Below are 406,962 nucleotides of genomic sequence, written 5' to 3'. Positions count from 1 at the left end.
AAAAAAAAGGAAGGTTAACCCCTTTGTATTTTTGGCGAAAATTTTCGCGATTTTCAAAAGTGCTGAAATAAATTAATTGTGGCACTATTCCGACGTAATTTTGCGAGAGAAATCGATTGGGTGCAGTCCCAATACGCTGCGATCAACGCATCGAAAGTTACAGCCAAAAAACGAAAACCTGAATTTTCGACATTTTTCAGCAGGTGCATTTTTCCTCGTATCTTCTCTCCCGTTGATCCCACGCTCCTTTTGCTGCGTTTTCTGAGTTCCTTGGGGTCCAATTGGTCGGGAAAGAGTCATACGAATCAATTCTGAGACGAAAAATTTTTTGGTAAAAAAAAAAGGAACGTTAACCCCTTTGTATTTTTGGCGAAAATTTTCGCGATTTTCAAAAGTGCTGGAATAAATTAATTGTGGCACTATTCCGACGTAATTTTGCGAGAGAAATCGATTGGGCGCAGTCCCAATACACTGCGATCAACGCATCGAAAGTTACAGCCAAAAAACGAAAACCTGAATTTTCGACATTTTTCAGCAGGTGCTTTTTTCCTCGTATCTTCTCTCCGGTTGGTCCCACGCTCCTTTTGCTGCGTTTTCTGAGTTCCTTGGGGTCCAATTGGTCGGGAAAGAGTCATACGAATCAATTCTGAGACGAAAAATTTTTTGGTAAAAAAAAAAGGAAGGTTAACCCCTTTGTATTTTTGGCGAAAATTTTCGCGATTTTCAAAAGTGCTGGAATAAATTAATTGTGGCACTATTCCGACGTAATTTTGCGAGAGAAATCGATTGGGTGCAGTCCCAATACGCTGCGATCAACGCATCGAAAGTTACGGCCAAAAAACGAAAACCTGAATTTTCGACATTTTTCAGCAGGTGCATTTTTCCTCGTATCTTCTCTCCCGTTGATCCCACGCTCCTTTTGCTGCGTTTTCTGAGTTCCTTGGGGTCCAATTGGTCGGGAAAGAGTCATACGAATCAATTCTGAGACGAAAAATTTTTTGGTAAAAAAAAAAGGAAGGTTAACCCCTTTGTATTTTTGGCGAAAATTTTTGCGATGTTCAAAAGTGCTGGAATAAATTAATTGTGGCACTATTCCGACGTAATTTTGCGAGAGAAATCGATTGGGCGCAGTCCCAATACGCTGCGATCAACTGATCAAAAGTTAGAGCCGAAAAACGAGAACCTGCGTTTTCGACATTTTTCAGCAGGTCCTTTTTCCTTCGTAATTTCTCTCCTGTTGATCCCACGCCTTTTTCGCTGCGTTTTCTGAGTTCCTGGGGGTCCAATTGGTCGGGAAAGAGTCATACGAATCAATTCTGAGACGAAAAATTTTTTGGTAAAAAAAAAAGGAAGGTTAACCCCTTTGTATTTTTGGCGAAAATTTTCGCGATTTTCAAAAGTGCTGGAATAAATTAATTGTGGCACTATTCCGACGTAATTTTGCGAGAGAAATCGATTGGGTGCAGTCCCAATACGCTGCGATCAACGCATCGAAAGTTACAGCCAAAAAACGAAAACCTGAATTTTCGACATTTTTCAGCAGGTGCATTTTTCCTCGTATCTTCTCTCCCGTTGATCCCACGCTCCTTTTGCTGCGTTTTCTGAGTTCCTTGGGGTCCAATTGGTCGGGAAAGAGTCATACGAATCAATTCTGAGACGAAAAATTTTTTGGTAAAAAAAAAAGGAACGTTAACCCCTTTGTATTTTTGGCGAAAATTTTCGCGATTTTCAAAAGTGCTGGAATAAATTAATTGTGGCACTATTCCGACGTAATTTTGCGAGAGAAATCGATTGGGCGCAGTCCCAATACGCTGCGATCAACTGATCAAAAGTTAGAGCCGAAAAACGAGAACCTGCGTTTTCGACATTTTTCAGCAGGTCCTTTTTCCTTCGTAATTTCTCTCCTGTTGATCCCACGCCTTTTTCGCTGCGTTTTCTGAGTTCCTGGGGGTCCAATTAGTCAGTAGAGGGTCATTCAAATCGAATCTGAGACCAAAAGTTTTTTGCCCGAAAAAAAAGTAAGGCTAACCCCTTTGTATTTTTGGCGAAAATTTTCGCAATTCTGAAAAGTGCTGGAATAAATTCTTTCTGGCACTATTCCGACGTAATTTTGCGAGAGAAATCGATTGGGCGCAGTCCCAATACGCTGCGATCAACGCATCGAAAGTTACAGCCAGAAAACGAAAACCTGAATTTTCGACATTTTTCAGCAGGTGCTTTTTTCCTCGTATCTTCTCTCCCGTTGATCCCACGCTCCTTTTGCTGCGTTTTCTGAGTTCCTTGGGGTCCAATTGGTCGGGAAAGAGTCATACGAATCAATTCTGAGACGAAAAATTTTTTGGTAAAAAAAAAAGGAAGGTTAACCCCTTTGTATTTTTGGCGAAAATTTTCGCGATTTTCAAAAGTGCTGGAATAAATTAATTGTGGCACTATTCCGACGTAATTTTGCGAGAGAAATCGATTGGGCGCAGTCCCAATACGCTGCGATCAACGCATCGAAAGTTACAGCCAAAAAACGAAAACCTGAATTTTCGACATTTTTCAGCAGGTGCTTTTTTCCTCGTATCTTCTCTCCCGTTGATCCCACGCTCCTTTTGCTGCGTTTTCTGAGTTCCTTGGGGTCCAATTGGTCGGGAAAGAGTCATACGAATCAATTCTGAGACGAAAAATTTTTTGGTAAAAAAAAAAGGAAGGTTAACCCCTTTGTATTTTTGGCGAAAATTTTCGCGATTTTCAAAAGTGCTGGAATAAATTAATTGTGGCACTATTCCGACGTAATTTTGCGAGAGAAATCGATTGGGCGCAGTCCCAATACGCTGCGATCAACTGATCAAAAGTTAGAGCCGAAAAACGAGAACCTGCGTTTTCGACATTTTTCAGCAGGTCCTTTTTCCTTCGTAATTTCTCTCCTGTTGATCCCACGCCTTTTTCGCTGCGTTTTCTGAGTTCCTGGGGGTCCAATTAGTCAGTAGAGGGTCATTCAAATCGAATCTGAGACCAAAAGTTTTTTGCCCGAAAAAAAAGTAAGGCTAACCCCTTTGTATTTTTGGCGAAAATTTTCGCAATTCTGAAAAGTGCTGGAATAAATTCTTTCTGGCACTATTCCGACGTAATTTTGCGAGAGAAATCGATTGGGCGCAGTCCCAATACGCTGCGATCAACGCATCGAAAGTTACAGCCAAAAAACGAAAACCTGAATTTTCGACATTTTTCAGCTGGTGCTTTTTTCCTCGTATCTTCTCTCCCGTTGATCCCACGCTCCTTTTGCTGCGTTTTCTGAGTTCCTTGGGGTCCAATTGGTCGGGAAAGAGTCATACGAATCAATTCTGAGACGAAAAATTTTTTGGTAAAAAAAAAAGGAAGGTTAACCCCTTTGTATTTTTGGCGAAAATTTTCGCGATTTTCAAAAGTGCTGGAATAAATTAATTGTGGCACTATTCCGACGTAATTTTGCGAGAGAAATCGATTGGGCGCAGTCCCAATACGCTGCGATCAACGCATCGAAAGTTACAGCCAAAAAACGAAAACCTGAATTTTCGACATTTTTCAGCAGGTGCATTTTTCCTCGTATCTTCTCTCCCGTTGATCCCACGCTCCTTTTGCTGCGTTTTCTGAGTTCCTTGGGGTCCAATTGGTCGGGAAAGAGTCATACGAATCAATTCTGAGACGAAAAATTTTTTGGTAAAAAAAAAAGGAAGGTTAACTAACCCCTTTGTATTTTTGGCGAAAATTTTCGCGATTTTCAAAAGTGCTGGAATAAATTAATTGTGGCACTATTCCGACGTAATTTTGCGAGAGAAATCGATTGGGCGCAGTCCCAATACGCTGCGATCAACGCATCGAAAGTTACAGCCAAAAAACGAAAACCTGAATTTTCGACATTTTTCAGCAGGTGCATTTTTCCTCGTATCTTCTCTCCCGTTGATCCCACGCTCCTTTTGCTGCGTTTTCTGAGTTCCTTGGGGTCCAATTGGTCGGGAAAGAGTCATACGAATCAATTCTGAGACGAAAAATTTTTTGGTAAAAAAAAAAGGAAGGTTAACCCCTTTGTATTTTTGGCGAAAATTTTCGCGATTTTCAAAAGTGCTGGAATAAATTAATTGTGGCACTATTCCGACGTAATTTTGCGAGAGAAATCGATTGGGCGCAGTCCCAATACGCTGCGATCAACGCATCGAAAGTTACAGCCAAAAAACGAGAACCTGAGTTTTCGACATTTTTCGGCAGGTGCTTTTTCGCCCGCCATTTCTCTCCTGTTGGTCCCACGCTCTTTTCGCTGCGTTTTCTGAGTTCCTGAGGGTCCAGTCAGTCAGGTAAGGGTCATTCAAATCGAATCTGAGACCAAAAGTTTCTTGCCCGAAAAAAAAGTAAGGCTAACCCCTTTGTATTTTTTGCGAAAATTTTCGCAATTCTGAAAAGTGCTGGAATAAATTCTTTCTGGCACTATTCCGACGTAATTTTGCGAGAGAAATCGATTGGGCGCAGTCCCAATACGCTGCGATCAACGCATCGAAAGTTACAGCCAAAAAACGAAAACCTGAATTTTCGACATTTTTCAGCAGGTGCTTTTTTCCTCGTATCTTCTCTCCCGTTGATCCCACGCTCCTTTTGCTGCGTTTTCTGAGTTCCTTGGGGTCCAATTGGTCGGGAAAGAGTCATACGAATCAATTCTGAGACGAAAAATTTTTTGGTGAAAAAAAAAGGAAGGTTAACCCCTTTGTATTTTTGGCGAAAATTTTCGCGATTTTCAAAAGTGCTGGAATAAATTAATTGTGGCACTATTCCGACGTAATTTTGCGAGAGAAATCGATTGGGCGCAGTCCCAATACGCTGCGATCAACGCATCGAAAGTTACAGCCAAAAAACGAGAACCTGAGTTTTCGACATTTTTCGGCAGGTGCTTTTTCGCCCGCCATTTCTCTCCTGTTGGTCCCACGCTCTTTTCGCTGCGTTTTCTGAGTTCCTGAGGGTCCAGTCAGTCAGGTAAGGGTCATTCAAATCGAATCTGAGACCAAAAATTTTTGGCTCCAAAAATGAAGAAAAAGTAAGGCTAACCTCTTTGCATTTTTGGCGAAAATTTTCGCGATTTTGAATCGTGCTGAAATAAATTCTTTCATGCGCTAATCCGACGTAAATTTGCGAGAGAAATCGATTGGGCGTAGTCTCAATACGCTCCGAACCAAAGATTAAACGTTTCAGCCCAGGATCGCAAATTCCATTACTAGTGTTACGTTTATCGAGCCTATAAATCTCTATTTGGGTCTCATATCAGTTTTATCCATGGAATACTATGAAGATCATCTGCTCACTCTAAAATTCCTCATGGAGCAATGGGTCAGATCGAAACTAGCCAAGTCGGAGACAACGATATCACAGAAGCGTAAACGAAGGCGAATGCTTCGTCAAACAATATAGACTCCAGGTGAAATTCGAGAAAACCACATGTGAATTCCGGAAAATTGACGGTCCGTCAAAGTGCTTTGATGAAATCCCATCAGCATACGCATCAGAATTGAATATTTACCATGTCGAGGATAAGAACGTCAGAGTTGTTACAGAAACAATAAGACTTAACGTACGTGAATTCAGCAGACTGTTCGAAATAAGAGTGAACCAGAACACAAAAGTATAAATTCAAATAGGATTCTACTTCGGTTAAATAAATGAAACACTACACAAAAATTATTGTTCTTGTTGTCTTATCTTTATTGAAAACATACAAGTGTGTGTGAATTACAGCATGAATAATTTCATGATATTACTAGGTATAAATGTTAACATCAACCGTCCTCACTGCATTTCTCCCAGTCGAATTAACCATCCATCCATCTATCTAAACAGTAATAATAGTTTGTTTTCGTAGCTCCACCATGTACGCCTGATCGCATGCAACTGTGGCGCTTGCATCATTTTTGTTTGAATTATTTGAACCGTCTCTTCCATACTCTCGATAGAACAATTATTCCGTAGAAATTGCCCTCATTTAGGCGCCATTGATTTCGCGCTGAATCCGATATAAGAGAACTCGAGAAGTATTTTTATATATTAAATTTGCACCATTATACATTTTCACAAAAGTATTTCTGATCGATTATTTTTTTATTAACTGTTCCGTATACTTTCGAAAATGAATGATGATCCAATCGCTACAAATAAGGCAATACAAAAACCAGGTACAGTTTCCATCAGATAGAATTTTATTGCTCTTCAACTGTTCGTATAGGATAAAAGTATTTTTCCTGCCACCTTTTAGAATGGATTTCTAATCGTTACATCGGAAATAAAATTCACACCATGAATAACGATATATTTTTTTACAGTAATAAACAGTGCCCGCCAAAAAATATACATGAAATATATTACGTTCAAATAAATCATTCAATCTGACTTGTGAGCAACAACTCCTTAAGCCATCGCAGTATTGTCGTAAGGAGTTCAGTTTTCTGGGTAATCGCGTAGTCGCAGTCCTTTTGGTACTTGTGTTCACATCTTGCCTTACCCATCTGCAGCTGCTTTATAATTCTTATTCTTTCCAGAACAGGATTGTTCTTCTGGTAATCGTATAATCGCTTCGCTTCATCCCCGGAAGCATCTTCCTCTCCGTTATCCCCTCCTAATTCGCCCCTGAATATTTCCTTCGCTATATTTTCCTCGAGCTTATCCACAACCTCAGATATTTCCGTCGGCTCTGTTGCAATCAAGTCTTGCAAAGTCGACAACAATACGCCGACCTTCTCATTCTCAGGCACCTCGTTTATCGATACAATTTTCTGGACCAAATCGCTGCTCTGCGCTTGATTGTCGTTCTCCATCTTAGATCTTTCGGTCAGTTTGTGTCTCCGAGTGGATTCAATCGCCGTTGATTTCACGTTGTAATCCTCTAAATTTAAATTCAAATTATATAATTGAGCGAACTCGTCAACCGGCATAGTTATCGACCTGATACTCCTTTTCTTGGGAAGTTGCGTACCTTTCGCGATATCCGGATTATCCTCAAGCTCCATTTCATCACTTTTTGATTTTTGATCAGCTGAAATTCCTCTTCGACTGAGGCTGCTCCGGCTGGTTTTCATTAGTGAATCCAAGTCTTTATCATCCCAGTGTTTTTCCTGTAGAATTTTTCCCTCCCGCGGGACGCAACAGGGGCATTTCTCCTTCGCCCATTGTTGACAAATTTTCTCCGATATGCTCAGAGCAAAGGATCCATCCTGCAACCGCTTTATGGTCAATGGTAGCCTTACACCGTCTCCGATGTAGTAGAGATCGGAATCGACAAGATCCCCGAAAGACTCAACAGCTGCAGTTGGATTTCGTGGAGCAATTCTTCCCAAGTAACCAGAATCATTTTGTACTTCTGGTGGCTTGATGCAGGAGCCTAGCGATTGTACAACTCCGTTGATTTCAAAATTTTTTGTCGTTATCTCCCCAGAATTTCCTGGAAATAGCATCGTGTTGTGATCTTCTTCATTCGGCGAATTTGAAAATGAGTCGCTATTAGGCTCAGGATTACCTTGTGAAACGATTTTATTCGTTTCATTCTCTAGTTTCGATTTTTCATTCGTGGATTGCATGTCATTATTCTCTGTTTCTTTGCCAAAGCTTTTCATCTCACCGTCGATTTGGGCTAAGGGATTTTTGGCATTATTCATCAGTTCAACCTCAGCGTTCTCTTGGTTCAGTGCATTGTTTTTCGGCACGTTTTCTTTAGCAGAAATCAAAAATTCACCACCTGCAAGTTGTTTCTCTTTATCTTCATATGCCTTCGTAGATGATTTTTGACTAGGAATTCGAAAAGCAGAGTTTGCCACATTACTTTTCTTATTATGCTTCGAGTATTTATCGGTAGTCAAACTTGGCGCACTCTGCAACTCTCCCGAATTTTTCCAAGAACTCGAATATTGCCCTGATGTTCTATAATCGTGATATTTACCCGCATTTCGATTTACCTCGTGATCTATTTTAGAATTTTTTGTCGTAGATTGAATTCCAACGAAGCCGTTGACCTTCCCACTCATTCCAGGTGTCGGATTATTGCCAAAATTTGATTCCCCATACTTGCCACTGTACGCATTCAATGATCCTTCTTCTGAAACGTCTTTTCTAGTAGGAGGATCCACGAATTCACCAAGCAGGAGTTTCCTACTCTCTTCGTAAGCTTCTGTTGTTGATTTTCGACTAGGTACTTGGGAATTGCTGTTGGCCTTGTCATCGCTTATCTTATGTGTGTTCATTGATTCTGTATCCTGCACGTCTTTCTCAACAGTAGGTTCCAGGACTTCACTTAACGAAAGTTTTTCGTTATTTCTGTAAGCCTCCGTAGTGATTTCACCCTCGGGAACTCTGCAACTACATGATACAGATGGTGTAGTCTTCACCGATGCTGCGGTACTCATTTCGTTACGATCCTCTCCCTCATTTGCAACCAAACTCACTGCTCCTAATTTCTCCGAATATTTCCGAGTATTTGAATCTTCTCGTAAATTCTCGTATCCGTAATCATTATCATCTTCAAGTGAACTTGAATATTTTCCGTCCCCATAATCGACTCTGTGTTGCGCGGTGTCCCATTTTCTATCCGTTTTATCCTCTAGTTTCGAACTTTGAACCGTTAACTGCATTCCGTTGTCTTCCACAGCATCGTGATCCTCAGGTTTCATTTCTGTCCGGCTGTTGACTGTAAAGAAATAAATTTTTGTTAGTGTTCTCCCTGCACACTCGCTATCTTATAATTTTAATGATTTACCTTCTTGCACGATTTTCCCAGTAGAAGGATTCAGAAATTCGCCAACCAGAAGTCTTTTGTTGTCTGCGTAAGTCTCCGTGGTTGGTTTGTAATTGGATTCTGCATTGCTTTCATCATTATTCTTCCGGTATTCATTCATAACTAAATTAACTGACGCTTCTTGAGTTCTCGCATTCTCTTTTTGCAAATTTTCATCATTATAATCGTGACTGCCAATGTTATAGGAATTTAAATTCTTTCCTCCTCCAGCCTCTACAGTTCCATATTGTTGAATGTTTTCTTTAGAATTTTTAACCATAGATTCGGATCCATAGTTCTCCATGTCTAGATGATCATTTGAAACTGAATCTTCTAGCTGCGAGCACTCTGTTGATTCATCCATTGATTCGGATATGTAACTATCAGGATATCGGGTTTCTCCTAAAACTTCGGAAATCGCAGATTCCACTGTGCAATCTTCGTAACTTCGAGATAAATCCTCAGACGCCTCATTTTTCAGAGATGATAAGTCGGTCGGACTAATTTTATCCTGTACACCATATTTTCCCGGTCTCTGGACATATTCCGAAGTCATTACAGATTTTTCCTTAGATTCATTTTCCGCATCAGCGTCAAATCGCTCCGTGGAATCACCGGAATCTTCATCGATTTCATCGATTTCCGGTATATTCGGCTGAGTAAATATTCTCTCTAGATTTTCCGATTTCTCATCGGTTATCTCTTCACTATTCGTATTCTCTGATGTCGACATTTGACTATATTCTCCGACGTATTGTGGATTTTGAACAAACGTTTCTTGGTCTTTGGTCTCATTTGTTTGGCCCATATGATCTCCTTGATTTACTGCATCTTGTTGGTCAAGGCTAGAAGGATCAGAATGTTGTAATAAATTTTGACCGTGATTTTTTATGTACTCCAAGACTCTGTCATTCGGGGAAAAATATTTAGTCGGTGAAGTTTCGATCGCTACAATTGGCTCGATGATAATCGGCGGCGAAAGGTTTGATACGTCTTGTTGCTCAGCGTTGCCTTCATTTTCTGCTGATACAATGTTCTCGGAATACTTTTTATCGGACAAAGAAGACGTTGGGTAGTGGCAGTCTGCCTTGTAATAGGAACCAACTTCTTCGCCATTATCGTTTTTCGAATCAGCGTACTTCGACTCAAGACCTCGAGATCCATTTTCAATTAATTCTGAAGTTTTCTCCTCCGAGACTTCCAATGAATCCGATGAGATATTCTCTTCCGGTCTAATTGTTCCATACTGTTCATTCCAAGACTCAGCATTTAGTTCTATTGCCTCCAACGAGTCCGATGTGCCCCATATTCCTATCTTTCTTCCGCCGACAGTTTCAACCCTAGACGTATTTCCTTTTTTCAGTAAATCCAGACTCTGGTGAACAGCTGAATCCATTGAAACACCCTTTGACTGATTTTCGCCAGTAAAATCTTCACTCGGTGAGGATTCCTCCGAAGAACTTTCCTCAGTTACGGCTAAAATGTTCAGATCCTCATCGACGATCGGTGTATTGGCTTCAGCAGAAACTGCGGAAGGATTTTCCATTTCATCGTCATCTTCCACTGATTCAAGATACCGCGAATTTTCTCCATCGAAGACCGCGAAATTTTCTTTCTGTGCTTTCCAATCATTCGCTGGTTCGTATCCATTGTATAAATTCGAAGTGGGATAAGCGAAGCCTTGTTGAGTGAGGTGATGTACCCGGTCAACGTTACTCTCGAATTTCGCCTGCGCGTTTCCCGTTTCCTGATCGTCGTTGCCACCGACATCTTCCACGTCATCGTATGTTTTCGAAGTGAAATATCCGTTCGTTACGACTTGTATGTCGGAATAATCATCGCGGTTGTCATTAGCCGCGGGACGTCGTTGTTGAGCCAACCCTGAACCTCCATTGCCTGTCTTCATCATCGGTGAATAATACAAGTGACTTTTATCCTCCATCGGCTTTCCCGCATGCGGATTTCCGTAATATCCAAAATTTCGCAATGCGGGACCGCCTATTCCGATTCCGTAGTAATTATTCGGAGACTGCATCGTCCCTTTGTACGGCCAAAGCTGAGCAGTCGGATAAACGTTGCATCCATTCCAGCCGGATCTTGCGATCGTAGGTCGTTCCAGCTGTGCTCGAAAAGGAATTTCAGTGGTCAAGTAACCCGAGCGATCTTTCCAGCTGGGTTGCGTATTTGGACTCACCACATAACTTCCGTAACCGTTATAAGGTCTTCGAAATTCGTGAACGAAACTTCCTGGTGGCAGAGGATTGTATCCTGGTCGCAGAGTTCCGAAGCCAGACATTTTGTGGTGTAATTGATCTGTTTCCGGTTGATATTCGTCGTCCTTTGACATCGTCAGAGGAAGTTCATACTTCTGAGGAGTATTGCCGAATTCTTTGTGACCAGTTAATTCCTCCGTCGAATCTCCGAGCAAGTAAATATCGTCGTCGTGATTTTCAGGGTGAGGAAGACTCACACGATGATTCAGCGGGACCGAGGCTTTGGTGACTTCGTCTGATTCTGGGTCATCGTCTACTTGCAGATACAGGTTTCCCTCCGTAGAAGCATCGAATTTGTCCGATGAATATTCCTCCGAACTAACGGGCAAGCCGACATTGGATTCCACGTTCGAGTCATAGCCTCGATTCTCTTCCGATTGCTGATATTTCTCGGTGCTTGATTCCATCGTCGTCGAATCTCCATATGAGATCACATAAGATTCAGGGTTTTCCAGGTAACCGAAAGGCTTCTCGACGCTCGGCACCGGCTCTTTAACGGACGGAAGTTGAACAGTGCGACTTTTCTGAAGAGGTACCTGACCGTGAGCCATCAGCACTCCATCTTCGTTCTTGCCCTTGGTAGATTGATCCTTCAAAAACGGAAGCCAACTCAAGGTTGCGTCCGATTGTGTTCTACTGAATTCTTGAGAGGATCCTTGACTACCAGACTGTATCGGTGATCCTGAAAGAAAATTGCAGTTCATTTATTACTGGCGAAAAGAAAATTTATCGCGTAATGTGCTAAAAAATCACAAGTTTTAATCCGTACCTTTGATTTCAAGGACTGGACGCAGCCACTGATTGTTGTTCGGAGTGCGAATCTGGCTGACACTTTGCTGCGTCGAAGTTGCAAGTCGTTGAGAATTTTTGACTGATAATTGGTCCTGTTGGTCTAAATTCACGGTGGATTTTTGCGCCTGGATATTTTGATTGGAATTGGTTTCCTTTGAGAAATCGTTCTTATTATTCTCCTCTTCTTGCAAGATTTTGTGGTTCATTCCACTGTTTTCGACGTTGACTTTTGCCAGTGTTTGAACGTAGTTCTTGTTATCGTGTTTGGCATTCGACGGCGAGTAATTTCTAACCTTATTAAAGCCACAATTGTTCATAGGTGTGGGTCTAGAATTTTTTCTCGACCCTAAACAGGGCTTGTAAATCTCAGGTTGGCAGTCCTTACCTGAGCAGTCATCTTCTCTGCAGTAGCAAATGTATTTCTTCGGATTCTGAGGCGGTGAATAATCGTCCTTTTTGCCGACCAGGGCCAGGACTTTGTAGTCGCCAGGGTTGATTATATGATTCCTGATCCGTCTCAAAATAACGTCTTCGTCATTTTTTTCGAAGCTACCGATCTCCGCTTCCTCGTTGTTCGATCTGTGAGACCCCCGATTTTCCGATATTCTCATGAACGGATTTTCCAAGCTCTCGTCGATGTCCTGAAATTCCTTAGACCCGTCGACGCGCCGTTTCGTGTTCTCATGGAAATCGCTGCGAATCGATGGAACCTGCTGGCCTTCCATCTCTGCGGATGAGATCTTCTTCCTGTATCTGGTCTGCACTAAATTATCTCTGTTATTGTCCGTTGCATCGTTTGGGTCGAGTCGCAGCTTCATTTTTCTGTGCCGGCGGTTTTTCCGACATCGTTTCTTCTTCTGATGATTTTCTACCTGGGGTTTCTCTTCGTCCAAGGGTAATACTACTGCCACAGTTCTCTTCGAAGGGTCGTCAAATAAGCTGTGCTTAATCTCGATCTCCGTAGATCCTGAATTCGACGCTTCGCTGACCGACGGCCTGAATAAAATTGTTTATGCATAAGTCGTAATTCGTTACAAGGACATCGGGTCAACGATCTTCGGGTTTTGAAATTCATACCAAGCAAAAGCTGACGCAGCTAAAAATATAATTTCACGTTTAGGTACATACTCGTATATTCTCAAGAGTTAATCGGGTTACAATTTTGTTGTCGATGTTTATTCGATTCGAAATCAATTTCCGCTGTATTATTTTCATTCACTCAGTTTATTGCTTACTATTTGCTCAATCGATGTGTGTTTGTACCCTGAATTTTTCCAACAAACATTCCACGACTGTTTTAAAATTCTTGCGCAATTTATCAGGGAAACGAATAATGTTTCACAACAACGATGAGAAAATTAAATTATTTTGAATGAGCTGCGAGTAAAGAAACGAGTTGATTGATGATTTTTAAAATCACTATTATGGAGAAGGTGATGAAAAAGCAAAAAAATAATACGTACCATGAAATTTCATTGAGGTCACAGCTGATTCTGCAAATGTAAAAGCTTAAGCAGTAAAGCAGCGAAAATGTAACAGTTTTAACCATTTTTAAATTTAATATACGTTCGTTTCCATCAAACTAGCACGTTGAGAAATATCTTTTCGCAACCTTCGACTTTCCAGCATTTGCAAGACACGGTAGAAATTCTTTCAGCACATATCCCATAGACAATATCGTGTTTTAACTTCGTTTGAATCAAACTCGCGTTATTTTTAAGTACTCGATTACACTATCTCATAGAACAGACTTGAAGATTAATAAAAATCGAATTTCCGCCGGAGATTAATTAAACTGTCACGTGCGAATCGACACAAGCTGCGAAAGCGACTTTCCGCTGCACTATAGTGCATCTGATGAGTCGGTTAAAAAAAGGTAAGCCACCGACGATAGTCTTGCGAAACGGACGATTTTCGCAACGTCGAAATATTATGCACACAATTCCACACTCGGCGTTGTATTCATATTATTATATCCGCAATGAAGAATTGCTCGATTGATTTATTTACACTCACACTCGTACACCAGTCAACAGCAATGGACTTCCACACTTGATGCGACGCTACGGTTTACAATTGCATCCAAATATCTCAACTCTGTAGATCAGCAAATAACTAACTATTACGTCTATTTGATCGAATGAATTTATAATTACATGTCTACTTACAGCCAAAAGTAGATTTGATTTATTGCTAGATGTATTTTCAAAAATTGTGAAGTCAAAACTTCGCGTCTTTTGTAGCTTTTAAAGTAGTTCGCTACTTTATTTCTCATTTTGCCGTTTTCTACAGTCAACCTATTTGTGAATTTTTTAAATAAATTCCTGCGTGAACAAATCGTTGGGTTTAAATAAATTTTCGTCATATTATCGTGTTTTATTTTATCATTCTGAAGAATGGTCATTTCATTGCGCCTCGTGATATTTCATCCTGTACTTGTGACACTTGAGCTAATTATAAGTCAGGTAGTATGCTACCTGCTGAATGTGTTGATAATGATCTCAAGTTTCATGATTAGAAGAACAATCACTGGCCTATTCGTACAGTTTTACTCATCCCGAGTTTATTCTTCTACTTTTGGCAAGATGTTTGCTAGACTATTTGTACGTATTAGATCTGATCATACTGTGTAAACTTTAATTAATTACTCTTAAATATATTTACTTACCAGCTCTCAATAATTTATCGAGTTAAAAAAAAGATGTATTATTATAATTCTTACTTAACGCTGACAAGCATGACATGCAAAAATGATTAATTAGGTTAAGGCAGGTATTTGCGATTATCTGGACACATGTATTATATTTATTTCGCCCAACGGTACGTGATTGCAGCAAATTTCTTTATTACATCAGGATGTGGTAACGACATTATTTAACAAACATGTTATTTAAGCATGTATACATATATGCATACACGGTATAACAAGCAGAATATACGGAACATAATGATTAATAAATAATTATGACCTCATCGGTCTGTAAAAATGACAGTGACGTACACAAATAATAAGTAAAAACTAGAATCATAGAATCAGGCCATCAAAAAGACGATTTATAAAAAGAAGAAAATTCATGGAATAAATTACAATTGACAAAGATTGATCAGTGTCTGCGGAAAATGAGATTAACGCCAGTTAGAAACTCAAAGAATTTCTTAACGTTACTCAGAGCGGTGTTGAAGATGTTATAGCTGATCTTCTCGTTCTTGGCACTTGAAGTCTCGTTGCTACTAGCCGTCGAATTATCCTCGGACTTTTTGTCAAATTCGTTGATGAAGTCCTCCAGTGATTCGGTCAAGTTCCCGACCTTTACCAGCTTGTCGTTGATCGTGCTTTCAATCTTCGGCATTGCCGCATCGAACAGCGATATCGGAGTCGAAGTTTCACAGCCCGGCGTCGTCGATTCTCCGCGATAAGCATCGAAGCCACGAACCTTGTTCAAGATCTCTTGCTTCAGATACTCCGCGAGTTGAATTCGTTGCTGTTCGTCCTGGGTGATCAGCGACATTTCCTCGTGATCGTGAGACCCGAGGTTCGTAATGATTCGCTCAAACTTCTGCAGCTGCACCGGATCCCGCATGGCCTCAAGCTTCTTCAAGTACTTGTTCAGGTTCGCCTGAGCATTTTGGAACTCCCGAACGATATTCTCCTTCTCCGCGATGTACTCCTGGAGCTTTGCCTCGTTCTGTTCACCGTCGACAATGTCGTCCCACAAGTAACTCATGTCCTCGTAGTTTCCAGACCTGTCGATAACATTGTCGCCGATCTCTCTCCTCGAGCGTTTCAGCATTCTGCCGGTCTTCTTAACCGGAATCATCATCAGCAGCTCGTATTCATCTGGACTCAGTCTCTGGCCCACTTCCACCCGGTTCATTTCATCTCCGATCGACCGATAGTTAGAGTCTTCGAGCATTACCTGTGACCTTGAAGAACTTCCTGGCAGTAATTCTTCAGGTCTTCTGCTCGAATAGGCCTCCCTACGGACGTGGTAGTTCATGTCATCATCGGTGAAGTCGTCGTCGCTGAACTTGCGCCGCTTGTTCCTCACCTTCTCGTTCTGTCTTGCAATTCTTCGGTACATCTTCCTTTGTCTGGACGCACTGAGATCCTCCGGCACAACTGCAACTGGCACCGCTTCGTAGTAATCGCCGTTCTTCACGAGTTTGAATAGGGTCCTCTCTTCCTCGCCAGCGGAGTCATCTTCCCCCGAATCTTCTCTCAGGCATATGTACTGCGATTTATTTTCGTCGGTCCCTCTCTCCTTCCTGACTGCTGCTAAATCACGTTCCGATTCAACGGGCGTCATTTTGAAGGCTGGTTCATCGACTGTTAGCTTCTTCTGCGAAATCAGGTTGCGACCGTTTCTTCTGTGTTCCTTGTCCGAATTATTTTCGAGCTGAACTTCTTCGTGCGAACCTTGCGGTTCTCCAAGTTCCATAGCAATATCTCCACGCGCTCTAGATCCGCAGTTTCCATTTACGCATGGCGATTCTGGTCTAGCCTGTGGAACTCTGAGTCCATCTTCGCTCTCGTAAGTTTCATCACCTTGATCGTCCTGGTTTGGAGCGTTTATGTCATTCGATTTCTTAGGTGATTCTTTCACGTCTCCGACGCTTGTATAGAACTCAATCGGCTCACCTATAACTTGCGTAGCTGACTTTTGCCTCGATTCTGGTACCAGTACAACACTAACTTTCTTCTTGTACACCAGGTCCTGCTCCCTTTTTTGCGGTCCAAAAGATTGTCTGCTTTGATATTCTGCAAGTTCTACTGGAGTCGGAACAGCGCGCCGAACGTCTCGGTTGTAAGTCTCTTCACTCGGTGATCCATCGGAGTAAAACGACCCCGCGTTTTCAGAGCTTATATAATCGTCGTAAGTTTGATAATCCGACTGAACGCCGTCGTTGAATTGCTGAAAAGGCTGTTGCGGAATAGTATATTGATCCTGATCATTTCTGGGATACTGTCGAAGCCCCGGCTGCTGCTGATTGCCAGAAGGCATGTAGAACTGTCTGTTACCTTGACGGTAGTCGTCAAAACCGTATCCGGAATCTCCGTAGCCGAAATTTTGTCTGTGAAGGATCTTTGGATTTTCAAGACTCTCCACAATGGCGTAATAGGAATCACCGTTGTCGTAGCGACTACTTTGCAGCGGTTGAGCGTTAGCCATGATCGGCACAGTGTCCAGAGAGTCCGACATGCTTGGACTGTAGTATGAATTCCTTGGGATTTTCTGCTGCCGAGGATTTCGCAGAGGCTGAACCAGGTCGACTTCGGGATAATACCTTCTGTCCTCTTCCTCGACTGACTCGTTCTGCTCTCCAGACTGTTCGTAGTTGACTGGCCTGTTCGTCATAAGGTAGTCGAGTTTGTCCTTGTCCACGAAGTCCTGGAACTCGTCCTTCTGAGCAAAGTCCTCCCAGATTTGCCGTCGCTTCAGATTCCGCTCTACTTCGTCGTCGCATTTGCTCAAGGCTTCTACCAGCTCCTGACGATACTGCTGAAGTATTTTTACCTTCCTGTCTTTCAGTTTGTCTTTCAGACTTTCCAACTTCTCGGCTCGCTTCTTCTGGTAATCAACGTACTTCTTCGGGTCGACAGATTTCAACTTTGCCGACGCCTCGAGCGCCTTCATCACCTCCGATTTCTTGCTCTCGCTTTCCTTTAGCAGCGCCGCCAAAGCCTCGGTATTAAGCACCATTTTATTCTTAGTGAAATCAGTCTTCAACACCGGCTTTGAATCCGACTTCATTTTCAGCTCCACCCTGTCCTTCAGCTTAGGTTCAAGCTTGCTCGACTTTACACCTGATCCCAAGTTTGTTCCAGTTCCCAGGGATATTTTAGTTGCTGATTGGCTCTCAGTTTTCGTCTCAGTCACTTCGCCAACTTGACGTTTGGCCTGAACATCAGCCTCGACTGGGTTCTTTTCGTTTTCAGCCTCTAGCTCAGACAGGTTCGTAGTTTTGTCGCTGAGAATTAGAACCGCTGTGTCCTTCCCCGTATCTGCAGGAGAACCGACTTCGTTGCCATTTTCCGTAACAATTTCAGGCTCACTAGGTTTTTCAGTGGCTGAAAGCTGACAATCTGAATCGTTGGTTTGAGGCATTTCGAGCATCGGCGAAGGCGTTGGTTGAGGTGGTTCAATTTCTTCATTTTCCACAACTGTGACAGAAGCTGGCGTAGAACTTGGCGATGGGCTTGTAGAAATATCTGGTTCCGCATTAAGATCCTCCGTTTCGGCATTCTTCAGGGTCTCTTCATTGGAATCCGCTGCATCTGACTCGGTGAGTGAAACTTCGCTCGTTTCAGACACCCGCTCGCTGACATTCTCCAACGCTTCATTCGAGCTGTTCAAACTCTGTGGGAGTTCATCGGAAGCCGATTCGTTCAGCTCCTCGGAGAGGTCAGAGGCGGGCGTCGATGCAGAATCATCTTTTTCCTCCGAGACGATCTCAGCAGCTTCGCGTCCTCTGCGAACAGCTCGCCTGCAGTTTTTGCATACCGGATAACGGTTGCCTCTGATGACCCTGCACTTGCAGTCTCTCGAATTGGCAGCGTCCTCGCTAATCATTTCTTGCCCGAAAGCCTCGTCGTCCAAATTGGCGAGTTTCCTCTTCGTCCTTTTTTTACTTCCAACATCTTCAACGTCGTCTTCGTAATCCTCCTGCGAGTAGTCCTCAGCTTTCGAACTAACGAACTGCATCGACCCCGGATCTGTGCTATCGTCGTACTCGTCCTCCGGCTCCAAAAGCTTTACGGTACTTTCTTCAACCGGAGGTTCAGGTTTCGGTTTCATTGCCGGTTTTCCAATCTTTTGTTGGGCCTGGGATTTAAACCCTGTTCTCCCACCCTTGGCTCTCGGTTTCTCCACCCCAGCGTTGTCGTAGTAATTGATCAGCTTCTTGACCGCTTTTTCCTTCGCCTTTTTGTCCGTTTTCTCGTCGATGTGAGCTCTCCTGATCACAGCTTCGCCGGTGGCGTCGTTCTCCTGAAACTTCGGCTGCTCTTCTCTCTGTTGAAGCGACTCTGGTTCCCACAGCTCTCCGTAGTCCTTCCACTGAGTTTTTATCGTGACCGGAGGTTGGTTAAAATTCTCGAAATACTCATTTGGCGCATAGTAGAGTTTTGAGTTTGGCTCGTCGATCCACGTCTCGTCGACCGCGGGTTTCCTCTGGTGCTTCTTGACCTTGCGTCGCTTGGCGTGATTCCGTTTATTCGCATTCTGCTCTTCGTCGTCGTCGTCCTTAACGTAATCATAGTCGTGGCTTTTCTCCTCCTCCGATTTTCCTTCTTCGACGAACAGATCACCTTCGGGGAAGTTCTCGATAGGTTTCAGCTCCGGAAACCCGAAGAAGTTATTCTCGTTACTATCAGCGTGTCTCGGAATGGTAAGATCCTTTTTCAGGCCCATATCAACGTCCTTTTCCTTCTTCCTTATCCTCCGCTCGAGTCGCTTCTCCTTGGCGTCATCGCTCTTCAGCCGCTTCTTGAATAGCCCCTCCTTCCTTAGACCGAGTGGGTCGTCGCCAAGTAACTTCTCCAGGTCTCGTTTTCTCCGCGAATTACCTTCTACTTCCCGCTTGTGGATTTTATCCGGCTGGCCAGTGTTCACCAGGAACTGATACAGCTTTCCAAACGCCTCGGGGTCCGCCGTTCTCTTCGTCTTCTCGGTCTTCTGCAGCTCATCTACCATCACCTGCTCGCCGATGTCAGAGGCCACCATCTGAAGTTGACCCGGCACTTTGACTTTGCTGGGTGTTTCCTGCTCTCGCATCGCAGTCTCCACTCTTGATATCAAGGCGAGAGCTTCCAACGCCTTCTGAGTGTCGATGTCGGTAATTGGGAGTTCATCGTGAGAGTACGAGGCTCTGTTCGTTTGTTCAACGCGTTTTTCACCGAGATTTTTTTCCCTCATCTCATACTGCTTCAGCTTCTTCTTGTACTCTTCGAGCTTAGCCCGGATTTCTTCGGCTGAGTCATTTTTCTCGTTTTTCAGCCGCATCAGCCCGCCATTTCGATCCTCGGATGTATTTTCCCTTCCGTCTTCTTCCGTCCCGTCATTCCCTCCGTTGTCAAACATGCTCAAACCCACTCTGCCCCTCAAGTGGGACGACTTTTTGTCCTCACTGTTCGTGTTCCTCCTCAGAAGCTTCTCCAGCTTTTCAAGTTCTTTTTTCGGATCCAGTCTCTTGAACCTCCTCTCTTCGTCCTCAGTTTCATCGCTGTGCCTGTGCTTTCGCTTTTTCATCTTTTTCGACTTAAGGATGCTCTTTATATCCTCGGTCGAATCCGCCTCAAAGTCCTGATCCTCCTCCACTTCGTGACCTGTGTTTTCGTCCAGAGCATCTGGCTCTTCCAACTTCTTTGTCAATTTCTTCAACAACTGGTTCTTGTCCCCCAATTCATCTTCATGACCAAGACACGTTTTCACCTATAATTAGTTCAATACAAGTTAACGATTATGAACTCTTCCATTGGAAATGAGATCCAGAAGAATTTCCTCGATGAATTACCGTAATAAATAATTATATAATCATTCAAATTCTCACCCTGGCTCCGGGTATCACCCAGAATCCAATTCCTCCTGATGGAAGCTTGATGGCCACGTTCTTTCCGAGATTCGTTACAGTCGGGTTGATTTCAGGGAGATCTTTTCCATTGACGAGATTTAGCGGCTGGTTATTGAGTAGAACGGTTCTGTGAAAATCGGCATTTAGCATCAATAGTGTCCTTGATTTGAGACTGTTGCAAAAGCGGACAATGTAATTAAATTTCGAAAAAAATATTCGTTTCTACTCACTCGGCGAACATCCTGTTCTCAGTATCATATCCAGGCATTAGAATGTACTTGTGAAGAGTCTTGACCTTCAGGCCCTTTAGCGATACCACGACTTTTCCCGGAGTCAGGTTAAGTCCGAAAATGGTTACAGCTCCCTTGTCGTACTTGGCTGAGGGTTTCGTGCACTGGCAGAAGAAGTGGAGGTGCGTTTTGTTCCCCAAGGTCAATTTAGCGTCCAGCACTTCTCGACCGACGAGCATCTTGTGTAGCACCGAGACCCAGTAGTCCTGTGCGACAATTAGCGACAAGGTAACGAAATACGTAACAAAAGGGATAATTGGCCTTCGAGGCGTTCAAATAAACGATGAAAAAGCTCAAAGAAAATGTCTCCACTCACCGGAGTCGGCTGCAGGATGTGAGAGGCATCCGGCTGTCTCATGATAACCTGGACGCCAAGCTTCGCGGCGCTTCCAAGTCGTCGAGCCCAAACCAGAGCGCCCAGAAACTGCTGTTTGCACTCTTCGGGTTTCGACTCAGCTGGAAGATTGTAAAAAATAAATAAACAGAAAATAAAAATTCAAACGATAAATGGTTTCCAGAGATATATGACCCACTCACCGATCCATAGTGGCTTTTTGGCGATCGTTCGTCCCATCGCTTTGTACAGCAAATCCTTGTCCGTCGCCAGAGTGTCGGTCTGAAGTGCGACACCATCAGAGTCCACGGCTATACCGGCGAAGTCTCTACAAGGACAGAGAATTGATTTTACAAGGTTGCTTCCGTTTGCCACGAGCGAACGAAGGATCGATTATTTCCGATCAAACTCACGGATGCCAGGTGATCACCGAAAGTGCGCTTCCGGCCGAGTTCAAGTAGTCTTGTATGAATTGGTGCTGCTGTTTACCACGCAAGCTCACAATGTCTGGTCCAGCTATGATGCTGTTAGCGTACCTCGGAAAAGCGCCTAGCATGTTTCTCAGGCGAGCCACGTCCTTCCCGAGATCAGAACCACTGATGTCACATCTTGTCTGGCACTCTGTGAATTTATGCGAAAGGAATTAAAGCTTCCGCTGGTTGTTTGAGATGTAATTTTGAAATACGACTCGGTCAGTGTTGCCATTAGAAAGTTGAAAAGCAAATAGTTCGAGTGGAGAATGGAAAGGTCTTGTTTCGTATTTTCGTTGAATCGATGGGCTTTAAGCTCTGCGATATGTATACAAGCGGCTTCTCTTTTCCTACCGTATCCCAGCTGCCAGCTCATGTTGTATCCCATGTGATCGCTGAACGAGATCAGGTCCAGGCTGTTTCTCGGATCCCAGGCAGCCACTTGATCCTCGTTCTCGATCCTCTGAGGCGTCAGACAGGAGACGACGTCGAGCCCCGCTCTCTGAGCCCATTGTTGGACCAGAACCCAGTGCGCTTCTGGGTTAAGAGAGGAAACAAAGTTCGGTTATAAATTGTTGGTTTATAAATTTCATTTTTATATTCAGTTTTAGTACAATTTCAGACGTTACGTTACAGTAATTTACGTGAAAGTACCTTTATACTCAAATTGTCAATTTTAATAAAACCAGTCCGGTCATAAACGTATAATTTTTATGACAAAGAGACGCAGTAACGGAATGATAAAAATTACAACGAGAGAGTGTACAACGTTGTAGTATGTTGTCAGTATTAAATTTGCAATTAGCGTAGGTTTACTGGCTGCGAACGAGGAGGAGAATATTGCAACTTATATTCTCATCTGTATATGTCTGGCATGTTATCCAATTCGAATTAGTGACGTAGAAATGGGAACGTCGGGAAACGAGAATTGCATGTATACGCGATACATATACGCGTACATAGGTTTGCGGGTTAAACATTAATTAGGTTAATCCACTCAGCTGGTAGCTTCGTCTGCACAAGGCAGCTAAGCAATAACGCTCTGCTTGCGAAATTTAATCCCTTACCTAGGCAATTCTACAATTTATACGTGCATCTGTAGTATACACGTCATATTTGTATTATGGATATGAACGCTGGCTCCTAGATAAACAATATATAACGTATAATGTAGAAATGCGAGAGTCGTCGACTCTGGAAATTTCCCCAGGCACATCCAATTTCTTGCCTGCGATTTCAACTCCGGACTGTTTTAGTAAATCAGAGACATTTGAAGCGTCAAAATATTGAATTCAGATGCAGTAACGTTATAATTTCTTCAGTAAATTAATCAATTCTGGACATAATCAAATCCATATCAATTATATCAACGAAACATCAGGCTTAATTATCAAACTCATTTTAATTTATTCGTCGGCAGTGATCGACAATAAACGATTGTGGAAACAAAGAGTTATTATAATTTTTCGTAGAACTAAACGTAATGAAATGCTGACTTGGCTTCTGAATTCACATTTCGTGGTCGAGAAAAATTAAAGAAACAAATAATAATAATAAGTAATTAAACGTTCCGAATATTTCCAAGCAAATGAATTTTTGCGATAGCAGTTCGAGATTCGCAAAGGACAAAAATCTATTGAAATTGAATATCGAATGAAAGCGAAGCCAATTTTACGTTTTAATATTGTCCATCTCAAGAAATTCTACTACTCTGTAACTGTAATAGTAAAATAACAGTCGTTAATTATTATACACCCATCATTGAACATTCCGCGCGATTAATGAAACGTGATACGCGCTGGCATATTGTATTAAATTCGAGGCGAAGGAACTTGGGTAAGCATTGAGGAATTTCGCGAGTAACGCAGCGAAATACTGTCCTAGTTCACGCAGTTCAGATTATTGTTGTGATGATAATTTGACGATGAAAAAATGTGAGAATGAAACTTACCCGAAAACGTTAGATCCGAATCCTCGAAGCGGGTACGAGGAAAGAGGGATCTTTCGAAATTGTAGAGGTTGCTTCTGGGTCCTGCAAGCCTCACGTATCCAGGTGCCAAGCCCTTCGCCATGTTCGTAATTCGCTCGGTGCTCGATCTGAGGATCGATATTTATCACCAATTAGCGATAGAAGGGAAGAAATTTTTTTTTACAGCTTGGTAATTGATCGAAATTAAATTTGAACATTAGCGAGGATCGAAAGATTGTGAAATAAATTGCAATAATTTCAAGATGGCTTGAATTTTCGTCTAGTACAATATTACTATTTTTTTATTAATTTTTTTTTTTTTTTTCAATATATGTATACTTACGCGAGAACATCGCCTGTCAGCAAAACTGCCGGGTCAAAAGTTAAGCTGAGAAATTTATCGCTCGTAAATGCTAAGACCTTTTTCGTGTTTACGTTCATCAGGAGGTCCTGACAGGACCCACATTTTGCTAGGAGCGTGACCAGCTGCAGGATTATCAGAGCTAACTCCTTGCCAATCATTGTCGATTTGTGTTCTTCGATATTTTCACTGTTCCCCGGATAATGTAAGGAAGAAAGAAATAAATTGAGGAAAAACAGAGAAAAAAAAATAAAAAAAATCAACCTTTCCGTAAATTAATTTCGGAATCTTGTGGAATTGATTATCATTAGTGACGATGATTTTCGAGATCGATTAAAACTCGAGAATTCCTTACCGTTCTCATAATACGTAGCATTTATACACACACACATCAGCTAGGGAAGAAGTAATGTAAAAAAAGTTTTAAAAAAATTCACTAATCAGCCGGAGTCCTTTCACACCGCGTGCTTCAACGTCCGACGGATAATTTTGAACTGGTGTGTAATATCTCATAACCGAAAACGTCGCGTCGTATATCACACGTCGGATTATTTTGTCGGTTTAGCAAATTGGCAAATTGGCAAATTATTGAATAAAAGTTGGCCGCGTGTTTCGTCACACGCACGCATTATTTGCGGTATGCAAGCCCTCTCGTTGCGAGCGGTGACGTAAAAAAATTAAATCGCAAACGCAAGCTTATTTCATTCCATGTCTTACTCCAATTTTATTTTATTTTTATTTTATTCATTTCTTCGCATTGAATTAAACGCCCCACGCGTTTCGAATACGTGCTCAAAATTTAGCTAAATAATAAAGTCAATGATTCCTCACTTCGTATCTATAATCTTAAATACTGTTAAAAAAAAAAAACAATAAAAAAAATAAAAAAATTGGAGTCATTCAATTTTGTGACGAATGAAAATTAATAATTAAATACTGCATACATGGGTGATGATGAAAAATAACACGAGGTAGCCGTGAATTTGGTATAACTTGGTTGAATTTTATTACACTTTTCTTGTCCTTCACTTTCACTGTTTACCCATGGTGGTGTTTTTTCTTTTTTTTTTTTTCTTTTTTCTTTTAATTTCCCAACTTTTTCCGTTTTTCTACACGCTTCGCCTTCATCTCGTTCGTCTCACTCTTCCCATCAAATTACCACGTACTTTTTACAACTAAATAACATAAACGCGCATTTATTGTTTTTTTTTTTTTGGTATTTTTTCTTTCATTTTTATTCACTTTTCTTTTATTGGTAATTTTTTTTTTTTTTTCATAATAGTTTCATTACTATATAATAATAAGAGCTATAACGGTGTGGAAAATCCCTCCCAACGGTTTACATTATTATTTCTAATCAACGTTTCGTCTTCGTCGTGTCGTCGGCGGTGAGCCGTAGATAAGTGAAAAAAAAAAAATAAAATAAAAACAACCCGAATAATAATCTCTCGTCGCGATTCGTAGGAAAATGAAATTTCGATCGCGGTGTGAGAAGAAGAGAAGGCAAAAGAGAAAGTGAAATATCGGGCAACATTGGCATATGATTGACGGAAAAATGAGAGCGAACAAATTCTCGCGATTAATTACGTATAGAATGAAAACCGTTCCGAGGGACGAACCTAATGTGGCAGCGTTTTCCCTAAATACGCAACGCCCATTATATAATATATTATATGCATATAATATATCATATGAACATACTACTTGAATCGTGTGTCTGTGTGTCTTTTTTTTCGATTTGTTATCGATTTTTTTTTATTTATTTATTTTTTTTCCTCTCAAATCACTTAAGCTAGAATTATCTCATTTCCATATCGGTATTAAGACGGATACGTACATAGAGGGATGTCTTATTATTGTTGCCTCATTTGTATATATACGTATACGCATATCGATACGTATATAATATAATGTAATATAATATAATATAATATAATGTAATAATAAATAAGGTAATACCGTAGATATCTAACAACAATATAATAATAATATTATCATCATCATCATCAATATTACTATTAATATTAGATAATAATTACGTCAACAACAAACTCGTTAATCTTGTCTCTGTATACCAATATCGGTCACTACGCACACTACTTTATACAAGGGTTCGTATCATTAATACTAGTGCTGTTATCATTATTATCATTATTATTATTATTATCACTATCGCTATCATTATTTTTATTCATTGCAGTTTTCCTTTTATTCTCTCTTTTCGTTTCGGTTTTTTTTTTTTTTTTTCTTTTTTCTCTTTTTCATCTCAAACATACCGTCTGTATTATAATGTTGTCATGCATTAATGTATAGATTTTATACATGATGGTATAATATTTTTTTAACGACTTAACTCGTGAGCCGGTATTATGCGATTTTTCTACACTATTTTCATTTAATTTTTGGTCGATGCGTTGAATTATTATATCGGGCTACGATTAAAAATGGTTTGTTCGTTTTTTTTTTTTGTTTTTTTTTTTTTGCCAACTTTTCTTCGTCCGTATCACCGTGTGTTTTGTCTTTTTGATATTGTCATTTTTTCAAAGTTGTAACGGTTGTAACATGTATAACGTGTGGTGTACAGTTGTTCGTATTATTTTTATTTTTATTTTTATTTTATCGTATGCTCGACGCGAGTCGTTTTCACGTATTACGTGTATACGAGTAAATAATAATTGTGTTCACGAACGAAGAGAGATTTTATTCGAGTGTTCACTAAGAGAGAAAAGAAAAGGGAAACGAATAATTGACGAAGTAACGAACGAACGAACGAACAAACGATCGGATGGTAGGTTATTATTAATACAAAAACGAATAAAAGCTCGTAGTTAATTGTATTACAAATATAGGCATCGACAATATTGCTTTTTCGTTAACAATTACACAACATGTACAATACGCGTATTTATGCATCAAATTATGACAGTAATGACGACAACAATGATGATAATAACAACAACAACAACAACAACAGTAATAATAATAATAATAATAACAACAACAACAACAGTAATGGTAATACATAGTCACGCGCTAAGTTTTTATCATACAATGGCCTAAAAATCGCACAAGCCCGTCTCAAAAGTGTAACAAGTCGAACAGAATAGAAAAAAAAAAACGCGCAATCAATCGGGTAAACAGTTTTTTTATTTTTTATTTTGGATTTTTTTTTTTTTGCACACGTGCCGAAAATGGGATAAAATATCGCCAATCGTTAGTTTTACTTCTCTTTGTTTTCACATCTTCGAATGCTATATAAATTTAGTTTCTCTTTTCCCTTTTTTTTTTTTTTTGTTCTTTCCACCATCAAGGTACATAATGGCGGATGTTCGTAATTAAACACCCGTGAATACTGCGTACATAACAACATAACATACAACGCAATGTTCAATGCGTACGTATGTAACTATATATTCGTATCTTAGCACTCTCACGTACAAAGCTAAAGCCTAATCATTATTATCATTATTATTATTTATTTATTTTTTTTTTTCTCTCTCTTACTTCTCGTTTCGTAATTTTTCTTTCTCGATAAGGGAAAGTTTGAAAATAAAATTTTCCCTTCACTTTCTTCCTTAATACGTACCAACCACTTCTTTACTATCTTCTTAAGCTATTCTTGTTTATTTTCTTTCCTTTCACGTTTCTTCTTTCCTATTTTATTCAACTCTATGTATAACACACACATTATATACGTGTATTATGCAGTCATAGATACGCTATAACATATATGTGTATATACGTGTGAAAGATTAACTATATTTAATTGTTTGTCCTTTATCGTTATCATTATAACTATTATTATTGTTGTTTTATTATTATTATTACTACTACTACTATTAACATTATCATTATTATTATTACTATTATTATTATTATTATTATTATCATTATCGTTATTAATGTAATAATCATTATTTTATAATGCGTTGTGTCGTTGTCTCTAAATAGTCATTTTTATTATTAATATTATTTTTATTGGTTTAAACTATTTTGTTTCTTCTTTTTTTCTTGTCGCGTGTGCGTGTGTGTGTGTGTGTGTGTGTGTATGTGTTTTTATGTGTTTATTCCTTACCCTTGTCGTAAAAAATAAGCAAACATTGTTTCTGATTGTTTTATATGTTTTTTTTTCTAATTCTTTTTACGTTCCTCCTTCACTCTTCGAATTCATATTAAACTCACGTTCGTAAACATCCGCGATCATAACGTTCGGCGCTTTTTTTCTCAACTTGTACAACTTATACGCGATATATAATATTTCTTATCGTAACTCGTCGCATTTGTTTGGAGGTGAAAAAAAAAGACAAACCAACAGATAAAAATTAAAAAATAAGTTTAAAGAAAAAAAAAATTCTCCTCTTTTTTTTGCTTTATTCAAATTTTGTTCTACACTAGCGAATTATATAGTACGTTACACTATCATATACTATACACGTTACGCTATATCAAAGTCGTTGTTTTCTTAATTTTTATTTCTTTCTTTTTTTTCTTTCCTTCTTTCTTTCCCTCTGTTTCTTTTTCCTCCTAATTTTATCCCGCCCCTTTCTTAACAACTTTCCGACGCGATTTAACAATTTGTTCGCGCAGATTTGAGAAAAAAAAACAAAAAAAAAAAAATCCCATCATCCGACGAATCTCTCGATGAAGTTTTTTCATGATTTATTTTTTTTTCCATTTTTTCGATTTCCTTTAACAAGCATTTTCGTACAGGGCGAGTGAAAAAGGTAACAAAATTCGCGCGACGAGAAAGAGCGCGAGTGTCTTCAACGAGTGGGTGAATTATTTAAAGCGTGACTTTTGTTTTCTCTTATTCGTTTCAGTTTTAGTTTTAGATTTGTTAATAAATTTTTATTTTTTTTTTTTTTTTGTTTTTTGTACCTCGACAGTTCTTACATAAGGCACGAAGCTAGACTCGTTTCCTTTTTGCCGCATCGTTTCGATCTATTCGGTATAATTTGCTTCTTTTTTTTTTTTTTTGGTTTATTCGCAATACGCGTTATATTCACAAATTTTCGAAATCTCGTACAGCATCATTTTGGCATATTATTTATTACTCGCCGCGTATCGCCGCCGATTAATAATTATTCGTCGATGAAAATAATCACAGATTACAGGAGATATGGAAAATGAAAAGAAACACAGACGGAAGAGAAATACTAAAGAAGACCGATGTACACGTTGTACGCGTAAATGAAAGAGTGAATGGTTTTTTTTTTTTTTTTTGTTATTATTTTTTTTTTTTTTCTTTCACGTTCTTTCCCTCGATTCGTACAAACAGCAACAACAACAACAACAACAACAACAGCAATAACAACAACAACATCAACAACGATAATAATAATAATAATAATAATAATGATAATGATAATGATAATAGGAATAATAATAGTAATAATAACAACAACGAGAACGATCATTTATTGTACCCAGCGAAAGATCCGTCGACGAAAATTTACACGACGCGTATCATTTTTATCTCTTCTTGATGTTTTCATGCCTGTATTATTATGCGTAAGTTACAGAATAATGTAGAACATTGCCAAAAGCAACGAAGGGTTGTTGATCTTAGAAGAATGAAAAAAAAAAAGAAAAAAGAAAAAATTAAAGAAAACAACGACAGTTCATTCGAACAATCAGTTAATCGTAAATATAATTATTACGTGTTACGTGATTTTGTGTATAATAATATGTATCTTACAGTATATTATATCAATAATAATACACGTGTAAGTTTTCTGATATCACTTGCCACGTTGCCCTTTTTTATTTTATTTATGTATTTTTTTTTTTAAATACAGATATATAATATGTATATGTTGTATAATATTGTTATATACCTATATATACATATTTCTTTATCAGGCTTAGGGTGGCGCAAGGAAAAAGATTGAAATAGGTTTACAGTTTATGTGATGTATGTATTACTTGTTTGAGAGAATCAGATGAAAAATTGGAAAAAGAGAAGAACGGCAGATAAAGCAAGGAGGAAATTTGAATAACGTAGATATTACAGTGTGATTTTGCTTGTTTGCTTTTGTTTACTTCTTACAGGCAGATTGGAAATGAAAAGCAACGATATGTATCGTGAAAGTGAAAGCGAAATAGGAAATTCGAAACTCCATCAAGTTTATTTTTCTTTACTTTTTTTTTTTATTGCACTCAATTTTCAGATCTATAAAAATTGTTATTGCGTTTATCCCGTTACTTTTTCGGCATCGACTTCGAATCTTTATTTTATCCCTTCTTTTCTACGTATCAAACAGAGTTTTAAGATCTTTGAAAGATTGTATTCTACGTAAGTTTATATACGACGTGTAGGTGCGTGCGATTTTGCATGTGAATATGTAGTATTGTAGAAGAGTATAAGTCAAAAGCCGCGCAGAAGACGATATTGATGGAAAAAGAGGGTTCGTCGAAAATTTATGACTTTGAATTCCGGAAAACGGTTCAGCGAAATTCCATCTAAGAAAAAGCCAGCGTACGGGTAACAAGGAATATTGAAAAATCATCCCACATGTTTTATACATACGAGGAATTCATCTGGAAAACTATGTATCAGTTTATCTTTTCATAAAAATTTCTGCAAATCATAACGATAATTGATTATTCTTTAAAAATTTAGAGATCCTGTATGTACAAACGGGACCCTTTCAATGTAACAAAACACATTCACATACATATGTATGGGAAATTCCACGTCAATTTGACCAAGTTCCGATCCTCACCCTCTTGGATTTGGTCCACGATTTTTTATAACGTTGTTTCGACTCTAAAAAGCATGAGATTTTTTTTTCAGACTTTTCCTACCCTTCGTGACACACCCAAAGCTTTTCAAATGACGATAGTTTAACAGCGATTGCGCTGTTTTTGAAAACTATGAAAAAAGTTACATGAATTCTTGAACTAAAACCAAAAATATCTTAACCAAAATCAAAGTGGTCGGGCAAAACGGTAATTTTTTTTTTATCAATCTCTTACCCGGTTAATAATTATTTTTTAATTTTCAGTATTCAATAAAACTTTCCCGAAACAACAATTATCACGAAATTATTTAGAATGTAGAATTATTTTTTTTGCATACCGAATAAAAATTTCAAGGTACTTGTTATATCAGAAAAGATATATTGAACGCTGAGAATTAAAAAAAAATTATTCATTTATCAGAAAAATGTATAAAAAATTATCATATTGCCTGCCCACATTGATTTTGGTTGGTATATTTTTGGTTTTGACTACAGAAATCACGTAACGTGTTTCACAATTATCAAAAATGTCGCAATCACTTTCAAAATATCATCATTTGAAGCGATCATGGGGGTTGGAAAAATCTGAAAAAAATATTTAATGCTTCTTAGAGTTGGAACAACAATATAAAAAATCGTCGACCAAATCCAAAATAGTGTCGAGTTACTCTGGTCGATTTGACGTAGAATTCCCTATATATGCGTGTAGAGAACCGTTCAAGCAGCAGTGAAATACCTACGTATATTTGAATATCAAGAAACAACAACAGCGCGACGAGATTAACATTTACAAGCAATAATTATAAGTGGTAACAACAATTTACATTTACCCCGCATATTCACGTTCGTATTGCAACATTTAATTCTGCAATCTGTAACAACAGTAAATTGCAAATTACGCGTATTATGCACACAATGAAAGAGGAGTTTTCAACATATTCAACAATTTCTTTCTTTTTTTTTCCATCGAATTCGAAGAAATTCGAGGCTTGCGCAAAAATTATTTTTCTCCATTCGTTTCACCGAACGGAAAATTTGAGAGAGAAAATGCGAAAGGAAAAAGATCTTAGAACGATTATTATTAATAATAATAGTATTAATAATAATAATAACAATAACAACAACAACAACAACAATAATGGTATAGCGTTTCATCTAAATGTTATGTCTGTCATACACACTGCGTATAAGCATTTTATAATCTAAATATATATGTATATGTATATAGAGATATTAGCACACGGATAGTACATAGAGGATGATAGATAAATTAAGATAATAACATGCAAGTATAATAGAAACATCGAAATACGTTATTACATCTATAGTACGTAGTAATTGTGTTTATAGGTATGCGATCGTGTTGTATAATTTTATGTATACGTAAGGGATAAAACTGCTTGAGAGCAAGAAAAAGTGAGAAAGGAAATTCGAGTGAAATTACGGAGCGATAAAACAATTGATTTTTTTTTTCTGTTCTTTCTTAGCTGTCGACGGAAAATTAATTGAAAAATTGAGATAATTCTCGGTGCACTGTTCTTTTTTTTTTTTTTCTCCTCCCACCAGATTCGTTTCTAATTACGTGCGAAAGAAAGAATTGCATGTAAAGAAGATAGAATGAAAAATTTAATTAGAATATTAGTAATATATCATGTATTCGGGTTTAATTAAGTAATTGACTTGAAGTATAATATCATACATGTATTTTTTTTTTAATATACGTGTTATTTATTTATTTATTTATTTATTTGTTAAATATCTTTCCATTCACTTCTCCACATCTTACTAGATGTAATTTCTTTATCGTTGAATAAAAAGTTTCAAATCATTTACGTTACATCATTATAGGTGGATACATACAGGTATAATGCATTACAAGCCGGTTGTTATCATCATTTATAATTTCTTTCGTCTAACCGCATCGTCATCATCACCATGTTTCTGTGAATTTTTTTTTTTTTTTTCACCATTTATCATTTAAGTGTTGTTTGATTGAGTGAAAAACAAAAAAAAAAAAAAAAGAATATAATAATAATATTTATTCGCGTCAATTTTGTAAGTATTGAAAACGTTTCGTATATACGCACAGGCGTGTATGTTTGTATAATTAGATTATATCTTACCCATATATCTGTGTATATAAAAAAAAAAAAAATAATCGACAGACGATCAACACACACAGTATATAGCGTACTTAAGTATTTAACTATATAGAGAAAATTGATCATATAGAGAGAGAGAGAGAGAAAGAGAAAGAGAGTGAGAGGGAAAGATAGATAGATAGATAAAGATGAATATATTGTATCATATGTATATACGTGTTAGAGAGCTTAGAGAAAGGGCGCTGCGATAAATATATTATAATAAACATCCGGCGATGAAAACAAAAGAGTTGAATAAAAATAATTATCAACAACAGAATATTTCCTTTTATCATTTTTCTTAATATTGTGTTTCAATTTCTCTACATCCCGATTTTTACATTCCACATTGTTATCGTGTTAATCGCAATTACACAATTATTATCAATCAACTTCTGCTGTTCGCCAAATGTTGATAAATCAGCTACGATGCCAAAATAACAATATATTGTACGTAATGTATAAGTATGCATAGGTTATAATCTGTTATATTAGTAAAACCACCGATAATTATATATAATTCAAGACACTGCGATTTACAGACAGACAGACAGACAGACAGACAGACAAACAGACAGGCAGATAGATAGACGGATAGATAGATATAGTTTATAAACGCATGCAAAAAAAAACATCGAGATAGATACACGTGACAAAATTTTATAAGGCCTATTAAGAGATGTCGATTCAATCGACAATTATCATTTTTTAATTATCATCTTTCTTTTCTTTTTTTTTTTCTTTTTTTTTTATCATTATTCTTATTGTTGCAGGTGTTTTTTTTTTATTCAGTATCAACAACGAGAAGTGAATTCATTTCAGAAGCTCGGAAGTTTAATCATTTCTTTTTACTTGGAGCTTTTTGGACCACGTACGTAATTGAAATTCACTTCTTTTTTCTAATTAAAGTTTTTTTTTTTTTTTTTTTCTTTTAACTCGCCATATAGCAAAGCATTTTGTTTGAAAATTCATCATTCTTTTACTGCGTGTAACTCGACGTTACAATTTATTTTTATTTGACGACATTTATTACACGAAAGAGAAAAATGCACAGATTTAGAGGCGATGAGATACGTACATATATTTATAGATATAAGACGAATAGATAGACAGAGATAGATGAGACAAAGATAAAGTGAAATATCGACTCACGGTGGAAAAAATTATCATTCGCTTCGTTCCTTAATTTTTTGTTTCCTTACTCCTGTTTTTCCTTTCATTTTTTATTTATTTATTTTTTGTTTTTTTTTTCTTCTCATCCCCCAAGAGTCTTGGGTTTGAAAAAAATTAAATCTTACCAGCAACCTGAGCTACAACTTGTTATATATTTTATTGCTAGTAATGAGAGATTAATTTTTCAGCCGTTATCACTGCAGTGTTTGTATTATTATTTCGCGTTTAAATAAAAATTACAGAAAATTATTATTATTTTTTTTTTTATCGTTTATTTCTCCGACCGAACAAATCAGAAGTAACAACTTACCAACAATGTCAATAAAATTCTCGCTGTTTCAACATTCTTCCCACGTATTTGTAAATACTTTTGTTAATAACGTTACAAAAATACACACATATGTATAAGTTACGACAGTTAGAGACGAAGAGAGAGTTTACGAAGAATTTAAGAGTAAATAATGAAGATCGCGACGTAACATTCGTCATTAAAGCGGCATAAGCAGCAGTGAGACAGATTTTTATCAAAAGCGTGATTGAAATTTTGTCTTGGTATTATTGTTTTCTCTTTCTTTGTATCGAGAAATAGAAAATTACGCGATTAATCGTTATTTTCCGTTTCCGTTTCAGTTTTCAATTAGTCGTGTATAATTGTGTATATATATATATATACATATTACTCATTTTAATTTTTCCAAATCACGCGTTGTATTTAATATTTAACAATAACATATTTAAACAGCAGTGATAAGTGAGACGAATATTAGAATTTTTTTTTTTTACAACAGAGACAATTTGACAAATAAAAAAATACAATTTGCTATTTACGATTATGTTTTTTTTTTTGTTTTTTTTTTTCGTTTTTTTCGCTTTTCTTTTTTCCTTTTATTACGCTTCTTCATCTCTTCATCCTATACAATCATCATCTTCATCGTCCGATTACAAAACAAAAACTGCCCAACGGCAGTAATCTTGGGTAAATTTTATTTTCGCATCTTGCAGATATTTTTGCTTCGATCCATTTTTGCTTCTCTGCAATTTGTTTTTCGTCCATATTTATATTACACGCTAAATCGTCATCGTTTAATAAGCAAAATACCGTTATATCGTTTATTCACCTTGTATGGTATATTATATATTTATCGTTAAAGTTAATGTATAATTGTTTTATTATTTTTACGTTTACTAGTAAGTTAATTTAATTTATTATTCTGTATATAACTCGTTTCATTTAATTTTACCTTGTGTAAGTGTTTTTTTTTTTGTTTTTTTTTTTTTTTTGTTTTCTCTTTATCTCTTCTATTCTTTTTCTTCATCTTCTTCTTACAGTAAGTACCATTATAATCTTCTCTAAGTCAATTGTACAGTCAAATAGATAGGTATTTATTATTTATATTATTCGTATATTCACGTTCATAACGATATTAATGTGAGTATAAATTTATATGCATATATATACACACATTTATGCTCACATTTATATCTACGTCATCATTATTTCATTCAAATAAACACACTCGACCTCTCATCGTGATAGTTTCTGCCTTCTTGTCGTAACGTGTAAAATTTACTTTTTTGTTGTTGCTGCTTCCTTTTTTTTTTTTTGTTTTTCATATATTACGTATATCACACAATTCTATATTCGTATATTAAAGCAGATTATTATTAACGGTATCGTTATTTATTTCTTTTCGTTTCATCCATGTTTTTTTTTTTTTTTGTTTTTTTTTACATTGCTGTCTTCTCGTTTCACATCAATTTTAAAATTATACGCAAGCGCAAGGGAACAAAATTTCAAAAGTAACATGTAATCGTGTGTTTAATTTTCAAATTTATTCGTCAGACGATCGATCTCGCAATTATGCGACACGTTGTTTTTCATTTTTCAAAAGAACGAATGACTTTGTTGAACAATTACTTGTTTTATCAATAGAGGAATCGATAAATACGTTTTCGTACAATTTTAAATATATATACACGAAAAATAAGGCATGCGCGATTATTTTTTTTCATCTCCCTTCTTTGGTGACCTTTTTTAATCGATGAGGAAATTCGCGACTCGACGGGTCGGTAATTCATTCATTTTTTCATTATCTCATTCATGTATTTTTTCATTCTTTCATTCATATTCATTCATTCGTTCTGTTATCATGTGCTCATATTTTTATTTTATTCCTTATCCGCGATCTTTTAGCAATTTTTCTAAACAATTACTGTTTGTTATACCGAAATTATTATTACTGCAACGATATAATTTATAATTCAATGTAAATTGTTTTTACATCGTTATTATTATTGTTATTATTATTGAAACAGCCGTCGCTTGAATCTATCTATCTATGGGTTTTTTTTTTTTTAATTACATCTATATTTCATTATTATTATTACTGTCATTATTATTATCATTATTATTATTATAATGGTACAATAATATTAATCAGCTACAATTTTTCCTGCATACATTATACTATGTATATATATATATATAATTTAATATATATTTATAACTAACTTTTCTACACGAACTTATGCATACTGTGATAAATTATCATTGTATATGGTGACTATATTTATATTTATATTTATATTTATAGTTATATTTACGCATAAATGTGTATATATATATATACGTATGCAACGATCAGTTTTGTCCATATATTGAATTGCAAAATTTGAAGAAATACATGTAAGAAAAAAAAAAAAAAAAATAGTAAATCAATAATAAATTTACTACGATTTTTACTCGATTTTCTAACAATCGTTTTTCATCGTCAAAAACCTGACTATTTCTTACCGCAATAACATGTTGAACTAACTGCTAATATATGCCTGTGTATTTTACACGATAATGATTCTTCAAATTATCGCACAACATTGCGTGTTGAATTTGAATTTTGTCAATTTGTATCTGTCTTTGTTCTGCTTCTCTGCCTTCGATCTATCTTTGTCGGTTTGTTTTTTTGTTGTTTCTTTTTTTTTTTTTTTTTGCATTGCGGGTGTTGTGATTTTTTATTCTTTCTCTGGTCCTAATATTTTTTTTTTTTTTTGTTCTTTGCTGCGTAACAAGTCATACAAAACTACGCGATAACGTTTATCACATTATTATTATTATACGTGATTACGTAGCACGGTTACGTGTTTCTTTTATTACGTAACACTGGAGTAGCAATAATAATAATAATAACAATAATAACAACAACGAATAAGCAATTTATATCGTTGGAATTCATAATTTCACAGTTCGATCGATTAACGAAAATTTTGCTCACTCATCGCTCGGTCGTTTTTCGTTTCTCATTGGTAATCCTTCTCAGCCAAATGCGTGGATGTATGTAAAGGATAATAATAATAATAATAACAACAACAACAAAATTTATATTACAATGCAATATACATCGACCGAGCCTATACAGAAATGCGTGTGTGTGTGTTTTTTTTTCCTTACATTATCTTTTCTTTTTTTGTTTTTGTCATTGTTTATACAGTCTTTGGTTTTAATATTATTTCATAGTTTTTTACCGTATCTGTTCTTTTAATTTGTTTCTTTCTTTGTTTCATTTTTATTTTTTTTTTTCCACCCCTCATTTTCGCAACAGCTCCGAAATACTTATAATACGTATATTATTATTATTATTATTATTATTATTATTATTATTATAACACACTTCCGTCTTCCGTTTACGCGGCTTTAATTATATATAATTACAGTTCAATAATCAAGGTCATTACATGTATATATACACATACTTTTGTGTATAATGTATATAATATTCCTCTTCATCGCACGCCCAATCGCCTAAGATCCCCGATCATCTATTTATCATTTATCGAATGTTGGTGCACGCGTCATGTTGTAATATAATCTATGCGGTGATTTGATATACATAGGCATGATGTATTCACTTTGTATACAACGTATACGACCGTACATACAACTCTATACATTCGTAGATTATTATTCCTGTATGTTTGTACGCCCGATGAAAAAATAACAACAATAACGATAATAACAATAATAATTATCACCGATTCATTATCATCATTATTGTTACTATTTTTCACCCATTACGCATGCGTATGTACGTATATATGCATATATATATATATATATATATATATATGTGAGCGTGTGTGTGTGTACGCGTATAGATATCGTCGAAATTCATTTATTGTATTTCTCTATTTTCTTCCTTAACGTTTTTCATTAATCAGGGTGGAAATCCTTCTTTCTCGCACATCTCTGTCACGATATTACATACATATATCATACACACGCTAAGATCGTGCACATACATAATGTATTTATTATACACACGTGCAGTCAGCGATCGTCCCGATTATTTATATCATCTCTCACCGTTTCACCGTTTTACAAAGAATAAAAAGAAAAAAAAAAAAAAAAAAATCGCGAAAGATGAATAAAAAGAAAAAGTTGGAACAAAAATTATCGTGTGAGTGCGTGCGTGCGTGTGTGTGTGTCTTTTGCGGTTAATTTTCAAAACGTTACCAAAGAACAGTTAATCAATGACAATTGATTGAATTTCTTTTGAACTATATGTGAAAAATTCAATCTGTTTTTGTCGTTGTTTCTCTTTTTTTTTTTTTTTTTTTACGATCGTTTCTCTTTCTGTCCGTAACGGGAAAATTAAAGAATTGATAATCAGATGTACGATCATCAGGTTTGCGACGGTGATGACGATAATGATGATGATGATGATGATGTTGGTGGTGGTGGTGGTGGTGGTGAATTTATTCTGTTTTCTTTCTTCTTTCTTTCTTTCTTTCTTTCTTTCAGCAACGTTTCATCCAGGCGACTGCTCATTTAATAAAGTCGGCCTGGTCTCGTCACTCATGGCGGTCGCTGAAGAGGGAGTACACTCATTGAAGACTGCATTTGCTTTCAAATTGGGTCTTGAGCTCGTTAACTTGTGTCTCTATCGTGTTCTTCAGTTCTGAAAAATTGCACAAGATGGGAAAAAAATTAGCAGAAAACGCGACACGTAAGAAGAAGGAGACAGAATCGAAGAAGATAATCGTATATCGTGTAACAAGGAGGTGAACTAGAGATTTTTCAGGACGGAATACGAGTCGTAGGTGAACCGAAAACGAATATTGTTGCACGCGGTTCTTTACATAACAAGAGTATGTCACGCGTTTTTTCGCGAAGCGGGAAATTGAGGTTATAGTAACGTAATGTTAATTTTGTTCGCGACGGCGCATGCGCGGCGGAGTTAAAACTGGTATTTTCTGTACTCCGCGCATGCGCGTCAGCAGATTCACTTTATCGTCGTAGAAACGGAAAACTTTGTGAACGGAAAACACGCATGGCAAAAAACGTAAAACATGCTCGCGTTAGGCGAAATTGTTTGACGTGAATCGACGCGATGTCAGAATTATCAAAATGGAGAATAAGATTTTTGAGAATTTTTTTTTTATAAATTAAAAAAAAAAAAAAAAAAAATTAACGGTTGTCAGAAAGAATCTGAAAAAATTCAAGAGTACTTTTCATTGTGATCGAAGAATTGTACCAAAAATCGAAAATGGTGAGGAAAAATCATTGGCCGCGTTTACGTGGAACGCCCCATATACCGATTAAAACATGCTTACATACTATGCGAATAAACAATAAGTTTAGAAAATCAAATTATTCCATACAGTTTATAATCGGACGTGAACAATCGAACTCGATTTTATATCATCTGAAAGTCTTTGACAAAGATATCGGTTTTAATTTGTGCAAAATACGTTCGATCGTAGGAAGATAAAAATGATTACAGTATCGTAAAGCTGACATAAATAAATTCACAATTACACATCCATACGCAATATTCAAGTACATTGGGTATATATTCATTATTCCCGATCGAATAGCAAAGCCGCAACAACAAATTATCCAACTGTTTACACTTGGATCACAAGATAATTGACGCATTCAATCGATGCGGGAGATTATCTGCCATTTCGCACCCCATAAACGGATTTCCACGGGAATAATTAATTCTCCCGTATACGTATGTGGCGTATATATTATATACCGATATCGTGTCGGTGAGGAGTTTGCACACTGTCAGGGAAAATGATTCGGTAATCGGGATGCGAATTTCACTCGAAATTTCAAGCGGAATGGCTATAATTTACAGAAATAGAAATTTGACTGATTTCTTAGCCGAAGGATAATTTCGGTGATTAAAATTTTTATATCTTTTATTTCTTTTTACCAAATACAACGCGAAGCATAAAATATAAAATATATTTTCGATCGTAGAAACACGTTTCTCTCTTGGTATTTTCGCAAATCCCCCATCCAGGATAATGATATAATATGTTAATAATTTATTGCTTACTGGTGAACTCGTCCTCATCCTCGGCTTCGGCCTCGGCCGCGAGTTCCTCGGGTGTTTTTTTCTTACGCATCAGAGGATTTGGTTCTTCCTGCGGCATCATTTCCTGAACTTCTTCCCGCTTCTTTATGTTATACTGAAAAAAAAGTAAACGACATTCCGACCTGAGTTATCGTTTCGAAACGCGGTTACATTTTTTATCCATCTTCTTCGCGATACAAGAAAATTATTCGTCTCGTTTGAAAATCACTTTCTCTGGTTTGTAAAAAAAAAAAAAAGGATCTGAAACAAATCGATTTTCCCACGATTTACCGACAAACAAATTTATATCTTTTCCACCTTGTTGCTTTTTTCATATAAACGGTCATGTTTCATTTAGTTTGTACATTTGTTCATTTATTTTTTTCAATCTCTCAATCTTACGCACCTATTGCAGAAACATTTTACTTCAAATTTCTCTTTAAAAACATTTTTCATACGGCTGCCAAGTTCTGTCAGTTACAGATTTTTCACTCGCCCGTTTTCGAGATCATCGCCAAAGTTTTGTCGTCGTAAAGACCGACCGACTTTTATTCCCTTTTCTTGCAACGATTTATATTATAATCGGCTATTTGCATCGATTAATCATAGTTATCATGCCTACCTAAAGTGAAAACTCTCGACGTTCGGTAAACCGGGTGTCCAGATGATCAGATCATCGTAAGCTCGTGGGTTATTGATATCCGTTTATAACATCCGATGCTTCGGACAGACCGCCGATTTAATTATTGCACTCGGTGCTAACCTGAATTACGTTGGTTTGCTAATCGTTGTAAATTATATAATAATATCAATTCGAAGAAATTAACCATCGAAAATCATGGATTTGATAATCGCGAGTACGGTCAATAAGTCATATATCACTTTTCGGATAAATTGTCTCGAACTTTTGCTTCCCACGCCAAATTTAGTATCAAATTTGCAAAACAAGTGCGAAATCAAAAAGACTGGTTCAAATGGAAAAAAAAAGAAAAAAAAAAATGTGCGAATCAAATCGATTATCTTCGGATATAATATTACAAGCCTGGGTCAATATCCCAAATCCGCAAAAATTCCGACTTCAAAACCTCAAAATAAAAAACAAAAAAAAAAATCAAACAACAAATAAATAAATAATAGATCAAACTTTCATACCTCGCCAGAGCGAGGCGTTCATTTTCGCCGGATGTTAATTTTTTCATTTAACCGTGAAAATAACAATCAAAACGTCGGTAGCATAATTTTGAGCGTGCGATAAAATTAGGGTCGAGTCCCTCTCGTCGGGGTTTAAAAAATTTCATTTTTCCTCGGTGGTTAAAATATTCCCGTTGACGAACAATGTCGCCCGTTTAAATTGACGGAGTCGCGCGAAATAAACAAACAAAACGGTGAGATATAGAGAGGATGGGGGGGGGGGGGAGGGGGGTAGAAAAAAAAAAAAGAAAAATAGAAAAATTTCGCACCGCATTCGTCAGGGCGATAATGACGCGCGCGTGGGTGTCGAGCAGTTGTAATAAAAATGTCAAGCCACCGGGTTACGGCGGTAGTTTTGAACTCGGCAAGGGTTGAAAACACCCACCCCGCTTCTGCATAACCGTTCGTATCACGCGTGCCCGTAGAGGGTATTTTCGCAGGTGCGTTTCCACTCACTTTCGCCCCGCAATTCCGTTTATCGCCGAGCTAAAACCGTCACTGGCAGCTCTCGCTTATAGGCTGTATTCACTCCGGTGCGGTGGGGTTTGTTCGTTCTCGCGTATATATATATATATATATGTATAATCGTCTGCATCGAGGTCGTAAACCCACTTCCGCTCGTCCAAAACCAATCTATCCAACGAGCAAACTTTATCACGATTATTTCAACCTCGAGCTATATGTTACGTAGGTAGGTATGGATAATAATGTATAACATACGGAAAAGCCTCCGAATCGGCGCCGTTTCAAACGTCCAATTATAATGTATTTATACAATAGGGTGGTTCTTGTTTTCAATTTTATTATTTTGAAAACTTTATCCATTCAGTCACGTCGAAAATTTTCATTGCCCTAGCCTTGCGAGGTTAGGAAGTAATACCAGGCCACTTTTTCACGAGAGTAAACGAATAAATTTCCACTTCGGATTTCTGATCAGCGACCCAAAAAACACCCGGTTAACAAGTTTCGGCTAGGATCGTCGAATTTTTATAGTTTTTTTTTTTTTTTTTATTCAATTTTACACCCGCCATGTTGGATCCGTGATCCGAGACAAAGATTTGTGCCTTGAAGGAGATTGCTAATTAGTTATTTGAATTCGAAAAAGCGAAAAGGCGATAAAAACGATCGTAATTACAAACTGACACCGATTTTCGTGTACGTCGATTGCAATCCTTTTAACTCTTTTTCTCTGATTATTCCCGATCAAGAAAACTTGCCACAGACTTTCGCCCAATGAAAATTAATCATCCGTCTCCGTCCGGGAAACGGTTCGCGGTTTATGGAATTCTGTACAAAAGCTCGATTCGCTCGATTCAAGAATTGTTCAAATATCGTAGAATACAAAACTGTATCGTGTATAATTCCGAAGGAGGTTCAGGTGGGGAAAATCTTTCAATACCGTTGAGAAATGCGAGAATTGAAAGGAGGTAAGAATAATAACAAAATGAAGAATAATGAAAAAAGAAAAGACAAAAGAATTCAGAAGAAAATAAAAACGCAAGAGGAATTATTGAAACGAAGAAACTTTGCTGGTACCGTAACGGTTGCGTATTGTGTACGCGTTCAAAAAATATTATTCCATCCTCATACGTGGGGATAATTAAATTCCGAGATACGAATTGCGAGTGTCGGTAAGGGTAGGTGAGGTCGTTAGGGGATGAAAGAAAAAAATTTAGCGTATTGTGCGCGAGCTCTGCGATATCACACTCCGATGCTGCAGGTGAAAAGGCTGTTTCAGGTACCCGGAGAAGCTCGACGTTATACGGAGAGTAAACAAAGAGAATACGATCTGAGCTTTGTGCGCGTGCGCATGTACGGGTCATTCCGTGCCAAACCCGCCCACCGAATTCAATTTGTCAAAATTTAATCGCCGAAAGAAATCATTGTTTAAACAGTATTCGTTTGATTTCAGTTTGAAACTAAGAAGAGATTCGGTCAAATTTTTATGGTATAAAAGAACTGATGAGACACGATGAAATTTCAATTAATAAGGGATCGATGTTATTTTTTTTTTTTTTGTTTTTTTTTTTCATACCTCTCTGTACCGTAACGGATGAGTTTGTCGATCGGAATTTTACGTATGAAAAATTTTCCACGATCCGCTGAATAGCCGAGGAAAAATCGTCTTGTAAATTAATCTTGAGAAATTTCGCATGAAAAACTTGAATCTTAGTAAAATTGTTATCGGTAAGAGAAACGGTTTTTCCACTACGTTAGTAAATTTCGTCGAACAATTTTGTGTTTAATGTTATTATACGCATATTTGTCACGGAATGCGGTATACAAGCGCAGGGAATTCGGTGCATGGAGTTTGCCCGAGGTTGACTGGGTTTTAATAGAGTTTGCACGGCGTGCCAAAGTGTTTCCCTGCTTTTCTGTCGAGCCTCGTGTTGGCTGTTTCTCCGTATGCCTGAATGCAGCAGACGCGAATTAACGTAGAATAGACTCGAGGCGTCGCGACGTCGTCGCCTATCTCTTCAATTTCACTCGGAGAAATGCATATCTCAGAGTATCAACGCGTGTATGCATAAGCACGTGGCTCATTCCGCGACATCTCGATAAAGATTCTACGTCGATGTCTCGGATTGGCTTTATAATTTTTTTTTTTTTTTTTTCCTCCTCATCATCAAAGTACACGACCAAAAACGCAATTATAATTTTTTTTTATTCAGAATTTTTCTACCAAGCGTATCTAAAGTATCGTTTAAAAATTAAAAACAAAAAAACCCACTGTCCAAAATCTAAAGAAACGATACCACCTGTTTTACTCAATTTTTCTAGTTCCTGTAGCAAATGAAATTTCTCTCACATCTTACATCTTATGTTTCGTTACAACAATCGTATAAAAGTATCAGCGGACGTAGCCGAAACGGGCTGACAGTAGGTAGGTACGTGATATAATACGAATCTGACGCCGAGGTGAAACAATGGATAATAATGTACCACCTGCTGTCTTGTGCACTCAGACTCGGCTGCTGAGAGTTGCATTAATTCTCATCGTTAAACTTATCCACAACTTCCCTTCCGGGAAACTCGGATGTACAAAGACACACGGAAATGTCATTCCCTCGAGACGTCTCGCCTTGCACGGAACTACGTCGCTTAATTGTTTCCTGCTAGATATAATTATTATTATCATGATTATGTGATAATGTTAACAACGATGCGGGAAGTTTCGATATACGCATATACGCATCGAGACAACGCGGATGACAATTTTTATGTCGAGAAACTTTGCTTGTCTTGCGGAAAAAATTTGCAGCCCAGAAAAGAAAAGGAAGCACAATCGGTTCGTTGGTATACTTGGTTGAACAAATCTTTCATTTCGTGCGAATAGCAAAAATTATCTATCGTTTCGATATGTGGTATGAAAATAGATGTACCTGCGATATGGTTCTGTTTTTTTTTTTTTTTTTTCTTACGATTTCGAAGAGAACAATTCTTTTATCTTCTTGATTTTTCCATCATTTGGAAACGCGAGTGGTACGTAACAGGTGATTACAATTAATTGTAAAATACACTGCGAGGGAACGGATCAAACAGAAAGGTGGAAAAATAAATACTATGTTGGATCGATGTAATATTCATGGGACGGAAAATTACGAACCATAATAAATCAGCGTCGTTTTTTATGGAGATTTGAAACGGAGTAAATTGAGGAAGAAAAAACAAAGAGCAAAAAAAAAAAAACATTGCACCCTCTTATGTAAATTTGAAACTAGGAACGGAGGGTGCAAAAGAATACGGTGGAGAGAGAAATGAAAAATAAACTAAGGAAAGTAAAACACGAAGTTAGATTAATAGAGGCAAGAAATTAAGCCGGTGCCTGTCGTGCGACGATTTGTAGTAAATTGGAAATACGGTTGGTAATGTATAATTAATGGTAATTCGCGGTTGGAGAGTGAGGAAAAGAAAAAGAAAAGAGCACGAGCAAGAGAAAGAGAGAGAGAGAGAGAGACGGAGACGGAAGTGGAAAAAAAAAAATTCAGCAAATAAAAATATAGTTGTACGTTAAACGCGTGAAACAAACAAAAAAGACAAATAAGAGAGAAAGAAAATAAACAAATAAGAAGGGCGAGAATTAAAAGTGTGTAACAGATTTTCAACAGATTATATCGTTATTTATGGACTTTTAACGACTTGATTATACGTGTTATATGTATACCTCATCGTTATAGGATGGAATTTCAACTTGATATGTGTGTACACGAGTATCGTATACTTATACTATTATAGTCAAACACGTTTTACCGCGGTTATAAAATAACAAAGGGAGAATTGTCACGCGAGAATTTATCAATCCGATTTCTAATTCATTTCACACCAGTGTAATGACACGTTTCCGATTATCATCGCGTTGACAATTGAACAGAATTAAATATAATCGCAGTAAGAATAAGGCAAAGAAAATACTAACAATATACGTTAAATGTTGAACGTATTAGTAGGGATGAAAAAATGTGTCGAAACATCGAATGTCGGGGATGAGTAAGTGAAAAAGAAACGGAAAAACGGGACGATATTCACACTTGGACGGTTCGAAAGTGGCAAAAAAAGAAAAGAAGAAGAAGAAAAAAAAAAAAAAAGACAATTTCTGTCCCGACTTACGGGGCGTTTTCGGTTTTGACGAGGGTTCGTACAAGGATAAGTTACGGGGTGGAAAGTTTCGAAGGGTTGAAAATGGCGGCGGGACTCGATTATTGTTGCCCGAGGGTCGCGCGCAGGATAATCCTAAACCGGGAGCACAAAATTATATAATAATTTACGACGTATAATGGACGCATAGGGGTGTGATTCAACTGCAGAGTTGAGTGACGTGATTGATGGAGTGCCCAGGCTGACGACGAGAGGGATGAAGAGAAGGCTGGTTTTCACTGCTAATTCGCCAAATATTCCGTCGCTGCATTATTTATTCAAATATACCGACATGCGGATATGATTTAACGTTTGTGCGAAAATATTCCGTCAAGAATAAAGAAGAAAAGAGGATTTTCTATTTTGTGAACTTTTGGTAAATAATATTGTACAAATATTACAGGGTAAAAAAACAAAACGAGTAAAATTTTGGCATCGCTATACTTCAAAGGGTGTCTCCACGTATTCCGTTTTTCAATTCTTTTCCCACAGTTTTGCGCACATTCGAGAGAAACAATGGTTGTTATTTTTTTTCCCCCTTTCTTTTCATTGCCCATAATTACAATGGACCCGTACGATATACGGGGCGTATACCTTTACAACCGGGGGTAGTAAATTGGATTTCCTGCCGGGGAAAAATTAAGAATTTATTAAACCAGCTGTCTTTTATCATTTTGCGTATAATTTCGCTGATTCTCAAACGTGAACGGAAATGAACGTACTCGCGGTCTCCCTCTGCGTAACAAAAACGAGGGCGAAAAAGAAACCGGGGATAAAACGAAAGAAAAACAAAAAAAAAAAAAAAAAAATTAGAGCTAATCCAATTATTGAATAATTATCGGTACACCTGGTATAATTACGAGCTGAGTTGAATACAATTTGAAGTGTGCACGCGTGTGTGTATTTATACATGTTGTATGTACGTACGTATGAGTATAATTCAAAGAGTGCTGTAATACATACCACGTACTTGCACGTATTAAATTTATTTTGCTGAACAGACGAATTCCTTTGAAAAATTATATTTCAACGTATACAAGGACGTCACGCTTCGCCTCAACGTTTAATTAATAAAACTCGACTCGTTGTATAAAGAAATTCCACCTGTATAGAATTTCGTTTCGTAGAGGATGAAGGCAAAATAATAAAAATAAATGATAAAAAAGAAAAATTTACTCGGTATTAAAAATATTATCATGCGTACACCACGCGTAGCACAACTCGCGAATTGAATCGACTTACCGATGCAGTTCAGCCGATTCGTCATTCGCCGTTCGATTTACAAATTCACTTGGAAAATATAATTTTGAAGTGAAAAATGTATCGTTCATAGAACGTCGGTTTTTAATAAATTCTGAAAGAAATAATGCAGGCGGATTAATTCTTAAACAAGTTTTTGACTAGTTTCATTGATATTTTCCACCGTCAAGTCAGGTGATCTTTTATTTTTGAAACAGATACCAAGAAAGTAAAAAAATATCATCTTATATATGAACATTTGTTCAAACTTGGTTCCAAATTAATCGCATAAAAGAGGCGCACGCAGATTTAGGTATACATAAAAAAGAAACAATTTTGTTGGTACGGAATTTCTTATCGTTACATTTTCACAATATTGCGCATAAATGCGAACATGATTGGGTAACATCCTCTAGATCAATTTTCTTTTTTCCTTCACATTAAATACATCCGCATGCACGTAATCTCATCGACGAATGGTGAACGTCTTAAAAGGAGTCAGCCTGACTCTATTAGGAAGTCGCCATATTGAATGCAGGGACTCCCTACTAGAGTCAATTTGACCCCAGTTAAGTTTCGTCTTCTTTCTTCTTTCTTCTTTCTTGGATCCCGTTCCTTGATTCTTCGATCTTGTTCCTCTTCCCGTTTTCCTTCGCCGAAGTGGGTCAAGCTTACCTGCGTTAGAAGCCTCGTCAGGTGTGTAACGGCAAATCTGTCGAGCACGGAGCAGGGCGCAGAAGATCCGCGATGCGTGATCCAAATCTGGAGCAACGGATCGGTGCCGTAACCTCCCCGCCAAATTTATATTCTTACTTTTACAGCCAGGAATCACGAAACGGATTTTCTCGATCGCAGCTTGACGTCAAAACTAGCTCAAGTCGAAACCTAGTGTTGCAAATTCGTGACCGAATTTATCGGCGCAGGTACAACCTGGCGCGGAAAGTGTGGGCTTGCATATTTGCCCGCTGAAAGGTGAATACGTTCAGGGGATCGTTCAAACATGGCGTCGGCCTCGGCGATCAGCTGATCGATTTCGACAAACTGCGCCGATGTTTGACCCCGGATAAGTTCGTGCAACCTGTCAGGTTTTCGTTTCGTGGCGTTCGTATCGCGGGAGGATGAAAACGTGGTTTATTTTGAAAGTGTGACGTTGGGTATAAATTTCCGCCGGGAGAGGATCGAGTCTGTCGATATTTCTTCCCCGCGGCTTATCGGGTCTTCGATTTAGTCTTGTAAGCTCGCAACGATCAGCGAAGGGTAAATGACGACACGAGAAAAGCTCTCGTACAAGATAATGTATCCTCCGATCATGACAAATGACGTTACGTGATATATACGTTGCGAATTTGTCGAATCGCTCGTTATATTCAAACAAGAGACCGAAGCCACCGAAACTCATCTTGTACAAAGTATACCAATAATAATAATAATAATATTAATAATAATGATAAGAGGATGAAGAAGAAGATTAGAACGAGAAAATATATATATATATATATATATATATATGTAAAAAGAGAAGAATTACGAGTTGCGGTAGGGGGGATGGAAAAAATATCCAGGTTAGTACATGTAATAAAATCAGAGGAAATTTTATCTCTCGTTTTTCTCGAACAATAAGAGGCTCCCTTCCGGTGGAAAGAGAGAGAGAGAGAGAGAGAGAGAGAGAAAGATAGATACAGAGAGAAAGAGAGGGAAAAAATGCGGAAATTAATGAACGAGTAACAAATGAATAACTCTTGCCCCCACAGATAAGGCGGGGTTATTTTTACTTTAGCATACCGCGATAAAATAATTACACTCTTCATCCCTCTAGAATCCCGAGATGTATATCCGTGAGTTATATGTTCTCGTATCGAGCCTAAGGGCCGCTGCTGAGAGAGAAGGGCGTAATCATGAATCGCGTGACAACGGACGCTAAGCGATCCTACATCACGATTATCACAGTTTGAGCCTGTCGTGCGAGAACGACGTTCTGTTAACCTAATATACAAGGTGTTCCAGAACTCGATATACGAATCTGTGTGTGTATATATACATATATATATATATATATATATATATGTCTATGGCTCAACACAGCCAGCCACCTGAAACCAGATTCACGTAACAAACAACCGTCGAGGGATTAAACCCCTACAAATTGATTCGCGGCCCTCTTTATACCCACCCCTTAATTCCACGATTTAATGCCCAATTCTAACCGGGAGGGCCGGCTTGCCGGTTGGCAACTGGGCATTACAATTTTCATGAAAAATACAATCTTATGCCGACACCTGTTTTTCTTCTTTTTCTTTTTCTTCCTGTTTAACAGCGAGTTTAGTTCTCGTTTTCCGTAAAACTTGACGCACAACGCCAGCAGATAGGCAACCGAAGATGCATTTTGAACACTATATACGCAACTTCGGTTGTTTTTTTTTCACAAAAAAAAAAAAAAAAAACTTGCGATATAAATCTAATTTGATACATTCGTTAGGTGAATTATTGACCAGATGATATGTAAATTTGAAACTGTTCGATTTCAGAAGGTTTGTATCCAATAAATCGTTACATATTTGACCTAGTTTTTGGGTTAGGCAGGAGTTTGTGTGTTTTAATGCGTGTGTAGGAAATTTGTCGACATGTCTGCACGTTATCCGTGAATAATTAGCCAAACTGCAGAGTAATCGTTGTATATATATTGCCTGTGTGTGTATAGGTACGTAGTGAATACCAACCATTGCGCATTGTACCAATATGTGTATAATATATGAATGTGTACACGGCATACTCCAATGAAATTGACCCGGATTAATTTTAGCTGATTGATGTGAGTTTTTGCTGAGCTGTTTCTGGCTCGTTAAACAGAAATGGACAAATTGCTGTATTCAAAATGTCCTCCGTGCATGTACTCATCTACGATCAAATTTACGCCACCGTTTTTGTTTAAAAATCGTATCTTTTGTTGAGCTAATTTTTTTTCATTCCAATTTTGGCTCGTTCTCCATAATTCAGATCGCTCTGCGATACGACAGAGGAATTCGGCGAGAGGATTATTAATAGCGTCTGCGGGGATCAGAGGAAAAAAAAAAAAAAAAAAAAAATCACGATAATAATGAATCAAGAGTATAAGAAAATACGATTTAAGCTCACTGAATTCCCTCGGGCTAGGGATTTTCTTCGTTAAAATAAATGACCACGTAGTACGTACGTATTGTAATACATACTACCGCGATTCTGGATCCCCGTTGTACATATTACGTACCTACATATACGTATGTACAAGTATTCGTACCAGCTGTACTCGTATAATAACATTGTACAAAGTTGGAGCTTTTCGGCTTACTGTTAAATTGGTACGCCGTTGCGCCGCATTGAGCGCAATCGCTTGAATTTTGGCGCAAAAGCAGTCGTTTTCTCATGTTGACCAACTGTCCAAAAGTTGAGATGACATTTCGCCGCGACGTATATAACCTCAAAAATTTTGACATCCGTTGCTCGGCAATTGTCAATGTTGATCGATTACTGCGAAAAATATTAACGGCATCTGTAGATAGATGAAACATTTTGGCGTTGGAATTGTTTTTGAAGATCGAATCGCAAGATTACAATTGTTTTTATTTGTAAAAATTATTAATCGGAGAATGACCGAAGTTGAGCACGGCTGCCACGGACAGTTGTCCAAAGTTTTTTTAGGTTACATACATCGCGGTTGGTCAACCTGACAAAACAATTGCTTTCGTTTTAGAATTTTAGTGCATGCGCGTTAGATCGTTCAATCGCTAGATAGATATCTGGTACGTAGATACCTAGAAAGATGGTTTTACTTGTATGAATATTGCATTTCAGATATTGGATTGACCGATATGAAGTGACCCATCTCTCTCATCTTCGTCTTCGTCTCGTATAAAAATATACGTTGTTTCTTTTCTATTTTTCACGTTTTAATTTATGCCGTTCCTTTTCGTCCTTGTTCAAGTTCATTTTCATCGATCGTGGAATTAAGTAGAAGAAAATGGAAGAGACTAGAAAATAATTCATCACTGTCTAACGAGTTTCGGTCATCAGAAGCTCTTATAAAAAGGTATCGATCGATTTGGTTCAAAAATTAATATCCACATTTCGATCGTTGCGAAAAATTCTTCATAGCGTGGGAGAAAAATTAGCTTCGCCATTTGTTCCGCAATCGGAAAGTATCTTATCGACTATTGTCGTACGTACGGAAATTCCGTCTTGCGGTTAAAACGAATTATTCGATTGCGTGTCGCGTGAGAATTATAAATAAATCGTATGAATTCTCGACGCGAAATACTTGTGTATATAAATAGAAGGTAAATTCGATATAAAATATACAAATAAATACTATACGATATATACTAATTCCTACATATCACGAGTGTTCATGTAATATGATATTCGTAAACAGTTGACGAATTGAAACAAACTGTGATATTCTATGGCAAAGAAACGCTGACTTTCTGAAGTAAGCGCAATAATAAAAAGAAAAAATTAAAACAAGATTTCGCGATTCAAGAAAATTATGCAATTTTGGTGTGCCAAACGTTGTTTTCAGCTTCGATCGTGCACCGCAGGTTATGCGTCTAGATTTTTATCGAAGTGTGTTCTCGTTTTCATTTCAACCTCCCAAGTTTCATACGGGGTTCAGTTTTGCCGCCGAGAATTATTCACATGCTGGATAGTAGAGTCCTGCAGTTTTATTGCATAGTTCGCAGACCACCCTGTTTCTCCCTCTCTTTCTCTCTCCCTCTAAATCTACGAGCTCGAAACTTTTTAAACTAGGTATAACCGTTCCACTTGAGTCAACGAAAAAACGGAGGGAAGGAAAAGTTGAAAATTTATTATTCAGTGTGTATTCCGGTATAATATGATCGTAAATATTCGCGCAGTGCACATTTCTGAATATTACCAACGTATATCTATAACCGAAGATCATACTGGCGTCTAGATTTTAAACGGGGTTTTTTTTTTTCCTTTTTCATACTACTCGCTTTATTTATTAATTTGAAACAAAAAATTCCAAGAGAGATTCTCGACGATCCTGTACGTTCAGGATTTGAAATTCTCTGATTCTAAGACGTTGAATAATTTTTTTTGCGACATTCAAGTTCTCGAGATTTCAAAACTTGACACGCTTCGTATCAAAGCCGATCAAAGACTTGAGTTTGTAATATTTTAAATCCTCGAATTTTTCCTAATATTTTTTTTCTTTGTAAAGTACGAAACAAAGATGACAAAAGAAAAAAAAAAAAAAAAATAAACAAGGAAGTATTATTAAAATGTACAAAGTTCAATTAAAACCGCGAAGATTGCGTCGCGATTTTTCCAATTACAATACAACGCAATCGGAACGAGGTGAGGTAAGATTTTATTTTTCTCGAAAGTAACCCGACCTTCTCTCTAAATATAAACCATTCAATTGATTTCCAATTGAGGGCACGACCACGTAATATCCATAATAAATCGCTGACTCCCGGCAAGAATATACCTACATATATATAAATAATCGATTTCTGCAGCCGCATCGTGCACACTTATGTACATAGACGGATTGTAAGTATATATATATATATATACTCGTGTATTAGACGTACACATATGCGCCGAGTTAAATTTAAGTGTATAATATATGTATATACAGGGTGTCCCAATTTAAAAGACGCATTACGTTTTCAGTCGACCTAATAGTTTAATTGGAAAATGTGTCCTAGAAAAATAGTTGTACGGTTCGAAAGGGGTCGAGTGAATAATTTTGACATGTAACTGATAACGCTGTGGAGAATGGACGAGCTTTAAAAAAATAAAATTGACACGTTTTCGTTTCAACTCAAATATTCTTTATACAAAAATGTACAACCTTGTCACGAAATTGTTGCAGAAATTGACTTTATCTTGTATCTCGTTAATTATTCACCTTGGTAAAAGAATTAAAAAATTTCCCGAGAAACATGTACATTTTCGAATAAAAAATATTCGAGTTGAAACAAAAAAGTATGATTCAGTTTAAAAAAAATTGGTTCATCCTCCCTCTGAGTCACGCTACTTTCGCAGGAGAAATTTTCGAATCGTACCATCAAGTCGACTGAAAACGTAGCGCGTCTTTTAAATTAGGACACCCTGTACGTATCCGCAATGCACGCACAGAATTTCATTTCATTTCATACTCGACTGACGTACCGATTCTTTCTTCGCAACTCCACGAGTTGCTAATTAAAACGACATCATTAGGTACCAATTTAAACTTTTATCAATATATTTTCTATCTTTCTTTCTTCACTGCAACTGAGCGGACATAAATTACGGTAGATTCATTCTACATCTGAGCTTTTTTCTTTTTCTTTTTTTTAAAACAACCACAGTATTCTCAATTTTCATATTTTGAAAAAGATCCTTCGCATTTTACGAAAGTAACGACTTTACGTATATTCAACGTATGACTAAAATTTAGTAAAAGAACGAATGAAAAGTATCGCATTTTTGTAAACCGACTTCCTCGAGGGGATGAAAATAGACAAGAAAAAAAACCAAAAAAAAAGAAAAAAAAAAGATAACTACAATCGGACGGGGAAAAAGGATGAGAGAAAAAAAGAATACACAAGTGCCCGATTCCCGGCTATTTCGAGTTTAGCCAATTTAACCCCCCGTCTAGCAACCCTTATTATTATTACCTCTACGTGCCGAGTATTTCCCGCTATTATCTAGAGCCAACAATAATTCTCTACCGTCTATGCGCCACGTACACATATGTATCAAATTTATCCCTGGGCAATAACGACAAAGGGTGAAAAAAAATTCCAGGTATCTAGGTCGCTCTTCCCTTTCCACTCCCCTTTCAGATTCCAGATTCCAGATTCCAGATTCCAGATAGGGTGAAATCGGGTTATTTCGTGCGGCTCTGCACGGGGTCCGACCATCTGATATTCCGGGTCATTTCGCGCAATCAGTCTCGTTGCAGTAAATCAGGGTCGAAGCCTCCGTATTCGGCCCAATTCCTTTCTGCACTTTTGCATAATAATTATACCACCCGCTGTTTAATCGAGTTTCAACATTTTCTTTCACCCCGTCAAGATTACAGGCACGAATAAAGGGGAACCTCTTATTAACGGTACAATAAAGCTAGACGTAATTACACGTCTGCGGATCTGTTTTTTTTTTTCTTTTTGGCACCTTGTTCGGAGTCTTATTCTCGAACGAATTACAACAAGACTGGTTTTCAAACTGCGATTCACGACTCGAAGACTTCTTATTTCCAATATACAGAAGCGTCTCGTCGGAAAAGAAAAAGACAAAAAAAAAAAAAAAAAACAAACATCGATACAACCTCTCGTCAAATTTCCGTTCGATAACTTTTCGTCCATTAAAAATATTAAGAAAAGGACAAAAAATTTGCGCCTGCACTTTCGTCAAAATTTCTCCTCACCCCTCTTTCTGTTAACTTCCCTTGCGTTGAATATCCGCCACGACGTCGAAAGTCTGCAAATATTGTTAATCACCGGAGTAGACCGAGGTTCGAGAGCCGGAATACCGAGGGCGGAGTCGTGGATAGACGAAGAGGTGAATTTTAAGTTTCTTCGAGTTCCTAACGAGGTGCAATTAGTCGGGGAAAGGAAGGAAAACGGCGTAGAGCGAGCTCTGAGTAAGCGGGAATGAAGCGTCGCCTCGCGTCTTTCACATCTAGAGACACGAAGGTATTGTACACACCCTCGTATATGTGTATACATATATATGTGACACGTACATGTTACTACACTCGCATAGGTAGAGAGACGAAGAATTTGTTTGCATGAAAATTAGATCAGCTTTGGTTCGAAGGGATCGGGGTTTGGGGGGTGACTCGACAAGACGGGGGTGTCGCTGGGTTATCCGAAGAGTTATTGTCCTTCATTAAACTCGCAAAGTAGCTGGTGTTATATTTCATTAAACCTGCCCCCCCTCTCCATCCCTTTACACAACACTCACCCTACTATCCAAAATCCCCTTTTTCGAACCTTACGACGAGTTGAGATCTGGCGTGAGATTATTATGCGCGTGCATATTTATCAGTGTGCCGATGTGTGCGATATACATACGTATAGTAAAATATAACAATACTCTCTGTGAAAAGTGGTTATTCGAAGTTAAAAACTTGTTGATAATTTTCGAAATCCTCAAGATATCGTCACCAAGATAATTCTTTGTCTCAAAACGAAAACAACAACGTGACCAGAACGTAATGTGATTTTAAAATCCATGGACACGTGGTTTCGGTAATTTTTCAAAATTGCACACCAATTTTTTTTTTTCTTTTTTTCACCCACGCCGCCCGCAGTTTCTCCGCCGTTGATTCATGCACCGCGCGTTTTATATCATAACGAACACACGCGTTAAATTTTTCCACGCGAAAGAGAAGAGGTAAAAAAACAAAAAAAAAAAAAAAACAAAAAACGCGGGCCGCATATGGATATAACACGCGAGAAAGCGAATAAAAAGGAAAACGGTACGCCGTGCAGATGCATGAATTAAAACGAGAGACGGAAAAATTGTAGTTCGTATGAAAAAAAAAGAGAGAAAGTAACGAATAAGAAAAAAGAAAAACGAAGCAAAAAACAAAAATAGGAAAAGAGTCACAGCGTGACGCATTGCGTTATGCAGAGTTTCAATTTTAACCAACCTTTATCAAAGTTGAAAATTTTCTACGCTTACAAGCGGATGAAAAATTAAACATCTATACATACATACATATATATATATATATAATACATCATATAATATTGAAATAATATTGCTGCTTTTGCAGCAGAATTGCAGCAGGCTTGTTTTGTTTTTTGGATCATTGTAAAGGACTTTCTCCCGCTTCTGCGCTTCAGTTTTACTTTTTCCCGAGGAATTCAGGTTGCTGTGTGAGAATCGAACGACTTTCCATCACCCGTAGTTACGTTTAACGATTTTTCCTGATCGATTTCGACTAGTTTTCTTTTTATATTTCTTCATCGTTTTATCTTCGGGTTACATATTACGCGCGATATATATGTAGGTATATAAATAAGCCTCCGGCATCGGAATGAATTCGAGCATCCGTTTCGACGGATTTCAGAGAGCTCAAGACGCGAGGATCGCCGCCTCGGTTAATCTCGCGTTCAATTTTACCCCATTTTATAACACCTGGCGTATATATGTATGTATAAAACTCATCCACTCCAAATTTCGGCAGTAAAGGATTTACGAGTGAATTATAAATTATAAATTCTTCATCGGTAGAGACAAGGACAGGTTGCGAAAGGAAGAAGAGAGAGAGAGAGAGATGAGAGAAAAGGGCGGGGAATTACGAAATCTTGTATAGAGGCAGCTAAATTTTACGATCGAAAGATCGTCCGAAGTCTTTTAGGGACGAATTGGCCGTTCGGTACACACATATATATATATTATGTACAGACAGTGAAAAAGTTTATTTTTGAAACACTTTGACCGAGTTTAAGTTTATTTGGAAAAATAAAAACTTGGACAAAAGTTGAAGAAGAAGAAATATAAAAAACCGCAAATTTCAAGCGATAAATAAATAAGAAAATAAACTAACAGTCTCGGTAAGTTTAGAAATATTGTCGCGTTATCGGATAGATTTTTTTTTTTTACCTTGGTTTTCAAAATACTTAATATTCAGGTTACAAAAATAATATATTTATACTCGATAAGAAAGAAATAGCAAAATTTGACGAAACGAAACGCGAGAATGTTATTAAAATCTGGTTGCTCGGTCAATTTTCAAGGTACGATTAATTCAAAGCAAACGAATTACGCATTATTGAAGAAACGATCCAAAGTTTTGAAAAATAATTTTTGAACGAACTTTTAATTGTTTGCTATTAGTATCGATTTCGTTTTTAACATACGTTCCTCATTCCTCAATGTTTTTCCATCTTTTCTTTGTAACTAAATTCGACAGAGACAAAGATCAATAAAATAAGGTTAACGAATAAGAAACTAGCAGAAAAACAAATCCGTTAGCAATTAATTTCCCGTCGATGATTATCGATGAGTGAAAATTCGAAACAAAGAATAGAAAAAGCGAAGAAAAAGATGAAGGAGACGGATAATTTCAAGCGGCATTCGAAGATCGACGATGAAGCGATATCCGTTCCTAAGCTTCGTCGTTAATTGGACGTAAACTAAGACCAGAGTATGAAAAATGTCTAAAGAAGTGCAGCGGAAAAATTTCTCCCGCATTTATCTACGTCTATACATATTATATATATCGGTGTGTGTGTGTGTGTGTGTGTGTGTGTGTGTGTGTGTGTAAAAACTGTTGGGTATCTATATTTACAGAAATCCTACAGAGGAAGAAATAGAACGAAAACTGCAATCCGGGCGTCGATTTTATTATCGAGATACGTGCTGCGGCAGCAAAGCGCTAGCAATCGGAAAAGCTTTAATTACCCTCAACCGAAGTCCAATTAATACCCTGACTTTTAACCTCTACACGATACAGGAAAAAACTTTTCACCTTTCATCGATACGAAGGTTTTTCTCCGGAGACTAGTTAATTTCCTAGCTGTCGTATTCTATTTTTCATTTCATTCGAAATTTATTTCTCCACCTAGAATCTATACGTAACTGTGAACGAGCTTTTTCAGTTTCAAGATACTGGCAGCATGACCTATATGTTGAGGATATAAGACGACATTTGTTTTTTTTCAAAACCACCATTGAAATAAAAAGTGTTGAAAAAATCGTTCGACGATAAGGTGAAGAAGAGGGGAAAAATAAAAATGAAAAATTTACACAAGCTCACTCTGTATCCTATTAATTTTTTTTTTTTTTTTCGTACAAATTCCACGAATACTCCACTCGCCTCGGTATAATAAATGTTCTGAAATTATTCATAGAATTTCTGAAAAACATCAAACTTATCGATACCTACGCCTAATCCGGATCCTTCTTAAACGCAATCAATCAATCAGCCCGACACTCGGATCGGCTAAGAACTTCGAAATGCGGGACTTCTCCAAGTTTCTCAACATTCCGTGCCGGGTGTAAAAGATAGACAAGTTGTCTATAGGTAGGTGTGTGTGTGTATATATTAGGGTGTTTCAGAAAAAGACCAATTTTTTTTTTTCTTATGGTGTCCAAAAATTGATAGTATACCGTATAGTATACAGACATTTTTTGTAGAGCGTGAAATTTCCTATAAATCTCTTTTTTCAGATTGTTGTTACGATGAACCGTTCCAAAGTAATAAAAATTCAAAAATAAAAAAAAAAATTTTCCCGTGATATTCAAATGGAAAATAAAGAAACGGATAGAGGCAAACCTTACTATTTATATTAAGAGCTCACATTGGTGCCAAAATTTTTGTTTTTAGGTACACTATCAGTTTTTTGACACCGTAAGAAAAAAAAAAAAATTCGTCTTTTTTTGAAACACCCTGGTATATATATATATATATGTGTGTGTGTGTGAGATGTTTTTTTTCCACTCCCCGTTCAATATCGCGAAAACTCGTTGCACATTGTGTCGCAAAAGTGCGCGTTTTGTTCGTCTCTTATTTTCACGTTACACATCGATTCCCCTTCCGTCCCTCTTGTTTTCCATTACTTTTCACCACCCCCTTATCCACTCGGCTCTCTCTCTCCCTCTCTCTCTCTCTCTCATCTCGCCTCTTCGTCGTCGTACGTAAAACTCGGCTCTACCGTTTCGCTCATATCTGGGTCAAATTCCCATTTTATCCGCAACCGCAAAGACCGTCCCCTGTCACTCGCCAAAAACCCCCCGCCGCTTAATACTACTGACAGTTTTAATCCAACCCCTATGTAAAACATCACTCGACGCTCGCACGTAGCTTCTATAACGCATCGATTCAACCCCCGTAGCAATAATTCTCGATTCGCAAAATACGGCCGCCGCCAATTTTTCTCCACCTTCGGTTCTTGCGACGCCATTTTTTATTTATTTATTTTTTTTCCCTCCCTCTTCTATCAATTTCACAAAAACAAACAAAAACTTGCAAATGCGTAAACGAGTCGCAAGTTGGCGAAAAATAATTCTTTGCGAATTAGCGCGAAATTGGCAAGTTGGCAAAAAAAATATTTCCCAACACCAAAGCAAGTGGCAAACTTGCAAATTTTGGTTAAAATCTGAACACCCGGTGTATGTTTGTGAATATATACATGTATATATATATATAGGTATATGAAGGGAGAAGGGGAGGAAATCGAGGATAGCGAATGGATTAAACTTTTTGAGAAAGAAATCCGGCAAGTTTTCAAATGCGGCGAAATATCCCAGGAGAAATTGAGACTGGTTATATACATATAGGTACATGTAGGTATGTGTACACGTGTGTATGCGTGTGCTACGAAGTGGAATATGAGATTTTCATTCGAACGAAAGGCGAATTAAACAACTCTCGCCGAGTGATATAGTATAATGTAATTGTACCGATTGTCTCTTATGAATATTTAATAGAGTGAAACTCGAGAGAGAGGAACGACGTTAGACAGAATCTGACGTCTAATTATCGTCTTCCTATTCGAATCAGTCCGGATTACGCAAATTTCTTCATTCAAGTATCGAGCTTAGTTCCTCTTCTTTCCTGCTTCTTCTCTCCTTTCAACAACTACCGCGATAATTAGCGGATTGTCTCGTAAATTAGTCGTTGGACTCGAATTATTCGTTTTTTATAATACGAATCTTACAGTTCAAAACTTTCCGCCGAAACGCAAGTCGCGTCGCTGAATAATCTCTTCCCCCTTTGTCAAACGTTCCGACAAATCGTTCGCTCTCTTGTAACAATGATTAATAATAATAACAACAATTTCGACGTACCGACGTCGAGTTTTATCGAAACTTTCGTCACCGATGATTTTTTCATTCCATTCGGCGTAGCTTACGGCGAGTGTGGTTCAAACTCGGCTGACGTTCCGTATGCGACGAAGGGAGGGAAATTTCGAGAGCCGCGTGTTTAGCCCTCGCGAAGGACTCGGGTAAATGCTAATTCCCCGAGTATAAATAAAGATTGAGATTAAGATAACAATAAGGATTAGAGAATTTGGCCAATTAACGTTACAAAGACGCTTTCAAAACCCTTTCAACCTACACTAAACTGAATTAATTAACTCTGAGCCCCAACATTAGACGGATCCCGGACTGACTTATTACGCGTATATACATCGGAGCTTTGCTTACTATTTCGTAAACTCGCGCTTTCGCTTCCCTTCTTCGTGACTTTGGGGTCAAATTTTTAACAAACAGCTCGCTACTTTCTTGTTCCCGCAGATTTTTTCAACGACGCAATGACCCTTTGATTAGTGATGCAGTATAATTGACTCGATTCGTAATCACGACAAAAAAAAAATCAATTCATCTCAATGTTTGAGCTTTGTTTTTCATAAGATCAAAAATTCCTCGAAGATGTATTTTTTTTTTGTTTTGAAATTTCGAATTTTTCAACGTCTCACAGAACACGTATAAAAATTTATCGCAAAGACGTAAATCACCGAATTTGTCAAAAAAAGAAAAAAAATTCAACGACACTTGAATTTAAATCGTCAAAATTGTATTTCTGTCAATTCGTAATCATTTATTCATATTTTGTTTTTTCGTTCCGTTAACTGCCACAACTGTTATTGAGCAAATATTTCCGTTCCGATTCGGGAAAAACTGTCAAAAAGTTTGCAAATTTATCGCAACAATATAAAATATCCTTATTGTGTACATCAAACGAATAAATGCGCATTATATTGAAACCATAAATTTTTACCCCAATATTTTTCTTTTACTCCCTTTCGTACGATACGCAGTGTTTACGGAATAATGAAATGCATGCAAATAAGGGAAGAAAGTGAAAATACGGGTCACGTTTGGTTGAAACCCTTTTTTCACAATCGTGCGAATAAACATAAAGTGAAAAATTTATGCGCGGTAAAGTGACGTTCTTTTTTTACTTGTTTCATTTTTTTCAGCTTTCCTAATTCGCGGTATGAAATTCAGTCGGATTCGCGTCAGACCTTGGAAATCCTGCATATTGCAGTGAAATCCGTTAAAGAGACATGTATATTACAGTAGCTAGGCGAGTTTGCAGAGCCGCCCGTTTCTCCTCTCGAAATATATACGCGTCGAGGGAAAATTTTTCTCTCGTCTAGTCCAGCCATCCGTGATATTCAAAATTCTGTGAAATACGAAGCCGGAACAGCTTCGAAGACGGAGTCAAATTTAAAGCTTGACGAATTTGATTTCGCAAAGATTTCCATAATTTTTGCATAATTCTAAATTACGCACCAATCTCCTATAATATCGAAGAACGAAAATAAGAAAACAAAAATATCAAAATTGGAGCGACCTAGTTTCGAGTTCGGCAAACGACGCTGATAAGAATATTTATTTTCCATAATAAAAAAAAAAAAAAAAACAAACAAACTCGTCGCTGTGCTTCGTGAATTGATAATAATTCATTTTCGACTAAAATGTTTGCACATTGAATTTCAATCTCGACGTACATATTATTTTATTATACAGGTCAGAGTGACGAAACTCTACGATTTACAGTTCTCGCAGTTTGTTTACGCGGAAAATAAAAGGTCACGTGCGAAAAATCTCACGAATCATTTTCTTGCATCTATTATCACTGTTTCTTTTTCCACTGTTCCGTTTTATCCATTTTATAAATCGTTCGAGCTACTATTTGAATTATCTGATCATCGTTTTTATTTATTTTTTTTTTTCTGGCAATTTTTCGGCAAGAACTTCATCAATATCAATTCGCGTGTAACATTTCAACGGAGACGTAAAATTTCGACATAGAAGTATATGAAACAACATTGGTAATCTGTATAATCGAATTTACGCAAATTGAGTTAACGTGGAAAACGAATTTCTCAAACACGTTTAACTCCGACCTGGAAGTCTGAAATTGTTGGTGATAAAATTCGCAAGTCACATATTTTCGCGAATATAATATCTGCATGCAGCTTTTGTAATTGCCATTTATAGTGGTTTTCTTATCTTTTCCTTTTTCTCGGCACGGTTATTTAGAGTCGGGAAAAATGCAGGAAAATCATAATGAAAAATGTATAAATATACATTACGTATATATATATATATATATATATATCATCGCCATATTATACGCGAAATAATTCCCATCCTCTTTCGCGTTTCCCATTTATATGCATGTGCGCTTTTTAGGAGATTATAATTTTTCCCCGCCGAATGTAATAATTCAACGAGACGAAAGATATAAAAGAAAATATTAACAAAGATATAAAGAAAGAAAAACGAGAATGAAATATTTAGCGAGCGAAACGGGAGCGACAAAAAAAAAAAAAAAGAAGAAGAAGGATTTTAAATTCGACACACGTGCTTGCAACGGTAATTATTACAATGATGATAATAATAATAAAAGTGATAGTAACAATAATATTATTAATTGTAATAACGTTCTGACGGTATTTTCGGACAATTGCAGGAATATGATGAATTATTCACATTATTCATTGTCAACTGCGTTCTATGTACCTGTGCAATACGTACAATTTTGGTACAATTGAGCTGAAAATGCGAGAGAAACAGCGGGAAGATATGAAAAGGAGCGAAGAAAACGAATTTCGGGGTTTCGATAATTGATAAAAATACGATAAGGAGAAAAATCTTGGATGATATTAAACCGCGTATAATATAATTCTTACCTTGTCTCTGATTTCTTGCCGCATTTTTTCGCGCTCCTCTTCCATTTTGCGGTGTTTCTCCTTCCGTCGTTCCTCGGCTTCCCTGATAGCCTCCTGTCGTTCCCTCTCTGCTTCCTCTTCCTTCTCCTTGTCATCTTCGTCGCCTCCATCACTGCCAACCGCGCCTGTTGTTTTACACACATAGAGATAAGGAGGATAAATTAAGGCGTTAAAAAAGGGAATAAAGTGGAGAAACGAGGAGATGACTGAACGCTTTACAGAAATTTAAAAGATGGGACAAAAGAAAGCGGAAGTTTCGTCAAACGCTTTCCGTTAACGTAGAATATTAGCGAATATTTCACCGCGCGGTCTGTCTGACCGTATACTGACCATTTCTACTGCAACGCTAAAATCCTCAGATTTCTAGGCTTATTTATTCATTTTTCCTTTCGACATTAAAACAGACCAATGACAGACTTCGGTTTACGGGCTGAACAAATTTTGTACGAGTTTCTGCGTATTTTGTTTATCAGGGATAAACAAAGAACGAAACAAAGTTCCAAAAGTTGAAACTCAAAGTCAATGAAGTTGTTTATTTGATTGTAAGAATCTCGGCTTGATATAAAAATTACATCTCTATCAAATTTCGTCGATTACAGTTGTACAATTCATTTCCATCGTTATTAAGCTACTGATCTTATGAAAATTTAGTCAAGAGTCACTTTATTTACACTGCTCAAACCCTGATCCACATAATTTCATTTGCTTTTTGTATTTTATCTCGACTGAATGCCTGAGTTAGTTGAGTGAAAAAAAGTAGTAAGAAGGTATTAAAAAACAAAAAGAAGAAAAATTACAAGATCAAAAATGAGAAAATCGCCGGGGTGAGCTTCTGACGGAATTAAAGTTTAAATTCCGTATAAAAGTTTGGAAGTAAGCGAAGAGTGCGTGTCGTGTGTGTACGTGTGCGTGTGTATTATATACATAAAAGACAGAGCCGAGGGTAAGATGCAGGATCGGTTATGAGCGGTGGCTTTTGTCGTTAGCGCCGTTAGAAACTTTCTGACAAACGTAGCTGAGTGCCAGGTGCAATCCAAGTAGCTAAAACTGGTCTCTAAAATGAGTATAGATATACCTACTGATCCGCAACAGTCTTGAAAACTAAAGCTTTTCGAAACAAGAAAGAAGTGAATAACCAAGCAACTGTACAAAGTCATTTTTGGATACAGATTTCCATACCGACATTTACCGACATTTAGCCAAGACGCAAACCTTTTTCTAGAATGTTTAAATTCTTGAAAAAGGTTTACGTATTGACTCAATTGTAAGTGTCGGTAGGTATCGGTATGAGAATATGTATCCAGCACAAGGTTTGTATAGCTACTTAACTAACCAACTAATCGACTGGTAAATTAATTAACTAATTAATTAATTAATCGAATTTAAAGTACAAAATATTCTTTCCTCCTCTTTCCTGAATATTTTCGCAAGCAGCGAGGTTCTCTCTTTAAAACTTTCCGCGTTGGAACCCGCCGTAATGATCTTTGCTGAGGGTAGACAAGGGGCGAAGGTGTCCCCCATGCCACGTTGCAGAAGTGCTTGGCCTACATACGCGGGAAAAGAAGAAGTAGGAGGAGAAGGACAAGGAGAAAGAGGGGGAGGAGTAGGGGGTGGAGGGTGACACGGTGGTGGCGGTTTTGTGAATCATTTAAATTCCGTGAACGTTTTGCGGGTGGAAAATGTTTCCTCTTTTTTTCACCCCCTCCTCGTCTTCGTCTCAGTCTTTATTGTCTACCTTTTTCTTCTTCTCTTTATTCGTTAAGGGAAACATTTTTCCCCTCCCTCCCTCTCTCTCTCTATCTCTCTCTCTCTCTAAGCTCAACTCGAATGTTTTCAGGCCGGGTTCAGAGTAGGTATTCCTTTGTCCAGGATAGGCTGGCCGGCTTTGCACTTTCTTGTAATAGCGAAAATCTCAGCCGCAGAAAATATGTCACGGAAACATATATATATGCGTACGTGTATTTTGATTTTTCTTCTTTCCAATTACTTGCGCTCCAGAATTTGTTCCTTGCAATGTATACCGATATAGTTGACCCGTATACTTATTTTTATTTTTATTTTTTTTACGCGCTATTTGTCGTCCGTATGCGTTTCAGTAATTTTTTTCTCCGCTTCATACAATAAAATTTGATTTGTTAAAAGCTAAGGAAGAAAGAGTGGTGAATAAAAGAAAAAAAAAAACATGTCTTTAATAAATAAATCCTACTTATCATCGGAGGATTGATCTAGCAATATGCTTGACGTTTCTTGGCAAACAGAAAAATATCGCAACCTGTCCCATTTGCATACGTGAATATATAATTTCCCTCCACGTCGGCACAACTTGTATTTATATTTGATAGGGACTGAGGGTGTGTTACAGGCAGGCAGGTTAAAATAATAAGTACAAGATCGTCGTTTGCGATTTGTCGTATCAAAGACCCTAAGCCGCAGCGATTTCATCTTGGAGTGATTATATTACGAAGAAAAAAAAAAAAAAAAAAATAAATAAAAAATGAATGAAGAATAAAAACAAGAAAATGAAGGAAAGAGGGGTGGAAAAAAGTAGGGCAAGAGTTGCACAGTTTTACGTCACGCAGGAAGGATTAGATGAGAAGAGAAAACAAAATTAAATTAAAAAAAAAAAAACAAAAAATATAGAAATGAAATATTTGAATTCTACAAATCAAATTTCCGCTTCTTTAAAAATTCCACATTACGACTGTTTTATTATTTAACCCTTCCATATTTCTACCCCAACTCAAAAACTGATATTTCAAGTTACGGCAAACGTCACCAACTATCATAGTTCTTTTCAAATGGAAATAAAATTTTTAAAAAATTTCCCGGCAACGTTGCGCGTCAACAACAAGAGTGACGGATACTTTTCTCAATCCCATTGCCAGTGCGAATTCGGCAGGACCTGAACACAATTCCGAACGACGACGTATAAACTTGTCAGGTTCTCGAGATAATATAGCTGTGTGAGAGAAAGAGGAGGATTCCGTTTGCGGAGATGATCCGGTAATTTCCCTAAGTGCCTTTTTGCACCCCTGAAACCCCCGTCCGACTCTCGACCAGGCAGCGGAGAAGGACTTTCCAGGAAACTCGGTGAGATTCAGAAACGGCTCTCGGGCTGGCTATGCTAAGTGATATCAACTTGGAACTACATTGTTTGCGGATTAGGGAGAAAAGGGGAGGGGGGGGGGGGGGAGGGGAGAAGGGATTTGAATTTTCACGAATTTGTCACGGGGAACCGCAGCCAAGTCCTAGAGAAGAGGAGAAGAGAGGGAGGTTCGAAGGGCCGAGATAAAAATCTCTCTCCGAGGTTTTCACACCCTCTTCCGCAAATATCATATTTCAAACTCTGCGTATTACCCCGATTCAAACACTCTCTCGCCAAATTACCATATCGTTCAATTCGCCTGTAATTCTTTTTTTTATTTTCACCCATATACGTATATTGTTTCGTTCCTTACTTTTGCGGAAAGTGAAACACCTGTTTGAAATTTATAACGAATACGGTTTGTAGAAATTTGCTGTTTTTTTTTTTTTTTTTTTTTTTTGTTGTTGAATAATCTATTGTGAAATGATTTTTTTGGTAAAATTTGACGCGAGCTAATTAAACGGTATGATTTTCAAACGAGATTTTGTTGTTGAATACCAGACTCGAGGATTTTTAATCGACGTATTCTTCTTTCGATACTTGAGAGGGTTCTTTTTTTTTTTAATCTACATCCTAATCGGATTGGATTTCAAATTTTTCTCGTTTAATTAACCGGAACGTGTAGATTTTCACTAAAATTTGAACTTGCACGATCGTGTGATAACAACGAAATGAGTCGTTAGTATGAACGATCAGGTGATAACCGAGAAAAATGAGCTGGTTAATGACAGAAATCAAATTTAAGATTTAAAACAAGAAATAGAGAGAAGAACAAAGAAACACACAAATCGTCTGATAATTACACGTTCGAGTGGTAAATTCCTCACAGCTTTTAAATTCCGTAAAATAACAATTGCAATGTGAATTTAATTGTAATTGTCATACGTGAAACTGTGTACAAACAATGAGAAAATAAAATAGATTCAAAGAGCAAAGAAGAATAGAAAAAAGGGGAAAAAATTCGGTGAGATAAAATATATAGAAGAGAAATGCGAAATAGTAACAATAACAAAACAGCAATTTTCCTGATTACCTCATCTCTCAACAGCAAATAGTGATTATCCAGAAACTCGTTCAAAGATAGTGTCACTTAACGTACAAACGACAACAACAACAATTCACGTCACGTGACACGAAACGCGCAACACGAATCGAACAAACTTTCGTCCATCTCGGAGTTCGTTCTGACAACAACTGACGAACGATGCTCGAAATTTGGATCGGCAATTTTTGGTCTACGTCGTGAAGCGCGCATGCGCGAAAACCGGAAACACATATTTGCTCCGAGATCGATCGTGTAATAACAGTACGTGTAAGCATGTCGTACCTACATATAGGACATTCCGTGCCAAGTAAGCCTGCCACCAACCCTCGTAATGTCCGAGATTTTGTTTGAACTTTGATGTAATATATTTTGGGGGTGTAAAAAGCAATTCCCTGAATTATATCAGATTTTTCTTATTCACCGATTGTTAAAAAGTTGCCCTATTTTCCAACTAATTTACATCTCAACACAAGTCAGTCGTGGAAAAAAAGATCGTTAATACAAAAATTCTTCGCGTCGACGAGAAACGGAATGAAATATTTTTTGCCGATATTTTTGGCGACTTAATGCGTTGTTCTTTCTTCTTTTTTCTTTTTTTTTTTTGCAAAACATGGGAGGACCCGTCTGAACTAAATATCTGCGGATATGAATTATGTCTCACAAGATAAATTGTTGAAACAAAATCGATTATTTATTACCAACAGGGATTAGGAACAATATTATTACCGGTTTAATTCGAAGAAACGAAGGTTAATTTGAATTCGAAAAACTTTTGCTCTGGTTTTAATATAATTGTAACGATATAAAATTCATTACCGTATACTAGGTACTCGTTTTAATCAATTTACAAGTTCTCAATGATTTAACAAACAAACTCGCCTAGTGTGAAGTCTGTAATACGATACGCGTATATATATATATATATATATGTATATATATACCACTTTTATACACATAACTTTGAGCTCTGAAAAAGATACGCTGAGGTTAAGAGAAAAAGAAAATAAAAATAAAAAAAAAGAAAAGAAAAATTTCACGAGAGTATTTTCGCCGCCGCAAATTCCCCGCGGGTTAAAGAGGAAAGAGGTAAAAGGGATGCTGGGAGCCTTGGTGTATAAAGGTGGAATTCGCTAGTCGCATTCTTCGCACCGCCTCCGTGTGTGTATTTTGCACACGCGCAAACATATCCGTAGTGGAAAAGGACGAGAGTTTCACGAAGGCTACGAAAAGCGTCTCTGTGTACGGTTGGGTAAACCGTCTTCGCCGTCACCTTCGTATCGAGACCGTGTCTCTCTTTTTCGGCATTTCGCTTTGCGATTTTAAACGAAATTGACAAGGCATCTCTTACGTCTACGGTATCTTGATACGAGTTTAAAAGCTCGACTGTCCGATCAGAGGATACGTGTATACGTGTATACATGTTACTACAGGTGTACGTGATGTGGGAAAAAAGCTCGTGAAAACATAACACCGGGATGTGAAACTGCGACTTCGAAGGAATGCGGAAAGAAGAAAAGAAGAAGAAGAAAAAAAAAAAAAAGAGGGGATTGGATGAAGTCGGATAAATGGATACAATAAGATTTGTATCGACGAGACGCGAGAAGCTTCTTATCAATATTGTTATTATTATTTCTTCTTTTTTTTTCCATGTACATAGCAAATTTTTAGTCCGGATCTGAACAAAAGAAATCACATTGTAGGCGGCATGATGAGCAGAAGAAAAAGAAGAAATAAAAAAAAAAAAAATGACTAAGTGAGTGAAAATTGAAAAAAAGTAAAAGAAACGGGAGAACGAAGAATTTTCAAACAAGCATCATGCGGTTGGAAAAATCATGAGTCATTGGAATCGTTGAACGACGATTCGTGGCTAAAATTCTAGCAAACAATTTCAAAAAAGAAGAAGAAACGTAGCAGGAAATCATTTCAATAATGTGGAACATGTACGTAGAGAAGTAAACAATTTTCATTTAAAAATACTTCATTTCGACTGTGATGCATTGTGTGAGAGAGAGAAAAAAAAGAACACAGATAAAAGAAAAATGGCGTGTCGATAACCGATCTTTTTAGATAAGTGAAAAATTTCATCACCCGAAGAATACAGGTAAAAGGTATTGAAATACAAGAATAAAATTTATTGTTTTTCATGTTACAAGAAACAACTACGAACAATTAATCTAACCATCGAAATCTGTCGCAGTTTGGATAAACGAGCCACGGCGGGGGGGGGGGGGGGGGGGGATTGGAAGAAGAGAAAAGAAACTAAAAACTCGAAAACCATGAGAGAAACAGCGAAAGCGGACAAACCGTGAAAATAAAACGTTCGTAATATAAAATTAGAACGAGAAGTGAAGGGAAATAACGACGACGAATGACGTTGAAAGATGATAAGAAAAAAAAAAAAAAAATACACGGTCCATTTCTAGTCCAGTTTATTCGTCAGGTTTACAGACTTTCCACTTTATATTGTAGTTAGGTTACGTACCCAACTATACGTATACTTTTAAAGAGTGTTTTAGCGCCAATCTGCCTTGTCTGCGTACTGCAGCTTTCATTTCTCCACCATGTACCACCATGTATATATATATATATATACATACATATATATATACATACACTGTCTTCTGCTGCACCCCATTGTTCGCAGACTATGGGGAATATCCCATTGTATCATTCATGAATTGCTGCAGATATGGGAGAGAGAGAGAGAGAGAGTGAGAGAGAAAGAAGAGAAATAAACCGGAAATTCCGCAGTAGTACAAAATTTCACAGTCATTTTTCTCTCTGTACTTCAAACGTTTTTGAATTATTTGTACATCAGTTTTTTTAACCACAGTTTTCTTAAACACTCCGATTTCACTGGTTTCATATACGAGTATATTCTTCCTCGTCACAATTTCGAATTTCTTTTTCAAATTACTCCCAAGATTTTTAGACACGGATTTTACGACTATAAGAATTCTCAATTTTCACCGTATCACGTACAGCTATTTTATTTTCAACTATCCTGAATTTCGTCTGCGCGAATCTTTTGAAAAATGTAATTTCATTCCTTCTTCCTTGTACGAATATCGGTCACCTGCGGACGAGAAAAAAAAAAAATAAAAATAAAAATATCGCATTTCACGATATGAAATTTCCTCAAAGCATCGTGATAACGTCGGTGAAAAGTTGACCAGTTTTTTACGGGCGTGAAAAAAATTTAATTCTCACCGGCGAGAACGATTAACGTGGATAAAAATCGACGCCGATAAAATGAAAGAGAAAGAACAAAAAAAAAAAACGTTCAGCAACGATGAATAAATTATAATTAAGGCACCACTGTATATAATATACGTTATACACGACTCGTAAAGTATTAACGACGAAGTTTGACCGTATCAACTGGCTTCCACTTCTAATTGTCGGTGAATAATGAATGACAGCGGCGATGATTCATTGAAGCTTTTCAAATGTTCAGGGCCGCGATTCACTCGCCGAAAAGCTTTGCACCCTCGCCCCGAAAAGTTTCGTAGACACGACGACGCGTTTTCCTGCCTCGTAAACTTTTTACAGCAATAAATTGACGCGTAAAACCTGCCGGAGGGGGGAGGGGGTGATGTAAAAACGAATGATAATAAAAAAGAAGAAGAAGAAGAAGAAGAAGAAGAAGAAGAAGGGAAACGAACAAAATCGAAAGTAAAACCACAACCGTGTAAAATTTCGTACACTTGTACTTATGCGCAATATTACATACGTATATAAGTGATATTAAGCAAAATAATAAAAAACAGCCGATTTTGAGTGAAAAAATAAACGAATTTTACATAATTTTATTGTTCTTTCATTTGTTTCGATTGCTTGATTTTTATACTTACAATTAACAACCGAAATGAGAATTGGTGGAGAATTCGAGCCAGCGTAAATTTGCTAATTATCAACTCTGACAATTTCGAATCATAATTACAACTAATTGAAATCACCGAAGAGATTGAGATTAAGATTGCGATTGAGATATAGAAATTCAGGGTTACACCGAGTCTTTCGTGTAAATTTCTTGGAGTTCGGTTGGTTTTCCACCCAAATTAAATTGGTATCGGTCGAGAAGAGGCGGCAAAGTGTAATTATTATCTTTCGAGATTTGTATTAATTATCTTCCGGGCATGGTTATGTATTACGTATACATATCTACGTACATATATATACATGTATACACACTATGCTATATCACAATGTAGCATAGCGGAAGTTGAAGACTAAATTCGGTTCGTAAGCGGTTCGTTGGATCAAATTAAGGGAAAGTTTTTGAAACGATGATGAGAAATTACTGGTATTATACGCGCAGCAGTAGCCCGTGAGAATTATCTTCGAGAGAAGAGTTAATTTCCAGCCCCGCCTGCAGGCCAGATTTTCAATGCTCCTCGAAACTTTTCTTCGACCCGGCGGCGGCGGCGGCGGCGTCGCACTGAAAAGTTCCGAAAACGGTGACGGAAGTCGGAAGATGAAAAAAAGAAAAAAAGAAAAAATAAAAAGGAAGAAAATCTTTTTGCTTTCAACCGGAGAACACGATTTCATTAGAATTTGGAGTAGAAAAAAGCAAAATGAAAATTGAAAATCAATCCACGTTTCAACGTTACAACTTTTGCATAAAAATTCACCGTTTGTTTGGAAATTTTTTAAAACGATTGCGACGCGTTTCTTTTTTTTTTCTCGTTTTAAAGTTGTTTTTTGTTTTTAATTTTTTTTTTTTCCTACTCCGAGAAAAATTCCATTTGTTACGGTAACTAGAAAATTTGAGTAAAACAGGTATCGTTAAAAAAAAAACTGTTTGAATATCGTTGGAATTAGGAAAAAAGAGCTACGCGTAAACATTTTGCGCTATCGTCGATACTTTTTTGGTTGTTGCAACGCAAAATCAGTTTCCGAGGTTTACTCTACTTTTTTTTAGTTAAACAAGGCTTTAACGTCAATTTATTCTTGCACGAGCGTTAAATTTTCGCAACAGTTGCAAGAAAATATAGCAACAGCGATAGTAATGAGAAAGAATCGTAACGGATAATCGACTTTCCGGTAACGGCTGGAAAACTGATTTTCATTTTGTACCTAGAAGTATATTTTTCGATCGTGGTAAAAAATGTAAATAGTTAAGGACCGAGCGGTAACTGGAACTAAAAATTTCTCTCGTTGTAGATTGTTTGTTAACGAGGTCGACAACGCGTATGATAAACGGGATTTTACTCGCACCGTGTGAAAGTAAAAAGCAGCTTTTCTGGATTTTCTCGCAATTATCGGAGGCGCTATTCTGGGATGCAGGGATGGAGAAAAAGGGAGCTTGGAAATTCTTTGGCGAGGAATTATATATGTTATACATATATACACGCTTACATAAAATTCCTCGGGGGAGTAAAATTTGCGTTTCATTGCAAAAGCGGGAGGCGAGGTATTTTTTAATTATTTATTACCACCAACTCGACTAAGGAAAATTGCGAAAATTGCAATATTCCAAACAAAGTTTGTCGAGATTTTGAAAGCCACGTGGGCGGTTCGGTGTAATTTTATTGCGAATTAATATTTGTTGAACAACTTTTCAACACTGTCTGCCTTTTGTTCCTTTGTTAGTCTCGTTTGTTTTTCTTTCACCACGAATTGAAATAATAATACGTATGGATGAAATAACGAGAAGCGAATTTTCAATCTTTGCGATTAATTTCTTCTTGGTCTACATACCTGAACTGATATCGACCTAATGTCAAAACTAGGGACTCCCATTAAAAAACCCAATCGTTGTTCAACCGGTATTCACCAGAGAGAGAGAGAGAGTGAGTGACTCGCTTACCTGAAACACAGAGAAGAAGAGAAAAATTTAATTAACAAATTTTATCGTATTCGTTGTATCAGACATTTTACGTACACGTGTGTGAGTTTTAATTCGGTATCGTTATAAAATCAAAGACAAAAAAAAAAAAAAAATCGAGTCATTCTTTTTCGTTTCGAGTCTAAAACGTCTGACAAAATTTTGTAATAAAAATTCATTTCTCCCTAGCGATTTTCAAATTCGAAATCGCTTCGGAAAATTTTCTCAGCGAACTCGTTATTTTTTTATTTATTTTTTTTATTTTTTTTTTTTTTACTTCTGTCGTTTCCGGAACATTCGAATCTTCGGCAAGGATTTATCGTCATGTAAATCGATCGCGGGGTACGAGATGAAATCGGTATATCCGTGCAAATGTCCGCCTGGCTCCGGTTAACTCAGTTTCCAATTCAGAGGAAGAGGGGGAAGAGGGGGGGGGGGAGGAAGAGGGGGAGGCGCAGCTGAGCCATTGATTGGATCGCAGATTGCAGATTATCCGTTACCACCGTATACATATATATATATATATAAATCCGAAACGGGGCTTTCCGTTAAAACTCCGCAGCTGCTGCATTGAAGATGCAAATCCAAGAATTCGGTGGCAGCGTGTCTGAAAAAAAGTGGAACGCGAAAATGAGAAAAAAAATAAAAATAAAATAAATTAAATAAACGGACGCGCAACTTCTCGCGACGTTCTCGACGGGAAATCGGATTAGCTTGCGATACCTATTTTTCAGATCGATCAACGTTGAAGCTTAATTTTTTTACATCTTTGTGGAAAAAAAAAAAAAAAAATTAAAACGAAAAATTGTTATATTTTCATAACATATTTATCGACACATCAAGGTAAATTTAATAATTTCAATCACGTTTCTCAAATCGGTGTCATTTTTTTTTTTTTTTCCGTTTTTGCACGAGAAAATTATTGCAAAAACCTTGCGAGTAAAAAAACCGATCCCTCTTTCAATTCTCTCGTAAATGTGTGACTGCAGAATTTTCATTTTTGCGATGTATCAATATATTATTGTTGTACATTTTTTTTTTTTTTTGTTCCCTCGCAGAATCATACAATTTACTTACAAAATTTGTTATTTACGTATAAGTAGAATGGACGAAAATCGGGTGTGATTTTTTGACGTATAAATTTTATTTCTACGAATCACGGAACAGATGCCTACATTATAGAATATACAATATATCATCCAATGATATGTTTTACTTCATTTCTTTTTTCGCAGAATTTTCATTCGGATTTTCACTCTCCTTCTTCGACGTGGTTTTATTATTTTTTTCCCCCTTCTCCTCTCCCCATTTTTTTTTTGTTTTTTTTTTTCTCTTTTTACCACACGGCGTCTTCAATATCGACGGATGATTTATCGCGAGTTCCGCAATCTCGGGAAATCTCCTTTTCGCATGGGAATTTAGGGTACAGAGGTATTACAGCGTACATACATATATATATATATACATATAAATCGATCCTTCAGCTCATCTGCGATCGGAACGCGACAGCAGCTGCGTTTAAATTTACGGTGAAAAATAATGATGAAAAAAAAAAAAAAAAACGACGAAGTAAGAACGAAATTCATTCCCGAAAGCAATAATCCCCTCTTTCTCGTACCTCTCCTTTTTTTTTTACTTCTTCTCACAGCTTGTGGTTTGTTAGCATAAATTGATGTGGTAAGAGAAAAAAAGGTGAAGGAGTAACGCGAACAAGTAAAACTTGAGAAAAAGTATATAAGAGTATAAGTAAAAGTAAAAGAGACTAGAATACAATAACGAAATTAACGGTAAGTAATTAATCGAGAGTAAATCAAAATCTACACATCTATAATATTCTTCGTTTAAAATTGTTTCTTGTTCATTGTGTCTTCGATTTTATTTCATTGTTAACTCGAAACAAAAAAATACTGATATTCTGTGTTGCGTAAATAAGTTTTTAAGCTCGGAAAATTCTTGAAAGAAAAAAAAAAAAATTGCATCAATTTTGCGTCAGTTTTGTGATAAAACAAAAAAAAAAGAAAATATAAATACATACACATACAAATATCGGTATAACTTAATTCTAACGACACGAAGCTTCGGGAAAAGATAAATATATAGTTTAAATTTTGAAACGGTAAATAAATTATACAGGTTTCATCAATTTGTTCTGTTAATTTGTCAACGTTGCTATTAAATCCTGACCTGTCGGTGTAGAAAACGTGAAAGCAAAAGAATTAGAAAATGAAAAAAAAAAAAAAATCGTGCGTCTATATTTGCTGTCGAAATATACACAGAGATCGATCGTTTGTACGTGTATTTATTTCTTGGGAGCAAACACTCGAGTCTGTATCTAAATAATGCATGAAAGGGGTCTCTTTGATCGAAATTGATAATTTATATAACAATCGAGTTTGATTCGAGGTGAAGAGGGCTTTTCTTTACCCTCGAAAAGGGAAGAACGACGTCCCTTTTCCTCGACTCTTCGAGTATATCGCGTGGGTGAAGTGTAAATATTTGTTCAAATTAATTTGGGTTAATCGAATTTCAGAGGTACATTGATTTCCGTTGAAAATTGAAGAGAGGCGAAGAGATCAAACGAAGACAGAAAGAGTTCGCTGAGCCCTCGTATTTCGGAGGAAAGTTTTCCAGCAGATTGTTCCTTTGGGATTCGATGATTCGTGAGTATGAGAATTCAAGGGAGTTACGAATATCGTCGAAATCTAGAATGAAAAACAAAAATTTACCATTTCATTTGCCTGTGTGTCACTTATTTTCACTCTTCTCCAAGTAAAATCATCAAATTCCAAACAGAGAGTTGCTGGTGGTAAATAAAATTACAGTGGATCGATTAAGCAAAAAACGCGGCGAGTGGTAAAGCAAAGCATCTTAAACTGACTCTGACTCGATTTTTGAGAACAAAGGATGCTTTGATAACGATCAAGTCGTATTCAAGAGGAACGTCGTAACGAAATCTCAACTTGTTCGTTACAATAAGTTGAGCGCTGAACTTGAAGATGGCGATGAAAACGATGAGAGTAAAAAAAAAAAAAAAAAAAAAAGTACTCAACTCGATTCAGCATCGATTTCGAAGTCATTTTTGGATTCGGCAGCAATCTCGAAAACATAACATTTACCATAAACATTCTATTCAGCTGAAATCAAATATTTTTTTTGCAGACTTTGTGTAAAACGATTGTGCAACAAATATTTCCGTAACGAAAAATGATGTTTTGGCTAGTATTAAAAATTTAATAAAGGATTCCCGTCCGGGACCTGATTGGGTTGGTTCACCCATTGTTCGTGAAAAAGTGCTTTTTAATTATCTGCAAGGTTCTCACAGGCTTATTCAATTGCTCTCTCATTGTTAGTCACGAATAATGTATCCGTGCGACTCGCGAACCGTTTGGTATTTGATTTATAAATATTAGTCTTTGCCCCGTAAAGTAAATAGATAAATAAAATCGACTGAAACTTTCTCTTCAAGTTGAAACGCACTGCGTGAAAACATCCTTGTCGGCTTGCAATCGGACGGGAGATAATTTGAAGAAAAATTTCCTGCAACCTGTTGAACAGCGAGAAGAAATTTTTCTGCGAAACAACCGAAACGAATTTCACCCCGATTTTTTTATTTTTCATCTTCCGCGACAAGAAGCTGAGCTTTTACGTCGATGATGGTCGCTCTTCGAGGCAGAAACAAGGTTAGACGAGCCGTTAGTACGTACGACTATAAAATCCCCGCCTCTTCTCCGTTCTTCTCTTGCTTTTTCGATGAAAAAAAAAAAAAATTGCCTTTCAAAGATCCGGGGCATTAAAAGCTCGGTGCACGTAAACGCTAACTGAGCTTTATCATCTTGTACTTTACGTTCAAGTCGAAAACGATGACTTCAAAGTTTATGGTTTTATCAGGCGAGGAAGAAGAACCGATTTCTTTCCTCTGCTTCATCTTCTTCTACGCTACTTCAAGATTTCTCTTTTACACCAATTTAGCTCTCTTCTTCAATGACTTGTCAATGTTTAACTTTTTTTTCTTTCTTCACCGCTTTTCAGATACCAGTTCCGAGTTCCACGCACTGTGAATTTGCAAATACTTACAAGCGTATACTATAAAATCTAATCGTAAACAAAACTGACTGACGGATTTTCTCGGACTTAAACGAAACACTCGTTATCATAAAACGGAAAAATTAGTCAGACCCAAATTAGATAATTTGCGCACGCGTCTCGCTACCGGTTCTTTCTTGATTATCGAACAATCACGATCGCTCTGTCAATGAACATTGTTATCGATAAAATATCTATCTCAACTGGATGCGTCAAGGTTTATTTTTCATTTGTTTAACCTCCGTATTTTCATTGAACATTCTCCATGACGCAAACGAACAGGGCGTATAAACGAGATGTTGACAATTAATTATCCTTGTTTTAGCGTTAAATCAATTTACCTCGAATCACGCAATATTTTTTAACCACAAACACAACAAGTGAAATTTTTCTCAGTGCATATTTATTTCACTTTATTCTTAAGTCAACAGTCATGCTGAATTAAAGCACGAGGATTTTCGGAACAGGAAAACTTTGCCAGTTTGAGAATCTCGGAAGTATTCTTATTTTTTCCCCGTTTCCTTATCGCGCGCATCACACGACGGATAGCAACCGAGTAGATAATGGAAACAACGATTGTTCCCCCAACGTTTCAAATTTTTTTTATTTTTATTTTTTTTATTTTTATTTTATTTTTTTCAAATTTTTGTTTCCGTTACCGGAATCTCTTTCAAACAAATCGACCTCAGGGAGACTACGAACGCTTTGACGGTTTAAAATGGGCTAAGCATTCAACTCGTGTTTATGAAGCATTCAAAAAACATACCTAATTTTCCTTATTTTCAAATTACTTGTCATATTGTTATCCATGAAAATCAGTGGCATTTGTAAAAAGAAAAGAATATTATTAAAAGTATATATTATAATATTATTTGAAGTGTTAAGAATGATATTGAGCGTTCAAGACATTACTGTTTTGTTATAAATTGATTGAAAAATGAGAAAAAAAAGAGTACCCACGAGATCCTCTTGCAAGAAGATAAAAGTAAAAATAGTTGGCCCTAACAATTTATCGCACGAACGAATGGCGAATAATCAAATTTCTCTTCAATCACTTCGAGGTGAAAATATTATTCTTAGACTTGACTCTCAGCCTCTGCAACTTCGTTCCATGTTTAACCATCTTCTGAAGTTATCTCATTGATTTATTGACGTACTAAGTCACTGATCCCTCAACGTCGACCTTTGAAACGTCAACTAGAAAGATTGCTAACAATCGACTGGTATAAATATAATCGTCGCTCTGTTTTCCCCACCTTTCGTCTGCTCGATACGTATAAGATTAATCGTATTCATCAACGTCTCGTTCGCATAGTCGGTATAAATCGTACTTCGCTCCTCGACTCAAGATATGCGTTTCTTTAATTATATACTCGCGGTTTTCGCGATACTTTTAATCGGGGGATCGCTGCCGTGCAAAGCCAAGACCATCATCAGACAGCCTAGTTCCCAACGACATCCATGTCAGCCCGGATGGCGGCCAAATCGGCAGGGAATCTGCAGACGTTTGTTTTAGCGCTACGACATTGCCGGTGAGTCGAAAGTTCCGAGCAAAATTCCAAATAGAAAACAACGAAAAGTGTGTGAAACGATGATGGAGATAAAAAAAAAAAATAAAGAAAAATTGATATATTAATAAAATAATAAATAAACGAAGGAACAAAGAGTAGAGTAATTAAACTTGTTAACGAGGAAATCGCGTTTCATCCGTTCACTGAGAATTAATGACATATAATTTGTATCCTCGGTGCGTGTGTGTGTGTGTGTGTGACGTAAATTATACGACGCAACGTGATGCGATTTATGTTTCCATATCGCGTTGCTGAATTTGATATTTCGCAACATGCAAGAATAATTAACCCCTGAAATTCATTCCCTTCATTATTTATATTCAAAATTATATTTTTATTTCATCGGACACTCTGCTCTTATATCAATAAATATTCTTTTATCCGAAACAGTAGGATGATAAAAAAAGATGATCATTATTATTATTGTTATTATCATTATTATTATTATCAATATCATTGAATTACACCGTATTACCGTGCGATTGTGATTCTGCGAACGGTTCAACTTTCTACGTTGCATTCAACGATTGTAAAATTGGAAGAAATTAATTTGGTAGACAGACGAGTAGGTTTGAAGATGAAAGGAAGTCTTTTTATTCGCGATAATTGTTTTGAGAGAAGTGGTGGGGAGGGAGAAAGATGCGAATATCAACCGTAACCAAATTACCATTTATCGTCCATTCGCTTTAACGGAAAGCACACCAAAGACGCCTCGGAGATTCTTAACGTCATTTCTCGTTCCGCGGGTGTCAAAAGACGTCCCTCGAGATCCGCGACGCGTTTTTTTTTTTTTCTTTTCTTTCCTCTCCCATTTGCCAAACAGCCGGGCGAACGCGACAACAGCGAGAGAGAAAGGTATGGAAAAAAAGGAGACGAAGGTTGAGAAAATCAAGAAGAGAAGTGTGAGAAGCCGGAAGAGGCGTGGTTGAGATTTTTCTCTTTCATTTTTATTCGGGGAAAAATGAATTATTTTTTTATATATTTTTCCACGGTCAGTATTTTATTTCCAACACTTTTGACCCCGCGACCTGAATTCAACCCCGAGTGGCGAAAAGTAAGAGGGAGAGAAAGAGAGAGATAGAAAAAAGAAGAAGAAAAATGAAAGGATCGAGTTATCGTTCCGAAATCTTTTTCCTTCGTACTCTCTGTTTTCAACGGCTTTTAAAAATTAATCATTTCAAATTGTTTTCACAATTTTCATTCGGTGTGTCTTAATACGCACATTTCGCAATTCAAGTACTTCCGGTGCTCAATATTCATACGTTAATTTATAAATTTTTTTTTTTTTTTTTATTTCCTTTAATTCACTTTTAACCCTTTGACCGCCATTATAGCATATTTGCTACAATGACGAAACAGTTATTTTAAAAAATATCTTCTTCGACTTCAACAATATAAAAAACCTGAAATAATCTACAAAAGTATTAACGCACTCCGAAGAAAGTGTTCACTGAATATGTAATTTCAATTGAAAAAACTTTTTATAAAGGCATGAAAAGTGAAAAAGTCTATTTTTAAAAAGTGTAACTTTTCAAAAGTGTTGATTGAGAAAAATTGTTTTATTTCGCGAATGTTTTCATCTCAGAAATCGCATCGTTGATTCGATGACCAGTTCGCAGATAATCATCAGCCCCTTTTTAACGTTAACTCTTCTTTCTTAGAAATCGCTTCAAATCGCACTGTTCCACCTTTATTCAAGATCGTCGATAAAATTCAGATCATTTACCGCAGTTCAGATCAGAGGCGTTGGGAAAAAAGATGTAGAAAATTTCCCACAAGCATATAAAAGAAGATAAGGCTTATAACACAAATCCGCAATGCAAACGACACGCCCCAAAATTAGAACCCCGGCTACGGGTGTAAAATTTTTGCAAATTGCACACGTAATTTCGTTTCACGGATTCAAATCGTCACCGCGAATTGTGTATAAACGAAATTGAACAACGGAAGAGAAAATTGACAGCGTCACGGTAAACTTTTAACAACCCAGCGGAACAAACTTGAACAAACCGTACGAAGATTTTTCATATAATTTTACGTACAACGTTACGACAAACTGATTTACGCGTACTCAAATGCACAAACGCAGCTTTTCGTCATTAGCTTATTTCCTTTATTTCGGATCCGGCTTTGACAGGCGAATATCACGGTTGAAAAATCAACGACAAAACAAATCCAAAAAGTGTCAAAGGTGAAGAAAATTATTCAATAATAGCTGCTACAACGACGAATCAAGTCGAGTTTACAGTTCTAAAAGTGTGTTCTCCGTCGCGTGTAAATCGAATACATCACTTTTAAAACCGAAGAAGTACGCAAACGAAAGAAATAAAAAACATACCACAGCGTATCAAAGCTAGTATTTCTCTTACGTTCAAAAATTTACAAGAAACGCGAACAACGCAATAAATTTACTCACCACCAAGGCAGACAATAATTCTGAACAAAAAAAAGAAAAACACAGCCGAACGATACTCGTTCAAAAATGGATCGAAAATAATACCATCTCGGTTCGCGTCGTAAAGTTTTCTTCCAACGTTTGATCATCCCGACGCGCAAACAGAGAACAACGGAATGAAAATACAATAAATAAATAAAACTCACCCCGACAAGTAGAAAATAAAAAACCCACACCAAACAATTAATTCACTCCCCCCCCCCCCCTCCCCCGCGATCAAACTTTCATTTTTCAACCCTTAAAACAATCTACCCGTTCGACAAAATCTCGGAACGATTCCTCGCCTACAGTTTTTAATATTAAAAACGGTACGCGCATCGTCGGTCTTACGCGTTACGAATACGCGTACAGACGAAAAATAGTAGGCGCCGTGTGAGGTACGCTCGTATTTAAGAGAGAGAGAGAGAGAGAGAGAGTGAGAGAGAAGAACGACAAGTAGAAGAAGGCATGCTTGGTCGGACATACCCAGTATGTCCATGGCGTTTCGTGTGGCGCTCGGCTTGCTGGCGGCAGTGGAACTGGCGCCGTCTCGGCCGGACGTTGTTCCTGCTTCCCGACTCTCCCCTTTCCACCCCTTCCACCCCTGATCCCTACCCCTTTCCGTTCCCCTCCTCTCGCCGTCCTGCCGTCGGCGCAGTGGGCGTGTTTCGAATCGGGCGACGCGGCGCGTCGCGTAGCGTCCCGACGACGTCACCGTCCCCGTTAAGGGTGGAAATAAGAGAGAGTAGGGGTTGAAATGCGAAATAGCCGCCGCACGGTAGAACCGTCGGTATATCGAATTTTTCTTGTTTATTTTTTTTTTTTTTTTATTTATTTTTGTTGTTTTTTGTTGGTTACGCTAACGATTGAACGTGAAAATTTAGTCGTGGTCGAAATTTGGAGAAACTTTGAAACGCTGAATACGCGGGCGGGGTTGAAATTTCGAATTTCAAACGTTGCGAGCGCGCCTGATTAAGAATTATTTTGTCGCGAAACTTGAAGTATCGATATGAAAATTTGAAGAAACATCGATGTTTCGAATGGTCGGAAAGACGACGGTTCAATGTTCCGAAATGCAATGTATTCCGAAAATTCAAGTTACGATAGGGAAGAGTTACGAAAAGTAAAGTTCCGATAGAACAAGATTCCGAAAGGCAAAGTTTCGACAGAGTAATATTCCGAAAGTTAAAATATACTCATAGAGCGTAGTTTGACCAACGAATGGGTGTAAAAAAACAAAAAAAAAAAAAAAGAACCGAAAGTTAGAGTGACCAGAATTCTGAACGTAAAGATATCGAAAACAATGAAATACCAAAATGGTAAAATTTCACGAAACTGAAAATCTTGGATCATTTGGAACGTCGTTGTTTCAGATTTTTTTATCTTCTCATTTTAGCACTTTCGGAACTTTGATCGTCGAAATCGAAACTCTGATGTTTGGTCAAAGTTTAATTTTTTTACTTCAAGATTCGCCACTAAAAAAATCGGAATATGACGCTTTCGCTGAATAAAAATCCAAATTACAGGTTCGTCAGAATTTTCGTGCAGCTACGTAGACTTGTACACTCGACGATTTTGTACGTTTGATGAAAATTTAGGTCACATCGAATTTGAGAAAAATAATAACAATAATAATAATAACAATAAATTGAAGAATACGAAAGATGAAATGTAATAAGTTAAAAACATTAAAATCCAAAAGAAATAATCATCCGAATTCCTGTCTATTTATCTATGTATTTAGTACGATGGTTTACTTTCTAGTACGCTTCGAATTTTCAGTTGTCCTCAAATTCCACAAACATCGGAACTTTCAGTTTTCGAAAAATTCAATTTTGGTAACCGTCTGTTTTTTCACCCGATTCCAGAGGCTCCGATTGTTATTCTCTGGTTTGTCGCTGCCTTTTTAAATTAATTCAGCCTCGCAAGTTGGTTCAAAAAAAGTACCGCTCTCTTCCCATTTTCAAATCATACGCATCGTCAATTTTACAGTGAATCAAAATAGCAGATTTTCTTCCGGATTTCTAAAATGCCGAAATAACGAAAACGAATTTGAATCATTCGGTTCTACCTTCTTTTACAAATAATTATTCGACAACTTTGCTTATTTAACATTATTGTTTTGCAGATTAATCTTATAATTCAGTTTCATTTCTTCGTTATAAACACGTTTTTCAGATTGTTGGGTATTGTTTCACATCCGTCATGTGCTGTGATTTGGATCCCGAAGATTTACGCAATTCCTGACGACGAAACGTTTTCATTCAACGCCGGAATCCTCCAGAGCTTGGATATCTCTAACTTTGGTTTGCTTTTTCAATCTAGTAAACATTTACTCCTGTTCTTTTCGTGTTTCATACTTTTGTGAAGAAATATATGTTCTCCTTGCATTCCTAAACCACCTCGAAAAATTTTATTCTTCATTTTTATCGTTTCCACACAATAAAGTATTTCGAACAATTCCTTTACACAAAATTTCAGTACGCGTAAGTTGCGAACTTGAGCTTTTCTTCTCACCGTTCGGTAAGTACAGCTAATGTAATTATACACAGTCAAATTTACCGAAAAAAAAAGAACAAGACAAGTTGAGAAAAAAAAAAAACGCAGGGACCGAAAAAACAACCGAGAAATCCGATTTTTTTTTTTTTATTTAATCTCAAACAATATCAGTTCGGGTAATTAATGACTTGCGTAGTCGAGCGCCTCGTTATATCAATCACGCAACTGACGCGTGCGGAAAAAAATGAATAAAAATCACGACAAGAAAAAAACAAAAAACAAAAAAAAAAAAAAATCGCGAAAAAGGTAGAAAATCCGAAGCAAGGTGAGTGCAAAAAAAAAAAAAAAGCGAGCGATATTTCTCTGCTTTCCATGTACATAACAGATAAGACGAGGTGATAATGAGGAGAAAAAGAAATCTTGGCAATAAAGAATGAAAATATTATGGACAAGGTGGTGAGAAGAAAAGTAAAATAACGAAATGAGTAAATAAAATAATTGTACGAATACAAAAGTTTGAACGAAGAATAGCATGACTAAAAAAAAAAATTATAGTCTTCCGCGCACGTTTTAAAAAAAATTTCTTCTTCGACGATGATTCGATTTAAGAATTTTGTTTCATTTTCGTAAAGTTACGCACCTACGAGAGAGAGAGAGAGAGAATAATTACGATTCAAGTCTGTACATCATCGTTAATACGCAATTCGAAGTTTTCAATATTTTGTTTTCAAATTTTCCCTCGCCTCGCGATAAATAATAATGAGAACTTTCGCCGCGGCATTATAATGGAGAAATAACGAGATGAGAATGGCTGTTTGGCGGAAAATCGAAAGGGGCGGCGGTTGCGGCGGCGTCGCTTCGAGAGGCAGGGGTGGAAATTGCATCGAAATAACCTGAACTCAAACCGAGGCCACTCATCAGGCGAATAGCCTCGTGGCGCATGCCGAGGGAAGAGAAGAGGACGAACAAGAATAAGAAGAAGAAGAAGAAGAAGAAGAAGGTGAGGGCAAGAGGTCCCAAGTTTCGAAAGCTGTAGGTCGCGCGATGATTTCCTCTAATTGGAAGCTCCGTGCTTGCGGAGCTCTGGCTTCCAGCCCATCCCGGGACTCAATCCTCGGCCCTCTTCATCCCGACGTGAAAAGCTCGTTTCCAACTTTAACCAACCCGGCCTGCCTCGTATACAACGCCATGTGTTGCCCACAATGTGCTCTTCGCTTCGCGTCTTTGCAAGATCCGTTTCTTTTTTTCTTTTTCCCCTTTTCTTCTCTACGGAATCCGAGCTTTTTCTCTCCGCTTCAACGCTATTTATTTCAATAACATTCACGTAACTCGGTACACGCTGTTCACGCTCGTGTATATTTTTATCAACCGCAGGTGAATTGTTTTTTAACTTGTCGTGTGGAAATTCATATACTCTCCTACCACTCCCCCCCCGCCCCCAAAAAAAAAACCGTAAATTTCAATGCAAAATCCTGTCACAGTTAACGATAACTTTGTGCTGGATATCCTTTGCATCTGAATCGCAATGAAATTTGAATTTATCTATCGTTCTTTGATAGGTAAATTTATCGAGCGCGGGTACAGGATTTTTATGTTAATCCTCGTCTTGGTTCGTTTCTTTTTTTTTTTTTCCGTCTCCTCTTATACACGAATATCGTGAAATTCTTTGAAAAGAATCGGGTGAAAAAGGGAAATTACGTATGAATGAGAATTGAATTTTGAAGGAAGAAGCAATAATGAAGAGGGTAAGGAAAAGAAGAAAGGAAAAGGTTCGAAATTAAATAAAGTGCAGGAGGTTTCCTTCTGCTTCGTAATCCTGACGCAAAATAATTACAACGAACCGCTTTGGTCGACGAGGAAAAAAGCTCGATTAACGCCGCACAATCGAGATACTTTTGGTCTCTCGACAAATATTGTACCTACGACTACTCGAGCCGAGCGGAAAAATCTTGGAGCAATTGCTTCCGCGAACAGTCCTCTGTATTCATTCGTTTGCCTTTTGTCTTTTAACCCATATTGGTTCGTTTTTTTTTTCTTTTCCTTTTTTTCACTCTCTCTCTCCATCTCTTGCGGGGTTGCTCAACAAATAGATAAACCCATCCTGATAACCAGATCGGTCGCCAAACTCCAAAATTCAGAATTGAAGATTTCGAAAATTGTACGATTTTCCAAATCTTCTTCGTCCAGCGAATTATTATTATTATTTTATTTTTTTTTTGGACAAAGTTCGGGTCAAACGATTACAAGATGTAATTACAACGGTAAAAAAATTGTGACTTACGATCTTCGGTGACTTGATCAATGATTAAAGTTTCTTGTTTTTATTTCGAGAAGCTCACGTCAATCGACCATAAGAAAATAAATAAATGACCAGCAAAATGTTATTCTTATAAACCATCTGCTATTTATTTTGTATCAACTTAGATTATAGATTAACGCAATGCTCAAATGTTTGTACAATATTACAGATAATTGCAGTTGAAAAAAACGGAATCTACGATCATCTCTCTAACGGTAACAACTTTTCCATAAACCGGTTCAAGTGATCAAAATTTCTACACAAGCAGCAGAAACTTGCATTTTTTTCTCTCGTTTGTAAGAGACGCAAGAAACGGTACAAAAAAAAAAAAAAATGCAACAAAACATGCATACATTTATATTTTCATAATTTTATTTTCCTGATCCAATCTCTATCATTGAAACCGAATCGTATTACCGAATCCATTCGTTGAAAAACAGCATGCCAAGAAAACGAATATACTCGCGGACTTGCACATAACAAATATTTACGAATAGCTATACACCCGTACATGTATAATAATATAAGGTCAGATCAATAGAAAGGAAATCGACTATGCAGCAAAGCCTAGAACGAAAGTGTTTCATCCGATCGAGATATACCGGGAAATGCGTTTACCTGGTCGAACGTCGTTCGTTTTTTTTTTTTCTTTTCCATCATCTTCTCGTCGTTCGTTTCCTTTTTCTTTCGTTTTTTTTTTTTTTTTCATCTTTTATTTTCACCACGATTGGAAAAAACAAAAAAACGTGGTCTCATTTTTAGGATGAAATGTGAGGGAAAAATCCCCCGCAGAAACCGAGCAGCAGAAACCGAGCTTGTCTGCTAAAACGTTTCGCAGATTGCCGACACGAGCGCCCTCCTCCTCCTCCTCCTCCTCCTCCTCCTCTCTTTCACCCCTTTCAACCCCCGCCTTCGCTACCGCCGGGGTATAAGGCGGGTTTGTACCTACACACACAGTATTGTTACCCGACGCTTGTAACCGAATCTCTGCTTCGCGTTGGCTGTTTGCGTTTGCGTTTGCGTTTCTCTGTGCCGGTGCGTTGTCGAGCTTGTGTGAAAGCCGGCGAGACACGACGGGGCTGAGTTATCTGCTTGATAAATACAAGAGGCCGGCTTTCTGTTGAATAAGGCATGCAACCCCCGCCCCTCCGAACCCCGAAGAACCGACGCAGCGCCCTCCGGCATCCTGGAATACTGATTCTCCTATTATTCTTTTCTCTCAGGCACCCACTAAGAATAATTAAGACTATCGAGCAACCGCTTTTCTTCTCCTTCGCGTTTTCTCCTTCGCGCAACGCTTTCCCACCGTAGTGAGAAAGGCGGAACGAAGGGGGAAAAGTAATAATAAAAAAAAAAAAAAACAACAACAATACGAAACCGAAACTCGTACGTGATTCAGAAAAATTTCCCACGTTTCGTACGTTTTAGTTTTCATCTTTTCGGACAACTGACCGAATTTAAACACCCGGACGAACAAAAGTTGCATTCGAATCAGACGTTCGGTTTATCCCGTGAAACTTTTACAGTCGTTATTGAATTCCCAGTGTCAACGTATGTAGGAAACGAGTCCCGTGACGGATGTTGGGAAAAAAAAATTTCAAAATTGCGTTTTTTTTTTTTTTTTTTTGTTTTTTAAAAACGAAAGATTAAATTTGGAATTCTAAAAAATTCCTCGGCAGGTTAACGCTCGCTTTCGAAAACGTTGTATCGGCCAACGGATTTTGCCACTTTGCACGATCTTTGTCGATATAAATTTTTGCCCGCCATGCATATAAAGGCAAATAAATCGTTTATGGAAATACCTACGCGTTGATTATAGACGCGGGACGGGGTATATATAAAAAGAGGTATGCGTGGTTTCTCACGCGATATTATTCGGACGGGGTGAATTTTTTTCCACCCCACAGAACGACGACGAGAAGGACCGGCAGATGCTGCTTCGAGGATCGTCGAGGAGCGCCAATCATTACCGTTTGGCACGCAGGCATGCCTGAGCGTCGCGAGAAGAGGGGTTGGCGCCTATCTACCCTACTCCTCGCGTTCCTCGGCTTCCCGGGGGTTCATTTCCTCCCCTTTACTCTCTCTCTCTCTCGCTCTCTCGAGGATTTAGATCCGCGTATATATACGTATTCGTATATATAGGAGGCGGAACTATATTGACATACCAAAGGCCGAGAGGGGGTGGCGATATGGGCATACTTTGACCACGACTTTATAGTCTCGGGATCCGCGGCGTGAGAATTGCGCGTTCCTTGAATTTAGATCGAAGCTCGGTGAGAAAATTTCAAAGCTTTAGAGCTGAATTTCATCTCCCTCCCTCCCTCACCTCCAACACTGCACCCTTCTTCGAGGAGGCGATAGGCATTTAATTAAGCCCGAAGACCTTAGCTCATATATAATATACGTGACGCGACACGGGACGGTTTTAAAAGGAATTAAACGAGTAAAGAAGAAAAACAATAAAAATAGGTTGTAGTGAGATCGTGACGAGGGAATGACGGAGGGGATGATATTGAGAGGAAAAAGTATAAGAGCGGGATAATCGGAATTTCGTTAAATTGTTCGACAAATTAAAAGAATCCCGGTAAAGACGCGAGAAGTGAGTAAAAATTTGAAACAGTGAAAAAAAAGTGAAACGAGAGTTAAAAAAAAAATAATAAACAAAATCGAATAACAGTGACGATAAGTGACGAGAAATGCAATCGGCAGGAACGAATAACCGAATCGGAATGTCAAGAGAATTTTTAGTAAAATTGAAAAACGATTTCGCTCAAATTTTTTGGAAATTCAAAATAGAGCGAGTGAGCGAGCGAGGGGGAGGAAATCGAGTGGGAGTTGGTGGAGAAAAAAAAAAGAAAAAAAGAAATAGAAATAAAAAAATAACAAGTGCGGTGAAGTGAAAAGTCGGACGAAATGTGGAAGGAATAAATAGAGCTTTCAGGTTGACGTATTACGGGGTAAATTGCTCGCGACATGGATAATCTAGCGTTAACGTCATGCAAACATTGAAGTTGTACATACGTACAAAATATTATACATACACACGTACGTGTGTTATATGCATGTATGTGCGTGTGTGTGTGTAAATACATATATACATAAGTGGAGCGATAGGTGCGAGGGAAGAAAGGCACAGAAACAATTAGCGGCGTTAAATTTGCATAACAGCTAGGCGAGTTTAGCAGTGCGTCGCTAGTCGTCGACGGGTGGGTTTAAGGCATGTAAATTGTCGTTATAGCCACGCTTAAGCGATGAAAATGCAACGTATGTATGAACACTGGATATACCTACGTGTATATTTGATACATCCAACTGCAACGCCGTGTGAAATCGCTTTACGTGCAAACTCCGAACCGGGCTCTCCGAGCATTTCCCATTCTCGAGTTAATTTCAATTTTCATTTTCCTATTAAATTTTTATCGTTTATTATTACCCTCGAATGCTCATAGCATTTTCGATAACTCGTTATAATTGCAACGATATTACGATGATAATTTACAGAAGCCGCGTCGCTACAATTTCAAATTTTTTATTTATTTTTTTTTTTCAATCTAATCTGCGTCAATTGTTATTATCTTTCTAAAATTACGATATTGATACATATGTTATCGGATATTCCGCTTCGAGCGAATGAAACTCGAACGATCGTACGAACGATTAAGAAATGAAAATATCAAAACGAAGAAAAAAACATGTGAAAATGGAGACGGTCTGTTTTTCTGCTGAAAATTACGCAACGACGCTTTCTACGTGCGCAAAAATGCTGAGATCCTTGTTCCAGGATTCTTGCGACAACCTGTTGCTACACACGAACCTTTGATTCGAATCGAAAAATCATTCGTCGATTCTTTTATTTAAATTAGTCTATCGTTGAGTGACGAACTTAACAGCGACAATAACTTGGTAGCTAACCACAATTCCTGGAAGAATTAAAAAACAAAAAAAAAAAAAATATGAGAGTAAGAAGTAGCATGGAAACCACAGAATCGTGAGAATTGATGAAAATTTTGAATGAAAAGAGTAACAAATTATTCCACTACCAAATCGAAAATTATTCAAAATTTTCGAATAATCATCGACGACCAAACTTGTCGATTAAAATTTGTGAAAAATATTACTCAAAGTCAATTTCAAACGCTTTGAATGGGAGAAAAACGTTACTTCAAACTAAAATTCAACCACACAGATCGTTTTAAACCGGCGTTTATTTTTCGAATCGGTCATTTTCAAAAATTCTTCGACAAATTAATACCGCGTTCGCGATGTTTCGCATTCTTTGATTGCCACAAAAAAAAAAAAATATTCCGCAACTTCGCACAATCGAAGGCGAGTCCGTTCCGAACACGCGCGGACAAACAAATTTTGTGAAAATTTTGCAAAAGCTTCTCGAAAAACAAAACAAAAAAAAAAAAAAAAAATTAAAAAATAAAAAATAAAAAACAGCCAAGGAGTGGGACGTTCGATAAATTTCAATTGCCATTCCATTCCCCGACGCATTGATGCTGCGATACCAGCAACGATGCCTCCACAGCCCCCCCCCCCCCCCCCGTTCTCTGTTATTTATTTTTTTCATTTATTTATTCACGTAGATACAATGTTATACGCGAGCGCGCCTCTCTTTTACTGCAGCGGGCAAGATATTTTAGGGGATGAAACAGGCGGGGCGATGGGGGAGGGGGTGGAAGGGGGACGCTCCGACGAAAGCTCGCCTTTACGGCAGACACACGTATTCGAAAAGTTTTACGCCTGGTGGCGGGGCCCCGTTTCAGGAGATGGATCTTTATGTGCTTGCAGGGTCTTCTTGTTACGTATCGTCTCCAATATAGAAAGTCTCTTTTTCCACGTGTTGCCCCCCCCACCCCCGCCCCTTCCTTTTTTTTCCACCCCCGCCTGCCTACCTCGTACCTCCGAGTCAACAGTGTTCAACGGTGGTTTATTAGCCAACTCTGCACCGAAACCTTCAATTCCGTAGCATCTTGGTAACGTCGTCGTTCGTCCTTGTTTCGTCCTGATTTTTTCTTTTTCTCTTTTTTTTTTTCCTTTCTTTCTTTAGTTTACCCCCGACGTATCGCGATGCGCTCAATTTCTAACAAAGTTTGCTTAACTTTTAACGCGAAGTTGGAGTTTTGCTGATGAAATCGTTGGCCGATACATCTTGAGGGAGTGAAATAAGAGTTTACCGCAATATAAATCGATGGGAAACGTGGCGTGCTTGGAATTTCGGATTGTCGATAGGTTTTCCACGTTTTTTTTTTTTTTTTTTTTTTTTTTTTTTTTTTTTTACCAAACTCGCAAAACATTGCAGAAACCGCAGTGTTTTTCGCAAATTTTTGCAGCCCGTTGATAGGTTTGGAGTGGTTGACTTGAACCGGTCGAAATAACATTTTGCGGTGCGGATTTTATTTAAAAGAAAAAGGCGAAAAAAAATAAACAATACTCCCTTAAATTAGTGGATTGACAGGGAAGGAGAATTGTTGACACTGATAATTTTACCCTCCGTCGTCCGGTGAAAAATGAAATTAATCGGTAATATGGTCGATCCTTGGTTTCTGAAACGTAGCAAAACAAAAAAAAAAATTAAAAAATATCGAGTAACGACGAATTACGAAAAGCGTTCAACGGGACAAATCCGATAATTCATCCGCGGTGTAACAAGCGGCGTGGAAACTTTTTACCGAAACGTGGAAAAGAAGGATTTCACGGCGTTTGATCTACGGGAAACCATTGGTTAGGGGTGTTTTATACGCGGCGACGGGAGTCGATTCACGTTCAACGTTTTCGCACTTTAGTCGCGGGTCCGCTCAGCAGCGGACACCGATATACGGCAGGTTGGCCATTCCGCTGTAAATCAGCCTTAAACCATGGACCACGCGCTCGCCTTGCCTTACAATCAAATCTACTCAGAGCAGAAACGAGATGGAGACGATAAATTTCCCGCCTCCAATATACCTAGCGTAGGTTCTGCCACCGGCAGCGGACCACCCTCGGAGAAATATATCTATGTATATATACATCGTACACACCCCCACCCCCACCTCGCCACTCGATTTGAAACAATTTCTATTTTATTATTATCGGTACGTTATACTTGTTCCCCATCTGACAAGGTGCGGAATAGAGAGAGAGAGGAGGAAAAAAAAAGTAAAGAGTGAAGAAATTTTTCAGAACCAAGGGAAAAAGGACACAAGTCGACGGCAAAACGACGAATGATGAAAGCTTCTCCGATCGCCCGGATTTCGTATTTCGAAGAATCACTTTTTTCTCGCAACCACATTTCTTTCACCATTTTCGTGCCGAGAATTCGATACGAATTTCGTTACAACTTCATTTTTAAATTTTACCACAAGAAAGGGTGTTGTTTTTTTTTTTTTCTTCCTCTTCTAGGTTTTTTACTTTCTTCTTTTTCTACCACTTGCAAGTTCCTTTTCAACCACGTCAACATTCGTGGAAAGTTGAACGCGATTCTTTATCCATCATGCTTGTGTCGTTAATTGCGAGTTGTTTCTTCATAATTTCTCCACAACGGTGCGTAATAACAAATTACAAGCTTGTTGCGAATTTATCTCTCCGTTGTCGCGACTGTTGCAAGCTCGACAAAACTCGACGTTTTTACATGCAGATATTAATATACAACAACACACACACACACGCACAAACGCACCCGAATTATACCTCAACAGAGTTTTAATGAGTTTAAACGTAATATCGCGTGTCAAGATTTACGACTTTTGCTATTCCCGCATGTTTGTTTCTTATTCTCGTTCCTTTTTTTTCTTTTTTTATGCAATCAATTTTTAATCATTCACGGAATATCTTGCAGGTGAAACATATAGGCAAGCTTGAAAAAATACGAACGACGAAAAAGAAAGAAGGAGAGAGAGGAAGTAAAAAAAATTGATGAAAATATGAAGGGGAGGGGGTTTCCTGATGACATTTTTTTTCTTGTGCGTTTTTCCTTTTCGACGCTGCTTCTTTTCAACATTTTTTTCACCCCACTTCAACACGCACACGCCTACACGTTGCAATTATTCTCAGGGGCGCGTAACGTCGACCTATTTCGCTTCGGCGTTCTCGCAAGCTCCGGTCGCACTGCAGTCTGGGTCGATCGCGTAACGAATATATCAGCTAGAGCGGACATGTTCTGGCAACGCACGTACACGAATGTATACCCCTCACTTCCGCAATGCTTTTACTCATACGTTACAAGTTGCAAGTTAACAGGGCGATCCGTGTACGACGACACGAACGACGAAAGGAACTGAAAACAGATCGAGCTTTCAATTCATCGTTATAAAAAAGTATCCTGATTCAATGTTTGCCAGAATTTCGATCTCGAAAATTAATTCTTGCAGATGCGTGACACAGAGTTCATAAGATTCACTTGACATCGCGCGCAATCGTATGAAATTGCGCAAAATCGCGTGAGATCGCAAACGACTTTGGAAGGCAGTCATTTTGAAATCGCTTGAATTCAGTTGAAATCGCGTGAAATCGTGTACGATCCCTTGGATTCGAACGAAATCGCGCGAAATTGCGAACAACTTTGTTAAGCAGGAATCACTTTAAAATCGTTCGAAATCGCTTATCACCGTATCTACGAGCCGCGAGATGTAATCCAACCCTCAGACTTGAATCACCCTGTAACCGACCGATGTCGCATAAAATCCAACAATAGATGCATGCAAAACGCACACACGTGTACACGTGTGTGTACAATGTTCTCGGGGGTATTTTCATCGGAATGAAAATGTATTCTTGCTTGAAGCTTGCACCGAGCTTGAAGCATCAGGCAGGGTTTAATCTCCAGGATAAACAAAGGCTCATGTCCCCCTGGCGTAATCCCATCAACCTGCTTCCTCTCTCTCTCTCTCTCTCTCTCTCTCGTCGTCCAACGCTCTGCGTTAACTTACTCTAACGGGGCCTTTGGGGAAGGTCGTGATCCTCTACCAGGAACCCTGGGCCTCCGATCATTCGAAGCAATGAGCAATCTGCCCTGATTAATCCCGAATAGCGACCTACGCGTCGTTGAAAACACGCCCAAGTAGAATTCGCGGCCGGTGGTTATTTTTTTCCGCTTTCATTTTTTCACGCAAGATTTTGAAACTACAACCAAGAAAAAAAGAAAAACAAAAACACTCTTTTTCATTTTTCATTATTCAAGAATTTATTCGCGAAACCGTAAAACGCGTGCTTTCTTTGTTGAATTATTCCCTTGTCTGTGTGTCTGTGTGGTTTTTTTTCCCCCTTTCATTTCAGGTACCGGAATGAAAATTATACAATTCTCCGACTATCACGGCAAATACTGAAATAAACAGAGTAACGTAAAATCACGTTCGCAAATTATTTACATAATCGGCACGGGCATGTTGCAGCTGTGTAATTAGCTCGGATCGTGCGGCTGGTTTGATGATTGGAGTTTGGCCACGTCACATATATCGACTATGAAACCTTTACGTATAATGAGCGATTGGTCGTCACGTTCGGCTGAATCTCGATGCCGGTATTGGGTTAAAATTTACGATTCGAGAATATTATTCTCGATTTTTAAACAACTGCAATGTCTGCTTGTGTTGGAATTAGTTGTTGGAAAATGATTCGTCCCGAAAGATATTCGTTAAACTCTTCGTGAAATTTTATATTAATAACAATAATAATAGAAATAATAATAAAATTAATATCAATCGATATGTTACGTTATTAATTATTCGATGACAAATTTTCATCTTCAAAATTTCTTTTCACCCTACGGCCTGTTTCGTTTTTTACCAATAATATTTATTTGCGTTTGACATAAATATGTGAAAAAATATTTTGTTTCGTAAAACATAAAGCGGATGCAGTTTGGAAATTCGAGCGTGAGTTTATCCAGTTTTCACATCGCATGAATATTGTACATTTCACAATCAGGAATATTCGATGATGCATGGAAAATCGTGCGTCGGTTAATAAAACACATGTAACGTTAGTGTGATCCTTATTTTTAGCACGTTGACAAATTTTTGCCACCCCACACGCCAAATCAATTTCAAATAATATCAAAAACAATTGCCTAATGTTTTCAAATTTTTACCTCAACTCTGAAATCAGTCCGCACTGTGATCGAAGTTTCTCATGGAAATTGCATCGGAAAAACTTTTTTTTTCTCGTTGTACATTTTATTGCAAGAGTAATAATGTTTCAAAAAAATAATGCGCCATTGAAATATTATTTATACGATTATGTATCGTATGTAATATCATGTGCAGCAATTTTTACTTTCTGCGTTTACAAGTCCGTCAATCAATCCTATTATATGTACTCACAGTGTGTACGATTTTCATTCCCTGGCGTTCGTTAAGCTCCCGATTACTCAACCAATCCTCGAATGTAATCACGATTCGATTGTTGCTGTGCTTCTGCTGAAAGAAAAAGGGGAAAAAAAAAAGAAAAACACGCGCACACACGAAGAGAGCAAACGAAACGACAAGAAAGACGAAAAAAATAAAGGACAACACTCTCGGGGAGAGGAAAAACGATGGTTTTTTCTTTTTTCTCTTTTAACGGCAAACGCAGCAAGTAAGAGCATAAATTAGAAGTGAAAAAAATTTGTCGGAATGAAAAATTTACAACGTTACACCGCGATATTCGTGTAAAACAAGGATACGAAAATATTGGATAATTATGTAAAAGCAAAGTGACAGATTTTGATTTTTAAATACGTAGAAATTATTTTACAACGAATAGATGAGAAAAAAAAGGGAAGAATTCTACGATTTTCTCGCCCTTCCCTTCATCCGCATTATTCAATTTTTTTACAGTTCTCACCGGAGCCCATATCTTACCCCTTATACCATAAATATTTACCACCACGAAGCTGGTGCAGGTTTTATGAAATAAAAATGTGGAATTCCGGTTCCTTCTTATGTTTTTCTCCTCCTTACTTCCCCCCGCCCTTCCGCCCTTTGTTTTACTTCAAGTCTCGTCCCGACTCCCTGTTCCGCATTCTTCTTCAGCGCCGTCGAATTTTTTTCCCACCGTGATACGTATTTTTTTTTTTTTTGTTCCAATAGATGCGGCGCGAACATTGACCCTTTTTATTTTTTTGTTTTTCTTATTTGTTATATCTTTTTTCTTGCCGTTGATTCTTATTAATTCGGTGGAAAAATCCTTCGATTTTTGTCCTCAAACTTTTTCAGCTTCTGCAACTTTTTACTTAAAAAATTGAAATCCGTTAAACTAGTATTCATCATGTATTCCCGATATTTTTTTCAAAATATTCTTCGACCGATTGGTTCATTTTTAGCAAAATTTATTTCGTCATTTCGAAATAATACGTGGATAAATTCAGGCGAATAAAACTAACTGTGAGGTATAAGCAAAATTGTCTGAAAGTAAACCGTAAGAAATTGAATTTGAATATATTTATATCACAAGCTATAAGTGATGAGAAATAAAAATTGTAGAAGAATTTTATTCAGGTATTTATAGAATTTTCCACACGTATCAAAATCCTCGGATTTTCAATACCGATTCAATTTCGAAAGCATTTTGCTTATCTCCGCTTTTGCAGAATCTCGGCACGAACGTCACGCTTTTCTCTAATCCGTTATGTTTTTTTTTTTTTTATTTGACTCATGCAACGGTGTAACTTTCACATTGTACGTGTATGGGGAATTCCACGTCAAATTAAAATTCCATGTACTTACCCCCTTTGATTTTAATTATTTTTTAATACGATGTTCTTACCGTCCCAAAAGCGTCTCGGAATTTTTAATATTTCCATTTCAATATCGAATCAATTTCTTTCTTCTAAAACCCGATCTAAATAGATCGCGGAATCACGAAAATAATATGATTCCGAAATCTGTTCAGTTCGATACACAACGGGACAAAGAAAAAAATAATTCCGATATGGAAGATTGAAAAACTTACCGACAAAAAAAATTGTAAATATTAAGAGCCCATTGTCGAGTCGTGCTCAAAAATCACAGAATAAGTGTGAATTGGTTTTGCGATTGAATAAAAAAGAAAAAAAAAATTCATCATCGGTTACAAAAATTAAAAGCAATTCCCTAGACCCTCTTGGGTTGGCAAAAAAAAAATCGTACTAAAAAATGATCAAAGTCGAAGAGAATGCCCCGTACACGTATACGTACATATGAAACTCGAGTTAAGGCGCAAGATTTTCTCCTTGGATTTTCACGGAAGTATCTGATAGGAGGTGGTGGATTTATCAAGATGCAGAAACGGCGAAGACTATTCGTCTTATTCCACTCTCCGATCCGTTTATCTGACCTCGCTACGTATCCGTACGTATACACATACATACGTACGTACATGCATGCGGATCTACGAATTCGCCTGATAACTTCATCGAACATATCCCGATAGGAACGATTCATTCGAAATGATTTATCACCCGTGAGCGTAATGAACTCGTCTATGTCTATGAAATTCATGATGGAATGTAGATCACGTTGAAGTGACTTTCAAAACGACGAGAGAAGAAAAATTAAAAAAAGAAACGTAAAAATACAGTAGAAAAGACGTAAGTAAAGTAAAAACCGCGCGACTGATTAACGCTGTGGCAATAAAAAAAAAAAAAAAAAAAATGTTCGACAGTTTTATTGGGCTGAAGGAGAAGAACAACTTGAAACGGGAAAATGAACTATTCGACGCAAGCTCGCGAAGCTGGACCGGATTTCGAGCTTAATTTCAGTCCGACCGCAATCCGGATTATACCGCTAGTCAATTCAATACCGTCGATGTAATTCGTTGTGCGATAAGCTGTGAATTATTTTTAATATTTATCCTCAACGTACGATTTCATTTCAACGTTATCGTCGCTATTTTCATGCTTCAAACTTGCAAGTTGCGTAGTACCGAAAATTTAGAAAATTCAATTCTCAATTGCGCGATGTGAAGACGAGAAAAAAAAAAAAACGTAAAAAAAATTACAATCATTTGAGAATAAAATTTCATCGATAAGATTCAAAAACGAATATTTTAATAATATTTTCAATATTTGTACGAATTAAAATTTAAAAAAAAAAAAAAACAGAAGGATAATTCTGCGAGCCGATCTTTTGACGCCTGGTCGCAAGTTTGAAAATTTCCAAGACACCTCATTTTGGTATGTCGTTTTTTATTCGACCAACAAGATTTTCGCCCAGAAGCAGAGGATGCGTAAGGTCTGAATAAACGCTAGCGAGGGAAGCTGCAAAGAAATGTCGCGTTCGCTAAAAGCTGTTTATTGCCTCAGGTATCCCGTTGAGTTCAATTTCGATCGAAATCCCGCTGCTAAGGGATGAAATGGAGGAATCAGGTTCTACGGTAGTGCCAACGCCACGGGCCTAACGCAAAGATCGAATCAGGGTGAAATTTATCCGAAGAGAAGTAATGCGAAAGGCGGAAATAACTCCGCGATAAAGAGAAAGTAGAGTCGAACGAATTGGGAACGGAAGGTGAAGCGAAAAAGAAAAAAAAAAAAAGAAAAAAGTGTCGAAAGGAAGAAAATGCAATAACGGATCTCGATACTCGCGCGAAAACTGTATGGAAATTTGTTTAAACAATTTTTAGTAAACGTTGACGTTTAGTAATAATTGACGTTAAAGCCTCGTTTAACTGAAAAAGTAGAGTAAACCTCAGAAACTGATTTTGCGTTGCAACAACCAAAAAAGTATCGACGATAGCGCAAAATGTTTACGCGTACCTCGTTTTTCGCAATTCCAACAACATTCAAACAGTTTTTTTCAACGATACATGTTTTACCCAATATTTCCAGTTACTGTAACGAATGAAATTTTTACTCAGTGTAGATAGACGGATAGATGGCAATATTGGCGAATGTAGAGATGAACGGAAAAGAGACAGATACTTGAGAATAAAATAGACAGACATAAAAGAAAAAAAAAAAATACATATATATATACATACGAAGACAAAGGAAAAATATTTATTATTTACAGAGAGCGAGAGAGAAACAAAAAAGCCAGGACGTCATTTTTGCAGCGGAAAGCTGGCGAGCTTAAGGTGTGGCAGAAAAGCCTGGGCGAAACCGGGGGTGGAAATTGGCCAAAGGGGGTGAAGCCGAATTGGCGTCGTGCCATTTGGGGCACTGCGGATATGCCAGGCATCAGCCTCGGCGAGCATCGCTTCCCCGGGTCGACCGAAACGCCCGGTTAGCCGCACTCGTCGAACAGCATCCTCCGCGTCCCTCAGGGTCGCGCATGCGGTCCCGAAATAATTATCCCACGGGAAGTTAATTTCAGATCCGCATATTTGCCCGTTCGTTGACGGCAGGTTTCAAAATTTTTGATAATTTGTTTCTTAAAAAATATTCATCCGATCGCCGTGCGCGCAAGCTGTGAGAATCTCGATTCGCGAATACGGACGAAGCGGAAAAAAACGAACAAAGAGAAAAAAAAAGAAAAAAAAAAAACAATACGAAGCAGCATTTACACGGGATTATCTCGAAAACGGTAGAGTGAAAAATCTGAAACTAATATTGCTCGGCAGTCGGGTGATGAAAGTTTTTTGAAAGAACAATTTTTGTCTCATTTTCAAATAAATATATAAACCGGAAAAAAGGTAATCGTTTGTTTAGAAAAATCAACGAGGATGAAAAAAGTATACATTTTTCACAGCTGTCGATCAAAAACTTCCGAGACTTGTTTGTAAGCGTTAAAAAAAAAAAAAAAAAAAAAAAAAAAATACAAAACCCAACTGTACACGCGTAACTAACAAACGAAGATTTTGTTAATTGTTCTTCTACGCGGGGAACCAAAAAATTTATTCATACAAGCGTACGAACGAAAATAGAAATCGAATAAAGTTTTTTTTCCGTTACCGTTGACCTGTGCGATTCATCCGTGGCTAAATGTGATCCTGGGAACAAGGAGTAAATACCTCCGTGTATAAAACGAAAGAAGAAATATAAGGAGTAGAAAATGCGGTGGATAAAATCCGCTACCCATCGTTCAGCGATTTTGCGGTTCTCTCTCTCTCTCTCTCTCTCTCTCTCTCTCTCTCTCGGGGGGTTTGGTCAGGTGTGAAAAACTGCAGTGTTAGGAAAAGCCGCGTCGGTTAAATCCTGTAGGGTTTATTTCGCAGCCGAGTTCACTCCATTCACCCGCGGTGTGTATTATACCTAGGAAGCTACCGGGTCCCAGGTTAACTCGAGTCCTCGTCCTCCTTCCCTTCCCTTCCCTCCCCCCTCATTCTTCCTCGTCCCTGAATCGGGAGAGCTTTCGGCGAGTTTCCTCCCCCTCCTCGCCGTTACCACATTTCAGCCATGGCCAGGTCTTCGAGTGACTTCGAGGTTCGGCGACATATTTTTCACTTAAAATCACTTATCCCCCTCTGTCTCTTCTTCTCTCGCACCGTTTCTTCTCTCTATCTCTCTATCTGTCTATCTATCCTTTTTCTAACCTCGCGTTATATTTCTCCCGTGTCTTTTTCGCCATTTTCAACGCACGGTGTATATATATATATATATATATATATGTACTTTATTATAGGTACGCGTGCGACAAACGAGAGATAAAAATCGTTTTCATCGAATAAATCGTCGATCCCCCATATGCCCGCGGTATTGTGTTGAAATTTTCAATCGAGCGGAAAAACATAATGTTTCACAGGAAATTCAATCTTTTACACCATTTATATTTCGTTAACGCGTAATAACGTCGAGTATGATAGATTTTTTGTTGTCGTTGTCGTTGTTGTTTTTTATTTTTCGATTTTTTCCCCCTCACGCGGTTCCCTATCTCGACTCACCAACGACGCTGATCAAAAACTGAAAATTCATTCCATTAAGGAATATATAAATCCCCGTCATCGCGAACGTTTCGAACTCTCGTGCGATTTACGCGATTTCGCGTTACTTTCCAACCCTGCGAAAAATTTATCACGACGCAAGCGTGTGACCAAATTTTTCACACACAGATTCAAAACGATAAGTGAAAAACCAAGAGAGGATAAATATTTTCAAAAAATTTAACGATTTTGAAAAAGAAAGGGGGGAAAATTTGGAGCTTTTCACTTTAAACATTTATGGAAATGAAACGAATTTCGACGATTCGAAAAAATCTCGGTACCTGCCTATTAAATTTTCGTCATCCCCCCCCACTCCCAATAAATTGACGATCCAATTACTTCGTTCCTTCGCCAAGTCGAGAACCTTGCTAATTGTAAGTACGTATTGTATTAGTCCAGTTAGGCGTTGAGCTAGGCGAGATTAGATCAGGCCTCGGGTTTAGGATACAATACGTTACGCTGCGTTTCGTTATTCCCAACTTAGGCACCGTTGCGCGTTTCGTTACGTTGACGCTAACACGATTAGGGCAAGTCTTGCGGAAAGACGATACGCCTCCGCGTCGTCTCCTCGTCTCTCGAACGGCTGCAGGACTCGTGTGCCTTTATATCTATCCTGTATGAAAGCTTTTCACTTGAGAAAGCTTCCGTCCCGTATCCCCTGTCCTCGATCTATAAACTCAACCGCGCACTGATATATGAGAAATCCTCCCCCCACCCCCTCCCCCCCCCCGCCCCTTTTTTTACTCACATTTTTCATCACCCCATTTTTTCTTCGCGGTTCAAGCTTTCCTTCGTTTTTTTTTTTTTCCCCCACTTTTTGCTACTTGGCTTTTACCGATCTCTTTCTTTTCCCCGCCCACCAATCTTGATGAAAATTTTTTAACCACGCAAAAGATTCGTTTATTTACCCATTTTTCGCACAATATTCAAAAATGTTTATAGAAAACTTTACGAGTTTCTTGTCTTCTTTTTTTTTTTTTTTTTTCACAATCAATTTCCTCTCCGTCGCTACTTTTGATTGATAATTGTTTCGGCTTGTAAAAAAAAAAAAAAAAGTCAAGACGCGCAAGGGTTTCTCTGTGATAAATGTATCGCAGGCAATGGATTAATTATCAATACACTTCGAATGCGAGGGAAAGAAAAATTGTATATAAACGTGCTGACGAACAAAAAAAAAAAAAGAATAAAAGAAAAAAAAACCGTTCCTTCGACAATCAAGAACGATGAAAATGGTAATAATTCGCAGTTGGGAAAATTTACCACGATTTGAGAATTCTTAGAGAAATTATCGACACTGGGGCCGTTAGATATAATATAATATAATACTTGGGGTGGCAACGGTTTAAAGAGATGAGGAAAATTGCCTATAATCGAGCCATTAGAAAAGAGCACTTTGAAAAAAATTGCCTCGGTTTCCCCTTTCCCTCTGATTTCGACTCAGTAGAGAATCGAAGGCGGCGAGAGGGATGCACAAAGGGGATGGTGGGGGGAGCCTGTTTTATGATCGTAACTTTGGCTTATTTCAAGTTCTCCCGGGTGAAAAATTGAAAATCGCTGAATGCTCTTAGGGGTGGAGAGGGATCGCTGAATGGCCCGCAGGTCGGTAAAAGCGGGCTCATCTTTCTCAACCACTCACTATCCGGTTAAGAATCGGGTATTATACAATTTTCTGTCGATTTTTTAACGCCTCGTTGCCTCCGGTCGAATCGATTCACGCCAAAGATTCCAGCGCGATAACGAAAACACATGGACGTATATACGAAGATTTTGAAAATTGTCAAAAAAAAAAAAAAAAAGAGAAAAAGAAAAAAAGAAAAATTGAGCGGCGTAAGGAGAGAGAATACTCTGCGATATACGCTAAACGAATATACGAGAAGAGAAATACGAATGATCGATAACAATGGATGGATACGGATGAATGAAAAAAAAAAAGAAAAGAAAAGAAAAAAAATGGCCGCAAGTTATACAGAGAAATAATATAAATCGAATGAAATGAAATGGATTTGCTGACGATGCTGGAATGACGGAACGCGGCGCTGGCTGCTCAAAAACTCTCTTCACTGTTTGTTCGATATCCACTCGACGCGATGAAAAAGCGGGACGAATGCAGCCTTTATACTCTCTTTGCAAATCGTGTTTGCTCACTATCGCAGCGTTTTACGCTCAGGCAAGGTTTATACCCGGTATTTGGCAACTGCGTTTTTTACTTTTTTTACTCACCCCCCCAAAAAAAAAAGAAATCAAAAAATATGTATATATATATATATACATATTTAAAAAAAAAAAAAAAAAAAAGAGCACGCATCGCGCTCAAGTTTACGGCAACGATCGAACGATTCGTCTAAAAATTTCTACATTTCTGCGAGTAAGGAAGGAACGAAGGGTAGATGATGAAATTTCGAAAAAAAAAAAAAAAGAAATGCGAAATCGCCTTACCGCTAAACGAATCTCCAAGTACACCCTTAAAAATCGTTCGATGTATATTTTCGAGTACGCTCCGGCTGCACGCGGATTATTTCCGAACGGATAAACGCGGTTCGGGCTGCGGTTAGGAGCTAATTATGAGGGGGGGGGGGGCGTGCGGCAGAGAAAGGCCGGCGGTCCATTAAATAGCTGGTATCACGTGAACGTTGGTAATTAGGGGATGTTTCGAACCCCTTTCGAGTTCGATATTGCGGTTCCACCGGCAGAGAATCGTCAATTCGCATTTATCCGTCTCTCACCGCAAATTCATTTCTCCGTCAATTCTTACAGACCGGTTTTCGATTTATTTTCCCTTCTCACGGGACAAAAGAAGAAAAGAAGAAAAAGTAAAATAAAAATGAAAACAACAGCACGTTCTCGCTCTCGCATCGTTTCGCAGTGTTTCAACTTTATTTCTTTTTTTAAAATTGGTCTCGCATCAACTACGAATAAAGAAAATTTGATTTAAAATTAAAAACAAAAAAAAAAAAAAAACCACGCCTCCGTGGAATCTTGGCTTCCATCCGACGTGCTAATCCGTTGTAAATTTATACAATTAACCGACGGGTCGAGATGTAGTCGTCGCTCGATCCTCGGTACAGCCAACGAAGGCCGAAACCATCTCAGCCCGCCGATTCGCGTCTCTATAAACTTCGCGTCGCACTTTCGACTCCGGCGAAGTGGGTACTTGCGGATCAAGGCATAAAGCCTGTTTACCGTACACAAGGGTAGACCGAGGGTTTGATGAACCAATCCCCGTTAAGAACACTATTAACTTCTCGATCAAGGGGAAAGGACCGCGAGATTCGTCGTCCTTCTCTCTCGATATATATCGAGAGCAAAAACTGAATTGATTTTTTACTTTTTTTTTTTCTAGACGAGAAACACGTCCAAGCATTTTTTCAACAATACTTTCGAGCTCTCGTGATTTTATTTCTTTCATTTCTCGAGATCAAGTTTCGTACAATTTTTTAATGCTCAGTTTCTATTTTTTTTTTTTTTTTTTATGAAAATCGCGATGCTCAAACGATTTCGGACACTCGAATTTAAAAGTCGCGAGTTTACCGTTTCGAGTGGAAAAACTAGCCGAAACGTTGATCATTCGATTATGAAAGAGAGTGAGAAAAATTTTGAAACGCCTAGTCGTGCAGATCTGGTCAAAAATTGACGGTGATTGAATGTTTTCTTTTCTTTTTTGTCATTTATCACGTTTTAAACATCGCTATTTTTTTTCAGAATTTTCCCGTAATCATATTCAGAATAGCGAGTGGATTCAATTTATTTCGATAAAAATCGCTTTGCTCCAGCAAGGTCTGATTCTAAATTCCCTAAAAACGATTCGACGATCTTGGAAGAAAAACTGTGAGAAAAAAAAAAAAAAAAAAATTGGTACCCGATCACTATCGATCGTAAGTTCTACGATTCCGAACTTTTGACGTTGAAATTTATCTATACTGAGAAAAATTCCATTTGTTACGGTAACTAGAAAAATTGGGTAAAACAGGTATCGTTAAAAAAAGTGTTTGACTATTGTTGCAATTACGAAAAACGAGCTACGCGTAAACATTTTGCGCTATCGGCGATCCATTTTCGGTAGTTGCAACGCAAAATCAGTTTCCGAAGTTTACTCTACTTTTTTAGTTAAACAAGGCTTTGACGTCAATTTATCGTTCTATCTATATAATATTATCGTAAAAAATGAAAATAGTTTAAGGACCGAGCGGTAACCGGAACTAAAAATTTCTCTCAGTGTGCGAATTAGTCGTATTGACAGTTTAGAAATATCGAGTTCAAAATTTGTTCCGGCATTGCACTTTTCAAGAATTAGCAAACCTGGTGATCGCGAGGCGTTTCTCGCGTCGATGTGGCAAAAGGGTTTAGCAGCTTTGGGAAGCTTTTTGTTCGCCCCCTGCGCCAGTTACACGTTTAAACGTACAAGCGTCCTGCACGTTTCGCCATTAGGAGCTTAAAGCTCGCCCCCTTTTTGCCCGGTTTCGAATCGTAGCCGGGTTGCCGTTATACGTGTAACCGCAGCTTGTTTTGCGGTTACGCAAAATTAATCGCATACACCGAATCGCCGGCGAGCGAACATCGCTGCCTTTTTATCCAACGACGAACGCGAGGCAAAATGAAAATCAACGCCGATCCGCGATATATCTTGAGTGCATTTTATTCGCCGTACGATATCAGAGTCGAAGCGTTTTCATTTTTCATTCCTTTCTTTCGAAATGTGCAAAAGCGGTTTTGATCCGTGGCGGAAGAGTGTTTGTTAATATTTTCATAGAAATAAATCGCGTCTCTAATCTTTCGTTACTAAAGTCAGTTATTTATTTATTTATTTTTTTTTTTATCAAATTATTGCGAATACACATTCAAATCACCGTTCTCTCATTGATTCATTAAAATTACCTTGCCACATGGAATTTTTAAGATTTATTCAACAAAGGTCGTATCTCAATCTCTTCAAAACGCGACTTTTTAAAATAAAAAATAATTACCTGCTGTAAAAAAAAAAAAAAAAAAAAAAAAAGGGAAAGAAAGAAGTACGACAAAAAATAGCGTGTACGCAGGAAGTGTGTGTATATATATATACATGTATATGTATATAATTGATAAGAATGGCATTCGGCGCAGATGTTGCATCGCATAGCGTTGCACTGCGGATATTATATCCGATAAATACGAGGCTGTCAGAATATGCATGTGCAGGAGGGCTAATAGCGAAACATTTCAAGCAGAATGCATATTTATCTGTCGTTTGTACCGCGGGCCAGGAAAATCGCATCGTGCTGCACCAGCTGAATATATTCGCGAAGGATATGTAATAAATTCCAACCATATGTATACATATATATATATAAAAATAATACACACATGGACCTATACACATATATGCAAGGCTGCCGGATAAATTCTGCAAGGTGTGCAGAATTCAGCTAAAGGCGAGACTCGCGATTTGTATATCACGCCCGGAACATGCTTGGCTCGATTCTTCCGATAAACGACGTTCGCAAAAAAAAAAAAAAAAAAAAAAAAAAAAGAAATTTTCAGTCAACGCGCGATGCTGCAGCATCGTTATTATTCTCTGTCGTGAGTTTCTGAAAACTTCGCGTTTCCGTTACAACGCGTTTTCGATGGAAGGAAATTTTATATTTTTTTTTTTTTCTTCGCCAAATTTATTCACCGACGAAGTTGACCGCGTTATTCGAATCTGTGCGATCTTGTTTTATTGTAAAAATTTCGCTTCTTGATAGGATAGTCTCCTATTGTTATTTGCGGAATGCGAAAAAAATACAAGTAAGCATATATGTGAGGAATTCCAATTCCATTCCAACCAACGTCTGACCCTATTCACAAATAATTCAACAGTTGAACAAACAATATCAGAAAAAATTTAGGCTACTGTTTTTCAGTATTGTAAAAATTGCACAAGAAATTTGAAAGAAAATCAAAAATACTGAGAAGATTAGACGTTGATCGGATCGGCATGATAAATTCCCCATAAATGCGTATGTAAATAAAATTTTAGCCGTAGCTGGGATTCGCGCCTGATTGAATCTCAAACGAGAAAACGAGCTTTAACAGTTGCCGAATTCGAGTGAAACACGGAAATGTCGAAATTCTACGCGTACGTATAAACCTTAAGCACCAAACGACCCGCGATACGAGCCATTTGGAAAATCCGTGTTGAAAATCTGTATTATCCGTTGTTTAAGCCGTTCGTAATTGATTCGGAGGACCCGATGGTGGGAAAATTCGCCTAGCCCTCGACATGTCGAGCTTAAATACCCGAAGGACGTGAAATGAAAGAAAAAAAAAAAACAAAACACACAAAAGAATAAAAAACAGGAACGGTAAATCGCAAAAAAACAAAACGCGAGAATTTGCAGGGGTTGCCGGTGACCCTGAAACACAAATAATTTGCAAAAATTTCCACAAGGATTCCATTGTTTTGCGATATTCAAGTACATGGAGTTTAATTGTATAGGATCAAAATCTTTACACGTCGTTTTTTAACTGTCGATAATACGCAAGGTCAAGTTCACGTTTAGCCAGCTACGATGTAGAAAAAATTATTACATACTGAAATTTGTGGGAGATAATAATATATCACTATATTCGCGTATCAATAAAGAATCGTGTCAAAAATGCGAAAGAGAATTCAAACACACCGACTGACGATGCAGTTTTTATACATTTTGTTTATTTATTTCTTTCCTCTTCTTCCTCTCTTTTACGCTAGAAAAATTTATCGCAAATACACATCCGCGTATCGATTCTCCGCGTGAAAAATTGTCAATTTCGCTTCGTTTCGACATCAATGTAAAAATGAATAAAAATTTCTATACTATACCATATATCGAGAGTTTTCAGCAACTGCGTAGATTTTCATTTCAATATACGCGAATAAAGTTGGATCGGGAAACTTTTGACAAGACAAGGATGACGATACAAGTTCCTGGGTCTTAAACCGAAGTACAAAACACAATTTGAAGATCCAAACTGGCTCGGGGGCAGCCGAGAGACTCGAGTGTGTGTCTTGGTAAGGTGAATATTGGTAGGGCGGGAAATTTCCCTCGAGCAGTTGGCCAAAGTTGGCCGTGAAGTTCGGACCTTCCCAAGCATGCAGGTGCTAAAACCCGCTAAACCCTCGGACAGGCCGCAACTGCAGCCACCGTTAATCTTCGGACAAAACCTCGCGCAAAGCTTGTCAAACGAAACATTCCGCCCAGCGGAAAATCCCCAAGAATCGCGTGCAATCAAATTTTATTCCCTAAATTTTTCGGCACAACTTTCATTGCTACAACTGTTGTTATTTTTCCCGACTCCGGAAACATTTCGTGAAATCGGAACAAACTGTACAAGATTAATATTAATATTTAAATTAAAAACGACCTCATTGGGAAACAGCGTGAAAAATCGTTAGCTTGCAAAGTTTCAGCTTTCTTTGAATCCTGCCGCTAATGATTACGGGGAGAGAGAGAGAGAGAGAGTGAGAGAAAAAAACACACGTTAATTAAAATCGCCATACTTCGATCTCGTTAACGAATTCCAAAGGTGACGAAATATATCCGCGAAACGCATTTTTCCTTTCGTCCAACGTCGTTAGAAGTGATAAAAAAGCTGATAAAGCGGCGATGATGCCGAGAAGAAGAAAAAAAAAAAAAAGAAGAAAAAAAAAAAAATAACACACACAGACGTCGTCGACGGATCGCGTAACGAGTCGAATTTTCCGTCGATCACGATCTAGGAAGTTTCGCCCCGCCACTTGCCCGTGACTCGGAACACTTTTGGGGTAAGTTGTATAAAGAGAGAAGGTAGGAAAGAGACTGTCGTGCTCGAGATTAATTCCCAAGTTCAGGACGGCGAGAGAGAGAAGGAAGAAGTAGACGGAGAGCCCGAGATACAGAGTTGTGCGTGCAAAAAGATCGATAGCGGGCGTGAAAAAAAAAGAGAGGGAGAGAGAGAAAGAGAGAGAGTAAAAGATACGAAAACGCGATAAAAAAAAAAAATAAAAAAAAAAAAACAAGAAGAAGAAGAAGAAGAAGAAAGAGGACGGAAAAAATGAACCGATGCCTGTGGGAGGGGGGGGCGGTTAAAGTTGCAGGAAGAGTTTGGTTTTTGCGGGAATAAATTTTTTAGGATTACCGAAGCGTGGCTGCTAGATACCGCATCGCGGGTGTGCTAAGCCAGCGATTTTCTGCCAACTGGGGCATGCGGAACTTTTCCCTCTTTCCTCTTCCATTTTCTCCCCGATTCTTTTACTCCCCCTCCTCCTCCCCCCTCCCCTCCACCACCGCCCAACATAAACCAGTCGCATGCACACCACCCCCATAGAATACGTATCGTTTCCCATAGTGCGATCCGGTTCGCAATCAGATTTAGAAGCTGCTCTTGGCCATTGGCCAAAAGTTGCAATTCCTTGAAAGAAAGTTGCATCGGCTAAAAATCCATACTTTGTATCAATTTTTTATCACCCAGATAATCGTGGCTTGAATACTTGTCAAATTTTTAAATACACTCGTCGTAAAGCTTACGAAGATCGATTTTGATGCTTCGGGAATAAAAAAAAAAAAATATTGCAACGGAATTCCAAAAAAAAAAAAAAAAAACGAATTAAATTTAGATATCGATGATTTGTTTCAAACTGCTTGAGAGATTGTTTGAAATTTTCGTAAATTCGATTTCGTTTCAATCTCCGCGACGATGATAATCGTTTTATTCGGATAACTAGTTTCAACTACTACTAATCGTATAGTCGGCGAAACAAATTTTATGTTTCTTCTTCTAAAATCGTGCCTACGTGGCTGGGGAAAAAGATCGTAGATTCAATTCGAACGAATCGGCTGCTAAACAATTTTAAATTTAGCTTTTTTTTTTTGTAAACCCTGTATTTTCTAAACCTACTTATAAACATAATAATCTAATGACTAGTCATTAACGCTGACGACTGTCTCGTGATATAGCTAAAAAAAAGTTCCAATCGCTGGGCAATAAAATTTCTCAACTTTAACCGTCTTTCAGGTTTTTATAAATAATTTGTTTTACCTCAAAATCCCTTCTTGAACATTTAAACTGACTTGTTTCTATTTTCGACTTGTAAAATCAGTTCAAATCAGTAGTAGAAGAAAAAAAAAAAAAGATTCGACACGACATTCAGAAATTTTACTCACGTTTGTGCCGCATTTATCGGACTTGAATGTTCGCCGTACAGATTGTAGATTTATTTTTTCTTACCTGAAAACAGAAACGAAATCCAAATTAATTATCGCTGATAATTTTTTTTACGATTCTCCATCTCCTTGTCTCTACGTTGCGTACGTAAGAACTTGAAATTTCCACCAACAAGATAATCACGAAGAAAAGAAAAAAAAAATGACATCGCAGACAAAACATACCGAAATTCGACTCGATTCTCAAGATAACTTCACATTGTTATCCATTCGCAAGTTCGTTTCACAGTTTACTCTAATTTCTAGAACGTTGTGCGTACTTTCGCCTCCGTTTCGCCGATTTCGAGGTGATTTAAAGCTGCCGAATTAACGAACCTGGCACGCAGGTATATCGGGTGTAAAACAACCAAAGTCGTCCTCAGACCTAGAATATATTTAGGGGATGATCCCGCGCGTTTATTCGGCACGCAATTCCGCACACGTGTACACGCCGTGTTGGGCTAATTTGATTTTTATCTAGGGCAATATCCGATGCAGCAGGACCCCGGTCTCTCTCTCTCTCTCTCTCTCTCTCTTCCAGTTCTCATCAGCCGCCCAGCCACCCTCCCTAATTGCCAAAGTTTAAAGGGCTGTGTGGACACCGCGGCTGATTGGACCGGGCGGACAGCCGCGCAACCCTTCAACCCCGCAGCCTTGTCTGCTCGCGATCCCTGCCGAAGATACACGGAACAGGGGCGGCCATTTTTAATCTCGAATTTCAATATTCCCGAAACAGGCAGAACCACGACGAAAGACTCCATCCGCATCCATGGTGGATCTCTGATGGATACATACAAATAAGCTGCTACACGTTTGTATGCTGCAAAACTTTCGACTAAAAATTGTTTTGTGTTTTCTGTTTTGTTTTGTCTATTTTAAGGTACAAAATTTTTCTACGGAAAAATCATACCCGAACGAGTGAAAAACAGACAACAAAACAAGACAAAAAAAAAAAAAAAAAATAGCACAAAATAGAAGAGAAATACAATAAAGCGTTGCTTCGCGTTGATATTCTTTGGTGTATTTCCTACCATCGGAGTTTTTACAGGGCTGTTACGGCGAACCGTGAAATCGATGAAATAACACGTAGAATCGTAGCAGCATTCAAGGGTGGTTAGTTTAAACTGAAAAAAAGAAAGAGAAACGGAGAAACAACGTTCCATAAAAATATATATATCGCGCATTGCGCAAAGGGTGATGATATTTTTACAAAACGGTCAGTTTTATAATTTCTCCCAGTGCAAGCATATTAGTTTTGTCAATCTTTTTTTTTCTTTTTTTTCTTTTTTCTTTTCAATTTTCCCCTCCTCGCTTTGTTATATAAATTTCTTCTTCCTTCCCTGTGAACGTTTCTCTCACCTTGACCAGTGAAAAGAAAAATCTCCCGTTTGTTATAATTGTTCATAAAAGCATGGATCCGTTTTTATTCTCTGTCTTCGTGCTCGGCCTTCGTCAGGTTTTAATAATAGCTCAACGATTATACGAACGAACGATAATCTGCCACGTTTCAACCCCCTTCTAATTCTCGTTCAACATTCCTCATCGGAAAATTTTCCCTCTCGTAGAATCGCGTTATATATCGAATTCTTTTCTCAACTCTTCCTTGTCTATACTTTTCACGTACCGCGTCAAACGATATTAAACCTCCTATTTCAAAGGTTTGGTTGAAATCCGAAAAACTGAATTTCTTTGAAAAAGAAAAAACGAAACCAAAAAAAAAACTGCAATATTTTTTTCAATACCTCGTCGCTCTTGTCGGTACGACGGTTCAACCTTTGCCTCGGTATTGGCCTTAATTTTTCGCCTGAAGCTCTGCAAGCTGATCATCCGCTTTTCCAACGCGGTTGTTTACTTATTTAATTATTTGTTTACTCATTTACTCGTTACGATTTCCGCAATTTGACGCATTTGATCGACGATCTGAACTCGTCGATTCGTTAATTTTCAACGATAAATAACGGGGAGCAAAACTTGTAAAAAATTTCCACTCGGAACTTCCTTCACCGTACATTCGCTGTTTATCCGATTTAAATATACAACAAATTTACCACACAATTCGTTAATACAAATTCAAATTACTTGTTTTCGTCTTTTGCTAATAAATTTTTCTTACAAACAAACAATATTTTTCGTAAATTTAATAGTAATCAACGCCGCTGCACCGAATTCGTCAATTTCCAGCCTGATTTCGTAATTCGACAACTCTTTTCCAACGACAAGTCTGTCGGTAAACTTAACAAATCATTTTCAACAGCGTAACCGGCCGTTTAAATTTGTTTACGCTTATACAACACGTCAAACGCTCCTTCAATAATATACTTCCATTATCTATTTACAGATAATGTAAACGGGTTGCGTCACGGTTATCAGCATTACCCCATCAATGCATTATAAAGGAAGTCGAGGTAAAGCTCAGCGCTACTTCGTGTCTCTCTCTCTCTCTCTCTCTCTCTCTGCGTTCTACGTGATATGATGTACATACATACGCATATATATATGTGTGTGTGCGTGTGTGCCAAACGCAGCAGTTATCGTCCTGTTTAACCGCCCGACGATTTCACGTCACGTTTCAAAAGCTGCTTAAGCATTTCTCCGGTGGTCCAAACCCCATACGCGATCGGAACGTGTAAACCCAAAGTGGAGGATTGATATTCGGAGTTTCGTGAAGAAAATACAGCAGCACTCGAGGTTCAAATTTCATCCGGTGAGAAAAAAGAAGAAACAGACGTGAAACTGAAGAGTCATCTTTAAGGAATAAAAAAAATTAGGAAAAAGTTAAGGTGGGAAATTCCGGGGGTATGGACAAGGATTGGACGGACGCAGCGAAACATGGTCGAAAAAGTATGCAAAGCTCATGTTTGAAACGTGAAGTGTAAGAGAGAGAGAAAGAGAGAAAAGAAAGCACAACGGAATATAAATGGACTTTGTAATCTCAGGAATCGCGAGAATTGAGTAAAAAATCGAGATTGAAATTTGTCGAATGGCGAGATTCGGGATAATTCAAGCTTTCGAGCCTGACGAATCGGAAAATTTGTCAAAGCTCAAGTTTGAAGTTTTGCGGAACGGGAAAATTGAGCAGAAATGAAGTTTGCAACTTTGGGGATTACGAAAATCGAGTGAAACACGAGCTTGCAAATCTTTCAAGCATCGAAATTGATCGTAGTTAAGATCTTGAGCTCTGCGATTAAATCAAAAATCGCTAGAGTGATAAAAAAAAAATGAATAACGAAAAGTATCGAACAGCCTTACGCGAGATGCGGGAATAAAATTTATAAACACCGGTCAACGCGAGTGTACCAGTGTATAATAATTGACACGTTTATATAAATCATTTCTCGATGACTAAACCCAATCGCCACAGGATTAGACATTAAAAACTCATTATTTGGGTAATTTTGGAACCAAGGATCACACAAATGCAAAACCAAAGAAAGTCAAATAATCAGAACGGTATCAATAACCGTTACACTCGCCTTGACAAGTGTAAAGAAAATTATCACGAATAAAGAATAACAACAACAATTAATCGACCGGAATGAAGGCCTACGGGATAAAATCATTCGAACTTTGGCGAAGTTGTAAAAAAAATGGTTACTCCGAGTTTCGACGACGATGACGATGACTGCGAGTTTGATGTACAATAATTCGGCAGCTTCGAACGTCGAAGACGGGAGATTCTATCGAGGCACATTAGAGGGGCATTGTGCTTAGGGGTTATTGTGTGCCTGATTGCTTCCACCCGCATCTGGTGTGCTTGCAGACTCCCCCACACACACACACACACAGGCAGACACGAGAAAGGCACATCGCGAAGCCGTTCGAATCTACGGAAGCTGGGAATCTCTGTATGAGGGCTCATTTGTGTCGTCATTGCCTGTATATGCGGGTATTATAACACGTTTTGCATTGTTGCAGAGCTGCGTGCATCGCGCGTAATGAATAAATGATGGAATGAATTCGTCGGTGCGTTAATTGAATTCTTAATCGTGACGTCAAATCGTCAATTCCTAAGCTCAAGCTTTACTTCGTTCTTTACCAGACTGGTTTTATATTCGATATTAGCAAAATCTCGTCAAGTTTACGGATTATGGGTTTTTTTTTTTAAGCATCTTTTTAAAACAAATCATTCAAGTAATATTTCTCGTAATTTTCACATTATGTTTATAGACGTTTGAACAAATATTGAATATTACATAATCTATACCAACCGATAGGATTCAATATTTCTGTAAATTTTAACAAACTTCAAGTGAAAATTATAAAAAATTTTATTTCCATGGTTTGTCTGACAAAAAAGCTCAAAAAAAAAAAAAAAAAAAACAGCCATTACACTAGACGACCCCTTAAACAAAGATTGGAATAATGAATAATCGTAAGATATCGAGAAAGAGAAAGAGTTACACGGAGAGAATAAAAGAGCAGATTTTATTGAAAACTACAGAAAAAGACTGACGCTTGAGATATTTTTGGTAAAATATTCTTCGTTAAATGCAAAATTTACTTCCAGAAACAGTTTTGAGTAAAATCCGCTCTTTTCCTTCTCTCCGTGCATAAAGTTTTAAATTTCATTCCAAATGGGTAAAAAAAAAGTTTTACTTTGTCTCTACAAAATGCTAATACACAAATATCGCAATACACACGCAATATTATGTAAGCTGATTTTCGAATTTGTTCAGAATCATAGATTCTTATTTATTTATTTTTTCCTTCATCTATCATTCCACTCAAATCTCAACATTCTCAGTCTGTCATAAAACGATATATCCTATAATCCGAAAATCGTGTAAATCGGCTGATCGATGATTCCTCCAGATTCCAAAATACCGTAACTTTAAAAACTCCGATTGGAAAAATTTCAGGAAAAACCGCAGTTTTGTGTATATATATTATATATATATATATATATACAAGGCGACTTTTGTTGGGCACAGTTTTCCACCGCGACACTCTGCCGATTCGCCGCCCAGAAACAAGGGAATCGATACGCCCCTGGCAGTATTGTATTTTACATAATTAATCCACCCTCCGGCTCGTCGGAGAGTGACTCGACATCCCTGCTCGATATAATCGCGTTTGAATCGATTTCTCCCACCCTTTTCGTAGCTTCGCTCTACACCCCCCTCACCCCCTCTCGTTCTCTCTCTCTCTCTCTCTCTGTCTGTCTGTCTTCTTAAATTATTGGCAAGCTCAGCCAACGACTTTCATCCCCCTTTTTATTTTCACGTTCAGCCTCTTTCTTTCTTTCATTTTCTAGCCCGGTTGTTTGTTCAAATTTTTATCTCGCTATCTCTCTCTCTTTCAGAGCTTTTCCTTTTTCCTTCTTCGCATACATACGCATTACGAAGCTAGGTATTCATGTACACGTACCAAATTCTCAACAATTCCCTCATATTCGCTAGCGTTTTATCATTTATATTCAGCCTTTATTCTTATTCTTATATTATTCTTATATATATATATATATATATATATATGCTTCCGCGTATTTCGATTTCTTTGTACGATGAAACGGACGTTCAAGAATCAAAAGAAGAAGAAGAAGAAGAAGAAGTTCGAGTAGCAATCAATTATTTCCGAACAGAGGCCCCCCCCCCCCCGATTTCCAGGGGGCGGAATATATTATTCTTTGACGAGTCGCCCGCTGCTTCCAATGTGCACACACACGCCTTTGAGAAGGCTCGGAATTTTTCTGATCCGCGAAAAAAGTCGAGTCATGTATATATATATGTACGTGTGTATATTTAACATTAAAGTATCGACATTCGGGAAAATATTTCGATTTAATTTTTTTCTCCCGTGTAAATAATATTTCTACGATTATTATTACGGCTCATTTTTTCAAGTTAATCTTCATCCAAGGACTCGAAAATTCGATATTAATTATTCATCGTTCAATTTTCACCAACTCTGCAGAGGTTGAAAATGTCCATTCGATAAAGAAACCGGAAAATTTTACAATTTTTTTTTTTTTTTTTTCTGTGGTATATTAAAAATATTTTTCTATTATAAAAATTGTTAGATTTAGAACTTTCGATCACTTCTCGCTCGATCTGATTATTATTTTTCTTGTAATGGATAAAAAAAAAGTTCCTTGTTTCCATTTCGCTCCAAAGTTTCGGTATCTTTTCACAAATCTTTTCACCCTGCAACAACATCGCAAAATCATACCTAAAAACAAAAGAAGCTGCAAGCGTACGACATAAGACAAAGGAAATCACGTATCGCGAAACTCCGTCGAGAGATTCTTCGAACTCGTGTAAAAATATTAAAAAAGATAATAAAAAACGGCATGCACGGTGATACGTTCAAGAGATTGAGATTCGCGAATGCTAACCGTCGTCGGTGTGAAAAATCTCGATACACATTTGAGGGCACGTTGAGTCGAATCCGTACAACATTTCGATTCCGAATAGGTTGGAAAAACGACTGGAAAATTTTACCCTTTTTCATCCACGTTCCGCAAGGCGAGCCGGGTTATATTTATCCCTGTAACGAAACTGCATACCGGCACCACAACGTTTTCCCCATTTGCATGGGGTTTATTATCCGTTATAGCCTTGGGCCAGACGCCGGTTAGACCGCATCGAATACATGTATGTATACAAATATACAGACACGTAATAATAGCATACGCAAACCTTTTATTATCATCTCTACAAGACGTCTAGGCAAGTTTTATTTGCAACGGATTTATCTTCACTTTTTATTTTTTCACACCGTTACATTATCAGTCACCTTTGCGTAATTTCTCAATCATGGATTCTGTGATGTTTGGATCACGTTTTTCGAACTCTTGAGGGTCGAATTAGTAGAAAAAGACTACCGAGAAGGAATAGTTTGATAGCGAAAAATTAGAAAAATGTAAGGACATTTGGGGGGGGGGGGGAAGGGGGGGGATGTTAATTTTTTTCTCTTTAATTAGTGAACTTGTAGAAATATTTCCTTGTTTTACCTAGCTATCGAAACTACGATGTTTCGAATTTTCTTTTTTTTCAAATGTCCGAGGGTCTGAACAACGACGAAAAAGGACAACACAAATGATTCTGAGATCAAAATTTCGCGGGCCAGTTTTTCCTGACCACTGATTCTTGACACAGTTTTTCGCGTACGAAAACTCGTGTCAGGGTGAATAAAATGAATCGTCAGAATCGTAATGAAAACGAAACTAACTTTCTTGTGTTTTTCCGTTCGGTTTTTCTTTGAACCGTAGGACACAGTATTTTTCACATTCGCAAATTGTTGTACGATACGGTGTTATCTTTTCTTTTCTTTTTTTTCTTGGGGGTAAAAATGAACATGTACGCGATAAACGTGGAAAAAAACAAAAAGAAAATCACAAGAAAAACCAATAAAAAATAGATCCTTTGAACGAACGTGAAAATAAAGCCGATTATGCGAAACGGAAAAATAAGATGAAATCGGTGATGCCATTTTTTTTTTTTTCGCTCCCCCTCCCCGTGAAACCTGGCATGTGTACAAATCGCTTTTGTTTTTTCCCTTTAATTTTTGTTCGCTTTTATATGTCGTACAAACACTACGTTCGACCCTTTGATTTGTGGAACGGGGAAAGGCTTGAGGTAAATTAAACGTCAAGTAGACGTAGCGAGTTTGAGTGATCAAAGAGCTGCGAAGTTAAATGAGAAACGATAAAACGTGGATTTCACGAAGGCCGCGGTATTTCCGAGCACCTGTGCAGAGTTGGAACGAGATTTCGACGAACGGTGCAACAAAAAAAAAAAAAAGAAAGCAAAAAAAAAAAAAACTAAACCTGCGTCAACGCGAATTCGGTCAAACTTTGATTACAACGTAGTGACTTTTTCATGCTAATGAAAATCTCCGTTTTTTTTTTTTTTTTTTTTTTTTTCACGCACCTGAACACATTGCCGAGAAATTGAAAATTTAATCAAAAAAGACCACAAACTTTCAAAATCCATGCTGGACTTTCGTTTCGAAAACATTTGTGACACGCACATTGTCATTTGTCTGTGAAAAATTTCTTCTTCCCTTCTGTCGAAAAAAATTGTCGCACGATTTCGATTCAACGCTTATCGCGCGGATATCATTTCGACCAATGACATTTATCGGTCCGCCTCTGTCAGAATAACAAAAAAAAAAAACAAAAAAAAAAAAGAATATAACAAATAGAGATAAAAACCATGCAAAAATTCAAACAAAAGGACACGCAGCGCCGAAATCCGTGCTTCGCGAAAAAAGCGAGCCAATGAGACAAAGAGAATATGATAAAGGACAGGGAGAGGGAAAAGAAAGGTAAAGGAAGAAAAGAAAAAATAAGAAAACACGACAGGTAGGCATGTACGTACATGGATGATGGGTATATGCGCAGGTATATGTATATATATATATAATACAGAGAAGGTAAGGCAGACGTTGTGGGTCTTTCCGCGGAAGAAGATTACCCGTAGCATGGTTACTTAATAAGAGTCTTATACATAAAGTAGGGCTTCACTCCCCCACCCCCGCGCCCCGCTCCGCCCCCGCCGCGTTCGTCAACCTTAGTCACGAGGAGAAGGAAAAAAAAAGGGGGGGGGGGGAGGAGAGAGAGAGAGAGAGAGAAGGGAACCGAAGGTGACGGCGTAGGGGAAGAAAAAAAAAGCAGCTACACACGAAAGAGAGAGGGGGGGGGGGGAATAGACTTGAAGAGATCGACCCCGTGTACTGTCGTTCTTTCGATGTTACAAATAGAAGAGGGCGAGGAGGAAGAAGAAGAAGAAGAAGAAGAAGAAGAAGAAGAAGAAGAAGAAGAATAAGAAGATGAGACCGGGGATTGTTTCGAATCGCTGTATGTGTGATGCGTTTTTTATTTTTTTTTTTTCAGTCACATACGAACACGCATGCGTAACACATATACATGTAACTCGATAAATCTCAGGATCGATGTGGGGACGCGGTTTTTTTTTTTTTTTTATCGCAGATGTGAAAAAACAAACAAAAAAAAAAAAAAATGAAACGTAAATCTCATCGACGGAGTGGATATTAGGTTAGGCGATACGCTACACTTGCTGTCAAGCTTGTTACGTAAGACAAATCATACGTTGTTTCACGATTGATGATAAAAAAAAAATCTTAAGCGCAAGATTACGTATTGTAAAAATTAATCGTTGGTTAACGAAGTTGAAAGCGTGGTTTACCTTTTTCTTTGTTTTTTATTTATATATTTTATTTATATTGTTTACTGTCTTCGATTGGATTTCACTTACTCCTTATTTGGATTGGATTCTAATTGGATTACTTTTCGCCCGTTATTTGAATATGCTTAAGGGTAAGAAACCGTTCAAAAACCTCCAATTTGGGGTTGAATTCGTAGCCTCGACATTTTTTTTTTTTTTTTTCCTTATCGGAATTTTAGCATCATCTACGAGTTGGTGACGCGAAATTGTACCCTCAATTTTTTTTCTCGTGCCAATTTTGCGTTGTCTGTAAGTTGAGGGTGAATTCGCATCCTCGGCTCGTTTTTCAACTCTCAGATTTCTAAGCCAATGATGATATCGAAAAGAAGAAAAAAAAAACAGGAAGAAATAAAGAAATGGAAGGTAAGAGAAAAAAAGAATACACCCGAAGACGTTGAGAAGAGGAAATTTTCCCGGTTTTGGCAGAATCGAATGAAAAATCGGAATAAAAATAAGAAAAAAAAAAAAGAAAAAAAAAACTCATCGTCGTGTCTGAAAATGAACGAAGGTTAAATGGCGTTATCGGTACCGCGAAAAAAGTATCCGACAAAAATAAAACACACAAGAATGAAAGCGGCGGATGAAAAAAATAAAGAGATAAAAAATTATCACAACAATTTCGCGGTTATTGTTCTCCGGGGGATTGAAACGCCGCAATCGCGGAATTAGTTTCGTCCAAGAGTTGAAAAATCGGGGTAGAAGAGAAATTTTGCATTACTCTTTCGTTCCCTTGTTTTTTTTTTTTTTTCTTTTTTACACACTGGCGTGTAAAAAAATATCTCCGAATCGCGTAAAAATCGTTAAATCGCTTGAATTTCGTTAATTTTTCATTCTTTTCTTTAACGTTTGTTTGTTTCTCTTTTCCCCCTCTTTTGTTTCCTCTGGTTTTCAGATCTCAGACGCGTTGCGGCAAATCTCCTTTCGTACACAAAATAATGGAATTTCTATGGTCTCTTTGGTTTTGAAATCGAGAAATTCCGCATCGCGTAACGCGGCCAAGTTTCGCGGCGAATGAGGCGGAAGAAATCTACGGTGATTAGCCGAGGAACAAAACGTGAAACGAAAAACAACAGAACAGCTAAAAATGAACTGAATTCAACGCTCGTTTGAAACTTCGGTGAATATGTAAATTTTGTAATTCTCCCTTCCTTTTTTTTCCTAAACTACGTTCATTGTACGAACAAAGAGGACAAGAATTTGTTTTGATAAAATTCCAGGCGAAAGAGCTGATATTAAAATGACGAAAAGCTTTGACATCAAAGTGAAACGAATTTGCTTCTTCATTTTATTCATTTCGAAGCACCGTTTTACGCAATTTCAAATCAAGACGAACCACTAGTGTTGAAAAAAAAAAATTGATGTATTAAAATTTATCGAATCCAATTTCTCCACCGAGAGGCTGGAGATCGAAGGTATAATTTTTAGAAATTTATTACCTTAAAATGGAGAGACTTGAAGGGCTCAAAGTTGTGAGAGAAAATAGGGCGTGTGTATTTTACCTGAAACAGAAAATAAATCCGCTTATAATTGGACGAAGATACTCGGTTTAAGGGTGGGTTGTATTCATAACGTTGATGGGGGGGAGGAGGGGGAACAGAAATTGGGCAATTAATTATACACGCGAGCGCGCAAAAAACAAAAAAAAAAAAAAAAAAACTCCCACACCTTGTAAGGCTGCCCAATTTACGTTTCGCGTCTTTTCTTTTAACTCGATTCAAACTCAGACGCACCGACCCAAACGCACACACATAGAAAAGAAAAGGTAAAAGAAAACGAAATTGATGAAAATTCAACACTCTGCCTTCATTGGGAACGCCTCAAGTCGTCAATAAAAGCTTCGGAGCTTCCGCGAACGTGTGATAAAAATAGATCGTCCAGAAAGAGAGAGTGAAAAGGGTTGTAAGAAAAAGTAATCAATTCCATAATAAATTTCAAAGATCAACAGCGAGGCTAGGCTGTCGAATATTCTTCTCCCCCCTCTTCCAACTTCCGATATTATAAAGTAGCGCGCGTTTTCAGCCCTGGTAATAATTCGATTCCTTCAGGAGCGACACGTTCATCTTCCTAAGCGTTTAATATAAAGTTTGATGTGGAAGGCTGGCAAAAATCCCACTAAAATTTATCGAACGAATCTCGCGAGGATTGAAAAGTCGTTAACTTCGGAGCCATCGCTCAAAGTGGTGATAAATTTTGAACGAAAACCAAAAAAAAAAACGAGAAAAAAAAAAAAAATAAAAAACCGTCCAAAGAATTTGTCGACAAGAGTTGAAAAGCGAGCTTTTTTTTTTTTTTTTTTAGCCATTTGTCATCCGGCATCTCGGGCTTGAAGCTCGAAACTCGTCTGCCGGTAAAAAAAGAAAAAGAAAAAAAAAAAAAAAATTGAGTAAAAATTAGAGAACAAAGAACAAGAAAACACGCGTAGCTCAACGACTGGTAGCAGCCTGGATCGAAAAATCGTCCATCGAAATTCCGGCGATTTTCCATTTTCGGAAGCTCACGAAAAACCCGGATGAAATTATTCTTCGCTTCAAGTTGGCCGGGTTTCGCGAAGCTTTCGCATCGGGACGTTGCTTTTTCGCAAAAGTTTAAAATTATCGGAAGGCGAACGGCGGTGACGGGTTTTGTATGTTCCCCTATTCATCGGGGAAATGAAAGGGAGAAGCTAATTTTACCAATATATAAAAACCACCACCGACTCGAGCATTGAAACTGCTCAAATATTTACCCCGAGTGACTGCGGGGGTTGATTGGAAACGAACGGCTTTTAGCGTTGACGTTTTGTGAAAAATAAATTAATACCAAAAAAAAAAAAAAAACAGAAACACGTTCCAACCAGAACCTTCACAACCGTAAGACCCGAGAGGCTGGACAATTTAAAGTTCGGAAAGTGAAAAGCAATGAAAGATATCACGCTGAAGTGCGGCGAAGTAAACGAAAACGATAAGAAAACAAAAAAAAAAAAATTCACCCTTAAAATTAAGGGTCAAAAATCATCGTTTCGCAAAACAATGATACCGTTGAATATTTTTTCAATGATTCTCAAAATTTGTGCTTCCCTCACCGCGAGGGAGAGTAATTTGAAAATTTCACTGCTCTGATGGTGAACTCGTCGAGTTGAAGGAGACGAAAGTCCTCCACTTCGTTATTCAGATCAGGGAGAACACTTCGGGTGTTTGTCAATGGCGAGAAGTGTAACTACTCTACGTACATACATATACATGTCCGGGAATCGAAAGCGAGTTGGAAATGAAATGCATTCGGTATAGATGTAGGTATACGTATATATATATATACATATATATACATATATATATATATATATATATATATATACACCGATTTCCGGATCCCATCCGGATGGGGTAGAGAATCGACGACTGCGGCGTGTCGTCTCATCCAAAGTGTCACCCTGACTAATGCTCCTCATCGCATCTGCACACTTCGATTGCTCAACGATCCAAAACAACCGCATTTCAAACCTCGATCAAGCAGCCGTCTCAAATTTATTTCACCGATTTCAGCCCGGCTTGTCGCGTCGGTTTCAACGACCTCTTTTCATGCTCGCAGTTTTTACTCAGAATCGGAGTGTAATTTTTTGCATTGTGAAATTGAAAAAGAAGAAGAAGAAGAACAAGATAAAACGTCAAGTAAGTATGTGAAAAAATTTAGACAGTCAAAAGACGTCCCGAAGAAATTGGCTTCCAATTCGAAGGCTCAAAAATCACCAGTTTCCGAGATACAGGCTTCGAAAGAAAATTGTCCAGGTTTTTTAATACTTATCTATGCGCTTAGATTTCGTGATTTTCATAGGAATTGTAAAGTTTTATGGGAACTCGAAATCAGTCGAATCACACAAAAAAAAAAAAAAACTGCACGGTCGATTATCAAAAATGAACAGGGATCTGTGATTGATTCCATCGATGCATCGATTTCATGAACTCGGTGGTTTAACGGAAATAAGTGCAACGTCAGATTTCGCCCGAAGAACGAGACTCTCCGACTCTTGTTATAATTGACTTGTCACGTTTTTCACGCGTTTGCGGAGTTTCTGGAAATTGGCCGTGCAGTTTTTGACTGATATATTTAATTTCAAGTCCTCCTTGAATCTTTGTAATTTTAGTAAAAAAAATCTCGCGCAATCCATGGATATAAATTTCTCCTATCGGTCAAACTTTTTTTTTTTTTACCGCTACCGAGAGAAATCTTTTCGCTACATAAACTGAAAAATTGTAACGTTTTCGAATTCAGGACTATGCTTTTCAACCCATCGCGTCAATATGAAAATCACGACGATTTTCCGACGCGTCGCGCTTTTTACCCCGAAAAAAAGGGTGAATATAAAATCGGTCAAAATAGAATTCACTCGCGAGTTGAAAAATCCGTCGAGCAATCTGTTTATCGATTGGTACGCTTAACAAAAAAAAAAAACCCGGGCGTTTTCAAGTGTAAACGGAAAGTTTGTCGAGCGATGTGGTGAAAAAAAAAAATAAATAAAAATAAATAGATAAAATATAAACGAACAAAGAAATTAGAAAAAAAGTAAAACATCGCACACGCTAAAACGGAATTTATCTCCCGAGATTCAACCGTTTAGTTTTCAACCCTCCGCTGCCCCTCGTATCTATCTCTATATTCATGCATATATGGGGGCAAAGATTGCTATTTCGGATAAAACACACCACACACACACACACGTTTTGTTGTAAAAATATGTCGGTATACTATTTTGCATACAGTACAGGTACTTTCGTATGACGTATAGAGATTGCTTGTCGGGGATTTGCCCTGCGTGCCGTGGTTCATCCAAACACAACAAGCACACTTGACCCCATGAATATCAAGAAGGAGTAGAAGAAGAAAAAAGAAAAAAGTGTAAGAATTCAAAATATCCTCAAAGCGGAAAGCAGCGCTACGCGAATAAACGCAAACTTACGTGTTACATTTTCGAGCAACGAAAAAATTGTCCGCGAGTTTCGTTGCTTAAAAAAAAAAAAAAAAAACAAATCACTTTAAAACCGGTTTAGTTAATCACCGGATCTTGCGACAGAAATTTTAAGACTATTCCTAGCGTATCTTTTCCCTCGTTTTTCCTCCCTCCGTCTCCTTCCATTCCCTGGAGAGAAATAGCGCCGAAGAGATTATTCCCCGGAGTAGAATTTATCCTCGAGTCGGTTCATTCCGTGCGCCGCGTTCTATACGCGAACGTATACGTATACGTGCACGAAACGTACGTACAACGTATAGATGAACCATACGTATAATACAAATGTATACAGGCATAAGCAAAAGCTTTGGCGGAGGTAAAAACGACAAACGACTGTCGGCCCGGTGTTTAAGTTTCCCAAACGGCCCGAGGGAAAAGGTGGGGATGCTTTTCCGTGAGAGTGGGGTGGTGGGGGAAAAAAAAAAAAAAAAAACGTTTCATTAGAAAAGCCGCGGGAATCGCGAGCGAGAAAGGAGAAGGATATATCAGCGAAACATTCCTTTATATAAATGCCGAAGCATTAACTTGAGTAATACCCGCGCACCTCCATCCACCCCACGGGGTGAGATATTTGAGTTATCGCCGTTTCTCGGGTAAGTCGAGGCTGTCTACCCCCACCCCACCCCCACCATCTATCCTCTCATCCACTCGCACTCTCATCTTCACCGTGATCGACGCTCCTCGATTCCTCCGCGAGTAACATCCGCCTGGCTCCTTCCTGGCTTATAAGTAATAGCCGTTCTGTTTTGTCTCACCGCGAATACCGGAGCAAGAGATATACATATATATATATATATATATATATAGAGAGAGAGAGAGAGAGAGAGGGTGGGTGGGTGTTCGATCAGGACCAAAATTCGGAGCCCCTGTCCATTTGAAATATCCCAATGCCTAATCTCGGTATATAATATAGGTATGCAAACACTTGTCTTTGTCCCTTCGTGAGTTACCGCAACCCTTGGGAAGCTTGCGAAGCTTCTGCGCTTAGGGACGCGATATTTTGCCGGATCGGTAAATCGGACGGCCGTCTTGTTGTAGACGATAATAATTAGGCCTGAACGTTACGAATTTTTTCCGCATCGTCGCACCGAGAGAATATTCTGATTAATCAGCGCGCACGATACGCATGTACATAGATTGTGAAACAGGTAAATTGTCTGTATTAAACTACAAGTTTGTATTATTATGTGTTTTTCGAACAGAAACTTTCGATACTTATTATTGTCGGCTTTTACAGTTTTTTGTTCGTTTTTTTTTTTTTTTCTCATGCTTCAACGCCGAGTAAAACTTATTTATTACAAACGAGACGGTGATAAAAAATTGAAAACCTTATCGTACGATTGTACGTAAACGTCGATTCTGTGAAAAAAAAAACAAACAATAACATGGATTGAAAAAAAAAGGTCAAAACAAAAAACAACGATCCTTAGGCGACAAGTTACGACGATGTAAAGAATTTACGTTGGCAAATTATTTGCACATCTACGTGGTTCGATTTTTTATTATTTTTTTTTCCCCCTCTCTTCCTCACACCACTTCCACTCTCGAACGGTAGGGATAAGGAATAAAAAATAAAAAAATAAATAAAAAAAAAAAGAAATACCGAATTGCATTCCCTTTTGACGTAAAAGCTGCGACACCCACTCGGGAGCAATTTCTTAGGATTTTGAGGAACGATGAGGGGAAGGATGAAAGGAGAATTATATTCAAGGATTCCCGCGGGCGTCGTGCGTCCTATACCTTGTACCTTATACCTTACACCCCACACACCCACACACCCTGCTGCGTCCTTTCCTCCCCTCCGGCGACACGATCGTCGTCGCATCCGCTGCAGGTTTTCGCGTGTCCTGAGAGGAATATCAATCAGGTACGGCTATCGGGAGGGAGGGAGGGAGGGAGGGAGGGGGCGAGTCGTTCGGAGCTTTTTAACCCCGACGACCGCTGCGACCGGTTTTCGTTCCAGCTCCTAAAGCTCAAGCCATCCGGCGCCGCGTCGGGCGAACGTCTTTGCATTTATATTGGTTCGCGGCAGTTTACCTCAAGCCGCATATTCGTCCCCCCGATTCCTACCCTCGGTAACCCGACTGACCCCGAATCGGTTTTATCAAAAACTGCGGCCACCCCTCTCCGCGTCTCTTTTTACCCACGAAATTAACCCCTGATCACGAATGGAAGGAATGGGGGGGATCCTCGTTCGAGTCCAGGATGAAACTTTCATCGGACGCCCCCAGAAATCGGTTTCAAATTATTTTGAAAACAGTTTCCAAATTTTCTCACATTCTTATCACAACTCTGACAACCGCTTGCAAGAGGGTGGGTTTCACCGTATAAAATATACACGTGTTTCGGCTGTATTCTCAATAGCTGTATATCGGATATTCCGTGTCAACTCGACCAATTGTTTTCCCTCGCCATTTTTGATTCTCTTTATAATATTGTATGCGATTCTCCAGTCTCGCGAAAGCGTTTCTGAATTTTTGTTTTTTCTAGATTCGTATCAGCGATCTCGAATTTTCTATGATTATCGAAGCCCATCTGAAAAAAAGAATTTCTCAAACTCTCAAAAAACTCTCACAAATCTCACCTTCGCAACCTTACTTATTTTTGACAATTTTTTATAAAATTACCAACATTCCAATTTTCAAAAATTTACCCTCTAAATCTGATATTTGTTTATTTTCGTCTACACGCGACATCGACAAGTCCAAAATTGGATCGACCGATGGCCACAAATGGTACCAAAGTGGCCAAACACGATGTATCCACCCCTAAACTTGAACGATTTACCCTCTGAATCTGAAATTCGTTTATTTCCATCTACACCCAGCATCGGTATGTCGAAAAAATGGACCACTCGATAATCACAAAGTGTACCAAAGTCTCCGAAAATGCCACATCCACCCCTGAGTTTGAGTAATTTCCCACTCGACTGTGTACGATGAGGATACCAATGGCACGGACGGTGATGTTCCTGACCTATTCGCGTGGATTCTTGGCCTTCCTCGGTTGGCTGCGGTAGCGATAACGCAACTGCCAACCCCCGTAAATAACCGGGGGGTGGAGGGGGCCGAGTGAGCGAGTGCTCGAACGAATAAACCTGCCGCTGAAGCACAAGAGGAAGGTTGGGTCGATCGGCGAAGCGGGCGTGGCTGCTGGTTCTGTTTGATACCTCGGCCGTAAGGCTGCATTTGACGTAATAACCTACTCGCGCTCGGCTCGCTGCGTTTCTTTTACGCAACTTGGTCGCGATAAACCCGAGGAATGAATCCACCGACGTCGCGAAAGGCGCGTAGGCTTGGAAAACCACTCGAGCAGCCGGAAATTGAGTGAAAAAGAATTGTTCCCCCTCCCCCCACCCCCCTTTGTTTTTTCAAGACTATTGCCAAATTTTTCAAAAGGACAATTTGAGAGGAAAATTGTCAAGAGAAAGAAAACTAGCTGTCCAATCGACGCGAGATTTATAGAATAAATTAATTCTTCGATCCCTTCGAGCTCTTCAAAATTTGACGAAGCAGATTTTTGTTTTGCAGTCGTCTTTGATAATTATGGAAACTCGCGATGTGAAAGAAAATCCTAGAAAAAAAAAAAAAAATGAATCCTAAGAATCGAGACCGAGGGATGAAAGCTTCGATTCAAGGATTTCGAATACGTCAAACTGGTTTATGGTAGGAAAAAGCAGCTGAACCCCTCCGGCCCTTTGAAATTCCGTGAAGCAAAATATTTGATTGTTTCTCTCTTTTTTTTTTCATATTTCTCATACACCTAATCATTGCGGAGAAACAGTCTGAAGAAACACAGATAACGAATAACAACGAATTAAAACTCTGACTCGAGTGCGTTATGTATCCGTCGAATTGGCGTTTGGTTGAAGAAGGCAGCTTTCGAAACCGCTCGGTCTCTCAGAAATTGCGCAGAGAAGAAGTTTTCCTAATTTTTACTATTTTTCTATGGCTAGTTCGAGGGAAAAAATTGCTAAGAGAATCAAAGAACGAAGGATAAGAGACGAAAGCTCTTATTCGAAGGTCGTTAATTATCCCCTCGTCCATTTGCCGTTTGGCTATTAAAAAAGCTCTTCCAAGCAGGATAAACAAGAATTTTTTATAAATTTTTCAACCGTCGTACGTATGATTAAATATCGATTCGAGGCTTTTCAACTTTTCTATTTAATTATCTAAAAATGCTTTTCACCCCTTCAAACCCTTCAACGCGATATACGAAGAATTTAAATTCGTTTTTCGAATTCATTTATTTCTGCAACAGAATCGTACAAAATACGTGAAAAATTTAACGAGCTGAAATTCGTGGTTACAAGTGTCTCGTGTATCAATCTCCTCGCCTTCCCTTTGGCAATCATTTCAACTGTTTTCACGTTTGACATTTGATAGCCGTAGTTGTTCGAACAAAGCTCCCAAATTCGGCTTTACCCACAGTAAAGAAGCTAATTCCGAGGCAAAGCTTTTCAGCGAACTTTGTGACTGTCGCGAATTAATCGGTATTCGGAATTCGGAATTCGGTTCGAGCTTTACGCGATTCAGCCCCTTCTAAAAATTCATCGAAACCGTGTCCGGCCAAGTTTTATTTATTTTTATTTTCTTCCTCTCGTAACCATCTCTTTCGCGTTCGGCGAATTGATATTGCCGTGAGACAAAGTTTATTTCTATCCAGACGCTGAGATCCCCGGCATTTATGTAGCGAATAGCGACGAGCGGGGTTTACGGGAAGGTCCTTTTACGGGGCTGCAAGCTCTCTCTCTCTCTCTCTCTCTCTCTCTCTGTCTCGCCATTACCATTGTCTACGCGACGCTACGCGGGACACGCAGGACTCGCAAGGATAACACGGAGGGCACAGATCGAGCGATCCTCCCTGTATTATGTACTTTTTATCGACTCCCATTTTCCTCCCTTATCGACGGAACAGCCAATTGTCTTTACGTACCTTACAAGGTGCCGCATCTCGCGCGCGATACGGAAAGAAGTGGAAAAAAAAAGAATGAGGAGAAGAAGAAGAAGAAGAAAGAAAAAACCGACTAGAGAAATAGAGAGAGAGAGACAGAAATTATCAGGAACTAGAATATCCAATTGCGTGATAATTATTTCAATTTTCGTCTACTTGCCAAAGAATTGAACGTTAAATTTAAAATTTGAATACACTGATCAGCATCAACGATCAATAATTGAATAATTAATATATTTGAACTATGATTGATTTGATTGATGTAGTTTATTAGCTTCAGTAGCTAAATTGTAGGTTACAACTCCGAAGTATAACTTAATGTTCCCTTTGTCTTGTTTGCATTCCTCCCTCAATTCCAACCGACTCTATTTTATTGTTCAAATAATCGGGACACTCTCAAATTACTATGCAGAGATAGATGGACAGAGAGAGGCAAAGAAAGTAATCGCATAGAGTTGAAAGTTTAATTTTTACCTTCCGTTAATTGAAACTAAATAAATTTGCTCAAAGCAGACTTTCCCTTCATTGTTGCATATTTTGTACAAGCAATTCGCTAAAGATTGTAAAATAAGTCTCGAAACTGTCAAATTAACAATGAAAAAACTGAAAAACGATATAATATAAAAGAATCTTACACGTTCGATAAGTTTCTCAAGCTTGCCTGACGCTTAATGTCTCGACGAAGAAGAAGAGACAAAAAAAAAAAAAAATTAAAAAAAAGTAACGTCTGTTCTCAAGTAAGAAAAGTCTCGAGCCAATTAATACATACGTATACGAATAAAAATTTCTGCGATTTTAAAATTTTCCACACCAGTAAATAGTTCCTCTTTTGATTTTAAAACCATATTACAAGAAAAAAAAAATACCATCAAAAGATGGGATAACTCTGATGGGAGCCAAAAAAAAAAAAAAAAATCTAGTTTCGATATCAGGGGTGTCGGTTTTTCTCGTTTTTTTTTTTTTTTTTTTTTTTTCACTTTCCTATTTTGTCACTTTTGCAAATCGTACCGCGTCGCGGGGGTGTAAAAAATATATTACACCATACACACCCAGACGCACGCGTATCCATCTGGGGAGAAAAGTTCCTCGACGGGCGTCGCGTCGCGGCGACCTTTGAGAAACGAGGCAGTTTGTAACAATAAGCGCTGAGCCACCCGGCGAGATCAACGCGGGGTAAACGATTCTTTCCCCTGGTTTCATCCCTTGGCTTCGCTTTTTCCTTGCCTCGCCTCGCCTCGCCTCAACTCCCCGGGAAGCCGTAACATAACCTGGACGCATGAATTTCCGAATACGAATGCGTCCGCGGATCCGGAAAACGAAATTGCGTATTTTGTCGAAACGACAAACCGTCGACCGCCCTGCAATCGAATAATATTCGCCGGGAGCTCATTTTTCCATCCGCCTTTATATCCGATCCCTCCTCCCCCCTCTCGCCAAGACTTTCAGGATATTGGAACACGAGATGTAAACCGGGATCAACAATTTCCGCCTGAATGAAATTCCCAACTCGCAATCAAATATATACCTATATATAATATACATATATACATATAAACAGCTTATGTTAATGTACGTTTTTTTTTTTTTTATTTTTCATTTTCTATTTTTTTTTTTGGCCTCGTTCGATCGCTTTTACATTGTTCTCAATTTTATCGGAACGAATGTTACAAATATGTTTTTTTTCCTTCAAACGCATCAAAGCTTGACCTTCTCGAAGAAATTCAGAACTCTTTCTCATCGATCGTTCGAATCTTTTACTATTCACGGAGACGAGTTTCTGATATAAATCTTTAGCGGTCGGGTGACGAAGGAAAGTGAGAAAAAAACAAAAAAGTAAAAACTGCATCGATAATAAATAACATGGATGAAAAATCCCGTATACAACTTTGATCGAAATTTTCGTTTCCGTTGAAAACAAAAATTATCAACCGTAAACAGATATCTCGGAATGGTTGAAAAAACGCTACGATTCCAAATCGTTCCGTAAAAGTAACAAAATTAATAACGGAGTTTGGAAAAAAAAAAAAAATAAAAAAGAAATTCAAAGCATTTCCAACGAAACAAATATAATGAAAGTGGATAATTTTTGTGCTTCGTGTTACATACGAAAACTGTGGTGTTATGGTAATCGAGGTAAAAGAATCTTAATCGGCCGTGAGGCAGGTTCGGAGTAAAATTTCAATTTGCTAGAGTTGTAGAGAGAGAGAGTTGACGGTGTAACAGAAAAAAAAGAAAAAAAAACGCAATAATAAAATGAAGAAAAGTGAGGGAATAGCGAACATTCAAGATAAACACGACAAGCGCTGTGCTCGTAGTGTTTTAGGTATGTAAGGCATGAACACACATATATATATGTATATACATATGTACATAAATACCATGTACGGCTTACAGATATATTACTCCGATAAGATAAACTTGACTTTTACAGAGTTTCCCTTTGGTGGCAGCAGCCTCGTCTTAAACGTATAATTATACGGAGAATTTCGTGCGAATCCAACCAACGTCCGAACCTCGGCGTTTTTGATTACATTCAAAAAAAAATAAAAAATTTCTGCAATTTTTTCGAACCCTGAAACGGTATACTGGATTTTTTCTCCGATTTTTCATTCGTCCGATTAATTGCTTGTAAATATTGATAGGAATTTCGATAAGCACCTTTTTATAAAACTCTCCAAAAAATTCTAATAAATCTGTATTTTCTTTTCCAAATATTTCAACACCCGGCCCATGCTGGGACGATTGTTTTTCGATTCTTTTCTTCGGCAGTTTTTCATTTCTTTTTTTTTTTTGTCAACCAAAACATTCTTTACACGAACTGAAAATTTCCGGATAATTCTCGAAGCTTTTATTTTTCACTTGGACAAAAATATCCGGAACAGTTTCATTATGAAGTTGATAACACGAAAGAGTTGAATAAGACAAAAAAAAAAAAACTAGACAAAAATCGCTTCGTAATAAAACGGGCCTAGAAAAGTTTAAAGTAAAAAATAAAAGTTTCGAAAATTTTTCAAAAATATTCAAACAGTTCGAACAATGGTTTGATCGATCAAGAAAAAATTCAAAGTCCTGCAATAAAAATCGGCTCATCGAGGTCCCGTTCTTGAAATGTTTGTAAATAGAAAATACAGCTTCCGAGAATTTTGTTGTAATCTTAAAAACACGTCTTTTTCAAAATCACTTTGAACATTTACGAATATTTCAGCGGTTGAATAAAATTCGAAAAAATTCGGGATACTGTGGGAGAAATAAGATAAAAAAAAAAAAAAATCGGAAACAGAATTCCCTTCTGAATGCATGTTATACATGTTTTTTTTTTTTTTTTCAACTATACAATATCGTTGTTGTTATTCGATATTCGATGCCTTTCCGCCTTGGCTTCGTTCGCGTATTTATTTTACCGTTTTTCAATTAAATCAAACCCCATTGAAAGGGGTTTGGTCGCAGGGAAATTAATCCTGAAGGGTTGCAGGCCTCGCGTCACGTGCGTGCTTCGGATTCCACGAGTTCCAGTTCGGGAACGACGATTACCAGATCATTTCGTCCCTCCCCCCTTCACCCCCGCCCTTCCATCACGAAAATCAACCCTTAGGCGACAAATTAAGGGATTACCGATCACACGGTTCATCGGTATAAGCCCTGCGGATTATGCAGATGTATAATATACGATACCTACGTAGAGTACGCGGGCGTGACGAGGTATTGTAAATGTACGCGATAAAAGAGGCAAAAACGAAATGAAAATCGGGAAAAGTGGGTGAAAAATTAAATTTTAAACAACAAGAAGAATTTAGACGGGGCAGATTTTGTTGTATTCCAATGCTGGCAACGTTGTCCGATCGTGAGAGAAGAAAAATAAAAACCTGCGGGGAAAAAGTAGGAAACGAAGAAAGAAGGAGATACGGGGGAAACAAACTTTTCCAATTAAATTCAATCCAACAGTTTAGCAGCACGGATCCTTAACGATCATTAAAAGAGTCAAGGATAAAATGAATTTGTTCGCGTTATATTGGTACTGCGGAAAAATTGCTCCGTGCGACCGATTGAAAAGCGATGTTGGAAGAAAATCTGTACAATTTAATATAGAAAAAAAATTCGTCGTTAAGGGAGAAAAATCCTGTATACGTACGTTTTTTTCAAAAATTTTTTTTTTTTTTGCAAAGAGGAATGAAACAGTTTATCGAATTACCATAAAGGATATCTCAATAAAAAAAAAAAATATACATATACATATACATACAATGAATATTGTTTTTCGCCGATTCTTTGTACAGAAATGAATGATTTTTTTGTTTATTCAAAATGGTCCTAATTTTTTCTTTTTTTTTTTCATCACGTCACGCGAAGCGTGTTGGCGTATTTTAACAAAGAAGATTTTGAAACGTTTCGGTATCAAAAAATTTGTCAATATACCTTACATCGTATATTTTGAGATATGCTTTACGTTGATTTGATAAATTCTATTCTATTTCTTGGTGAAAAAAAAAAAAAAAACAAATCTTACAAAAACGAGAGTTTACCGAAGTTTCATCTCTCAAAGATGTATCATGGCTATAGTGGGCAAAAAGTTATTAATAAATCGTATCAACAAAACATTGTTCAACAAATTATTCGGGAATGTTTTATTTTGTCATGTGTGTTTTGGATAATAAGAAAATTCTTTAAAAATTCATAAATATCCGGAAAAATCAGCGAATTCATTTTACATGACAAAAAAACAAAAAAAAAAAATTCCCCAACAATCTGTCGAACAATATTATTAATAAAATCAAATCTTCTCATTATCTTTACAGCGTTTGATTTCATTCCGATTTAATCTTATCTTAAATTATTCGATATATCCTTGAGTTAAGAAAAGTTCGAAAGATGCGAAGGCAAGTTTCTAATAATCTGAAATGGAATTCGTTTTGGCACTGTGGACGGAGTCGATTATTCGCAAGCGGGCCAGCAGCCTCCGTTAATTGTTTCAATCCAATTAAGGTGCAAGCGATAGTTTCATTATCTTAGGAGAGAGAGAGAGAGAGAGAGTGAGAGAGAGAGAGTTACCCCCGTATTTTGGTTTCTACGTCGATATCTTTCTCTCTTCCGTTTCCGGGCCATTTAATCCGTGTAACTCGCGTCTCGCACAGAAATGGCGGCAGTCTGAGCGTCGCGACGCCTCGAACGTCGTTCTACGCTTGTCGATTTTACGCTTCTGCAAGTCCATGAGCGGCCCACTTCAGGCAACACCCTTAGGGAATAGCATTTGAAATTGTAATTCTTACACGGGGTATGTCTTGTATTTTTTTTCTTTTCTTTTTTTTTTTTTTTTTTTCTTATTTTTACACCGAGGACAAGGCGATGCGAAAAGTATACTTATACATAACGAATTTACTCTACGAGGAAACGAGAAATTGGCCTAAACGGTCGATGAGACATAAATTTTACCCAACGTACGATACAATTCGACGAATTCAACGATTCACGCTTCGTTAATTTCGACTCGATGATAAAGAATCGAATGAAATATTTCGAAATCAGCAATTTTTGTTTGGGAATTTCTTTAACGACGATCATAAGCTAGTAAAATTACTTTCGAACTAGAAATAATGTCTCAAGATTAGCACTTTTTTTCTATTGAAATAGACATTTTTTTTATACTAGATCGCAAAATAAAAAAAAAAAAACATATCGCCGCGAATTATTATTGGCTTGTAGTTAGAAAGTCGTACAAAAATTTTCCGACTTTTTGAACGTAGTCTTATTATTTGAAAAAGAAGGTGTTACATAAGAATATCAAAGTAATTTCACTGTTGAAAACGAATGTTAAAAAAAAAAAATGTAAAAAAGAATCTTCCAAAGTATTTCAATCCGTAGAATTAACGTCTATAGAATGCGAAATCGTTCGTTAAATTTAGCTTAAACTCCGCAATTAGTTGTACATCAAACGATTCGTATATTTTCCAATATTTAAATAAGATCAAAAATTAATACCGGAGAAAATACTCAAAAAGTTCCATCACGTCAGGTTTTTTCTTCAACTCGTGTTTGCAGTTATTCGTTTTTAGAGTCTAAACCACCGTTTAATTCGAAATCTGCTATCCTATTCTCATTGATTCTAAAAATCCTGTTCAAAAGCGACGCCTTACTTTCATTTAATGTAATATCGGAGCGAGACTCAAGAATAAATGAAAACAGGGAAACGGAAAATGAAAATCGGAAGCGTCTTCGGACGTGTATCAAAAAGAGAAGATGAAAAGCTTTTGTCACAGGCGAAAAGAACGGAAACACGAAATGTTAAATAAATTTCACAAAGAAACGGTTTGTTTAATTTTATAAAAATTATCGTTTACATCGTTGTAATAAAATGGTCGTTGCGATTGTTTTTTTTTTCGTTTTTTTTTATGCAAGACGCCTCGCATATTTCAAATGTAAGTGCCAAAAAAACATCCCGTGCAGCTTAAAAACAAAGAACAAGATTTTTCTTTCGCAGATCTGTGTTACGAATACCGCGAATATATTATTTTCGTCTAATAAGCGAAAGAGTGAAAAAGCTGGAAGAATTAAGGGGGAGGTTCCATATTCCTTCGCCTAGTTCGCTCGTTTGCAGGAGGGAACCGATATTCCGTTCTCCATACGAGCGAGGAAATTTAATAAGGTTAAAAAGAAAGGGCCGGGGATTCCTTTCGAGTCGAGGCAGCGACTCGGCCGAGAATAACAAGTCGTGAAATAATCCCATTGTATCAAAATCCGTAGGTAGATAGGGTGGTAGTGAGAGAGGGAGGGAGGGGGCGGGGGCGGCCCTAAGTCATTCGGCTAATTTGCATCGAAAGTTCCCTCGCAGAGGTCGAGCCAAGGTTGGACGGAGGACCCGAGGAGTTTTCGTCCTCGGGGTTTTCCCCAGGCAGCGAGCCAACCGACGCTCGTAAATTCCCGAATCGTACCGTTCCTTTTCCGACACCTTTTCTTCGGGCTCCGGTAATAAACGCTACCAGGACTCAACCGAATGTCCCAACCTTTAAGGATGTTTCTCAGGCGAGCGGAAAGTGCGCGGAAGCAAATAAAACGAGTAAATCGTTGAAGAGAGAGAAATTAATAAAAAAAAAAAAAAAACTGAGAAGGATCTGATACGATGATTTGATAATCTGAAGTCGCATTTGTTTTTTTTTTTCTTAATGTTTTTCGTGACCAAAAAGTTACCGATATTTTTTACGAAAATACAAATTAGGAAAATATTGTAATTTATACAAATAAAAGCTCGGACATCGATTCGAATTCGTTGAATTTAATTTCACTTGATTATACGTGTATTTTGTCCGGAAAACATTAAATTTCGGTACTGCCATTAGTCTATGGTAACCGACGACAACGCGACCTTTATTTCGAGGCAAGAAATCCAAATTATATACCCAAATTTTTTACCGTTTCAAAACGAATCGAAACAACTAATCGATACCAACGATCCACGTTGAATTTAGTAATTTGATCAACTTGTTTAATTTTCAACAACGCAAAAATGCAATTCTTAATCTGGAATAAGCTCAACGATTTGTACCGACAACAATTTCACATTATCCCAGAGTTTTCCGACTAATTGAAAATTAATCGAAATCAGGTATTGTGGATTATTCATCGAAATTGGTCAAACGGAGGAAACGTGAGAAAAAAAAAAAAAAAAAAAATCAAGACTAATCAAATTTTTCACCGTATTAAAATTCCGTCTTCTCCATTGAGTTCAACCTCATCGCCCAAATCAGTCGCAACTTTCGAACCATTGTTGTATCGCTCTTAACGTTGACGTACCAATTTTTTTTTTTTTTTTTTTTTCTTTCGGACCGTTAAATTCTAGCGAGGCGAGGAAAGAAGAAGCGAAAAGTCGTCGCGTGTACTCGAACAAGAAAGCCGATTACGCGGATCATAATTCCGGGTGTGCGAGGGGAGAGGAAGAACTTTGTAATTCGGAGCGTCGGATCGATGGGGATCGAAGACTCGGCGACGCGGCTTTCCGGGGGAATATTTCCTCGGGTATTCGGCTATCCTACAGGCGCGGCTCTGCCAGGAATGGGCAGGCAGACGCCTAAGCTGCGTGGGATATCAACTGAATTTATAGACGCCGGTCGGCACCAGCCACGGAAAACACGGATGCTGTATGCTCGGATTTATTGCCTTGTCGCTCAGCTCCATTGTTTGCCTGTCTACCGCTGAGAAAGTACGGGGAGATCTGATATGACGTGAACGGTGTACGTACCGAATAATATCATCCACCCCATTCGGCGAAGAGGAAACAACCGACTGATGGAATTATTTCAACTCTGGTCGAGGAATTTATCGAAGGAATACCACGGCCTTCGAGCTCCCGCTTAAAGATACCAGCTTTTTCCCCGAGTCAAGGATTGAAATTGATGAAGGATTTTTTCGAAAAATTTGCGAGCTTTTTCGGCTGGCCAAATAATCTTAGATCTCAACTTCGTCAAAGCTCTCGGTTATTCCGTCGTAGGCGTCTTATCCGGGTCAGGTATTGCCGTTTTTCGGTCGGTTGAATAAATTTGGATCGAAATTTAAAAAACCTCTCAGTTCTACCGTCAACATTGTTTCATCCAAGCGAAGAATGTAAATATTCGGGATTTTTTGTAATGTTTCGAGTTTTTTCGAGTGACTTAATTGATCATCGATCCAAATTTCTTGAAAAGCTCTTAGCTTTTTTGTCAAGAGCGTTGTGTCAACGTCAAGTATCGAATTCTTCGAGACAGATTTGAAAAAAAAAAAAAACCCGGTGACCCTTCTAATCAGCTAAACAATCTTCGATTCAAACTTCGTCCTTGATTACGAAAATTTTTTCCAAAACAGAGTTTGTTTCGTTTTGTTTTTTTTTTTCTCTCTCTCTCTCTCTCTCTCTCTGTCGCACAGAAGCAAAAGCTCCTCCGCGTCGTCTCCGCAACAATTTTTCAAAAAGAAAAATGTGAACTCACTGTCAAACGTTGTCGTCGAACGAGAATATCGAAGTTTGAATGGAACGAGAATCGAACCGATCCGTTTCTTCCCCTCGAAATGAAGCAAGGACAAACAGGGTCTCGGATATCCATCGGTATATCCTCTCATAAGGTTAAATCCGACGTAGGTATACCTATTCCCGAGGGAGAAACGCGATACTTGCCTACTTCCCGCTAATCGTTTACTCGAACCAAACCTCAGCGGCTCGACGCAACGACGGAAACTGTATGCCAGGGACAAACAGTTTCCGAATTCGACATCGGTGGGGGGGGGGTTCAATATCGAGACTTTGACGAAGATTCCGGATCTGCGCGAGCTTGCGCAAGGGAGATCGGGAAAAACCGAGCAAACATTATTTGTCCGAAATACTCGCTGTTCGCGCAATTCGATGTAAAATTCATCCGAGAATTATCGTCGTTATTATCTCTGAGAACGTTGTCTTAAATATTTAAAATCTCAAGATTCGGCTAAATTCAAGTCTGAAATTATTTTTCTCGCGGTATAATTGCCTGAACGACGAAACTTCGTTAATCCTTCGAAACTCTCTTTGAATCCTTCAAATTTCAAGTCCAGACTTAATTTCGTTCAGAAATTATTCCCCAAATTCGAAAATTCCAACGATTGATGACTAACGTAAACGTAGAAAAAAAAAAAAAATATATAAATAAATTCGTTCGGAAATCTTTCGGAACTGTCTCATCTGAAACATGTTACATATTCTATTCAAAAATTTAAGAATCACGTCCGGATATATTACTTGCAAAATATTTCCCGCAACTATTTCCCAGGTTACAAATGCAGGCATTGAAATTTATAGTCGTTCGACACGTTGCGGAAATATTTCACGTTCCAAACGAAATATTTCTAACATATTTCACGCCGTGTGGATAAATTAATTTTAAGAAAGCTCGGGTGAGTGTCCCAGTTATTGAACCCGTCCCAATTATTTATCTTTTTTGGTTGTATAACATCCGTTTGATCCTTAGTTCTAAAATTACCAAAAATACAAACTTTTAGTCATCGAAAAATTCACAATTTGCGCCCGTCAATTAATAATTTTACATACCCAAAGTTTCGATAATTGGGTAAAAGCTTTTCGATAACGGATCAACTTGTATACCTCACGTGTAACCTGTTTAAAAAAAAAAAAAAAAAAAAATCAGTGCAACGTCACATCCCTCAATCCGATCATCGGTTCACAAATTAAAAGTTCGACGATCGAATTTGGTAGAAAATAAAAAAAATACGTACCCACCTAACGACCGTTTCCGCGCACAGCACCGATTGGCATTCGGGACTGCCGATAGTTACAAATAGTTTACCCGGGTATTCGCCGGGATGAAAGGGTGGAAGGGAGGAGAGTAAGGGAGGAGGAGGAGAAATAGGGGTGCTGGTACCAAAGGCACATTTAGTGGGGAACGGTAGCCCAGCAGCAGCAGCAGCGCCATTTTGCTCGACGCTTGGCAATCTTCCAGCAAAGAGAGGAGAGAGAGAGAGAGAGAAGGAGGGTTGTAGAGGGTTGGTAGGATGCAGGTGGTCGTGTTTGCCAGGGTTTTGGCCTGTTGGCCTGCAGAGACTGCCTGTTCTGTGTACCCTCATACACGTTACGCATATGCATGCATATATATACGAGACGGTTTCCACTGAGCCACTTTTTTTTATTTATTTATTTATTTATTTTTTCATTTCAACCTCCCGGATTTGTTTCTATAATTCGTTGTACACACGTATAGTATAGTACTACTTGAAGGTAGTCTCTGTGAATTTTTGGAGATTTTTTTCAATTCACTCGGTTTGGAAATGGTTTTTTTTTTTTTGTTTTTATTCTTCAACCCATGCATCATGGAAGATTGATCGTGAAAGATGTGTTTTTTTTTTTTTTTTTTTTTAAGAACTATTCAACGTAACGTACGTCATAATTTCGATGGGGAAAAAAAAAATTGTATTGGTAATTTTTCGTGTATGCGTATGTATTCGAAAAATCACGTTACATTATTGTCTTCCTCCTCCACCTCCTCGTTGACTTCTCCACGCCGCGTCGTTAATCCTTGTAGAATTGAGAATATACGTACACGTAACAGTTACGAAAGGTTCGCGTGACGATCAATAAACGACGAACATCTCAATATAGTCGAAACATCTTTGAAACGACTGGTTTTTGTCCTTTTTTTCTACTTTAAACCTGCTTTCTTTTCTTTCCTTATTTTTTTTTTTTTCTCTTCTCATCGAGATAAGTTGACATTTTCTTTCGTTTTATCATCGTTGTTAATACTTTATAGAATTTTTTTTTTTTTTTTATAGAACTGCAACGCCCGACGTACGACTTTGTGATAAGAGAAACGACATGAAAAGGAAATTAGCGAAAAAAAAAATAAAAACAGGGAAATATGGAAAGGAAAAAATTTTACCAGCGCAACATCGTTCGTGTCGAATAACGAAAGTTCGAGCACCGAGGCTCCGGTCGTCAATTGGTTCAAGGATTATAAATGAATCATTAAGAGGGCTGTCAAACATTCTCGATAAATTGATGTCGCGGGTGGTTCTAAATTACATTCTGATGCCATGACGACGATTACGATATTAGGTCACAGCCTGCAATGTTTCCGTGTCGATAGGGTGAAACAGTAGGCGGAGGGGGATGAAAATTTGTTTTTCAAATAAAAAAAAGTCGAAGCTGAACGAACCAAAAAGCCGAAACATATGCTTGAAACCGAACCGGAAGAAAAAGACGCAAGAAAATCGCACCGAATGACGAACAAATGAAATAATAATAGAAACGGCATCGGACTAAAACAACACACACACAGATACAAAAAACGAAAAAAGAAAAGATACCAGAGTCGTTTGTTTGCGCACAGTTATTCTCTCTAACTAAGTTCGATCTCCATATATATATATGTATTTGCAATTTCTGCAAATTGTCAAATAAACAAACAAACGTCAAGTATGTTCACATCTACTTTGATCGGCGAAGCGTTGCAAATGTTAATAATCGTGTGCTGCTAGTAGCGTGTGTGTAGAAAAAGACGTAAAAAAAGAAAATTCATCTTGCAATTAATATACCTACATAGCACATACACACACACATATATATATATAAAATCCATGTATATCTTTATAGATATCTGGAATGTGTTCCAAGAGTTTGAAAAATTTCCACCGCTTCGACATCCGTATTATTTATACGTATATATAATAATACGTACACGTACGTACGAAATTAGAAGCAGTTCGTCAATTCGTTCGTCGCTATTCGCACACTTTACAAATAACAATCGTATTGACCGCGTGCATTCGGTGCACGTATGCATATATATACATAGTATATACTAGAGTGTTTCAAAAAAAAAAACGACCATTTTTTTTTTCGAAGAACATTGAAAAATCTTCCGAGCGTCCCTCAAAAATGACCTCGGTAAAATATGAGCTCTTGATATTGATATTTAGAGGTAGCGATTCTCAATTTTCTATTTCCCAATTAAATAACATGGGAAAAATTTTGTTTAAAAATTTAGAATATTATTGCTCGAAAACGAATCGGTGTGAAGATATAAACAAAACATGTTCTTGTAGGAAATTTTACGCTCTATAAAAAAGATCTGAATAAAGATTTGCGTAAGGTAAGTCGTTTCGGAGTTATCAGGCCTCAAACATCGAACCGTTTGAAATAACGATGTTATTAATTTATAAATGCTACAAAACTGACTCATATCGTTGATTGATGAAATTTATCAATTCAAATTTCATTGGACGTCTACAGTTTTAATTTTAAAATCAATAACATCGTTTATTTAAGTGATACGAGTCAGTTTTGTAGCATTTATAAATATATAAATATTTACATATAACCGAATAGTCGGTTTTTTAGAAGCACTCTAGTGTTCACATACGCACATGTAGATGCCTGACAAATACTCTGCTTATGCATATTATATCGCGTAACAACGTAACGCATTGGGCATCGGACAGCGCCGGCACGTATAATCATCAAATATCGCGAAACATCATCGTTCGGAGAACGCGGATAGATACGCAGTTTCGGTTACGTATGACGCGAATGCGTTCGGAACTTCCGTTATCCACCCGCGTAATTCAACCCCTCCCAGTCACTCGCAAGCTCTCTCGGTGGCGGATCGCGATATCGAAATTCCCCAATTTCAAACACCGCCGATATTATACGTGCGCATGTGTGCGTGTGTGTGTGTGTATATATGTATATATATATATATATATATATATATATACGTTGCAGGTATGATACCTGGGGGTGAAAATGAAACTGCGTTGGGTATATAATGCAGGTACAATCTTGAACGAGAATTTTATCACGAGCAAATTTCACGCCGGTATTTGTTGAAAAATTACAAAACTAGACTGAAAAATTTTTTTTATTTGTCACAGTAACTGGAACAATTGAGTAAAACAGGTATCGTTAAAAAAAAAAAAACTGTTTCAATATCTAGATTTTTCGGTAACAGCTAGAAAACTAATTTTCATTTTCTACCTATAACTGTATTTTGTCGACTGTGGTAAAGAATGAAAATAGTTTAAGGACTGAGCGGTAACCGGTAATAAAAATTTCTCTCATTGTAAAACTAATCGCAATTCCAATGTCAATTTTCTCCATCAACTGTTCGTCGAATTTTAAAACAGTCATAAAATCGGTGCTTCCTATTTTAGAGTTAGTTTATCGGTACGCGCACAATGTATGAAATAATAGTACATCAAATTGAATAGTATTTTCAAAAGTCTGTTACGATTCATCCTAGTCATTTTTTTTTTTTTTTATGTCAGAATGGAATTTTTTGTTCACGAACGATCTCACAAATCGCTAATAATTATAATTGCTTCTAGCACCAAATTTGTTTATCATTATCATCGTCGCTACAGCATCTCCGTAAGTATTTCTGACAACAAGCAACACGCACCGTGACAATTCCCTTTCGTTTCGAAAAAATGTCGAATCAACCAGAATCGCTGTGGGTAACAAAATAAATGAGACTAAAGATAAATCGACTTGCGGTAACTCTGTAGCTAAAACAAATCGTACTTAAATATTACATTTCCATACACGTTCGACAGAGATTTTCGACTCAAGTTTTAGTTTATACGAATAAACGAACGTTAAAATCAACGATACTGTTCTAACAATTGAATGAGATATTACCGTGTTTTGTTAAATTTTCTTTGCAAAGACAATTCCCGTGGATTTCAATTTCACGTTATAACAGACGTGATACTTTTCAGTCCTAACGACATAATTTCTTACCAAGTTTCCAGGCTTAACCAATGATGCGGATGTACAAGAGACGATGCAAGCAGAGAGAGAGAGAGAGAGAGAGAGAGAGAGGAAACCGGGGTAGCGTAATAGGCGTGGTCGGGTCAGGTTGGGAAACCCAGCGTAACTACTGCAGAGAGAGAGAGAGGATAGGAGAGAGGAGAGAAGAGAGGAGAGAGCCTGAGATTTCGTTCTTGCGTTGGTAACCGCAATTTGGACAGTGATCTACGAGCGAACGTATCTCTCACGAAACTATTCAGCATTGAGGTCATCCGCAGTCCGAGAAGCCGAAATTGGAGCTCGTATAACCGATGAAACGTAGACGAGCTTACGGTGCCGTGTACAACGTATATATATGGGGCATTCCGTGACGTCTCGATCAAAAGATTTCACTTATTTTTATTTTTTTTTGCTACGAAAGTACACGACGAAAAACGTTGTCGCAATTTTTTACAAAATTTTTCTCACCAGCGTATCTGAAGCGTTATTCGAAAACTTGGAAAGAAAAACCCCCGACCTTCCAAGATCTGTAAATATTGAGAAATATCTTATAAAATATAAACATTTTTTTATCACACCTGTCGGAAGATGAGAAGATTTCGTAACTTCGAAGTAGGATTCAGAAAAACGATTCAAAAAAAGAAAAAGAAAAGCAAACTAATCACGTATACGAGAAACTCGAGGTGTTTTAACCCAAACCAACTTTAATTTAAACTTAACAACAATAAAAAAAACCATCAGACCTGCAACTTGGTCAAGATCTATACGAGACCAAGAAAGAGGATAAAATCAGGATTCGAAAATCGAAACAGAAGTGTCGCGTATGGTTTTAATTAACAAACAATAATTAAAAGAAAAAAAAAAAACATCGGCCAAAAGTACTTTTGCTACACCGAGAGAAAATTTTAGTTCCGGTTACCGCTCGGTCCTTAACTATTTTCATTTATTATCAGAAAAGTCTAGTATCCGCTATTATTCTTTCTCGTTACGATCGCTGTTGCTACGTATTCTTCCAACTGTTTCTTCCGGATCGTTCGCTCGCTCTATCTCGATATTTTTCACGTCCAGACCTTAAACCCGACACATCCTTAAATTGAAATTCGAGCAGGTATCCAAGCCGCTCGGTAAAAGTTGGCTAACGAAAGTCCCGACGACAGGACGATGTCGGCTTTCTAATAAGCTGTTGTAAATCAAGCCGAAACCGTTGTATAAAATATGCGAGAGCAATATATTACATCGGGTTACCTTTCGTTTCCTCGCAAATTTAAAAAATTTTCTATCCACCCTTTTTCTCCCTCATTCAATTAAATTCAATTTCCATTTTTCAACGCGAAGAGATTTGAAAGCCGTTATATACCGATCGGGTTTTATATAAAAATTCCAATTCGCAAATCGAATCGAAAGCTTTTAAACTCAAGGCCTGTAGTGCTTTATGATGCAGCGTTAAAAGCTCGCGCGTCGGCAACCTTATACTTTACTAATTAATTTTTCCCACCCGACCCCCTCAATTCTTTCATCGTCAAAGGAATAAAAGCATAAGCGCGGCAAATTCACACCCCGAAGGTTTTGTACGAATGTTGCACCCGCTCCAGTTATCGATAAAAAAAAAGCTCGTCGCTTGTGAAAATAATTATCACCGTTATCCTTACGCGGGTCTTAGAAAAAAAACTTGCGATATTCGATCGTGAATTAGGCATGAAATATATGAAAAAAAAAAAAGCGAAATCAGAACACCAAAATTGAGTTCTCGTCTTTCAGTAATAACTTTGCAATTTATTCGCCTGGTCGATGGTTCGTTTTTTTGTTTTCATTTTTTTTTTTTTTTTTGTTCTTGTTTAATAAAATTCCGACAAGCGAAAAAGTTGAGCTGTAGAAAAAAAAAAAAAAAAAAAAAAAACCGTTTACAGGTATAATGAATTCATCATCCGCGGAACGTTACGGAAAAACTGCGGTCATTAATTATTAGAAAAAAAAAAGGAAAGTAATAGACAGTTTTCTCTCTCTCGCTACTTTCGCAGAGTTTATCACGGCGGGTATCGGATGATTTCTACGTTAATTAAACGGTCCGAATACAGCGGTGGCGTATAAACTCATTCCGGGTTTCTCGCTAATTAATGATAGTCTCTGGATTAAAAACTTTTATTCATAACCGTGCGTGCTTCATATCAGCCATGACGATCGTTGGAATAATTCCGAACAAGGCAGACGCGCGGAGCTTTAACGTGTCTTTTTTGCCCCGGAAAACCGCACCCTGAATGAACAAAATAATAATAATAATAATAATAATAATAATAATAATAATAATAATGCCCTGAATGAGAGAAAAAAAAAAAAAAAACACGCGCAACGTTACACCGTTTCGTTCCTCATTGAGACATTAAACCCCGTGCGAATTTTAATTACGTCTGTCGGTGTGTAAAAGTTTTCGCGTATCAGAGATATTGAAGTATTTCTGTTTTTGTGCGCGCGCGCGTGTGTTTTTTTTTTTTTTTCAAACAGACCGTACCGAATGAATTTCCTTCACCGAGATTTGATGGTCCTGGAGAAAAGGGAAGAGAAAAAAAAAAAAAAAAAAGAGAAAGAAATCACAAGAGGAATCGAGGTGCGATAAGGATATCCCCGGTATTTTGACGGATGGGGGAACGAAAGTGAGTATAAGAAATAAAGAAAAAGAAAGAAGGAAGGAAGAAAGGAAAGAAAAAAATAGGAAAAGAAGAGGTGAAAATGTCAGCGAGGTAAATATTTCGTCGCCATTGCGCGAGACGTCTGGGACGTCCTCCTCCTCCGATGCATGCCGCTGTCCGTCCGTACGTGTCTACGTTTACGCACACGTATGTACTCCCCTACGTACGCGCACGCAACTTTACACAAATGTATGCGTCTGTGTGTGTGCGCGCGCAGAGAGTCCCCCGGGAGGCGTCGTCGGGGCATCGCGTGGCAGCTTTGGAAAACCATTTCACGTTGGTTACAATACCGAGGATTCGGTTCCACAGAGGTGGATGTGCATAAGGCGAGAGAGGACGGAAAAGAGAGAGAGAGAGAGAGAGAGAGGGAGAGGCGAGCTTAACCGGTGACTCTAGGAATCCCGTATTTTTCTCAACCAGACAAAGTTTCGCCGTGGTTTATCTCCCTCCCCGTTGACCTTTTTGCACCATGGAAAGCACAACTTACGCTCACTAGACCGGCTGGCTTAGATGGAAAACTGGACCTTCGTTATCACCCTGAAGAACGTCGCTGCGCGCGGATGGAAAAGCTGTCAAGCTCAAAATCCTTCGGACAAGACGGACTCTTTCTCTCTCTCTCTCTCTCCATCTCAACCATCGATGAAAGCTTCTTTGTTTCTCTCTTTCTTATCGCCTTCTTTTTCAGATCGATTACAAGAATATATAAACACCTGCCTGCGTTAATTAATAACAATAAATGTGAGCGTTTTTTGAAGAAGAATCGTGATCATTTTGACGAATTAGTCAGGTGTGTTCGTGAAACGAAGATTGAAGAATTACGTACGGAGCGAAGAGAGAAAAGAAAAAAAAAAAAAAAAAACACTCGACGCGATAACGAAGGAAAAAAGTTTTCTCAAAATCTACGAAACAACAACGATCCTAATTTCGAATCAATCGCTACTTTTCTAAAGACGTTTTGAAAAAGACGAACAAAAAAAAAAATATAAACCGCCTTCTTCGCGTTTCTCGAGAATTTGAAACTCTCGTATTTGAAAACGAAATTTTGAATAATATTCGACGCGTGATGTTTCTTTTTTTTTTTTTTTTTTTCATCCAAAAAATTGACCGATCGATCAAGACGCGGACGCGGTTCGAAATGGAAAGAAAAAAGGAGGACAGCGAACAAACTGAAAAGGAAGAAATAGAAAGACAAGGGAAAAAAAAATAAAAATAAAATAAAACAGAGGGAAGAGAATAGCGTGAAATCGGCGTGATTCTAGATTTGGAACATATTTTCACCCCAAAAGGTGTCGGAGAATAGGGGAAGAAACAATTTCTCCGTTGTTACAACGCTAAGCGCGGTTAGGTATCCGCGCGTTTTGGAAACTCCTCGTGACCGATCCTCCGTCAACCTGCAGGACAAAAGTAATTTGACATATTCCCTCTGGGAGTCGGTTGTCCCTTATAGCTGGGGAAACCGGATGACGTCGAGCGATGGAAAGGTTGACCGTTTTTCGAAAAGGTGCGTAAAACTAAGTAAAAAGATCCGTGACGAAGGTCGAGGAGCAATCGGATAGCAAAGACCAATCGGACGTTGTGAATCGAGAAAGAAAATTACAAGCTTTCTTCTCCTTTTTAATCTTTTCGATCAACAGAAATTAACACTTCGGTTAACCCATCCGAGTCGTATCGGTAAGCATTTTTACCACTTTCGAATTCGCTCGTATCGGGAGAAAAATCTCTGTCCAAGAGTTTTCGAGGTCGTTGATTACGAATCTGTAATCAGATTTTGAAAATTCAATACGGCGAAACTGATCAGCGACCCCGAAAATCTCTGCACAGAGTTTTTCAAATTTTCGTTCACCATATCGGATGTACCATCTTAAATTTTTCAACTCTCATTTCAAATTTGCAATCAACGATCCGAAAAATCATATGACACTATCTTGTTGTAGAAATTGATTGAGCACAATAATGTACGACTCAAAAGGCGAATGCTTTATTTATCCCTGATCAGTATAAAACTGTAAAATCGATCATTGTAAATTTGAACTTTAATTGTAAGGACAAAGAAAAGCTTCTTCGAAACTTTTTTTTTTCTTTTTTTATCAACATATTCAGACACTAAAACCACGGTCAAATTCCAAATAACTCCTGCATCGAGTTGTACTTATTTTCTAACCCCGTAACAACCATTTTCCCAAATTTGAAGATGCAAAAAACGCGACGAAAAACGAGAAGAAGGAAAAAAGCTGACGAAAAGAGCTTGGAAACAATTTAGCCTCGTGGCGTTTGAGTAAATCTGACGCGATGGTACAAGAATCAGTGAGGGTGTAGAAGTCAAAAGGAAGCTTCGCGCGTAAAGGAGAGAGAGAAAGAGAGAGAGAGAAGTGCAGAAAAGATAGACGAACAGGGATTTCAGGGGAAAGTTTAAGCTTTCGTGAAAGCTTTTATCGGTTTCCTTTTAGTGACGTAAAATTGGTGTAGCTTTATCGTCGTTTGATTGGAAATGTTTTGTATTCTCCTCTCGTTCCTCGATCCTCCCTCATTTCTCCAACCATTCGCCGCCACTTCCGAGTTGCAGAAATCAGTGACTAATTTCACCCCATTGTTCGATCAACGTTACGGAATTCGTTCGATTTCCGTTTCTCCTTTTGCATTAAAATTTATTTACTCGTCCAGGTTTGTTCTTTTTTTTTTTCATTCCTTTCCTGTCTTTTTCTTTTCTCTTTCATTTTTTTTTTCTCTCTATTCCTGAAAACCTACCAATTCGTACAACTTGTCTTTCCTATTTTCCTCCTCCAATCGATCAGCGGCGATCGAACAAAGTTTCGATGAGAAAGATGGGAGATGGAATGGAAAAAATAAATAAATAAATAAATAAATAAACAAAGTAAAACAAAGCGAAAATCCCACCCGAAACGTCGAAGGCGCGTCTAACGACTGCGGGCTGCCGTTTGAAAAGGCTTTCGGCAACGAGGTGAAAAGGTCAAGAGGGCAAAGAGTGTCGTTACAACCGGACATCCCTCGGCGCCGCGTATTCGCGTTAGATGACGAGGTCGGGTCCGAGCCGCGATATAATAAGAAGAGCTTCAAGAGGTTCCCACACGCGGTGTTTCGCCGCCGCAGAGAAAACGAGACGCGGCGAGTGCTTGTAACGATCAAGCTTAGTAGCGATAGCAAGGATCAACGACCGGCGAACATCTGCCGCTTCGAATAAGCTCGTCGCTGTCCTTCGGCAATGAAAATTCCAAAATGTCTCAAAACAAATTTCGCTCAGAAGCTTTTTTATTTTCACCCATATTTTCTATTCATTTCTTAACTTCTCTCTCTCTCTCTCTCTCTCTTCCTCTCTCTATACATATATAATATATATTTATTACCTCGAGCTTTTATTATGAAACTTCTGAGTGGTTGCTTGGACTGAAATTGGCGGGAATAGGCCCCGGGGCAAAATAGGAGGAGTAAAAAGGAGAGAAGAAAAAAAAAAAAAAAAAAGAAAAATGGAAAGAAAGAGAAAGGGGGAGGAAAATTTCAACCCCCTGCGCCTGGTGAAAGATGGGTGGGGGGTTGATTTATTTCCCTATTTTTTAAGGCTCAACCCGAGTCAGTCACTTTGCTACTGGCTACAAACCTGCCACTCCCATTCTCTCTCTCTCTCTCTCCCTCTCTTTCTATTTCGCTGACTTCAAGTAGCTGCAGAACCTGAGGCGAGACAAGTTTTTTTTTTTTTTTTTCTCTCTCTCTTCCTCCTCCCCTCCCCCTCCTCCCTTTCTCATCGAGCCCGAGGAGATTTTTTTCTTTCCTTTAAGCTTCGACGCGTACGAAGACACGAATCTACCGGCGGTCATAACGTAAGAACTCTCGGAGTTGTAGGTTTTAAAAAAATGTAAGAATTAGAAGAAGGGGAAGAAGAAGAAGAAGAAGAAGAAGAAGAAGAAGCGGGGAAAGAGTTGTGATAAGAAATGAGAAAGTTGGACAAGAAGTGACGCCGGGAAATATACAGAGAGAGAGAGAGAGAGAGAGAGATACAGAGATAACGATGATTAAGACGTCGACGACGACGACATGACCACGTTAGAAAAAGAAGCATGGAGTAGAAAAGGGGAATGACTATGCGGGAAACTTTTTACATAATGTACCTTTATACTGCCGTGGGTTGGTTTGAGTACCCGATAAAATAATCTTATAGCGTAAAAGCCGAGACCGCAGGTTCGTTTAATATAAAGTCCGTTACTGCTCGAGTTATGTATTTATCGGTAAAAAATTGTATTCGCAATGTGTTTTCATTTTTTAAACAATAAATTCCTACAGTTAATACCGAGGTGGATAAACAAATAAACAAAATCGCTGAAATATGCGCGAAAATTCCGTTATTGAATTCCGTTGCCGCGAATCTGTTGTGAATAAAATTTCTCACCTCAAAAAACAAAATACGCATCGTGGACAAATTGAAGAAAGTGTATCGAAAGTAGATAATGTAATTAAAAAAAAAAAAAACTAAGCGTCAATTTGAAAAATTTGAAATATTCAACCGCGAAAAGCAAAAGAAAATAAAATTATGAAACGAGAAATGGAGAATTCACTTGTCAAACGCTGACTGAAACTAATATCGTGTTGAAACTTCTAATGAAAACAATAATGAAAATTCATCGAACAAAAAGATTCCGTAATAAAAAAAAAAGAAAAAAAAAAAAAAATACCAAATCTGAGAAGACAATCGTTTAGGAAAAACAAATCTAAATAGCGTTGCTTCAAAGTGTGAAACGATCGACCGCGAACGAAAACTTTGATCGTGCAAGACTTGAGTCTCGAGTATATATTATAAATTTCTGGCAATACCTGGGAATAAATTGAAATTGTCGTCAACGAGACTACGTATATATATATATGTATACGTAGATGTAGCTAACGATCGGTAAAAATCAGCATCGACAAAATGCAAGTAGGAAGAACATCGTGCCTCGCTTCGGGTGTTAGGATGCAGTTTGAAGAAAATGAGAAGAGAAGAAGAGGAGATAGAAGGGAGGGTGGTCGTTAAGATCGGTGGCCGGGATAGCAAGTTGGCACTTCGGAGCTGGGATAAAATCGTGATTCGGAGTGAAACGAGGAGAGTGGAGAAGGTTCGGGCGTTACAGAAGAAGGACGGAGGGTTTCGAATGCAGCTCGACGATTTTACAGCCGCGGAATTGTAACCGTTCGCGTAATCGGCGCGATATAACGCCCGAAGCCGAGATGCATTCGGCCTTTAAACCAAACCCTCGCCTCGCATCGAGGCAAATCGAATCGGACCGAACATCCGATAAAGCCCGGAATACGTGACGCGAGGTTTCTGCATTTCCTGCTTCCCGGGAAGAGACCATTTCCCCCCCTCCCCTCCCCCCCCCCCCTGGCGTTGTTTGAAAATCGTAAATTTTGCTAATATCGAGAATCGAGAGAACGAACGAAGGAACGCGATTCGACTTTCTTAACGACTTTCATGTATATATGTATATGTATGTATGTACGTATAGGTATGCAACCGCTGCAGAGACTGAAGCAGGATTTTATGCTGTTGGAGAGAAATGGAGAAAAGAAATGGTGGGAATGAATTATATAACGGAGGAGACAAAGGAGCGAATGTAGAAACTCCGGCTGCCTATTGTTCGCATTTCTCGATCAAGTTTTCAGCTGGGTCTGATATAAGTCGGGTTTTTAATTAGGAATCGCTGGAATTGCCAGAATCGAGAGAGTTGCTGTTGAGAGAAAGAAGAAAAAAAACAAACTTTTATTTGTTTTTTCGATCTCCCACTTCACGAAATCATAGTTTTATAACATAATATTAAACCTCGCGGAAGGAAATCGCTGTGTGGTTTTATTTCAGCGGTGCGGCATCGAGTTTTCCAATTTTAACGGTAGGAGACGAAATTGTCAAAAATATTGATAGAAACTTTTTCTTGTAGAAAACAGTATTTTGTTTCGATAAATATTTTTTTTTTTTTACATTAAACATTTCCATGCGTCAAGTTTCGATACTTTAAAAATTGTGTTTAGACGTTGAAGACGTATGAGTTCGAGAGAGATATTACCGTGCGATTAAAAATTTTCCACGACGGACCGATTCGAATAAAAAATATCCAGGCTGTCCAACATATATATATCGCAAAAAGAAGAGATATCAAAGTTCGAGAGAAACCCGCGTCGCGTCTCACCGAAGGAAATTACGGGGTGCAAAGAGCAAACAAGAAGTTTATTGTAGCAAAGAACCGCGGAAGAACCGCGTCAGGGAAACGCATCTTAAGAAACCCCTGCAGGATTCAAACCCGCGCCAGCTTCTTTTCACCCCTGAGACTCACTTTATTTTTACATCCCCCTGACAGCCAGCAGCTGCTTCTTTTAACGCAGTTTCCCCCCCCCCCCCCCCCTCCCTCCCCCACTTTCCTTCCTTCCTCCGTTAAGGATCCACTTTTTAAACAATCCTTCGGACTCAATTTCAAACCCAAGAATATGTCGCGATATTGAACTGGAATCAATGCGACGAACGGCTTTAAGAATCTACTGGTTCAAAAAGTGAAGAAAAAAAAAAAAAGAAAAACGTAATTCTTTTACAAACGCACAGCGAAGCGGCTGATCAATTTCTTTCGTTAATCAGATTATTCTCCCGATACGATCTGAAATATAGAAAATCGACGATCCTCTGCAAGGCTTGCAGTTGTTTAATAATTTTGTATAATAAATATTCCAACCTTATCTCTCCGTTGTATCAAAAATAAATCCTTTCAACGATCGTCGAGTGTACGACGACGAATACGAGACACCACGATACGTGTACTACACACGTGTAACGTAACGTGTATGCATAAATAAATATGTACATATATACGAGTACGTACAGGCGCTCGTAAATTGGGCACACGAGAGAAGTCACTTACTGGCGAAACAGTTTCCCCAAAAGTTTCCCGAACTCGGGAGAGAAACTTGGTTGAGGAAAGTTTTCCTACTTTGCGTTATAGACACAGAGAACACGTACGTAGAGGAGGTACGCGCACTCGCTTCAGGGAAACTCCGTCTCAAAGAGAGACTTTCGTTTACTCGAAACGTCAAATTTTACTCTCATTCACTCTTCCTTACTTCGTATTATTATTTTCTCTTCACTCCCTTCTAGAATTTAGCTCTCAAGATAAAGAAATAATTCATACAACTTGTACTTATCAGTTTTTCTCTAATCGTTTCAAAAATTTTTTTTTTTTTCATTCTCCGACAACAGACGCGAAATAATCAAGAATCATTCGAACCGTTAATACTCGTCCTTTCCCAATGCTCGAGAAAATTTTTAACAACAAGCAACGAGAATACAATTGTCACATCCGATGCGAAGATGATTTATTCAGTTTAGTCAGACGTAGCTTGAAAGCTCGGATCGCTGTTAGATATTCAATGGTTAAAATCAGGCACGTATAAGGGAGAGAAGGGATAGTTATATTTAATCCCGACCGTATGCGATACCCGCTGTATAATACATAATATATATATATACATACATACAGACGCAAAGAGCTTGCAATATATCCTCGAGCTTTCGCGTGGAGCTTATTTTTCGATTTGTAACTGGATTTATTACACTTTTGTGTCTCCGTTTTGCATCGTGCGCACGGCTACGACGTAAACTCGATAAGGTACGCATATATATATGTGTGTGTGTGTTAAAAATAGCGAAAGTATAGGTTCAAGATATAAAAAGTATATATATATATATAAAAGTGTAGAGGATTTATTATCTTCGAATATAAAATATCATCCTCAGCTGCAGTCCCGCCGGTATATTATCTGTGAGAAATAAAGATTTCGTGGATATAGACGGTCGTACATTACTTGTTCCGATCGGCTAAATTCAACGAAATCTTTATTTCCCATTCGAATTCGTGAGAAAAAAAAAAAAAAAATGTTACAAATCTCCGCGGTGCATAATTGAAAGTTCGGACAGCATGAAATTTGAGAAAAAAAAAAGATACATTAATTTTATTCCTTTTTTCTCCGTTTATCCCTTGTTTAAAATTATTCCTTTCTTTTCTTACATTTTCTGTGCTTCTCGTTTATCTATCACCTCATCCGCTAAATCTGAATTTTCGATCCGTTGCATTCTTCATTTTCGTCGCGACTTGTTTGAAGATGCTTGGGAGACGGGAGAAAAAAAAGAACAAAAACGTAAAAACCGAAACCACCGTTTTTACGGATCACCGGGTATACGCGCGCTAAATCGCAAATTATATCCCGAACTTGATTATACGACACGTCAGCCGCGTTCGCTTGGTTTACATGCCTTATGGGTAACTATCGGTTAGGGTAATTTATTATACCAGCCATAGATCGCGTGCCTTCGTCCGGCCTACAGAGGTTATTACGTATTACAACACGTGAGGAAATATTTCCTACACGCGTAATCATTTTCGTTGTTATTACACTCCGGGTGAGAGAGTTTTGCTATCCTTTCGGGCGTTCGGTCGCGAGTTAAACAGAAACACGCGTTAACGTCAAATTTCTCATGCTAAATTCTAATCTCAAACAACTCTCGTTTCGCTTATTCTTTCTCTTGCTTCGAAATGATGACTTTAAAAAATGGAAAACATAATAAGAAGAAGGTAAAAATCAAACTTGAAAATTCTTCTTCTTCTTCCTCGTATTTTTTTTATTCCTTCGAAATGATGACTTTAAAAAATGAAAAACGAAAAAAGAAGAAGAAGGTAAAAATCAAACTTGAAAATTCTTCTTCTTCTTCCTCGTATTTTTTTTATTCCTTCGAAATGATGACTTTAAAAAATGAAAAACGAAAAAAGAAGAAGAAGGTAAAAATCAAACTTGAAAATTCTTCTTCTCCTTCTTCTTCTTCGTTTTGCCGCTTACTCAAAAAAGTTTTGTTCGATTAAAAAAAGTAAAAAAAAAAAAAAAAAAAAAATCAAAAACATTCCTTTCAAAACACTCCTCGACGAGTTGTTCGATTTTGTAATGGAAACACCCGTTAGTCGGCACTGTCGTATACCATGTATACAGACGTATATATATATATACGTATATATATGATCTACATGTCGGTAGCAACACGCGGATTCGACGTCGCGTCGCGTGGATCTAACGGCGAGAGAGAGAGAGAGAGAGAGTGAGCACGTTCAGAATTTTGAATTATTGTCTAATAGACCCTTCTCTACCGGCATGCATAATGCATGCTAACCTCCTCCTCCTCCTCCTCCTCCTCCTCCTCCTCCTCCTCCTCCTCCTCCTCCTCCTCCTCCTCCGTTGCATAACAAACAGTCCGCGGTATATATCTATCTATACATACATATATACATACATACATGCATACATACACACGTAAACGTGCCGCCGATGCTGAGGTATATAAATCTCAGGAATAGCCTGTACACGTGTCTCTGCGTACACACGTATGGACGGAAGCGAAGCTAACTCCACGTGTGTGACTGTGACAATATTTGACGGGATAATCTTCGCGCTGTGTCGCGAAATTCGAGCTTACGGACCTCTCCTCATCCGTCCGCCAATTTCCGGATGATTTACATTGTTACACGCGTCCGAGAATTCACGCGGAAAACGTAATGTGTGCTTGGTATTAACGATAAGCGTCGTTTCGCCGATATAATCCATACTGTTCTGAGAGAAGAAACAAGAGAAAGTTCGCGAAAAAAAAGACGAAAAGACTCGTGTCATTGTTGCAATACAATTAGTTTACAGATACAAAACATTGCATTTCGAAAGATACGATCATTTCGGTGCGATGCACGTCACACTATATTTTTATCCCTTATTTTCTTTCCTTCGATTTTTACTCTCTTTTTATTATTATTATTATCATCATCATCATCGTCGTCATTTTACAAACACGAACGTAAAAAAGAAAATCATTGAATCGAATCGAACCGGATATGTAATTTTCGTTTACAGCAGGACGACAAATTAAGCAAAATTTGTCGGTAAATATAAATGCAGGTGAAAGTGAATGTCGGAAAGAAAGAGAAGAGAAGAAATGAAATGACGAGGAAAAGAAAAAAAAAAAAAAAAAAGAACAAGAGAAAATAAACGCGATCACCGCGTACACTATTTTAATTTTTCGCTCCGTTAACACCGAGATTCATTTACACCCTAATTCCACCCTCTCCCAACCATTCGACTTTCCCTCTTCCCCTCGTGTTTTATTATTTGCTTATTTCTTTTTCTTTTTGTCCCTTTTTTTTCATTCTTCCCCTCTTCTTGCTGGTTAATTTATACCAGCTCCTGATAAAATTGCGCCACTGTATCACCGTTTCTAACCCTTCCTCCGATTCATGAGTGGTTAAATGTATGTCCATACATACCCATAAATACATATATATATATATATTATATGTAGTACATTGCGTATACGTGTTACTATCCGCATGACACTGACGAATGATCAAATTTAAACGTTCTGCTTTTTTTTTTTTTTCATTCTTTCTGCTTTTGTTTTCACCCCCGCCAAATACGTACGAAAGATTGTTAGCTTGTAATTTTTGACATCGATATTTCGATCGAATGTTAAATATTTCCGAATTGTGACCGCGGAATTGTGTTTTCGGTTCATTTGTTTTCTTGTTTTCAATTCAGGCAAATAATTTTCACACCTTGCTTATTATGCAGACGAGAAATGAAACGATAACCGAGAGACCGGGGAGCGGGGTTAAATTTTCGAATTTTTTGGTGGCGAAATTTTGAGTATAAAAATCAAACTTTGAGCAAACGTCAAAGTTTCGAATGGGCGAAAATGAGAAAATTTAAATACCCTAAAAATCGCAATTCCGAATGATCCAAGATTTCCACGAATTTGATCTTTCTTTGTTCTGGATTTTCGGTTTATCTGATTTTTTAGACCCACTCGTTGAATAATAAACTACGCTCTGTGGGTATATTTTCAATTTTCGGAATTTCGCTCCGTCGAAACTTTACTTTCCGGAACTTTGCTCTATCGTAACTTGAATTTTCGGAACCTTGCATTCCGGAGCTTCGATCCGTCGGTTTTCCGACCGTTCGGAACTTTGTCGTTTCTTCAAAGTTTGATTTCTTCGCTTCAAGCTTCGCCACCAAATAATTCGAAATCAGACGCTTTCGGAATATTTCAAATTCGTAAACGAAATATCACCGAACGTATCAATTTAAAACTAGCCTTCTTCTACAAAACTCAGCGATGTTCAATCATTTTTTCAACGTGTGAAATATCGACTTGTCATACGTTCGTAAGAAAATCAAGCCTAAAAAATCCTCAAGCGTTTGAAAATCACGCGTAGAAAAATAGAAGAAACGAAGAAATAAAAAAATAAAAATGAAGAACGCGACGAATAAAATACAAAACGTAACCACCGCCTCTCCTCTGCTTAATCCAACTTCCTCCGCCAGTTCGCATCCCGTTATCCCGAGAACCGAGGTATCCGGGAGCGAGGAAACATTTCTCGAAACTATGCGGCCAACCCTGCAAAATCTACGACCACTTTCTAGTTCCACATGGTCAAGCCGCTCACCTGCATCGTAAACCTTCACGACCTCCGACCTCCGACCTTTGCCGCCACCCTCGAAGGGTTAATGCGGGTGTAATTAGGAGCGCGTAAAATATCTTGGCTGGTGAAGAAATTTTTTCTTTCTTTCTTTCTTCTTTACCTCTACGGCATTGGAAGAATCTCGATAAAAGTAAAATTGGTTCGATTAATTTTTTTGTTTTCTTTCTTCTTTTTTTTTTTTTGTCTCATCAATTTTCGTAACTATCGCAACGTTTGAATGATAAAAATCGATCGATATACATATTCTTGGTTCATAATTTTTCTTTACACGTTCAAATACGTCCGAATCATTTTCTCTACAAATTACGTAACTCGAGCGTCTTTAAAACAATCAAGCCTAATTCCCTACCTCGTTCTGCCTCCTTGAGGATAAAGGATTTTCTTATACTTTATTCTCCGAATCGATAATTGCCTTTGTTAATTAACTCCAGGAAGGATTAGAGCCCTCGGGATATTCTGCCGTTGATATGTACACTTAAATGTATATATATATATATATATATATATATAAGTTCCAAGCCGACGACTGAGGAAGAGGATCGTTCGCGAAGAAAGGATTTAACCGATTGATTTATTTCTTCAATTTCAAATCTTTGTTATTCCATCCTAATTTCCGTCTTATTTTAAAAGACGGGCCGTGCCGAATGGATTAACATAGTTTTCTTTACTTTTCTCCATCACCTGTCAGAGCTGACGGAAAATGTTTGCAAAATCAACGTGAGAGGATAATCGCAGACGAATTTTTCCGAACTTCGAGTACAAGGTACTGCGATAAAATGTAAAAGCTAAAAAAAATCTATGACTTATAAATCTCGAAATGAAAAATAAGTAACGTCTCCGAAACTTTGGCTATATTTTGCTGAATTTTTACGCCACAACTTTTTACAATCTCCAAACCAAATCTCTGTCCAAACTTTAAAGTAATTCGTCCAAGATGAATATTCGTTATCACCTAAACCTACGATACATTTTATAACCTCCTCGTTCATTTTTCAAAACTGGAATTGTATTACTTCCAAAGCTCAGGTCGATTTTGCAAACTTGACGGAACGATAAAATAATTCAATAGTTATCAGATATTTTCAACTATTATCAAATCCAGGATCAAACTTCCGAAGCCATGCTAACAATATTAATTCCATGTGATTCATAATATATATATATATATATATAAATATTGTATGTAATAAAACTTGCTGAATTACATGAAATAAAGTTAACGCTGTCCTATTATTTCCAACAAGAAAATATATGGGCAATAAGTTAAATAGAGCAGGTGACGATAAAGGATAAGGTCTTTCTTCTCTTGAGTTTTCAGACGCAGTCTCCACTAGAAACGGACCGAGCACTTTAATCTCTCTCTCTCCCTCTCCCTCTCTCTCTTTCTTGGTTTCTCTCTCACGTGGAACAAAAGCCACGAGGACCACAAACCGAAATCAATAGTTTGTGGTCTGCTGCTGCCAGCTAATATAACAGCTACACGCAATTCCGAACCTCCGTAGATTTATATATATATATACATACATATATATATATATATATACACATGATATAATAAAGCCCTCATTTCTCTTTAGCAGTTTTCTTATTTCCCCCTCGTAGCATTGTTCTCATCCCACGTAATTAATTGTCCATTTTTTTTATTTTTTTTTTTCTTCCCCCTCACATTTCTTTTGCACCATGATTTTTTGGGTCAGGTTAAAGAACGGAATGAATCGACTTCCGTTAAATCGACAACGATAATAAATTAACGACTCGTAATTTCCATTATATGAAAGAAAATGGCGAGCTGTAAAGTGAAATAATTTACACCTACCTAATGTTGTACGAAAGTGAATGTTTTCCGGGTAAAAGTGGAAAGTTTAACGCGACGAAACAATTATCGCGAAAGGCGAGAAACTGAGTGAAAAGTAAAACGGGTGTGTCGTGAGAAAATATAAAAAGAAAAAAAACAAAAAAAACGGAAAACAATGAAAAAAAACAAAAAAACAAAAATTGATGAAAAAATAAAGAAAGAACAAGTTCTCGTTTCGTTTCAGCCTCCGTCCAAGAAAATCCAAAGCCGCGTGTCGATCTGCTAGTAAGGCTACTTATATATATATATAAGGCTATATACATATATATATGTATATATATATATATTTAAACGTATATACACACACACACACACACATTCATACGTATAGACGATATAAGCCGTGAGAAGTTTGACGGTGGTAAAAGTTTGGGGAAAAATAATAATTGCCGTGGTACGTGACCAGGTTGAGAAAAAACTAAGGGCAGAAGCAGTAACAACAACAACAACAACAACAACAACAACGACGACAATAATCATAATAATAATAACAACAACACTAATAAGAACAATATATGAATGAGAACGAATTTGTTGGCAACAAATTTCTGCTGCCTGAATTTTTCGAAATCTGATTTCACGCAGACTGAAAGATGAAGGAAGAAGAAAAAAAAAAAACACAAAGAGAAACGAGATATTCAACGCACCGTGAACAAGGAAAAAAAATGACGTCGATTTAAAAAAGATCAGAAAAAAAAAAAAATACTTCCAAGGCATTTCACGGCGTGTAAATAATTTTACAACACGTTTCGCTTATCTTTAAAGACGGATTTTTATTTTTTAATTACAAATCCTTGCCCTTTTTGCCAAATTCCTTACTCTGCAGGTGAAGTTTTAACGAACTCTCCTTTCCTGCGACGGAAATGATAATCGTAGTAGTAGTAGTAGTAGTAGTAGTAGTAGTAATTGCAGCAGAAACTTTTCGATCGTCTTCGTTACGTGTTCGGAAATCCGTTACTTTGATATTACCGTGGTTCGAAAAGGGGTTGCGGACTTTCACTTTTGCGATTACAATTAAGAATGAAATGTCAGGCAGGCCATTTTGTTAATAATTAAATTAACGATTCGCAAAATTCACGAAGATACAGGCTTGTAAAATCACAAGGGGAACAAATTTCTTCCTCTTTTTTTTTTCCACAAAAACTCTCTTTTTTTCTCTCGTGAAATGGAGAAAAACGACATGAAAAATTTATCGAATTATTCGACTGATTCCCATCGTACTAAAACTATTCGTTCGCTCTTTTTTCCTTTAATTTTTTTTTTTTTTTTATTTTATTTTTTTCTCGTTCTCTTTTACATTCCTGAATTTTTTTCTTCATCCGACCGTGCCATAAAGTACAAAAAACCGAATCGCGTGACCCACAGGTTCAAACATCACGCAAGAATATTTCTAGACCATTATATTTGAATTAAGATAATAATATTTCGATCATCCTACATTCTTAAAGAAACAATTCGATAACGTGATAATACAAGGGGAGAAAATACGTCATGCGTGTAAAGCAAACTAAGTTTATTAGCTCGGAGTAAAACAAGCCAGGCAAATGAATATATGTGTATAATGTGGTACCTATATATATATATTTGTACATTACATGTTTGCATAACGCGTATATTATACATGTAAAGACACTCAGAGTCGAAATGCAAGAGTGGCGGTGCAGCAGGAAAGGGTGGCAGAAGTCGCGGTGTAATTTCAACTGGTAAGCATAGTAATTACTTGGATTAGGGGGAATGGTCTTGTTGCGTGTAACTGCGAGGAATAAGGTAGGAAGGGTAGGAAGGGTAAGAGAAGGATTTCTCGCCTCGGCCGCAAGACAGCTCTTTGTAATTAACGACACCACCTACCAAACTCTGCATAACCGTTGCGTTCCGAGAGTTGACGCAAATTTTCCTACCGCGTTTCTACGCTGAGAAAAATTTCATTTCTTACGGTAACTAGAAAAATTGAGTGAAACGGGTGTCGTTGGAAAAAAAACTGTTCGAATATCGTTGGTATTGCGAAAAACGAGGTACGCTTAACCATTTTGCGCTATCGCGAACCGTTCAAACAATGTTTCGACCAACCGAAAAAATTGAAAGTATCGAAAAAAAAAGGAATGAAAAAAAGTCGGCCATTACAGGCCCGGTCTCGAAATGTTTGGATTGGAAAATACAGTCTCTGGGAATAGTTTGAGAATTTTAAAATAAGATCCTTTTCAATGTCACTTTAAATATTCATAAATAATTGAGCAGTTGATTAAAAATTTAAAAAATTTTAAACGAAATCAGAAATAGCGAAGGTCAGACGTTGGTCGGGTTCGCATGGAATTCCCCATATTACATATATTATTTTATAAATATCTCGACGATATAAATAAAATTTCAAGACAAGGAGCGTTGACGAAAAAGAAAATTCGATAAAAAAAACTAATAATTTTTCCATCGTAATAAAATATTTACGATAACGGTTCATACGAAATTTCTTCTCCGTCTCGTTTTTCATTTTTTCTTTCTTTTTTTAATTCTTTTATTCCTCATCTTGTTATTCGCAAAAATCGTACAATTTTTTTTTCTCCGAATCGTTCTTCCTTCTTTTCGTAGGTAAGTCGTAAAAAAATTTCCCAACTTCCGCGCATAAAATAACCAACGTACAGAGTTTATTCATTAGGTCCGCGGTGCCCTCGTGATCGGAGAAAAGAAGAATTCGGACGAAGTGGAAAAATGATGGGGAAAACTTTTCACGTACCTAATATCCCGATACATAATGTGAAAAGAAACGTTACGTGCGGCTATTCGGTGTACTTGAGTTAATAAATTACGCAAGAAGTTAGTCGTTATTTCTAACAGACGATTTTTCCTTTCTCTTATCTTTGCATTTCTTCTCTTTCGCCCCCCCAAAAAAAGCTTTTTTTCCAAGGTTAATTAATTCGCTGCCGATAGGCGTAGAATATATATTACACAACTTTTTCCCATGCATTCTGGAGTCAAAATTATCATCATCGCCGTCGTCATTGTTAGCATTATTCGTTTTGGGTATCGATTAATTTTAGAAACAATACAAAATTATACTGCCACGAACGATCAATTTCATCCATTCTTCTTCTTCCTCGTCGTTATTTTGTTGACTTTCTTATATTTCTCACTGACTTGCGGCAAAAGTAAAAAAAAATAACAAAACGAACAATTTTCGTCGATGAGTTGGTCCGCGGAACAAAAGTGAAAAATAAAAAAATAAATGGCAGGTAAGGATGAGGAGTAAAAAAAAGGGAAAGAACGAAATAAAGAGGGGGCAAATAATAAAAAGGGGTTGCCAAGGATCGTCTGCTTTTCCGTAAGTTATCGTTCTCTCGGTAAGCGAAGAAATACCGAGATAAGAAGTCGAGATTGACGAAACAAAAAAAAAAAAAAGTGCATATATATAAAAAACGAAAGAGAAAAAAACAAAGAAGCCGTAGTAAAACAAAACAAGGGTTGAGGGAAAAAGGAAAATGAAAAATTCACGGGTCGCGTCGCTGACTCGACGCGATTTTTTACCTCGTCCGATGTCCGAGACTGATCGCGAGAAATTTATCCCTGCCCGATTGAATTGAAGCTCCTTCGCGAAAACGACGATCGCTAAATTTTATAACATACGTGAGCAAGAAGAACGGGGGATAAAAAAAAAAAAAAAAAAAAAACCCACCGTAGTTTCGTCGTAGATTACACTTCACAGAAGTGTACAACACAATGAAAACGGCACGGAACACGAAACAAGTTGTCAAAGTGTGAATGCGTAAGATTCATTCGTTCGTAGGAAAAGTAAAAATCCTTAATACCGATGAAACGATACTTCGAAGGACGCGGGATGCGAACGAAGCTTGGATAAATCCTCGCATCCTCCGATCTCGGTGATCGTCGGAGCGGAATGTTCGAGAGGAAGGGTCGTATCCCGAGATTGGGCGTCAGAGTTGAAGTGCGAAGAGGGTTTTCCGGGTTTTGAGAAAAGGAAATGAAGACGCGGAATATGGGGAGAGGAGAAATAGTGGAACGAAAACTGCAAGCGTATCCTGTGAGCTCAGCTTTTTCCGAGCTTCGGAGGCTCGGCTCAAAGCCGCATCGCCGCGACGATTCGAAGAAGAATATGATCCCGGTCTTCTCCTCTAAGAGAGGAAGAGCCTTCCTTTTCCACATTTCCGTCAGTCGCTGACCTCGCCTCCCGATACAGCGAGAATCGGAGAAAGGATCCGAGTGGAACTGAAGAATCAGATGGAGAGAGAAACTGTCTGCGAGAGATTAAAGCTTTTACCAGTCTCTTTAAACGTCCACCCTCTGTACTGAGGCTGAGGTGAAAATCAACGACGCTGAAAAAATTGCATTTCCGCCAAATACCCTGGGAATAATAACCCAAACAAAAATGACTCGCGACAAAAATAACCCGTGGCAATAATGAACAAGCAAAAAAAAATAACGTGTGACAAAAATCATATGCACGTAACAATAATAACCCGCACAAAATTGACCCAACTCGAAAATGACAAACCCTAAAATCACCTGCGCTAAAATGAACTGTGACAAAAATAAGCCGCGCGAAAAATAACTCATAATGTAATATAATGTTTTGTCAATTTTTCGTCAAATTTTTGAATTTTTGTACCGGGTTATTCTTCTCTGGGGTTATTTTTGTACGAGTTATTTTTAGACGGGATAATCAAAGTCGGTAACCCTAAAAAATGACGATATTATCGAGATCGCGAGACAGAAATTAACATCGGTCGAGTCGAATTTTAATCACGGAATTCATTCTCAGCGTGGGAAAAAAATTTGTAACTACAAAAATGCTAAAAAAAGAAATTTCAAAGATTCAAATCTCTTTGGTAATTATTTCCGTTTCAATTCGCGTGTTCCAAATTTTTTTTTTTTTTTTTTTTTTTCACCCACATCAAGCAGCCGACGATGATTGAGAAAAATTCGGCCCGACCGACGCGAGCTTTCGAGCTTGCGGGAATTTTTCGATAGCACCGTTTCTCGTTTCCCGGCACGTTTTTTTTTTTTTTGTCATTTTTTTTTTTTTTCATCCGAGACCTTACCTCACCGCATTTATATCCTTAAGCGATACTTCAACAGTAATAAGGACGAATAGGGTGGACCGTCAACCGTGATATAACGTTGCGGAAAAGTTCCTTCATTCAGCTTTTCCTCAAGTTTCTTCACTGATCCAGGAACTCGGGAAAGAAGTCGGCGCAATTAATACTTTTCCCCGCACAGCGAGACAAAGCCGCAGTTTCTCCTCCTCCTCCTCCTCCTCCGCCTTCTCATTTTCTCAATTTTCTCCTTTCTCCTCCACGAGTCTCCGAGCAAATTGATCGCGTCATTTTCATTCGGAGAATTTCCATCTCTTCCCTCCTTTCACATCTCAACGAAAATTTTCTAAACCTTGAAAATCACCCAAAAATTTTTCCACGGTCTTCGTACCCTTCGTACGTCATTTTTCCATTTTACTTCTTTACAAAAATATATACCAAAACTTGTAAAATTGATTCTATCAACGATTCCGTCGTACCTTCGTTTCCTTCTTGATCTTTCTCTCAATTTTTATTTATTCATTTTTTTTCTTTATTTCTTCGCTCCTCCTCCCCCCTTTATGTTTTCGCCGAGCAAACGGCTAGGAATTGATTACACAGGCTCGTTAGCGAGGGGTTCGATTAATCACGCGTGTTTTCCCCGCGTTTCGTATCCTAACGTGCCGCGATATTACACGTACAATACACAAGCGCGGATTCCGGCCGTTCAAATATTTAATATTTAACATCCGAGGTGAACAGCAGCGCCCGTTTCTAATCTCTGCAGTTTTAATTTACCGTTAAACCCAACTGGGCGTAATAAATTTTGCGGTCTATCGAAACCGGAAATCACACATCCGGCGCCTCGTATCAACGACTCGAGTTTTTGTTACGATTCTAAAAAACTTATCAGGCCTTTTACTGTCCGAACAAAAAAAGAAAAAAGAAGAAAAAAAAAAAAAAAAAACGAGGGATAGAAATTGCAGAAATGGTTAAGCGAGGCTTCAAAAGCTGAAGCTCGAGTCGATCGAACCAACTTCAACAAAATCGGTGGAAAAAAATTTCAATCAATTTTTCTCCGGAATTATTTCTGCAGAAGAGAACCAAAAAAAAAAATCAACTCACAGGTTATAATTATAACGAAGTATGAGTGATTTGTTTATAAACATTTTTATGTTGGAGAAAAATTTATGTATAATTTGATTTGAATAGAAACGATTCGTGATATTTAAAAGACGGATCCAATTTTGGTTGTATAAAAACGAATATCAGTAATTCGACTTTGACAAATTTTTGACAAAACTTCTGCTTGACTTTTGATTTTCAAAATCCGAACAGCTTGACCGATATTTCTGTATTTTCTTTTTCAAATCTTTCACCCTCGAATCACACCGTTCGACAGACGTTTTCCGTTTGAAAAAGAGAGAGAAAAAAAAGTCGACCACACGGTGGCTTTAAAGTGATTCAAAGCCAGTCTGCGCTGCTTTTATGGAAGCTTGCGGCTTCGGTGCAGTGGATATTAATGCCATAATCCACGAGACGAGCGAGTACCGAGTAATTAATCATTCAAACATCTGCCGCTACTGCTGCAGTAAATGGAAGCTTAAAACGACTCTGCTAATGCGTGCGACGTGTAATTGTGAGACGTCTTTCCGGATGAAAATTGGGCCAACTTTCTGCCAAGCGTGGATATCAGTCGGAATTATTTATACGTATAACTGTCAACTGTCACCGAGAGAGAAGAGAGCGACGTTTCGAGGATTAAAAGACAGCAAAACTGAACGTCAAGAAATCACGATTATTTTACGATGAAATTTATTAATTTCGCTCGATTCAACTGTACGAATAAAAAACGTAGGAATTTTCAGGGTTGAAAACTTTTTTGTTTCTTTCGATATTCAACCAAGTTCCAGGAATTCAAAAAAGTTCAAAATAAAAAAATTTCACCCCTTTTCTTTTGAATCTTTCGTCATTTTTATGGGTAACGATTTTTTTTTTCCCCCGTGTCTTCAATAAATTCTATTTCTCCAAGTACACTGCAAATATTTCGGTGAATTTTTAGTCCCAAAATATTCTTTCAATCTCTTCGCATTCTCGTCAAAGCTGTTGAGCGTTCAAAAATGGCTGAATAATAAAAGAAACTTTGACGAGATACGTTCAAAATTGAAGAAAACACCAAAAAAAAAAAAAAAAACTTCAAATTTCTCCAAAATCCGTTAAACTTTCTTCGGTGTAAAATATTGAATGGCTTTCGAAAATCATAGATTGTCGAAATCGAAACGAAGGGTCGAGTAAAAATTGACGTTCAGACCTAAGCGGCGAATTTAAGGGAATCAGGACCGATCTAAAACGAATTAATATTTATATCCTTCAATTTCACTCCGCTATACATAACACAAGGTAGAAGGAATTTATCAAGCGGCACGCGGTTGGTTTCAATGAAATTCCATCGCGTCTAGAATTGGAACTTAATAAAGGAGCGTCATACGCACACAAACCGAGAGAATTCCCTCGTTCGTTCAGAAATTTTTCTTCCCACTTCTCTAAGGGTTGTTTGGATGCTATATAGGGGAAGAAATTGAATGCGTTGAACGCTCATTTACCCGAACCCTTTTCTCTCTCTCTCTCTCTCTCGTCTCTATTCTCCGTTCTCTCATCTCTCTCAGCTTCGCCGGAGAAAGTAGAGTGTAATGGAAGTAGAGGGAGAAAAGTGAGGGGGTGGGAAAAGGGAGGGAGGGAAACGATGGAATCTTTAATATAGTCTCTCCTGGAAGACAAAACTCCCGTGGCGGCAGCGAAAAGGGGGAATGAAAGAGGGATGAAAGGGGGATGAGAAGGGGAGGTGATGTTATTCACAGAAGTACCCCCCACGAAATTAACCACCCACTCTTCGTTCTTCCCCCACCTTATTCCTCTCTTCTCCGCAATCTTATTCATCTCTCTCTCTCTCTCTCTCTCTCTTTGCATTGAAAATTCCACACCCCTATATTATTCAACTCATTCTTCCGTTAACGTAAATCAAATTGCCAATTTGAATGTGAAAATTTTCATAATATTCGTGTGCACCAGGGTTGGTGAAAAAAATCGACGCTTGTCTTCTTTTTTTTTGGATTTTTCTCTCACAGTCGCTACGTCAACAATAACTTTTGAAAGTGTCGAAAATGTCGAAAAAATAACAAAGAAAGACCTTTCTTTTGTACAGCGTACAATAATCTCTACAAATTCCGAAACGAAGGTAAAATTATCGAATAAAATATAAAACGGCGTTCAGTATTCACAAAGTATTGACATCAAGGGCTCAAATTTTAACTCTCGTCTTCTTTCCTCTTTCTAAAACTCTACAAGACTTGAGTTTTGAGTAAAAATAAAATCAAGGAAAGGGAAAAAATTAATTGCGGAGTTATCGCCTCGCGTTGAATTGGCGAATAATAATCGCGTGGCGGAGAGACAGATGGAAGATGAGAAAAAAAAAAAAAATAGAAAAAATCGTCGGAGAAAACCGCTGTGCTGCGGCAGACTTGTAGTGTCGTCGAGTTTCGAATTGCAGAAGCGCTAAGCGGTCCGTTTATCGGGGGATGCGCGTTGTAATTGGGGAGGATGATATAAGGGGTGGTCTTCGATGGCGGCAATTCCGATTCCACGTTTCGTCGAAAGGTCGCTTTCGCCGTTTACAAAAGGCGACCCCCCCACATTGCACTCGGCTAGAAATTGTTTTTCAAATTGCCACCCCGTCATCCCCCTTAGTTTTTTTCAATTCTTTTCACGTTTCTCGAGAGCCGCTCCGTAATTCCTTCGACCTTTTTTCGCGTCCAACCGCGTTCCTGCTTATTTTATTTATTTTTTTTTTTTTATTTCACTTCGTTTCAATTTCATTTTATTCGCATTTCATCGGGCGGATGATAATCGTCCGACGTGAATAGTAGAAAAAATTGAATGATTTCTACAACAAAAACGATTCGTCGTGTAGAAAGAGAAGAAATATATTTAAAAGAAAAATAACTTTTCATCCTATCAAATACGAAATATCGTCAAATTTGATATTCATCTTCTGTCATGTCCGTTTGATGAGCGTTTTTTGCTGTTACCAAAATTATACATCTTCTTTCAAAACGAAGAGAAAAAAAAAACAAAAAGTTGTCAACCAAATCGATTACTTTTTCACTTATCTATTTATTTTTCATATGACATTTTATACATTTATTGAATATTTTTGAAAAATGCTTTCAACAATTTTCTTGGCTTCTACTAACCTAACGATCGATTATTCGTGCCTTTGATTGCAATTTTTTACCATAAGTATGTTCAAAGTTCAAAATGTCTTGTCGGTTCGGTTATTTCTTTTTTTTTTTTGTTTTTTTCACTCCGAATCCCATGAAATAGATTTTCACATTTTTTTTAAAATTCGACACTTATTACGCGTCATCTATCTTCGGTTCTTTCTCTACATTTTTACCCTCACCGGTCATTAATTTCATTTCGACCGTAAACAGTGAGATATCGAATTTTCAGAGGCGTTAAATAAAATTTGTCCAACGAAACTTCAAAAACGTAGAAATTCAAAGCTATCAATCGTCGGAATATTTTTTTCCTCTTCGATACTTTCATCCTTCGACGTTTCGACATTCTCATCTTTCAACTCTCTACATTTTAAAATCCAACAAAAGAGATTCTCGAGCTGTAAGAGGAAAAAAAAAAAAAACAAAAACCACTCACTCGCACTCGTATTTTTTAATCCTTCGATATTTCAAACCTCGTCTGCAAAAAAAAAAAAAAAAAAACATCCTCAAGAAGGTAGAAAAATAAATGAAACGAGAATAAATCTTGTACACCTACCTACCGCGAAGAATAACGAACCTGATTCGCATCTCCGTGGCAAGAAATGAAAATCAGAGAGGAGAAAAAGAGAAAGAAATAAAAAAAAAAGGGAACAAATTGAGCAAGAAATGGGAACAGAAACAAAAAAAAAAAAAAAAAAAGTATTAATAAAACAACATTAATCTTTCAACCCGCAATAAGATGCCGTGAATTCGATGTCGTTAGCAGGTAATATGTCTGTGATTTTCTATCCCCCTGCCCTATCAACGTGTAACAATAAAAGAGGCTCGGGGAGGTGTGTTTTAGACGCGATAACACAAAGTGCGGTGATCTTTTGACGATGGTTAACAATGTCAGCTACCAGGGTTACAAGGGGTGTGAGTTAGCGAGACTCTTTTTCCTCCCCGTTACGACTCTCTTTCTCTCTCTCTCTCTCTCTCTCTCTCTCTCTCGGCAACGACGGAAGGTTCTTCCCGCGGCAGGGAAGTAAAAAGGTTTGACGGTTAAAAGAGAAGGGAAGAAGGGCACCAGACGTCCATTAGCAACTGATTGTGAGGTTAATTTTTCCGGATTAATTAGCCAGACTGCTGCTTCCACTTACGTGAACGTATGCAAATTTAGATTAGTTACCACGCAGCCGTACATATTAATACTGGGAAAATTACGTGTAAAGAGGAGAATTTTTTATCATAGAAATTTTTAACTCGTCATTTTATTAATTTCGCGGCAGCTTTTTTTTCTTCACTTCCTCTTTTCTACGTTTCATTCTTTATTTTTGGCGCTTCGAGTTCAAGCTGTTTCATTTCTTTTTCCCAAACTTCGTCTCGAAAGAAAATAAATCACGAGGGTTAAGATGCAGGTTTTTAAAATCTGATTACTTTACGAGTGAAATATCCTACAATTGAATCGATGTGTTATTTTACGACGTGTTGAAGATCCGTCAAACAATATTTCGCGGAGAATTCATTGACTGTGAGAATCCAATCAACCCTGATCAATCAGAATTAAAGACAAATGCCGTCCAAGGGGATAATAAGCAGGTTGAGAATCCATTTTCCAAATTATATAATATTATTTCAAGCTTGTCAAAAACGTCGAACCCCCTGCGTAACTTCATCATTCTTCCGTCACGTTATCAATTTATTTCTACGGACAACCGTACCTGCTCACAATTTGTTTGCACAAATTATTTACATCCGACTCTTTAAACACAGGTAAATGAACTCAAAATGCCGCGCGCATGCTTATCGGCTTCGGTTAATACGGAGCGATAAGTCCTGATCCATTAGCGGTTTGATGTCTGGCGAACCGCAGCATAATAAAAAGTGCTGAATACATTAATTGTTTGATTAAAATTAGGTCAGGATATCACGTGAGTTTAAATATATTGCATAAATATATAAGGTCGCCCTTATTCGAGGGGGTTGGAAAAATTTTCATTGGGACGCCATCCAGATCTGTTCCAAATGATTCAAAAAAAAAAAAAAAATCCGTTCCACTTTTCAAGCCTTTACATCAATTGAAACACGTGTCTTTAAGCTCTGAAAGTTTTAAATGTAAGATACATGTTGTTTTTATAACCAGTTATTTCGTTTTGTATGATTTTGGTATATAACTTCAAGAAAAGATTTGAAATTTGGCAGATTTGTTGCTTGTAATGATAGGGAAAAACCCTAAAAATTTCAAAATTTTATAATTACTCTTCCCTTGTATACAATAAGCTTAATAAAAGTGACGCTACTGAGCTTTTATGTAAATAAAAAAAAGAGAAACGTATTATAAAAAATTATGATAAAATTTTGTTATTTTCAGAGTTTCCTCCCGTCGTTACAAGCAACGAACTCTGCCAAGTTTCAAATCGTTCCCTCAATATATATCAAAGTCATAAAAAACGAAATAACTGGTTATAAAAACCAGTTATCTTACATTAAAAACTTTCAGATGTTAAAGACACGTGTTCCAGTTGACGTAGAAGCTTGAAATATGCCGCAAATTTTTTTCTCAACGATTCGCGACAGATTTTGAGGGGAATACCGATGAAAAATTTTTCTAACCTCCAAATAAGTACCACCCCAAATTAAATCTACACCTGTCTACAATTTACGACAAAAAATTGCAGAAAATTTGTACACTTCATTAATAATTAGACGAATCTTCATCGTTTGATTATAATTTAAACGATTCTTCTCATTCTTCTTTGCCATCGTTCTTTCGATTCGAATGACAACGATGATTAAATAGACCGAATATTCTTTAACAACCCTCGTTTCTTCTTTCTTCTTTGTTTTTTTTTTTTTGCAACGTTCTTTAATTCTGCATGTAGGTAAAAAAAAAAAGGTTAATGACCCAGAAAAAAAAGAAGAAATAAGAAAGAAACGCAAAGAAAGTGTACGCACGTAATTCGACCCGAGAAAAAAAAAATCTTCTCCGGATGGTAGAAAGGAAGAAAAAAAAAAAAATCACGGTGGCACGCGAGTAAAATCTCAGCCTCCGAGCACAGTTGCGGAAAAATTCTAGCGAGGCTACGAAAATAGGTACGAGGTTGTAAAGCAGCTAAAAAAGCGTATAAACATAAAATAAAAAAAAAAAACCGACAGATGGAAGAACGAGAAAAAAAAAATAAAAAAAATAAAAAAGTACGCACACACGTGCGTGTGAACGTGCATGCACGTACGTATGTCGTATAACGTATCACGTGATACGTCGGGGTGGGCGGGGGTCGATAAATGGGTGTAATATATTTTTAAAAGAGCGAACTTAGATGGCCCGGCGAAGCTTTTAATGTCACCCATTTCTTTTCGGATGGCTCATAAACCGGTGAAATAAGAGATCTTCTTCTTTTACTTCTGCCCCGTGCGCACGGGGCTTATACTTTTTATTTTTTCTCCCCTGACCGGTGATTTTTTTTTTTTATCTGTTTGTTTGTTTGTTTTTTTTTTTTTTTTTTTTTCTTGCTACCTCTTCCCGCGTCTCCCTCTCTATTTTGGTCACTTTCTTCAACCCCCAGATCACGCGTCTTCGAAAACTTTCCCCTCACCCCCCGAAGCTCTTCCACTCTTATCTCGGCCGTAAGAAAATTCGTAGGAACGAAAGAGGCAAGAAAAAAAAAAAAAAAAAAAAACAGACACCCGCGATACTCGTAGAGGAAAAAACAACGGCGGAATTATGCGCGGAGGAATTTGAAATACGAATAATAAAAATAAAAATAATTCTAAATTGGATAAAACTGCGTTGGTATAACATTGAGTTTTCATGAGCATGGAAAACCGCAGCTGCGTATATATATGTAAGAATGTATGCAATTTTCACCGCAATTGCAGCCGCAGCTGCATTGCACACAACTGCAGGAATTTATAGTACATATTTCGACGCATAACGATCTATATACATGTATATATATAAATATATATTATATGTATATATATATGCGATGCGAATGGCATGCCAGCGATGCATTCCGATCGAACAATGTTCCTCCGCATAACCGCTTCACCTCATATTATACCTTATTACATAGCGTCTGCATCTACGATATCGTATTACATACATTGTATATACATATGCATGCAACGGCACGGAAGCCTGCGGAACGAACGAAACGCGACGGTTGTAATTAAATATCGTTAATTGATATTGGACAAGCCTTGTTAATCACGTATGTATGGGGAATTCCGTGACAATCTCGATCAGAAGATTCAACGTCGCAGATTGGCTTTGTCGTTTTTTTTTTTTTGTTTTTTTGTACGAAAGTACGCGACGGAAAACGCTGTCGCAATTTTTTTCAGAATTCATCGACCCGATCTGAAAAAATCTTACGAAATATTTTTGTCTCTTGAAGTTATGAAATTTTTTCCATTTTCCAATTGGTGCAAAAGAAATTTTCTTACATTTTATAAGATTTTTCTCAACATTTTCAGATCGCGGAAAATTAAATCATACCTCAGATACGCTGGGTAGAAATATTCCGAAAGTAATCTCAATTACCTTTGTCGTCGCGTAGGCTTTCGTACGAAAAAAAATTACAAAACCAATCTTAGACGTCGACGTAGAATCTTGATCGAGATGTCACGGAATGCCCCATATATACGACGTATTGGTAAAATACACGCGAAAATAATGCGTTACGAAATTCGTCGAGTGTGTCATATCGCAGTGTTTTATAATTACATGCCTGGAGGCATGTGAAATTGTCGAAATTGTGCAGATGTTAGTTGTGTAAATTAACGTGATATTGTTGATACAATTATGATTTTAGAATAGAAACGTAAAAAAAAGAAAAAAAAAAGACAACAAGGCTTTCAACGATATTTTCCATGAAATTATCCTGCATTTTAAAGGAAGATTTATGAAAATTGACATAAGCGAAAAATCAAATGGAATTTTAACAAAATATTTCATTGCGTCGAACCGACATTTTATTTTATCATACAATTAATTATCACTCTTCAATTCGAGGGAATCGATAGAGTCTCGAATCTGAAAAATTTCACTCGATTTGAGTCAAAGTTGCAAATAAATTTCACACAGAGTGTCCGAGGGTGAAATGATAAATAAATAAATAAATAAAAAACAAACAGCACAATAGTTGCTTGTACTGCATATATTTCCCAACTGCAACATTCCCTTGTAACGCGAATTCCATCGATTTCAGTTCCTCGTTTCGCTTCCACGATTGAGCTTTACGTAATATATATAATATATATATATATTGTTCGCATTATTATGCAAGGAGTATCAGTTTTGTCCGCGATTGAGTTTGAAATTAGTTCTTCAAACGAGATGAATTTTCAAACACAACGTCGATACGGTCACAACCGTGCATAAATAATACGTTGTAAACAATACACAGCCAGGAATACAACGGACGAAGGAAATTAGCTGAAATAAAAAGAAAAACTTCATACATGTAGAGAGCGTTGCGTCTATGTGAGGGAGAAAAACTTTGAAAGAAAATATTACAAGTTTAAGATCGATACTGTGAATAAAAATTAGTGTGAATAATAATTTTTCAGTAATCGCACTTCCTTTTCTTTTCCAACTTGTAACTATAAAAAAAAAAAAAAAAATACGTACGGCAAGTGAAATTTTGATAAAAAATTACAACCGATTATTATTCTGAATTCTTTGTTAAACGTAACACAGGCTTTGGATAAATGATGACAAGTAAGAAAAATGATGAAAAATTACGCCTAACGTTAAAAAAGGAATAACGAATGAGAGAGTAACCTTTGAGATTGGAATCGCGTCGTATATTATACAAGAACAATGTTTTTCACCCTTTTTCTTTCTCTCACTCTCTCTCTCTCTCTCGCGAATTTCGTTCCATCAGCGTGATACGCAATAAAAAGACAAATGGTCCGAAATAATGTCTGCTGTTTAAGTCATGAACCTGCGGTGTTTCCTCGAAGCAAGCCGGACAAGCGGAAACTGTTGGCACCGTAACACTCCCAAAGAGTGAAATGGAAATCTTGTCAAGGCATAAATATGGATGTCCTTGGCCTAGGGTTGCATCGGCAAACCGTTCCTTTTTTCCAATTCCAATCAATTCCTCTCCCCGGTTTGCTCTCGCCTCGTTTCTTTTCGTTTCATTTCATTTCGCGAGGTGTGAAGAGACGCGAACGAAGTGAGGAAAAGAAGAAGAAAAAAAAAAAAAACAAAACAAAGAAAGAAAAATCATCAACGAAAGTGTGAGGTGCGAATAAGTGGAAGAAGGAGAAAAGTATTTTTCAATTTATCGGCGTCCAAACTGCCGTTGGTGCTTCTTTGCCGATTTTCTATACGCCGTTCCTACACCTGTCGTACACCTATATCTCCGAATTTGGAAAGTTCCCAAAGCGCCTAATTCCAAATCATCCGACGGCGAAACTTGACGTAAAAAAATCAGACCTTGGAGAAACGACGAAGTTTCGAATGGTCGGAAAGCCGACGGCTTCAAAGTTCCCGAGTGCAGGATTTCGAAAATTTAAATTACGGTAGAGTAAAGTTTCGAAAATGAAAATATACTCGCACATCGTGGTTTAATCAACGAGTGGGTGTAAAAAATCAGATAAACCGAAAATTAGAACTACCAGGATTCCGTACGTAAAAATATCGAATATCCAAAACAAGGAAAGATCAGAGCGTTGAAATTTCACCAAGCCGAAAATTCACGGAACCGAAAATCTTGGATAACTCGGAATTTCGATGTTTAACATTTAAGAATTTTCTCATTTTCGCCCTTTCGGAACTTTGACATCTTTACTTTTAGAATTTCTCTCCTTCGCAACATTTTCGAATCCAGAATATCCACCCCCCCGCCCCTCATTTTCCGTCTCGCTATCGGTTCGTCGTCGCTTTCGTGTTTCCTCCCGCGACCGTTCTCTCAAATGGAGAAAAGCTGAAAACGAAAAAGAGTATAAAACGAATGGAGAATGACCGTCGCGCGTAATTTCATCAGGAATTGAAAACCACCCCCGTCCACCCGATTCCATTCCTTTCGAAATCGCGTTTGAGACAAACGTGGTATTCCCCAATTCCCCCAAGAGCCAATCTCCGGATCGGTAAAAATTGCGATCAAAGTATAGCCGCCGCTTCTCGGTAATGAAATAGTAAATAGAACCCTCTATCCGTGTACGTAATACACGTTTATCGCACACCTACGTGCATACACGTACGTACAACTCCATTTCTATTACTCGACGACTATATCCTACATATACATATATACATACATATATATATTATATATATATACATATCTATGTACAGCTGTTGAAAGGACCGAGTCTGAAACTGAAACTCGGACTCTTCCACTCGACTCCCTTTTTTTTTTTTCTCTCATCCCGCCATCCCGATTCAATTTACCCTCTGCGGTAATTTAAACATCGTCGGTTTTCCAGATTTTTCTCACCGTTTGTTTTTTTTTTTTTTCTTTTTTTTTCTCTCCTTCCGCTTTCTCTCTTTCCTTTCGTTCTTCTCTTCGCTCTTCCTCCCACAGTTCTCTACACCTTTTTTTTTTTTCTTCTTCTCCCTCCCTCCATTTTAACCGTAGTTCCTCTACCTCCGAACGCTGCGGCGATATTTCGCGTAACATTTTTGAGGTACGTGTAACTTCGATAATTCGTTAAAACCGAGGGGCGACGAGGAAAATTCGTTCAGCGAAATTGTTGAAAACCGGAAGGGAAAGAGGAAGATGAGAAGAAGAGGAAAGCATAAAAATTGAAATTAATTGAATATCGAGGAAATATTTTCAAACTGTTTGAAAACGTGAAAGGAAAAAAAAAAAATCAATATTTCAAGAAAATTGAGTCTAAAATCATTTCAGACGTCGTTTCATCGATCCAAGAAGATCGTGTCTACATCATTTATAACTATTATTATTTATTTATTCATTTTTCTCCTTCTATGACAATAATTGATTCACGATAAAAGCACTTCGATCACGAATGTCGAATTTATTTACAACATTTTACACAATATTACATTAATAACGCGTAAAATTAAGTCAATCATTTTTTCGACCAAATATTTTAAATATATTACATTACATATCCGTCAGCTACGTCGGTTACTCGTTTCTTCATCTTCTAGCATATTATATATATATATGTATATAAGCTCTGCGCCAGCAGCGGCTTTTAATAAACATGTAAAATATTACCACGGGGATTTCTAATTAAAAATATCAATCTTCCTAATGAGAAGACCTCGAGGAGGGGAAAAATAAGGTGGATGAAAGAGGGAAGGGAGAGAATGTGCGAGGGTGCTCCCTGTCTTTCACCTTAAACTTTCTTTGCCTGCAAAATACGTACGGATTGTCCGTACATAATTATATACATACACAACTATATATATATATATACACACCTATAATATACCTACGTATATATATAATTGGACAGTCATTTGTCGGAAAATTTCAACTCCTCCAACGACTGATCTAAGAACTTTATGATTTATATATACATATATGTACACCTATATAATAGGTACATAAAATGTAGGTGTACTGTATATTTCTTATACTCCATACTCATATGATAAAAAAAAAAAAAAACAAACGCCATTATTCCTCATTCAAAAAGTCGAGACTTTATATTTATCGTTATTATTTTTACCCTCACCAGATGAAGAAAAACGAGAAGAAAAAAAAAAAAAAAAAAGATCAGGAAGAAATTAATTACCTCCAATTTGAAAAGTCGCTTGTGACGAATTTAGAATATAATCTACACGGTTTTCCCCGCCTTTAAGCTTTTTTCTGTTTTTTTTTTTTTTTTTCCTCGTCATTCCAACGAATAACGAAACCGGAATAAAGATAAAAGCGAAAGAAACGGTAAAAACGTAAAGGAAAACAAAAACACGTAGCGCAAAAAGTTTCAGAGAGTATTGGAAAAGCTAGCTGTGCTGTTTCAAGCATACCTTTGCAATATACATGCCATACACATATCACACATAGGTTATAGATATACGAAATTCCCTTTTCATACCTGAAATAATATTTCCTCCTTTTAATTTGGGAAATTTTCCGTACCGTATCGTATCAAGTATAATTATACGGCGTGCCAATTATGAATAATGAATTGCGAGTGAAATTTACAGAATACACATAATCGAAGCGAACTTTTATAAATATATACATACACACACACACACACACACATATATATACATGACACATGTATATACATGTATATAAACGCTCCTAATTACTTTCGCTGAAATTATTTTTACCACTGATATACCGCAACGAGTAATTTTCACACTTTTTTTCTTCCTCGAGCATATCGTCACGATATTTTCAAAGAACAATCTTACGCAAAATATTTCTAGCGCATTTTTTTTCCTCACCGGCGGGCAGAGAGAGGAAAAAAAAAAAAAAAAAACAAACATCAGTGCCAATGAAATAATCGTAATAATTAATTATCGAGCGTTTTGCGAAATAATTGAATTTATCCCCGTGCCTCTACAATACATCCGTGTATACAGCACGCCCGTATCTAGTATATAACGAAAATTCGGACATTCAATTACGCGAGGCGCCTCCATCGAATACCTATACGTACGTACATAATGTATATATATGTATATACGTTTATATACATATATACATAGCTATATACCTGTATAATACACGCGTATATAAAAGCTTTGCAGGGTTTCTCCGGTCATCGTGTTGCACTCAAGCACCGCAATTTGCTCGGGCATGCTTTTAGTTTCACGTTAATGATTTACCCTGCCTCCTGGACGTACTGCGTACGGGTATATATACGCGCGCGTGTGTGTGTGCGTGCAACGTATCGTACGCGTGTACGCGTGCGTTATATACTTCTCGTCGATAACCCCCACCGCGGCCAACTATGATAACGAGCAATTAACCGTATTTATTAAAAATTCCCTTTATTTTATTCATTCAATGTTCCCATTTTTTTCTTTTTTTTTTTTTTTCTTTGTCATTTTCAAAGGAACGATCGTTCGTTACACGTATAAGAAGTGAAAAAGTGAGAAAAAAAAAAGAACACACCTCCCTTTCAGAATCATCGATCATCACGTCTCGTAATCGTCCGATATACAAAAATTCGTTACACCTGATTCAATTTTTTCAAATCGCGTTTCAACGATAATTCGCAAAAGGAAAAGCAAAAGAAAGAAAAAAACGAAATGAAAACACGCTCAAATCGACAGGTTACAAAAAAACAGAAAAAAATCACTCGACACCCTCTGAACGCACGAGATCGGCGGGATTGAAAAATCCGCGTAAAGGAAAAGGCTGAAGAGAAATGAAACTCATGACGAACGTTGCGGAAATGTAGAGACAGAGAGAGAGAGAGAGAGAGAGAGAGAGAGAGAAAGAGAGAGTCGCGCTGATTGCTGATTGCTGATTGCCGATTGCTTTCAGCGTAATTAGACCACCCGTCGGAAATTCTATGGATGTCCAAGGGTGGATCGTGAGACGGCTTGGCATGTACAGCGGGGTTATATTTTGCGGGGGTTGGGCGTAAGGATTTCGGAGTGGCGTGGGAATTGCGTCCGTAGGAAATTCTCGGTATCAACCGCGAGTCCTTTAACTCCCATTACCGGAACTTGGGGGAACAGGGAGTTGTTCAACGGTATCCCCGATGTTCTCCGATAGACGGACGAACGGATGGATAAATGAATGAACGAATGGATGGATGGACGGACGGACGGATGGCGATTTCGGATTCGCGGTAAACCGCTGCTTCGATCCGTCGGACGGAGAGGCTCACCCTTATTTCTTGGTGCATGGATTGAATTTGCCGACAACCTCGAGGGTTAAACGATATTGATAAAATGACGAAGTAAGAAAACGAATAGAAAAGAATTAGGTATAACGGTGATCAAAAAGAACAGGAAAATCGTTCGCTTTCTCTTTTTATTTTTTTTTATTTTTTTTTTTCCAAAATTTACATAATTTTTATTCCTGTGTGTTTCGGAGGAAGATTGACGATAATATTACGATACGGTTGATCAAGCAATTGGGAAAAATGTATAAAAAACTGTTACACTACGATGTATTGTATATGTGATATTGTATAACGGAAAATAAATATTTCTTAATTTCAAAATCAGAAATTAACTTCATTTCAAACCACACCTTTCACAGATACGTGATCCGATAGAAGGAACAACGAGTTAACGACAGCAAATTTTTTTTTTTCTTCCAAGCATACGATAATTTACAGTACCCTAGAATCAATGAAAATCCGTATCATTAAAAATCTTTCGATACTAAGAACCGAGTTTTTGCGATAAAAAATCAACCCCAACGAAATCAAAATTCATCACATCTTGCACGTGATTGAATAAACAACGATTTGAACATCGATGCCTCGTTTCTCGAATTATAGACGGTAGATTTTATAAAAATTATACAAATATAATTTGACGAATATAAAAAACGATTTCCGTAACCTAAGAAGTTCGATCCTCCGAACCGTTCTTACTATTATTGTCATCATTATAAACCTTATTATTACCACTATTGTTATACATAATTGTACGTACGAACATATGTATAATGCATGTAGGTGTCGCGGTAGATTTGGGGAGGGCAGAAAGGAAAGAAAAGGAAGGGGGCGAAGTTTGCCCCGTTATCCCGACGGGGGTGAGATAAACTCGCGCGTTATGGTAATGTATGGTAATACCGACACTCCCCGTAGCCGCATCATGAAAATATACCCAAATTTACGGCGATAACTGGCATGGCAGGGCGACGCCGAATCCACCCTCCAATGCTGGACCCGCAACTCGGGTCCGTCTGCGTGGAGATTTTTCGTCAACGATACGGTGGGGGGGTGAATGGGGGAAATTATGCGCGTAGAGAATTTCCGAAGATCGCCAACGTTTTGCGTTTTATCTTCTTTTTTTTTCTCTATACAATCGATCTTTGATTCGAATTCTCTGCGGAATATTCAATTTTATCTTTAACTACGAATTGTAATTTTACAAAACGAAACGATTACTTCTGTTTAACAATTTTTCAATCTTTTTTTTTTCTCCGCCGTAGCAACGATTCAAAGTATATGTACACGGACGATACTGGAGATAGATTCCTACAACAACATTGTTACCGACACTCGGTCAAGTGAGAATATCCCCACCCCAAGAAAATTTCAGAAAATGGTTTGCGTCTTGGTTAAGCGTCGGTAACAATGTCGGTAAGGGAATCTGTTTAAGAGCCTGTTCTGCAAACCTACTGTTCGACAAAGATAACAGTTGTAATCCGCATCATTAGAAAAAAAATAAAACACCACGGAAAAAATTAAAAATCTACAACTTTCGTGAAATAAATTAATCTGAAACGCGTTACGAGACGATCTTCGTTCATTGATTCCTCTCTCTTCTATAATTACGTACGTACGAATCCGCGAACAAAGAAAAAAAGAAAAAATCAAAAAAATCAAAAATACGAAAGAAAAAAATACTCATCAAATATTACATTTTCAATCATCTCTCGTGTGAGAAAAAATAACGTTTCAACGATGACTCATCCACCGTTCGCGTTCTAGATGATTCGATTCATTGTTGGAGGAAATAACTTGGATCATACAAATCGCACGTTTGTTAGCACGATTTATAGGCATATGCATATACGTACATACATTCGTCCGGAAACTTAAATACCCACGTTACACAATGTTACCCAGATACCAATTAATCTGTGCAAACTTTGAGACAAAGTTTCCACTTCGTCCGAATCACATTACATAGCACATATATACCGACGAGGGTATTATGTATTTAACCGCCGTACGTACAGCATTGCGGATTAACCCGTCTATAAATTTTCGCCACGTCATATCGCAGTCTCGAAACACTGTACAAAACATGTACGAACCCGCGACAATTCACGCGATCAAATCAACAAGCTCCGTTCGTCCGGTTCCATTGATTCGTAATTCATTCGTTGTAGAAAAATCGGTTCTTCTCGGTCTCGATTATCACATGAATTGTTTCCTTGTGTCGCGAAGAAAAGGGAGAGAAAAAAAAAACACAATCATAAATTCTGATATACTCTATTCCGAGAGCAAGAAGAACACACGCACAGACACAAGTGGAAATAACGGGAAAGATGATGAATAAAATTACACATTGTAATGACTGACCTTTGACAGCGTTGAGCTTGTTGCCGACCATCTGCTTGGCCACGAACGCCGCCATCTTGAATAACTTTTATCCGCTTCCTTAGATTCTTTTCCTTTTCCTTCCCTCTCTTCTTCTTCTTCTTCTTCTTCTACTTCTTCTTTGCTCTTCCGCGCTGCTGTCTTAGCCCTCTAAGCCCTGCGTACTGTAAGAAGAGAAAAAGGGTTTCTTATAGTATAGTTCCCAGGAGGAAAGAAGAGCTACTGTGGCGAGCGGGTCTTATGAGTCGGATGCTGGATAATATCGATCCCCCCCATCCCTCGTCCCCTTTGGTCTCAGCGGCTAATAACTCCCCCGTATTTTCTTCTCCCTTACACCAGCATCGCGGATATATTCGTTAAGAAGTCGGCAGGTATTTGCGGGGTTCGAAAGTTAGCGAGGGAGGATGTAAAAAAAAAAGCTCATTAAGAAAGAAGAATTTCAACCATCTCACTCTTCCGTACGTCACTATAATCCCGACATGCTGCTGAATTTGCGGATAATACACGCATACATATATATATATATACATATATATAATGTTTTAACATTCGCATAATGTACAATCGCAGTTAGACATAAGATAACTTTATCATACAATGATATAAAAGTTTGCTGTATAGCGTCAAGAAAATCCTTTGTCAAAAATTTCACGATGCGTGTGAATTGATGAATTCTGCGACAAAAGAAAAAATTCAAGTTACACCTTGCAGAAATTCTATCTTTGTACAACAGTTGCGACAAATTCACCCGACGACAAAAAAACCAACCGTTACCGAAACAGGGAACAGCTAACAGGAACAGACAAATGAATTGATCGGAGCTTTTTTTTGTTTCAAACCGAAAAAAGACGTGGAGAATTTATTCGTAGCGCCGGTTGCGCTGATAAGAAGAAAAAAATTGTACAAGAAATTTGAGATTAATTCAAATAAACTTCGTTTCACTCGACGACACAAAATATTTCCCCCGTCACTTTTTTATTAATACGCGTAACGTTCCTTCGAATTGGAAATGGTAAAAAAAAAAAAAACACTTCATTCGCAATATTTGTTCGGCACGCATAATTTGGTAGATTCAATAAATCCATTCTCTATGATTAGTTTGTTAGCTTCCTACGGAAAACACAAACATTATTTTCAAGCGCGAAGGGGATTTGGAAAAAAAAAACAAATCAAACTAAAAAATGCGACCGCTGCGGATTGAATATCGTTAAGAAGAAAAACAACAAAGAAGAAAAGAGAACGTCTAATTGTGTATGTACAAAGAATGAAGAGAATAAATAATAAAGTAGACACGTGTGTGTGTGTGTGTGGAAAATGGAAGCTGGCGAAAGACGGTAAAGCGATACCGACGCCACATGAAGGAGACGCGACGCGACGACGCCGGGCAGTTCTGCAGAAATCGGGCGTCGCGACGTCTGGGCGCCTCGCTAACCTCGTGGAAAACACTGCACAACCTTCGGTGTTTTCGCTCCGCGCATACTTCCGATTGGAATGAAAACAGAGAGTGAGAGTGAGAGAGCGAGAGAGCGAGAAAGAGAGAGAGAGAGAGAGAGAATATTCTTTTTATTATGCAACGATATTAGACATAGGTACATAAATTGCGGCGATGGTAAAATAAGGCTATATCGTACACGAAATAAACAAACAAACAAGTTTTCCAAATTTCCTCAAATACGACGATCAAATGTACAGATTTTTTTTTTTTTTTTCACAATTCTTCAGGTATTCCATTTTCAAGTTTTTTCAAAGTGATATAATCGTTCGTTAAACTCCAACTCAACCCAGTTTGCGATTAATTTACCTTTCGAACTGTAATTCTCGATTATAATATTTTTTTTTTTTTTTTAATCAATATTACTTCGATTATTGCTCAAACCTTTCGACACTTTTACACGATCGGAAAGCCAAGAGTAAACGGGAACAAAAAACTAATTACTTTTCAAAATCATTTTAATACATCGACTAACGGTAAATATATGCACGGTAAAATTTACTGCCTTTTTAAACATCGAGAACATAAAAAAAAAATAGAAAAAAAAGAAGAAGAACCGCTTCTTTCTTAAAGATTAGTGAAGGATTTCTTTTTGTTCTGACCGGAAGTAGTGCGGAGCGATTAAAATGAATTCGAATTCACCCTCACGCGCTGCCTTTTTCTGCTGCTCGAAATGCTTTCACCTCGTAATAATTACACACGCAAACAGGATGAATTAATTTCACAACAGGGTTATACGTATAATGTATCTTATTTATATATATATATATATATATATGTATATATATATGCTTGATACACAAGTGTCCGTGAACATAATGTATACGTACGTAAAGACAAGAGTACATGGTTTGAATATTGAGTAAATTAATTAACAGGATGGCTCGATTGCTTCGTAAACATCTTGGGTAAACGCTCTTTTCTCTCTCTCTCTCTCTCTCGACATATATACATAATATATATCCACATAGACATAATATGGACATTGTATACTTTATACCGGGGGGAGAGAGAGAGAGAGAGGGGAGACAAAGCTGCCGGGGGATAAAAAAAAAGAAAGATAATTTCACTCATCCCTTCTGCGTATGAAATTTAAAAATACGTCGAGTTCGGTTTCTGTTGACCGAAACACGACGGGAACATAAAGGAAAAAAGGCGAAAATGAAAATGAGAATCAACAACGAAAATGTAAATTATGAATTTCGCCTAATACTCGGTGTTGGATGGATGCTTCGTAATTGTGATTATTTTTTCTTAATATTTCGTTTATTGTATCGTCAACCCAACGCAATTGTTTCAAATCGATCGTTCGTTGAACAGACAACGATGATAAAATATTTTGAAACTTGTAAAATAATCTGATTTTGTAAAAAAAATTAATACATATCTCCAAATCGCAATTTTGACAATAAAAATAACGCTAAAAAACCGAGTCGACGTTGAAGCCTTGTTTAACTAAAAAAAAGTAGAGCAAACCTCGGAAACTGATTTTTGCGTAGCAATAATCAAAAAAGGATCGACGATAGCGCAAAATGGTTTTGCGTGCCTCGTTTTTCGTAATTCCAACAATACTCAAACGGTTTTTTTTTTTTTTTCAACGACACCCGTTTTACTCAATTTTTCTAGTTACTGTAAGGAATAAAATTTTTCTCAGTGTACGCGACACGATACCTTTTATATATATATATATATATAACGTATATAAATCTAATTCAGGTTTATCAAGCTTTCGCAAGGTGTGTAAAATGGGGTGTAAGATTTCGTTACACAAGAAGACAACCCTCGCCTAACCCTCTGTACGTTGTATACATATATATGTATACACGAGTTGCATAGCTGGCACAACGGGATAGAATTACCCGTCGAGAAGTGGGTAGAAAGGTAACCCGAAACCCTCCGGAAACGGGATATAATCCGGAGGAGAGATTTTCTAGCAAAAACGTATACGTAACAAATATTGATATAAATATGAGTATGCGGAGAGCTTGGGAATCTCACGCTCACCTGAATACGTCAGAATTTTCACGCAGCAGTTACGCAATTTACACCGTTCAACCTCTAGTTCTATTTGCAATGATTTGTTTCTTGAGTGGAGAGGCAAACAAAAAAAAATCAACAAATAAATAAACAAAAAAAAACATCAAATTGTATAATTGTTTTGATTAAAATTCCAAAACTCTCGAGAAATTCGTCTGCTTGCGAAAAAAAAAAAAATCCTCAAAATGTAAATATATTCATTTAATTTTATTCAAAAATGAAACCATTTTTTCTCCAAGAATTATTATCAATAAACCTTCTACAATTGATGTTAAAAATTTTTCCTTCATATCATAAAACATATGGTCAAATTTCTATAACCAATTTAATAAACTGATTTACTCCATCGAGATTTGTAAATGAGATTTTAGCTTTCATGTTATTAAAAAAAAAACGGCGCTTGCACAGATAAAAGCAGTTATTAATATCATTGTTGTTGTTGTTGTTATTATTATTATTATTATCATCATCATCGTGATAATTGAAACGCAAGGTACGCGAAATCAGTTCATCGACGAATCGTTGCCCACTTGGCTGATTTTCATCCCTTACTTTTCCTCTTTTCACTCTCTCTCTCCATCTCTCTCTCTCTCTCTTCTTTGCGCTAATAATAAAAATCATAAAAAGGCACGTAGCGCCCGCTTATTGTAGTGAAGTACAAGGATACCACTCGTCTGGTTTAAAAAACAAAGAAAAAAAAACGACTTTCGCATCTTAAGTATTTTTATACATAAGTATACCATGTAGGTACATCATGTATCTGCTAAACCGTTCAATTAAAAAAAAAAAAAATGAGACGAAATAAGCTACGTGTTTTTTTTTTCGTTTTTGTTTTTGTTTCAAATTTAGTCAACAGCTGAGAATTATAAACCTTATGCAGAATCGCGTAGTTTATTAATTAACTGCAGGTATATTATATTTGGATCGCACAAGTCTTCAAAGATTTTCAAGTTGTTCCAATTTTTTTTTTCTCTTTCATTTCCTCACTTTTCATCTTGAAGTCAACAGAATCGCAGTCATCCTTTCCACCGATTCTCAGTGTTTCTCTTTTCCCTAATTCTCCGTTTTCTCGTCGTTATTCGCGCAGAAAAAACACCGATCCCAAGTTTTTGCAAATTTGATAAAAATTAATAAAGCCTGACGAGGCAAAAAGTGAAGGAACGAAGGAAGAGAGGAAGAAAGTAAAGCTCAGAAAAATTGCTAAATCGATGGGAAAACTCGGCCCCGAAGCTAGACGGGCGAGAGAGGGAAAAAAAGAAGCAAAAAACGAAGAAAAGGGGGAAAAAAGTACGTGTGTGTTTAGGCGTTAGCAAACAGCAGATGAGCTTGAAAGTCGGAACTCCTTGAAAATTTTTCAACTATTGAAAAAGGGAGGGAAAAAGAGAAAGAGAGAGAGAGAGAGAAAGAGAGAAGGAGAGCAGACTCGATTCAACTCTGCAGGCTGAACCAGAAGTTAAATTCCCGCGCTTCTTGATCCTACAGGACTCGAACTGCACGGATTTGCTAGCTGAAGTAGAAGAATCCTGATTTTAAATTCGGTTTTAGTTTGCATAAGCCGCAACTAAACACGCGAAAAATCTTTGCTCTATTCTTTTTAACGTGAAGATATTTTTTGTTCCGTCCCGCGTTCCCTCCGCAATTTCTTTGTTTTCTTTTTCTCATTCTCATTCTTTTCCCTCTCTCACTCTCTCACTCGCACTCTCTTCCAAAACCCAGTTTTTTATTTCCATCTAGTTTTCTTTCTCTGTCTACAAATTTTCTTTTGTTTTTTTTTTTTTTTTTTTTTATTTTCTTGACCCACTTTCGCACAAGTTTTTTCCCCCTCGAATTCGCGTCAATGTCTATATAATATATAGATAATAATTTCGTGACCATATATATATATACACATGGATAGAACTTCGCAAATTTCTTTTCTTCTTCTCCATTTCTTGCGAAACAACTTTTCAAATCTTTCTCCAACAATTTTTCTCACAAATTCATACGTGTATTGTTTTTAATTTTTATTTTTTTTCAACCATTCTCACGTGGGAAAAAAATAAAAATTAAAATCAATATTCGTAACGCTCATTTAAATCGAAATATATCAATCATAATCGTTACACGAATACGAATAAATTAAACTCATTGGATTCTTGTTGAACTATTCTGTATACGTAAATAAAAACAAAAGCAAAACAGAGCAAAAAAAAAAAAATTGGAACTATAGAAAATTCGCACCGATCGGACAAAAAGTTTGAATTCATAAACAAATTCACTGTAATTATACACTTTCTTGTATTTGCTTGGTTCTGAATTTCAACTGTCCAAACGGATGTCAAATTTCGCCAAGTTTTGGTTCCGTCTGTGTTTTTTTTCTTCTTTCTACCATAGTGAAATTCCAGACCGCTTCATTCGTGGATACACGCATTCATTCCTAAAAATTTAATGAAAAGGTAAATTGAGCTCAGTGTATTTCCGGTGGTTAATTTAATTATCCAACACCGCACGAGTTCCCTTTTTCCTCCGCTTAATTTACGGGACTCCGAGGAATCTTTTATTACATACCTGTATACGCACGCTTGATGCGTACGTGCGTAATAAACAACGAGTATCTTAAAGTATATTTTCACATCTGGGGACGTAATTAATTATGATCGTTTAGTATAAACATGTATGGATATATTAGGGTGTGCGGTAAGAAGAATAAATAATTTTTCTTCATTCGAACAAGAGTTGGAAAATTTTTATCACAGTACTTTGTCTACGTAGAGTCAAATTTCCTACAAGAATTAGTATTTAGATAATTCAAAAGTCAAGCTATTCACAAACAGGAAAATTTGTTTTTTTAATTTTCCAATTTAAAGACAAATGGGAAATAAACTCAAAGCGAAACGGCGTGCTTTTGAAAATCCTCATTTTAAATCGTCACAATTTCGAATCGATTCAAGATTTGAAGTGCACATTTATTTTTCGATCAAGATTTAACCAAAAAAATTTAGATTTTGTATCAAATTTACATTCTAAGTAAGCGAATTTTCATTATTATTATTGAAATTATTTTTGTATCTCTTTTTCTCTTCTCGTTTCTTTACTTTGACTTTTTTTTCTTTCCGGTTCCCGAGTTAATGACAGTTTCCTGATGGATCGTGCGAAGAGATTAATCGGCTGACCGCACCGAAAGCTCACCCTACGTAGCTTTGTCCGGAAATCAGAAAATTTGTCGGTCGGAAGTTGATCGGCCCTTTAAAGAGCACGGATCTCAAGTTTCCGCCGGAAAGTTCGCTCATCCGAAAGCGCAGCTTTAACGAAAACGATATAATCCATAACAATGCTGCAGCTTGCTCGCTGCTTTATACAATATACGTAAAAATTGTGCTTTCAATTTTTTTTTTTTTTTCTAATTGGTGCAATCACCCCGAAAATGAAAAAAGTTTGTGGAATCATTTCAATGACTTTAGTTGAAATTACTAGGCTCAAGTTTTTTGGCTTACCGATAACGAATCCAAGTTCAGACGTTTGAAATTTGTATTGTCGAATTAACTGTAGTGGTTAAAAAAAAAAAATTAAAAAATTTTCATCTTTTCACGTAATATGATACACGAAAGCTTTTGAATCGTTAATCAGGAATCTCAGTTTCTAGGTTATTAACAGTTTGTGTTCTGTGAACTTTGAAACCTGCAGCGTGAAAACGAGAAGTTCGAGGTCTCACCTTTTCATTCTCCTATCTTTGAATTTGACAAAAAAAACAAACGAATTTTCCTTTCTCAACGTGTTAAGAATTTCCGCAAAGCATTGAACAGATCGATGATCATTTGTTTTTTTTTTTTTCTTTTTTTTTTCTTTCTCGTCTTCGTTTTTTAACATCATTCGGACAAAGGACGGAAACAAAAATTTCGTTAGTTTGACCAGCAACAGATGTAAAAAAATGTTGCGGAAATGTAAAAAAAAAACCCCTTCATCGTTTTTAACAATTTCGTAAATTTCTTGCTTCTCTCCACTTTCGAATATCGATACTAATTGGCTGCGTTTGCATATTTATAATAAAGGTGCTTTGTACATAATGCATAATGCATTTCTCGCTGTACGTATATAATTTGTATTGTACATACCTATATTATATACCTGTATATATATATATATATATATATATATATATATGTATACGTGATTATATATCCAGGCAGAGATACGAAACACAGCGGCTGACATTTACAACGCGATTGCAGGCTGGTACAGCTTTAACGGCATTATCTCGAATGATAAATGAACGCTGCCTTCCAGCCAGGGCAGATTCATTCGTCTGCGATATAATACTGAAGTAGTACTATGGTTATAGAATTGTAGTATTGTCGTGGTCGTAAACAATGCACCGCCCCATGGAACTCGAGAAATAAGGCTATTCGGAAGAAAGTCTCGTTGAAAAGCAGCGATAAAATAAAATCGTCAATTTCAACCGCGATCTAATCTCGATATGTTCTCGATACACGTACGTTTTACAATACAAATTTTTACTCGTTTGTTTGAGAAAACGGTAGAAGAAGAAGACGAAAATAAAAAAAACAACAAAGAAAAGCAAGAAAATAGGTAAACCGTTTTTTGCCGATTTTGTGAAACGACAATTAAAAACTTGTCGAAAAGAAAATTACAAATTTCATTCAAGTGTACTTCGCGTTGAATATATTGCCAAGTGAAAATTTTTTATTTGTCAACTTTAACCCTTGTTCGTGTACAATTCTGTATAATCACGTACTTGACACCCTGGGGTCATCTGTACCCCAGCGACAAAAATTGTTGTGAAAAATAAACTGTCAAGTATTTTCGTTTCAAATTTGTTTTCGAAGTTCTTGAAAGGTTACTTTTCGAAACCATGCAGCCTATATAACAAAACATCAATTAAAAAAGAAAAGGCGAAGGTTCGTTTATACCCCAGGCTGTAAAACAAGGGTTAAAATTAACGAATCAACCCCTAATTTATATTTCAATTTTCTAACCGTCGTTATTTTCTTCGGATCAATGAGCATTGAAGCGATTTGTTATCTTCATCTCCTTCGTTTTGGGTCTTTTTTTTTTCTTGTTTCTCTTTTCATCTTGAGGAAAGATGGATCGAGATTTTTTTTTTTTGCTGAGCTTTTCTCATGGTTCGCAGATTTTCGCAATTGTTGAATTATACGCGTCGACGCGCAGGGTCTGCTACAATGTACATATATATGTATATTATGTACGTGTAGGTATGTAACTTATATACATATGTATACGCCATACATATTGCATATATTATTAAAACGAGGAAGAACGCGTTTGTACCCAAAACTTTTGACGTTCGGGGTATTCAAATTTCGAACGCTGGATCGTAATAAAAAGTTTTGCCTGTATATTTTTATAGTTAAACTTTTCCTTTTCTTTTTCTTTTTTTGGATACTCCTGGATCCTTTCGTTCGCGTACATTTTTAATGTACATTTTTTACATTTCATTTCATATTTTTTTTTTTTTTTCACTTCACTTCATCCTACGACACACGACGTTGATCTCGAACAACATTTCAAACACGTGAAATAAATTCTTTACAATTATCCAGATATGTTTTTACCGCGCGTTTCTTACTTTTTTTTTTTTTTGTTTTTTTTTTTCATTCCATTATTAAAACAGGCATAGCGGTGTGACAAGTATTTCAACGATTCTGTATCAATGAATCGACAAATCTCCACCTCGTTTTGCACACAACTTGATTCTCAAAGAGCCATTGATGCCTGCGATATAATATGTAGATGAAAAAAACCACCCGGGCCAATATACAGTGTGCGAAGATTTCCCCAACGTGTGATAAGAATTCTTCTTCTTCTATGCTTTTTTTTTTTTCATCTTCTCAGATTCGCTTTGACAATGTAATAATAATATGGAAAATGTATTATCCGTTGATTTGCTGAGTCGTGAAGAAAAAAAGAAAAAAAAAAAAAAAACAGAAAACTTTCTTATCGAAAATATTAATTGGTACAATGTACGTGACGATTCGAAATTAATTAAACGGCAAAAAAGACTAGGTACCAGTATACCTCGATTAATCCTAATCCTCTTTGCATTAAAATTGAAACTGCAAAATCTCAGCCTCGTAATTACGACGTCTTTTCTTCTCCTTATTATTAATATTATTGTTACCATTATCATTATTCTAATTTTCAAATTCCATTCAGAAAATGATACGTATGTATATTGTTATAGTTTTGACTAATATTCGTTATAAATTTAATTCCGCTTTACGTCAGAATTCAACAATATGTTATAATACATTGCTACGGAAGCAATTGGTTAAGAGACTAAAAATTCAACCCCAGACGACAAGAATTGAGAAAATTGACAAGAACCAAGTATAAGAACAGTAAGATTGAGAAATAATTCGTACATACTTTACAATTGGCTGATAACTTTCAGCGCTGAAAATATATCGAGTATATAATACAGTACAACACATGCATGTAACATCATTAATAATTGACAAGAGGGGTGAATAAAAAAAAAAAATTATATTCTTTCGGAAATATATATCGCGCACAGTCAACGGAGAGTTTTCGAAAAGGCGAAAAATCACGTTTTACGCAATCTCGAATATCTCGAAGATCGTGCGGTACGAAAAATTTTCTACCACGCGGACTTCCGTCCGTTGTATAGAAGAATTATTATCTCCCTCCAACCGTTAAAATTGGATTTCCTACGTGTTCGTCAAATGGCGAATACAAAAACTCGATGCCGCACCGGTGAAAAAAACCGCACAGCGATTTCCTTTCACGAGGTTTAATATTACGTTATAAACTATGGTTTCGCGAAGTGGAAGGTCGAAAAAAAAAAGGTTTCATTTCTTTTTTTTTCTCTTAGGCATTCTAACGCATACTATACATACATCTAAATCGGTTGCCTCCTACGTAAATAATGGTAAATAAAAACGGTCCGTGTAAACTTTTCCTCCAAGAAAATGTAGCCGATCAGCTCCGCGGTGGGTATAAAATTTTTATGTATACGCCGGAATCGGGTATATATAAAGGAACGAAACCAGATTCCCAACCTCTGCGTTACATACATAAATACATACATACACGGACGTACGTCGTATACCTCGTGATATTATTATTGTAATACTGGAACCGCAGAGCCCCGAATCGTATTAACCGGTATTACTATCGGTAATCAATTTCCGTCGTATTTAATATCTACGTAATACAATACACGTGACATTATTATACACACAATTTCGCTGAACGGATTTGACGATGAGAAAAATAATCGAAAAACGGTGACACGCGTATCGCGATAAATTTTTCGTACGTTACAGGGGAAAGTGAATAAAGGTATCTGTGAAAATTTGTTTCCAATTTCATTCCAGATTTCTTCGCTCAATTGTTCTTACTTCGATGTTAACTGATGCGTTAGCTTACAAAATTCTCACCCATTAACTGTACGCTCAGATTAATCGAAATCTTTCGATAAAACGATATCGAAAAAATTTACACGATTTTTTCTTCAACGTTACCATCCGTCGAATATTTTAGAAAACTCGTTAAATTTTACTTCACAGCACGTATTATCGTGTCTCAATTTTTTGACAAGAAAACAAGGTAAATATCCTCAATCTGCTTCGATTTAAAAATGAAGAATCGTAAAATTTTTCCCACGCAAGCTTGTAAAAATTCATTTATCGTATCGATGAGATAAAAAAATAAAAAAAAATAAAAAAAACCTCTCAATACAAAAACTTTAATTTCATTATTACCGTGATAAAAATTTCGTCCGTAAATTCAATATCGACTCTTTGAATTCGTAAAAGCCACTCCGAATAAAATACTAACAACGCAACAAAACGGTTGCATTCGATACGCAATTAAAATTATCATGTATCAAAAATCTATTTATATTCTTATCCGAAGAAGACAGAAACAAAAAACGGAACATAAAAAATCTAGATCAGAAATAATCCAAAAAAAAAAACATTGCCCTCTTCTCGTACCGTCACTCTCAATTTCGACGCAGATTTTAGTTTTTTACAATTTTCACAATATAAATACCGCATATAGTCAAGTAATTGTCAATCATACGAAATATAGGGGTAAAATTTTCTTCTAAAAAATCAGTACGCCGCCATTAATTTTCTACAATTATTCTCACGTTGCGACGAAAAACCTGAAATTAAAAAAAGAAAAATAACAAAACTAAATTTCAAAAACAAGTCCAAAACCTCTCAAGATCCTCCGAAAAGTATTTCTTCCCTCGAACAACGGCACATTGACCGGACGTTTCAATTTTAAAGTACAAACGGGTTAATTCGTACAATATTCATCCGAACCCAAGTGAAAAAGTCGGGGTTAGTCGAGACGCGGCGCAGCGAGTCGTCTACACGAATCACTCACTGAACCGGAGTTTAAAGTCTGAAGATGAGATGAGTTTTTAATTATCTCGAGTAGCGGTATAAATTAGTTCACCCTCCCGCCGTGTTTGAATCTACTCTCGTATCTCTTCTCCGAAGATACGTACACGTGTATATAAGTTATACAATTTTACATAGACGATATATAATATATACACATGTATACATACAGGTTATACATATACAAAGTTTTGAATAACTTGTCAAGAATTCGCGTTTGCGGCTGATTTAAAGACAAATTCCACGAGCGAAATAATTAATCATTCTTTTTCTCAGTTATTATCATTATTGTTGTTGGTATTTTTTTTTTTTTTTCACCCACACTCTCTCCTTATTTTCTGATCCAATCCCGTAAGTTAAAAGATTCTGTAAAAAAAAAAACTGCGAGATGTAATTTTTTTTTAAATATTACAGTTATACTTCGTCGTAATACAATCATGTACAGAATTTATGCATATGTGTTGTATATTTTTTTTTTTTGAATCTTACAATACAACGGTAATTACTGTATTCGTTCTTATAAAAAAAAAAAAACAAAAAAAAATAACAGAGTTGAAGAAATGTTGTTTTTTGTTTTTTTTTTTCCAGAAATTCTTCGTACGTTGATTCTCGGAGGACAAAGAAGAAAAAGATTCGAAAAAAAATTTCACCGTAGTTCTACAAACGAAACTTAATCACTGGACCATACATTTGTAGCTAGTTTTTTTTTCATTTTCTTTTGTTTTTTCTTTAGTTTTTCCTTCGTTCGGTTCGTTTCATTTTTTCATTTTTTGGCGCCTGCTTTTGCTAATCGAGAAGAAAGAAAGAAAGCGAGAGAGAAAGAGAGAGAGAGAGAGAGAGAGAGAAATACTTTGTTCTTCGCGATGGGATCCCTTTGTCCGTTGTAAAGTCCCCGGGAGACCGAAGCTAGGATCCCGCGATAACCAAAAACCCCTGGGAATACATGCGGGGGTAGGTGATATTTTCGTTTTGTTTTTTTTCCCCCGTCTTCCTTTTCATTCTCTTCTTTCGTTCCATTTTTCCTCTCTTTGTGAAAAAAGAAAAAGAAAAAACGACGAGCAACGGTGCGGTGAGTTCTGTTCATCGTAGAGAACCGAAGTTCTCATTTTTTTAATTCTTGGCAAAAATTGACGTATCGCCACTTTCTTTACGAGAAAAATTTGTATAATGTTTTGGGCCTGTTTGAAGACGAAAATGTTTGAAGCAGAGGCCCCGGACGCAAAAATTAAGATACTCATCCGATGTCTCCGTTTACGTGAAACAACTTTTGTCCGAAACATTTTTCAATTTAATGCTTAGTTTTCGATACATTTGAGCATATTTTTATTTTTTTTTTAATGGGACAAATTCTTCACGATCGTCGCTCTCGGGTAATTTTTTAATTACTCGATTCTCCGTTAGTTGCAACATATCTGAGGATCAAAGATCAAATAAAAATTTTTTACTCATCAGGTATCGTCATAATTAGTCAATTTCAAAAAGTGTAAAACCAAAATTTCGTTCGATGGAATTTTTATTTTTTTTCTTCACTTTTTTTTTTCAAATCAATCTCTACCCTGGCGCGATAAGACTGAAAGAGATAAGAAAAAAAGATGGAAAAAAGGTAAATGAAAGTTACCGATTAAAATTGAAAAATCCTTGCCATTCTGTTTGTTAAATGTTTCTACGCTGCGATTCAACTCATGGATATAATTATTTTCATCCCCTAACTAAATTATGGTCAAGAAATTTCGAATTTCATTATTTCTCAATCTTGGACTTTTCCTCATTATCTCCCTAATTTTTTTTTCTTTTTTTTTTTTTTTTTTTTTTCGCGACAAACAGGAGCTGAAGAATTCATAAAAAAAAAAAAAGAAAAAAAAAAAGAAAGAAAAACACGGTGTCGATGTATCGAATAATTTTTCTCTCTTCAATGAAAAGCACCGGGGTTGTCGCTTTTCACAGCTTCGTTAGCACATTTGTCGATGTTTCAATGCAACTGATGACGCACACCACGCTTAGGCGTAACAGGGATCTCTGATTTTGCAAACTCGATTTTACCACCCCCACCACACTCGAATATCTAAGATTTCAGCAGACGAGTTACAAGCAAGTAAGACGCCTCGCCTCATCGTCAGCCACGATCTTGATCAGCCTTGACGAAGGCTTTGACGTAATTGAATCAAACCGAGGGAAACTGGATCTCCGTGCCTCCCGTTGTACGTCTGTAATATACGGTCTGTCGCGAACATGTCTAGGGTGAGGGGGGAAATCCTGAAATACCAGAAAGTCGACGAATGATCAATCTACCGGAAGTGGGAGTTTCGATAAGTCACCCGGACCAGACTCTGTCTTATCCGATAAAGTATTTTCAGAACAGCCGGCATTCCGAATGAACAAAGCGCGGAACGTGGAGATACGGAAAAACGAACGTTACCAAATTGAAAATTGAGAGCGGCTGATACTCGGAACGGTGAAAAAAATGAAAAAAACTATCTGTCGGAAATGAAAGTTCCGAAGGAGCAAAACCTCGAGCCGCAAAATGCGAAAGGCCGAAATAGCGAATCTCCCGAGAATTCGGAATTTGTGAAATTCGTCAACTCGACGCCAGTCTTATCGAGTCTCGCCGAAGAAGAAAAGAAGGCAAAGGAACCGGCAACGTGTCTTTAATAACATTTAAGCGGCGCATCTTTTTCCCCGTGCGTTCAACTTATCCGCGACATTGTCACGTCGAATCGCGTTCCACGTTCACGTCAGCTTTCTCGTCTCGCTTCGCAAGCGTAACGCGTCATCCGTTGGCTGCAAATCGTCGCGTCGCGTTTGAGGGAATAAACGTGTTTCCAAAGTCCTGCAACCTTTCGGTATTTTGTCCGTTCCGTCTTATTGGCTTCCGGGATTCTTACCTTTCTAATCTTCGGTCGGTCGTTGTTGACAAATTCGGATTTGTAGATTTTCGAAAAAGGCAAGAGCCTGACGTTTGAAAAGTCGACGTTTCGACTCTTCGGTATTCTCGCGATTCGATATTTTTCTCTTCGTAATTTTATCCAAAATCAAAAAAAAAAAATAAAATAAAACTCGGTATAACTTTATACGTACGTTTTCACATCATCAATTTTTATTCTTCTCGACAAGACAACCTTTTCGTATTTGTGATCTGTCTACATTTTAACTTGACCTTGCAGCTTCCCCCTTGCAGTTCGATAATAATTATTCAACGGATGAATTTTCCCTAATACCATAAAAATATCTAAAATCGCACGTACGTTACGTACGTACCGCGACTCGTATAATACGTACAGACCGTATATACTTTTACACGAAGGCACATCCGTCCGTCCGTCCGTCCATCCATCCATCCATCCATCCATCCATCCATCCACCCATCTATCCGTTCGTGCAGACGATGTTCCCGTCTATCGGAAAATCCCTCAACGTCGGTGTTCCCGTTACCCCGGCATCGCGGCAGGAGGTCAACCCCTGTTTAAAACTCCCGACCCGCAACGTCGAGAAGCTTTTAACCACTCCGCCACCTTGTTTCATTCCATTTTACATCCAACCGATGCAAACGTCGCGTAGATACCATCGGATACTTACGTACCTGTACGTTGGTGAGATGGAAAAAATTTCGCAAAAAATATTCTCCCGCGTACGGTGAAAAAAAATCGAGAATGGAAACGAGATGAAAATCAAATTATTCAACAATGATTACGTTGGCAATTTATTTTCCCATGGTACGATAATTTTTATTTCACTCGTCCCAGCTGAAATCTCAATTTGTAGAAACAAAAAAAAAAAAAAAAAAATTCATCACAACTATTTATCAAAACGAATCGACGTCGCAACATCGAGTTTCAGTTCGATTTGTTCCCATCTATTATTATTATTTCTTTCTTTTCTTTTCCATTCCTACTTTTATTTGTTGGCAATTTTCCACACGAGCCTTTCACAATATATTATACATTTCATGTACACATACATGTATGTATGTGTGTGTAAATATGTAATATATAGATACATAAACGGACGCAGTGGAGATTACTCGTCGTCATAGTCGTGGCATATTTGAAACCAATCCGATTACGGCTGTATCGGATTGCAAATTATTTCCAACCTCCTGGCCGCGATACCTTTTTTTGTTTGTCTTTCCTTTCCTTTTTTTTTCTTTCATCTTTCATGAACAAATTTACAATATGTACAACGTACACGTATACAAGCATTAGGGTGGCTCATTTTTTAACATATTCTTTTTTTAAGTACTACTCGAAACGATACGAAAAAAATAAACTAATATCTGCATACAAAAGTCCGTAAGGTGTAGAAATAAAAATAAAAAATATTTCAATTTTTTTTTTTTTCACAACATTTGTCACAAAATTTTCCTGCAGCACTTAATAAAAAACGTTAAATACCGTACAGTATCATTTACTATGAAAATAAATAATCATTGAAGAAAATCAAACCCTTCTCAATGTGTAACGCGATTCAAAATTATATGTGAATAATGTGTTGTTTGTTTGTTTGCTTGTTTGTTTTTTTTTTTTTTTTTGGCGAGAGAAAAAAGGAACAGAATGTAAAATTCTGTACTCGTACCTGTGATACGACGTCTTTACGCCGCAGGGAGCGACATTTCATAGAAAGCGAAACGTAACACGATCCCTAATTCCACCTTCGAATTTATATCAAAAGTTACCCAGTTAGAAATTAACACCCTGCGACAGTTTTGCAATTTTTCCGACAAATTTCACCCGCAAGGGTAGAAATCTTAACCAAGATATATCTCGCACGCATTTTCATCAAATAATAAGTGAATTGTACGTAAAAGTTGAACTGAAGGGAGTTAATCGAATTATCGAAAGTATATAATGAATAAATTACAAGAATAAATAAATATATATACCTATATATATATATATATATTTGATAAGAATAAAATATTGAATAATTACCGATTCAATGTAAGCAAGTTTAATAAAAATTATGGACAGAGAAAAAAGGGCGAAAAAAGGGTTATAACGGAGAATTTTTTTACCATTCGATCAAAACTCGAACAAGAATTATATGAAAAAAAGAAGAAAAAATGGAATAAAAAAGAACGAATCGAAAACAGAGATAAAGGAAGAGAAAAGGAATATAAAAAAAAGCAGAATGTCGCGGATTAATCAGAGGGCCTTCGGAACGAGATTTTATGCATGTCACGGATTGCTTATTTTATTTTTGTTTTCTTACTTTTTGTCGATATTCGCAATCAAACAAGTTTTTACTCATTAACTTAAAATTTTTTTCGTCATCTTTTAGACACAGCGGCGGTTCTACAATTATAATATACAATTATAATTTTTTATTTCAATTCTTAAAATGCTTCTTTCATAACGTTTAAATTCAATTCCAAATTTCAACTGCTGTATTAAAATATATTGAACGGTCTGAAATTTAACGCCAAAATTTCAACAACGATACGATATTTGATTGATTCTGAAAAAATATGAAACTGTCCTCTTTATTTTCTATTAAATCCTATAAATTCTCCCACCCCTGTTGCAGGCCTCGATTTATCATCGTACGATTTGAAAATCCTCCTAATATACGGGGCATTCCACGTCACCCTTCTGAACTAGGTCCGCAATTCTTTTACATCATTTTTCCAACTCTAATAAAAGAATTGTAGATTTTTTTATACATTTTTCTAACCCCCCTTTACGCCCCCAGTGACTGAGATATTTTTTATATATATGGGGCATTCCGTGACATCCCGATCGAGATTGTACGTCGATGTCAAAGATTGACTTTGTAATTTTTCCAATTCAAAGTACATGCCGAAAAACGGCGATCACAATTTTTTTCAACAGTACGATTTAAAAACTTGAAACAAAAATCCACGCTTTCTAAAACCTGACCGATTCCAAAAACAAAATCTTTCAAAAACCAACAAATTTTTTGACATGTATTACAAGACGGAGATTTCACAAGTTCGACTTTTCGCACAAGAATAAAACACGCAAAAAAAAAAAAATAAAAATCTTTCCGTCCAAAATCTAATCCAACAATAATAACAATATTTTATTCATTCTCATTTTTCACATTCATCAAACACGGTTCGCCGTTCGAAACCAGCGATCCGCTAGATTGTTCGACTAGAATTTTTTTTTTTTTTCAAGTTTCAACATTACGTTGGTAATACAAGCTTATGTGTACGGTACGCGATGTAAAAAGTTGCGTCGCAAAGCTTCTCGTAAAGTGATCCGCACTTTTTTTTAGATATAAAATGGTGTCGTCCACCAGACATCTATTTGCACACATCCCGTATGAAGGACAGGTAAGTAGAGGATATGAGCATCGTGTATATATATATACACGTACGTACATACCATATACGTATATATATATATTTATGTATACATAATATATATATATATATATAGTTCGCCTCGAGGTGAAGATGTTGGTTCTGCGCAAACACCGGAGGTGAAAGGACGTCTAACGCAGGTTGGTATGTGTACAAAGTATAACGGACTGACGAGTTTATCACCATGTCTTGAAACAGAGATCGATAGATACCTGTATTACCTACCTAACGTACCTTGAATCACGGTTAAGGGAGTTCAGACCGTACGAAAATTAACGCTCGGTTTTCGACAAAATTTGCCAATTACACAAATTCGTGCGATAAATTGTCTACAAGATATAAACAAATATGTCTTCGCTCATTTTACACCTAAGATTTTTACGGAGGAATTTTGGACGAGAATTGAAGTTGTCGATTAGATTTGTAACGAAATGACGCTGAAATTTTTATTTATTTATTATCTTTTTTGCCAGGAGAAGCAAGCTTAATAATAATTGGGAAAGATGTTTCACAATTATTCATCACTCCCGACGATGTTGAAAAAAATTATTCAAAAAGATTTATACGTGTCCAAAATATAAACGCGTTGTGAAATTACTGTATTAGAGTTGCTTTTCGGTTATAATTAATGAAAAAAAAAAAAAAAAAAACTTCACAAGCCTTTTGTTAAAATTTTAAAACTTCCTTGAATTGATCGAAAAATCACATAAACTTCGTTGTTTAATTACATCAGGAGGATAATGTAATAAGCAATAGAAATAAATAAACAAAAACAATGTAATTTTCCCATCGTAATGCAATGAAAACAAATTAAATTAAATTCAAAAATTTTTTAAAAATCCGTCCACGCGATTCTGACTGCAAATTTTCAATCCAATGTGAAAATTTACAGTTTTAAAATTCAATTGAATCAAATTACTCGTCAATCTATCAAAGTGTGGACCAAAAATTTTCATCCAATTCAATATGAATTTGAATATCTTATTCTTCTCTTTTACATTTCTGAAAATGAATTAACAACTTCCTAACCACTTCACGAATGAATATGAAAATTTTCTTCAAATTTTCCACTGAATCAAGAAAATTCTCACTTTCTCGACCGTGAGAAATGAATGTATATATATAATTTTGTTTAAAAAAGAAATTGTTATTAAATCCCCGTTTCCGTAATTCGAAACTTATACACGTACGTATATATAATATATACATATATATATCGGCCACATCGTAATATCGGTATAGAAAATCTCTCCGTCAGGATAAAGCATTCCGTTAATTGTCGACGAGTTGCGTGGATCAAGGATCAAAGGTCCGACCCGAAAATTATCCCTAACGAAGACGCAACGATAAAAGCGTTGCCAGGATCGATTCGACCTCTCGTCGAGAGTCTCTCGGCTGGTTTGTCCGATTCGATCCGAGACGAGTCAACTTGACCCAGGCGCAAGGGTTCAAACGCATCCTCTTATCTGCTTCCGTACCCGGCAAAATAATAACGTGTGGTCGTGGTTAAAAATTCACCCTCCGCTGCATCTCGCGTGTTCCCAAAATAGAATGAGATAACGAAAAGGTGATGAAAGGAAACAAAAAAAAAAAAAAAGACAAACAACCGCGAAAAAGGGAGAGAATTTTTGTTTTTTCGTAGCTTTTAAATTCCACCTCCCTTGATTTTTTTTTTTATTTTTATTTTATTTTTTCTCGCGGTTTCCCGTATCTCAAAGGATGGTAAATTTACAATATCGAATTACAGTGCTGCGAATGTGACGGAAAATTGTTTTCAAACGGCGCAAAGAATTAACTGATCAAGTTATCGCAAACGCTTGGAGAAAAAAAAAGAAAAAAAATAAAAAAAAAAAACAGGGTGTCGAATATCTAAAAATCCTGCGTGTATCTTTTTTCCGGCGCAAAAGTGGGGAAAAAAATAAATAAATAAATAAGCAAAATAAACCAACACGGGGTTCAATTCATCTGCCGTATTCGGATAAAAACGAAGTTTATTTTCTCTTTCTTTTTTTTTCTTTTTTTTTTTTTTTTTTTTTAATAACAAAACGTAGCACGCCTACCTCACAAAACTAACCGTTACGTAAGCAGCGGCAGCTTTTTTACGATATTTCGATCTACATATTCGTAGTATTATAATTTTTAAATTTTTTTTCTTCTTCTCTTTAGCATCAATTCTGCGCGTTTTCTTTTTTCACTTCTTCTCCCCAATCAAAAAACCCCATCTCGCCGGGAGTTGCGAGGCCTCCTGTGCGTATGTATACATACATACATATAAAGAGGAAAACAAAGTGCAAAGAAGAAGGCGAGAGGAAACAAAGAGATAGAGAAAAAAGAAAAATAGGAAAATACGACGTGTCGAGAGATTCGCGCGAAGGGATGCGTCGTGTACGTTTGCAGTATTTTAATTTAGGGGTTGAAAATTATTTTTTCTTCCATCCCTCTTCGTCTCTCCTCGTCTCGTCTCGATTCCTCTTCACTCGAGCTTAACTCGGGGATCAAATGCTGACTGACGTCTTGTCCCGAGACGTGGAGAGAGGAAGAGGGTTGAATAATGCAAAAGTCTGCAGGGTTCGGGGCTACGAGAGAAAGAAGAAGGAACAAGGAAGAGAAAGATGACGAGAAATAGGAAGCCACGAGGCTGCGGCGGCGTTCTAACAGAGGTCGACATCGCTCTAATAATAGCACAGAGATCAATACCCGGTGCTTAACGTCGACGTTTCCTTACCGCCAAACTTGTAACAGGTATACGCCTGCAGCTTGAGATTTAAGGGAAGGGAACGAAAGCTCCTTCGAAAGTTCAAAGTTACGTGTCGTGTAGCGACGTGTATTTGTCGAAAGCGAAACGATGATCGGAATTGAAATTTAAACGAAACGGCCGTTTAATCGATTGAGTAGCAACACCGCTGTAAAAACCGTCAGGGAAACTTTCTAAAAATCGTTACAACAGCTAACGTTGAATAACAAAGTAATGAGCAAAGCGAGAAAAAGTTTATAAAAATCTTCATTACCGCGATTAGGACACAGAAAAAATTTGGCAAAAAATGCGTTGACTAATAATTTTAATAGTCACTTGAACGCTTAAATTACGCGTAAAATGGTTTTACTCAATTTTGTTTTATTTTATTTGCACTCTTATTTAGTTTTTTTTATACAACCTGAACCACGTCTCCATTCTTTCACCAATCTTGTTCCTCTCCTTTGCTGATTTTTACCTACTTCCTTTTTTGATTTTTTTTTTTTTTTTTTTTTATTTTACTATTTCTCCGCTTCACTCGCTATATTTTTTTTGTTTTAGATTGTTTCAAGGTTTCTCGCTCGTACGTTTATTTTCTAAAGTGACAATTCCCTACTATCTCCCGTCTAACGTCCTTTTCTCTTCGTAATCGTTGCAGACCGGCTTGTTTGAGACGGACAAATCAAGGCTGTCCGATATCGCCGCGGACATTGACAAGCGTCGATGCCGATTAAAAATTCGCGTTAACCGGTCGTTATCCCGAAACCCGAATACCTAAAACGACAAACACGATACTCGGCCAACCACAACGATATCCCGTTACACTTGACCGTTAGAGAGAGAGTGAGAGAGAGAGAGAGAGAGAGAGAGAGAGAGAGAGAGAGAGAGAGAGAGGGGTATACACACAGATAACATGCGGTGCAATTGGTCACGTTTGGCTATTGGACGGAGTCCACCGTGGCAGGTCGAGCTTGCAAGCTCGACGTTCGGTCGCCCAGGGAGTTGGGTTAGTTAGTTTTGGTAAATGTACGCTGTTAATCCCAGGTTAGTCAAATCGAGCAAAAGTTCCTCAGGCTGCTGCTGCCGCCGCATGTATCGCGCCGTTGGGTGTAAAGCAACATCCGCGCCGATAAATTGCATTCCACGTTCGCACAATCGCAATCGCGACATCGTACCGCGCGCTGTGTCGTCTCTGATTCTCGTTCGTTGAGAGATCCCGGACAAAAAAAAAAAAAAAAATGTTCGCGTCAAACTTTTTATGCCGTTTGAAATTTTATACACATGTGTTCTTGTAATTTTTCACGATATTTTTTTAAAATTATTTTCATAACCCCTTTCGGTGCACGGAATTACGGGTCATTTTTCTACAATTTATTTATATTAAATTAATGAATATCTTTTAATTCTATTTTTCATACGTGTTACGTGAAATGATGTCACATAACTTTGCGCCACGTCTTAGTCGCAAATAACGTCATCGTCGTGTCAAATTTGCGTAAAATTTCGTTAATCATGATCCGTGTGACTTGACTTAATACGACTTGACACTTTTTACTAATCCATCGAAGCAAAAATAAAAAAAAATAAATAAGAAACACGAGATTCGTGATAACAAAGTATACGTCACCGTATTGACAACGGTTTTCACCCATTTTGCACTCACCCGGTTTCAGCTTTCGTACCCGCAGCAAAGCGTCGAGACGTGGAAAAACGTTTTCCGACTTACCTGAAACACGAATGAAAAACGGATGGATAAATAAATAATCAATACCGGTGACATCGTAAAGTAAAATTATATTCATCACAATCCGTTTCCGTGATAAAAATATTATTATTCACGCCGTCGAACGCAACAATTTTAGCATCAATGATAAAATTTTCATTCTAAATCCAACAACGTTCGACATATCGTTTGTTTTTTTTCTTTAACGACAAGATGTATGTACGGTCAACGTGTGTGTCCGTCAAATAGAATGAAAAAATAAACAAACTGTAAAGTAACCTCGACGAAACTACGTGTTTCTTTTCTCAAAGTGATTTATTGCTGAATTTTTATTATCACAATATTCGCATATAAATTTGTAATATGAATATCATACTTTACATCAACGAAGCGTCGCGTCAATAGGAGAAAAACGGCAGAAAGCGAGAAAGAGAGAGAGAGAGAGAGAGAATAGAACAGAGGGTGTTAGCGAGCATATAAAGGGAGAAAGGAATTGGAAGTCGCTATGAAATTACGAACGGAACAATTAAACGTTTGTAAAAGGAAACGCTTGATTATTATACCTTTGAGAGAACGATGGGGGGGGGGGGGGGGGGGTAAATGAGCGAGGGAGCACGTTGTACACGATGATATATGTATAATAAAACACCCCGCTGCGTGTAAAACGCGCAAAGGGAAAAGCGAAGGAACGTGAATAATGAAAAAAAAAATAAAATAAATAAATGAAAAAATGAAAAACCCAAAGAAAAAAAAAAAAAAAAAAAGACGCGACCAAGAAAACGGCTTGAAAAAAAAAAGAAAAGAGAAAACGCGAGGGAACGAAAAATTTCCCTCCAGTTTTAATCCCATTAAATTTCACATTTCCCGCTTTTGCAATCTTTTCTCGTCTCTCTCTCTCTCTCTCTCTCTTTCTCATTTGTTTCATCTATCTTTATTACTATTCCTACCGTCATACAACTATTGTTATATTTTATTTATTAAATTTTTATTCATTTCTTTATTTATTTTTAACTTTTCTTTCCTCTCTTAATTTTTATCCATCCACCGCCCCATTTTTGTTGTATTTATTTCAATCCGTTCAATCGCACTCTTCCTTCGATATCTTTTCTAACTCAAGTGTCGATCTTCTCGTTGATTGTATTGTAATTTGTTGTACTGTGATTTTTTGTCCAGCCATGCATACACCGCCCGAAGGAACTTGTCCCAGAGCTAATAAACGCCTCTCTCTCTCTATCTCTCTCAGCAATTGGATAATCCGAGCTCATCTACTTTCACCTTTATCCACATTATTACGCAGCTATTGCGATAACATTGACACTTGCTATCATTTTACTTTACTTTATTTTATTTATTCACTATCATCGTTATTCTAATAATCTTGTCATATTTTATCTAGTTATTTATATCGTAATTTTACGATCAACTACGCATAAATTCGTTGGATCGATATTATTAACTCACAAACTTATACAAATCTACCAATTCCGTCACGTTCCTCGATTACTATCGTCATCTTTACACATTGCCGTATACAATTACTATTAATATCTCCAATCGCCATCAATTCCTTTAATTTCTACTACCGTTATGCTTGGTATTTTATTTATAAAGGAAAGATAAAGATAAATAAAAAATAAAAAAAAAAAGCAAAAAAAAAAAAACAAACAAACAAAGGAGGGCAAAGAAGAAGTTGTTACCGTCAACCGTGGGAGAAATATCGTGGCTTTTGCAGTCGTTGGACATTGGAAGAGGAGCGTGCACAGAACGAGGGGGGTCGAGGGTTGGGTTTCTAATCACCGTCTCCTCGTCCCGAGGAGCGATGCACATTCATCACAAGGTATTAACCGTTGGACAAAGACGAATCGTTTTGTTACCCGGTAGACAACGACGAGAGCATTCGGCTCTAGAGGCAGAGTCGTTCGGACTTAATTAATAGGTGTACGTACCTGTTATCGTCTTCTCATTTTCACACATGTGTGCCATGTCATCGTGATTTCGTCGAGAAATTCGAAACGAGAACAAAAAATCTAAAATTATACTGCAAAATTTAATATCTCAGAGTCCGTTTGTTACGTGAAATGTAAATCTACAGCCTGGTCGAAAATCTGCCAACAACGAAACAGGAACGCGACAATCTCTGACGTTGAAAAACGTCGCCTACGATTGAAGGAACAACTTTGAAACACTGAAATTTCTTCGTCGAAAAAGGTTAATTTTATTCGTAAACAAAAATAGAGAAAGAGAGAGAGATTGATTTAGTTTTCAATAATATACGTGATGATAAGAATATTCATTATTTCGGGAATGTTCGAACAATTATCACGCCAAAAGCGTTTCTGAACACGTAATAGAGAAACGGGTCGAATCGTTGTCGCATGAACAGAGTTTATATTACGCAGAAGCTCGTCCTTAGATTTAACGTCAGTCAAGCGGCGACAGCTATTGAGCTTAATTGAAGGGGCGCGTACTTCATTTGACGATCTCAAGACGCAGACTTGTACACGCGTGCGTGTGTATGAAATTTATACCCAGTGGAGCGGTGTTGATATTACGAATTTGAAAAGTTTCGAAAGTGGGAAAATGAGAAGATACTAAATTTTTCGATTATGGTAAAAAATGAAAGTAGTCAAGGTAAGATCGGTAACCGGAACTAAAAACTTCTCTCCGTGTGAAATTTCACAACTTTGATCTTTCTTTGTTTTGGATTTTCGGTATTCTTACGTTCGGAATCCCAGTAATTCAGATTTTCAGTAAACTACGTTCTGTGAGTATATTTTAACTTTCGGAATTTCCTCGAAACTTGGCTACTTTTCGTAACTTTGCCCCGTCGTATCTCAAATTTTCGCAATCTTACATTTCGAAACTTCGATCCCTCGAGATTTCCGATCGTTCGAAACTTCGCCTTTTCTTCGCTTCGGACTTGAGATAATTGGGAATATTTCAAATTCGGAACTTCAGCCCCACCCCTGATATACAAACATACGCAAATAAATATACACGTACACGTATACGCGCGTAGACATTAATTTGGAACAATTAGCCACTGCTTGCGATGTTTCGCTCAAGGGATCGAGTTAATATCACTTTAACCAGCAACCCTCCAATTAACCGTATTATACATGTACCATGTACACCGCTGCCTGGATACCTTACATACCAATGCGTACCTAGAATTTAGCCCTGGAGCAAAACTTGACCCGAATCACAGCTCTGCGTCATTCGTTCCCGCCTCGTGCTCTTCGTTCGACGTAATAAATAATAATAACAATAATAACAGTATCAACAATCGTCATTACGATGACGACGACGTTCGTGATGATGATAATAACAACAACAACAATAATGCCTGTAGCAGTAGTTACTCATTAATTAATAGCCGATAACGCGAAGTGGAACGTGGTACGTCGGGATTTCAAGAGGTAAAATCATTTCCGCATACCGGTGACAAGCGTTTCGTCCGCACGATTTCATCGACATTCGATGGAAGATGGACTTTTTTGCCGAGGGATTCGAAAAAACTTTCTCCCTCGAGAAATGACGACAGCAGCGCGTCTCTGTAAAATTATCCGACGCTCTGTTTTGTTTCACAACTTTTGCGTTCAACGGTTCTTCGAGTTTGCACGAACGTATGTATAATTCCGAAGAATTTTTAAACGCGAAATAAAATTCCTCCCAAAAAAACAACGCACGTAATTCTCGGTGTTTGTCGACCGATCGTCTCGGCGACGAGAAATCGGGATCGAAAGAGCGAGGGATGATGATCAGGAGGATGAGAGAGAGAGAGACGAGACGAGAAAAAGTTTAGGTGAGTAATGGCTGGATGAACCGGACCGATAACCGATACGTCATCGGTCATCCGTGAGTCAAATTCGGATATCGATAGCCTGCGTTTGCCGTGCAGACAAAGATTAGGTTAGCAATTTGGCGCGAACGTTTAACCGCGATGTTTTTGTCCTCGGGTTAAAGTTATTCGTCAAAATTGAGGAAGTTGTGTTTTTGTTTTTTTTTTCTTTTTTTTTCCGCGATATAAAATTCGTTCGATGTTTCACGCGGTGATTATATTGCGGTACATATTCGAATGGGAGGGGGAAAAAACGACGTGCAACAAATAAAACTAATGCGTGAACTGATTTAACAAAAAAAGAAAAAAAAAAAAAAAATCGCATTATGCGTTATATATCTGAATAGTGTTTTTCATTTTCCATTTTATTTATACAACTGTTTTCTTTGATTGAAATTCGATTTTTCAAAACGTTAAATATACGCGAAAATAATCGTTGTAGATAACAGATTTCTTATCTTCAAAAAATTAACGATTGTTACGCTAGGCCTCAGTTTCACATGTTTTAAACTTTTTCAAAATTTCCCTTCAAACGATTCCCTTGCAATTAGCTGTTTGATTTTTGTCAACTTAAGTGACGTGAAAAAAGTATCGGTTTCGGTAGAAAATCACTTTTTCGAATTTCACAAAATAATTACGTTTTCGGAACTCTCCGAATCCGAGAAACAGTTCTTTTCGAAAAATGTCGTTCTGTCCGACAAACTCCCCCGATGATCTCGGAAACGGCGCTGGATGCAAAAATCTGAAACTTGCAAGATTTTACCACTCATCAAATGATAGGCATGAAAAATTACCGCGTCCCGTTTAATTTAAACTTCCGTTTCAACCAAAAATAAATCGTTTTTCAATATTTTACAGACAAACGTATACTTTTTCGATCATATTTTTTTCCACTTTATACAATATGTATATATTTATTCGAAAAAAGAAAATTTCCATTTTTTATTTTCCATTACGTTATTTTTCTAATCTATCTTTTAAAATTCTTTCATTTGGCTGCCAAGTTCCGTCACCTTTCGCTCGGCAGTTTCACGGTAATAAAAAGTATACCGAAAAAACTCTTTTTCCCCCGCTTAATTTTCGCTGTTAAAAAAAAAAAATGAAAAAAAAAATCCAAATTACTCAGATTCAGATTCAGACGTCCAAAAGCTTGCCCCCCCTCCCCCCCCCCCCCCTGCTCCAAGAAAAAAAAACCACACAACTGCTCTTAGAAAATATCGCAGAGAAGCTTTCGCAATTTGCGACAGCAACGAACCAAAGAAAAAGATCGTTTCAATTTCTTCGTTTCGCAGCAAAACGAAGGAGAAGATGAAAAAAAAAAAAAAAGAAAAAAATCGAAATTCCATCTCCGAGATACGGTCGGTGAACGAGGTCCAACGGCGAAATCCAAAGGCGATAGACGAACCCGCTTCTTCTCCTCCTTTTTTTCCTCCCCGTATACCGTGCGTACAGTGTAATACCACGATGTGTGTGACAGGTAGAGCCAAGAGTATGTGAATTCCGCATATACCCGTCACAAGTTACCGTCAGGCGGTTTGTCGAGGACCGATAACGGTCCAGCGACTGCTCGTTCGATCGAGTAATCAAATTCGCCATCGAACCCTTGCCGGCGTGTACAAGGATACGTCACAGCCAAATGCGACACACCCCCGATTCATACACGTGTATACATACGTATAGAACGAACCAACACAATGGCATCTAAGCACGTCCCTGAAGCGATTTTGCATCGTTACGTTTGACGAAAAAACGAAAAAAAAAAAATCGTCGACAAGCGAAGAAGCAAATTTTCACCCCCTCAAGATTCAAACTGAAAGTATAATCCAATATACTTATACCTCGATAAACTTCTTTCACTTCGTTTGTAACGTATTTTTGGAAATTTTTTTTTCCACTAAAGAAAGCTTGAAAAGTTTTCGGGAACGATTCTGGATATATTTTTAATCAGAGGGTTAAACATACCGACAAAAGTCTTCCAACTCTTATTCGGAACTTGATCTTTACAAACAACGTAAGAATCTGAGATTCAACCGTTTGCGTGAAAACTTTCATCATCGCGATGAGAATTTTATAATAAACAGACACGAGGCTTAGGAATCATTATCATCCGAATTCATTACCTACGTAACAACAACAATCCCTAAACTCCGATTAAATATCGACAGACTAATACTGGCCAAAAATATCCCTTTGAAAAAATAAGGGACACTTTTTTTTCCTCCCAATTTGAGGAAGTCGATAAGAAACAAGATGGCAATAGCGAAGCTGCTACAGTTCTGGACACGAATGGAGACACGAATAATGCTCACCGCCTTTGCCTCTTAGGGGAGGCACGAAAAGGAAGAAGGTTAATAAAATGTGAGGTAAAGAAACGGGAGCAAATGCGAGAGCGAGCAAGAATGAGAGAGAAAGAGAGAGAGAGAGAGAGAGAAAGAGGAAATGACAAGAAAAAAGCAGGCTCGGTACCCACGCACAAGCTCAACAACTCGGCGTACTTAACTCACCCCCGTGACAGGTGAAGGAAAGAAAGAAAGAAAGAAAAAAAGAAAGAAAAAAAGAAAGAAAGAAAGAAAGTGGAAAAGCAACGAAGGAAGCTGGGATCGCTGGGTGTCCGCCTATAATCCGTCTGCGAAAAGAAATGAAGAGGATAAGGAGGATAGGGGTTAATGTCTGACGTGTTGAGTGCTAGTCTTACGCCTGCTACAGCGGTAGAAAGATCACGGACACGAGCCTTGAAATATTTATGGGTGAACGGTCGACTGTGCGGGGGGAAAAAAAAAAAAAAAAAAAAAAACGAGATGTTGAATTTAAAGCTGTTCGTACGATGTATCGTAACATAGAAGAGACAAAAGAAAAAAGAAAGAAAATGATTCCAAAAGTTTCATTGAAATCGGTTTTGTATGCAGGAATCGCGAAACTCAAAAATGAAAATTTATGGGACGGGGTTGAATTTCTGTGTTTGAAGAGTTCCGAAAGTGACAAATTTCGAATTTTATCGTCGCGAAAGTTGGAGCAAAGATATCAAAATTTCACGAAACATCATAGTTTTGAACGATTCGATACTCGACGCTCGAAATTCCGAAAGTGCAAAAATTCGAAAAGGCAAAATTTCGAAAGGGCGAAAATGGAAAAATGTTTTAAATCTGAAATATCGAAATTCCAAATTTCCAGCTTGGTGAAATTTTACCAACTTTGCTCGTTTTTTCTCTTGGATTTTCGATGTTTATACGTTCGGAATCCTGACCATTCTGATTTTCGGTTTGTCTGATTCTTTTACACCCACTCTTTGAGTAAGCTACGCTGTGTGACCGTATTTCAATTTTCAGAATTTTTCATTCCTTCAAAAACACGTTGCATTTTTAGTTTTGTTCTTAATTTTTTTTTCACTATTCCACTGTTCTTATATTAACCTTTAGTTCAACAATAATGTACAGTACATAGAAAAATTGCAATTGATAAAAACCGGTTAATTCGTAACGATTATAACTGCATGTACGGGAGAAAAAAAAGGTCGTCTACTTTCGATTTTTCTTTATTTTTAATCATCCAAACCACACAAATTTTTGGGTTTCGCTAAAACTTTGAGAATCGTTTTCATTTCTTTTCTTCTATAAAATATCGAACGAGCAGCTTCAAGATCGACAACTCAATTTTTTTGGCACAGTCTAATAAAAACACAGTGCCTGTAAAAAATTTCTCGCACGATTCGTTCACCGGCCACGAACAATTAATTCACGAATAAACCGAAAGTAAAAAAAAAATCGTTTTTGTTAACGTTTTTGTTTTTTGTTTTTTTTTTTTTTTCCTTTTTCTTTTGTTCCTAGGAGTCGAATCGAACGATTCAACGAGCCTGATCCGATCGTTAGCCATTCGGTTTAGTTATTCGAAATTCAAACTCTACGAAGCCCCGATGTTTGATATGCGCAGACTCCTTTTCAACTCGAGCCTTCCCGGAACTATTCCAATTATCAAGCCCTCTTCACCGAAACTCGAAGCAACCAAGATTGCCAATCTCAGACTTTCTGGCAGCCTGCATAAACGGGAATTAACTTCAATATATATAAATGCGCTCAGTATAACCTTAAAGTAATGAATTTTATAAGCTTTCAAGATTACCCGCTCGTGAACAACGATTTTTCTCTTTTACAGACTCTCCAATTACACAACTTGAAACATCGATTCCTTAAAATCTGCGACAATTGCTTAAGTGGATTGGAAAATTATCTCCGAAGACTCGAAGGTCCGCTATTCGTTTATAAAATTAACAAAGTTCGTTAACGATAGATCGCAATATCGAATAGGACTCGATACTGAAAAGGACGAAGAACCCCTTTCGAGTTTCAACCAAGATTTCTCTGTCGATTCAACAAACAAGTTACGTAAAAGGATCTCGTATCGCGCCTGCCGTGACATTAACACAGAGATGTTTTCAAACGATCGTCTTTCTACGAGGTGAGTGTACATAAAATTATTAAAAACGCGTACATAAGAAGTTGATTAAAAAAATAACTTCAAGAAAAAAAAATCTATGTAACTCTAACAAATCTAACAAATTAAAAATAAATCTGTAAAAAAATACACAGCAACAAAATCGGATCGGAGCAAAATTAATGTTACACGTTTAATGCCTTTCGAAAGCTATGAAAAATGTGATGAAATGAAATATTTTTTTTTCTCTCTACACGCTTAATTCCCCCCCGAAGAATGTGAAAAGATAAGAAACTCGTTACAAGTGTGTGTAAAATTTTCCAACCGCAGTTACCAGTGGTATTAGTATTAGTCGTCGTCATCGTCGTAATACTTTTGGTAATAAAATCTGCGTTACAAACCGTCGACGTCGTCTCGGGTTCCTTCGTAAACGACAGAAGGTGCTTGAAAGGTACAAGTTAAAACGGCATTAGCGATTCTCGCCGAATATTACCTTGTGTATCAAACGGTGAATCAGTGGTAATGGAAAAGGTTAAAGGCAGAGAAATAAAAAGAGGAGTGAAAAAGAAAAAAAAAAAAAAAAACACCCACCAGACTGTTATTACACGGAGAATTTGCTTCGAGGGGAGGAAACGGGGATAAAATCGCGATATCTGAGCGCTAGAAATTAGACCTCGAATACTCGTGCTTCGATCTTTTACGCTGTTGATGTTGGTTTTTTTCTTTTTTTTTTTGTTCGTTTCGTGCTAAAATCTTCTTTCCGGTACTTGGTAAATTTTTGGAATTCGAAGACACGTCGTATGCGTTCCAAAATAATTTTTGTTTTTTAACGCAATTTTACCAAATACAACTCCAAGTCCTTTGATGTTTTTTTTTTTTTTCATTCACAAATCGATCTTCTCAATCTTCTTAATCAAATCTACCAAATCAAACGTAGTTTAATGAAACCTAACACATGATTATTCATTTTATCTACGTACCGTCAACAGCTGATTACATCGACTAATTGATCAATCAGTTTCGAAGAATTGAATAACAATAGTTTTTACAATTTCTCGTCAAACTCTCCAGATTTGGTAAAAATCACTTGCCATCGTTTTGGCTGGGATATCAAAATCTAAGATCCACGTTTTGCACTCTTGTTACATAATCATTCTTTTCCAGAACGAACGAGTGACTCGGTATCACTTTTCTTCTTCTTTTTTTCTTTCGTGTCCGAAAAATTTGTCCACACGAAAAAAAATCGACTTTTCTCACACGCTTCGTTACAATCTCTCTGTAAAAAGGTAAATTGTCGATCTTGCGAACAATTATTCTATAAAAATAAACTCAACGATTTTTCACATTTTGTTTAACCCCCATAACCCGAAAAGCTCGTTTCTCTACCCTGTAAAAAATTCAAAAACATTATACACTTTAAAAAAACGTCAATATCCTTCCTTGTCTCTCTCTCTCTCTCTCTCTCTCTCTCTCTCTCTTTCCTCGACCTTATTCCATTCTATTCTACTCTATTCTATTCCACCGTTATCCGAGCATCAGCGTTCCTATACGGGCATAAATAAATTTTCTCATACCCTTGGAGTATGAAAAGAAAAAAAAAAAAAAATAAGCCACTGCTCACGGAAAGCTTTTTAATTAGGGCGCAAAGTATTAGGTAGGTATGTATGTACAAGGCGACGTTTATTTCGGTCACGTTTCGTATACACGAGCGACTTAAACAGAGGCACGTATAATGCGTAGCAAAGCGCAAAGCACGAAAAGTCGAGAGAGTAGGAGGAGGGTGGGCAAAAAGTTAAGGGCCCACCAGGGTGAACTTTTGGGGTCGCTTTTCAACCTCCCCCCTCCTGCCCCTCCGGCCACCTTGCGCGAGTGTCAGAGGGGCGTGAAAATTATCCACATCATACAACTGCGCAATAACTGGAAAAGTAAACAATAGTAATACCCAACCGTAGTGAAAGTTGCACGGTTGAGCAAATTTCGGGAAAAGGTTCCGCGAGCACGCCTTCGAGAGAAGAGGGAGAAGAGAGGAAGTAGAGAAAAGGGCGAAATAGAAAGAGAGACGGAGAAAGGGCGTTTAAACCTGTCCTCGAGAAACTTGTCACTGTTCCTATGTATATATATATATATGTATAAGGAGAAAAGGGGGGAGACGGGACAAAAATTTTCGAAACGGTTTTGAACTCGGCAACATTGTTCACGGAAACGATCCGTTGTCACGTGATTGTTTCTTAAACTTATCGTCGTTACAACATCACGCTTTCCAAATTACAATGTTACGCATTGTTTCCGGAGCAGAGAGTTGTAAGTAATCCTTTGATTGAAAAATTATCAATTCAGAGACAAGATTTTCACAGCGACTAAAATGCTTCGAGGAAAAGAAACCCACAACATTTTGTCATAAATCTGTATAGTATTTTCGATGCATGTTAATGTCAAAAGAAAAAAGAAAAAACAATTGAATTTTTACATGATTTTTTTTTTTTTTTCTACCGCCCTGACGTATATTATGTATATACGTGTCCCTGTGAACGAACAGACGAACAAAACCACGTCTCACCCCAAAAAATGTTTGTCGTCGTTCCTTTGTCCTCGTTTAACCGCTGCAAGAAATAATAACTGGATTTTATAACAACAACAATCATGGAATGCAGAGCACTTAAAAGAGGGTTTCATGTTTTTTTTTTTTTATTATTTCCTGCTTATTTTGCATCAACTGTCCAAACGCGTGTTTCAATCCGAGAGCCAAAACTCAGATTTTTTTTCATATCTGACTGTGCACGAGAAGAAAAAAAAAAAAAAAAAAAAAATAGGAATTCACAAAAAATCGAGCAAGCTATTGAAAAGTTACGAAGTTCTGCCTTTCTTTTCTCACTCTCTTTTAGCCCTTCGACGTTTCGTCTTCTCTCATCGAGATACTTTCTCCGATCGTTGCGGGGTTGAAATTTTTCTCTTTAATTAAGAAAAAAAAAAAAAAAACCGTCCTAACGCAGACGGTAAAAATAGATGCAATCCAGGCAAAGTGAAAACTATTTTAAAAACCGCGAGTAATGCTGAGATTGCAGAAAGCGAAGCAGCTCGTAAAGTCCGAAGTCGTTATTTTCACACCGCTAGGGAAATAATAGCCTTCAACCTCGATTCACTTCCTCTAATTCGAAGCCGCAAATCTGCAACGTGCGCTTCCGTCTAGCTAACCAATAACTTTTCCACTTCCAACTCGAATAAAGTAAAGGCAGAATAAACAACAAAAAAAATAAACAAAAAAACAAAAACTCTACGTTTCGATTAACGTACAATCGACGCAAATCAAAATGTTACACGATTTTACCTTGGAAGAAAATTTGCTTCCTCAGATACACGTTATACACATACATATATGGGACATTCCACGCCAACTCAGCAAACGTTCGAGACATGAAATTTTTTTTTTTAACTTCACCAAAAATTTTAGTACGATCTCTGAAAATGCTTCCAAAACAGTTATTATCCCATAAGCATTCGAGTTGATTTGTCTTAAAAAATTGAAACATTTGCTTTCCGAAACGAAACATTTACACTCAAGATTTAAAGTGTCATCAGTTTTTTTTCCATTTTCATTTAATTTTTTCAATCACTTCTACTACTTACACAAATGTTCAAAATCAACTACGACACGTAACGCATCTCCGATTTGACTACTGACTCTGTTTTTTTTTTTTTTTTTTTGCTGCTTCCCCGGTTCTAAAATACACTAGCGATTTTTCTTCAACGTTTTGTAATAAATTTTTTGTAAAAAATGTCGCGTTCCAACAGTTTCCTGATTTGGCGTGGAACACCCCATAAATACACGTACAGAGACTTACGTACGTGTCAACAAATTATACCCACACGTGCAAATATACTTTACGTACACCTCGCGTAAAATATTATACATAGTCGGAATGTTTGATGGATGATTTTGTGTTTTATTGACAGTTCGGGAAGTAGAAATGGGGGAAAGGAAAAAGGAAAAAGGAAAAAGGAAAGAGGAAAAAGGAAAAAGGAAAGAGGAAAAAGGATAAGGAGGATCGGCCGTTAAGTGATCAATTACGTCGGCAAGTCTTTTGCACCAAACTCTCTCTCTCTCTCTCTCTCTCCTCGCATACCATTTTCCGTACGTGTCCCAAAGTGCAAGCTGCTTGGCGCGACTGTCGTTTACTCTCCGTTTACACTTACGTACATGTATCTATCTCTATGTACGTACATAAAACGCGTCGTCGAGGTAAACGAGCATATATATATATACATTATGTACAGTATGTACAAGATTGGTGTAACGGAGTAATGGAGCGAGTAAAGAAATTTCAAACTGCGGACGACAAGCGGAGGAGCAAGAACCCCACCAAAATTAAAGAGACAGAGACGAATTTTCTCTCCTACTTTGTGGAACGAAATTATTACTATCAAATCCGCATCTTTGAATTTAAATTTTTAAAGCACAATTCTTTTTATCTTCTTTTCTATTTCGTCAACAACCCGCACCGAGAGAAATTTTTACAAGTTCCATTTACCGCTCAGTCCTTGACTGTTTTCATTTTTTACCGCAATCGAAAAATATAATTCTAGGTAAAAAATGAAAATTAGTTTTCTAGCCGTTACCGGAAAGTCTAGTATCCGTTGCTGTTCTTTGTCATTACGATCGCTGTTGCTAGATTTTCTCGTAACTGTTGGAAAAATTTAACGCTCGTGCAAGAATAAATTGACGTCAAAGCCTTGTTTAACTAAAAAATTCGAGTAAACCTCGGAAACTGATTTTGCATTGCAACAACCAAAAAATGATCTACGATAGCGCAAAATTTTTAGGCGTAGCTCCTTTTTCGCAATTCCAACGATATTCGAACAGTTTTTTTTTCAACGATACCTGTTTCACTAAATTTTTCTAGTCACCGTAACAAATGAAATTTTTCTCACCGCGATTAGGAATAAACACGCAGATTTAGATCGTGACGGAAACTTGAAATTTGAACACTCGGATATCCTTAAAAACAAAAAAAAAAAAAAAAAAACAACAAAAATTCAACCCCGAGACTGTATAAACTCTGCGATATAATATACGAACTTTATGAAGTTGTACCTGTAAGGACGGTAAACTTCTAGCCTGATAAAATATTGTTTTAAATGTAACTCGATACCCTCGTTATCGTTATTATCATTATACGTACGTTCACGTCGATGAGACGAGATTCAATTGCCTTAACTAGAAACATCTATATGATAATAAAAATAATAAAATAGCAGCAGGGTAAATCTATTTACAACGATGACTATACAACAAGTATGTACCTTACTTACGGATAGACGGATAGATCGGAGGGTAATTGACTCCCTTATTATATCGCTCGCTCTCGATTCACGGTACGGATCGAGTTATAATATAATGCCCATCGCGGAGCGGATGAACATCATTCGCCGTTATTGTTTCGTCGGATAATAATTACTAGGTCATGCGAAAGACGGTATATTCCCTACAATAAATTATCCATAATCTCCACACATCCGTGGCACAACCCGTAACTATATCCGTTCTGCTTAATTAATTAATAGAGACGAAACTAAAATAATATCCTTATTCAGATTTTCACTAATATAATTCGCTCCGTATTATTCGTAACCGCTGATTCTGTTTCGGAAATTCGTATGATCTATGTATGGTATATTCCATGCCAACTCCCCCTTCCCCTCGTCCCTTTTTTTTTTTATTTTCTTTAAAATTTTTCTACAATTGTCCCAACTCTGAAACGGTACACTGAATTATTTTCACATCTTTTTACTCGACTGGTCAGTTATTTACGAATATTGAGAGTAGTTTTGAAAAGGACCTCTTTTTAAATTCTTAAAAACTGTTTTTTCTTTTCTAACCATTTCAAGACCGAGCCCACGACGGAACGATTTGTTTTCCATTTTTTTTTTTTTTCTCATTTCCCAGCACTTTTAAAATATTGTTCGAACGGTCCGAAAATTTCCACAAAATTCTCAAAACTTCTATTTTTTATTTAAAAGATTTCCAGACGGGTTTCGTGACGAGGATGATAAAAAAAAAAAGTTGAACGTGCAAAAAAAAAACGTAGACGATAATCGCTTCGTAATGTAACCGGCCTAGAAATACTCCAAGTGAAAAATAGAACTTTGGAGAATTTTTCGCGAGTTTTCAAACCGTTCAGACAATGTTTTAGTTGACCAAAAAAAATTGAAAAAAAAAAATCAACGAATCATAGACTCGTTCTTGAAATGCTTGCGAATAGAAAATAAAGTTTTTGACGATTTTAAAAAAGGTCCTTTTCAAAATCACTCTCAATATTTATAAATAATTGACCAGCTGGACGGAGAAAAGAAAAAAAAATAGAAAAACATTAACGCCACTGTTTCGGAGTTGGAAAAATTGCGGAAAAACTTTTAAAGAAAATCAGAAATATATATTCACATTATTATTATATACATAAACACGTACTGTATACATTTTCCATCGACTATTTTTCCGTCGTAATAACAAAAACAAAGAAAGTCTACGCAAACAATGAAAAGGAAGACCGTAATCCGTGCACTTTAGAGAAAAGTTATCATCCTCGTGAAAAAATCGTTCCGCTACCGCGTTGCCGCCGCTGTTTCTGCTTTCCGCATCAACTTCAGCTTCCGCAACCTCGCAGCTATTGTTCGACCACTGCGGGTAGCGTTGCGGTGTTTTAAGAAGAAGAAGAAGAGGAAAAAAAATAAGTAAGTAAACAAATAAACGAAAACAAAGAAGTAAAAAAATTGAAAGAATTTTACTACCGAAGTGCAGCCTCGCGATGCAAAGTGCCTGAAGCTCGCGAAACTCCGCTCTATAAAACTTGTATCCGAATAGACATTGTTTACAACGTACAGACCTACACGTAAATACATACATACATATACATATATATTACACCTATACATGTCGCATACACGCTATATCTATACCCGAGGTATTCCACAAACGGAAGTTGAGAAAAAAAAAAAGATTCATTTTCCAGTCCTTGACTTTACAAACAAGTTTCATCGATTTTAAAAAATGTTCATTTTCACGTCAAGGATGCGCGATCGGGTCGTCAAACTTTTACAAAACGGCGGTGATAAAATTTCAAAAAATCAGAGGTATCGCTTTCGACCGAAAATAAACCAAAAAAAAAAAAAATCCATTGGACATCGGAACCCCAGGGGGTCGGGCCGACGACCCGTTGCTCTGACCTGGAATACCCTATACATATATATATGTATAGTGATAGATAGATATAGGTAGATACGTGATTGAAATTACATGGCAAACAATTCGTTCTGATCACGTACTGCGATTTTCTACAGAATACATAATAATTCATCGTTACACAATATACAAAATACCGTATGTAATAACAACGTCGTTCTTTTGAATACACTCCATAAAATTATTGTTATAATCACTCCGACCCTTTTATTATGTATATACATATATATGTACGTACGTATGTAAACAACTTGTCAAATTAATATGGATTACATTGTATAAAGTGATATATTATTATATTATTTACAAACGTTCATAACGAACCTTGTATTCATTATTAGAGGTAATTTATTATAATTATCAGGCATTTCCGTTGCCCGAGGCGAGTCGACATTTTTCATTATTATTGCGGTTATTAATGTATCTTGTTATTTCCATTTGTTGTTTTTTTTTCTTTTCCTCGTTTCGCGTACAGTCACGAATATTATTGAATACCATACCGACGACGATCTCACAAATCTTTAAAGGCCGTATTTAACAAGTAGTAATAATTTTAACGGAAAATTGAAACAAACGGGAGCAAAACAAAAAATATATAAATAAATAAATAAATAAATAAATAAATAAATAAATAAATAAAACAGGGATACGGTACGGGGGGTGGTATGGGAACGGGTTCTTCTCAATTGTTGACGCGGCAATATAGCGGCGCGTGGAGGCAACGCTTGCCGTAACGGAAGCTCTCGAGTAATTACATAAAGTACTCAGATCCCGGCGCTAAAAGGGGGACACGGATAGAGAGAGAGAGAGAGAGACAGAGAGAGAGAGAGAGAGATAGAGAGAGAGACAAATGATTGGGGGTGGGAGTTTTTAATCATCAAAGCGGACTTTTCCCATTCCCACATTTTGTAGCCTGCTTTAATACGGTGCAGTAACATCAACGCCGGGTGGACATTGCAACTGAAAATTGTACGTTAGTCAAAAATTACCCCGGCCATACGATTTATTCTGTATTTTTATCATTAATATACCGAACTTGGAATACAATGCCGGCATGTTACAAAGTCTTTTCTAAATCGTTGTTATGACCTACGTAAAATTCCACGTATTTCCGGACGATGGTCGAAACTTTTTAAGTATCGATATTCCGAATGGACGATATATTGAAATTTCAAAAATGACGAAACAAAATAAAGAAAGACGAATTGTTCGAAATCTTAAGATTATCGAAAGTCTCCCTGATACGGCAATCGGATTCTAATCGGTGTATAAATTTCACCAGTGGCTGAAGAAAATATGTGAAAAAATTCCCTAAACTCCTTTGGATTGTTAAGAACATCGTTGTACTAAAAAATGATTAAAACCGAAAAGGCTGAGATACCAGAGCTGCTGATTTGACGTGGAATGCCCCATGTATGTGTATATACATATACATATATATATTATATGTATATTTATATACACTCCGGTTATATCCACCGCATTTACCGAATATTCTGAACAAAAACAAAAGTAAAATGTAAAAACAGATTTCCGCCCGTTTGGTCCGTAGATTTTCTAATCTCCCGACGTTTTTTTCTTTTTTTTTTTCATTTTTTTCTAAGGAAAGCACTCCATATCCCTCGATATCCTGATCCCTGGCAGGACATCCGCGTCGCATTTAAGGCCGATCGGTAGTCGCGGTATATCACCGACCCTCGATATCTTCCAATGCAACGACCCGCCACACCGCCGCCTATCTTCCCGCCAATATCGAAACGATCAATCGTCTCGATCCCGAACTATGAGCCCTCCGAATATATCCGTCTCAGAATTTACCGCTCTTTTTTTTTTTCACACATCCTGCGTATTCATAAATTTTTTATTCAATTTTTTATTCAATTTTTTATTTTTTTTTCTTACCCGTTGTAAAACATTCGCAATCGAACGATACGGGAGAGTTCAAAGTTTCTGCAAAACAGACGAACAGTCGTTAGAATCGGTTTGTCGGCGATTATTTGAAGGATTCTCGTTCGAAAGTAACGAAAAAAAAAAACAAAACAAATACTCGCGCAAATTTTAACGATTGTTCAACAACATTAGCACGAAACGCTAGCCGAACTTCTGAAAATATTTTGACGTTGGTAAAAGGAATAGACAAAAGGAACGTGACTGAGAATAGAGAATAGAGGTGAACCCTTCCATCAGGCTCGGTTCTTCTAACCGTAGGTGAGTGAAGTAGGTTGACACTTGACAGATAACGGATGCCTCGCGTTTAAGGTTTGCTCGTCGATAACTGAACTCTCTCTCTCTCTCTCTCTCTCTCTCTCTATCTTTACCTATTTTTATCTATCTACCTATTCATTTATTTATTCATCTTACTATTTATTTTCTGGCTTTTTCTTTCCTTTTCTTATTTATTTATTTTATATTCATTAATTTTTGTCTGTTCTCAGTACTTCTTTGTATTTTTTTTTTAATATAGTTTCAATTTTTTTTTTTTTTTGTTGGTTTTTCTATGTCTATTTTATAACCCGTTCACATTCAGTTCAATCATTTTCCTCCGGCACAACTTATCTCATTGTTACTTTCATCTGTTCTCTTTCTACCTTTACTTGTTTTCATCAATTTGTTTATTTATCTTCCAGCTCAATCGTCCAGACAATTTTCCTGAGCGAATACGTGGATACTCACATGCAGGAATGGGACTTTTCAGCGAGTCGAAATGGTGACAGGCGGGGAAGAGACCCCGAAAACCAAAGCCGAACCGACGACGAAGAGGAAGAAGAAAGATAGGGATAGGGATTCAATTTTCCTCTATCTAAACAGCCCGCCTCGGATCGAAGACCTTTTTCGATCCGTCCGCTTACCTGGTTTAAGCAAACGTCCTTGTATAATCCATTCCGCGTCAAGCGTTACCGAAATTTGACCCCGAAAACCTTGGATCGGTTGAAAAAAAAAAAAATGCGTAAACCTGGTTTTATTTTTAATTTTAATTTTTTTTATTTTTTCAAACATAAAATCGAATTTCACAAATAAAACTCAAATTTCGAATACTTTTTTTGGATACAGATATTTTTCAAGTATACATTTTTTAGACCGTGTTCGATAAAATTGAGAGATTTCAGTCCGGCATATCAGATCCGCGATCTTGAATTTCTTAAATCCGATTCCAAATTCGCAATCAGTCATTTTTTTATAAAACTTGTCTCAGCGCAATAACGTCTGACTCAAAGGGTGCTAAAATTTCACGTTACGTTGAAAAGAATTTTCCTCTGGTATAACGAAACGAGGCGCTGAGCGGCGTAGAAAAAAAGAAACTAAAAAACAATAATTTAAAGCAAAAACCAAAACCCGAAATCTTCTCCTCGGTAGCGTCCGTGCAGCGTAAATTGGCTGAGAATGCTCGATAAGCGTATCGCCAAGTAAGATTTGGGAATCAAGTCCAGCCCTCGGTAAACTCAGGTTGATAAGGAGACAGGACGGGTCGTCCTTCGTCGCCTTTCCCGTTGATAGGATAATGGCTACTTTGCATGATCCCATCCAAAGTCCGGAGTCGCGTATATGTGAGAGGCGTACGTGCGGTGTCTCGGTGTTACTACAAGAATAAAGTGCTCGGGGCAACTTTTTCGAATCAAATCGACCGATCACCTTTCCAAACTCTCTCCACCCCCACCCCCCCATAGATCCGAACTCCCTAATACAGGCAAGGATTCTCCAACGAGATCAATTCCTTATCCTTTTTTTTTTCAAAGGATGTGGAAACAAAAGTATATTTATACATACGTAAATATATACATATGTATATATACTCGTATATATATGTATTTGTTGTCTCGTGCAGAAAATTTTAATCGACGTATTAAGTGAAGAGAAATCAAAAATTTTTGCAAAAATTTAGACATCTGATCGAATTCCTGATCCAAAATATTGTTTTTTTGCATCAACTTACTTGAACTTGAAAATTCTTGAACTCGTTCCTACGACGTGTTTAAATTCGCTGTTGTTGTCTTTCTTTATTTTATTTAATCTATCGAATTTTTTTTTTTCTCTCTTTTCTTCACCGTTCACCCGTCTTTAGATAAAGCGAGATGATGAAAGCGTGTTAAATAGAGACAGTGCTGAAATTAATGATATACTTCTGACGGTGAGAAGCCGGGAATGGGATCATATTAGCTAACGAGATCTCGCGAACATACATACATACATACATATATATATACACACATATATATATATATATATATATATATATATATCGAGGCAGCTGACAGTCGAGGGAACTTGAAATTCCGGACATGCTTCTCCTGCAATATAATCAAGTTCATAGGAACACCGTATAACGAAAGTGGAGTTGAACCAAGGAATTCCTCGCGAGTACGTAGCCTACATACGCCACGTGTATGTATAGGCATGACTTGATACATGAAAATACATAGAAACAGAAATAGAAATAGAAATAGGAATAGAGAGATAGAGAAGAAAGAAAGTTCTCCGCTGCCGCACGGCTTGTATTTCATCCGACAGCTTGGATACACTTGATACCTGTTAATTAAGGTGTAAATTGGAGGAATAGCAGCGAATGAATGAATGAATGCAGGAAGGAAGGAAGGAAGAGAATCGAGCATCACGGCTTGGAGCCTCGAATTAGCACTTTAAACGACAACGATTAAGATTACATTGGAATGATAATGAAGAAGCGGCTACTCGCTTCAATTTCAGGAGTGATCGCGTGCGCGGATCCAAACATGTCGAAGTTACAACGTGTGGTAGGAAAAGTTGAAGGAGAAGGAACAGATAAAAAACGTTTCATTCAGATTTAAAAGTTAAGTAACTAAGTTGATTGGGGGACGAAGAAAATTTAATTAAATTATGCTTGTCGATATTTATATCCTTTTCCGTTTCTTCTTTGCCTATGTTACCTATTTTTTATGCTCCAGAACAATGATCGAAGCGAAAGAAAGAGAGAATAATTTTCTCAATCGATATATATGGTGGGATACTCCCTTCCGAGTGGGGGATAAAAATGCGAAAGACCAAAAATTCGACGGGACGAAATTCCGAAAGTCAAATTAAAATGTAAAAAAGAGACCACAAATGCGAAAAGGTTGTCTCGTCGAGAGGAATAAAAATTGATGATGTGAAAACGTACGTGTAAAGTTATACCGAATTTTATTTTATTTTTTTTTTTTGATTTTGGATAAAATTACGAAGAGAAAAATATCGAATCGCGAGAATACCGAAGAGTCGAAACGTCGACTTTTCAAACGTCAGGCTCTTGCCTTTTTCGAAAATCTACAAATCCGAATTTGTCAACAACGACCGACCGAAGATTAGAAAGGTAAGAATCCCGGAAGCCAATAAGACGGAACGGACAAAATACCGAAAGGTTGCAGGACTTTGGAAACACGTTTATTCCCTCAAACGCGACGCGACGATTTGCAGCCAACGGATGACGCGTTACGCTTGCGAAGCGAGACGAGAAAGCTGACGTGAACGTGGAACGCGATTCGACGTGACAATGTCGCGGATAAGTTGAACGCACGGGGAAAAAGATGCGCCGCTTAAATGTTATTAAAGACACGTTGCCGGTTCCTTTGCCTTCTTTTCTTCTTCGACGACGCTCGATAAGACTGGCGTCGAGTTGACGAATTTCACAAATTCCGAATTCTCGGGAGATTCGCTATTTCGGCCTTTCGCATTTTGCGGCTCGAGGTTTTGCTCCTTCGGAACTTTCATTTCCGACAGATAGTTTTTTTCATTTTTTTCACCGTTCCGAGTATCAGCCGCTCTCAATTTTCAATTTGGTAACGTTCGTTTTTCCGTATCTCCACGTTCCGCGCTTTGTTCATTCGGAATATCGGCTGTTCTGAAAATACTTTATCGGATAAAAGAGCGTTCGATCGAACGAACTTTCGGGAAAACAATTATTCTACCGGGTGATTTATAAAAAATCACAATTTCGGCTTTTCGACCAGTCGGCTTTTTTGTCTTTCGAGATTTTGACCCGAAGCCTCTTCCTACGGTATTTTTTTTTTTTTTTTGGAATCATCTTCATTATTATTATCGTGTATTTTTTTTCTTTTCTAGCGACCTAATTTCTCCCCCAAGCTTCCTCGATTTACCCCGATCTACGTTTTACGCGGATTACTCAAAGCTCTCGTCCCATAATCCGACCCTCAATTAGTAAAGTTTGAATAAACACTCGTGTGTGTACAAACTCGCGCATACGCACGCACAGGCATTTTTGTATCACGTTTACGTTAACCAACATCAACAAACGATTGGGGAGCGCGACGAAGGGTCAAATTAAATATATCATCCGTAAAGTATTGTTTAGAAAGCTAAAATTGAAAAAGGTGATTTATCGTTGTTGCGTTTTACTAACATTTTTTTCATCTTGTAAATTCTATCACTTTTTTCATCACCAAGGTAAACAACGACACATGGATGTTTTTTCTACGACAAAAATCATTTCATTGTCTTCTTTTCCTCACAATCACTGTAAAATTTCTGACTCACAAATCGCCACGTAAATCTCTTGTAACCATTTTAATTGACAAAATATTTTTGCCAATATACCTGTAACAACTAAATCAAGATAAAATTTCATTATCAAACCACATGTAACGTATATAATATACAAAAAAAAAAAAAAAAAGAAACGAATGTATACAACCGTACAAAAATTGAAGACAAAAGAATTCCGTATCAGGTATGGCAGAATGGATCCTTTCTATAAATACACCGACGAATCCTACTATAGAAGAACAGAAGACAAAGGACAAAAAGCTCGACGAAAAGATCGCCGGGATAATGGCGAATACGAAACCCTGATCAATCCCAGTAAAATCCCCCTGCAGGCTGGCCATTTTTTCATTTTTTTTTCTCCTTTTTTTTTCCTTCTCTCATCCACTTTCTCTCTTCACATCTTTTTCAGATATTCGTGTTTTTCTTTCCCTTCTTCGTTATCTCCTTTTTTCCGATTCGCTAATTCCCTCTTCACGTTCTTTATATATTTGTAATTCGAATAAAACTTTGCGCAAAAAAAATAAATAAATAAATAAATAAATAAATAAATAAACATCAAGTTCACGGCTGCAGTTGAAAAGTTTGAAAGTCCTCAAAATAAGCTTCGAGTATTCTAGTTATAGCTGTAGCTCTACATATATCTGTATGTGTATTAGACTGGCTCAAACAAAAAAAAAAAAAATCTTTATACCTTTCTTCGATCTCCCGCTTCATGAAATCTTAGTTCTTAACGTAATATCGAACCCAACCGATTAAAACATCTCTCGCCGTTGCGTCACCGCGAAATACCGACAAGAATGTTGCCGAGACTTTAACCGCAAACGAGCAACGCTCGTGTCGTTATCTAGTATTATCGACGTTCTCGTGGCTCGTTCGTTACACGGAAGCGGATCTAAAAGACGGTGAATCATTACGCGATCAAATTCGAAACCCGATACGTAGTGTAATATAATTTACAGTTATTTAATAATATTAAGAAAATATAAATATAATAAAAAAAAAATAATAACAAAATTGCGACCAAGATGAAAAATGACTAATTTTTAAGACAGATTTGTTGATCCGCTTTGTAAATTTATACACATACGCGTAATTACGTGCAGGCTTGATAAATTACTCGAGATTCTCGGCTAGTAGAACGCGTAACGTGGCTGACCCGAACGGTGGATTACTACTTGAGCTATTCTCGATATGAGTGGACGGCGTGCGTGCTTATAGCTTGTAAGACGAACGACAGTAATAATCGATTTTCGATTAATTTTCCCCGTTTAATCGAGTACAATCGATTATTTTTCAAGCTCGATTAACCGACCTCGACTCGCTTATTTTTCCTCACGGTCTTTTTTTTTTATTTTTTTTTCTACTCCCATCAGCGACGCAATACGATAAAATATCAATTTATGCGATTAACCTATCAATTATTGTCATTGTCTTACTTCCTAAGATAACGAATTCGACATGATAAAAGAAAGACAAATAAAGATTTTCACCTGATGTTGAAAAATATTTTCAACGAAGCTATAAATTATCACCAAACAATTGGATCGTAACAAATAAGCAAAAACGAAAAGTGTGGTCAAGTATACCACGTGGTTTTTCTTAATACTCGATATATAAAAATATATACACACATGTTTTTTCATCTCAATTCCGAATTAATCCCGTTTCTTAATCTTACCGTTAGAGACAAACAAATTCCCCGACGCACCAAATCTCCGTTGTTATTCTCAGTTTTTCGTACATCGCTTTAAATCGTTTACGAATAATTTAATCCCCTCTCGATTTCTCCTCGAAATTTCTTTTTCCCCTCCCGATGTTATCGATCATACATCTCTGAATTTCCGATCAACGATACTCCTGATTTACCTGTCACCAAAATTCCTCCTCAAACTTCTCGGAGCGTATCGAATCTAAAAATTCCTCGATTGCATTTCCTCGTCAATATATATTCTTCTTTCTCCCGCGGTAGAAAACTCTCCGACTCTTGTAAAAAGTTTTTTTCATCTTCTACTCGGGCCTGCGTCCCTCGAAAGTGATCTGATATTGAATGTTCGGTGTTGTGCAGAATTCTGTCGCGTGTAAGTCACGTTTATAATTATGCCGTGGTGTAGACGTCGGGATATCCAAGAGAAAGGGAGAGATCGTGAGAGAGGGAGAGTGGGAGAGAGGGAGAGAGAGCTTCACCGCTCCCGATATTGAGGTATATCAATGCAATTACCCAGAGGCGGTTGTTAATTGGTAGAAATTGGCTATAATTTCCTAAGAGTTCTCACGCGTTCCACTTTGGCACCTGAGGCACGTATAATTTTGATGAAATTTGCAACGCCTGCAGCTGATATTCGACGTTGAATTAACGCAGAAATCTAGCAGCAATAACGGCAGCTTGTCGACAATTTCGATTTATCGAAATTCGTTTCAAAGTTTCTCGAATTTCGTCGATCGGAATATTAATCAAAAATTCCATTCGTTCAAAGCTCGACAAAACTTTAATCGACGTTCATTTGTTGTCAAAACTTTTAACAAAGAAAAGTTGAAAAAATTTATTTCCCATACGCTGTATAAATTTTAAAATTTACTTTTCACGCCACGACCGGATTCAAAATTTTAAAATGAACGATAGTTCGGATGAAATTAAAAATTGATTAAACACATCGAGCTTCGTTTCACAATATTATCAATAAATCGATAACTCCATACTACAAACAAGATAAACAAACGTATAAGCCAGAGATATTTTCAATCTTTCTACGCGTTACTTAACTGAAAAAAAAAAAACAACCCTTAAAAACCAAGAATCAAACCGGAACTAAAGAATAAAAACAATTTCGTTCTTTGTCGCCAGATTTGAAATCTCTTGATTCAAAATACCGTTTGAACAAATTTTCTAATCAACATACACATATACATGATATAAAATATACATGTAGGTACGAAACGGGTTGGAAGAGTTAAAAAAAAATGTAATAATAATAATGACAATAATAATAACTTGGGATAAAATACACAAGAATAAATCGACCCACGTGACACAGCTGATATTTTCTGGTACCTACATTATAAACTCCCAGCAAGGGTTCAGTTTTCTTTTGTACATTTTTTTTACTCCCGTGTCATGTCTAAAGATGTGTACCTTAGCTTTCCTCATACTCTCTCTCTCTCTCTCTCTCTCTCATTCTTCACAACGCCTTTAGCTTCCGTTCCGCTTAAGTTTAGGGCGCGTTGCGACAGAAATGACAAGCCGTGAATTGATCGCCGTGGACTTGAAGCCGTCCCTGGACTAAGTAGGCTGTCAAGTTAAGAGTCATTTTCGCGGGGCGACGGTTTATTTGTCATTTTTCATTCTCCTGCTTCCCCCAACTTTTATCTTTTTTTTCTCGTTTTTTTTTATTTTTTTTTTTTTTTTCGTACTCTTCTACACGACGACGGAATTACCTTATCACGTGTTTTTCACTCTCACTCTCTCTCTCTCTCTCCATGGGAAATATCAAATACGGCATATGGGAAATGTCAAATGCGACCAGCGACACCTCTTAAGATTGTGCAAAAAATTTTGCCAAACGGGAGAATTGTTTTTTTCGCAGTAAACGAATCCCTTTATAATACCACAGCTTCGATGCGTCAGTGTTTTTGGCTCACTCTATACCGTGTAAATCGTAATGTAATATCGTATACATTAACCAGGTTATCGAGGAGCGAATCAACGGTATGAAATTGAAAATCACGCGATCGGTACATTCGTACATACGCATAAACATATACGTATACACATACATACGTAGATAAATACGCGCATACGTACTTTGCGCGAAAAGCGGCGAGGAGTAGCAGAAAGTTGAGATTACTAGGCCGGATAGGATAGGATAGGGTAGGATAGGTCGGCAGGTACCGGTTTGAGTTATATCCCTTCTTTCCCGGCTGGCATAACGTACATACCTTATACATATACATGTATATATATGTGTATATATATATATATATATATATATATATATATATATATATATATATATATATATATATATATATATATATATGTATATATATATATGACCTTATACCCATTTCTTCGTGGCCTGCCGAGGATCCAAAAGTTACCCAGCGCACGGTAACCGGTGAGAAAAGTTTTTAACTCGGTTCCTTCCTTTCGCGTCGTCGTTAACTTCCACCCTACCTCCTCCCCCCATTACTATCGCCGAAGGGATAACTTTCTGTTGACAGTCAGTCTCTCCTTTTATTAATTCTCGTCGATTGCTATCCCCTCCTCATCTTCACTGACCCAAGGGATTGAAACGTGAAATCGGATGGAATAATTGACGGGAATAAAGAAGACTGCGAGTATGACGTAGATTTTTCGATTTTGATGCAACAGCGCTGGTCTCCGTAAAAAAAAAAAAAAAAAAAAAATAACTAAACTAAAAACTTTATTTTTCTCCTCCTTATTATCGCGCGTAATTGTTGAGGTTGATCTTTGTACAGGGTGAAAATTTTTTCAAACGAAATCGAAAAAGCTTTCTCCGGGTACAACACTTTCACCTGCGTTGACTTGAATTTAGTCTGCACTGAACCGTCGACGTACAATGTTTAGAAAAAAAGAAGAAAAAACAAAATATTCGAAATTCCGTGCGTCCTATTTTTTTTCTGCCCCTTCTGCAACGTCCAAGAAACGTTGATGGAATAAAGTTTGAAAAATGTAAGACGAAAGCAGCTGCGGGTTAATAATTAATCGATGCCCCCTTACGATTATTGACGACGAATGAATGCAATTCGTTCGCGCGCGTGTGTGTGTGTGTGTGTTTGTGGGTGTGCCAAATTTTGCGAGTGACGTAGCGCAGAGGGGTCGGGGGGGGGGGGGGGGAAGGACGGCTTGGCCGTAATGACACGTGACGCGAAACTGGTCTACTATCAATTATCTAGTTTATAATTAATCGTCGGGGAGAATTATATTGTCATTTTCATTAAGGGCGCCTCTATATTGACACACACGCGCGGAGGTATACGTATTAAATATACCCCGTGTAAATAATAACTACACCAACCTTCGGCCTCGCGGCCTCTCTTCATTGATTAAACCTCACGACTCTTTAATGAGAGCCCGACATGATCGCGAGGAAAAATAAATATAGAAAAATTACGCGCGTTCAACGGTTACGGTGAAAATTTTCTGGTAATAAATTGTTCTCATTGTTAGCGAAAATGACGGAGGACGTAAAAATATTTCCGTCCTGCTGAATAATTATAAACTTTTTGATAGTTTTGTAAAGATTGATGATATCCAACCAAACATAGCCTGATATAACCTAACAAAATTCAATGTGATGAAATGAATATGTTGTTGAAGTAAAATGATCCTGCTCACAGTCAAGAATTATATCCGAATGAAGATTGATCGTATCTGACCCAAAACTTGACCTAACCTAACTTGACTTAACGCTCGTAAAAACATCGTAATATCTCAAAACCTGTCAATCTAGCCAATATTCAATTTTTTCAAAGATACGTCGATCCGATCCAAGATTCTCTTGACGACGGATCTTCGTTACTCTTTTTATAAAAACAACTGATCGGAATAATAGAAGAAAGCAGCGAAAGCTCGTTACAATATCTCTCTCAATACACATTTTTCAGCCCATATTATAACGAGCTTTTACGTTCGTTCTTCCGTCAAAAATGCAATCCGATAATAATAATTTGTTTTTCTTTCTTATTTTCTTTTCGATTCTCATCTTCTGAAGTTATGAAATCTCAATCATCTGATATGTGTCAAAAAATTTCAATTTTCAATGTTCTTCGAAAAAAAAAGAATAGCCGGTTTTTTTGAAACACTCTAATATATATATATATATATATATAGATGTACGTAGTCGCTGCACACCTACTCGGATAAATGAACCCGCAGAGCGAAACTTGTCACCGTATCCATGAGCGACGACCATGATTGATATAGGAGTTGAGTAGGTGAATATGCATGTAGCCGAGTGAGCGTTGATTGTGATTATCGTTATCATACGTCGACGTCGACGTTGACGTCGTCTGCCACGTGACCGCAGACCCGCCATTACAGGTATGCGTATATATACGCGTTACGGGTGGGGGGGGGGGGGGGGGGGATAGAGAGAGAGAGCCTCCATCAATCAGGGGGTGAAGTGCCGAGTGCCGAGTGCCAAGTGGAACGGAAGAAATGCGAAAAGCAAAACCAAAGGAAACAAATGAACAAAAAAAAAAAAATTAATAAAAAATATACAAAACCAAATGCGAAACGCGTGCGAGAAAAATTTATACCACGCGATTTAAAATGTAAAATAGCTGCAAGTTTTTGTCGAAGCTTCTTTTTATTTTCGTGCTTATGTGCTTTATCAAACCTTTTTCACCGAAGCTAAATTACTCCTCATTTTAAAATCTACTTTATCAGCCTCTCTCTCTCTCTCTCTCTCTCTCTCTCTCTGTTTTCTTGACATCTGAATTTTTTGACTAGAGCTTACATGTATAATTGTATTTGAAATAATTTACATCGACCTTTGTTTTCAGTTACAAATTTTTCTCCTATCGATAAATGCGTGTGCTTCGATCTTGAGTCGATATTATAATCCAAGGGAAGTAAGATACTCACGTATTAAAGGAATTGATCAAGCGATATGTCTTATACATGCATACATACATATATATATATATATATATATATATACAATGTATAACATCTGCCTCAACCCACTTCTGCAGTTAATCATCAAGCAATAAAGTGACTCGCGAGTTTACCGCCTGCAGCCTTTCTCGAAATTGAATTACATAGCCGTGAAAATTAGGCGCGAACAGAGAGAGAGAGAGAGAGAGAGCGGCAGGTATAAGGTACCATCTTGTAAATATAGGTATACCTGGGTATATACAAGAGATCTCGCCAAAAGTTGGATACATAATTAAACGTTTCGATAGCTGTATAAGGTCTCAGGGAAATTGAATGAAACTAATTAAATTTCAAGATAATAAAGTACACGTTAAGTAGGCGAGTGAATAAATTTACAAAAAGAAGAAAAAAAAAACTAAAAAAACTTTCAATCCCATCTTAAATATAGTTGCCTTTTTCTTTTTGACCTTACAATAATTTGTTTCCATGTCAAAAGTAAAGAACACAAAATTTCGAAATAACATTTTCTTTTTTCCAACAACGTTCGTCAACGACAAGAATTTCTCGAAATTTGAAATGGGAATGAAAAAAAAAGAGAAAAAAAGACTTGGGAAAAAACCTGCAAAATTCAGTGGTCGAGGTGTAGTTTTGACATGTAAAAATTTGTCGCAAGGTTTTACACTCGGGTCTCTATAAACCCGAGCGATAAGAAAGCCTAGCCGGCTCGGAAACACTCGGCACCCGGTATACGTAAACTTTTGCCGACAACAGATAAAAACGAAGTCGGCATCGTCGCCGAGTATCCTTTATCTCGGTCTCAGCCCTTACAGCCACCCTTGACGACCGTGTACTGCTAACAGTAGGACAGATTGCCGGTAGTTCGTCCCTCCATTCGAGGCTCGGTCGAGCCGATTGCAAAAACTCATTGAATGCGAAATTTCCAGGGCAAGGACTCGCATTCCGCAAAGAGTCCAGCAGCTTTTATTTTCCCCGTTTTCAAACTGCTTTTATTCATTTATTTATTTATTTTTTATTTGCGAAAATGATAATTGTTCAAATTATACTCTCATCCGTTATACACTCGTACTCGTATAATGACTACCGAAGAGAAACGAAGAAGTATGGAGAAAATAATTTTCGAGTGGTACAGAAGCACTGAAAACAGATTCTTTGCATTTTTCGGTTGACTGTAAATCGAGAGTGAGATGCGTTGGCGGCTTCAAAAAAAAGTCTATTATATATATATATAACCCCAGTTTCGCGCTAAATTTTCGACTTTGTTCGATTACTCTAACATATTCCGTTCCCAAGTTATGGCTTGTCAAAAGATGCTATAAAGATGCTAGAAATTCTAGCATAATGTAGCCTCGTTTTCACGCTAAATTTTTCGTTCTGCTCAATTACTCTAGCACATTCCGATCCCGATTAATGGCTTGTCAAAAACTGCGATAAACATATTAGAAATTCTAGCATCTAGCATTTTTTGATCGACTAAAACTAGAGAACGGAAAGTACCAGAGCTTTCGAACAAATTTCTAAATTCAGTCAACAGTCGCGGCTACGTTCTGAAAGTCGTTTACGGAATTTATCCCACAGTATTTTTTCGATTTGGAGTGTGTTGAAACCGTTAGAAACTGGTTCTATCTTGATAAAGGCAAAAAAATGTTCAACCAAACACCGTAGAATAAACTTCGGCGTATCAATTCTGTAAAATAATCATTCGATCCTTAGACTTTATAAAATACATCTAAAAATCAGCGTCCAAGTCAGCAGCAACAACTTTCGTTCAAGACTCACCGCAATCGTTTCCAGCGTTTCACCCGGTGCTTAATGATACGCGTCGAAGGAATCGGTACCAACTCACCTGTAACAGGAAAGAAAAAGAAAAAAAAAAGATTAATATCAGGTTTAATCATCTCGGGGTGTATAATTTCGTTCGGAAAAATTGAGAAGGGTAGAGGAGTAATGTTGTTTCTTGATTTTACTCCTCTTTTCGATCGTCGACGGGCACGTTTCATTCGGCACCGCTGCTAGACGGTTAAATCTACGAAACGCAGTTCTGCCAACACAGTTTATCAAGAGAGTATTACCGAGAGGATGGATGGGACTCGGGCGTGTAGCGAGTGTACACATCATTATATCCGTTCCGTTCCGTTCCGTTCCTGAGTCGGAGACGGCGGCATTCGTCTTCCTCTTAGTTCTCGCACCACAAGGTTGGCTGGTAAGGCCAAGCTCTCTGAAGCAAATGGAGAGAACCATCTGGCAAAGAGAAGCCGACAGAGCTTGACGCCCTCGCTACAACATCCACTGCAAGTAGATACTCGCGGAGTCTCGCGTTTATTTCCAAGCGTGTTTGTCTTGCGTTAGCAACACACCCCAATTAGAAACCCACCCCTCACTTCATTCTCCTCGGCACTTATAATCCCCGGGAACACCCGAACATTTTTCACTTGTCTTGCCATTTTTTAAACCGTCGAAAATCTAGCATAGTTTCAACTATTCTCCATTCCTGTTTCTCCATGCGAAATGTTCTACAAAAGGTTACGGCTTTCGAACTTGTGATGTAAAATTTCAAAACTCTTACACGAATTGGATAAAGTGACGTTTTTAGCTGTTAATTTATTGCCGGTATTCAGGTCGTAACGAGTTTTGTACCAGGGACGGTAGCGGGTTGAATTTTCGGAACAACGGATAATACGAGGTGTAAGTCACTGCGGTTGACGGTGACGAATTAACAACGCTCTGCGACATTTCGCAAATCTGACAGTATCCTCGTCCTCATCCTCATTCTCTTACACAGAGTGGCGTCATATGGTGCTGAAAATCCGCAAGACGCGACGGGTTTCAAGGCGTATTTGTTGCGCAACCAGAAAATCCCTTAATTTATACGCAACAGGAAACATTGACGGGTAATTATTTTTATTAAACAGGACAAGACAATTTTTCATGCCCATAATTTGATTGTAAAATCCTGTAAGTTTTAAATTTTTTCATCCAATCGTTTCCGAGATCATCGCAAAAGTTTGTCGGACAGACCGAGAGACCGAAATTTTTCTAAAAACCTGTTTTTCGAATTTTAGAAATTCTAAAACTTCCGAGATTCGTCAAAATTAGAACAAGTGATTTTCCGACACCACCAACAGTGACGTAAAGTAAGAAATCAAACTTAAAATACACCCGTAATTCCGTATTCGTTCCCCCGTATTCTACAGACAGATCTATAATATTTATTCCATGGTTAATGGGGAAGTTGAAAAATCTCGGAAAAAGCATAACGTGCGTGAGACGATCCAAAAGTTTATGATACGTTTCCAAGAGACGATGAAACAGCGTGTGAGCGAATATTCTCTGGTGGGAAAGTCTTATTTCGGTTCTTCTCCTCTTTTTCCCCACCATCCAACCGTCCCGTGAGAAAGAAAAAGTAATCTACAAAAGCCGGAGCTTTTCTTTTCGCCAAAGCACATCTCGATCTCTCTTCGTCCCAAACATACCTATATATATATACAAGCCTACATATACGCATGTGCTTCTCTCTCTCTCTCTCTCTTTTCAGTGTGCAGTTGTCTTTTTGTTTGCACGTGGAATTCTTACGGTGAGAAAGAAAACCGTGTCGTAAAGACTCGGTCCGATCGAGGGATCAAAAACTTTCGAACAAACCGCATGAGATATTATAATATACAAACTCTCTAACCAACAGATGCTAACGCCGAGTGAAAAATGTCGCGTGGAATTTATCTCGAAGAGTTTCTGAAAACTTGTCGGAAAAATTGTTTTGCAAACTTGTGCTCGAATCGGATTTTTCTCTTTTTCTTTCTCTCTCTTCCTACATCATTTTCTTCTTTCTTTATCCGATTGCAAAAAATTTTCTTCGATCCGTGTGGAATTTAGAAGAAAAAAAAAAATAAAATAAAAAAACAAAAACAACACGCCTACTTTTACGTTGACGGAAAATTTTGTAAAATTTTTTCTGCACGCTACAACGACAAAATTAATCCATCTGTCTCGGATGAATATATCGTGAAAAAGTGCGGTCTTCTCTCTGTCTGTTTTTTGCCTTGTTTCGACGCTTACGAAGAGAGAAAATAAACCAGACGGCGACAAAAATATCGAGCGAAATAAAAATTCCGCATCGCTGTTCGGGTTGTAACGAGGACGAGAGAGTTCGGTTTGAAGATTTAAATTGACGAAGGATGTATGTGGTATAATTACGAGAGAAGCCCGTGTTTTATACAAGACTTTTTGCCTCGCTGTTGTCGGGCTAGACAATAGGCGCTGGCTTCGAGGTAAAACAAGAAAAAGAAAAAGAAAAAAAATTCCATTAAGCTCGGTGTTATTTGCCTGAAAGTACCCATCGTACCGCACGTCTCTGCCTCCCATTTATCAAACGACACGGTGAAGATAAGTGGAGTAAAAAATTATACCGGAGTAAAAATAAGTGAAAAACAAAAAAAAAAAAAAAAACCGCACGCTTCATTCGTCCCTCTGACCTACTCTTTCCGATTTACGTACATTCAAAGTTTCGTCACAAATTCTACTGAGAAAAGGGAAAACCTTTGAAATAGAAAAGAAAAGAAACGCTATTGGACAACCGTTCAATTTCTTGAGTAAAATATTCGCAACAATCCTCAAGGGAAATTTTAATCCTGATGTACAGAAAATTGAAAAAGAAGAAAAAAAAAATTATAGGCTCCGTTTACTTTTCCAACTTGTTGGTAAGGTTGAATAATTTATGTATAGCTCCACGATCTTCGACGAAATAAAATAGCTTCGTTTTTTTCTTCCCCCATTTATCTTCCTCTCCGCATTGCTTTACTTTATTTGCTTCTGCTGCTCAAGGAGAAAGAAAAATTTATCAACTTTTGGTTGTATTTTTATTTTTTTTATTTCTTTCTCATTCCTCGCATCTGCCGCGTCAATAAAGACGAGAATCTGAGAGTAAAACTGTCATGAATATTATATCCGCATCTGTAAAGGGAGAATGGGGAGGATGGAGGATGAGCTGCGTGGAAAAAAATTCTTATTCGGCGTACTTCAAGCCTATACATATACACACACACACACACACACACACACACATATACTATGCATATATGTACATATATACGTATGCAGATATGATACGTAGTAAATACCTGTATATACACGCTCAACCTGCATATTTATAAGGAACGGAATGAAAGTGAGAGAGGATAATAGAAATAAGAAGAGGCGGGAGAAGGGAGCAGAAAAAGTGACGAACTAAAAAAAATGACAGCGTGAAGAGAGAAAGAGAGAGAGAGAAAGAGCGCGAAAAATAATGAAAATTCGATTACACCGGAGAAAACCGGGACAACGAACAAGTATTAAAATTCAGAAGGCACGTTCTGTGTCATAACAGAAGAACGGCAAGAAAGGGAGGGATGAAGAAAAAAAAGAAGCCGAAGTATCTAGTTGAAATGAGAAAAAGGTAAGAATTTCAGAAATCTTTTTTTATTTCCAATTCTTCTTCAAAACTTTTTTCACTTGGCTGCCAAGTCCCGTCAGTTTCAGATTTATCGCTCGTCCGTTTTCGAGATCATCGGGAAAATTTGTCCGACAAACCGACGGACTCTAAATCGTATCTAATTTCATTTACACTACGATGAAATTTGCAAATGTCCTCGAAAAATAAACAATTTTTCCGACTTGTCTTCTTCTCTCTTTCCGACGCAGAGAGACCAAAGCTCGACTTTCATCTTCGCCCGTAGGTGCGGCCGAGCTTTCTGTCCACGGGTCAGACTTCCTGTTCAGGACTCCATTATCTACCCCCGAATCTCTTTCTCTCTCTCTCTCCTCTCTCTGTATTCGGTACGTAACAACCGGCGGTATCGCAAGCTGCCACAACCAGGCCGTCAGAGATATATATAATCATGGCAAAAGCTCGCTCGACCGAAAATCGTGAGAAGCTCCGTTCCTTCAACCGCATCACGGGCATGTTTCGCCCACTTGAAAAGCTCCCTACGAGCGACTCCTTTATAAAAGCTCCCGAAATTTCGAAATTCGTTATTGAAAAACGTGGCTTGGTCAAGCCGAGGTGAAAACGAGCTTTTTTCGTACCGAAAAACAAAAAAAAACGTGTGAAAAATTTTCCACTCGCCGTTACTCGTTTTCCGACAGAATAGTTTCTCGAGCATTTTCAAAAATATTATCCGTCGGAGATTTTTCTCAAGCAAAGGATGAGTCGTTGCGTAAGAAAATGGAAAAAGCGAGCGGTTGGCAATGTCAGAGCTTTTTGCATCCAGGGTTCATCGCGAAGGGACGAATTTCAAAGTGGCGGGTAAAATCGATCCGAGGATACTCGGATTCTCAGAAGAGAATATCGAAACCCGAATCCCCGTATCAAAATTCTCCTTCGACACGAGAATTGGACAGATAGACGTTCGTCTAATACAGTTTGAGACCTCGTATTTTCCACCGTGTCAAACAACCGTGAAATACATCTCAGGCCGTTATAAACATCAAAGTTAAATTCCCAAGAGGAATCGTTTTAAATTCCTCACTTTGACTCCGTTGCCTACTCTCGAGCAATTTTATTACACAGATCTGCGACCAAAAAAACTCGACAGGTTGTTTTTTTTTCATACCGTTTCTTATAAATTTTTACTGACCGAAACCGGGAAATATCCTGAATAAGAAAAAAAAAATTGAAAAAAAAACAAACAAAAAGTGAATAAATAACCCCATCAAAAATATCTCACTCTCGTCTCGTTATCCCTACCCACACCCTAATTTTCTTTCTCTTACTTTTCTTTCTTTCTGAATTCTTATCGGCGTTCGTTAAATATATTCCCGGGAATAACCGATCGGCCGAATTCCCAGACGGCGTGGCAGTACGGCAGCGTGAAAGGCTGATGCCAGACATAAGTCAGTCTGGTATGGAGGGAGAACGAGACGGGAATAAGAGGGTGGCTGGTCGGCCACCTTTTACTTTTTATATCAAAGCCCTGGTCCGTTAAGATAACGAGCAGATCAGTCAGACGAACGCCAAAACTGGCGAGTGACCGAAAGCCTTCAACCGATCCCGAAGCTTTTTCACCATCCCAAACAATATAAGAATCCCCGATAAGAATGTGCTTTCGCCTCGCCAATTTTTCGTCTCTCTTTCTTTCTATCAAAGAAGAAGAAGAAGAAGAAGAAGAAGAAAAAAAGGTATTTGGTCTCTTCTTTTCACTTTTTTCCCTTCATATGTTAATCGGTATATCCGTATCGGTATCAACGTTTCATTGTTCGTTATATTTTCACCCTTGGCAAAAATTGGTTCCCTTCTTTTTTTTTTTTCTTTTTTTTCACAAACATGTAGAAGAAGAAAATAAAAATCTAAATCATTTCTATGTAATCAAACCAGTGTCCGACGATTCATCGATTAATCGGCAATAGCTTCGATTCGTCGTTTCTTCCGATCAAACGATCGATCGACGATTTCGGTAAAACGTTACTGCAATTACAAATCGATTCATCGACGGTATCGACTATTCGTCATTTCGATCAGCCGAAGCCGCCTCACAAATAATATACCGCAGATCAATATCGTTGGACGAATCGAAACACCTGAGATTAACTTACTTAGTAAATAATAAAAAAAAAAAATTAATTAATAAACTTTTGAAAATCACTGTCGCTGGTATCGTTGTTGTTGTTGTTGTTATTATTATTATTAGTATTTTGTTTTTAGTTTCATTCGAGACTTCAAAGACGAATCAATTTACAACTTCGGTAGTTCGCGTCTGGGTTTAACGCAGGTATATACCTAAACGGGTTACAAAAGGTGAGTCCGTGGCGTGCAAAGTTAGAGGGTGGCGCACGGGGATGATTCTTGTAGCGTCGGAGTCTACTGTTGACAAGAGTCGGGTCTCGCCCGAGGTGGATGGCGAATGTCGGATCTAGTTTCCGACTTGGTAAGATCCGCTGAATCCGAATCAGTACGAAGCGAGTGCGGGGAAGTCGGGCGGGTCGCCTCTCGTACTTCTGCAATTGAATTATCAACGAGTTATAGAACCGCCACAGGAGAAACCAGACGACACGGCTCCCGGGTATCGTGTATCGGTGTAATTCTGACAAGTCGAGTTATAAGAGACCCGACGCGACGACGCGACGTCTCGAGCGCACGAGTGAAAAAACTGAATAAGAAAAGTAACGAAAAGAACACTTGGCGAAATCATTTTATTCCTGCCGATTAATTCTGCGATTCAACGTTTCGGCTGGATATCATAACTAGAACCAGGATGATTTTTTTATTCAAACGATTATCGTTCCATTAATTTCCTTTTCTACACTGAGAGAAATTTTTATTTCCGGTCACCGCTCAGTCCTTAATTATTTCCATTTTTTACCACAATCGAAAAATTATGCTTCTAGGTAAAAAATGAAACTCCAGTTACGTTTGCGTACGTATTTTTCAAACGTATCCAATCAACGAGACTGAATATTCGGTTAGCTCCGCGACACGGGATCATCGTAGATGGAAAAAGCGTCGAAGAAATGTAGACAAAAGAAATAATAAGCTAAGGAAAAAATGGAAACACAAACCTGCGGGCTACCGATTAGCCCCAACCTTCGGGGATTTGTATATTAAGGAATTCCTTTTCCGGCAATTTCTCGAGTTTAGGACGAAAGTAAGAAAGTGCTCCGGGATTTTACCACTTCTCTCCGTATAATTCTCCACACGACTAATCTCACGTCCCTGAACAAATGTTCGTCCCAAAACGTGAACCGGTTGAAAAAAAAACCCCTTGTAGTATAAAAATTTCACCTTATTTTATAACCATTTCGTTATTATTTCCGCACGTGAAAATAAAAACAACGGCAAAAAAGATTGAAAAAAAATAACCAGCTCTCCAACCTATTGCATAAAAATTAAACGCATGAATATTGCTTGAAATTTACAAAACTCAAGTAAAAGATCGGTCACGGCAAAATTTCTATCAAGATTATTAAACTTCCCGAAATATATTTATAACTATAACCCGCAATAAGGAAAATTCAATTGCATATAATTGCAAATAAAATTCGTAATTTGTCATTGAGTGGCAGAGAAAAATTTAACTTTTAAGTTACTTACAATTGCATTTGGTATGATAAATTCTCACGTTAGTTATTATAATTTTAATCGCATATATTTGTTACTATCCTCCTCTATCACAATTTTGTTTTTAGTCTGTTTTTTTTTCGATTTTTTCAATGCAAATCCGCACTTTTTTTGGACGTGATACGACACCGACCTTTTTTTTTTGTTCTTTATCTTTGCGAAAGGATGATTCACCCGGGATTTATAATTCGTACCTTACAGGCTAGGCATACGGATGATGGGAGAAGGTAAAAGCAAGAGAGAGAGAGAGATAGAGAGAACAGATAATTATTCTCGCAGGCTTGTAACGCGGAGGATTTCCTCCCCGGTGACCGTCGGGGATGATGACTCGCATAAGGAAAGGGTGAGAGGAAAAGCTGTCCCAACGGAGGAATTAATACCACGAATGTTGATTTCCTCCTAATAGTTGAAACGTGACAGTCTTGCAATATCATTGAGCGTACGTATTGTACGCATGTGTCGCTGTTACCTTAACTTTCAAATTCGTCGAGGTAGAGCAGGTTTGACTATTTTCATTATTAGTTAACGACAATATTGTTCCCAAACAGAGGAGAGGCGAGAAAAATGGGCCCAACTAAGGGAGGAATAACGTTAAACCAATTTCGACAAACGCATTCTTTTGTTCCTTGTTTTTTTATTCCCATCTTTGGCCTGAAAATAGATTCCACACTGAGAGAAATTTTTATTTCCTGTTACCGCTCGGTCCTCAACTATGTTCATTTCTCTTCCCACAATGGAAAAATATAGTTCTAGGTAGAAAATGAAAATTAGTTTTTTAGCCGTTACCGTAAAGTCTGGTATCCGTTACCGTTCTTCCTCGTTACGATCACTGTTATACATTTGGAAATAAAAATCTACAGCAATCTGTGCGATCTATGCATCGTGCGGCCGCTTTGATCGACGAACTCCCCACCCTAAGATCAATGATATTTCAACGATTCAACGTTTGAAGCTTGCAATAAAAATAAGATCTTACCGCAGTGAAACTTGAGTCAAAAAAGTTACAAAACTAGATATTTTAATATAATTTCCTCGCGCATTGGAGAGAATTTTCTCAACTGACATACAACAACGCGTTAAACAACGAATTGGCGTTAATGGGAGAGAAAAAAAAAAAAAAAAGAATAAAAAAAAAATTGTAAACTTAAACGTGACAAAAATAAAATAGGTTGAAAAATAAGGGGAAAGGAGGCGAGAAAAGGGAATCAAGATTCAAATTCAAATACACCACCGTTCGGAGGGTTCGGTGTAAGAGGAGGCAAGGAAATAAGAAAACGAGGAGGACAAACACACTCGGCGATTTAGCGCCGCGAAGAACGGATAAAAGCTCGCTGAGACGCTTGCGAGGGAATCGCGTACGGCAGAAACTAAGAGAGCTGTGAGGAGGAGACGGTTGGAGAATAAAAAGAAAACGAAGAAGACCAAGAGGATGAAGAATAAGGAGAGGAAGCGAAGCGTCGGGAAGTTACCGGGGGCAGGAATCTCTGGCTACTCGGCGTTTTCACTCAACCGAATGTACGTATGTTTGTATACATGTACGCGCACACCTGTACACAAGAAGGAGCAAAAGTGGTGCATCAACGAACGGTTTGCTTTCTGAACACCGATGGGGGGAGCTTTTTTCCTACAAGGTTTAGGGCGAGTCGAAAATGTATGAAAAAAGAAACGATTCGGACAGGGAGCGAAAATGAAAGTGAAAACAAGGATTTTTAGAGAAATTTTATCATTTTCAATTATTATTATATTTTCATCCAAATTCAAGCCAAGAAAATTATTTTTATACGTACATACATACAATGTATCTTTTTGCGACCAAATTTTCGGATTATTCACATTTTTTAACAACCACCCTCACCGATAACAATTTCTTTTCATTCTTTTCTCTCTCTCTCTCTCTCTCTCTTTTCTTCGTAAAAATTAATGAACGTATTAAACAAAATATCGTTTACAAATGTCAAAGTTTAACTAAAATGATAAATTTTCTTTTCATCTCCGTTCTTCCAACCTCCGAACCAAAACACATGTGACGATAAAAAAAAATATGAAACAACGATTTTACAAAATCGCAAATAGCTGGCGCAGAATATTTTTGTCGCTCGTGAAATTGAGTCGCGAAAAGATAGAACCCAGGGAGGTTTGATAAAAGTCAGGACAAAAGAATGCCGCGGACAAAAACTGGAATATCACGTCCGGTCGAGCAAACTGTGGTAAAAAAAAATGAAAAAAATCCAGAAAAAACAACAAATCAAAAAATGAAAAAAAAAAAAAATCCACAATGAATGGGATCGCGTGCGGAAAAAAGCTTGAACTGAAAACCGACCAGATGCAGGAAACTGCATGCATATGATATCCGGGTGAATGGGTAAAGACCAATATAATACACACGACCCGAGGGAAAAGAAGCGAGAGGAAGCGGGAAAAGAGGTGAGGATTTCGTGAAAGGAAAATCCTGAAAAATTGTTGCCGGTCGGAAAATAAAACCGAATAACGTGTCGAGTCGGTTTCGTTTTTTGTCGGCCTCTTTTTTCTTTTAATCTTCTCTCTTTCTACTTTCATTTCAATTTTTTGGCCTGCTAGTCAAAAGATTTTTCTAGCTCATTGCGTTATCATATCCATGTATAATATATATCCATGTATATCCATATATATATAAGGCATTCCACCCCAAACCGACTTACGTCTGACTTCTTTTATTTTTTTGACTACGGATTTAATTTTTACTATTTCCCAAAAACTCAAAAAAAAAAAAAAAACAATTTTCGTACGAATAGCCCCGATCGATTGATGTTGAATTTTTCTCACGAATTTTTTGTTAAGAAACGGAAGTTCTGAGACCAAGATGGAAAGGGACAAGCTTTTGGTTTGGAAGATACAGGACGAAACAAGTAATTAAAGAAATGAGGAAATCAAATTGAATACAAATTTCGGAAATAATAATTAATATTTTTAACACTTTTCGATTACCCGTTTCACACCCTTTAGCTTCTCAAACCAAAAGCTTGTCCACTTTCGCCTTGGTCTTGAAAATTTTCATATTTCAACAAAGAATTGACGACAAGAAGAGAAAGAAAAAAAAATCCAAAACTCAGTGAATGATGATTTTTTCATACCATATTTAACTGACCATAGGTCAGTTTAGTGCGGAATGCCTCGTGTACAGTTTATACACACCGAATTAATTCACCGTATGGATTTCCAGCATTCGAAAATAATTGAAGAGGAAAATAACAAAAAGCCGGGTAAAAAAAAAATTCCACAAACGAATTCAAGTGATAAATAACCATGCAAAATTGGAATTGATGAAAAAAAAAAAAACATTTGATCTTCATTTTTTGTTCCTCCAAATTTTTGGTTCCAGGCACTTTGTTCGTTCTGTCTCTTTATTCTCCTCTGGATCTCGCGGCTGGGAAATAATTTGCGAAAAAGGAAAACTCGTTACAGTGAATTTTCGACAAGCGTGTTATTAAATAAATCCAAAAATTCTTCTTTCGGTTAAAAAAAAAAAAAAACCGCTCAAACATTATGCAACGCGTGAGCGAATCGCAGCTGCCTTCCGAAATGTATAAACCTCCGCTTTTATCGTCATACACACCGAGGGTAATAACTGACGCCTCTAAAAATGGGAATGAGAGTAACGCGCGTTATAACTCTCTGCCGTAAGTTTGAATCTCGAGCTTTTTCCAAATATATCGTCGAAAGCTCTCGCGTTCTAGGATTTTCGCTTGAGAGATACGCGGCGTGAGGGTATAGAAAGAGGGGCTGAACCACCCTCCGAATTCAGAACATCCTCCACCTTGGCTCCATTTCCCCGCAACTTCCGTTACACGCGATCACTGAACCGGATATGCGCGAAAAGTAGCTGCCGACCCTCCGATTACGTTGCGAGTTACGTAAAAACCGATCCACACTTTAAGGGGTGGTTTACAGCTTGGACGGTCTAAAATCATACTCATTTTTAGAGATCACGTTTGTTTTTATTTTTTTATTTTTTTTTTACAAAAATGGAAGCATTTAGAGCCATTTTATTATAATTTATACTTTCAAAAACATTTTAGAATCTTTTTATTGAAATTAATAACAAAATCGCGACGCATCTATCGACGTCACTGTCAAAACTTCCAACGGATAAAAAAAGCTTTTGTATTAAAAACACTTTTTCGGGTTCGAGCTCGTAGCCCAAATGTTGAAAAAAAAGTTCAATTTCAAATATTTACGATTAGGAACAAAAATATTGTAAAAAAAATTTCTACAAAAAAATATCGGCGTTGAAATTCAAAAATCTAACCAACGGCTCGAGTCGATGAACGAGTTTTAAAGATTGTGTCAATAATTCAAGCCAATCGGATGAAAATTGACCGAGTAACTGCGCCACCGTATTGAAAACGTGGTCGTTCGCAACTTGTACGCGTTTGTTGTTTATTTCAATGAAGAAAAAATAAAATAATAAAGCCCTCCAACTGAAATTGCTCCAACTTCTTTCATTTTTTTCTTTGAGGAAAAAAAGAAAAAAAAAACTTCTAAAAACAGATATGATTTTGGACCCCCCCCCCCCCCCCCTCTGCCGCCCTTAAACCGCAAAACGTGCGGCTCACTTGTCCGAATTCCCCCGTTTTCAACCCCCTTAGAATCTCGACCGTCGTCACACGTCAGAACGGAACCGCATCTGCGAATCCTCCGCGATTTTATCTCCACCCCCGGAGCCGGAGATGGACGTTAAATCGAAACGGTACGATATTGAGAACCGTACCTTCTTTTTTTTTTTTTTTTTTTGTCACATTTTTGTCCCAGCTATTTAATGTCCAAGTATTTTTTATTCGTTTCTTCGCCCGATCTTGAAACGTTTGGAATAGAAAATACGGTTTGAAAAAAATTTCTTGAAGAACTTTAAAAAAAAAACCTCTATCTCAAAATCGAATAAAAATATTTATAATTAATTTGCCTGGTGAATAAAAAAAAAGTGAGAAAATTTTTCCTCAACGTTGGGTTCGCATGGAATTCCCCCCGCGCGTAAAATAAAATATCATCGGAGCGATAATTTCGCCGGCGACAATTTCTAACAAAGCAGTGCCCGCAGGATTTAGATTTTGATAATAGCTGCAGCGGGGCGGCCGGAAAATGTCAGAGGCAACACATTCTGCAGGTCTGGGATATCCGTAGGAATGCGTTGCGTTGCAGGCCGAGTTATTGTGTCGTTAATTAAACGGATAATCTGAAAGCTGAAAGCTGCCGAGCCGGGACTCTGGAAGGTTGGCACAAAGCAACGGAACCGTTGACGGACGTCACCGATAACAAAGTTTCTCAACGGCGGCCCCTTTCATCCTTCGTTTGCACTTCTTCCGACACCTGCGACGTTACACGTATAACCTGAAACCTGGAAACGGCCGAAGCTGTCTGAAAAGCTTTCCGGCGAAATTGCTAGGCGAGAGTCCGCTAAACGCTGTTAAAACCCTGCAAGCGGCGAGGACGAACTACAGCTTGTGCAAAATACCCGGAAACCGAGTGGTGTACCGACATAAATCGCCGATCGGCAAGCTTTTTCACCAGCCTGAGCTTTTCCAACAGTTGCAAGCTCTCCAAGGGGGGAAAACAAAATTTTTGAAATTTTTTTGTTTTTTTTTGTACGCAATGCGGAATTTCACGTCAACTCGGCCAATGATTTTACCTCACCATTTTCGATTCGCTTCAAGATTTTTCATACGATTTTACCATCACAAAAAAGCACTACCGAATTTTTTCAGAATTTTCCCTCCAACCGTTGAGCTTCTATGATTATTCAAACCCGTCTAAAACTTGGCATTGTTAAAAACTGAGAACATTTTCTCTAAAATTTTGTTGGGGACTTTTGAAAAAAAAAACAATTGCCAACAATTCTGCGCCCATGCGTTGAAAGATTCAGATTTGGAAACAGAAAACAACCAGGATCCTATTTCTCAATTGAAGAAAATCTATAATTTCAATTATTTAGCTAATAAAAAATTGAAATAACATTAATTTTTAATAAAAATGATTCAAGTACGAAACCGAAATTCGCTTGGTTATTATTTACAATAAATGTATGAGAGAATACGTTATTTTTCTTAAAATCTGAAATATCGTTCTGATCTCTACAAAAACAAACTTTATCTAATGAAACAATTTTTTCTTCCGTTAGTCACGTGGAAGAAATTAAAATTTGACATCTAGAACACAGACTCAAAATTCGTATTTATCAGGTAACTTGAAAAACTACGTTACCCTAAATATTTAGTGTAACAACTGTTATTGTTTATATTTTTGACATGATTTTAGGATGAATTTTTCCGTTTTCTGACATTTTTTTTTTTTTTTTTTCTTTTTCGTACTTTCAAATTCGACATACGGTCAACGAGACTTTTCTACCAGAAAGAAAAAATATAATCGGTGATATATTTATAAAGTGTATTTATATACGTAAGGTAAAAATTTTTCACACGCTGTCCATGTCGCATATTTTCATCCGGATGAAGGTTTTCAAATTTGACTTTATAATGCACGGATATTTCCATGGGGTGCTGGATGCCATTTGTTTGCGAGGCCGCATCAGAAACAGAGGTAACGTGAAGCTGCGCGACGATTTTTCAACGTCCATTCGACCCTCGGCTTGAAGGGAGATGAAGAATTCTATCCTTCTCAAATGACGGAGAGAAAAATGATAATCGTTATTCCGACTGAAAGACGTTGCGGAATAATCGTCCACTTAAAATTCACCCTCGTAGGTCTAACGATGCGAATGTAGATTGTATTTATACGCCCCGTGGATAACGGAGAAAACGGAACAAAAAAAAAATCCAAAAAAATTGATAATTACACGCCGTCTTTTCATCTCCCACAAAAATGAGACTTAAATACCAGATAAAACTTGGAGGAAAGATTATTTTTGCGATCTACGTGTCGCTACAATTACAATTTAAATCACTTTAATACATTTAAGATATTCAAAATCAACCCTTTAAACGCTCATCGTCCCACCTTTTTTTTTTTTTTTTTTTTTGTTTTTGCAGCTATTAAATCTATTAAACTAATTTTGTGGTAACTACTGCCAAGTTTTTTGGTTCTACATGATCCCTGAAACATTTCCAAGTCTAAAGAAAAATCCAAAATTTATTCAAATTTATTTATTGCAAAAATAGAGAAAAAAAGAAGAATTTTCTGCTAATCTACCGTTATAATCCTAATACCAATTTTTACACAAATATAATACACACCAAAAAATTGTACAGAATTTTCAAAATTTTCCTTCATGTCGTTTTTCTTTGTCCACCATATTGGAATTCCAGAATTTCGAGTTCAGATTCGTAATCAGCGACCACAAAAGCCTACGTATGCAAAATTTCAAGCGAATCGCATGTAAGGAAAAGCGTATACGTGAAAAAGTTAAAAGTAAGATAGAAAAAAAACAAAAAAAGAAACAAACAAAAAAACGTGTAAATTTTTTCACACCCCTCGAAAGCCTGATTAACGACAAGTTCGAGAAGTTCGTATAATTTTGATTAGTTCAGCGCTCGCGTCGTGAAATTAGGCGTAAAATTTCGGCGCTTCGTGTGCGTTGGAATTTCGGTGGATTCAACCCCGCGTAATAATTTCTGGGCGAAGCTGCCAAGGGTGACGCGTTTAAAACCGCGAAATTACAAGGTAATACCAAATTTCGCCACCCTACGTCATGCGCGCAACGTAACGTAACGCAACGTAACGCAACGTAGCTTAAAACCCGGTCCTAATATGTTTGGGGATTGCGAGCCGCAGCTTCTCGAGACACCGCGATATTCTCAAAATCTGGGGGACTTGGAAAATTGGCCAAATATTTTCAGCCCCGTTTACCCTGAGAATATTCAAGTACAAATCGTCGCTCTCGCGTCGTTGAAATGCTTTGGAAAATGATTTTTCATACGATATTCGGTTTAAGAAATAATACTTTCTTCTTACCGTGAGAGAAACATTTTTCCCAATTTTTTCTCTCTCTCCGCAATCAAGAGTTTGAAAAATTGTAATTGGTGATATTTTTCAAAAATAGAACTTCGCAAAGCTATGAAAAATCGTTAAACTAAAAATCTCTACCTCTGGAATACTTTTCGGGATAAAAAATTTGGTAGAAAACAAATTAGTGACAATTCAGAATACATTTTTGGCAAAATTTTTACGTCGATAATTGAGTTTAAATTTATTCAAATACGAAAATTTAATATTTTTTTGTTTTCGAAATGGGTGAAAAAACCGTGAAAGAAAAATTTATTTTAGGATATATCTCATCCCCCTCTCAACTCAGACATTTTATCATCGACACCGCAAACGAGGATTTTCGCGAACTTTTGGCGATCTTCAACTTTCCCCTTTTCCTACAACTTACCCTATATTCTCGAAGCTTTTCGCGACCTTTGAAAAGCGGGGATTGAGTGACGCGTCGTTCGAAAACCTTTGCGGAATAATTTAGGGCTCGGAGAGAGAGAGAGAGAGAGAGAGAGAGAGAGAGAGAGAGAGAACAGAGATAAGGGATGACTGACGTAGAGAAAAACTTTCCGCGTATATAACGAGGGCATTATATTGTACGAGTTTAACCTTTTTCAACCCCCGTTCAAACTATCGGACAAAATAGTCGGTTCTTCCACCCCGCTAAACGTCCCCGGATTAAGATTAAGATCTTCAGGGATTTTCACCGGCTTACAAAAAGCTCTTTACCGTCACCTGCAAGGCGCTCTAACATCTGTAATTTAATCCGACTGTAATCGCTCTTGAAATTGAAAATATCTGTTTCAAGTAATAGCGGAAGCTATTTTTCGAAAATCAATTACAAATTTGATTAATAATTATGTTGAAACAATAATAACTTATCGTACGACAAGCTGATCAAATCGCCTGATCGCCAGAAATTTTCATTTTCTGCTCTTCTCGTAATCGTTTAAAAAAAAAAAAACACGTGACAAATGAAAAATAGGGATCAACCCTTTTGTAAAAAACGCTCAACTCTTCGAAGGGTTTCATCGGTATATTTCTTCGGATTTCGTCAGTGTTGAATCGAGAGAGAAGGATAGCGGGGCAAAATTTCTAGACGTGGGGGAAAATTTGGCGGGGTAGGAAAGGGGTGGTTGTATAAATTCCTAAACTTCGCTATATTCCGGTTTCCATACCGCAACACCCTCGCGGAGCTTAAGAAGATGGTTCGAGCCTCGTACCCAGCATCGCAACGACATCTGTCCCACGTTAATTTAGCACGTACAAAAAGCCACCCCTAATGGGCTCAAGGAGGGCTTTTAACAGCTGAAGATTACCCCGGAAGGAAACCGCGAATACTATTACTTTAAGCAAGTGCGATGCGCTGATATAGCAATGCGTGTAAGGGAATTATATGAGGGATGAAAAATCCACCCCAAAAATTTTCATATTCTCATCTTGCGCTTTCGTTTCTCGTTTCTCCTCATATTTAATCTTTTTTTTTTTTTTTTTTATTTCCAAAAACTTTTCTCCCATTGATTTCTCAAAAAAAATTGTTATTCTTCGCTGTGTGTCATGATTGATTTATTCAAAAATCTACCCCAACAATTTTAAAATTATCATCTTGTGTTTTTGTTTCTTGTTTCTCTTCGCGTTTCATCTTTTTTCGTTTTTTTTGAATAAACTTTTCATTTCGGAAACCAAATATTTTTCATCTTGTTTCACAAAAATCAATTCGGGTGTTTCTGAGATGGGTTTATAAAATCATGGGGTAAAGACAAGTGATTGGAAAAGTTTGAAATTTTTTTCAAAACCTTTTCCTCGGTGAATTTGAAAAAAATGTCATTGTCAATCGTTTATACCGCCTCGGCGTGGAATGTCCCGTATATCTACACCGTGTACATATAATGAAATATGCACGCCTGTATTATACATGCACGTGAAATATGGCGCGTCAAAGCCGTTGGAAAATTCTGCGAGTGAGTGAAAAATGGATGGGGTAAAAATTTTCACCGCGACGATCAAGCGTTGTGTTCATTTTTCCACCCCGTTGCATCAGCGATATCATATCATCCCCCATCCCCGTTCCGATTCCTCCCCACTTTCCGCCCTTGTTTATTATTTACTGTTTTCTCGATAACAAGTCGCCTCCTTTTACAACACCGGTGAACGCGTGTGTTTCCGTGTAACGCGAATTTACGATCTTTCAAGGGTTTGTTTCCCCGTGTTTACATTCTAAAGAGCCCCGGGGAGTGGATGTCGAAGAGAAATAGACTGAAAAGAAGAAGAAGAGGAAAAAAAGAAATAAAAAGACAAAGAAGAGAAGGAAAAGGAGAAAGAAAAAAATTACGATGGAAGAGAAACGACTACATCCCTAGTTTCTGGATAATATATTTATTTGAATTCTCCTTGTCAGGGATCTTAAATTTTTTTTCCATCGTGCTATTTCCTTATTTCCGCCCACCTCTCGTTCCTTTGTTTTATCTGTTAAATTTTTCATCCGGTCAAAGTAAAAGAGAGAGAAAAACGTTTCGATTCCACCCTCCCTCCGTTTCAATGAATTTCGAATTCTCGTCGGGAATCGATAGATACCTCCGATGCAACGTAGGGTAATAAATCGACGATACGTCGCGAATGAAATGAGCCCTGAATGATCGCACAGCGCGAGATAGCTACAAACCGCTCTGCGAACATGGTTAAATGCGTGTTGAAAATTGAATCGAATTGAATTATGCATGAATAATATGACGGGTGTCGACTCGGCGGCGGTGACGTTGATGCTCATTTGAAAATCGTCCAAACATTTGCGCAAACATTGTCTGACGGTATTGACTGATTTATTACTAATTAACGGACCGCAAATTCGTGCAAAACGGCCGACAATCGAATCTCAAACCGCGTTTAAATTTCCTCTTTTTTAAATATTTTTCTTCACTCCTACGGATAAATTACTTCCTTGATTATTATTTTTCTCTTCTATTTCATTTTTCATACCTTCTTCAAGTTTTGTTTCTTTCGTTTCGTTACAAGTTTTCAAACCCCCAGAATTCCTATTCGAAAAACAGATTTTTAGAATAATTTCGGTTCGTCGGTCAGTTTAAAATCAGTTTCAAATTTTTCACTCTCCCGTTTTCGAGATCATCGCGAAAAAACTGTTTTTCCGCCTTGTCCTCTCCTGTCGTCTCTTAATTTTTTTTTTTTTTCTGCTTTCCGTTTTTGGCATGTTTTTTTGTTACTCTTCTTTACTAAAGAAGTATAAAAAACAAAAGAAGAAGAAGAAGAAAAGCTATCCTGAGATAAGGAATAAAGTAGACTGGAATCTATTACTTGGAGCTGCGGTCAGCAGCTGACAACGAATAAGGGACTAAGTGAATCTGACAGCCAGGAAATTGTCAACCCATCTCTCTTCTCTCCTCCCTTTTTCCTCTTCCCTCTTCCATCTTCCTACTTCGTCCTTATCCTGTTCTTCTTTCTCCTTGACACAACCAACAACGACGCAGCCCCGAAAATCCTGTCCCGTTTCCTTATTCCGTACCCTATATATATACTAAAAACAACAGCACAATCTGTATACAGGGTGACGCAATTTTCATCGTGTTTCGCATGTTACGTGACACCGCTTTAAAATAAGGGATGGATCTCATCTTCGGACTTAACAACGGCGAACGAATTACGAACAAATTTTAAATCTGTTGCATAGATTTTTTTTCTTTTTTTTTTCCTATTTTAGTTTTTCGGTCAGATTAAAAGTTGATTTCCAATTATGTTTTCTGTTTCTTTAGTTTTCCTCTCTGTCTACCTACCGTCTTGTTTTCGTTCGAGTTTCGCAAATGTTGAAAGTTTTCTCTTATTGTTAGAAAAAATATGAAAACTGGATAAGCCGTAGAATTTTTTCATCGTTACGTAATTTGTAATTTTAAAAATTTGAAAAATTAAGAAATAAAATTTTATGCCTAACCAAAATTTGGACAAACCTGGAAGTTGAAAAAATCCTGTTTAAGAAAGTTGATTAATCTAAAAATTCTTTAGTCTTAGAAATTTAACAAACTTCGCGGTACTCTCAGGATTTTCCGAAATTTGCATTTTTAGAAATTCGAGTAACTTTGTAAAACTTACAAATTATAAAATCGTTAAAATTGTGTTTTATTTGTCAACAAATCTTAAACTCACAAGGATAATGTTTCACTTGTATTGAATATTTCCAATACAGGCTATACCTGATTTTTTCAAAAACCGAATCAACGTTTCAATAAAAAGAAAATCGGATGACTAATTTGCATAGAAAATACTTAAAAGTTCAATTTTGAATCGTTACGACTTTAATTTCTCTCGTTCTTTTTTTTATCGTATTATTATTTTACATTTCATTCGTACCGTTCCTTCTCTTTTTCTCTCTTACCTAACCTTTTCCCCTGAATTCCAAGAATTCCTCTATCACGACTGAAAAATAAAACGAAACAATTTTGAATTTAACACCAGCATTACACAATATACGGACTCCCGATTATCGTTGATATTTTCCGCTGCAATTTGAGACGATTTTCGTTACCGAAATTTCGAAATACCTTGTATAATATAGTTTGAAATTTGGCCGGCTCCAGGAGTGGAAATTAGGAGGTACCGTATAATATTTCAATTACTCTGGGAAGCGGATCGTTAATCGCTAGCTAGACCTTCCTTATCCTCCTGGACGAGTAAAGGCGGAAGGAAGGAAGGAAGGAAAGGACAGCGTTTTCGCCTAACAAGTTGGATTTTATCGGCAATTAACCGGCTAGACGCGAAGTTAACTCGACTCGATAATCGCCAACTGCGCGACATTCATCATCTGCAGTAAACCTGAAATTCACAACGAAAGCCGGTCGCTCGCTTTTCATCGGAATCCTTATTATCCTCGTCAATATTTCATTTTTCCTCAAAACGATTCAAGAAAATGGATCGATCCTCTTCAAACTTCGATAATTATAAGTTTTCAAACTACGGATTAAAAAGCGAAGGAAACTCGAATTGCCACCTGAAATTTGAATAATCTTTAAACTCGCGATTAGTTTTATCGGTATATATATTCGTCGTTGCTTCTATTTTCTGCGTTATCTTATTGAAATAAAAATTTCAACAGTGTAGTTAGAATAATTCTATTCCTTTTATCAGATTCTGTAATTATTATAAAATAAATTACACGATACGTGCGTATAAATAAATCCATGTACCTATCGAGACAACGAATTGATGATACGAAACTAAAGGAAAAAAAAAAAAAGCGAGAAAGAAATTGCGTCGTGTGGTGTAATTTTTTTTATCACGCAGCTTAAAACATCTAACAATAATTTTTTTTTTTTCAAGCTCTCAGGATCTCGTTCGGAAATAGAAAAATATGTCTTAATTCTAGCACTGGAAAAAAATAGCGATAAGGTTGGATGAAAATTTTTTGGATAATCGAATAACCCTCGCGAGCAAGGTACAAATGTCTAGGAGCACGCGAGCGTCTGAAATCTTGATTTTCATCCCCTCTAACTTACTGCGATGTAGCAACATTATTCCAAGATAAAACGTCTTGATACACACGAAGCCCCGCTCCTTATACCCTCGAACCAATCAACCGTTACGATTATATTACGACGTAGAAAGTTCTTTCTCGTCATTTGTCCCCCATTTCTTTCCGACACATATAGATTAGGTACACAGTAACGATGTTATAAAATAAAAATCGCGGCAAGATAGGCGTGAAAGAAAATAATCTTCGCTTTAGAATTTTCCTTTTTTGCTACCTTTCCGTATTTTTATCCTCACATGTATGTTTTCTTTTTTTTTATTTTTAAATTTTTGTTTTCTTAATCTCCGTCACTACAGTTTCGGTTTAATTTTCAGTGGGCAGTTTGACGCGTTCAGAAGTGGATTGAAACGTCTGGTGATCCAGGTACGGTATTTTGACGCGAGACGGCGACACTTTACGGGAATAATAACCACGAAACCTGGGGGATTTCCACCCCTGCTTTACCCCTGAGCAACGCAGCTTCACTCTGTGCGAATCGTTTCGAGCAGGTTGAAAAAGAAAGCGGAAGAAAAAAAAAATAAAGAAACAATTCACCCTCTTTCGTCTTTGGCTTTTTTTATTATTTTTTACTTTATATTTATTTTTTTAATCTGTCATCTCGCCCTGCGCGAGTTTTTCGAAATTCATTAAATCCAGTACGCGATTTTTTACGACTAGATTAACAAGGGTTTACGGTTATTTTTTTTTTTATCAAACGTTACTCGTTACTTTGTCTGATCATTTTCGGAAACTTGAATAAATTTTCACCTCTATAATTTACAAATTCTTCACCGTAAACAAATTGAAACTCTATTATTGAATCTTTTCCTCCTATTTTCAAAAGAAAAATCAAAAGTACAAAAATCGTATCCAATAAAGTTAAAAATTGCATTCACCTGCGAACTGGTGAAATTAATTTTCTCCTTTCCGATTCATAAATTCTTTACGATAAACAAATTCAAACTTTATCATTTATTCTATTTTCTTGCTTATCCCGAACAATTAATCCCTAGGTGGGGAAAAATATCTTGGCGATCTTTGTAGAATTTTCATCGTAACCGAAGTGAAAGAAAAAAAACATCTAAAAATTTTCCATACTCTAACATCCAATTTCGGAGTTTTTATTTTGCGACATCGGCGAAAGAATCTCGAGCGATTCAAAAACTACGAGAAATGTCGTAAGAATAAAACGTAAACCACAAATACGTTATTTACCATCCCTTCAATCGTGGATAAAGAATATCTTTGTTTTTAAACTCGTACCTAAGAGATAAAAAAAAAAAAAAAAAAACGATTCGAAAATCGATTCCAACTTCCACTTCCGTAACTTCCACCTCCATCTTCATGTACTATTTCCCGATTTCTCAAAGCAGCCAATAGAGTCTTTTAACTACCTGTTTACATATATATGTATATATATATATATATATGTACCTACGTATATACTTATATACATATTATATACGTATATATACTTTGCAACTCAGACGCAGGGCTGGCCTCTTAATTGCCTATAAATTTAGTCAAAAGGTAAAAATAATCGCTGACCCACCTCCGCGGGTCTGAGAGTTGAGAACAAAAAACATACAAAAAAAAAAACAAAAAACGAAAAAGAAACAGGAGGGGAGGAGGAGTTGATTTCCTCCGTCGTACAATTTCCTATTTTCACTAACGAGATCGTCAACCGTCCTTTTCCTTATTCCCGTTCACTGTCAAAGACAACCGAAATATTGTCAGGATTTTGCACGTTTCTTAAATCAGCTGGTTTTTTACATTATTACTCCAGTATGGAATCACATTCGATGTTTGAAGGAAACGAATGTTGTTGACTAGAATATCGCATAATATGCGGCCCAGCAGCGATTGAAAAACTGAAATTGGACCTAACAAGTGATTATTTTTCATATACTAAATATGTGTTTCCCATTTTATTGGCTACATTGGAATGTTTAGCAACAATGTAATCGAAAGGTGATCGTTGTCGCTTTCGTTTGATATACGCACATGCGTGTTTTGAAATTTGAATAACGAGTGAGCAAGATAAGCACGTTTTTTAAAAAAAATCGCCGGTTGTTACATGTGACAATAATTTTACCGACAACTTGCCCCATTTTCGCTTTTCCGTGATTCTCCGTCAAACAATTCCTGAATCTACAATCCTTACGATAATATAAGAGCGATATGTGATTACAACAGACTTCCAATCGAACTGGAAACCGTGAATAATAAAAGTTGAATGAAAATTAAGTTAAACAATCGGCCGTTGTTAAATTGTTATATTATTATCTCAACAAACTACAATGTGATAAGCATAATCGTGAGGACGTTGACTTATCTTGAAGTATATATTCAATTTAATCGCAATTCCGGGATTTTTTATCATTACGGTTATAAAGTTTCTGTGATGACTTGATAGATCGTTAATTTTATTATTATATAAATCTTTTTTGGTTTAATAAGTAAATAAATTTCAAAAATCACTGTCTATAAAATTCTCAGATTTTCCAACGTCAGATCAATAATTCCGTTTCCAAATCCTGTCAATTCTTCCACAAATCACTTCGAACTTCCTACTCCAAGATTTCAGACATTCAAATTTCCAAAAACCCACTTAAATGCCAAATTTCTAATCCCCCTTTCGTCCCTCGTTCGTCAATTTACTTCTTCTTTTTCCTTTTCCCACTTTCCTTCAACGTCTTTTTCAACTCTTTACGCGCCCAGCCCAGCGATGTCGGGTACAATATTTCGCGACTTTGTTCGACGCGCGATAATCCGGCTTTTGGAGAAACGAGGCCGCCACGTCGGCCTAACGCAGCAGAATACGGACGTCGTTTTAACGCCGAGACGCCAGTCAGGAACATCCGTTTCTGAACGTCGAGCCGATCGCATCCTCAAGATACTCGCGAATTTGGCTCAAAGTTCCATTTTTTTTTTTTTTTTATCTCAAACGTGGAACTTCTCTGGACACCCTCGAAAATTTTCAAAACGGTGTTACGAAAAGCAAGGCTAGTTGAAAGCAAAATTATGATTTTTTTTTATTAAAAAAAAAAAAAAAAATAAAATAAGTAAAAGTCCGTAAGGTGTAAACATGAAAATAAACAAAAAATGTTACAACAATAATTGATATCGACCTCTAAATATTTTCCCATTTTCTCCAGGTATTACGACGATTTTCTTTTCTTTTTTTTTTCAAATATTTGTCACAAATTCTTCTTAAAAGAAAAATAAAAATCAGCTAAGAAATTAAACGCTCCAAATTACACGTGCGTATGTATACGTTATTTTATATACCTGTACGATGAAGGATAATATTTTCCTGGGAACGCGACGGCGAGGAAGGCAAGGAACGTCGTGAGAGAGGGAGAGGGCTTAAGAATCATGAAATACCGAGGGCCCGGAGGTATAAAGTATAATGGCGTCGGTCATAAGTCGTTGCGGATCTATTCAAAAGTCTGTATTTTACAAGGATCACCAGACCCGATCCTAATAGCAGATAAGAGTGAAATTTTTTCGCCCATAATTCTCCCCTCGGAACTCGGTCTACGTGTTTGGCTCGAAAAGAAATGAGCTTTTTTGTTACGCTGATTGAAGTGGGTGCTTTTTCTTTTTTTTTTTTTGTTTTTTTGCTCACTCCTTTTTACTTCTCTTCACTTAGTCGTGGAATCAATTTTTCAACCGTAAAATTAAAGCTGATCGCGATGAAATTGATAGTTTGAAAAAATTTCAACATACAATGAATACGTTCCAACTGTATAATGGAAAAGATTCGTTGATCTTTAATTTTTCATACCCAAAATTTAGAGAATCTTCAATTTTCAACCCTACAAAATTGTACGGAGAATTAACTCTCTCGATATTCTTCGTTATTTCTTTACAATCTAAGGTTTGAGTCGAAGAAATTTTTCAACAATCAACTTTTTAACCGAGAACATGATCAACCCTACTCACAGAAAAGAAGAAAAAAAAAAAAAAGAGAAACAAGGAATTTTTCGAAAACGTTAAACTTTAAGAAAAGTTTGGAGAAAAACATTCGGACAGAAATTTTCACCTCAAATCGTACAAGCTTTCAAAATCTAATATTTCGTGGTAAAAATCTTATTCGACTTTCGATTGTTTTCTCCAATTTCAATGAATCGCCATTACTTTTTCTAAATAAACAATCGTATCCTCCCCAGTTTACATATTGAAACTACCGAATTTCTGATTGCTCAAAATTTGTTTCTTTAAAAAAAAATTACTTTTGTATGCGATTGTATTTTCCTTATACCGTAGTCTTCGGAAGTGACAAAATTTCACAAAATTTTCCATACTAAAAAATTAATCTCCCACACTAAACTGGATTAGTCGGCAATTTTCGTGACCGCTCGAGTCTAAAATATCTCTCATCGATTTCTCCCCCTCCATTTTTCTCTCTCTCTCTCTCTCCTCTTTTCGATCCTGCAACGAGAACGGTCAAGTGGGTTTGACAAGGTCGGGTATGATTATCGGTCAACAGGGTTGAGCCAGCGACGGGTCTCCTTACGTATCTCCGTGTCCCTGCTTTATTTTCATCCCCTTCTTCCCTCGCGTGAAAAGAAAAAAAACGAGACGATTCGCGGCCGGGTGAACGCGTCGCGTCAACGAACGGTATAGTCGAAAAAGCGTGCAATATCGATCCGCCAAAAAGTGGAGGACAGGGTTGGGGGAAAAGCTTCTTCTTTTTAAAAAATTTTTTTCACCCCCGCCTAATTCAATCGAGCTTTTCCGTATCTTCGTTCGTGTTTTCTTCCTCTTTTCTCTCTCTCTCTCTCTCTCTCTCTCTCTCTCTCCTCATCCCGAAGAACGTAGCCGGCGAGAATACTCGCGTGAAAAATTTAAATGCAAAAAGGATATTCCGAGAGTGGTCCCTGTCGGCTGATGAGAAAAAAAGAAAAAAAAAAAAAGAAAAAAAAAGAAAACGCAACGCTCGCAACGAAAGTGAAACTTCGAGCGACGTAATCTGACGGCACGCGAGGCTCGCAAAAGTATGACGGGACATAATTTTTCCCGTCTTTTCCTATTTCCCCCGGATGTGACTTCTCTGTCAGAGACGATTTCTACTTCTTTTTCTTCTTCTTTCTTTCTTTCTTTTTTCTCCCCTTACATCGTGACCTTTTTTTTCGTCTGTAACATTTTCTTTCCTTCTTTCTTCCGTCATCTCCTTCAACGCTCGACCTTTCCGACGGTGTCATTCTCATTCGGCTATCAGGTATTCAAAGGAGAGACCGAAATCGAGACTCGCAATTTCACGTCAAACCGCTGGCACGGCACACACCTGAGTATTGATTCTGGCTGGCATTACCTCGGCCTTACATCACGTTGTATCACACGTATACGTATACGTACGCGGAGATAAAATATCCTCATAGGTTTGCTACACGTATTATAGGTATACCTACTACGCGCGTCAAACTTCGCGCCAGACTCTTAAGGATTACTCGACATACGCATCCTCGACCAAATTTTTTTATCAATCCTATTTGATTCCACGAACAATAACAACATACATTACATCGCAACGATTACTCTCGAGTACTGAAAACCTATTAAGCATACTGTCAGAAATCGCAAAAAACCTCAAATAAATATATTTTCAAGATCCTCTGAGTAACCAACAAAAAAAAAAAAAAAAAAAAAATGGATCATAAAATAGGTGGTAAGAATACTTTTACCACTACGACTCGGAAGGATTAGAAGAAGAAAAAAAAAAAGAAACAAGATTCCGTTCAATCGCTCCAATCCAGACTCCAAAGAAAGGACCTCAAGGAATTGGCAAACCGAAAGCCGAAGCTGGTGAATAAATTCTGCAACCGTTTTCCCACATCCGGTAAAAAGACACGTCGTCGTATCGGTTCAAAGATTCGAACCGTCCGACGATCGAGGAATGATTGTAAGACGCGATTCCCAAGCCAACCGTTACACCGAGTAAGGAAATATGGATAATTAGCCCTACCGTTTAACGAGCGTTGGTTATTGCCGGGAAAATTTATCCTGCAAGGTTGGCTGATATCAGCGTCGCGTCGGTTAGTTCAGTATCACACAAGGGGAGGTTCGGCCCTGCCTTGTATCAGCGAGAAGCATCGGATGTCGACGAGTGTTTGAGAGAGCGATCTGTAGGTGAGTAGGTGTGTAGGTATGTAGGTGCGTAGGGTATCTGCCTGCAGAGACACGTGGATCGAGAGAGTTGGAGGAACTTTTCCTCCGCAGGTTATGCCGGGAAAGCTTTGAATATTTCTGTTACGCCCGCCAAGTTGGGTACGCGTGTAATACCTACCGGTTTAGCTCTTGGTGGAGGATTAAACAAAACAGATTTAATCTCGGCCATGTGCCGCGTACACTCTTATCTCCGTTTAGCGTGGATGGATAAAAAAAAAATTCAACGTATATGGCCCGGATTAATGTGTGAGTGCGCGTTTTTTTTTTTTTTTTATTTTTATTCAAATCATTTTCATTCCTTTGATTCGATCTTCTACTACGTAAGGTGTATGATTTTTGAAGCAACAAAGCGTACTTCCTGTTTTCCATATTTTAGTTTTTTAAGTCTACGTTAGGGTCGTCTTTTCTTTACTTTCTTTTTGCTTTCTTTTCTTCTTACACGTAACCTTAGAAAAGTGAGTTCTTAGCCTCAAACGAAGCTTCGAGAAACCGAAACTCGGTAGGAAAATTCTAAAAGTTGACTCTCGTCCGGTTTGAATTTTTCACTCTAACGAAATATCACAAAATCCATAAATGTTGAAAAGCTATTTTTCGTTCCATTTTGTAGATAATCGTATGTTATTTAAAAAATGTCGTAACTACCACGTGACATTATTTGTAACAGGTTCGAACACGGATGAGATGAAATAGTAAAATGAAACCAAAACCAGCTTCCCAACTCGTATAGTTTTCGAGATATTTTTGTTTTCGAGTTATTTACTATATTTTTTTTATAAATCGGTGTATCATAAGTTGACTATTTTCATTTTTAACCACAATCGAAAAATATAGTTCTAGGTAGAAAATGATAATTAGTTTTCTAGCCGTTACCGGAAAGTCTAGTATCCGTTACTGTTCTTTCTCATTACGATCGCTGTTGCTATATTTTCTCGCAACTCTTGCGAAAATTCAACGCTCGTGCAAGAATAAATTGACGTTAAAGCCTTGTTTAACTAAAAAAGTAGAGTAAACCTCAGAACCTGATTTTGCGCTGCAATAACCAAAAAAGGATCGACGGTTAGGCGTACCTCGTTTTTCGTAACTCCAACAATGTTCAAACAGTTTTTGTTCAACGATACCCGTTTTACTCAATTTTTCTAGTTACTGTAACGAATGAAATTTTTCACAGTGCATACAACAACCATCCTTGTAGGCACGTGTCGTTAATAAAATCATCCTTCCCCATCCTTTAATATCCGCCCATTTCGCCCACTTAATCTTAGCCCCTCAAGGAACCCGAGTTTATTTCTCAACGCCAAGTTCGTAACAATATTATAATTTCCTGTACATCGGCTCGTCCAAAACTCCGAAAGGGTAAGACTTTCAGCCCTTCGTATATCTGACTCGTAGAATTCAACAATATATATATGCGTATCGGTATACGATAAATGGTGGCGCGGAAAATCGAGGAAAATCGAGGAAAATCGAGGAAAATCCCCAAACTACAAGTTTCCCGCTTCGTCCTCTCGGGTTTACAGACCACGCTAACCTCGCCGCATTCGGGATCTACCGACCGCTGCTTCCGGTTTGCTAACTCTTTAGTCAACCGTACCCACTCTGCGCTAGATGCGCCTCGACTCGCCGGTCCGATAAATTCTCCGCCAAAACACACAAACAATATACGCGCGCGTGCGCAAAATGTTCGTCAGTCTTTTCTTTGTTTTTAATTTATCGGTTCTTTCATTTTTATTATTCTTATTATTATTGTCATTTTTTTTTTTCTATTTTTTCCTGCGAAGCCTACTAAAAATTTATGATGCGTTGAATTGTGAAACGTTGTGACTGAAATTTACTAGGAATTTTATTGCGTGATTTTGTTTTGTGTGTTCGATCAAATACATTAAAAAAAAAATCACATAATCAGTCACAAAAGTACGAATCGTAAGATTATTTTTTTTTTTTTTTTTTTTTGTTTTACATATATTTTATCGAGTTCACAAAATAAATCGTTTAATAAAATTACAAGTAAATTTCAGTCTCATCGTTTTATGATTTAACACCTGGTAATTTTCAGTATAGAAACGAATTCTGTGATCGATTATTTATGAAAAAAATTCAAATGAAAATGAAAATAATCGCTTTCCAGATTATCGGTAAAAGAATTTTATAATTTTAAATTTTTAAATTTTATATTTTTAAATTTTATAAGAAGATTATCGGAAAAGAATCGCCCAGCAAGCGATTAAAAAATTTGGAATCAAGCCCTAATCTCGAAATTCAACGAATCCGGCCAATTAACAATCAAAATTGAATCTCGTGACACAATCTATCTTTCATCATATTTTCCATACTTTTTCATCCTAGTCATATTTTACAGTTGAGTATATTTTTTCTCCCTCTTCCTTTTCTTTCGAACGATGCAATGTTATCAGTTATCAGTTACACGGAACTTGCATTTCGAAATTCGACATCGTTACCCAACGAGAATAAAACTCAATACCCTTACACCCTCGATCTGAGAACCTATCGACAATAATTATACATTTTACGTCAATTAAACGTTTTTTTCCCGGTTAAAAGATTCAGTAAATTAAATTCATCCTTCGAGCTTACAAGATTCGAATTTCGCTCCTCTGAAGCTCGAAAATTCGTTTGACACGTGTCGTTGGTAACGAGTCGAGATGCTGGACGAAGAAATTTCATTTTCAATTAAGAAAGATCCCTCGGAGAAGGATCCAGGCTAAGTGAAATCTTCGTTCGAAAAGTCGTTGATAAAAAACGAATCTTATTTCTATCTCAACTATACCGAATCGTTGAAAAAGCACGAGGAAAATAAAAAAAAAAACTGAAGCGAAAAAATATTTCCGCCAACCACAGACTAGGATGATGAAAAGGAAATAATACCTACGACGATGCCTTCGCTGCTCGTCCAAGCACGAGGAAGTTACTCGCGGTCTCACCGCGAACAAAGAGAGTGAGAGAGAGAGAAACAAAGAGAAAGAGAGATAAGCTCTCGCGTCAGGTCGGGTCAATTAATTAGGATCATGCAGAAAAGCTCGCGCTCATGGCATGCCTCCTCCTCTAAGCAGCGTTTGATGGCTTCTTCTTCTCCTCCGTCATCCCTGCCTGAGGACTTTATACCGTCAACCGAATTCGCTTCGCGACATCCACTTCGTCTTCGCAAAAATCGAAACCACCCCATCTTCATTTTACTCCTTTTTCCCGAAGGTCAGACGGTCGGAAAAATTTTCCTCAAGGTTGAGGATCTACTGTTTTATACATTCTCAACCGAAAATGAGCCCGGTCGACGATATTTAATACTTTGTGATGAGATAAAAATCGGATAAAAAAAAAAATCGACCACAATAAAGACGATAAGAAGATTAAATTTCAATAATAATAATAATAATAATAATAATAATGGCCAAAATTGATGAGTAAATTGTTTAAAATAAACATTGTTTAACTAGTTTTCGAGAAATGTTTTTTTTTTTTTTTTTTTTTTTTTGTCATGTTAAATGGATCCGTTGATTTTTTTTAATACACGTGAGTTTTTGAAAAATTTTCTCAGTATTTTGAAATTTCTGAAAATTTATCAAGGCTGTATTTACGAAACAATTCGTTCAATGCCCCAGAAACTTCTTGATTGTAATGTAAAACGTTTTTACAACAATCTATCCGAACATCACGATCTTTCCTCCATTTTTCAAAATTTGAAGTCTTTCATCAACGGAAATTTCAAAACAATGAAACAATTTTATGAAAATTCATGTGTATTCAGAAAAATCAACGAATTCATTTCACACGAAACAAAAAACGTTCCTTGAAAATTTGCCAAGCAATGTTCTGCTTAAACAATTTTTGGATCATTTTTGGGCATTATTATTATTATTCAAATTAAATTTTCGCATCGTCCTTATTGTGTTTAATTTTTTCCCGATCTTTATGTTATCATAAAGTATTCAATATTGTCGACAAGACTCACTTTTGTTTGAGACTGTACGCATGTACATCCTTAAGCAAACTCACCATTTTATGTGGTTGATGTTAGTAACATTACTGTAATGATGCCAATGTTCGAAAAGTTTACTTCGCAGCATTAGAATTGTCCGAAAAGAAATTTAATAAATCATTCTGAATCAAGCATATCGATATTTTTAAAAATCGGACTCCTCAAAAGTTTAAAATTCTAAAATGTTAAAATAATAAATATCTTCCTGATGTTTCGTGACGTTCACCTCACTTACTTCAACCTTGTTCTATTTTGTCCATCGTTGTTTCTTTGTTTATTTCTTCTAATATTTTATCGTTATTGAAAATCGGGTGTCGAAGGTAATGAAGAGGAAAACATTTTAATGCAAATGAATCATCACACGATATATCACCGAACGGTGTCTCGAGTGCTTGAAATTTAACGGGAACGATATCATTCGTATCAAAAACTTCGGTTTAAATAGAAAAAAAGCAACTATTCTCCATAAATTTTCATCGAACGATGTTCGACTCACGATTTAACAGTGTCAACGACTGATTTGGAGTAACAAAATGCGTCGACAAAAGGATAAATAACATCGGGACGGTGTCGTTTGGGTCAAAAGCCGCGTTTCAACCCCTCCAATACTATCCTTTTCCGTAAAATTCATACCAACAATGTTGATAATTGAGATGAGCAGCCGATACGCGACATCGGGGTGCAGAGAAGAACTATCAAAGATTGATCCGAACGTCTAATGAGGTCAGTAACCGTGTCACTTGGTACATAACCGTCATCTCAATTCTCTCAAACCGGTAAAACTCTCCGTATAAATTTACACCAAATGATATCTAACCAATGTTCAAACAGCGTGAATAAACGATGCGAAACATGAAAATAGAATGAAAAGCCCAGAGAGATTGATTCGCGGTCTAACGAGGTCAGGAACTGCACCATTTGGGTCAAAAGTCTCGGTTCAACAGCCGCATTCTCCGTAAACTGACACCGATCGGAAACTTTAGTTACCGGTTGAACATAAAAGTTAACAACTGACCCACGAGTGCCTACGAGAGTAACGAACTTCGGTGAAGTCGTAAGACAAATACCAAGAACGGTACAACCGTTTGTGTATCGGAAGTCTAGGTTCAACCGTAGTGACAGAAAAAAAAAAAAACAAAACAACGAAAGCAGAACCTTCCGTAAATTGAGACCAATCAAGACGTGGAACCTACTCGTGTTTGAAGAACGTTAAGAACATAAACCAAGAGTTTTTCCAACTCTGCTGGAACGACGAGTAATTACTGCGAAATGTGCGTATATTCGTGACGACGCAATCGTTCTGATAAAGGTACCCTGGGAGTACCCGAAGTAGACTTTGGCAGTGTTTGAAGTGAGTATTTTCAAAAGCTCTAGCTATTCAAGACCCGAAACTTTGGAATCGGTACGATATGATCCTGAAGTATGGAAGCCTGACGAATAAGGGTGTTCGGTCGGTCTTGCCAAGGTGTACGGAAGAAGCGGGAAGAGTCCGACGGTACGGAGAAGAAAACACCTGAGCGAGGTGCAGGGCACGGAGCAGGAGCCGTTGAAATCGATGTTGGAGTCTAACCTGACCCTAACCAGGTTGCGGGGTTGTATCGAGCCAGAAAATACAGGGTCGAGCCGGGAGCTCTTTCCAGGAGAGTGAAAGGTGAGCAGAGAAGTAATAACAAAAGGTAGACGGGCAATAACTGACCTCGAGAAGTCGTCGTCGTCGCGGTCGTCGTGGTCGTTGACGTCGACGTCCAACGTCGTCGATCAGCGACGTCGAAGCTAGTCTTTCGAAACCGAAGAATTCCGCCGTAAGAAGCCGTCCGTCCGTCTGCGGTGCGTTTTAATCGGCAGGAATAAAACCGGAGGCGGAGCGGAAGGACGAGGGCTCGTGGCTGCTGTCCTGGACTGAGTGAACGCGAGGTCTGACTGCAGAGAACGCCGAGCGTAATTTGGCCGTGGCGCCGACTCGGCTCCCACCAACGACGCCGGTGGCGTCGCGACGTCCCTTCCGCGCATCGATCCAAGGGGATGTTGTGCGCCGCGCCGCCACCGAGGTTCAGGGACGTAAAAAGTGGGCGCGAGGGACGCGATTACTGATTCACCCCGAAACCCCGCATTGAGAAAAATTTGGCAAAACAGGTATCGTTGAAAAAACTGTTCGAATATCGTTGGAATTGCGAAAAACGAGCTACGCCTAACCATTTTGCGCTATCGTAGATCCTTTTTTGGTTATTGCCACGCAAAATAAGTTTCTGAGGTTTACTCTGCTTTTTTAGCTAAACGAGGCTTTGACGTCAATTTATTCTTGCACGAGCGTTAAATTTTTCCAACAGTTACGAGAAAATCTAGCAACAGCGATCGTAATGAGAAAGAACAGTAACGGATACTAGACTTTCCGGTATCGGCTAGAAAACTAATTTTCATTTTCCACCTAGAACTATATTTTTCGATTCTGGTAAAAAATGAAAATAGTCAAGCACTAAAATTTTTGTACGATCTTTGGATTATGAAATTTTCGATACGACTTTCTTTCTTTCTTTTATTTTTTGGCAGATTTGAAAACCAAACAACGTTTCTCCGATAATTTTAAGCTTCGAGAACCCGATTGTGAAGAAAAGTTTGAAAGTCTGATACGAAGAGAAAAACGAAAGAAAACCCAAAGAAATGTGGAAATTTCTGAAAATTTCAACCGAAGAGAAAACAATTACTCTGTACGATTTAAGTACATGGATTTAGTGGTGAGATTGAAATACGAATTCATGAATATTCGTTTCAACTCTTCAATTATTAAAATTGTTGCAACCCTCACTGTAAAACATAACGCTGTGATCCATATAATTATGGTAATATGTTGTGCTAATATAAAAAAACGACCTGATGATCTGTGGTTATTATTACTATAATCATCGTTATTGCAACAATAGCTGATGTAAGCATGCGATAATTGATTTATTCTTTGATTACACAAGCCTGCGATGGTTTCCCCCCACAAAACTGAACAATAATTTCCGTAAGCATTTCGTACGAATCTATAAAAAAAAAATGTTTAATGAATTCCATCGCGTAGATTTGCTGAGAAAATAATAAAATAAAAACTTGTATTGATTTTCAAAGAAGAGCATAAAAAATGCTCAACTCTTTTTCTTTAATTATACCCTACGTGATTTTAATTAGTAAATCCTTTTCATTCCACTCGTATATAATTCATCATTGCTGAAATCTCGTCATCAATGCGGTAGTGAAATAATTGCACGACATAAAAATCCGTGACGAAATGAAACAGAAAAACTTCATACATATTTTAAATCCCGAGTAAAAAGACCGCGCGAATACATTCGGAGAAAAAAAAACTCGTTGAATCATCTAAATGAATATTTACTTGTGCCGATCTAAGATCTATTGATCTAAAAATAATGTTTACTCGATTCAAACAATCCAACTAAGCATTTTGTTAGACTAACAGATCTCGAACCGAGACAAATAAATATTCACTTGGTCGATTCAACGACTTTTTTCTTTTCAGTGCATTGTTATACGCAAGTAAAACAATATTCCACGTACGTACGTCGCATAGGTATAAATAACAATTGCAACGGTATCGCCACTTCACGCGACATAAAGTTCTTCTTTGTCAGAAAAATAGTGTCACATGAAATAATGATAATAAGCATAAGCGGATACAGCGTGCAGCAACAACTCACCTTGCAGTCTGATCGGCTGTCGTGTTATCAGCTTGCGTACGGCAGAATATATATATATATACATATATATCGTCGACGGCCAAAGAACGATAAACAGTCGGTAATGTAGTTAGTTGCAGCAAACACCTGTACCCGACGAAACTGGACACAAACTTTAACCGCTTAACGCGACTGACCGATTTTTTTCACTATTTTAAACACCACTTTTCACGGTTAAAATATATGCTATATACATATATATATATACATAATATACACAGCAAGCGGGTAACCGAATTTTCGTGTGAATCCCGAATTTGACTCGAATTCACTCCCGCACATGTCACTAAATGAAACACTGAACCACGGAGCCACCTCACTTTCTTCCACTTTTCACGCACTTTCTTTCAACGAAATACAACGACGAGCAACGGATTTAATCAAAGACGATGAAATGATTTCTACGATTTTTCTACGAATTTTTAGAGAAATTTTGACATTTTGTAGAAATTCGTACAAGAAAATTGTTTTCGAAAAAAATTGTAAATATGCCTGGTTTATCATGAAAACTATGTTTTCATTAAAAAATGTATAAGATACAACAACGTTAATTTTTAAAGAAAATTAATAATTCTTTACGAAAAACTATACATATTTAGAATTTTTTAAAGAAATTATACGAAATGTTCCAATTTCTGTAAAAATTCTTAGTTGTAGAAATTTTCTCGAGACGAGCGCGATAACAAAATGGCGGCGCAGCAGCGTGCCGATTTTTTTCCACGGCGCGGCGTCCTTTTCACGACCGAATCGGACGAGTAGTTTCTACGGCTCGCGACGACGTCGTTAATGATCGCAGAATCACTTTAGCTTACTATTTCAAATAACACGACTGTTTTTTCGCTTCACCAAAAAATCCATAGCCAAATTTCAATTTGCATAGTTATTTTTATTTTTATATTTATTTGTAATTTTATTTTACGTAACCCAACTTTTATATCTATTATATATACTTTACTTTACTGCTTTGCACTTTTATTTCGGTATCGCTACACTCGCGTTTATTGTTTTTCTGTTTCTCGTACTTTCGATTAGATTAAAGTTTTTGATCGTTTTGTTTCGTTTCCCATTTGTAGTGTAGTATTTTTAGCTTTCTACTTTTTCAGATTTTTTCGTCTTTGTACGTAATTTGATCAACTAGTTTGACACTGATGAAAGCCAGTTGTCGAACATTGTAACGAGCATTGATAAACACTGAATACTAAAATACCAAATACCTGAAAACAAGCTCCAACTCCCGATTCCACGACAACACAACATCTTGATCAGATTTCACTCCGTCCACTCGCAGAGCAGAGATTGCTTTTTACTTTCCACGCACTGTTTCCGAGCGGAATCGACGAGCAACGCATTAAAAAAGACGATTTTGTCGGACGAAGACTCGCGACGGGACCGACTGGCACGAACGCGATTTCAAAATGGCGAGACAACAGAGCGTCGTTTGTTTCGAGCGTCGCTTGTTCCGTCGTAGGAACGTAATTCGATGAGAATACCTGGCTTTCCACATCAAATTTACAATTTATTCACTGGTCCAGAGTTTTAACGACAACTTTCGAGATTCGATTAAATTTTCATGAACCTAGACGCAGATTTGCAAGACTCCGGACACGACGTAAAATTACACGAGAATTTTCACGATGGCGCAACACCCTGATCAGACTTCACTCCGTCCACTCGTACAGCAGAGATTGCTTTTTACTTTCCACGCACTTTTTCCGAGCGGAATCGACGAGCAACGCGTTAAAAAAGACGATTTTGTCGGACGAAGACTCGCGACGGGACCGACTGGCACGAACGCGATTTCAAAATGGCGAGACAACAGAGCGTCGTTTGTTTCGAGCGTCGCTTGTTCCGTCGTACGAACGTAATTCGATGAGAATACCTGGCTTTCCACATCAAATTTACAATTTATTCACTGGTCCAGAGTTTTAACGACAACTTTCGAGATTCGATCAAATTTTCATGAACCTAGACGCAGATTTGCAAGACTCCGGACACGACGTAAAATTACACGAGAATTTTCACGATGGCGCAACACCCTGATCAGACTTCACTCCGTCCACTCGTACAGCAGAGATTGCTTTTTACTTTCCACGCACTTTTTCCGAGCGGAATCGACGAGCAACGCGTTAAAAAAGACGATTTTGTCGGACGAAGACTCGCGACGGGACCGACTGGCACGAACGCGATTTCAAAATGGCGAGACAACAGAGCGTCGTTTGTTTCGAGCGTCGCTTGTTCCGTCGTACGAACGTAATTCGATGAGAATACCTGGCTTTCCACATCAAATTTACAATTTATTCACTGGTCCAGAGTTTTAACGACAACTTTCGAGATTCGATCAAATTTTCATGAACCTAGACGCAGATTTGCAAGACTCCGGACACGACGTAAAATTACACGAGAATTTTCACGATGGCGCAACACCCTGATCAGACTTCACTCCGTCCACTCGTACAGCAGAGATTGCTTTTTACTTTCCACGCACTTTTTCCGAGCGGAATCGACGAGCAACGCGTTAAAAAAGACGATTTTGTCGGACGAAGACTCGCGACGCGACCGACAGGCACGAACGCGATTTCAAAATGGCGAGACAACAGAGCGTCGTTTGTTTCGAGCGTCGCTTGTTCCGTCGTACGAACGTAATTCGATGAGAATACCTGGCTTTCCACATCAAATTTACAATTTATTCACTGGTCCAGAGTTTTAACGACAACTTTCGAGATTCGATCAAATTTTCATGAACCTAGACGCAGATTTGCAAGACTCCGGACACGACGTAAAATTACACGAGAATTTTCACGATGGCGCAACACCCTGATCAGACTTCACTCCGTCCACTCGTACAGCAGAGACTGCTTCTTACTTTCCACGCACTTTTTCCGAGCGGAATCGTCGAGCAACGCGTTAAAAAAGACGATTTTGTCGGACGAATACTCGCGACGCGACCGACAGGCACGAACGCGATTTCAAAATGGCGAGACAACAGAGCGTCGTTTGTCCTGCCGTACGAACTCGGCAACTGAATTCGATTCTACATAAACTGTCCGATCGCACGGGCACGTAATCAACAACAAGGTCGGTATCAAGTGTAAATACGTCGGCACTCACTTTTGTTCCACATGTTTATCCCGATCGATGACGTAGCACGAGTCAGCTCACGCGTGGTTGCTGGGCAAAGGGTTAACCGAGACTCTGAGATAATTTCTTTGTTGCAGATCGACAACGGCCTTCGCTGCTGCCTCGTCGCGTGCTGAAAAAAGTATTCGTCTGAAGTTGACTGCGTTTTCTTTGCTCCCTACGATTTCGACGTGGTCTACAAGCAAGCCTTAAAGATGCTTACCTTTTCTGCGAAGAATTGGGAGGCAATTCATCTTGTAACAAAGACAATTACGACAAATTATCAGGACGCGAAGCATCGACGTGACCGGGGTGAGTCGGATGTACGAACTTTATCAATATGGCGGCGCGGTCACGTGATCGTTGTTTGAAACAAACGCATATCGCACTAACGTTTAATAGCGCGAGATGTGATTCAAATTTATATTACTTGGATGAAATTATCAAGAGTAGATAATTTTTAAATGAAAATATGTCATGGTGACTGTTTGAAACAAATGCATGTCGAAATAACGTTTAATAGCGCGAGATATGATTCAAATTTAGATTACTTGGATGAAATTATCGAGAGTGATAACGTTCAAGTGATAATATGTCAGGCTCAGCTAAGAAAAATTATCACGCCATGTTAAATCGAATTGAAGAAGGATCTTATACGTGGAAAGTGTAATTAATTGCATATTGACACTCCTGTTACTCTTGCAATAACGTAATAAATCAGTAATACAGACATTTGTACACGGTTAAAAAAAATCGTCCCAGGAGGTGTACTAAAATTTTTCGATCGATTTAACCATTTTTTAATGTATGTACTATAAATAAAAAAAAATAGTACAAAGTACAAATTGAATGTTGATATGACAATTTAAATGTTATAATGACCATAATTATTATCATATTTACTAAGAGAAATGCAACAAATAACACAATTATAAAATAGACCTGCTGGGATATTATGTTTAGTTAAATTTTTCCAACAATGTTCGAAAAATAAATCCGAGTACATGAAATATGCTCCAAAAAATTTGACCTGCCGCATCCTGGAAATGGTTTTGAATTTTTAAGTCATCCTCGACACTATAGACGCTTAAATGTCGCACTCCGTTGATCAGAAATGATTATAATAATAATTATTATTATTATTATCGTACGTTTTCACACGAAATACGTGAAATTTCAGTACGCAAACTTTCACGTGTAAAAAAATCTTTAATTAATTCCTCACGTTCTAAATTTTAAGTGAAATCATTAAAATTCTAATTAACAATAAGTGAAGTGAAGCTTGTTTTGCTTAGAATAAAACATGGACGATATGCAAGGAAATGAAATTGAATCTTTCGTTGCTTATAGGCACAGCTGTTGTACAATAAAATACGAGGATTTGTTATGAAAAGTTTAAAGATTCTGAAAATATTATTTATTTTCTGATCGATCATTTACTTAATATATGTTACACCTTGTGTAACTACGGCTTGATTATTCGTATCGTACAACTTCACTCGTCGTTAATAAATTTGTTGCATAGATCGTAGTGGAGGATATTCAAGTTCGATAAAACTTCTACTTCCGCTCTTTTTTCTGTTTTAACCTGCTCTTCTCTTTCCGTTTCTTCCCTCGTTCGGACAGGCTTTAGTAAACCGCTTGCATCTAACGCTGAAAACACTAAAAAATTAATAAAATCGTAAAGTTTCGTATCTACACGCTAGGGGTAAATAACTCGAGATTTGAGTTATACGATAATTTGTTTGAATTAAATTAATTTCAAAAAATTCATGCAATTCAAATTAATTTTTGTTACTTCAATTTAATTTCTTTTAATTCAGGTGAATTTCTTTAGTTCAACTTAATTCATTTCAATTCGTGAATTTCAATTAATTATTTCGTGTTTCCTGCTACTTCAATTTCTTATTTTCTTTTTTTTAATTCAACTCGTTTTCTTATTTAAATTAAATTTTTCTTCTCCGTAAACAGGTAATTATGTCACGAATCCAAACTAATTCAAATCAACTTGACCTTATTTTCCATAATTCGGTTACTTCTCAGTTAATTCCAAATGTTTCAGTTAATTTTCTCATTAATTCTCAATAATTCAGTTATTTTGCATTAATTCAGGGAATTCTCATTAATTCACAAGCCCTTCGTCTACACGTGAAATGACTGAAAAATTTTGATTCAATGTACACACAATGGTGTATGTACAAAAACTAATCTCTCTTGTATACAAGGACGCTGTTTCTGACCTAAACTGTTGATGTTTAGGTGCATTACGCTCTTACGTGTCCAGTGATTCTCGTTCAGCGCCTCAGTTCGTCAGTCTTGTCTAACACTTCGTAGAAGGAAGACGTGATAAATTTCTTATTATAAAATCTAAGGTTTATCAACCCATTTCTTAAAAATTTACAAATTTCTATAAACAATTTCAAGGAAAGTGGCGCCTTGCAGATTGCAATAGAGGCGTTAATGAGAAAAAAGAAACTCGCGGTGAAACCGAAAAATCCCCGGAAAACAAACAAAAAAAAAAAAAAAACAAAAACAAAAATAAAAAGAGAAAAAAAAAAATACCAAGCGAAACGAAAGCTCTTCCGAAACTGAGAGGCCTGGTTTCTGAACTCGGGTTTGGGTTGCGGGCGACCTCGTCTTATCTGGGATTTGACGAATCTGTTATCAGCAGTCGACCTGCAGGTGCGTCGGACGTCCCGTCGTCGACAAAGGGGCGCCGGGACGCCGAGCGTCGTCCCTTCAAAGCGGGATCCTGGGCTCAGGCGTACCAAGAACGACGTCACGGCTGCCGAGGGACGGTGACAAAAACATCCCGAGGTAGTAGCGCGGGTGATTAACGATTGAAGTCAGCAAAAAATGACCCTCCAGCTTCCACGCCCGCTCCTGGATGAAGAGAAGAGGGTGAAAGGGGGGGAGGGATTCGCCCAAAGATGATGCGGGCGTCGAGCTGAAACCGATCCTGCGTATCCTCGAATTCGCGCTGATCTCGTGCTCGGAGCGGCCTTCGAATTCCGAATTTCAAAACTCGCGGAAGCGACTGATTCGGAATTATTTGCCGGCGAAACGTGGAGTCGAGAAGTCGAACTTTGACGAAACGTCGAAGGTTCGCATGCTCCGAAACCCGAAGCTCAAAGTTCCGAAATTGCGGAAACGAAAAAATCTGAAACACCGAAATTTCGAATGATCCAAGATTTTCGGCTCTGTGAATTTCCGGCTTGGTGAAATTTCACCGCTTTTTTTGTTTCGGATTCTCGATATCTTTACGTCTTTCAATCCTGGTCATTCCGATTTACGGTTTTTCTGATTTTTCACACCCACTCATCGAGTAAGCTACGCTCTGTGAGTATACTTTAATTTTCGGAATTTAGCTCTATCGAAACTTGAATTTTCGGAAGCTTGGATTTCGGAACTTTGAGCCGTCGGTTTTTCCGGCGATTCGAAACTTTGTTGTTCCTCCAAAGTTAGATTTCTTCACTTCAAGTTTCGCCCACCAAATAATTGGGAATTCGGCGCTTCCGGAACTTTTCATATTCGGAACTTCGAACGGATTTTTAACCGTACTTAAATTTTTAATAAACCCACAAGCCGCAGCGCAGATTTCGTATTCCAACCACACAGTCATACGAAATTAGGGAACCGCCAAAAGTTGCCGAGGCTGCACGAAGCACTTTGACATAGTTTCGTCCTTCGGGATCCTTCGCGAAGGAACATATACGATATAATACGAAAATCATGACTTGGGATTTAATGACCTTCTTGAGGAATCCTCTGATGTATGATAATGTTACATGGAATGAAATAAAACGGCGAAAGAATCGTTCCTCGGAATTCGTATTCTGAGGATGCTCCGGTAAAAATGAAAAATGACTTTTATCCGGACAACTCTTATCTTCAACGACGATTCGGAGGATAAAACGTTCGATTACAGTCAACGACATTATCAAAATTACAATTCAATAATTTTTCCAACTCATTCGATTCCATCGGTGGCCTTCAAACCTTTCACCGACATTAACTAACGATGTTGCAATTTCTTTTTTAATCAAAATTAACGAAACTTTTATCGCTGCTAAAATCACGTAGGTCAGAAGAAATGTCTAGATTACATTGCCCGAAATTTGAACCGAAAACCGACCTCGGGTCGAAAATTACACCGGTCAAAATATTTCGCACCCGTTTTAATCCCGCGCTCAGTGAATCAGCTCAACGCTTCGGTCAGACGCATCGCGCGTCTGACCATTGCGGAATTTTCTACGTTTCGTATCGCGACTTGAATCGACCATTTCACACACTCTGCGGGCTGTCGCACCCTTGTCTCTGGCTTAAAACGGTACCGTTTTTCCCTCTCTCTCTCTCTCTCTCTCTCTCTGTCTCTCTTTACCCTCCCCCACCCTCGACGGAATACAACTATTGTTCAGAATTTAACTTTGACCAGAGATCTCGAAACTCCGTTGATAAATAGTCATAACCGTTGCGGGAGAAATGAGACTAACACTGATAAACAAAAGTTTAGCGACAAGGAAGGCGCTTGCTAATTTTCAAATATCTATAATCTACCCTCTTTATAAAACTGTATTTATTTTGATACGATCGTGTATAGTTTTTGTTTTGCAGCTACTACCAGTTAAATCGAATGTTTATCGTTTATGAATACCGGTTAATTGGATAACGTAAATAACAAATCACTTGGTTCACAGTTAAAAGTTTCGGTCAATAGTTAATACGAAAATTCGTTGATAAACGATACATTTTCAATGCGATTAGTTTCAAAATCTTACCATTCTTGTACTTTACTAGCGTTGGGTAAGATTTAAAAAAAAATCCAAACGCCTTAACGAATTAGAAAAGCAGTAAAAAAAATTTTTTTAAAACTGCGGAAACAACCAAGCGAATTGATTCACCGATAAACAAAAAAGTTTGAGTCTCAATTGCAGCAACTCAGTTCTTCAACCTCTTCTTTTCTTTTCTCTTCTAATTCTTGGGTAAAAACTGGTTTCATTAGTTCCATATTATTCTTTATTTTTATATTTCGATTTCATAAATCGGTTTTCAATTTTTTGTTTTCTCTTGGCACGAAAGTGCAATTATACGTTTTCTATCTATTTTTCGACGCTGAATGCGAATCTGATGTAAAGAATTTATTAAAACTAAAAAGAATCCCTAAAAATGGGATGAAAACGTGGTGAATTATCAACATTGTTTTAGACAGTATTCGTGAATGAGATTTATGTGAATATTTATTTTTAGACGGCACGATTTTAGGCCGAGAACAGGTGTAACCCCCAATACTATGTTTATGCACCCCTAAAGAGGGTGAAAACTACCATTATGCAGTGAATTTTACAAATCTAATGTTTATTCCGAGATTTGTGTTTGTCAACGAATGAATTCCAAGCGTTTTTAGTATACGTTTATCATCAAATTTCACCGCTAACAAATTCCATTCACAAAACTACCATTCTTTTCCATACGTTTATTTATAACGGTTGTAAAAAATCACTAATTCGCAAGAAGACCTAATCACGTCAAGGATTAATTATTTTCTTTTTTCTTTCTTTTTGACCCGAAGATGCGAAACAATTTTGAATTTTGCACGGAATGTAAAAACAAATGAGAAACTAAAGAGAAAAATAAAAAAGGAATTCCATTACCGTCGCTTAACCCTGACTTAAAGGGGTTAAGAATCGTACCTTCTCATCGCCGGCCGCGAAGGTAAAAGTATCCGGGTGAAAATTTTCCCCTGACAGTCAAAATTCGCGCTTCAAACTTTATCGCACCGGGATTGTGACGAGAAGAAAAGAAAAATTAAAACCAATCCGACACAGGGGGAAATACAAAGGCTCGCAAGGTGGGGTATATTGATTAAAGGTTGTTTGTTCGATCGGGAAAGGTATACCGCAGCATCTGGGAAAAAAAGCGACGAAAAGGGGAGCGGGAAACCCTTCGTCCCTGAGTCGACGCGTGTCGAGGGGTTTTGGGGCTTAGGGCTTGGGGCCGCTTCCAAGGTTAATTTATTTTACGCGGCGGACGCGACGCGCCCCTAAAAGTTGGACCGTTCGCCGGGTAAGAACTCGGTGTAGCCACTTTTACCAGCCTACCTACTTCCGCCGAAAACGAGGCGGACTCCAATGTAACTCGGATTTGTGTCAGCTGGTGCCTCCTTTCCCTCCTTTCCCTCCATTTCCCCCCCCCTTTTTCCTCCATTCATCCCTCTTCGTCCCCCTCAACGCAACGCAACCTTCTTGGATGGTTGCTTCTGCTCCCGCTGCTACTCCCGGAATGTAATTAAGGACGGAAAAGTTTTACGCAACCTTTATTTCACCCTAAGCCTTGCAGCCTGCACCTTCAAAAATACGACCAAGATCGCTAAATCCAACTAAGGATTATTCACACGCACCGTTTAACGCCGAGTTCTATGATTTCACCCGCGGCGAGAAGAAAAACACAAACGATTTTACTCGAAACTGCAGGAAAATACGGACGCCTCGGGGTTTTTGGTGATGGAAAGAAGAAAAAAAAAAAAAAGACAAAGGCATCCGTATTTTTTACCACAAATTTAGGAGATTTTACCTTGCGCAGAGTGGCTTTCGCTGTTCCGATAGTAAATTCTTCGTTTAACGAAGTATATTTTAATATTGAAATTCGACTGGAATAAAAAAAAAAAGTAGCAAAATTTATCTGTTTATTTACTCGATCGATGAATATAGACGAATTAAAAATCCGTGTTGCAAAATCATTGCTTCTGTATGATATTGGAAGTAGAATTGATTTAAAAAAAACATCGTACTTCGTATTGTAATATTCAGTGTTTAATTTCCTGAAAGCTTGAAAGAAGGTGTAAAAAAAAAACAATGTCAGTAAATTTATATCGTGAGTCGGACAAAAAAAAAAAAGTTACATTTTACACTTGCAATTTTGCAAAATAGCCTCGTGCAAACTGAACTCCTAAAAATGTGTGCGGATAATTGAGATTGCAAACCGTTAGGATATCGCGGAATAACAAGTCCTACGAATTTTCACATTATAATTCTGCAGGTTTCTTCTTTATCGAACGCGGAGCGAATCGAAATCTTCAACCTGAAGTTGGCGTCGACTGTGCCGATGAGCGAAAGGCGATGAGCGAACCTTGGACCGACAGAGATGTCGCTGAGATCGATAAACCAGCGCGGGAAAATAGAAACGAACAAAACTAATCGACAAAAAGTATCGAACGACTAAAAACGTTGACAAAGCGATATTTTCAAACGACTTCCCTGCAAGTTCGTACGATCGAATTCCGTGGAAAGGGACGAAGGTGAGAAGCGTTGAAAAACAAAAAAAATAAATAAATAAAAAATAAAAAAATTGCGGACAGGCAAACGGATCCGCGGATAAACGTTGGAGAAAAATTTCCGCGCACGTTTCCCGTTATTCCGCAGCCCTCTGGACGTAAATGTCTGGCTGACACTAATCCTCCTGACATTTGCAAGAATTCCGATCCTCGTGCCGATCGAATCGGGTGCGGTCCATAAATCCGTCTATGCCAACGTTAACCGCTTTTGCTACCTGATCGTGAGTAAACTTCTGTCCGGATTGAAACGCTCGCCGAGTTTCCGTCCTTACTTGCACGGTTTGACCGTCTTCTTGGTAGCTGTAATCGTATGCGAATTCCTCCGGCAAAGTGATCGCTCGATCTGCATCTCACCGTCTTCATCAATAAGAGACCGCGACTCTCGACGCTTCGCGGAATCGCTCGGTATCGATAACTCCGTGCGTTTTGCATTCGTTAATCGCATCCGGGACGCGGGTTTCAGTTCTTCCTTGATCCAGTTTCGAGAGGAAGGAAATTTCTTGAAATTCGGATAAAATTGTAAACGTCGGAGAGAAATTTCTTCGTTTCATTATCACGGAATCTTTCGAGATCGGAATCTTTCGAGAGATGAAAATTCCACGGGGTTTTTGGCTCATCGTATAGGATTTCTAGAATCGTTAGCCACCATTTCTATCGGGTCACTTCGGGGGTCTTCGATTTGTTATGGGGTTTCCGTAATTCTTATGGGGTTTCAAGAATTTTTATGGGGTTTTCAAGAATCCTCATGGGAAATCCTATCTTCACGGGGAAGTTTAATAATTTGGGGTGTCGTTTTTGTAACGATGAGAAATAGCGTGAAATTTCAAACATTCAGGATTACTGCGATAGTCAAGATTTTTTACATAAAGTTTTAAAAATCATTCGCTAAATGAAAAATTTTTATCGCTAAAAAGTGGGGTGAAATTTCTTTTTAACGTATATTTACAGACTTGCAAATTGCGTGGATATTTTTTTCTCCAAGTATTGAAGATAAAAAAGCTTGCGAATTCGTATAGAAATAGTGAAACGGAAAGAATTCGCCAACTTCTAATTATTCGAAAAAGATGAAAGTTAATCGAACGCAATATTTGCAAATCTGTCAAAAGTGAACAGGGTTGCCAATCTAAAATTACGCGAAATTTCTACGATGATACTTGACAGTCAAACCTCCGACCTGACGAATGAAATTTCCGGTTCAGAAAAAAAAAAAAAACTCGGCGATACCAACGACAGATTATAAACAAACGAATAAATTAGCGTGCCGAAAAATGCAAAAACTTCCCCAATCCAAAAACATGATCTAGACGCTGATCGGCCGCCGTCTTGCATACGAAATTACGTTGGCAAGGGTTGGGTAGAAATCCTTTAAAGAAACCGTCGAAACGAATCCTGCATCAAACAGCGAACCGGAAATTAAATTATTTCCTCCGAATTCCCTGCAGCGCGGACAGAATGCCGGAGGCTCAAAGTGTCGAGGTTATAATTACCACCTGCAGGTTACGAGGAGTAGGCAAAGCCCATTTAAACTCGCGTTACTACCGCCTCGAGAGTTTCGTTCAACCGGATAAAAGAACAAGAAGATAACTCTTTGGCAAAGAAATAAAAAAAAAAAAAAAAATGGTAAGGAAGAAAAAAGAATACAGAACACTTCGAGATTATTAGTTATGCAAGCTTTTATTTCTCTGCTTCGAATGACGAAGATAGAGTGGAGAAAAAAAATTTAAATAAATACGAAGGTGGTGAGGAGAAAAAATAAATTACTTGCTCCGATCGACTTTCGGATAAATAACATCGCGGTCGTCGCCGTTTTGACTCGATTTTTATACACGAAGCGAGACAAATTGAATTACCCAATAAAAATGATAATATTTTTAATACGAAAATTTTTGGGTAATTTAGAATATTTAATATCGTAAATTGTCGCGAGGTCGATTAATTTTTTCAATAAGATATTTAATTTTTTGGTTTCGCCTTTTCAATATCACACGGAAATAATTGATATATTTTTTTTCATCGCAATTTTATTTACCTGTCACTTGGTCGAGTAATAAAAATGAAAAGCGATCGTCAAGCAATTTATCGTAAAAGGATCAAGTTTATTTTATTATACACTCACGACTGCGCGCATAAGATATTTGCATGAAAATAAAACGCAGTGCTGAATTGACAGGCTTGTATGAATAATGAATTCCGATCCGTTGGCAATTGGATAAACGAATAATAAAAACAAAAGTCATTTCGATTATTTACAGAGACAATGTGATCTTGGCCCAGATTAGCAAAAACCTTGACATCGCCGATGCTCGATACCAAATAAATCATTTCTCTGAAATACATTCGTCAAATAAAAAAAACAAACGTCCGTTCCTTCGTGTTATAATGTATCATGCAGTTTTAATTGTGAATTACGGTGAGAAGTTAAATACGAACAAGAACAACGATACGTTTATCAGAAATTTCACTTCATTCGGAACGAAAATATTCGCCACCGATCGATCGTCGTGTAAATTTGATTTCGTTGATCCGATGCAAATTATAATACTCTTAAAAATATTTCACCGCAAATGTTTGTCACGTTTTATTTGTAAAAACAAGGACTAACAAAAGGAAGGAATAAAGAAGATCTGAGAATATTCGTCCATTCGTACAATGATTCCGGTAAAAATGCGAGAGTCGTAGGAGAATTTTTCGCTTCTCTCTACGCGACGTCATGGGAAAAAAGGGGATGGGGGTGGGATGCAGGGGATCGAGTCGGAAACGGACCTAAGTAAGTGGAGATCCGTGTACCAGCCGTACATACATCACCCCTGGAAAGAGAAAAATAGACAAGCCGAGTGCGTGACGGGCCTTTCGTATTATATGCACGCGTTTCTAATATTCTCGCCGCGATTCGTGCGCTCGAGATTTCGAACGAAGAGTCGACACTGCAGGCTGATAAATAACGCGATTTTTTTCCAACAATCTCCGTTCCACTCCTTCCTCGTTTTGTTGCATGAATTATTTTCATCCCGATGTCGAACAGACCAAAATGTTGTTTATTACAACCGTTTTGCAAGACCGTCGACGAAAAAATGAGCCACGGAAAAAATGGGAAAAGAAAAATTATGAAGAAAATTTGAAAAGGGTGTTTCGAAGAGAATTCTGAAATTATTTTCGAGCTGTTTGTACCACCTGGATAAATTTTCCAAGAGGAAAAGCCCGAGCTTTTCCTTCTCGGTATGTAAGGGATGAAAAGTGAGACGCTCGTCTTGATTCTACAAAGGAAACGCGGCTCCGTTCTAAGACCGAACTTCCCCGTTAACTTGAATAAAATTTAACACTTCCCTTTTGAGAATATTTCCTTGAAAAATCTTTAACAAACAGGAATTTCCTTAACTCGGTAAATTCGCAAAATTCGCAGAGATCCGTTATCGGCGTTGAAATTTCGTCGTTAGAAAAGAATCTCCGCTCGATAACCGACGTCGAAGAAACTTGCGAATTAAAAAAATTTTACGGCAAAAAAATTTTAACCGTCGACGTTGAACGAAATTTTGCTAATTTCTTTTCGCTTTGTTTTTTTTTTTTTTGTTTTCTTCAACCAGCTTTTCCGGGCCAATCTTCCGTCGCCGGACGGACGATTTTCGAGTCGGAATTCAACCTCCCGGGTGAAATATTTCTAATTCGCTAATACGACGAAATCCCGTCAAGTTTACCTCAAGGCGAACGAATATACCGCATATTATATCCCTCGACGCTGCTCGCTTCATCCAGGGCGTAATACATATCCGACCCTCTCAAACTTGGATCTTCTGAGCGGGTTAAAATCATAATTCGGATCAGCCAGCTCCCGGACGACTAGCGTCCCCCAAAACCACCTCAAAAGTTACCCTTCGTCTCCCGCTCTCGAGAATATCCCTGACGATTTTTCTAATCCCCAAATCTCCGGCCCCGAATTTTACGCGCGGAATTTCCTCGCGGAAAATTTACCACCGTTGTCAGCCGGTTACGAAAATCCATTATTATTATTATTATTATTATTATTTTATACATTCAATCCGCGCGTATTGGACGAAGAATCCGCCATTTTGTCACCGCGTAACCCAAGTTTTTAATTGTAAAGGAGGTGAATCGTAATTCTTGGGGTTTCGAATTACACGTTTCACATAAATTAATTAAACATCATCGATAATATATATACCTGTTCCATTAGTTTTATATATTTTTTTTTTTCTTTCGTTTATTTTGTTCCAGTTTTGTAAGACAGATGTTATATAATGCATCCGTTACGAGGTTAACGATTGAATTGTCGTATCATGACGTTCATTTCCAAGAATTTCATTTCATTTCATCATAATCGAGATGAAAAAAGGTAATTCTTCGTTATTTTATTTTTATCTTCTTCAAATTTCTATTGCAAAATTGCATGATTCGAATCGAAAAGCCATTATTCGCGAGGGTTGTTTCTGTCAATTGAGCATAAGCAAAAACGATTTCCTAGTATCCTAAATCGCGCTGAAATCAGTAATATTGAAATGAAATTCTACGTTAGTAATCGTTGGTAGTAATGAGAAATCATTTTTAAATCGTAAAAAATCAGAGTAAAATTATCTGTCATGTAATCTCGTAAAATTACTATAAAATTCAAGTAATCATGAAACATTATAGCAATCATCGCATCTCTTTTTTCGTATCATTTATAACGGTTTCCCATATTCTCGATAATCACACTGAAATCGGTAATATCGAAGTAAAATTCTACGTTAGCAATCGTAGGTAGTAATTGAGAAATCATTTCGAAGCGCAGATATCTCTTGGTAATATAAATAAATCGTATGTGAAATCTTGGAAATCGTGAGAAATCACCTACAGTCAAAATAATATTATTTGTCGATTAATCTCTCGTAAAATCGCTCCATAAAATTCAAGTAATCATGAAATACAGCAATCGTCGTGTCTCTTTTTTCTCGTCGAGAAAAAAAAAAAAAACACAAATCCTCCACTTCTCGCCCTAATATCGAACAAATTGCGAAACAAGATCTTCAAATGTGCAAAAATTGGTCCGATAGAGGCATTTTAAAAGTTTTTGCAAATCGATCAGCGGCTTATCTTCGTTATTTTCCCCCTCCTTTTTTTCGTTTCTTCTTATCCGTTCGAGCCGAGAACTTTGATAAGACGAAAACGCTGACCGGACCCGACGAGTTCCGATCATCGAGAATCGCAACCGCGTGCGAATCAACGATTGCTTCTAATTTTCGTTCTCGTTTCGGGTGGTCGTAATTTGGCAACGCGGCATTTCACTTTCACTGCCGGCACATATATTCACAGTCGGTGAAGGTGGTAGGTACACACGAGGCGTCTGCGGAGGTCTGTGACGTCATCCAGGCCCGAATAAATCCGCCGCCTTTCGATCTGCGGTTTACGAATCCGGACGCAAAAAAAAAAAAAAATTTCACCTCGGAAACTCTCGTTTACCAACGTATCCGTATCAAGGAAGAAACCGTCGTGATGGTTTTTTTTTTTTTTTTTTGAAATTGTCAAAGTCGAAATTAATATTCTTTGAAATCAGTAATTTCCAATTTTTTTGCTGGTTCAACAATCGACGCGGGAGAAAAATCGAATGTCAAATGAGACGAATCGATGATTTTTGTTTCGTGAAAGTCAGTGAATTTCTATCGTGATTTTTGAAAAATCAATTTGCGAGATTCCACCATGGAAGCCTCTGTAAAGTTTGTTTCACTGTTATAAATTTTTTTTTAAGTTTATCAAGTATCGTGAATGAAATTTTTTTTCCATCGCTTACGTCAATCCGACATCAATTTACGTCGCACTTGTAATATTAAGTCTCCGGTTGATGCTCGAGAAGTGTAACTGACAATTTTTTCATTATAAATTAAATTACGTAAAATTGTTACAATTTAATGTGAAATTTTAATTTTGGAGAATCGGATTCCCGGTTGATATAGAGTTGCGGGTAAATATCGGGAATGAAATAATAATTCAAGTGCTGCAACGGGTTTTTTCATGAGTAAAAAAAAAAAAATAAAAAAAATACTTGAAAAATCAACCGAACGTAAAACGGTCATCTTTTCTACACGACAAACTTTTGCCCGATCGTACGATCCAAAAATCGAATTCCTGTAGCGGGAAAGGTGCTAACACGAAGAAACTGCAGATCGGTTTCATCGACTTTCGCGAAGTGATTATAAGGGGTCCTATAATTGACGAATACACAGCCGATTGCCGAGCAATCGACGACTCGCCGATGTGTTTGAAGCGTGATTCCCTGCTCGGTAAACTCGTTTCGATATTTCTACGTACGCCGTTATAACACCCACACGATTATTCGTTCGCCCACGTATGCGACACGCAGAGACGATTATACACGGTGAATCGCTCGGCTGGCAAAACACACCGCGATTCATGCACGAGGGCTACTCTCACTTTCACGTTTCTCCCGGCCAGGTCGACACCGCAAATTGTTCAGGTTCTTACCGCCGACTCAAAAACCCCGAACGCTGCGCGCCGATTTTGCCGAGTATCGATTTTCCGGAATCACGGTGTTTTTGTTTTTTTTTTTTTTTCAAACACCTCGAGAATTTAATAATCGCATCAATTTTAGTCGGATCAATAAGCGTAGAGAGCAAAAATTTGTGCACAGGAAAAAGAGAGTTTAATTTTTGAACATAATTGACCAGGGAAATGGAAATGTTTTTTTTTTTTCTTTTTTCTCTTGCAAAAAACAAAATTGTTCAGATTGATTTTCGATTTTTACGACGGGCAAATTTTCACCCACGAATCGTGTCGAGGTTGAACCGCTGGTTCGTTTGAAAAGAAATTTTACGATCTATCGATCTCGGAAAACAAAATGGATTCAAAAACTTGTTTGCGTTTTATTATTTCTTGTACAGTTTTCACCGTCGTTTAATTTTTTATTTATTTTTTCTTCCATTCTCTTTCAAAGACTCTTTTATTAGTATCCGAACAACGATTTCGCGAATTCGTCACTCGAAACGGAATCACGGAAACTCTGCAATTTCCGTACGTATAATATACGCGATGATAATTGGAGAAGGTTGAGATCTAGATATAATGAAATGAAATTTGGAAATAAGGATAATGAAAAATACAGCTTTGTCATGCAAATTCGATTAGAGGCGACGAGGAGAGAGCGAGGCTGAGATCAGACTGTTTAATATTAATCGTAAACTCAATCCTCGCGCACTTATGTATAATAATAAATCGTACAACGGATGCCAATCATTTTATTTCGCAATAATTATTGTATCGGACAGAGTCTGAACTCCGCCCCCGTCTGGCCAACGGCGAGAATAAATTTCTAAACATCGTCGATCGAATAACTTTTGAATCGATAATTTTGACCAGTTTATAAAAAATTATATACACGACGATTCTGAAGAAGAAGCATCGATGGTATTAATAATAATTAAATACTCGAAATCGCTTCGAATTCGAATTCAGTATTTCAGGCGTTTCTTTTTTACGATTTGTGAAAAAGTCCAAATTAAACTCACCTAACAGACATCCGGGTCGAAATACTCTCTCGTATTCGAATTAACAACCGTTGCACAATACGGGATATGTGCTGCAGAATCATTAGTTTTTACACACCCGACATTAGTCGAGTGATCGGTATTTTATAAATTTTATACCGATACGTTAAACGATTTTCTATCCGTATCTTTCTTTAGCGGGCTCTCGCCGGGGAGTTTAAAATTCTGCCGGAGCTGTTTGACCTCACAGATAATCGCTTGGTCTTGGCCGTAATGAAGGTGACCACTCGAATCAACCACAAAGCCTCAAGGCTTCGACTCGACTATCAAGCCGCAATTTTACAACTCCAATTATCGGACCTTTTCCCCCCGTTACTCTGAACGTCTAGCGAAATCAGCGGATTTCTTTCACTTTGACAATACCTTGTACGACGATTGGCGACGTTATTTTCAAATCGAAGTACGTATCGGGGATGAAGAGATGAACCGGAGAAAGATCAGCCGTCGAGGAAACGGGAATATTACGAGAATCTGACAATTCGAATCGGCATCTTCTTACTCTTATTCGTAACAATGAAATGTGTATATTTTTTCAATTCGCTGCGAATCGATCGGGGAAAATTGTAATATTTTTTTCTTTTTGACTGGAAAATTTGGAAAGCTCAGGGAAATTCGTGATGGAGATTTAGTGACCACCCTGTTATTGTTCTTCCCAATAAAGATTGCCATTCGGCCAAAAATAATCGAACACGACTCGATTGAATCGGTGAAAATTGATCGATTAACCGATTCTTTCGTAATTTTCCTGCGTGATCTTAATTGTGGGAAAGTTTTTTTGCTAATCTGTAGTTTGATTGAAAATAATTTTCACCATTAGGTAAAATATGTTCGTTTATTCTTCGCTTATTCAAACATTGAACAACAATCGAAAGGTTAATGGCGTAAAATGATAGTGCTTTTTTCAAACAACAACCGATCGTGTGGAAAATTAATCGATTTTACTCGAAAATCGAGTATTTTTTGGCCGTCACTCAGAGTTGCCAAGATCGAGTCTAAGCCGTATAACGCAGAGTTGCGGAGAGAATTGCGACAATACAAGAACTCGAGAGTTGCTCCATTATCGTGACTCAAGCACGGAGCATCAGACTTGCAGAGTTGTAACGCAACCGAGTGTTCCGAAACGTTATTCTCCGTAAACCGCATCAGCTCGACGGAGTTGCGGATTACAAGAACGGTTGCGGAGCATTGTTTAATCAAAGGTCTAATTATCGTCTGCTTTCGTTAACGGTCGCCCGTTACACGTCGTTGGGTAAAAGTCTCGGAGAGTTGAATAAAATCGAATGCGAAATATCGTAGAACGCGAGAAGAATTGACGTTGGTGAAAATGTTCACGTGTCAAATCATAAAATGTTTCGAAAGAATTCGGCGTGTAATTTGCACGTGTTGCACGGTTTTTATTTTTCAAGTTCGACAAGGTGTGTAACAAATTACAAAAGTGCGAATCGTCAGATGCGATGGATGAAAATTCGCGTACGATGATTCGCGCTTTTTTAATTTATTGTACATTTTGTCGAATTCAAAAAGTAAAAGTCGTGGGATAAATTACACGCCGAATTATTTCGAAACGTTGCACGATTTGACGGATGAACATTTTCGGCAGGGGAACGGGAAGACTGATGCACCGAGCGGAGTGAAAAATGGACGTTGACCCGAACAACTCGCAGGACGAAATCCAGCGGGGAAGAATCGAAAGTGACTTTTTATTTTTGAGACGTCCCACGCCGATTTGACGATTCAACAGCCGCACTGTGTAAGAGAAATTTCGGCACCGCAGGCGGGCATTTGCATACGACTGGATTGTCCGCTCGAAACGGATTAATCGCCTCTCGATCCGTTACGCGTAAATCCCGATCGGAAGCGAAATCGAAAGATCGGGCTTGTTATTCCTTTTAAATGAATTTTCTAACCAATCAGTCCTGTGATGTGAATTCGAATTATCACCGAACATCGACGTTAGAATCAAGCGGTATTCGAAGCGCCGGCAAGATGGCGTCGCGACGAGCGAACAGCTGATCGTTTCGCGCGAATTGCGCTGACACGAAGACACGATGAAACTCGTGCAAGCTGTCGGACGTTTGTTTCGTTGCGTTGAATCGATGCAGGCTGAAATATACGCTGAAAGTCGAGGTTTTTAATTAAATACGAGTCACCTTGATTCGATTTTCCGCCACCAGACGGCGCCTCTGGATATTTTGAATCCCGTTAACGCGCGTGTAAATGGATCGAGAATAGATATTAAATCCGATCAACGGAACACCAGCGTTTAATCGTTATTTCATGTGATCTCAATATACCCGGTGTTTGAAAAATACGCGCAACTGACAAACGCAGGTTTCTTTCAGGCGCGTGATTCCACCGTTTTTTTTTTATTTCTACCGAAAACCTGTCACTGAACAGCGATGAAAAAAAAATGATTCAGACCCTGTGGTTAATTACCGTTGGAATAACATCCCGAGCGGCATAAATTAGGCACGAATGCATGAATTTTGCATAAATACAAAAGCTCCTCGCTACGATCCGGCGGTTATATTATGTCACTGGGCGGTTTTGTTGCTGCCACTTGTTACAACGTGTCGTTGCTGTAAACGCCAGCAAATATCCAACAGATGACGGCTCGAGACTGTGGCGCAAGAACCGGCCATTCGTGCTTGACAAAACCGTGTTAGTCACGAAACTAATGGTAATTTGCATCCATACTACCCCCTCACGTATCGCTGATTTACGAATTTTTCATCCCCCCCATTATTCCGTAAAACGGACGCCCGAAAATTCGCGCAGAAATCTGCCAACATAAATTTTCCGCTCCCCGGTAATTTTGGAGTACTCGCTTTTCGATTCTACTTTTTCTTTTTTTCGCCGCACGGTTGTTAAACTTCAACGATGAACGAATACCTCATAACTCTGAAAACTTGGCGATAAATGCGAGGAATGCAACAACAATTTTTGGCCAGAATTTTGTTTTTCTTAGCTATTCCTTAAAAATAAAACAGATTAAAATGCGAAAGAGAATGCGAAGAAAAGGTTCTAAGTATTAATAAATATTAATTTAAACGAGTGACAGGTTCTGAACAAGGAAAAAAATTAAATACATATTTACACGTCAGATAAACAAATTTATATTATGCACGTTATTATATGTTTGTATTTGTACAAAGTTGCAAAGGTTTTTCATATCTAGATGTATAGGTGTAGGTAATAAAAGTTGATAACCTTGACTTGTTTTGTTCACAACACCGCGAGGGTTTGCGTATCTCAACTTTTGTGCAATTGCAATATAATATGTATTACGTACAGTAATTTGTACGGTATACTCGTTTCGACATAAAAATTGTACTCAAACGTTGCATAACCCGACACACAATATTATTTTTTTTTACATATTATACCTACACGGTTATAGATATAATTTACCTACATTTTTATTAGACAATTTTGGCAAATTTCTACATAAGACAATAATTCTCGACAGCGAAATTTAACCACCTATATATAGCTATATTTCGTATACGAAATTCCAATAAAGGAACAAAAGTAACGAAACAACTAACTGGAAGGGAAGTAAAATTGCCGAGTTGAATAACACGGAATGAATATCGTCCGATAAAATGAGTGATATAATTGTTTCTTCTTTTTTTTTTTCAAACAGATCCTTCAACGTTTCAATGACTAGATTAATTTAGGTGGCAGGAAAACGGCGAAAATTGTATTACCATAATTAATAATTTTATTTTTCTCTCTCCTCCGCCGATTTTTCCCAACACACGGAGTATGACGCGTAATAATAACGCGACACGGCTGAATAATATATCCAGACGTCGTCCGTTATATTGCCGTGTGCGGATCCACCGTACGTACGTATGTATGTACCTACCTACATATTAGCCGCGCGATGCAGAGGCCACTGATATTTAATACTTTCACTTGAACTCCTTGACCCGCACACAATCGCAAGTGAACGTCCGTGCGAAGAAGGCATGAATACCAGATGCCGACTCACAGACACGATGAAAAATGGAGAAAAACGTACGTGCGGGAGAGGGGAGGAGAAGGGAGAGAAAAAAATAAAAAAAAAAAAAGAAGAAGAAGAAGAAAAAGAAAAGGAAAGACGGAGGGAAAAAATCACTCCGCACGAGACTCACACGTGCCGACGTCATCATCCTTCGACATCCAACTCGTATTTGCAAATCGAGTTACATGTTATAATTCGCGATTTATCGTGCGACTGGTGAAAAGAAAAAATTTCACACATCATTTTTTCACCCCAGCGTAGAATCGAACGGAAATAACATCGCGTTCAAGTTTTTCCGGAGAGAAAAATTTCACCGTTTTCACGATTTATTTATTTATTTATTCGTCAGATTGTTTACGTTGTCAAATACAAGGATAAAAATGCAAACTCATGGAAAACTTGTTGTAAACTTATCGTTAGTTACCTGTTCGCAGGTCTGATGTAAAATTTTCAAAATTAATGGAATTAATTTTGTAAAAGAAAGAAATTTTTAAAACGTAATAATATTAATCATCCGTAAAATATACAGTTCTAAATTTTTCATCGGCATGTTTCGAGCAACGTACCTTAACAACGTAGTAGCAAAATTGTATTTAGAAATTCTCTACGATCGATGGCTTTGTTTTATTTATCACCACGTATTGTGTTGTTGTTTAACGATTTAAATTCTTTCCAAAATTTTCGCAAGAATATACGCAATTGCGAGAATTCCGCAAGCGTTTTAATCGTTATTGTAATAACAACTCGCGTTCCTTCTCCAGAATAGATCGTTGTCGAAGTTGTTGAGTTTGTAGGTTGTCCCCCCCAACCGAGAATAAAAAGAGCGTAAGAACACGCGTTGCTGTTGTTCGTCCCGCATGCCATTCGAGCCATGACAAAATAGAGAGTAATCAAGATTTCATTGCCCGCCGCGCCGTTCACGAGATCTTGAACACCTGCATCACGCTTCTAACGTATGAATTATTCCGTATAATATCAGTTATAATTTTCCACAATCGTACACGAGCGATTTTCACCGCAACGAATTTTCCGCACTAGTTTTGAAAATTTTTCACACCGTTGAAAATTAATAATATCGAAAGTAGACGAAGAGAGAATGAAAAAAAAAAGAAAAAAAAAAAAAAAAAAACAATCCACGCTTTGTATACCCGAGCTAACGGGACGTTGACGAGAAGCCAGTCAAGTTAATTAGCAATGCGACATAGAACTTGTATTTCACCGCTGCACGCGAGTGAGCTTGGAGTGGATAAATCTGCCTTTAATCCGGAATTTGCATGAACGCCAATATAGTTAGACAAAGAGCGAATCGAACGAGCGGTTTTAGAGGGCGTCGATTGAGTAGGTAAATAAACGTCGGACGAACGACGAATTTTTTTGCAACTCTTTCCTGCTTTCTTTCACCTATTATTTTGTTTGTTTATTATAACCTGTAGATTTTTTTCTTTCCTCCTCCCAGAATCACATCGATTATTTCTTATTCAACTTTGCCGGCGAAAGCTCTAACACAACGCGCGTCACGTATAATACGTGTGTTTTTATACACGTGTATGTATATTATGTATATATTGAATGCCGGTGAAAAACTGGTCCTTTGATATCGCGGGAGAGGCGGAGAACCGCTACGCGTTGAACATGTATTACATACAATATCGTGCGTCTATCTATTTTCACCTACGTGTCGTTTCCTTTTTTTCGTCTACCTATGTTTGTCTCGTTGTCTTTTCGCTTCTGCGCCTCGCTTGTGGTTCAAAATTCGGCACACTCGTCGTGTTTCCTTGTCGCCAATCCTACGAATCATGAGGAAAAAATTTTTCTTTCTCAAAACTCCAAATATGTCGATTAAAAAATTTCTCTTCCCGTAAAGTTTTATCCGACAATAACTCTAAGAGTATGTAATAAAGTACATTGTATACGTACATAATACATATCATGAGAAGTAGAATTAAAAAATTCAAGTTTATTTAAACTGTCACGAAACGAACAAAGACCAGAAACAAAAAATTCAACGATCGTATTCAAAAGTTCAATTTCCAGTCGGTCGAATCGAATTGAAGTTTTTTATTTGTATCATAGATTTGGAATATCAGCATACTTTATTATTATTGTTTTTATAATGCTAATAAACTGTAACTTTATTGCTTATTGGTTGGAACGATTATACGAAATTTGACTTTACAAAAAAAAAAACCATACATGTATCTTCTTCGAGATTTTCAAAAAACTTTATTCACGATCATCGAGTCGATTGTGTTGAAAAAAATCGGCAGAACGGTGTAATTTTCTGATTTTGATGGAAAAAAAAAAACGAAAAAAAAAAATGAACGTTGTCGAATCACTGAGTGATTTGCAGCTCTCGAATGTTGTTGAAAATTGAATATTCCATAAAGCCAGAGTACGATTCTCTGCAGTGAGCATTAATTAAAATTCTTGAATAGTCTCTGAACACTTTTTTCGTCGTTGCTGTTAGTGGATTTCTTTTTATTTGTTAATTTTTTTTTTTTTTGTTTTTTTTTTTAACTAACAAACCGTACAAGCTACGCCTTCGTCATCCTAAAACGAACAGACGGACTCGAGATGTCGTGGAAAAAAAAGAGGAAGAGCGATAAGACTCGAAATTCCTTCTTAGGCCAAGACCCGATGTTTGCAATAAAGGTGCAAAACAACTTGCGCATAATCCAATGTGGATAAATGACGCCTCCTACCGTCTCTCCTCGTCTCTCTTACCCTCTCTCGAGGCTCGGGGAGAGGCTCTGATCCTGAGGAGGAGGATCGTGGTGGGACCGGCGAAGCTAGGTGGTCAACTGGCAGCCACTTTCCAAGCCAGTAATCAAGTAGCCTGCACCATGGCGCGACCGGCACAACCCCTGGCCTCGTGCTTCAGTGCCTCAAGCTCGCGTCGACCGATCCTGAGCTTCGCTGCCATCGGGATTCTCCTCGCCTCCTGCCTACGTGAGTTTTCCGCTTCTGCCATTTTTTTCCGAATTTTTTTCACGCTCTTCGTCGTCTAATTTTTCCGCGGGAAGCCGATTTCTCATGCCGATTTCTCGTTCGAATTTGCGCGATTATTCGCACGGCCATCGCAACGAATCAAGATTTTACTTAGCCCGTCAAAATTGTCGAGGATCCATCCGATCTCAACGATCCTTGACTCGAAGATTTCTTTCACCGATTTCTCGGCCGGCTTCTACAGTCAAAACCGTCCGGCAGCTTCAGAATTATTTACACAGATATCACAACCGATTGCAAATTTGTGTTTTTTTTTTTTTTCTTTTACTCGTCAATTTTTCAACGATCTTTCGATCAAGAGTCAATTTCAAACCGACGATTCTTTGTTTTTTGTTGACGATTCTCCGATCATTATCGTAAATGTTACAGATGTATCAAAATACTTATTGTGGTTTAAGAATTATGGATTTTAATATTTACTTGCAATGTTAAACCCTTGAGAAATCCTTTTTTCACATCGATATTTAACCTGTAGTGATCGGTGCTACCGATTTTCAAATACTAGCGATTGCTAACGGTCCTAACGATTTCTAAAATAGAACGATCGAGTCAAGCGGCTTCTTTTCGTGTTTTATGATCGTTTTTTAATGCCTTTATAATTATTTTCCCTCAAGTCACCCGAATGGATACCCAATTCCTGGATCTCGGGAACAACGATTTTTCGTACCGATTTCTCCGCTTTCACTGGAAATTTGAGGTTGTAGATATTAAACTGATGATTGCTTCAGAGAATTTGAATACTGCTTATAATTTTTGCGAGAAAGAAAAAACAATTGTCCTGTATCGTTAATTCCAGTGTTTGCAAATTCAAGAACTGGTTGTTCCACAATGCGCGAAATCCTGAATTGATCATCCTGAACAACAAGGGTAATAATAATACTCGTATCTAGATAAATGTCTGTGGAATATTTTGACATCACTGTGACCGATGACCATATTTTTTTTCAACGTCTTTTATTTGCCGATCTTTAATCAAATCCAGTAAATAGGTAAAGGAAATTTTTTTTTCTGTATCCCTTTATACAGATTGAAATTCTTCTAACTACTAGAATGATTTACGTATAATACGAGTTACTGGTATAATGTTATGCGCGCAGTGTAAATCGTGCGTTAAATATATATGTAATATAACTAGCCGTTACCTTTCACCTGCTCGGTTTTCACTTGCAAATGCTTGTAGCCGGCGTTACATGCCCGGCAGGTAAAGCGTACCGCGTTCCATCATTATATTCATCGCATTATACAGCCACGGCGATTCCTCGCTTTATGTATTACATAAATTCTTAAGCATAATGGTTATAAGAAATCGGTAAAACCAGGCTTCCTAGCTAGAGTGTTCTAAGCCGAATTCATTCGTAGATTCTTCTTCAGAATCGAAATTACGACTGAAATTGAATCGATTTTGCAAATTTTTCCATCTCCAAGAGATCGGTTTTGTTGTCCTGAATCGTACGAGTTAATCCTCTTTTTCTACAAGCAAAACACCATGAATTAAGCTTAAGATCGGTGAAAAATCGGCAACCGGTTGCCGAGGGCCGATCGTTGGTAGAGTTCCAGTGTTATGTTGAAAAAAACATGTAGACCACGTCGTGGACATTCACTTGAATCGTAGGCCACGTGCCTCGGCATAATTGGCTGATATTTGGTCCGGTAGTTTTCTGCTCCATTTCCCCGATCGGTTTACGAACCGATCCGCGCCGATCCGGAGTGAAAATTTTCGTGTTCGTAAAGGCGATGGAGTTCTTGTAATCACACGTTGAAAATCGGCGAAACGATCTTCCGGAATCCAAGCCCGAAAACCGATCGCTCTAAGCGATCGACCGCGATCGAAACGCGTGAACCTCGCGTTTAGACGGAGGTAGGAGGCTTATTATAGGCGTATCGGAATACGAGCGTGTATTCATGACCATGTAACGTACAGCTATCATATTAATGAATTTATTGAAGAGCCTTTGGCGGATCGGGACTCACGATCGGTTCGAAAAGTTGCTCAATGCACGGATACACATTATATTTATATGCATGTGAACGTGTAACGCCTATGCAGCCGGTGTTCAAGCCATGCAAAGGAAACTTTTACCTATTACGAGCCAACAACGCCAGGTTTGTTATTATAATTACGAAATTTCAATCGGTATCGCCGGGCTCAAGAGGAGGAGATATCCTTTCGTTAATCATCATCTATAAAGTAGAAAAATCGACACGCATGTTCTAGAACCTGTCGATAGGAAATTATGCAAACATGCAGAACGAAATGTCGGCTGTAAACTTTCTTTACGATTCGTCGTGAAACTCGGGAATCGGCCGATTTTTAAAAACATGGGACAGAAATGATTTGGAAAAATCGGTCGATTCCCGAATTTCACGACGAATCGTGAAGGAAGTTGTAGAAAAAAAAGATGTTATAAAAAAATCCCTCTTTTCCGATATCTTGAAAAATCGGTTGATATTTTGAAAAACGACTCTGACACGATGTTTTGAAAGATCGTTTCGTTCCTGAGTTTCACGGCGAATCGTTAAGGAGGTATTTAAAAATATCGAGTAGCCAGCATTTTGCAACCGGAAGTCGCGGAAGCTAAATTTGTCTTATTACGCAAAAATTCATCCGATCAACGATCAACTTTTGACACACAAATCGGGATTAAAAATTTCTCAACAACACTGCTCCCCTTCAGTTTTGTGGATGTAACAGTTTACAGTCCACTAAATTAGACAAAAAATTTCCTCCTTCACTTTCTTCTTCTTGTATTCTAAAGAACGTTTTTACTCTCTCGCGACTCCAGCAAAACGTCGATATTTCACGTATGTATTTACACATATTATTATTTCAAAGTCGTCTACATAAAACACGTTATTATAACTATGCCAGCTACACCTCATGCTATACTTCCTCTTGCTTTCTCTCGATCGTCGAAAGGTCGGTCTGGGTCAGTGACACCTCATCATCATTATCGTCATCGTCATCGTACATGTAGTCTAATAATTTCATACAGATTTTCTTGTATGTATATACACGGTACGCATGTAATGTAAACCATCCGCGATTTCGCCATGCTCTTCAATTCGGTTCGACATAATTTGATAATTCGAAACTCGGTAAGAGACTACATTCGTACACCTCGATCGAGAAAATTATCGTTATCGTTTTTGTTGTTGTTGTTGTCATTATTACGTTCATTATGAAAAATATGCAGGAATATTAATCGTTACACCGAACTGTAAAACGGCGATCGATCGATCCGTGAATATTTATCAAGGTTAAATAATCAGTCAAATGAAGATCCGACTTTTTTATATTTTCGATCGATTTTCTTCGACGATTCAAGCCGTCATATTTTCGTTTTTCAGAAATCGATTATCACAAAGAATAAATTCCGAAAAACAATTTCAAGTTGAAAAACAACGATCGAGATTGATTAACGTGGATTTAATACGGGAAAAACAAATCGTATAAGAAGAGAAAAAAAATTGACGCTTCGGTACCGATGATGAATTTAACGAGGGAAATGCCTAACCGCGAGTTTACCGACCTGGTTATACAAGATACAGCGGACCGTAGGGATAAGTAGGCCGGCATAATGTTGCAACAGAGAACGATTAGCGAGTGCTCGCCTCTCTCCAAAATCCGTCGATATTAAACCGTGAGGCGCAGCGGCAAACTGTACGATCTCGTTGCGGAGAAGAAGCTTATTCACGAGTCTCGTCTTCGTCCTCTTCTTCATTTTCTCGCCTTCGTTCGCCATTTGCCAACTACATTTTACTTCGTTTACTTCTCTGTTTCCAATTAACTCTCAGCCGGTGCCGTTAGATTGATTATAATTTTATCGATGCAATCATCATCCGCGCTTCGATGCACGAAACTGGGATGAAAATTGATCGCGAACTCGATACGAGACTTGAAATTTCGATGAATAGGAAAAAGTGTAGATAAACTCACGATTGGTGGTGTAAAAATGGTTTGCGTCATGGTCCAGGCACGTTTTACAGGTCGATGCTGGAAAATTAATTAAAATTGAAAAAAAGAACATCGCGAGTTTTGCTCTCGCACATTTTGTTTTGCTCGATTGTTAGAAATTAGAGAATTTTTTTCTCGAGGGAGATGAAAAGACGAAATAACGTCCGGGGATTGAACTAGATTCGATGATCTTGAGACGTTGACCGTTTGTCGAGCAAGCTCATTATAAATATCCATTATGCTAACTCGATGTTATGTCGTGTAATCAGGAATCGTTGAACGCGTGTCTTTGAAATGTGTGTGTGTGTGTGTATGTTATATGTAGAAGTAAGCGCGGTACTTCGACGTTGTTAAACCGCATTCCTTGCTCACTGACCGACCCGTCAGCGCATCTTGCGTGTTTATCGACTTCCATCTCAAGCTCAGAATCCTCAACCTTCGGGCCGTCAACGCCTTTCTCAAACCCGAGGAAGAAGAAGAAAAGGAAACTCATGACAGGAAAATAAGTGGAAGGCAATTAGGGAGATGACGAAGTAAGAGGCCGATGAAGTTTAAAAAGAAAATGAAAAATAGTGTCAAATAATACAACGTACCGAGTTCTGCGGTTAAAAATTTCACAAAGTCATTTTGCGAACAACGTCGGATAAATTGAGGAAGAACGAACGAACGACGAATTTTATTTTTTTTTTTTTTTAAGAAAAATCAGTTTCGTAACAATGGCTTTGCAGATAATTATAGCGAAAGATAAATATCCAACTTACGAAAGCTTGGAAAACTTTTTGAATAGCTACCTTAAAATATTATATCAATCCCGTTTCTTCACAAATTTTATTCTGTTCCAGAGTCATGCAGTGCAGCAAGCTACGGAAAACCCCTGGGAAAATTGTCTCAGCTTCATCACGGTGTTTCCGGTGAAGTCTTCGCCGTAGATGGACGCACTCTGTACATCAAGGACTTGACCTACGATGGCGAGGGTCCGGGTAAGCTTGACAAAACGATGTTGGACGATATTTATGATTCTTCGAAACGTGGATTTGAAAGATTAGTTTTCAAAGAGAATGTGAAGAGAGAGAGAGAAACCGAGAAGAATTAGTTTATTTATGATTATTAAGGAACCGGTTTTGCGATTGATCGATAAATTGATCGAGCGACGTAATCGAGAGTCTAAAATTAACTCGCGGTCATACAATTTATCCTGTCAAAATCGAACATTATTTTACGTCTCGATGTGAATAGATACGCTCGAACGAGACTCTGCAAAGCCTCTGTTTGAACTTGACCAACTTTCTCAACCTGGCTGTACGAAGGAAAATTTTTGACACACCGACAAATCGCGGAGCTTTATGCCAAGCCAAATGGAGCATTTCAAAGAGTTTCGACGCCACTCGCATAAATTTGCCGCACGAATGTACTTTCGAAAAGAACTTTCTTCAAAAGTTTACAAGAGAGAAAGAGAAAATTACCGCACAAAACGGGTACGGCAGATCCGTGGAGTAAATAACTATCGGCAAAAGTCGGTTTTTCCTCTTTCTATTTCTGACGCTGTGCTCAGTCTGTGAACATGTGAATGTGTGCTCGTGTGGTTGAGTCGAGTCCATTTGCCAGTCTTTTTATTTTCTTTTCCATGTACTTTTACACTCACTTGACAACAATCGAAAGTCGCCTTGTGGCTGTGAACTGGCTTCGTCCATTAATCGCAGTACGATACGCGCTTTAAACGGAATCACTGCATTCACGCAATTTTTATTAAGCACGAGACGATAGGTCAAGGTTGAGTCGAGTCAAGATTGAAACCACCTAATTTCACCGATTCGGACAATTTTTTTTTTCTCTCTCTCACACCCCGCAACGATTTCGCCGAAATTCGCGGGCTTTTTGACGTTTGAATTTAAATTAGCCTTCCCACGCGTCGCGAATCGCCGATAATGCGAATTAGCATTTACCCGAAAAAGGAAACCTGCGCTGGTCGCTTTCTTCAATTCCCCGGTGAAAATGACGTTCGTTCATTCGTTGAGCCGTGAAAAAGAGGGAGACGGAATAATAGTGAGGACAAGAGAAACGGGAAGAATTTTTAACGAATAAATAAATCAGATATCAAGCATCAAGGTTGACTAATCTTCGTGAACTAATCTACTTTCAGCCGCCTACTTTTACGCCGGCAATTCCAAGACACCGATCGACAATGGATTCAGAGTCCCGGACGAGAGGGGAACGTGAGTAGAAAGAAAAAATTGATTTTCAAAACAGAAGCCCGAAGTGAATTCAATTAATAAACACTTCGCGATACTGAAGTTGATGGTAACGTTTAACGTGACGAAAGTTGAACGATAAATCGTTATTGTGCAAGTTTAAAATCACTTCCAAGGAGTTCTATTAGCCGCACTTCATACCAAATCTGAGACAATCCTGAAGGAGCGAATTAACCCTTTGAGAGGCAGTTTAGTCTCAGTTTTTTTGTCATATTTCTAATATATTTTTTCTTTTTAGACTCTTGGATGCCTAAGTCATCAAAACTTCTTTCAAAATTGCAATAATTTGGTTATTTGTGTGTTTATTATAAGCAGTAAACGTGAAAAAACACATTTTTTTCAACAAAAATAATCGAGTTTTTGTAACGTAGACAGCTGAAACTTAAAATTTTTTTTTTATCTTCTACATATTCTCCACACACAGTTTTATAATATATATATTTTTGTCAGAATTTTCCGTTCGTTAGTTTTATCCCAAAAAATTTTGGAAAATTACCGCAATTTTGAATTTCGTAATTCCGACTTCAGAATCGTAATCAGCTACCCCGAAAACTTATGGACCACGTATGACTGTCGGAAATTTTTTCAGTAAAAAACAATGTGCCCGTCAAAAGGGTCAAGCAATGATTTTTCCTAAACACGGATCGTTACAGTAACGTTACCAACATCAACCTCCCAATTAATTTCCAACCTTCGAATCCTCTGCACCGACAAATCGGATCGTTAAACGTCCTCGTTTACTCATCGCGTCGTCATCAGTACCATTCATGACTCGGTTTTGTGTTCGAACAAATTACAGGTACGACCTTCTGAGGAGGTACAGAAAGGAGGACATCACTCTGACACTGCCCGAGGGAAAGACCCTGAACAATATAAGATGGTTCGCGATATGGTGCGACGATTTTTCAGTGAGTACCCACCTTTCATAACGGCCGTCGGTGTGGCCTTCGGCCTTAGTCTGTCTCCCCCTTCCTTCCCCCCGCACACTGCCCTTATATTGAAAAATTACCGCGGCGTGAAGAAACGCTCGAACGGTCGCCAAGGCTGGCCGCAGAAATGAGACCAGGCATCGATCGAGCTGCGAGCTCTCTAAGAGGGAAAAGTGCGATTCCCGGCAATTTCCCTGCCCACCGAGAAGAAAGCTCATCTAATTCCTTCCTGCTATTTCGATTCTCAAGGTAAACTTCGGCGACGTCAGGATACCGCGAGGGTTCGAGTATCCGCGACCCAAGAAGCTTGGAACCCTAAACGGCATCCACGGAGTAAGTTCGGAACCGGTTGTCATCGTCGACGCTCAGACTCTTCTTATACCCGGATTTAGCTACGACGGAGAAGCGCCAGGTGAGTCATTACAAAATTCAGGAGCCGAGGTGGCTTCGTCGATAAAAGGGTACCACTCCTAGTAGCGTTCCAAGGTAAGTCTGCCCGCAGACTCCAGCTTGAGACACGACCCGTCCACTTCCACATTTGACCGTAGGTCTGATATCAGAATTTGCATTGCTCAAAATCTTGCATGAGTCTGTTGTCAGGTGGCAAAAGTCCCTGTTAGGAAAAATTCTGTATTGACTTTGTTGAAACATTTCCCGCAGTCTTCTCAAATTATTCCAACCCAAGGCAACGCTACTGGGGGTATATTCACAAATGGTACATTAACAGAACGATTCGCTGTTTCAGTACGAGGATCAATCGTATTACACTGTTTAGAAAATTCTGTAGAATCGGAATGATCATCGTGTTGCAAAGGGGTAGTCCGAGTGTTACTTTTACATGGTGTCCGGTGGTCCTGGAAATGTCCTTGAATTTTGTTTGTCCTTCGAAAGTCCTGGAAACTATCCTCGAATTTTTCTTGTGTCCTGAAAATATTCAACTTGATGTTCTTGAATAACTTGAGAATGTCCTTGAATTGTCCTTGAATTTGTTACATACTCTTTACTGGACACCATGTCTTAGTGTTCTCTTTTCTCCGGGCTCGTTTCCGCGAGGAAAACGGGGAACTTAACCGTCACTTCGAACTCTGTTTCAGATGCGAAATTCTGGGCTGGACCAGGACCGAATCCGACGCCCCAAGGCATCCGGATTCCTGACGAAAACGGAAAGGAGAATCCGCTCCGTAAGTACGACCACAAGACCATCGTCCTCACCCTGCCTGGTGACCTGACGGTCCACGAGCTCGGACACTTCGGTGTTTGGTGCGAGGCCTTCACCGTCGACTTTGGACACGTCAAGATACCCCAGAGCCTGAACGTTCCCCCGTCTCTAAAGATGCTCGGCGTTTCTCCCCAGGTGAGTGGCTACTCCAATTTCACGATTAGCCGCGGTCAATCCGTCGTCAGGCTTTCCCCTTTCCTCTGTCATTCTGTCTATCTCTTGCAACATCGACCACGCTCTGGTTGGCAGCGGGAGGCGCCTTTCTTCTTTCACTTTTTGTCACGTGCTTGACCGGAGGTATCAGGTACAGACGATTTCAAAATCACTCCCGGGTTGTTTTATTCTGGAAAAAAAAGAAACACCGAAGGGTCCTCCAAGTCTTGTGAAATGAGTTCGAAGATCAAGGTCCGGTTAGTGTTGGAACTTGACTCCCGGACCTCAATGGCCTTGATTGAACCCCTTTCCGCTTGACCGAGCTCGCGTATGGTCACGGACAGTGGACAGTGGACAGTTCATTAACCTGAATTCAGGTGACTCTGTCGTTGTCAAGTGCAGACTGTTGCACTGTCCACCCAAGTGACGGAACGAAGTCGAGCTTTGCTGATATATCGTAAGACGAGCTTGAGTGTCGAGGTATAACTGCTGTCCGCAGAAGTCAGAATCGAACCCCTGAAGCCCAAATTTCACTACCCTTTTATCGCTCCGAATCCAAACCGAAGGTAACGCAAGTTTTGTACGCCAGTGACACACTCGCCGTCCGCGTGCGTTGAAACGCCCGTCAACCAAGCGATGGTCAATATTTGCAAGCTCTCGGCAGTGAATTCGAAGCGTCGCGTCGCGTCGTCCAGGCGTTTGCACTTGGAATCGAACCACGGCTTTCCACGCGAGCGGAAAGCAAAGCTTTCGAACTATTGCGGAAGCAGGTGTTGAAATCACAAAATAACCACTGTCTCTGTCCTTGTGTTGCAGAATATGCGCGGAGGACAGGGACAGTTGGGGTTAGCGAAAGAGCCCTCGACCCCGGCGGCCTTTCCCTCGATCCTGTCCTCGTCCTCCAGCCAGGACCAACGCGTCACCACCTACCGGCCGACCCTGAGGCGCAATGACCAGGTCCAGCTGCTCCAGTCGGTCGACTACCGGATTCCGAAAAGCCTCCACCTCCAGGAGCCCATCCAGCAGGCTCCTCACTCCCTCCCGATCGCCAGACGCGAGTTCCTCCTCGGACACGGAAGCCAAAACGACATTCAACAGTCGCTTTCGCGCCTCCAGCATCTCGCCAACGTCCAGCCAGCGTTCAACCCTTATTCGCAACAGTTTTCCCAGCCCCCCTCTCACCATCAGCTCGAATATTCTCAGCCTCAGCATGACAATCGGTTCAGAAATTTCGGTGATCAACACCGATACCAGAACCAGCAGCAAGGATCGTACGCGAGGTTCCTACGGTATCCTGGAGACCAGAGTGTCAACTCTTACGTTCAGTACTAGGGCGATTCTTGGAAAAACTTCCTTGATCATCGTTCGAATCGAACCCGCAAATCGAACCTCGAGGACGCGACGACCTTCGATAATAATCGTTTCGAAACTTTGTCGTTTGGTGTATTATTATGTTTTTATTTTCTTATTTTTGAGTCTTGTAATCATTTTTGGATGGTTTTTCTTCCCCGTGATGACAAAATCTCGTTTTCGAGTTACTTCCTACGGTTGAAAATTAATTTTCACATCACTTCTTGCCGTTTGAAACTGACACTGACGTCTCGCGAACAATTCGAATGAACTCGCAAAGCTTCGAGTTAGTCCAAATGACTTTTTAACGTATCCAATCACCTGTAATACTCTCTGTACGGTAACTTGACTATCGTGTCGAAAAATGGATACTGAATAGATCTTTTCTTCGTCAGTCTGATAATATAAGTAGAATATCCAATTTTTAATCAAAACTTCTCAGCTGAGCAATTGTTTTGACGATATTGATAATTTTGTTCATTGCCCATTTCTGGATCCCGTGAAAAAACGCGCTTCGATTTAACGTCCACCCAGTAACTACCAGTGAAATAGGAAAAGCTGTTGTAATTTAAGAATAATCTCAACCGACGGAAAAGATAACGAGCACAAAATTACCGGTTCGCGACGGGTGAAATTTGGACGAAAAGTTCCCGAGTTTTTTCAACCGAAAAAATTCTATCTCCATCGCGTTCTGTCTGGTTCCTTACATCTTTTATTCCTGACCCTTTCTCCCATTTATCCACTTACTTTGTACTTTTGTTTTTCCAATTCTCTTCTTCCACGTGGCTTGCTTGCCATTAGTCGAACGCTCGGCGAGTGATATTTTTTCCACGAATTGAAATACCGTTTTATTTATTTAACATTCTACCGCGTGAAATAGGACTAAATATTATGATATGAATAAATAAATAAATAAATCTACCGGTAGCTGGGCGCAGCTTATAAGTATTATACATAAGCGTGATTTGTTTTTTTACACTATATATTATTAAATATTGCATATTTATCGGGTGAGAATTGTTTAGAGGTTGCATTGCTTGGAATTAACCAACGAAATAATTCATTGCGAAATTATAGGCCGCATGATTCTACTATTATATATACATATACGTTACACGCTATTCATATACCTTCATATCTCCGTAGCATCGTCGAAACTCGTGCATTATGTTGCAGCAGCATTTTAATGTAATTGCGCGTTTGCGATTTTTCGCTTTACGAATACTCATTTCTCTTGCAATTTTTCAATCTATACGATTAGTGGAAAATTTATACCTTCACCACTATTTACCAACATTTATATTGTATATACCTGTATATACACCACCTTCTGAACTGTGATACATTATAAACAGATCTTCTTTTTTATTACATAAATACCTATACATATATAAATATAAACTATATGTCGTGTGCAAGTAACGGATGAAAATTTATCGTTATAAACTTATAAGGATTTTTGCAAACCGCAACGTGAGTACGATATACCTGTTTAATACGTCACATATCAGTCACTCCTCAGTAACGAGCCAGTTTAAAAAAGTATCATAGTAATAATAATGATAATAATAATAGTGATAACGTATTATACATTTAGGAAAATATGTATTTTTTATACTTCACGTCTTTATTCGAATATCACAATTTTATACTTTCTTATTTACCTTCTTTTTTTGTACATGATGCGTATACTTTCAAGTATTTTTATAATAAATATATTTTTTAATAAAAACTATAGCTTATGCGCTTCGATTTATATATATATATATATATATATATATATATATATATATATATATATTTTCTCTTCCCGGAAACTAAGAGAGGATAGAAATTACAACAACGTGATTAAATTATCGTTTCGGTTTTCAGTCGAAATTAAACTGCGAAGTTCTCCAAGACGATCTCGCCTTCGAAGTCCGTTGGGCTGTTGCTGGTGACAGTGTCGTCGTTCAGCTCGTCGCAAAACTCGGTAAGAGTCTTGAAAAACTTCTATGTCAACACCAATTTTACCCGGATATTATTATACCTTTTTACATCGTATATCCCGTCATATAATTTCACTTTTACAATCATAACTATACTCAAGCATGTTCAAACTCACACTTAGATACACACACTGTATAATAAGTCAGAATATGCCCGTCGGCTAACGATGCCATTGATGGAATATAATTGAGATTTCAAAATGTCAAGAGAAAGGCAAACCGCGTTAGCAACGAGTATCGAACCAGGGCCGCAACTCTTGTCGAAAATATCTCTTTAGAGAATTAATAATGCCTGAAGCCCTCTGCTTTATTGATTTCTTATTGATTCCTGTCCTCAGACGCCGGACAGTACATGTCCTTCGGCCTGTCTCCGGACCCCAAGAAGAGCATCATGGTCGGTGGAGATGTGGTGGTCGCATGGGTGGACAAGGAAACCCTCCAGGGTTATGCCGTCGACTACTTTTTGGACGCGAAATCGCAGTGTTCGGGCCAGCGAGGCAGCTGTCCGGACACCAGGATCCAGGTACCTCCTTCCTCCTTCTCTCACTGTAAACAACGCGTTGTGTAGAAAATTTTTCGACATGGACTACTGTGGAACAATTTTTGTGACTCCGACTGATAAAGTGACAACAAATAGACAACAAACTGATGTTGAATTTTTTATATATTATCCTTTGAAGGGAGCGCGAAAATGATCTTCCACCTTTTATGCCTAGGACAACTCAAACTCGGTGCGTTTATTGAACGCGGCGATGGTGAACGGCTACAGTATCGTGACTTACCAGCGTCCGCTCAAGGCCAGTGACGAACTTGACGTGCCAATAACGACGAACGGGAGCCAAGCGATTATCTGGGCTATCGGGCCCCTGAACGAGAGGAAAGAGGTCAGCTTTCACAGCAACTATCTGAAGAAGGATCAATTGATTGAATTCGGCAGACCACCCCGGTGGAATTGCCCGATGCCAGATAACCAGGAGCAGGATCGTCATCCGGCCCTCACGGACAAGGACAAGGACTCCACGAGTCTGCAGGTACCGCTTTTTTTTATATAGAAACCGGTCGATAGAACTAACGAAACTCTTTCATCCCCAGACGGAAGTGACGACCAGAAGACCGCAGCGCGTTCCACCGCCACCAGCAGCAGCGCCGAAGAACGACCCGTGGGAAATACCACCGATCCATTGCAGCGAACCTGCTGACGGAGTTTTTTACGCCCAGATGGGACCGACCGGAGGAAAGCACGGATACCCCGCGATCACAGGTGAAATCGACTTGACGGTTTTTCAAATATTTTTATCTCCAGCGAGAGTGGCTCGAACTTGCGGTTCTGTGTTATATTTCAGGACACGTTGGCTGGGGGATATCCTGGTACATAAACGGGCTGCTTATCCCCGAGATCAACGTGGTCAGAGGCAAGAAGTACACCTTCGTCGTCGAGGGTGGTTCGGACCCGGAAGTACCGGCCCGCTATCATCCATTCTACATAACGGACGACCCCATCGGCGGTTATCAGCACAAAACACCGGAGGAAAAGGAGGTGGGTGCGAATCGCGATTTGGTCCTTGAATGGTTTGTGCGTCATAACCGATGAGTCTTACACACTATCTCCGTATACTTCCTAGAATGTGAGAATATTCGCTGGAGTTAAACGCATCCGCGGTACCATGAAGCTCACCGGAGTCGGTCGACTCTGCAACTGGGTTCCTGACCAGTCGCAGCCTCTCGCCGACGAGTTTTCGTCGTTCGGTGCCTATCAGCGCACTCTGACACTGGAGTGCGATCATGGAGAACCGGGAATCGTCGAATGGACTCCAGACGCTGACACTCCGGATACTGTCTACTATCAGGTGAGTTGTAAAAGACGAACCCAACAGTGTTGTTCTCCACTAGGAGAAGTGGCGCGAAAGGTGTCTGTATGGTTGCAATGATCTTTTTTCAGTGCTTCACTCACCGTCATCTTGGATGGAAGATCAACGTCCACGACGAATGTGACGAAGGTGGTATTCAGGGATCGGCAAGCGAAGTGCGCGAGGTCTACGCTGAGTTACCGGGAAGGCAGTTGAACGCCGGAGAAACGGACCAGCTCGTCGGAGGGGAGAGCATTCGTGTATCGAGCAAGGTAACGCCAAGGCCAGAATTCTTCCAGGAACATCGGGAATACATTCGTAATCCATCAATCATCGCTAACAACCTCCCCGTTGTAAAAGACGACGATCAATCATCGTTTACTAGCACTCAATTAATAAGGCTTAAGAGCAGGAATCCCACGTTCCAAATACCGTACGAAAGCTTACTGCAATCATTCGAGGACCATCATCACCACCATCACAATCATCATTTCAGTCATAACCATCATCAGCTGCATCAGTTAAAACAGGTCAGCCCATCCGCATCAGGCTTGCATTATAACATGAACAAGAACGGATATAAACACACGCTTGGCGCGAATAACAACAACAACAACAACTTGAAGGCTGATCAAGGCTATCAGGGACCGATGAAGCAGGTCGCGATGATGAACGGGAGATACGAAGTGAGGGAACGCGAACGTGAGCGGGATCCTAATTTGAAACAAAAACTAATTGCAGATGTCGCGAAGCGAAACCGGGGCCCAGTAATGACCAACTTCGGGGTAATGAAACTGGCTTACGCCCAGGGGGTGCCGACCTTCTCAAGACCATCCGCATCGGTGCACGCCGAGCCTCAGCTAGTGGTTGTGCAGCGGAGGCCGGTGCAGTCGCGCAGGCCTTCGCACTCCCTGATCCCTAACCCAGTATCGCTGTCGCAGCAAAGAGCATCCCAACACTTGATCCTGCAGGATAGGAAGAAATCCATTTACCGTCCAACCCAGCCATCATCATCATCATCCCCATCCCATCACAGCCTCCCTGCATCAGCGACGAACGAACCCCGGTTCAACGCGCAGATAACAAAGCTAACGAAAACCGATTTCAACCAGAACACCATCGAGGCGAAGATGTCCCAGGTCGAGGGTGTCGCCCAACGCGCCAAGAACACCGGGTTCAAGCCGGAGTCAGTCGTCGTCGAGGGTGGCTTCAAGCCCATCCTCAGGGTCACAGAAGTCACCGACTACGCCGAGGACCGTCGCCTGAACGTCGACGAGTCGGACGACGCGATCCTCGACAGCAGGGAATACGCCCCCCTCGACAGCTTCGAGCCGATGTTCGTGCCCTCGCCGCCGGATGGGAACCAGAGCAAGAAGCTCAAGAAGAAGGCCCAGCGAAACAAGCGGCGAGAGGCTGAGGAGGACACGCAGCCGGCTGCCGACAGCCCCGAGGCCTACTATCTGCCCCCGTCTGCCCCCCGCCAATCATCACGAAGACCTGAGAGTCAGGCCCCCGTTGACGGGGCCCTGATCACAGCCGACGGGACTCAGGTACTGGACGCGAACCTTGCGCGCTCGATTCCGAAGGTCAACGAGCGCCCCGGTCGAGTAAGGTTGTCGTCCGATGTTCTCAGCAAGACCCCGCAGTACGGAAGCTTCAGGGGAGAACTGCCGCCTCCCATTCCGGGCAACTTCAGGCCCGACGCTATTCCGCAGTTGCAGAACACCGACCGAGCAGGACGGAAGAACCCGGGAAACGGAAACACGAGACTCACTCTCGTCCAACGATCGAAGAGGGCTCCCCACCACGTACCGGGCCACAATGAGGATGATGATACTCAAAACATGAATTCCAGTCTTGTTACTAACGCTGAGGTTACCCCCACCAATCAACAGTATCACGATCACTCCCAGCTTGACGATCAGCATGACCATCACAATCATTATCACAATCACACGGATTCCATGGATCATGCAGACCATGACCATGCGCGCGAACCCTCACCGAGTGCCGGCGAGTTGGTTATGGCCAATATCGAATACATAGTGCTCACGGTTGTTCTATACTTTGTCATTTAATTTATTTTCTCTTTCCAAGGGTGGAGATCGGTCATCTATTACGCTCAAAAAATAATGATGGTATAAGATGAATATCGTTGCGCCATTTGTAGTGAATTCTACAGGCTAAATTCTCAATTTTTCTACTGCCGTTGGTATTCGAAATCATAACTACTCAAATCTTGCCATCGTTTCGTCTGTCCCAAAAAAGGACTCCATATCGTAGATCACGGGGAAAGATTGCATCGCTAAAATAAAATTCCAACTGAATGGAATCAATGGTAGCCATGTTTATTTTCCCCCAGGGTTCGCAAAATTTGCACCTGCAGTTCCGTTTACATTTTTGACATACATTCTCTTGGTCTCGTCACTTTCGTCAATATTGAAGTGAGTCAAGTTCTGAAATTTTTCACTGAGAAAGTATTCGAAGAACATGATCGTTTTAATAATTTTGAAGAATTAACTTCGGTGCTTCACTCTTCATGTCACAACGACTTACGATCAGTAAACTAATCTCGGATCCATAAATTGTCGCTGCGCGTTGTGTTTCAGTAATTCAAATGTTAAATCGGGAGTATATTTTTATGTGTACCATTTATCCCAAGGATACAAGACATGTAGTATAGGATCCCGTCAAGTATAGCAGTGTAGTATCGCAGAATGTTATTGATACGATATAAGGTTTAGTGTTAATCATTAGTTAAGTGAATCTGAGAACTGAAGTTATACATTTTAATACACACATATTCATAATCGTAGTTATCATTAATTGTACTATACGCATTATATATTATTTGTTCGTGTGTCTTTTTTTATTTTTCATACTTTTTCTAGGCGACTCGGACGAAGGCCGCGCATTAATCGCAGATGCCCGTATTGTTACTAATCCACCGTTACTATCTAGCAATTCTACCTATAAGAAGACGACGAGATATATAACCGGAGAGGATAAAAAATTTCGACCAATTCGGACGCTCAGCATGATTTCGGCAGCTCTGCAATAAGAGTCAGCGATTGTCTCGTTACACGCTGACTACAAATCCGACCGCGTTCAAAAGCGACTGTAAGGTACAAGATGTGCAAAAAAACTAACGTATATAAATTATATTTCTTCTCGATTCATTATACGTATATATAAACGAGAATTGTTAAGTTTGCAGATATAGTTGTACATACATACATACATATATATATATATACATATATATATATATATATGTATATATATATATATATATATTTTATACGATATTAATAAAACGTAAATTAATTGTCATACAATAAACAGAAACGAGACATCATAGGAATACGGTTACCCCTTTCTCTTTTGATTTTCCATTCTCTTGGCATACCTGAACATTTTATAAAGATGATCAGACAGATTGTGATTAGTATCGGGTGCCTCCGCGATGCACTGAATCAACCACGGGGCCGCATCGGTCGACAAGCCGATATCGTTCACGAGTTCGTCGGCCGAGCGATTTGCATCGTCCTCGTCGGAAGGCGGTACGACATGCTTTCCCTGGGCTCCTTGTTTGTGGCCAATTCCCCTGCCCTTTCCCTCTTCCCTGTTCGGCGACTTTCGGTTGGAAACCTTTCCCCTGGCCTTCAGCGACTCGGGTAAAGGTGTAGTGCGTTTTTGATTACCGTGGACATGCGACTTCTGCGATTTCACCGCAGATTGGGGGTTCCTGACGCCGTCCCGCTTCCCGCCTTGCCATTTTCCCTTTCCCTGATTTTGGTTCGATCTGTTCGGTAGCGGCGGTGGCGGTGGTGGCGGGGGTGGTGGCGTTAGTGTGGGCCCTGCGCCCTCCGTCGCTGTGACGTCCACCGTCGTCGTGACGGGGGTCGTAACAACGTCGTCGTCTTGACGTTTCACCAACCGCGAGTGCGGCGCGCTCTCCGCGCTCGCCATCATCTGATAACGCGCCACGCGAGCCGCTATCCCATTGGTCGCTGCTGCCATCACGTCACCCGAACTGGGCTCAGCCGCGTTCGACTGTTTTCCAAGCGGCGTCGCGTCGGCCTCCCTGATAAACCGTCGGGAGAAACTCGGCAGACGACCGTTTTTCAGCAACCGCATCATCGCCCCGTTCTGCTCCTTCGTCGCCGTCCGCTCGTCGTCCGTCGCTGGTTCCCGGTCTATCAGGTTCCCCGGCACGTTGCTTCCTCGCAGCTTTTCCAACAGCGTTCGGTTCGCTCGCTGTTCCTGCAGTGCCGAGAACTCCGTCTTCGGCACGCAGTACGGCGTGTGCGACACGTACACGTTGCGCTCAATCGTGTGTCGATATATGGCCTCCCTGTCCTCCGGGTCGCTCATCACGTGCACCAGACTATCATCGTCCGGGTTTCTCGCTATCGTCACCGACCGCATCAAGCTCAAGTATCTAGTCAGGTGGGGCAGCTCGTCCCGCGATGGGACCAGCAGGAAGATGTGCTTCAGCCTGGAAAATCGAATTTGCCGCGTTTCCTTATCGTTTCTTTTTTTTTTTTTTTTTTTTTAACCATGGATCACGAATGGAAACCTTTCACGAAGAAAAATGAATAGCTCTAATTACATCCAAATTTTGTCCATCTGATATTTATATCTGATTAGATCTATGCGCGTCTATGAATTATACATGTCTTGATCGGATTAGGTACTGATAAAATTTATGTCTACGTAGATCAGTTCATACTTTCCCGCGTCACAACGAATTTCTCATTATGGTGGTCATCATTGAATTTCAATTCAAGGACCTGTAGGTATCACAAACTACGGTGCTAATTCGCAAATTTGAGCAAACAGCTGATGAATTCTTACACGAATTCAGCGCTGCAGAAGGCGGGCTCATCAGAGACGGTGCAGATTGACCCGGTAAAGAGTTGGAGACCGATGGTCATGAGCAGGATCCAACTGGAAGCCATTTTCTCCTTGTTCAAAGAGCGTCGAGGCCGGAGACGGAGACTCGGCCCAAGACGCGATTGCGTTCCGATGTTACGCTGTCGAGATGAAACGTGAAACTGCAGGAGAATCGTTGGATCAGCGAGTTAATATTGTTCAAACGCGCAGTTAATTTACCCGTCAAGTTTTATTGCTGTTTACAATTTTTACGTCTAGCTTTGACGTTTACGTTTCTAGCATGATGTATTCTTTTTTGAACCGATAGCGAGTTGCGTGCATTTGAAATTATGATTTTCAACTGTTTTTCAACAATTTTTGCTTTGTCGATCATCCAACCTTATCCGGCGTTTTACGGTCTCAGATTAATCATTGCGATCCGTTGCACTGTTCTAATTACTCAAAGTCCGATAAAATTTTCTTCCGATTTTTACGTATACCCGTAAATCACGCGACATGATTATTCTCTCATTGAAAAAGGTTCGTTTTCTAGAAAATATGAGCAAATAGATCACGCGAAGACGATAAAATTGCTGAAAAAACGAGTATAAAGTTGGGCTTCCCAATAATTCAAAAATAGTTCGACCGAAATCAAAAATCATCTCTGTAAAGAAATATCCTCACCCTAAATTGTTTCCTCTCTTTTTATTATCGAAGGTTTGAAATTACCGATTAAATGATTTTCGAACCAGAAATAGTCTAGATAATTGTTATATTTTATTGATCGCGTATTAGTACAGTTATATAATGAGATAAACCAATAGAAAAGGAAACTAAAACCATCGTTTATTTATCTATCCTCATCATATTACATGTCATATTATTGAACGACCCTTGCTATTAATTTTGTTACTTATATTTTTTTCAGAGATTTATACGTATGAATTGCAGTTTTTTATATCGATCGCTAAGGAGAATAAACATCATGCATTTCATCCCTTTTAGTATATCGCATATGCCAATACATAAAAATGCATGTACAATATTTAGGATATGATCAAAGCGAGACAAACGTTTTCGTCACATATCATTAGCTGCCAAACACACTTTATTTGTTTCAATATACATAATGACAGTTTTTATAATGGTTCGGCTTGAAGTTAATCTGTAGAAATTGCACGAGAATGGCATAACTCATTGATAATATCGCAAATAACGCGTTTGCGATTTTAAGTACTTTTTATAATTTTTCATCATTTTACGAATTATTAGCATTCTTATCTATTCCTTACATTATTTCTTTTTTTCTTTTATCTTCTTCTCATCGCGAACCCAAGTGACTATCGACATACATTGCGAAATAAGTTTATTTGCGAGATAACCACGTGTACCGTGATCTAACAAAAACAAATGGAAAATCGAATATAACAATAATAATAATAATATAATAATAACAATAATGATTGTACTATAAGTGAACAGTGCTGAATGGCAAATGGAATTTTTGTTCTAATATTTTTGTATTAATTCCATAGACTTGCGTTATGGCAAATTGTTTCTCTTATAGAATAGTTTGGCATAAAGTTCGACGTGACAGTGCGTAAAAAAAAAAAAATAAATAACAAGTTAACAATTCAAATTTCAAAGTTGTACAAAATTTGTGAATACCACAAAAACGTTTTTAATCTTGTAAATTGGCGAATGTTTTCAATTTTTTGTTAAACCACGTCGTTATAGTATAAAATTATCCACATGCTTGACGGCAAAAGACAATTTGAAAAACGGAATGAAAGAACGATATAGATTGAAAATAAGACGGAAGAATTTAGCACGGCGGATAGCAAATATATAGAAAACGCAATTCTAATCGTATAGTATCAGCAACTGAAAAACAAAAGAAAAAATAGAGAGATATATCCATGCATGTATATTATTTATACATACCTATACACACACACACACACACACACACACACCTATATATATATTATAAACTAGACAATAAATTATTTACAAATGTTCAATATATAATATATATGTACTTTACAGTTGTTTTTTTTTCTTTATTTTCTCGTTTTCTTTTTCGTCTTTTTTATACTTGTCAAGTATGTAATATCGGAGGTAAATATTCACAATTTCCTTTCTACCTTTTAGGATCTTAAGTTTTCATTATTCGTATGTATAATAATACAGATATAAGTTGTGTGCATACAGCGCGTAATTATAGACTCGCAAAAAATTAGGAATCGATGATTCACAAGACTGTATCCGGATGATTGTGATATTCCGTATTTGTGTACAAAGAGTATAGACGCGTATGTATAGTCGTGTTATTTGATGTCGTTTCAATTAATGCAATAAATTCGGGTACCCGAGATTTAAATCGAATTGAATGCTTCGATTTGATGATTACTGTTAACTATTTGCTAAGCTAAGCTGGTTCTTCAATCGGGAGATGAAATATTCGCACGTCATAAAACGAGGAAGGAAAAAATCAGTTACTCGCTTTTAATATCTTCGGATATTAATTATACAAAACGTATACATCTACCGCTCAAATAATCATTATAAATTTAACTGCCCTGTGTAATACTCGACAGTAAAATTTTTGGTTTTGTTTTCTTTCATGTTTCTCCCATTGTACGTCGTATTTAAAACCGCATATTACAAGTATAAAATAACTTTAACGTGGCAATTGATACATTTTGATTATCGATTTATTTTTGTTTCATTCCTCCCTCTAAAATTCGAGTCTTACTCATGAAATGATAAATAAAAGTTCTAAGTATATATTAACATTTAACTTATGTACAAGGCTTGAGGAACGTTTCAAACTGCGCTGAGATAATTATTCTTCAAAACCAAAGTTGATAAACTCGCAGAGTTTGTAGTGCTACATAATTATAAGGTGTATACATGTAAAAATTATTAGCAAACGATCTGGATCGATACGTGATAACTTTCGTGGTAATTTTATTTCAGAATTATTTTCAACGCTTCAATATTTTTCTTTCTCCTCTTCTCCCTTACGTTACGAGAATAGAGAAAAAAAAAGCTGTTTCTCGGATCAACAGCAGTGCAGACAGTCCGACCTCAATTCGAGTAAAACGTCAAACGTTTGATAAAAAAAAATTACAATAATATAACAACAACAACAACAATAATAATAATAATAATAATAACCGATACCGGGAAAATACTGAAGGGAAAAATACGCGTCGAAAACGAAAAAAAAAAAAATTATTGCTTTTAAGTCACATCTATAGTACAAAAATAATAATATACAACAAACGTAGCATATATGTATTATACTATACATATATGCATGCGTGCGGTGAAACTAACGTCGTTGGTTCACATTTATTTTTCCCCGTTCTTATTCGTGTATATTTATTAAATAATTATTCTATTGTTCAATTACGGGTTTCAACTTTATTTTTCCATCATCTTGATATTTATTTTCTTATTTTTGCTACCATGTTGTAAACATATGTGTATATTGTGTGTGTATATATATATATATATATATATATATATATATTATGTCTTACACAGGAAAAATTTGATTTAAATTCACTATTACAAGATTGCAGGCTACATAATACAGACTATTCCCTGCGTAAGTTTTTGCAAAACAGAGATCAACGACTGTCGTTCGCGTGTGTTACATAGGTATACGAATAATATAAATACCACGAATAAAAATTTCGAAAATGAGAACGATAAAAAAAAAGGAACTAAAAAAAAATAATGAATAATAATTAAGGAATTAATTAGCTAGACCACCGGTTGATGCCACGTAATCTGTCCGCTCAGACAGCCGGAAACGAGTAAACAGTGTTTCGGTGAAAATTTCGTGCTAACAACAATGTCCGAGTGACTAACGTTGGTGGCGAGTTCGTGTAATTTAACGGACTCGTTGCCCGGCGGTACGCAGTTAGAAAGGTCCTGACAGTCACCGGAGAATGCTAATAGACGAACGCCGTAGCCGAAGGGCGAGCAGATCAATCTGCCGTCGGAGGAGAAGCAGAGCTCCTTGATGTAGCCCGAACCCACATTCGGCTCCTCGATGTAGTGCGTCAGCCTCGGTGTATTCTGGTGGATTTTATGGTTACGCGGTATCGCGTACATCGTCTGTGAGCCTTGCCTGTTCTGGCCCTGCGCCCTCGCCCTGTCGCCGAGTATGACAACGGTGTGGGACGGCGGCATGCTGACGCTAACGCCGCTGCTCGACCTGGGCAGCCAGTCCCTCCGTTCGCCGGGGGACGAGTGGAATTCCCTCTCGCGTTCTCGTCTGTGTCTCGCTTCCCTTATCGCTACGAGAGCCTCCCAGACGTCGGTGCTGCTCACGTGAAGTTCGAATCCATCGATCACGTTTCTTCGCCGCAGGTCACTGAGCTGGGAGTTTTGACGCGGCAGTCTGTAGTCCTCGGTATTATCTCCCGGAGACGAGTTGCCGCCTGGTAAATTATCGCCCTCGTTGTCGCTCTCGTGAAGTCTGTTCGCCTGCCGCCGTCTCTCCTCAGCTTCACTTCCCGAGCCAAGTCTGGACTCCAGGGAATTTTCTATCGAGCTAACTTCTACCACACCGAAATTCGTCCTCACTATGTTTCTCTCCAGTCGCGGTAGCGCCCCGGAACGGGACTGAGACCGCGAATTTCGCCTCGGTATGTCCTGCCAATTGCTAGTTCGCGACGGTCTTATAGGCTGCGTCGCGTCCGTCGATACGAACGAGTTCGTCATTATGTCAGTCACTTCTTGCACTATTCTAGCTCGGCTCACGCTGTCTATCACGAACGGCGACGTGGTTCCTGACCTCGAAGGCTGCGGCTGGTGATCATCCTCGTATTCTTCTACGGAGAGATCGTTGAAGTGCGATGCCGAATCTTCGTTGTCTTTAACCTGCTCCTCAATTTGCGCCGCTGCGTCAGTCTCCTGAATGTCGTGAACGCAGGTCCACTAGAGAGGAGTTGAAATGGGTCAAAGGTTTACTTCGCAATAAAATTTACAAATATCGGTGAAACGAAGATTCAAGTCTTTCGCGAAGATTTCTCGGATATACTCTACCTCTGACTTTTCGCCCGTACTGACGTTCCTCGACAGAGCACACCAGCCCTGTGGATGAACCTGAAGGCTTGAAATCACCTCCGCGTCATCCCCAACAGGAAAATCAGTAAGGAACTCGACCCTATTGTGTGATCGGGAGTGTGAAAAAAGGTGTGTAAAACTCGCTGCTACAGGTATCGTCGTCTGTGACAATTGCATGAGTCTGTACATATTCGGCTGTGAACAGAAATTGAACAACGAATGATACCTGCAAAAGTTTTTTCGCTTCTAGAATTTACATTTTCGCGATTGAAAAAAGGACGTTTCACAACAATGTATTCATTGCTACCTTGAAAGTCATTTCAACTTTTATCATCGAATAAAAGTCGTATACATGAATTTTTAATATAAGATATATCATTGTCTCTCTCTGCGATTTAATTATCTGTTCTCCTATATCTCTGCAGAGTGTGATAACTCATATATTGACAAACGATATTTAATATATATATTACTTGCGCAATTCAACAATAAAAAAAAACATGAAATAACAAGTTTTATCTCTGAGATGATAGCAGTCTTCTAACAGACGTTCATTAGTATGAAAAAAATGAAAACACAATCTTTATCAAACAAACTAAGTATCATTTATCTCGAATTTACAACAAACTGTGATGAATTCTTTGTATTCATTTAATTTGCGAGATAATTTTTTAACTTACTTAGGACTTGAAATTGAGGAACTGTGAAAATTGAGTCTGAAAGCTCAGATTATAATACCTTGAATCCTGCTAAATCCTGCGATAGAGTGCTCAGCTGAAGATTGTGTATAATGATTAAGTACCCAGAGGTTGTGCAAATGAGCATTTTGGTTGCATCGGGACTCAGCCTAGTCCGCATGAGTCCGTTGGTGTGAAATACTCGATTGTACAAAAAACTGTTCTCTGTAAAGCTGCAAGAGAAAACGAGAATTAAAAAAAGAAAGAAAATCGAAGTGCAACCAAATTAAATGAAATCAGAGAGACTGACAGCCAACAATTTGCCAATTTGCAAACTTGTTATTTTTTATTTCACAATCAGGCTACAGTCGGCAAAGAAACCCTGACAAAAGCAATTCAATCATTCATTCACTCACTCACTCTCACATAAAAATGCTAATTTCATGTCCAAATGAGGCCAGAAGAATTTCTAGAACATGTGACATAACAACACTGGGATCTCAAGGACACAGGTGAAAAGTATCTGCAGTACTGTATATTTTAGCTGCGTTTTTTTCAATGATTAAATAGCAGTATTCTCGATGACTCGGAGAGCTATGACTCCACAAATCCTCACCTATTGATGTCCCATGTATAAATACTGCCGTCAAATCCACTCGTCAAAAGTAAACCGTCGCTTGGACTGAACTCGATATTCTTGACCCAATTCGAATGGCCTTGGAGAGTTCTTATGCGCTGTTTAAGATTTCTCGCGTCCCAGAGTGCCACGGTACTATCGTCCGAACACGTAGCGAACATCCGCTGATCCAGGAACCTGTAGATAAACAAGAAGTAAATTTAATCATTGTGTATTCTGCATTAAGAGAACAAAGTCTCAGATTTTAGCAGGCAAATGACCAAGTTTATTACCTTACACAGTTGACACAGTCATTGTGCGCATTGTCTATAGCGTGTATGAGCCTTCTGCAAAGTGGATCGAACATCAGAATACTGCGTTTTTCGCATGCCGCAAGCAGGAGGGACCTGAAAAATAAGGATAGAATTATCAGAAGGGAAACAAAAATGGGCCAGCAATCTCCAGATGCTGAGCGAAACGGAACTTGGAAAGGGGAATCCAGGTCGACAGAGATTCTTACCCATCCGGTGAATATTCTAGGTTGAAAACACCGCCGTGCATAGCACTGGAAACATTCTCGCGGTGATCCCAGGAGGTGCATGGCTGTATGGAGGAATAGAGAGTCTTGTAGAATCTGTCGTTGTGACCTAGAGGGAACTTGAATCCAATTTCTCGCTGCCTGAGCCACGAGCTATTGGACACAGGTTTAGTTCTTATTTTTGGCATTCTTCTTCCTCCTCTCCTCTGTACGTTCTTATAATAATTAAGTCACTCAGAGTTCGGTGGTTACGATGGCCGAGAGTTTAGTTTAGTTTAAGCCGCGGTTCAAGGGCTCCCCAAAGTTAGGTTAAGTTCGCCTCTCGGTTGTCACTCCACGAGTTGCAACGAACGCGGGGCTAAACTAAACGCTGCGATCCTTCGCCGATCGTGTAAAAATCGCGATAATAACAGTAACAACAGAAATAATGACAATGGTAATGACAAGGTTCACGAATTTCTGGCAAGACTGTTTAAATCACTTTCTGATCCTTCGTTACGCGCATGATATCGAATGTTATTGTCGAATGTTGCGCGCCGATAATTTATTATTTTCAGTATCTTTTTAACCCCCGACTTATTTCCATCAACCCTGTTTAACAGGGTGTCTTCCCATCCGTCCCACGTTTGTCTTCAATTTCGAGATTTTTCAACCCGAAACAAACAACCCAACAATCCGATTCTGCCTCCCAGTACGTTTGTAGAAAAGTGCGTTAACTTCAAAATACTTGACCGAATATCACATATCCATCTTCCCCTGTGCCAGGCAGGCGGGCGATTGCAGCCAGTACTCTCCATTTGGTTTATCGATATATCGATATAACAACCCTCGACACTGTCGACTACCCGGGAAAAAACTAACAATAGTCAACAATCTGATAAATGCTCTTGTCTCGACCGCCTCGCGCGGTCACGAAATTTCGAAATCATGCCACTACCAGACGTATCAGTAGACTTGACGTTCGCTCGAAGTATCAGCCGCTTTTCGGAATTTAGAATTTTAAGAACCTGAGTTTTGGAGTTAGAAAACATGTTTCCTCTTACGAAGGTTAAAACTTGATACGATCAAACTCGAAACTAAAAGTAAAATCTTTGATCCAGTAATCTCTACAAATCTGTCGCGCTATACAGTCATATTATATGTATTCTTTAGCCGTGAAAATCAAGTCAATTAATAAATTTACCTGACAATAATGATTTTCCTAATTAGAGTTTCTCGTATTATAACAGAATACCACACTATTGTTAGTACAATTTAGCACACTTGGAAGGAATTAAATTAATTTTCTATCACTCCAATCGGCGCCTGACGCGGCGAGCAGCGGCAACCCGCACACCTGATTTACCCCATGCGCAGAAATCATGCGCGGCCGGTCTGAGCAATAAGCGGTAAAAGTTCGTCGCGACGTCAGTCGCATTTGGCGAGCTGACGAGAAATCATACGCTCGGACACGCTCGGACGTCGGGTCAGTTTGAACCGTTTGAACTGTAATATTCACGGCATACCGTGTAATTTTACCAATAAATACTACTTTCCGTGAATAAATTTACACCTGAGTGACATTCGGCGACTCATCTGTGAAACAAGAACAATTCTTTGACTCAAATATCTTTAAGCGGGAAACGTTTTACAGCCGACTTCAGTCGTTTGCGGTGAATCCGCGGGAATTCATGCTGTTGCATGTTGTGAGATTGTTTATCGCAATATTTGTCGTGTGTTGTGTAAGTTTACCAGTAAATTTGTGGTGCAGTGCCGTTCAGTGATTGCTGAGTGATCCGCAGATTTACGCCGACAAAAAGAATGAGATTTGGACAGCATCTTACAGGTATGTCGATGATGCTTCTAACATGCGATTTTCTAAAAATATCAAAATTATTCGTCTGTGTACGTTTGATTTATTTTGTTTACAATGGAGATTCGAAGTATTGATTGGAAATAATAGACTAATAATAGATATTCTGACTACTGATTATCAGCATAAAGGAAATTATAACTAGGTCAGTAACGTAGTCGATACATAGAAGATCGAATTCTGGTATAGTCTGGCAGATTCTCGACAGGTCCGAAAGCTGCTACAGCGGGGCATTGATCGTATATATATTTCGAAGCTATGTCTCTTATAGCGTTAGCCTTGATTTCCTGTAATTCAAAAGTGAGTCAACCAACGATTTCTAGAAATCTTTAAACATATTCGATTTGAAGATTGTAACTCGTATAACTCACATCGTATTTGCACAGACGTTGGGAAATCTGTTCGTATCTACCCTGGCGAAACAAGCTTACGGCAATATCAAAAAATCGGTCAATGGAGCTATTCAGTTTGGCCAATTCACGTGTTTTACATTGATTTACCGCACGCTGAACCTCCTTTTCTGTTATTGACGTGCACAAGCGAAACCATTCATTTTGAATAACCCATAAAGTATCCTGAGAAATGATCAAATTTTCAAATATTTTCGACACCAAACACGAATTAAGGCAATAATGTTATAATTTTCTTGTATAATTCATCGGTTTTTAATTGGTCATGCGTGAAAATCTATGCCCATATAACAAATACCTGAAGCAGCATTCTGTCGCAAGCGAAATAACAGCCCCACAAGCCTGTGTTTGCCCAGGCGATGTTGAAGGATTTATAAACGTGGCACAAATTATAATTGAAAGCGTAATGAGCAACAGACTGCGCATTGTTATCGCCACCACCTGAAGGAGTTCATTCGTTTACACAACTTTATGTTTTTATCTTTGAGCATATACTACTGGAAATTGCTTCGCGCGTAGAGAAAGTGTAGCGAAGGAGTGAGAGTATATATATGTATTAGGATTACTCCGTCTCTCTCACTCTGTACTTTAATACCTGAGAGGAAACGGATTGGCCAATCAGGCATAGAGCGAGAGAAACAGATTATAATACATCTCGCACTATTGCCTTATATATATATATATATATATACACACGAAAGCACTAGTGCTTATATACCCTCCAGTTTTTATACAACGCATGAATGAGAAATGCTACTTCTTGTGCCTGCAGAGAGTGGCGTAAGCGATGCTTAACAATAGAATAAAGATACTACGCATGCGCAAAACGGCTCGCCATTTTACTTCTCGCACTAGTGCTTTCTTCACATTCACTTCTCGCACTATTACCTTTCCACATCCCGAGCTCGCTGCAGCAGACACGAAAAGCAGCACTTCTCATGCATTTGTTGCGTAAGCAGTTATGTGACACTTGTGCCAGAGAGAGACCACATGCATACCGTACTTTGGCTCACGCGGCCAACTTCACAGCATGCGTGTAACGGTTGCTTTCTCGCACTTGTATCACAATGATCGCAATATACTATCAACACTTCCAACTTATCGAGGAATCTAAGGATACGAAAACTTGCCACACGTCACGTCCCACGATCCAACAATATCCTTGGCCACCGTCAGTGCATATTGATCATTAATTTGACCAAAACCTGGTGTTTCCACTGCTAAAGCGACGTGGGCTAATTTTTCATCGTCATCTCTGTGTCTCATGTCAATTGCTGAAAAGAATATTAAATTCGACAATCGATATCAATATCCGTCGATGACAGATAAATTCGCTCTTCCAGACTTGTTTTCCACTACAAACTGACCTGAGAATCGATAACTTAAAGGCAGCGGGACGTGATCCTGTGTTTCACATGAATCTGGCGATGGTGCAGAGTCTTCGTCGCAACAAATAATGTACGCTTCGGCGCATTTGTTGACGGTAGCCAAACTTGTGCCCCCTGTGCAAACAATTGTCATCAAATTGAACTTGAAAAAACGATCCCGGAAAGATGATATGGTCTCCGCTGATAAACATCTGGTTAATAATAGACAAAAGTATTATTGGATAGTTGGGAAAAATTAGGATTGTCTTGTTTTCCAAGTCACGGCAGATAAGTTTCCAAAAGTAATACAATAAATCTCTTACTTTATCGCACATGTCTCTGGATACACGCTTTTACTCAACTCGGTACCCTGGTAAGCAATATTCTTTAAATAGTCCATCACTATTCGTTCGCCGTCCATATCAATCTCCTGCAGTTCGTGTAGAATGGTGAATCTTTCCTTGTCGACTTCATCGTTCACTGAAATATCATATTGTTAAATCGAATTTACAAAGAATAGGGTTTTACAAACATTGGTACCCCTGTATTAATCGGCAATGAGATTCAAACAATTTACCTATAATACCGTTGTTGATAATATCGCCCAACAAATTGAATAGCTTTTCGATATCGCAGGACGGAACAGTACCCCAAAACAAAAACATATCATGCATAGCGAGAGCTCCAAGTTTTCCACCAATTTCTTCCAACGCTTGTTCAATCTGCAGCTGATCTCTGCATCGTGTTTCCTGTGAAATCGTAGCGATAATTAAGACAGCTGCAAAAACCAACTGTGAAATATAGTAGGTACATTATGTAACAATGGAATAATCGGCTTTATTCCCGTTTTGCACGTAGGACTTTATTCCCGACTTGAATGTGGCCGCTTTATTAACTTGAAAAGTAGGAACCCGGCACAGAAGCGAAGCATTTCAAATTTCCCGCGTCACAGGTGCTGGTGCGAAGAGAAACCCAAAAAAACTGAAAACTGTATTTACGGGAAAAACAAGTATAAGAGGGAGAATCCTGCTTTTACTTACTCGAAATATTAAATGTTCCATAAACAAAGAGGCTCCACGCTCTTTGCATTTCTCGTGCATGGAGCCTGCGGGTACAAAAAAACCAACTGTAGTTACGTCGGAACTCTTGTATGCGCAGACTACTTTCATTCCGTTTCGTAGTTCACAAAATTCCAGAGGTTGCTCGGGAATGCATAGGCTTTGCGAGTTCGAATTTCCGTGAAATCGCTTTGCTGTCCAGAAATATTTATTCCCGCACGAGGAGCCGAACTTGAACAACTATTGAAACGGTTATGATTATGTCAGTTTAAAATTAGGAAAGAAATCAGGATTACTCAGATTCTGCGAATAATAGTAACATACTCTGAATTTTGACCATTGCTTCGAGCAGTTTCTAATACGCTGATAATATCTCAATCCGAGCATATCGTAAGATATGAATAAACTTAAATGGTTCAAACTTTATGTATTACCATCACTGTAAATAAATAACCCACAGGATCTGTCAGATAATTTCATGGCAAGCTTGAATCTTGACGAACTAAATAAAACGAGGTGAAAATGATAAAAGAAATTCGATCCAACAGACGTGAAACAAATTTGAATATACTGTTGAAAAAATGTTCCATTTATTTTTAGCGTAAGGAACTAGTACGGACAAAGTAATAATGTTAATTAGTAACTAATAATAATACCTCTTACAAAAGACACTAGCACAACAACAATAGATAGATGAGAAAGAACTTTTCAGTATACCCATAAGTTATAAACGATATTTTATATCATCTAAAAGATAAAAAAAAAAAAAATTTATTCTAGGTCGACAAAGAAAATCTTACAGTTGTTTTACACACGCCCATTCCTACTTAAAGTCAGGTATACGCACAAACACTTACATACACACAAGTTTAGCAGTTGCTCACATATATTTATATTACTACATTGATAGCTGGTAAAAGACTACCAGAATTTTTAAAGCTCTCGAGGTACAGAAAAAAAACATTTTTCAGACATTAAATTGCCGAAGTGAGGTAAAATTTTTCAACGCACACGATTCTCAATTTTATCATAGCTGTATAATATATTAATATAATTTATTAACCAATAATGCGCTGTCGAAAAGAAATAAAATGGAAAGAAAAAAATTTAAACAATACAGTGTACCACTCAAGCTTAGTTCTTATTGCCTACGCATTCATAATTTATGATACAGTGCACATATTGAAGTTTTGGTACGACAATTCAAGTTCTGAATTTGGATACGAAAAGAATTGTGTACAATATACACATTAAACTATCAAATTAGGACGTGATTGTATGGGATTTTTAATCCTGTAACTTCAATGAACCTAAAGCTGCAAGAATGCGATGATGAAACTAAGAAACCAATCAATTCTCTCTTTGTTTTCACAATGCTTCGATTAATCGAGACCTCCCTTTGATTTTAATGCTTGAATTCAAGTTTCATATTGACGTTATGTTTCATCAAATGACGATAATATTGTAACGCCAGGCTTTTGTGACTTGAACATTTCAACACCTTCTCGAGTTACGGTAGTTCCCGTCACGTCCAAATATTCAAGGCTAGGTGCATTCGCGGCCAAATGTACTAGACTTTGATTCGTTACTCGTGGATAGTTTCTGAAAGGAAAGATGTTAATTTTGTTCCAACTTATCACCATTATTATTCACTTAGACTTTTATCTCCAGCACAATTGAATCGAACTTACCGCACTACCAATTCTTTGAGATGGGGATTGTTTACAACACGCCTATCCACTTCGACGAAAATCATATCCTGTATATTGTTGAGAATTGTACGATCGCAAACGTAGCTTCCTAAAGCGCAAATAGCTCGATCGGATACGAGACATCGTTCGAAATCAAAGTACGGCACGATGCGTCTCTCGTCTATTAATAACTGGAAAATGTTTTATACATATCGAAGGTTAGATCCCGTTTTTTTTCTGACAAGGCAAATAGACTCAGGGTTGTAATTTATCTTACCCTATCATTATTTACCTCCAAGATATTTTGATCCTCGAACACTCTCAAGCGCGGGTCTGTCGAATGCTGTTGAGGTGGCCTGTAGGGCCGTGGGTCATGCTCGTAGCAATAAACTGGTCTCGGCGACCGTGGACATTCCAAGTACAAATGCGTCAATGTTTTAGTGCTGCTGAAACAGCATATCTCGCTATCCCCCAGTCCAGTGTCTCTAAGATCTAAAATCTGTTGGGAGTTGAGTGTAAATTTCGTGGATCAAAGAAATTCGGCAAAACTACGAGAGCAATCGATTGTTATTTCTGATGGATGATATTCATAAAAATTACCTCCAACGATTTGAAACCAAATCTGGTAGCCAGGCTTGCGTAAGCGACGCATTCGCCGAGTCGATAACAAGAATCCAGTCGAAGTTCTTTCAGTTTTACCATCTTACTTATCACCATCAATGAATGTGGATAGAACCAGTTGCATTTGCTCAATATCAGGCACTGTAATTTAGACAAATGTTGCGTACTTCAACGATTATTTGCCTGTTGAAAAACCTGAGATGAATATATATAATATTACCGTCAAGTTGGGCATGTGAAAGTCCATCCTGAAAAAGTAGGATTTGTCGGTTTGCAAATGGTGCATCCTGCAGCCTTTGAGTGAAAGTTTTTCAATCATTTTTGGAAAGTCTGTGATTTGTATCTGTTGCGAGAAGACATGAGCAAACAAAGACATTAAACCGATAGAACAGTGAAATTGTTTATCCTTGTAACATTGAATCTACTCATCGACTTACTTTATCAGCATCAATATCGTATTCTTCCATAGTTAATTCCTTGAGTTGACACGTTGCTCGTATTGCACTAAAAAAGCTTTGGCTCAATCCTCGATGCTTATTCGATTGCAAGTTACCGCGTATTCTCAGTCTTGTGGTCATCGGTCTAAAAAACTTTACATACTTTTCTAGATCCTCTAACAGTGTCGGAGCCGTTCGAAAATCGACGCAATTACTCCACAGCGTTCTGTCCCTTGTTACTTGCTCCAAACGTTGGCAACACCTTAAAGCATTTGTACGTCATAAAAGTACAAATACAAATATCAGACGAATCTGTGGTAAATTCAGGCTTACAAACTCAGAGCCATGAGATCTTGCGGATGGAGAAACTTCATGATATGCAGTAAAACATCATCGGAGAGATTGAGAAGCCGACATTCTAGATAGTCATTGTCACTGTCCCCGGAGTTGGCAATCCTGGGCCTCTTGTACTCGTTACTGCTCGACGGTTCAGGGGAAAGGGATTTGCTTCGTTTAACTTTCATCTTGCGTTTGCACCTGATTGGGAAACAAAAAAATTGTATTTTCAAAAGGGAACTATTGAGAAATGGGACAAAGGATACGCATCTAAGTGTCTGATAGTTACATATGGCAAACAAAATACTGATAGTAATAAGGATCAGAAGATCTATAATTGGGGATGCCGGCTTGAAACATGTTCAATAAATTATTAAGTTATTGCAAAGATATTTCCGAGCAACACAAAGAACGTGAAGGATTGCTAAGTTCCTCTTCTGCCAAAGTTGGACGTTGAACTAAAGTTAAAAAACACAGTTTAGGGAACAGCCCGATCTAATTTCAACTCACGGTTAACATCCTCCAATAAACATGTGTTTGGCTAAAGCCCAAAAAAGAGCAATATATAGCAATGTACAAGTATTCACCACGTTTATTTAGTGATCTTTAGTTTCAACTAAATTTTCCTTTGTTCAACGTTGATTACGGTCCAACAGGATCTCATCGAGTTCTCGAAATCCTTGCGATTTATTATCAATTGAAGAAGAGATTTTGGAAAAACTTTCTTCATTTCATTTCCGTATTTCAATTATTTGATGTTATTAATCAAAATTCGCAATTAGTAGGAATCATACCAAGGAATCCGAGTCCAACTGTCGTTCTCCTCGTGACCTCCGATACCGTAACTATAACTTCAGTTCGAATAATATACTCAACCCAAGGAAAGTAGCTGCGGCGATAACTGTTCACAAGCAAAATTCCCAGACTTGATATCCCGAGGCACCAGGCTTCTAAAAAAAAAAGAGGAAATTTTCTCTACAATACCGGACATAGTTGAGGAGAAGTGACAATTGCCAGGAAAGTGATCAGCGATTCTAAGGTGGGAAAAACCGATGAGATAGAGCGACGAGCGGAATCGACTAGTCATTGGATTGGGTTTGAGCCAACGTTTTGTGCATTGTTAAAATATTCATTACAATAATGCAATTGAATGTTTGCAAACGGATCGCACTGGAACTGTGAAAGTCTCAAGAATCTGAGGGGCGTAATCAATGTAAACGTGATCTGTGGATTTAGAATATTTCGCATCTCCGCTATTCGTTCGGTCATTGGCAAAGGTTGTTTGAATAGCGATATACGCAACGTTTTCGATACTACGTAGTTCTGAGGTGAAATAAATATGTAAATGGACCAAAATAACTATCAGAGTTAATTCACGGTACGTAGGTAGTTGCGGGATGATCAGATGCTCGGTTGACAGAGATCGAACAACGAACAAAAAAAACTCGCTATTCATTCAGCCCCGTGATATTTGGTAGTAAACGGTCCAAAAAAAAAAAAACATACGCGAAGAATCCGAAACATTGAACTGCGTGTGAAAAAATACGACACATATCCGAAAGGTGAATTTATTCTCTCCTCTGCCCTCCTTTATCGTTATCAGGCAGTGGGCAACATAACCTTGAACCGTTCCGCCTAAGCAGTCGAATCGACGACTCAAAATATGATAACCAGCAAAAGAGAATATCGCATTATCGCCTCCCTGAGCTCTTACATCGATCAATTATTCTTAAATTATCGGTTTTTTTACGTTTTCAGCCACTTTCACGGTAATTCACATACGAATATTATTCAGATTACAGAAAAAAATACACCTTGAGCCCGATTATAATATATCTGCGCGTGTGTGTGCATCTGTATATGTATATCAATATGCAATAGTCGCTTTGTGCGTCGTACACGCTGCCACTTTCGCCACATCATGCAAAAAGAACCCATTTATACATCAATATTTCAGAATTCTATTATCTTTCAATAGTTTCAGAATTTTTGAGATCTTTCTTCTCGAGGGTAGTATTGCAATGGCTGATTTGATTTCATTCGAAATGGTAGTTTCGAAAATATATTTTGACAGCTCGGGTCGGTAAGTTGATATAAGATCCCAGACTTACCGACTAGCCATTTCAATTGTTACACAGATAGAAGTTAGAGTCAACAACAGGAAAACGAAAAGGATACATTACAAAAATGATAAGACAAAGTAGAATGATTCCTTGAGTATAGTTAATTAATATTTTAATCTTATATTGACTGTATACAATTTATATAACATAAAAGTTCGCGAATCCATACATAGCGTTTGGCAATATCGCTGAATACGCAGTTCCCAATTTTTTTTTATAATTATTATTCATTAAAATAACTAACCGTAGATTAATAGCCGAGTGATTATTGTTTTACATATTTTGAATTTCATTGAGAAAAATTTTCGACGCTTAATTTTGTTACTTTGCTTCTTTGTTTTGAAAAGTAAGTAATATAATGTATACTTAATCCACGATCAGCCACTCGGACGTGATATCAAGTATGTAAATATCTATGTATGTATAGAAAATCAGTGCCTTGTACCCTAAATTCATTATCGAAAACTTTCGTTATCAATTTTCTTTAGGCACCGATTCCAAACACAATGAATGTGTGCTGATGATTTCGTCTTTTAAATTTTCTCCGCTTTCTCGCTATCTTTTTATCTCTCTCTCTCATTCTGTCTGTCTTATTTCGTTACTTACAATATAATGTAGGTATGTATGTGTATATATTTATGCCAGTATACATTATAATCGTAGGATTACCGTAGCTCAAAGTGACGACAAAAGTCGCATAGCGTGTTTACTACGAAACCAGAATACGGTGTATCAAGTACACCGATCAAAATGGGGATAAAAAAAGTGCTTTTATCTACGATAAACTCTTTATTCATCGTCGCAAGCCACTAAAGTATCCTCTTTGAGCCAAGCAAACCTGGATTCAGATACCTATATCTATGTACATACAGTATCCATCCATCATTTGAAATTTTTTTTTTTCTGGTACCTATAAAAGTAATAGCATCAGCTTTATAATTGTTTCTCTTGAAAAACGAACAAATTATACCATGCAAATTACTTATTGATTGTAAGATAAATTTGAAACGCGTAGAGAATTTAATCATAACTACGTCAAATAATAATAGTATAATTGAAGTTAATATGCTGATACTATTGACACTACTAGGTACAGTTACAAGTTAAACGTGGATTCGTAGATAGTACATCAGACTGTCTTCATTTGTTTTAAAGATCAATACGATCCGGAATAACAATTTCCTATTTACAGGGTCATATCTATAGCAGCAGCAACAGCAGCAACTTACCAGGCACATATCACAAATTCAAATCCTAACAGTAATAGAAAATGAAGAAAGAAAATCATATCATTTTTCCAGCTCGAAAAAAAATATGCGAATACAGATACCGACAAAGAAATTTCTTGTTCACATTTTCATGAAAATTCAAGGAAAACACGAATCTGGCAAATTTTGTTCGAAAAAAACAATACTCTACGCTGTCATGCTTCTCTCTGTTTATGTGTATATATATGAAGGAAAATTTTCGTCGATTTTGGTCACGATGGACATTTTTATTTCAAAATTTATTGCCCTTGCGACCGGGCCCAGCCCCGACCGTCACCAGGCTACTGTTTTAACAAAAGAAAAAATGTTTGGCAGGACATTTCTTTTTTTTGTTAAAATAGTAGCCTGGTGATGTCGAGGCTGCGCCCGGTCGAAACGTCGCAAAGACAATAAATTTTGAAATAAAAATGTCTATCATGACCAAAATCGACGAAAATTTTCCTTCATCAAGCCTCCTTGGTCACGAACGCTAAATTGTATACATACATACATATATATAAATATATATACATGTGTATATATATAAAAAAATTTGTTTATTTTTATTTTTTACTACGCCACTGACGTAGGAATTGATTTGAATATTATAAAGTTCTAACTATAGATAACATATGTTGAATTTCCACAATTTCCTCTTCAACTTGATACACTTCTCCGTGGTTGCGTTATACCAAAATTCGGGATATTTCATCAACGATACCTGATAACAGCGAGTTATTGTCACTTTTTCCCTCAATCATCAAGGTCCCCTTTGAATTCTGAAAGAGGCAGGGAAAAAACAACAAAATATTCAAAATTATCGGTATGTGAATGGTGAATAAAAAATGATAATCGTGAATACTCACGTTATGTTTTAATAATAGGCAAACATGGTGTCCCTTCAAGGAATGTCCATAAAGAGATGCGGTTTGATCGATCTGTTCGACTAGAGTAACGTTGCATTTTCGGCAAACGGTATTTAACAGTTGTGAGAAATCTTGTCCGCTAGATTCAACTTCGTTTTTTATTTTCTCAGTCAACTGACCGCTGCTAAGTAATTCGGTTAGAATATCTTTGTGAGAAATATGACCGATCATAAAGCTGCTGCATGGTAATGTCAATACAAAGTCAAGCTTCTCCTGGGAAGTTCCCGACTCTCCTTCTATCATGTACGCCAAAGTACCTCGTAACTTTTGTGTAAACGTTACATCCGACACAGACATCGTGAATTGTGTCACGTTGTTGGAATTGGGCAGTAATTGAAATCGCATTTTCATTTCGAACTCGTCACCCGCCTGAAAATCGAGAAAATTATGGAAGTGGTACAAGATAAAATGAAAAAAAAAAATATGAAGTGTATATTCAAATTTTTAACTCACATCTCGCAACAGCTTCAATGTCGCGGTATCGGAGATGCTAAAGTCAAATTCTTTCAAAAGGTTTGTTCCGATGTTCGCGACGACTAGGAGAATAACGATCTTGTCAGCTTCGTGAGGTAATTGTTTGACGTCGTAAGTGAGTTTGACCGTTTTATCAGTCGCTAGAATTTTGTAGGAAGAATTTTGATCCGTCGAATCAAACTGAGACTGAAGATTCGTTGACGGACTATCAAACCTGTTCAAAATTGTGTTCAAAGACGGCAAAATTTCTTTGGACGGAGTTGAAATACCGGCTGTTTCCTCATAGCCAGACGCTTTCTTATCTTTGCTTAACTTGGAATCGTCTTTACCTTTCCTAGATTTTTTTTTATGCTTACTTGTTTCATGGTCGCTTTTATTTTTACCCTTGTTCTTAGAACTCTTAGATCTACCGCCCTCTTCTTTCTTATCAGTTTCTACTTTACTCGGCATTTCCATGTAATCGCCGCTACCCACTTTCTGATTTTTCTCTGGTGAAGTATCGCTTGCCAACCACAGATCTATGTTATTTCCATTCTCTTCCGCTTTCTTAGTCGTCGGCTGCTTTGCTTTATTATGTTCTTTCGCACTTTTACTTTTCTTCTTGGATTTTCTGTGCTCCTTGTTCTAAAAAACGAAATTGTTTCTCCTCGTTGTTACTCATCAAAGTGAACAAAAAAAGGTTCAACTAATTCGACTAAGAAACGGTGAATTGTTGTTACCTTGTCCTTTTTACTTTTCTTAACCTCAGGCACTTCGTTGGCAAGACTATTCTCAACGATTCTGTGTTCCAGAACTGGCAATCTTTCGTCCTCTCGCAACGGCATGTCCAAGTCGATGTCCAGAGCCCTGTGAGGATCATTCATGTCTCCGATATCGTAATCGTCACCATCGCTCAATTCAGCACCAGGCGGTAACTCGCCGATTCCGGTGTTTACCAACTGCGTAGGGTGAACGGTTTCGTGCTCATCTTCAGAACTGTTCGATCTCTTATCTGGAATGAAAGTAACGTTTAACGTGACGAAAAGCAAAGCGTAATCACATGAAGGTGCATCTCGTTACTTTTCTTGGACGATTTCTTTTTGCCACGCCTCTTGTGTCTCTTGTCACCGTCATCTTCGCCGAAACTTATATTCAAATATTTATTTGAATTTGCGAGCCCAGGAACTTCAAGCGCGACAGGTATATTCAACTCGGCAACTGGAATGCTCTCAAAATCGTCTTCATTGTTATTCGAAATATTGTGATAAGACGAAGAGTTTTTATACGTGTTACTAGAGCCCTTCAAATAATGGGGATTGTTTTCTTGTTCCAATTTTCTTGCTTCTCGCCTCTGCTGAAGTTCCTCTGATGTCAACTCAACGACGTTTTGTTTGCGGTAAGAATCGCTGGGCCTTTCAGTTTTTATAAATATGTCATTCATGTCAAGATCTTCGGAATCAGAGCTCTCTGAAGGAGGGTCGTTGATCCACGCATCGAGGTCAAGACCCTCCGGAATTTGGACCTAGTTAAACAAAAAGTTTAATTGACAATTGAAAATCATTAATCGTTCATGCGTTTGTCTTGTACCTTTCTTTGAGCTTTTGGCGCTACGGGATTCAATTCCCCGACAAACATTTCAGCCAATTCTTCAGCGAGTCCGGAAGTTTCCTTCAAACACTCTAGAAGAACAATTGCCGAACTAGCTCTCTCCTGCACCTCCAAGTCACCGCTGCATACAAAAGCTACTATTTTGTCGCTGAGCGCGTATATCTAAGAATAATTAACAAAGAAACAATTTAGGAAAATAAAATTTCAGTAAAGCTTTGATAAATCTGACGAATAATGCCATACCTCCTGTATAGATTTCGTGTCATTTTCTTTTTCCGCTTTGCTCAAAGTACAAGCGATTAGTTTTAGAATATTGTGTACGTAAACAGCTTGAATGTGACCTGGCAATGTAGAAGCCCTTGATCGCAGCATCGATCGCAAAGTCGCCAAGGGATTTTGCAGCTCACTATAAACAAACGGAAATTTAATATCGTCGATGTCGAACTGCGATTAATTGCACGTATTAAGCGGACAACTCGCCTCGAAAATTCGCCACAAATCCATGCAGCTGCGTACAGTACTTCAGCCATAGTAGCTCTGGGCTGTCCAGTGAGCAAGTGAGCATTCTCCAAAAGCAGAGCACATTGTTGTACAGCAAAGTTTCGAATTGCCTGAACGCGAATAGCAACGTCAAGTAATTGAGTCGCTACCAATTGTCCGTGTTTTGTACCTTCCATCCGCGTAAGCTCAACCAGTATGGAAATATACCTAGATTAAGAAGAAGCGAAAGAAGTAGGGCTGGAAAACGTTTGTTGATGATAAAAATGCTGGACGTTTACCATTCGAAGTACGTGATGAACTGGTAATTGTTTTGCGAGCATATCTGTATGATCTTTGAGAGTAATTCATCCCTGTATGTTGTTCCTTCAGCTTTATCCATGTGTATCATTAATTTCCGTACAATTTCCATTAGATTCTTCTTAGACACCATTCCGTAAAGCAGGTCCAAAGCACGAAGCCGAATGCTCTCGTCTTTGTCATCAAGGCACTGCATTATGAGATCCTTGTGTGCCTGAACACTCTTTGGATGTGTTTTGAGAATTTTCGACATCGCCAAAAGTCCAAGATATTTCAGATTCTGGTCAGAATCTTCTATCAGTATTCTGAGCTTTTGGACGCATAACTGAATAGAGTCTGAATGATTTGGCATACCCGATGATATCGATATAAGTACAGCTATCACTGTATTGATGCATTCGTACAACAGCGACATTGCCGACGTACTAAAAAATACAGATAAATTATTATCCTGTCGAATGTTTTTTTTGCTTCTTAATGAATTAGCTTTTGTTTTATACAGCTACATATTTTAATTCGAACAAGTAAAAGCCTTTGTAATGTAAAAAAATAAAAATGTTCTGTTCCGCATTTATCTAAAAATAACTTTTTACAGCCTGTAATCTTTGGAGCTAATAATTCGATTTTTCTATGGTATTGTAGTATGTGGTAGTCCGTTATTAAAAAATTAAGAAAGAAATTAAATAATGACTCTGACCAACGTATTTCAGAGTTGTTAAGGTTTCTTGTGAAAATTTTTGTCCTATGTATTTTCGATGCTCTTTCATATAGCAGAGTGACTATTTTAGTTTCAGAAACGTATGTGGCCTCGATCGGCAAGAGAATGAGCTTAAGAACGCATTGCAGCATTTCAGTCTAAGGTTTCAGTATCCACGCGAATGATGTAATAGAATTGAAAGCCCACTTCAGTCAGCTCAGGTAAATCGTTTGAATACAATTACAGTGAATCAATACGACGTGTATACATAATATAATATAGCAATGTACCTGTGTATTAGATTGGTAAGGGGTTCTATTAGCTTTTTGCCAAGCCTAGGCTCTAAAGGAGTCAACGCGCCAAACTGTAAGGAAAAACATTGTAACGTTTCTAATGTACAATCAACCAGCGAACATATTTTACAAGTATTGTAACAATGTGATAATCTATGACGACAGTACGATGCACTACTAGGATTGGACATCTAATGAGTAAATTCGTTTTAACTGGGGTCTAAGAATATAATCCCTTCCCCTAGCCTCTGATTCAATTGATAAAATTAAAAAATCAACAAAACACAAGTGAAAACCAAGAATACAAGATGAAAGCGATATTTTCTCGTTTTCTCTCTGAAAACTAAACCATAAATAGCAGAATGTATATATTCAACAACAAAAGATACTCTATGTTATGTAAGATTTTTTAATATAGGAACCTTGATATCAAATCAATGAGGGGCTGTGTCAAGCGTTGACCCATTTTTGGTTCAATGAGAGTTATCGCTGAGAACTGCATGGGAAAAAAAAAAAGAAAAGATAACAAGGTTTTGAAAGAGTTAATTAGACTGTCTCTTCCGTCTTCGACGTTTATATCACAAGTGAATTCAATACTCTATTAAATGCCTGGGCAACTAAACGCGTTTATAATTAAAAAATACTCACAAGCTTGATAATTTTTATTAGCATCCAATTGTTCGTGGATGTAGTCATGAGTTTGAAGAAAACAGGAGCAAGACTGAGATAATTTTTGGGATTTTTTCTGGCTAATTCGCATACAACGTTGACAGCTGCAGACTGAACACCGCTATCTGGATCTTCTAGTTTCTCTTTAAGCCTGGGAAAAGCTGGCCGCAGAGCCTCGGGAAACCGGAGGAAGACTTTGTACATCATTAACACAGCTTTCTTTCGGAGATATGGCTTTGTCGACGTTAACAAAGTCATTATGTCATTTACCAAATCCCGAGCCAAGTCGGGACTAATGAAACACGACAATCCACTCAAAGCCAAACCTGCATCATACTGATTCTGACTGTTCAAATCTTTTCGCACCATATTAGTTGTTAACATCAAGAGCTGAAAAAAATAAAAGAAGGTTTAGCTCAGCCAAATTATCTCAGTCAATTATAATATTATCAACCAATATATTTGTACGGTTAGAAATCCGCGACAAAGAAAAGTTATTGCTTTCTTTTTTTAGTTATATACTGCCAAACATTTCGATGGTGAGGATTAAAAATGGTATGCAAGATGTAAAAAATAAATTAAATCTGAAAAGGAATTCTCACTTCTGTATCAGTGTGAAAACTCTGGCTAGCAGCCAGATATCCTATACGTTTATAAGTGAACTTGGCGGATGACATTACTTCGATGATATTGAATCCAGCCCAGCTGATATCGTAGCCGAGCATTTGAAGCTGCGAGATAAAAAATTACACAGTTATCGATAGTTATAAATAGGAGGTTAAGAAGGAGATGAGGGGATTTTGTCAACATGAAAGTAATGTTAACATACGTATGTCAATTTAGCAACAGCATTTGCTTTGACGGCGATATTGTCTTGGCGTAGTTCCTGTTTGATCTCTTCCATACACTGTGCGATGTATTTTGCCTGCAAATCGGAAAATTAGATTGTAATATACCGTTAGATACAGACGATTGAGGGTTCGGTTGAAGGATAGTTTTTTCTTTTATCTCTTTTCTCGTGGCGATAAGGGTATACTAGGTTATGTTTGAAGGGGATGTCGCATCAGGGATGATAAAGGATGGCGAAATTTAGGACATACCTCATTCTCCTTGTTGTTTCTAATACCGCGGACCAAATCGGTAAGATTCTTATCAAACATTCGCTCAAAATTCCCCTTCACTTTGCGTAGAGCCATTTTTCGATCTTAACGACTAAGCGAAATACGGTTAAAATAACTATCTCTTCCGTACCCTAGAACGAGTTAAAATTTCGTTCAGTATAAATCGCATGAATTACACCCTGATTTCTTTACCGCCGTACATCAAACGAAACACTTTATTTATCAAAAGTCGGTCTCAAGTATCGAAAAGAACGACCATCTTGACTGTCGTTTTTGACAGGTTGGCAGAAGCAGCACACTGCACAAAATATATTCACGATTTAATGTAAAAACCGAAACTACATACACTATAGTCACGACTCTCAATAGTTATTTTTATTCGTTCATCTTTGACCACTGCGTACTTATGATTAAAGATGGCCGACTCCGCCAATGCCTCACGGCCACGGAGCATTAAAGCGATAGAAAGAGAGAGAGCAACTAGGGAGTCTGGTTGTCTTTGTCTAATCACGCATGCGCTGGCGTGCCGAAGGTTATTGACACAAACATAACCTACTTCGTACTCTATTCTCTTCACCTCTACCCTCTGCACGACTATCGGTAATGTGAAATTACATGATGTAAATAGATAAAGGTGGGATTTCATGCGCAGCAAAAAACAGAAGCAGTTTAGTAACTTACTAAATATTACTAGCATCTGTCTAGTGATTTGACGCAGTAGCAGCGCTGCTCATTAAACGTCTTACGTATGCTGCTCTTAATATATCTCCAAATATCGAAGTTCGCGTATCTCAAACGCGAGAGAGAGCTTCAAGAGTCTCGTTCTATAAACAATTCCGAACAAAAACACTCCAATCCATTTTCATTCGACGCAGAAATATAAAAGAAATGGTACGGAATCTACGAAATCGTAATATTGAATTCGTAGAATTCATGTCATTTCTTTATTTCTGCGTCAAATTAAATTGTATTACAGTATTTTTGGGTCCGTTTAGTTCACGTTTGAGATACGCGGACACCGATATTTGGAGATTTATTATAAGACAGCATCGAAATCGACTAGGGCACCCTCTTAAGAATTTTAGTGAAAGGGAAAAATCAGAAATAAATCTCTCGGTATCCAGGGTCTGCCGGTGCGCAGTTCTCTTCGAAGCTGGATTTCAATTACATAAGGGTCGTTTGGCGCCTCAAAAGCCCGCGTTTTTTCGCGCCGAGAAGCAGCAGCGCGAGAGGAGAGAACAACGCGCAACCAACCAACCAACCAACCAACCAACCAACCAACCAACCAACCAAACCAACACCGCACGCACGCACCATCCATTTTTCTTTCGGTGTAGAAAAATTGTTGTTTTGAGGCTAGCGCGTTGGTGGTTTGCTTGGCGCGTGTCGCGGTGAGTGATCATCGCGTAATCAGTATCAAGTATAAATCTACCGTCGAAACTTGTTCGCAGATTTGGTTATAAACGGCGAACGTTCTTCTTTCGATACGGGATAAAATCCGGCGTGTGACGAACCGAAGAGTGACCGTGTATAAAAGATGCAGGCCGTAGACGCGTTGTCGGATTCGGAGCTGCGCAGCAAGCTGGCGGAGTACGGCTACCCCGTGGGTCCTGTAACTCTTACCACGCGCAAGATCCTCGTCAAGAAATTGAAGAACCTGATGGAGGCCCGAGAGGCAGGCCTCAAGGGCTCGGGTCGGCATTCACTCGCCGCCAAGTACAGCAGCGACGACACCGACGACGACTCGGCGTCCGTCGGTCGCAAGAAGAAATCATCCAGCTCGCGACGCCAGACTCTTGCCAATCCCATGCCGCCGCCGGCTCCGGCTGTGGCTCCGAAAAGTCCTTCTCGGCGACGCTCCGCTGCTCGAACGACGACGACCTCGAGCATCGCGAACAACGAGGTTACCGGTGAGCCCTACGTTCGTCTCGAGGCGCCGCTCAACACCTCGCTCAAATCGGTCAAGAACGTGTCCAGGAAGGTGACGAGAAACTTCAAGACCACCGTTTCCAACGACGGTCTAGAGACTGGATCGGACTCGGACATAGCCGAGGAGCCGGAGAAATCTTACTCGACCTCTGCGGCTAGATACAAAACTGTCGAGCCAAGGACCTACGAGTCCTCGTCTTCGTCCACGTCCGCTTCTACTTTTCTGAATAACGAGAGACACGTACCTGTGAGTCTTGAATATAACACCAAGAAACGATCCATATTCACCAACAACGAGGATAGCTACGTCACTCCTGCCTTCAAACTCAACATATCTCCGATACACAGCCAGAAGGAGGATAACTACAGAGACGCCGAAGATCCTCTTGCTAATATTGAAACACCATATTTGTCCGACTTCACTAGGAGACTGAGCAAAATTTCTAGCAGCAATTTACCGTCAAAGACCAGTCTTAGCTGTGAGTGCAGAGATTTTCGATGGTCTTATAAACCTCTAGTGAAATTTTTTCAGCTCCATTTACCATTGTTTACTGTTTTATTGTGTATTGCTCTTGAATTTTTCACTTGGCCGACTAATCGACAACGATAAAAGCCTATTCTTGTGTCTGTTTATTTTTAGCTCCAATCTTACGCCACTCTGCCTTACCAGAATTGAAGGAAACCGATTCAAATGGACACTTTGCATCATTACGATCCAAGTACCTGCCATCTACGCCAAGGTGAGAGGAAGATATTAGATACTTGATAATGTTGTTAATGTTCTTGAAGAAGCGCGGGATTGTTCTAGCATCTTATTTTTTCATACATTTGATTACAGGTACAATGCGCTGGCTTCGGAGAGACCGGCAATCACAAGAACGTTTCCATCCACGTCGGATGGTAAAGAAATGAAAAACAATCACAACCTGATATCGGTTATACTGGTTGGAGTCTTGTTGCTGTTTTTCATTCTTTTGGCAGTCGTTTATTTGGGGCTTGGTGGAAAGAACGACACCTTTTCACCTGATGCTGGTAGGTATTAGTTACAGTAAAAATAAACTACGAAAGATACTCAGACATTTTAAAAAAAAATTTCATGCAATGAAAAAGAAAAGAAAAATGACATATTATATATTACTAGTAAAATGTAGTTTAGGAATACATATTTTTTTCTTGCATTTTTTTCTTTTTTTTTATGTAAGAAGAGTAATTGATACTTTACCTGTATACCTGATGTGGATACAACATTACCCAGTGTATGTTTTTTCTCTCCTCGCAATTATTCGTGATAAATCAGAACATTTTGGAACGTGTGTCTGATGGAAAATAATTATGACGTTTCGATCTAATTGGAAAGATACTGTCCCTTGTCTCAAGCTTTGAAAGTATCAACATATTTTAAACCACTGTACGTACTTGTACTTGTCTCTACTAACTATTTCTTTTCTTCCTTTGATTTGTTGTCGAGATATTTAATATTTTTATGATAACTTGTACACTAACAAATTTTTTTTTTATATGTATTTTGTGGATTGTTTTATATTGTACTAGGTCATTTTCGTGATTGGATCCATAGTTTTTGATAAATTTTGGAAAATCATCGTTATTCATGTCATATTACAAAGAAAACAGTGGATTTACTGTAAAGTTTTGAAAGTATTTAATTGGAACGGACTGGATGAAAGTTCTATTTTGGTATAGAGAACTGAAAATTTTTTTGACACCTGCCTTGAGGTATGGTTAGCACTAGTGGACAGAGTTTACGTGTTTTCTGTGTTTATTCATAAGCGGTAATGAAACTCTGTTTTGGTATGGTAAAATGAAAACTGAAAAACGAACAAAAAAAAGAAAACACAACTATAAAGTATATTTAACAATTAAATTCGGTAGTCTCTCTGAGGTGATGATTTGATGATAACTCAACTAAATAACAATTATTATCTAATTACTATAAAAACATGAAATTAAAAGAACAAAAAAAGAAAGAAATCGAGTGCCTACTTATATAACTCTAACATTTTAATAATATTGTATACTTTTTTCTGATTATAAATAATTATCAATAAATATTTGTGTATTGGAGAATTTTCTCAGTTTTCTGTACTTTCATTTCCTTTTCCCACGATTTTATACATACTTTTTTTCAAAATATTTCTGTTTGAAACGGTCATTGATCTGAACGTTTTTCACAAAACTCACTTGAAAGTTGTTTTCTTACTAAATCGTAAGAATTTTGCACCTTCTACAATTTGTCGTAGCCTCCAATTATATTTATCTTATACAGTACAGCAATTATATTTTGATTTTATCCGCCATCACTGTTCGGAACGATTGTTGACAAATAAGTAAATGCAATGTTCTTCATTTATTATTATAGATAACAACAATTTTCCATTCTGCTCACCCAACGTGCCACATAGCGATAGTCCTGGTATCAATTGTATTCGCAAGGGAACGGAACACACAGCAATACAATTGCTGGAAAAGTTGCAGACCATTCTAACAGAGAAGGCAATAAGCTACAACTGCGATGATGCAACAGACTTTCCTTATATGACCGACAATAACGTGATGGAAAGATTTCTGAAGAATGATTTGGTTGGTACTAAATAATTTCTATAAATCAATGTAAACACTTTCTGGCCTGGGTTTGCTGTTGCATTGCCACGCACGAAATTATAAAATATCGTTGTCGCAGGATGAATTGGACATCAAGGAAGATCTTCACAACGCACAGTTGCTCATTTTTAAGAATCCCAAATGGGGAATTTCCCTGATCGAAATCGACGACATCAACAAGGCCTCAGCGGATACACAGATTCTAGATTCTATGGTAAACTGCAGCCGATTAATGACACTTACTCAGTTTTTAGTTACAGAAATATTTAAAATTCGATGAATTTTAACAGCGATCATCAATCTTAAGCTATACTGTTCGACCATTTCAGGATAAAGTATTGGCAAAACGCTTAGATGGCAAAGTGGGAATGGTTGTCCTAAACCCTGATGTCCCAATGAAGTGTTTGATCAAGAACAAGCTCTACACCCTGCTCACCTCGATTCTGGCTGTAGCAGTCGGTAAATTCCTTACTGATTCGTTATTGAACGATATCAACTGAAACTTATTTCCCTCGTATCGCACGAATTTTCCTTTTTTGCTGTCACAACCAAGGTGAAAGGACTGAATCTTCCGATGCTCATCGCATTACTGACAGATATTCGTTTTACCATACATTATGTAGATTTGTACGCGTTTCCACTTAGTAAATTCGTACCAGATTTCTCGTTTGGCGTTTTATTTCGTAATTTTTTTTAGTTTTATCCAAATTTTAATGCCGAGTATTGCAGTAACCATTTCAATATCAAAATGTAGAGTCTTACATTTTTTCCTCAGTCGTACATCGCTCAAGCAATTGAGCGTAATTGAATTGATGTGATTTTCCAGGTGCTCTGATGATTATCGGCGGTCATAAATTAGTCCTCTGGCATTTGAAGCAGAAAAAGGAATCCGAGAACGAGGTATTCCGTTTGGTCAGCGAGATAATAAGCATGCTGGAACTTCATCATCAGAATTCTGCACTAACGAGTCCTGGTGGCACGCAGGAAAGTTACCTGGCTATAAATCATGTCAGGGATAATTTGATACCACCAAAAAACCGGCAGAAAATGTCCAGCGTTTGGGCGAAGGCAGTCAAGTTTCTAGACGAAAATGAATCCAGGTAGGCCTTTATAGCCCCTCAATAAACTAACCCTGAAGACTTAACTCACTCTCCTCATCCAACAAACATTGTCGTTTTCTTCTTCAGAGTTCGGAGAGAGGTGCAGCAGGTGGCAGGCGAGGAATTTCACGTATGGCGTTGGCTGCCAAGCAACAATCTGAACGCGTCTAACGTTCAGGCAGCTGGAAACACCGGAAACAAAAAGACGAAGGTTTGGCAGGGTCAAGCCTTCGAAACCATGGCAGGCTCTGTGAACAGCCTGCCCTATTCGCCGACGCCTTGCCTCAAGATACGACACATGTTTGACCCTGATGTGTGAGTAGATGAATTGGACTAGTTGTTTTCATTTTCTCAACTTTGGAATTTCACAAAGCTATGATGTTTCTCGACATGTTTGTTGCTCTAGGGAGTTTGAAGACGACTGGGAAACAAAGGTTCAGGACGCGATATTAGAAAAGTGTGGCGAGGACGTGAAAATTCTTCATATTCGCGTCGATCGTGGAAACCGTGAAGGTTGCGTGTACATGAAATGTATGTCTCAAGAGGATGCTGGAAAAGCGTACAGAGCGTTGCACGGCTGGTGGTTTGACAGTGAGTATAGAACCAAATGCGATACTTAATTTTCCCTTATAAGTCCCAACTGCTGATACACTCAAGATTTTTCGTCCAATTATTTCGACGTTCGATGTAAATTCTTCACATTTGCAGGCAAACTTGTCACGGTGAAATACCTACGACTTGAAAGATACCGCGAGCGATTCCCAGATGCTACGCGATGCGTTACGCCATTGAAACCGAGCAACAATCAACGACTGTCTATGCAAGCGCACAATTGGCAAAGTCCTTTGGAGACCATTTAAATATTTATTTACATTATTAACGATGCTAAGGAAAGAAACAAAGGTAAGAAAAAAAAACGATAATAACGGATTTTTTTCCAATGCTTTAAATTATACATTTAAATATGCGTTTTTGGCGATAATGTTACAGACAAAAGAGAAAAAATTTTTTTTTTAATAATTTGAAAAAGTTTTTGTTTTAAATCACAAGAAAGAATGAAAAAATTTGATTATTTGACCCCGCATTTCATGTTGCGGCATGTTTACTTGTTTAAAATTTCACTTGAAGTCGTTTTCATCATTCAATAACAGAAGTGCGCAAATGTTGGTTCAGTTCTACTACGGACTGTTACGAGTATGTGTAACGAAATCATCCATGCGAGAACCATTAACGATTGATATTTTTAAATTTGGGGGCTCAATTGATCTCCTTGTATGCCAAGAAAACTTCTTAGCGACTGTTGATTAGTAATTGAGTAAAATGCATCCGTGCTTTTAGCACTATTTTTATAGCACAAATCTAAGAAAAGAAAGTAAAACAGACATAGCCTATTAAAATTAATTTTTAAACCTTATTTTAACGTCTAGATTATTATTATTATTATTATTATTATTATTATTATTATTATTACAAGCTTAACGTATAAGACAAACAGAACCCTAGTTATTGACGTTACTGTTAAAAGATTAAAATTTACTTTAAGATCTGTGTACGCCGGCGCAGAAAACGGGCCATTATTTTTTTTTTTTTATACCTACAGCTTGTACGCCAAGTTAATTTTCCATACCAACGCAAGTTTATGACTCGTTGAAGAAAAAAATTTCCCTGTTCATAAACTTGTCCAATTTCATGAAGAAGAGATGAATATGTTTCATTTTTATTTCTTCTCTTAAATCAAGTTGTTGACTCAGCCTGTGGCTGGAGACGTTGATAATTAATAGGTAAATAATAAATATAAAAGGGACGGAAAATTAGTTTGGTGAGTGGCCTTGGTGTGCTTTAAGCCTAAGTTATATTGTAAAGGAATAAAATAGGTAATAAAAGAAGAAAAAAAAAATTAAGAAAAATAGGCATAATATGGGTGAGTAATCAATGTAGAAGCAAAGGAAATGAATGAAATTTTCGAAAGTATAATTTAAGAAGGAAAAAAAAACCACAAAAAACATACACGCAGGTAACAACAAACCGATAAATTAATTGAACTGTATAAAAAAAATTTATAGGGATACGTCTTTGTAAGTTTAACTGATTAGAAATATTATTACGATGTAACAAACAAACAAAAAAAAAACTATTTTAAAATTCACCATTTTATAAACAAAGAAAAAATGAGAAAAAAAAAAGAAATAAAAAATATTTTACGTTCTATTATGATATGTTATATATATGACGTACGTTAAGTAGACAATTGGGTTGATTATAATCTGCATTTTTTGTGCTCATTTTAAGAGAACAGATCGAAAATCTCAATATATAAACTATGTGAACGGGAAACCTCGATGACCGCAAAATCATTTTCGCGCCAATAATCAGTCTACGCAAAAGTGTATATAATACGGTATAAAAAGTGCAGAGAATAAGATCGAACCGACCATATTATGTGTGTATATGTAGACTGATTGTTTGTTATAACAACAACAACTAAAAAAAAAAACACACAAACATATTATGCATATGTACGCGTATCGTCTAATACATAAAAAGGGAGGCGGACGTGTTATCTATCAAGATCTTTGAATACTATGTATAGTTATGTATAATAATATTCGAATAAATTCAAATTTTTTCAGAATTTATTAAACTCATCATCTACGGGCGGAATTCATCATTAACTGTTCGCGTTTTTCCCCCCCATTAATCACCGTCGTCACTTTCCGTCTTGGTCCTTTTCTTTGTCTGAATGCGGGTATTACACATAATTCAGTTACAATGAGTTGGAAAATTCTCCGCGAATTTAGCTCGTTGTTCGCAATGCAGTTATTGCATCGTACGCATGTACACACGTGGACATTAATTCCGTGACGGCTAGTTTTCCGGCCGAGTCTATTACGTTGGTAACGCAGATACAGCAGCACGTAACGGCATAGACTTACTAATAGAGGATAGAGTGCGCGAAGCCCAAACAGAAGCACAGAGTCCTCTCATCACTGATATATAGCTCTCCACATATCACCTTAATATTACACTGACCTAATATTCTAAAATGAAAATACCGAGTAGGCCGCATCCTTGCAAAGGATCTGGATATTGCAGAATAAATGCGAAACACGTTTAAAAAAAATCGGTATTCCACCTGATGAAAATATAGATTACAGAATTTTTAAGGATTTAAAATTGTGCATTCGAGACGTGGTCAGTTGACCAATACCTGTTGGTGGAAAAAAAAGACAATCTGTAGTCTATGACTGTAGGCTAAAACTGTATTACCAACGTAATCCGAAAAACTAGCCGTCTCTGAATCGATGTCCACACGAGTATCACCTATCGTCGTTCGAAATAAGTTATTTCGAATCTCAAGATTCGGCTAGAAATATCAATTTTTTTCTCGCTTCTTCGTTTCTGTTAACAATCTTTCAGGTTTATTAGCACGGTGTAATTGGTTTTCCTCTGCATCGATTCACTTCCCCGTAAAAAATATGATTAAACGCTTGTGTTTTTGCAATTTGTCGCGCATTCGGGAATTTAGAATTATGCATGCATGTAACGTGAATTTGCGTCACAGCGTGTTGCCATGGCTTTCCGGGGCGCACAACAATGACTACTATTCGATTGGTCGGATTGTGCAATAATAGAGAATGGCCAATAAACCGACATCCCAGGGTATTCCAATTTCTCCACCAGAAACCTACCGTCCACCGATCAAACTTTTACCTCTCTCAAGTCTGCCTATAAACATTCGATCGGTAGTCAAAGTTGATTTCACATCTCCTCAGCTCGGCTTGCAATCTTTCACAGTGAAAAGGTACCCAAGTATTGCGAGATAATTCGGGATTTCGTGAAAAATCGTTCTAACTCTGTGAACATTATTCTATATCTATTTCGAAAATAATACCTAAAAAGTATCACCGATGCAGTTATTGACCCGCGAGTAATTCAACATATACATCACATCGGTATCGCGCCTTATCTTATTTGCAATTTTCACCGATTGACAAAGTTCATTGTGAACTAAGATATATACAATATCTCTTGGTTTCCTTTTTTTTTCACATTTATTTATTTTTTTGATTATTCACTCAACCGCTGCGTTATCGCAAAAAAGTGACGAATACCGTATTAAATCTTTGTTCCTCAATACCGTAATCTTAATATTATTATACCGTACAACTAATCATCTCCTTTGTTCGTTTTCGAATAAATATAGTAAACATTTTCTTTGTACGATAATAACAATAGCACGATAATTAGTCGATCAGTGCCTATCGTGAATGAAACGTAGAGTATTTTTATACCGTCCGTGTCTCGATAGAAATAAAAACTTTGAATAAAAAAAAAAAACAATTAAAAAAACCTGCATCGATAGTGATATTATTGAAATAATACAAGGGGAGGAAATAGTTGTATTGACAAAAGTTCTCAGGTTCCCAATATTTAATAACGATACGTAAAATTGACCGCAATGGCGACGACAACTGTAACACCTATTAATCCCGACGGTGGTAATACTGGGGTAAGTCATCATTTTTTAAAGGGGGATTTCCGTTGTAAGTGTAAAGGAAAAAATGTGTTAAAAATTGTTTTACTTTGTAATTCACGCAACTTTTAAGCGATTAAGTATTGTTTAAACTTAAAACGTTAAGAATATCGACTAATTTTGTATGTAGTATTATGTGTACGTATATATAAATCGTAAGCTTAAATAGTATTAACAGTAACGATTGCATGGCTGCAAAATTAGCGCAAAAATCCCCAGTGTCATTTACGTTTATAATTATTATTTGGAATGTAATGTAGAGAGATTTCGACGAGACAAAAAATTTAAAATGATTTTTGCACAATGGAGAATAATGTATAACTTATCCCTATGTAGTGTAACAGTGTGAGAGAATTGGGAAATGGAAAACAAATGCGACGGATGAATCTCAAGTTTGACTTTCTTTTTATTTTCTTCTTCTTTTTTATCATGCCATGCAAAGTTAGCTTGTCCCGAGTCACGGTTGATCGCTATAAACTTCCTTTTTCAAGAAGTCATAACTATCACCGGCTCTTATTGTCAACGTCGTCTACGATTGTTATAAATAACTACGGAAGAGAAGATTGCTATCGCAATGAAACTATTATGCTATTTCACTGTTGTATATATATATATATAGAGTTACACGAAGAGAGAAAATTCCATGCAAATCAACGGATATTTAAGTATAACATCATGCTTGCAGTCTGTAATAAACGACAGCTTATATAGCCAGATATATATATATATATATATATATATATATATATATATATATATATGTATATATATAGTCTGTTGATGAATATAAAAGCGAGATAAATCGATGCTGCAGTAAGATTGTGATATTTTGCAATTCTACGATAAAATTAGTTGTAGTAGTAGAAGTAAAAAGAAAAAAAACCAACAAATAGACGGTATAAACGATTTATAATACATAACGAAAGCGTCGCGGTGCAGGTGAAATCTTTGCGCCTAGCTGTTACACCTTATTTCTGTTAACACGATAAGTACGATTAAATCAAACCAGCGTGAAGAAATCCTGCAAATAATACGTTACGGAATTAATTAATCATAGATACATAATCAGTTACTCCGCCTGTTTATAACATCCATGTCTTTGTAAAAATTGCTGACGAAAATTTATGCTTGTTTCAATATTCCCGCGCAACTGATTATTCAAATTTTCAGCGCGTTTTTTGCAATACATCATTAAGTATTATGTATAATCGTACGTAATCGCAACATTTTATTCAGCGTGTTTTATTCGCATTAAAAAATTTCGCACGAATAGATTCACGGCCATGTTCTAAAAATTTTTTGTCCAATCGAAAATATTAATTAGATTTCAAAATTTCATACTAAATACCGGACAATTTTTCGAGTTGCGAGTCTGCGATCGGAGAATGCTGTATGACAAAGATTTAAAATGAAATATCTATAAGATCACTAGAAATGAGTCTACAAGATTCACTTTTACTTATCTATTAATATATCATGTAAAAATATTCCGCTGTTTTGTTGATAGATAGTAAAAATCTATGTAATATTTCAAGATAACGAAAAGCAGCAAAATCACAGAACAAGTACAAATGGAAAAAGAAGGACAAAAAAAAAGGAAAAAATTTACGGGCTTTGGAGGAGCTGGGATTTGAACCCAGGACTTTCAGCATGCGAAGCAGACACTCTACCACTGAGTTACACCCCCGATATTACAGTGAACGACTAAAACAGATAAAAACGCAGAGTATAAGCGGACCGTCGAAACAATTGACGTCAGAATCGCGGTATGAGACGAAAAAAGTAAAAAGATAACAAATACGGTGGAGGACGACCATGGAGAAACAGCATTGAGAAATTTTTAACGCACATGATGCAGTTTGGAGCGAGGCTACTGAACAAAGGCTATATCACAGATTTTTTTTTCCTCATATTTGTCTTCTGCGTCGCATCGCGCAGGTATAATAATAACAACTCTCGCAGATTTCGGACAGTGCGAATCAAGATCGCGATCGCGAAATGTCGATGCGCGTAGAATGCGTTACGAAAATCGGGAATAACGCGTTAATTATGTATCCAGGTGTACTCAACCAAACTGAAATTTGTCAAATTTACCAAATTAAATGTTACTTGATTTAACAATAATAAAACGAACAAAAAAGTACTTAATCGGAAGATTAACTTCTCTTATATCAATCGACAAAAGCATGTATATTATAACAATTGTGAGTATTTAATCACCATCTTTGTCATACACGATAGTCGTATAATAACGTTGCATAAAAAAAAAAAAAGTCTGGACGGTTGAAAAAAATTAATAAATCTTAAACGTGATCGCGATTATTCGCTTGTCGCGTATTATAGAAAGCCTGGAGTGTCTACACACACACACATATATATATATATATACATGTATATGTATATGTGTAAGGTACATGATGGAAAAGAAACGGTGAAAAGAACCTGCACTTTTGTTCGGTTTGAATTGTGTGCCGCAATTACTGGCGATATCGGGTATTGCTAAATAGCAATCAGTCGTTCCGAGACGCTTGAAGAAGCAACAAATCAACGGTCATTCAGCCGCGCTCCGCCCGCCATCTGATCGTTATAACTCCGGTTGTTTAGTGTTAATTAATTGTTGTGTATACACCGCTCGCATTAAGTATTCACCTGCACGTTCAAAAAACACCGGCGGGCGACGGTTCGCCGCGATATCGCGAAACTTGCACGCTGTGCGATTCAGCGAGTTTTATTCTGTATAGTTGATAATAATTAATATAAATTAATATAAAATTAATTTCAACGATATTCTTAATCGTCCAGCACGATCGTTGATATATAAATATTAATCAATCGTGATAAAATCAAACTCGATACTCGACGTATCCTTATAGTTACGATATTATATTCCTGCACGATCTTGTAACGCGTATGTTTACCACTAACTCATAATCGGTATCTGGTGGGACTTTTTGTTTTTTTTTTTCTTTTTTGTTTTATGTTTTTTTCGCAAATTTTGCTGTGGAATCGGACAGCGGTGAAACAACTGTGAATTAAGACGGAAAATAAAACGCGAAAAAACAATATAAATTTAACAATATTGCGGTAATTTTAATTCAAATAAACTGTATCTCTGTATAAATTTCCGTATTGTTTAGTTTTGTAACTTTGTTTTTCAACCGCACGTCTTTAAGCAGAGTTCTTGCACAGGGGAGAAAGTATTTCTGAGAAAAATGGTTTATAAATGAATAAAATTGAAGATGGTGTAAAAGCTTCGAAAATCGAATGGTTAAAAAAAAAAATTACAAAAGTACGTGTATATTATGATGGTCCTTATTGGGGGGTTGGAAAAAATTTTATGCGTTCGCTCCTCAAATTGACTTCAATTATGTATTTAAAAAAAATCTGTGAAAAAGATCAGCTCTCTATATCAATGCAAAGGAGTGACCCCGAGGACTAATTTTCCCCCATTTGAATAACATGTTTTCTTATGACGCTCCCACTTTCGATTTTTTAATATCACCTTCCGGACGCTGAAAAAATCTGGGACTTATAATATCCTATATTTAAGCCCCTGAAATTAAAATTTATTCGTTGATGATCTGGAAATTTCTTTTTTCAAGTATTCATGTTTCATTTCTCTATCCTTGTTGTTCATTTCCTAGGTATTATACAAAATCCGTCTATATATTGTGGACTTATTTACATGTATTATATATATTTATGTACCCCAGACGATCGAACATTATTTCTATTTTTCATGTACACTAAGAGAACCGTAAATTATTCAAATGCTATCCAAAACGTACTTCAAGTATGAAAAAATCGTGATGTGCCTCGAAAATGATTATTAATATCAAACGTAATTGTTTAAAGCGTAATAGTGAAAAGTCCAAGAAACTTTCGGTTCTTTTCAGAAGCTTACATAAGGTATTATACCAGTCCCAGATTTTTTCATTGCCAAGAACGTGAAAATCAAAAATCGAAACTGAGAGCGTCATAAAAACGCATGTTATTTAAATGTTATAAAAAAGATAGACAACTGATCTTTTGTACAGATTTTTTTTTAAATACTTGGAGCCAATCTGGCGGGTGAACACATCAAAATTTTTCCCAATCGCAAATAAGGCCCACACTATGTGTTCGTGTCTAGAATATTATCTCTGAGAGATGAATAAATTCTTAGCCTCACGCATTCTACGGTAATCGAAAGTAAACTTCGAAAGTAAATTTACAACATATTTACAAGATATTTATCGTACAATGTCATATGAAATTTACAAACTAGGTACATGAAATGCAAATTCATGAACTCGTATGGCTGAATTGATAATTGAACAATAACTTGAATACACTGATGTAGAATTTAATATACACGACATTGAATATCTAAAAATCGTTCAAGAATTTTTCGAACAAGCAACGTAAAAATACATTTTTTGCCCTGGCGATAACAATATGTGTATATTAACTCATTTGGTGGTAGCGGTGCGTTGAAAACATAATACGATTCGGAATTTCAATTGGAACCGAACGAAAAATACGATCTACGTCAAATTGAACATTATTATACAAGTCATTTTTATTCACAAAATTTTTATTTAAACAATACGATGCGAGAATAGAAACGAGAACATCGTTATTGCATACAAATCGCTATATGCAAATATCGAATTTTCAAATGAATATTAAATTAAATAAGAGGAATATTAATTTTACAACCACGATTTGAAAAGGTATCCGCTTTATATTTCATTGGATTTTTCTATCATTTGTCGAATCTTTCTGAACCGAAAGAAAATATTCTTCTGAATGGTTTATTACCCCGTACATGTATACAATAATTTAAATACTTGAGTATATGTAACAATATTACGAACCGATGCTTTTATCATAAAAATTCCACGCTTTTTATACTCAATATCGTATTTGAAATTTTGTGAAGGGTATACGCAAAAAGAAAAAGAAAATTCCCAGACTTTTGTATTAATGTTAACAAAGATATTTTTTTTTTTTTACAGTGTATAATTTTATTTCGTATTGATTCAAGGTGCCTTTAAAGTCTGACAGTTTGCAATAGAAAGTATTCTGTAACTTGTAGAATCAATTTGTTATATCAGTCTGAAACGATCAGCTGTTCACGAAGCGCGGCGCCATATTGGCTAATACAAATCTCGGGAATATTGTTGCGGGGGAAAAAGAATTGTCATCATCGATGATATATGGCACGAATAAATAAGTTAAGCGTGCAGTAACGAATGAATATCGGTGTAACATCGCGGCGGAAGAAGTGTAACAAAGATCATCGAATCATAGACGATAAATAAATAGAAATTAAAAATAAATAAAATAATTTATAAATCTTCAAAAATGTCGGGATATGCGGAAGTGGTGATAGAGAGTAACTTGAAACCGTCGCAGTTCGGAAAATCCGGGGGAAATAATGAAGATTTCGAAGAAACTTACGAGAGTCCGCTTGAAAAGTCTAAACCCATGCCACCGCGGATGATGCCGATGGCGGAAGCGGTCGAGGAACTGCCGCGAAACGAACCGGAAATCATGGAGTTTTCAAACGCGAGAAAAACGATCGAAGAATCGAACAACAGGGTCAAGACGTTGAACAAGCGCAGCACGGCCGGCTTTACGAACGAGGGATTCGATCAGGGATCCGAGGCGAATTTCATACCGGATCCTCCGACGAGAAAGAGCGAGAATCTCGAGAGCCAGGATCTGCAGATCAGGCCCAAATCTCTCGCCAGCGTCGATCCGGAAAAGGGGAAAAACGATCCTCCACCGCCTTCTCCGCCCGAACAGGACAAACCGGACATTGGATTTCGGAGCGTGATTAATGCTGTAAGAAATTGGCGGGAAAAGTTTAAAAAAGGGAGAAGACGGTGTAGAAAATAATGTCATTTGCGTCAATGTTTATATTATAGCGAAGACGATCAATGAAACAACATTCCTGCAACAATGTGGTAGAAATGAGTTTAACCCTTTCGTGGATACAATTTTCTGAAGTCGCTGATTATGAATTTCTACACTCGAAATTCAAAAATTCAAAATGGCGGATCCAATATGGCACACGTAAATTCAAAAAGTTAATCTTGATAAAATTCATAGTTTTCGGGATCACTGCTTACGGATCTGAAGTCGAAATTTCAAAATTGGAAAAGGTGGATCCAATATAATTGAAATGAAGAACAATTTTAAAAATATTCCATAAAATTTTTTGGTGTATATTAAGTTTGTGTAAAAATTGGCATTCGGATTTTCATGGTATATTAGCAAAAAATCCTTTTTGCCGTGGAAAAGCACGATTTTCGATCATTTGTTTACATGTGCTGTTTTTGCAATTAAATTTGAATAACCCTGGCTAGGATATCAACAATTTGAGAAAATGTTTAACAACTATGAACCTCAAAGATGATTAAACGCCAGTGTTTTTCATCCGAATTTAATGCTTGCCCAGAATTTACTCAGGATCATTTCTAACGCATGATAGAGATATTGTTTCATTTGTGTTCACCGTTATCGGTGGATATTTTTAAACTATTTTTTCTTTCAACATTATTTATCTTTTCTCCTAACTTTCACTTTAAGAAATTCCGAACGGGTTACCGTGATAAGAGAACCGCTTGATGCCTTTTCATCATTCATCGTAATCAACGGTGCTCTCTATAGATCGTAGAATTGTCTAATCTCGGCTTCGGGTTTCACAACTCTAAAGGGGAAACTTCAGTCCCCAATCGTCTATCTATACAGGCAACACGGCTTTGTTTGAATGTTTTTCTGTTTTCTTTTCGAGCGAAAATCGCACTTTCCAAATACCGATTTCAGAGAGCTCTAGTTGTAACAAGAAGGGACCGAATAAAAACGGCGTAAAAAGTTACGGGAGACAATGAAATCTGACGTAAATCGGTTGGAATTAATAGAATTCAATCGGATCAGTCGGTACAATGGTTCGTCCTAGTCGATAATCGCGGTAACAATAATAGTAAAAATCGGCCGTTCTCAATCGCGGAGTTCACTTTTATCGCGAGTCGCGTTGAAACAGTACACCGACGATCCTACCGATCGCAATTTTTTTTCAATGACCGATCTACGAAAGATGGAATTCAATTTGAACTGAACTGAGACAAAATGTGCGAAAAGATGACAGAGCGTGCGATAAAAATGGAACGAGTATGTTCTATCTTGAAAAAATTCTGGAACTTTTTTTTTCTTTTTGTTTCACGTTTCAAGTCAAAATGTGTGAATGTTCTCAGACGGTTTAAAAACACGTGAAAAAAATTCACGGACCACGTGTTTATATAATTGTGACAAAATTGGCTAACGGACTAAATAACAACGAGGCTCCGAATTACCGCACGGGCGAATTGAGCTGAGCGAGCAATTTGGCAAATTAATTCCCACAAACGGCGTGCAACGTCATCCGGGATCGGGGATCTGCGCATAAATGCGACATAGACGTTTTTCAGCATGCCGTCACTGTAGCCGAGACGCTACACTTTCAGGGTATAGGTATGAAAAATTCTCTTACTCATTCGAGTATGGCTACCGCAGAGTACGTTGTACCCGTTCACCTTGCCTCGCCGCGTTTAACTTGCACACGCGTACAAATCGCGCCCGCATTAAGGATTTGGAAGTTGTGAGATCTGCTGCTTTTCAACCGCGAGTCGAGCGCGCTGCAGTTTGCGCAAGGCCGCATATTAGATTCGAAATTTGAAAATATATAACGGTCGTTATAATTCGAGTGTGGGTTCAAAATCACCAAAATATGTCGGTGCTTCAGATAGCGGAGTCATTCGTAAGTGCGATGATCGATCGGAATTCGATGAATCCGTTCTACACGATAAAAAAAAAAAAAAAAAAAGAAACAAAAAGTAAAAATGTTTTCTTTCGGTGTTTGAAATTGTATTTACGTTCGATGTCGCAATTTGTTATACCGGGTTATTTCAGTTACGCGCCACATTGGGACCCCTAATTGTAGGCAATTCGGGGTACAAATCCACTCTGAGCAGCTCCGAGTTTTACTCTAGCTAAACAAAAGAAAAGCGGAATTGCTCAGAGTAGATTTGTACTCCGATTTGCCTATAATTAGGGGCCCCTATGGGGCGCATCACGGAAGTAATCCGGTATATCACGTGACTCCAACGATGATAAATCGAGTAATTAATTAGACCAGCAATCATTGTAGTGACTATAATTCCCTGATTAATCTATGCGGTGAGAACAATGCGACGAAATCAAACAGAGAGAAAAACAGCTCTTTATGATCGTGTGAATTTTGGATTACAGATCAAGTCGTTGGACGTCAATCGATATGCCACCAAGAAGACGATCGCTCAAGGGATGCTGGACATCGCTCTTCTTACCGCTAATGCGTCACAGCTGAAATACATCCTGCAGGTTTGCGTTGTGTTTTTAGTTAAATGTTGATTTCATTCTGATATTTTTTATTTCCAAAAACAGTGATTCTTAGATCTGCTACATCCGATCTTCGATGAGCAAAGTTTCAGAAGCAATTTCAAACGCTCCGGGGCGTCTTTGCAAATGCTCGCGTAACTTCGGGAATATTTGTCGGATCGATACGAAATTTTCCGTGTATATACTTGAATATATGTATCACGAAAATGAAATTTGAAAAACAATCGATTTTCGAAATATCCTGATTGTAGGTATAAACCCTATTAAAAAAAAAAAAAACATTCCTCAACGTTTTATCATTTTGTTCGCAGGTTGGAAAGCAGCACGAGTTCTATATCCTGATGCTGTCGTTGATCTGTACGTCAATCGGTCTCCAGGTAAACTTTTGTAATAAAATTTAACGTAATTCATTGTTATTTATAGACACGGGAAATAAGCGTCGATCTCTGAGGTGGAAATTTTCGAACAAAGAATCACGTCATTTCAGGCCTTGTTTCGTGATTCACATTTTCTTTTCTTTGTCTTACAAATGTACTACTTTTAAACATCGGAAATACCAAATCGGAACAATTCTCGCAATCTTTTTACCGTCAGTTTTAGACTGGAAAATTTCCACCATGGCGATGAATAATACTTTCAATTACGTACCAAGCTTACGTGTGTGTATGAATGTGTCTGTTTGTTTCGCATGTTTATATGACAAAAAATTATCCCTGTACCACGACACAGCTTGCAGCAATTGTTGTGCAAATTTACACGGAAATTATTACATATTTATAGAAATCAGCTATATATAGATTATTACATATTTGTTGTTAAACGCACGATGACGGAAAAAAAACGCTATGCCGCAATAACATACCAATTCATTTTTCTTTTTTTCATCATATTATAATCGCGTAGCAATTATTAAATAACACTTCTTACTGTATAAAAACGTCGAGCATAAGTTTTAATTTAATTTTGTTACTTTCGACAATATCACACAAATTTATTTTCGTTTCCTCATTTAAACGCTTACATCTTCAACAACAAGACTACGTATAAACAATTTGACATATTTCTCTCTTTTCCTTCGCAATGCCGACTACTGCACTTTCACCGTGCACTATAGTTTCGATCACGGTAATTATTGTCATTATTGTTATTATTATTATTATTATTGCTCGCAACTTGGTCCAATTGACGACGTTGCGACTTAGTTGATGAATGCTCGTACGTGACGTTAAAAAAAAAAAGAAAAAGAAAGAAACAGTAAAACAAACACCGCAGATCCTTTCCGGGCTTCTTTCACTCTCCTTAAATTTGCTGAGGGACTGCAGGATGGATGACAACGCATTCGCTCGATCGGTCGACTTGATCGGCAAGGCTAGAGTCACCCTCAGCTTCGTCGTATTCCTGGACAATTTGTTCATCGCGACGTTCGATCCGACCGGATTGAACGGTCTCCTGATGTCCGATGTCGCCGCCGAAATGCTGTCGGGTAGCAATTGATGTCGACGTTGCGTTTTGAGAGAAAGAGTTTATATGCGTACGGGAATGTGAAAGATATGGCGCGTGCCACGTTGCAATTGGATCAATTTGCCGAATTAGGTAACGATATTGATCAGAGAAAAACGCTCAATGACCAAAAACGGAATGTACAAATGTCTGGTTTCGATTTTTCGAAAGGCCTTCGTCGGCGTTCTTTACGTCATTATCGGCGGGCTGAACATCAACAAGAGTCGGGATCACAGGGCAGCCTTGATACTTAACGACTTGATACTACTGGGGGTGTTTTTGATCAGTCTTATCAACATCATCATATCCGGTTTTGGAATGGAGCAAAGCAACGCGCATATAGCGTATCAATATTCGGCGGCGTATAATCGAAAACGGCATGAATTATACCCTGAAAAGGCAACCGATTCACCGAATTGAACTTAATGCTTCGTGTCGTGACTTACAAGGAATTAACGTATCCCAGGTAGATATCTCCGATTTAATTTCTTTTGCAATATGTTACAGCAGAGTGAAAACTAAGCGACACGTGTTTTTTTTTTTTTTTTTTAATCTGCTATTAAACACTTGAAAGGGATGAAACCACCCTTCAAATTAAGGCATGTTAAGAAGCTTTTCCAATCGTTCAGTCTTTAGTCTACTATAACATATTACAAAAGAAATGAAATCGCAGAGATTGATCTGGGATACCTTCCTTGTTAGTCTAGGAAGGGGACAATAATTATTCATGGCATTAATTGAACCATTCAAAGTTCAAAATTCCTACACGCCTAACGCGAGCAAACGGTTGTTGATATAAGCCGGTTGATCCAATTGCAGATATGTTTACGAGTCTGCGAGATAGATATTAGATGAGAAAAACAATTTCGATCAGTGGAATTTTGCAAAATTAAGTATTTTTAACATCGTCTGATCGGACCAATTCACCAATTCTCAAAATAAATTAATATCTACGTAATTTCTGGCAAAACAAACGAGTGCAAAGGCAATATGGCGTCGTACTCGACTATCAGCTGATCGATTTAAGTCAATTATGCGAGTATTAATTCCACAGAAAGCATCGTGAAAAATTTTATACCTTGATTCAATTACGCTAAGCTAAAACACGTACCTATCAAAAAGCTATTTTAAAAATAATGTAATATGAGCCAGCCCAAGTAGCAGGTTATTCGTTAACTTTCTGCCGCCTAGCGACGTTCTGGATTTGGATATAAAATTTCAACTACTGATAATAATTGGTGAAGATCGCTTATTTAATCATGTGCATGCACAGTGAAAAGCCAAAGTATAGACTAAGCCGTTAATAAGGAAGTATAGGGTATTTAGTATATTTAAGAATGCGAAAACGTCTATCGTATATAAGTATACCAGTAACGAAATTCTTTTTCCACACACAACACACACACACACACACACACACACACACACACACACACACACACACACACACACACCTGTACAAAGACACCTGCTGGTTCCGCAATACAGCGACAGATATAACATCGACTCGTAGAAGCAGTCAATACCGTCATGGTCACTGTACATGAGTTAATTAATACGGTAACGCATACCTAATATATACTCGATGATTGTAAAATTATACACCAAGGTGGTTATAGACGGGGTGTATATATATATAAATGCTTGGAATTATGCTGATATTCGTATTTCAAGCGTAAAAACAAAGCGTTCACACAACATTGACGTTTCCATATTTACAACGGATTGAAATATCGGTAAGATTAATTGCGGTTTGGTTGACATAAATATTATGTTTGTTTGTTTGTGCGAATGTTGTTTTTCCCGTGATACAATATTATCGTATCATTTTTTTCATAATTCAATTATCCATCCTCGTTCGAATTTAATTTTTTTGATTTTATCGTTTTTCTCTTTTGCCCCCCCCCCCCGTCCTCTTTTCAAACCCAATTCGCCTCGTCCTTGTCCCACATTTTTTTCTACCACCGCCCCACCAACCTGGCCGGAAATACGCGATGGTAAACCGGAAATCCACGCCACCGCAACGCCCGATATAAAAACCCACGTACGTAGATGATACAAGGCGTGATATGCATCCTTCTGGGATCCAGTTTGAACATAAACAAGCAGCAAGACCAGAGGAAGGCAAACATTTGGAACAACATTTGCTTGGTCCTGATGTTGTTAACCGTCGCTGTCAACACTGTCATATCGGCATTTGATATGCGAGACAGTTCTGCTCTGACCGATGTCAACACCACCAAAGGTTCTTCGACCAGCCGACTGGGATCCGGTCTTCGATAAATCGGCCGCTTCGAATTTTGCCGGGTTATCGGTGATTTTTATTTTTATTTTTATTTTTATTTTTATTTCATGGAACTAGATCGTTTTAACCGAATTTTATCTCGCATCGTTGTTATTTTTTCGGAATTATGTGTTTAATGTAGGTATATTGTATGTATATATATGCTGGATTTTGGAAATTTGATTGGTAAATCGGTATTAAAAAATCTGATTCGACAAGAGTAGAGAAAATTCAGATTCCGTTTAAACGTGATCCGTAATTTTCTCATTGGCAAAAATATTACAACTCGTGGTAAACGATTTTCTTATAAATACAGCAGTGTATGATACATTCAATATGAATTAACTTTCAACGGTATATTTTATTGCATATACGAATTGACGTGATTATTTTCATGATGGTACGTACAACAATGTACTGATAATTAATAATTGATGGATGAAATTCAAATATTCAAGTGATATGTATCACGGTGATTAATCGATGTTGTCAAATAATGCGTGAAACACTTGTAACTGAAATTTGATAATGTGATAATAATGTAATGCATATATCATACCTGAATTATAATACACGATAAAATATGACACGTGATACCAATACGCATACTGTAACAATAGTTATTCTTACGCAAACGATATTAAACATGTTCACAGAGCCTGTATGTATATATTTATTCAACTCAGTACATATTGTATTAAATTCACTACGGATCCGGTAATAAAACGAGATGAAATATATTGTTAATACTTGTACGGTCCTTTGTTATAGGTATTGTTCCACGAAAATTATAAGTTATAACAGACAACAGAAAAATGAACAGGTAAATCTAATCTTTATTACAAACCGTTGTAATCATAACTCCAATTATCATAATATTCTACCGAATGCATGTACGACAACATCAAACGACTAAATTGCATTTTCTTCAAAATTTGTTGAAACGTTCCTTGAATTAACTTCTCATGCTTTCCTCACTTTTTCGCGCGTCTGTCTCTAATCTGTCTGCAATTTTGTACACGGGACAACTGATCATTTTTTTCCACCTGCAGCAAAAATTTCATGAAAATATTATAAAATTGCGGTAACGATTGACATCGATAAATGATCAATTCCAAGTTTTCTTTTATCCAATTTCATACGAAAACCAAGTGAAATTTATACTATGTATTTCGGAGAGCAAAAGAAAGAAGTTCGTGATTCGGTATAGCATTTATACGATCTAAAATTTGTGAATTTTGTACATGTTTTGAAAATATCTGCTTATGCAACGAGATGTCATATCCTTAAATTATAACTCGCAGTGATGCGTGACGAACGAGTCAAATTACGTATGTCTGATTTTTCGTATGTATAATATACATTTGCATCATTCTCGAAATCTAAAGCAAACAAGAGATACGCATATTCATTGTGTTTATCTTCTCCGGACCCTGAATTCTCTACATATCCATCCGTCTTCGAAACGCACCACTGCAAACACATTTTCACCTGTTACAATATTGACATTCCGCTCAGTAACGAATACGATTGATTTTATTCGAATTCAATTGAGATACGGGATCGAAAGTATTTCAACAAGCCTAACCTTTTTTTCCTCCCTTTTTACCACCGCTAACTTCGAACTTTACTTCCGCAGATTTTCCTCCCGGAATTCCTCCCCCACTTCCGCCGGTTGCACCACCTGAGGCCTCAACTTTTTTCTGTTTAGGTATAAATTTGTGTGAAAAATGTAGATTTAATAGAAACGAGAATTCGGTGCATCACTCGAATTTGAATGAAGATTTTGAGCGCGATTGTATAATAAATCGATTGATATGCTGTGAAAATGACAACTCACATCACCTCCCTTTCCACCGCCACCTGAAAGAAAATTTTTATTTTCTCAAACTGGCATAAAAGATTCTTGCTAATCTGTGAAAACTTTATCGCAAATTACGATCAGCATCGAAGCGACGAGAAGGAAACGTCGGAAAAACAAATCGACACTGTCGATACAACTTGTGGCAAACGCATGTTTGCAGAATAACTATAGCAAATATTTACGAAACACAATAATCGTTGTGAATACTGAAATTATTTTACCTTTTCCCTTTGCCATGATTTAATGTCGCTCTTAATTTGGTTCAGAACTCAGATCTGCGAAACGGGGAATTGAAAGTAAAAAAATAAAAATGACAAATTTTCACTCAATTTAATTCAGACAGCTTATAGAAATGTCGCAAACAGGTTAATGGCGAATATTCGTGGCAACGCAACGTCGTCTTTGATTCGACTCGAGTTGTGCAGCTGATGATTTTCTTCTTTTCGATAGAAAAAAGGCAAGTTGAATAATAAACTTACTCATCTTCAATATCAGCGTAATGGGATGTATCATCGCTTTTCACATCCGTTAAGAGTAGAAATCACATAGCCAGACCACAGAGCCTGCGGTAAATTATTTTCAGCGCAAATCCATAAAAACATATTTTCCTTAAGGATCGCTGTTATAGATAATATCAGACCACATTTCACGCGATACCAACTTTTTGAACTTCCGCTGTCCGCCTTACATTCGTGCGTATAATAATCTGAGGTAGTGTTTGTTTCTTAAATATATTTTTGCGGTTGTCCAAGCTTTCATCTTATTACGACATCGTTATTGTATTATCATATTATTATATATTCTCTTTCTACCGAAGTAACATTGTAAATTTAATCTAAACGGTAAATTTGAAACAAAATTTCTCATTTCAAGTTGTATAATTGTTACGAAAATCGTTACTATTATTAATTCATAATATGCGGAGGCAGTGAAAATTTAATCAGTCATCGTTAAAATTATCGTACATACGTATACAAATATCGTAAATAAATAATAACAGTGAATAATTAAGAGTTATTTCTGGTAGCGTCTATTGCGGTACTGGGTATATTTCCGGGCGAATTACCACCGGTGCTGAATACTGCGATAAATATATTTATCACCGTTATTAGGAACACTGCGGTCATTATATATTTATTTACTCTCGCCGCGGCAGCCTTGTCCTTAAACTTTGAGTCGAAACGGCCTTTGAAGATGAGCGTGACGCCTACAGTGATCTGGAAAAGAAAAGTGATTCGATGTATTTAATGAAGGGGAAAAAACGTCGAGTGACAATAAAAATCGAAGACGAGGATAATTCCATCGACGACGAAAAAGTTCGACAGTCATGCGCGGGTAAATCAGAAGATCTACAAGAGTGTTGCAATTGTGAATAATTATCATATTTCACAGAAGAGAAAGCGAATGACGCAGAAGCTACTCGCACCCTTTGTCTTTTTTTCCTCGTCGATTGAAATCCCCACGAAAATTCTGCGTAAGCTACATGCGTATTATGCGTATTCCGCTACACGCGGTGTCTTCACTGTCTTATTATTCGAAATAAAATGCACACGCGTTGTAGATGTTTATTAACAATATTCATAATCTTGGTAAACCACCCGCGTTATCGGAGAACGTTAACAGTTCCAATTAGTATAAGTACTACAACACTAGACGGCTTAATTAGCCGTAATACCTCGTGAAACGTCAAATGAATCTGCGGGATGTGGTTTGGATGTATTTATTTAAATAAAAACTAACCGACTAACGAATGATAATTAATATTTGAAAAGTAACGTGAACCAGCGGAGGGTGAGTCGGTAGCAAAAATCTTTTCGAGTCAACGTATATCCATTTTGGCGAATGACTTTGAATACTTCGAAAGAATTCAAAACGCTTGAAAAATGACCAATAAAGTTAAAAAATTATACATATCAGAAAACTTCAAACTGTTTCATAAGTTCTTGATACACCTTGCATGAGCAGAATTTGCGTAAAATAATGTAGAAATTTTTTCACATCGAATTTACTGAATTTACCTGCAGTACGAGACTGACGCATATCAGAACCATCACGAAGAGGTACGTCTTGACATGACTTTGGTACTCGATTAGACTCTTGAGTTGATTCGCGTTGGATGTGAGAAGCGCAATGTCCATCATACCCTGAGCCACGGTCTTCCTCGCGGCATAATTCGCCGGTTTTACCGATCGACTTCGCCGCGAATCGTTATCGTCATGACCGGTGAATTGCACTCCGTTCAACACCGAAGTTCTGGTCATTTTGTTAACTTCATCCAAATTTACCGGGTCCTTAGGCTTCGTTGTTCCAGCAATACCCTCCAGTCCAAGCCGTACCTCACGGGGTTTTTCGTTATGATTAATGTTCGGATTCCTCGCACCATTCTCGGTACTCATGATCAGATTCCGAACCTTCGTTAGATCCTGGTATAAAAACTTCCGATTTTCCAATCGCACTGCAGTCCTCGAGATTTAGCTTCCGACTTGCCGTTTGGTTTCCGTAGACGCTACTGAAACACAACAGGAAGCTTGCAGCGCTTTATACAAGCGCCTTTAGCGACGCGATAAGTTTTTCTTATTACGAACCCGATATACCATAAGTTAGATGATGATTCAACGAGGTGGTTGGGGGGGGGGGGGGAGGGGGGGAAGGAAAGAGCTTCTACTTACGATGTTGTAGAGTAATATTCATAAGTGTCTTCATATATTTCGGCTAACTTGTTTGCTGTCCGAAAGGAATATGCGAGTTCGATTCTATATGCGAATTATGTGACAATGATTCTCATCGTCTCACGCCGGCTGCATCGCCGGTCACTGTCACATAAATCGCATAGAATCGAACTCGCATTTCGTTTCGGACCGTGAAGAAGTTAGACGAAAAACAAAAGCATCAATGAATATTACTGTACATCGACCGAAGATACCCGAAGACGGTCAACCTCAATTATTCTTGTAGATTTGAAGATATTCACCTTGTGGAAGGCTTGCGGGTCTCAGGGACGTGAATATTTGGTCAGAATTCTTCCCCCTACTTATCCCACAGCCAAAGTAGCAACGAGAAAGAAGTTTGCGCACGTTTTCACAGAATCTAAGCAGCAGATCCTCCTAACCGCTACTTCCGGAAAAGTCGTTGCAACGATAATTGCGACAGTTTCTTTCTTCTGACGTCAAAATAATCTCGGGAAACCATACGATATAATTAACTTCTGCACAATAATAATCGTTCAGACAATGCAGAATGCGAACGTATCCTCACAATTTTACTGAAAATTTTACGTAATTGCCTTTTACTGAAATGATATTCATAAATCACTGTCTGATCCGGATCTTCTATCGGATCATTGACGTATTACGGTTTACGTGAAGAAATTTCAATTTCATTCCTTTGGGAATTTCCAACGAGTATTTGTCGAAGAAGTCAATTCGATATCCACACGCACACGGCACTTACTGTAAAAATTGATGAAACAATTGCTACAGTATTGCAAAATTGAAGCAGCATTTTAGTTTGAGCTTACGTTCGAATGAACGTGTATTCACATGACGTCACACATGTATGTATGTATACATAGGTATGTAGCTTCTAAGTCAACTCAACATCGATGAAACATTGTTACGGTATTTACGTATCGAGCATTCTGAATCAGCTCACAGGGTTATCGTCTTTACCCCGTCGGATTTTGATGTGTAATGGATTTGAAGGATTTTTTACCCAGAATATCATCTAATGCTGCTTGAAATTTTTATTCCATTTTTCAAGGGTTACACGAGCTCAGCTATCAAAAAATTGAGGGAAGACACGAAGAGTTGCTTCAAGAGAATTTTTTCAGGGCTGAGTTTGTCACAGGGGGATTCTGGACGGTCACCGCAAAAATAATTCGGATTTGGGTTTTTTATAAAGTTTTTTTTTTTACTTCAAAAACAGCCGCAACCCGTTTAAATATAATCCATAATTTTCTCATTGGTAGAAATCATAATTCCTTACACCGATCTTGTTAGAAATTACAATATTGGCGCGTAAATAATCAAGTAAGGATAATTAATCAATGTAATCAAATACCGGGTGAAATACGTGTAACTGAAATTCAATAATGTGACAATAGTATAATTCATATCTATATTGTGATTGCCCGTGAAATTGTCATCGTAAAATCCAATGATTCATGGATATATTTTTACACTACGAAATATGGTATTTAATAATTATTATTTTTACGCAAGCGATGTCAAATATGTTCACAGAGTCTATAATATATATATATATATATATATTTATACAACTCGGTATATATTGTATTAAATCATTTACAGATCCGGTATTAAAACCAGGTGAATTATACAGTTAATACTTGTACTGTCATTTATTATAGGCATTGTTCCTCACAAGTTCTAAGTTCTAAGAGACAGCAACACAATAAGCAGGTGAATCTAGTCTTTACTACGAACCGTTGTAACCATAACTCCAATCATCACAATATCCTACAAATCCATATACAACAACATCAAACGATTAAATTGCATTTTCTTCAAAATTTGTGAAAACTTTCCTTCAATCAACTTCTCATTCTATCTAATTTTCTTATTATTGTCAATATATTTTCTATTCCCTCATTTTTTCGCGCGTCTGTCTCTAATCTGTCTGCAATTTTTGTATTCAAGACATGTGATAATTTTTTTTCCACCAGCAGCAAAAATTAAACCAACATATTATAAAAATGTTGTATTGATTGATATCGATAGAGGGTCAGTTTCAAGTTTTCTTTTATCCAATTTGATAGGAAAACGAAGTGAAAATATTTATATTCTATTCGTGGCAATGCAACGTCGTCTTCGATTTGACTCGATTTATGCAGCTGATGATTTTCTTCTTTTCGATGGAAAAAAGGCAAGTTGAATAATAAACTAACTCATTTTCAATATCAGCGTAATGTGATGTATCATTGCTTTTCACATCCGTTAAGAGTAGAAATCACATAGCCAAACCACAGAGCCTGCGGTGAATTATTTTCAGCGCAAACCCATAAAAACATATTTATCTTTATGCTTACTATATAATATCCGAATCAAATACATCTGAAATTTTTTCAGATTTTCCTCCCGGAATTCCTTCCCCATTTTCGCCGGTCACACCGCCCGCACCTGCGGCGTCAACTTTTTCCTGTTTGGATCTATCTCTGATCTGTCTCCAATTCTACAATCAGGACTTGTGATTATTTATTTCCACCTTCCTAGGCCTAGATTTAGAAGGAATCGGAAATACTATAGTACGAACTATGAAACGCGTGTAAATATGTACCACACTCGAACGCACGGTTATCTTCAACGTTCAATACCTTGATGAATAAGAATTCTCGACCTCGTATATAATCTATTATAGAATCTCGGTGATCGGTCAATTAAGTAAACGTATTTTTAGTTAACGTTTCGACCCGGATATGGGCCCTCCTCAGAACGATTTATTTATTTAACTGTCAAGAACAACAAAAAAAATTTTTTTATATACATAATAATACTAGAAGTACAATCAGACATTAAATATTGTAGATGTAATACTCTTAGGGCTATTATATATTATTGGTTAGTAAGAACAATTTGATTAATTGAAAAAAGAATGGCTTAAAGTGTTATTTACCTTTTTTTTAATAAGTAAGTGGACTAGGATGTAGTCGAATTCACAATTTACAATTAGTGGAGACAATGTTCTTTGAGTGACGGTAGTCAATGTCAATCTTCTAGTTATTTTACATGTAGGAGTTAATAGTTGGCAGTCATTAATTAAAAAGATTAAAGAACTATGTTTCTTCACAGTCAATATGTCATTGTGTTAAAAGGTTTTTAAAGAAGGTCTTTTTAGCCGTAAAATTAATTTGCAAAATGTCCAAGAAGTGGAGGTAAGCTCTTTATGACTATGTTCCACATGTCTAACAAAAATTATTGTTGGTTGAACCGATTGGGTCAACAGGTGAATAACGACTGATGGGAGAAACAAATATGATCCAGAGTAAAGGTGAACCTAATATAAACAATTATACAGAAAAACAAAAAATATTTTGTGAAAAAATTATGTAGAAAAACTGTGTTATGGGGACAAAAATTTTTTGTATCTAGTTAAGGTTAAACAATATTTGTTGTGTGGGCGGAGATTACAAGACAAGATGTTGGACATTTAAGTAATATTTACAAACCTCTAATCTCCGCCCACACAACAAATATTGTTTAACCTTAACTGGATACAAAAAATTGAAAAAATTGAATTCGACTACATCCTAGTCCACTTACTTATAAAAAAAAGGTAAATAACACTTTAAGCCATTCTTTTTTCAATTAATCAAATTGTTCTTACTAACCAATAATATATAATAGCCCTAAGAGTATTACATCTACAATATTTAATGTCTGATTGTACTTCTAGTATTATTATGTATATAAAAAAATTTTTTTTGTTGTTCTTGACAGTTAAATAAATAAATCGTTCTGAGGAGGGCCCATATCCGGGTCGAAACGTTAACTAAAAATACGTTTACTTAATTGACCGATCACCAAGATTCTATAATAGTTCAATACCTTGCCTTATTATTAAAAATTATTTTTTTTACGTTTACCACTGATTTGCATCGACAAAAATGTGAAAAACAACTTAGAAATAACAAAAATTGCGTATGTTTTTTCTGTAGTTGATGAAAGCGAATTGAATTTTCGTCACATCGACAGTCGCCAAAACCTTCCTAGTCCTCCTAAGCTTAATTTTCCGAATTTTTCAGTTCTTCTTTCGCCAAAATGTTTGGCAGAGATTGTAGTAACAAAAATTAAAAAACACGAAATCTTTCCTTTCCTAGTCTCTTTAAGTACATATATATTTATAATGTATCTTGTGAAATTATATGGAACTTTCAAATCGCGATAAATTATTCAAATATTTAGCAAATCCATAACGACCGTTGTGTCCGTAGTTCGAAATTTCAAATTCAAATGCCGACGCGTCCGGACCCGCGGCGCCATCTGTCGCTATATTTAGGAATTATAATCTAAGCCAGCCGCGCAGGCAGCAAACTGCAAGGAGCTTGATTGCAGCAAACATAACCTCTCAAAATATCGACGCTTAACAAGCGTGTGCAGTTGAGGTGTTAGGTTGTATCATAAAGTAGTGAAAATTAGGTAAGTTCAACGCTTTTTATCTTTCAAATGCGTTCAAAATAATGCGATATCTCTGTCTTCGAATTTTTATCACCAGTAATACCATGTTAATCGCGATAATCAGCAGATTCCGAAATCGCCGGATGCAAAAAAGATACGAAAGCATTTCTGCGTTCACGTATTCGTGGCATTTTTAATGTAATGAATAGGATCATCAATGATTTTGCATTCGGATTTTTTTCCACATTGAACATTATATAAATTACGGTTCTGCTTTTCCCTTTTTTTTGACATCGGCTCAGAGGTTAGTCGAGTGATTTCATCTTGCTGACCAAAACAAACACAAGTCATCGCTGTGCCGACGATAAGACTTGTTCTAACTCCGATTCTGATTACAGGCAAAATGGATATAAGGCCAAACAACACGATCTATATAAACAATTTGAATGAGAAGATAAACAAAGATGAGCTGCAAAAGTCGCTCTATGCAATTTTCTCGCAGTTTGGTCAAATTCTTGATATCGTTGCATTGAAAACGCTGAAAATGCGTGGCCAGGCATTCGTCATATTCAAAGAGATCGCCAGCGCTACTAACGCCCTTCGATCCATGCAAGGTTTCCCGTTTTACGATAAACCAATGGTGAGAACAACTAGTCAGATCTGATTTGAATCCTCAAACGTCAGTTTTATGTTAGAAATATCATCATTGCTCAACTTAGCACTCAATTTTTATCAGCAAACTAATATTCTATCTAATTTCCTCTCTCCTGTTTTCTTTTTCTTAATAGAGAATACAGTATGCGAAAACGGACAGTGATCTAATAGCTAAGAGAAAGGGCACGTTTGCTGAACGACCAAAGAAACCTAAGCGGGTTGTACCTGCTGCAGAGGAGGAAGCGAAACGTGCGAAAAAGCGTGCCAAGGAGCAGGCTAAACACTCTCAGCAAGTCGGCTATCATTCCGGAGTTCCTCAGCACACAGGAATGGCGAACACTGCAGTGCCCGAGCAACCGCCAAACCAGATTCTGTTCCTGACCAATCTGCCTGACGAAACCAGCGAAATGATGTTGTCCATGTTGTTCAATCAATTCCCAGGCTTCAAGGAGGTCAGATTAGTACCAAACAGACACGACATTGCCTTTGTTGAGTTTGAAAACGAGGTGCAATCTGGTGCGGCAAAGGATGCACTTCAAGGGTTCAAAATAACGCCGTCGCATGCAATGAAAATATCATTTGCTAAGAAATAGATGATAAATAATCGAGGAATAACTTTCGGTGAAATATCGACGAATTTTTGTATTTTTAGAGTGGTACGCATTAGATGTCTTGTTATTTGGCTTTTTTTTTCATTTTTCTTCTCTGTCAATTTTCACCGGAGATGTGAAATAGTTGCATTCTTAAGAATTACGCTATTCATACTATCAATACGATAATTTCCCGAAGATAATCTATATTTATATACACCGTACTTGTACAAGTCATATAATTCCATTGATATAAATAAAGCTTGCACTATCCCCCCTGTAAATATACATTATACGTCTGGAATAGCGCGCATTGCACTTTGGCCTATTTTTGACTAAGCGGGGATAAAAAAATTTCCTTCATTTTTTACACCAATTTTGTTGATAATTTATACCGTATACTCCGATCCAGTATTATCTTAATTTAAAAAAGAAGTGCATAGAAATAATTCAATACAGTTATCCAATATCGGTAGTAAAAAACGAAATTGTCATCTTTGCCGCCTGTTCATAGGCAACTGACCTACCATTATGAAATTGCTGCCTATGCAAAGGCGTATTTCTTCTGCTACAGATATATTTTATTTCGAAGTACACGTGATAGAATACTTTATTATACGATAATCGATCAATTTTGATTAATTTTTCCTCTACGAAATTGCCGTGGATATAACACGGATTACATGTAATTTAACAAAAATATCCTTTTATAACAGAAGAGTAGGATGAAAAATGATTGAAAACGAATTATCCGGTACAATTGATGAATCGTGAAACGACAACGCGCTGTTTCTGCATTCGTTGCAATATCCGGCTTCCTCCTTGCAGTTTGATTCAACGAGTATTTCTCGCATTCCCGGTTTTCCCAAGGTGCGTTCACGAACCACGCCTGCGCAGATATTCGTTCGACAACCGTGGCTCGGATCTCGGATCTCCGGATAAGTCAAGCCAGTCACGTAGCTGGATGAAGCAGTTAAGTGTGGTCAGTTGATCGCTTCAGTTTCTCAGAGTTGGTGTTTCGTGGGATTTAACCCCTGACGTATTTTTGTTCCATCCCCCCCCCCCCCCCACTCCTGTAATCTTTTAGTGTTTTATAGTTCTCGGTGTGTGTATGTGCGCGAATGATTTTTCAAGTCTTAAACGAAGAAGGATAACTCGGTGATTGTTTATTTCTCTCCAAAATTGAAAAGATACTTGCATCAAAATGCCTGTCTTTCACACGAAAACTATCGAGAGCATCTTGGAGCCCGTCGCACAGCAGGTTAGTCCATTCTGTTTTTTTTTCTTTTAAGATCACTGTGTACGACTATATGTCTACATACCTATAATACAGACATTCCGAAGTATATTTAGAACGAGAAAAAAAAAAAAATACAACGGACAATAAACGTGCAGTCAGCAGTTTTCGAATAATCTATAGGAATTACGAACGAATTTCGTTTCACCTGCACTCAAGAAGCTTCCGGTTGTTGACAATTAATTAAACTATAATACGCAGACGATAATTCATTAGTCTGTCAATTTGAACCTGCTCAGCTCGTAAGTGAATAAATAATTCATCCTCGTTAAGTAAATTGCATGTACATATAGAGATGATATAATTGTTCGTGGGATGAATATTTATTTATAAACCGTTTATTTTTGCCAGGTTATACATATACTCGTACATAATTATATACACATGGATTTTCGAGCGTGTTAATTCCACGCGTATACGGTCAGAGACGCTGCTTAACAGCGCCGACTTATAACTCAGGGTCTAAATTTACGAATTACACTCTTTAACCGGAGAGAATGACACATTTCAAACTAATAGCTGTTATACACATGCACATTATACAACATATACATGTACATGCAAGGGTTTCATATTTCGAAGAGTGCAAACGCACTCGACAAATGAATACACAGACTCCGCCGTCGAGTTTATATGACATCATCTCTGTTTTATAAATTCTCCCGGAATACCGAGTATTGTTTTGTTCGGTATTTTTGGGCGTGGTGTATACGTCAGGTTTTTTTTCGGTTTTTTTTCCTTTATTTACATTTCTTTCGCTCCCTTTTGTGAACCGCTTTCGATTTGCATATTTATCAATTACGTCTTTAAAAAAGGACCTTCTCTGTGATAATTTGTCTGTATAACCAATGCTTACTTTTTTTTTGTTTTTTTTTTTTAATTCATAATCATCGCCGTCCTACACGCGGTGAATAAAATTATTCATTGATCGATTTGGGCACGAAGATAGAGAGAGAGAAAGACAAACTTCAGGGGACAAGTCCAAAGTCACTATAAACTCGAAAAATAGTGAACCCCCCCCCCCCGCCACCAAAGCGTTTCTTTACATTAACGTTACAAACTTCAGTCTCATTATCAATTAGTTTTTTTCCGCTCTTCATAAGTAATGCAATTATATTAAACTCGAATTGAACGCACATACACACAGTTGTCATTCTGCAGCCTCTTTTTCCTTGATTTTTCTATCCTCTTTGAGCCACACCTATTCTAACAGTATATTACTGCGGATGCTCTAGGATGAGGTTTACATGGAAATTCTAAAAATATATTGTCAGAAAATAAAGATCTCTCTGAGCATCTTGCCGTCTTCCAACGGACCTGCCTGCTGCTTCTGCCTGAGGCCCGCTTACACAAGACTTATTTCATGGCCTACTTATAAACAACCTACAGTCTTGCCTTTTCAGATAAGCTTACGCAGGGTAATCAAGCCTTAGAGGTTGCCTACTGCTGGCTCAGTTTCCATGCTTCTTTCAGTGCCTTCATTGCCGTGTCTCCGCTACATACCCACACAATTTATGGAAATGATGCATTTTAGCTCTCGTGACCATATATGGTCACTGTTATTTTCATTCGCAAGAATATAAGCATTTGTTTACACCTTGTGCGGTTTTTTCTTTTTCTGTCTTTCTCTGCTCCTTTCCAAAGATCAAGCGGCAAATACCATTTATCAAATATGTACTGACCAATTGGATACATCCAATTTGTTTATTTTCACTTGGCATATAAATTATGATTTATCATCCTTGACTGACCATTTCAAAAACCAGACATAAATACAGTAAGACATTTTTGTAGCCAGAAAGATAAACATTGTGATACACTGGCTGTATTTTTAGAGGTAATATCATCTGGATTATTTATAAAATTTTGTGCACACGATTTGACATCGGTAGTATGACTAGAGAGAGTTTACTTCTCAAAATCGGGTTTTAATTTATGCTTTTAATGTCCTGATCAATGAAACTGTGAACTCTCTTGTTATTTTGAATTCTGAGATGATTAAAATCAGACTGTTAATCCCTGTATCATTGCCAGAGAATCCTTTTAATTCAATTAATTCTTGTATTTTACTTTAGGTTTCAAGGCTAGTTATACTACACGAAGAAGCTGAAGATGGAAATGCCATGCCAGATTTGGAGCGCCCTGTTCAGGCAGTCAGCAGGGCCGTCACCAACCTTGTCAAAGTGAGTTTGTGTAGAATTCAAACCCTGCCAATAATGCCCTCATAAAATTGCGTAATTGACGTTCTCATCATCTTCAACTATCTCAATCCAGGTTGGCAGGGAAACCATCAATTCTTCTGACGATGCTCTACTCAAGCAAGATATGCCTAGTGCTTTGTACAGAGTCGAGGGAGCCTCCAGGCTGCTCGAAGAAGCTTCGGCCATGCTCAAACAAGATCCGTACTCCGGGCCCGCCAGGTATTTAAAAACGGTTGCCTCGAATCAATGAACATGATTTTTCCAAGAAATTTACAAATTCATTTTATTCCACAGGAAAAAGCTGATAGAAGGATCGCGGGGCATTCTCCAAGGCACAAGCTCTCTCCTTTTGTACTTTGACGAAAGCGAAGTGAGGAAAATAATTCGTGAGTGCAAAAGGGTTCTCGATTACTTGGCCGTCGCCGAGGTCATTGAAACGATGGAAGACCTAGTACATTTCTTGAAAAATCTCAGCCCCTGTCTCAGCAAGGTTTCGCGTGAAGTTAGCGCCAGGGAAAAAGAACTAACGCACCAGGTGCATCGGGAAATATTAGTGCGCTGTTTGGATGAGGTATGATAAGAATGTTGGATACGTATTATATGTATTATGTTAGGATATGTATCCAGAGCAAACAAAACTGCTTTCTATTCATCAAGCTTTATAAATTCATAATCTTTGTTACTCACTAGGTGAAAACACTGGCGCCAATTCTGATATGCTCAATGAAGATCTTCATCCACATAATTGGACAGGGAGGAAAGGGTGCCGAAGAGGCGGCGGAGAATCGAAACTATCTTTCGGGGCGAATGTCGGACGAGCTTAACGAGATTATCAGAGTCTTACAGTTAACGACTTATGACGAGGAAGAGTGGGATGCTGATCAATTGACGGTATATCTTTTGAGCTTATATACATGCTACTTTTCGCAGAGAAGTAAGCAGCCTTTCATTTATTTATTTATTCATTTATTTATTAAGTCAGAAGAGAAAAAGTTTCTCACAAGTAAGTAATAAAGTACATACATTTGGTATTTGTGACAAAATAATATACAATAACTGAAAATTCTAGTCTTTTTGATTTAAATATAAGCTAGCGTTATAAATATCAAACTAATCTTTATTGTCATTGCAAAATAGCACAATTCGACTATGTATGAGGGATCAAAAATCACAGTTAATATTTACGTAGTAGAAATAATTATTATATCTTAGAGTGCGGCTAGGTACAAAAAAGTTTAACTTCGAAAGCAACTCAGGGCTATGAACAAGATTAATTAAGATTTTGTAAGCAAAAAACATATCGGTTTTTTTATGCTGAAACTACAGATGGAATACTCAAAACAGTAGCAATTGAGGTCTAATCGTGATTACTGTAATGCATTGCGTTACCAATTTTATAAGAAACAAACTGGAACAACAAATGATTGACATTTTCAAGTTTCAAGCCGCCCTTCATTTAAAATTTGCACCGAAATTCCAGGTCTTGAAAAAAGCGCAAAGTGCCATCGAATCACGCATGAGAGCTGCCCAGGATTGGCTTGAAGATGGAAGTGCTCTGAGAGGTGGTGTCGGTGAAAAGAGTCTCAGGCAAATTATTGAGCAGGCTGAACGTCTCGCCGAACGTTGTCTGGCCCCGTCACAAGCCGAACCAATCACGAAATTGACGTCACAAATTACCACCATGACTGATGCTCTCTGCGAACTGCGACAGGATGGAAAAGGTGATTGTCATTTGTAATAAAAAGTTTTATATGTAGACAAGGCTTTCTTCTCACCTCGTTATAATCGAAATCGTCTTTGTTTATGCTTTAAGGAAACTCACCACAGGCAGAATCGCTCGCTCGTGCCATAAAGGACAAACTAAATGACCTGCGTTCCACGGTTTATTCGACTATCGTAGCTGTGGACAAATCTGGGATTGCACAAACGGCTCACACAGTCGCAGGCCGATTAGAGCAGGCTAATAAGTGGCTTCTTAATCCTCAAAATGACGATAAGGGGCTCGGTCAGAGGGCCATTGCGCTGATTGTTCATGAGGGTAAAAAGGTAGGCATTTCTAAGCTGATTGAAGAATCGCTTACTGCATGCCGGGTGAATCCATCCTATCTCTAAGAATCTATAAATTATCGAATGTTCAAAAATTTTGGTGTACGATTTTAATGCTACATATGGATAGAATCAACAAAATATTGCTGACGTAAGTGCAAGTTTTACCACTCTTCCCTTCTTTGATTCCTCAATGTCGGATCAGAAAAATTGATTTTCTTACCCTTAGGTGGCCGAAGGCTTGCCCGGGATTCATAAGGCGGAGATACTGAATCTCTGCGATGAGGTTGACAACTTGTCTCGTCAACTCGGCGATCTCTGTGCACACGGTCAAGGAAACACACCACGAGCTCAGGATACCGCTCGCCAGTTATCCCAGAAATTGTATGAGCTTAAGAACCGTATTCAGCAAGCAGTTGTGTCCAGGGTCGTAGAGGACTTTATCGATATTTCTACACCACTGAAACAGTTCACCGATGCGGTTCTCTCGCTTGAAGGAACTCCTGGACGAGAGCAAAACTTCAACGACAAAGCTCATGCTCTTCAAACGTTTTCGAACAGAGCTGCTAAAACAGCAAGGATGGTCGCTGCAGGAGGTAAGGATAACTATCTTTATACGTGGCTGATACAATTTGTATTCCAAATAAAAAGTATCGAAAATATCGCCGAGTTGATTTTTGATCTGAACAGGAAGCGGTGGTAACAAAAAATTGGCTGAGGCACTGGCGGTTAGCGCTTCTCAGGTGGAATCATTGACGCCGCAACTGGTTAATGCCGGTAGAATTCGAATGACCTATCCGGAGAGTAAGGCGGCTGATGAACATTTTGAAAACCTACGTCAACAGTACGCGGAGACGATCCAGCGGGCGAGGGCTCTCTGCGACGAGGCTACAGACAGCGGAGACTTTATTCGTACCTCCGAGGAGCAAATACAAAAACATTCGTTCCTCTGTGACGATGCCATCAGTAAGAATCATCCGCAGAAAATGGTGGACAACACGGCGGCCATTGCGAGGCTTGCGAACCGAGTTATACTCGTTGCGAAACAGGAGAGCGATAATAGCGAAGATCCTGCGTTTATTCAGCGGGTAAATCTTGCTGCTGACGGTCTTCAAAATAGTAAGTAAAATTTTGAAGTGACGATTTACGTGTTGATTTTTTACTGTTTGCGTTTGATCATTTTGGAGTTGATTACTCTGGTAGACGAGATCGAAGATCAGAGGATTTTTTTTTGTGCATTTAGTTGAGGTTTATTTTTTGTATTTTTCCTGAAAACTAACAGCAATTCGTCTCTTCTTTTATTATCTTCATTTGTTAAATAGGACAATGTGTTTTGGAAACTTTGAAAGACGTGTACTTCCTGCTCCAATTAGTGCTAAAATAATTCTGGGGCTAATTGACAAAAACGAATATAGGCGTAATTGGTTTGATAATTGATCTCTATTGAGTTAAGAAACTGCTGAAGTTTTTTGCCATGCCGTCGAGACCCTCGAGATAGATGTTTGAATTTTTATACAGTTATCGACGATCATGGGACACAGTAACACCAAGTATCACAGAAAAGCAACTAATGATAAACAATTAAAATCGAAACGATCCTCTTCTGTGAAATCAGGTTTAAGACTAATCAGAAACGTATACACTACCCAATAAGCAGCTTGCAGCTAAAAATAAGTTGGAACCAATAATGTCAATTCTTAATAACAGGTGTGGCTCCCATGGTTCAGGATGCAAAGGCAGTGGCTATCAACACTAACGATGGACCGGCTGTCTCTCGCTGGAGGGAAAGCAACAGAGCTGTAAGTAAAGTAAAAATTGTTGAATTGGTATATTAAATTTAAGGAAATTAGAAAACGAGCACAGAAGACGGTTGAAGAGATGGTATAGTACCTAACCAAATGAAATAATGAGCGATTATGTCATTTCAGCTTCTTTCCAACGTTGGCCAAGTTCGCAAGGCTATTACCGTCAATCCAGATCTGCCACCACCGCCAGATATGTCTCAACTGCGAATCAACAATGGTAAGTGAAAAAACGTAGGTCTAGATCGAACCTAAATATCCTCATCATTTTTTTCTTTCACGTTACATCACTGTTTCGGTGATCCCTTGACTTCTTTTCACCAAATTTCGTCATTAGACTTTCCAGACCCATGAATTCCTAGTGTTTTCAATTGTATACTTGAGTTATAACACTCGAATATAACGTTATCTGTTACATGGTGAAACAAGTAATACGAAATTTAATAATCGTAGCTTTCAAACTAATTAGTCGTTAACAAAATAGTGCCATAGTATAGAACCTTTTTGTTTAGACCACTATAATAGTGTAGACTAATAATTCAATAATCGAAAACCATTAACACAAAATAGATGGAAAAATTGGGAATATTTTTAAAGAGGAGAAGAGTGATAGTTTTATCCGCTCAACAAAATTTGGTACGAGTCAACTTTCTCTGCAAAATTATACTCATGACTCTCAAGGTAGTTACTAAAACTAATAACAATGTACAATCTGGGGCTTACAGCTTGTAATTGCTAAAAATCTGGCGTTTATTACCGTCTTCGTAATCTTGAATTTGATTATAGAAACACTGAAAAGATTATGTTAAAAAAAGGTCTGGCTTATCATTAATCAGGCGCGATAGTTCTGCTGTGCGACGTTTTACGTCAAAGTCCTCAAGGATATTAAGAAATATTTCAGGAACAAAAAGATTTTCATCACTGCAGACGATTAAAATCAAGTTTAATGTTACATTAGTTAAATTTGGTCGTCTGGTTTTTTTTTATTTACAGAGGAACAAATGCCAGGTCAACAGTACAGTTACTTCACAGATAAAGGTACATACTTAGCGACAACAATCAGTAAATTACGCATGTTTTTTTAATGTTCTTTTCTTTTTCAAATTACATCAAAGTTCATAATGTAGGTATATTTGCGACTGAAAAGCCTGCAGTCAATTTTTTTTCTCATCGTATCTGTCAATAGATGTTCGTTTCCCTTTTTAAAATGTATTAGTGTTTTTATTTTATCGTATTTAATGTCGCAACAAAGGTGTTTAAAAGTTTTTTTTATGAATCTTATGAAAACATTTGCTTCTTTTGGTTCTAGTTGAGTATATTTTATATCTACTTACGTATGATTTCAGCTTTTTCTATACTTTGTTCCATTCTTTCTATTTTCCTTTCTTTCTATACACGTATTCTCATTTACAATTAGTTGGGCAGCCTTTACGAAACCAACCATCGCCGAGCAGCTTGCGCGTCACAAGTCCAACTTTGACCGCCAATAAACCACAGGGGCGTTCTGTCAGTCCTTTGCCAAAATGGGCTCGCGGAGGTACTTTGAAAAATAAAACGTTGCAAATTAAGGAGACTAAGGATTGTTACATCCATTGCTTGTGGTTTTTCAATTCAAAATGTAGATTTTCTGTAAATTTATCTTCAAAGTTGAGTGAGTTCAGAAGTGAAAAATTTGTCGTTCATCAAATTCATTTGTATTTCATTATCAGGAGATAACCCTGATCTCCTGTACCAAGAGCTGGCTTCTGAGGATGAATTAGAACAGTCAATGCGAGCCCGAGGTAATCTGAAGTAAAGTAAAATGTATAGAATTTAAATTGAACGTTGCATCGTGTTTTCATGCCTGCAGTATTATCGTCATCTCTTGTCTCCGCTGTTCTATCGAATGACTAACAAGACCAGGAATCACGAATTGGATCATTCGAAACGGATTTGCATTTATCTTCCAGAACTCTAGACCTTTATTTTCATTATTGAAATACTTCCGAGTTTTCGTCATTTTTTTTTTTTCGTTCTGCCTTGTTATCCTAAATCAGGTCATTCAAACATCCAGAATATGCACGTGGGATTATCGTCATGATAGAGATGAGTGTATGTGTATATTTATGATCCAAGGGGGATGCTGGCATTTGTATCCCATGCTTATGGTAACTGCTAGTTTTTGATACCATAAGTGATATTTGCTACCTTTCCACTTTCAGTTTGAGTATGTTTGCATACTGAATATAGGTTTACACACAGGTTGATTTTGGACCGAAACTTCATCGTCCGTAACTAATTGTGCATCTTGGATACACCGGTTTTGCATGAACCAAAATCATTCCATATTTATATGTGATTGCTTTTTTACTTAAATTACAAACATATCGCTTTGACGTTTTTCACGCTATCAGGATTTCAAGATTACTGTCAATATGACGCTGACAGTGGTAAGGCTTTCATCACAATGAATGTCTGTTATGTTTCCATCATTTATCTTGCTGTAATGTTGATTTAGAAATCAATATTTCCCCAGAAAAAAAAAAATTATATTTGCTTCCGCCTCTCAGTTTAACATTGCACCCTATGTTACTAATTGAAATTTTATTGAACGCAGACATGGCTCCGCCTCGTCCTCCTCTACCTGGAGGTGAACTGCCACCACCAAGACCGCCGCCACCAGAGACAGATGATGAAGATGAGATGTTCATGCACGCGCCGCAGCCAAACCAGCCCATAATGGTCAGTCAGGATTACGTGCCTATTATGTCAATATTTATTGCGATTTTTCTAACTTTCAAATTCATTATCATCACTTCTGGTTCTATAGATGGCTGCTCATGGTCTGCATCAAGAAGTACGTCAGTGGTCGAGCAAGGATAATGACATTATAGCTGCTGCGAAGAAAATGGCTGTCCTGATGGGCAGATTGTCTGGCTTGGTCAGGGGCGAGGGAGGCAATAAGAGAGATTTGATTGCCTGTGCTAAAGCGATCGCAGAAGCGTCACAGGAGGTGACGCGTCTCGCTAAGGAACTAGCCCGGGAATGTACAGACAAACGTATTCGTACGGTGAGTCGAATTTTAGATTCTATCTAGTTTGAAATAATTTGAGTGATTCTGCATTCGGTTAGATGAGAATTTTTAAAATCGCAATAACGGTAATGTGTTTTTGCTATAGAATCTTCTACAAGTCTGCGAACGCATACCGACTATTGGTACACAACTGAAGATTTTGTCAACAGTGAAAGCTACTATGCTGGGAGCACAAGGTATTTGTCAATCTGCTATTAAATTATTTTAAATTCTCTCGCTTCGACTATTTTGTTGAATATTTACAAAAGTTGGTGAAAACTAGACACAGAAAATTGCGTTGTTACTAATAATTGCGCATTTCAGTCATACACAATTATTCAGCTTTAAATCAATATTAATAAGCTGCATGGGCTTATTATGATCGCTGTGAAGAAGTGCTAATATTGTTGAAAATATTAATTCAAGATATTTTAAGCTTAACAAACTCGTAATCAAACAAAATAATTCATGTTTTAACTATTAGAATTTATAGGCTGAGAAAGCTTTGCTAGAAGTTTGAGAAAGTTGATTTATTTATAATTTGTTAACTAAATAAGATTGTGAGGTAAATCATCAGTTCTCCTAACTCTTTTCAATATTAATTTTCTAAAATCAATGTGCGTGTTGAGGGAATATTGTTTAACAATTTTATTTTCTTGAAACGACTGCTTCTGTAAATACAGCATACTAATTAACAATTTAACTGTAAAGATGATTTCTTTGTGTATAGAAATGCTTCCCAGCTGGAAGGAATTAATACTACATGGTAAAACAGCTGTACATAAAATCGTGTTTGCTTCACAGATGTGTTTGCATGAAAGTTTACATTTTCGAATGATTGTTGTATTCTACGTTGAGTTATTCAATTAAATCTCAACAGGCATGTGCATAATCGATTTTCACACTCTAATGTACGATCGTATTTATAATTGTTTCTATTCATACAGTAATATATCGCATTTAAAATATTTTATTAATTTTTCGCAAATATGCATACTCAAAATATCTGTACTCGATTGATTTTAAATCTACCTAAAAGGGCATTGTCAAGTTTCTAATGTCGCGTAGCTTCTTGCTTAGTCTGTCCACAGAGTTGAATTACGCTTGTAAAGGTGTGACGATTCAAGAGTGATATGTATATCTAGGCAGACGATGTTTATTCTTGCATAGTAACTGTAACAGCGGTTGAAAAAAGGACTGTTATAATTTCTAATATTTATAGATGCTACTGTGGCATTGCGTTATTAATTTCATAGCATTTGGGAACTCTCTCAACTAATCATTTTCTGATTTCTGGTTTGAATTATGCACGGTGTGCTGGTGATACACATACCGTATCACTCTCTATTGGCGCAGACGAAATGATTGGGCGCAGTAAGTTTGCTCTATTCCACGTGAAAAGTAGGCCTGTCATGTAACTTAGCTCTATAGTCGTAGCATTGTGCGTTGTCACTGAATTTCTCAGGCATGTCTGTGTTTATCCAATTTTTTATCTAGATTTAGTACTTTTTTCACGACCTTAATTGTAGAGCCTAAAGTTTCAAATTTCGTGGTCAATTTTTCACCCCAACTCATAGAATTGCGAAACTTGGGTAGCTAGGTTTCTAAGATCACGTTGTATGGTGTGTAAGGAGAGTTTTTGCAGTCAATTTTTTCTCGGTGTTCTAAACACGTATTCGTCGATCACAGTCTTTCTAACAATTATGTGCTTGCATCCAGGTACCGAAGAAGATCAAGAAGCCACAGATATGTTGGTCGGAAATGCTCAGAATCTTATGCAAAGTGTTAAGGAAACAGTTCGTGCCGCAGAATGCGCCAGCATCAAAATCCGTACTGCATCTGGCATGAAACTACGCTGGGTACGCCGTCAACCTTGGTACCAGTACTGAACGTTCGGAAGAATGTCGTATTCGACTTGTTGAGCATAGTGGGTTTTCATAGACATACGTAGATTAATACAACAGGATCAAAGCAATATGACAAATACTATACATATAGGTATATTCCATATATGTATTGCTCATTGCCTTATGTGAATTGCATAAAAGAAACCAGATACTACATGTTGAACTCTCGAACCAACCACTGAAATCTTTAACGCGATCCGAGGATTGAAAAATCATTTATTCAAAAGCGTTACTTATTTCGTAAGTAACGATACATTTAATAAAGTATCGTCGTGTACGAAAAGAGATACTGTATTTATGCGACATACCTATAAAGAAATACACGTAAAGTGAAACTGTGCAATTGGATGTCGAATGTAGTAAAACATATTGATTATTACTTTTATATTTTCGCGATTTCAATAGTGCTCAATGGCTAAATTAGAGAATGAAACAAATTAAAAAGAAAGCCAACAATTTGCTGAAATATTTTTATCAAGTACTAATCTGATATTAGACACATATGGATATTCAGCTTGCTGCAATAGTTTATCACACTGCATCATCAAACTATAGATAATTTTTTACTTGTGGTGAAAGAACTTGACTGAACTTAGAATGTGTTGAATTTTGGATCGGTCGTTGTGTTCGTTACACCTAATTTTGTCTGCAAATTAAAATAAATTTTGTCCGACAATCGCGTGTAGTTGCGTGATTTTCTACAATCAAATGCCTTTCAAGAAAGAGCAAAATAAATGGAAATTAGAAATTAGAAACAGGGTATTACAGTAAACTTTACGAATCAATGCCTGGTCTATCATTTTATAGGAGTCTAGACGAATCCAATCATGTTTGTTACATAGAATATAAGTGAAAGTAAATATTTTATAATCGATCTTCATCCATTGAACAAAGAACGCATAGTTCATATTTCACAAAGGCTTGTTAAAAAATTTTTTGCATATTTGATATACTAAATTGCAGTTATCAAATCGTCGCACTGTCATGGCATTAATATTTTTTCACAGAATCAATGAAGGTCTCATGTCATTATTATCTATAATAAAAGCAATTAGTTAGGCTTCCAATTAAGCTATGAATAGCTTCGCAATGTAGGGTGCATATGTAATCGGTAATCGTTATATGTACGTCTATGCGATATTGTATAATCTATTTTTATAATGTCTCGTGCAATACCTAGGGTCCCTTTAAATAGTTGTGATGTTTATCAATCCTTAAACGCTGCCTTCTTATTGTATGTATATCGGTGCTAGTGAGCTGTGCAATTTTATGGATATCTACAGATATATTAATATTGTACTCAACATAAATCAGTAGACCTTTATATTAAAAAATGACTCACAGCAAATTTACACAATTTATGATAACAATAATAACAACTTGAGTAACTAAAGTCGGATTGTTATTTTTTTTAAAATATATTTATTAATTTTATGATAACTTAATTTACTATATATAAATATACAATATCTTCCTCTGTGCATCAGTAATAATAAAGTAATTGTCAGTTAGTAAGTTCCGTGCTTAAAAACCAAATATCAAAATAATACCTAAATCTTTAGTCATACGTCTGTCGCTTCTCTCTTTCCAGGACCAGTCGGATTCGTACCAGTTATTTTATTCTTTGGCAGTTTGCCTGGCCTCAAATAAGGATTGTCTATCACATCTTGTTGGGCTAATGCCTCTCCACTTTGCTCTGTCCCATCTGCTTGTGCTTGGGCTGAAAATTGAAACATCATCAGTACAAGATTCACCATTTTTCTGACTCATTGTCTCTATAGATTATGAACAAACCTTCTTCTTTGTCTTCTACAGGCGGTGCCTTCTTCTTTTTTTGAACCGGACTCGGTTCAAACTGGAACTCTTGATCAGGCTCAAAAACTTGATCCTGTGGTAGAAGTGCTGACAAATAGCTGGGAAATTGTGGCTTGCATGCTATCACTTGAGAGAAGTTGAGAAAATCCATTAATAAATAAAACAATAATTTTAGAATATAAGATATTACTTTTGAAAATTTCCAAACTCAATTAATTCTACCACTTACAGGGAAACATGGTGTTGTCTTCGGTCAAGAACAGACTATGCGTGTCCCCTGTTTTGGCAATAAATCTTGTCAAGGCTCGTTCAATGTCCCGTTTTTGCGATGCAGCCTTTTCCCTGATAGCTTCATATTCCGTCACAGGTTGTTTATGTGTCTGAACACCATTTGTCGATAGTTACACTAATGTGCTACCAAAATGATGAGTAGTTGATGGAAGTTATGACTCACCGGCGTCCTGATGTAGGCGTGAGGATCAGGAAATGGTGGCAGATGATTAGGTATGTGCGACGGATGATTTTGCTTTACTCCAGCTTGTAAAATATTGAGCTGTTTGGCCTGTATCTGTTGTTGAAGTTGGGGCAGAACAGTCCTGTTTAGACGTTTACCATACGTCTCCATCCCTTCTAATTTGATTCCCATGTTAATTAGGGCCAGAATAACATCGGCTATCAGAGGCTCGGTCCGCCCAGACAGCTCGCAGTAATTTTTCGCCGAATCTCCGACCTCGACGATAACTACAATGTTCATAATTACGGGTAAGCATTCTTTTTTAGTTTATAGGGTAAACTCGTTTAACAGCGTTCAAGAAGTCTTAAATTCACTTACAAGCCTGCAACATTTCGGTGAGGGTTTCCAGCGCCTGTCTTTCACACGTTTCGAAACCATTTTCGACCAAAATACTGCAAACTACATGATTTAACACTTTTCTTCTCGTGTTTACTGTTTGGGTCTCCATTTTTAATACAACTGGCTATTACTGTTTGGTCTTGTTTCCATCGAAGGGTTGGAGTCGGGTTAGGTTCAAATTATGAGCCAATGAGAAACGAGGTTTCAGGAGAAATTACTTTCTTCCTCTCAAATCTCGTTTCTCGTTTGGCTGTAATTTTAACCTAACCTGACTCTGACCTTACCACAAATGGTATTACATGCTTCGTGGACCTTACGATGGAAGCATCCTATAGTGTAAGAAAATAAAGCGTGTTCCACCGGTGGACGCTATTTCGTCCCGTTCTGCGCCGACCATAGAAGCCTTCTTGAAATTATATGACGTATCTTATAAGTACAGTGGAGATTCCTACTTGTTAAATTGTACGCTATATAGATGGTATTGAATGGGATCAATTGAAAATCCAAGATGGCCTTCATACGGTTGGTTCTTAATACGACTTGTTCGTGGAGATGGCTGCGCAGTAACACACCTTAGATGTTCAAATTTGTAAAAGCGTCTCACGTCGCTTTACGTTGTTCGTAATCTCATCGTTGGACAGTGTGAGCATCAAACTGCCCCGATTTTTCAATTAAAATTCAACACATCTATTAAAAATGAGCAAAGCACATCCCCCAGAATTGAAAAAGTAAGTGATAAACTTGCGTGTCAAACCGACGCCGAATAACCGCAGTTCTTTGCCAAGAATTTTTAGGTTACGTTGCTAAATTTAAGGTTAGACTTCACCTACCGGTACATTTATTGCCCATATATACTAATTTTTCATTATATTTTTCAGATACATGGACAAAAAGTTATCCCGTAAGTTCAGAGGATTAAATTAGTATCAAATAATATTGACTTGGTTTGGGATATTCATTTATTTTTTCAACGTTCATTGAACCTAGCTTTGGAAGGTTATAAATATTTGATATTGCCAAATATCATGTTGCGCACGAAACCCTCTTCTAGAAAATTGAGAGGAATGGTATTTGATGTATTTTATTAACGATACTTTCAATTGGCAGTAAAACTGAATGGCGGGAGACACGTGATTGGCATCCTGCGAGGATTTGATCCGTTCATGAACATGGTCATTGACGAAACAGTCGAAGAATGCAAAGACGGAACGAAGAATAACATTGGAATGGTGGTAAGAATTTAAAAAATCTAAAGCAATTGCTTGAGGAAAGATGCAAATCATTTTTTATATCCGCACGAAGTATTGACGACAATATCATTTTTGTTATTTCAGGTCATTCGAGGAAACAGTGTCATAATGCTAGAGGCGTTGGATAGAATATAATTATTAAAAAGAATCGGATGGAAGAATGTATTTAAGAGAAAAAGAAAGAATAAAAACATTTTGTATTTGTAACGCCGTATTTAACATTTAATTTTTCACTTATTTTACAGTGTACACATAGTTGTAAATGATTGAATGATAAGTTAGGAGTGACAATAATTTTGGAGAAAAATCATGAAGACTAAAAGAATTCAAACGTTTATGTTCAAATACAAGTATAAAATAAAACAAAAAAAACAGGATTCCAAGCAGCACAATTTTCTCACATTTCTTAGCTCGGAACAACGAGAAAGTGAACATTCAATACAGCTAAGCTGATTATTAAATATATTGTGCACAAAATATAATCTGGAAAAAAATGGTGCAATGGCATATAATTAATTATGGTAGGCATTTCGCTGTTACATGTATAACTGGATTTTATAAAAATACGAAAATATCGTACAAGGGGTTAGTTTGCCAATTTGAGATTCGTACTGCACAGTACAGAGACATACTGGATTAAATCAATTATTCTTATAATGAGTTATTCAGGTGAAGTGAATAAAAAAAAAATTATACAAATTCTATTTTAAAAATGTCAAAATACATTTGCTATGTTCATAAAATCAATCTTTTTACTGATGTTTTTATTAGACTGAATAATTCCGATTTAATGAAACCGTTTTGGAACTAAAATTTTAATAATACTATCTGCGATGAGCTGAGGATTTTTGCTGTCGTAAGTGCTCATCAGTCTTCGAAGCAGGAACAAAGGTCTGACTTACAAGAATAATAATAGGTATAATCATAAAAATAAATGCGTGCATACTTTATACATTGTATATAAAATAAAGAAGCAAATATAGCTTCCTTTGTCAGAAATACCATAAAATCTTACCCTCACATAGTTTTTAATTAAAATTTGACAATAGTGTGCAGAATACTCGGTAAATACCTTAATTTTTTTTCCTCTTATCTTAAAATTTTACATTTGCAATTATATGAATTCGTTTGAGGATATCCTTGTTTAAGATAATATAGAATCATTCTACACACACCTTATTACTTTCGTAATGTGCGGTAAGCAGTCAAAAAAAAAAAGAAAGGGGAGTACAAAGAAAAGTTTCAATGCAATGCAGAAAATTATATTAGCTAAAGTAATAACTTAGTGTATAATGGCCTACTTATTAGCAACGAAATATAACGAGAGAACTACAGAAAACATACAAATCAATAATGATTTTTTTTCATAAGAATCCAGTGTACCCCTCATCCTTCTGAATTCAGCAAATGTGGTTATCAAGTGTTCTTTTGTTTGAAAATTGTCGGTTACACTTACGGCACTTAATTAATTCAACACAATTATTGTGCATGTGCAATCTGTACTCGCGATTAGTGTGAAATTTCTTGCCGCATCTAACGCACGTTATGAAATTTTGCGGACTCAGATTCATGTGAATACGGAGTTTTCCATCATTTTTAAATACTTTCAGGCAGATCTCACACTGGAATGGTCTCAGCGGTCCAGTTGTTGAATTTTTCAGGCAAGCTGCAGGAGGGCAAATTATCGTTAGATCATTGCTGTTCAAATTCACTCAACTGCTTTTTTCTATAATCAAACAAAGGTACGATTTTTTGAGTTTTTTTTTAAATTTTCTTTTTAAATTTTCTTCTATACATTTAAACTCTGTATTCTACACAATTCACTCGTTATGATACTTACACGACTGTTTGCAGGAACTTTTGCCACAGCTATTGCCATGTTTATCATAATCAGTCTGGCTGTGAAACAAGCTCTTGCATGCGAGGCATTCCACAGTTTCTTTGGGTTCATTAGCTACATGATCATCAAGCAGTGTGGAGCTATCGAAATTTTCTTTGCAAATGGTACATTGAAAATTAGAGTTCGATCTCCTAGTGCTCCTCCTGACAACGATAGGCTTAGTTTCAGTTTCCTTCAAATTGCATACATTCTGGTTTCCCTCTGCATTGTGCACACCGTTTCCTTTAGACTTCGTATGGGCAGGTTTATTTGCAATCTGTTTTTTCCTCTTGTTTGAATCTGAACCATTACGACTACTCTGAAACTTCGTAGTTTCATTCACAGCTGCTGCCTCCTCTATGAGCTCCTCTTTAATTCTCATCAGGATTCCATTTGCCATTGACTCACAATCTGACACCTCAATTTCGGACGATTCATTTCCATTCACTGCCTGTTCCTGTCCTTGCAGAATTTCATGCAATGCTTCTTTTTCCGTCATCTGATGACACGACACCAAGTGTGCCTGAAGATCTGCCTTTACAAGATGAATATGGCAGTATGGGCAGTCCGTAGAGTTGTGTCGCTTTCGTTGATGCGTTTTAAGGTCAGTGCTCGATCTGTAAGACAGATCACACTCTGTACAGTGGAAGGGTCTTTCACCGGTGTGGGACCGAATGTGAATCTCAAGTGCCGATTTGCATATAGATATCTGTCCACAAATCTCGCATCTGCATTCGCCATCATTGTGCTCATTGAGCATATGTTTTTTCATATCGTATCTATTGCTAAATGGTTTTTCACACGTTTTGCAAGTGAATAACATTTCTCCCGTGTGCCCAGCTACGTGCATTTTGAAATACCAATCTGTGCTGAAACCCTTGAAACAATAAGGACATTTGAAAACCTTTGAATTTTTCTCCTCAGATTTCCTACGAGCTTGAGATTTCCTTCTTGTGTTCGTCGCACTTTTTGCTGTCTGTGAATTCTGCTGCTCTACATTCTCTGTTTCATTATTTTGTGCAACAGACCTTGGCGGGCTAGGAGCTATCGGAGCTGGCTGAATGGCCTGCAGTTTTGAGACAGGTACAGGTTTGGGAAGATTGTCCGGTACCAAGCAAAACGCAGGAATACCGTGAGTTTGATGCCGAAGCGAAGGGGCTGACTTCAGGCTGGTGATAGGGACGACTCTGATGGGGGTCAGGTAAGGTTTGAGAGCTGTATTTTGGCTCGAGGTTACGATATTTGCCTGAGAAGCGAACCAATCATTGAGAGACATCGGCTGAACGATGTTGGATTGCGTGACCGAGGAAACTTTAATGTACTGTTGACCAAGCCTTGCGTGTTGAGGTGGAGTGCAAAACACATTTGTTATCTTGGGTTGCTTCACGGCGGGTCCTTCGTTGGTCTCAGAACCCGGTCTTTTGCCGACGATTGTATTCTGTGGTGGGAAAACAATCGGAATAGAGGGCAAAAGTTTTCCAAAGACTTCTCGGGAGTTAGTACTTTGTACAACGCTCGGCTGGTTGCCCGGGGACAGTGTTTTTATTGTGACAATTGGCTGATGCTGGGGAATGGTTTTTGGGATGATGATCAGCTCCTTGTTATTCCTCAGGGACTCCATAGTCTTTTTGTACTCAGTGGCCGGGTCCAAGTGTTCTTTTTTCTTGGTCTTGGCTGCCTCGATCATCTGCAGTTCTCGCTCCCTCATTTTTTCCCTAAGTATCTGAGCACCGTCTGTTTGATTGTGCCTATAGACCTCCTTCCTGATGCAGCTTTTGTGACTCATCCTAGACCTCCGTGTCTTGAATACAACGCCGCAAATGTCGCAAGCACTCATCAAATCGCAACGGTAGAGTTTAATCAACGCTCGTCGACATCGGTCATGATCTATGCTCAATGCATCGCACAGCGGATTTTTGCAATGCTTTTCAACCGGGGCATTGATCTCGTTCTCCTCTATCCCCACAGCTAGCATTGGTAGAACTCCACCCTGGTCAACGTACTGTAGCACGGAAACGTCGCAAACGATATTTTCGCATGGGCCGTGATGACCACATTGTTTTTGCTCAGGCTTGACGACCATCAGGGCTATTTCAGACTTTCCATCCCCCTTAGCAGGTAGCAGCCTAGATTTATCTTTGCTTTCCGTTTCCACTGTCATTACTGATATTTCAGACCCGATGCCTTTGCTCTGCGCCACCTTGCTCGGCCCATTCTTCTTATCAACCGGTAAATGGACATTGTTGTTGGATACATTAGATTTGGGAGTCGTTTGGACTTTCGGAATTGTTTCTATCACAATATTTGGCTGGCTCAGCAGTCGCTTGACTGGTTCGGATTGAAGGACCTGTTGTGGGTGGAAATTGAATATAAGGTAAGGGCACTATTCTTGCTTAAAACAAAATATGAAGTTTTACTGTCAAATGGGAAGTTGATGGTAAAGGTGAGATAGTATTAGTATAGTATATTATAGTATTATTCATTGATAAATGAATGGAGACGTGTATATAATTTAAAAAGTATTGTGTGAAATAGAGCAAATAACAATTATTGTATGTATATTAAATAACTAACCTCAGCAAGTGTCTGTTGCGGCGCAGGCTTGGGACAAAGTTTTGGATAATTTAAAGATATCAATTTCGAGTAAGAAACATGCGACATGTTTTCGGTCGATTGATTAAATATCCTGATCCATTGTCACTTGATAACTTGAAGTCTATTTAGTAATAAACAATTTTATTTATTGATCCGGGGTTCAGGTTTTCGAAGATTGATAAATAAATAACGATGTCAGTGGTATTAGGTCTACATTTAAAAATTTGATAACGAATGTGTATCGTTTGTTTTAACGCGAGAATGAAAAACTATAAGATCTGGTTTATCCAGGCAGACAGAAATATCGTGTCAGGCTCAAAAGTTGGAGCTGATAGGTTATAGATTATAAACACACAAGTACGAATACGAACGTTCGCAATATTCGAAAGCGCGTATTCGGCAGATGATTAAATGTTTAATACTTGAATATCAATTAGAGAATGATGATCGTGCAGCAGCAGCAACAATAAGAATTACATCAAGGGAGAATAGTGGCGAAACGAACAGCCATGTTTTTTGGATAATGATAATACGGTGAATGAGAAAAAAACAGAGTTGGCTACAAAAATGGAAAAAACAACGCCGTCGTCGCCGTCATCGCTAACGACGACGATGATGATGATGATGACGATGGCGTGAAATGAAAATACCGCTGAACCCCGCGTTGTCATGCGCTAATTAATTATTGTTTTCAATTAAAAAAAATATACAATATCACCCGCACTGTACTAAGATTCAAGTACAGTAATAACAAAAAGTTCAACCGAGAGTCGGTACAGTTACTTTGCCCTCACTGTTTGATACAAAAACTTTTAACACCGTAACGCGTTGTTCACCGAGACTCGCTACCCCAAACCATTTTTGCACTATAAAAATTTCTATCTGACTTCTTTATAGGCCAAATGGCGGGGGGAGGGGGGGGCACATGGTATACCTAATATGTACGCAAGCATGTATGCATGTGTATTCTTACTGAGTGAGCCTTGGTATGCGCTTGCGTGAAATGTAGTATTCATTGATAATTATGGTGATAATTATACATAAGGATTGATTCTATTGAATTTGGTAATACGCGATTGATTCTACATATAAATGTATACGTATATTGCATTTACATCGTGCCGACGCTGGCGTAGCGGGATGATAGTTTTGCCACTTACTTTTTGCAAATTTGCAAGTGTGTAAGCGCTCATTGTACTTCCCGAGTTTGTTAACAGATGGCGCAACTTTCGATAGTTTGCCGGATCTTTGGCAAATCAACGCATATTACCGGTGAAGCTAGTCTAACTCGCAATTCCTACAATCATTGACAAATGAATTCTACACGAACGTTTCGCGCGTCGGCGTTTATTTTCGAATAGCGTGATGAAAATTACGCGGTTTGGCTACTAGACTTTAACGTCAGATGATTAATGAATGAGATACGAGATATCGAAATTGTAAAATTCAACTGGTGATATTGAAAGAGAATTTAATACCTCTCGCTTTTATCGTTACAAAGAGATTTTTTCTGTCTGCTTATTTTTGGTACTTGCGTAGATATAATGTTCGCAGACCTTTGTATAACGCGAATATACATAATTAAAACAACAATTATATGGTATTCTAGATTGACATCGGATTAGGAATAGATTTTGTGTCTCAGCACATTCGTCTGTATACAAGTCTGAGATTATTCAGTCCAATTATACTTATAGGTACATTATTCGGAGGTAAGGATAGGTAAGGGATTGATTTGCAGCATTTTAGAGATGATATAGTTTGAAAATCTGGAGGATAATTTATTGATAAAATTACATTTGAATGTTACAAAGAGTATCGCACTCTACATATAGTTTACGAGTTCACTGGGTATTCGGTGAAGAACGTACATGATATATTATGCGCATAATATGGAGAATTGTAATGGCTTTATGAATTATATTGTGTTTTGGAAAGTTCTGAAATAAATTCTTACCTGCCCTGTTCCGACCTAATTTTGCAAGATAAATCGATTGGGAGCAGTCCCAATATGCTGCGATCGACGCATCCAAAGTTACAGCAGAAAAACGAAGAATTTCCTTCGCCGTTTCACTCCTGTTGATCCCACGCTCTTTTCGCTGCGTTTTCTGAGTTCCTGGGGGTCCAATTGCTCAGGAAAGGGTCATTTAAATCGAATCTAAGACCAAAAATTTTTGCCTCAAAAAATGAAGAAAAAGTAAGGCTAACCCCTTTGTATTTTTGGCGAAAATTTTCGCGATTTTGAGAAGTGCTGCAATAAATTCTTTCTGGCACTATTCCGACGTAATTTTGCGAGAGAAATCGATTGGGCGCAGTCCCAATACGCTGCAATCAACTGATCAGAAGTTAGAGCCGAAAAACGAGAACCTGCGTTTTCGACATTTTTCAGCAGGTCCTTTTTCCTTCGTAATTTCTCTCCTGTTGATCCCACGCCTTTTTCGCTGCGTTTTCTGAGTTCCTGGGGGTCCAATTAGTCAGGGGAGGGTCATTCAAATCGAATCTGAGACCAAAAGTTTTTTGCCCGAAAAAAAAGTAAGGCTAACCCCTTTGTATTTTTGGCGAAAATTTTCGCGATTCTGAAAAGTGCTGAAATGAATTCTTTCTGGCACCATTCCGACGTAGTTTTGCGAGAGAAATCGATTGGGCGCGGTCCCAATACGCTGCGATCAACTGATCAAAAGTTAGAGCCGAAAAACGAGAACCTACGTTTTCGACATTTTTCGACAGGTCCTTTTTCCTTCGTAATTTCTCTCCTGTTGATCCCACGCCTTTTTCGCTGCGTTTTCTGGGTTCCTGGGGGTCCAATTAGTCAGGAGGGGGTCATTCGAATCGAATCTGAGACCAAAAGTTTTTTGCTCGAAAAAAAAGTAAGGCTAACCCCTTTGTATTTTTGGCGAAAATTTTGGCGATTCTGAAAAGTGCTGGAATAAATTCTTTCTGGCGCTATTCCGACGTAATTTTGCGAGAGAAATCGATTGGGCGCAGTCCCAATACGCTGCAATCAACTGATCAAAAGTTGGAGCCGAAAAACGCGAACCTGCGTTTTCGACATTTTTCAGCAGGTCCTTTTTCCTTCGTAATTTCTCTCCTGTTGAAGCAGCGCCTTTTTTGCTGCGTTTTCTGAGTTCCTGGGGGTCCAATTAGTCTGGAGAGGGTCATTCAAATCGAATCTGAGACCAAAAGTTTTTTGCCCGAAAAAAAAGTAAGGCTAACCCCTTTGTATTTTTGGCGAAAATTTTCGCGATTCTGAAAAGTGCTGGGATAAATTCTTTCTGGCACTATTCCGACGTAATTTTGCGAGAGAAATCGATTGGGCGCGGTCCCAATACGCTGCGATCAACTGATGAAAAGTTAGAGCCGAAAAACGAGAACCTACGTTTTCGACATTTTTCAACAGGTCCTTTTTCCTTCGTAATTTCTCTCCTGTTGATCCCACGCCTTTTTCGCTGCGTTTTCTGGGTTCCTGGGGGTCCAATTAGTCAGAAGGGGGTCATTCAAATCGAATCTGAGACCAAAAGTTTTTTGCCCGAAAAAAAGTAAGGCTAACCCCTTTGTATTTTTGGCGAAAATTTTCGCGATTCTGAAAAGTGCTGGGATGAATTCTTTCTGGCACTATTCCGACGTAATTTTGCGAGAGAAATCGATTGGGCGCGGTCCCAATACGCTGCGATCAACTGATCAAAAGTTAGAGCCGAAAAACGAGAACCTGCGTTTTCGACATTTTTCAGCAGGTCCTTTTTCCTTCGTAATTTCACTCCTGTTGATCCCACGCCTTTTTCGCTGCGTTTTCTGAGTTCCCGGGGGTCCAATAAGTCAGGAAAGGGTCATTCAAATCGAATCTGAGACCAAAAGTTTTTTGCCCGAAAAAAAAGTAAGGCTAACCCCTTTGTATTTTTGGCGAAAATTTTCGCGATTCTGAAAAGTGCTGGAATGAATTCTTTCTGGCACCATTCCGACGTAGTTTTGCGAGAGAAATCGATTGGGCGCGGTCCCAATATGCTGCGATCAACTGATCAAAAGTTAGAGCCGAAAAACGAGAACCTACGTTTTCGACATTTTTCAACAGGTCCTTTTTCCTTCGTAATTTCTCTCCTGTTGATCCCACGCCTTTTTCGCTGCGCTTTCTGGGTTCCTGGGGGTCCAATTAGTCAGGAGGGGGTCATTCAAATCGAATCTGAGACCAAAAGTTTTTTGCCCGAAAAAAAAGAGAGGCTAACCCCTTTGTATTTTTGGCGAAAATTTTCGCGATTCTGAAAAGTGCTGGAATAAATTGTTTCCGGCACTATTCCGACGTAATTTTGCGTGAGAAATCGTTTGGGCGCAGTCCCAATACGCTGCGATCCACTGATCAAAAGTTAGAGCCGAAAAACGAGAACCTGCGTTTTCGACATTTTTCAGCAGGTCCTTTTTCCTTCGTAATTTCTCTCCTGTTGAAGCAGCGCCTTTTTTGCTGCGTTTTCTGAGTTCCTGGGGGTCCAATTAGTCTGGAGAGGGTCATTCAAATCGAATCTGAGACCAAAAGTTTTTTGCCCGAAAAAAAAGTAAGGCTAACCCCTTTGTATTTTTGGCGAAAATTTTCGCGATTCTGAAAAGTGCTGGGATAAATTCTTTCTGGCACTATTCCGACGTAATTTTGCGGGAGAAATCGATTGGGCGCGGTCCCAATACGCTGCGATCAACTGATGAAAAGTTAGAGCCGAAAAACGAGAACCTACGTTTTCGACATTTTTCAACAGGTCCTTTTTCCTTCGTAATTTCTCTCCTGTTGATCCCACGCCTTTTTCGCTGCGTTTTCTGGGTTCCTGGGGGTCCAATTAGTCAGGAGGGGGTCATTCAAATCGAATCTGAGACCAAAAGTTTTTTGCCCGAAAAAAAAGTAAGGCTAACCCCTTTGTATTTTTGGCGAAAATTTTCGCGATTCTGAAAAGTGCTGGGATAAATTCTTTCTGGCACTATTCCGACGTAATTTTGCGAGAGAAATCGATTGGGCGCGGTCCCAATACGCTGCGATCAACTGATCAAAAGTAAGAGCCGAAAAACGAGAACCTACGTTTTCGACATTTTTCAACAGGTCCTTTTTCCTTCGTAATTTTTCTCCTGTTGATCCAGCGCCTTTTTCGCTGCGTTTTCTGAGTTCCTGGGGGTCCAATTAGTCAGGAGAGGGTCATACAAATCGAATCTGGGACCAAAAGTTTTTGCCCGAAAAAAAAGTAAGGCTAACCCCTTTGTATTTTTGGAGAAAATTTTCGCGATTCTGAAAAGTGCTGGAATAAATTCTTTCTGGCACTATTCCGACGTAATTTTGCGAGGAAAATCGATTGGGCGCAGTCCCAATACGCTGCGATCAACGCATCAAAAGTTAGAGCCGAAAAACGAGAACCTGTGTTTTCGACATTTTTCAGCAGGTGCTTTTTCGTTCGTCATTTCTCTCCTGTTGATCCCACGCCTTTTTCGCTGCGTTTTCTGGGTTCCTGGGGGTCCAATTAGTCAGGGGAGGAACATTCAAATCGAATCTGAGACCAAAAGTTTTTTGCCCGAAAAAAAAGTAAGGCTAACCCCTTTGTATTTTTGGCGAAAATTTTCGCAGTTCTGAAAAGGGCTGGGATAAATTCTTTCTGGCACTATTCCGACGTAATTTTGCGAGAGAAATCGATTGGGCGCAGTCCCAATGCGCTGCGATCAACGCATCAAAAGTTAGAGCCGAAAAACGAGAACCTGTGTTTTCGACATTTTTCAGCAGGTGCTTTTTCGTTCGTCATTTCTCTCCTGTTGATCCCACGCTCATTTCGCTGCGTTTTCTGAGTTCCTGGGGGTCCAATTAGTCAGGAGAGGGTCATTCAAATCGAATCTGAGGCCAAAAGTTTTTTGCCCGAAAAAAAAGTAAGGCTAACCCCTTTGTATTTTTGGTGAAAATTTTCGCAATTCTGAAAAGTGCTGGGATAAATTCTTTCTGGCACTATTCCGACGTAATTTTGCGAGAGAAATCGATTGGGCGCAGTCCCAATACGCTGCGATCAACTGATCAAAAGTTAGAGCCGAAAAACGAGAACCTGCGTTTTCGACATTTTTCAACAGGTCCTTTTTCCTTCGTAATTTCTCTCCTGTTGAAGCAGCGCCTTTTTTGCTGCGTTTTCTGAGTTCCTGGGGGTCCAATTAGTCTGGAGAGGGTCATTCAAATCGAATCAGAGACCAAAAGTTTTTTGCCCGAAAAAAAAGTAAGGCTAACCCCTTTGTATTTTTGGCGAAAATTTTCGCGATTCTGAAAAGTGCTGGAATAAATTCTTTCTGGCACTATTCCGACGTAATTTTGCGAGAGAAATCAATTGTGCGCGGTCCCAATACGCTGCGATCAACTGATCAAAAGTTAGAGCCGAAAAACGAGAACCTGCGTTTTCGACATTTTTCAGCAGGTCCTTTTTCCTTCGTAATTTCTCTCCTGTTGATCCCACGCCTTTTTCGCTGCGTTTTCTGAGTTCCCGGGGGTCCAATAAATCAGGAGAGGGTCATTCAAATCGAATCTGAGACCAAAAGTTTTTTGCCCGAAAAAAAAGTAAGGCTAACCCCTTTGTATTTTTGGCGAAAATTTTCGCGATTCTGAAAAGTGCTGGAATAAATTCTTTCTGGCACTATTCCGACGTAATTTTGCGAGAGAAATCGATTGGGCGCAGTCCCAATACGCTGCGATCGACTGATCAAAAGTTAGAGCCGAAAAACGAGAACCTGTGTTTTCGACATTTTTCAGCAGGTGCTTTTTCGTTCGTCATTTCTCTCCTGTTGATCCCACGCTCTTTTCGCTGCGTTTTCTGAGTTCCTGGGGGTCCAATTAGTCAGGAGAGGGTCATTCAAATCGAATCTGAGACCAAAAGTTTTTTGCCCGAAAAAAAAGTAAGGCTAACCCCTTTGTATTTTTGGCGAAAATTTTCGCAATTCTGAAAAGTGCTGGGATAAATTCTTTCTGGCACTATTCCGACGTAATTTTGCGAGAGAAATCGATTGGGCGCAGTCCCAATACGCTGCGATCAACTGATCAAAAGTTAGAGCCGAAAAACGAGAACCTGCGTTTTCGACATTTTTCAGCAGGTCCTTTTTCCTTCGTAATTTCTCTCCTGTTGAAGCAGCGCCTTTTTTGCTGCGTTTTCTGAGTTCCTGGGGGTCCAATTAGTCTGGAGAGGGTCATTCAAATCGAATCTGAGACCAAAAGTTTTTTGCCCGAAAAAAAAGTAAGGCTAACCCCTTTGTATTTTTGGCGAAAATTTTCGCGATTCTGAAAAGTGCTGGAATAAATTCTTTCGGGCACTATTCCGACGTAATTTTGCGTGAGAAATCGTTTGGGCGCAGTCCCAATACGCTGCGATCAACTGATCAAAAGTTAGAGCCGAAAAACGAGAACCTGCGTTTTCGACATTTTTCAGCAGGTCTTTTTTCCTTCGTAATTTCTCTCCTGTTGATCCAGCGCCTTTTTCGCTGCGTTTTCTGAGTTCCTGGGGGTCCAATTAGTCAGGAGAGGGTCATACAAATCGAATCTGGGACCAAAAGTTTTTGCCCGAAAAAAAAGTAAGGCTAGCCCCTTTGTATTTTTGGAGAAAATTTTCGCGATTCTGAAAAGTGCTGGAATAAATTCTTTCTGGCACTATTCCGACGTAATTTTGCGAGGAAAATCGATTGGGCGCAGTCCCAATACGCTGCGATCAACGCATCAAAAGTTAGAGCCGAAAAACGAGAACCTGTGTTTTCGACATTTTTCAGCAGGTGCTTTTTCGTTCGTCATTTCTCTCCTGTTGATCCCACGCTCGTTTCGCTGCGTTTTCTGAGTTCCTGGGGGTCCAATTAGTCAGGAGAGGGTCATTCAAATCGAATCTGAGGCCAAAAGTTTTTTGCCCGAAAAAAAAGTAAGGCTAACCCCTTTGTATTTTTGGCGAAAATTTTCGCAATTCTGAAAAGTGCTGGGATAAATTCTTTCTGGCACTATTCCGACGTAATTTTGCGAGAGAAAACGATTGGGCGCAGTCCCAATACGCTGCGATCAACTGATCAAAAGTTAGAGCCGAAAAACGAGAACCTGCGTTTTCGACATTTTTCAACAGGTCCTTTTTCCTTCGTAATTTCTCTCCTGTTGAAGCAGCGCCTTTTTTGCTGCATTTTCTGAGTTCCTGGGGGTCCAATTAGTCTGGAGGGGGTCATTCAAATCGAATCTGAGACCAAAAGTTTTTTGCCCGAAAAAAAAGTAAGGCTAACCCCTTTGTATTTTTGGCGAAAATTTTCGCGATTCTGAAAAGTGCTGGAATAAATTCTTTCGGGCACTATTCCGACGTAATTTTGCGTGAGAAATCGTTTGGGCGCAGTCCCAATACGCTGCGATCAACTGATCAAAAGTTAGAGCCGAAAAACGAGAACCTGCGTTTTCGACATTTTTCAGCAGGTCCTTTTTCCTTCGTAATTTCTCTCCTGTTGAAGCAGCGCCTTTTTTGCTGCGTTTTCTGAGTTCCTGGGGGTCCAATTAGTCTGGAGAGGGTCATTCAAATCGAATCTGAGACCAAAAGTTTTTTGCCCGAAAAAAAAGTAAGGCTAACCCCTTTGTATTTTTGGCGAAAATTTTCGCAATTCTGAAAAGTGCTGGGATAAATTCTTTCTGGCACTATTCCGACGTAATTTTGCGAGAGAAATCGATTGGGCGCAGTCCCAATACGCTGCGATCAACTGATCAAAAGTTAGAGCCGAAAAACGAGAACCTGCGTTTTCGACATTTTTCAGCAGGTCCTTTTTCCTTCGTAATTTCTCTCCTGTTGAAGCAGCGCCTTTTTTGCTGCGTTTTCTGAGTTCCTGGGGGTCCAATTAGTCTGGAGAGGGTCATTCAAATCGAATCTGAGACCAAAAGTTTTTTGCCCGAAAAAAAAGTAAGGCTAACCCCTTTGTATTTTTGGCGAAAATTTTCGCGATTCTGAAAAGTGCTGGAATAAATTCTTTCGGGCACTATTCCGACGTAATTTTGCGTGAGAAATCGTTTGGGCGCAGTCCCAATACGCTGCGATCAACTGATCAAAAGTTAGAGCCGAAAAACGAGAACCTGCGTTTTCGACATTTTTCAGCAGGTCTTTTTTCCTTCGTAATTTCTCTCCTGTTGATCCAGCGCCTTTTTCGCTGCGTTTTCTGAGTTCCTGGGGGTCCAATTAGTCAGGAGAGGGTCATACAAATCGAATCTGGGACCAAAAGTTTTTGCCCGAAAAAAAAGTAAGGCTAGCCCCTTTGTATTTTTGGAGAAAATTTTCGCGATTCTGAAAAGTGCTGGAATAAATTCTTTCTGGCACTATTCCGACGTAATTTTGCGAGGAAAATCGATTGGGCGCAGTCCCAATACGCTGCGATCAACGCATCAAAAGTTAGAGCCGAAAAACGAGAACCTGTGTTTTCGACATTTTTCAGCAGGTGCTTTTTCGTTCGTCATTTCTCTCCTGTTGATCCCACGCTCGTTTCGCTGCGTTTTCTGAGTTCCTGGGGGTCCAATTAGTCAGGAGAGGGTCATTCAAATCGAATCTGAGGCCAAAAGTTTTTTGCCCGAAAAAAAAGTAAGGCTAACCCCTTTGTATTTTTGGCGAAAATTTTCGCAATTCTGAAAAGTGCTGGGATAAATTCTTTCTGGCACTATTCCGACGTAATTTTGCGAGAGAAAACGATTGGGCGCAGTCCCAATACGCTGCGATCAACTGATCAAAAGTTAGAGCCGAAAAACGAGAACCTGCGTTTTCGACATTTTTCAACAGGTCCTTTTTCCTTCGTAATTTCTCTCCTGTTGAAGCAGCGCCTTTTTTGCTGCATTTTCTGAGTTCCTGGGGGTCCAATTAGTCTGGAGGGGGTCATTCAAATCGAATCTGAGACCAAAAGTTTTTTGCCCGAAAAAAAAGTAAGGCTAACCCCTTTGTATTTTTGGCGAAAATTTTCGCGATTCTGAAAAGTGCTGGAATAAATTCTTTCGGGCACTATTCCGACGTAATTTTGCGTGAGAAATCGTTTGGGCGCAGTCCCAATACGCTGCGATCAACTGATCAAAAGTTAGAGCCGAAAAACGAGAACCTGCGTTTTCGACATTTTTCAGCAGGTCCTTTTTCCTTCGTAATTTCTCTCCTGTTGAAGCAGCGCCTTTTTTGCTGCGTTTTCTGAGTTCCTGGGGGTCCAATTAGTCTGGAGAGGGTCATTCAAATCGAATCTGAGACCAAAAGTTTTTTGCCCGAAAAAAAAGTAAGGCTAACCCCTTTGTATTTTTGGCGAAAATTTTCGCGATTCTGAAAAGTGCTGGAATAAATTCTTTCTGGCACTATTCCGACGTAATTTTGTGAGAGAAATCGATTGGGCGCAGTCCCAATACGCTGCAATCAACTGATCAAAAGTTAGAGCCGAAAAACGAGAACCTACGTTTTCGACATTTTTCAACAGGTCCTTTTACCTTCGTAATTTCTCTCCTGTTGATCCCACGCCTTTTTCGCTGCGTTTTCTGGGTTCCTGGGGGTCCAATTAGTCAGGAGGGGGTCATTCAAATCGAATCTGAGACCAAAAGTTTTTTGCCTGAAAAAAAAGTAAGGCTAACCCCTTTGTATTTTTGGCGAAAATTTTCGCGATTCTGAAAAGTGCTGGAATAAATTCTTTCTGGCACTATTCCGACGTAATTTTGCGAGAGAAATCGATTGGGCGCAGTCCCAATACGCTGCGATCGACTGATCAAAAGTTAGAGCCGAAAAACGAGAACCTGCGTTTTCGACATTTTTCAGCAGGTCTTTTTTCCTTCGTAATTTCTCTCCTGTTGATCCAGCGCCTTTTTCGCTGCGTTTTCTGAGTTCCTGGGGGTCCAATTAGTCAGGAGAGGGTCATACAAATCGAATCTGGGACCAATAGTTTTTGCCCGAAAAAAAAGTAAGGCTAACCCCTTTGTATTTTTGGAGAAAATTTTCGCGATTCTGAAAAGTGCTGGAATAAATTCTTTCTGGCACTATTCCGACGTAATTTTGCGAGGAAAATCGATTGGGCGCAGTCCCAATACGCTGCGATCAACGCATCAAAAGTTAGAGCCGAAAAACGAGAACCTGTGTTTTCGACATTTTTCAGCAGGTGCTTTTTCGTTCGTCATTTCTCTCCTGTTGATCCCACGCTCTTTTCGCTGCGTTTTCTGAGTTCCTGGGGGTCCAATTAGTCAGGAGAGGGTCATTCAAATCGAATCTGAGGCCAAAAGTTTTTTGCCCGAAAAAAAAGTAAGGCTAACCCCTTTGTATTTTTGGCGAAAATTTCCGCGATTCTGAAAAGTGCTGGAATAAATTCTTTCGGGCACTATTCCGACGTAATTTTGCGTGAGAAATCGTTTGGGCGCAGTCCCAATACGCTGCGATCAACTGATCAAAAGTTAGGGCCGAAAAACGAGAACCTGCGTTTTCGACATTTTTCAGCAGGTCCTTTTTCCTTCGTAATTTCTCTCCTGTTGAAGCAGCGCCTTTTTTGCTGCGTTTTCTGAGTTCCTGGGGGTCCAATTAGTCTGGAGAGGGTCATTCAAATCGAATCTGAGACCAAAAGTTTTTTGCCCGAAAAAAAAGTAAGGCTAACCCCTTTGTATTTTTGGCGAAAATTTTCGCGATTCTGAAAAGTGCTGGAATAAATTCTTTCTGGCACTATTCCGACGTAATTTTGTGAGAGAAATCGATTGGGCGCAGTCCCAATACGCTGCGATCAACTGATCAAAAGTTAGAGCCGAAAAACGAGAACCTACGTTTTCGACATTTTTCAACAGGTCCTTTTTCCTTCGTAATTTCTCTCCTGTTGATCCCACGCCTTTTTCGCTGCGTTTTCTGGGTTCCTGGGGATCCAATTAGTCAGGAGGGGGTCATTCAAATCGAATCTGAGACCAAAAGTTTTTTGCCCGAAAAAAAAGTAAGGCTAACCCCTTTGTATTTTTGGCGAAAATTTTCGCGATTCTGAAAAGTGCTGGGATAAATTCTTTCTGGCACTATTCCGACGTAATTTTGCGAGAGAAATCGATTGGGCGCGGTCCCAATACGTTGCGATCAACTGATCAAAAGTTAGAGCCGAAAAACGAGAACCTGCGTTTTCGACATTTTTCAGCGGGTCCTTTTTCCTTCGTAATTTCTCTCCTGTTGAAGCAGCGCCTTTTTTGCTGCGTTTTCTGAGTTCCTGGGGGTCCAATTAGTCTGGAGAGGGTCATTCAAATCGAATCTGAGACCAAAAGTTTTTTGCCCGAAAAAAAAGTAAGGTTAACCCCTTTGTATTTTTGGCGAAACTTTTCGCAATTCTGAAAAGTGCTGGGATAAATTCTTTCTGGCACTATTCCGACGTAATTTTGTGAGAGAAATCGATTGGGCGCAGTCCCAATACGCTGCAATCAACTGATCAAAAGTTAGAGCCGAAAAACGAGAACCTACGTTTTCGACATTTTTCAACAGGTCCTTTTTCCTTCGTAATTTCTCTCCTGTTGATCCCACGCCTTTTTCGCTGCGTTTTCTGGGTTCCTGGGGATCCAATTAGTCAGGAGGGGGTCATTCAAATCGAATCTGAGACCAAAAGTTTTTTGCCCGAAAAAAAAGTAAGGCTAACCCCTTTGTATTTTTGGCGAAACTTTTCGCAATTCTGAAAAGTGCTGGGATAAATTCTTTCTGGCACTATTCCGACGTAATTTTGTGAGAGAAATCGATTGGGCGCAGTCCCAATACGCTGCGATCAACTGATCAAAAGTTAGAGCCGAAAAACGAGAACCTGCGTTTTCGACATTTTTCAACAGGTCCTTTTTCCTTCGTAATTTCTCTCCTGTTGAAGCAGCGCCTTTTTTGCTGCGTTTTCTGAGTTCCTGGGGGTCCAATTAGTCTGGAGAGGGTCATTCAAATCGAATCAGAGACCAAAAGTTTTTTGCCCGAAAAAAAAGTAAGGCTAACCCCTTTGTATTTTTGGCGAAAATTTTCGCGATTCTGAAAAGTGCTGGAATAAATTCTTTCTGGCACTATTCCGACGTAATTTTGCGAGAGAAATCAATTGTGCGCGGTCCCAATACGCTGCGATCAACTGATCAAAAGTTAGAGCCGAAAAACGAGAACCTGCGTTTTCGACATTTTTCAGCAGGTCCTTTTTCCTTCGTAATTTCTCTCCTGTTGATCCCACGCCTTTTTCGCTGCGTTTTCTGAGTTCCCGGGGGTCCAATAAATCAGAAGAGGGTCATTCAAATCGAATCTGAGATCAAAAGTTTTTTGCCCGAAAAAAAAGTAAGGCTAACCCCTTTGTATTTTTGGCGAAAATTTTCGCGATTCTGAAAAGTGCTGGAATAAATTCTTTCTGGCACTATTCCGACGTAATTTTGCGAGAGAAATCGATTGGGCGCAGTCCCAATACGCTGCGATCGACTGATCAAAAGTTAGAGCCGAAAAACGAGAACCTGTGTTTTCGACATTTTTCAGCAGGTGCTTTTTCGTTCGTCATTTCTCTCCTGTTGATCCCACGCTCTTTTCGCTGCGTTTTCTGAGTTCCTGGGGGTCCAATTAGTCAGGAGAGGGTCATTCAAATCGAATCTGAGACCAAAAGTTTTTTGCCCGAAAAAAAAGTAAGGCTAACCCCTTTGTATTTTTGGCGAAAATTTTCGCAATTCTGAAAAGTGCTGGGATAAATTCTTTCTGGCACTATTCCGACGTAATTTTGCGAGAGAAATCGAATGGGCGCAGTCCCAATACGCTGCGATCAACTGATCAAAAGTTAGAGCCGAAAAACGAGAACCTGCGTTTTCGACATTTTTCAGCAGGTCCTTTTTCCTTCGTAATTTCTCTCCTGTTGAAGCAGCGCCTTTTTTGCTGCGTTTTCTGAGTTCCTGGGGGTCCAATTAGTCTGGAGAGGGTCATTCAAATCGAATCTGAGACCAAAAGTTTTTTGCCCGAAAAAAAAGTAAGGCTAACCCCTTTGTATTTTTGGCGAAAATTTTCGCGATTCTGAAAAGTGCTGGAATAAATTCTTTCGGGCACTATTCCGACGTAATTTTGCGTGAGAAATCGTTTGGGCGCAGTCCCAATACGCTGCGATCAACTGATCAAAAGTTAGAGCCGAAAAACGAGAACCTGCGTTTTCGACATTTTTCAGCAGGTCTTTTTTCCTTCGTAATTTCTCTCCTGTTGATCCAGCGCCTTTTTCGCTGCGTTTTCTGAGTTCCTGGGGGTCCAATTAGTCAGGAGAGGGTCATACAAATCGAATCTGGGACCAAAAGTTTTTGCCCGAAAAAAAAGTAAGGCTAGCCCCTTTGTATTTTTGGAGAAAATTTTCGCGATTCTGAAAAGTGCTGGGATAAATTCTTTCTGGCACTATTCCGACGTAATTTTGCGAGAGAAATCGATTGGGCGCAGTCCCAATACGCTGCGATCAACTGATCAAAAGTTAGAGCCGAAAAACGAGAACCTGCGTTTTCGACATTTTTCAGCAGGTCCTTTTTCCTTCGTAATTTCTCTCCTGTTGAAGCAGCGCCTTTTTCGCTGCGTTTTCTGAGTTCCCGGGGGTCCAATTAGTCAGGAGAGGGTCATTCAAATCGAATCTGAGACCAAAAGTTTTTTGCCCGAAAAAAAAGTAAGGCTAACCCCTTTGTATTTTTGGCGAAAATTTTCGCGATTCTGAAAAGTGCTGGGATAAATTCTTTCTGGCAATATTCCGACGTAATTTTGCGAGAGAAATCGATTGGGCGCGGTCCCAATACGCTGCGATCAACTGATCAAAAGTTAGAGTTGAAAAACGAGAACCTGCGTTTTCGACATTTTTCAGCAGGTCCTTTTTCCTTCGTAATTTCTCTCCTGTTGAAGCAGCGCCTTTTTCGCTGCGTTTCCTGAGTTCCCGGGGGTCCAATAAATCAGGAGAGGGTCATTCAGATCGAATCTGAGACCAAAAGTTTTTTGCCTGAAAAAAAAGTAAGGCTAACCCCTTTGTATTTTTGGCGAAAATTTTCGCGATTCTGAAAAGTGCTGGAATAAATTCTTTCTGGCACTATTCCGACGTAATTTTGCGAGAGAAATCGATTGGGCGCAGTCCCAATACGCTGCAACCAACTGATCAAAAGTTAGAGCCGAAAAACGAGAACCTACGTTTTCGACATTTTTCAACAGGTCCTTTTTCCTTCGTAATTTCTCTCCTGTTGATCCCACGCCTTTTTCGCTGCGTTTTCTGGGTTCCTGGGGATCCAATTAGTCAGGAGGGGGTCATTCAAATCGAATCTGAGACCAAAAGTTTTTTGCCCGAAAAAAAAGTAAGGCTAACCCCTTTGTATTTTTGGCGAAAATTTTCGCGATTCTGAAAAGTGCTGGGATAAATTCTTTCTGGCACTATTCCGACGTAATTTTGCGAGAGAAATCGATTGGGCGCGGTCCCAATACGCTGCGATCAACTGATCAAAAGTTAGAGCCGAAAAACGAGAACCTGCGTTTTCGACATTTTTCAGCAGGTCCTTTTTCCTTCGTAATTTCTCTCCTGTTGATCCCACGCCTTTTTCGCTGCGTTTTCTGGGTTCCTGGGGGTCTAATTAGTCAGGAGGGGGTCATTCAAATCGAATCTGAGACCAAAAGTTTTTTGCTCGAAAAAAAAGTAAGGCTAACCCCTTTGTATTTTTGGCGAAAATTTTCGCGATTCTGAAAAGTGCTGGAATAAATTCTTTCTGGCAATATTCCGACGTAATTTTGCGAGAGAAATCGGTTGGGCGCAGTCCCAATACGCTGCAATCAACTGATCAAAAGTTAGAGCCGAAAAACGAGAACCTGCGTTTTCGACATTTTTCAGCAGGTCCTTTTTTCTTCGTATGTTCTGTCCTGTTGATCCCACGCCTTTTTCGCTGCGTTTTCTGAGTTCCCGGG

General features: G+C 38.0%; 16 protein-coding genes, 1 long non-coding RNA gene and 1 other non-coding gene across 65 annotated transcripts; 7 read left to right on the top strand and 11 right to left on the bottom strand.

Annotated features, from left to right (window-relative positions):
* Positions 1-5,715: 5,715 nt before the first annotated feature.
* LOC107224841 lies at positions 5,716-13,662 on the bottom strand. The gene is made up of 4 exons (XM_015665055.2): positions 13,290-13,662; positions 11,804-12,822; positions 8,744-11,716; positions 5,716-8,674 (listed from the first exon to the last, which is right to left on the bottom strand). The coding sequence occupies exons 1-4, from the start codon at positions 13,373-13,375 to the stop codon at positions 6,375-6,377; spliced, it is 6,378 nt and encodes a 2,125-aa protein (XP_015520541.2). The 5' UTR covers positions 13,376-13,662; the 3' UTR covers positions 5,716-6,374.
* Positions 13,663-14,613: 951 nt separating this feature from the next.
* Positions 14,614-24,600, bottom strand: LOC107224852. The gene is made up of 10 exons (XM_015665067.2): positions 24,177-24,600; positions 23,804-24,010; positions 23,443-23,588; positions 21,846-22,028; positions 21,435-21,642; positions 21,225-21,349; positions 21,004-21,143; positions 20,628-20,893; positions 20,377-20,524; positions 14,614-20,258 (listed from the first exon to the last, which is right to left on the bottom strand). The coding sequence occupies exons 2-10, from the start codon at positions 23,980-23,982 to the stop codon at positions 14,931-14,933; spliced, it is 6,723 nt and encodes a 2,240-aa protein (XP_015520553.2). The 5' UTR covers positions 23,983-24,010; positions 24,177-24,600; the 3' UTR covers positions 14,614-14,930.
* Positions 24,601-28,640: 4,040 nt separating this feature from the next.
* On the bottom strand, positions 28,641-269,566 carry LOC107227612 (complexin). Of its 4 annotated transcripts, none has more exons than XM_046735663.1 (5): positions 269,551-269,566; positions 181,763-181,944; positions 62,959-63,122; positions 40,223-40,355; positions 28,641-38,830 (listed from the first exon to the last, which is right to left on the bottom strand). In XM_046735663.1, the coding sequence occupies exons 2-5, from the start codon at positions 181,815-181,817 to the stop codon at positions 38,757-38,759; spliced, it is 426 nt and encodes a 141-aa protein (XP_046591619.1). In that variant the 5' UTR covers positions 181,818-181,944; positions 269,551-269,566; the 3' UTR covers positions 28,641-38,756. The 4 variants fall into 4 exon arrangements, with proteins under 4 accessions (XP_046591619.1, XP_046591618.1, XP_046591620.1 ...); XM_046735662.1 differs by lacking the exon at positions 269,551-269,566 and adding an exon at positions 267,552-267,794; XM_046735664.1 differs by lacking the exons at positions 181,763-181,944; positions 269,551-269,566 and adding an exon at positions 81,592-81,693.
* Positions 269,567-294,258: 24,692 nt separating this feature from the next.
* Positions 294,259-311,297, top strand: LOC107222271 (protein Skeletor, isoforms B/C). 2 transcript variants are annotated; one of them, XM_015661559.2, is made up of 14 exons: positions 294,259-294,544; positions 299,399-299,536; positions 300,697-300,769; positions 301,605-301,713; positions 301,984-302,146; positions 302,829-303,088; positions 306,329-306,428; positions 306,783-306,967; positions 307,161-307,475; positions 307,537-307,705; positions 307,788-307,981; positions 308,067-308,291; positions 308,384-308,563; positions 309,404-311,297. In XM_015661559.2, the coding sequence occupies exons 1-14, from the start codon at positions 294,274-294,276 to the stop codon at positions 310,367-310,369; spliced, it is 3,348 nt and encodes a 1,115-aa protein (XP_015517045.2). In that variant the 5' UTR covers positions 294,259-294,273; the 3' UTR covers positions 310,370-311,297. The 2 variants fall into 2 exon arrangements, with proteins under 2 accessions (XP_015517045.2, XP_015517047.2); XM_015661561.2 differs by lacking the exons at positions 306,329-306,428; positions 306,783-306,967; positions 307,161-307,475; ... (3 more) ...; positions 308,384-308,563; positions 309,404-311,297 and adding an exon at positions 303,923-306,165.
* Positions 311,170-313,361, bottom strand: LOC107222265. The gene is made up of 2 exons (XM_015661542.2): positions 313,152-313,361; positions 311,170-312,792 (listed from the first exon to the last, which is right to left on the bottom strand). The coding sequence occupies exons 1-2, from the start codon at positions 313,253-313,255 to the stop codon at positions 311,661-311,663; spliced, it is 1,236 nt and encodes a 411-aa protein (XP_015517028.2). The 5' UTR covers positions 313,256-313,361; the 3' UTR covers positions 311,170-311,660.
* Positions 313,362-313,997: 636 nt separating this feature from the next.
* On the bottom strand, positions 313,998-320,979 carry LOC107222275 (DDB1- and CUL4-associated factor 10). Its single transcript, XM_015661566.2, has 6 exons — positions 320,071-320,979; positions 319,844-319,957; positions 319,551-319,748; positions 318,996-319,167; positions 318,237-318,452; positions 313,998-318,128 (listed from the first exon to the last, which is right to left on the bottom strand). The coding sequence occupies exons 1-6, from the start codon at positions 320,274-320,276 to the stop codon at positions 316,947-316,949; spliced, it is 2,088 nt and encodes a 695-aa protein (XP_015517052.1). The 5' UTR covers positions 320,277-320,979; the 3' UTR covers positions 313,998-316,946.
* Positions 320,980-321,516: 537 nt separating this feature from the next.
* On the top strand, positions 321,517-336,909 carry LOC124293579. Its single transcript, XR_006903448.1, has 3 exons — positions 321,517-321,913; positions 335,804-335,933; positions 336,779-336,909. It is a non-coding gene; the product is annotated as an uncharacterized LOC124293579 (long non-coding RNA).
* On the bottom strand, positions 321,961-329,887 carry LOC107222261 (cytochrome b-c1 complex subunit 1, mitochondrial). Of its 14 annotated transcripts, none has more exons than XM_046734897.1 (15): positions 329,481-329,887; positions 328,655-328,810; positions 327,858-328,061; positions 327,525-327,786; positions 327,308-327,430; positions 327,067-327,228; positions 326,759-326,965; positions 324,758-325,015; positions 324,295-324,466; positions 324,041-324,197; positions 323,718-323,929; positions 323,481-323,624; positions 322,649-322,791; positions 322,312-322,515; positions 321,961-322,227 (listed from the first exon to the last, which is right to left on the bottom strand). In XM_046734897.1, the coding sequence occupies exons 3-15, from the start codon at positions 328,046-328,048 to the stop codon at positions 322,087-322,089; spliced, it is 2,376 nt and encodes a 791-aa protein (XP_046590853.1). In that variant the 5' UTR covers positions 328,049-328,061; positions 328,655-328,810; positions 329,481-329,887; the 3' UTR covers positions 321,961-322,086. The 14 variants fall into 14 exon arrangements, with proteins under 14 accessions (XP_046590853.1, XP_046590860.1, XP_046590852.1 ...); XM_046734904.1 differs by having other exon boundaries at positions 328,737-328,810; XM_046734896.1 differs by having other exon boundaries at positions 329,575-329,887.
* Positions 330,070-338,117, bottom strand: LOC107222268 (AP-3 complex subunit delta-1). 2 transcript variants are annotated; one of them, XM_046734892.1, is made up of 14 exons: positions 337,775-338,117; positions 337,504-337,599; positions 337,277-337,405; positions 336,654-337,064; positions 336,428-336,501; positions 334,997-335,440; positions 334,698-334,925; positions 334,461-334,623; positions 334,197-334,379; positions 333,690-334,131; positions 333,350-333,621; positions 332,610-333,254; positions 332,097-332,525; positions 330,070-332,009 (listed from the first exon to the last, which is right to left on the bottom strand). In XM_046734892.1, exons 1-14 carry the CDS (start codon positions 337,868-337,870, stop codon positions 331,917-331,919), a joined length of 3,705 nt encoding a protein of 1,234 aa, XP_046590848.1. In that variant the 5' UTR covers positions 337,871-338,117; the 3' UTR covers positions 330,070-331,916. The 2 variants fall into 2 exon arrangements, with proteins under 2 accessions (XP_046590848.1, XP_015517033.2); XM_015661547.2 differs by lacking the exon at positions 336,428-336,501 and adding an exon at positions 336,003-336,076.
* Positions 338,118-338,938: 821 nt separating this feature from the next.
* LOC107222272 (inner nuclear membrane protein Man1) lies at positions 338,939-346,075 on the top strand. Of its 2 annotated transcripts, XM_015661563.2 has the most exons (11): positions 338,939-339,186; positions 339,247-340,203; positions 340,365-340,464; positions 340,563-340,756; positions 342,102-342,322; positions 342,423-342,557; positions 342,673-342,802; positions 343,170-343,443; positions 343,531-343,758; positions 343,850-344,034; positions 344,152-346,075. In XM_015661563.2, exons 2-11 carry the CDS (start codon positions 339,333-339,335, stop codon positions 344,301-344,303), a joined length of 2,490 nt encoding a protein of 829 aa, XP_015517049.1. In that variant the 5' UTR covers positions 338,939-339,186; positions 339,247-339,332; the 3' UTR covers positions 344,304-346,075. The 2 variants fall into 2 exon arrangements, with proteins under 2 accessions (XP_015517049.1, XP_015517048.1); XM_015661562.2 differs by having other exon boundaries at positions 338,939-340,203.
* A 294-nt stretch (positions 346,076-346,369) lies between these two features.
* LOC107222273 (ninjurin-1) lies at positions 346,370-361,988 on the top strand. 14 transcript variants are annotated; one of them, XR_006903446.1, is made up of 7 exons: positions 349,939-350,181; positions 352,978-353,809; positions 356,255-356,365; positions 356,695-356,760; positions 359,936-360,197; positions 360,939-360,990; positions 361,807-361,988. XR_006903446.1 is itself a non-coding variant. In XM_046734918.1 (5 exons), the coding sequence occupies exons 2-5, from the start codon at positions 347,903-347,905 to the stop codon at positions 358,301-358,303; spliced, it is 477 nt and encodes a 158-aa protein (XP_046590874.1). In that variant the 5' UTR covers positions 346,370-347,245; positions 347,864-347,902; the 3' UTR covers positions 358,304-359,307. The 14 variants fall into 14 exon arrangements, 12 of the variants coding, with proteins under 12 accessions (XP_046590874.1, XP_046590873.1, XP_046590872.1 ...); XR_006903447.1 differs by lacking the exons at positions 359,936-360,197; positions 360,939-360,990; positions 361,807-361,988 and adding exons at positions 357,656-357,976; positions 358,055-358,181 and having other exon boundaries at positions 349,919-350,181; XM_046734918.1 differs by lacking the exons at positions 349,939-350,181; positions 352,978-353,809; positions 359,936-360,197; positions 360,939-360,990; positions 361,807-361,988 and adding exons at positions 346,370-347,245; positions 347,864-347,953; positions 358,055-359,307.
* On the bottom strand, positions 349,593-349,664 carry Trnaa-cgc. The gene has a single exon. It is a non-coding gene; the product is annotated as a tRNA-Ala (tRNA).
* A 358-nt stretch (positions 361,989-362,346) lies between the features above and the next one.
* LOC107222260 (ninjurin-B-like) lies at positions 362,347-367,698 on the bottom strand. Of its 5 annotated transcripts, none has more exons than XM_046734922.1 (5): positions 367,364-367,419; positions 367,079-367,264; positions 365,003-365,480; positions 364,050-364,540; positions 362,347-363,248 (listed from the first exon to the last, which is right to left on the bottom strand). In XM_046734922.1, the coding sequence occupies exons 4-5, from the start codon at positions 364,425-364,427 to the stop codon at positions 363,039-363,041; spliced, it is 588 nt and encodes a 195-aa protein (XP_046590878.1). In that variant the 5' UTR covers positions 364,428-364,540; positions 365,003-365,480; positions 367,079-367,264; positions 367,364-367,419; the 3' UTR covers positions 362,347-363,038. The 5 variants fall into 5 exon arrangements, with proteins under 5 accessions (XP_046590878.1, XP_046590879.1, XP_046590880.1 ...); XM_046734923.1 differs by having other exon boundaries at positions 364,050-364,537; XM_046734924.1 differs by lacking the exon at positions 365,003-365,480.
* Positions 367,699-369,072: 1,374 nt separating this feature from the next.
* Positions 369,073-370,778, top strand: LOC107222263 (U1 small nuclear ribonucleoprotein A). The gene is made up of 3 exons (XM_015661541.2): positions 369,073-369,185; positions 369,563-369,804; positions 369,953-370,778. The coding sequence occupies exons 2-3, from the start codon at positions 369,568-369,570 to the stop codon at positions 370,409-370,411; spliced, it is 696 nt and encodes a 231-aa protein (XP_015517027.1). The 5' UTR covers positions 369,073-369,185; positions 369,563-369,567; the 3' UTR covers positions 370,412-370,778.
* Positions 370,779-371,338: 560 nt separating this feature from the next.
* LOC107222269 (vinculin) lies at positions 371,339-384,228 on the top strand. 8 transcript variants are annotated; one of them, XM_046733255.1, is made up of 20 exons: positions 371,340-371,669; positions 373,781-373,888; positions 373,980-374,125; positions 374,201-374,477; positions 374,597-374,797; positions 375,387-375,627; positions 375,720-375,952; positions 376,083-376,103; positions 376,182-376,548; positions 376,643-377,071; positions 377,660-377,751; positions 377,881-377,974; positions 378,748-378,792; positions 379,172-379,291; positions 379,464-379,535; positions 380,351-380,475; positions 380,564-380,803; positions 380,913-381,003; positions 381,537-381,572; positions 382,526-384,228. In XM_046733255.1, exons 1-20 carry the CDS (start codon positions 371,613-371,615, stop codon positions 382,693-382,695), a joined length of 3,165 nt encoding a protein of 1,054 aa, XP_046589211.1. In that variant the 5' UTR covers positions 371,340-371,612; the 3' UTR covers positions 382,696-384,228. The 8 variants fall into 8 exon arrangements, with proteins under 8 accessions (XP_046589214.1, XP_046589211.1, XP_046589215.1 ...); XM_046733258.1 differs by lacking the exon at positions 378,748-378,792 and having other exon boundaries at positions 371,339-371,669; XM_046733259.1 differs by lacking the exons at positions 379,172-379,291; positions 379,464-379,535 and adding an exon at positions 380,148-380,183 and having other exon boundaries at positions 371,341-371,669.
* Positions 383,725-385,736, bottom strand: LOC107222262 (transcription initiation factor TFIID subunit 8). Its single transcript, XM_015661540.2, has 5 exons — positions 385,361-385,736; positions 384,983-385,269; positions 384,758-384,908; positions 384,508-384,654; positions 383,725-384,433 (listed from the first exon to the last, which is right to left on the bottom strand). The coding sequence occupies exons 1-5, from the start codon at positions 385,488-385,490 to the stop codon at positions 384,276-384,278; spliced, it is 873 nt and encodes a 290-aa protein (XP_015517026.1). The 5' UTR covers positions 385,491-385,736; the 3' UTR covers positions 383,725-384,275.
* A 140-nt stretch (positions 385,737-385,876) lies between these two features.
* Positions 385,877-386,838, top strand: LOC107222266 (probable small nuclear ribonucleoprotein G). Its single transcript, XM_015661543.2, has 4 exons — positions 385,877-386,109; positions 386,260-386,282; positions 386,489-386,613; positions 386,716-386,838. The coding sequence occupies exons 1-4, from the start codon at positions 386,078-386,080 to the stop codon at positions 386,764-386,766; spliced, it is 231 nt and encodes a 76-aa protein (XP_015517029.1). The 5' UTR covers positions 385,877-386,077; the 3' UTR covers positions 386,767-386,838.
* Positions 386,839-386,849: 11 nt separating this feature from the next.
* Positions 386,850-392,022, bottom strand: LOC107222274 (zinc finger protein 60). 5 transcript variants are annotated; one of them, XM_046733263.1, is made up of 4 exons: positions 391,528-392,021; positions 391,085-391,226; positions 388,472-390,857; positions 386,850-388,297 (listed from the first exon to the last, which is right to left on the bottom strand). In XM_046733263.1, the coding sequence occupies exons 2-4, from the start codon at positions 391,169-391,171 to the stop codon at positions 388,032-388,034; spliced, it is 2,739 nt and encodes a 912-aa protein (XP_046589219.1). In that variant the 5' UTR covers positions 391,172-391,226; positions 391,528-392,021; the 3' UTR covers positions 386,850-388,031. The 5 variants fall into 5 exon arrangements, with proteins under 5 accessions (XP_046589219.1, XP_046589220.1, XP_046589221.1 ...); XM_046733264.1 differs by having other exon boundaries at positions 391,756-392,021; XM_046733265.1 differs by having other exon boundaries at positions 391,816-392,021.
* Between the last annotated feature and the right edge of the window lie 14,940 nt (positions 392,023-406,962).

The sequence above is a fragment of the Neodiprion lecontei genome, chromosome 3 (genome assembly GCF_021901455.1).
Source record: "Neodiprion lecontei isolate iyNeoLeco1 chromosome 3, iyNeoLeco1.1, whole genome shotgun sequence".
Classification (NCBI taxonomy): Eukaryota; Metazoa; Arthropoda; class Insecta; order Hymenoptera; family Diprionidae; genus Neodiprion; species Neodiprion lecontei.
The sequence above is the reverse complement of the archived record's forward strand: the minus strand, read 5'-3'. Positions and strand labels throughout refer to the sequence as shown.

What these genes read in the sequence shown, in the direction of transcription:
- LOC107224841 (XM_015665055.2), bottom strand. Translation starts at nt 13,375, where the DNA reads ATGGTTAAAACTGTTACATTTTCGCTGCTTTACTGCTTAAGCTTTTAC. An exon ending in TCCAGTCCTTGAAATCAAAG is followed by an intron (nt 11,717 to 11,803) that starts GTACGGATTAAA and finishes ATTTTCTTTCAG; the next exon opens with GATCACCGATACAGTCTGGT. An exon ending in TGGGAAAATCGTGCAAGAAG is followed by an intron (nt 8,675 to 8,743) that starts GTAAATCATTAA and finishes ATTTCTTTACAG; the next exon opens with TCAACAGCCGGACAGAAATG.
- LOC107224852 (XM_015665067.2), bottom strand. Translation starts at nt 23,982, where the DNA reads ATGATTGGCAAGGAGTTAGCTCTGATAATCCTGCAGCTGGTCACGCTC. An exon ending in CTGACAGGCGATGTTCTCGC is followed by an intron (nt 23,589 to 23,803) that starts GTAAGTATACAT and finishes ATCGATCCTCAG; the next exon opens with ATCGAGCACCGAGCGAATTA. An exon ending in GGGTGATACCCGGAGCCAGG is followed by an intron (nt 20,259 to 20,376) that starts GTGAGAATTTGA and finishes AACTAATTATAG; the next exon opens with GTGAAAACGTGTCTTGGTCA.
- LOC107227612 (XM_046735663.1), bottom strand. Translation starts at nt 181,817, where the DNA reads ATGGCGGCGTTCGTGGCCAAGCAGATGGTCGGCAACAAGCTCAACGCT. An exon ending in CAAGCTCAACGCTGTCAAAG is followed by an intron (nt 63,123 to 181,762) that starts GTCAGTCATTAC and finishes GTAAAACAACAG; the next exon opens with GCGCGGTTGGCAGTGATGGA. An exon ending in GGCAAGAAATCAGAGACAAG is followed by an intron (nt 40,356 to 62,958) that starts GTAAGAATTATA and finishes CTTTTTTTTCAG; the next exon opens with TATAACATAAAGAAGCGGGA.
- LOC107222271 (XM_015661559.2), top strand. Translation starts at nt 294,274, where the DNA reads ATGTGGATAAATGACGCCTCCTACCGTCTCTCCTCGTCTCTCTTACCC. An exon ending in CGGATACTGTCTACTATCAG is followed by an intron (nt 308,292 to 308,383) that starts GTGAGTTGTAAA and finishes ATCTTTTTTCAG; the next exon opens with TGCTTCACTCACCGTCATCT. An exon ending in GCATTCGTGTATCGAGCAAG is followed by an intron (nt 308,564 to 309,403) that starts GTAACGCCAAGG and finishes GATTTCAACCAG; the next exon opens with AACACCATCGAGGCGAAGAT.
- LOC107222265 (XM_015661542.2), bottom strand. Translation starts at nt 313,255, where the DNA reads ATGGCTTCCAGTTGGATCCTGCTCATGACCATCGGTCTCCAACTCTTT. An exon ending in TTCTGCAGCGCTGAATTCGT is followed by an intron (nt 312,793 to 313,151) that starts GTAAGAATTCAT and finishes TCGATTTTCCAG; the next exon opens with GCTGAAGCACATCTTCCTGC.
- LOC107222275 (XM_015661566.2), bottom strand. Translation starts at nt 320,276, where the DNA reads ATGCCAAAAATAAGAACTAAACCTGTGTCCAATAGCTCGTGGCTCAGG. An exon ending in GACTGTGTCAACTGTGTAAG is followed by an intron (nt 319,749 to 319,843) that starts GTAATAAACTTG and finishes GTTTATCTACAG; the next exon opens with GTTCCTGGATCAGCGGATGT. An exon ending in TATACATGGGACATCAATAG is followed by an intron (nt 319,168 to 319,550) that starts GTGAGGATTTGT and finishes TTTCTCTTGCAG; the next exon opens with CTTTACAGAGAACAGTTTTT.
- LOC107222261 (XM_046734894.1), bottom strand. Translation starts at nt 328,220, where the DNA reads ATGTTTCAAGCCGGCATCCCCAATTATAGATCTTCTGATCCTTATTAC. An exon ending in GATCTCATGGCTCTGAGTTT is followed by an intron (nt 327,787 to 327,857) that starts GTAAGCCTGAAT and finishes AAATGCTTTAAG; the next exon opens with GTGTTGCCAACGTTTGGAGC. An exon ending in AGGATCAAAATATCTTGGAG is followed by an intron (nt 325,016 to 326,758) that starts GTAAATAATGAT and finishes CCGTTTCAATAG; the next exon opens with TTGTTCAAGTTCGGCTCCTC.
- LOC107222268 (XM_046734892.1), bottom strand. Translation starts at nt 337,870, where the DNA reads ATGGCTCTACGCAAAGTGAAGGGGAATTTTGAGCGAATGTTTGATAAG. An exon ending in CTGTTGCTAAATTGACATAC is followed by an intron (nt 337,406 to 337,503) that starts GTATGTTAACAT and finishes TTTATCTCGCAG; the next exon opens with CTTCAAATGCTCGGCTACGA. An exon ending in AGAAAAGTAAAAAGGACAAG is followed by an intron (nt 333,255 to 333,349) that starts GTAACAACAATT and finishes TTCGTTTTTTAG; the next exon opens with AACAAGGAGCACAGAAAATC.
- LOC107222272 (XM_015661563.2), top strand. Translation starts at nt 339,333, where the DNA reads ATGCAGGCCGTAGACGCGTTGTCGGATTCGGAGCTGCGCAGCAAGCTG. An exon ending in GTCAAAGACCAGTCTTAGCT is followed by an intron (nt 340,204 to 340,364) that starts GTGAGTGCAGAG and finishes GTTTATTTTTAG; the next exon opens with CTCCAATCTTACGCCACTCT. An exon ending in CACATGTTTGACCCTGATGT is followed by an intron (nt 343,759 to 343,849) that starts GTGAGTAGATGA and finishes TTGTTGCTCTAG; the next exon opens with GGAGTTTGAAGACGACTGGG.
- LOC107222273 (XM_046734913.1), top strand. Translation starts at nt 353,327, where the DNA reads ATGTCGGGATATGCGGAAGTGGTGATAGAGAGTAACTTGAAACCGTCG. An exon ending in TTCGGAGCGTGATTAATGCT is followed by an intron (nt 353,810 to 356,254) that starts GTAAGAAATTGG and finishes TTTGGATTACAG; the next exon opens with ATCAAGTCGTTGGACGTCAA. An exon ending in AGCTGAAATACATCCTGCAG is followed by an intron (nt 356,366 to 356,694) that starts GTTTGCGTTGTG and finishes TTTTGTTCGCAG; the next exon opens with GTTGGAAAGCAGCACGAGTT.
- LOC107222260 (XM_046734921.1), bottom strand. Translation starts at nt 364,427, where the DNA reads ATGAGTACCGAGAATGGTGCGAGGAATCCGAACATTAATCATAACGAA. An exon ending in GCGTCAGTCTCGTACTGCAG is followed by an intron (nt 363,249 to 364,049) that starts GTAAATTCAGTA and finishes TTTCTTTTCCAG; the next exon opens with ATCACTGTAGGCGTCACGCT.
- LOC107222263 (XM_015661541.2), top strand. Translation starts at nt 369,568, where the DNA reads ATGGATATAAGGCCAAACAACACGATCTATATAAACAATTTGAATGAG. An exon ending in CGTTTTACGATAAACCAATG is followed by an intron (nt 369,805 to 369,952) that starts GTGAGAACAACT and finishes TTTTCTTAATAG; the next exon opens with AGAATACAGTATGCGAAAAC.
- LOC107222269 (XM_046733255.1), top strand. Translation starts at nt 371,613, where the DNA reads ATGCCTGTCTTTCACACGAAAACTATCGAGAGCATCTTGGAGCCCGTC. An exon ending in TGGAGCCCGTCGCACAGCAG is followed by an intron (nt 371,670 to 373,780) that starts GTTAGTCCATTC and finishes ATTTTACTTTAG; the next exon opens with GTTTCAAGGCTAGTTATACT. An exon ending in ACAGTCAATGCGAGCCCGAG is followed by an intron (nt 379,536 to 380,350) that starts GTAATCTGAAGT and finishes TATTGAACGCAG; the next exon opens with ACATGGCTCCGCCTCGTCCT.
- LOC107222262 (XM_015661540.2), bottom strand. Translation starts at nt 385,490, where the DNA reads ATGGAGACCCAAACAGTAAACACGAGAAGAAAAGTGTTAAATCATGTA. An exon ending in CACCGAAATGTTGCAGGCTT is followed by an intron (nt 385,270 to 385,360) that starts GTAAGTGAATTT and finishes TGAACATTGTAG; the next exon opens with TTATCGTCGAGGTCGGAGAT. An exon ending in TGTAGAAGACAAAGAAGAAG is followed by an intron (nt 384,434 to 384,507) that starts GTTTGTTCATAA and finishes TTCAATTTTCAG; the next exon opens with CCCAAGCACAAGCAGATGGG.
- LOC107222266 (XM_015661543.2), top strand. Translation starts at nt 386,078, where the DNA reads ATGAGCAAAGCACATCCCCCAGAATTGAAAAA. An exon ending in CATGGACAAAAAGTTATCCC is followed by an intron (nt 386,283 to 386,488) that starts GTAAGTTCAGAG and finishes TTCAATTGGCAG; the next exon opens with TAAAACTGAATGGCGGGAGA. An exon ending in AGAATAACATTGGAATGGTG is followed by an intron (nt 386,614 to 386,715) that starts GTAAGAATTTAA and finishes TTGTTATTTCAG; the next exon opens with GTCATTCGAGGAAACAGTGT.
- LOC107222274 (XM_046733263.1), bottom strand. Translation starts at nt 391,171, where the DNA reads ATGTCGCATGTTTCTTACTCGAAATTGATATCTTTAAATTATCCAAAA. An exon ending in CGCAACAGACACTTGCTGAG is followed by an intron (nt 390,858 to 391,084) that starts GTTAGTTATTTA and finishes CACCCACAACAG; the next exon opens with GTCCTTCAATCCGAACCAGT. An exon ending in AAGTTCCTGCAAACAGTCGT is followed by an intron (nt 388,298 to 388,471) that starts GTAAGTATCATA and finishes GCCCTCCTGCAG; the next exon opens with CTTGCCTGAAAAATTCAACA.